At 43.0% G+C, this 576,716-nt stretch overlaps 1 protein-coding gene and 1 long non-coding RNA gene across 2 annotated transcripts; one reads left to right on the top strand and one right to left on the bottom strand.

Moving 5' to 3' along the window:
- Positions 1-115,635: 115,635 nt before the first annotated feature.
- Positions 115,636-205,698, bottom strand: LOC141999443 (uncharacterized). Its single transcript, XR_012642010.1, has 3 exons — positions 205,426-205,698; positions 123,234-123,469; positions 115,636-116,038 (listed from the first exon to the last, which is right to left on the bottom strand). It is a non-coding gene; the product is annotated as an uncharacterized LOC141999443 (long non-coding RNA).
- Positions 205,699-273,515: 67,817 nt separating this feature from the next.
- On the top strand, positions 273,516-564,291 carry TMEM132C (transmembrane protein 132C). The gene is made up of 9 exons (XM_074972399.1): positions 273,516-273,747; positions 357,537-358,425; positions 433,711-433,857; positions 486,369-486,552; positions 524,844-524,987; positions 550,040-550,245; positions 550,865-551,138; positions 552,279-552,470; positions 561,374-564,291. The coding sequence occupies exons 1-9, from the start codon at positions 273,663-273,665 to the stop codon at positions 562,571-562,573; spliced, it is 3,321 nt and encodes a 1,106-aa protein (XP_074828500.1). The 5' UTR covers positions 273,516-273,662; the 3' UTR covers positions 562,574-564,291.
- Positions 564,292-576,716: the final 12,425 nt, after the last annotated feature.

Here is a 576,716-nt window from a genome sequence, read left to right as displayed (position 1 = left end):
ATCTCACGTCTCCTCACTCTCGAGTGACTCAAACATACATGCCGTGAGCTTGCATGTTGGTGGGCAGACAGCTGCTGTATTTTCAGCAGTTTCGATTGGTTATTGCTTAAACTGCGGAAGTGGGAACATTGCACAATCTTTTTAACTGGACACAGAAACTTTTAACATTAGATATCCCAGTGTATTGTGATAATAATGCAAATTTTTAGACCAACATATGAAAAATCTTGGCAGATTACATTATTTTTCTAAGAACTGGCAAATCCATAAAAAAAAAACAGTCCAGGCCAGTCAAATACCAGCCAGGTGGTAACCGTAATTATCTACATGATCCCTGAATCTTTTTTACTGATTCCCAGAATAGAGTCTCCATTCGTAAATATGGTCTACTTTCTTTGTTCCTAGACATATACATTTACAATTAGTCATTAAAACACATATTGTTTCCTTGCACGAAGCTCAGCAAGTGTCTCAGATCGCTCTGTATCAGTGACCTGTCCTCTTAATTATTTACCACTCCTTGCTTTTTTTTTGTCTTCTGCAAATTTTATCAGTGATAATTTTATGTTTTCTACCCAGTAATTAATAAAAATGTTAACTAGCGTAGGGCCAAGAGCCAATCCCTGCGGGGCTCGACTAGAAACACACGCATTTTGATTATGATTCCCCATTTAACATTACGTTTAGAGACTTAGCAGTTAGCCAGCTTGTAATGCATTTAACGGGTGCCATGTTAACTTTATATTTTTCTAGTTTTTTAATCAAAATGCCATGTGCCAAGTCAAACACCTCACAAAAGTCTAAGTCTATTACATCGATACTATTACCATTATCAACTGAACTTGTAATCTCATAGAAGTAATATATCAGGTTAATTTGACAGGATCTATTTTCCATAAACCCGCGTTGATTGGCATTAATTATGTTACCTTCTTTTAATTCGTTATTAAATCGAGTCCCATATCAGTTGCTCCACTATCTTGCCTGGGATCAATGTCAGACTGATAGGCCTATAATTCCCCAGGTCATTTAATGAAGGCTTTTCCTCCCCTCCATGAAGACGACTGGTCCATAGCGTGAGAGATTGGTTTGTTCTACACCAAAGGAAAAAATAAACCAATATTTGTTTGCTTTAACGTATTCTGTAGAATTTTGAGATAGGAAGGGTCAGATTCTAATCTCACACCAGTGCAAATCCAGAGTAAATCCACTAACTTCCAAGGACCTGATCCTGCAAACACTTAAGCTTGTGAGTGAATCCAATAAGTAGAAGTGTGCCAAATTCTGCTTTAAGAAAAGGAGGACTTGTGGCACCTTAGAGACTAACAAATTGATTTGAGCATAAGCTTTTGTGAGCTACAGCTCACTTCATCGGATGGGAGTAACTTCATGGGGCCACATCCTATATATGAGTAACTTTACTCACACAAGTAGTCCTCATGTACCCATTTGCTTACTTACATGAGTAGTTCCACTGAAGATAATGAAACTATTCATGTGGATACGTATTTGAAGGATGATCCCCAAGATGTTACAGTACTAAGGTTTATACCAAAATTTGGCCCATTTTTATTTAACCTGTTATATCAGAACATACCAGCATGGTCAAAGTAAATGCTTTAAAAAGGTCCTTCTTCCTGAGCTATACCAAATTTCAGCACATCAGTGCGACATTCTTGTATCCAGCAGCCTGAGAACTTCATATGACTGCGAATTTGATTGTGAACTCAACAAAAACAAGAAGGTTGTATTATAGACACCCACTGGCATCAGCAAATAAACTGAAAAGGGAAACACATTTGCAACGTAATATGTTGATTATATTAGTGCCTTGGCAGTGTGTTATGCTGCACTCTTAATAGTGAAGTCTGATCTAGGGACAAAGAAATGCCAACCTAAGAACCTGTTAATTCCACTTCAATTTCTCTGTGCGGGGTTTGAAGAAAAAATTATATAAAAGCAGAGAAAGTTAATCATTGAGGAGACAAATTAATCAACCTTATGATACACCAGAGCGGTTCCGATAAAAAAACAAAAACAAAAACAGGGAGGCATAGTGAAAACGTCAGTGAACTTTCAAAGTGTCTAACCTTAGCACAAAAAATTGCTACAAAATGTCAGAATACAAACTACGTCTAATTTCAAGGACATACAATCTACATCTAAATAGATATTTTAAATGATTTGGCTTTCCTCTCACATCCATCCTATTTCTTTTCGAAGATTATTAGTGTCTTTGGAGCACAGAAAAAAGCTCTCTCTTAACTAACAGCTATACAAAACAAGGGCCTGATCCAAAGCCCATTAAAGTCCACAGGAGTCTTTCTGTTGACTTCAGTGGGCTTCGTCTCACACATTAAGGACCCCAAATCAAAGCACAGCCTTAAAGCCTATTAAAGGGATCGATGGAATTTAAGCACATGCAAGTGCTTTGCTAAGTCAGGGCACAAAGCTTGAAACGGTTACTTTGGTTACAAATTCTGTAAATCCAGTCCTCAGTCTTTATTGAGGGTAAACTCTTACTAGAGCCAATGGGAGCTTTGCTTTAGTAATGACTAAACAAAGCTATGAGAGGACTTGTGGACTAGGCTTAATGTGCATTCACTGAGTGGGGAGTATGCTTATAAAATTTGCAGATGACACCAAGCTGGGAGGGGTTGCAAGCACTTGGGAGGACTGGAATAGAATTCAACATGATCTTGATAAATTGGAGAATTTTCTGAAAGCAACATGATGAAATTCAATAAAATCAAGAGCAAAACACTACAGTTTTGGGGGGAGGAGGAAATCAAATGCACAAATACAAAATGGGGAATAATGGGGTCGGTGAGAGGACTGCAGAAAAGGATTGGGTGGGGTTATAGTGGGTCACAAATTGAATATGAGCTAATATAATGCTGTTGCAAAAAAGCTAATATTTTAGGATGTATTAACAGGAACATTATAGGTAAGAAATGGAAGATAATTGTTCTGATCTACTTAGCACTGGTGAGGCCTCAGCTGGAGTAGAGTGTTCAGTTCTGGGCATCACAGCTTAAGAAAGATACGGACACATTGGAGGAATGCAAAGAAAAGCATCAAAAATGAGCAAAGGTTTAGAAAATCTGACCTATGAGGAAAGGTTAAAAAAACCCACAGTATATTTAGTCTTGAGAAAAGAAGACGGAGCAGAGACCTAATAATAGTCTTCAAATATGTTAAAGACTGTTATAAAAAGGACAGTGATCAATTGTTCTTCATGTCCACTCAAGACGGGACAAGAAATAATCAGCTTAATCTGCTGCAAAAAAGATTTGGGTTAGATATTAGGAAAAAGTATCCTTATAGTTAGAAAGTTAAGTATTGGAATAGGTTACCAAGGGAGGTTGAGGAATCCCCATCATTGTAGGATTTTAAGAACAGGGTTAGACAAATACCTGCCTGGGATGGTCTAGGTTTACTTGATCCTGCCTCAGCGCAGAGGGCTGGACTAAATTACTTCTTGAGGACCCTTACCTCCCCCCTCCCACATGTCTATGATTCTTCTATCATATTGTTCAAGTAACACAATATCAATGCAATTCCAAAGGGCCCCCAATCCTCAGGCCTTTACCTAGTTCCTAAATTCTTGCTGAGGAAAGAGCTCATTGAAATGAATGGGAGTTTACCTGTGTAATAATAGCATAAAATCTGGGGGCCTGATTCTTCTTTCACTCGGTGCCTGATCCTGCACTATTCAAGTCAATAAAAGCATGGGCACTAGCGGGTGCAAGAATAAAATCTTGCACTGGTTTTAGTCCTATGTAATTGCATTGACTTCACTGGAGTAACGGGCAATTTATATTAGTGTAACAGAAAGAGAAAAAATTAGGCCCTGGGTACAGACTTAGGTATCTGGCCCAAATTCATGGCCTGATTCTGCAAGGTGCTGAGCATCCTGAACATCCTTATCCTGTCCAAAATTTGAAATATGATTGCACAGCTACTCCCCACCCCCAATTCCACCCTTGTCACGCAATGTGTAGAAACATCAGGGGGGAAACAGACACAAATGGGCATGGAAACCCCAGCACAATACAAGACGTCTTGTGGTAAAATTCTCACCATTTATCTTGGAAGTGTTACATACATAATTCTTTGTAGACAGAGACACACAGACACATTGGCACCCTCTTACAGAGCACAAGACATTGTTGGGAGTCTGTAGCCTGTCTGTTGGGAAATACAAAAGAGGAAAAAAACTTTCAAAAGTTTGTGTCAGTGGCTTGTCCTCTCTTGGATCATTGCCAACCTGGGAAGAGTGACTTCCACTCCCTACATTTTCAGTATGCTCAGATACAGTGCACTTAGGGGGCTAGGGGGTCAGATGTAGCACATAAACCTACTGGAGAGGCAGTGTTTCTTTCTGCCTTTATTTAACATAGTTCATAGTGTATTGTTATGCTGCCCTCTGGATGAGGTTTTAATTCCAAACACATACAATTTTCTGTATATCAAACATCCTGAAGCACATTTACAGGGAACGGAAGAAAGGATGGAGGAGATGGGCTAATCACCTACAAAATTACTGACTCATAAAAATTAGAGATGGAAAAAGATGTAGCAATTTGTCTGTCTTGGTTACAGTCTATCTATCAAAAGCACCATGCATTTTCTTGACATAATATTAGTGCTATGGACAGTTTCCTAGAATGTCAGTAACTGTAGCCATAGAAACAGGCATAATCCATATCTGTGGACAAAAAGCTAACTGTATGCGGAGATAGCTTCCTTCGTTGCCAGACAGCACCGGCAATGAAATAAGAGTTTTGATCCCAGCAGGAAAAGTTAAACATAGGACTTGACTATGCATTGGGTTAAGACGCTCTACAGTGGTCTGATTTCTAAAGAGTACCGATGTGTTGTACATTAGTGCGCACCCGCCGGGTCTACACGGACCAATTAAACAATCCCTAGTGCACTTTAATACACTACTGTTTCGCACAGTCCTCGGTTAAAGTGCACCAGCAGAGTCTACATGGACCAATTACTGTGCAACATGTTAGTGTGCTTTAGAAATCACACCCCATAGAGCGTATTACCCTACCATGTAAACAAGGCCGACCGCTGATAAATAAATGTCCAGGTATATAACATATTAATATAGAAAGGGGAAAAACGGCTTGTTAATCTTTAAGCCCAAGTTACATCTTGCAGCTTTTCATTTTCATTAAGGCATTTTGTTGTTATTCAACTTCCCCACTCTCCCCCATAACAACTCATAACCATTCTGAACATTTGGTTTTTGCACAAGTGGTGAAAAATGGCAGTAGATTAAATGCAAGGCACTCGCCTCCTCTCTGGAAAACTGCCATGTAATCACCAAAGGGCAAAGCACTCCAAAGCAGCAGCCTTCTTTAAAGAATCTGAGAGCGGAGGAGGGCTTGTCTATAAAGCATCATTTTAAACAGATCACCCTAGGGAGTGAATTCCTGTATGATACTATTCTGACCTTTATTGCCAACCATGAATTTTATCAATTGAATATTAACTTGCCTGAAGTATAAATCCACTGTCTTTTTAAGATAATCACTTATACTGGATTCCCCACTAACTCTTGTTCTTTCATTGGTTGTCTTTGAAAGAACTTTTCTGGTTTTTGTTTTTCACACCTTCCTCCAAGACTGCAAATAAATGCAAACTTTACTAGATTCACATTGATGCCTGAGAACCTTCTAGAAGGTTTAGGTCCAGATCCTCAACTGGTGTAAATCAGCACCGCTTCTTTGACATCAGTGGGGCTACACTGACTTATGCAAGCTGAGGTGCTGGCCCTTAGAGTAAAGAATAGCAACTCAAAGTTTGGCTATTTATCCAAACTAACTGAACAGGGCTCTAGTACTATGCAACTGGTCTGGAAATCGTGCAAGAACAGGTTGTAATGAAGCTCCAGTATGTTCCCCCAACGAATCCACAGAGAATCCACTGAAAAGGTACTCAACCCTCCCGCAGCTACGAACACAGTTCATCGTGAGAATAGACAGCAGGCAGAGAACCTGGGGACAGCTCCACAGAGAGCACTGGTTTTCAGCATACCTCGGTGGGATCCAACCATTTGGTCTTGGAATCCTCAACCCATTCAGTGGGGTTTGGGTGTTGAGCCCCCTTAACTATTCTTCAGGGAAGCAGCCCACCTGCTGATGGAGTCTTAGCATTTTCCCCAGACTCTGAAACCTTCTAGGTTGCCACAGATCTTTCTGCAGGGGGAAGGCAAACTCAGCCAAATCACAGAATAATTAACATTAGAAGAGGCCTCTAGCGGGCTATCCCTACATTATGGCAAAGAAAGAATTGATTTCCCTCCCCTCTCTTTCATGTGGGTAGCTCCTCCGCACAATAAATACAGGCACTGGAGACTCTGCCACTAATGCACCTGCTGTACTAGCCATTTCCCAGCTTTCATTTTCTGGGCTTTGATTAAACTAGCTGTTTCTCCCCCTTTACCTCCCAGCGCTGTTTCTTCAGTCAAAGAGGGAAGGCGAGTGGCAATATAAATCATTTCCCAGAAGGAGGAGAGCAACTCTCTTGAATAGCCTGTGTACACAGCTGTGCTTCTTTGCTAGTCCAGTTCAGATCTTACCTCAGTCAGCTCAGGAATGGCAAAAGGCACACTCCTGACACTCAGGCCACCCTGCTGCCAAATTTCAACTCCCTGTGGCAAAGTATGGAGGCGCTGTCGCTTCGCAGTGAAACAGCTGTAAGAATTTTGACCCCGGCAAAACGTTTGCCTACTCTAGTGCTTAGAAACAACTGAATCGTTTTGGCTAATACTTTCCAAACAAAACCCTCACCCTGAGGAAGACACCTGGAATGGAAAATTTCAACCCGCACAGTTAAAGGCTGGGAAAGTTGCAAGCAACTGAAAACTAAGCATTCAACTGTACTGAGCTGTGTACGCAGAACTCATTCAACCATTCTAGACTGAGGTGGCAGGGCCATTGTGATGCAGAGCACTGGAAGTGAGAGCAGAGAATGTCTCTCCTATGCTCTCAATGCTCCCTCTGCTGGGCCCAAGCAACACGTCAGAGGAGGAGCAAGCTGCCTGATTGGAATGCAGAGGGATCAGGAACTGGACTTCGAAGGGATGGCAGCTGCAGAGGGCATAGATCAGGATAAGGAGTTTGGGGGAAGACTGAGACAAGAACCCAAGTGGTGGAGACTGGAACTGCTGCATAGGCAACCTTAATTCCGGCATTTCCTAACTTTTGAGTGGTAGACTTTGCAACCAGTACGTTCTCTTACTATCGTTATTGGGGTGTAATAGGTATATAATTTCCAGAATGTTTTCTGTAGCTGTGTAGCTTAACTCCATAAAGTAAATTGTAACTGTACCTAGTAATTAATGAGAAGATGCTGTAATTACTACTGCCTTTTCTTCATGTTTCTGTGTTATTTTGTCATATACAGTATTTATATATGTAGGACGAAATTCTGTTCTTGGTTACACAAGTGTAAATCCAGAGAAATCCCAAGGAAGTCAGTAGCACAGCACTGGGAGTGTCCTTGCTCAGAACAGCCTGAGGAAGTCATGTACAAGTGTTTAACTCAGAGAAAAACAATCTCTGGAGGTAGCGCTGTGCAAATTACTGATTTTTTCACTTCTCTGGAAGTCCTGAAAAGTCAAAGAAAGACTATTTTGGGCTCAGGCCAAACTTTTCATTCCATAACAGAATAAAACGTTTCATTTTGATTGTGAGCATTTTTGTAAATTTTATTTAATTTTTTTTTAAATTAAGAAAATTTCAAAACAAAAAGTCTTTTCAAATTAAAAAAAATCAGAAGTTTCATTTAGAAAATGTTGAAATGAAATGGTTTTGAGACAATTAGGTTAAAGTAGATGACTTCATGAAACCAAATCTAAATTTTCCACCAAAAAAAGGTTTCCCTAAAATTTCACCCCACTCAAAGAGGAGACAGAACTTTCTTGTCAGATGGCTGATGCACAAGAACAAAAAGTAGGCTTGTTACTCTGTATAAAGTGCCCCTGGTTTGTTTTGGGAGAGAGGGACAGAATTTGAGGTCTGGTGAGTTTGCAGATGTTTTTGTTCTTAGAGGACCAAGACTTAAGTGTCAACTCATGCCTTCAGTTAATTCCATTGGGCTAAATGTGTCACTGCTATTACTCGGTTGACTTCAATGGGATTATAACAGGGGTGAGTCTAGCACAATTGCTTCAATGGGTCTTCATCAGAATGATGAGCAGCATTCAGCCCTCTTGTAGATAAATATAATACCCCTGGCTATGATTTAAGTGCAAGAACATGAGACATCTCTGGTGAAGAGACCAACCTGGGGGTGCTGATTTTAAATAGATTATGCACTTGGTTATAATTTCAGTGGACACTGGAGCAATGGCTTAATTCAGTCTATAGTATTAATACCTGGTTTAATCACAGTACATGAACGAACTTTTAAAATGAACTGTAGCTCACGAAAGCTTATGCTCAGATAAATTGGTTAGTCTCTAAGGTGCCACTAGTACTCCTTTTCTTTTTGCGAATACAGACTAACACGGCTGTTACTCTGAAACCTGTCAAAATGAACACAGACAGTAATTCAGTAGAAATGCCACTAATCCAGCCATTTTAGAATTCAAATATACATTGTGTTTAGTCCAAATTTATTCACTGAGAAAAACAACCCCTTCATTAAAAGGTGACAGTTCTGAACACGTGTTCACGCAAGCAAAAATCTTCACTTAGGCTATGATCTTGCAAACACTTACACACATGCTTACCTTAAGCATTTGAATAGACTCATTGACCTCAGTGGGATTATTCACAAGCTTAAAGTTAGGCAAGTGCATGTGTGTTTTCAAGATCAATGTCCTAGGCACTGGCTGCATTAAAACTACCTAAATCGAGATGGATTAAATTCACAGTTATGCTGACTTCATGCATGCAATTCCCACTGAGTCCACATGGGGGTCTGCGGACAGAATGGCTGTAGCATGAGGCCCTCTGTACCTACATTTTGAGGAATCAAGTTAAAAACCTGTGTTTCGATGCTTTCTTGTCCCACCATTTCCTCCTGTGCCTGGCTGTATATATAGAGAAACAGGCTTTGCTCATATGCAAATTCAACAGTTGTGAAAAGCCCTCAAGGTCAGGGCATAAGACAGATAGTAAAGGAGAACAGTGCTGACAACAACTGATAAGCCGAGTTTTGCAGGTGTTGAATATCTCATCAATCACATTTTGAGGTTATGTCATGGAAGATCTATCCCATGTACTGAAATTCATAAGTTATATCACACAATGGGAATAAAATGAGCCACGGCACGGGAGAATTTATTCTTCCTCCTGACCCACATTAGAGTGTATGTGTGGTACAGTGGTAGATAATCTAATGTAAGAAACGGTGTTGAGAAAAAAGGTTTGATAAATGAGAGGGTTTCCACTGTGAATAGCTGTCCCAGCATGAAGAGAGTTTATTAGAAATATAGGCATGCCAGTACAGTATGACCATTTGGAAAGCGCAGGTCTGAAAATAAAACGTTTATGCGATTGACTATATCAGCTCTACATCGGCCAGGAAGTAACACACCTAATGCACTTCCGGAATACAAAGGACTATACCTAAGAGGCAGGGCTGCCCAGTGGCTAGAGGCCCAAACTGGAATTCAGGAAAGTTGGGTTCCAATTCCTAACTCTGACACTGACCTACTGGATGACCTTGAGCCAATCGCTTCAACTCTCTGAGCCTTAGTTTCCCAGTCTGTGAAATGGGGATAATGCTACCAACCTCCTTTGGGAAATGCGTTGAGATCTGCAGATGAAAAGCTCTATATAAAAGAGAGAGCTATTATTACAGTAAGATTGAAGGATGCACCTTAAGCAGCCATGACAGGATGCAAGCCACCCCAATGAGGATAGGTGGTACTCACTCCAAGCCAGCCAACTGCTGCAGAGAAAGGTGGCCATCATATGGTCCTAAAAATGACTAAAGGGCCTACACGCCAAGGAACATTTAGCGAGGGATGCTGCCTGAGAAGGCACAATACTTTATGGAGCTCACCCTATGGCAGTGCACCTCCACTCTACCCCCTACTCAGGGCTCCAGATCAGATACAGAATCCGAATGAGTCTGCATGTTACTTTAGGACTTTTCACTAGCATGAAAGTAGACGCACCTTGAGAACCGTTGCAGGACACTGTTTGCTCAAAGGGTCTAGAAAACACATCCAGGCGTCTAAACGAATTGTAATAGTATTGTTCCTCGCTATTGATAGTGACATATAAAGGCATCCATTGCTACTCTGGGCACCTCTGACATTACATAAAACAATCCAATACAAACAAAAGCAGCAGCAAACCTCCCCTCCCCTCACAACGCAACTCAGTACTCAGGGCCTTCACCATCAATACTCCATTCTCTATAAACAGTCACCCTCCGATGCAGAACACCGTACAGCATCCACCCCCTTTGTTAAATCAAGGGGACCCCAACCCAAGTATCTCTGTTGACCATAAATTTGGCATGGGGATTAAGGCAGTCTTTAGGCAGGCAGATCCATGCAATTCAAGGCTTCATAAGTTAAAATAAATACCTCATGTTCCAGCTGGAAACCAGCAGGTAGCCAGAGCATAACACAGAGCAGTGAGAGCACTGGGATCACACGTTCTTGGTAAGCTATGTTGCTTAGAAAGTAGGCTGGCACCTGCTGCACCAGCTTCAGCTTCCAGGTGGTATTAAGGAATAGCCTTATGAACAGCACAGAGAAACATTTCCAGTCTTGAGGTGACAGAGGCATGGATCACCATAGAAGCCTGTTGCTGTGACAACCTAGAGGTGAACAACATAGGGAATACAATACCTGAACTACAAATGTATTGTTTCTTCTGGGGTAGCATCTAGGAGCGCTAGTCAGGGACCAGGACCCCCTTGTGTTAGGCACTGTACAAACAGAACAAAAAGACAGACAGTCTCTATCCAAAAGAGAACTCTACAGGCCATCTTTTGTTGTACTATGTTATGTTCATGGCATACGCACTGAGAAATTAGATGACAGATAAATACTCTCGCTGGAAGGTCGCAATGTAACAACGAGAACCCAAAACCATGCTGCTCCCTAATGCAATGAGGTACAACTCACTCCACCTTGCGTTAGGCTAGTTTTTTCCCCAGAATGGCTCTGCTCACATGCTTCTTTGCTACACAGCCCCCTCTAGCCTACAAGCAGGACCCAGAAGGCCCCCTGATCTTCAACTGTTATCTTGCAATTCCAACACTGTTCTCAATACACCACACAGTACATACCTGTTCTTCATGAAAAAAATATGCTGAAGGGCTAAACTCTGTTTCAAAGCTTTGTGGTCTGCCTATAATCTTTCAAAGACTCCAGATCTAACCCTGAGCTTGCATTCTATACTTCCACCGTTGCTGGCTATATTTTCCAGATCCTCCATATATTCTGTGTAGCTCTTTCTTTATTGTTTTCAACAAGATTATTCTTCATTAATAAAATATTACAACTCAGGCCTATAATGATAGAAAGAAACTTCATCAGGTTGTGATCAGTGATTACATTTTCAGTGTTGCTCTGAATAATCTCTTTGAAGCAGAACTGCACTCTGAAAATAACTCCTGAGTTTCTATAAATACTGCCTTGTTATTGACTTTGGGCCACAAAAGCAATGCCAATAAAAGTACTTACCTAGCCCTCCTCATGGCAAATTAGTGCCCTGCCTTGGCCTTCGTGCACAGATTTTGTATTTTTAGTACTGAGAAGTCACTGGTTTGAAAAAGAATGGAAAAGTAAAGGGGAAAACAACTTTGGTTGTAGACTGGAAAAAAGGGGAAAAATTAAGAATATAGTCTTCAAAGCATAGGTTTTTAAACACCAAATATTCTTTCTGTGTGAGAAGAAGAATTCAATAATCCACCTGAGTATTAGAGCTATTTGAAAGGTATCACTTGTAAAGCACAGGTCCTGTGAAATGTGGCCACAGGGGAAGGCAAATTGCCACAGTTTTGACTATTCACCAGTTTTGCAAATATGAACCGCCCCAAATGAAACATTTTTCATAGATGAAAAAAAATATTTCAGGTAAAGCTTTTCTTATGTGTTAAGAAACAATAAAAGCATACAAAGCCATTTTACTTTTTTTTAAAAAAAATGCAAGAATTTGTTTTCCAAAGACACAGAGGGAAAATCTAATATTGGAATCCAACGTAATCCTTTTTTGTATAGCATCTTTTATACAGACAGTATCCCCAAATGCTCCACAGCGTTCAATAATTCCAGCCAAGATTGTACCTTGCTCTACATTCCTACACAGAGGATAAGGGAGGGTGGGAGGAGAAGGGACTCACTGTTGGCATAGCCCACTGCAGTTGGGCGCAGCGTAGCAAGCGGTCTTCCTGTAGATCCCCCTGCCACTGGCAGTGGTCTGCCATGTCTCATGACTCAGCCCTCTGGACAGGTCGCGCTTTAGTCCTATCACTTCTGGGTGGACAGAAAGTCCAACAAATAACATTCCAATGTCCTTACAAAAGGTTTTCAGCCCCAACTCTAGGCCCTGGGGTCCCCACACCTTGCTCTCAGGGCTCTCAATCATCTTTATCCCCATCTCAGGGGCTTCATGCCACCTTACCAGTAGCTGGAAGGGGAATCCAGGCCCATCCACTGCACTTGATTGCAGTCCAGACACCCTAGACTCATTGCTGCCATCTCCCTGGACATCTCCCTACCAGCAGGCCTCTCCCATATTATCTGTGCTCATTTTCATACCCCTGAGACGGTCTTGCACTAAAAATAAAGGTGATCATCAAATAACTAATCAAAAACATGCCCAAGATTTTAATTGCACAATTCTCAGCCTTTTGCCTAGCAGCCTGGCACTGCATGTGAACACACGGCAAAATTTACAAAAAGGGAATGCTAAGGCCATCAACAAGTGAAATCATCAGCATCATTAGTCTTTCAGCTCCCACTGCAATTGTCAGGACTTTAACTCCAGTCGACATCATTTATCCCTTAGAAAAACAGATCAAAAGAAGGCGTGAGGAAACACAAATGAGCATCCTTCATGACAAGACCATAGATGTGGGTATTAATAAACATTAATAAATCCCCTTGCACTGAAAACTTTGACAGAACTAAGATAGGGATATTCTGCTCCCTTTCGAAAGGATGGGAAAGAACGGAGAATATTTTTCCAGCTACAAGATTTGCTTCAGCCAACACTTATTGTCTAATTCACTGTCGGAAAAAGGTGTCCCATGTTGTCTTAACCGTCCTTCTACTGAAAACCTTTCACGTGTCTGCTGTGTTCAAGGATCCTCTTAGTTCATCCCTCTAACACATATCTTGTCGAGTTTTTGTAAGCCTTATTGGCATTTTGCTCATGTTTGCATTTTTTCCTAATGATTTTCTGTTCCTGTGGCGATACATCTTAATTACTGGTTTCTCTCCCTTTGACCTCATTCATGTCTATTATTGTAGTGTAGGTGATGGCAACGCACCATGTCCCTTTGCACACCATTTAATTGCAATCACCCTCTATTGTACTTTTATAGGCGGTATGGTTCTACTGCCTTAATTTAGACTGACGACTCCCAGCCACAATTCAGTAACAAGACAAAAAATCAGCATCCACAGAGAATAGCTAAATCACCTCAAAATCACAATAATCCAAACCAATCTCATGACTCGGCATGAACTCTGTTGAGGACCATGAAATTATAGCCTTATTAAATGGACATATGCCCAGAATGGAATAATTTTACATATACCTGGACATGTGAGAAGGAAGGCTGTACAGAATTTAAGGTGGAGCCAGTGGAGAGTAAAAAAAATACCCTTGGAAAGGCAGGTCATTATTTGTTGTCTGAAAGACAGAAAGACACAGATGATTGGGATGAAAAAAAAGTCTGGGAACTCATGTGATGGGGCTTGGAAACTGGAGACATTCAACCTGAAAAAGGAAATGCTGGAGCTACGGCAATTTGTGACCAAGATTACAAGACAGATATATGTAAAATATATATATCAACACAGAGGATCATGACAGGTTATATATAGACAGAAGCATTTACCAAATGAGTTTGATAAAAAGAGGAATTAGATTCATCAACAAGTTTCAGAAATTTGTAAATGTAAAAAAGGGGTCAGGGATTGTTAGCCAGAGTAGAGTCATTTTATAAAATAATCAAGCTCAATAACACAACCATATATGTTAAAAGGAAATACCTACACCTCATTTCTGGCTGAGGGTACCTGGAGTCCATTTCTGTAACCTGTGGTAAGGGCTTGTCTACATGTGAAAGTTAATTCATATGTAGACAAGGTAGGGTGTGACTATAAAGAGGATTAACTGTTCCTAATTAACCCCATGTGTGGATGCTCTTATTCTGGAATAAGAGTACTTTATCATGGATTATCTTAATCTACTTTGGAAGTCTCCAAGTAGTCCTTACTCATGCAAATAGTTCCATTTGCTTCAGTGGAACTACTCACAGGAGTAAACAGTACTGGATTGGGCCCTTGGTCTATAACATCACGTATCACAATATGCAACAGTCACCTTGGTCACTCATGCATCTGTTAACTTTGGAGAGACAAACTCTAGATTTAATATGAAGTGAGTCAAATCTTCACCCAATTTACTGCAAATTCAAATTGGTCAGCATCTCGAGTCTAATGAATTAAGAGGAGGTATCAGAAATCTTGCAAGATAGTTGAGCAGGCCCAAGAGGTTCAGCTAAATTTTGTGTGAAGATCAGATAAACCTCGGTATTCCTAGGAAATTGACCCAAATTTTTGAAGTCCGTTCATCATTATAACTATAACATGCTATCATGTTATTAAAAAATTGCTAGCGCAAGAAAATGACAATAGCCCTAAAAAGATAACGATGATAAAAATATAATTGTACAAGAGCAACAAACCACCAGGCTAAGATTCATTGGGGTGATTAAGGAAAACAGAGGACCGTTACTGACAGATTAGATTAATATTGCCAAGATCCACAGCCCAGTTTGATGTCCAATGGGGCAGTTAAGAACAAAAGTGGAAAGTTAATGACAGATGAGACTGATATAGCTTAGAGCTTGGATTATTATTATTTTGCATCATGATTAAACATGAGCAGCTGAAGGTCACATCTCACAGAGGGAGTAAATTTTTCTGGGAAGCAGGAAGTAAAATAATGAAAAGGTTTGTAATTGTATGACGGATGGAAGAGAGAACCAACCCTCAGAATTATTAACAACAGTTCACCAATCTGGCTCACTAGGCACCATGGCATCCTCTTCAAGACACAGTCGACCCTCTGGCCGTCTAACCATCTGTACTCCTGCTTTCTGGGGTTTACTACTGCAGTCCAGCTGTCCAGCCACTTCCCCAGTAGTGAATGGGAGCGGGGAGGAATGGAAATCTGGGCCCGCCCACTACTCCAGGTCCCGACCCAGAGACCCTGTAAATGGCAGCCACATGATGAGTCCCCTTCAACTTCTCAATATATTTCCCTGGGCAACTTCCCCATGGGCCTCAGCATGTCAGTCCTAGCAGCCAGCCAAGAGCTCCCTTTCACTCCCCCGGTTCCAGCCAGCAGCTGCTCTGTCCATGGTGCTAGCTTTCATCCATGGGCTAGGAACCCAGGACTCCTGGGGTTCCTGGCAGCGACTGATCCTGCTCTGCCCTGTGGCTTTTCTTATCTGAGACTGCTGGGCCTTGATTGGTTACTCTCTGCAACTCCTTCCTGATTGGCTGTGGTTCACACAGCCTTGGCAGGCCACTCAGAGGACTCACCTCCATGGCTCCCAGCTGATGTTAACCCTTTCTACTCCTGTGTGGGGCAGATGCCCCATCACAGTCTGGTTGTTCCATCCATGTCAGCTAGGAGATGATCTTGATAGAGGCCTAAAAATACTCCTAATTTTCTTCCCTATAATACCTCTGCTCCACTTGAAAATCATCACCATCCTTCAAGCTGAGGAAAATTGGATGGAACAAGTCTTAAAAAATGGCCAGAGGGTTCATTGCTGAATGACATAAGGTCTGTAAACCTGTCCCATATCCCCAAGAGCACCCCTGCTGCACTCCCAGCCTCTGGACAGGAGACCAGGAATCAGGGTGGATTTGATTTAAATCAAATTGATTTAAACCACGCTTTAAATCACTAGTCAGGAAGACTCAATTTAAGCATGGTTTTCTACATAAAAGTGGATTCTTATTGGTTGTTATAACCTTAATACATATTCTTCACAACTCAGAGACAGATGTAGGCTTCATTTTTAGAAGCTACACACTATACATTTTTAAACAGTGATTTATTTTGAAAACTTTTCAGATTAGTTTACAGCTATATCAGAAAATGAATGAGTGGTTATTTCATTTACCAAAGGTAATTGAAGCAGATATTTATGAAGTCATTGAGAGGTGAACTACCTCCAATTCAACAGGTTAATCATTAATATTTGGAGGATTTTCTTGCTTTACTGTATTAGGAGGAGATCATTACCAGACAGACATTTAAATTGTTTTATTTAACTAAAATAACAACATTAAGTATTCTGGATTTTTTTCTTCAACAGCAAATATATAATATTTTAACAAAACAAGCATATGTCATTTGCTTCTCACATTTATCTCCAGACTTCTTCTCCTTGCCCAGATCTATTCCACCCCCAACAAGCTTCTAGTCATTAAAGTTTTTGAAACTTTGCACTTTTAGAGACAGGTAAGGGATTGACTCTGTGTACACAAATTTGCAGAGGGACAATAGAGTTGAGGTTTGTTATATCTTACCTCTATATATTATTTATTTATTTTAAAACATTTTTGCTGTTAACAAGCATGTTACCTCTGGAGACACAAATCCCCACAGTTTGAGAACTGTAAAACTAAGCATCTTTGATGGTATCTTCTAGACTGAGCACTGAGTCCCATTGGGTAGATAGAAAGATTAACCTAAATAATCTATACAGAAGCATGTGGAACCCCATAAGATTGGGTCTCTAATCCATGAACTATTGGAACTCATTTACAAAACTTTTCTTAAACATTACATAAATATATTGTCTCATACTATAGAATTAGAATTTATAATCCCTATTCCACGATGACATACCTTTGAGCTATAATGTATCTTAATTAAAACTACCTTTAGATAGGTTTTTTCCTCAAAAAACATTTTATCAAAAAAAATCAGATTTAAATAAAAAAATCAGATTGAAATGTAAAAAGTCCAATTTTTAAATTATTTTTTTAAATCATTGATTTTTATCCACCCTGCCAGGAATGAAGCCCAGGCCCTACAGAGCACTCACATTTTGGGTCCGAAGATTTATGGCTACCATTGATTTCAGCTGGAGTTCTGACTGCTCTGCAGCTCTGACAATCTGGCCCTAAGTGAGCTGGCAGGGAAAAACTTAATATCCACCATGTGTCAAACACCAGGGCAACACAAGGTTTTAGAAGCTTCACCAACTAGGCAACAATCAAAGGCTATGGAAAAGCAAAGGCAGCATTATGGGCAACATACTTTTGAAATGTTCTGCAAAGAATTGTGGTCCTGACATTATTATCATAGCAAATCCCAAAGGGACACAGCCACCAGGATTGATCTCTGGTTAGGTCCTCAAGGTGGTCTGGCGGGGTATTCAGTTTGTGTCCATCACTGGCAATCTTATCACACCAGCTTAGCTATGCTTAGCCTATGTTGTGGCATTTCTTGGTAAACTCACTTGCAATTCACTGCTCTTCCATTCTAATGCGTCTGTACCAAGAAAACGACTGAAACAGGACTAGAGGTGCATCATTTCAGAGACTGTAAAGGTGCAGCAGAGGGGGGGTTGGTTAGAGGAAAGGATTAGCTGAGTGCAGCCTATAATAGTTTGGAGAGACAAGTAGAACAGAAAGAAAGAATCTCATTGTGCCACTGTGCCACCCCAGTGCCTGTGGAAGGCTGCTGGACCTAAATATCAGGATGACATTGCTGAATGGATCCTCATGCTATGCTGTAGCTGGGCTTCCAAGGAAGAAGAAAACAGGTGGATGACTGAAACAGTACACAGTTCAGAAACAAGAGCAGCAACACTGACTACTGAAAAAACTAGCCCAGGAGGAGCAATGTGAACACAAATGCTTTACACAAAGTATTTTGCAATCCCCAGAGCCAGTCATAGAAACAAGCAGTGTGCTCAGGAAAATCACTGCATGTTAATTTTGGATTTTCTTGTGTTCTCTGATCTTTTTGCACGTTACCACTAACAGCTGATTGAATTCAGCTGCATCACTTTCTTGGGGCTGTATTTCATCATCTCTCTTCTTTTGCTTGACTTCCTACCTGTCATGTTGTAATTCCACCATGATTGCAAGCATTTTGTGTACTCATTCATCTGTCATATCCCCTGAGCTGAGGATTATGCTCTATCCACAAGAAAATATTTTAAAGAAAGCATTTTCCAGTTCTGTAGTTTTTCACCCAAGGATCCCAAAGCACTTTACAAAGATTAATTCAATTAAACACCAGCAGCCCTGCTAAGAAGTAGATAAGTATCAACATCTTGATGGAGGACTCTGTGCAAACATTTAGGGTTGGATGTCATTACAGTAATGGGGAATACAGAAGTCAATCTGCCCTGGAAATGGTCTTCCTTTCTTACCCATGTGCCTATTTTCATTTATCTTCTGAATGTTCCAATAAAATCTGGTTTGTAAAGTTACTGGCATGTTCTGGGGCTTAAGTTTGGTTTTGCAAAACTCAGTCAGGTTTAGGTTACAGAAAACCAAAATAAGGGTCTGACCCCTTCATTCCATCCAATCCATCGAAGTTGAGTGAGGGATAAAAAGTGCCAAGTGATACCGTACTCTGGTTGGAACAGAAACATATTGAATCAAAGTAAAAGGGAAGTGTAATGGTGTGGAGGACACCTCAGCAGGTCCACGGTGGATAGGCATGGTGCTGCAAAGGAGCCCATGCCTCACTTTCCCCTCATATAGGGTATAAACAAATCCAAGCTGGCCTTTCTGGTATTAAAGAACACCCTCTTCAGAGGGTCTCATTTATTTAACAAAAAAGGACAACATGCAAACAGCAAAAGCTTCATTCAGCTATTCCACTGGAAACTCTCTGCCTCAGAGTTAATCATCTTACGTCCTGCCCCTACCTCTCCAGAACACTCTCAGGCTGTGCCCCTGCTGCGTGACCAGCCAGATGCCAGTCTACTCCCAATACAGCATAACACTTTGCTGAGCCCGGCCCTAGTAGTTCCCCAGGTTGTCCCACGCCCAGTTCATTCTCCAGCACTGCTCCAGTCCCTTGCTTGGGACCACTTTCTCCCTGGACCTGTTCCTCTTTTCATGAGCCCCTGCCCTCCAGGGAGACACCACTAGAAGTAGCTTCCTACCCAGCTCCCCTGAAGAGCCTGTCTCCTCAGGAGCTTCCTCTCTTCTCATACTTATTAGGCCCAGGTGCCACCCAATTACCTAGGCAATTCCACAGGTGGATCTGGGTTGACTCATTCTCCTTAGCGAAGCCTGCCATAGGTAGTATGGGGGCCTGACCCCCTCAGGGCCAGACCCAGGACAGACTTTACAAAAACACTCCACGTTGGCCAAAATTGAACTTCCATTGAAGTCCATGGTCAATGTTCCTACTGATTTCAAAGGCAGCAGAATTAGGCCAACACTAGACTAAGAAAATCTAATTCTCAACAATGTAATAGCCATACAGGAAAACGATGAGCAGTATCATTTACATGTGTGTTAAAATGCCCTAAAAAGAAAACCTTTGAAACCATAGATACTGCTCCTGCCAAACGTTCAATGAGAGGACCTACGGGTGTCAATAATTAAAAGAAGAAGACAAGAAATGGTACAAAATAAGTGTTAAGTACGCAGGTGAATCAATATGCCTGTGTGCTTTGTGTACCCAGAAAACAGCTGGTTTTAGGAACAGTGCAATGCAAAAGTGGAAAGAGGCAGCCTGGAGCAGCCAGTCCCCTCTTCTCTCTGGGGGGTGGAGAGGGAAGACATAAGTTATCTCTAATGGATAAAATGCAAAATCTCTCTTTGGAAAGATGTTAAAACCCCCTAAACTGCAGGAAATTTCAACATTTTTTTAGGGAAGACCCCACCAAACCTCCCATATGTATCTGTTTTACAGCAACTCCAGCCTGGGCAAGTTTAAATGAGTGCAGTTTTAGAAATGGGGTTAGGGAGCCATTGGGATATGTCCCAAGCAGGTTTGTATACATGCAGCCAAATAACACCTCTTTCTATACCATCACAATGACTCCTTTCACACATATTTTTTCTATCTTAAGAATTTATCCACCCAACCTCCAACCCATGGCCATATTATCTGAACACTTCGCAATCTTTAATGTATTTATCCTCACAACACTCCTGCAGGGCAGTGCACTTATCCCCATTTTACAGTTAGGGGACTGAGGCACAGAGAGACTACATGATGTGCTCATGCAGAAAGCCTGTGGCAGAGCAAGGCTTTGCACCCAGGTCTGCAAAGTCAGTGCTCTAACCATTGGGCCACGCTTCTTCTCTTGCCCTGGTCTTTTTCCCTTGGTGTGCCCTATCATCATATGATGATGCCACACTGAATTGCGGTATAACATGTTTTTTGGGCAAGACATAGGCATCTTCCTAAATAGCTGAAGCCACCCCTCAATGGCTCAGTTTGGATTCTGTGTGGTTTTAATAAATGCATTTCCATGACAGCTGGCACTTGGCGGCCGTAATTCATTTGCAAACATGATTAAAAATTCTGTCAAGATTAATCCTTATTTTTCTACTCTTTAACTACCTTCAGACAAAATCACCTACAGCAATTCGTATGGTAATCAACCAAAAAAATAAAAAACGTAGACATGAAGAAGGCACACGGGTAAAAGGTAAAGTTATTAAAATTCAAATCATTTTCCCCATAAAGTTTAGGTATAGCTGCCCCTCGATGTCTGCTCCACGTGATCTGAATAAGTAACTGATAATCTGCTAACAGACTTTTATATACAGTGCACTAAGAAAAATCATGATAATTACAAACCCCTTCACGACATATGTGAAAGAGACTTGGCTTGTGAACTGTATTGAAGAAATCCAACTGCACTGGAAATTAACCCAGAAAAATATTATGATTGTTTAATTACAACCAACAACGCAACAAGCTAGGGCTAGACTGGAGGTGCAGAAGGAACCATCAAAAGAAGCCTTCCCCCTGCTACTCTGGCACTGGGTCCGGAGAACACGGGACCTGCTGTATTCCAGATCCAGGGAGTAGCTGATCCCCTCAAAAGCAAAAGGAAGGGGTGAGTTGAGAGAAGAGCCAACGATGTCATGCAACCGCCAACTAGTCAGCAGGCTAGTTCAGATCCAATAACGCAGTGGGATTTACATGAGATCATTGGCTCCATCCTCAGTTTCCCCTCCTTCATGAGGAGTGATTGCTTCACCCAAGAGAAAAGGGTGCCAAATCTCCTGCCCAAGGGCGTATTCCTCCAAATCCCTGGAGGGAAATTCCAGGGAAAGCTGCTGCAGTGTAACCCAACTCTTACAGTGGGTTAGAGTCATCATCTGGCCCAGATTCAAAACCAAGGTCCTCCTAACCACTTATTAAAGTTCTCAGGACAATTTGAAAAAAAAGCATTGGGAGTTCAGTTCTTGCTAGATTCCAACTTATGTGATAGCTTCTGCCTACCTGAATCCCCCCTGCTTTGGCTGTTAGCCAGCTGCCAGATCACTCCCCAGAGGTGGCTAAATTCATCCTGATATATTTTGTACCTACCTCAAATGGCTGCTGTAATACTGAATTAGGTAGGGACAACCTTAACCTAGCAGAATACCTAGGAGTGCAGGGTGGTGTGCATGCTCTGCTGCAATAATTATTTCAGCTAGGGTTGAACTCTACAGGGCAGACTGGCAGGATGGAGCGTTGTGTTGCCAGATAGCATATGGTGCTGCTATCAACAAATACTATAATCTGCTGGTGTACCCCCTAACTGGCATGCCATATCTGCGTTGTGCAGGCCAAACCCAGCATCCAGTCCCACTTTCTGTGGGGCAGATTTCATGCCTTGGTGTTTGCTGATGGGCACAGGGGCACTTAGAGCAGCTGGGAGCTGGACCAAGCGTTGAGATGCTCAGGTGAAAGGTGCTACGGAAGCACAGAATATTTATTATAACTACTGTATTTCTTTTTCTGATTATGGTATATAGAGATGGCTGGAAAAGTCACTTGCGGGCTTGATCTCCTCCTACTTTGGAGCTTTGTACTGTGTATGAGGGGATGTGGTTGCGTGTCGGGAAGCTAGTTTCAGGCCAGCCTCGGTCCCAACCAGAATTAATGCTGCTTCTGGGCAATTTATGCCAGCGATGAAGGGTCCGCTATATTGCAGTGAGGAAAAAGAGTGGCCACAGCCAGTCCACGTGTGCCAGCAGGGAGTTTCCCTCCAACAGGGAAATGTCTCGAGTGGCGCAAGGGGGCAGGATCTGAGTAGAGAATCTGGCCCAGAGTCTGCCCACTTGTTGTGTGTTCCCTTTAACTTTTATGTCCAGGAAGGAGAAGTCTGGCTTTAGATTCCTTCTAAACTTTCGAGTGTTTCTCTGCTTCCACCTGGAGCTTAGGGAATAGGACACATTGCTGTGCCATTATTAGTCTTACACGGAAAATAGAATTCGGTCCAAGCTGCAGATTCATTGAACAGGTCTGCGGTTTAGACCCATATTTAAATGAAACAAAATGAGGAGAGGATAAAGGTCTCCGTGAGATGCATAGGAAGAGTATGATCTTGAGTACCCTGAAATTTATTGGCCAGACCCTGGGCCATCAGTCTGGCTCCTTTGCTTCATGTTTGCATCGCAAAGGGGCCAGACAGCTGCCTTTTCCTTGGCTCTACATCGTTCCCTGGTGGTGTCCCCACAGCAGGTGTGTGAGTCATATGGCCGGACTGCTGCTGTGCTTTGAGAAACCATGGTTGCGTAACATTCCCTTAGGTGCTAACCAGCAGGTGTCAGTTACAAAATCCCTGAAGTCCCTATATTTATCGTGCTCCAAATCAAAACCCAGATCCAAACATCCTCAAACTTTGCAGCTTGCGAGCATCATTCAAGATTTGGATCCAAATTTTGCCACTTGAGATCATCTCTCAAGATCAGATTTCACTCCCCTCCTAGCTCTTTGGTTTTATGAACTTAACTTTTTAAATGTATCTGAATCATGACGAGTTTGGATTTGACAACTCTGTACTTCCCTTCTTATTTCATGAACAAACTCAAGTACTGACATACTTACAATGTGGAGGGGAACCAACATATAAAGTGACAGTTATCTTAGTAATGCCTCTAATCTATTAGTACATGGTGAGCAATAAGCTAACATAACAAGCTGACCTTTACTAAGCAGACAGACTGGGAAAATATGTTTCTTTTCTTTAGGATATGAACTGAGCATAACGATATTTCAGAAGCAATAAAGATCAGAAAGACATAACACAAGGAAGATGAAATCTGACTTGTTGACTTATTCTAGCTGGAATATTCTATTGATTCCCTTTGTCATCACAAACAGCCCATTGGTGTTCTACTGAGTTGTGGTCAAGGGATCCTCACTCTTTCATAATTTAGACAAGTTAACCTACTTAAACAAGATAATCAGCTATCATAGGATGCTATGGGGAGAGGGATAGCTCAGTGGTTTGAGCATTGGCCTGCTTAAACCCAGGGTTGTGAGCTCAATCCTTGAGGGGGCCATTTAGGGATCTGGGGCAAAAATTGGGGATTGGTCCTGCTTTGAGCAGGGGGTTAGACCTCCTGAGGTCCCTTCCAACCCTGACATTCTATGATCTGAAAAGACATAAATCTTCCATATGCTAAACAAATGACTACAAAAAGCAGACACTAATGGCAATAAGCTTGTAACACTGTAGCCATTCAACAATTACAGGCATTCAGCTATTTGTTACAACACTCACTTGTGACTTTTTGGGCCATCCACTAAAACCTTTAGGGTCAGATCTTCAGACTCCATTGACTTCAGGGATCTGCCCCATAGGGTGAAATTCACCCCTCTGCAAGGAGCCAGCATAAATTCTGTGCACTGCTTCAATCCCAATCAGGCTTTCAAAATAAGGTGAGAGACTTGAGTGGTGTATGCCTCTTGAGCTGGGTTTCTGCACAGAGGGGAATTTCACCCGAGTCAACATCAGAAGTCATGGGTAAATTCTGTTTCTCTCTTTTCCAGTTAAAGATGATCATGGCCCAACTTGGTTGATTGCTCGTGAAAGGTACTCTCAAATATTTTGGAAACCGAGCTGTGTTGGTTAGTTGTGATTCGTTACGTAAGTCTTATGGTATTGTTCCTATTCCAACATCTCTTGCATGTGTGGTAGTGTGGGTGTATTTGAATTTTGGTTTGCAGGAGTATTTGTGTAGGCTACTTTGAAACTATGTAAATGTACCTGAGGGTACATTTACTGCTCAAGCACTCTTGGGCAGCTAGAATGCAGAGGGATGAGTACTGCCAGAGGAAACACTTACAAGCTGGGCTGATGTTCGTGGAAAAATATATGCGGTATTTGTTCTGCTTTGTCTGCAGTGATCTTGATGCAAACCCATGTTCTCTGAAACCCGTGTCCTCTGAAACAAATTCATGAATGGCATAGCGTGCAGCCCAGGACCATGGTTCAATATTTGTCCCTTTCCTTGATTTTTGCTGTGCATACAAGGGCACTTGATTCAGCCTTGCTTATCATCACTGATTGGAAAAGAACAGTGCTTCCACCGTCTCCGTACATATTCTCTTTGAGGTGGCATGAATCGTCCTGAGAGAGTTAAGTAGGAGCTATTAGCATCAATCAAGAAAGATTTAGGTGAGGGTGGGTGCACAAGGCGAAGTGTACATACAGGACATGCCAACATCGAAGGGCTCTTGAACTGGAAAGACTGATCTGATAGGAGATGAGTCACTAAAGTGATAAAGATTAAAATCTGAGAGGTACCATAGTCTAGTAGATAGGTACTGGCCTGAGAGTCAGAGGCCTGGGTCCTGTTCCTGGCTCTGACTGCTGTGTAACCTCCGCCAAATCCCTTTGCCTCTCAATGCTTCTGTTTCCCCTCCCCCGCACCCATCATGTGTCTGGGTATTTCGACTGTAAGCTCTTTGGATCCAGGACTCTCTCTTACTCTGTGGCTTTTACTGTGCCTCACACAATGGTGTCCCAGTCCTGGTTGGCACCTCTACGTGCTACTGTAATACAAATAATAGAATTGTCTATAGTGCAATAATTTAGCAACTGCTCACCGGTTGTTTCCTGTCAAACAAAATTGTAAATAGCTTTCTAAACACAGCAAAGTAGTCACTATGGTCCAGATCAAGCCTTTTGCCCATTCCCTTAAAGATGTGCAAGAACGGTGGCGGGTGGGTGCTGTGGGAAAGTTAATATAACCTCAGTCTGTATTAATTCCCCCAAGTATTCTATGCAAGGGGAAAACAATATGACTCCTGGCCCTGGTCTCTCCCCACTCGGAGATCCCTTGCCCCCCTGGCATCCAAGGTGCTGATGGGGGATTATGAATCTGACTCCCCGCCCCCACCTGTTGAGAAAGCAGATCCACGTAGGGGTTATCTCAGGGTCACCATTCTTCCCTCAGTAACTAATTACACACATCAAATACCACCCCGAGATCATGAAACACCCTGGAAATGTAGGGGATTTTTAATCCATAATAATGAGCTGCAGGGATAGTAAGGGTGGGGTGGGGGGGAACCCTAAAAGAACTGTGCTTAGTTCAGAAAAGTTTCTCAGAGGTTGGGGGGAAATGGAAATGTCACTGCCATGAGCTGACAGGGTACATTTAACACAGCGCCTAATACCAGGGGTCAGACAACTGTGCTGTTCTACCAAAAAACCTATTAGCAGCCTGCAGAAAGGCCTCTCAATCCATCCACAGAGAGGGTTAATGAGATTCCTTAATTAGGTACAATGGAGAGGGGAAGCTGGAGCGTTATATTTTAGCTCTGTGATCAAACAAGACCTTAATGCCCTCAGGGCATTGTCTTTAACAAGAAACAGTAGTGTGAATAATTCTACAACCACAGGACCTAACGGGGAGAAACCAGATCCAGCCAGCTAGGAAACTGTAGATACACAGGGAGAGTTTAAAATAAGGCATCCTGAGTCTTGCCAAACTTTTAACTTCCAATGCGATCAGCATTCAGGCTATGGTGAGCTTGCATTTTACTCCCTGGGCTTTGGGGCTGGTTTTCAGCAGAGGGCCTCTGGCTTCATGCGAGATCCAGAGGAAATCTTTGATGGCTGAAAGCCTCCTTGGCTCATGGACCCGCAGTGTCGCTGACCAGTTGGTGGAGCTGGTTGCAGAGGGGAATGTCCCAGGAGGTAAATTCCCATTGCAGCTTCTGCCAGTGAAGTCCTATAGAACCCCTTGCTGAATTTAAAGCTGCCATCCCTTAGTGCTGAAGGCAGCATGGTCTACTGGGTAGGGCACCAATCTGAGCGTCAGGAGACCCGAATTCTATTCCTGGATCTGTCATTGACCTGCTGTGCCTTTGTTTCCCCTCACACCCTTTGTCTCACTTGTCTACTAGACTAAACTCATACAGCCTAGTGCCTCTTACCATGTGCACCATGCCTAAGCTCAGCAGGGCCCTGATCACGGCTGAGGCCTCTAGGTGGTACCACAGTACAGATAATAAATCACACCACCACCACCACAACCACAACTGATGATCGCTCCTGCCCTGCCCCAGGGGAGGCTTTCTTGCAGGATTGCACCAGTAGGGGTGAGTCTGGCCCACCATCTGCACAAAAAGTTATAAACAAATGATCAAATGTCAATCTCATCTGGAGAGAGAAGGTGAGTGCCTTTGGGAGTGTCCAGAGCTCAAAAGTCTGGCCCCAGTATGGCAAAGCACTTAAGCCCCCATGTGTAGCATTAATCGTGTGTTTAAGCATTCAAGTCAAGGGAATTATTTGCACTTCAGGACTTTACTGCATGGGGGCCCTGGAATGCACTCTGCTATCATGGTTTAATTATCAAGCTTTAATAGAGCATAGAGTTTCCTTTCAATGTTTCACCCCTCTCACTAGGAATAGAAGCCATTTTATTTACATGTTGTAAAATGCTGGTTTGAAAGACCATCTACAATAATTTATTTTCCATAGCAAACTGCTAAAGGCATTACCCGCTGGCTGTGAGGAACATATTTTCCTAGAATCCTGAGGTTTTAACTCGTCTCTGACTGAGATCCTGCATTCCAACCCAGAGCCTGATTCTGAGGCGCAGGGATTTGTGACTGCTCGGGACCGCTGAAGATCATGGTGAAATCCTAGCCCTACTGAAGTCATGAGCAAAACTCCCATTGACTTCAGTGGAGCCAGGTTTTCACTCCCAGTGCTCATCTTTCCATATAAGGAGATTAGAGGCAGCTCTTCAGCTGCCTGAAGCTAACTTAGTAAAGTACTGAAGGGGGCAGGAAGACACGGAATAATTTTTTTGCTTTGCAATGGTATTTTGGAAGTGGAATCCAAAGGCTAATACTGCAACAGAGTTAGGGAGACTAAAGGATCATGAGTAATGAAGCACCTTGACTACTATTAGTGGAAGACTAGAGTGTTGGAGAAGGACCAGGATATTGGACTCAAGGACCTAATTCTCTTCTCTCACTGGTTTAAATCAGAAGTAATCCCATTGCAGAGTAATGCAGTGGGAACAGAATCAGACTCAAGGGACTTATGTGAAAAAGAGACACCCAGTTATTGTGGAGGTTCCTGTGGAGACACCCAGTTATTTAGCACAAGCAAGACCTGATTCACCCCTGTGTAAGAGGGCACAATGTCATTGAAGTCAAGGGAGTTACATCCTCTAACACCAGAGGTGGATATATGGTCCTAATCTTCAACCAGACTGTTTTTCTTCCATTCCTCAGGTGGAGGGACAGTTAAGTGAAGGGATTACTGCTACATAATTCCGAAAAGATATTGCCTTTCTGGATTATGAATTCGGACTGAAAAATGTGTCTTAGTTGTATTTTTCTGCTATACCCGCTAAGTCTGTATATTTAAGAGCAACTGTGAATTCTTCTTCTTTCTGCCTTTTCTCCAGGGAGGAAGTGTAAGTTATTATAATAGGTTGTCAGTGAAATGGTTCATGTTAGTAATGCTAAGGGAATTCTGTGCAATACTCAAGTCAGTTATATGCTAATGCCTGATATTATGAGGAGAGATGTGCCAAACCCAGAGGCTATTATCTGAATACCTTCAAATTTCAGGGACAGGTTGTTTTTGCAGCCTGGTATTCTATAGTTTTGCTTATGGGACAGCTCTGTCATAGTCCCTGGGTACTCTGCTTCTGCTAAGACCTTTCCCCGCCCATGCATCCACTTCTCTTTGGGTAGGATCCCAGAATTGAACCATTCTGGGTTTCACCCCTCTGGTTACAACCAAGTTACTGATGGGCTTGACACCTGCAAAAGTTTCCCTCGGCGAGCCTGTAGACAGCAGCAGTATCAGTGAGACAAGAGTGCGCCTAGGAACCCCACTCATGAACCAGGACCCCTTTGTGTTAGGTGCTGTACACACAGAACCAAAGGACAGTCCCTGTCTCAAAGTGCTTACAGACACAGAAGCAGCTTCTCCAAAACAAAGTATGATTTATTGTGCCCAATATGTACATTGTGCTGTACACAGAGACGTGGCTCTAAAACAGAGACCTTTACTTATGCTTGACATTCCTCTCATGCCCCAAGGTAGACGTGACTTAACCTTGGTGTCCCTTGTTCTAGTCACGGGAACCAAGTTGTATCCTGCTTCCAGGAGACCCTGACTCTTGGTCAGTTTGCTGCAGCCTGCAGGATGCTCCTGCTCAGTCTCTGCTGTTTCCCTCCCCCCGCCCCCTTATCTTTCTACCTGGAGCACCTTTGAACAGGTCAGTGGCTTTTGATCTTCACATTCATAGCCATGACCAAACAGCCCAGTCACAGAGTTGGAGCTACGGAGTTCCTCCTCATGTGTTTGTGGGGGATGCACCTTACCCAAACCATTTTTTAACCTTTCCTGCCTGGTTTCTTTTAACAACCTCTTTTGATCTAACTATACATCCAGACAGGATAATATCACCAATATACTGAGGGACATTGGATATTTATTTACAAAAAATTATACAAACATTTTCCTGTTTCCACAGGATCCATAACCGATTGGGGCCTGATTATCTGGTTCATATGTGAACGCAACTGATCTTGCAAGGTTTCTCCCATTTGGAGCTAAAAATCTCTGGAAAGTGGTACACAAGTGATCAGCACCATTGAATCCAAACCTGGATCCTAGCCCTGATTCAGCTGTGAGTTCAAGCCCTGTTCTAAACCTATTCCAGTTCAAACATCATCTCATCTCTAGTTATGAGACTGTTAAAATGGCTACACTGAACATTTTGTACACAGTCATAGCGTGCTTTCACCCTCTGGATGTGTCTCAAGGATTCAGGAGTAGAACTGGTCTCCGACTGGATCTAAATGTCTGTGTGGGTAACAGTTCTCATTCTCCAGGTTTGAAAAAGATTGCCAGAAAAGGATCGATCAAAACATTTCACAAATTTGTGTTGGAACAAATTTTTAAAAAGTTGATACAACATTTTGATTTTTTTTTTGAAAAAAATGACATTTTCAATTCAAAACCACTTTGCTCCAATTTGATTTTTATAAAGGTAAAAAACCCTCAAAACCAAAATGAAATGTTTCATTTGACCCAATATAAAAACCAATTTTGTTTGTCCTGAAATAAAATCTTTTGATGTTTTTGGCCACCAGACTGAAAAATTGGGGGTATTTGAACAGCTTTATTTGTGAGTTGATGGACTCAGTTCAGTTCCTAGTGGACGAAGTACATCAGAAAGTTATGCAATGGCAGTGTTTGATGGGTTTCACACCTGGGCAGTCCAGTCACCCCATGAAAAATAACAGCATCTCTGTAAAATACAGACTTCTGTTACCCTGCATTTATTCCAAAGCATGTGAAAGCTTAGGTGTGAAGCCTTTTGTTAGCCCTCTTTAATTTGAAAAAGGAGTTTACATAATCTGCTCTGAATGTGTGTAAGTCATATCTGCTTCAGCCTTGTTTTGCATTGTCTGCTGAACAGAAAATTGAAGGCTACACACTAATAGCATGTTAACAAGCAAGTATTCGTTGTGGCACCAAAAACTTTTTCTTTTTCTATTAATTGAAATTATCACTGTTTGACATAAAATACATCAGCTAATGATTTTGAACAAGCACATTTCACAATTAGAGTTGGCTAATGAAAACTAAAGGGTATAACAAATCCCATCAGGAATATTTTGACCAGGGGGAGGGGTGGGTGGCGGGAAATCACCACTATTAGTTTTGCTTGGTTCAAACTGAAAAAAACCCAACAAAGCACAACCACCGAACCATTTTCGGTTAATTTAGATACTACAAATGCCATGGTGCTGGGGTTGCTAGGAATATATTTGTTGTTTAACTCACAGTCAGAGCATTTTACAGCACAGCTCTGAGGATAAAAAACTTGGGAAGTTTCACCTGTTTCAAACTGAGGTTTAAAAATATCATATTGTTTTGCTTCAGAAGAATCCCAGATTGCACACACTCAGATGTTTTAACTTCTAAACCACTCCAGAGTTTTGTTCTTGTAGAGGGTCAGAAATAGACTCCAAGCCTCGCTAACCTGTAGCATGATTCCCCACAGTGCTCTTTAAAAGCTCTTTTGATGTAACTTCAACCAGAATATCTTTAAAAAACAGCACTGTCCATTAATGTTCTAGACGCCTTACCTAAGGCACTTCTCGTCACTGCTGTGCCTATAGCAAATGCGTTTCTAGGGTATCTGATACCAGTTTATCAGTCAAATTATTGCATCCCAGAGTATGATCTACACTTAGTGATTTCTGTAGACTAGTTTTATGACTGACGACAGAATCCAGAGCTCTAGATATGATAAGATATGTGGTCCATCCAACTGCAAAGACTGAATAGTTATTTATTATGGTTTACAGAATATCAGATGTGTGCTTGGGCCAAAGAAAAAATCGACAGGTCCCTGCCCCAAGGAGATTACAGCTCAAATCAAATGTAAAACAGCAAAGGATGACAATAACCAAAGATTATGAGACAGGATCTTTGTACCCGTGCATAATTTATAATCTGTCCCTACCCAGTACCCCTGTGGAAAACAGATACACAATACAGATTTCTTCTGCTCTAATCTGAAGATATAAACATCTAGACCTGGATTTTGCGAAGCACCCAACTACTCAACAACCTCAACTCCCCTTTGGAGTTAGCAATTCAAAATCCCTTTAACAAGTTCAGGTTCTTTCTGGTGAATGAACAGACTAGTGAATGTAATGAAAGCCAGCCTGACTGCTGAACTGCCAGAATGGAAATAAGGATAAATTTGAGTTCCTTCATACTTCACAGTGCTTAAATGAAGACAAATGTTATGCCATAATAGGGAATCTAGTTCGCAGTAATTAGTTTGACTAAGTCTAGAAGGAAATGAGTTTACTCTAAATTAAATTATCTCAAAGTAATTTATACTGGAATTTTCCACTCCCATTGAATTTCGGCACTTAACTTCCTTAGACTCCTTTGTAACTCTAGTATGAGCATTAAGGCTGAGATTTTCATAGAGTGCAGGGTGATTCACTACTATGAATGCACTATAAATAGCTTTCACCATGATATCAGGAATCAAAATGTATCTTAAACAGAAGGCATTTATTAGAGAAATCACTACAATTACAGGCACAAACAATAAGGCTTCCACACAGCTCGAGTTCCAGCTTCCCAGGGACCCTGCCCTGCCTGGACTTCTACCCAATGCATAGAGACATCTAGTGGCTAGCTAATATATAACAAATCATTACAGCTTTTGCTTCTGCAGCACTGGACTCAAGACCATAGTGGAAATTAGTTTCACAGCCTTATTATAGTCATTTGAGAGTATGATACATCCTATTGTGTTGAAGGAAAACTAAATATTCCCTGATAGTCCCAGGCTGAGAGTGGCCTGGAACTGTGAACTCACTCAAATCAGTGTCAGGTCAAGCACCAATGTCATTGATCTGGCCTGCCTGGCAAGAGGCCAGGGCACAATAGAACTTGGATCCAGTGGTGGAGGATGGGGCACTGTGATAGAGAGCGAGGAGAGAGAGAGAGAGGCAGGTCCCAGCTGACCTCTCTTGCCTCCAATGTTTGAATTTAACCCACTGCTGTGTTATGATTTATGAGGGGTGATCTGAGAACCCCATAATTCATAGCACAATAGAATGCTAATTTGAGACACAAGAGAAAGCAGGCTAAGCACTGAGACTGCCAGGCCCACCAGCAAACTGCATCGTGAAGTGGTGGCAGTGATGCTCCCAAACCCCCTATCTGGAGAAGAGACTATCCCCATGCCCTTGGGAGCTAGAAATGGTGATGGTGAGTAGACAAAGCATAAGTCACCATGCCCAGACCATCCTTGGAGGCCCCTTTTACTCTCCTTCCTCTGACAGGCCTTTTCTCCACAATCCAATGTTGTCCTACAAAATTCTAAACTGCTGTATTCCAGTACAATTTGGGACTAAAGTTCAGTGACAGTCAGATCGTCTGAGAATGCCATTTCATCACTGCATGTCTCTTTTGTAGGATCAACATGCGACCTGCACAGCTGGGGCATTTAAGTCTGTGATAAAGTGGGAGCTTGGCAGACAACCAGCACTAAGTTCACAGGCTTCAAGTGGCTTGTTCACCTGAGTTTGCCAGCCACTCAAAGATGTGCCTGACATGCGTTCTTATCAATTAAACCCTAATCTACTACCTGCATAAAATGGCTGCTAATCTAAAAAGATCTCCTTTGATCGACACCCAGACCCCAGATATTTTGCTGCCAAAAGTACTCTTCAAGACAAACAACCAGTGATGCTGAAAAAGGACATTGAGAATGCAGTATTTAAAACAATGATGGTGTCCGCCATGTGTGTAGTAGATGTAATCCACCCAGGGATTACTAGCACATTTGTGGAAACAGGCATCTAAGGACTGAACTGTGTTAAAAAGAAATTCTTAATATCTTTCTGCAAAGGATATAATCTGTTAAAAAGATTATTTGAAATAAGATGGCACACCCAAAACTACCTCGACAGTATCGTTTAAGAGATAAAACAGAGCTGGAGTGTGGGCTGAGATTCCCCCTCCCCAGCAGTAGAGTATCTGATAGCCTTGAGGGATTCTCTCATACAATTCATCAATTCTTATCATATATAATCCAGATACTTCTGAGAACACACTGCAGAGACAACTGGAACCAATTTAGCAGATAAAATTCCCCAAGTAGGTAACCAATCCCCCTTCAACCCAAAAAACCCACAAGTGGGACTGTCAATTTCAAATAATCTAAAACAATATCAAAGCCCCATTATGTATCATGTTGCAGTACTTGTTTTAACAGAATGCCTCTCAAACTTTGAGCAAAGTGGACTTTCTCATGAGGAATCATGAGATCTCATGGCAGGAGATGACTCATGATTTTGGGGCGTATAAGACAAATGGGACAGATTTGTTCCCAGTGATTCAGTCATCAGGCAGCAGTAAATCTTCTTGGTGTGCAGCACAATGAAACAAGCTGTTTACAACTTCACCAGGGGCCTGGAACCATGTTAAAGAACCATAAAACTTAGCCCTGTCTGGGTACCAGTGAGACCTGGATGCTTGAGGTCATAGACTGATCTAGCCTGTCTCCTAGAATGGCTTTGGCACAGTTAACCCTCTAGGCACAGAAGTGGGGATACAGAGAAAAGTGCATGTCCACGTGCCATGGGAGGAACCAGGCTCAATGTTTTATTATAACGAATCGTAGATACTGTCTGTTGGATAGGTGTGCTCTCCTGTGCAAGATCAAAAAATACTCTGTCCTCCCCGGGGAGAAGTGGATCAGAAAGAAGAACTGGCCCCAAATTTGAATCATCCCCTACACCAAGTCAAACCTGAGCTTTTCCTCAAGTCCTGACTGATTTCAATCAGACTCCCACTTAACTTATTCTGAAATACTCGTACTCTTTTGTAAACCCCGCCTTACTTCCCAGGTTACTCAGTAGCAAGCAACACACACCTGCATGCCAGGGTGCCTGATTATCATCAGCAGTAAAGGAGATCTTGAATAGCCCAGTGGTGATGCTGGATAGGTGGGAATCCTCTAACCACCCTTCTGCTGCAATCCTTTTACTTAAAAGGAAAGTAATGGTGATGCCCCCGCTTGACTGGGAACCTCCAGGAATAAACTGAGCTAATCCGTGCAATGGGTTTAACCCACAAGTACCAGTTATAAACTCCATACAGAAAATAACTCTAATCTAAGAGTGTAACGTATCTTTACTTCACAACTCAGAAAAACAGGATATAACAGATTGAGATTAATTAAAATGCCACAACCACTTCAAGTCAGTAGGGGGCACGTCAATAAAATCAATTAATAACTGCCATTCACGGTAGTAAGGAAATGTAACCAACTTACATACTACCAGTTACCACACCCCTGAGCGTGCACTCCTCTTAATTCCAGAATTCTCGATGCTTCCATGGGTGGACATGAAACCCTTGACACCTGGACTCTGCTGGTCCAATTAAGTAGTTCAAGTCAACAAGGGGTAGATCGATTCTAACTTGGGAATCAATCCAAGCTGCACAACCCCTGTGAAAATGGGAGTTGTTATAGCCAGAGGTCAGTAACTCTGGATGCTGGGTAGACAACAAGACCACTTCTCTTCTCAGACTCAAGGAAACCACGTAAGGTCTCTTAGCTAACCCCTTTCCCTGGAAAGCACTTTCCCAAACAAAAGACTTGTTACTCCCACTGCTTTCACTGCATGCCAACTTCAATCAGTTCTGATCACAGCAACAGCCTTTGCCCCAGTTCCCATAAAGCCCAGCAACAGCTTTCTTGGCTCCCTGCATGGTCAAAGCACCAACAGATTCTGGCTTTCTATCTACAATTTAGCAGTAGCTCCTAGCTTAGACATAGCTCCACAAAGCAACCCCCGTCCCCTGACCAGGGGACCGGTAACAGTTCTTGAGTCAGAACAGGGGATAGCCCCACTTGGTGTCCCACTTGGATGGAGCTCAGAGAAGATTTCCAGCCACTCAGCAATTACTTTTTTCTTTTTATTAGCGCTCCTCCCCCCCCCCAAAATGGAGCCGACCACATACTGCATCTGCCTTCAAAAATGAGGCACCTCTCACACCTGGAGGTGGAAGTCTCTCTCTTCCCCAAGGTATCATGGGAGTTATAGTCTCCAAGGCCAAATTGCAGCACTCGGGGTCTTCCCAACCAGAACACCCCAGTTAAGTTCAGATACCCTCAAACAGGGGGTGCCTACGTCTTTCTTCCCCTCCTTTCAAGATCTCATGGCAGAGTCTGGCAGCTCCTGTCAGACCCCAGGTACCGGTAAATACAAATGATGAGCTATATAGCCCCAGAGTACACAAAACCTGGACAAAGCAGTGGCTGCGGTAGAGCAGAGGCTGCCAGAACTTGCAGTGAGACCTTCAGCTGCATGAGAGGAACTCTCCCCAGAAGGCTTGTGTCAGGGGGACCACAGAGTAGAAGGAATCAGATCAGAGAGTATTAGAAAACCTCAGAAAATTGGGCTCAGATAAGCTTTTGTTCTTCCAGCATCTATTCACGCATCTAGGTTCTTCTGTGGCTGCCCATCTCTGCAATACGTGAGTCCTACCTCAACAATAGCTCTAAACCTTTTGAAGTGTGCTTATCACATATTACCAAGGCAGAACCAAATAATAAAACCGAACATTAGCCGTGTCATTGTACAAGTGGGCTCTGAAAAACATTTATGGCAACTTTCTAGCCCCTAGCATCTCCTTGTTCATCAATATCTCCCTGGAATGTAACTGTTTTAATTAAGGTCTCAACCTCTATTCCTTGCTTTTAACGTGTCTCTCAATCCATTACTTAAAACTGAGTCCAGTTCTCATCCTTCAAAGACTTGATCCACAGGTCCTAAAGGAGATTCAATCAGAAGGGAAGCAAAGGGAACAATCAAGTATTGTATCCTCAGATTAAAACTCAAGAGGAAAGCTTTTCAAACACATCTGGTTAAAAGTCTGTTGCTGTAGAGGAAGGAAATAATTTACACAGACCTAGGAAAGTATAGTGTTTTCCAAGCATATTCCTTACTAAAAAGCAATGTTAAAAGCTTGTTAGAGTTGCAAGGTAAAGCACTAAAATGTCATGAAATGCAACTATTAGATTGCTTGAGCAGTCTTAACTCTGCCCCTTGTACACATGCATTATGATACAGCCAAATTCCATGATAACATGATATTCATTATAAAGGATCATTGCCACATTTACCAGCCTGGATGCTGGGGTCACAGTTCACCACGGTACCTACGCATCTGAGCAGCCCCAATGACACCAGTAGCACTGCTCATATATTTAAAATTAAGCTCTGTAATGGCGTCAGCATCTGCCGACCACAAATGCCCCCTCTCTGGTTGACATGTGCCTGCTATCACAGTTTTGAGCGGAGCAGCACCCACATCCTGCAAGCGCCCCCTTTCTTCAGCCAATGGTTCTCTCGGCAGGTCTTCAGCGGCTCAGCCCGCCAGCTGAGCCACACACACTGTCCCCCGTTCCGGGACATAGTCTCAAGTTCTTTTCTCGGGCCTGGTGTAAGGCCATAGCTTGAAGGCTTCCTCCCAGAGGCACTGTCTTCTTCAACAACCCAATTGGGGCCCATCTCAGTCCTCCGTCTTCGAGCTCCAGGCAGTAGCTGCATGCTCTATCTCTGCTGCTCCCTTTTATCTAGCCCTTTCGGCCCCTGATTGGTCACTCCAGCAGCCCCTCTGATTGACTGATCCCCTGCAGCCACTGTAGGCTGCCTGGAGGACTTCTCAACTGCTCTATTCTGGGGCGGGGTGAGGCAGGGCTTGCAGACCTAGTCCACCATATCACAAGCACCTACACTTATGTGCTTTGCTGAATTAGAGCCTGAAGGAACCAAGGGTCCTGCAGAAAAAAAAAGGAGGAATTGATCATGGAAATAAAAAGAAGGTCACAATTTATCTTCTATTTCATAGGAAATTCTGTGACTTCAATTTTTTTCCTTCCAAAATTGAATTTACAAAAAGTTGAAATTTCCCAGAGAATAAAATTCTAAAAGTTTCAGACAACCAAAATGTTTTGTTTCAAAGAAATCAAAACGTTTCATTCCTATCTGAACATTTTAATTAAAAAAAATATGAAATAAAACTCTCAATGACTAGAGAAATCAAAACATTCTGTTAATAAAATGTTAAAAACTGAAATCAAACATTTCGACCTTATTAAAACATGTTGTCTTCATTTTTCTCCCCCAAAAAGAAATTTCTTTGAAATTGACACAATTTCACAAAACATTTCACTTTTGACATATCAATATTTCCAATGGAAAAACATTCCTGTGGAAAATTTCTGATCAGTTCTAAAAATATTTTCTATGCCCAGGGAGCACTATTTCACTTTGCAACCTTTATAATTTTTAAAATGGAATTTCCTGGGTTTGTTTGGATTTTTTTAAAAGGAAAAACAGAAAAACAAAAATTCCATCCTGTAATATGCTTTTCCCTGTACAAGGTGAGTACACAATGAAGCAACTTGTTACCAGGAGAGAAATATAAGGGAGTTTATGTTGAAGCTTCAGAAAACTAGGAGTCTGTTTGGGACAATAATTATCTTTGCAACCAAATCATAGAAAATAATATTGTACAACTAGAAAAGAGCTTTTACAGATGGGTTATAGCTCTTCATTTTGCAGAACTACTAATTCTATCCTTCTCATCAGCAATTTTTGTAACCTATTCTTACTGACATAGCATTTCATGTAAGAATTACCTAGTAAAATTCTATGACCTGTGTTATACAGGAGGTCAGACTAGCTGATCACAGTCATCCCTTCGGCTCTTAAAAAAAATAAAAATCTATAGATCAATTAATGAATTTGAAGTGTTGGAAACTCAACAGCCTACACCAGTCATCTGTTCAACCGTCCATTTATTTACTTTAATTGTACACAGTTATTCAGACTGGAAATACGGAAAGCAATTGGGTTTGTATCTACTTTAGAGACAGATTCCAATACTCTGTATAAGTTAGTGGCATATTACTGCACAAATAGATCAACTGAAGCATAATGGACCCATTTGGGAGTAAGATCTACAGGAGTAAATATATCAGAATCTGACCCTTAATAGTCTGTCCACATTTTCTGTCTTTTACCCAAGCAATTATAAACAGTCACTTTCACGTATCAGTTATCCATTAATTGATCCATGGATTTCAGATAAGGAAGATTAAAAGGGAACCTTAACTTGAAGCAGTCCAAAAGTTTTAAACATTTACTTTTTCCTTTTAATGAGGCAATTGGCATGATCAGCAATAGTTGCCATTACACATTGTGCTCCATATAAATGAGATAAGGGTATACGTGGGTTTTTTCCTTGAGTTTTGCTTCTCTGTCGATTGACTGCCAAATGGAAAAAATGTGGCATCTTAAGACTTTTAAATTTTCAAATAACCAAAAAACAGGGTTTTCTGCAGGCATTTATAACAATATATTTTTAAGACAGATTAATGGAGTTTTTTTGTGCAGTACCAAATTTATTAAAAGATTGCTTTTCCGGGTATGTTTTCCTTTGTTCTTTTGTTACACTGTTGCTTTGAAAAATAAATTGCAGCAGCAGGGGGGAAATGAAATATAATGGGAACCAGCATTATAAGCACATTAGGAATTAGAAGACTATCCTGGAAAATATGTATTTGAGTATTAAATAAGTTTTTATTTTTTATTTGATTTGCCCCAACGCTATAAGTTTGCTCATGGGTAGGAATAAAACTCAGTTTGATGCCCGAAGACTGAAAAACAACTGCGTTCCAGTGAGACTTAATTAAAATATACAGCAGCGGAATGTCCTTCAACTGCAGGTGAAAGTAGCGAAATAAGAAATGAATGGGGCTGATGTGAAATAGTTCAGAAAATACAAAACAACCAGTACGTTGTAAATGAGGCATTTACAAGATCATTTGCCCTGTGGAGAATTTCTGGCCCTGTGAGTTGTATTCTGTTTGGCTCTTTTGGAATGGGGATTGGCGGGGAGGGGAGACAGTCTCCCTTGTAGACCAGGTGAGCTTTAAAGTGACACAAACTGTATAAGAGGTATGGAACAGAGCTAGTGTCATTGCTACATGAGCTTCAAACATGATTTGAGGGTGGATATAATTGAGATTCAAGTAGCAGAAGCATGGGGCCCAATCCTGCTCTCAGTTACATGTCTGCAATTCCTACTGGGACTTAGGCAGCTATAACTGAGAACAGAGTTGGGTCATGTACATCAAGCTGGGGTGGTGGGTTGGTTAGGCTCTATGACATTCTGAGGTGCAATCCAGATCAGTGAGGGACTATGTCACCCCTGCCCTGCAAACATGGGTGCCTCACAATGCTTTGCTTCTGTAGCTCCCACTGGGGCCACTCACAAACAGCCTTCCAGCATGCAGGTCACACCCTGAGCATCTGTGTATAGCTGCAGCCTGCCAGCCACACATCAGTCACACACTGGCTTCCACCAGCCTTGGTTACCAGTTGCTGGGTGACCCCAACACACTCTCAGTCCCAGATTTTCCCCCAAAACATGTATTCAGCCCTGTCCTGGACAGTCCAGATAAATTAGGCCCATTGTCCTTCTAAAGGGATCAATATACAACAGTTTGCTACCATAAATGGAGTTACCCACATGTTTCCACTTAAAGACAACATTGGATTAGCTTTTAGTTAAAGAATAAAACAAGTTTATTTAACTACAAAGAGAGATTTTAAGAGAGCACAAGTATAAGGCATTAAAGTCTGAAATGGTTACAAGAGAAATAAATATAACACACTTCCGAGGACTAAAACTTAACAAGCTAGTCTTGGTTCAAGATAAATTCTTACTATATGCTCCCAGCAACAGGGCTGACCAAATTTCAGGTTGGGATCTCTCCTAAAGTCCATAGGTTGTTTGTCTTCATAGGTGAAAAGGAGAGAGATGGACAGTGAGAGAACTTGGGGTGTTTTGTCCCTCACTTTTATAGTTCAGTCGCCCTTGGAAACGTATTTTCTGAAGGGTTACTCCTAGGTAAAGTTCATTCCTGGTGTGAAGTTGGACTTAAGGAGCCTGGTGTTTAAAAGGGATCCTTGCTGTTGGTTGCTAAGAAGCAGATCTGTTTGGTCCTGCCCCATTCCTTGCCAAAGAATAGCCACTTGAGAGGTGATTGCCCATCGGCTTTGATGACACTTGACTAGAGGCAGTAGCTTGTCCTTTGTCTTTGAGAAACAGGTTTACCCTCTCCCCAGATTGTCTGGTAAGCATACTTCAGTCATGATTTCAGCTTATATAATGCTGCTACATACATTTCATCATGATAGTACTGACAGCAAGCTATTAGTTTTCTAATGATTCCTCACAAGGCGTATTTTGTACAAAGATTAAAACAGTTGTGTGTAAATATAGGGGTGCATTTCATCATAGTGTCATTAGCCTTCACCTCTGTGAGCCAAAGAATTCAAATCACAGAAACGTCCATTTAAATCCTGGATTTCTTCACAATGAAAACAATGATTTTATCCTTCCCGTCATTTGATAAACCCCAGAGTGCAGGATGACTGGCTCTGCTCAAGTGAGTGCTATGATCAGAGCCGGGAGGGGGTATGAAGAGAATGCATTGTACAATGACTCCTCCCCAATTCCCAGGGCCCATTAGGGTCTATGTATACGAGACCATAAAAAGCTGGAGGAGCCCTTAGGCTCCTCTAATACTGGTGGAGGAGAGTGAACAGGCTCCCAGCGGCCACCGAATGGGGATAGCGTAGAGTCCCCTGTGTTACCCTCCATCCACCACCCCTATACAGGATCTGAATAATACAAAATCAGGCCCAATTTATTCTGACCTTTTCTGAGAAACAGGGAGAAGATAAAGAATAATCTTTCTGCAGCTGGAGACTTCAGTGGTATAGTCCAGTGCCAATGCAAGAGCATCACTTCCATTGAAAAGAGTGAGAAGTACATGAACCTAATAGAAGAACAGATCCCATAATCACGATGAGACAAAGTTTCTTTGATACCTGGATAAATGATCCAGTTCTGGCGGTATTTTAATTGTTAATGTGCTAGCTATATTATAATCCTAAATAGACTCCTGTAAATCCATTTAGAAGCATAATTAAATGAAAATCAAGTTTGAATAGAAGGTGCATTGATTTTCCATGCCAGAAATGAAGCAATTTAGTCTTTCTTTTACTCAAGGTACTACTATTCTGTGCCAGTACTAATTAAATTCTAATGTGTTCAGAGCACAGAAATTATATTGTCTCATAGTGAAGTAACTATATCAAACTGAGGGACAGAGACTTTAATGGCCTGATCTGGTGAATTAACATAAACCACATTATGACGAAATGCTAAGTACATTTTTCATTGGAATTGACATTTCTTGACTTTTATAGATTACTATGTTTAGGGAGGAAGAGGGGGTTGCTGGTTAATTTTTGTTATCGTTTGGTCCTAGAAGTTGGAATTGCAGAAGAATAAATTATAAATGTCTGTAGAGTTAGAAAACACTTAATAAAAATCAAAAATGTAAGCCAATCCCCCTCTCCCCAAAAAATCTCAGAGTCCCAGACTTGTTATAAAACCTAGTCACAAGCCCCTTGGTTTGAAGTGTAGTTGCCTAGAAAACTGTATATATAATAATATTAATTCTTAGTCTTCTGATGGCTTTGATCCGGTCAGCCAGCTGAATGCAGTGGATGGATGCATATAAAAAGGCTGTAGAAGCCATAAGATTGTTTCCCAGCCAGTTTCTTTAGGGCTTCCAGCCAAATATCCTTATGCTATGGCCCAATTAAATCTAATTTGCACAAGTAAAACAGGATCAGAATTTGGATAGGAGGCCTGCAAGAAATACAAAAAACTCCATACGGCAAGGAGTGGGGTTGATGATTCAGCAGAAAGACAACTTCTCTCTGAGCAAATACTGACCCAGCTGTTGAGAAGACTGGGAAAGAAGCTTTGTCCAGTGCATACACATTATGGGCTCCATTTTCAAAGGCCCATCTTCCCTTTTTGCAGGTATTGTTTGCATCATAAAATTGTGCCTGCTTTCTCTTACATCTGCAGTTGACTGCAGGCAGAAATATCGGTATAGCCAGATAGACATTAGTAGAGGATAGTTAGCTACCTGGGGTTTATTAGTCATGGATATTGTTGATCTGGTAAAAGAAAACTAGTTTTCCCTGTTCCCTGGTCTTGCCTTGTCAGCACTGCCATTGGCAGACTGTTGGCCTGCCAGCATGCCATACGGTTATAAATAGAGCTAGTAGGGAATTTTTCCACAAAACCTTTGATCAGCAGAAAACGGCAATTTGCTGAAACTGAAATGTTGGGTTTTGACAAATTTCCTGTTACAAAGTTTTTTCGAAAATAAACTTGAAAATTGAAAACACCGTAACATTTTCAAAACATGAAAGTTCTGGTTTTTTGGGTAGAAACTACTTTTTGTTTAGAAACTTTAGTTAAGGATAAAAAAAGGTCAAAGTCAGCATATTTCAACTGGTCCAGTCCAATTTTTTTTAGATTCATGAAAGTTTGAGATTTTAATACTTTGTCCCAACGTGGGAAAAGAAAACTTTCAAAATCTTGAAAATTCACCCAGGATGGGAAAACCATTTCCTACCCAGCTCCAGTAATAACCCTGTACCAATGCTTCTATATGTGATCAATATGGATTCGATCATTTTGAATTAATTGGTCAGTCAGTCATTTAGGTAAGTACTACTCTTGTCTGGCCTTAGGCTAAATCTCTAAACTACGGTCGGTCAGAAAACAAATGTCTGTTTTGTGAAAAACTGAGGTTTCAAAAATTGTTTTCATCCAATGCACAATGAAAGCAAGACCTTTCAAAATAATTGAGAGAGAGAACTCACCCCAGAATAAGCAATGGTTAGGGTACTCATCTAGGATGTGGGAGACGTAGAGTCAAGCCGCTGCTCTGAATTAGGTATTCTGGGGTTACTCTCTCTCTCTCTCTCTCTCATGTTTTTTCATGAAAATTTTCAAAAGTCTCAGTTTTGTCTCAATGTCGAACAGGAAATATTTTTGAAGTCTCAATTTTTTGTGAGACAGGAAACCTATTTCCCACTGAGATCTAAAAATAGGAAGAACAACAACTACCTCACAGAAGTGTCATGAATCTTCAATTAATGAATGTTTGAAGTACTCTTAGATCCTTGTTTGAAAGGAGCTCTATAGACGAATGTGGCAACAGTCCATTAGATACCTTTGAGTATCTGGGCTGCAGTGTTAAAATATTTTTTCCTCCTTGATCTCCTTCTTTAATCATTTTCTTTCTTTTCTGCTTCTCCAGAAAGGCCTTGTAAGTTCTTTCTCCAACATGGATATAATTCATGCCTAAGTTTATCAACAGTCCGCGCTTAAGGAGTTCTCGGACTTGTGACAGAGGACTTTGGTCAACCATTCCAATAAGCATCTTCTCCTCTTGTCCCATATTTACAACCACCATGAAATTTACTACTTTCAGAATTAAAATTCTGAATCTGACGCTTGGTGGCCAGAAGAAGCTGTATGAAGTAACTGAATCATGTTGGGTTTCTACAATACCTGATAGCAAAGAAAACATTTAAAAAACTATCAAACACCAGAATCCGATATAATTTATGAGCTAACAAGAGTCCTTTTAGGGAGGAGAGGGAAATGCTAGGAATATTAATTAAAGTTCTGCTTGCTCCAGGAGTGTGCATTTTGTATATGTGTTAAATTTCTGCTTTAACATCTACTCTTGGAGTAAATCCCAGAAGAGACTGATTCAATTTCTGTTCATTATGAGAGAGAAATTTAAGATTACTCTGATGTAAAGACACTTGGTATTCCGAACATATCTCAGTCCATGGAGATTAGTGTGTGTCACAGGACCTATGATGACTAGTGATCAAGAGCCTTAAATCATGGTGCAGTTCGTATTAACAGAAAAGCTTAAGGGACGGGGTCTGTGTTATAATAGGGCTCAATCGACAGCTTTCATTAACAATGTCCAAAACTGCAAATCAGCAGTCTTTATCTGTGCATCACTTTTATATGTAAAATTTATTCACCAAAGAAAGAGAAACAAAATTCCATAAATTACCATTTCTTTTTTCTATTGCTTCTGAAACCAAAAAGAAAGTTTTGAATAAATATCTATACCCCAAATACATGGGTCATTAATACCACATGTTTTAAGAACAGCTAATAAATCTGTACATTCTTTGGTGGCCTCTTGAGCCCTACAGAGTCTTCCTTTATCCTTGACATGTGGGATATTCTTGCTGAGGGAAATTCTACAAAAATTAAAGAACTGGAAGAATGTAAACAAAACTAATCCTTCTATGGCAGAGTGTTGGATTCCTTCTGATCTTTTATTACAAAAATTCCCTTGAAAGTATTTTGTCCTTCTTGTAATGTGATGAAATTGCATCCACCTGGGGGAAAACTCACTCTGAATTCATTACCTGAACCAGTAACAGAAATGTGCCTAACACCTAGCACTATGATTTCCAACAGCTGCCTTCCATGATCACCTGTCTGGTGAAGGAGCCAACTGTCTTGTCACAGGACGAAGTGAAAACAGTGTATCTGGTTAAGCCAGAAATACGGAAAAACAAAATGACGACTAAATAATAAGCCAAATGCCAGCCTGAGCATGTGCAACTCCAAATGGCTTCTCATGATGTATCCCAATAACAATAATGGTTTGCGCTTATGGACAAAAATCTTGAGCCCAGTCTGAAATACCTTCCAGTTTGGTGGGAGGGAGGTCAAGATCCAGTGTTTTGTTGCTGGCTCACATCTAATACAGAAAGGAAAAACAGTCCAGGGGAAAGGGTGTTAGCCTGGGATGTGGTTTCAACTTCCTGCTTCACCACACATTTCTATGTGCCATTGGGCAAATCATTTAGTCTCTCTGTGCCTCAATTCCACATCTGTAAAATAGGGATAATAGAACTGTCCTACCTCACAGGGATGTTATGAGAATACATAAGATTATAAGGTGCTCAGATGTAACTGTGGGGGGGGGGGGATAGGGTATACATGTAGCAGAGCCGGTGGAACATTTCCCCATGGAACAGTTTTATATCAGAAAGTGTTGATTCAACATAATTAAAAGGTTTCCCAGGAATGTATCAATTGTGTCAGAAATTTTGACAAAAAATTATTTAAGCACTTTGTTTTGATATGGTCAAAGAACTTCATTCTGACTTTATCGTTTTGACTTTTAGATTATATTATATAGATACAAAGCACTTCAAACTTATCAAAATTAAATGTTTCAATAAGGTCACTTCAATATTTCTGAAACAATTTTGTTTTGCAAGAAATTTCGAAATGGACTTTTTGTTTCAATTCAGGATAAAGGGAAATGTCAAAATATCAGAATTTCCCATGAAATAGCTCTAAGAAGTGCCTAAGATAGATAGACCGTACTGAAATTCTTGGGCCAGATTCTCAGCTGCTATCCCAGCATCGCTCCATTGAAATCAGTGAAACTGTTTGATTTATACCTGCTATAGATCTCACCTGTGAAGTCTGAAAAAGTGGGCTGAAAGTGAACATAAGAACAGCCATACTGGGTCAGACCAAAGGTCCATCTAGTCCAGTATCCTGTCGTCCAACAGGGGCCAATGCCAGGTGCTTCAGAGGAAATGAACAGAACAGGTAATCATCAAGTGATCCATTCCTTGTCGCTCATTCCCAGCTTCTGGCAAACAGTGTCACAAGAAGATTTCATATACAACTTCCAGTATCATTCTTGTTCCAAGATGCCCTATGGAATGCATTATTCAGATATTTTTGTTTCCATTCCATTGGATTGAAATCCAATGGGTGCTGGGGGCAGGATGGATGTTAAAAATAATTCTAGAAAATTTTCCAAATCCCCCCAAAAAACTTGATTCTTTGTTTTTTGGGTGAAGGTTCACATTAGTTTTTGTTTTATCCAAACAAGCTTGCCAACGACTCATTGAAAAGCTCAATAAAATGTTCACATTGCCTTCTTACATCTTCCAAAGCAGGAAGCTTTGTTACCATAACCTCTTCCAATGGTATTGGGGGCAGGGAGGAAGGAAAGAGTTTAGAGGTAAAAAAAATACTTTGTTTTGACTAGAGCAGAGGTTTATTTTGATGCAGTTTAATGCCTAAACCAAAGACACCATTAAAAAGAAACCAATGCCAGCTCTTGAGTTCAGTATAATAAAGACACTCAGAACAAACAAAAATGATAACAAAAGTTCAGAGCTGAGATTTGTCCTTGAAATGCTGAAGACACTGTACGGCCGCATAAATGCCTCGAGGCAACAAAGGCTGCAACAAAAGATGGAAAGAGGAGGCGAGTCTGTCGTCCGTTTTCTTTGCTACCTTTTTAACTTTCCAGGTCAGGGTCATTTTTGTTAATGATGTCATGAAAAGTCATTGTTCTCAGCAAGACTGTAGAATGTTGAGCCATAAGTTAGAACGCCTCATTCCCAGCTACTATGCAGTTTATCCCTACCAATATCAGGAGGGGAAAAAAGGGATGAAAGAAGCCAAAGCAAATTTTCCCCACCAATAAAGAGAAAAATCAGGCATATCTAAAGCTTTTCTCTTTTCTAGAAGCTGTTGCTTTTATAACAAAAGGAATAAATTATCTCTGTTTTCATACAATGCTCAATCCACAGCCTAGTTATGTTAAATACCTTGTCTTAATGGGATAACTAAAAACACCCTTCAGCTTTCTGTTCACACATCAGACATTTACTGTACTTGAAGTAGTTTCTTTGGGGAATGACTTAACCATGGATTAGTTATACAAAGTTTGCTGGCACTGACATTTAATTAAGAGGACATATGTCTGATAATTAAACTTGGCTGTTGTACGAAAACTTTCATGGCATACTTTTGGTGAACCATGGCCAATGACTTTTGATAAGCATTCTAAGTTTTCAATATACATTGTCATGATTTGTGTCTTGCAGTATTGGATCAAATCTCACATCATTGAAAAGAACCCCAAGAGCTCACCCAATTCCTTTTCTGTGACTCACTCTCTATCAAACTGTGAAGTACGTTAAGAAGTATACCCACAGAAAAAACCACATTGTAGCATACACATAATTTACATGAATCTCAGAATACATTACACCAGGTATTTACTTACTACCATGATAATTTATTCTGAGTGATGAAACACTTGCATTGTCTATTAGCTCCACTGGTAATTAATTACCTTCCTCAGTATTACTGGACCAAAGGAAAAACAAAGCTGTGCTGAGTGGCAAAAGGTAACTCTAGTGGAGCTGCCTGATGGGTTTGCAACAAAATCTGAAACCACGCAGAACACTGTCATGCTTTACATTAAGATTCCATTTACAAAGGGTTAATAAAGCATGTTATAAGCACGTTACACACATAACTAGTATGCAAATAAACACATGAACAGAAAATGTTATACACAGTGATAAGCAACAAAATGACCTGTTTTAATAGTTAATTGGTATAGAGTCCAACATAGACTCATAGGACTAGAAGGGACCTCGAGAGGTCATCTAGTCCAGTCCCCTGCACTCATGGCAGGGCTAAGTATTATACAGACCACCCCTGACAGGTGTTTGTCTAACCAGCTCTTAAAAATCTCCAAGGATGGAGATTCCACAACCTCCCTAGGCAATTTATTCCAGCACCTAACCATCCTGACAGTTAGGAAGATTTTTCTAATGTCCAGCCTAAACCGCTCTTGCTGCCATTTAAGCTCATTGTTTCTTGTCCTATCCTCAGAGGTTAAGAAAAACAATTTGTCGCCCTCCTCCTTGTAACAACCTTTTACGTCCTTGAAATCATCTTTTAACCCTTTATAAGTGATACATTCATAAAAAGCACGACCCAAAATTTGACTGTTTTCTGATTTTCCTACCAACTTAAAATGCCAGCCTATGTTCATAAAAATATTTGCTGAGAGTTCTTGCCCTGAAAATGTACAAAATTCTCAGTTTTTACTTGAAACCAGGAAAAAATTAGTTGTTTTGACTGGTGTTGATGTGAAGATTTTTTGTATTTCCTCTAACTCGAAGTTCAGGTGGGGGGTATGAGACGCAAATCCATGCACACTAAATCAAAGTACATATTCAATTTAATTAAAAAATATGTAGAAAGGATCTTTCATCCTGATACGTTAGCTCTACTTTGTTCAATATCCAACAACAGGAGTCTTAAAGAAGTTCAGATAACCACATATAAATGTATGCATCGAATACAGACACATTCCCAAGTGGCTACTTTGCAGTGATCTCCTGTTGTAAGCACATATCTCGAGTTTTGATGTAAAAATTTAGGGTGAGATTCACCCATATGCCTAGGGCCAGTGCAACACTAAATAAGAGCTTAACGGGGATCTATGTGGTGCATTAGACTTGTGCTGACTCTCTTCACAGGGGTAAATTGCACCCTCACTGATAACCTACTCATTCCAGATGTGCCAAAGGTTATGTTTTTCTTAACACTGCCTATGTCTTTTGTATCATCGGATGATACTCTCCCCCCTCCCACCCCCTTTTTTTTTTTATTAAATAGACTTTTTGGAGCTGTAGATGTGCCCTTACAAAGTTTCCAACTTTTGTACATATCTAGATAATATTACCCAGTTATGTGTGGTTTTCCTTAGGTATCTCCTATACAGCTTAAAAAAGTTCCAACAGATATCATTATTTGCACTATATGTACTCACCACTGTGGTAATGAAGTGCTAAGTACATACTGTAGTTCAATAAGCATCTGATTTTTAGGGTGCTTACCCCCCCAACTTAGTTTCCAAACCTTCAGCAATACAGTCGTCATTAAAGGCCCATTAAAGAAACCCTTAGTTAGTTTGCAACCAGTTGCATTTCCTAAATGGGGTTTGGAGTTGTGTGGAATGTCATTGTTTGTGCAGTGAACAGATATTAATTTGTTATTTGGTTAATGTAGCATTACATGACTTTAAGCATCTCATAAACAGAAATCCATTTTAAAGATTGAATCAGAGTGCAATTGTAGACAAGACATTTACATGCAAAAATATTGGTACACTGGGTGTTTTAATTTCTATTTCCTCTAAGATCATCATCTTAAAACTCTAGCAGGTATATTAAAATAGAACAATAGCAAAGAATGACTATTTTTATTGCATTCCTCATTTTATTCCCCTAGACAAGCCATTGTTTCACAGACACAACACATTAGTGCCAATTGTAAAACCTTAGAAAACACTACAATCCCCAGAACTTTGTTACAAAAGCATTCCTGTATCTTCTAAGGATTTTATTAGTTGTCTGAACAAGTACAGGATGATCCCAGAGCTGGTTCAAAAAAAATGGATTTTTCCTTCCCCCCGGCATGAAAATGTGGACTTGTCAATGAAAAATCAAAACCTAAAATATTTCAATTTGGATATGCTACCACAGTGCCTCATGAGACTTGTAGTTGGTTGCCCCATGTGCCCATTCTCCTCTATAGGCCAGGCTCCCTGATCAACCTAGATGTCCTGTGATGTGCCACAGTGTCCCCTTTTGGTGATGGCATCATGGGAGATAAAGTTTGGCTGGGGAGCCCAACCTACAGAGAAGGGGACCATGAGGCATCCCCACTATAACGCCCATGAGGCACTGCAGAGACATTTCTAAATAGAAATAATTTTAGTTTTCAGATGAAATTTTTCCCCCCAGGCACTGGATTATATTGATCAAAATTTTTTTTTTGTTTTCTGTGGAAAGTGCACCCTTTTCATTAAAGAACTTTTGTTGTTGTTGGAAACCTATTTTTTTCCACCGGAAAACATTTTCAACAGAAAATTTTCAGCCAGCCCTCGATGATCCCCCTCATTTAGATTATCCCTAACATAATCATCTTCCTTCCCCATTGTTCAGACTGTGTCACTCCTCACCTTTCCCTCTCTTTACTGCTTCAAACTCCAATTAACCACACTTACGTCTCAAGTCCTACACGATCAGTACTCTGCCTTCATCTTCCCTTCCATTTTCTCCTACTTCTCCTCCTCCTTCTCTTCTCAGCTCTGTGCCTTCTTTCTTGTTGCCCACTACCGGTCCTGGGCTTACAATGAGCCTCAGATGACTCAACACTTGCATCCACACAGCATCTCATTGTCTTCAGTGGGGCCCTGCATAGACACAGGATCAGGGGCTATGCTTGGAAAACAAAATCTCTCCACTTCTCATCTGCCAAGTGCTTCCTTGCTTCTCCTCCACATCCCTCTTTTAAACCCAGCTCTTCCATGTGGGTTTCCTTTTCTATATGAGTTTCCTTATCAATGACTTCTACACCCACTTCTTTCCTTTTCTGAACTGGGTTCTATCTACCATCAGCTTTTCAAGGCAAGGACTGTATCTTATTCTGTGCTATGGAAGACACCATATATGTGACTCCATATAATTCTTAGTATACATCACTAATTATAATGATAGTTTCCAGGGGCCCTGACGGTGCCATTAGGGAAGTGAACTTTCAGTGGGACAAGTTAAAAAAGTGACATGCTCCAGCCCTTACCTTGCCCTCAATCAATGCATACAACTCTCATTGAGATCAAAGGGGCTTGGGAGAGCACATCAAGGACAGAATTTAGCCCTTAGATTACATTTACTGCAACAGCTAATGGGCCAAATTCAGTTCCTGTTGAAGTCACATGGGTTTTGCCACAGACATCAGTGGAACCAGGATTAGGCCCATTGCATGTTGATTAAATATCACTTGGTTCAAAAAACAAAAACAAAAACCAACCACAATTTAGTTTAACAATCAAAGAGGACAAGGGGTTTAAATGCATAGCGCCCTGCACACTGTGATAAGTACCATGTCCTGCATCATTAAGAGTGTGATTTTTCAAAAGAATTTATGGGAGTTAGGCACGCAAATCCCATTGAAATTCAATGGAAGTTGACTACCCAAATCCCGTGGGCTCCTTTGGGAACCCCAACCTAAGGGGTACGCTAGCCATTAGCATTGAATAACATACAATGCCTGCTCTGTTACATCTTAGAAGTAATAGGACAATTATTGTTTTTCATACTTAGTTCTTATTGCTTACTGCAGGGGTGAGCTGGAGCCAGTTTGCACCGGTTCGCTGGAACCGGTTGTTAAATTTAGAAGCCCTTTTGGAAGCGGCTGTTCCGTGAGGGACAACCGGTTCTAAAAGGGCTTCTAAATTTAACCGGCCCAAAGTGGCACCTTAGGCGCCGACTCCACGAGTGCTCCAGCCCTGGAGCACCCAAGGGGAAAATTTGGTGGGTGCAGAGCACCCACCGGCAGCTCCCCGCCCCACCCCCGGCCCCAGCTCACCTCACCTCCACTCCGCCTCCGCCTCCTCTCCTGAACGCACCGCCCCGCTCTGCTTCTCCCCCACCCCCAGCTTCCCGCAAATCAGCTGTTCGGCGGGAAGCCTGGGCCAGCTGAGAAGCAAGCCGCGGCTTCCCGCTCAGGCCCAGGGAGGCAGAGCGGAGGTGAGCTCGGGGGGAGGGAAGGGGTGGGCTCGTAGAAGCAGAGCGGGGCAGCGCGTTCAGGGGAGGAGGCGGAGGCAGAGCGGAGGTGAGCTGGGGCCGGGTGCGGGGCGGGGAGCTGCCGGTGGGTGCTCTGCACCCACCAAATTTTCCCCTTGGGTGCTCCAGGGCTGGAGCACTCGTGGAGTCGGCGCCTATGGTGCCACTTTGGGCCGCTCCCCCTGCTCCCCCCCTAGCTACACTCCCCCACCCCTAGGAGCCAGAAGGACCTGCCGGATGCTTCCAGGGAGCTGCCCCAGGTAAGCACCGCCGGGACTCCCCACCTCGCCCCCCGGCAGGTGCCTCTGGCTCTTAGGGGCGGGGTGGGCACTATGGTGGCCCACGAGACCCTCCTGCCCGGTTCTGGGGGTTGTCAGGGGACAGGGGAGGGGGGTAGATGGGGCAAGGGTCCTGGAGGGGGCGTCAAGGAATGCGGGGGGGTTGGATGGGGCAGGAGTCCCGGGGGGTAGGGGTTGGGCAACGACCCCCTCGTGGAGTGAGGAGGGAACCCGTTGTTAAGATTTTGGCAGCTCATCACTGGCTTACTGTAAATAGTTGAGAAGTCAGCAGCTGCCAGCATTTATCACAGTCATATTCTAAGTGCCTGGGTTATTTCCTTTTCTACGTACTGGGAAAAATTGTGGTATATTAGAAACCACAGTCTAGTAACTATTGTCAGATGGTGGCTTTTCATATAACGAACACTGGAGAGTCCCTATTTCATTAAGTAGCTAGCCTGTTATATGGCTCAATCCTACAGTCTTAATGCAAGTGAAATACTTGAGCAAAACTACCACTGATTTCAGTGGGTAAGGACAACATGATCAGGACTCCAAAAAGTATCTATTTACCATAACACATGGTGGCAATATTTTAAAGGCAAACAGAATGCCTACATGGACCACTGACGATACTGAAAGGATATTTAACGAAAATCTAGCATCATTATCCTCCTGTAATACAAGACTAGGAATGAGGCCTGATCCAAAGCCCATGGAATTCAATAGGAATCTTTCCATTGATTGCAATGGGTTATGGATCAGTGCCATGGAAAGCTGACGAGCAAAAATTTATTTTCTGCTTAATGTCAGTAGGTCACTTTCTTGTTTCTTATTTATTCTCTTTAGCCCATGGGGAACATTGGTTTTCAAAACAGAATTTTTGTAAAATGACAAGACATCTGCAATGAGAAAGCGATACAATTCCAACCTGGTTTGTTCCCCTTGTAGTCTGCTTTTGCCAAAGTAACCAATAACCTTTTCCTAGCTAAAGCTCAGAACCAGTACCCTGTCCTACTTCTCTTTGACTTGTCTGCCACCTTTGACCCCATTGACCATGCTCTTCTTGAAGTCTCATCCTTCCTTGGCTTCCATGATTTTGTCCTTTTTTGGTTCTCTTCCTACCTCTCCAATTGCTCCGTCAAAGGATCCTCTTCATCCGTCCTCCAACTTTCTGTGGGGTTCCATAGGGCTCTGTCCTTGGTCCTTCTCTTCTCTCTTTACAGCCTCTCTCTGGGTAATCTCATCCACAAACACAAATTCAACTACCATCCTTACGCTGACGAACCCTCAGGTCTACTTCTCTACTCCAGACTTGTCTCCTTTTGTCCAAACTAAAATCTCAGCCTGTCTCTCTGACATCTCCCCGTGGATGTCTAGGGTCTCTGTTTAGTCATTTTTAGCTTGAACTGATGGCTAATCTCCCCCCATGCTCTCCCTGCTGCCTCCTTTCTCAATCAGACCACCATCCAGCATAGGCACCAACTCCATGGGTGCTCCGGGGCTGGAGCACCCACGGGGAAAAACTGGTGGGTGCTCTGCGCCCACCGGCAGCTCCCCGCTCCCCTGCCCCAGCTCACCTCTGCTCTACCTCCTCTCCTGAGTGCGCCACATCCCCACTTCTCCCCCTAGGTCCCAGCACTTGCCACCGCCGCCAACAGCTGTTTTGGGTGGCATATGCTGGGAAGGATGGGGAACGCAGCACGCTGTGGGAAAAGGCGGGGCCAGGGCAGGGATTTGGGGAAGGAGTCCAATAGGGGAAGGGAGAGGGCGGAGTTGGGGCGGGAGGGGGTGGGGCAGGGCCGGGGGCGAGCACCCACCAGCACCGGGAAAAGTTGGCGCATATGCCATCCGGCCTGTCACTGAGCATCATCTTCAACTCAGACTTCTCTCTAGGTCCTCACATCCAAGCTATGTCTAAATCTAGCCAATTCTTAATATCGCTAACATGTGGCCTTTCCTATCAATCCACTCAACTAAAGTGCCCACCATCTCGTGTCTTGGTTACTACAACATTCTTCTCTCTGGCCTTGACAAATGCAATAGTACCCTGCTTATATCTATTCAGAATGCTGCTGCAAAGATCATGTTCCCAGCCTATTGCTTTGACCATGTCACCCCTCTCTTTGCACCCCTTCCCCTTCTGTATTACATCAAACAAATTGCTTGTATTCACTTCCAAGGCCCTTCAATCAATCCCCACCCTACCTATCAGCACTCATTCACTATAGAGCTGTTGAGTCTCATTTTCAGTTGGCCCATGTTGCCAGTCTCCATCTCCCACTGACTAAATTTTCAAACAAGAACCTTTGTGCTTTCTCCCATGCTTGGGAGGAGCTCCCCATAAACATCCACAAAGAAGCCTCATTATCCTTCTTCAAATCCCTCCTTGAAACTCTCCTTTGCCACGATGCCTACAAAAAACTTAACAGTTCGTCTGCTGATGTGCTGAGACCACTTTCATCTTGTGACTCCTTGTGTTCCCCGGTCTGGCTGCCTCCATCTGTTGTCTCTTATCTTACCCTTAGACTGAAGCTCCCTGGGGAAGGGACCATCTTTTTGTTTTATATTTGTACAGAACCTAGCACAAGGGGTCCTAGGTGCTACAGTAATATGAATAATAATAATTGTGTACACACACACACACATACATATGAATAAACCCTGTTGAGAAACCCATTTCTAAAGAGGATTATCTGCCAAACCTACAACTGGAAAACAAATATTGATGTAATGGCTCAAAAGCTAGTTGCAGATTTACTAACACAATGATTACAAAAGTGCACTGTCTGAAAAGTGAAGCAAAGTAAGTAGGATTAGGAAGGGCAAGGACAACTGAATTAAAAATGCTCATCTTTTATTAATCATATACATTTTGCATAAGATGATTATTTTTGCTAGCAGGGTCTAACAACACAATTACTCTACATAATCATTGCTACAGTTTGCCTACCATATTACAATTTAATGTTATGGTGCGAAAAACATCATCTTGTCACAGAACCCAGAATCCACCTCAATGAGCCTCACACAGAGATGTACTTTCAGTAGTTTTGGTGCTGTTTTCAGAAGCTAAGAACTCATAGCTCATCATATCTCAGAATCCTGTTTAGGTCAATATTTAATACTGTATGTGGCTGCATGTTAGGGGTTAAAAAGGAAGCATCATACCATAGAGTAGCTATAGCTTTTACCCCTAGGCTACTGACCTATTTGAGCTACCATTGTGCACCTCCTCCCACCCTCTGTCCCACCTGCCAACTATTTGCCAGTACCTTGAAGGAGAGGAGGTGGAGCTATAGTTCCTCTACTCCATGGCCCACTTGGGGCACTATCAGCACCTAGCGTGGGAGCAGACCCTATGCTCCCCAGCATATGGAGACTGCAATTCCGCTTGGCACTTAACGCAGGGCATAGTACGGGGAATGATCTTTGCACTGTGCCCCTCCACCCCCCCAAAGGAGCCAAGGAGTATCTGTCCCTAAGCAAAGACACTTAAAGAAAGGGCATGGTTACTAATTCCGTATATGGCACCTACTGTTGACCATCATGACTGAGCACTTTCCAGGCAGACACACAGACAAAGACATTTGGTAAACACTAATGATGTGCATCTTTCTCTGGATTCAGTGACAACGATACTAACCACATTGCTTCCTTTTTATTGGTGAGGACAACCCAAGAAGACTTAGAAATTCAAGCCCACCGGAGCTCAGATGTTCCTTCAGAACTTTTTAAGTTTCCCTGCTCTACCTCTTCTTCCTCCTCCTCCCTTCCCCCTGACTATACATCAGCTCCCTCCAAATGCTCAACCTAACGCTGTTTATCTAGGTTCTTCGACCGGGCCCATCCCTGGGATATCAGAACACTCATCACTCCCTTTTCTGGAGTCCTCACAGGTTCCCCACCTTTAATGATATCACATTATCCCACTCTTTAGTCTTCCAGGTCTGACCCTGCACTGAATCACCTGGCCCTATTGTTCAAATCTCTCATGATTTAGGGACTTCTTTGGGACTGAGAAGCTTCTTCCCTAACACTGGCAAAACTCCATCATCCCATATATTGAAGATAACAATGTGCCAGCACAGATTTTCACACTTCACAAGACCTCACTCAGGCTGTGGTGATTCTGTCATTGGAGCAGCTGGGGAACTGCCCTGCTCAGCAAAATGAGAAAATACCATTCAGGATAATTCAAATTTACTTTAGCTTTTCGTTTACCAGAAAAGCTCCCCCAGAATAAGTCTCTGGAGCAAGGCAACTGTCCTGGGGCTCAGGCTGTATGGCAGTTTCCAGGAGAGGCTCCACAGAAGCAGAAATGGGACTTCACTGAGCAGTCTGGTAGCCCCATTGGAGCAGCGTGGGGCTCGTTCAAAAAAGTCTTTAAATTATTGAACAAACATGCACCAGAGGCAAATTACAGTGACCCACTTAGAAGTTTGACCCAGAGTTACCGCTAAGGTCAGAGAACACTTCCCTGAATCTTTTCCAAAATAAAAAAAAAAAATAAAGAGTTTAGAGATTCCTATATCTTCAAAACCTGACGGCTCACCCCAAATTTTCTGACACGGAATATTTTATTATTACTACAGGTGTTGTTGACTGCACCATGAAACTGCCTTTATTTGGCTAATTTCCCACCCAGCTGTTATTCTCCCTCTTCTTCTAGCTTAGAATGTGGCCTACAACTGTAAGGAGAGCAGCCTCAATTGTCTTCTTGTCCATCTTTGGCTACCTTTCTACCCTGCATCTTTCCGGGAGCCTTCTCACTGATGCAGCCTTTGAAGCGCACTTTCTCTCAGCATCTAGCGCAAACATCATTAATGTTGGGGCAGTTTACATCAGAACCCAGACCCAAAGAAGCTGGTGTCACAGGCAGAAACTCATTAGGCAGGTGACTTTTGATAGTTCAACAATTTGAAAGTATCTAATTAACTCAGCAGGGGGTGTGCTGATTTTTAATATTCCCAAGCCTCAGATTGGGTAATGTCTTGTTAAAGATTCAGCTTCCATTAAACTTGAAAATGGCTCTTTCATTTTCGCTAGGAAGAAATGTGGGCATTAATAGCTGTATCCTAAAGCCTGATTGATTTTTGGCAGACCAGAATCTTTGAGGCTGAAGTCACCCTAAATAACACCTGCTCATTAATCAAGTTCCAGTGTGTCTATTGTAAAACTGTGACTTCTTACAGCATAAGGCAGGCCCAGCCTTAGGAAGTCAGAAGCTCAGGGACACCCAGAGCATGGGGATGCATCCCTGACCATCTTGGCAAATAGCCATTGATGGACCTATCTGCCAGGAACTTATCTAATTCTTTTTTGAACCCAGTTATATTTTTGGCCTTCACAACATCCCCTGGCAAAATGAACTCCCAGGTTGGCTGTGACCCTCCTTTCATGAGACAGACACACTGTCAGCTTGCCTCCTAGGCGAAGGATTCTGTGGGGGTTTTTTTTGCCCTTTTCCCCCTTCCCCGATATACTAATCCCAGCCTTTGTCTTTATTTATAAACAGGACACTCCCCAGCTGTTTGTTTCTTCTTGTAGACTTCCTTTCTAGTAGATTTCATAATCGCTTCCTTTACCTGTGGCTTGGTATGCAAACAGGGCTACCCATTGTGAAGCACACAATACACAAGTGACCAGTCAGGGAGCTAGGAACATTTCCAAGGTAACAGGTGCCTTTCAGGCAGGAGGTATGTCACCTCCTGGTGATCTGCCTTAACTTTAAGGCCTTAAGAACCTACCTTTTCAGTAGAGATACATAACTCCTTAAATATGATCTGTACACACACTTTGTTCAATATCTTCATAAATGATCTGGAGGATGGTGTGGATTGCACTCTTAGCAAATTTGCGGATGATACTAAACTGGGAGGAGTGGTAGATACGTTGGAGGGCAGGGATAGGATACAGAGGGACCTGGACAAATTGGAGGATTGGGCCAAAAGAAACCTGATGAGGTTCAATAAGGATAAATGCAGGGTCCTGCACTTAGGACGGAAGAACCTAATGCACAGCTACAGACTAGGGACCGAATGGCTAGGCAGCAGTTCTGCGGAAAAGGACCTAGGGGTTACAGTGGACGAGAAGCTGGATATGAGTCAGCAGTGTGCCCTTGTTTCCAAGAAGGCCAATGGCATTTTGGGATGTATAAGTAGGGGCATAGCGAGCAGATCGAGGGACGTGATCGTTCCCCTCTATTCGACATTGGTGAGGCCTCATCTGGAGTACTGTGTCCAGTTTTGGGCCCCACACTACAAGAAGGATGTGGATAAATTGGAGAGAGTCCAGCAAAGGGCAACAAAAATGATTAGGGGTCTGGAACACATGACTTATGAGGAGAGGCTGAGGGAACTGGGATTGTTTAGTCTGCGGAAGAGAAGAATGAGGGGGGATTTGATAGCTGCTTTCAACTACCTGAGAGGTGGTTCCAAAGAGGATGGTTCTAGACTATTCTCAGTGGTAGAAGATGACAGGACAAGGAGTAATGGTCTCAAGTTGCAGTTGGGGAGATTTCAGCTGGATATTAGGAAAAACTTTTTCACTAGGAGGGTGGTGAAACACTGGAATGCGTTACCTAGGGAGGTGGTAGAATCTCCTTCCTTAGAGGTTTTTAAGGTCAGGCTTGACAAAGCCCTGGCTGGGATGTTTTAATTGGGGATTGGTCCTGCTTTGAGCAGGGGGTTGGACTAGATGACCTCCTGAGGTCCCTTCCAACCCTGATATTCTATGATTCTATGATTCTATGATTCTTTGCAATGATCATGATGACCAGTGGGCTACTGGCTCTCACACGCCATGGTTTGTTGAACTATTATGAGTATATCCAACCCAGGGCATCTCTGTAAAACCCTACATATTCCCTGTGCCCTCTGCCAGTTGGCATCAAGGGGTCTCTGGGTCTCACCACACACTGGGAGCTCTGGGCCAAGTTCTACCCACAGTTACTCCTGGGAAAACCTATAGATTCCAACAGGTTTCCTTGGGTGTAACTATGGGAAATATTTGGCCATGGGTGTGTGATATAGGGACAAAAGGTAGTAAATAGACTGCCCCCTACTCAGGAGGCATTGTGACTCAAACACCTTCGAAGTACAGTTCCTCCCACGCTTCCTCTTTTCTTCAGAGTGGTAGTAAATTTACTCCTGACCTGTACCACACCAGCACATTACAACATCCCCAGTCCAGCCATGCTGTTCTTCTGCACTGGCCAGCATGTACAGAGGGTGGCACCCATTCCTCACTCACACCCTGTTGACCAGCTCTGCAGAGGACATAAACAGGTGCACAGTACCCACTTCCTCCTGCACACCTTGACCCCAGGCCTGGGTAAATCCATGGAAAGGTGTGTGAGGGAGGTTGTCCTACTCTCTTTTATACCTCTGTGTGATTGTATAGCACAAGTCACAAGCTGACCCCAGGAAAAGCAAGAGACAGCCCACAATGCCCTTGCAGAGATGATTAATGAAGCTGACCCTCCCGTGCACATTTTACCTATAGAAACGCTGTTTCCCGCGTGTGTCAACAGCCAGACACGGAAGATTGTGCGATGCCATCTGGTGTATTTCGTTTCAGATTAAGGCAGTGATGCTGAGGTTTAATGGGGTTATTTTTGTGCTCAGCGCTACTGCTACACAGAATGGTAATTAAGAGGGGCGTGCACTGGACTGGAAGGCACTATGCGTGAGACTTGTAGCCGTAGCCCTGAAGCTATAACAGTACTGAAAACAAGTTCTGTTACTTAGAGCTTCAGTAAATCAAGTTCATGGAAGGTGAGGTTGGCAGAGGGTTGGTTTTTTTGCAGCTGTAGTATCATCATTAGAGGGTCCTCAAGCTTATCTCTTGATCGAAGCTGCATTCATCTTTCAGAGATAAGAGGTGGGTGGGAAGAGCTTTTGTTTTTAATGGAGGAATCTGCAGTTCCTCTAATTTTGTTGAGATAAGAAAATGCCTCATGAGCTGCTTCTCTCTTCAGAAAAGAAAAAATGCACGTGTGGGGGGAGACACAGATGTGGTGTATAACAACTTCAGAGTGGCTCTTGGCTTATTGGCCAAGAAGTGAATGACTTGTTTTGGAAACAGAGGGACAGATGCAGAACAACAGGCAATGTTTCAATATTCCAGCCACTGGCTGCATGCCCTCAGTGAAGGAAATGACAGGAACTAGCAGCCAGAAAACTAGGAGATGCCCTGGCATGAAGAAGATGACCGGAAGAATGGTTGTGTGGTTGAGGCACTGGACTGGGATGCAGGAGATCTGGGTTTAACTTCCAGGCCCTTAGCGCAGACTTCCTTTGGGATCTTGGGCAAGTCATCTGTTCTCTTTGGGCCTCAGTTCCCAGTCTCCAAAATGGAAACAAACAATACTCCCTCTCGCTCACCTTTTATCTGGCTTTTCTATTTTGAGTGCAAGCTCTTCAGGGCAGGGATGCTCTCTTACCCTGTGCATAGACAGTGCCGAGCATAATGGGGTCCTGATCTCAGTTGGGGCCTGTAGGGGCTACCTGTTGGAGCCACAGCATCAGTTAAGGCAAAGTGCTCACCCGAAAAGTTTTGCACTTGCTCAAAGTTCCATAGGTTGTGGAGCTAGGGGAACCATGGTCCCACCATTTTTAAGTAGCGATCCCATATTAAATCAGTACCGCTGCTGCATAGCCATCTGGAGCATAGTTCTGGTTACATGGTCACCATGCCACTGAAATCCGACCCGGCCACCCCTCCATCCGAACACTGGGGTGGCTGGGTCAGATGGCGTTGCATCCTGCCATACAACAAGTCTGTTCTTGTACGGTGAAGCACAGGAGAGTCTGCCGAGAACTTGCCTCCTAGCAGCACCGGCTCATGCACTGTGTGGGTAAGAGAGAGGGGAGACTCCCCAGTTGAGGGAGGCCTGGAGTCCCTTTGGGGGATAGTGGATAGATTGATCATCGGGGAGCAGAATTTGCATCCCCTCCTCCAAAATATCTGAACTGGTTGGGGCCTACCAGAGTAGGAAGGCGAATGTTACCACGGTACAGCAGCAAATGTCCTAAATGACCTCCATTTCTTTGACTTTACTTACTTCAAATACTTACTTTAATTTCAGCATCTAACACCTCTCTCTCAGGCTCTAAGTGCCCTTGACAAATTACTAAAAACATGATGCGACAGAGATGGAAACAGCAGCAACAAACCAACTACCTTTCCCTCCCCGAGAGAAACCAAGCCACAGAACTAAAATGTCCCCAACTCAACTCTCACAAAACCTAATACAGATTACATCCCCTCACTCCCAAGCTCAAACTTTCCCATGTTAATAAAATGTCCTTTCCAGAAAGAAAACGACAGCCCAATTGTTTTAATGCCTATGTGTCTTCTCTCAAACTGCCTTTGTTTTACATGATTCCTGCGGTCATGTGCGTAGTTTGGGTAGCAGTTGTTTTCGACCCTTCATGGGTACTCACAGTGGAAAATTACGTCCCTCTTTCCCTAGGTAAATATGCTGCTTGTCTAGATGTTGATTGGCCACTCTATGTAATATTGGCTTTTTCAACAAAGCAATTTATTACTAACTGCAAGAAAGAAACCTCATAAAAGCAAAATAGTCATGAGAACAACATTATTTGTCAGACTCAGACTGGTTCTCCTCTCACATCATATTTACACTCAAGTAAATTTATTGTGCTCGATTCTCCGTTGACTTGCACTTGGTATAGCTATTTACACCTGTGCAAACAAAGGGAGTGCAACAGTGGGTGTAAACCACTACCATTTTGATTCTATAGTATTTTACATAGGTGGAAAATACTATTCAAGTTGGAAAGCAGTGGAGAATCAGGCTTACTCCAGACTTAATTAGAATTACTATTGATATACAGTTAGGCATATCAGAATTGCAATACAAACAAAGTTCTTTGCTTTCTGATACAGGTGAGCTTCATGGAGCCACAGTGAACAACAAAACTCATTCCACTGAAAGAATTAATCATTTTGTAAAGGATGAGTCGCATTGTTAAGGCTGAAGGACAGAAAATTCTTGAAGGAGAGATGCAGATAACGTGTAAAGAAGAACACCAAACATTATTGTTTGTATCAAATGGTCCCATTCAGTTTGTTATATGAAGGAGACTTGTTTTCCCTTACAGATCTCTGATATCCCAATCCTGCAAGATCTTACTCACATGATTTCAGTGGGACTACTCAAAAGGTACATGCCATTTCTAGTAATTTTTAAAAGGCAGAGCTCTCATTGACTTGCATAGGGGCTGCAGGACTGGCCCCAGAATTAGCAAATCCACTCATCAGTGGAAGTTAGTGACAGATTAATGGGAAAAAATTATATCTGAATTCTGAAATGTGCAAATTACATAATCACATCAAAGTCAGCAAGACATTGTACAGAGGACAGGAACCAAATGTACTTGTTCCGCAGGCAATCTTAAATATTGTAATTTTACAGTTTTGTACAGTGTTGTACCACGGTAACCATCTGACATCTCATCTAGTAACTCAGTGGAGTATTAAAAAAAAACCTTCACTGCTCAATGGGGCAGATTCTCAGTTGGTGTAAATCAGCATAACCTTACTGACTTATATGAAGCCTTACACTAGTTGAGCATCTGGCAAAAAGAGTTGATAGGTTCATAACATGCCTGGAAAAGACCTAATACAGGGAGGCATGTGTCCAAGGCACCGTTGCTTTAATGACAACAGCAAGAGTTATTCTCCTGTCAATGTGTCCTGTATTGGTAAAAGTGAAAGGATTGTGCATGGAAGACTCACAGGGCAAATATTCAAGTTTTCATGCAAGGAAGACGCCTAGTTAATGACACTCCTGAATATTTCGTGCATGGTCATGAAACTTCTGAATATTTCATGCATGGGCATTGCACTTTGGCCATTACAGCATGCATATAAATGTCACGTAATTGGGACACTGGGCCAGATCCAAAACTCATGCAAGGACTCCCACTGAGTTCAATGGGCTTCAGATCAGGTCAATTTAGAGAGGAATGAAGACCTCCAGTTATACAGGCTCCTTGATGATGCCCAGTAAGGAGTTCATGATTACTTAATGTATCTACCTCATTTGCTGCTGTAGAAGCCCACAGTCAAAGGAACTCCCTGCAAGCACTTTGCTATTGTAATTGTACCCTTTTGCATTAAAAAAAAGTGTTAGTATCTTTTAGCTTTTTTGTCAGGTTGAATCTCTGTAACTACTTGGAACATTAAGCTCACATCACCAAGAGCAATAAGCCCATGGGAGAAAACAAATTCACTCTATCTCACTACAGTTTTTAGCTTGCTTTAAAACCCACCTTTAAAAGCTTTGCTGAATAGATGGAGTCTCAGACTTTCGGGCCAGAAGGAACCATTGGGAGTCTCACCTCCTGCATGTCGGAGGCAACAGAACCTCACCCACTCCCACCTATAATAGACCCATAACCTCTGGCTGAGTTACTGAAGTTCTCAAATCACGATTGAAAGACTTCACATTACAGAGAATCCATCCTTTATGCTAGTTTGAGCCAGCAAGTGACCCATGCCCTATGCTGCAGAAGAAGACAAAAAAAACCATCAAGGGTCTCTGAACATTCCCCAGTCATCTGCATTTCTATCAGTGATGGGATGAGTGCCTTGAAGCTGAAACTCGTTAATTCTCTTATGAGCTTGCATTCAAAAGGCTCAAAAGACTTCTCTTCTTATCTGATACTTCACTGTGACAGAATAAACAGATCTAAACAACAGTTGAGCCTGCCAGTAGTTTACCTTGTCAAGAAAAGATTAACGGTGGTATTCTCACATCTAATTTCGCAAAAAGAAAAGGAGTACTTGTGGCACCTTAGAGACTAACCAATTTATTTGAGCATAAGCTTTCGTGAGCTACAGCTCACTTCATCGGATGCAACTGTAGCTCACGAAAGCTTATGCTCAAATAAATTGGTTAGTCTCTAAGGTGCCACAAGTACTCCTTTTCTTTTTGCGAATACAGACTAACACGGCTGTTACTCTGAAACCTCACATCTAATTTGTGTCTCCTATTGTACAGTAACCTATTTTGTGGTTTATCTGCCCAGCTATTCACCGTGTAGACCCATCAAGACAAGAATTTAAACATTTATGGGAAGAAAGGCATGTGTTGATAGAATTAGAGAGCTATGTAAAGCATAGCTTCCACAGCAGCCTTACACGGGCCTTTTCTTCATGGGCAAACCTCCCATGGGCCCATAGTCTAGGTCCCATTATGAAGAAAATCATGGCCTGTGGGGCCCATACAGAGATGCTTTACGTAGGTACATCTCCATTGGAATCAATGGAGTGGTACCCACTTCCATCTAGGCTGAACTTGGCCTTGGTTGTTAATAGTGGAAGTACAATGACATTTCATACAATTATAGTGGAAAATTGGTTACAACCTTAACTATAGTCAAAAAGTCTCTCTAGGATTCACTTAGGCTTGTGTTTAAAACTAAATAAAACAGTACACAGGAGCTTGCAACGTTTTGCTTCTTTGCTCAGTTCGAGGCTTCTTTTCCTGCTCTCCCAAGACTTAAAGAAACCTAAGAAGTTTGTTTCACAGGTTGCATGTGGAAAATTCTGTTACGCAGCATGTTTAGAAATATCCCACTTTCCCACTGCTGCTTCTAACCATATCAGCAGGCAGATTCTCACTTCCTCATACACATTCCCTCTTAAGGGACCCTCTCCCCCTTTTGGCTGATAGTATCTCTTCCTGCACCACATTCAATTGTTTGTAGCTATAATAGGCAGTCATCCTGCAGTCGGATCTGCACAGGTGAACTCTTATGCCTGTGGGGAAATAAATTTACTGTAAATGTATCTGCATGGTTGCAAAGGCAGATCCAATTACCTTAGATGATATGCTCTGCAGAGCAAGAATTGTGTCTTTAATTCTCTTTGTAAAGTGCCATGCACACCCACATACCAGAGTAAAGTAACAACAACCACCACCAACACCACATCCTTCAATGCAGATGTTATATCATCATGAAGTATCCCATTACCTTCAGGGAAGTTGATGGACTTTACATTAGTGGAAATTCTTGTTTATTCTATGAACTATATATTTGAAGCTATCGCCAACAGTCTGAGGGTCTCATTGTGCTTCTTACTGTCTGTCCATTACACATGAAAAAAATGATAGAAAAGGCAGACAGTAAGAGCAGAAATTCTAGTCCCACTACTCTGGCTAACCTATTTCCAACTGAATGAAACAATGGGTTATCTATAAAACAATTTCCACTATCTTAAGACAGAAGAACTTCACCATCAGTGAAACCTGCTCGTACTAGTTATTGAGAGAATTTATTCTTCTACAGTGAACGTTATTCTGCAGGAAGAAACTTTGACATTATTACAATTCAAGATATATGATTTTATGATTTTTTTTGCATGGGGGGGAGAGAATTAAATAGTCTCAGTTGAAATCAGGGCTATCGTGGCATGAAAAGATTACATATAAAGAGTAAGGCCTTGTCTACGCAAAAGGAAACATTTGGCTAAACCAGGTAAAAAAAAAACAAAGCACAATTTGAGTAACCATTATGGATGGGACATAACTGGCTTCTAAACATGGTTTGTAAAACTGTCTCCAGACCACATTGGTTCTTAGGTTATGAATATGGCCTCTAAGCCGGGGTAGTAGAAGTGGACTGGACATAATGCTTAGAGAGCTCCCTCATGTTAGCATATTCGCTGGTTCTGTGAGGTATATAATCCATTATCGATGCAGGAGCAATGTAAAGGGACTAGAGAGGAATACTGGTTTGGAAAAAAGGGATTTCCCCAGAGTGCTGATGAGTGTAAGAACAGTCTGCAGCTTCCTTTATCATAAACCCATCAACTAATTGGCATAAAACCTGCTACTAGGGATTCTAAAGTGCATGTCTAAGAATCATTATGAGGGAGTCTGAATACAGGAAAGTGGGCTTGAAAGGTAGGGAGAAAAAGGGTAAAGTCATAAGAATATTTTTCTTGATTAAATATCCTTAAATGGGTGCCTCTGTTTATTTACCTGTGTTCGCAGTCCGAACTACTCCCTTTGCTACACAAATTTCTGTTGAAACACAGAACGCTCATTGTATCTGGAACAGTGCAGTTCAAATGCATTAGCTGAAAGATAATGACATGCAGGTATTTAAAACTACATCATCATCAACACGGAGCGGCACAGTAATATTTCTGATGGTGAGAAGATTGTTTTGTCAGATGGCAGCACATGGTGGTTGAAGTGTACGCTGCTAGAGCCATGCCTGAACATAAGCAGCAAAGTGATTTGTTTAGAGAATGCATTTTACATACTGTAAAGCTTTGTAGGTGAAATTCACCCCCTCTTCAGAGGACTAGCAGAAGACCCATGGACCACCTACATCCACTTAAAAGGGTTTAAGTCCAAAAGGTCCTTAAGGAGGTTTTGCAAGGACTTAAGTGCCAGAGCTTAAATCTTCTGCTGGCCTTCATCCTGTATACATGGTTGAGGTGATAGACAAACATTGAGATGTCCAGAATAAATTAGTGGATTAGAGACAGGACCAAACCAAAACTTTGGAGAAGCGTGGATTCACACCCAGATCCAAACTTCACAGCAATGGCCTATCGCTAAAGCAGGCAGAACAAGACCTGTGGACACAAATAACTCCCTCCAAGCTTTGAAAAAGCTCTCCTACAGATCCAGAGTAAGAACTAGCTCCCATGCCAGGGGTAGATGTGGCCCATCTCACAAATGGATTAGATCAGATGTTTTCTACCTGAGGGTTACAGCCCCAATTACATGCTAGGTGACTGTGATCACTCTACTCTTACCACGTTGTTCAATGGGAGAGGGGCCAAGGCCAAGCTAGACGGGAGCGGGTGGAATAGGTTGCTAACTACTATATCTAACAGCATCATAGTATACCTTATACAAAGGTTATCCTAGGCTCGCAATCACTACAAATTGTTTCCTAGTTTTATCTTTTTCCTGCATAAAGAAAATTATTGTAATGCACACTGTAAATGAAAGGAATGATACAGACACTTCATCATAGTGTTGATACAACTTGAAGAATGGACTGCTATTTGGTATATTTGCCCGAGGAACGTAGAAGAAGACACAGAAATTTTCCCTCTCTAATTTGTTACCTGACTCTAAATGTTCAGTAGTTTCCTATCCTTGTGATGTGTTTTCCCCTTCATGTAATGATTTTTGTGTAGTTTGCATTATTACTTGGTACCAGAGAATAGAATGCAGCAATCGATTTACCTTGCTCTATATCTTCAAGACAGTTGTGAGGCTCCTCTTTCTCAAGGAAATTCACAGATAAATCACTTAGCATGTTTGCTATTTAGCCCATGTATGTAATATTTCATTTTTATGATATTAAATTATGTCGTGACCTCAAGGCATGAGATGCAATAAACTGCATGGCAGCCAACTTTTTATACTGGAGGCCTTCACTATTTCAGTATAATATAAATATTGAGCATATAAATTTCAGGGAGAAGGTCCCATTTAGGTAGATCAAAGGCATCTGCTTATGTTAGTCACAGCCTGTCATTAATTCACTCCATAGATAACTCCACAGGGAGATTCAGGTAGAGACTGATGATGTCCTAAGGCCTAATATTCTGCTTCAGTTCTCCCCTAACATAGACCCATCAACCTTGCTATCTGCAATTATTCTTGATAAATTATGTTCCCCAGCAGGTAATCATTTCTATTGCTGGTGCTGATATGGACAATAAAAAAAGATGAACTTCCATGCACCTGCTAGGTGAGCATGACCTGATGCACTAGACAGACAACCACCCCTGAGTCTGCCAAGAGAAGTGAGATGTACTAGTTTTAAAGTATCCCTCTAAATGTGGAAGTACCCTATCTGCCACCAGAGCTCTATTGGTCCAATAAAAGATATTACCTCACCCACCTTATCTCTTTAATATCCTGGGACTGACACGGCTACTGCTCACTGCAGTATTAGCCAATATCATTAACACAAAACAGTGAAGAACGTGTGGGTTCGTACTGGTTGTCTGATGTGGGCTGAATTCAGCCTGAGTAATTCCACTGACCTTAGTCCACTAGGCACAGATGACATTTTACTTTAACCTCTGACAGTGAATTAAGGAGAAAATCCAGCCCCACGTCCATAGCTGTGGAAGGCAGATGGCAGTGGAACTGATAAGGTTCTGTGCAAAGGGAGGTGCATGTGGGAACATCATGCAGAAGCTCTATACTCTGGAGTGGCGTGCACTCAGATTTCCTCAGCAGCAGCGGAAGGATGGGGCCACATGAATCATTGCTGCACAATCCCTTGTCCTGTGAGGTGCTGAATAAGGGCATTCAGAGGCCAATCCTGTCTTTTGGGCTGCAGTAGCCCTCTCAGAGCATCTCCAACTTCATGGCCTGGTGGGGTGGATTTCCTGCCCTCACACTCTCTTATATATCTACTCAGCAAGAAAGTTGCATCTAAGTGCTGAGTCACAGATCCCAAAAGTAGCAGAGGATTAATACGTTATTTATTTTAATGTTGCTTATCTTGAGAAAGCATTTTTTCCAGGGAAAAAATTGTCTCTATTGCTCTGAAATGGGAATTAGAGATGGTTGGAAAGATCAGCTGCAGAATTCTTAAAGACTGATTGCGGGTGTGTTTCAGCTATTGTATGCTAAAAAGATTTAAGGGAAATGTGGCGTAGTGTTCTACACAAAGGAACTCCTGGGTTTTAATGACCATTGCACAACTCACAGCATGACCAATTTGTGTTTGAGTTAAGAGCAGGTAACAATATATTTCAATAAAAGTGGGCCAAATTAAGCCCTGGCATAACTCACTGATGCACTCCAGTTAAATAAATAGTTGCACTAGGAATGAATTTGACCCAGTACACACACACACAGGCTTCTTAATCAATATGTTGTGAAATTGCCCTTTGAATGGAATATTCTTATAATTTTTTTAATAATAATTTCCCATTTTTTCCAGCCATTTTTCTATTCTTCAGTTGAACAGGTTTGGGAAGGATAAAAATAGAAACCACTCTTTTGCTAATAACAAGTTCTTGTGTCCTTTTACCATCTTACTCAAGGTTGTTTCTACAGTATTTTGAAATCATTTTGCACAGATTGCAAACAACATCCAAATACCTAGATTTTAGATATTGCAATAGTGAGGTTCAGTATGGAAATGACCTGTTGAGAACCTTAGGGAGAACTAATTCCTTTTCGCTTGTCTAACTTGGGCTAAATTAGTGTGCTGTAATATTACAAGTAAAGCACTAGAGAGGTCAGAAACTCAGCTGATGAAAATTGTGTAGAACTTGTTAAGAGCTGCTGTAAAGAGTTGCACAGAGGAAGTCTTAAGAATGGTCATATTGGGTCAGGATAATAGTCCATCTAGCCTAGTATCCCGTCTGACAATGGCCAGTGCCAGAGGGAATGAACAGAACAGGGCAATTTCAAATGATCCATCCCCCGTTGTCCAGTCCCAACTTCTGGAAGTTGGAGGTTTAGGGACACATGGAGCACAGGATTGTCTACCTGACCATCTTAGCTAATAGGTCCATCAATGGCTGTCTTCCATGAACTTTCTAATTTTTTTGTGAACCCAGTTATACTTTTGGCCTTCACAACATCCCCTGGCAATGAGTTCCATAGCCTGACTGTGTGTTCTGCAAAGAAGTACTTCCTTTTGTTTGTTTTAAATGTGCTGCCTATTAATTTCAACAGGTGACCCCTAGTTCTTGTGTTATGTGAAGGATAAATAACACTTCCCTATTCACTTTCTCTACACCACTCAATTGTATAGACCTCTTTCAACCCTTCCCCCGTAGTCATCTCTTTTTCTAAGAAGACCAGTCCCAGTCTTTTATGGAAGCTGTTCCATAACCTTAATCATTTTTGTTACCCTTCTCTGTACCCTCTGCAATTCTAATATATCTTGGTTGAGATGGGTCAACCAGAACTGCAGGCAGTATTCAGGGTGCCGGCATAGTGGCATTATGATATTTTCTGCCTTATTATCAGTCCCTTTCCTAGTAGTTCCTAACATTGTGTTCACTTTTTTGACTGCTGCTGCACATTGAGAGACTGTTTCGTAGATTTCGGTTCCCCACCTTGATGCCGCTATGTGTTGCAAGGCTCTAATTTGCAATTCAAAATAACAAACTTTGGAACTATGCTTCATATTCTTGAGTGCCATCTACTGGCACTATAACTATTTACTTTATATACTGATCTAGAGCAGTGCTGCAACTGCTCCATACAGGTCGGTGGCTCTGCGTTGATTTACTGCCTTGAGGCTCTGACCTACTGGCTTTAACTAAGATATTGTCATTTGCCAGTACTGTAAGGTTGCCGAAAAGAGAGACCCTTTGACTCAATTCTCCACTGTAAGGATCAGTCATTGCAGACAGGGTGCCAATCTCTGCTCTTTGATTCTGGTGTGCCTGGCCCAAGTTAAAGCTTGAAGGGGGAGATTTAAGTGGTGCTACTAATGGATAACATTCCCCCCCAACAGACAACCAGATACAGCAGAACCTCACAACTTCATACTCTTTCTGTCCATTCATCTCTCTGGCTAAGCCCCCTCCCTCCCTCACCCATTTCCCTTTCTCTCCCCTAACAGGTCCCCTCCCCTTTACACTGGTCAGCACACATCTGGCAGAGGAGGGAGTGGCAGGTGATGAAGCTGGCAGCTGAGTCACCCCCATCACTTTTACACTGGTTGGAGATTCCCCCTATGCAGGAATCTCCAGAACATTCAACAGCCAGTTTAAGTTCATTTTGCACTGTGTGAAAAGTGTAAAGAAAACTTAGCAGACTGAAGAATCCAGCCCTCTGAAGCCATGTCTGTGGATCTCTGCAGAGTCAACCGTTAAAAATGATTGAGGGCAGAGATGCGGAGGAAATTAATTGCTGGCAAAACTCCTCAGCTGCTCGTCACTCGGGTATATTTTCAAATTCTCAAGCAGCACAGGAAGCAGTAGTAAACTTTGTAGTTTATGCGTGGATCTGTTTCAAGCTAGGTTAAGCTATTGCTTTCTCCTTCCATAATTTGTTCAATTGAATCCAATTTTGAAAGCTTAGAAGAATAATTTCAAATATAAAGAATTCCCGACTCTTTCCGCATCTTCACGCTTTCCTGACGCTGGCATTATTTACCCACATGTTGCCAGTGACGAGGAATTAGATTATAAACTCATGAAAAACTAATAGCAAAACAACTTCCTTGATTAATTTAAGGAGGTAAAAGGACTAGGGAACCCTTGCAAATCCTGTTTTAAAGTGCTTGGGGGTTTTTTTGTTTTAAACTAAAATGTCCATTAAATGAACAGTAGCCCATACAGCAAGCGTATTTTATTTTGGAGGGAAAACAGTCAGTGTCAGCCATGTGGGCAGTCATTCCTAATGGGTAGAGCAGAATTCATAGCCAAGCGTCAGAGCTGGAGTCAGAGGCCAGGTGACAGAGCCTAGGATGAAAACCAGTCAGGAATTGGATCGAGGGCTAGAGCCAGTTTACCTGGAGTGAAGCAAGGCAGGAGCAGGGGTGGGTCCAAGGCTGGAAAAAGGCAGAAGTTAATACGGCCATGAGCTTGAGCAGCCAGCACCCTGCCGCTGGTCTTAAGAGCAAGTCTGATGATCCCCTCAGCCAATCAGGGAGGGGGGATTGGGCCAATCAAATGGCTCAGTTTGGGCCCAGCCCTGCTCATCAGACTGCCTCGGGGGTAAGCCAGTGGATCCTTACTCCTGACAGTCAGTCTACAGTATGAAAATAATAAACAAGTGCTGTGATCACCTATTTTCTATATTCTTCAACATCGTGCCCATCAACGTACTTGAACTATCATGAGTTGGCCTGTTTCACTGAACACTTTAAATACAGTTTATGTGTTGTCAAAGACCATACACTGCAAGGTGTGCTCTTCATACAGTATCTAACATATGTGGAAAACACACTGCTTTCCCCTCTGATTTTACAACCATGTCAGCGAACAGTGACATGGTGCCGGCTATTCAGTTCTTTAAATATACATTTATTTGGGCTTGACTGTGGAGTTACCATAAGCCCTGAGAAAGGGAAGCCCATAGAAGCTGACTAAGTATCAGAGCATCACAATCTGGTCCCTGCTTTCCTCTCTGCTCCAGCATTAGGGAGGCTGCTGTCTCCCCGGTGCTGTCATCTGCAGCTTATCTAGTCAGAGCAGGAGTATTAGAGGCGCTTTCCTCCCCCACCTTCCTCCCTTGCACAGGTACCAAGAGTGCGCTATAATCTCACCCTATATGATTAATAAGCACTCCAATGAATCTGAAAATCCATAAAATGATGACAGATGGCAGGGATGTCAAGAGCCAGTAAATGGGACTTGCTTCCTATCTGTTTATTACTGGAAACAGCCTTGCCATTATAGTATTTGCTCATCCCCAGAAGACATTCTTCTACTGCTGAAAAGCATGCTAGCTGCTGCAATAGGCCCTCTTGGTGCCTGGCACGATCGTACTGGCAAATGTCTCAAGAACGGATCGCTAATCCCACCCTCACAGATGTTGGTTGTCTTTTACAATGACAGCCAGGCCATATGTGGAGAGAACATCAAAAGGAAGCCTAGAAGGACAGGCAACGTGCCAACCAAAACAATCCTCATTTGGGCCATCAGGAAGAACAGAAGGCACTTGAAAATCCCATGATCTGATGCCTATTGCTCTCCATCAGCCAATATAAAGTATATATATGTAACCAAGTTTCTGAATATATAAAGGAAGAAGTCATTCTGTTTGGGTATTTATAGGTTGGACATGATCTGTTGGCTCGGTGTTTCAACAGCTTAATCAAGTGAGAGAAAGAAGAGGGGGGAAAAACCCCAAACCTCTATACTAATGAGTGCTGGAAGGCATCAGGATTTTGCTGAGTGGCCCATTATTGGCCTTGCGATGTCAGCAAAGGGCACCCTCTATAAACAAACCAAAGCTGAATCCCCATGCTATAACACAGCAAGAGAAATAAATCTGCCAGAGTCAGCTTGAGGAGGGGGAGGGAGAAGACACATAAAACAATGAACTGCAATAACTAAACCCAGTGTGCACTAGTGTTCTGTTTTTAGTAGGGAGTGATCTTCAACTCCCGTGAGCAGTCAATGGAAGAAAAATGACTGGACTACTGCCATTGTTTATGTAAATGACTGGCAACAAAGACTGCTGAAAAAGAACACCTATACTGGAGTTCACAGAATAAGCAGTTTAAAAAAGTCACTAAAAGGAAGAATGCAATTCCCCCCTCCCCCCCCCAAAAAATTCTTCTCTTCTCTGTAAGTAGTTTTTGCTTTGGCCCCACAACCACTCAGTCATCAGCATCCTCTGGTGACATGTTATCAGAATAAAGTCTTGTTTCATGTTCGTTCATTTCCAATAATGTATTTCTAATGGGAGTTTGAGGGTTTGTCTACATGGGTTAGTGCGCAGGGATCTAGAGTGTGAATTTGAAGTATACGAACTACTCTGTCCACCCCGGGATTTAGTGCACTCTTACTACACACTAAGAGTACCCCCACATGTTTTAGCTTAATACCCTTCCAAAGTGCATTAAGCTAACATGCACACAGGCTCTCTGTGCACGGAAAGAGTGTCCACACAGGAAGTTAGTGCAGAGAAACTAGAGAGTTTTAACTTAAGTGAGTTAACACCTTAAGTCACTGATCACAAATGGAGCCTACATGATCAGCTGCTCTGCATCTGAATTCCAGGCTTCTGGAGAGGAGGTTTTCAGCATTGATCCAGGTTGGCTAAATAGCAAGGGCTAGCGTGTGCTCATGTTAGGGGCAGAAAGCCAGCACAATACCACTAAACATCCTTCTTAAGTAGACTTCAGGCAATATGGTGCTCCTCTGCATAGGGGTTAATTTCATCCATGAACGAGCGCTTTCCTCACACAAATAGTCTTAGTGAACTCAATGGGAAGTTGTGTGAATAAGTGCTCACCAATGAAAGTGTTGCAAAATCTGGACCTTAATTATTACATAATTTTAAGCTTGGGCCATTTATTATGGCATTTTGAAAGGAATTCTATTGTGGAAATTGCATTAACCCATTGGAAAGTGGACAGAGAAGAGACATTGTTATCATGCTATAGGATACTATGAATTTATATACAACATGGATCATACAAAGCATTCTACATTGATGGCAGAATAGAGTTTGCATACTTCTATTAGAATTAACTCGCAATGTATCCTGTTGGGGGAATCTCATTGTTTGCAAGATCCAAGCCCAGTGTAAGGTGTATACACATTGAAGAAAAACCCTGAAAATATGTAGACAACCTGTCTTCTTCCCTGCGGCCCTTTCTGCTACCAGCTCCCTGGTTTTACAGAGGCCCAGCCTGTTCCTGCATGGATGAGCAATTAGGGCTTTCCTCTCAGCTTAAATATCGTAGTCACCCCCCATCCCCCCGGCAGCCTAATAGGTTAATTGGCCCATCTGGCCTACAATAACCCTTTCAGGGCAAGTGTGGGGAGCACACCCTATCACACTCACCGACAGTCTTTGACAATTGCTTGCAGGACTGTATTGGTGTGTTCAGAACATCCCTAGAACACTGGTTGTGTCTACACTCAATTGATGCTCTGTTGATTAAATACAGATGTGGTTCTGGGTGAATTAATAAACTGAGTGTGTTGGGGTCACCCTGCAAATAGTAACCAAGGCTGGTGGAAGTGTAACCAGAGTGTGGCTGGTGTGTTGCTGTTAGGCTCCTGGGCTCAGAGCTGCTGGACCAGGGCTGTGGCTAGACACAGACATTCAGGGTGTGACCCATATGCTTTTTGTGAGTGGCTCTGGTTGGGAGCTGCAAAAGCAGAGCATTATGAGGCACCCAAGGTTGAAGGGCAGGTGGTGATACAACCCTGCCCACACTAGTCTGGATTTCACCCTGGAATGTGATAGTGATTTTGAAAAAAGTTACCCATTTTCAGAAGTGACAGATACTTAAGGCTATGTCTACTCTGCAATAAAAGGCATGTGATGGCCTGGCCATGGCTGGCCCGGCTCCACTGATTCGAGCTCACAGCGCTCAGGCTACAGGGCCCAAGTGGCTGTGGAGATGTTCAGGCTTGGGTTGAAGCCCAGGTTCTGAAACCCTGTGAGGTGGGTGAGTCTCCAGCCTGAGCCAGACTGTCTATACTGCAACTTTTAGCCCTGCAGCCCAAGCCCAGTGAACCCAAGTCAATTATCCCAGCCTCTGAGACTCACTGACATGGGTTTTTTACAGCAGTGTAGACATACCCTTTAGGAGCCTAAGTCCTATTGACTCTTACTGTGGAGAATCATTAGCTAATAAACACAGAACCCACTCATGTCATTTTTACAAAGTCAATTCTCCAAGATGAGCCACTCTTCAAAGAGACTAATAAATATTAAAGCTTTGCTACCAGAGTTTTGCCCTAAACTAAAACAAAAGATACTTATGCAGTTAAACTTACACAGATGGAAATCTCCTGTGATAAAGTTTCACTATTTATCAGAAAACCTGGTGTACCCAGGATGCAAAATTCTCTCTCTAGCTGGTGTTTGAAACAATCAAACAAAAGTTCTAGATATGTGTTGTACCCATCAAAGAACTCACACATGTATTTAAATCCATTCCACACCTTCAAAGGATGAAACTGTAAAATACGTAATTTTCCATTCATTATTAGGAGGCAGACTGGATGGAAACAGCTGAGCTGAAAAGGTGTCCATAAAATAACTTATTTTGCTTGTTCAACTCTATAATACAAGAATATAGATTACAACAATGTTCTTGTTCCACCGGGTGAAAGGAAAATTATGGAAGATAAATATTCAACAAAATTCACAGAGTTTTACTTTGCATGCCTGTCATTCCTCTAATGATTGAAATTATATATTCCTCCCAACCTCATAGATCCATCTTATTGACCCCTTTTTTACTGCAAGCTACAGAATATACTGGGATTGAGTCATCTTTGCAGTTACAGGCAGTTTTAAGAACTTCAGCCTTTCATTATATATTTTTTTCTCTGCAGAACAAAATATATCTCTCCAGGCCTTCAGTTCTGTTAATGATTCTGTTTGATTCAGGAGAGTGGAAAGTACAAATAAACGAGAAGGAGAGACAGAAGGATGAAGGCGTTTCTTTCAAAGCAGGGGATCTGTGCAGCTACCTGGCATAGAAATAAAAGAAGTGGCCGGGTAATTACACTGTACGTTAACATCTCAACCTAATATTAAGGATTTGAATTCTTGATCTCTTCTGAATGAGACTCAACTGGATTCTTGAAAGGCATTGTAAAAACAAACTCTGGGCTCCTGGCACCCCTGCTGCCAGCATAACTCTCAGCAGACAGCCCCCAGGGTTGGGATGTGCACCCAGAAAGGCCTTGGTGATGGAATCAGGGTTGCTGGAGCCAACCGGTGCCATCTTAAAAGTGGGTGCGATTAGCCCAGGAGAGTGGGTGCGATTAGCCCAGTCAGTGCCAGGAAATGTGTGGATTCTTTGCATAGCACTGTAGATACATACCATGCATACTCACTGCAACCAAACTCTTGCCCTAAAGAGCTCACCATACAAGTCCGTGACAATACAAAATGGAACACACACACAAAGTTGGGGTGGGGTGGGGGGACACTGTTGTATAACTGGGGCACTTCAAAGGACCAATAGGACTCCAGGCAACTGTTCCAAGGGCAACATGAAAGAAAACAAGGAGCCATAAGGGCACAGAAGAAACAAAGGCAGCAGTGGCAAGGTAAGGTGGTGTGCAGCAGCAGGAGCGAGAGGAAGGTGTAGGATGAGATGGGGCAGACCCAGAGCTGGGAAGGGCCCCTTTCTAAGATACAAGTATGAATAGCTTGAATATGGTGTCGAAGGTGTGCAGAAGCCAACAACATGGATAGGGAACTGGGCTGGGAATCAGGAGACCAAAATTTTACTCTCCTCTCTGCCGCGGGCCAGCTGGGTGACCTTGGGCAAGTCACACCCACTTTGTGCCTCTATTTCTCCTCTGGCCCTTTGTCTTGTCTATTCAGAGTGAGAACTCTATTGGGCAAGAACTGTCTCTTATGTGTATGCACAGGACCTAGGGCACAAGGGCCCAGCTATCAGATAGGTCCTCTAGGAGCTACTATAATAGAAATAAATGACAGACAGCATTGGAGCAGCAGAAAAGGACTGAGACAACTACTTTCTCACTTGTGGAGCAGGATTCCCCTCCAGATAAATATTGAGGAGGCACGACAATGCCTGAACTGCGAGTGCCTCTGCTCGGCTTGTTTTTCAGCTAAATACAAGGGCTCCATTTGCCAGGGCTGCGAACAGAGCACCTTGCTGGAGCAGTAGTAAAAGGAAAAGGAGGAACAGGCCTATGGAGGAGGAAGAATTCTGCACTGGAGAAGGGAAAGGAAAACAATAATTTTTAAAGCAGCCATATTAAAATATAAAACTACTCTGGCTTTGAGCCAAGCTGCACCCAGGCATACTTAAAATAAACAAATCATTTTAATTAGCTGTTCTTGGACTCGTGAGCTTGTGGGGCTTAGGTGTGCAGGGGAATAGAGAAATAAATACCTATAAACCTAAATGAAGTGTGAACTGGCCCTGCTGCAAGCTCTCTCAGCTCTGCTAATAATCACTTTCAACAATACAAATCCACAGTGACCTCTGTTGTTCCTTTCATTCTGCAGATTAAAAGATGGAGCACTCACACTGCTGCTGAGCGTGCTGTGAACGGGGAAATCAATGACTCCTTCAGTCCGGTCTCTTTGCAGGAGTGTTATCAGCCATGACATAATTAATTTCAATTCAACTATTTAAAAGGAAGATGCTGTAAACAGAAAAATGCCCTTTCCTGAAAAGACGAGGCGTATGGAAGATGTTACTAACCTTTCTGTTCATGACACTAGATCCTTTTTATTGCAGAAGGAATGTTAAAAGGGGGTTTCCATATTCTTTCCGGCCCAACCATTTCCTTAATGTACTTAATATATGTCATTTAAGAGAAACTGAAGTGGGTGCTTTAGTGGACACTTTCTACTACCTCACATTCCTGGGAGAAGCTGTGGTTCTTCAAGAGTAAGCATCTTCATCACATGCTCCTGGAGGTCAGTGCTCATCTGTCTTGATTGCCTGCCACCTCATTTCTTGCCACCAAGAGCTTTCATTTTTAATGTTCTGGGAACTGGCTCACAATACATTTTCAGGACCCACCAGCACAAAATCCCATGCAATCTAAACAGTGGGGTTCTCCACAGGCAGACCCTGCCCAGGAGGGCATCAATAGCTTCTCAAACTGGCATGGTATTAAAGCAGGGGTATCTCAGCTATCCCTGAAATGAAGCAGACTACGAAGCTGCCCGGCCTACTGAAAGCTACAGCTGCCTCTGCTACTCCACCTGAAAACAGTCAGGGCACTGTGCCTGGTAGAACTCAGGGGTTCCTGTTTCACAGACACCTCTCGACTGGTTTCTCTGTGTGAAGTGGTGATAAAGTTGTAGAAATGGCTGACATACCTCTGGGTTCTGCTCTTGGCAGTCAGTGGGGAAGGAGATTGCACATGCCCTGGCTTCAAAGAGGAGGTTATATTGACCCCCACTTTCAGACCCACCCTTCCTCTCTGTCCCCAAAAGTCATCCTCCATGCTGCATGGACAAAGGGTCATGCCTAGAGTTTGGTGTCCCTCTGCACAGACAGTAGTTCCCCTTCACCCCCCCATCACGCACAGCAGAACTGCATTAACTTGAGCCTTCCTAGACAGCAGGGCTGGCTTGGAGCAATATCCCACTCATTATAAGCAAACGCCCATCATTTGATTCTTCTCCAGGCTCAGTGCATCTCTGAAGGTTAAAAGTCAACAGAAGTAGAACATGGAATTCAGCCAAGGTCTCGTGCGTTAGGGTCACTGGCAGCTCCAAAGGAGACTTTTCATTAATAATTGTTTTCCTTTTATGCTGCGCCAAGCTGCTAAGTGGTGATAAGCCACTCAAGATATAAAGAGAATCAGGGCAGCATTTTCCTCATGTCTGAAAAATAATAAGGAGCTGCATAATTTCTCTCTCTCTTTTGGACACAATCGTCTGTATTTGTGATTTATAAACAGCTGCCAGGCTTACTGCACAACCAATTCGATTTGGTGACCTCTTAGCTCTGTCTACCTCAGGTATTTCTACAATGTGGTATATAACATTTAAGCACTGAATATGCTGCACACAGTATATAGCGTAGATTAGATACGAATACACTCAGCTTTTTAAACAGTGTGGGTAACTAAACAGTAGAGGAGTTGACGAAGGGGCACTGGACCTGAGTCTTATTTACAGTGAGTGTAATGTAATTTACACAGCCAAAGAGTGTGTAAAGTGGCTTTAGTGCCATGAAAGTCTTAGAGATTTTAAATCAAGATTGGACGTCTGCTTAGAAGAACAATTCCTTGCACTACAGTGAATTGCTTTGGTGGAATTCAATGTCCTGGGTTATCTTTGATTTCCTCTAAAGCCGTGGTTCTCAAACGTTTCTTTTCGTGGACCACTTGAAAATTGCTGAGGTTCTCGGCCGACCACTTAATGATCTTTCCAAATGTTGTTTGTACTGTTAGCTAACTATTGTAAAGCACTTTGAATAAAAGCACTATATAAAAAAAAATGAACTTTTTTTGTTCTACGAATAAAAGCACACTCATATTTTAATATCAGCAGTCTGACCTTTCTAATGCGATTGATGTGCCCTCTCTCCCCCGCCGCAGCAGCCACAGAGCTCAAGCTGGGAAGGAGGGGGGTCTCTCCCCGGCAGCTGCAGCCCTGGCGCTGGGGAAAGTCGCCTTTTTCTCTGGCCGCTGCAGCCCTGCATGTCCCAAATTACCCCCCAGCCCCTCTTCTCACCCCACTACCTTCTCCCAGCTACCCCCTATTCCCCTCAATGCCACCACCTCACCTTACATGTGTATCTTCTCCAGGGTCCAAGCACCTAATTAGTGGAGCCACACTTGCGTGTCTCCACTAATTAAGGGGGTGGCCCTTCATTCTCTCGTGTGCAACCTCCCAGGTGCGCACCTTAGAGGGAACTATCACGGATCACCTGAATGGAGGTTGTGGACCACTGGTGGTCCGCGGACCACAGTTTGAGAACCTCTGCTCTAAAAATCACTTCAGGCCTTAAAATCTATAACTCAACAGGCCTCAAACAACAAAAATACAATAGGGGACTCCAGTATAGGGCTTTAGGGCCTAGACATGGGTGGTGTAGTCAGAGAGAGTATTTAAGTGAGATTTTAGCCCCTTTACCCATTTGTGAATTATTCTCAGGTTTTCAGATTTACGAACATGCTCGCTATTCAAACATTTTCAGCCACAGGGTTCTTTACCAACTATTTGCAACTTACAGTACGAGACTGGTTGCCTACACCTCATTGTTATTTGCATGCAAACTGAATGGATGACAGAGTTATGTAAACAAAATAGGAGCTGAAAGATTTCCAGGAGCCAAGTGAGTCTATCAGGCACTAATCATCACACAAAGCTATTTACACAGGTACTCATGAGGCTCAGTTTCTGTGTGAAGTTCAGAGGGCTAACATAAAGCTTACGTACCATTTAAGTCTCTCTCAAGACCTATTTTAAGGACATAAATGGGGCATAGGTGGTGCATAAGCCTTGCGTGGACTCTCTTCACAGGGATAGATTTCAGACATTGACAAACCTAGGTAAATCCTGTTCTACAAGAACAAGACCTGGGTAAATTAGAAGTTCTGGAGCTGGAGTTAGACCTGACAGCCAGAGCACTTTTCAAGGCCAAACAAGAAGGCAGCCTATTACAAGTGGAGTGATATATAAAAAGGTATCTGTAACAGCCAATCTTTTACGTGCATCTCCGACCACTCCCAAAGTTCAGAAAACCTTGAACTTCAACAGACTTCTCCAGCTTGGCTCATAATCATCAATGAATACAAATCTAAGTCAAAAATCTGACACTGGGTTGTTGTTGACTTAGGGTGAAGCTCATACCAAAGTTAATGGCTGAGCCCTTCAGAGCAGAATCTGGCTCTTCCATTTCCCCTCTATTAAAATACAAAACCAAAACACACCTATTAAATCAAAAAGATGCATTTCAGCAAGTTAACAGAGCCATAAAAGGTAGCACTGATTCACATTTTCTGCTTTCTGCAAAAACTATGGAAGCCTTAAAAATTCAAAAAATAGGGCTCTTTAAATTTTGTCATTAGGGAGAAATCTTAGGACAGCAGAGTGGACTTGTCTCTTAATGGTAATGGATGACAAACTGAAATGTTTATTTTCAAAATTACTTTAAAAAAATTCACACCCAACACTGAAATCAAGTAGAGATCTTTCATTTCCATCAGGATTCTAATGCCAAGATATTGAAAAGTGAATAGTACAATTACTTCCTGAACTAGTGCTGCTTCACCAGGAATTTCTGCTAATGTTTTTGTGGATGAATGTGGCGGTTCAATGACAAGACAGAACACAGCTTTTAGCAAGCAAGCAGGCTGGTCTCTGCTAACGGGCTTCTGCCTGTCAGCTTTCCACCTTCCCCTTTATTCTCTCTCTCTCCCCCCGCGCATTACATTCTCCAACAGATAAAAGGAATACATTGGCTTTGTTTAACATTCTTATTTACCAATTTCTATCTACCGCATTCCTTGCTCTCGGGCCTTGAGCCCAGTCCTGGGAGGCTTCCCATGGCGAGATTCCAAGGTTGATGCCCTTGAAAGGAGCTGTGTGTGCACTACTCCTACACAACACTCCGGGTGTGCCCTGAATGTTGCCAAGCGCATAAACCTTTATGAATCCTACAGATGAATAGTCCTTTTGATCCACATCATCCATCCAAGATCTTTTTCTGCCTCGTATTCTTCGGCCAACAACTTTCCTCCAAACAGAATGGGTAACCCTGACCCACCCATTGAACCCCTTCAAATGTGCCTTGCGAATCGAATCTTCCTTTTCATAAGATCTATGACGAGGATTTGCTGAGTTCAGTCATCTCCAGTACTTTTTCGTTGCTTACGTTCTCTATCAACGATACTTTCAGAATTCTTCTAATACCACAATTTGAAGTTATTATCGATTGCTTGGATGTCCACATTTCACATCTGTAATTTAAACACAAACCAAATGTAAGTTTTTAAGAGTCAGAATTTAGTCTTCAGATTTATATCTCTTCTCATCAGATGATTATTCTTCCAGAAAATCTCTTTCGCTCTTGCTATTCTGGTGCTGACTTCAATATCCAATCTTCCATCTTTCATAATTATGTTTCCTAGGTAACAATATTTTCTCACTTGCTGTATGGATGTCTCATTCATAGGAATCTTGCATATTTTCCCAAATCCTTGCATACCACCATAGTTTTAGTTTTGTCTTGTCTGCATTCAACTCTAGACCATATTCTTTGCCACATTCATATATGTAATCTTCACTAACTTCATCAGACCTTCTTCTGAATCAGTCAACAGTGCTGTCATCTGCATAGCAAATGTTATTCACCCATTTCCCATTCATTTTAATACCTTCTTCTGTTTCTTCAATTAATTTAATCAAATATGTACTCTAAATTTTGAATAAAGTTGGTGACATTATACAATCTTGTCTCACTCCTCTCTTGATCTCTATTAGATTCTCATATTCATCTCCCATTATAATCATCTTGATTCCAGAACAAATTGATTTTGTTTCTTGGCATTTGTATCCATCAATTCTTACAGATCTTCCTGTGTTAAGCAATTTGTACTGGAAGATTCTGTCAAATGTTTTCTGGAAGTCTGCAAAAAAACCCACAAATATATTGTTTTCCCCATTTCAACTGATCTTTCTAATATGAGCTTCAAGTTCATATCGTGCCCCTTCCGCATTTGAAGCCGTATTGTTCTTCATTTATTTGCTTATCAATCTTTTCTTGTATTCAATATTGAACAACTCACAAAAGTATCTTAGAGGTATACAATATTAGGCTGATAGTTCTATAGACTTTACAATTCATAGCATTTGGCGGGGGGGCATATGCTGGGGGAGCTGATTTGGATACAAACAGAAGTCTATTGACAATTCTCCTGTCTCAGGCTTATTCTTTATTACCTCTGACAGGGCTTTCAAAGCTTCACCCCTATGCTTTAACAATTCAGTCAGTATTCCATCACAACCTACTGCTTTTCCATTTGGAAGTCTCTTTATTGTTGCCATGATTTCTTCATCCATTATCAGCAGGCTTTCCTGATTAATCTCTAGTTAAGGTTTTTCCAGACTAAAATCACCATATAGTTCCTTAATATATTCTTGCCACCTCTCATTCATGTTTTATGGATCTGTGAAATATTGTCCAATTTTGTCCTTAAAGGTTCTATTTTCCATCTTTCTACTGCCATTGAAGGCTCTTATCTTTTGATACATGTCACTTTGTTTGTTCCCTTTATCCACTTGTTCAATTTTTTTGCATTTCTCATTCAACCATTCAGGCTCCACTAATCTGCATTTTTTCTTTATTTTATTTAGTCTTTGGTATTCCACTTTTCTGTTGGTAAGCTTTGTGCTTTTATTTTTCTTCTTTAGTCCATCAAAGCAACAACGTCATCTGTTATCCATGGGTTTTTCTTAGCTATTAACTTCTTCCCTATATGCTTATCTGAACTTCTTTGATAGCCTATTTCAGGCATTCCCAAGTCACTTGGTCATTGTTTTCATTAACGATCTGCATCACTTCTTCTTGGTAGTGACTTTGTATCTTGTGGTTCCTCAGGGCTTCCAGGTTCCATCTTATATAGCATTTGATTTTCTGTAACTTTTTCAATTTGATATTCAGTCTCATCAATACCAATCTATGATCTGATCCACAATCTGCCCTTGGTAAATCATTAACCTTCCTAACACCATTTCTATGCCTACAGTTGATTGTGATAAAATCAATTTGGTTTTTGTACATCCCTTGTGGTGATTCCTATGAATGCTTTGTGCTTTCCTTTTGTTCATAATAAGTATTGCAGATAACGCAGTCATTTTTCTTGCAAAATCCTAAGAATCTTTCTCTGCTGTGGTTTCTTCACCAAGACCAAAAGGGCAACTGCCATAGATTCTCTCTCTCTTCCTACTTTCACATTCCAATTTCCTATAAAACTTACTATTCTGTCTTTCTTCCCACCGCTGATTTCTATTGTTTCTACGTTTTCATAGAATACTTCTGCATCCACATCAGAATCTGCAGTTGTAAGGGCATATACCTGAGTATTCATTATATCTTTAGCTAGTTTAGGGAGTCAAAATATCCAGCCAAAATGTCCATTAGTTCTATGTTTCCAAAAATAGTTCCCTCAACTCCTCTAAGAGCTTTGGATTTGTTCCTACACTAATGGAAGTCAATGGCAATGCTTTTATTGATGTAGCCTATTGTACGTTCTTTGTTTAGGACTTAAGTGGTACATAGGTCTAGTGTACAGGGGTGAATTTCACCCTAGCTGATCTTTTTTTTTGAGCAACAAGGATTAGGGGGGAATACCATAGAAATTAATTAATTCCCTAAACCATGGAAATTAAGTAGATGTATCCAAAGTTACAGTAAAATGCATGTATCTTTTTATTATAATATTAGTTATTGATGAAAGTCAGAGTGATTCAATAGAGCATAAATTAACCTCTATTCGTTTTTTATTTAATCAGGTTTATTGGCAAGCTCTTGGCAATTTTCTTCTCCTGTTAGACTTTTCAAGTGTCTTCAACAGATAAAAGGTATTTTAGTTCAAAGAAATATGAGATTTTTTTTAATGGAAGTACTAGATATGAATAGAATAGATACAAAAAAAGAAAAAATCTCCAGACATCAGATTGTTTTGACAAGCACCTATTAGAAGTCAAATATCATATCAAAGTAACCATAAATAATCAAATGCCATCATTTGCCATCATATACACATTTTTGGTATTTAAAAAAGTGACAAAGGCTAATATGAATGCAAGTCTTTAAAATCAAGAGAATCAAGGACCCCAGGAGATTTATATCTGAAATCCTTTGTGTGCATGGCTACAGGTGTGCAAACAGCTCTGCAAGGACAGAGCCAGTGCTGCCAACTTTTGTGATAGTAGCAAAAGTCTTGTGATTCTCTGGTATATTTCTGAAAGCTCCAGCTACCAGAATCAAGTGCAAAGCTTGAAAATGTGATGTGAGTGCAAGCTACAGGATCAGACACTAAATAAAAAGAACCCAATTTTTATTATTTTAAAGAAATGTCATAATTGTTAAGCCACTTTCATGATTTTTTTTGGAGTCTGACTTATGATTTCTGAATGATTGAGGTTAGCAATACCATAGACCCTTCTGCAATGCCTCAGAGGCTGGAGCTGCTTGCAAAAATCCAGGCCTAAAGGTTGGATCCTGCTCCCACTAAACTCAGCGGGCTTGAGCACTCTCTGGGCTGATCTACACTACAGCTGTAAGTCGACCTAAGTTATGTAACTTATGTAACTGAAGTAGCGTAACTTAGGTCGACTTACAGTGGTGTCTATACCGTGTTGTATCAACAGGAGATGCTCTCCTGTCGACTTACCGTACTCTTCTCGGGGAGCTGGAGTACAAGTCTCTACAGGAGAGCACTCTGCCATTGACTTAGTGGGTCTTCATCAGACCCACTAAATTGATACCGCTGCATCGATTGTACCGATGTAGTCTTAAGTATAGAGAAGCCCTGTGTGTGAAATTCACCTCTGTGCAGTAGGTCCACACAAGCCTAATAGCTCCACTGATTTAAACAGTACAATGCCCATTTACACTTGTTGAGGACCAGGCCAAATGAGACTTTTGTTATGGATAGGTTTTTTGCTGGCCCTCTGCTTGGGGGTGAATTTCACTCTTGGCTCCCCTGGAAGTCGACAGGAGCCAAACGGAGGGTGCTCAGCAAATTGCAAGAAGCACTTGGTTCCTCACAGGATCAGGCCTCACGTTTACAGCATAACCTTACATGACCATAGCTCTTAGGCTGATGTAAATCACTGTAGCTCCATCAAGTTACACCAGCTGAGGCTTTGGCCTAAGATGACCTTCAGAGCATGGAGTTAGGATTTGTGAGAGATTGCTACAAAGAAAGAAAGAAAAGAAAGAAAAATAAGCATTCGGCAGACCACTCTATTGGGGCGTGGAAGAAGGGCTGACAGAAATGAAGAGACTAGAATTAAATTTCTTTCCCCCCCAACCCCCCACTCCCATTTGCAGAATTCCCAGGGGATTCTTATGGGCTGAGACAGACATTTATACAGTAAAGTTGTTTGATCTAAATCAACTTGCTACAGTGTATTACACATTATTCAGAATTACTTTGATGTTTCTAAAAATATGAATGTTAAGTCGTATAATCTTATATGAACTTACAGCTTCCTCATAGCAGAGGGAAAAAAGAAAACCTGATGCCACTGAGGTACTTGAGAACACATGATCTATTTTGATAACACATTGTATTTATAAAGTCTGTCCCCAGGCGGGCTATGCTAAAATTAATTGGAATCAAAAGGCATGTGGTCAGGCTGATTGGGAATAATTCTGGTACCCTTTTTTCCTAGGTCAATACCGAGGGATGCAACAATACAGAAGATCCAAAGCATGCATCTAAATATATCTCCTCAAAACATTAGACAGAATTATTCCTGTCCATCTCTGATAACTGCCGTTATTCCATGATGGCTATGAGCACCACATAGGTTTATGGATTAGTACTGATTTTTTCTCGCCTGTTTCTGATTTCACCAGGCCATCATTCATTACCATTTCACATCATTGGTTCCACAAGCAGACGATGTAAAAGGAAAGTCATTTTTATAACACATGGACTGTTGCATGCTGCTTAAATGTCTTATTTTGAATTGTACTAGACCTATCTTAAGTACCCTAAATCTGAAAGCATAGTCATTGATAGAGGCTCTAATCACACTTGCTGATCGTAATGGTCCTTCTGGCCTGAAGAACTATGAATCCTGGAAACACCAATGCACTTGCTTACATTTTGTTCAGGTGAGTCATCCCATTGAAACCACTGACACTTCTCATTCGTGACAAGTTACACATGCATGCATTTGCAGGATTGTGAGGAGAATCAGGCCCAATGGTGTCTACCTCTGATATATCTTACGCCAATTTTACCTTGAGCTTGATTCTCATTTCATGTACACCAGCTTTACTGTGCTGCAACTCCGCGAATAACTCCAAAACACAGTGTACGTAAGGCCAGAGCCAGGCCTTCTGTTTCTGGTGGCAGATCATTCTCATCTGAGAAGCTCTGGGTCCGACTCTCCTTTCACTTACACTGTTGTGTTTCTACTGCCTTCAGTGGAGTTTATTCCGGTTTACACAGGGGTGAGAGGAGAATCAGGCCCTGATTTAAAATGCATTTGTCCTTTGTAGTCCAGCAGAGCTCACATCCAGAAATTGTTTAGTTCTTTGTTTTCTGTTCTCATTTTCTGTAGTTGGAGTCCCTGTTTCTATTCTACACAAATTATTACATTGCACCGGTCACCGTAACTGCAGCAACAGGTGCTCAAGAAATAAATAATGATACTCAACTTGTACGTAGTGCCTTTCATCCAGAGTTCTCAAAGCACTTTACAAAGAAGGTATTATTCCCATTTTACAAATGGGGAAACTGAGGCAGTGATAGGTGAAGTTACTTGCCCAAGATCACCCAGTAGGCCTGTGGCAGAACTGGGAACAGAATTCAGGTCTCCCGCGTAGGCAGATGACTTTCTACTACCTGTGGTAATCATACCATAAGCAGCTTCCTCCCTCCAGACATACAATAGTTTTATACCTAGGCAACAAAAAGTCTTTTCTATCCAAAATTATTTAAAACCTTGCAAAGTTTAGTTATTTACAGTTAGGGTAAAGATTTGATAGAAAATTTTTGCTTTCACAGCATTAGCTGTCAGGTCATCTATCTTTAATGCAGAGAGTTAGTGCACAAAATATGGAAAGAACTAGCTGGCTGTGCACCTGCATGCTTTTACAGAGCTCGATCCTTGCTTGTGGTTACTGCTTTGTGTGTTTCATTAAACTACCAAATGGAGACAGTAGGGTTTGGGTTTGGGATTTGTTTTGCTTAAAATATGGATGGTTGCTGCAGTGATGTTAAAGAGCCCTGGCCTCGAAACCATGAAAAAATGCAAGAACACACTCTGACATTTCCATGCTTTATCAAAACCACCATGAAACACACACAAAACATTTTATGGTTGTCTGGTTACCATGCCACTGGTATTTTTCATTATTAATTCTTGAGCAGGTTCATCACCTATAACCATGCCACCACCAAGCCAGTATTATTATCCCCATTTAACATATGGAGAAGCTGAGGTGAAAGAGAAGCCATTTCCCGAAGGCCACACACTGAAAGTATCAGGTGTGCAAATTGTAATAAAATGCTAAATTGCATAACATTTTAAGTTTTTACATATTGATCATAACTCCATCAGAAACAATGGAGCATTTACCCCTGTTGTGGATCTAGCCAAAGAACTGTTTGCATTTCTATCAAAGATTTTGCATATTTTCAAGCGGAAATTGGTCCATTTCTATGTAAAAATACCTCTCACACCAAACCAGGTGAAGATACATTATTTGGATGCAAAAACAATGACCAATTGTTGAAATACTTCATGAAGCCTGTTCCTACAAACACTTTGGGCTCATCTACAAGGAAACCTTCAGGAAAGTTAAGGCAAATCAATTAACTGTGTGAAGTCAACAAGCATAAGTTAAAGTGGCCTCGATGTGTAGGAGGTCAGACTAGATGATCACGATGGTCCCTTCTGGCCTTAAAGTCTGTGAGTACAAGTGTATTAACTTCAAACAACGTCTGATTGCTCTCATTCAGGAGTGAAGAGGCCTTTGTTCACTGTACTCTTTACCACTTTACTCTTGAATGAGCGAGTTCATAGAGGGGGTATCTAATTACCACAGGAACACCTCCTTCTGGCCACATCCGGGGATTAGCTCTGCCAGTTTGATGCCACTTCCTGCGGTTACGCACTCCATCTCACTCTCTTTTGCTCTCCAGGGACTTGACTGTTCCCGCTTCATGGGTTGGCCCTCCAGCCACTGTTATTTCCCCTTGGGGGGGAAGGGGAAGGGGAAGAAGAGCATGTATCAAAGTCTCACAGGATCTACTGCCCCTTAATGATACCACTCCCACAGTGACTGGTAGTGGAACCAAGGCCTCCCGTCTTCTACACAGGTCCCATCTCAGGAACCCTACGACAAGCAATCAGAGTCTGCACAATCCTAAACCTCACTGCTGTATCCCTGGGTTACTTCCTACTTTGCCTTCTCTCACCCTGGGAATGACTGCTGCCCCTTTCTGCTCTCAGCCACTGGGATCAGACAGGCCCCTGCAGGTCCTCTCCTGCTGAGCTTCATCTTCATTTAGTCCTCCTTACTCCTTGGCTCCTCCTCCAGGGGCAGCCTAGGCAGTTAATTGATCCACCTAGCCACCTGAACCCTTTCACCCCATCACATTCTCTAACTTATGTGCATTGGCCTTACACTTTCGGTTGATTCACCTTAACACCAGCCATGTGAGCAGCACCACTGAGATCAGGATCTGTGGCCCCCATTTAATAAAGCACTTGAGCATATGCCTAATTTTAAGAACATGATTAGTCCCGTTGGGACTAATGTGCTTAATATCTTGCTGGAAAGAACACATGCTTGGATTTAGCAGCAAGCCTTGAAGTCATGGTCTTAACGGATCCATTCACATGGAAATAGGGCTGTTCCTTTATCTTAGAGTGGAGACCATTGAGCTAAAAAGTTGTGGGACGGAGAGGTTAGTGCTTTCACTGCCTTTGTTCTAGAAGATAAGCTAATACTTGGCAATTGGCTGTATACGTCCAATAACCACACACCAGGTAAGCACTCCATTCCAGAGCCTGAAGACTATGAACTATGCTGATGTTAAACCCACTGAGGATCTAGCCCAAAGCCTGTCTCGACAGGCCAACGTCAATAGTCCAGACAGCTAGGGAAACCAGGTATGTGATATTTTTCACTGCCTATGATAGATGCTGGTAGCAATGGATTTGGAGATTTTGCACATCTCTAAAAATAAATAAAAGGTGTTTTATAGTGAACTTGATTTTACATATAAATTTTGGACTAATAAAGCATATCTTTGATCTATAAGGGCTTTAGCCTCTAGATTGCATGGTGCAGGTGTTTAATTACACAGGTATTTTCCCCCTAGCTCTGCTGTAATGTAATCCCTCTTAAATTAGGTATCGATGCCTAAGATGCATATTCTTTAATACAATTTGGAGGTCATAATCATACCCTTAGAAACAAGTAATCTGTATCGCAAAGTTTTCACAGTGCTTGAATGCTAATGCAGCAACTGATCACTTTGATATTCCTTGCTCTCTCCCTCTTGCTCATTCTCTCTCGATTTTTTGGTGTCAGAACCACCTGAGTATGATGCAATACATTTTAAAAGTCATCTCTAAAACAGCAGCATTAAACATGCCACAGTGAAAACCAAACAAAGGAATATATATTATAGCGTTCACGGTACAGTGAGCATTAGAGTTAAGGTTGCAAAGACACGTTTATGGTCTTACACCCATCTTTACACTCACTCAAAAAAAACATCCCACTTTCTTCACAAAACTTGCAGCACATCTAATCTGTGAAGGAAAAATAATAGTTACAAATTCATGGCTGCCTAGGACTTCACAGTTGTAATTACGTTGCATGCTACAGATATTTCAAACTTCCAGGCAGGGCTTTGGGGCGGAGCCCAGAGCGGGAGCGCGGAGCAGCTCCAGGGCAGTGGAGCTGCAGGTTTTGCCTGGAGCTGGAGCGCAGGCGGAGCACAGCTCGAAAGCCCTGCTTCAAGGGACGGGTCTTGGACACAGCGTCTTCTCCAAAACCACAGGTCCAGTTAACTAACGGATAGGCAGCAGTTCTCAAACTTTATTGCACTGCAACACCCTTTTGACAACAAAAATTACTACACGACCCCAGGAAGGGAGTGTGTGTTAAAGCCTGAGCCCATCCAAGTCCTACCGCTCCAGGCTTGGTGGGCAAAGCCAGAGCCAGAGCCCCACCGCCCCGGGTGGGGGGGCCAAAGCTAAAGTTCAAGGGCTTCAACCCGGGATGGGGGGACCTGTAACCTGAGTTCTGCCACCAGGGACTGAGTCCTGCCAGCCCTGGCAACCCCATTAAAACAGGGTCATGACCCACTTTGGGATCCTGACCCACAGTTTGAGAACCACTAGAATAGAGATAGGATGGTCCAGCATTTAGGGCACTGGCTTAGGATCTGGGATATATGGGTTCAGTTCTTGAATCAGCTGATTTCAAGCAGAGCTAAGTACCTAGAGAGATTTTCAAAAGTGCCACTGAGTTCCAATCAGCATCTCTCATTACCTAAATACCTTTAAAAATACAGCCATTAGACTCTTTGTGCCTCAGTTCTGCATCTGTAAAATGGGGATAACAACTTCCTTACCTCATGGGCAGGGGGGAGGGGAGGTCTGAAGATAATACACTAAAGATTGCAAGGCTTTCAGATACTACAGTAACATAGGCCACATAAATACTTTACAATCAACAGAAACGAAAGAAGGATCTCTACTCACTCCTTAGTACCGTGCTTACGACACACAAGTGAACAGTTGTGATTTCATCCAGGATGGGACAGTGGGACACAAAGACAAGTTCACTTCAATCTACATTACATTAAATGGAGAACTTAAATTAACTTTGATATGAGACTAACATTTATTTGAGCATAAGCTTTCGTGAGCTACAGCTCACTTCATCGAATGCATCCGATGAAGTGAGCTGTAGCTCACGTAAGCTTATGCTCAAATAAATTTGTTAGTCTCTAAGGTGCCACAAGTACTCCTTTTCTTTTTGCGGATACAGACTAACAGGGCTGCTACTCTGAAACATTTGATATGAGAGATTACTAATTTCACAGAGGTGCCTTATACTTAAAATGGAGAATGCCATGGTAAGATCTCTAGAACCTGAATGTACATTTTAGGGGTGCCCAATTGCAATATCAGATCATTAGACATTTGATATACTGTATTGGATAATCACTTATCTCATTAGATTAATAAAGTCTACTCTTATTTACCGCATATGCTACCCCACTGGAGTCAACTGGGTTGTATCAGATGCAAACAAGGGCCCAATTTGGCTCTTAGTTTCATATTATATAATGTTTGGAATAAGTTCTTAAGTGTACTGTGACATAGCAGGAATGTGACAGTAGTTTTATTATAATCATTTAAATCACAGTCATGCCTTAGAGGTTTCAAGAAGATGAGAGACTCACTGTGCTAGGCACTAACATATCTATTGTTCTTAGGGTGTCCTAAACAGGGCTAACCTCTCACATATACATGCCCTGCCTAGAATGCAGTCTACATTCAACATGACATGAAAACCTCACGTCATAAGCCAAGCAAAAAGTGGGTGAATAGGGATAAAGAATGAAGATAACAATCCTAAGATCACTCATTAAAGCACAGACATACCTTAATGGTTGCATTCATTATATTGTTCTTGCATTTTACCTTTCCTCCTCCTTCGCCAGTCCTAAGCAAAATGACAGAAGTGCATTTAGGAAGGATTTGAATCAGGTGAGGGAGGAGGAGCTTAATAAACAAGCTTAAATCAGCTACAAGATCAAGCTGCAGAGAAGTGTTCTGGCTCCTTCTAGAACTCTACCCACAACACCCTCTTTCTGCTGCCCCCTGCAGGCTGTTAATAAAATACAGGGTGGAAGCCTCTCTCTTTGTCACTGGCTGAATATACCCTCAGGACAGCACACTGTCACCTAGCAACTGCTGAGACCTGACTCAGCCCTTTGCTGTTGCCCTTGCCTGTGGTGTTTACCACATGAAAGTGGCCTATGGGATACCCGCCTGAGATTTAATCAGCTCTCAGAAGTTGCTAGGTGACAGTGTCCTGCCTTCGGGATATGTTCAGCCAGTGATGATGAACAATTTCTACTTTGCATTTTAATATATGTGGGATATATATACATGCACACGGCAATTAGCATGCACTTACAATAACAATGAAATGATTAATCAGCTGAGATTGCAAATGACTGGAAGTTCATTTTGTTTTTAACTGAGAGCATTTAGCCAGCACCATGATTAAAGAGCAGGTTCTAAGGTCCCGGAGAATAAACTTCGGCTTTGTTGTTACTGATGAAGGCAGGATTTTGCAGCAACTTTGTTATTTTGTGAAGGAGGAAAGGGAAATTTGGTGTTTTGTTTCTTTTAACGCTTATGAAAATCAGGGGGCATTTTACATTAACTGCAGATTTGACACATCACCTGAACTACATAGAGGGTACAGTGTGTTAGCAAGGGAAGGAGGAGCTGGAACCAAAGAAGATTACAATAACTCAAACTTGCTTCAAGAAGATAGTTACTGGAAAGATGAGAGCTGTGTTCCCATTAGATGCTGAAGGAGGTGATACACTATAGTATTGATTCTAGTAGCCAGAGTTTTCCAGATACTATATACTTAGGCAATGAAAAAATGAATACTCTTGTATCTGACTACTTGCTTGTAGAGACATGTATCATTTTTGATTATTAGGCCTGTACAGTTATAGAACAACCGTTTACATTGACTTATGGACAATAAATGGCCTAATCTAAAGCCCACTGAAATCAACAGAAAGACTCCACTGAGACCACAGCTATCATGCTGACCAATATTGTCTCGCTGTTTCCTTGCACTCTGGACTGCATCCATCTGTTGTCTCTTGTCTAGACTGAGTTTGTAAGCTCTTTGGGGACAGGGACTGTCTTTTTGTGTGTTTCGTACAATGCCTGACACAATGAGGCCTTGGTCCATGACAGGTGCTCCCCCTAAGCACTACAATACCTCCAGTAATAATAATTTCAGTGGACTCTGGGTCCAGCCCACAGTTACCCAACGGAGATGGTGAATATAACAGGCAGAGTAGCAATAGTGTGTGGGAACAGTTAATGTGTGGATTAAAGGCTGTGCATTTGTGAGCAGTGGGTGCTCCAATTCTGCAACATTATCTCCACTGATCCATCGGCTCACGCTGCCTCTACTTGCTTTGCCTTTGTAGGAACATGTCCAATCTCTCTTCCCATCCCCCTTGCCCATGTTATTGTTTTAAAATTCTCACTTTTATATTTATTGCCTAAAGCAACCCATCCTACCTCAGTCCCTGGAAAAATCATGGAGCAGGTCCTCAAAGAATCAATCCTGAAGCACTTACATGAGAGGAAAGTGATCAGGAACAGTCAGCATGGATTCACCAAGGGAAGGTCATGCCTGACTAATCTAATCGCCTTTTATGATGAGATTACTGGTTCTGTGGATGAAGGGAAAGCAATGGATGTATTGTTTCTTGACTTTAGCAAAGCTTTTGACACTGTCTCCCACAGTATTCTTGTCAGCAAGTTAAGGAAGTATGGGCTAGATGAATGCACTATAAGGTGGGTAGAAAGCTGGCTAGATTGTCGGGCTCAACGGGTAGTGATAAATGGCTCCATGTCTAGTTGGCAGCCGGTGTCAAGTGGAGTGCCCCAGGGGTCGGTCCTGGGGCCGGTTTTGTTCAATATCTTCATAAATGATCTGGAGGATGGTGTGGATTGCACTCTCAGCAAATTTGCAGATGATACTAAACTGGGAGGAGTGGTAGATACGCTGGAGGGGAGGGATAGGATACAGAAGGACCTAGACAAATTGGAGGATTGGGCCAAAAGAAATCTGATGAGGTTCAATAAGGATAAGTGCAGGGTCCTGCACTTAGGATGGAAGAATCCAATGCACCGCTACAGACTAGGGACCGAATGGCTAGGCAGCAGTTCTGCGGAAAAGGACCTAGGGGTGACAGTGGACGAGAAGCTGGATATGAGTCAACAGTGTGCCCTTGTTGCCAAGAAGGCCAATGGCATTTTGGGATGTATAAGTAGGGGCATAGCGAGCAGATCGAGGGACGTGATCGTTCCCCTCTATTCGACACTGGTGAGGCCTCATCTGGAGTACTGTGTCCAGTTTTGGGCCCCACACTACAAGAAGGATGTGGATAAATTGGAGAGAGTCCAGCGAAGGGCAACAAAAATGATTAGGGGTCTAGAGCACATGACTTATGAGGAGAGGCTGAGGGAGCTGGGATTGTTTAGTCTGCAGAAGAGAAGAATGAGGGGGGATTTGATAGCTGCTTTCAACTACCTGAAAGGGGGTTCCAAAGAGGATGGCTCTAGACTGTTCTCAATGGTAGCAGATGACAGAACGAGGAGTAATGGTCTCAAGTTGCAATGGGGGAGGTTTAGATTGGATATTAGGAAAAACTTTTTCACTAAGAGGGTGGTGAAACACTGGAATGCGTTACCTAGGGAGGTGGTAGAATCTCCTTCCTTAGAGGTTTTTAAGGTCAGGCTTGACAAAGCCCTGGCTGGGATGATTTAACTGGGAATTGGTCCTGCTTCGAGCAGGGGGTTGGACTAGATGGCCTTCTGGGGTCCCTTCCAACCCTGATATTCTATGATTCTATGATACCTTTCTTTTCCCTCTTATTTCCTACCCTGGGGTTTGTTCCTTTTGTTCATCTCTGCACAATCTTCTTCCTTCTGCCACTGTTTGTAAATATTGTGATTTTTTTTCACTGCTCTATGGAACTCTTCTTCTCTCTCTCTCTCTCTCTCTCTCTCTCTCTCCATTTTTCTGACTCTCTTTGTCATACTGAAATCCAATCTCCAAAACCTGTCTCTTTTCCCTCTCCTTAATACTGCTCCCTTTCGTGATTTGTCATCTCATCGCTTCCTCTTCTTGTAAGCCCAAGCTGTTTTTTTCTCACTCAGGACCACCAGTTCTTAACCTGCATGTGTTTATTATGGATTATCATTATTTTCCCCCTTTCTCACTGTCTCTGTCTGTTCTTCTTCAACAGACCTTTGGTCAAAAATGCTGAATTAATACATACCAATGTGTGTGATTTACACTCCCGCTGGACGAACAGTTGTTACAGACGAATCCTTGTTATTCAGGCCAATAACTTGCTGATATAATATACTGGCTCTGTGTACATGAGTGAGTGAATGAAGTGCTCTTTGGTGGTTGGCCCATAAAGAAGGTAAAGCAGCTGCTTCTAGGGAAGAGAGCAGCCTGAAGTAGAGAGAGAAGCAGATCAGGGTTCTAGTCCTAGATCCCTTTGAGTTCCCATACAACGTATTTTGTTGTATTGATCTGTTATCTGTAGACATGGATTCATTACAGATGGACCCCTGACAATAGCATTCATGCCCTGAAGTAACATCAGGAGGTTGAAATTCCCCTACTGTGCAGAGCCCTAACACATGGCCTACAACCCCTTTTGTCCCACTTCAATTCTGAAAATAGGATTTAAATCATGTGTGGGCCTAGCCCTCTGCATATCGGAGAGTTTGACCCAGTTGCATGCATGAGTGCACTAGGAGAAGAACATGCACATCCTATTAATTACAGCAGGTTGAATAATGAACATTATTTCACAAATAATTCTTTATTGGGGAAAATGCAAGAAATTCATAACAAATATTAATTGCACCAAGTTGTTCAACCGGCCCCTCTACTATCTACCTGCATCAATCATCAGAGGGAAGGACTGCAACAACAATGGAGAGGAGGGAGCTTTACAAACCCATGACTTGGATTCTTTTCTTGGCTCACACTCCAGCCTCAGTCTTGCTAAGAATAGTTCTCCTAATAATTAAACACTAATGTTCTTTTGTGAGCACATTATAATGAAATAAATTGCTTCCAGGGAACAATAAACTTTGGAGAACATCTGAAGCATTTTAACAGCAGAGAGCATTTTGCTGCTGCACCGTTCACTTGAAAAGGACAGGGATAATATCTTGGAAACAACAGAAAATGATCTTCCTCGCTTTTAGTATTTCTAACAAATTGGGGCACTTTAATGTGCAGTTTTAGTCATTCCCAAATACTCAGTGCCACCTGAGATGGTAGCATTTATTATACAAGACTCTACTGCATTTTCCATGCAAAATTCTGGACCCAAAGAAAATGAGTAACTTTTTAAGGTTAAAGAATATAGATATGAGTGGAGTATTTCTTTCCTACAGGGTAACCTTTAGTCATTTGGAACTTGACTCTGCAGTCTTTACATGAATTATCTTAATTCATCTAAATCCTCACTGCATTGTATGGGACTTCTCAGGTGAATAAGGATTTCAGGATTGGGCTCTTGTCTTCTTAGGGCCTGGTTTAAGTCATATAAAAGTCAAAAGCCAGAATCCCCTTGACTTCAACGAGTGTGAGATCAGACTCTTTTGGCTTGATCCTCCCAAGTGGTCAGCACCTTACTGTGCTTCTCAGGATCAGGCCCACATTAAATACTATGTAAATGACATAGACACAGGCTCTATACATGGATGTATTTGTTTTCTAAAACAGTGTAAATTTTAAGATCATTGTAACCTACTAATTGCAAAGTGCCCTGTAGGAATGCTTACAATGTAGTTATATGGTATATGCCAGACATGCTATACCATGACCATGAAATTAAATTTTGCATGCATGACCAGTTTTGCAATTTAAAAATCCATTTAAAATACACATTTTGTGTAAGCAAAGAGTGGATAAGAGATGTAACTCTTTCCCCCACTTTCCTTTTGCAGTAGATTAACCCTTTCTACCTGTCCCAGCTTTAATGTTTGAATGCTAGTAGACAATGTGTATTTTTGCCATGCTGCTTATTTAGAGTTATGGGCTAGAGCTCCCAGAGCTTGAAAATTGTAACAGCTACCAAGAGCTGACATCATTCATGTATCAGAGGAATAAAATGTATTCATGTTTATAGTGCAATTCCCAAGCAGTGGTAGACACTCCAGTACAGTATAGCCATGTGAATGAAGCTGTTCGTATTAAAGACAGTTAAACATTCTATTCAGAACAGATATTTTGGTTGTTGCTAAGAATATAAAAGTAGTACAAACCCTAGGAGATCAATTCTGAATCATGTGAAACAGGCAAATATATCTTCCTTCTGCTGTTCTCAAGATGTATCACATTTGCTTGTGCACTGGCGTGTCTCCAAGACAGATGGATTATCACTAGAACACTTTTTAGTATACCTTTCTTGTACTTACATAGTGTAAGGTTCCAACATTTAACCAACTGGTGCTTGGAGCTTTGAAGAACTTGTAGGTTAATTGGCAAAGAGTCCTGTGGCACCTTATAGACTAACAGACGTATTGGAGCATAAACTTTTGTGGGTGAATACCCACTTCATCGAATGCATGTAGTGGAAATTTCCAGAGGCAGGTATAAATATGCAAGCAAGAATCAGGCTCGGGATAACGAGGTTAGTTCAGTCAGGAAGGATGAGGCCCTCTTCTAGCAGTTGAGGTGTGAACACCAAGGGAGGAGAAACTGTTTTTGTACTTGGCGAGCCAGTCACAGTCTTTGTTTAATCCTGAGCTGATGGTGTCAAATTTGCAAATGAACTGAAGCTCAGCAGTTTCTCTTTGAAGTCTGGTCCTGAAGTTTTTTTTGCTGCAGGATGGCTACCTTTCAATCTGCTATCGTGTGTCCAGCGAGGTTGAAGTGTTCTCCTACAGGTTGTTGTATATTGCCCATTCCTAATATTTGATTTGTGTCCATTTATCCATTTACATAGGGACTGTCCAGTTTGGCCGATGTCCATAGCAGATGTAGGTTAATTATGACTCTGTGGACATGATGTGAGTGATAAAAGAGAGCACTTTGGTAGTTAAATAGTCTGCTCATTAGTTTACACTACACGAAGCAGACTAATTTGTTGCATTTTTTTTCTGCTTGAGTAAGAATAATATGTATTGAAGTACTACTTGTTTGCAAAATGTAAATCCCCTTTCTTTGCATCTTCCTATTGGTGGGACTCTTGTAGGTTGGAGTGAGATTAAGTTTTAGATTTTTTGAAGACACTGTGGTGCTCTAAATAAAGAGAGCTGCTTATAAAGCATCCCCCTGCTTGAATCTACACATGGACAGTCATCGATTCTACGGCCAGAAAACACCATTGCGATCATCTACTGTCGATACCAGCATTGCTACATGGTTTGGGCTAAATTATCTGTTCCACTACACTGGCAGCTTCTGAAATGATCAGAAGGGTATCATCTGCTGTCCATGACAAGAGATCCACCCTCACCCTGTGTATAAAGCAAGATGCAGACCGAAATATGCCGTCCCTGTCTTTGTATTGATGGGAACTGCAGTGTTTCTATGTCTCCATCAAGGTGTCTCAGTTATAACACAGGCAGTGGGAGTATCAAAAAGGAATAACTTATCCTCCGCAGTTTTCTTTCCGATTCTGATTAATGTTCACTTTAAAGATCCTTATTCCTACCAGTTAAGAAAACTGACTTTAAAACCTTCCTGAGAAGCGGGTGGGTCCTGGCTTGTTTTGGTCAAGGGTAATGGAAAAATACCCTGCTACAGGTCAGATGCCAATAACTCATCTGCTTAGCATTTAACACAGCTCTAAGTGTCTGCAAAATTAAACATAAGTTTTATTTTTATGGCCATGCCTAGAGGCCCTAGCCAAGCACTTAGCTCACTGGCAGATCATTGACAGACAGGGCTCATTGTAGTGTTTGCTGTACAAGCACATAGTAGGACATGGTCTCTGCCTGAAAGAGCTTCCGTTCTAAATAGGTGGATCAGACAAAGGTTCTGGGAAAGGGCTGTAGTATTATCCCCATTTTACAGCTGGGGAACTGAAGCACAGAGGGATTAAGTGGTTTACTCAAGGTCAGACAGGAAGTATAGAGTAGACCCAGGAATTGATGTCAGTTCTCCTGAGTTCTAGTCCAGTCCCTTAATCACAAGATCATCTTTCCTCACAAATGCAATACAATTTTTCATCCCTTCCCCCCACCCCCAGTGCTACCCTCACTTTTTGAATTCTACCAGCATTTTTCTAATTTTTTGCTACCATTTAGAAGACATTTGTAAAAAAAAAAAATGAAAGAATGTTTCATTTTTATTTGTGGAAACTACATTTTTAAATCATACTGAACTAGCAGTAAGTCATTTTTTTCTCCCTCTTCTCTAACCATGGTTAAAAAGTTAATACCACATATACAAATCATAATGGATAATCTATGCTTTGCTACATAAAATTTATCTCCGCGTTTCCATTTACTTTTCTTCATTTGCTTCTGATTACAAGTAACAACCGGCTTTTTGGTAAGTATTCATTAATAATTTCTTATTTTCACTACCCCAGGTGTTCTAGTCACTTGTTGCTTAGTACACAACCAAAATTTGTCATGAAATATATGCATTCACGCAATAAGGAATATGTCCATCGGTAATCCCTCATAAAATAAGAATGCTGAATAATACACCCCTTTCATAGTAAACTCAGAATATTACCACCATAATATTGGTGTGTAATTTGAAAACAGCTCCCTGCTGATTTTATTATGCATCATAGCAAGGTTCCTATATTTCTCTTTTATAATTCATGGCTTTTTTAAAAAAACAGTCTCCTTAGATGGCTTTTGAACTTTTCATCTGGTCGATGTCAAATGAATACATTCTAACCAACTCCTTGACCTACTGAAGCATATGAAGAAGACCGATTGTTTCTAAATTAGCTACTGTATGTTGCTATGTTTAGAATTTTTTTAAAACTTCTCAAGACAGAGCAATCATAGCTCAGGGAGCTGAAAATTCCACCTTTAAATGTCTTTGAATTCCATACTAGCTCCTTTTCGTTTGCCAGATTTTGTTTGTCGTCTGGGATTATATATTCCTCCCCGCCCGCCCAGTAGCCGCTGAGGGAGTTTATACGAATATAGAATGCACGTAATTAGAAATAAAATAAGCACAGTCTATTTCTAAATTTATTTGTATGATTTCAACAATCCTTATAAGTCTCTGGCAGTATAAACTGCCATTAAGTGGAGTGTTTTTGCAAACCTTCGTATGGTATCCCTTCATTATATTGCTCTTTATATCTGATGAACAGAATGAAGTAGCGTTACATATTTTGGAGACTGTTGCCTATTTTGAAGTAGGAAAATCTTGAACAAAACAAATGTGTTTGTAAAAATATTCTGTATTGACCATGGGTTGAATGGCAGTAGTTTTAGGATTACCATAAAGAGCGAGAGGCACTTAGACACCACAGTGACAAGCGGTGTCAGGAAACAGAGGCTCCCCAAACCTGCAATCACGTGTGCACCAACAGACAGACCCTCAGTAACTTCCATGTGACTTCATGAAAGTGCAAGGGTCATTTTACGCACAGCATATTGTCGAATCAGGGCCACAGAGCAACCACTTATCCAGCCTAGCACTTCTACTGCAATATTAATTAGGTACCAAAGTTACCATCATGTTCACAACTTCCTACACACAGCATTGCTAGTTCAGATTTACAGTCCCCGGCCCAGCACCTTAAGTAAGAATCAAAGAGATACAGTTTTCCTTGAACTGGTTGTCATATGAGGAGAAATATGCTCACATTGCTGTTAATGCCACTGCAGTTATTGACTGGACTTGGCAATTACTGCAGAGATTGATTATACTCTGTAACTAACTGATCACTGTATTAGCATTTGTCAGATAAACACACCTTAACCCATTAAACCAATGTATTCATGTCACTATTGATTCTTAGGTAGAAAGTAGAAGAAAACCCAGGCACTGATTACCACTAAGTATCATGAACATGACACAATAGGATGCTATTGTATTCCATTATCATGGGATAAACTTAGCTAATGCTCTGAAAATTTTTATTCAGCGGGACGTGTCACCGTTGAAAACTGCATTGGAAGGAAACAACATGGTAACATGTAAAAGCGTCTTTGCATTTGTCTGTATGATGTTTCTCCATACCCAAAGATAAACGGATACATTCAGTCTGAATGACTTTTAAAGGAATAGCAAGAAGAAGAAGAACAAAAATAAGATCTCCATGGCAGCACAGCCTGTGCGTGGGCGTTTCTCTGCCTCTCTGACAGACGACACTGAACTGAATGTACAATACCTGCCTCTCTCTTCAGATAACAGAGCCCGAGAGCTTTAGAGGTGCAGTACACAAAAAATAAAGATAGACCAGATACATAATTACATGCACCACAATCTGATGGGGCTGCTACTTTAGTCCAACAGGTAGACCATTCTCCTAGGAAGCCTAAAAGAGCCAAGTTCTTGGACTTCTTGCAGAACAAGTAACCACGTGTTTCTTTCTTTTAATAATTTGCCTGGTGGCCACATGTACAAAGCAAATGTCACAGCTCCTTAGGTCTTACAAAACCAGGTGATGATTGATGCAAGGTTGAATTTTATCACTTCCCAGTTGTATTTGGGATGTAGGAGAGATTAAATGAAAGGTTCTTGATGAGGAGACAATTTTTCAAAGCCAATGCCCTGAAGGACACTGTTTTTATCAGTCATCAGAAAGAAGATTATAGTATATCAAACATATTATCACATTTTCCATTAACATTTTAACCAGTCAAATTCAGCTAAAGAATAAGTCATCAGAGGAATTTTTTTTGGTAAGAAATTATAATAGAATACACTGACCTATATGTTACCCATTACTACCCTGATCCAAAGTGGATAGACTCCCATTGACTTCATGACCTTTGGACCAGGCTTATCCAGTAGACACCTGAAACAAATGGCCTTTCCTCCACATTCAAATGCGATCTGGGACTTGCATGGCTCAGTCAGAGCCTTCTGAAACAATGGACTCGGACACACTTAGAGAGCTCACAAATGTTTAAGGAAAAGTGACACCCACAGGGCACTGCTCTTCCTTGACAATATACTGAAACTGAAATTATCCTTATGACAAGACATTCAAGTCTCTTGTCATTTTAAAATATTTTAATTTTAAATGTTTAAATTTTTGTTTAAAAATTATTTCTGTTTTTGGCAGGGAACTACAGGACTGGCTGCCCTGAATCAGTCCAATAATTCATCTAGCCCAGAACCCTGTCTACAGCAGTAGCCAGTACCAGATTTTTCAGATAAATGTATAAGTAATCCTGTTCTAGGCAATTATGAAACAACCTGCCCACATGGAAAGTTTCTTCCTAACCTTGTAAATGAAAGGTTGATATATGCTCTGAAGCATGAGGACTTATATCCCTTCCAAAACGCTTGGATCTTTTTATGTTTTCCAATTCTTGCTATTGTAATGCTACGTGTGTGTGTGTGTGTGTGTGTGTGTGTGTGTGTGTGTGTGTGTGTGTGTGTGTGTGTGTGTGTGTGTGTGTGTGTGAGAGTGAGTGAGAGAGAGAGAAAGCATTTCCTTTATTAATTTGGCATTAAAGGTGGGGGCAGAACTGAAGATTCATGAGAAGGGATCAGGGCTTCTCCAGGCTACACTGGAACTAATCAAACAAACAATAGCAGATGTCCTACAAATGGTGAATTTTTACTTCAGTGCATTATGTTTAATTTGTGGAGTTGTACTACGCATGCACACTTTGAAAATCCCACCTCGGGTCACAAGGTACAGCAGAGACACATTTTGAAAAATTCATATTAGAAGCATAGAGTATGTCGTTTCAGAAGAGGTTCTGTACAATATTTATGATATACTTCTCTGTAGTTTCTAAGTGGACCTTGAAAGTTTAGTATTTAAAAATTCAACTTTTCTTCACCATATTATGTCTGGAAAAGTGAAAAAGGCCACTTGACACTGAAACTGTACAGCGCTAAGCGATATGAAGTCAATCAAAGTACTGGATTAGCCCTCTCCTCCTGAATAGAAGACTGTGATTATTATAGCTCTATTGAAGGAAGCAAGACTCAACTCCAAGGCAGAACACAAGACTCTTATCTTTGTCTTCCAGTATGCTCCTAGCAACACTCCTCTGGATGCCCATGGATTTTATTTCCTCTGTTCAAACCACACCACTAACCGCCTCCTTTGTTTCCTTCACCTAGACCCATCTGCTGATCTTCCGAACATAGCCTCCTACAGCTGCAACCCCAAAGTAGCAGAACATCTCATAAAACAATAATTTTATCCTCACGGCCCCCCACTATATGGCATTTTGCAGCTGAGGGAACTGATGCAGACATGTTAAGTGATTTTGCCCAAGATCACTCACAAGTCTGGGTCAGAACCAGAAATCAAAAGGAGAACTCCCATATCCTACTCCACCTCTTAAACAACAAAAGACGATCTTTCCTCTCCCCTAATGTACAGAACAAGAATGAATGAATAAACGAAATATTGTATCGTGGTGAGGAACGTGTTAGAATCGTGTGAAACAATGGAGGGGATCTGTGGCACCAGGACCATGGATTTGGGAGACATTTCCATGGTAACTATTTCAAGGCAAGAGCAGAGGAAAGGGAGGGTTGTAACTTTACAAGTTGTCATCATTATCTTAAAGAATTGTTCATTGTAGTAAGTCACATTTGCATTTCTCAGCTAAAGACCCCTATAGATTATTCCAAAGGCCTCACTAGGCACAACCCTCATAATGTAGTTTGATCCATTCAAACTTCTAAAGATATCCAAAGAAGAAAGTTCTGCTAACCAGTTATGAGGTTAGCAACCAAGAATGGTGGTAGCTTCCCTTCTGCTGTCATTTGGAGAAACAACGGAGCCTAAAACCATGATGGCCTTCTTTAGACACACTACTTTGTTGCTCTGACATAGCTATTGTCAGCCATCGATTCTGAAGGGCTTTATAAAAGGAAGGCCTCATTATCCTCATTTTACAGATGGAGGAATTGAGACACAGAGAGGTGATGTGACTTTCCTAAGATCACACAGCAGGGCAGAGGAAGAGCTGGGAATGCATGCCCAATCTCCTGACTCACAGTTCAGTGCCCTGGCCACTGGACTGCACTTCCTATCAATCTATAATAATAATACCCAACTCTTATATAGTGCTTTTCATCAATAGATCTCAATGCGCTTTACAAAAGAGGTCAGTATCATTACCCCCATTTTACACATGTCAAAACTGAGGCACAGATAGGTGAAGGGACTTGCCCAAGATCACCCAGCAGGCCAGTGGCAGAGCCAGGAAGAGAACCTAGCTCCCCTAAATCCCAGTGCATTCCACTATCCTGCGGTCTACCCTCTGTAGAATAACAGTGACTTCCGTGAAGTTGCACCAAGTGCAATTCAGAGCAGAGCGGGGCCCTTAAAAATCTCCCTGCCTGTCAGGTATATACTGTCAGATAAATAATTGTTCATAGTTTCATTTTTTTGCCAAGCTGCATTGTAATCTCTTCTCCTTGTGTTTTCCTGGAGATGTCAGTTTCTCAAGGATTTCTTCATGATCACAATGATGTAGGTTTTCAAATATTTGGATAAGACTTCAAAGTACATCACATCTTCTTTTCAATTCTAGGGAGAAAAACCAAGGATTCTGCATATGACTGAAAGTTAATTACTAAAAGAAAAAGGGAAGGTTGACTGGTGTGAAATTTTATTTTCACTGACTTTAACCCCTCTTATTGCTCAGGGAACATAAACCAAGAGTTAAGACTGCTACGGATTCCTTTTGCGTCATTGGGAAATCATTGAGAATATCGGTTTATCCTGGAGTTTAATGTTGAGAGTGATCAATATTAAAAAGCCAGTAGTTACTCCCAGTTAGCACAATTCTGGTCACTCCCTGTCCAAAAGTATATAGCAGAAAGAGAAAAGGTCCAGAGAAAGGCAATGAAAATCCTTAGAATGGCATGGAAAGCTTTCTGTCTGAGGAGAGAGTTTTAAAAAAGGACCAGGATTATTTATTTTTTGAGAAGAGACGAATAAGAGGTGACACTACAGAAGTATTTAAAATAATGGAAGATATACAGTGCTCTCATTTGTCTCTCTCAAGAACAAGGAGGAACCACTGAAATTACAAGTCAACACATTTCAAACTGCTAAGTATCTAATTAGCCTGCAGAATTCACTGCCAGAAGACATTTTAGGACAATGAGTTTAGAACCATTAAATGCATAATTAACAAGTGGAACTCCCTGTCATCACATATTAATAGTGCAAAGAGCTCAGAAGGATTGAAAAGGAGGTACGATATTTCTATGAATAACAAGAATATCCAAGTTTACCCTGGGAAGTATTTATGCCACTAACTGCTTTGGGTGAGGAGTAAACTTTCCTCCTGAGTATGCAATTGCATAATTTTCCATTACAAAGATTTTATACTTTCCTCTAAAGTTTCTGGTACTGGCTACTGTTGGTGACAGCAGGAGAGAGGCCTCTCCAGATGGACCACTTGTCTGATCCAGTATGTTTATTCCTATACTATATCTGATGCGAGATGGCCACCCGCACCCCCAAAAAGCGTGCATTTCCTTTCTTTTGTTCAAAGGCTTCTGCACTGTACTGTTGTTTTAGCAGTCGGATAGCAGATCAAAGCCACTCAAGTTCATTTTCTCTCCTCATCTTAAACAGATGCCACCTTGCTGGGTTCTTGCAAGTGTGAAGAGATTACTTCAGAAAATATTTCAGTCCTGCACCTTTGTTGTGGCCATGCAGTCATTTTCTCAGCAGACTTGGCGATACCATAGCATATAATTTTACATGCCACTCTTCTGCTAATCCACAACATCCGGGAGCTACTGTTCCTCAGGAAGCTGCAATGACCAGAAGTGACCAGTCAGGGTCATGGATCTCATTATTCTGGAATAAAACTGACAGTGACAATTCCAACAGGTTTCATTTTAAATGAGACTTTTCACTGACTGAAAAGTATCAACATTTCCAATAACAAGAAATCAGGTTGATCAGAATTTTGGACAGAATTCTGACACTGACTACACCAGTAGTTCTCAACCAGGGGTACAGTTACCCCAGGGGTACTCAGAGGTCTTCCCGGGGGTACATCAACTCATCTAGATATTTGCCTAGATTTACAACAGGCTACATAAAAAGCACTAGCGAAGTCAGAACAAACTAAAATTTCGCAGACAATGACTTGTTTATACTGCTCTATATACTATACACTGACATGTAAGTATAATATTTATATTCCAATCAATTTATAGTATAATTATATGGTAAAAATGAGAAAGTCAGCAATTTTTCAGTAATAGTGTGTTGTGACACTTGTGTATTTTTATGTCTAAGTTTTTAAGTGAGGTAAAACCTGGGAGTACACAAGACAAATCAAACTCCTGAAAGGGGTACAGTAGTCTGGAAAGGTTGAGAGCCACTGGACTAGACGGTTTCAGTTCCAAAGGGGAAAAAATTCCCTTCCAGGAGGAGTGCTCTCTAGTGGTTAGAGTATTCTGCTAGGAGTCAGGACTTGAGGATTATTTTTTCAACTCTGCCCATGGTACCCTAGGTAAATCTTCCTTTCTATTGACCCAGCTGTATAATGAGTATAATACCTCCCTACCTCACAGGGGTTTTATTAAGTTTAACTGATATTTTCAAATGCTTCTCATACTGCCATAGGAGTTCAATATATTGCTATCATGGAAAGGGCCTTCCAAAGTAGGTTTTACCAATACCATAAACCATATCCCAAAGCAATTTTCCTTTACAATAATAGTCAATCTGGAGATAGGCAGGAATATAGATACTGTCCCCAGTTTGGGACAGATTCTCCTCATGAATCCAGGATGCCTGACTCAGGGCCAGCTCCAGGCACCAGCGTTCCAAGCAGGTGCTTGGGGTGGCAGTTCCGCCCACCAGGGCGGCAAATCAGCGGCAGCTTCTCTGTGCCACCCGCCGCGGCAAATCGGTGGCAGCTTCTTCCTTTTGCCGTCTGCGGCGGCAGTTTTGTTCACTGCTTGAGAAGGCAAAAACTGTAGAGCTGGCCCTGGCCTGACTTCCACTAGAATAAGTCTAACTTTCCCATATATTCCTTTCACAACATGCTACACACCTTTTAAGGCCAGATTATAAAAAAAAAAAAAATCTTCTCTGCTTGTGGACACAATTCATGCTGCCAAAGTTCGTGCCTGCTTTTTGTGCCCACAATTCAACTGGGGGCATCCCTGGCACCTGCATTTCAAATGACGGTACAAATCGGAGTGTTTGAAACGGTCACTGTCACAAATTACAGGTGCAAATACTCTGAACTGTGTCCTTAATTTGCTTTTTTTGGTCAATGTCAATTTGGTGTCTTGAAATTCATGTTACTCTTTAAAAACTGAGCCAGTCAAAGGCGAGTCTTTTGGCTGCTTCACATTATCCCCTTCAAAGTATAAACATATTTTTCAGTAAAGTCTATAGCAATCAATACTGGACGCAAAGAAGGTTCTCATCACAGCTATATAAATCAATTTCCATTATTGGAGATTGAACACTGGAAGAGATCTCATCAAGGCCATATGTATCAAAGAAGCAACCTCCGTGGAGAGTTATAATGCATTTGTCTAGCAGCTCACCCAGCCGTCCTGTTCTCTCTAGCTGCACACTTGCATTTAAAGTCTTAGACAATCATCAACAATTCCTGATTACTATGCTGCAGAATCTTTGCAATTAACATATCTTTCCTATTTTTTTTTCCTTGGTCTCTTTTTTTCTTAATTACTTATCTGTGCTCTAAATCCTTTTCAGGTGCTGCTAGACAAAGAGACTAAGGGTCACATCTTCAGCTGGCAGTTATTGATGGAGTTCCACCGATTTCAATGGCACCAGAGCACAGACTCAAAGATTAATTTCCAGCCCATAAACTGGACAATGGGTGCACTCTGTCTCATTAAACTCCTCGCCTTTTCTTGCCACCTCTTGCTGGTTGTCTTGTTACTTGCAACCAGCATACATCCAACTTTCATGCTGTTATTATTATTTATTACATATATGGCATCATAGATATGCCAAGGGCTTTGCAATGGAGATAAAGATTGACCTTTTGCCCTGAAAAATATACTTTTAAAGGTCTCAGTCCTGCAAAGATTTATGCACACTACCCTCATGAGCAGTATTGTTGAGTTTAAAGGACAGCTCACATATGTAAAGTTAATTAATTACATGCAGGACTTAGGTATTTGCAGGGTTGAGGTCTAAGATCACAACACAAGAAGATGACACCATAGGGAAGGGGAGGCAAAGGGAAGGAGAAGAGAAGGATAATATAGTATTCAACAGGACACTTTGGATGCTAGTGCACACATCTAGGGTTAGATTGTAATTTACAATCTGCATTGAGTAAGAGGCAGAGACATGGTGCGCTCCTTGCTCCCCACCTTGCTCCATGGAAGATTTAAGCTGCACAGGGCCTTTTCTGGCTGAAGCTCATTTTCCCCCACTGCATTGCCTGGAGTACTGGAGGATAGAGCATAACCTTGTCCCACTCTGCATTCCCCACTCACCTGCACAAGAGAGGGAACAGCATAGCGAGTGCAGGGGTGCAAAGGAGCGCCCTACCTTACCTCCTTCCCCTTGCAGAAGTGGGAGAATTATTAGAAAGGACTTGAAGGAGAGAGGAGGCAGCCTGGTGGATGTGGTCAGCAATGGAGTTCCAGGCATAGGTGCAGCATGAAAAAAGGCAACAGCGGCAGTCAAAGGGCACTAGTGGAATAGCTCTTCGGCCCATGGTCCCTTCCACGTCCTTTAACCTGGGTTTATAGAATCTGAAATAAAGGACCTGAGAGGAAACATAACCATTAAAAGCACCCTAGGGCTCAATGTATAGTGTTTGGAAATACAGCATTTATGTACCATTTGTATGGCAGTTTATGGTAGATTGTGACTGATAGGAGACTATCTAAACAAAGACCCCCACCAGGGATCAGAGGCAGCTTTCTAAGGGTGCATCTGCACCATCTGGAATAAAGTAAAGGGTGAATTTAAAGTGGATTAACTATTCCCAATTCACTCCAGATGCTCTTACTCAGGAATAAGAGTGTTGTTTTATTCCAAATTTGCTTAATCCATTTCCAAAGTAGCTTCAGCTAATTCAGAATAAGGCACTCTAAATAAAAGCCTCCGCACATGGAGTTAATCAGGAATAGCTATTCTGGAGTAACTCCCCATGTAGACAAACCCCAACAGAGTGAAGGAGTGATCAAGCAGCTGTCATTGAGCTGCATGCTTGCTATGACTTTATTCCCATTTGCCTCAGTGGGTCCAGAGGTTGCACAACACCTCAGTGAATCGGGATAGTTCTTTAGAGGCCTGCTCCATAGCCTACACTGAAATCAATGGGAGTCTTTCCACTGACTTCAACAGGACTTTGTATCAAGCACCAGACCCCTACTGACTTCAGTGTCACCAGAGTTTCACCCTACATACCTAGGCTCCTAAAATCATGCTTACGTTTAGGCCCCCAACTTTGCAAAATGTGGCCTCCACAAGAGGCAACAATGGAGGTGAAGAGAACATTTTACTTTATTAAAGCAGCTGGAATGGTTTTATTAAACCATTAAGTCATTAAAACAGTGATGAGAGTAATGGTCAAGTTGTGAACCACTGTCCAAGAGATTAGTGAGCATGGCTAATTGCATGGTCTGTCGGTCCTTGAGCTATTTACAAAGGGCTTGAAGATGTTGCAGGATGGTGATCATGTGTGTCTCTCCTCAGAGTTGGGGCATAGAAGAAAAAAAGCTTTAAGCTAAAAATTTCCTCATAACCTTTCTGCTGAGACACAAGCTTCGTGACATAAATAAGCAGGGCTGATGTTGGACTGTAAAGTAATATGAATGTATTAGGAATATGAATAGTAGTTCTGCCAGCTCAGATTTTAAAGCATCCTTTAAACCCCAGTGATGGAAATTTCTGTCAGGTTTCTGTGGCTTTGTATGAATAGGTATCATTTGCAAGCTTGTATAACAGAAGATATATTTACTGCAGGTAAGGTGACTGAAATAGTAGCTGCTTCTCCTGGTATTTTTTATAGCATTGAAGGCCCATTTCTCTCTCATTTACATCAGTGTAAATCAGGAACAACTTAGCTGAAGTCACTGGAGTGAGCAATGTAAAGTTGATATAAGTGAGAAGAGACTCAGGCCCTCAAATCTTGAAATGGGTGAAAATGGCTGCTACAATTGGAAAATTAACTAGCAGCTCTGGATACAAACAAAGGTCAAAGATGGAAAGATTATTGTTGCACTATGTTGGAGCCAAAGCATATGATATAGAAAATATCCCAGCAAGCACTTTGAGACCACATGAAATGTACAAAGCTATGCATAACAGAGCATTGCAGTCTAAAGCCAAATATTAAGCAGGGCTGGATTTAAACTCAAGATGGCTAAACAAGGAGCTGATGGAATGCATGCATGTTAGCAGGTGCCCTTGATATAAATGAGAGCTGACTGCATGTAGGGAGTTAATCATGAGGACTCCTTGAGTTTGGAATTCACTGCTCTCATTTATCCGCCAGAGCCCAGACTTGTTAACCTTCCAGTGGCTCATCTTTTCATCAGTGTTGTTCATGAAGTAATTTCATGCTGCACTGGGTTGCTCAGGTACCTGAAGTAATGGTGCAAGCAGGCACCAATCATCAGATGTATGCAGGTGTTATGGTTACATTAATTGTGGTTTGTTCATTCCAAGAGTCCCAACTTTGGGCGGTTTTGTCTGGACAGCTGAGGTTAGATTTTCCTTTGTGAGGTCAGAATTATCAGGTCCTGGGTTTCCCAAACCATCCCTCAGAAACTGGGAGATGCAAATTAGGCATTTGCCCACCCTCTCTGCCAACGAACTCACAAGGATGCTTGAGCCCTTGTGGGGAGGTTCAAAGTTTCCTTCTGAGGTAGCCTGCATGGAGTTACATGTTGTCACCAAGCCTTGGGATAGGTTCCATCTGGGCCTGCGGTAGATGTAGCCTAGTTAGCCCTTGGATTGTTTAGGCTTCTCTGACGTAGAATATCAATAAGAGAGGAAGGTCAGCCTGGGGTAGCTCTTGCTTCCCTAGTTTCACTCTTGCCAGGACTGGTTGCCTTTAAGGGTACCTTTTTCCTGGTCCTGGGGTACAAAGTTTCAGAAGGCTCATTTTCAAAAGTGACTTAGATGCCTAAGTTCTATTGATGTTCAATGGGAGTTACCTAAATCATAGAGGTAGGGGCTTCTGAAAAATTTACCCCTAGTGCCTAATCTAGTGTTCACTGAAACCCATTGCCTGGGATTAGAACCTTTAACTGAAACCAAGCTGCAGCCAACTGTTCAAATCTAATGCACATGTTCAGCCTCACATGCTGCCCTTGAGGTATAAAGGGCTCCTCTCCCTGGCAGAGGTCTTTGAAGATATTATCAGAGCTGTTATTCAACCAGCAAGTAATACCTTTAACTTCACGGTGACTTTCGTTTTTAGAAATACCAGATGGCAACATGAAGTTCCAAAGTGGTGTTTTTCAGGGGTTGAGAGTTCACAGCCTTACCTGAAATAAAGAAAAGTGTGAATTTTTCCAGCAAATTATCTTCCATTTTTATAAAAGTTGCTTTTTCATAAGGATTTGGTCTTCACACTGTAAAAGTTCAGGCTATTAAAGCAGCAAGTCAGATGGTAAATGCTAGAGAAGTGAAATTTTTTCTAGCCAGAGCCACATTACTGTTTGAAATTTTTAAATAGCTTTTCAAATATGTCTGTGCACTAGCTAGACAACATGCTGTATTTCTGTGATTGCATGCCTCTGAATTACACAAATCTGCCTCCATGTCATATTTTGATCCTCAGCTGATCTGATACTCATTCCAGATGCTAGATATGGTGTCCTCGGTGCTATCCTGGGACAGGAGTTGAAAAATAGAGATCAGAAGATCATTTCACATGTGAGTCATATGCGATCTGCCAGACACACAGCACAGGAAAAATGTCTGAGGATGAAGTTTGAACCTGAGAACATGTTCATTTGTTTGTGATGCATGGTCTTAAATGAAGAGAAGCAATTCATCAATGATAAGCCTAGAGATAGGGAAAGGACCATGTGCAGAGGGAGACCTCTGTGGGTAGACCTTGCGCCTCCCTCGCAGAAATGCTTTTACAGGAAAAGCAGCTACCACCATGATGCAATCTCCCCACTGCTGAACTTATGCAGTTAATAGAAGCTGCTAAAAACTGCATCCCCCTCCACTCTTCATCCCACTCCCACAATTGACCCGTCTCTAATGGTCATTTAATCCAGCTTCCTTATGTGCCAGGTCTTTAGATTATCCAAACTATTTCAGATTCTTCCATCCTCCTTGCACTGCCTTTCCTTCACTGCATCAGTAACACCCACGAGCTATTTTAATATGGCCTAAACTACCACCTGGGTCCCCTTGGTTCCTGAGGCAACAGCTAGAAATTTCTTTCTATTTTAGAAAACTTCCCACTGTTCTGGGTTTCTCAGCTTCAACTTAAAAGTAATTTCCTAAGACTTCCATCAGCACAGTAACAGCACACCTCACATTCCTCAATGGATGCTAGCCCCATACAACACCCTGTGAGGGAGGGAAGAATTACCCCATTTTACAAATGGGAAACTGAGGTATATGACCAATTAATTAACTTGGCCAAGGTCACCCCATAAGCCAGCAATTGAATCCAGATCTCCTAAGGCCCAAGTCAGTGTACTAGCTACTAGGACACCTTTCTTCTGTTCTGATACTCCACTGTCTCTAACTTAAAGTGGCTCTTATAAAAAGATCTCAGGATTTACAGACTCATAAATTTGTCATATCTAGAAATTAATTTTCCCTCTTATTACACTGGTCAACTTTTGGTAACATTTTAAAATAGATGATTCATGATTTTTTTTAAAGTTGATATAGCCAAGGCTCTAGGCTGATCCATTTTCATTTCTCCAGCATAAAATGTATGTAGCTCACCACAGAGGTATGGCCTGCATCATTTATTATTCAGCTAGTCTTGTATTGGTTCAGCTGGGGATACAATATGAAGTCTGCTTAGCAGTTACCTGGATTCCAAAAAGGTAAGATGGAGACACAAGGGGGAAACCACTCTGTTGCACTAACAGTGTGACACACACGAATACTGATAAGAGACTGGTGTTTATTTCCTGTCACATGACACTGGTCAGAATGACAAATGGTTGTTATAGCTCTGTCACATGGCAGAGGTCAGCACCTACTGGCCTACTAGGAGATACCATTACACTTGCTATCAGACATGCAAGGTGATAGGAAAGACCTCTTGAACCAGATGGGGAAATCCTACTTACCTTTCCAATGGTAGGAGCTACTTGGAATCATGGGAGACTGAAAACAGGGGGAGCATTGCCGGAAACGGATAAATATACTGATAAATATACTGAGACAAGAAAAATATCAACAAAGAGTTTAACTGTTAATACAAGTTAAAGTTTCCCATGGAGGTCCTGCACCTGAACTCCTCCCATTGCCTTCAACAGGAGTTTTGCCAAGATTAAGCAATACAGGATCAGATCCTTGACATTTCTCACTTAATTTTTTAAATTATTTATTTAATCTCCTTTGCATGCTTGCAGACTCCGCATTCATCACGGTTTGGAAGCTATCCTTGGCTTACCTGCCTTTGGCATTCTCAAGAGTACCAAAACATTGGATGGCTAAATGCCATGCACAATATCAGTACCACGACCAGGTGCTACAAGGTGTAATATTGCACCACGTGTCAGGCTGGCCTGTCCCACCCCAGCAGATGTGGAAGGAGCAGCTCACTCCTCGCTAGCAAATTTATATAAGGCTGACATTTCCTCCACTCCTACCTTCCAAATAGCTAAATAAATTCAGTGACCTATTCAGGGCCTCAAGAGATTTAGCTGCTTTCAAATCATCTAGGGTTTGGGCCTGGCCCACATGTATCTAGACAGTTTGGATGAGGTATGTATTGAACTGGATTCTTTGTGGGGAAGAGTAGAATTAAAGCTAGGGTACAAAGAGATTAAGGTAAAAAATTTCCACTAATTTTGGGTGCCCAATTTGAGACACATAGGACCTGATTTATTAGAGTACTTCGCATTATATAGCATTTCATATGTTCCAGGCACAGCTCCCATTGACTTCAGCTGCTCAGCATTCCTGCAAATCAGACCCCAGTGTCTCAAGTCAAGCATCTAGAAAATGAGGAACATACAATGAGTGACCACCTGTGAAAAGTTTGGGTTAAGTTACTTGCCTAGCATCAACTCTGTGACAGAGGCAGGGATAGAATCCCATTCTCCAGGGCAGAATTCGACTGCCTTCACCATGAGACCACCCTTTCTCTCCCTACAAACCCCTGCCTCATTCACTACACACTTTCTGGCTTATGCAACAAATTAGGCAGGGGCTCTGCAGACAACACCCTCCTTTATTACATGACGCTGATTCATTCCCTGGGGCAGAGGCATCCTGTATTCTGAATGAGGCACGGGTCCTGTGGAAAAAATAGTATGTCTCAGTCTTCCCTGCCCCACACATCCTGCTCCCAGTCTCCTCTTCCCACCTGACACCCAGATTCCTTGACCAGACAGTTCCAGTTTTCCCTCTGTCCCTCAAGTCTTAACAGATTCCTTGTCCCAGTTTACCCCCTTCTCTCCCCCTTGGTCAGGTTTGTGTCTTCTCAGGCAGCTTCCTCCTCCACTTTGCCTGGATGCCAGCATGTTATACTTATAAGAAGCACACGGGATCTTTACAGGAGAGAAGGCAGCTCACCATATTTATTGAAAATACAACAGTTAGCATATGCTTTTCAGTCACACACACACGCAGTCCTGCCAGTTGATGTTTATAGTTACCAGTCTGTTATAGCTCGAGTCAATCTAATGGCCATTTAGATTGAGCACGAGTGAGGAGCTGGGCTCTGTCGGTCGCGATCTGATGCTTTGCAGGACTGAACCCAGAGTTCCATGGCAAAGCCCCCCATCTTTATAGTTGTAAATTTCCATTTGAGTCCATGCATTTTGCAATGCCATCCTGTAATCATCAGTTCTTAAGTCGTGTTACTCTTGGGGTTTTCTGCTGTTATCATTTGAAGTTATTGTCGGGCTTCCCATCGTTATCTCCTATTTGTTGTCTTGCCTTCAGGGGTGCCTGCCTCACCTTTGAGGTCGTCAGTGCTGCTAACATGTTTAGCATCCGATACAATGGATATTTTCTGATTGTCTCCTGGTCTTTCCAAGTCTCTCACTTTTTTCTTGACCATTTGGACATTTGTGATGGCTTTTACACCTTATCTTTTCCTGATGCTTGCATTCCTCATTCACACAAACAGTCTCTGACAGAAACCTTCGAGAATACAAACAGTGTCAGTTTATATTGAGCAAAAGACATCGTAAATTAAGCCTTCCTTTAATCTCCTGAACACAGACACAATACAAGATCCTGTCTCTTACTTACTAAACTTTATAACAGGTCCTAATTGTAATGCATATGGGAAACAGGATCCCAATCTCAGATGGTCATTCCGTTCTGTTATTCAAAAAGGATGGCTGGCAGAAAAGTTTACATCAATTCTTATAGCATATTTATAAAACGCTGCTCCTACAAGTATGGGGGGGGGGTCATAGAGAGCACAGGAGAGACAGGTTCCATTCTCTCAATTCCTGGGCTCAGGCCCACCCCAAGCCAGAGCAGTCATAACAGGGAAAGTCCAGCATTGCCCCTGTATCCTGGGCTGGAGGATGCAGGCTCAGTTGTTCTGGGAGGATAGCATGTTCCCTGTCTAGCCAGCACTGGGAGCTGTAAGAAGCTCAAGCATGCTCAGCAAGGATGGAATATTCAGATATTTTCGCTGCTAAAAATCAACGAAGTCTCTACTGGGCCTGTGCAAATTGTGATTTTTCAAAAGGTTTGGCCACATTTAGGTGGATTTTCACAGGGTCCGCAAAAGACAAATCCCCGACGCAAAAGGACGTTAGAGCAGTTCAAAGAAAAGGTAGCTAAAAAAAATTTAGCGTGGGCAAAACAATTTTTCCCTACCCTGTTTTCAGAAATGGCAGGACCATTTTGACTAACGTTTTCCAAAACAATTCTACCTGAGGCAGACACCTGGCACAGAAAATTTGGCCCAAATGGATAAAGTTTGGCATAGTTATTATAACGAACTGAAAAGTGGGTCTTATAAAGGGGAAGAGTCAAGCAACTTTAATAATAGTTAGTGCTGCTAGCCCTGCCTCTAATAAGAATCTTTTTTTGATGGGCAAGTTGTTCCAGCTGAAAATCTGGGGAAAATGAAATCTGAAGCCACTGTAATATGATTACAGAAAGGTAAGCAGCAGCTAGATTTATTCAACTCACTGCACAAATGTGATATTAAGTGAGTCTCACAGAAAATATCCTTAGATATTAAACAAAGCCTGCTTTTTAGTCTGATGTGATTTAATGAAATTCATGCACTGATATTTAATTTATATATATATATATATAAATAAAAATTAAATATCAACATTTTTTCCTCAAAATACAAGATGATAGCAAATGGATTAGCTTTACAAGTGTACAGGGACGTTTTTTCTACCCAAAGCAAGAACAAAAAGCAAGGCAGTCATTAGGACCAGTGATGCTATACAGAGTTGCAAACATATTCTCATATTCATACAGATAGGGGATACAAGAATCTAGCAGCCAGGTGCTGATATGAGTTCATGTTATTACTGTTGTCATTGAGAGTTACACACTTCACAAAGAAATAACCCCCAGTGTTGACAATTTCCCATTATGTGCAGTCTATTCAAAGTAAAATATCTGACGTGGAAAATATTGAAACATGCAATAAGCAAATTAATAAATACAAAAATTAGTAAGACTTACTGACCAGATTTAATGCCGCCTATTAACATCAGGATTTTATTTAAACTGGTATTTATTATTTGTATTTCAGGAACACCTAGAGACACCAAACAAGATTAAGGCTTCATTGTACAGGACACTGTGTAGTTCTTGCCCTAAAGAGCTTACAATGTAAGTAGGGAAGACAGGCAAAAAGTGGGAGAAAGGAAGTATTATTGTTAGAGTATTGCGGGTCAAAACTTAGAATTTCCTTTATTTTGTTTTCTCTGAATCAGAATGAAAAGTTGAAATTTCCCCCTAAACAAAATTTCCAACAAAAATTGGCTTCTGGTCAATGAAAATGCTTCCATTTTGACTTTTTAAAAAATTATATATTATTCTAGAATATTATTAGAAATTAAAATTTTAAAAGTTATTCAAAATAAAAAAATTGAAACACTCCAATCCAATAAGGTTGAAGCAGATCAAGACTATTTGTTTCAATTTTTTTCTAAACAAAATTTAATCAAAACTGACACATTCACACAGAACATTTACACAAATTAACAATTTCTTTGTGGAAAAATGTTCCATTGGAAAATTTTGATCAGCTCTAATTATTATTAAGATGAGGGAACCTTAATCCTCAAAACCTTCAAGTGGTGCAAATGTGGCGTGTCTAGAACTCAGTATAAATGAAATTAAGGCATAGAGTCCAAATCTGTGCTTCATTAACTTATTAATTGATTGATTCCATTGAAAGATGAACCCAGATCCCAAGTTCAGGTCTAAACTTCCTCAAAGTCCAGAGTTGATCAGATCAGGGTTTTTATTTTGGTGGGGCAGGTTTTTTTTGAGGAGAAGGGATGTTAAAAAAAAAAAAAGTGCCCTTTACTCTCCCTCAGTCCTGGGCTATCTGGTTGCTGGATGCTGAAACATGGGGAACTGAGGCACAAAGATTAAATAATTTTCCCGAAGATAAACAGAGAGTTTATACAGTTTAATTGTATTTGTGTTGGTCCCAAGGTACTAGGGAGTTAAGGTGGATGAGATCTATTGATCTCACAAAACTGGGTGACTGGGCAACAAAATGGCAGATGAAATTCTGTGTTGATAAATGCAAAGTAATACATATTGGAAATGCAATTCTAATAATTCATACAAAACAATGGGGGTCTAAATTATCTGTTACCACTGAAGAAAGATCTTGGAGTCATTGTTGAGAGCTCTCTGAAAACATCTGCTCAATGTGCAATGGTAGTCAAAAAAAGCTAACAGAATATTAGGAACCATTAAGAAAGGGATAGATAGTAGGACAATAAATCCATGGGATGCCCACACCTTGAATATTGCAGGAATTCTTGTCCCCCCCCCCATCTGAAAATAGAAAAAAGTTCAGAGAAGGACAACACAAATGATTAGGGGTATGGAACAGCTTCCATAAAAGGAGAGATTAAAAAGACTGGAATTGTTCAGCTTGGAAAAGAGATGACAAAGGTGGGTATGATAGAGGTCTATAAAATCATGAACGGTGTGAAAAAAGTGAATAAGGCAGTGTTATTTACCTCTCCACATAACACAAAAACCAGGGGCCAACCAATAGGCAACAGGTTTAAAATAAACAAAAGGAAGTCCTTCACACAGTGTACAGTCAACCTGTGGAATTCATTGACAGGGGATGTTGTGAAGGCCAAAAGTATAACTGGGTTCAAAAAAGAATTAGATACGTTCATGGAGGATAGATCCAGGATGAGGATAGAGCCAAGATGGTCAGGACATAACCCCATGCTCCGGGTGTCCCTAAACTTCTGACTGCCGGATGCTGGGACTGGATGAGAGGGGGTGGATCACTCGATAATTGCCCTGTTCTGTTAATTCCCTTTGAAGCATCTGGTATTGGCCACTGTCAGAAAACAGGATACTGGGCTACATGGCCCATTGGTCTGATCCAGTATGGCTGTTCTTATGTTCTCTAACAGGGAGTTTATAACAGAGCCAGGAACTGAATCCAGCTCTCCTGAGTACAGTCCAGTGACTTAACCCTAAGAGTATCCGTCCTTTTCACGGCTGAAGTTCAGCATAGTACTTAAGCACATGCCTAACTTTAAGCACATGACAAAGGATCAGATTTTAGAAATGTTAGAGAGGGAACTGCAGGAAGGCTTGGCAGTGAGGGCAGAATGGGAGGAGGAGTCGAAACAACCCAAATGTTTCTAATCTTTATAAATGGGCAGCATAGTGGAGCGTCCGGTGGTAATCCAGAAAAGGGGTGGGGATAATGTAAGAGGAAAGCTGAGTAGCTCAGTTTTTGCAATGGATAGTTTAAGAGAATAATGGGGATATCAGAGAGCTAGGAAGGGAAGTGAGCCTGCTGGGAGAGGCCAGGGAACCCATTCAGACACCATTGATGATCCAGGATCAAGCCCACAAAAGAAGAGTACTTTCATCTTTTAGCAGTGACATTCACTCACCTTTTGCTTACACGCAATTTTCTTTTGGCCTGTATGCTTGAGGAGATTCTGCTATGATCTATTATGTGATGAGCTTTGCAGTAAGCCGGAGCTACAGCTCTTGGTCCTGCTTTCACTGACAAATTCCAACACCAGAGCAATTTCTTTAAGTGCCACCTGTCCCTGGTTCCTGTAATGGGCTCCAGTAATTACAGCTGACGTTGCACTCATGATTCAATTTTGAAACATTGAAAAGTACAAAATAATGCCTGAAGGATGGAGTTTAAGTTTCTCAAAGAGTATGTTGTGTTAATGGGATTTTTCTTCCCCTAACTCTTAAGCCTTGCTGCAGTGAATTAAAAGAAAAGCTGGCCACACTTTAATGGGAGCATTCAGATCCAGCCTGGAATAATTTTAGATTAAAAACTCACATTTTACAAGGTTTTCTCAGCACTCAAATTCTTGGTTGCCAAAAAAGGAAACATAACATAGAAGTTGCAAGAAAGAAAGTCATCAAGACTGTAAAATTATTTTCATGCCCGCTCCAGAAGGGAGAGGCTGGAGACAGGATGCTGTACATCAGCAGGCAAGGCATAAACAAAGGAAGGGAACTCCAGAGCAGAAGTCTTAGGCCTTTTCAACCCAAGCAGTGCCACACAATCCACTAATCAGGGGGTCCTGAAGGTTAACAGCTGACCCAGTGGTCACAGCACCAGCTGTAGAGGAGGCAGGAGCTATTTCAGATGAACTGCAAAACCTAGCCTTGTTCAGCATGAGGCCCAATGTGCCTGGTGTAATTAACGACGTGCCAGAAGAAAGTTCCACATTGCTATGTACATAGCAAATACCCTGGGGTTGAGTCTCCCATCACCAGTGTAAATCAGGGGTAACTCCACTGATGTCAATGGCCTTTCACTGGTGTAAGCAAGCAAAGAATCAGGACCACAATCTTTCCATGCAAGGACCAGATTCTCTCCTCCAGTCCTCAGTGGAGATGAGAAATCTGCCATTTGGTTTGGAGAGAATCATTTTGTAATGAGAAAACAAACACGAAGAACCGTCTGTTTTCCTATAATCCCCAGGAGGGACCAAGTCAGTCTTGGGTTTGGGGTGGCGAGGGATACACAGCTTCTACTTACCACAACAAAGCACTTGCAAACCTTGTTACTGCCGGATATTGTACTGCAGCATAGTTGTAGCCGGGTTGGTCCCACGATATTAGGCAGACAATTAGGTGAAGGAATATCTTTTATTGGACCAGAGAAGCTTTTGAGCTGCTATGGTGGGAGTACCTTTCCCAGACCTGAAGAAGAAATCTGTGTGGCTTGAAAGCTTGTTTCTCTCACCAAAAGAAGTTGGTCCAAAAAAGCTATTACCTTATCCCCCTGGTTTCTCTTATATTGTGCTGGCTATCACCGTTTTCTTCACTGCTTTCTTACTGTTTCTGCAACCTGTGAATTAATATCTTGCTATACATACCGAGATCCCAGCTTCACAGGATCTGCATGAGCGTCTTCAGTTTAGCTATAGAAAAACCTTGATCTCTAAATCCGCAAACCATAGTTACATGTTTTTAAAGTCATGCTTCACGTGTAGTCTTGTTTTATCCTTTTATGTGTTCAGCATGAGTTTTACAAATTATTTCCTACACTCCAGTTGTTTCAGCATTTTGTTATTTCCCCCCCCACCCCGCCGCCTCCTTTAATCCTCTCTAGTTATATTTTCAAGGAGTTCCTGTAAGTTCATCGATTGCTGCTCTGAAGCCAGTGGCTGAAATGCCAGGGGGTTTGTAGGCAGTGGGGCAGATTGATACATTGGGGCTGTTTTCCATTAGTGTCTTTTAATTTAAGCCCAGGATGTTTGCTAACAACTTTGGGAAACCAAAGAAAGGAACACTGGGCTGTGCCAAAAAGTGCATTGGGATGGATATAATCCTAACAAGGAAACATGGCATGGTGGGACTGTTACACAATATCAGAAGCTGAAGAGGTGACCGAGGCAAATGGTACAGCTGTGTGAACCCTGATGTATTTGGTTTGCATAGGACGTATGAACCAAACCTAGCATATTTCTGGCCTCAGGACAAGATATGGGACCAAATCCAGGTAGTTCACAGAGGGGTTGAGTTCAAAGGGCCTATTCTGATCTCACAGCAGTTTTACACCAATGTAAATCTAGGACATCAATAATCACTACTCTTTATGCTTGTGTAAGAAAAACCAGAATCAAGCCCATACCACTTGGCACACTCTGAGGGCTCTATAAATAAATAATCATTCAAACCTTCAGCCTCAACCAGGTGCCCCAAACACACCTCAGCTCTGCAACCATCCCAGGCCTCTCCAACACAGAAACCATCAGATTCATTACCGACTGAGTAGGCAATGTACAGCCACTGCCCCTACACCCCCAAATGTTCAGCAGGATTTTTACAGGAGCATGGTGGTGACCTGAACAGGTACGCAGCAGATGGGAAACGATACCCTCTAGTGTTGCCTGTTGCTTCGCATGCTGTATGTATTTGAAGTTTTTTAACAACCACAAGCTGTCTGAAATGCCCCATAGTTGTTTGGGTGCCATTGCTAGGGACATCCACTCAAAGGAGTGGCCAACGGGAACGGGATTGTTTCCTTCTTGGTTGCTGGTAGTGGTGTCTTTGAGAGTCCCCTGATGTTCAGGAGGCCTCGTGGAGGGAGCCACCTGTTCTCCAAGTCAATGAGGGTTGAGGGTGGATTGAGCACCCCTGCTCCCTGTAGATTTTAATGCTAACAGTATGAATAGGGTCCCTGGAGCAGTAGCCAGGGATGGCAGCAGGGCGGGGGTAGGCGTTCAAAGGGTACCTGGGAGAGGAGAGGATGATGGGCTGTGCAAACAACTCAGATACCATGGTGATGGGCACTGTATAAGTTCCTGACTAGAACAGACCTTCCCAGGTCTGCCAGATTTTTGTGGACTGGGGCTAACATTTGAGTTGGGAACAGCACCCTGATGGGTTTCATTTGGAGTTCAGCTCTATGGAAGGATTTCACACAACACTAGAGGGGGGTTAAAAAAAAGTGGTCAGTTACTAAATTACACCAACGATACCAAGAAGCCCATAATAAAACATTTATTATCACTATACAGTGAGCACCAGAGACAGGGGCAGGACCTCTGCCGGGGTGCATCGGCATAGCTCCACTGAAGTCAAAGGTGCTATGCCAGTTTACACCAGCTAGATATCCGGCACATAATTAGAGTTTGTGAAACAATAAACATCTTACCTCCCCGCCCCCAATACAGAACTGGCATCTTTCAGGACACAGGGCCATTGCTACATACGTGTTAGCGACTCTGCAATTGCTTCTCCCTCCTGCTTTCATGTCTGTCTTAACAAAGCTTCATCTGAAGCTGGATCTGTTCTTCAGAACTTTCTGTTCAGCAAGTTCTAAGGGTGTTTTGAGAGGCTCTGGAGCTGGAGTTGATGAGTGATGAGAACAGGGAGAATCCTGGAGCATTTCTGTAAGAGAATATTAGATTTATCAGAACAGAAAATTATTAAAAGGGAAAGGTCCATTTAAGATCACCAGCACAAAGTCCAAGGGTAAACACTCCATGTGAGCAAGAATTTTGCCCTCTACCCCTTGTGGAAAGATTCATTCAGTCCCTGTGCAAGGCTGCATAATATGACATTCTTTGAGTAGTGTTCGTCCATAGCTACAATGACTTATCAAAGGAAAATCGGGTTTTCAGTTTTGTGTCAGACAGGTCTGACACACAGCCAGTAACCTCTGAAACAATGGTTATGCTGGTCTGTTTAGAATTTTAACCAGAACCATTTTTTCCCCCTTGGTAATCAGGGTGTACAGAGAATGAATTGTTTCTGAAATACCTATTGAAGGGTACAAGGCTTCTCTTAATTAGCATTTGAAGTCTGGAAAACGCCATGTGGTGGTTTTGTGATTCCGTAACTGCTAAGTCCCAGTGACTAAAGATGGATACAATTCGCTTCCAAGACAAAACTGCATTTGACCTTTTAGCCCAAGTGTGGAAGACAAGCTTTCATTTCAACTCATCCTTTGCTGGCTACAGTCCATTTATTAGCTCATGAAGGCCCAATTTTTTTTTAAGTGATCCAAAATTTTGGCAGGTTTCAGAGTAGCAGCCGTGTTAGTCTATATCCGTAAAAAGAAAAAAGAGGACTTGTGGCACCTTAGAGACTAACAAATTTATTAGAGCATAAGCTTTCGTGAGCTACAGCTCAGCTCACGAAAGCTTATGCTCTAATAAATTTGTTAGTCTCTAAGGTGCCACAGGTACTCCTTTCCAAAATTTTGGGTGCCTCATTTTCTTAAGTGTTTCAAACTGGGTACCCAACTCTAGAGTCACCCAATGTAACCAGCAATCCAGGCCTGAATGTTTTCTGTAGCATTATCACAAGGTGTAGCAGACACAGGTAGAGCTGACTGGGAGTTTTCCATTAGAATGATTTTTTGACAGAAAAGGAAGTTTCTGCACATTTGAATTTTTCAATGGAAAAATTCAATTTTGCCAAAATCTGATTTTTCTTCAGGAAAACTGAAACAAAAAACATTTCATGTTGGGCCAGTTTGTCGCAAATTGAAATATTTTGGTTTGTGGAACTGACCATTTAGTTTCTAGTCAGTTCAATATTAAACTGCATTTTCCCGATCACGGAGCATTGCTTCATGGCAGTCATAGTTTAGAGTCCTGATGTCCCCATGTTTTCCTATTGGCTGAGCTCCTTAGCCAGACTACATCTCCCATGATGCAATGCACTCCCCATCTGACTCTGCAGCATGGTGCATCATGGGAGTCACATGCTTGCAAATGCATAATGGGAGATGCCTCTACCCCTGCATGCATCACTGTACGTAGCAATTCATGTGAATAAGCCATGAATGTCTATGGCTTTTGGCTACCACAGCTGCTTCCATGTCCTCTAAAATGACACATCTGATTGCTAGAGCTGGACAGAAACCTGGAAACATTTTCCATAAGAATCAGGCCAGATTCTAATATCCCAGTATTGGCAATAGCATACATTCAAAAGCCATGAGTTAGGCCCCTCAAAGATTGCGAGAGTCGTGATAGTATCACAAGTGTTGTCAACACTCCTCCTTACTCATATGGAGCTGCCCCTTACTCCATGGCTAGTCCTATCAGTGAGACCCAGGGCTTGTCTACACTGCCCCGCAGTTCGACTACAGGGGGAGGGGGCGTGTGTGCGCGCGAATAGCAGTGCACAACAAAATGCTGTGCTATAACACCCCCCCTGTGGGCAATGCAGGCGTGAACTTAAAGGTCCCTTATTCACATGAATGTGGTCCTGTTTGAAGAGGATTACGTTAATGCCAATGAAGAACCTTTGAGTTTGCACCCACGGCATCCATACAGGGAGTTATAGCACAGCCCTTCGATGTGCACTGCAACCCCCTCATCCAAACTGTGGGGCAGTGTAGAAATAGCCTCAGGTACCATTCAGTGAGAGTTAAGTTAACAGAATCTAGCCCCCATTGTGTTGGATAAAAACCTTGCCAACTCAGACCTTTCAAGACATTCCCATGGCTTCTTCATACAGCCAGGGAAATTCACAGCGTAACTGTGATTGAGATGGAAAGACAGCAATATGGGGCGGGTGGGGGTGTTCTGAACACTGGACTGTTATAACATGGCTACTTTTGGTCACTTGTGCATACACAAGAAAATTCTTATGCATGATATGCAAATTATGGAACTCCATAATTTGCATAGGTTCTCCAGATTTCTGGACTCTCAGACTTAAAAGATACACAACTGAGTAGTTTGTTCAGTTTCTGAGAACGTTCAATGCTGGCCTCTCTTATGACCCTGTCCCCCTTCAAAAAAGGTCATCCTAAGGGCCCACTATTGGGGTGGCTAGCTTTCTCGGCCACACTGTTCACAAGACTAGTGTTCCTTCTTCCCCATGGAACTCAACCGCTGCACTTTGACTGTCAGACCTTGACATCGCAATTTATCTCAATGCAAACAAACTCCTTCTGCCACCATGTGCCCGGACATGGAAAGCGACCATAGGCGTGGCATCAAATGGACTTCTAGCATGGGCAGAGAGTGTTCAGTGGAGCTTGTACTAGACTTATGTTGATGGTTTTCTTTCAAATTGATTCAACAGCAGAAGGAATCCAACTGAAATCTTTCCAATTTCCCGTCTCACAAACATTCTTTTTTCATGTCTTTGCAATTCTGATATTTTTCTCCCCACTACCAACCCCTTCACTTTCTTTTCAGTCTTCATCTCTGTAGGTTCTGCAGAAGTTGGGCAATATTTGTATCCCTCAGAACTGTATGCACTTGACTATATAACAGCTTAGGGCTTGTCTGCATGGGGAGTTAAGATGACTAAACTAAAGGTGCAAAGTTAATGTACAAACTTTAAAGAGCAGTATCCCCCATGTGGATGCTCTCATTCAGAAGTAAACTGGTCTTAGTTCACTGTAGTACACCGGTTAAGTGTCCTGAATGTCCCTGTGTAGACAAGCTCTTACTGTGTAAGTGTGTATAAGAAGTTTTACTTTGTTCTCTGTTCTTTATTGCACTGATAAATAATGTAGGACAACATGTAGGGAGATGATATTGTAATGTGAGAGGAATGTTTCCATTGATTTTGATCATTATGGGATTACACCTAGAGTTATGTTTTGAGTTTCTGGTTCAAGTAACAAAACAAAATTCAGTTGAAATCAGAGATTCTCCCAGGTTTTGCTTTACAAACAGATGAAACCACAAAATCCGCATGATTTTAACACAAAACTCTATATTAGACCATGATCCTTCACCTGAAATGTTTGACTGACGTATGCATGAGCTTTAAAAATATACATCTTTTGAAAAACAGCTGACATTTTGAATTGGTAACAAACTTGAAAACCAGAGCAGCTTTGCTTTGTTTCAGGTTTCACTGTCAACAACATTCCACAGAGGTCTAAATAACTACCCTTCAACATAACCTTTTATAACTTGGCAATATAAAGGGTTTGTTTTGAAGTCCGCTGAAACTGACACTGGGGTTACATATTGCAAAGAGCCAGCAAGGCATAAAATGAGGTCCCTGGAGTTGTTTTGATTAATACCGATCACTCAGGCTTGAGATTTTAAAGACAGGTTTCTCGTTACCATGCCATTTATACCAGAGCCACGCACTAGAGATTTGGACAAGCTCCTGTAAGAATCTCTGCACTAAACTGTGTGACATGAGAAAGAGTCACTAATGTCTCAAGAGCAATAGAATGTATCTGTAATACTCCTCAAATGCTCACCAATATCACCTACTACCTGCACCTCACCACGTCTGTACCACTATTATCTTCTATACACAATATAGATATGAATGGTCTTAAAGGCATTCGAAAAACAGAACTAAATTCAGCCCCCATTCAGTCACAGCCTTTGATAAATTGTGATGCAAGCACGCATACGTTGCAAAAAAAGAAAGCTATTTGCTTACACTGATAATGCGTCTGATTCGGTTACAATTCCGTAGCATCGTATGACAAAAGTAGTGCCACTGAAATCAGTGGACCTCCTTGAAATGTAAGATACTAAATCTGCCCCAGCAGAGAGACAGGGGGCAGCCTACGTTCTTCTGAAGTCCCAGGTAAGCCTTTAAAATAATAAATAAAGGGGGACTGCAGTGGGACACCGGCATTGTGCTAGCTGGCTGCAATTGAGGTTGGGGGGATTTCATCTAATGTGTTTAAGGGTGGCAGGATAAAACCCAGTTTAAGGAAGAATCTCTAGTACAATTTGAGTCAGCCAATATGGACATTAAGGATGGGAACGTTCATTTTCCAACATTCTGAAGCTATCTGAACCCCTCAGGTTTTAGCCTCAACAGCAGATGGGAATCATGTCGCTGAAATTCAGATGCTTCTTTCTGCCCTTCCATCTTTCCAGTTCAAAACACTCTTCTCCCATCCACCACCACTAACCCCTTCACTCTCCTCTTAACCCTCTCAGCTTTGCTCTTGTCCCTTCTGCAGGTCATGTGTAGCCCCGGAAATCTGCATGCTGTACTATAGCCAACCACATTTGCCCCCCAGTATTTCTTAACCAGTAGGTTATGAATACCAAGCTGATGGGGACGGGCAGGGTCAAGAGGCACTGAAATATTTATTACATGGTAAAGCAAAGAAAATCTCGCTCCCCTACTCACCACACACCCTTATCATTCAATGTCAACCTCTGGAAATACACACACATTATCTATCATGGTTAGCATTTGTTACTCTTATAGGAAACATAAGTGGGGGGGGGAGGGACTTCAAATAAGGAGTCATCCACACAAAGAGGTAAAAAAACACTGACCTCTATGCTAAGGCTGCATAAAAAGTTTTCCTTTGCATCATATCCTATGTTGCATTGACAAACATAACATAAGAATGGCCATACTGGGTCAGACCAAAGGTCCTGTCTTCCAACAGTGGCCAATGCCAGGTGCCCAGAGGGAATGAACAGGTAATCATCATGTGATCCATTCCCTGTCACTCATTTCCAGCTTCTGGCAGACAGAGGCTAGGGACACCATCCCTGCCCATCCTGGCTAATAGCCTGTGATAAATGAAGGTGGGGTAGCTCCCTTTTATGGACACCCAGCCAGCCAGTTAGCTATAAAGTCCTTCTTGGTGGCTGTTCTCTGCTTGCTTTATCTGTAAAGGGTTTAAAAAGTCCCCCAGGTAAAGGAAAGGGAGTGGGCACCTGACCAAAAGAGCCAATGGAAAGGCTAGAATTTTTTTAAGTGGGGAAAAAACTTCCCCTTTGTCTCTGTTGTTGTTCGGGAAAGAGGGGAACAGGGAGCAGTTATGCTATGAGAAGCTTTAAGCCAGGTATGATCATAGAGCATCAGATCATACCTAGAACTACTTATCTGGAACCCCCAAATGTGTAAGTAGATCAGGAATGTTTAGAAAGACGCAATTAGGTTTATTTATGGCTAGTGGACTAACCCCAGATACTTTAGTTTGCTTGTAACCTCTAAGCTGAACCCCCAAGAAAGTTATTTTGAGTGCTTAGGCTTTTACTAGATTTTAAAAGAGCAATTCCAAAAATTAAAAAATTCCCAAAAAAAAAAATTCTGAAACCTCCAAAAATTAAGTTCCAGATGTATTTTCTTTCTTTTTGTTTTTAATAAAAATTTACCTTTTTTAAGAACAGGATTGTTTTTTTGGTGTCCTACAAGATTTGTGCATATGTTGTTTAATTAGCTGGTGGCAACCACTAATTTCCTTTGTTTTCTTTCTCACCTCTTCCCCGGACGGGGCGTGAAAGGGCTTGAGGGTACCCCACAGGAAGGAATTCCCAAGTGCGCCTTCCTGGGTTCCAAAAAAAGGGGTTTTGCATTTTGCATTTACCAAGCCAAGGTCAGAAATGAGCTGTAACCTTGGGAGTTTAATACAAGCCTGGAGTGGCAAGTATTTTTTTTAAATCCTTTCAGGCCCCCACCTTCTGCACTTTAAGTGCCAGAGTGGGGAATCAACCTTGATATAGCCATTGATGGACCTATCCTCCATGAATTTATCTAGTTCTTTTTTGAACCCTGTTATAGTTTTGGCCTTCACAACGTCCTCTGGCAAGGAGTTCCACAGGTTGACTGTGTGTTGTGTGAAGAAATACTTTTTTTTGTTTGTTTTAAACCTGCTGCCTATTAATTTCAATACAAAGGAAGCAGATACTGTTGGGGGAAAAAAGATGTTTTAAGGCACAAAGATGACCCTGGCCTCTGATGTGGCTTTCAGAGCCTCCACTCTGGCTTTGGGGATTGAGCCACTTCGGAAAGGAAGCAACCCCCACTTGCCAATGGCCAAATGAGGAAGAATCACAAAGAGCGAACACTTAGGGAGTTCCTCAGATCCTATACTGAAGAGGAAAACCAAACATACTAGAGCTTTGGTCCTGAATCGTTTTGTTTCTACCCAGCTCTCTCACATCTCTACATTTATTCTAACTGGTTTGTCAAGGCCCGTGTTTCACTTGGAGAAGCCGATCATCTTCCTTGATTCCACTGGATAAAAAGCAGATGCTTTTGAAAAAGAGGTTTGTTTAAAAATAACAGAAAGCAGTGTGTTTGTACGCACTTGCACAGCACACATCTGAAAATGAGGCAGGAGGAGAAGAAAAGGAAAATATGAAAAAGGTGCAGTTTTATTTTAAGTAGGACATTCTTTTCCTCTTTTGAATCTATGTGTATAGCCTTGAGGGAAGAAAAGAAGTGCTGAAAAGGCATTATTATAGAAACTAAAGTAAAGTACTTTAGCACAGCACTCTAAAATAGAGTGGTGCTAAAAACAATGGCTTGCTTTCAAAAATCATTGATTGATTAGAACCAAAAATCTTTCCCTTTCTTTCTTTCGTGTGTGTGGCAATTATCTTTTTTAAAAAAAAGGGGATTTGAAGCAAGTTTGCCACAAATCTGTAAGGAATTGCCTTCCCCCCACCCCACCAAAAGAAAAGTTTGTAAAATGATCTGACAGAATTATCAGATAGATTTTATGGGCCAAACCCACAGCCTGCAGATTGGTTTCACTCTATGACTTCAATAGAGCTATGCTGATTTAAGCCAGTTAAGGATCTGGCATTCTGTGTTTTATCTTCCTTTCCTCCCATCATACTCTTCCTTCTTCTCTTATTTTAGCTAAATTCTACAGATAGATTGGGGCAATATTTCAACGGGGAGAGCTTCCTTTGCAGGTGCACCTCAAATTTAATTGTTAGTACAATTGTTCAATTGAGTAGTTGCAATGCCAAACCACTGATTACAGCACGCCAGGCAGTTAGGTGTAAATACTGTGACAAGATGGCCGACATTAGTCTGGTGTGTCCTGCGCTCGTCTTGGTGGGGAGCTAAGATGCCACCCCTTGCCCCTGTTCTTGGGGCAACGATGGCCCCGCTAGTAGCCCAGGAAGGTGGTAAAGGAGGGAAGCAGGAAAGGGGTCTGGGTTTGCTCATCACTCTGAGCCCCAGTCCCTCTCAACCCCTGTGGGTTCTTACCCTCTTCCCCCTTGGGTGGGATACCTGCAGTCCTTAGATGCTGGGGAAGGGAGTCTCCCTCCCCTACTGGGGCAGGGTCCCCCTTACTTTGGTTCCCTGATTTTCCAAGTCTCACAGCACACCTCCAAGCTCCAGTAAGTAAAGTAAAGTCCTCTTTCTCTTCCTCCCCTATCTGCCTGAAGCAGGGGGTTTTATTAGGTTCCTATCAGGGCCTTCATGGACTGCAGGTGCTCCAATTAACCTGCAGCCGCCTCCCTAGTCTACAGGGAGCCACGCCTTAATTAGCCTTGAGCGTACATATTTCCCCTGTAGCACTCTCCCACTGCTTCCTGCCCCTCCTATATCACAATACTTAGATTTCTTGCCTGCAATTTATTCTGTAGGTACAATTATCTGGGAGCAAATTTTGCAAGAAAAAGGTATAATTCCCTCTGAAAAATATACCCCTTGGATCAACTGATTGCCACACAACAACAGGAGAAGAAAGACGGAGGTGCTAGTGTTGGTATCTGCGCTGTAGATCCCTAACATTGATCTCATCAGATCTGTTGGCCCAGTCTTTTTAAAAAATGGAATGTCTTTTTAAAAATTCTTCTAAGTCCTCTCCCGGCACAGCGAATTTAGGATACAACATCTTAGTATTGAAAGTGCTTAAGAAAATCATTCTGGCCCTGATTTATGAATCTCTTAAACTCGTGCTTAATTTTAAGCATATGCTCAAGACTCACTCCAGTGGGAGTTGGGCCCTAATTTAGGACGGCATCCATCCTTAGGACAGTACTTAAAAACAGTGTTGCCAACTCTCATGATTCTGTCATGAGTCATAGGATAATAACTATTGTTTACCTTAAAGCCCCAGCTCCCAGAGTCAAGTGGATATGTGATTATTTCAGCTTTCATTCTTAAAGAAAAAGTATTTTTCTAGCCTTCGTGGTTGTGAAGAAAATGTCAAAATGTGACCCCAGTGCACCAAAAACAGAAGGCAAATTAAAAGAACACCAAATCAATTTTTTGTTTTAACATAATCTCATGGTTTTAAAGCCAATCAAGATTTTTGGTGAGCCTGACTCATGATTTTTGAACATTTGGGGTTGGCAATGCTGTGAACATGTGGTTGACTTCAAGCATATGCATAAGTGCTGTCCTGAATAGGGCCCTCTGGTCTGAAAAAACAAACAAAAAAACCAACCCAAACCCCAAAGTTCAATCCTGAAGCTGTTAGTTCTTTTCCCTTTGAATCTTCCTTGCTTTCTCATTAACTTATTTTTGCTGTTTCCCTGCAGCAGTATCCTATTCATGTGGATCCCAGTGCTGGATATGAACAAGTTACCTTTAAATTAGGTGCAGAAAGCTGTTTGTCAGTGAAACGCGGTCAGCTTTAAATAGGTCATACGGACTATTAACATCTATAAAAAAACAATTCTAAGGCCAGAATGTCATTTAAGAGCCCTGTTCAATTAACATTCGCTTTCCACATCTTAGGTCATGAAGCATCTGCAGAGCATTCTGTTCTCAGAAAGGCTATTTAATCCTGAACAAAAGTTGTGCATGACCACTACTGTGAAGCCCAAAATGAAAGGATTGGTGGTTTGAACTATGGTAATAGTGGATTCTCTGTAACTTGAAGTCTTTAAATCAAGATTTGAAAATTTCAGTAACTTGTCCAGAGGCTATGGGCCTACTACTGGAATGGGTGGGCGAGGTTCTGTGGCCTGCAATGGCATGTGGTCAGATAGGGTGATTATGATGGTCCCTTCTGGCCTTAGAGGGCATATCTACACTGGAATAAAAGACCCTCAGCATGGCCACAGTTGGCCCAGGTCAGCTGACTGGGGCATGTGGGGTTTGGGCTGTGGGGCTAAAAATTGTTGTGTAGATATTCAGGCTCTCCCCAGCAATTTTACATCCCAAGTCCCATGAGCCCAAGCCAGCAGACCAGGTCAGCTACAGGTATTTATTTGCTCTGTAGACGTACCGAGAGTCCACGAAGATCATCCAACACTCTTGTGCATTTAGGAGCCTTCAGTAAATCTCCTAATTCCCAGCGAAGGACAATTCCCCTCTCCACCCAGGAACCGCACCAGTAATGTCAATCTGCTTATATTCAGCCTTCCCTGAAGCCAGCTAGAGGCCAGGGTGGTGAATGATCTAGATGATAGATGGAGATTGCTGTATTATTAGTTATTCGTAATATACTAACACCTAGAAGCCCCAACTAAGACCAGGACATCATTGTGGTAGGTGCTATACATACATCTAGTGAAAAACAGTCCTTACCCCAAAGAGATCACAATCTAAATAGATAAAGGGTGGGGGAGGGAGGCGCGTGCAGAAGTATTAGCAAATCCCCCCCTATGGTATGTGACAGACTCATAGATAGAGAAAGGAGGTATATATGCTCTTGCCGGAAGATCATTTGAAAGTAAAACAGTCTTGCTTTAGTGTCAAAGGTCAGTTAAAATTAAGTGTGGGAGCAAAAACTGAAGTTGAACCTAGTATGGTGTAGATCTGCCTGGTAACTGTGACAGATTTTGAGCTCACACAGCAGTTAATTCTGCTCACTGTTCAACTGAATATTGGTGGAGGAAAAATGCATTAGTTAGTACTCCCCTCTGCCACTGGTGATCTTCATCCACAACCAATACTCAGCATCCAAGTGGGAACGCATTCTCAGGACAATGCAAAGGGGGAAGATTTTCAAAGGTGCAAAGAGTGATTATGTGCCTTGAAAGAAGACACTAGGAGGTGGGTACCTAGCTCCTAATATGCACCTTTGAAAAACTCTCCCAAAATCATTATGTTCATTTTCCAAACCCTCCCAAAGGGTTACACGGAAGGTGGCTGTACTCAGAATTCAGCAGAACTAGTCTTGATACTGACCTGCTATTAAATTGCATTTTCTAGGAGTTTTTAATTTTAACTTGAATCAAAGCTTCATTAGCCCACTGATGTAGCCCAAGCAAAGTCTTAAGATATTAATAAGGCTACACGTAAACATTTATTAATATAATTTATAATTACATAGGCGCTAGTACCTTTCAGGAGTCAACTGGTAATGTCTCCATTGCAAATTAAGTACCTGTGCTCATTTGAGGCATTTACATCAAAGTGTTACCAAAATGCCTTATTTGACGGAGCTAAAGATTTTTTTTTTCACCTGAGTTCTCCCATATTGTTTTACTACACATTTATCATGGATGCTTTCCACTAATGCAGCTGCTTAGCAGTTCAGATCCAGAAGCATTAACATCAGTTATTCCTAGGGTGAGCTGATATCCCGATTTTATAGGGATAGCCCCGATTTTGGGGTCTTTTTCTTATATAGGCTCTTATTACTCCCCCCCCCCCGCTGTCCCGATTTTTCACATTTGCTGTCTGGTCAGCCTAGTTATCCCATGCCCGTTAGTTTCTTTCATTTCCTGATATGACACTCTTCTAATATTCTCAACACAAAACAAATCCTTCAAACACTAATTCTTTTAAATAATCATTTGGCAGTTTTACCAAAGAGTGTTTGCAGAAACAATAGGATTCGCCCCTGCCGCAGAACCCTTTCTTGTGCCTATTTAAGCCAAAGGAGAAAGTTTACTGAATAAGTATCAGGTGTGCTATACAGACTCCTGGGCATCAGAGGTTTATTTTAGGTTCAAATGAACAGCATACAGATTATTGGGGGGGTTGGCTATAGAACAAGACCTTAACAACGAAAATCTCAATGAACATAAAGAATCCAAAGATGTATTTTGTAAGAGGGGGGGGTGCCCTCTGCCCCATGTCTTGGCCAAAATCTCTCTCTCCCCCATGTGATACACTATGGCAGTTCTATGTTCCCAGGTGGCTCCAGGGTGAATGGATGGGATTTGTGGAGAAATGTTGGGATCCATAGGGATGAGAGAAATTGTATACCTGTAGCAGATTGCTACTTAATGGCTTTGCACATGCAAGTCCTCCTAAATACTTGGGGGTGAAGTTCTCTTCTCCATCCTCATTGAATCGCTCATCTGCAGGACAAATCCCTGTTGCTGTCACCTGTCTCCAGCAATAGCCAGTACCAGATTGTTGCCAGCACCCAGTGCCCAGAGGCAAAACAACAGCAGGGGTTCGTTACCCAGTGTGCTTCACTCAATAATCACAACGGGGTGGAGAAGCAGAAAAGTTTATTTACAGCTGCAAACAAGGTACAGGGAGAATAGAATCTCAAATCCTGCACACCAGAGCAGGTCATTACACACACTTTTATATTCCTTAATGCTACTGCACTACACATTAGCCAATTAAAACTTTGCACAAATACTCTGCCTTCCTTATATGGGTTACAACAATATTTATTTCCTGCAACCTCTAACAAGCATTCCTAGCAACTTAAACAACCAGCACATTCTGTCTGGCCTTGTAACTGTCTCTCCTATTATCTTTAACTTGGCGTCAGCAAACCTTATACTATGAAGGCATTATCTGCAGCTGCAACATTGTTTTAAGAGCAAAAGAGCTTACTCAAACCAGCCAGGCCTGAATTCTATTAAGGGGGGTTGAGAAGAAGCCCTTAGGCCTTCAGCAGGGAGACCTCCTCGACCCTTATGGCCTTCCATCCCCTCAACTTAACTAGTGGCCATGCCCTGGGGTCTCCAACAAGATGCTTCAGGGGAAGGTTCAAGAAACCCTGAAGTAGAAAAGTACAGAGTAACAAGCCCGGGGAAGATGGCTCCTATTAATCACAGTCATTTAGCAATTAGAGCTGGTGAAAAGTTGGAATTTCCATTCAGTGGGAAATTCTGAAAATTTGCAGAAACAAAGAGAAACAGACAGACAGACAAACAGATACGCAATTGTAAACTATGGCTGATACTTCTGTTCTGCAGTGTTACATCAGCAGCCACATCATAGTAGTCAAGGACAGTTATGAATAGATTACTTCATTTATATCAGGTTTCAGAGTAGCAGCCGTATTAGTCTGTATTCGCAAAAAGAAAAGGAGGACTTGTGGCACCTTAGAGACTAACAAATTTATTTGAGCATAAGCTTTCGTGAGCTACAGCTCACTTCATCGGATGCATTCAGTGGAAAATACAGTGGGGAGAGTTATATACACAGAGAACATGAAACAATGGGTTTCAACTGAATACCAAACTGAATACCAAATTCAGGACAAACTGCTGGGAAAAAGGGCAGACACACCCCAAAAATGGTGGTTATTCTTCCATGAGATATTCCAAACCAGCAACAAAAGAAAACTTCTGTCTCACCACACTGACTAACAAGAAGTCAGAAATACAACCTCCTTAGGTATTCCAGTCCTAGATTCAACACCCAGACACTAGACTTAATGCTGAGTGGTCATTTAAAACCAAAAAAACCAACAAGGACTCTGGTGACACCTTAAAAAGACTAACAGATTTATTTGAGCATAAGCTTTCGTGGGTAAAAACCCCCACTTCCTCAGATGCATCTTTAAAGGTGCCACCAGACTCCTTGTTGTTTTTGTGGATACAGACTAACACGGCTGTCCCCTGATACATTTAAAACCAATTTCATCAAACAAAAGGTTCTTCTGATCCCAAAGGACCAGCCACATACCCAGGTCAATATATAACTCTGATCTTACCCAATAATCACGCTGTTGCCAATCCCTTAGTATCTAATATCTAAAGGTTTATTTATAGATAGATAGATAGATAGATAGATAGGAGAGTAAGAAAGAGAGTAAGAAAGAGAAAGAAAGAGAGAAAGTTAACATTGGTTAAAGGAATCAAATACATACAATAAATGCAAGGTTCTTGGTTCAGGCTTGTAGCTGTGATGGAATAAACTGCTGGCTTGTTAAGTCTGTGGTTGCTTCCAAATCAATGGAAAGTCCTCAGTCCTTTGGTCAGAATGCTCCCATTAGTATAAGTTCATAGTCCAGAGGTTTGAGCAGGAAAGAGGCAAAATAGAGATGTTTCCAGGGCCTTTTATAGCTTCTGCCAAGTGAAGGGAAACCCATTGTTCTCACTGTGAAAAATTACAGGTAACAAGATGGTGTTTGGAGTCACATGTCCATGCATGCTTCGCTTAGTCATAGCAGAAGCCATTACCCATACTCTAGTTAGAACCTTCACAGGAGAGTCCATTAAGTGCAGACAGGCGTCTCCCATGGTCCATTGTGAGTTAAGTGTTCCTTGATGGGCCATTTAACATGAATACTCCCTTGAGGATGTGCAGGCTAAATACTTTGTAGTGTTACCACACGAGCAAACATTTGAAATACAGGTACATTAATATTCATAATCTCAGATACAAAAATCATACAAATGGCATAATCATATTCAGCGAATCAAAACTTTTCCATAGACATCTTACACGCCACACTTTGTACAAGATTTGTTGCAATTATACAACAGTGGTAGCAACAATGATCTACATAGTCATATTTTAATCAGATAACGTCACACTGGGTAACCTCTAGAGGACCCACCTTAAATTGAGGCCCTGTTGTGCTTGGTACTGTACAAACACATTGTACAGCACAGTGCCCGCTCTAAAGAGTTTGCAAATCTAAATGGATTTCATAGAGTTTAGATCACATAATAGTCCCATCTGGACTTAGTCTGACCGTCTGTATATCACAGACTATTAAAGTTTCACCAAACACTCCTATATTTAATCCAATGACTCTAGTTAGACCAAAGCACATCAGCTCTCAGGAGACTAAACTCTTGTGTGCCACAGGTAGCTAACAGGAACCACCAATGCCCTGCAATGGCAGGGAACTGATTAGCTGAGATCTGCCCCAATAATCCTAGCAGATGAACCATCCCCCACGCTGTAGAAGAAGGTGAAACCCCCCAAAAGTCCCTGCCAATCTGACCTAAGGAAAACTCCTTTCCTACTCCAGATATAGCGATCAATTTGACCCAGCTCATGTGAGCAAGAACTCAGTTACCAGCTGAGTTTCTGGGGGCCATGGGGAGTGCGACGTGAATGCTGATCCATCAATATCCAGCCCGGGCTGGGGAAGCTAATGATCCAACCAGCAGTCCAAATTCGGTGATGAATCCTGGCCCTGTGCCACCTGAGGTATGTTGCGCATGCGCTAAGAAGAAGCTGAGTTTCTGTGGGACTTACAGTAGACAAAGAAAAATTATCAGTCCATTTTACAGGTGGGAGGGACAGAGAGACTGAATGACTGGCCCAAGATCACAGAAGACATCTGTGGTAGACCTGGAAGCTGACTCTAGATTTTCCAAGTCCCTATCCAGACCATTGCTCCTCCTTAGTCCTTAGGGATAGTTTTCTGGTTAGGTTGGTTTTCCAAAGCTCCTTCATCTTTGTTGTGCCAACATCAGAGAATGGAACTGTGTCCATCCCACCCTTTCTCTTTTATTTTCTTTTGTTTGTTTTTTTTTAATACAAACTTGTTTGCTTATCTTTCCAGTTCAAACCTGATCTCTTTGGAGGACCGGCACACTGGAGTGATACAGGTTTAATGCTGAGATAATCCAGTTACCCTGACAAGCAAAAGTTAAGAAAGGCAAAATGCCTCTGTGCATTAGGACTGCCTTCTGAATAGCAATTAATGAACATGCATGAGGCTTTTCAGCAATATCACAGTCGCCACAAAAGAAGCAGTCGCTGCAGAGATAAGGCGTCTCTTTCTCAGCCAGCACTGTTGATAATTAAATGACCTTGTCAGAAAGTTTAGATGTTTAGTGATTCAGCTAGGAATATTTGGCTAGAAAAAGGGGGAGGGGGGAAGAGATAAAATTGCCTTCATAACTACTTTTGATGTCAAATCAACTGTGAAACATCCCATCTTAAGGGGGGGGGAATACACTTAAAATCTTTATTTTCAGAGACCAATATATAATGGGGCTGATATGACAAGAGCTTGACACATACCTTTGTGCATTTTTGAATTTTTACATACGTAAATCAAGTAGCGTAGGGCTGCAGGCTGCTTATTTAACAGCTGTAAAATAGGATTAATGCGGTCTGGATTAAGCAATACATATTTAAGGCAAGATGAATATCTGCATCAGTCCTCAAAAATAGAGAATATATATATATATAAATAAAAGTGAAATAGAGCAAAGGCAATGTTAATATCAGCAGGAAATTTCACACTGTTAAAACAAATGAAACAACACCTGATGGCTGCAATTAAATTCATTACTTTGTTACAAAATATGGAGCTTTTTGGCTCTACAGTCTAATGATTGAGTAGGACAGATGAGGATAAAGCTCATCAGTGTGGCTATTTTTGACTTTATGTCAGGTCATGAATGTGAATCTTTGTTGCCATGAATAAGCATTTATTTTTAGTCGTGCATGGTTTTCAGTTTGGGAGGGGAGGGGATGTAGACAGAGCTACCACTTGCTCAGGAATATATTCAGCGTTAAGATGACCCTTGAACATCTTTGGGACAATGAGAGTTTTGCATGTGTAATTCTGCAAGAGCAGTACATTTGGTTGTTCCTTTGAACTCCCAGAGTAGAACGGGATGAACTGTTCATAGCAAATTATTCGTCGGACACATTTTTTTTCTGTTTGTAAATATTCCATGAAAAGATTTTGATTTTGATGCCTGGGAACTAAAAGCATTAGGACACTTCTGTCCAGTTTCCTTCCCGCATTGAGATCTGCTTGGTGCACCAGAGATGATAGGGAGCCTGTGGCGGTCTCTGATTGTCATGTTGGATCAATGCTAGCTCCTGCGTAGACTGTATCAGTCAACGTCCTGCTTCAACTTAAAATAGATGGTAACAGCCCCCAAGAGTTGGCACAGTACACCGGGCTCTGGCCACATCCCTATCTCCTATACCAAGGTCACGTTGGAGGTGTGACACGGGAGTCAGCAACACCAGCTCTGCACCAAGTGAGAGCTCCCTCCTGCCAACAGAATTCTCAGCTGCTCAGTTTGGGCTGCTTCCTGATTCCTTTGACACACAAAGGTTTAGAAGACAGCAGAGATTCTGGCCTGGGTTCCTGGCTATTCAGGGGGATGTCACCAAAGTCACATGCTTCTGCTCTCCAGTTGGATGACTAAGTTTTATAAACCGAAGGAGGGGAAATAAAGTGATTTCAGAATGGGCGTACAAACATTGCCAGAATGAAACACTAGGTCAACACACGTGCACAAGAGACCATGTATATTCTTGTGAAGAAAAAAAAGCCAATCATATGCAGGGTCCTGGAACATGTATAAAAGGGTCACAGATACCATCAAAGTGAACTTGATGATTTTTATTCATGAATGTTCTTGTGCAGAATTTATCCAGCTCTATTTAAAACTGATGTGAGGATGTGCTATGGCTTTGTGGAACACCGCTGATGTAAGGGTATGGATTTGTCCCCTTGCTGGTAATGCAGAAATGCTAATAACTCAGAGGGCAACATCCAGAGGAACTTGCTCAGTTTTTACTTCATTCCTATTCTGTAAAACTCACATTCGATACATCAGGACTTTGCTCTCTGCTATTAGAAATAATATCTACATGCTTGATTTTAATTTTTGTAAAGATTTCTGGTTAAAAATATACCCCTCCAAATTGTGAAACTAACAGCACTTGCTACAGTAAAGCAAAAAGCAAGCAGGTCTTGGGCAAGTATTCCAGCATATTTCTTAAATTAAATGACATTTAAATGTTGACCCCTGATATTCCGGTAGTGGAATGTTGCTCACAAAAAGACTTAAGTGTGCTGTGTCATGGTGTGGTTTTATAACGTAGTCAGGATAAAGACACTAGGGGCCCAATCCAAACCCTGCTAAAGTCAATGAGCTTTGAATCAAGCCCTCAGTGCTTCAGTGGGTGTGAAAGGTCCCTGAAAAATTAAGTCCTCTACTCATACTCCAAACCGGGACATACATACAAGCTGCACCATCGCTAGCCTACATGTACCTCTGAATGAGGAAGCCTCTTCTAAGGATAAAGTGGCAGGACAGTTTCCAGCCCCATTCAATCCCTGGCTTCCTTGCCAATAAAGTTTCCAATTAGAGTCAGGAATGCCGGTGATGTAGATGCCTGCTGACTGAATGAGACAACTGATTCATTCCACACATGACAAGGAGCAGCTAGCGGCCAGAGAACAACTTTTGGTCGCTAACAACCTGAGTTGGATTTGAGCCAAGGATCTGATAATAAGCTCATACCGCACTTTTCATCTTCAAAGTGGCTTTGTAAACATTAATAAATCTTTGCAACTTCCTCTTGAAATAGGCAACGTATTACCCCCTTTTAGAGATGTTGTTATTAACACACAATTCAGCCAAGGCCATAGAGCGAATCAGTGTCACTGCCAGGTTTAAAAAAGCAAGAATTCACGGCTCCCACTACTCATTTAAGATAACAGGACCATGCTCCTCAAGCATTTCTAGAAGAAAGAGGTTCCTATTACTGCTCTCCTGAGCCAGTTTGCCAAAATAACTGATAAATATAGAAAAATACAATGAAACCTACAGAAAAATTAAAGTTGTAACACTTCCTCCTCTGCTACATCTCTAGGGCTATTTAGAGCAATACAGTGCTTGCCATTAAAAGTTAAATATACAAATAGCCACATGGCAGTATCTTAGATACACAACATTCTCAGAGTGCCCAGTAGGAAAAGGCTGACTTTTTAATAGAGACCACTGTACACAACCTTGTGGCAATGGGAAAGTGGTAAATTACTTCCTCTACCAATGGGAAAGTTGCATGATCCATATGTTCTTATGTTGAAAGGAATCCCAAACTTTTTCCAAAATACTATGGGTCTGATCCTCAGCTGGTGTGAATTGGTGGACCTCCATTGACTGTAGTGATTTACACCAGCTGTGATCTGGCACTGAGACTTCTCTAGAATAGCGATGCACATCTGTGATGAATCAGGCACTGTTCCATGAATAAACTTTTAAGTGCTGTGTGCAGAATTTCCTAAGCTATACAGTGACAGCCGAAAGATCCTAGATGAAAGGAAAGCTTTGCTATGCTACCTCAGTGTCTACAGTTGAGGATTCCTGCATGTCTGCACGGCGTGTCTAGTGTAGACCAAAAGCGGGATTCACATTGGGGCTTAAAAGCGTAAAGAATTCAATTCAAACCAAGCTGGGGGTGAGAGGGAAGTGATATACATTTGGATCAAGAGACAAAAACCATGGAATAAAAGGACTTTGCATTTTAATATCCATTTTTCCTTCTTGTGAGAGAAGACATGATGAACTTTTCTTTTTCTGGACATGCTGAATAGAAGAATCTTGCATACCGCGCCTTTCATCTGAAAGGGCTTTACAAACTGCAGATCTATAACACTGTGGAAATGCAGCATTCTCTGTAGTGCAGGGCTACCGTCATCTCACTGCATATCTCATCATGGTGACAGAAGGGGGAGTTTTAGCTGAGGAGCATAGAACTGATACCTGCTTGTGTGAAAAGCGTGAGGGGATTCTCATGTTCATACTGAGCAGACGGTAGCTGAGATTTTAAAATCTCATGTGAAAAGGCCCCCCTCACATTAAGCTATGTGATATTCTAGTTGACCATCTCAGAAAGGAGGGCTGAGTGGAACTGGGTTAAATTAAAATTTGTGGGACGATTAAGCATTGAAAACTTGATCCTTATAGTCCTGGACCTTAAAATCTCACATGTCATAGGGAAAGAGAGCGTCTTTTTGTTACAGCAGTTTCGTATTATTCACTGGAACGCACATAAGGCAGCACAGGGCAGTGCTGAGCAAAGGAACTGTCTTTACATGAACCACCAGAACCTTTCCTTCAGACACAGAGGTATGAAAAGAATGCAGGATCACACTCCTAGCCCTATAGGGTGGATGATAAGAAAGGAGACAGGCAATGTTGCACGAAAGGGACTTGCGAGAAGCCACAAAGCAGTCACAGGGCAATGCAGTGATACATTGTTTAAAACAAACAAAAGGAAGTATCTTTCATACAACGCACAGTCAGCCTAGGGAACTCTTTGCCAGAGGAAGTTGTGAAGGCCAAGACCATAACAGGATCCAAAAAAGAACTAGATACATTCATGGAGGATAGGTCCATCAATGGCTATTTGCCAGGATGGGCAGGGGTGGTGTCCCTAGCCTCTGTTTATAAGAAGCAGGGAATGGGACACAGGGGATGGATCACTTGATGATTGCCTGTTCTGTTCATTCCCTCTGAAGCACCTGGCACTGGCCACGGTCGGAAGACAGGATACTGGGCTAGATGGACCTTTGGTCTGAACCAGTATGGCCGTTCTTATGAGGTGGTTTTGCAATGCAACCTCTGGGTATCCTAGAATCATACAATATCAGGGTTAGAAGGGACCTCAGGAGGTCATCTAGTCCAACCCCCTGCTCAAAGCAGGACCAATCCCCAACTAAATCATCCCAGCCAGGGCTTTGTCAAGCCTGACCTTAAAAACTTCTAGGGAAAGAGATTCCACCACCTCCCTAGGTAACGCATTCCAGTGCTTCACCACCCTCCTAGTGAAAAAGATTTTCCTAATATCCAACCTAAACCTCCCCCATTGCAACTTGAGACCATTACTCCTTGTTCTGTCATCTGCTACCACTGAGAAGAGTCTAGATCCATCCTCTTTGGAACCCCCTTTCGGTAGTTGAAAGCAGCTACCAAATCCCCCTTCATTCTTCTCTTCCACAGACTAAACAATCCCAGTTCCCTCAGCCTCTCCTCATAAGTCATGTGTTCCAGTCCCCTAATCATTTTCGTTGCCCTCCACTGGACATTTTCCAATTTTTCCACATCCTTCTTGTAGTGTGGGGCCCAAAACTGGACACAGTACTGCAGATGAGGCCTCACCAATGTCGAATAGAGGTGAACGATCAAGTCCCTCGATCTGCTGGCGATTCCCCCTTCTTATACATCCCAAAATGCCATTGGCCTTCTTGGCAACAAGGGCACACTGTTGACTCATATCCAGCTTCTCTTCCACTGTAACCCCTAGGACCTTTTCTGCAGAACTGCTGCCGAGCTATTCAGTCCCTAGTCTGTAGCGGTGCATGCGATTCTTCTGTCCTAAGTGCAGGACTCTGCACTTGTCCTTGTTGAACCTCATCAGATTTCTTTTGGCCCAATCCTTTAATTTGTCTAGGTCCCACTGTATCCTATCCTTACCTTCCAGAAAATCTACCTCTCCTCCCAGTTTAGTGTCATCTGCAAACTTGCTGAGGGTGCAATCCACACCATCCTCTAGATCATTTATGAAGATATTGAAAAAAACCGGCCCCAGGACTGACCCTTGGGGCACTCCACTTGATACCGGCTGCCAGCTAAACATGGAGCCATTGATCACTACCCGTTGAGCCCGACAATCTCGCCAACTTTCTATCCACCTTATAGTCCATTCATCCAGCCCATACTACTTTAACTTGCTGGCAAGAATACTGTGGGAGACCGTGTCAAAAGCTTTGCTAAAGTCAAGGAACAACACGTCCACTGCTTTCCCCTCATCCACAGAGTCAGTTATCTCATCATAGAAGGCAATTAGATTAGTCAGGCATGACTTGCCCTTGGTGAATCCACGCTGACTGTTCCTGATCACTTTCCTCTCCTCTAAGTGCTTCAGAATTGATTCCTTGAGGACCTGCTCCATGATTTTTCCAGGGACTGAGGTGAGGCTGACTGACCTGTAGTTCCCAGGATCCTCCTCCTCCCCTTTTTTAAAGGTATTTAAAGGTAGTATTTCTCAAAAAAAAGCAATGATACATATGCATGAAACACAAAGAGCAAACTGGTGTGCGACAGCCTGCATACGTCATATCTGCCTAACTTCAGGCTTTTGGCCCAAGACTTGGGTTTTTAGCGAATTTCTCAGGCCCTCAAAAGGGCTGCCAAAAACCTCAGGATTTTCAATGGTGCCTCAGCCAATGCCAGGAAAGTAATGCTGTCAGAACAGATGGGAAGAGAAGGTCCATATACGCTGCAAAGAATACAGTTGAGTTCCTGAGCACCACCATTTCCCCAGCTCACTTAGGGTTTGATTCTGCAGCCCTGAAATCAGTGTAAGCTTGGTCATAATGTTAAGAGCTAGATCATGCACTTCAAGTGCAGGGACAGATTAGTTTCCATGAGTATAGAATAACTGAAAATATATTTGATATCATACAGACAAAATAGATGTGGACTGAGGAGAGATCTTGGGGTGGGGGGCGGGTATTTTCCTATTGTGGGCAGCGGGGGGGGGGGCGACCTCTCCTGCCACCACCCACATGCTTAGATAGCAATATAAGCTACTGATTCACAACATGAAGGAGCAAAAAGTTGCAAAACCACTGTCAGAGCGGCATCCTGAAATTATCTTGGGAATCTTTCCTTCTTTCCAGATCAGAATCTACTGATGTAAACATTGACATTTTCTGGGTCTCACTCAGGATGCCAACACAAACAAAAACCCCTGTTCACAAATGCAGTGGTAGCATTACACAGAAAAAAGTATACAGCTAGAGCGCCACATTATACACATTTATATACACGCTTTGAAGTCAATGGAGTTCTGCCAATTTGTACCAGTGGAGGATCTGACCTTTCCTGTATTATATATTTTAAAAGCTCGCTATTCACTTATCTAGGCTTTTCGGTGCATTCGAGCTATTCTGTCTATTTTGTAAGCTCTTTAGGGCAGGGACTGTCTGTAGTAAAGTGCAAGAACACGGTCACCACTTAACCAATGATTTCTTTTTAAAACCGATTCTCACCACATTTCCAAGTTTTACTTCTTTGTCCATTTCCAGGTCAACACAAAAGGCCTGAGCCGAGATAATTAAAGACAGGAAAAAAGCAAAAAAGGTCAGACACGGGGTGCTACATTTCTTAAAGGGCCCCTCTTTGAATGAATGGTGACTCAAATTAATTACCACATTTATTGTAAATTCTCAGAAAATTCTGCACTCCCCGTGCTATATTTTTGAGGATCTGCTGAATTCTTCACACGTATAGAAACAGTGGTTGAACCTCTACTTTAAATGAAAAACAAAAACAAAAAAAAACTCAACTGAACCTTAACTACAGAACTGTGACTGGCACCTAAAGAATAATATACAGTTGTCATTTGTACGTTGCCTTTGTGATTATACAGGGTACTTTAAAGTGTCTTAGAAGCGATGATGCTCTTCTATCTCACATGCAGCCTCTCAACAGCGGTATAACACAGGAGCCCAGGGAATTACCTACAGCATAGAGGCTTGCATTGTATTCCAGCCCAACATCAGCTATTCCCAGCCTACTGCAGGGCAAAAGGTCTCTTCAACATTGCTAAGAAAAGATTAACAAATGAAAAATAACTGCAAAATATTAAAGAAAGTGATTCACTAGTAATGACAGAAAGAACTTGCATTTTCTTACATCGGATGGCTGTAAAACATACCTATCAAATTAATAGTATAAAGTTTAAATTATGCATTGTGTCTTTGTGAGATGAAATCAGTGTGGCATAATTAACATGCTCCCTTCCCAGAAAAAGGTCTTTTGTGCTGTCACAATTTTTCAATATAGTTCAGCTTGAATGGGATTTTTGTGGGGCGATAGGAGATATTAGTTGGCAGCAAAATCACCACTGACCTTTTAGTTTACAAATAATCTGCTTATTTGAAGGCTGCACACTGCATTTTAAACAATAAGAGGGAAACATAATGGAAATAATTTAGTTTTAGCGTTCAGCACTGCGTGGCTGTTTTCATGCAGACAAAACAATATGTGCTCTTTATTTTTAAGGGCTTTAGTCCAACAGCAGCAGAATTTCATGATCAGAGCGTGCAAAATATTAAGCAGCGTATGTGGTACTCATAATATTTGTGATATGTTTATTAGATTCTGGAAGTCTGAGCCAAAATATTGGAAACAGTTGAGCCCTAATGGGCAAAAGTTATGCTGAACATATTTTTGCTCCTCTGTGGCATAGGTAGAAAGAAGCAGAGTAGTGATCTTAATCCTAAACTAATCTATGCCTTCATGCTATAATATTTTAACCCTAGGATTGCCACTGTGAATTTAGTAAGGCTCTATTCTGGCAAGGCACTACAAAGGTCAGAGCAGGGGAGCTGATATCAGGGTTCTTGGCTTATACTTTCATCTCTGCCACTGACACACCATATGATTATCACAAGCTTTTTGACCTCAGTAGGGCCAATCCTCCACTGCCTTGCAACTTGTGTGGTCATTCATGGGTGTGCAAAGTGGGTGTAAAATGCGATCACTTGAGACTGGTTACAAACCTCGTGCCTGTGATCTAGCAGTTCTCAAAGGCTTAGCGTGCAGTTTATATGATACTGAATGGACAATGGTGGCATTTTTCTAAAAAAAATTGCTTGAACTATTGTAATTAGTTTTGTTAGCAAGGAGAAGACTGTAACCAATCCAGATGATAATTAATTAAATACCAGTTTGAGGAAGTGTGGATGGAATTCACTGTTAGCATCTGGGTATTCCCAAGAGATTTAAATTGTGCTCCCCATAGTCTCTGCTGGAGCAATCATCGACCCATCATTGTATCTGCTGGATGAAGATTCAGGGTGGGGAAAGACAAGGGGAAGATTTGGTTTTTCAAAACTTTACCCAGTCATGACCTAGGTAAATTCAGATTACAGCAGGGCAAATTTGGGGGCGGGGAGTGAATAGTTTATTCAATGAAAAAAATGCATTTTTGGTTGACCCAAAACTTTGTGAATTTTACATGAACTTGCAGAATAGTTTCAGGCAAATTATTATTGCAATTTAAGTGCAATCCGTGCAGCAGCCACCACAATCCTGATAACCATTAGCTCAGTGGTTAGAGCGCTCACCCATGCTATGGGAGACCCAGATTTAACTTCCCTGCTTTGCCAGAGGTGGAGCGGTGATCTGAAGGTGGTTCTCCTATACCCCAGATAAGTGCTCTAACCACGGGGCTACAGAGTTGTTCTCTCTTTCTCTCTGCCCAATGACTATTCAACTACTTTATACAAAGTGGATTCCTGGGGAGCGAGCAACAAGTAATATTTATGGGAGGAAAAAACTAACACCGTGGCTTTGTCTGCCTATGAAAGTTACCCATTCTGACAATGCATGCAGCTGGACAGGGTTTAATCGCAAGTGTAGTCAAGGACAAGCCACGATCTGGACCAGTTCCGAAACCTCAGATTCAGCACCATAAGTAGTTTGTTTCTGGCTACACCTGCAGTTCAAACACATTCAGCGTTGGTTCAACTGTACATGTTGCTGCCAAAGTGTGTCAACAACAGGTAATTTCCACAGTATATTTGGGGTCTTGTGGAAATGACAAAGACTTGCAACAGCAGTAGCTATTAGTGCCTGTTAGAAGTCACGGGAGTTCTTTGCATTTCATTAAGAATCCAAAAGTGGGTGGGTGGGTGGATATGTATGTAATGTAAGTGTGTGTGTGTGAGTGAGAGAGAAACAAGGATTTAGGAAATTCAAAACCCAGACTTGTTTTCCATTGAAAATCGGCCCATTTTCCCAACAAACATAGGCCCATTTTAGAATTAAAATGGCAAAACCAAGTCCATTTTTCATGCAAAGGCAGCTCGGATGAAGTGTGTAAAAATCCCCCCCTCCCTTATGGCTTTGCGATGGTAAGCTATCTTGTTAAAATAGCAAATCAAACAAAATTTGAGGGGCATGCAGTATTGCAAGAACCCTAAATGACAAAGAATTTTACTGCAAGATTAAAAAATAACATGGGACTGATTTATTTGCATGGCTCAAGAGGCTATTTTTAGATGCCTATTGGGAAATTCCTTGTAGTTACTTGTTTATTAGCGTCTGTTCCTTGTAGCTGTTTTTACTATCTGCTGGAATGAGCACATATCCTCCAGCACCCCAAAAATAAGTGTTTTTCAAAGTCAAATTCACAACCTTGAATATGTAGTATTTGAGGCAATGGACAGAAAATTGAACAGCACTGCTTAACCTTAAGCGAGCTAGCTTGTAACACATTCCACTTCTACTGCGCCATTACCACTGGATGGCATTAGTTAGCTGTGTAGCAGGAGTGGCTGTGAAGAGAGATAATTACATCAGCATGAGTTTTCTGATTGGTACAAAAGCTGCAAAATCTAGGACTTATCATAGGACTGTCATATGACAGGATGTTTATATGAAGAGTAAATTTCACATAGTTAAGCAGCATATGCAGCTTTCCTGAAAGACTTAATGGATCAAGAGGCTCAGAGGAAAATGTTACCATGAGGCTTTTCACATGGAAAGGACAAGCCACGTTATCCTATCATTTTATCCTTAAGCAATAATACACCAGCTGAACATTTTAATCACATATCAGCATTTCAACTACTGCCACCATGATAAACCTGTGAATATGTAAGATGCTAATATTGGAAACTGAGTCAGGGCCAAGCTGTGATGTCGGAATCTGGATCAGTGTATCCTCAAATGGGGCTTTGGAACTAGTGTTTTAACCTGGGCTAATCTCTTCCCCCAAATGCCAGTCTAGACTCACAAAGCACAGTAATGAGGCTGAAGGACGAAAAGCCATTCTTAACCTGCTCCGTTATCCCTGCATCTCAGCACCCTATGGTGTACCATTCATTGCTCAGGTCAGACCATGCAATGCCTAGGCAGGATGCAGTGCAACATCGATACAGGCCCAAAGGGTTCCCTGTGGTTCCACACAGAGGGGACCATTCACACTCAGTTCTTCCCCCTCCCTCCCAGGCAGAAGTGAGAATGAGCTGCATTTGTGGCATGATCCCCCCGTATCCTCTGGCCCTAAGGAGGGCAAGCCTCTGGTCCACCATCACACAGCGAGAGGAGGAGATGGGGTAAGCCAGGGAACAGATAGGGCTGAGGTGGGTACACATCTTCCCTCCCTCCAGGCCCACAGCAATTGCCCAGCTGAGATTGCATTATCTTTTATTTACAGGACTCACCCCATGCCCCCTGGGTACTGGGAGCAGCTAAAGGGAGTCCCTGGTATCCCACCCTTCACTGGCCAGGCAGCCCGCACCCAGTCCAGAGCCAGGCCAAGCCACGGAGCTTCTCACAGATGTCACAGAACTCCACAGATCCCCCAAGTTTGGGTTGGCTCTGGGGTCTGCTCTGCAGGTTGGAAGGAGCAGGGTATCCCCCCCCTCCCACAGTGCAACAACGTGAGATGGTCTCTGAAGGGATCCTTGCAGATCTTTTCTCCCCCAAGAGCCATCTCTTGTGGGTACATCTTTTAATAAGACCACATGCCCCTGGCAGATCTAGGGTGGTTGCATATAGGAACCGATTCATAGAATATCAGGGTTGGAAGGGACCTCAGGAGGTCATCTAGTCCAACCTCCTGCTCAAAGCAGGACCAATCCCCAGTTTTTGGCCCAGATCCCTAAATGGCCCCCTCAAGGATTGAACTCACAACCCTGGGTTTAGCAGGCCAATGCTCAAACACATTCACTGCTGTGTTACTCCAGTAGATTCACTAGGGTCACGCTGGTGTAAAACTGGCGTGGACCTTTAATTGGGGCTTTATGTGAGCACTGCCAGCTATGAGCACCACTAAACAGAGGCCTCTCCCAGCTGGCCCTGCCTATTTTCTGGACTGCAGTGGAGAGCTCTGGGCTGCACAATGGAAGGGAGCTCGCAAGCAGCTTGCACCATCATATCCTATCCTTCCACAGCTGGGTCTTGCCCGGTAGTGCTATATTTTCATGATTTCATCACGAGTCGCACAATTTTTGAATGTTTTCTTATAGCCCCAGCTCCTGGAGTCATGTGTTACATGAGAATTTTTTTTTTTTTTTTTTAATGCTGAGAGAGAAAAGTATCTATCTGGTCTTCAATATTTGATGGTTTGAGTGAAAAATAGCCATTCAGAATCAGCTTAAAATGCCTAATAGCAAATAAATTACTGTTCACATGGCATCATAATAATAAAGGAGCTTACAAAATTAATTGAATTTTGTCCTAAATTTAGCAATTATTAATCTTGCACTTAAAAACAGTTTAAGCATTAAGAGCCCAGACTCTGAAGGCAATTTTTTGCTAATTTCCCACAATAGAAAAAACTACCCTGATAGTTTTTTAAGGAAGCTGTTTGTTAGGTTTCCTTTCTGCACACCCTTAGCCATAAAGCTCATAGGCCTGCTAGCTATTCATTTGCTTCAGATATCAACTGTTCCCATGATTTTTTTATAAACAATTCCTAAACACGTAGATTGGCCATGATACAAAAAATACTAACATGTCAGTGTGTTCCTCTACAATTTTACCCCAGAGGTTTTGCTCGAATCGTCTTTTCATATAAACAAAGTACACAGTGTGCCGAGCACACACTAAGCACATGGAAACAAATTCAAACATAATACACAACTATTTCAGAGACACCCCAAACAGCAGCACCTTGAGCAATCACTGCTCTTGTAAGGTCAGAGTGGTGGTTGGGGCACTAACCACTAACTTGCCTTTGCTAGACATATGTTCATTACCACAGTTGATTGGAAAACAGAGGTCGGGGGCAAGGGTTCCTGTGGACATTTTTGACTTTTAATTGAAAAACCTGAAAACTGGAAGTTTTTGGGTTTAGGATTTCCAGGGGGTTGATTTCCCCCCCCCCTTTTTTTTTTTTTTTTTGGACAAAAAGCTGACATTTTCCATGGAAAGCAGACACATCCTGCAAAAGAATTTCAGTTAGTCAAAAACTTAACTTTCCATCAAAAAACAGTTTCAATGGATAACTTTCAGCCCTACTCGTTATGTTAAGGCAAACTTTGAAAGTTCTACTCTGACTGTTTTGTATCTGCTGGAGTGTACAACGAAGAGCGGTGGCTGCTTTGGCGCCAACTGCAGTTTTCCCATACGCTCGGTGCATTTTTGAAAGTGCTCCTCTGGGCTCTCCAATGGTTGTTTGGCTATTCACTGAAGTGCTGCGGGTAGCGCTGGTTTGGAGCCCTCTCCTGGGACTTGTTCATCATGCAGTGTTGGGCTCTGGAACAGCAGCCATACAGAATCTCTGATAAACAAGGAATGCTTCTCTGTGGATGGTATGTCGAATAAGGATGCTGGTAAATTTGTCCCACAATGGGATAATGTGGTTTGCCCAACTTGGTAGCTTTACACTGGGACTCACACCAGGAGTCTGTGTGGGAAGCCTGTGTAGAGGAATCTAGATCTGGCAGGGATGCTGGTTGCTGCTTTGACTTGCTGGTGGGGGAAGAGAAAAAGAATATACCGAAACATCTGAATAGCCTATTTCTTGGTTGGAGGTTGTAGCTAATGCTCTGCTTCCTGAGATCAACAAAGGCAGAATGGATAGTCTCTGGGAAGAATTCTATGTCAAGGCTATGGAGAAGTCTTAAGATACAAAATGGACAGTCATCATTAAAGTTAGATAGGTCTTTCCCTGTATGAAAGAAATGTTCTTTATTGTGTACAGGACACCCACACAGCTAATGATACCCTGTCTATGGAGAAAGGCTTAGCCCAGAGGTTTTGGTTAGACTTGGGGATAAACTTATTCCATCCTGGGGCTTGGGCCTGCTTTTTAAGTAATCTACAACAATGATCCAGGGCAAGATCGTGCCTGGCTTACACAGATGTGCAGAGTCCTTACAGGGTAGGGCAAGGGGTGCTCAAGGAGCAACTGTCCTGTGCCACTCGCAAAAAGGCCAGGTCCATTTACGATCACTGTGATCCCAAGTGCACAAAAACTGGTCACTCCCCACTCCTCTGGGAGAAAGGAGGGGTGAAGAAGGCAGGGCGATTACATTGCTCCACCCATTACTCCAGTCAGTGCCAGGGAGTAAGATGCTGTTCACAAAGCAGTGGGCACACTTCCTCCACACGGATGCTCTGCTCAGGGCTGTGCCTTACAGGCCTGACTGAGCCCTATAGGGCAGAAGTCTCATAGACTTGAAATTTGGAACTAGACCATCTCAAAGGGGCAAGAGAGACCTGTTCTGAAAAGGCCTGTAAGATAAGCTGTCCATGGTAACAAGAGTCCAACTCTTCAGGTTGCTACATAACATTAGTTGATAAAGGCCAGCAGAAAGTTAAAGGCAGAAAGACTGGATTAATCCAAACAAAAACTGATATCATCCAAGGACTACGTTGAGCTCATGACTGGTAAACAAGAGGAAACAAGGAGAATGAAACCAGAGATTAAATGGACCAAAGCAGGAAATTTGGTGTGTCGGGAATTAGGACAAAGTCATGAGGGGATGAGCTATTCCAGCCTTCACTCTTCTTATTTATTTATTTGTTTTTAAAGAGACTGCAAAAACAGAGAGACTTTGGGAGTCTGGAAACTGACTGGAAGATGGGTGGACTTGGAAGGCAGGAGCGTTATCACAACTGCCATCCCCCACCATCTCTGGGGACCCCAGCATCCACCATGATACCTTTGGGTCTTCATTGTTCTGATTCTGAAAGACATCCTGATCAGAACAGTCCATCAAGAGGGAACCGATGACATTGCTACCACCACCAGCTTCAGCTCAATCCAGAACACCATCTGGAATGTGAGACTTGCATTCCTCCTTGTGTGTCCTTTTCCTTCCCCACCTCATTTCTTCTCTCTCTCTCTCTTTTTTTTTTTTTGGCCTTCTGTTTAATAAGAATCTTCAATCTGCCAAGACTTTTGCAACGTGCTGCGAGCCCATGACCGGAGAGTCAGCTAAAAGCAATGCTCTGAACAGCCCCATGCTGATACAAGTTTTCCAGGACTTGGAGTGGCTGATCAGACCATTTGCTGTGCCAGTATTTCTCCAACAGCGAGGTTGCAAGTGAAAGCAAGCACCAGAGACAGAAGGTATAAGTTCTAATCTTTGCTTTTTTTTCGGTCCCTTTTTTTGTGCGTCTTAGCTCCAGATCATAGAAATGTAGTACTGAAAGGGACCTCAATAGGTCATCTAATCCAGTCCCTGGTACTCAAAGCAGGATGATGTAAGAACTAGACCATTCCATACTTCTAATTTCCATTTTCCCCAAAAAGATTGTATGCACCATCTTTAATGGCATTTAAAGGCTGTCAAACAGGGGGGTTTACTTATAAACAGCTGAAGGAAAAGAGAATAAGGGATATAGTTAAAATGAAAGCCTTACTAATATTTACATTTCAAATGCTTTAACTGTTTTTCCTTGTTTTTCTTTTATTTAAAAATAAAAGTTAAAGATTTTTAATGGCGGTTGTTTCTATGGGATTAAGCAAGCTGATGCCTCTGTGTTTGAAACCCAGAATCATGTTTATCTGTTTTGTGTTGTGCAGTGACAGGGTCATGTTAACAACTTTGATTCTCTGGGCCCATTTATTGCATTGAAATTAACACCCCCACTCCCACAGGACTGAGACTGTATGCAGATGAAATAAGAGTTACTTTAATGGAAGGTTGTTTAATTTACCCTCTAACCACCACCACATTTCCATGTGATGGTCAATGTTTGGCACAAAAGAAGCTGGCTGTGACCCTGACTATCAGTTGTTGCTATAAATAGCATCATCTCACTTTCAGAAGGCTGAGGTTTGCTGTGGAAGAAAACAACTGAAACCCTCGTTGATTTGGGGAGAGCTCTGGGCTCTTGGCAAACATTTGCCATGAAACATCAACAAAGTTCAATCATCATCAACCTGGGTGGGGCTTTATAACTTAGAGAGGAGAAACTGTGTCCCACACTACAGATCCCCAGGGCATCTTTTTATTTGTGTATCCTGTGAGCTCTACTGGGACTTTTCTTTCTTTCAAATTGAGAAACAAACTGATAATCAAGTCAGTCCCTCATAGACAGCTAAGTCAGAGGGCCAGATCTTTAGCTGGTGTGAATGAGTGTAACTCAGTGAAGTCATGGCGGATCTGGCCTAGAGAGTCTATATCATACCTTGCAAGTTCCTCTGAAAAGCCACATTAGAGTCCTGCTGTTAGCATAATGCATCAGGAAACTTCTGATCCATTATCCTTCACTGAGTAAATATAGTAGACTGTTAAATCAAGGAATGGAAATATTTATCCAACAAGGCCTAAGGGTTGTACAGTCTTTATTAAACATCTTGCTTGGTTTTAAAAAAAGATAATAAAGTATGGGTACAACTAATACAATTTTGGGGGGACATCTTAATGCTTGGGATACATCATTTCAACAACCACAACAAAATTATATACTCTTGTGTGTTAGATCGATCGATAGATTGATAAAAGTAGGACTCTTACCCTATCAAAGACTCCAAATGTAACGTATTTATGAATCACATTAATAATGGCATAAGGATCTGATGAATAAGAATGAAAACACTGACACAGCAAAAAGCAGCAGCATTTACTGTAAATTATTAATTGCCTAATTAGGACAATATGAAATAATAATTAACAAAAGCACTGCCATTATTGCCCGACCAGAAAGAAATAACTTGGTTTCAGACAGAATCCCACAGAACTGGAAGGCTAATTTTATTCTCCCATTTGTGGAAACATTTTCTCTGTTGAGTTTTAAAACTCATTAGCAAAGCCACAAAAAGAAAGCTGGTCAACCAAAGCAATATACTGGCTGTAGGACAATCTGAGCATTATTATAAAGTTTCTCTCATCTCCCTGCAGGAGAGCAGGGTGAATCCACTTGTGGAAAAGTAATTTCTTCCAGTCATTTTGCAAGATGATTTATTTGTAGAGGAAGAAAGACATTAATAGTATCTCAAATTTAGACAGTGCCTTTCCATCCCAGGGGATCTCAATGTGCTTCACAGGGTATATATATGCACATAGGATTCACTTTGCCCACTTCTGGGGTGATTGATGGTACCTGTTTAGCAGCATGCATAAACATTTTAAGGCAGGTATATCCAACTGAAACCAGAGGTGGGATTAGAATGTACTCTGAATAGCTACATTGGAATTTGTCCGAAACACCAGGGCTAACACTTGCAAAAAGTACTATAGAACTTTTAATGACCACAAACAGACAGCACCTCTGTACTACAGCTCATAAAATTTATGAACGGTGCCTAAGTGACTCGGGAAATTAAGTCTCATTTTCGAAAATGATTTCAGAATAGAGCTGGGGGAATTTTTTCCACCCAATTTTCTTCCCTCGGTGAAAAACGTAGATTCAGCAACACCACCATGTCTCGTGTTGGTTTAGCCAAATGATTAGTTAAAAAAAAAAAAAAGGAAGAAATGGAAGCGTTTCACTATTTTCAAAATAAAACGTTCCAGTTTTGCCATTTGAAATTACTCTGTTTCAAAATTTCCTTTAATTTTATTCTTCTTTAAATGAGAAACATTTTTAAATGGTCAAAATCTAGAGGAAACGTTTTATTTGATGCAAAATTAAAACTTCAAAATTTCCAGCAAACCAAGAAAATCCATTATTTGCCCAGTTCTAAGTAGGAGCCTACGGGACAGAGTTTTGAAGGTAATTAGGCACTTACTAAGATTTTCAAACACACGTTGATGCCTCATATTCGTTGAAATCAATGGGAGTTTTAAAAGGTATTTAGGCATATAATGGGATTTTCAAAAGCAAGTAGGGGCCTATGTCACTTAGATGCCTACTGGAGCTGGGTGGCAGGTGGGAACTGTGTATAATTGCCACATAGCTTTTCAGCACTGAGCTCTATTGGGGTGAAGACCATGTAAGGCACTGTCTAGCCAGGTCCTTAAAAAAGGAGTCACTAACCAAACCAGGACCATGCTGCTGCCACTGTGAAGAGTGGGGTGGGGCAGGTGCATACAGTCTTGGCCCACCCAAGTAAAGAGGAATTTGCAAGGCGTAGGCTGGGCACTTTAGCCCATTGTCCATGTTGAGCTATCCAGTTGGTATTGATGCAGTAGGGATGAGATTTTCCCTTTACTCATGAAGGTTGAAGAACCCATGGGTCAAGTCTCTGGGCAGGTTGTGAGCTCTCTGGGCAGAGACAGTCTCATGCGGAGTCTCCTGGGTACTGATCACTTTGTCAGTGTATGTTTATACACTTCCGGGAATGGGCGACAGGGATTGGATCATTTGATGATTACCTGTTCTGTTCATCCCCTCTGGGGCACCTGGCATTGGCCACTGTCGGAAGACAGGATACTGGGCTAGATGGACCTTTGGTCTGACCAAGTATGGCCATGCTTATGTTCTTAAAATTTTACTCCCATCCAAGCTTTTACCCCCCAAAATTGTACACCACTCTCCTACTTCCAGCAAGATACTGGTTCGCCACACACCAAACCCAACTTCCCTCTCCCTGCAGGAAAACCCACCTGCAAATATCCCAGCTGCGATGGCTATGCCTCTAGCTGCAACTTTCATTACAAACCCCCTGGTTTCACATATTTATGACTTTTTGAAGAATTCTTCTTTACATCTGAATTTTCCAGATGGTTAATTCCCACAGCGGCTCAATCCCCTTAGGGGGTAATTTGCAAAACCATAAAAACAATTTAAAAGACCCAGAGTTATAAGCGATCAAAAAATCAATTACACACATGCATAGTATAAACACCAGGTGGCCAGACTTTTCTGGGTTATCTGCTATATGTCATTAATAAAACAGAGAGAAATAATATCTACAATCTGTAACATTAATTTGTTCACATATTCTGTATTCCTTCCAAAGGGCCCAATCCAATGCCCAAAACAGTCAACAGAAAGACTCATAGTGACTTCATTGTGCTTTGGATCAGACCGGCTTAACCTTTAAAAACTAAATGGAACGTGGGGGGAAACCCCCTTTTTGTTTTAGCTTTTTATTGATTTCAGCAGCAACTACTTGAATCTGTTTTTACAACATGAAAAATATGCCAGCAACCTTCTGTTTATCTCTTTCAGATCTGCTACACAGAATGCCACTAAATTACTCCAGCATTTGCCATCCACAGTTGAAAGGAACTGAAGACTGGGACTTTAGGGCATGTTGAGATGTCATGAGGAACGACAAAATCACAGATGGGGACATAACATTCAAAGAATGTATTGACAACAGTTATTTAAGGATGTCAGTAATTTAATAGTACGTTTTATGCTGGGTTTAACAATTTATTCCCGTCAATAATGGAGGTTGAGAGAAAAGTGGTACAGTCTTTCCAAATGGGGGAGGTAAACAAAGAAACCCACACGTGAAGTTGACAAGGTATTCTGAATGTCTGTTTAGGTCTTGGGAATTAGAGATGGGGAGTTTAAACCTGGATTAAATTAAAAAAAAGCAATTTCTAGGATCAGTGTGTTTCAGTATGTAGGATAACCCTTTGTTTTACATGAGCTGTAATGATGTTAACCACTGAGGGCCAACACCCAAATGGTTCATATTGTGTGCCCAGTGGATAATACATTGGGTTCACCATTGTCTGATTTTCATTTAGTCCTAAACCAGTCCTTTAAGCAAGGTTCCCTAGTTTGTGAAATCTGCTTTGGTTTATTTCATGAGATGTTTCTTGTGAATTTTTTATTTTTCTTTTAAAACCTGGGCTATTTGATCTATGCATCCGGCAATGGCATAGCCACAGTAAGGTAAACCCAAGAGCCTCTGCAGTATTGGAGGATAGTATGGTGCAGTAATTTTTGGAGTATGGAGCAAAAAGCGCTGCTAATAAAAGAGCATTAACCTCACATGTGTAAGGGTGCCTGGATTTTCATTCACAAGACACTACACTTACTTATGCCTTCTCATCCAGTCAAAGCAAACCACATTTAAGCATTTATTACAGCATGTTTGAAAACATTTCAATTCTTTTGTTTTCACTATTGCTGGCCAGAGAATGACAATTCCGTTTCATGACATTTTTCAAGATTTCAGCATTTGTTTTTGTTCCACCATGGAACAAAATTAAAAGCTTTAGAATGTTTTCACAAGACAGAATTTTCAGAAAGGTCAGGTTTTCTTTTTGGGTCCCTTGTATATACCTTATAATGGAAAACTTTCATGTACTAAAGATCAAAGCTTTCTAAAGTACCAGACAAATTACCTGTTACAGAGTGAAGTGTAAATGCTGAATTGTAAATACTTTCAACATACACAATTAGTTATTACATACTTTACTTACTCCAAAATACATACATCAATGCATTTTAGTATGTGTGCAAATCTAACTAAAACATAAAGAACGGCTATACTGGGTCAGACCAAAGGTCTATCTAGTCCAGTATCCTGTCTTCCGACTGTGGCCAGTACCAGGTGCCCCAGAGGGAATGAACAGGGAATCAAGTGATCTATTCCTTTTCAAAATGTTAAAAGAGTTTGCACCATACATGGTAGCTCTGAATGGATGATAAAAATTATAGAAGTGCAAGACTGAAAAGGACCTTGAAAAGTCTTCTAGTCCAGTCCCCTGCACTAAAGGCAGGACTAAGTATTATCTAGACCATCCCTGACTGGTGTTTGTCTAACCTGCGCTTAAAAACCTCCAACGATGTATATTCCACAACCTCCCTAAGTAATTTATTCCAGTACTTAACTACCCTAATAGGAGGTTTTTCCTAATGTTCAATCTAAAACACCCTTGCTGCAATTTCTTCTTGTCCTATTCTCAAAGGTTAACAATTTTTCTCCCTCCTCCTTGTAACAACTTCTTATATACTTGAAAACTTATCAGTCTTCTTTTCTCCAGGCAAAACAAACCCAGTTTTTTTTTTTTCCCCAATCTTCCCTCATAGGCCAGGTTTTCTAGATCTTTCATCATTTTTGTTGCTCTCCTTTGGACTTTCTCCAATTTGTCCACATCTTTCCTGAAATGTGGCACTCAGAACTGGACACAATACTCCAGCTGAGGCCTTATCAGCGCAGAGTATAGCAGAAGAATTATTTCTCGTGTCTTGCTTATACCCCTCCTGCTAATACAACTAAGAATGACATTTGCTTTATTTGCAACAGCATTACATTGATGGCTCATTTAGTTTGTGAGCCACTATGACCCTGTGACGGGGTCGGGACTCACCACCGCAGCGCCTCCCGCTGGGGACTCTGGGAATTAGCTCAGTCCATGTGGCGCGCCCTCCACTAGTAGTGTCCCATCCATCTCTCGCCCTCCGTTGGTGTCTGGACCCACGTTGCTCCCCACTCGGCAGCGTCCTCTTCAGGCCACTGCCCTCCGACGGTGCCCCCTAGTCCACGCTCACCCCCTTCCGGGAGTGGGTTAACAGCCGTCTTTTGGTTCGCCCCTGCCTCAGTGGCCAACCACACCCCAAAGTCTAACCCCTTCAGTCAGGGGTCTGGTGCATGCCGCTATGGCCACTTCCCACAGCCAGGTGCAAGATAAGGGGGGGACCCAGGCTGGCCCACTACTCTGGGTTCCGACCCAGGGACCCTCTAGCGGCAGCCTCCCCGCCCTCCTTCTCTCCCCTCATCTGTCCGCTCTCCCTGGATCACTTCCCCTCTGACCCCTTTGCACCCTCTAGGCCCTTCTGGTCAGGGCCCGCAGCCTGGCAGATAACAGGCTGGAGCTCTCCTATACTCCCCTGAGCCTGCCCAGTGCTGCGCTGCACCATCCCAGGTGCTGGTCTCCTTACTCTGGAGACAGACCTTCCCTGTTGGAGGTCTGGGAGAGACTGACTGCTCCTCTCATGGGCAGCCTTTATATAGGGCTGAGCCCGGCCCTGATTGGTCGCCCCTTGCTCAGCCCTGATTGGCTGCTGGTCTGCGCAGATGCTCTGGCCTGCCTTCGCCCTATCTCACATAGGGGTGGGGCAGCCGCCCCACCACAAACCCCCAGATGCCCTTCCACAGTACTCCACGGATTCTTGAATCTGTGCAGGATTGGGAACCATATGAATGACATAAGATAGTAGAATGTGTATGTAAGTTACTTTAACTGGTCATTTCTAATATTTTAATTCTTAGGTTAATGGTAATACTTGAATTATGAATTTTGCAAATCTCTGTATGAGTCTGTACAGCACCTAGCCCAGTGGGACTTTCACTCCAATTAGTACGACTGGACACTACTGTAAGACAAATATATAAATAATAAAATTAAACAATAAGCATAAATAATTATAAATAATATAACATGTACTACAATATGTAAATAACAACTGGCAATAAAATATAGATAACTAAAAATACCTGTTGGGATGACAGCAACTGATTTCCAGTGCACAGGACTACCACAGAACAGTGTTGCACCCAGAAGCGAAGAAGAATATATAGTCAAACCAACAGGGGAAGTTAAGTAACTAGAATGTAATTACTCATATCCGAATTTTTCTAGATACTTACTGGGGACAATACACACCATAACTTTTTGAAGTGGCCATGGAATCTTTAACAACCACAAAGTATCAAATCTAGGTTTCATATCTCCATCTAGGTTTCACCACAGCACCCTTAACACTATGTTGAGGTCCTAGTTCAAGACTGACAGAGTGCCATTTAATAAAAAAAGGGGTCCTGGTATGAACAAACATAGGTATGTGTCATTAATAGGTATTTTGATTCCAGCCACTTTATAGTACAAGTGACAGGATTTTTCTGAGTGGTGATTTCACATGAGAAACACAGTAGAAATTAAAGAATGAAATTCAAGGAAACATGTTATCAGTCACAGAGACCATCATAAACATCTGGAACTGCCTACCAGACAAAACTGTTGAAGCAAAAACATTAGGGTCATTAAAAACCATGATAGCATCTTATGGTTAATGGTGTACTACAGAAAACGGAAATGAGCCCAGAGAAGCTGAATAGCCTTTACTCAGTCCCCTAACATTATTTCTTCATGTTCTTGTGTTCTAAATTAATATCTTGTTTTCCAACCAGTGTAGCATTTCCATTACAAACACATGCCACTTTGCTTTAGCAGAGTCATTAAACAAGCTATTTACATCAATTATGAGGCAACCCATTGTCCCAGCTAATTCCCCCAGTTTTAAAGTCTTGCTAGGGTGGAACATAGCAATCCAGCAGCATTCACCAGAAGTGTAAAATGCTGCATTTCCACGTCAAAGTACCCCAAGAAATACAGACGGTAATGATCAATGGCCACACACTCACTTCAATCCCAGGATCATCAGCTAACCACATACAACAGAAGGAACAGAACTTAGAGAACTTCTCCAAAAAACACCATATGGCCAAATTCTCCTCTGAATAGTATTCAAGTCAGTGGTGTATCTCCAGCCCAAGTGCTTGGAGAGGAAGAATTGGGCACTCTCGTCCCCTAAGATACCATCCCACACATACATGAGCATGTGCCATAGTAGTATTTTCCCAACAAGATACCACATTGTATCTAACTTTTTAGAGATGACCATTATATAGGACATGAGCCAGTCATTGGCTGGTAGATACCAGCCAAAACATTTTCAGACAAACCATAAAGCAACCAGTCAAGAGAATACTTTAAAGTTTGACAATCAAATACATTCCAATCAATATGAAGAGATGTCCACTTTTGTAAGAGGAAATGTTACTATTTAAAATCCGACTCAATAGCAACACCAGAAGCATTAGAGGTGCTCAGTTATCACGATCAAGAAAAACTCCACATGGGGTAGTAGCATGTACTTACTGGTAGCAATCTTCAGAAACTCAAGAAGGAGAAGAACATTGGCTATCCTCTAGTTTTCAAGGGCTCTTTGTTTTTTCAGGATGGCAGAATAAAGTGAATAGGGAGAGGATCTTTATTGTTAGAATGATTAAAATGGAGTGCCTTTGTCATGATTTGTTTTCAGGTATTAAAATTTAAGCCAACATGAAATTTCTATAGCTAGTCTTTACACAGAACTAAAGACTCCAGCTACAAATGAAGCATTACTTAGACAGAATGATAAAAATGGGAAGGGAATTAATTTATATCACAGTTCTGCGTGGCATTCAGATGTCTAGCTCTCATTGCCTATCTCTGGCTGAACGCTCAGTATTCAACTTTTCAAAGTGTAGACTGATTTTTTTATTCTGAACTTGGTATTTTGCATCTGGGTACATTTTTTTGCCTACAGGTTAGAACATCTGACAGGTGTGACATGAGGGGCCACATCTCACTCACCTCCAAAGGAAAGAGGAAAGGATTGGAACTTAGAAACAAGAAAATGTATGAGACAAACAGAGGTATAAAACAGAGACAGAAGGAAAGGGAATGACAACAGTTAGTAAACCCAAAGGCTACACCTACTTACTGTGACAGGGTCGGGCCACATGGCTACAGGAGAGTGATAGAAGACAGATATATTAGCCCCTGGTTAAGCAGGTCCCTTTTCCCTGGGTAAGGTAATGGGGCAGTTCCAGAACAATCAGGAACTTGCTGGAACCAATTAAGGCAGACAGACTAAATTAGGACACCTGGAGCCAATTAAGAAGCTGCTAGAATCAATTAAGACAGGCAGGCTAATCAGGGCACCTGGTTTAAATAGGACCTCACTTCAGTCAGTCAGGAGGGCGCAAGGAGCTGAGAGTGAGAGGGTGTGCTGCTTGAGGACTGAGGAGTACAAATACTATCTGCAATCAGGAGGAAGGTCCTGTGGTGAGGATACAGAAGGTGTTGGGAGGAGGCCATGGGGAAGTAGGCCAGGAAGTTGTAGCTGTCGCACAGGTGTTACATGAAATACTTTAGACAGCTGTGATCCACAAGGCCCTGGTCTGGAACCTGGAATAGAGGGTAGGCCTGGATTCCCCCCATCCCCCAACTCCCTATTGGATACAGGTGGTGTTGACCTGGACTGTGGGTCCCATCAGAGGGGAAGGTCCCTGGCCTGTCCCCTGACCCACTAGGTGGACCAGCCTAGACTGTGGGGATTGTTCTCCTTCCTTTTCCCATGCTGGCCAGTGATGAGGTTAGCTGAGTGAACAGCAGATTTAAGCCACTAGCAAAAGTGGCCAAACTGAGGGCCACCACGAATCTCTGAGGTGAGCAAATCTGCCAATAAGCACAGGACCCACCAAGGCAGAGGAGGAACTTTGTCACATTACTTACACTTGGCTACACCAGTCCTGACAAGTTTGCAATCCAACTAGACAAGACAGACAGTGGGTTCAAGGGGAAGCGGAGAAACAAGAAATGAAGTCACAGTGTATTGGTGGCAGAGCTAGAGAATCTTAGTCTCTCAACTACCAGTCTAGTGCTCTATCTAGACCCCACTGCATAACTCTCTAGAAAAAAGTGTAATACCATGTATTTTTGCCTCTCATCTTACTGTTTGGAGAATAAAATGTTTTGCCTGAAATTAAAATAACCCATTTAATCTATTTGACTTTTTCTCCACTGCCCCATGTTATCACACACATACATCACAGTCATTCATATATCTCAGCACATTGATCCCTCTATACAGATTATGTGCTTTTGCATTCTCCTCTGGCTTGTCCCTGACTATCTCTCTGGCCCATCATCCTTGTATTTTGCCCCACTGTGGGTTAACAGGCATTTAAAAACAATGATGCTACTTCCACATCTACATAAGCTGTCTTAACTGCTGTGCTTTCCAAAACTCTCGTTCAAAAATGTGGCTGTCAGCAGTGGAAGGGCAGAGGGAGAGATGTACAGATAACACACATGCATTCTCACTCTGAAACCCTACCATATACAGAGGCACAGATACCCTGGTCTGGTCAAGGGGGGTGATTGTAGCTTAACAGGTATGAATAGCCTGAAACCATGACAGAGCAGACAATCTAGCCAAAAGCCGTGCAGTCTGCACAGATATCCGATCAAGAGAATGATGAGCAATCTAGTTGAACAGCAGGAATGGTCGAGATGAGTAGGTCCTTTACTAAAAACCCTGAACCATCTAGGCACCCTCTAAGAGCACTGGTAAAAAATCCCGGCCTATTTCTCAACAGAACTACTTGCACCTGGAGCTTTCAGCATGTGCTTCAGGACCTTGCTGCAGCAGAGATCTGGGTGTGCATGGAACCAGGACTTAAATTCAGAATATTTCCTGGAGCCCCTCCCCAACATGCTATAAAAACTCCGAGGGGGCAGTGGGGTGGGGGGCTGAAAATATTTACTGGAGCTCCACTCTGAACAGCTCCAACTGAATTTAAGCCCTGCACGGAACTTTACAGACCTATTGTAATCCCCAAAATGGACCTTGGGGGTGTATCCTTAACAAATGTACAAAGTGGAAGAAGAGACAACAACAAAAAGGCCTTCATAAAGTGCCCACTATTTTATTTTACTCACAGTGACAGCATCTCATCATTACTTAATTACAGATGTCTGTTAACTTTCTTTGGATATTTTCACTGGTATTACATTTCCTTTATAGGATGGTACTTAAGAGATAAATTTGTAATGCTAGTAGGATCAAATCTCTTTAGCCTGTTTTGTCCTTGGCACAAGCAAAAATAAACACATCTACCTGTAAATAAAGGCTTTTGGCTACACGCTATTAGTGACAGTTGCAATCTGGAGAAACTGAACTGGAACTCACTTTTGTTCTAATTAAGAGGAAGTTCTCAGCAGGGAGTCCTCTGCGAGGAGCCCTCAATTTTGGCAGTCAATCCTTTCCCCTGGTCCAAACTAACATGAAATTGTTGACCTTCAGGCTCTTTCCCCATTCTTTGGGGAGGGTGGGAGTACAGAGGGGAATGAGATAAAATCTGAGGCAGAATAGTCTGGTTAATTTGATTATGGTCAGGGCCAATTGGAGTGTTTTCTCATAGAGCTTTCTGACTTTATTGTGTGGCAGGGCATAGAGGGGTGTACATTTGTCATGAAGGTTCTAAAAAACAAGAACGAAAAGAGACATTAAGAGATCTTCTTCTTCCTTGGAAGAAATCAAGTATTCGCCACTGATAGTCAAGTTACCAGTCTCCACAGACCGATGGTTTGATTTGGCATGGTAACTCCTCTGTTGCCCAGAAGGGGGGGGTGCAATTACATATGATTACGTTCATATATACACACACACACACACACACACACCCTTCATCTATGGATCTCAAAGTTACTTATAAACAATTAAACCTTGTAACACATGCACAACCTACCTGGGAAGTGAGTTTACAAATATTACCCCTATTTTTTCAGAAGTGCCAGCACTGGGACTAGAACCCGAAAGTCCTAGTTCTCATATCTGTGGTCTAGTTACTGAAACCTCGCCTCCTCCTAAGTCCCCTCCCAAAACGCACATGCCAGTGACCCTTTTAATGACTATATTATAAATAGAGAACCATCATTGCATGTCTTAACTCCTATTTTTCATGAATAAGTCCAGACAACTGCTCTGCTCCCAGTGTCGCCAATGCAAACTTGGGTTAAGCCTCTCTGGATTTATACTGGGTGTAGCCCACTGCAGCATTTGGCACATTTATTTTAAAAGCTATATCAGAGCAGCAATGCACAGGCATAAACGTCAAGACTAGGCAACTATACAGGGAGCCTGATTCTCCTTTCACACCGGTGTAATTCCACTGACTTAAATGGTGTTGTTCTTGGATTTACACCTGTGTAAATGAGAGAAGATTCAGACCAATAGCCTCTATTACCTTCCAGAGACTGGTATTCAAACAGCTATCAGATGTTCATCCCTCCGGTATTACAATTTCTGGTAGCTACTAATAATCCCCAGCCTCTATGTGCCAACAACTCCCAGGAGAGAAAGGAAGAATTACACGCTGATTGCTTCATTGAACATCACTGAAGAGCACCCCAGCCCTCATTTAAAAGGCAGGAATACAAATGAGCTTGCCACAGAACTTATTTGCTCCAATATCAGCCCCTTCATGTGATGTTGGCAAAGTAAGGCTTGAAGTCAGTGACTCAGAACTATTGCACACAATGTTACTTTGGTGATAAGTCACAGAGAAGCAATATTTACACTGACAAAATTATCTAACATATAGTTTCCACCACCATCCCCTCCCTCACATTGCCTGAGATGTGAATGGAAACAGATCACTGACAGGTTTCACAGTAGCAGCCACGTTAGTCTGTATTTGCAAAAAGAACAGGAGGACCTGTTTCAGAGTAACAGCCGTGTTAGTCTGTATTTGCAAAAAGAAAAGGAGTGGCACCTTAGAGACTAACAAATTTATTAGAGCATAAGCTTTCGTGGGCTACAGCCCACTTCATCGGATGCATAGAATGGAACATATAGTAAGAAGAAATATATATACACATACAGATAAGTTGGAAGTTACCATACAAACTGTAAGAGGCTAATTAGTTAAGATGAGCTATTATCAGCAGGAGAAAAAAACTTTTGTAGTGATAATCAAGATGGCCCATTTAGACAGTTGACAAGAAGGTGTGACGATACTTAACTTAATGACAGGTTTCAGAGTAACAGCAGTGTTAGTCTGTATTTGCAAAAAGAAAAGGAGTACTTGTGGCACCTTAGAGACTAACCAATTTATTTGAGCATGAGCTTTCGTGAGCTACAGCTCATGCTCAAATAAATTGGTTAGTCTCTAAGGTGCCACAGGTACTCCTTGTCTTTTTACTTAACTTAAGGAAATAGATTCAATATGTGTAATGACCCAGCCACTCCCAGTCTCTATTCAAACCCAGGTTAATGGTATCTAGTTTGCATATTAATTCAAGCTCAGCAGTTTCTCGCTGGAGTGTGTTTTTGAAGCTTTTCCGTTGCAAAATTGCCACCCTTAGATCTTTTACTGAGTGGCCAGAGAGGCTGAAGTGTTCTCCTACCGGTTTTTGAATGTTATGATTCCTGATGTCAGATTTGTGACCATTTATTCTTTTGCGTAGAGACTGTCCAGTTTGGCCAATGTACATGGCAGAGGGGCATTGCTGGCACGTGATGGCATATATCACATTGGTCAATGTGCAGGTGAACGAGCCCCTGATGGCATGGCTAATGTGATTAGGTCCTATGATGGTGTCACTTGAATAAATATGTGGACAGAGTTAGCATCGGGCTTTGTTGCAAGGATAGGTTCCTGGGTTAGTGTTTTTGTTGTGCGGTGTGTGGTTGCTGGTGAGTATTTGCTTCAGGTTGGGGGGCTGTCTGTAAGGGAAGACTGGTCTGTCTCCCAAGATCTGTGAGAGTGATGGGTTGTCCTTCAGGATAGGTTGTAAATCTTTGATGACGTGCTGGAGAGGTTTTAGCTGGGGGGCTGAAGGTGACAGCTAGTGGCGTTCTGTTATTTTCTTTGTTGGGCCTGTCCTGTAGTAGGTGACTTCTGGGTACTCTTCTGGCTCTGTCAGTCTGTTTTTTCACTTCCGCAGGTGGGTACTGAAGTTGTAAGAATGCTTGATAGAAATCTTGTAGGTGTTTGTCTCTGTCTGAGGGATTGGAGCAAATGCGGTTGTATCTTAGAGCTTGGCTGTAGACAATGGATCGTGCGGTGTGTCCTGGATGGAAGCTGGAGGCATGTAGGTAAGTATAGCGGTCAGTAGGTTTCCAGTGTAGGGTGGTGTTTATGTGACCGTCGCTTATTAGCACAGTAGTGTCCAGGAAATGGACCGCTTGTGTGGATTGGTCTAGGCTGAGGTTGATGGTGGGATGGAAATTGTTCAAATTATGGTGGAATTCCTCAAGGGCTTCTTTTCCATGGGTCCAGATGATAAAGATGTCATCAGTGTAGCGCAAGCAGAGTAGGGGTTTTAGGGGACGAGAGCTAAGGAAGCGTTGTTCTAAGTCAGCCATACAGGTTTGTCTGTATTCAAGCTCTGTCTGTAAATGCACTTCTGCAAAGCATCAAGGGCTCTGTCAGGCTTTGAAGGCGCTGCCCCAGTTGAGGGGCAATGCAGAGATGTACTGCCCCAGTGGGGGCTCCTGGAAGCATTATGCCTGAAGCAGAGATGATGATGATAATTATTATTAATCAGACGTTGATCACAGACATGGCTCAGTAAAGTGCATAGAGGAGACAAGGATAATTCTTAGAGGGGCTAAAGTGTATGGGTGGAGCAGTGAGAGATCCTCCATGCCAGCTCCAAACAGGGCAGCCCAGGAGGCAAGCTTGGGAGAGAATCTGGATCCACCATTATATATGTATCGAGTGATCAGGCACCCCCATACAGGGAGCACTCGAAGAGGCAATAGCTCTCGTTCTGACATTAGGTTGGAAGATTAGCCACAGAGGGGCATTACAGTCCCACATCATGTATGTGCGTTGGGGATGGTGCAACTTAATTTCCTCACAATCCCAACAGAAGCAGAATGCAGGGAAGGGTGAATACAATCCTGGATTGACAAACACAAACACGGTCTCCACAACTGAATTCTATTTTTAAAGAGGGTGTTCTTTGGGGAATTTTTCCAAGGGCTTAGAATTAGGGCAAAGGAAGAATTCTTCTGCCGACCTAGCTACCCATTCTGTTGCCGTAGGAAGTGTCTACAGGAAGCACTGTAGCATTTCTAGTGTAGCCATACCCTTGTACTGTATGCTAATGAACTACACATACAAGGGGGTAGGCCACAAGGCTTTGCAGAAAGGAAATAAGAGGTCTTATCAGAATTTGCTAGACTACTGAGCCTCTTAGCTGAATGTAAAGATACTGGGAAAGAAAACAAACCAAATTATGTTATACAATACAAAAAACTCACGTGCTCACCTCATTTATCATTCATTGCTCCTTTTCATTCACAAGGAGCGTGTGATCAAAGGAGGTGAACAGGAAGCACTTTTTAAAAAACGAGTAAATAAAAATCCACATCCCCCAACGTTTCCAAAAACCAGCCAGATAGAACGTGTGTCCCCTCATTGTGCTTTAGTACAGAACAAAGTCAGTGGAAATCAGAAGTGGCATTTACTTACTCCTAGTTTTAGTTTTAACAACATATGCAGATATTGTATAATGTATGTTAAATGCCTTTGGCTCGGCAGAATCTGATTTATTTTATTCCCTTCCACCACATCTTCAGCTATGCACATACAATCAGATGTGTATCAGGGAGAAAATGGGCTGTAGAGTTGACTTGAGTGATCTTTAATTCCTATAGCTTCAATAGTTCCTGCTATTACAGGACCTGATCCAAAGCTTGCTGAAGTACTGGGAGTCTTTCCAGGGACTTTTGTAGTGATCCAAAGCTAATGATAAAGGGGGATATATTGCCCACCTGCCACACACACTGACTTCATTGAAAGGGTAGAATGCTCCGCCCCAGGGGAGTCAAGCCCTAGAGGAATAAGTTTGTTTTTCTTTCCCTTGTTGGCCTATGAGTGGACTGACCAGCCGTCTGCAATGCACCAATTTGCTGCTATGCACGGTGGGACTAAAATGATTTGTCAGCATTTCAGGAAATGAGCGGCATGACAATGCAGAGAGCCTTTTATTCTGGAAGGCATATACTGAATTAATTCATTTACCATTATTGGAGCAGTGCAATTAAATGGATAGCACACTGGGCTGGTGGTCAAGAAAGTGGGGATCTATTCCCATTTCTGCTGTGTAACACTGTGCCAGACACTACATTTCCTCAATTTCCCCATATGCAAAAAAGATAGGAAGCGTGGGTGAAATTTTCAAAAGCACCAAATGATTTAGGAGCCTAAGTCTCATTGAAAGTCAATGGGGAAGTCTTGTTGACTTTTAATCAGACTTGGGCTCCCAAATCACCTAGATACTTTTACAAATGTTAACCCAATGATACTGATCTTCCTCTGTAAACTGCTTTGGCTAGGAGAGTGAAGTATATATCAGATACTGTTCAATAAGCTGTTAGAAGTTCAAGGTTTAAAGCCAGCATTCCATGTCGTATTTACCCCATGCTTTTGTCATCACCACAGGGAATTTCCTTGTTTTTTTGTATACAGTTAATTATACTTAGTAGTAGTACCCTTAGTGTTGGGTTAGTTAGTTTAGTAGTTTAATAGTTGTTTTTTAACCTGGTGTGATGCCTTCACCAGGTTTCAAGCACCATCCCTTATGTAGAGTAGCTACCTCAAGTAGTGATATGCATACTCAGTGCTTATTGTACCTTGGGGAAGGGCATATTAAGGAGAAGTGCTCCATTTGCAAGTCTGCCAAAAAGAGGACACAGTTGGCTAGAGACTTAAACCTGAAGCAGTACCTTATGGATCAAGCCATGAGGCCTGCTTCAGTGTCAGGTTCAGATTGTCTGGCCCCTCAGAGGGCTTCAGTGCCACAGCGAGATTCTAACTCTTCTCTGAGACGAAACCATCCTCCTTCCTCTACTTGCTTGAGAAATACGGTTCAAAAACTGACTAGAGTCATTCCAGGGCTTGGGGAAGTTCTTCCCTCTCTAAGAGGAGTGCTGGTTGGCACTGTGATTCCTTTAGTACTGGGCTGTCTACCCAATCTCCAGTAACGAGGCGAGATCATTCCAGTACCATCCGTGGAGTCCAGTACCAACATCGGTCTCGGCACCAACTATATCGACCCCACAGGCTTATCAAATAGCGAAAGATTTACTCTGCCTCTCTGTGCCAGACTGGCCTGTGATGATACGGGAGTGATCAGCTGTGGTATTGTCTTCTGCGTTCCCAGGACCATCTAGTTTGATTGCCTCAGAATACAGGCTGTTGCAGGCATCATCTCTGGCATCACTTAAAAAGCAGACTGCAGAGACAAGATCATTTTCCATATTGGCACCAACAGAACTTTTGTCAGTGCCAATTCCATCTTCAGCCCCAGAGACAACGTCAGCTTCTTTGGGCCGTATGGGCTGGAGCTACAGATTCAATACTAGCCTCTACTTCGGTACCAAGTGTTAGTGCTGCCTCTGTGACAGTGCCGGTAGTCAAGGCAGTGACTTCTCTGACTTCACTGGTACCAACGTGGCCCATGCAGTAGGCTCTGGATGAATCAGGGAGTGTGATTCACCAGAGGTGGCTCCTCCATTTCCTTCCCTTTGGAGCGTTCCTCAAGTTTGAGTTCAGAGTCATCTTCTGCTTCTTCTCTTCCACCCAGGCGCTGAGCTCAAAAGTCTTCAAGATCTCCATGGGACCACCAGGATTGATACTGTTCTTGCAGTCAAGACAGGGGTTCTTGGCCCAGTTGCCACCCATCCCATATTCCTTTCCTCAGTGGCACTCGTGGAACCCTTAGGTTGTCCCTCAACCTTCAAGGGATCGATCCTCAACTCATTCCAAGTCATGGTCACTGAATCATCCTGCTGTCTCTCCTGGCACTTGACACAACTTGGCTGAAGATACGTAAGGAGGTTGATCCCTCTGAGCTGGTTCAGTCTGAGCCTTTATTGCAGAAGGAAGCAGGGTCAAAGGTTCAATTGGGAGAGTGGTTAATAATGAAGGGGATGGCTCACTGATTCAGAGTGATCTAGATTGCATGGTAAACTGGGCCATTGGTAGACTGGAAATAAGGCATACATTTTAACAGTGAGTAATTAATCATTGGAACAATTTACCAAGTGTCAAGGCGGATTCTCCATCTCTCACAATTTTTAAAATCAAGATTGGATGTTTTTCTAAAAGATCTGCTCTAAGAATTATTTTGAGGAAGTGCTATGACCTATGCTATATAGGAGGTCAGACTAGTTGATCACAGTAGTCCCTTTTGGCCATAAGAACCTACGAAACGGAAAACATTCAGAATTAAGGTTGTCACTTCACCTTTAACAACTCATCCTATTGTATTAAGCTAGTGAAGAGACCTTAGAGGACAACACAGTCCTATGTGCCATAACATATTGTTAAAATAAATAGGCACAGTGAAGTAAAGAAGTAATAGTGGGAGCCAGTCTTTGAATTTCTCTGCTTTTGTCAGTTTAACTCACAACCTTGGAGATATCTTCTGTTTAACATGTCTCTTCAATTCATTTCCACTGGGGGATTTTTTTTTTAAAACGTTAGTGTAAAATAAAAAGCCCATTACCATCATTCTATATTCAAAACCTACATACACAACGCTGTAACTTTCCAGCTGACATGTAAGGAGCCCACCAGCTGTTTCATATTTTTCTAGTCATTACTTTCTTTCATTTTAAAGGCTGCGAATCAAGCTTCAATATATCTCAAACCTAGCAGTGTAGGCAGACAATGATAATTTGTCTTGCTATCTCTAGGGGACTGGTATAATTTTTATTGTGATAGGAATCCTGCAATACTCTCCATAAACCCTGCTGTACAATGTGATAGGGCTCAAAGGAGTGGCTAGTCAATGCATACTAAGTTACTAAACCATACGAGGCTGATATGCTCTTTTGCATAAGGAGTTATTCCAGCTGGGCTTCCCTCTTTGGGCCTAGAAATTCTTTGGAATTATTACTACTTGTATAATGGTAGTGCCCGCAGCCCTAAAAAAAAAAAAAAATCACATGGCTCCATTGTACTAGGCACTGTTCATACACATCATGGGCCATTCCCTGCCATGAAGAATTTACAATCTACAAGATGGACAAAAAGTGGCATAAAAACAAATATCGTTATCCCCATTTTATAGATGAGGAACTGAGGCAGAGAGAGATTAAGGCAATGTATAAGCAGCAAAGAAAAGTCTACAGCACCGAATCTCAGAGCCTGGGGCTTGGGCTGTGGAGCTAAATAGCAGTACAGACATAAGGGCTCAGGCTGGAGTCCAGGCTCGGAGACCAGACAAGTGGAAAGAGTCTCGGAGCATGGGCTCCAGCCCAAGCCAGAATGTCTACCCTGCTATGTCCTGCAGCCCCATCCCACAAGCCCGAGTCAATTGACCCGGGCTATGAGACTCTGTGCTGTGGATTTTTCTTTGCAGTGTAGGCATACCCAAGTGACTTGCCCAAGGTCACATAAGGAGTGTGTGAAAGAAATCGGGAGTTGAACCCTAATCTCCTGAATCCCAGTCCAATACCTTGACCATAAAACCATTCATCGGGGAATCAGTAGTGACTTATTTGAGTGTTGTCCTAGGTTTCAAACATTCTATTTGTGGTTTCAGACTCCAAGAAGTCCATCAGAATGAAGTATTTATAGCAACAGGATGGTTTACTGAACATTATTGCTCTACTGTCTGTTGGAATGCTCAACTACTTGAGATGATTTTAGCATTTTAGTAACACCTGCCACTCTGTAGTTTACTAAGCACATGTTGTGTCAATACCTTACTCAGAGCAACTTGAAACTCAAAAGGAGTCCCGGTAACACTTGTTTTGAAAGTTGCAGAATCTCACAATATCTATGTATAATTTCTACTGCATTATATTGGTAGGTCATTTTTAGGAAACACACTCTGCCTCAGAATAGCTATTTTCAACAACAATAATTTAGGAGATGTACAATCCAGCCATGGAACATGAAACCAAAGCGATGGACTCCAGTGACTAGCATCAATTGTTTATGTTCCTAAATGACCAAATTCTGCCCTCAGAATCCTCTTGCCGCAAATAGGGCTCCACACAACTAAAACAAGAATAGAATTTAGTTCACAATGCTTTGAATGCCCTGTACTTGTAGCTGAAGTTTTAATTAAACTACTTCAATAAGCAATTCCCTGTGCTAAGACCCATACTACCCAGTCAGCACTATGGAGAAGAATATGTTGCGTGTAGCCTGTGAGGACAAAATACAATGGATTTCTAGCAGCACACTCACACCTCAAGATCTGTCTTGTTTTAGGAAAAAAGTGTAAGCCATATATGTACAATCTACCATAGCGCCAGTGCTATTTAGGAAACAAATTGCAATTGCATGCTGTAGTAATTATTCAAGTTTTTATTGATTACATGACTTCAAAATGTGAAAATGTACAAATGGACTCTAATAGAAACACGTTGAGCATCTACGGATTTGCACCAAAGGACTCAGCAGTCGGCATAACGCCCCTGGCAATGTTACAAGAGTCAAAGTTGAAAATTAATGCTGCAGCCCTCCATTACAAACTAAATTTTTAACAATTTCCACAATCCCGGAGGCTATAAGTAATCAATATTCGATACTTAGTGTTTTCCTGTTTATAGACTGAATATACTTTTAAGAGTGCTCAGGGTCTTAATGAGTACTTTTGTCAATATACAACAGCCTATGACAAGATGATGCTTAGTTTAGCTCAAGAATGCAGAACTCATGTTAATTGAAATGAAGTTGCAGACTTATCGGTAACCACAGGCATATATACAACAGAACTATTCTCAGAAAAAGGCTTGAACTTTTTACTAAAATAATACCTAACCAAAAATAAATCTGCAGTAAGCTTTAGTGTTTGGCATAGGTATGGGTCTCCCTTCCTTGGTTAGCCATTGAGACCAAGATTTTCAAAATTAGGAGCCTAATGTTGGCTATTACATCATATTAAGCCTCATAATTAAGTAACCTGATTTTCAAAAGTGCTGAGCATGAAGTAGCTCCAAATAATTTCAAGCTAGAAGCTATTTGGTGCTCAGCACTTTTGAAAATTAGGTCACTTATTTAGGAGCTTAAGGTCCAGATTCAGCAAGAGCGTTAAGCACATGCCAAAACAACCTAATAGCTTTGACAGGGTAGCAAACCTTGTGGATGGCGGGGGGGGGAAGCAGGAGATATGGTATATCTTGACTTTAGTTAGGCTTTTGACACTGTCTCGCATGACCTTCTCATAAACAAATTAGGGAAATACAACCTACTTGGAGCTACTATAAGGTGGGTGTATAACTTGTTGGAAAGCAGTTCCCAGAGAGTAGTTATCAGTGGTTCACTGTAAAACTGAAAGGGTGTATCAAGTGGCGTCCCACAGGGATCAGTTCTGTGTCCGGTTCTGTTCAATATCTTCATCAGTGATTTAGATAATGGCATAGAGAGTACACTTACAAAGTTTGTGGATGATACCAAGCTGGGAGGGGTTGCAAGTACTTTGCAGGATAGGTTTAAAATTCAAAATGATCTGGACAAACTGGAGAAATGGTCTGAAGTAAATAGGATGAATTTCAATATGGACAAATGCAAACTACTCCACTTAGGAAGAAGCAATCAGTGGCAGACATACAAAATAGGAAATGACTGCCTAGGAAGGAGTACTGTAGGAAGAGATCTGGGGGTCATAGCGGATCACAAGCCAAATATGAGTCAACAGTTTAACATAATTTTGGGAGGTATTAGGACTACTCCACACTGATTAGGCCTCAACTGGAGTATTGTGTCCAGTTCTGGGTGCCACACTTCAGGAAAGATGTGGACAAATTGGAGAAAGCCCAGAGAAGAGCAACAAAAATGATTAAAGGTCTAGAAAACATGACCTATGAGAAAAGATTGAAAAAAATTGGGTTTGTTTTGTCTGGAGAAGACAGAGGGTACAAGATAACAGTTTTCAAGTACATAAAAGGTTGTTACAAGGAGGAGGGAGAAAAATTCTCTCTTTAACCTCTGAGGATAGGATTGGAAGCAATGGGCTTAAATTGCAGCAAGGGCAGTTTAGGTTGGACATTAGGAAAAACTTCCTGTCAGGGTAGTTAAGCACTGGAATAAATTACCTAGGGAGGTTGTGGAATCTCTGTCTTTGGAGATTTTTAAGAGCCCATTAGACAAACACCTGTCAGGGATGGTCTAGATAATACTTAGTCCTGCCTTTAGTGCAGGGGCCTGGATTAGATCACCTCTCGAAGTCCCTTCCAGTCCTGAAATTCTAATTTAAAGCATTCCACTGAAGTCCCATTGATTCTAAAAGGCCTATTCCTTGGCTTAAAGTTAGGTATATTGTTAAGTAACTAGATGAATTGTGGCCCAAGTAAAGATTTGGGAGCTAACTATAGCGGTCCATCTTTTAAAACTGGCCATAATGCCCAGTGCGGTCTCCTGGTCTTCCCCGTTCACCTTTTTGAGATAGAACAGGAATTCTAATTAGATTTTTCAAAGAAAGTCAAGAACAACCGAAAACCTTCAGTACAATACATATAAAAAGACCAACATAGTTTGTTGTTGTTTGGGGTAGAGCTGTTTTTAAAACATCAGGGCTGGCCCAAAATGGCTGGAGGCAAGATAGAAAAACAACAGTTGAGATTAATAAGAGTTGAGCTGAACATCATGTGTTAGAAGACAAGCTTTCTGAACTTCCAAACAACTTCCCCCTTAAGACTCTCCAGCAGGATGTCAAGTGACACCACACTCATCCAAAAACACACTAAGATAGAAGCATTATTTATGACATCAGAGCAAGATGACTCTGGCCAATCCATGGCTTGAGGGCAGGATGCTATTTTGAGCTACTTCTGCTGCTACTTTTCCACATCAACCCTTTCATGAATGTCCTATACAAATATTTGACGCTTGTAGAACCCAGAGAAATTGATCTTTTTTTTTTTCCCCTCTACAAAAGCTTGATCCTTTTAGGGCCTGCAGATCCCCACTACTCCTTTACAAAGATACATATGTACTAGGTAGCAGCTTTTATGAAAATCAACTGTTATTGTCATCTTCTAAGATTACCAAGCAAGCAACTCTGTATGTTTGCTGTCATATGTCCAGTGTGTCAATCTTTCATCAATCCTAATTCTAAACCACAGCATTAAGCTTTCATTGTCTTCATTTTTAATTAAAAGTGGTGGGAGTCATCTTTGTTTCATTTTAAGTAATCTGCTTATCTTAATAATGAAATGTCCCATTTTCATCTGAGGTCAGGGATTCAGATCTACTCTTAGACACCTTCTCTCTTTGACTGACTAAGCCATGATGTTTTCAACAGTTGTATTAGTTGAATAATCAGACCAGATTTGTCCTCAGTAACAGATGACAAACTGAACTCTGGGCAGGCTTAGTTTGCCCAAGTATGGTATTAGGAGAGCAAGTCACTAATGAGATATGTCTACACTGCAATTAAACACCAGTGGCTGGCCTATGCCAGCTGACGTGGGCTCGCGGGGCTCAGGCTGTGTGACTGTTTAATTTTGGTGTAGATGTTTGGGCTTAGGCTGCAGCCTGAGCTCTGGGATCCTGCCACCTTGCAGGGTTCTACAACCTGGGCTCCAGCCCACACCTGAATACCCACACTGCAATTAAAGAGCTCCAGGACAGCTGACATAGGAAAACCAAGGATTTTTAACAGCAGTGTAGACATACCCATAGTCTCTCTATTCAGAGCTTGTACAAGTCAACGACCATACCTACTTTTAGAGTGCGAGGAGTGGAGAGGAAATATTTTAATAGCGAAAAAGTAATCTGAAGTAAGTTGATGTGGTGTGTATTCTGGGCAAGAACTGTCAATATTTTAAAGGAATACACCCCACTGGAAAGATTTTAATTTGTACCTGTAATTTTTCCTCACCCATCAGTGACTTGAAGCTTGAACGTAAGGAACTTTGATGCACTTGAAAAGGATAACTTTGCCAAGCATGAAAAAAAAACAGGAAAACATGCGAAATTTTGGGAAAAGGTCTTTTTAAAAAAATGTATGCTGACAAGGCATAGCAGCAGCAGCTAATCTGCGATGACTAAAAAGTAAGAAATAGTCACAGAGGAGACTGCTGTGACTCAGACAACTAATGTTCTGGTTTACCCTCTGCTCGATGCCCCTATGTAACAAGGGCAATGCAAACCTGCAGACTCTGTCCATCTGAGGCCCAAACCAATGCCAAGTGAAGTCAAGGGAAAGACTCCCACTGACTTCAATGGACTTTTGCATCGTGCTCTCCTGACTTCAAGCTTTTATTTATAAATAATGAACAGGGGCCATGTCTGTTGGCACAGCACCTATCACAGTGGGGCCCTGACCCTCATTAGGGTTTCTGGGTACCACTGGAATACAAATGTTAAGTAGTGACGACTATTTCATCTCTTCTGCTTGCAGGAGAATACAGTAGCCTGTACGCAGTACCTCTCAACCTTTTACCCAAAGAGCTCAAAACACATACATTTCTTAAATTATGGGCCTGATCCTGCAAGCAGATCCACAGGGGAAAATCCTAACTCCTGTGCAGATAACCACAGAAGTCAATTAGACACCATGTGGCTATAAGGAACCATCAATGAAGATCCGTTGGCAGGATCGGGTCTCACGGCTCCCCTCCATTTCTTGCATAAGTAGAAGGGAACCAAAATTAAGCAGAACATGCTACAGGAGCACAGAAAGCAGGTGGCAGATTTGTGCCAGGCCCCTCCTCCTCCTCTCACCCCATGTCCCTGGGATCCTGTGGAGGCCTCTTCATGTGAGCTTTGCATGGTCAGAAGTATTTAAGAGCACAGCTATCGCAAGTAGCAAGTGAAGTTAAGAGGATGCCACATTCTACCGCATGTTCCTCTGCAGACCCAGCAGCTATCTAAAGAGGAATTACCACTCCTGAAGCATCTTTCCCATGGCTCTGACCTCACAGCGGCAGAGGGAGACATCCAGTGGCAGCATGGCTCCTATGGGGGACATGTTTCCAAGGCAAGGGGTCCCAGGAGGGCACCACAGAAAGTCTGGGAAGCAGGGCAGAGGCAGCAGGACTGGTAGCAGAAGTCTCTACCGAATTAATGCACACTTTGTGGTTCAGGCCCATCATCAAACAGGAAGCCAGAAGTTGAAGGCTAGTGCACAAACCGCCTATGCAAATTTCTCACATTGCTGTATGTTATAGACTCAGATTTCAGTGCTAGCTCTGCACATTTATAATTAGAATTGATTTATCTCGCAGAATGCCTTTCACCAACCCCAAAGCACTTTTCAGAATTTCAGGCTACACCTAGGGCTCGTTGCACTTCAACCACAAATGCAAATACAAATGCAAATGCAGCCACATCTGGGGTTGAACACGGCAGCCATTATAACAGAATCAGCAACATTACAGCATTTATAGGTGTAAGAGGCAAAGATTACTTTAGCTAGATAAAGTGTCAAGGGTATTTAGATTGCAGGAGCATAGTTACACTAGGGCTGGGTGATCTTGGTCAGAGAAAACAGGAATCTCTTTTCACGTTTATAGATGCAAATCCAAATTGAGCCTTTCTGAAAATATTCCATTACCTTTTTAAAAGGTGATTTACATGGGTCTCTGAACTTTCTAGGACCCAATTCAGGAAAGCACATAAGTGCGTTCTTGAATAGGACCCTAAACAGGACTGAAACTACTAGTAGTAAAATAGAACAAAAGGCCATTTTCATGGTATTTTCAGCCATAGAAGGGACAGGAAGTACTAGAATCTCACAAGAGAGACTGTTCTCTTAAGCCAGCCAAAATGGGCAGATTCAAGAGACCTTGATATTTTGGATACACTTTGGTATGAATATCTGAACTCTTGGATGCTTGTCTGAACCCACTACAAACATCAATGTTGAGGCTGGTCCAGTCTCTTCCTGGTTTCTGGCCACGACTCTCAGACAGACACCTCTAACTCTTGAAGAAAATGCCATGGGATCTCAGAAACAGTTTTAACATCTTCAGGTAAATTTCCAGTGTCAGCCATTGAGCTGGCTCTTAGTTATCTCAAAATTGTTTTTAGGAGGCATGGGGCGGGGGTTGGGGAGTGAAAAATGATATATATATGAAACAATAAATAACAATAAAATTGAACAATAAAATATAGCAATTGCCTTAAGATGTGAAAATCTGTTTCAGTCATGGCTCGCCAGAAGCTATTTGACCAAGTTCAACTGCTCGGAAGTCTGTTTCACTCTTCTTTTATGTTCTCTTTGCTGCACCAATTGATGTCAAGCGTGAGCCTCAAGAAAGTTTAGAAAGCAGGCAAACAAGCTGTAAACAAGTGACTGAGGGAGAGGTAAAATGTTTTATTGCTGAGCTGGATGCAAGCTGCCAGATTTTGCTGTTTTAAACTGCATCACGCTGTTACACTGTGCATTGATTTATAGTGTTTATGGCAGCCAATATTAGAGGACTATACAGTGTAAAAGAATGTCACACCTGCATTGTAATCACTATGTCTCACTCTGCCTGGGTGATTTACAGTAAAATGCATTCTGCAGTCAAGTGCTTTTTTCCCCCCTTCTTCTCAGGAAATCTTACTTCATTTCTTTGTTAAATGATGATTGCTCATGGACTGGGAAGGGTGAGCAATGGCAAATGCAAGAGAAGCCAAAACCCTGGGGCCTTTTTAATTTTAGTACAGAATAACTCCACCTTTAGATAGATGTGCACCACTGGTGGCAGGGGAAGGAGACAACCCGAAACATGAGAGACTGAGTAGCTGAATTAAAATATGAATCAATAATTTGTAATTTATAGAGGAGTGAAACCTAAAGATGACTAATCTGGAAGCAAGAAGCCGTGTTAATTTATAGTAGACAGTGTTATTAATGTATCTATATGCCTTGCTGCACAGGAGGCGTTACTGACCATAAACATCAAGTAAATCTATAAGACAGCATTGCTTTGAACATAGGATTGGCTAGGCTTTGAATTTATTTTGTCCTCCCTACCCACTAGACCTGTGCTGTTCTCAGTGTAATGGGTACTCCATTCCTCCCCCCGCCACACACACACACACACACACACACACACACACACACACACACACACACACACACACACACACACACACACACACACACACACACACACACACCCCCTTCCAATGACTTTTGGAGCCAGCAGTCCCAAATTTTAGGATTGTTGGGCTATCAGTCTATTTAAAAATAAAAACAAAACATTTTTTTTAAATTGAGTAAGCTTCTTGTAGCTCGAGGGGAAAGCAGAGGCTGCTGGGAATTTGCTCTTGGTCATCTAGCCGTAGTGGGAGAGAGATCCCCACTATAAGAGGAGTAGTGGAGAAACAGTCTAATTACACTCCACCATCAACCTGCGAAGTGCTTGTGGAAATGCTGGGATGGATTCTTCATTGACTGGCCTTGCTCTGGCTGTTCCAAAGCCCTCCAGGGAGGAGAGGGAGTGTCAGGCAAATAGCCTCTAACTCTGGCTGTGGAAGTGCTGAGAAAGCTGAGCAGGGCAGTGTGCAGTTGGGGTAGTTCTTATTCCACTGCACCGTCAAGCAAGAGTTGGAAGAATCTAGCCCCACACAGAGACTACACAGCACATATCCACAGAGGAAGCTGAAGAGACGAGAACAACCTGCTCCTTTCCCGCAGAGCTCAATTCCTATGAAAACAAAATCAAAATTTTTAAAAAAGGGATTACTTGTCAGCATCGTGCCTAACACATTTCCACAGCAGACAGCAGGTGGGAACCGCTCCTTAAATAAATACTCAAAAGTGTTTTAATTGACAAACACATCCCATAGAGGAGTGCAAGAAATGTCACTCTCGATACAGGGTGAAACCAATTAAAGGTTGCACTGATATTCTCAGCGGTACTAAAAAACCCAGCAATAATGGTAAATTGTGATTATCAGCATTTCATGACAAATGAGTCATTTGATGAGAAATCAAAAATCTAACCTGAAATTTAAAGATAGAGAAAAAAATACCTTCAACTTCCTTCTTGAAGATTGCAGTTAAAATTTAAACAATTTACAGACCTTGTTAGTGAGGCATTCTTTTCTGATTACTGTGTTTATATAAAACCTTCTTAAGAGAAAAACCAATTGTGAGAAAAAACAAATAGAAACTGCTACATAGATGCAAATGCATTATGTGATGAAAACATCCACCACTTCAGTAGACAAGAAATATATTCCGACATCCTTATGTTTCAGGACATAAACTAAACACTAAATAGTGGTCAGGTAGAAACTTCCCCACTAGGCAGGTTATTCCAATGGGGGAGTTTCTTGTACCTTCCCTTGAAGCACTTCTCAGAGAAAGGATACTGGATTAGATGGACCACTGGTCTGATGCATTATGGCAATATCTATGTTGCTATGTATAAACCATTTATTTTTGACCAGCTCTAAAATGTAGATATATCCTATACATGTGGAACTGATCTGATACACTGCAAGACCATGTGATAAGTCACATTTAACATGCATGCATCTCTGACCAGGTCGTTGCATTCTGCCCACAATGCTTATTTCCCTGGAAGTTATTCTAACATTCCAACACTCTGAGCTGATGCAAAAACAGCCACCACTTAAAATTTTGATATAATCAGACAAAGATGAGGATAGGCTGAGCCACGTTTAAATACAAACGTTTCAAGAGAGCAACTGCTGCTCTTTTTTGGCTGACCTTCTTTAGCCAAAATTAATTTAGGGTGGATGGGAAGTGTAAGACTGACAATGATGACTTTCTATTTGTCCTCTGAATGTTTTTACTTTCTTCCGTTCCTCTCTCTGGCCAAACTTTGTTTAGACAGAATTTAATGCTGGTATTTTCAAAGGACTCTAAGAGCTAAATTTTCAACGGAAGTTGGGTGCCAAACTCCCTTAGACTCCTCTAGAAACCCCAGCCTGAAGTCCTAGAAAATCGTAACTTCTTACCTAGCTCATGATCAGCTGGTCACAAAGGCCCTTCATGTAGATGAATAATCTCCTCTTACAATTACCTTCCAAAGCGTTTTTTAGCCCAAAAGGATCCCAAAGCATTGTCTGCATATATAGAAATCCCATTACTGCACTGTAGCATATTGAAGACTCACCAGTGTGGCGCCTCCTGCTGGTCGTCTTGGGAATTAGTTCAACTCCAGCTCTGGATCACCCTCTGCTGGCCGGTGTCTCACCTGCCTCAGGCCCCACATCCCTCCCGGACCCCGGTGCCCCTTTACCTCAGGGTTCTACCCCAGCAGAACCCCCACACTCTGGGTCTCCCCTCCCAGGGGAACACCCACCCCTCTATCCCCACCTTGCCTCAGTGGCTACTGCCAGTCCTCATCTAGCCCCCTTTCACAGGGACAGACTGCAGTCTGTAATGACCACTCATCATTGGTAAAGGGATAGGGCCTACTCCCTTTGCCTATTCCCGGGCTGCCCCTCTGCAGCCCCAGTACCTTTTGTAGGCCTTCACCAAGGCCTGCAGCCTGGGGGTTTACCAGGCTGGAGCTCCCCAGCTCCCTTTGCCCTTCCCCAGCACTGCTCCGCTTCAGGTACCTTGGTCCCAGGTAGCTAGCCCTTCCCACTCCAGGGCTAGAGTGAGACTCCTCCAGCTCCTGGCCCCATAGCCCTTTTATTCAGGCCAGCTGTGGCCTGATTAAGCCAGTCACACTTGGGGCCAACTACCTCGCCAGCCTCCCTCAGCTGCCCTTAATCCCTTTTACCTTGGAGTGGGGCAGCCGCCCCACTACCTGCACACTTTACTGGTCACCCCTGGGGTGGAAAGGAGCACCTGTTTAAAAGCGTACAGCAACACTACGTAGCAAAGCATGACAGGAAGTAAAAGACACTGCATCCAGGTGAAACCGCAAGAGGGTGTAGCTATGCAGAACAAACAAACTGCTGACCAGTTGCTTTGCTAGCAAAAGGCTGTTGCTTCCTTTCTGCCCATCTTCTGCCAGTAATATTCATAACAGTAGGGGGCACTGCCAGAGAAGGATTTTTCACACACTGCTGCTAAAAAGAAAGGAAGCGACAGGCAGACTATGTCTGGGCAGTAGGAGTCATTTCAGGGAGAAAGAAAGAGAGACCAGGTTCATTTTGAAGAATACTTGCAAAACTGCCATTGTCAAAAATATTCTGAACTAAAATTAAAAAAATAAATAAATAAATAAATACACACACATACTTTGAACTATATCAAACCTCCTCTTTGAAATTCATCTCAGTCCCTTTGGTATTTCTTGACATTCAAGATGAAGTGTTTTCTTCGAGCAGAAAAAAACCCCACAAAGTTCCTCAAAGTAAGCTTCTCATTAAGAATACGTTGTTTTTTCTCCAAGTCTGCTGCAGTGCAACTGCAGACTTACCCCAGCGCCTCCTACAGGAGGAGATGAGCCTCATTACTACTATAAACATCTGTGTTTCACATAGACATGGACAGAGTTCCATTCATGGATGGCTGTTCCATGATATACATCTTGGGACAAACTGGCAATGGCTACCACAAAGACTGATTTCTTGTACAAATGTTGACCAATTATTACCTGTAATGGTAGAACCTAGAGATTCTGAGATTGCAATCACATTGTGCTAGCTGCTGTGCATACTTAATGAGCGATAATGCTTGTAAATTCTGTAGGGCAATCTAAATTGATATGATGGACAAAAAAAAAGTATAATCCCCATTTTAGAGACAGTGAATTGAGCAAGAGACATTCTGGAAGGATAAACATCTGATGAGAAGGGACATAAATCAGAAAACTAAAGTCCTTACATTTAGTCTGCATTAAGTTATAGCTCTGAAACATGGACATTCCAACAATTGATAATAAAGACACAACAATCCTTCGAATTACCAGGTCATAGAAGAATTCTGAAAATATCACGGATAACCATGTCACCAATCAAAAAGTATTGGAGATTATTGGAACCCAAATGCCAGTCACGTATCTTATGGAAAGAAAGATCCAGTTTCCAGGAGGTTCATTGGGTGATGCATGTTTACAGGCAATGGAAGGGAAAGTTGATGGCAGAAGAACATGAAGAAGAAAAAGAAGATCTTGGATGGCCCATGTGGCACCTTGAGTGGATCAAGAGGACTATTCATCCACAAAGATTAGCAGGGGATAGTACAGAACAAGCTACCAGGGTTGCAAGCCTCCCATAAAGGAGATGCCATGTAAGAAGAACTGAGGCGGAGAGAAACAAATTAAGATGGAGACTGCCCAAGCTTGTTGGTCTCAATAAGAGACAGCAATATTTTCACAGCTAGCACAATATGACTCTTTACATCTTTTTCTTTCTTTCAGTCCTCTAGTGGCTGCTATAGCCCCTTCGCTTTTCCAACTGAGCTCATACTAAGGAAGCTCGGACAGGTGAATGGACAAGAGACCGGAGGGGATGGACAACTCCAGTGAGTTCTTCATTTGCTTGGCACTTTTCTGAATGGCAGGTAAGGAGCCAAGCAGCCACTGAAAATACCCAAAAAGCCTTTAAGGAACAAGAAAAGTTTAACAACCTTTTTCTTAAATCTGACATTTTTATTCTGTGCTCTCATTTTAAAAAGGAAAACGAACAATAAATCATATGGTTTGGGGCTGTATCTCCAACAAAACCCCTACAAAAGCTGTCTTGGAAGAAGCATCATATCAGCATCTCCTGGTAATTGAACAAGTTATTTATAACAAGCCTTTGAGCAGGACTGGAATATATCAGAGAACACCGTTTTCCTGATTCAGTTTTTTATGAGAGGTCGGACTCAGTACACAGAAGGTATATGTAAGGGTATTTATTTGAGTCCAGTAAGATCAGGAATAGCTATTGTTTTGTCACACCATGATACAATGTTGCCGAGAGACATTTTTTGCTTAACTTTCATGACCTTTGACTTCCATTTATGAAGGGGCAGGCACCATTAGGTTGGTCCTGTGGGTTGGTTTAGTGTTGTATCAATCCATTTTTCTTTTCAATCTGTACAATGGACAGCTGCAAGGTAATGGGTATAAGCCAAATCCATAGTGCGTCTGACAAGAGACGTATATAGGGCCTGATTCTCATATGCACTTAGGCAAGCTTAAACTGTTATGGCATTAAAAGTAGAAATAAATTACATTTATACCCACTTGAAGCCTCTTTATACTGCCAAATTGGTGTAAACTGGCTTCCGTGTAAATGAGAATTAGGCCATACAGCATTTAACCCGCTTGCAAGGTTTGTTACCCATCACCTTCCATTGCTGATCTCTTGGGATAGCTGCCTGCTATTGCTTCCACCTTATGATCTTAGGCCTTTAGCTCAAATGGGAGACAACCGTGTTTTGGAGTGGGAGGTCTCCAATTCTATCTGCAATGACAACCCAATCAGAGAAGTTGCCACAAGTAAATTAATTGACCAAATGCTGCTTCTTGAACTGAACGTCTAATAAAAAAAATCATGTCCATCTATCAGCTGTTTAATGCTATGAGCAAGTTGGCCAGAGATCAAAGTAACGGAAGGACTATCTTATGACAGGGAATTGGTATTTTCTCAGTGTTCTCTAATTAGTTATTAACTCCTGTAAAAGACCTCAAAGAATTATCCTGACAAATTTCTTGTCCACACAAATCCTGCATTATCTGGACACTTTCCAGCTCCTTTGAACATTGGATTATGCCAGTCTGTTCTGTGCATTTGTTTGTGATGAGAATGTCAGACTGCAATCATTATCTGGCTTGCAACAGTTTCAAAACCAGCCACTGACTCTCACACCCACTGGTTGTTTAAAGAAAAGAAAAGAAAAGAAAAGAAAAAGTACAAGACTGACTGGATCCTGCCAGATTTTCTAAGCAACCAGTTCCTGCTTTTAAATCAAAAGTTATTTTAAATAGCACGTGTATGAGGTATGAATTCTAATTCTGTTCCGCAAGAGATTTTACTGCAGGAAATATGGATACTCTGTTGTACCAGATACTCAGAAGACCCAATCCTAGAATGCTCACTCACTCACGTGAGTATTCCTTACTCTTGCCAGTGGTCCCACTGACTTCAGCAGGACTAGTTACATTAGGCAAGCACGCAACTTGAACTACATGCCTGTGCCAGTACACAGCACACCCAGATCTTGAGTCAAGGTGTGCCGAGTTACACACGTGCTTGCTTCTGCCCCGGCGCTAGGGGATAAGGAATGGGCGGAGCTTGGCACCATCCTTTATTTGCTGGTCCCCACAGCTGAGGTTGGGGTGTAGTAATTCACTGCAGCTGTTGACGATTATTACTAATTACTACCTCCCAGAGCAAGAGGGGGAAGGAGCAAGCAGGCAATTATGCCTCCTTGAGCCACAACCCCATGCTGACTGTATCCTTGTGACAAGATCTAGCCCTCTGACTTCAGTGGAATGACTCGTCTGAGTAAGGGTTGAAGGATTGGGTCTACAGAATATATTCTGTTATAAGATTTATTACAGTATCTTTTTTTTTTAAACTATGAATTGTCATAAACACACGAGTGCCACGCTCAACAGATAAAATTGATTGCTCCACTGTAAGGGCTTGCAGTAATTTTAGAATCATTCCTCTCCCGTGTGACTTGCGCATAAAGCAATCCTTCACTTGTATAACATAGCCCTCCACAAGGGACACATGACATTTTGGGTACCTGATGTTGTTTCTCTCTAATTATAGAATCATAGAATATCAGGGTTGGAAGGGACCTCAGGAGGTCATCTAGTCCAACCCCCTGCTCAAAGCAGGACCAATCCCCAATTAAATCATCCCAGCCAGGGCTGTGTCAAGCCTGACCTTAAAAACTTCCAAGGAAGGAGATTCTACCACCTCCCTAGGTAACGCATTCCAGTGTTTCACCACCCTCCTAGTGAAAAAGTTTTTCCTAATATCCAACCTAAACCTCCCCCACTGCAACTTGAGACCATTACTCCTTGTCCTGTCCTCTTCTACCACTGAGAATAGTCTAGATCCATCCTCTTTGGAACCACCTCTCAGGTACTTGAAAGCAGCTATCAAATCCCCCCTCATTCTTCTCTTCTGCAGACTAAACAATCCCAGTTCCCTCAGCCTCTCCTCATAAGTCATGTGTTCCAGACCCCTAATCATTTTTGTTGCCCTTCGCTGGACTCTCTCTCCAATTTATCCACATCCTTCTTGTAGTGTGGGGCCCAAAACTGGACACAGTACTCCAGATGAGGCCTCACCAATGTCGAATAGAGGGGAACGATCACGTCCCTCGATCTGCTCGCTATGCCCCTACTTATACATTCCAAAATGCCATTGACCTTCTTGGCAACAAGGGCACACTGCTGACTCATATCCAGCTTCTCGTCCACTGTAACCCCTAGATCCTTTTCCGCAGAACTGCTGCCTAGCCATTCGGTCCCTAGTCTGTAGCTGTGCATTGGGTTCTTCCATCCTAAGTGCAGGACCCTGCACTTATCCTTATTGAACCTCATCAGGTTTCTTTTGGCCCAATCCTCCAATTTGTCTAGGTCCCTCTGTATCCTATCTCTGCCCTCCAACGTATCTACCACTCCTCCCAGTTTAGTATCATCCGCAAATTTGCTGAGAGTGCAATCCACACCATCCTCCAGATCATTTATGAAGATATTGAACAAAACCGGCCCCAGGACCGACCCCTGGGGCACTCCACTTGACACCGGCTGCCAACTAGACATGGAGCCATTGATTAATTACACTAAAGCAGTACTAAATATGGCCCCCCGATCCTGAAATGGGCTGAACCCCTCCATGAGTTGCCCAGCCTTCTCAACTCCTGGTGACTCATTCGGTGCTCAGCACTTTGCTGGATTTGATCCCATTCTTTCTGCGCTCCAGATTACAGTCATTTATGATATTAGCGGAACCTCTTGCTTAGCGATCAGTAAAGAGCTGGTGTCAATTATGTAGTTAAAGTAATGGTCAATGGTCATTTACTTTCACTGTGTACTAGGATCCTTAACTTTTCATACGTTAGAGTCTCTTTTTCTTCCTCACTCATAAATGCTGGAACTAGAGGTACTGCCGCACAGCCCCCCCCCCCCCCCCCCACCGGCTTGAAGTGGATTCCATCAGATCTGGAGTTTGCAGTTTGGTTCAATGGCTCCTAGCACCCCCATTATACAAATTGTACCAGCCCCCTTGCCCCAACTTCACTTTTGTGCATCCACCTTCCTCTCTTTTTCAAAGAATTTTTAACCTATGTAACTAAGCAACGTGGAGTAGATCCTACGACCAGCATGGAAAAGGATAATTTTAATCAAAAATGATTAGGGGACTGTGGAACACATGACTTAGGAGGAGGGGCTGAGGGAACTGGGATTGTTTAGTCTGCGGAAGAGAAGAATGAGGGGGCGGATTTGATAGCTGCTTTCAACTACCTGAAAGTGGGTTCCAAAGAGGATGGATCTAGACTGTTCTCAGTGGTAGCTGATGACAGAACAAGGAGTAATGGGCTCAAGTTGCAGTGGGGGAGGTTTAGGTTGGGTATTAGGAAAAACTTTTGCACTAGGAGGGTGGTGAAGCACTGGAATGCGTTACCTAGGGAGGTGGTGGAATCTCCTTCCTTAGATATTTTAAAGGTCAGGCTTGACAAAGCCCTGGCTGGGATGATTTAGTTGAGGATTAGTCCTGCTTTGAGCAGGGGGTTGGACTAGATGACCTCCTCAGGTCCCTTCCAACCCTGATATTGTATGATTCTATGAATATTTCAAAGATACATGAATCTCAGTGGAATACTTAATCTGTGCTTCCTATGGCCTCAAACCTGCAAATACTAGCTTCTGGCTACAGTGCTTGCTACTGTTAAGTAATCCCATTGCATTCCCAGAGACTCAGACTTTAAAGCCAGAAGGGACAATCATAATCTACCTTAATATGCGTTAATTTTAGCTCACAAATGACATTCATAAGCCCCTCGAGCTATATTTTCCAGTGACAGGTATGTTTCTTTTGGGTTTAACCTGCCTTACAACCATAATGAGCCACATGACCCACATTCCAACATGAAGGCGACTGCGTTCCCCACGCCCATACCAATCCCTTGTGAAGGCTTACACATCCTGAATTTTACACGCTGCAGTCAGTAGGAATACTTACAGTGAGTCTGTTAACATCATAAGAAGTTAAGCATATTTGTAAGTCTCTGCAGGATTGGGGCCAGAGTTATATAGCAGCTTTCATCCTGAAGGATTTTGAAGGGCTACACAGAAGGCATTTCTGAAACACAACCACATCAGGGGTGGCTGGGAAGCAACCACTCAACAAAGCCCTGCACAACAAGGAAGGAAATGTTGGCCAAGGACTCCAAAGCAAACCTCTACTCTAAGAAAAAGTGCTAAAGGATCTGTAATTCTGCACAAACAGAGAGGACTTTGGTTAAATAAGGTCTCATCCAAAAAGATCTCACGCACTGAGCTGCATGGAATTCAATTTCTCTACCTCAGAAGGGTCAAGGGTGAGTTGAGCCCGCCCGGGATTTGAATCTGTGGCTCCATGGCTTCGAAATGCAAAGCTTGATACCGCTAACTAGTATGGCTAGATAATGCAACATGTCAAGCTGAGCTATCAGATAGAAAGGGGGTGGGACTACAACCCTAAAAGGCTAATTAACAGGACACCAGTGCATGCTCACTCTACAACCCTGAGCAGAAAATAGGCACTTAACTAACAAAGAAGGAAACCCCAGCAGAACCTTTACCAAGGGAGTCATTACTATGCAGAGAGGAAAGGTGAGGGAGCAGGGAAGACAGAAGGAAAAGGACACACCAAAGATGGCTCTTTTCCATCCTCAACTGTGTTTATCTAGTAATTGTGATAACATATACAGGACCAGACCTTGAGCTGTTGTAGATGGACAAAGCTCCAGTGACTTCAAAAGGAGCTTTACCAGTTCGCATGAGCTGAGGATCCAGCCCATCATTTTCTTTTTTCCTGGATGAAGAGAAGTTAGGGGTTTTCCCCCCCCCCCCCCATCTCTCGCTGTTGAAATTCACCAGCACCATGAGGGTAAAAGTCAGGCAGTTCTAGAAAAAACGTTATTCCTCCACTCTCCATTCTTGGTTATACTGTGTCAAGGCCGAGGCTCCCCTTCATCATCTTTTTTTGGCTGATGGCAGCAAATCAATGTGCGGTGAAACAATCCAACATGTCATAACTTCCCCCCACACCCTCCCCAGCAAACAGAGCAAAGACAATTACTGCTCTTAACAGAGAGTGATACTTCTCTACGCTAATTAGGTGGAGAGTGTTCCCTGGGATTTGGTGCCTTAGTTTGAATGGGAGGTTGGAACCAAGTAGGGTATCTAAAATTTCCATGGCAGACCATTTTTCCCGGTATGTAATCCATCACTGCAAAAATGAACAGTAATTTAGAATGGTGATAATCCTCCGTACCATTGACCCTGAAGATCTTTATAACAACAGGAATGAGATCAAAGGACAAACAAAACCTTTTAATCCCTCCAAGTGCGAGTTCAACCTAATCTTACATTTGTGTCTGTTAATTCGCTGCAAATCTCCTTTTAACTTGGTTTAACATTCATTATCCTTTTTCATGCCCTAATTTTACAGAAAAGTAATGTGTGAGGCTAGGAGTACATTCAAACCTTTCTCCAGGGGGGTGGCATTTCTTGTATGAAATGCTCATTTCTCATGCTAGCTATTGGGGGCGGGGAGGTAGGTGGAGGGGAGAAGCGTATGTGCTAAATGCAAAGGGGGATTAAGTTTGATAAATGAGGTGTAGAAAGATTCCTGGGAATTAGCTAGCCCACTCTCTTTTATCAGTGTGAAACCTAAACAATAATTATGAAAATCATTTCAAGATAAGGCTTTAGCAGACAGCAATTTTCTTGCATAAAAAAAGTTTACTATGGATAAATGAAATCAGGAGGGGACTACATGGCTCAGTGGGTTTAAAAACACCCTAGGATACACATTTATTATTTGGGACCCGGATTCTTCCAGGGTATCCTATTGCTGTTAAAAGAAAAGGAGTACTTGTGGCACCTTAGAGACTAGTTAGTCTCTAAGGTGCCACAAGTACTCCTTTTCTTTTTGCGAATACAGACTAACACTACTGCTGTTAGAGGCTCTTACTTAAGAACATAAGAATGGCCATACTGGGTCAGAGCAAAGGTCCATCTAGCCCGGTGTCCTGGCTTCTGACATGGCCAATGCCTGGTGCCCCAAAGGGAATGAACAGAACAGGTAATCAAGTCATCCATCCCCTGTCACCCATTCCCAGCTTCTGGCACTTGTATACAGCGATTACCTCTATGAGCATGGCAACAGCCTTAGACAGCTAAATAATGCTTCTTTGTATGGACCCAATCCAAAGTCCACTTAAGTCAGTGGCTAGTCTCCTGCTGACTTCAACGGCCTTTGGAACGGGACCTGCTTGCAGTACTCCCTATACCAAAGGAATCCAAGAATAAAGCAAGCACTAAGGTAAAGTTATCTAGGTGCAAAACATACAAAGACTTTAAGGGCAATGCCTCAACAATAGCGCCTTAATTGTGAGCCACACGATACACTTGCATCGGGCCCAATCCTGCCAAGTGCCTTCAATTCCCACTGAAGTCAAAGGGGCTACTTGTCTTTAAATTTAAGCACCCATTAAAGGGCTTTTGCCAAACCAGGAACACTGCTGGCTTTTATAGGCATTAGTACAGCGCTGATCACTGAAATATCTGACAACCACCCTCCCCCCACCCGGTAGGAAGGGATCCACAATTCCCTTAACTCAGACTGTTCCTCTAAACTGAGCAATGAGGAAATTGCTGGAGCCACGTGGGAGAACATTGCAGAGCAGGCTTCTAGCTGTAGCTGTCATATATGAGCAGTCCAGGGCCATGAGAATTTAGAGCTTACAATCTTTCTTATTTCACCTTTTCCCCCTACACCAGGAAAATGAATTCATAGGGAAGATGAGCTTCTTCTACCTTTTGAGTACGCCGATACATTAAAAAAAAGCAACCTGCAGCAGCAAGTCTCAGAGCCCAGGTCAACTGACGCGGGCTCGTGCTATGGGGCTAAAAATAGCAGCCTAGCTGTTTGGGCTTGGGCTGGAGTCTGGGCTCTGAGACCCACACCCCGCTCAGTGGGTTTCAGAGCCCGGGCTCCAGCCCGAGCCCAAATGTCTATGCTGCTATTTTTACCCTTTAGTATGAGCCCCACGCGTCCTAGTCAGCTGACTGAGGCTCTGAGCCTCCCCGCGGAGGGTCCTTTTTTGACATACCCTTTGAGACAATCATACTGCACCATGTTGGTAAAATCTGAAAGGAGAGAGTAGGATGGGAACTCAGCTGGCAGATCCAAATGTCGGTGCTAATTTTCACCACTCAACCTTTTAGCCACAAGTGACCTACAAGAAACAGACCGGGGGTGGGGAGGAATCCCACACCCTCTTGAGCACTATTCAGGACAGCACTTAAACACATGCTTAACTTGACTTCAATGGGACTTAAGCACGTGTCAAGCTAAGCAAGTGCCAGTGTGCTGTGCTAATTAGGGATGCACTCCTGAGTTGGAGCCTGTGAATGGTAACGTTTCAACTCTCCTTATGAGGCTCTCTAATTAAAACCATCTTTGGTTAATAACTGCCATACTAATCAATGGTTTGGGGCTCCAAGTGCTTATCAGTAGCTGGGCGAGCTCATCCTATCATTGTGCTTTGGGTTTAACTGGTGCTACCAAGATCTTTAGATGCATAAAAGTTTTGGATAGGAACATTCTTGGGACTATGCTGTGACTTGGACCATACATTAGAGCCAGGGAGTCAAAAGGAACAAGACCTTCCATGACGCACCTGCGCAAGCAACTGGACCATGAACCCAAGTGTGTTGTAGTAAGCAAGAGTTGCACACACCTTTCTTCCACTCCCACAAGCAGATCCTTGGCTCTACATGTCCTGCATGTTGGACAGCTCAGCTGAGCCAGTGCCGGGGTGTTGGCTCCTGAACAGGCCACAGCAAATTACCAGCCCTCTGCAAGATGGTGTCACAGTGTCTCCCCAACTGCTCCTGGGGGCCTGTAGCTTATGTAATGCTCCTTGCTCAGGGCTTTGCCTAAAGTCTCTTTCTAGATCTTGGTAATTTTTCTTCAGTCAATCACAACATTAGTAATCCTACAGGGCACCTGCCTTTCCAAACCGTCTAAGAGGAGACTCCTGATTAGAGATGACAATTCCTTGTCACTGCAACTTCGGTTTTGTTCTGCGCTGAAGGGGGGGTGTGTGGGGTTAGGGCACTGGCCTGTGATGTGGTAGAGTCAGGTTCAAGTCCCTGCTCTGCCTGATTCAGGAGCAGATGTTTTTCCATCCCTGATCGTGCTGAGCAGGGACATGAACCCAGTCTCCCATGTTCCAGGCCAGTGCCCTAATTATCCCCAGCTATGGAGTGTTTCTCTGGTGGAAATAGATTGGCACTACTAGTTGAAACCTATTCAGATATTTCTTTGGGAAGGGGGGCAAATTCCAATCCCAACCCTACTCCATTCCGGTCCTCACTCAGTCCCACCCTCCTGCAGGGACCATGGTTCTTCCTCAGCCAGGAAGTCTCCCCTCTAACTCGCACAACACGTGAGCTGGTCTATCAGGAGCCAAGTTCTCAGCACTCTACCACACAGACTCCCAATGTGTCAGGTTGCACATCATTTTGCTCCCCTTCCCAAAGAAATATTAGCCCAACCCCTCTGTCTGGTGTTCCAACCAGCCCTAAAAAATTATGTCCATTCCACTCTGTGTGAATCTAAAAGATGATCCCGTTGTACTTTAAACAAGACTAAAAGTTGGTCCTGGTATCCTTGGCCAATTTTTTTCTCCTCAGTGGCTACAATTCAGTGGTCACATTTTATTAACAACACCAGACACACACAAGTCCTTTAGCATGAAAGGCAACATGTAAATGCAAAAATATCACTTTATCCCTGAACAAAGACTTGGTTGCTCCAAGCTCATTTCCTTCTCCTTTTGATCCCCGCCTTGAAGCCATCCAGGCACAAGTGGTGTAAGATCCTAATCATTGCTGTAAACCAAGTATGTAACACACACACACACACACACACACACACACACACACAGGACTTCACCACAGCATCCAACAAAGAAAGCTGAGTGGTGGGCGAGAAAAAACACTCCTCTAAATATAAATAGCTGCAAAGAGTCCAAAAATACCACACAAGTCTATTTCAATGGAAAATTCTTCCTATATTTGCTCCATTGTGCAAATCCACTTTAAAAAAAAACAGAATATTCGGAATCAGCTGGTTCTATTTCTTCATAATCAGCCATTCCTGACTGCTCCTTGGGATCATGTCATACGGGATCTGTGAGCTTCCGATTGGCTTATCTTGAAGGTTTTAATTATCTTTTATTTTAAAATGCCCCTATCATTTAAAGATACTTTGAAGGTGTGCCAGCTTTTTTATTGTATTTTACTTGTATTTGGGATATTGAAGGCTTTTAGCCATTAAGTATCGGTTTTTGCTAATGTGTAGTTAACAGCAAGTGGAAAAGCTTTTAAACTGATCTGAGGATTCCATAGTTGTTTAATTGCTTGACTTCCTAATGGATGTAGTGTAGGATTTAATATTCTGCACTTTTGCATTGCATACTAGAAAGAAAAAGGGAGGCCTTTAATTGCTCGTACTAAAAACTGCAGTCAATCAAGTTTAAGCTCATTCATTAACAAGTATTAATATATCTGTATGAGGAAATTAAAGACATACTGTTTACACTGCACAGGCCATTGTCTTCTAGCCAGAGCTGAACATCTAGAGTAAACTCTTACCTAAATTAGGTAAACAGAATTTTAGGGGCTGGATTTAAATCAGCTGGTTTTATGTCTGAAGGCACTTACCTGTAAGCAGTGTCATAAGTTACAAAAAAACAAACCACCACCACGTTAGATGTCCATTCAAGCACTGAATTACCTCTGCTCCTAGCAAAGCTACTCAGCTAGATCCTTAGACTTGCATCATTCCACTGAAATTAATGGTTACTTTAAGTTATGCCAACTGAGACCCTATGTATCTAATATCTTCACTGCAAATTGTTCAAATGGGTCCAGACTCAGAACTAGTATGGATCACATTGTGCCATGCTTGCTCATACTGATAAGTACCTTCCTCCACATCATCTAATTAAAATGGAGTATTCATGAATAGGAGGGACAAATAACAATGGAGTCAAACAGCCCTCCTCTCCCCTACACAGACAGGCAGATGCTGTATAAGCTCCCTCTTCTTTCAATCCTGCCTTGCAGTTCTGACTGCTATTCAAACAACCACCTCAGTAAGTAATTACACTACAGTCGGACACGTTCCATTTGTGACTTAGGTAACATAATCGCCACAGAAGGCAAGCCTGATTCACACTTCCACCTCAGATGTAATCAGACCCAGGTCTCCAAAGGTAACATGCTACTCCTGAGCGTCTTAGTCACTCAATCAAAAAATGGCAAATGTAAGGCCTGATCCTCCAAGATGCGGTTGTTCCCAGCTGAGAGTACTCACCACTAGAGCTGGTCAGGAATTCTGCAACAAAGCCATTTTTTGTCAGAAAATGAGGATTTGCCAAAACCAAAACTTTTTATCGGAAAGCGTCAGTTTTGAGTAAATTTCAATGCCCTTTGTGACACAGTCACAACCCAATCCATACCACGCAGGAGACGCCACGGGATAATTTGGGCAAGTTCCCTGTTTATGTTACTGAGAGTGTTGTCCCACAGAAGAGTGTAAAGGTGAAACCTCTTTTCAAAGCCAGTCTATAGGATGCTGATATAAGGGGTCTGTTGCCCCCTTACTAACATTCAGTGGGGTGTTTTGGTTGGCTAGCTCCCAGTACTAAAAGGGGAAGGGTCTATGGGAAATCAGGACCCTGAAACTGACAGTCCCCAGGAATAATGGGGAGAGGCCAATGCTCCAGGTCAGCCTGAATGACAGGGTGGGCAGGCTAATCAGAGAGAGTCAGGAGGCCAGGGAGGTCCCGTCCTCCGTGTGAGCTGGATTTGCCTGGGTCAGACAGAGTCGGGCCCAAGCTAAGCTGGGGAGCAGAGCTGGGCCAGATCCAGAGGGACCAGAAAAGCAGCCCAGAGAAAGCAGACCCTGTCCTGGGAGCAGAGCTGCAGCCCCAAAGCCAGAGGCACAGCCCAGAGAGAGCAGATTTGCCCTGGGAGCAGAGCTGCAGCAACCAGAGCCAGAGGGGCCAGAAAAGCAGCCCAGAGAGAGCAGACCCTGTCCTGGGAGCAGAGCTGCAGCAACCAGAGCCGGAGGGGCCAAAGAAGCAGCCCAGGGAGCTGGAGGCAGAGCAGCAGCAGCAGCGCTGAGACCGAGTGGTGGAGCTGGGGCTGGAGCAGCCCGGAGCTGGGTGCGGTGAGCAGCTGGGGAGAGCGAGGGGGACCCTGGGCAGCGGCCCAGCACAGGGAGATGCCTCAGCCAAGAGGCTCTGCGGGCCAGGCTTGGATCATAACCCCGACAGGGCGGGGGCAACACTGGGAAGAAGGGTCTTATCACTTAGAGCGTGTGGCCACCACCAGAGCAAGTGTCCAACCCACAGCATCCCTACAGCACAGCCAGGGCCTGAGCAGGAGGCCTGGGACTTACAAGGAACAGACTGTGAACTACCCTGACATTCCAGAGACACTGTTTGTGATGTTCCCTGCACAGAGCGGGGTGATGCGTTTCCTTTAACCTTTCCCATTTTTCCTTATTCTTTTTAAAATTGTTGATTAAATAACTTGCATTTTCTTTAACTTGTATGTAATGGTCAGTGGGTCAGAGAAGTGCCCAGTGCAGAAAGAGTACCCTGGAGTGGGGACACCCTAGTCCCTGTCCTAGGTAACCCAGTAGGGTTGGGGGTCGAGCCCCCCAGGAATCCTGGGCCCAGCCTTGTTGGGGTTACGAGGACTCTGCCAGACAGGAGAGTGGAAGGGGAGTCCTCAAGGGCAGGAAGGCCACTGGGTAAAGGAAGTGGGAGCGAGGACTCAGATCCTTTCGCTAGCCCACTTCACCGGGGTAGTGCAGAAGCCAGGAAAGTTCCCCACAAGAGCGGGACTAATTCCCCCGCTTACACTGACAGAATGCAGTATGTAGCATACGGTCCCTTAAAATATGTACTAACTACTTACGCTAAACAATCTGTTCCCTCTTGCATTTTGCTGTGAGACAGAGTTCCTTTCCCAGACTTGAAGGAGGGCTCTGTGTGACTCAAAAGCTTGTCTGTCTCACCAACAGACCTTGGTCCAATAAAAGATATTACCTCACACACCTTGTCTCTCTGACAGAATGCAGTGTCCCTCAACCCAGAATTTAATAGAGCTACTATTGCTTTGCTTTCCCATCCTCTCTTTTTACACTGTAGATAAAGTCATCTGGGATTTCAAGGCAGCTCTTCCACACTTTTCCCAGCACCAGCACGGTCAGTAGAATAAAGGTGGGGTTCTGTATGCTTAGTATTAAGGAAATTTTCTGTTGGCTCACGCGTGACTATCCATTGCTGGAGACAAGATATCAGACACATCAGATTTCATCAGGCTTCTGGTCTGACAGAATATGGCAGCTATGCATAGCCAGCTGAGGGGCTGGATACACCTAGCAGCTATGGTGTCCTTAGCCACACAAAAAGAAAAGGAGGACTTGTGGCACCTTAGAGACTAACCAATTTATTTGAGCATGAGCTTTCGTGAGCTACAGCTCACTTCATCGGATGCTCAAATAAATTGGTTAGTCTCGAAGGTGCCACAAGTCCTCCTTTTCTTTTTGCGAATACAGACTAACACGGCTGTTACTCTGAAACTTAGCTACACAGCAGCCACTATCCAAACCTACGAACAGCTGGTGCGATAGGGAGAGATCCGGCCCTACTGCTCATGTGGAGGGAAGAGACTCCCAATGTAACCCTGGGAGCGGATGTGTCATTACACAAAGTAAAACTATTTCCCCTTGTTTATTTCCCCTCCTACTGTCCTTGTAAACTGCTGGTAATGGCCCACCTTGATTATCACTACAAAAGGTTCCCCCACCCTCCCCGCCCGCTCTCCTGCTGGTAATAGCTCATCTTTCCTGATCACTCTGGTTACAGTCTGTATGGTAACACCCATTGTTTCATGTTCTCTGTGTATATAAATCTCCCCACTGTATTTTCCACGGAATGCATCCAATGAAGTGAGCTGTAGCTCACGAAAGCTTATGCTCTAATAAATTTGTAAGTCTCTACGGTGCCACAAGTACTCATTTTCTTTTTACCAGTGTAACCCAGTGTATGATTTTGACCCAGGGCTATTGGCATAGTCTTTTTGCAGATTGCCAGCAGGGTGAGTGAGGGTATCTGCTGTGTTTGTGTTAAGGAATCAGTGAGAAATGTACACAACAAAAACCGCCTAATATGACAACTTTTAAAAACCAAACTTATTAAAAATGTCAGTATTGATTTATCATTTTGAGTTAAAAAATAATAATAGCTTCATTGACGACAACGCTCCTCCTGAGCAATGCACAATAGCAAATAGGACATGACAACTCAGCAGCATCACCTCCTCATGAGCACAGCCTCAAACAGACTCACAGGGCTGTTTGATCCTGCCAGCTACCCCACAACACTAGTCTCTGGTTACAAGCAGATCCACTAAATCTAACAGCAAGCTTGAGTGCCACAGGGGAGAGGACAAAGCCAAGGTCAGGACTATTTCTCACTTCATTCACAAAACAACCATCCTTCACTTAAACACACCAGAAGAGCCTTGCATGAGGTGGAATCTTGTGATCGAAGAGATGACATTTAACCCACTGCAGAGACTTGCTACGGAGAACTGAAAGATCAGAATGACAGCGATATGGTTTCAATGGTGAACCTTCTGCTGTGCGCTCACATGCGACTCTCCAGCCCAGCCCAAACGGTAGGAGATATGGCCTCATTGTTATTATTATCAAAAGATTCCTTTTTTTAAGAGTCACGGTTCTTAGAGCAATAAAGAACGATGCTTATGACTACACGACAGCTGTGCATTAGGATTTATGGTCCAGACCAAATACAGGCTCTAAGGAGCTTATCTCCCTGACTTCATGTAAACCCTTATATTCTAGCTGTGGAAGGAGGAGCTCCCTAACCTGACTAAAGGTATCAAAATCCAGCTCTAAGTTATGCACATAACCCTGGAAGAGTTAACAAGCGAAGGACAATGCCCGGGGAGCAACAATACAAGCAAAAGAGAGCTTGATACAGACTTAGAGGAGGAACCAATAACATGCATAGAACCTTTTTTTTTTTTTTTTAAAGCCTTCTTATTGACATCTAGACAATGTTTACAGGAGAACTGTGAGAGATCTACCCATAATGCCACTGCTCAGATGAGGTGACAGGGAGCATGATGACTTTTAATGGATAAAATGCCACCACCAGGCTCAGCTTGGGAATGCCACATGTTTAATTATTCACTTGGGCAAACTTTAGTTAAGTCTTTGAGCAGCTCATCCACAGACGTCCATTACAAAAGTGTGGCGCTTCCCAGGAAAATCAGATCATATCCCTTTGAGGGGAAGCAGCACGTCAGTTATTTAAGTACCAATGGCAGCTCAGCACCACCACAAGCCAAGCACCACTCATAGCTGAACAGCTATTACAAATAGAGATGAGCAGGATTAAGAATCTGTAACCTCTGGGATTCCAAAGTAATCTGTCAGGTGCAATCAAATACACCAGTTTCTGGAAAACAGAGACCAGATTTGAACAGAGTGTGAGAGACTCTCTCTAGTTACCAGTAAAACGGCCTTGATTTCCTTTAATGAGATGGGATTCTTTCGGCAGACAGCTCAGGAATTAAACTTAGATGAGAAATACTGCAGTGTAAAATCCTGAACCACTAAATGAACCATCTAATCACATCTGTTAACAATACAAGATATTTATTCTAGCCTGCTAGACAGTATTACTCAGTAGGTGCTACCTAGATATTTTCCACTGAGTTGAGCAAAACATCAAAGGGATCCGACAGCGGAGAGACTCCGTCTTGTACACGTACTGTAGCTTAGCTTTGTAAAGCACAAAGCAGCTAGTGAAATGTGTCGAGAAGAAAATGAAATGATTCTTTTAACTACTGGCTAGTTAAAATATATTCCCCCTAGCTATTACAAATGGGCTTATGCCATAAGCAACCTGCATTGCTACTCCCATCACAGTCCATCTCCAAAGTCATTAAATAAACCAACCTCGCAATCAATGCATTCAAAGACAAAAAGCTATGAATGATTAGACATAAACCATCCTGATCGTGTGACACTCTCTGAGGCAAAGAAGGATGCTCAAAATAAAAACAGACATTGCAACTTTAACTCATGCTTTTGTGGCAGACGAAAGACAACAAGGACAGCTAAACTCTGTAAAGAGGCATTGTGGGGTTCCATATTTGTTGACCATCAATGGCTTCCATAGCCAGTTTAATCAGTGGATGGTTTGATCTAACTACCAACTCTACAAACACACCCTGGTCTCCGAGAACCAAGTTTATGCAGATCAGTGTTTGCCCTCAGGAATATTTGTGCAGCACAGTTGCCCCCAAATAATTTGGGCCTCCTTGCAACTCTCTTTGCCTCCATTGTGTGTGTTGGACCAAACCCCAGCACTTGGTTAGCAATTCTGACGGTTGATGCTGGTGATTCTATTCATGAATTGAATCCAGCTCACTCTGCTACTGGACTGCAGAACTAACATAGCTAATGGGAGTTAAAAGTCAGTAGAGTGAGGGTCTAATGACTTAAGGGATCAGACCCTTAAAAGCATGCTTGCTGAAGCACTCCTTCAAAATGTTGAATTTTTAACTCTACAATGCAATGAAGTAGAGCAGCAGTTCTCAAACTTCATTGCACCACGACGCCCTTCTGACAACGACCCCAGGAGGGGGAAGACTGAAGCCTGACCCCACCTGAGCCCCACCGCCCCTGGTGGGGAGGCCAAAACCCAAAGGATTCAGTCCTGGGCGGGGGGGCCTGTAATCTGAGCCCGGCTACCCACGGCTGAAGCTGAAGCCTAAGCCCTGCTGTCCCGGGACCAAGCCCTCAGGCTTCAGCCCTGGGCCGTGGGGCTTGGGCCCCACGCTGTGGGGCTCGGGTCCCAGCAAGTCTAACACCAGCCCTGGCGACCCCATTAAAATGGGGTCACAACCTACTTTGGGATCCTGACCCACAGTTTGAGAACTGCTGAAGTAGAGGACTTGTTCTAATGCAGCAGATCATTTAAACCATTCTTTACGGGGGCTACTGTCTCAGTAGAACATACCAGCTCCTTCAGATGTGGTTGTGTGTTAATGCTCTTTGAAATTTTCCTGGAATAAAATGAGCACATATGGACTCCCCCCTTCACTGGGAAAACAGTTAATGACTGGTTTTCATTTGAGTCCTGCTATAAACTTAGTCACCATTCCATCCACAACATGAAGAAGCTACTGGGGCTTGCAAAAATCCCAGAACCAAGCTCTCTCTAAGGACTGCAACTAAATTTTGCCAGATTGATAGTACTCCAAATTAATTCTTTCTCCTCTGTGAGACTGATCCAACCACTCCCAACTCAGTAGAAGCCCTGTATCATTTATTTGCTGGAAACCAGAGAATAGCCTGCTACAGACAAGCATCTCTTCTTCTTGCTTATTCCCTCTTCAAAGCTCAGAAGGACCAAACCACAAGGAATCTTGCTTGTATTGCCTTTGCAAAGGATGCAAAAGAAGAATTAATTCCCATGACCAAATTGTAGAAATGGCATAAACAATTCCATGTGAGCCTGAAGTTAATTATGGTACAGCAGCTGTCAAAAATTCAGCTCAAGTGCCTGCTTCCTAAATTGAAGGTTGGGTATCCAAATTGAAATGCCATTTTTATTAGTTGTTGACAGTCTGGGAAATAGCCTTCCCTAGCAGCATGGACACAGTAGCTCCCATTAGCACTAATGGGAGTTGGACACCTACATCAAGTGGAGACTATATACACCTTGGTAACACATGCAGCGGGACTGTAGACTACATCTGTGCTATGGTGGTTTAAGATGAATCATTGTAACATGACATGCTTGACAGCATCACCTAAAATAGCCAAAGACCACAGACAATCCAGTGTCCGGTTCCTACTCTGAGGAGGGAGGGGCATCTGCACCAGCCCATTGTCCCCTCCAAGCAGCTCAGTTGTGCTAGCCAGCAGGTTCTCATGAACGTTCACCTGGCCCCTATGACCACAGCTCTGAGCACTTCATGTATTAATCCTCACTGCACCTCTGGCAGGTAGGGCAGAGTTGTTATCCCCATTCTGCAGATGGGGAACTGAGGCACAGATACTAAATGACTTGCCCAAGGGGACACAGGAAGTCTGAGGCAGAATAAGGAATTGATCTGGGGTCTCTTGAATCCCAGGCTAGCAGTCTAACCACAAGGCTGTCCTTCCTCTTGGATGGGAAAGGAGGAAGCAGTCAGGCCCTGCCTGTCCCTTCCTCACTCCTCTGTGAGGGAGGCAGAGCAGCAGCCCCTCTCAGGCTGTTCTCCCTCTAGTGCTGTGACCTGTGATACAGGCAGGCGGCACACACGGTGGAGTAAGGTGGTGCATTATGCCCTCTTGATTCCTGTGCAGCCATGGACAGTGGGTCACAAAATGCCCGTGCTCTCATGAAATGAAAGTGCCCCAAATGGTTAACAACAGTATAATGGCTCCAATCCAAAGCCACTCAGAGATTTCCAATGACCTCAGTGTGCTTTGAATGACCCCCCCACACACACACACACACACCCCTCTTCATCCCAGGGAAAGGGTCAGGAAGCATTACAGGAGCACAGGGCCTGCATTATCTTTAAAATGAGACCTTGTTTTCTCCCTTTCCAAATAGGCTTCTCTTCCCTCCCCTTCCTCAGCAAACCCAGCAGTTGTCTCTCTGCAATATGACAGCAGAGCTTCGCTAGTGAGAGATGGAACCAGTTATTTTAAAAACATACAAACCTCTGCTAAAACTCTGAAACCAGATCCCACCACCCCCACGAGTTCAGATTTCATAAAACAGTGACTGAGGCGATCGGGTGGCAACATCAAAGCTGAACACAAAGATGGAGCCCCACAGCAAAGGTGTGGGCATCCTATGCTAGCTACCATGGTTTATTCTGAACCCAGGTTGGGTGATGTAATGCTTAATTTTCTGAGGCTCTGCATTTATGTGCAGCCACTTTAGCACATTAACGATCCTCTTTATAGTTCATCTTCTGCCTTACTTCGCATGTTGGACATACATGTTAGTTTGCAAATGCAAGACACCCGTTACCTAAATTAGATTCATTCTGACATTCCTGCCATGATTAGCAGCAGTATGAGACTACTATAGATAAACTATCAACTCATGGGTGCACAGACTGTGTCTTCCTGTAGGTTTGTAATGCACCTAGAGCAACAGGGTCCTGATCGTGATTGGGCCATTTGGCGCTACCATGCTAGAAATAAATGATAATGACAATACTTGCTTCGTGTCTAGTTTAAAGCCTGTGCATTGGATGGCTCTTACACATTTTCAAGTCAATGGGAGCTTTGCCATTTGCTTCAGTGGGAGTAGGAGCAATTCATTGTTTTATTCAGCTGCAGCGTGAAGGAACACAGTTCTACCCTCCCCTTCAGCACAGGACAGTCTTCCTCTGGATCTACACAAATGGGACATCACCACATCCCACCAGACCAAGTCCACTGTCTGGAATTTAACAATAGTGAGCATATTATGTCTTTTGTTATAATCCCGAAGTGCCTTCCATTATTGATCTGGCATTCCTGGAAGCAATCTATCAATAGGAAATGGAGTTAAAGCCTTTCAGCTGAAAAGAAGGGTTACTAATTAGCTGACATCTTCAAATAGCTCTCAAACTGAATTAACTCTTGCACTTAGATTCCATGTTTCATTAATGTTGCTGTCCAATCTGGTATAAAGGCAGTGTGTAATGAGAGTTTACACATTTACCATCGATTGCAATATCAGATGCTGACAGCTCAAGGGTCCATCTTAGATAACAGCACCAGGAGTAAATAGATAACATATTTGAAAGCACAGTTCCAAGCAGCAACAGTCTATGAAGAATGTAGCATAGAACTGCCGGAGCTCAGTTCCTCTTGTTCAGGGAACAGATGGCAATAAGAACTGATTTTGAGTAGTTATGTTATAATCCCCTCTAAGTGGTTGTCAGAATACACTGCCGTTGCTGTGTACGATAGATAGAGCAAATGGTAATTTTCTAAAGACTTTTTAAAAAAAAAAAACTTTCACCTCTGGAGCTGTTTCAGATGGAAGCCACTGCAGCGCAATCAGAGAGGCCACTGCAAAATCAGAATAGGAGAACACTCGCTGGGCTTTGATGTCTTATTGTTTATAGTACAGAAGCGGGGGGAGGGGGGGGAAGTGATTGTTTATGAGAGACAAAAGGGAACCTGCCTTTAAGATTGCGTCTCACCTGATGACCTCTCTTATCCTGTGTAGCCCAGCTGGTTTTCAAATGGGTCTTGCTTATGCTACTGCTGATTTAATTCCCAAGCCTGTAAAAAAAAAAAAAAGGGTTAGTACATAAGTGGCTATGTTTCTGCCCCCGAATCTATAGAATACAAGACCGGGAATGGGTCAATAGCAAAGCCGCAAAACGGATAAGTAACAGTCACTCTCATTCTTGGTGCAATTGGAATGTGCTGAAAAGACTTTTTAGGGCCCCCATTTACCGTTTTCTAAGAAGTGCCACCATTCTCAGGGCCCACGCATTCTGTGCATTATACTGACTTGGCTAAATCCTGTGTGTGTCACTGCCCTCTAGTGACATAGGAACAACAACTGCCCAATTACATGTACTAATACGGCTACAACTAGTGGAAATTCATCTGGAGCTCAACTGGTAGGTGCCCTTTTTTGGGGAGCAAAACTTGAATTCGATCCCTATGTGACGCCTTGAATGGCTACACTGTGCAGAACAGGCAAGTTCTCGGTGGGCACGAATGGGTTTCCCATTGCAGGGGCTGGTAATACCAGGATTACAATATTGTCCCACTTAACTGTTTTACCATTCCGTATAGAACTGGCCAGTCCTTACCCCCGCCTTTCTCCAGCTTTTATAACATGCGGTGACATTGGCACAAGAGAGCAACGGGAAGAGAATCAGCACCTTTCTAGGAAAAGAGGTTAGTAAATCATGTTTTATAGCTGAGAGAGGCTTTTATATTAATGAAATCGATTTGAAATACAAACCTAATCTGGATAACCTAGTTAATCCCTTGCCATCCTAATTCATGAATTTATAATACAAATTCTCAAAGGTCTGATAAAAGTGGCAGGCAAATGTAATTCCCTTTTCAGATGTATCAAAATCATATACGTGGATTTTGTCACAAATAAAAATACAATACATCCAATTGCTTAGATAGAGCTTGAAGCTAAAAAGTACAATGACATTTCTCCTCTGTGCATCTTCCATATTTTTAATATATTTTTGCCAGTGACATACAACAGGAAGATTAAATAGGATGCTGAGTTAGCAGGCAATTAATACTACCATTAATAATACTTTCCATTTATATGTAGCATTCTCAACAGAGGATCAGAAAGCATTAAACAAACCTCACACTATCCCTACAAAGAGGATAAAGATAATACTTTTCCCCTTCTGAAACAATATTGTTGGTCTGACAAGCAAGCCTGAGAATCCATGCATGGGATCATATCATGTGATATGGCCCAGGGTTGAGAGACAAACCACCACACAGACAAGAAATGAACCTCTAATTCCACCAATCTTATCCATGTGTTTCCTCTACTGTAACCGAGACTTAATTGCAAGACGCTTTCCTCTTTCCACCTTCTGTTGCAACCATGCTGTCAAAGCCACCATCCCCGTTGCTGTTATTTAAAAAAAAAAAAAAAAAAGTCCTTCCAAGTACAAATAAGAGAAGCAATATTGTTCTCCTATGTTCCCAAAGGGGTGGGGGAGAGGGGGGAAGGATTTAGAAGTAGTCACAGCGTTCTTCCTTTATTTTCTTTGAAACGTTAATCACTCTAAGGCTACAGTATTTCACTTTGTTTCTTATATTCCCTTGCTTCCGCTGTAAGGCAATACTGTCATACACCAACGGAGGTTGTCACAGCTTGTAAAGACTTTTTTTTTTGGTTCTTGCTACGCTGCTGGTACAGATAATACTTCAATAGTTTTCTCAGCCAGCACCAATGTAGAAGTTGGCTCATTTAAACAATCTTGAATTATATCCAATTTGGCTGCAAGGCTGGATTTTTCATGACATTAGAGTACTGTTAAAGACTGATTTTTCTCTGTTGCTCTCTATTGTCTTCTAGGTCTTTCTAGAGTCTGCCTCACTTGGGGTGTTACCAGATTTAGCTGCGGAAAGCATCACACCCAATTGATCCTTCATGGTTGGTTCCTGTTGTGTTATCAGATGTAATTGGCCTAGTGAAATTAAAAGAAATGTTTAAAAAACAGTTGAAAGGAAATACCCCCCGCTTTTAGAAAAATACACAAGCGTCACAGCATACTGTTATTGAAAAATTGCCTTACTTTCTCATTTTTACCATATAAATTATAAAATCAATTAATTGGAATATAAATATTGTACTTACATTTCAGTGTATAGTATATAGAGTGGTATAGACAAGTCTTTGTCAGTATGAAATTTCAGTTTGTACTGACTTTGCTAGTGCTTTTTATGCAGCCTGTTGTAAAACTAGGAAAGTGTCTAGATGAATTGATGTACCCCCTGGAAGACCCTCAGGGGTACACGTTCCCCTGGTTGAGAACCACTGATCTAGGCAACCATCTGGCAAGCGTTCTTTTCCTCCACCACTGGCAGTGGCATCCACATGCTTTTTCCAACCTTGGCAGTGATAAGGCTGACCTACCCATCTCATTCACAACTACTTTGTAGCATATCAGAGCGAAGAATGGCTTGGCCGGACACTGGCAGAAGTGCTAATAGGACACGATGGTATTTTCCAATCCCTCGTCATTTTTTTTTAAAACAGAAAATGCCAAAAGCGCATAAGCTCTTGTTGAATCCGAGTTACTTCTATGCTAACAATGAAATGAATATTTTAAGACGGAAAGTTTCTCGATGTTGGCCAGAAAAAATAAATTGCACACCAAGGTTTTCCAAGAAAAATTTGCAACTATTGTACTCCTCCACGTTTGTTTATACAGTGAGGAGCTCCTCAGCTGGTGTAACGTGAAATTGAAATCAGAAGGACTCGGATCTGGCCCACTCCTTTTATTGTCATCAATAAGAAGAGCTGCACTGATCTCCAGCTTCTCTGGATGGCCCCGGGGTTCTGCCATTCTCTAGCTTTTTAAGTAACTTCTCTGTGTATTCCATTACATTGCCACATAGACAGTTCTGACCTGGAGTTAACATTTTCCCTCCGTTGGCTAGCAAAGACAAGGCAGTTTGTAGGATTCACACAAGTTCGGGACCATCAGAAAGCCAAAGTTGCTGCTCCTAAGTCACTTAAGTGCTTTAAAACAAAACAAAACCATCCCACGTGATTTGCCCACACTCACACAGGACTGGGTCTGTGCTGAAGGTAGATATTGAATCACAAGACTTTTAAACCCCCAGCACTGGGTCTTAACCACAAGACCAACCTGCCTCTCCTTAACAGGCAGGACATTTGTACATATAAACCAGTGCAAAATGGTTTGGTTTGGTTTTTTTTGAGGCTACAGCACAAGTTGAAGCGAGTGCTGCTTGTAGCGATCTGTGAGAAATTCAGCCCTGTCTTCTCTACTGGGAGTTGTAAGCAAGTAAACAAGCTAAGAATTTAATCTATCGTTATTTTTTCCTCTCTCTTTCTCATGCTTCCTTTAGAATCACAGAATAGTTGTATTTTATATCACCACCACAGTTTTCCAGCAGAATTATAAGAGAAAACATTGAGCAGATTGCAAGTTACTGCCGGGGGTGAACACCTGAACCATAAGCATAAAAGTAGTTTAGGACTCTAAAAATTGTATCCTTCACTGGGCTGTGCAGAGGTGCTACTTATTCCACCTTGTCATCATTTTGGCCCCAAAAGCTTTGTGCCAAAAAGTGTTTGTTGGCTCCATTTTGCATCTCAGAAGCTGATATGAATAATCCAGACCGCTAAAGTCTTCTTCCAGGGTCCATGACCTATTTTCCTCGCATTCTAATGCAATCTTCACTCCTCTAATAGACACATCCCCTCCTCCCCAACTTCTAGATAGCCTTCTTGGAGTTAATCCAGTGGGCCTCCCACCTCTCAGTCTTCTCATGGTCCACTTCCATTCTTGGTCATTCCAGTCTCCTTTTCAGAACAACAATTATTTCCTTCCCCACCCAGTCCTTCGGCAAGCCCCACCTCCACCCCCTCTCTTTTGGTGAATTAGGACCCACTACCCCCCCCTTTGGGTTCTTTGAAAAGGATCTGGGGCCCAAAGTACACCACAATATTGTGACCTCTCTCTCTAGATTCCTGACTATCTTTTGAATGGTTGTCAGTGTATAACACCCTCTTAATCTCTGAATGTGGATGGCAGTCAATGAGGTGCCACTAGCTATAAAAAGGGGGCATAAGGACTGCTATAATACCATTGCACACGTGAGAAGGGCCTCTTATCTGGCTAAGGACAGAGCTCAATCCCTTGGCAGAAAGACTTGCACGGTCAAAGGTAAGACCATGTGGGGGGGGGTGGGAGTTTGTTGGGCGTCGTAATTTATATTTCTGTGCCTTGGCAGTAAAACTACGCCAGGTTTACAGACTGAAAACAATGGCACGGAGAGTGAGGCATGCAAAAGGATTATTTCAGGGGAATAAAGGAGGTCATCTAGAGAATATTAAAACCTGAACAGAACTTCTCCTGTACACAGCAGCTTCAAGAAAGGCCAGTATGTGGATATTATTACAAAGCAGAGGCTGGAGAGCCAGAGCTTCCGCCAAAACTCTCTCAGTGGTTCCCAAACTTGTTCCGCCGCTTGTGCGGGGAAAGCCCCTGCCGGGCCAGGCCGGTTTGTTTACCTGCCGCGTCCACAGGTTCGGCCGATCGCGGCTCCCAGTGGCCGCGGTTCGCTGCTCCAGGCCAATGGGAGCTGCTGGAAGCAGCGCGGGCCGAGGGACATACCTGCCACTGCTTCCAGCAGCTCCCATTGGAGCAAGGCACCTACCAAAGCAGAAAAATCAGGCTAGTAGATATGCTTTGTCAGATCGGTCCCTGGAAGACTTCCTGTTCCTCCACTATTGTGCCAATAAGGTTTGTTCCATGACAAACCATTACTAGGCTGGGTTAGTTCAGGACCCTGAAAACTCCCTTCTTAATTCCTTGCGCTTCTATAGAGATTCCTATCAGTTGACCGCCAAGCACCGTACAATGGAGAGAAGTATCATTATTCCCATGTTTATGTGTTAGTTTCTCCATCATTGAGGGGTGATAGGACTTGCCTGAGATGACCCAACAGGCCAATGGCAGAGATGGGCCTAGAATCCAGAGCTCTTGAGCCTCAGACCTCTGTGAATCCACTGAGCCACAATACCTCCCTTTACCCACCTTCTCTTTTTAAATCTCATTTTGCAAGTGGATTGTCTAGCCAACAATTACCCAATGGGACAAACTCTATCTGCCGGTGATCATTCCTAGTTGATCTGAGACTCATCTTTCTTCTCCCTTGCCCAGATACCACTCAGTGGGAGTAAGGGTACTTGACTTCATGAGAAGTCCATGAAGTAATATGCTCCTAAATCAGAATAACCAGATTCTGGCACCTGCTAGTTAGCCCTTGGACTATACTTAACAATTCCTTCTCCTTCCTTGGTATTCATCCTTTCAAATACTCAAATATTTCTTCTGGGAAGCTAAACTAAAGTGTGCCATGTGCAGCAGCAACTTAAAGTTGTCCCTGTTGGTTTCCAGCACGTACCACAAAAGTAGTAGTCCTCCCATGGTGTAATTTCCTTTCCTTCCATTTGCCATTGTGGAGCTCCAGCCTGTTGTAAATCATGTGAAAAGTGTTTGCTTTCTAATAGTTCTTTTATTGGCTAATGCATTTTATTTGGCACTCATTACCTCGGTGGGAATTTCTTCTTCCAGTAATTTACTGTATGTGACATAGTCCTCTAAGCATTAGTCAAACTGAGCTAACACAGTTAAACTGTAGATTTACTCTCCACACCTTGGCTTGAAAAGTTCTGTGCGTGCTTATGTTAGGAAAGCCTAGGAGTGCCCCACTCTGCAAAGAGCTTGCCTGCTACTCTACTTGTTGCATCAGTGTTGTCTAGGGCAACAGCAGGGTTCTATGGGACTTACTCTTGGTTTTGCCACTGACTTCCTATGCAACCTTGGGCAAGTCCTTTACCCAGGCAGTGCCTCATTTTACCCACCTGCCATATGAAAATAATTCTTACCTTCCTCACAGGGTGTTGAGACTTAATGAGCTATATGATGCCGTCAGCATGTAGACAATTCCTTGCTAATTTCTACAAGGAAATCTTAGAAACCGCTGATATTATATGCCCTTTTATTTGTAAAATGATTTACATGATGTCACATGTAGCATACGAAGCATTTCCAACCATCCTGTACTTTGGGGGATTTACAGTCTTAACAAAGCTAGTTTAAATTTGGCCACACTGTCCATTTATTAAAAAAATTTACCAATAATAATTCCTGTGCTCATACTAAGAGAGATCGGAGTACTCTAAGCCGCTAAAAGATTTAGCCTGGGTTATATCTGCTCCACCTATTCAGAGGCATTGCCCATGGTTTGCCAGAAGATTGCAGCTTAGTGATTACAGTATTTTGCATCTCATTGGCATCTGGCATTCCAGGTAGCAGTAATGGGCGAGACTGTACTTGGGTAAGAGGTTGCAGCCCTTTCTCTAGCAAGAGAGTTCACCACAGTTCTTCATGGTTTTGGCATTGTTTACATAAGAACCTTTCACTGGTTTAATTTAAATTGTTTTCTAAAGCAATTTACTTAAACCGGTTCAAATTCTTGTGCAGAGATTCTGTTTAAGCTTAGGCCAAAATAAGTCACTCTTATACAGTTTCCTTAGTTTAAGCTAAACCAAAATAAAGCAGGGTTTAAACTGAAATAGGACTGTCCACACAGGAGTTGGCCCTAGTTTAATCACTTTGATTAAACCCATGCAACTTCACGCAGACAAAGCCTTTGTCATCTCACCATTTTGATGTTCATATGAGGTGATCTACAAGGGTCTCTCTAAGTGTATCACTTGAAAGCTTCAGCTAGAGCTTGCTCCACCTGCTATTCAAGTCAATAGGATTCAACCAATTCACAAACTCAAAGGATACGGGATCAATCCCCTAATGCAGAAAAGAGCAGTCCACTTTATAGTGCTTAGTTGCGTGAACTGAACGGAGATTATACTTGTGCTCCACCTGCAGTACTGGAGTACTCTCTGCTTCTGAATGCAATTCAAGGAGCAGATGTCAGTCAATTAACCCTTGCATGACCTGAGGTGGTACTACTTGAGAAATCATCATGTTTTGTAAACCATCTGATATCAGATTAAGTGATTTTGTAGCAATTCTCTTGAATTATGGGAGGAAAGGTCTTGGAAACAAGGAATTTCAGTTGATGGTTCATGAGTCTGGAATTCTCTCCCTTTCTGCTCCTACCAAAGCTTGACATTGTGGGTTCAAAGCAAGGCCTATTGTTTGGTCACACTCTCTCTCTGAAAGAGGCTGAATTAAGAGTGGGTGTAATCTAAATTCTAAATGATGATCTTACTCAATTTTGGAGAAGCGTCTCCACGGATTCACACGCTTAGGATAGCATTTGCACTCATCATCTTGGGGACTCTATGTGGTGCCAGCTTTAGAATAGATCAACATCTTGTGTTTTATATCTCATTGATTTAAATGAACCTAGGGGCTTCGGCGGTATGGACATGTTCTGATACATATAAAACAAACAATGATTGCAGTGTATATTTATATACTAGATCAATATCCTTACTCTCCTAAAATGAGCCTCATGTGTTCTTTCCACAATGTCTTCCCTTTATGTTAAAAGGATCTTCTATAGGCAGAAAGAAATTCACTGCAGTTAGATCAATAGAACAGTGATTCCGTGTGCTGCACAACTGGGCAAAACCAATTTGTTTTAAGGCCTATCACGCGCACACACACACATACCCTCCACCATAAGGCCTGAGCCTGTCACAAGGCACATTAATACCTCCAGATGGTTAAGTCTCCACTGATCAATTTGAAAGAACCAAGTTCTAAAGCGTTCAGGTTGTCACAAGCTAACAAGAGCCAGAAAGTTCATAATGAAGGTGGATACTCTGGCCATAATTCACTCCATGATTAAGAGGAGCGGAAGTGGGAACGTGTCACCAAAAGAATCAAGGTGAGTGTCAGCTGCACTGAACATTTTCCCTTGTGGAGCGCAGCTGAAGGGTGCCCTCAAGGCCCACGCTCTCAACTGGCCCACAGAATGGCTACTACCGTACAGTTGTGCAGTCTTCCTCAAACTGGTGGAGAAACCACTGCACCGTAGTCCAGTCTCTCTCCATTTCTTGGGCTTCTCTGTTAAGCCTGCCAACAGAGTGGCTAGATGTCATAGTGATGAGCACTATGTATGGTCTCATCCCAAACCCCCTGGGAATCTTTGCATCCACTTCAATGGACTTTGGGGGTGAGGCTCAAAATGCTTAGGATAGACAAAGGAAAAGAGAGGACCAATTGTGGAGGATGACAATGCTGATGAGCTTACTGTTACCTTGAGCTCTGTTCTCTATTCCTGTATCCACTCATATACCTAGATTGCAAATTCTTTAGGGCAGGAACCTCCATTTTGTCATGTGTGCATACAGCACCCAGCACAAGGCCCAGATGAATGATTGAGGCTTCTAGATGCTATTCTAATAATAAAATTATTTTACTGGGGAGTTGTGAGGACAATCCACAGCGAACATTTGCACAACTGTGACTTATAACTACACACAGACGTTTTCAAACCTCAAACAAAAAGCACACCAAAACATTATCTGAAGGTTTTCCTCATTTCATCAGAATAATTTAATCCTTCCCTATCAATTAGCTATAAATTTCAGGTCAGGTGAACTCTCCCCAAACCACTGTCTGAGGTTTGAACCAAAAAATGGTCTCATCATTGGCATTCCTGCCTGCTGCTGTAGGATAAGACAGGAGAAAACTAACAAAGCAAATCAACGAGAGAAGAAAGAACTTCAACTAGGGAAAAAGATGCTGTTTAACTTTGCATTTGGTTCCTGTTCGCTGGTATTGCATCCCAGCACAATGTAAGTAATGCAAGTGGCAGGCAGCCCACACAATACACGGATCAGCAGGTAGCACACATACAGCTGGGCATATCTGGCAGCCAGCGTGTCTGAATTTGTATTTGCCAGCTAACCAGATTTTTGGAGTCAATCTCCAAGCTATATCACAGAAAATAGGAGGTTTTTAGGGCCACTCATCTTCTTTTTCCTCTTGCCCTTTCAGCCTCATACTTCACTGTGCAAATGAGGAAGGAAGAATGTATTATCTGGAAGATTTTCAGCAAGCGAAGCGCTTAACACCAGCCACAGCAAGCCAGGGATCTTCAGTGGGAGAGGAGCGAACCATGAAGCACTACCAGTGATGGACTGTGAATACAGATTGGAAGATGAGTATGGGTCTGAGAGTTTGCTTGCTTTTTGGCAGATTCAGAAAGGTTGTGCGCTTGAGATTATGGGAATCAATCAGTTTGAGCAAATCCAAAATAACCAAATTAAACTGGTGTCACTTCCAAGTTTAGACAAGACCTAAGAGTACTCTCTTTCTCCAGCACTTTTATTTCCTCACTCCCAGTCCTGTTCTGTATGTCCTTGCTCTCCTGGCTCTCTGCACTACCCCCCTCCCCACCCTCCAGTGAAAACACAGGGCATGATTCTCCTTTCACTAACAAAGGATTAAATCAGGAACAAAAACTCATTTCAAGTCACTGATAATACACTAGTGCAAAACTGGGGTGAGAGGAGAACTACACCAAGGCAGCCCCGCTAGCTGGTGTCTACCACAAAGATGGCAGGTGAAGGAGAGGAAGTGAGTCCCTGGCACTGCGACTCCTAGGGGCCGGAGAAGGAAGTGTCTCCAAAAGTGAAAAAAAGCCCAAATTCAAGATACTAGCACTGAGGCACCTTGTGTTTGTGGATATGACATTGTCAAACCTTTTCTTTCTAAAATCTAGTTACAGCAGACTGCATTTGATGGCGTTCTGTGGAAGAGAATGCCACAAGCTGACCACAAGTTATGAGAAATGATATATGCATACACTGCCCATCTATTTCTTATACAATGAGGCAGGGTAAAACAAAAGACAGGAATATATACTTCAAATCAACTACCTTCACCAGAAAAAAGAAAGGGCATGATTGGACTTAACCCAGATGTCAGATGTTTTTTTTTTAAAAAAAAATTATAATAAAAAAAATCTAGGCACTGAACAGCAGCCCAGAATTTTCTCTATGAACAGTAAATACTAATACAGACACATCTGTTAGGGGAAATCACTCCCTACATGACTCCGCAGACAGCATCGAGACAGGACATGGAGATGTATCGGCTGGCTCGTGTGTCACTTTAGGGAATGTGATCTGAACACTGAAACTGTGAGTTCTGACTTAATGGGCTCACTTTTCAAATGCAGCAGTTGAAATTGTGTCCACAATTCTTTACACCAGCCAGAACTGCAAGTTTTGTACGTGTTGTTGCCGGTGCAGAGATATGCTGGTCATGGGCACAGTACAAAGATGTTTAAAAATTGTGGACATAAAAGGGCATTTTGCAGTCAGGTCAGCGAGCAAAATTTACAGGGCAGATGCTGGAAGATAACTGAAGCCATCTGAAAAATTGGCCTGGTGCATCAGTGGGGGGTTTGAGAAAAAGTCAATTTTATAGATTATTACTAGGTGAGGTAGTTATCAACAAAAATGCACATTTAGAGGTTCTATATTAGCACCCTCCTGGCTCGGCTAATTAGCATCCTCCTGGCTCGGCTAATTAACAGGAGTTCAGTAAATAACAGTGTCCCAGGTAGGTAGTTCCATGAAGACCAGTCAGAGAGTTAAAACTCAGGCCTAAAAAGGATCCAGTTATTCTATCCCTTACTCCTGTTCTGAACCAAGATAAGTAAATATTCCTTCAGTGGAAATGTATAGTCATGATCCAGATGTGCCACATTTTTGTGGCACTTTACAAATTATATACATACCATCTGCAGAGGGCACGCAACTTCACTGACTATGGAGAACTAGCAACAGCTGACATTTCTACACGTTCATCTTTCTTAAAGGAACCTGCGTAAAATGAGGCATTAAAAGACATTTTTCATGAACATACACTTTGGATATTGTAAACCTCAATAGCTGATGAACTATATAACAGTGTGCTGTTTATAAAAATCAGAATAACTGTCACGACCCAAAACAGATGTAGGCAAGAAATTAGTGGCAATGTCAGTTTTTTGTTACATTAGCAAGAGAGCTAAACCAATCACCCGAAACATCTGCTCAGCAAAGCGGATTCTTTGCTCACTGAGTTACAGCTGCTGAGTGAAACTCAAAAATATCTGGGAGGGGGGTTGGTTCAGATATTTATCCAAAGGTTAGTGAACTAACTGAACTTCTTGCATCTGTAAAAATCTGGCTGGAAATGTCATAAGAAATATGAAATGTATGGGTATTTTGTGGTTGAGCCAAAAATATGGACTCTTTCATGGCATTTTGACAGTTCCACTTGTTGTCCTGGTTATGACTGCAAAAGTGCAGAATGGCGTAATGAAAACTAATGGAGGAGGGGGGAAAAGAGCTAACCAAAGGTACAGCTGCAAAACAACTATGTCTGAGTTTCATCAATATGAGAGAAACTTCGGCGGGAGAAAGGTTTTGAACTACGAGGTTCTTTTCTGCGTAGATGACAAAAGGAGACTACAAAAGGTCATCGTCATAATTGTCTCCCCTGAGACTAATCATTGTCTCCATTGTTGGTGCTACCTAGTGATCCGTTCAGCCCATGCAGGATTGCTTAAATTTGTAGGAAAGAAAGAACTAAAGGCCGGGGGGACAGTGGACAGGTTTGCCAAGGAAACAAGTCTTCATGAGTCTGGATGATCCTGAAGCCTTAAAGACAAACCTCTTGCACAGGTCACAGAAGAAAGGGAACAATCCCTGTTCCCCATCTAGGGAGACCTTGAAGGTTTAAAACGGTAGAAGATCATCATTTGGCAACTTCCTGATGCCTATGTCTGCTTCTTCTTCCCAGGGAGAGGATGATTTGGACCTAAAACTCAAATCCTAGCTGAGCCTATTGCACACTTAGGTCTCAAAGAGATATGTTCCTCCAGAACACGAGTGAGATGTTAAAATCTAGACTGGACAAATCACTAGGAAATATTGGGTGGAATCCTAGCCACTTTGGAGGCAGTTTTGCCATTCACTTCATTGGGGCCACTATTTCACTTGCAGAATAGGGAACAACCCTACATGTGCCAGTGGATGGACTAGTTGAGTTAATAAGCTCTGATTTCTAGGATTCTCTGAACTGAAGCAGCTACGCTGTAAGGATTGGAGGATGGATGTTTTGTTGTTAAGAAAGAAATGATAGGCTATTTTTTAATATTTATTTTTAACAGTTTGTATATCTTCTATATATTACACTGGTCTCAGCTCTCCACACCTCAACTTTATGGTCATTCATGTTTTGAATTTCCTTTGTACAAATCTCGCAAGATTTAGAGCTAGGCAATGGGAAAAACACTCATTCTTGTTTTCCTTTTCATATTCATGATCTTATTTGTCATAATAATTTAGTTTTGTTTCAGTAACAGGAATGTTCATGTTTTTCCATTTTCCCTATGCATTTCCATTTTCACACTCACCCATGTGACATAAAATATGTTGAGAGTGGAGGGGAAATAAAGCTGTATTTGTATATTTCATTTCACTCCCCTTTCAGTTAATCAAGAGGGTTTTTTTTTTTAATTCCTACACAGAGAACTGTCAATATGACCGAATCAACCCAAGGAAAAAAAAAATAAAGCTTGACAAATTAAGTTCCAAAATCAGATTTAGCAAGTAGGTGATGCCAAGAATTAAAACTATGATTATTACAAACAAACAAAAAAGAAACCCATGATTAGGGCCTGTTACACAATACCCACAATTAAAACATCTCTAGCGTAGAAGAATTAGCATATATGATCACCGGCCACCTTGCCATTAAAAAATATAGGAAGGCCATCACTCAGCTCTACACGGGGTGCTGAATTCAATGACTGGTGCCACAGAAGTGGCACAGACAATCCTTTTCATCAGTCATTTTTGCCTTCCCCTTTCCAGTACCAGTCATCCTCATCCCTGAAGTTCTTTAGCAAAGACCGCAGTGACACTGGTTAGTACGGTGAGCAGGCTGACAAGTGACTTTCTCCTTCTATGCATTCCTTAACAGATTTTTTTTTTTAATTTATCTCTTCCCTTGAAGGTAAATGCTGGAATGATTTAGCTTCCTAGATGGCAGATCAAGAGGCACATGACATGGAAAAGTAATTATTCTCTTTCTGATCCTGTAGGGCAAGCACTTGAGCGGCAACCTTGACTACAGCAGGAGCTGCATAGTGCTCTAAGTCAAACTTTTGAACAAGCACCCAGGAACAGAAGGAAGTTCCAAGACTCACCCTTTCCCCTCCCCGCTTTTATTCTACTTCGCCTGTAAAGGCTGCCTGGGTTGGTTAGATAGCTCCTTTCAGTGGAGGTGGTCTGGGCGAGTCTCTCATCACGTCTGCTGGCCACTGTGGGTCACCTGAGACCAGGTAGCCTGTATGAAGATCCACAGTCACTAGAAAAAGACATGCCAGGGAAATAACCACTTTCCTGGAGTGATGCAGAAAAAGAAAAGCCACAAGGGGGAGATCACTGGGGGATTTTCAAAAGGCATGTCAGGGAGGTGGGGAAAACTAGCCTCAATGTGTTTTCTCAAGTTGTAGCCAGTTTATTGAGAACAGGGATATTAGCTTGACAAAGAAAAAAGAAACCTCAGTACAGCATCCTTCAACCACCTTCCGACTTGGATCTCCCTTTTGTCGGCAACAAAGAGAGCATTGCGGTACGCTTATATAATGGATCTAGGCATCCCAGCATGCCCTGCTGTTTCTAAAAGCCATCCTAGTCACACACCAGATGCAGCCTCATCCCCAGCCTTATGTACAGGTGCCACAGGGGTTCAGCACTCAAGCCAGGCGGCACCACACTGGAGTTACCTGCCCCCTGCAAAATTTAAACAGTCTCTTACGCAAAAGAGGGCACAGGCCAATCCACTTAATTGGAATCATTATTCCCTAATCATAGACCAGGACTAGGCACTGTGACACTGCACTCCATATGTTTTATGGAAATATGTTTATAAGTGTAAATATGATGTAACTGGAATATGCTTTATTCAAAAGGTCTCTTGTAAAGTATCATAACAAAGGTTATAACCTATTGAATATATTCCTTTTATTTGTAAGCATGTATCATTCTTGTATCTGAAGCTAGAAATATGAAGTATAACTCTGAGGTCCTATTGTAATTATGCAAAGTGTGGGCCATTAATGGTGGTTTAGAATCTTGATGGCTCCCATGGACTAGGACAATTGGTTGTAAGTGGTTTATTTACCTGCAAACCTTCCTGTGTACGTGTGGGCCAGTCCAGGAGGCGTGGAGACTAGGGGTCTTACGGTGACACGTGACCATGTCACCTGATAATGAAATCCATCTTAAATCTGGTACTTTTCCATTTAGAAGGAGGGGTGGGGACCCAGAGAGATAAAAGATTCCTGCCTTGTGCCAAAGCTATAAAAGGAGGTGAAGCAAGACAAAAGGGGTGGTTAGCCATGAGAAACCCCCTGCTTACCACGTGAGAGGTCTGCTGGAACTAACAAGGACTGTACCATGGGAAAGCACTGGGCCCAGACTAGGAAAGAGTCAAGTCTGTGAAAGAAGCGTATTGGAACATCTCGGAGGGTGAGATGTTACCTGTAATCAGTTTCTTAATGTATTAGGCTTAGACTTGCATGTTTTTGCTTTATTTTCCTTGGTGACTTACTTTGTTCTGTTATTACTTGAAACCACTTAAATCCTACTTCTTATACTAATAAAATCACTTTTGTTTATTAATAAACCCAGAGTAAGTGATTAATACCTGGGGGAGCAAAGAGCTGTGCATCTCTCTCTCTATCAGTGTTACAGCAGGCAGACAATTTATTAATTTACCCTGTATACGCTTTATACAGAGTAAAATGGATTTATTTGGGGTTTGGATCCCATTGGGAACTGGGTGCTGAAGATAGGTAACGTCCTGAGCTGTTTTTCAGTTAAGTCTGCAGCTTTGGGGGCGTGGACCAGACACTGGTCTGTGTTACAGCAAGCTAGTGTGTCTGGCTCAACCAGACAGGGTTCTGGAAGTCCCAAGCTGGCAGGGAAAATGGGCTCAGAGGTAATTTCAGCACATCAGGTGACAGTCCCAAGGGGGTCTCTATGACTGAACCTATCACACTGTAAATGTGCTTGATGTGGCAAATCCATTTTATCCAGACATCTCCCAAGGAGCTGAGAAGTTATATTTAAGAGCAATGGCTAGTGGCTGGTTGCATGAGAAAAAGCTACTAGCTAAAGCACAGCACTGGTAGTTAGAACATTAGAGTTCAAATCCAACCTCTGCCCCTTGCCTTGGTGGGACATCTTTCACAAGCTTCTATGGCGAAGATGTTTGGAAGTGGCTGCTGACCGGGCCTGCCCCTATTTTTGCACACCCAACTTGAGACGTGCATGGCTTGATTTTCAGAAGCACCAAGAACTTGCAGCTCACATTCACTTCCCTGTGGGTGCTCAGTCCTTTCTGTTGTGCCCAAAGACAGCAGAGGCCCAGGCTGCTGCCCCTGCCTCTTTGGAAGGGAGGGAACCCTACCACCAGTCTTATTCCAAGTGAGCGATGGGACTGTGTGGGTGAAGCATGTGGGGCTGTGTGTCATGGTGTGTCTAGGGCCCTGGATTGCCTTAATCCAACCCTGCTTGCTTCTTTTGCTGGCAAGTGGCTCATGTGTCTTGGAACAAGTCAACCCAGTCAATCCACAGCTTTCTGGCTACTGGCACCTTAACCAGGGGCTTATGATATCATCTGCAGCAGCTGCTCCTGACTGCCTTGGTGCATGCGACCTATGCGCCCCTTCTGAGGCCACAGGAGCAGGATCTGCTTGCTCCCCTTTGGGGCAATCAAGCTGTAACATTCTGACAGAGGGATGGGTCTGTGTTTTGTTTTTTAAATGAGTGAGATTTACAATGTGGGACTGAAACAGAGGGGGAAAAAAATCCTTCACCAAAAAGCAGCCTCACCGTTCATCCATGAAAAGATGGTCTCTCCCCAGGTGAATGAGGTCTGCTACCAACTCTCATGGCCTGGATGGGCATGAGGCAGGCTTGCCCTGACCAGGAGAAGGAGGAAGAAAATGAGAGCATGAGTGAGAGGGGAAAAGGCAGAACATCGGCATCTGGCCACCAAGCACTTTAAGGCTGGCACTGTTCACCCCATATCTACACTCGTATCCTCTGTCACACAAATGATACCAGAATATGTATGGCCAAATCCTACCCCATATTTATATTCTGTACAGCCCAACTAAAGCTCAGGAGTAGAGGTTGGGGCAGTCTGTGGTCAATTATGCTTACCTATGGGTAGTACGCTGTATTTACAGAGCACTGAACAAAACCACGAACCCCATAGTTACGCCTCACCGAAGTAGGCAAGTATCTTCAGTTTGTATGTGTGGAAACTGACACTTGGAGGGCCAGATATGTGCCAGAGGTAACTACACACTGAAGTTACAGCAGGGATGAATTTGACACAGAGAATTTAAATGATCTGCCCAAGGACATACAGCAAGTCAGGACTGGGATTAGAACTCAGTAACTCCTCGCTTCTACCCCCCATGCTCAATCCTCTACACCAAGGAGAAAAAGATTCCCCACAGGGGACAAATAAAGTCTTGCACTCAGTACAGTGCCCCAGGGTAGGGCTTCGGCACATATGGAAACATCTCCTTCACCCACTGCAGCCTTCTGTATCTCCTGTGACTGACAGAAGTGTTGACAGTCTTACAAGTCCTGTCTGATCAGAACTGACGAGAATAGCTCCCGGGGTTGGAGAAGTGGAATTAAGTGAAACTCTACGACCCAAGCTGTGAGAAATAACTTCACCCCTTACACCTATGCAACGATAGCTAAGTTGTCCCTGTTAGCAGCCAGTGTTAGATCCATTGACAGCTTGGCAAAGCCAATAATAAAAACAGGGTTCTTCTTTCCAGTCATTATTCTGGGCCCTATTCTCTGTCTCACCTAATGAGCTGCTTTGAACTCCCACATAACAGCAAGTGTGAGAAGGAAGTCTGCTGCATGCTTCAGTTTAGGCCTTTGTTATTACATTTAGCTGTCAATGTTTCAGAGCAAACATTTCTTCCAGCCTTTGAGTGCAGCCCCATTTGCCACTTAATGCTTCTTTATAAGCTGACATCTTTCTTATGCGAAGATCTCCTTCCTCCCTCACTTACAGAGCATGCTCCATTTGCTTCCTGGACCCTACTTGGGGTGGGGGGGGGGAAGAGAATCTTCATCTTGCATCATCTCCCACCACATCCTACTTTCTCTGCCTTTCTCACCCCTTGTAAGTTGCACTCCTTTTGCACACCCACTGAGTGCCCTGTGGGTGCAAGTGACACAGCTTCACTGCTGTTGCCCTCTGGATTAGATGGACAGACCTCACACTGGACCAAGGCAGAAGGGGGTGAATGGTCCCCCCACTGCACCAACTGCCAGCAAAATTAAGCCAGGAGGGAATGAAAAAGGAAGGAAGCAGATTTCAGATCTGGGCTGCTCTGATGGGGTAGATTTGGTTGGGGCAGTGAAGGTTTGGAGTTGATTTTATGGGTCTAATCTTAACAGTTCCTGAATACCCAGATTTATTATTGGCTTTGGCATTGTGTCAGATGCTTAGCCCTTTGGAAAGTCAAGCCCTATGTTGTCTTAGTGTTCATTTTTTGTTGAACAAGTCAAGCCCCAGGAAGGGGGATGTGTTTTCAGCCTACGGAGATAGTGGGCTGCGTCTTAGAGCACGTGGGAGAGTCACATTTTCACTGCCATTACCAGAGCATCTTCTACTGTTCCTACCAAGTAAATGGTACTAAACTGTACCATGTTTACCTTAAATTTCTAAACAAAAATGTTCCAAACCAGAAAAACAAGTTTTTGGTTTTGATAGGTTTTTCGAACAAACTTTGAGTTGAGAAAACTTGTCAAAACCACCCCAACCTGTTCCCACCAAAGTTTTCTGTTTTGAAGAAACAACATTTTGCTGAAAAACTTCCTGACCATCTGTATTCCCACTTTGGGAGGACGGGGGGGGGGGGGGGGGGGCGGGGGCGATAGGAGGTAGATTGGAAGTCTGAGGACCCTCGTGGGGCTATTAGCTTAAAGGCATTTATGTGAAATCCCAGGACATCTGTTTAAACACGATCCCTCCCAAAACAATGTTGGGTCTGCATTGTCAAACCAGGGACCAGATAAGCAGGCATAACTGCATTTACTTCCAGAGCAGTGCTTTGAAGTATAGATTTCCCGACAATGTATCAGTTAATACAATACAGAAGAACAAAGAATAGCCCCCAATGGGTTGGCAGCACATCTACATTTAAAGCAAGTGTTTGAGAATCAAGTGACCAAGTTTCTATCTCTAGCTATCACTGACAAATTAAGTTCTTTGGGAGCAGGGATAGTCTTGTTGGAACCGAGATGGTCTCTTGGTTTGTTCAGATATGGCAACTCGTGTTCCTAAGCAACCATATTTTTCACCTTCAAAATGCTTTCTCCAAGTGATTTTGCTTACAGGTATTCATCAAAGTCAGCTGATGATCAAATTAATCCTGCTATGGCCTTTCACTATGCAAAAGCAGCCCAAATAAAATGGGCATTTACAATCCTGTGATCACACTGGCTCTCCCTTGGTGATTTATCCTAGCATAAAATGCTGATAAAAAAAAGCAAGGAATGTGCTTGAAGTACATCTTGCCCCATTATAAAAACTTGGCTGAAATTCTTTAGCTATTCCTAATTTACAGGCAAAAAGCAAACCAGTTTTCAAGTGTATTGTTCCATTTACAGCAGAATATTAAGTAATAATTTGAAAAAAGCAAGATCTGTTCAAAATAAACTCTCAGGTACCAAGCCAAAAAATAAATAAATAAATAAATATACACACACACACACACATTATATATATATATATACATACACACACACACACACACACACACACACACAATGTGTGTGTGTGTGTATATATTTGTTATTCATTCACTTCTCAGTTTTCAATATGGGAGTCAAAACTCGTAAAAGGAACAAACACTTTGTACATAAAAATGCTAATGACACCAATTACCTGAACTAATGAAAGGACACATTTTTAATAACTCACAGTCCAAAATATTTAATAAAGAAAATGGTCTCTCCAGAGGGGGAAAAAAAAAAGCAAATAATTGTTTACAGCATACAATAAGCTTTTGGAGCTGGAAGTGTAATAAGTTTTATACTGTTATTAAGCTTCTGCTAATATTTCCAAAAAATGGTTTTAAGGAATTTTTCCATTACATGTATTCATTATTTGTTGCAGCAAGTGAGATTTCCATGTATCTGAAAATCATTTCCGTGTACAACCATTTCAAAAAGTCTAAGCATCCATAAAAAAAACGTTTGTCTCAAATTTAATTGTGAAATAAGCACACATACAAAATTGATTCTCACACAAAGGGGAAAAATTGCATTTTGAAATTAATTCAAAGTTCCAATTAAAAATCCCCTTTCATCTCTCTTATAATAATGTTTTATGTCTAAATAGATGGTAAGAATTAAATAAGATCTCAGAGTTCCTTAAAAAAATAAAATCTATATCCATTTCTAAACTACATTAGCTCCGTTGGAGCCTTAACCTGGCTTTAGTAGCTTACTATCTGTGGAGTTATCAAAGCTTAACATTCTAATTGTGGGAATTAGATGGATTAAAGAAAACAGTGACGAAGTTGGATTAATTTCTTGTGTTTCTGAAGATGTCCCTATGACAGGTTCCTACTGGGATGCCACCTGGAACTGGGCGTACCATTGAGCCCTCTGACCCACCAACCTGGGCTCCCTCTCACACTGCACAGCTGTGACAAGCTGCAGACACACTCCTGGTCTTACAATTCCACCAGCATACAAACAGGTAGGGGCACACCCAGCTGCAGTTACACACAGGCTCTGACTAGCCACTACACAAACCAAGAGTAGAAAAGCTAAAGCCAAAGGTAACTCTCAGCTCCCCTTGCACGCAACGCAACGGAGTATAAACCCAAAATTATACTGTCTTGCACTCCACAGTGAACTGTACAGCGTAAGCTCATAGAGTTTGCCCCCTTCCCCCCAATGTGGAGAGGAATATGCAACAGCCTTTCTGAGCTAGGATTCCCAAGTACTTCAGTCCAAACTCACTGATTTAGATAAAGCAAAAACAAGTTTATTAACTACAAAAGATAGATTTTAAGTGATAGCAAACAGATCAAAGCAGATTATCTAGCAAATAAACAAAAATGCAAACTAAGCCTAAGGTACTAGACAGATAGCAAATTCATACACTAATTCTCACCCTAGCTGATGATAAAAGCACGCTACAGATTAAGGGAGAAGCTACACTGGATTTACAGCTTGGAATCCCCAGGTCTCTCTCACACAGGCCAGAAATCCCTTTAGCCTGGGTCTAGCACTTCCCCCAGTTCAGTCTCCCCCCCCCCCCAGGTGTTTCCAGGAGTCTTCTTCTGTGGGGAGTGAAGAATCAGAGATGGATTTCACTCCCTGCCTTATATAGATTTAGCATATGGCGGGAACCCTTTGTTTCACAACTTGGTTCCCAGACTGGTTTGTGGAAAAATACTGACATCTCAAGATGGCCTCCAGACACATGTGGTCTGGTCACATGACCTTGCTGTGTTATAGCAGCCATTACTTACAGGCTGTCTGGAATGTTCACAGGAAGGTCCATTGTCTTTGCTGATGGGCCATCAGCACTGTCTGGCTTCTTCACTGTTGTACCAGAAAAGCTAGTTGTGGGTGTCACCCAGAGTAAGCATAATTGAAATACGGGCACATAGTCAATATTCCTAACTTTAGATACAAAAATGATACATGCATACAAATATGATAATCATATTCAGCAAATCATAAAAAACTTTTCCAATGACACCTCACATGACCCATCTTGTACAAAATGCATCAGAATTATGCCATAATCATATCACTGTGAAGAACATGGGGTGCATCCTGGCAGGAAATGAAAAGTGAAATATTCATGGAGAAATTCATCCCTATGCACAAGTCCTGTGCAAGGACTACGCACCACTTACATCCCACTGAAGCTTTCAAAATAGGATAAGAAGCACATGCTTCCCTGAATCAGTGCCTAACTTTAAGCCTATGCTTAGTCATATTGGAGCTCAACTAGACTTAAATATGTGCTTAAAGTTACCACCCTGCTGAAGAGAATGGGGACCCTATGCTGGCCCTCTGTATAGATCCCACTTAAGTCCCATGCATAGGGTTGAACTCCACCCTCAGGGAATGGAAAATCCATTTAATCTTAAAAAGAAAAGGAGTACTTGTGGCACCTTAGAGACTAGTGAGCTGTAGCTCACGAAAGCTTACGCACAAATAAATTTGTTAGTCTCTAAGGTGCCACAAGTACTCCTTTTCTTTTTGCGAATACAGACTAACACGGCTGCTACTCTGAAACCATTTAATCTTGAGCATCAACAGAAGTCATTCATTATTACAATCTGATCTGAATTGGCTGAAAAAGTGCTACTTACAGTTTTCAGTGATGCACAGGATGGTATTGCACCCAGGAAGAGCCTTCTAAAGAGGAACTGCTTCTATATGGAATAATCATGTTTGAACACAAGTCCCTTTGGGTAGGTCTACACTGCGATTAAGCACCCATGGCTAGCCCATGTCAGCTGACTCAGTCCAGCCATAGATGTTTAATTGAAGTGTAGGCATACCCTCTGTTCGCTGGTGGTTGACTTCAGTATAAAGACCTTCACAATGTGAACGTACCAAACCTCAAACAATTTGAGGTATCCTATTAATCATCATCTACCAACAAATAAAGATTTAACTTCAATGACATGCCAAAAATGAATTGACATTCAGAAAAGTGTGTACATGCTAGAGGCATTTAGCAACAATCTTTTCTAACAAATTCTTAATCATTTTAGAAATAAAAGTAAAGACATGATGGACAGTGACATATTATGGCCCAATGCATTGAATAAAGAATATCCCTGAAAACCAGCGACAATTAAGAAACACACGAAAAAAAATTGTTTCTCTAGGTTATTCAGCTGGCCTAAGGTCTGGGCGGGGGAGGGGGTTCCTTTAAAACAAACAAAAAACAAAAACACTTATTTTCTAAGTAACTGTTTAATAGTTAAAGCTTGTTAAATAAAAACTATGTTTACCTTGTGCCTTTCATCTGAGAATCCCAAATTGCCTTATGTACACTAATTAAAATGTACTATTGCCCTGCGAAGAAGGTAAATGCAGTATTTTACCCTTTTTATAGATGGGAAAACCAAGACAGTGAAGGTAGGTGACTTAAGCCTTTTTGCCAGAGAAATCTTATTGATAAGAAGTGTAAGTAATCAATTGGCTTTGATTGGACAGCTGCTAAAAAGGCAGCAATGTCCTCTACGACAAAAGACTCACGGTCTGAAGTGACAGTGTCTCTGGAAGAATGAGACTATTGAAAAAGAAGAAGCTCTCTCTATTTTAAGGGATATTTTTGAAATCTATGCAAAGTCAGTTACATGGAGCAGAATCATGAGCTGATAAAGATGATCAAAGAACTGGATTTTCCATTTCATGGGAAATTCTGCAATTGCCAATATTTTTCCCCATTCTGAAATGGGGAAAAAAACAAAAACCTCCCCCACGACACAAAATTCTGAAACAAGGTCATTGAATGTTCTGATAAAATGGAAGCATTTCTTCCGATTTCAACCTTTTTAAAGTGTTTGACATAAAATGAAACCTTTCATTTAAAAACTAAATGCATTTTCATCAAAATCTACATATTTTTTGAAACATTGAGATTTAGACTTAAAGAGTTGCATTTTCCACACAAAAAAATTCTAACTGGTTCTAATAGAGAGTGGAAAGACATTCAGTATAAGATCTGGTTGAAAGATGTTTCACTTTTCCACAAAAAGAAAAACAAATGTTGAAATTTTTAATGGAATTTGTATGGTTTCATCAACCTTTTTCCATGGAGTTCTGGGGCTGTCAAAAAAAAAAAAAAAAAAACCCCACAAAATTTTGGTCTTCAGTTGTCAAAAACTGACACATTTTCAGTTTTACAATGAAAGACACCCCAAAAGTTGATAGAAAAAGCTAGTTATTCAAAATGTTGCAGGGAAAATTTTTTCCAGCCAGCTCTAGTCAATATCACAAGGAAAGAGAGAAGAGCAAACACCTAGAAAAAGAGGACATCTTGCATGACGAAGAAAGCTAAGTAGCAGTGTAGCAAGGGACACCAGGAACAAAAACAGAGAGAGAGAGAGAGGAAAAAAAAACAGAAACTGAGTAAACTTTATGACCTACTGTATGTGATAACATCCAGTTGGCAGTACTATTGTAAGCCTGGCTGAGAAAAATAATAATAATAATAAAACCTCATTATTTGTTTGCATCTTAATTGCCAAATGCTCACATTTTCATCAGGAAGCGGCAAGCAAGCTAAATGGGTCCTCCCCACGTCCACTCCTCCGAACACCCTGTCTCCAAATCTCCTCCTCCATACACCTATTAATCTCAATTTCAAAACTAGGAAGGGGCCAGAGTAACATCCCTGGAAGAGATATGGAATAATGGCCAAGATTGTCAATGGTGATCTTGAGTAACTTGGTTAAGGCACCTTAAAAAGTGCCCAGTTTTTGGTAGAAGTTGAGCACCTACCCTCTGAAAACCACCCTTAAGAGGTCACAAAATGGGCACTCAAAGACAGACATGTAAAACCACTAGCCATTTTTGAAAATCTTGGTCTATGGGCACATTGTCTGACTACCTGGTTTGTTTACAGAAAGTAGCAACATACCCACAAAAAAAGGGCCAAATTCTGCCTTTAGAGTCACATGGCTTGTCTTGACATCAGTGGTAAGGGCGACACATCTGCACCGGAAGACAGGTTTGGCCTTCTGTGTTGATGCACAAAATACAAATTCCACAGATGAAATACTGAGCCTATTATTGTTGTATTTATTTCTGTAGACGTACTGCCTCAGGCTCAGTTCCCCTCTCACTTCTTCTCGGTGTGTGCTGGTGTAACTCCACTGCAGTCAACCAAGTGGCTTCTAATTTGTATTCTAAGCTCAGGCACAGCTTGGAAAGATCACTGAAGGGCAGCAATCTAGGAGCAGAGAGGGTGAGATGCCACCATTCTGCCTCGCCAGCTGCCTCACCAGCCAGCTGCACAAGTGTCTTTGGCGATGAGCCTCCTTTGGAAGGTGGCGACGATGCCATCCCTTCAAGTACAGAGAGGTTAACATTCAGTTTCATCAATGACATATAAAAATAGACACCTGCTAAGTAACTTGTCTCTCCTCCCCCAGCCCCCCAAACACTTTTCATTTTGATGCTTTAGCACAGGACCATCAACACCATCCCTTTTTAAATCCCAGACTCAAACCCATGCACCATCACCAACTTCTTTGTAGCTGCTTTTAAACTCTTTAACCTTGCATCTTCTCCACTACTGTCCCAAGGGATTAATTATGGAAAAGTCTAATGCCGATTTTCTCCCCCCACATCTCGGGCTCATGGAAGTTTTATTAATGGCACCAATGCCTTTCTGAATTGTGTGTAACTTCAAAAGACTAGAAAAATGAATTAACAATTCATTTTCCCCAAATACTGCCGTTCCACTCCGGCCCTTGAGAGTCTCACGTCATCAGGAAAATAGCATCAAGTTCTTAATTCACCATCTTCTAATTCAACAGCAGGTGTTTCCACCATCTTTATTCCTGTACTGGCATTCAGGGATAAAAATCAAGTCCGGATAGGGGTGTACATACAGCACTGCATGACTTGGAAAAAACGGAACTTTCCAAAATGGTTGTATTCTTTTTTGAGGTCTGCTTAAAAATGTAGACCACCACCTACCAGTGCTTCCTAGATCAAGGCAGGCAAACCTCCCTGGGAAGGAAAAGCTGTTATCAACATTAATAGATATGTTGTGCAGAGACCTGCAAGTACAGCTCCATGCAGGAATTCAGTGTTTTTAAAATTCTGTAGGAAATCAAGGCGTATGTGCATTAAGATGCACATGAAGAGCAAACTCCTACCTTGGGAGCCAATGAAAAGGCCAGGTACTAGAGCAGGTTAACTATTAATTTGGGCAATGTAGTCCTTCTCTGATTAGCGAATCATTTGCAATCCAGTCCTAATTATCAGTGACTGTGTTCATAGGCACGGGAACGGGGGGGTACTGCAGCACCCCCAGGGTCTCAACTGCCGGCCCCGCATGCCCAGGGTCTCAGCTGCCTGCCCCAGCTCTGGGAAGAGGGGGGTGGATGGGGTAAGGGGCTGGCTTTCAGCACCCCCACTGTTAAAAACATTCCAGCATCACTGAACAGGTTCATTATTCATAAATCCTTATGAAGGCATTTGGATAATAAATCGATCTTATTGGTTTTATAGCAAACTTGTGATTGGTCCTTTTAGTCCTATGCTATTGTGTTTCTCACTCCCCCACTGGACGGCTGAAACCTTAGAACAGCAACAAGACATAACAAAAATGAGCTTTTGGTATGAATGTTCTGACAAGTAAAGGCTTGTGGCACGTGTGGTTATTTTGGTAGGACACTTTGGCAAATATGTGAGGCCAACCAGATACACATTTAAATTACATAAACACCGCTAAAGAGTAATATCTGAGTTATTGTAAGTGACCAGGATGACAAGCCCCAGTACATGCAATAACCAGAATTTTATATACATTTGAGCTGGTAAACATTTTTTCAATTTTTAATGTTGATGAATTTTTCCAAGGCAAATATTTGGATGACATTTTCATGCATGTTCCCCTCCCACACATTTTCTGGGCAACTATGGAGCTGAGCAGAATTTTTCAAATTTTGGGACCACAAAAATCTCTAAAGGGGCAAAACTGTGGCTGACAGAGAACCTCTTACTCCAATGCAAAGTCAACTTTGGGACATGCATGGTAAAGACTTCAGTCTTCTAGGTGCCCACATAGCAGAGGTTGAGAGGGAGCTGGAGTGCGGCAGAGGTGAACTAGGGAGATTTTGTGCAATTCCTGCATAGCCCACTAGGGGCACTATGCAATTATGGAAGGCTGCTACGTCCACAGCTGTCTCCAAAAAGTGACTCTGAAGCTCAGACTGGAAACCGGTCTTGGGTCTGGTTGCCCACGTTGCTGCGGCAGTGAAGATCTGGGTCAGTTCTTATTTTATCCGAACTGGCCCATCCATCCTTCATCCATTGACTGTCACTAAACTGAGAGGGGTGTACTGTCATATGGGACTAAATTCTTGTTAGTGGAGATACAGAAAGAAGGTACTGTATTAGGAAAGGGATCCATATCAAAGGCAGAGGAGACGCAGAGAGGAAACTGTATACTTAATAAAAGTTTCAGATGTGTCATTTTTGCTTACCAAAGAAGATTGCCCAGGAAAATCTGACTGCTTAATGGATTGTTCAAATGCTCATTAGCATCAAGCAGATTTATTTGAACAGATAATTATCCCCATATTGTGCTTTCATCACTGGGATTGTTTATGTTGAACTGTCAAGCAGCAGTTCTCAAATTTTATCCCTCGATGTGCTGAGCTTCCTTTTATGGCTAGAAAGGAAAAAAAAAAAGTTTCCAAAACCTCAGCTCCCTTTTAAATGTCATTTTATTAAGTCTTATGAAAGACTTTGAAGTTCACAGACACATCAGGTCCGGTGCCTTTCAGACAGTAAGGAGAGTTGAACATATAGATCCTCCCATGCAAAATACAATGTATTCAAACTTCTCTTGGCTGATGTAATTCATCCATCACAAACTGGAAGCAGCACAGAATCATAGAATATCAGGGTTGGAAGGGACCTCAGGAGGTCATCTAGTCCAACCCCCTGCTCCAAGCAGGACCAATCCCCAATTTTTGCCCCAGATCCCAAATGGCCCCCTCAAGGATTGAACTCACAACCCTGGGTTTAGCAGGCAAATGCTCAAACCACTGAGCTATCCCTCCCCCCAACGCACATACATGAAAGAGGTTTGAGCTGTGAATGACAGCTTCTCTCCAACAGCCAATTAGAACAGGGGTCTCAAACATGCAGCCCGCCATCTCCACGCAGCACCCCCCCCCCCCCCCCAGCATTTACCTAGAGCAGCTCCGGCCTGGCGCGCACAGGAGGCAGGGCAGGCTCCCTACCCCCACACCGCTCCAGGAAGCGGCCGGGACCTGGTGGGGGGGCACAGTGGTCTGTGTGTTGCACTGGCTGCTCCTCCAGGTACCTCCCCCAAAGCTCCCATTGGCCACGGTTCCTGCTTCAGGGGAGGTACCCAGAGGAGCAGCCAGGGCAACACACAGCCCATGTGCCCCCTCCTCCCCCCCCCCCCCCCACCAGGTCCCGGCTGCTTCCTGGAGTGGCATGGGGGCAGGGAGGCTGCTCTGCCCTGTCCCCAGTGTGCACTGGGCCAGACCCGCCCCCGAACCCATCCTGCAGCCGAACACCCTGTTGCACCCCACACCCCTCCTGCACCCCAACCCCCTGCCCTGAGCCCCCTAACGCACCCTGCCCCCCTCAGGGGCAGGGAAGGGGTGGAGTTGGGGTGGGGATTTCAGGGAAGGGGTTGGAATGGGGGCAGGGTGGGGCCTCATGGAGGGGGTGGAGTGGGGTGGCCCTCAGGCCAATGTACTAGTCCTCATGGTCATGAGTTTGAGACCTCTGAATTAGAAACTGACAACGGATCAGCGTTTGCTTCAGCCCTTGGTTTCAGTATGGTTAGCAAGTCAGTCTATTCACAGCTCATAGTTATTAGCACCGTATGAAAGAGAGCAATTTGGGAGCTAATCAAAGTGAAACAAGCTGTGCCTTTAGGCTAGGCATAATGCAGTTGCTTACTGCGAGAGGAAGTATGACAGTATATTTGTGTCCTCCCCGTTCTTTCTAGTTGTCAGTCAGCCATCGCATCCCATGTGCTGCTTGTCTATGGAGGAAACCCAGTTTGCTAGCCAATACAAGAATTCCTTCACTGCAGTGGCAGGTGGTCAGTCCAATTGTGAGTGACCAGCATTTACAAATACACTCTAAAAGTTCTTCACAACTAAGGAGAAAGTGATTTTCCTTTCCTATTTCAATCCAACCCCTCCTAGCAGTAGAAATTCTTTAAAGGAGTGTGCTGAACAATGAAATCCTTCGGGGTCCCTGTGCTGGAAGCCCCTACAAATAGACACTGCTTGCACTGTCTTGAGTGTGGGGATATTCCAGCTGCAAAGAGGCAGACCTCAGGTACATGGACTTCTTCATGGGCCTTACTGTTAATCTGAAAGTAAGGAGATCATCCTAGTCACAAGGGTATCTTCAGGGACAGCTCTTAGTTTGGCTACGCCGTGTGTAGGGTGTGATATGCAGGGGGCTCAGCGCATGGTGTAGAAGAGGAAGATTTTGTCAGCTTTAATCTCACCTGTGCTGAGACCAAGTATGGGAAATTTTATAGTCCCCAAGGGGAATATGGAGTGAATTTAAACAGGAGGAGGAAATCACCTTACCATATTAAGTGTTGTTTTTGATAGGGACAGTACTAGAATGAAGTATAGGCAGTGTTTGAAAAAAATAAGTGAGCAGGTTGCCTTTTTCACATGATAGAGCAATATAGTAACACTGGACCACACACAAACAACTTTCCAGGCTAACAGATGAGTCAAGACGACCTTACTATTCAAGACCAATGAGCAGCTCTCCATCAGTAGATTGTCATTAGCAGTAAGGTTATTCTGAAGTGTGACATATCAGGGAGCGTAACTGCTTTTGACATTTGCTGGAGTTTTATTGCTCAGCTGAGATGTCTCAAATTGAGGAGCATCAGTTTCAGGTAGGCAACGAATCATTTTCAGCCATACTTCCCATTTCCTATCCTTCTGCTAGAGGAGATGGTGGAAAACACGTTTAATACTATGGTTGGGTTAGATACTTTTAATGTTTCTTAGACCCCATAGATTTTTGCTCTATGCCTACTCTGTTCCTGATAAGAAGGTTTATAGGGATGAAGACTAAGACATTTTTGTAGAGGAGCTATACTATATGGGACTTAGCCAACCTGGTACAGAAGTTGTCTTAAACTGAAGCACCCCATCCTGTTGGCAGGTGTTGAGCCTGGTGGGGAACGTTATGTCCCTTCTGCTGACTCCCTGAGGCAGGTAGATTATTATATCCTCTGGATATACAGGAAGTGTGGGTCTAGCAGGCCTGCTGGACCCTGGGAGAAGCAACACCATGTGACCAGCAGCAACCACAGATTGGGAACCTTGGTCTTAGAGGAATTAGGTGTTCAAAGGAAAGATCTACTGATTGAAATGTAAGATTTCACACATGAGAAGAGGGATTAATAGTCAGGAAATGGGAACTGACAACACATCAATGTAACATGTGATAAAGTTGTGTTTTGCATGCTAGCTGCACTAAAAAAAGAATTTAGGGCTACAGAAAGAAAAACACAAAAACAGGATGTTTAGAATGAGCGACACAGAAAACAGTCGTGAACTCTTTCATGCACGGGCAAGCACAACAATTTTCCTGCGTTCTGAGGGGAATCGCTCTGGATTAACCTTGAATACTTGGTGATTAAAAAGACATTTTTCCAATGGATAGCAATTAGGGGACCCCAATCATCTGCAGCGTAGCAGATCTTGCCAAATCCTAAATGCAGTCATGAGTTGCTGAACTGATTTGAGGGTTATGATGAGGTCTAGTTTAAAGGGTCACATTCCACAGGTTTTCTCCACAATCCTAAAACAGAGGCATTCAGATTATGTGCTCAAGCAGCATAAATCGGCATCTAGTTTTGCAGCCTTCCAAATCCATTGTTGCTGCCAGGTAGGCTGAACTTCCATAGGGAGCATTACACTTAAGACTGTGTTTTGCGTTAAACAGAGATGGAACTCCAGTAAGCTGCAGAAGAGACAGAACCAAAGGTAGATCTTGACTTCCCCTGAATTCAGTAGGATCTAAATCCAGAATTAGATAAGACAGCACGTAATCATCATTCCACTCCTTAATTATAATACCATCTGACTACCGTGCCACAAGAAACCAAAATAATTTTACTGCTTGTTTTCGGCCATTTGATGAAAGGGCAGCAGAAATCAACCTGTAGGCAGCCAGTACATCTAAGAAAAAAAAAAAAAAGCATTTTCTGTCAGAGAGATTAGACAAGACAGACTTTATTAGTCATATGCTAAACAGAAATGACTCACAACTGACGATGAACGCGTCTCCGCAAGCTAACTGCTATGAGCAGGTAAACAAAAGCAGCAAAATTGTTCATAAAAGTATTGAGTCCTGGTCATTTTACAGCTATGGTAAATGCAGACATCAGCATAACATGAAAATCACATTCTGTCATTTCAGTTATCCTGTCCGGTCTTTGTCAATGACCGACACACAGCATTTAGTTCTTCCCTCCAGATCTCACTAAAACCTTCAGCATCCAAGGCATATGTTTGCAGAAAAGAGGCTCATTTGTGCCCATATGCCTTCACCTGATCTTGTATAGCAAGCCAAGAGTACAAATCTGGATTGGGGCCTCTGGCTACCACTAGGATATCAACATGGACCACACCTGGGCTCTCTTCTAAAAGGGTGTGTTCTCCATGACGGTGTAGACCCAGGGAGTACTACCTCCTGAAATTGATCTGGAAACGCTCTGATGTGAACGGCAGCAGCTACAGAGTTCTCCAATGGATGCATCAGAGAAACCATCAGTCATGGTCTTCATTAGGATAACCCACTAGATGAGACACTACAGATGTCAAGAGGTTATGTAGAGTTAATATTCAGCTAATAGCTCACAAAGCCAATAATTTAGGCACATAGCAGTCTGGGCTAATGCTACAGAAACTCAGTGTCTTGACCTAGAGGCCAACTTTTTTACTCAGAGAGTAAGGTACTGTTCTGAGTAAGGTTTTACTAGATGTTAGCAATAACCACCCTAAAGTTGTAACATAATCAGATTCTTTCATCATAGGTTTTTAAAAAACCATGATTGACTTACAGAAACTGCAGATTTTTGCTTTTACTTAAGCCTATAAAGCACCCAAAGAGACAGCTCAGGGAGTCATAATCTAATGCAGGATGTGTGTTATTTTACTACACAAAGGTTTGGGTCACTAGAATTACTTTCCCTCTGCAGATATACATGCCAGTCAACTAAACCCATGATTTTCTGGTAAGCAATCCAAACCCTAGTTTAAAGTTTCAATGCCACAATTTAAAAAAAAAAAAAAAAAAAAAAAGCGCCACACCAAAACACACAGAAAGAACAAAACAAAATTAAGTCAAATCAAAATCATCCAGAAGGTTAGCTGAAGGCTCAATGCCAGAAATAGCAGAGGGGAACAGATTAAAAAAAAAAGTTTGTAAGTGAACAGTAGAAGGAAAGGTAGCATTAAGCAACATTTGAAGAGTGGGGTTTCATTTTAAAAGCATCATGATTTTAGTAAACAGGAGACATAGGGTTATAAAAATCAAGTGTGTAGCTTCCCTTTCTAGGGGAAGCAACCTACAGGGAAAACAACACTTCTGGGGACAATGCAGATTTTAATCCAATCTGCTTGTCACTGGATAGATTGAGACAACTGGGACAAAAGCTTCATGTCAATAGTTTTCTCCCCATCTTGCTATACTATATTACAGTTGCTACCCTGTCAGATTTTACCCAATTAAGTGAGTCACACTGAACTCCTACTTGAACAGAATGGATCTGTAGCGGACTCTTACCTTTATAGCAGCAGGTTTCCCTCTGGCTGGTTGGGTGATGTGGCCTTTTAACCAAAACAAAAGCCGCCTTCTTCCTGGGTAACAAAGTCCAAGTATAACACAGATCCGTGGCCTTCCTGGGACACAGTCATTCCCCTAATGCACGGGGTGCAACTTCCTCTCTACCTTTGGAAGCCTTAACTTGGAGCCCCTAAAGTGAGCAAGTGCAGACATCAGGCTTCAAGGTCACACCACTGATCTCACACCAACTTGTGGCTATCTAAATCTTCAGATTCACCTCTATTAATGCATCACCACTCCCCAGCTTGCCTAGCTCTCTGTAGCTTTTCACCAGGTTCTCTCTTCCCCCAGCTCTCAGAATGAGAAACCTCTACCCCACCTCCTGCTCCCTCCCTAGCCTCTCTTCCTACTGATGAACAGGACCTGTCTTTTATCCTGCTTCCCAGCAAGCCTTGCTCTGTCACATGCTCCTTCTGGGAACTACAACTCCCAGAATGCCCACAAAGAGGCTGAGCCCCAAGGAAAAGGCCCATTGGGCCAGACCTGCTTTTAAAGAGTCAGTATGCCTTTCTGAAGTCTCAAAAGAGCATCTAAAGGCAATGTGTGTTTTTCAGCAGGAGGCATGGCTCGCATGTTGAGATGGGTCACTGCACTGCTGGAAGTGCTATCTTTTGGATGAGGCATAAAACAAAGGCCTTTGGATTTTTGTGAGAGAGGTGTAAACACTACTGTTCCGGCCTAATTTCATCTTGTTTTATTATATTGTCTCTCTAAACAACCACTGCAGTTTCAATAGAGTAAATATATTCTCTGCTCCTTGTCCTAAACTGCTGTATATCATTGAAACTAGTTGTCATGCTTCACACCAGAGCAGGTTGTGTTTCAGTGATGAATGAGGAGATGCCTGCTTTGTATCACTTTGTAAATTGCTTTGGGAAGAAAGGCACTAGATGAACGTAGTTTGTTTACCAATAATCTTCCAATTCTTCCGCCTTGAACCTGACCATTTGAATGATTAAGTACTCGTTAAAGGATTTAACTAGGAGCCACTTACACAATGCTTTGCACAGACAGCCCACTTTTTCTCATGTGGAAAATGAAAAGATGCTTTCAACAAGACAATGCACCATGTTTTCTGATCAGGTTCTTATACCCAAGTGTTTCTGCAAGCCATCTTCTAAGGGGATTAAGGCATAAGCTTGAGAATGAAAATGAAATCAATAAGCATGTCATCTTTGTTGTATGCAGTGTTGGTCCTAAGATATCGGAGAGACAAGGTGGGTGAGGTAACATCTTTTATTGGACCAACTTCTTTTGGTGAGAGAAACAAGCTTTTGAGCTACACAGAGCTCTTTGTCAGATCTGGGAAAGGAACTCAGAGTATCACAATTAAATACAAGATTGAATAGATAGTTTAGCGCAAGCAGTTAGCACATATTCTAAAGGACCATTCCAGGTGAAGTTCCTTGTAACTTGTTATGGCAGCATTAGAAAATAGCACATTAGAGAAGGGGCCAGGTAACTGGAAGTATGGAATTCCATCAGAGTCACTACTTCAAGAAAATGCAAGGTGTCTCCTCAAAAAGAAATTAAAAAAAAAATCATTTCAGGGAGGGCAAAAAGATATCTACAGAGAAAAATCATGACCCCAGCATCATGCCATAAATCAACAGGTTCTATAGCCTGTGGGTTAAGAAGGTCACTGATTGTGATAGATCATTGATGTTTTGTTTTACTTGATCTCATCTTGGCTAAGAAATCAAAACAGAAGGTCACAATCAAGCTTAGGGCATGCTAAACAGGTTCACTACTAAGCATCAGAGCAGGCCAGCAGCACCAGGCCAGGTCTGCGCAATGACACTCGGCATTTTGAAGGCAAGCTCTGCTCTTTTGTTTTCACTTGAGCCATGTGCCACATTGGCAAGTTTCCATCCAAGCTGCATTTCATAACTGCAGCCAGCCCTAGACTCTGAAAGAGCATGGGTATGTTTAGCAGAAGAGGGGTGTCATGAGGTGCTGCCCTCCAGCACAACACTCAGTGGCCCCCTCATGGGGATTATACTCAGGGCCTCCTGCAGTTCTGTCAGTCAAGTACCCCAACTAAATCGGTTCAAGTCATGCACCTCTTAATGGGGTCTGACTTATTAAGTCTTTCTACCAGCATAACTCACATTGGTTAGTTGCCCCAGCTCACCCAACTCTGGGTCCACCTAAGAGCCCTGCTCAGCAAGCTCAAAACAGGCGTCCCCAGCTCTCCTCCTTGGAGATGGGCTATAATTTAGCCAGCTTGTGCCTCAGCTGGCCCCTTTTCCCAAGTTAGTCCTCAGACCCAGATACTCAACAGCCCAATCTTCTTCTGCTAGTAGCTACCCTGCTCTGAGGGAAGAGACAGAATTTATGCCAGTCCCCTTCCCCTACCTCATCCCCAATTGGTTGAGTGAGAGGGAGCCTTGCCCTGCCCTCTCTGCAAGGCTCCTGGTCCCAGGCCCTTAAAGACACAGTGACAGGATTTCCTCCTAAGCATTACTTATTCCCAGGACAGCTTCCTCTCTATCAGTATCTCTTAGGTCCTTGCATGTTTATATACACTGGACCTTCCAAAATTTTAAAGGGCCAAGCCACATGACAGGGTGGGCTGACCAGTAGCTAGCACTACCCTTAAGGAGGCAGACTACCCCATCACAAGGAAGTTATTGGATAAAGTCATCCCAAAGCTCCTTGTTATCAAGGGGCAACTCAATAAGGAGGCTTTCATTTATTGCTTCTCCTTCTCCACATAGCTTTGGGTTCTTGGCTTTCCTACTGCTGAGCTGAGAATGATCTTCAATGATGACTGTATTTTAGTGTTTGAGGAAATATATATAATTTCTGAGTTATACTTTTATTTGGGCACTACCTCTCTAAGTCACAAGGATCAGTGAAAATGAAAGTTTCCACACATTCTTAGGATGTTTGCTCTTTCTGTGTTTCCTTCTTGTACTAAGTATGGTTCATATTGTAAGCTATTAACATGTAAGAGGTACTTATGAAATCATTGGTCTCTAACTGCCTTTATTTTATCCCTCAAGGTTCCTTTAACATCATGTGATCCAGAGAAGTGATTTTCTGCTCCCAAACAAAATGATTTATCTATGGAATGTCTGACTTCTCCTCACAGGGATACCTCAACTCCAAAAACTAATTCCAATATCCACTGAAGTCAATAGAATGATTCCTATTTCATAGAACATCAGTGCTGGAAGGGACCTCAGGATGTCACCTAGTCCAACCCCCTGCAGGACCAATTCCCAATTTTGGCCCCAGATCCCTAAATGATCCCCTCAAGGATTGAACTCACAACCCCAGGTTTTGCAAGCTAATGCTCAAACCACTGAGCTATCCCTTCCCCCATTTCATCACTGGATGCAGGATTAGCCCCAGCAGAACAGAAAAACGTTAGCAGTAAATCCTTAAGAGCAACAGAAGTTCTTCTGCGACTTGACGTTCAATTTTGCTGTAGATTTGCCAGTTATGTGTCTGGTTTAGAGACTAATAATAGCAGTAAAATGTTGCCCTGGGGACGGAAAAGTTACTGTATGGTTCTAAAGCCATAGGATTATTTCACAATTAAGGCAAATCCTTTTTATGTCAGAGCGATCATTTTACAGCTGGTTTTTTTTAAAATAACAGGTATTATTTATTTTAATGCACTTAAAGATGGGAAAAAATCCTGCATAAATCTTGCTTCAAGAGTCATCTGAGCTGAGTAAGCCCTGTGCCCTTCATCAGCTTTCTTGCTTTTAGAAATCACAAGGAATGTTATCTGTTGCCAAAAGACAGGAGGTAGTGAGGTTCCCTCAGTCATCGAGGACATTAGATCTTTCCCATTTTTAGCTGCTATGTTCTTATAATATTCAATTATACAGCAAGGAAAGATGGTCTTGTAGTTAAAGCACTGAGCCGGGGGTCAGGAGATCTGCCTTCAGTTCCTAACTCTATCACAGACTTTACTGTGAGACTTTAGTTCCTCAATTCCTCATTTACAAAAGGAGGAGGACATTATTTCCTTTCTCCCATCCTTCTTCAGTCTTCCCTGTGTAGACCGAAAGCTCTTGGAGGCAGGGACAATCTGCCATTATGTGTTGGTATAGTGTCTAGCACAGGTGTTCTCCGACTTTTTTTGCTCCCTGGTGCTGCTTTTAACCTCTTCTTCCCCCTGTGTGGGGCCGCCACCCCACCACACACTCCTTGGAAAAGGCAGTTTGGTAGGCACTGCAGCAGGTCGAGCTAGACTTCTCAGGGCCTATGGCTCTGACATTGTCCTATAACAACCCTTACTTGTTTGCTGAAGGGTGGCTTATCTCGAGCTATTCTTCCTCCCTTCCTGCTTGTTTTCCCTTATAGCCCACTGTTAAACTAAACCAACATATCCATATAGTAAAACTCCCAATAACCAGGTCAGAAGTTATTTCAGGGCCGCTTCACATCCACCACAGGAAGGGGCTAGCATGAGGTCATCAAACTTAGTTTCACCGGTGACCTTAATTAAAACTGGAAGTCATATCTCCAGAAGTGACATTTATAGTTAGCTGTTTTCATTCATAGGTCTCAAAGTGATCTGCAAAATAAGGTAAAGTATCACGGTGAGAGAATCAGAGCGGTGAAGTAGCTTGCCCAGGGTCAGTGGCAGGAATTGCCCCTCTGTCTCCTAACTCACAGTCTAGTGTCCTAGCCACTTAACCACACTTGTGTTTCACTAACCTACTCTAATCAATGCGTGTCTTTCCATTACCCAACAGTGACAATCTTTCATATATGTTTCCCTTTCTTGAATGGTTCAACCACAAAGTGCCGCATGCAACACAAATACTGTCACATCTTGAAACTGAGTGTATGAACTCAGTTGTCTAAATTAGTCCTCATCATAATGTACTGTTGGTTTGAACTGCTGCCTCAAAGAATACCTAATCACAAAACTGTTTTGGTATCCTCTCCTCAAACTTCATTAGACATGGAGCACTACCCACCATTGACGTTTTTTTTTAAAGTCAATAAACTACTAAACTATACTTTTGAAATATTTACAAACCATCTGGCTCATATTTAATTTTAATTAGACAGAATCTGTGAAAATAATTCCTGCTTCTTGTAATTAAGTTCACTAGAAGAACAACAATGACAAAGCAGCAGTTCTTGTTAACGATACACTGATGCCTTCTTCACACCTAACCATTACCTTACAAATAGCTTCAGTTATTGAGAGACACTGCATGGCATTTTCAAAAGCACTCAGCCTAGGCCTAAATCTGCTTCCATTGGAGTCAATGGTTTATTTTTTACCGTTGACTTCAGTGGAAGTGGATGCAGGCCAACACTGAGCGCTTTGAAAATCCCTCCTTTTGGGTAAACTGCAATATCCTACACCAGAGATGGGAACCAGAGGGTATGACCCACCAGAGGAGGGCAAGGTGAGGTTTATCTGCTGACCTTCCCTTGGATTTCCACCAGAAAAAGAACTGAGTCAATAGAGGGCCTCAGGGTTTGGCCCAATAGGAGCATGTGGTGACATAAATGTAACTGACACAGGTCAATCTTTGCCAGTAAATTATTAACTAAGGGCTAAATTCTATCATCACTGAGAAAGAAAATCTCCCATTGCTTTACCGAGGACCATAGAATTTGATCCTAGATACACTCATAAGTGCTTTAGAGAGAAGAAATTATACTAATGAAAGTGCCCTCTCTCACACACATATACCTCATAGAGATCAGCATATTTTAAGAGATCAATGACTACATTGCTCCCCCATCCAAGGTTTCTTGACTGCCTATTGTCAAAGTGGTTACCAGTACTGAGGTCCTATTAGACTCCTCTAAGCTCCTGGTCACACACATGGGCAGAAACATCTCCTTTCACCTTCAGCTGACGGAAGAAGTGCACCAATTCTTCTCAGAGGCAGACCTTTGCCAGAGTCATCCATGTTTGTCTTACTTCAGGGGCTAGAAGGTTGCTATACCTGAGGCCAGTTGCTAGGCTACTCAGAAACATTATTTAGTACAAAGTACAGCTGCCAGCCCTTAAGGAAAAGCAGTGTGATAATAGCATTTAAACACAGGTGTAATATTGTCTGCCGGTTAACTGACAGGTGGGATTCAAGGTGATCCCTTGTTGGTTTAGACTCCACTTATATCAGACCAGCTTTTCCACCTATACCCTAATAACTACTCTGGGAAGAGCGGAAGCAGAGTAGATTATCCCACATCTGCCTGCTGCGGGATACTTATAGCATCCTCAGAAGCTTCTGGTTCCGGCCACTGTCAAGGACAGGGTACTGGGCTAGTTAGACCTTGGGTCGTATCCAGTCTGGCAATTCCTGTGTTCCTAAGGAGTGCTTTAGCTCTCTGTCTCAAGGCTGAAGCTCCTGGGAGCTGAGGAAGGGTACTCAGTCCCACTGAACAGATGATACCTGAGCCCAGTCCTAGCTGCTTTAGAGCAAGACATAAGATGGTTTCATTTTTTCAGACCTTCCACCAACCAACAGACTTCATTATCTCCTGAAAGTCTACTGTCTGCTCTCTGACTCCATCAATCTTCCCAGAGGAGCTAAGACAGCAATTGCATAAGAAGCGAAGTATATGTTTTAGGAAGATATTTGGTACCATTAATAATGGGCCATATTGTGCAATCAATTTCTAAACAGACCTTCCTATTGAGATCAATGGGGAGTTGTGCTTTAACATGCTCATTGGATATGGCCTAAGATATACATTAACCACTTAACTTCTTCATGATATTTAGCTTTTTTGGATGGGATTTTACCTTGCCTGCTTTACTAAAAGTAAAAGATAAGAGATTATTCTCTGCTTCTCCTGTAAAGATGGCTAGAATACAGGGAAGGATCAATGACTATAGCAGAAACGTAGGTGTTCAATGGGCCATTTTAGTGAAACAATGTTAACTTACTATCACAAATAGCTTCAGGTAGAAAGCGACAAATGATGTTATTTTAAGAAAAAATAAAAGAATGTGTAGGGGTTTTTTTTTTTTGGTATCAGGCTACAAAGAGGGATTGGAGTGTCCCTGTGGGAAAAAAAAAGCCCCCACACTATGTGCTATGGACAGTACAATCATACTTTGCAAGTGATATAAACAAGATTCTCCTAACCTCAACACATGCAGACCTGTTTCAAACATGCTAAATTGTTCAAGGGTTTAAACTCTGTTATATCTGTTAAAATGTGACCGTTTCTGACAACCATGACGATATTGTTTTAATTACTATTATTAATTGCTTGTAGCTCTTAGAAACCCCGACAGAGATCAGAGTCCCATTGTGCCAGACCAGTATTTCTCAAACGGGGGTCCTGACCCAAAAGGGGGTCTCAAGGCTATCGTATGGGGGATATGAGATCACAAAAAATATTGCCAGGGGTAGGGGGAGTACAGCAGCAGATGCCGCTCTCTGGCCGCCCAGCTCTGTAGGCAGTGCTGCCGCCAGCAGCAGCGCAGAAGAAAGGGTGGCAATATCATGAGCATGTGCCTATAAGTATGTACAGTCATTTGCTATCTGTTTGGTTTTTTGGGGGCGGGGGCGGCGGGGGTCATCACAGCCAGAAATATTTTCAAAGGGGGACCCAGCAAAAAAAGTCTGAGAACACCTGTGCTAGACACTATACCAACACATAATGGCAGATTGTCCCTGCCTCCAAGAGCTTTCGGTCTACACAGGGAAGACTGAAGAAGGATGGGAGAAAGGAAATAATGTCCTCCTCCTTTTGTAAATGAGGAATTGAGGAACTAAAGTCTCACAGTAAAGTCTGTGATAGAGTTAGGAACTGAAGGCAGATCTCCTGACCCCCGGCTCAGTGCTTTAACTACAAGACCATCTTTCCTTGCTGTATAATTGAATATTATAAGAACATAGCAGCTAAAAATGGGAAAGATCTAATGTCCTCGATGACTGAGGGAACCTCACTACCTCCTGTCTTTTGGCAACAGATAACATTCCTTGTGATTTCTAAAAGCAAGAAAGCTGATGAAGGGCACAGGGCTTACTCAGCTCAGATGACTCTTGAAGCAAATCAGGAAAGGGCTTATTGAGCCCACCAAGAGAGGGAAGGCTTGCTGGAGCAGCCAGTCAGGGCTGGCGAGGGCCATATATAAAGGGCCGCTCTGCAGAGCAAAGAGAGACTCCCCTGAGCAAGGGAGGAGAACTGGCTGCCTGAAGAAGTGCCATAAATAGAGCAGGGCTGGGCAGGGGCAGCAGCGTGTGAGGGTGAGCTGCTGGCTGACCACTGCCAGGCTGGGCCTTGCTACAAGGGCTGAGAGGGTGCTAGGGCTATGGGGGAAATGGCCCAGGGAAAACAGGCAGCAGGTTGGAGAGGGCAGGAGGTGGCTGCCGGCATAGGGTCCCTGGGTCATGACCCAGAGTAGTAGGCAGGCCTGAGCTCCGCCCCCCACCCCACCTTGTACCCCACTTGCCAATGAGGAGAGTGGCCAGTATCCAGACTGCTGTTTGCCCCTGAGAAGAGGGGCTGGACCTTGGACTGCAGTGGGCCACTGAGGCAAGTGGTGGAACTAAGAACTACCGGTCCCCTGGAAGGGGGGAGATACTGGAGTGGGGGGCACAGCTGGAGGACCTTGCCCAGAAGAGGACGCTGTGGTCCGGGGAGCAACGTGGGTCCGAAGAGTGGAGACAGCAGTGACGGCAGGCGTGATACCACTAGCTGAAGGTGGACTGGAAGGGCTGAGAGTTGATTCCCAGGATGGCCAGCAGGAGGAGCCGTGGTGGTGAGTCCCACTGTGTTACAGAGTGCCAAAGCCTGGGAACTGACATGAGCAAAGGGACTCTGGGCTGGATTAAAAGGGATTCATTCTCTTAACAGAGGAGGTAGTTGCCAGGGTGTTGTTCAGGGAAAACAGACTAACACAGCCATCCCAGGAAACTAGGCCTGCCACAGGATGGTCGGGCTTAGATGAGACAGTTATGCATCTGGACTGCTTTAAAATCCTATTTATCTAAGAGCTTTATTCCCGCTGGTTAAATAAACAACACTTTGGTTTAAGAAAGCTGTCAACTGACTATATACCCCACTGATCACAGACTCCCAAAGGGAAGAACTGCAGGTACCAAACACAGTCAGACCTGCTGGGTAAGCACAAAGGATAAAGGGGGTACTGTAGCCCGGTCCAAGAGCAGGAGAATTCCAAAATTCCACCCCAGGGGAGGTAAAGGCCTGAGGCTTAATTCTTTAGAGGATGCATTCAGAGAGACAGAGATGCAGCTAGCCCGGTAACTGTGACAGTGGCAAAATCACAGTAGTTCTTCCCAACCCAGGAGGTCATGAACAGTGTGCAGGAATAAAGTGAAATGAATGAGCACAAAACCAGCATAACAGCAATACTTAAATATTGCTAACACTTATCCAGTTAACGTATTAACTAATAACAATCCATAGACAGGTCTCAGAATAAAATCTGAGCATCGCATTGTATGTTATCTTAATAATGATTAAAGCTGGTCAGATTCTGTTTGCTGAATATATTATTGTTCGAACAATAATAGTAGCCTCAAAGCAGAATTAATTTAGTGTCCACGGCCTTTTTTGCTGGTCTTCCACACCTCAGGTGAATTTCACCCTTTGGGAATATTGAAGTATTCAAACTTAACATTTTCTTTTTGTGAATATTTGCACAAGTAAAGTTCAAGTGATTGTATATTAAGGGAAAGTGAACATGAAAGTGTTATAAATATGGTAAAATCAAAATTGGCTTTCAGATCTGAATATATATGCATGGAATTTTTCCCCATATTATTCATTGACCTCTATGGCAAACTCCCACAGTATCACAATTCCATAGTACAATAAAGACAGGCAGCGTCCCATATACGTGAAAGTAGTTTCAGAATCATTTGCTGCACTTCTGAAGTAAACATTAATTAAAAATGTATAAACAACCGTCAGAACAGGTTTTTACATTTTCCCCTAGGAAGTGGTGGTTGTTTTTTTTAATTGCCTATGTTTCTAACGCATCACGGAGCATCAGCTTCAAAGAAGCAAAAGTCAAGCTGTAGAACCATTGGCTTAATGCCTACTTCTAAAGTGGTCTAAGTGCAGAGAGGACCCGTGACTTGTTTATCTTGTGATGTAATCTCAAGAAAGAAGGCAAAGATTCCCAGTTCCTCCCATGAGGTTTATTCCTGCTCCCCCTGAGGCACCAGAATCCAGTAGCTAGTACAGAAGAGAAAGTCAGGAAATCTGTCTTCAATCTCCTGCTCTGTTATGTTCCACACTGGGACCTTAGGTAGAGCACTGTAATTCACTAGCTAGGGGGCATATGTAACATATCGGAATGTCTTTCTGTACCTGAACCACTTAGAGGTTTGAGTCTTATACTATCTCCAGAATAATGTAGCTTGTTCTTTAGCTCATGCACTAGAGGCTCTTTAGATCCAGAAGTTCAGGGTTTGATCGCTGCAGAAAACCCTAATAGGGACATCATTACATCACTAACCATCTCTGTATGTGTTTTCCCCTCTGATAAATGGGGATAATGTTACTTACTCAACTTTGTAAAGTGCTTTGAGATCAGGTGCTCTGATACATTGAGATAGATGGATAAAGGCTGCTATATAGGGATCAAGTATTATTCACTGTTGTCTTTCTTGAAATCAATGCGAGTTTTGCAATTGATTTCAATGGGAGCAGGATTGGGCTCTTTTCTGGGAAACTGCACAAGGTTTTGCATGATCATACTATTGTCACACTTTAGACCAGTCTATGTTTTATGGCTGCCATTACTGGATATAAATTATTTGCTAATTATTGCATATGGGCATGAATATTGCATATGGGCATGAATACGTTGTATAATAAGGTTAAAAATGTTTAGCACATTACATGAAATAAGGACCTGAGAGGAAGTGTGAATTAATTAAACATGTTCTTTTGATGGATGTGTCCTTCCCTCTACATCAAGCTTGGACAGACAGATTGAGTGAATGGAAAATTAGTGTCATCATCATGGTCACTAATCATGAAGAAAATGGCTCTCTGATTTTACTAATTTACTTTTCACTGTGTCCCCAAATGACAGTATTAGTTTATCACACCATCTCAGTTCTGACATGTTTTCTTCCCTTGGTGGATTAAGCATATTAGTTATGCAACAACTGTCTGAAACTTCGATAGTGGTTGAGTTCACGATTCAAGATGTTCAGAGGGGCGAGGTGATGAAGACAGAGTAAAGGAGTAGAATTAAATCTTAGTTCCAACATATGGTTCCCATTTCTTTACACGTGTAGGGGTCTGATTCTCCTCTAACCTACACAAGTCTGACACTGATGTAATGCCATCACTCCAACAGTTATTCCTAATTTACACCTGTGTAAGAGAGAAGAGAATTAGAGAACACTTAATGTCACAGTCATGTTCTCTTTACTGCTTCTCTTTATATCTGATATGTCTGCTAAGAGGCCTGGGAAAGCCATCCCTTCAGCTCCCTCTTGTCAGACTTTTCTTTTAATTAGCACTGTTCAGAAATTCCCCACCCTCACCCCCTGGAAAATTTTGACGAAACAAAAGTTTTCATCTAAATTTTCAGTGGAAATTTCTGAATTCTCTCCCACCTCTTTAACACTTATTTGATCACTTTGCCACCCATTCGCAGCCTCTGCCACTTTGCTACCTCACATAACCGTCCTGTGTTGGATTTCCCCCATAGTTTGCAAGGTATGTGTGATGTTCATTTACTCAGTGTTCTCCATGTTGGGTGAGGAGTAGGAGTTGCTTGATAGGATGATCAACATTCCTATGTGACTTAAATGCTAGAGGCCAGTTCACTTACATTCATTATTAATCATGGGGACAGATCCTCAGCTGGTGTCAATTAGCATAGTTCTGCTGACTTCAGTGGAGCTATGCTGATATATATCAGCTGAGTATACACATCAGGAGAGGACAAGAGAAAGAATGGCCCACCTGTGACACATGTTAATTCCATCACATAATGCACTGGAAGGCACTCAACTCCAGATCCTCTAAAGTATGTAGGTGCCTAACTCCCATTGACTTAGGCACCTAAATACCTTTGAGGATCTGTGCCTCAGAGATGATGGCAATATAAGAACCTACACAGAATAGAACATGAGCGTAACCATAATCTCTAAAGAGCAAAAACTTTTAACAATACCTTCTGTCACATGTGTGTACAGCCTTCACTCCATTTGGCTTGGGTTATTGTTCTCCAGCATCCAACTGGACATTATATCACATCAGGCTTAATCCATGACCTGTGCTGATGTTAGCTCTACCTCAGTAAAATTTATATTTGCTTTATCTGTGGGAAAACATTGTTGCCGTAAAAGAAGCAGTTATAGTCTCCAGGAGATGCTCTCCTTTATAATTTACAGCATAGCATTTTCAGCATAAGGCCATAAGTATACAGTATCCTACAACCTAATTTTAAATGACAAACAAGCCTTTAGCTAGATGCCCATGGGCATTTAGTAACACTTGAAACTTACTTTACGCCATCTTTTCCAAGGTTTTATAGCCTAAGCAGTTTAATTTACATACAAAAGTACAAAGTGGAGGACCGTTCCGTCTTGGAACAAACGTAGCACCTTTTAGCTGGATACATTAGGATAAATTGCAAGTGCTTAGAATGAAGAAGTAAGATGCATAAGTGAGTCAATGTTTATTAAACACTGTTGCTCAGTATTAGGCAATTATATTTAGCTCTAAGAGGTTCATACTTTCCCTTAGAAGTCAGAGAGTTCCCATTTTCATCTTTTAAGGCACTGAAGAAGATTGCAGTAAAGGTGGTGTCACCGTCCTGAGCTCCCCTTTCTGGATGCTCACTACACAGCCATGTTTGGACTCCCAGGCTGGATTTGTGGGCTTCTAATCCCTGCATGGCTCTGGCCCCTAGGGCACACTTCTCAGGTACTGACACTCTGTCTGGGGCCACTTCTAATGAATGGAACTGTGCAATGCTACTGCCCTGGGCCCCCAGGACCAGTGCTGACCCTCCTAAGACCACCCAGGCACTCAAACACATCCTCCCTGCTGCAGATGGGTATTCAGGTTACAGTTTAACCCTTTAGGGACATATGACAGTTGAAGTAAGTGAGACACAGCTTTTGCACAGGGATTTCTAAACCAGTCCTTTTACTCATAGATAAAGCACAGGAGACCCATATATCTAGGCAAAGTAAGAAACCCATGTATGCAATTCCCTCCCTTCAAGCCCTAACCACTCTTGAGCATTCTTGCTCAGTGTCTGCAAGCATCCCATTTGACTACCTCCGTCTTCTCTTTCTGACCATGGGGTTTCCTCGATACAAGTGAAGCAAAGACCCTGTATTTATACATGTGGGCTGATCGCTCCAAAAGCTGATAGTCATGCTTTTTAATGTATCCTTAAGGATTATGCTTTCAATGTTCTGTAGCATTTTGCAGAAAAGACTCAGTCATTTACACCAGTGAGCCAGATAGAAACCTTGCTAGCTGCGCAAAATAAGAAATGAGCCAGAGCATTTAAAAGGGATTATTTGATCAACCCTCTAATCAGGAGTACAGAGCCATTACTACACCTACAAAGAACCACCTGTGAAAGTGGTACTCTAGGTGTTAAACATGACAAGCCAAGTGTTCAAGATGCATAACTTTAGTCTGAGATTTTCAAAACTAGCTAAAGGGTTTGTACACACCAGTTTCTATTAAAATTAATGGGAATGGGTCATCTAAATCTCCCACACAGATATGAAAATCCCAGCCCTACTATTCAACATATATGGTGGCTTTCAGACAACAGAATTGCATCACTATCAGTGCTTCATCAACTAGCTGACTTCTCATGTCCTGCTTAAGATAGATCTGGGCCCACTTAGGAAATGCATGGTTGTCAATAAATGTGCTCCACCAAATGGCCTATAGAACTTCAGGCTAGTAACAAGGATAGAGCCCAGATCTCCATAGCATGTAAGCTAATGGAGAATCACCACTAGCTGAAGTATAGGGCATGTGACACACAGGTGAGCAGTATTGAGTCTATCCAGGGGTGGTTAATGTTGCCCACATTCACACCAGCCACTTTATTATTACAACACTATTAAGTTACAGTCTCTCCCAATGCCACAGACCCTCGATGACTCTGGAAAGAATAACACTAGCAGTTCCATTGTCATCAGGACACTGTGCATGCCATTTGTTAGTATAAAGAGCTTTAAAGGTGATATAAGAAGAAAGTGTTGGACCAGAGAGGAATTTTCCACCAACCTTACCCATATTTTATTATTCCATTTTTTTAAAAGATTCAGAAGCAATTTGAGCTCATAGCTTCCTGTTCTTTTTTTTATTTTTATTTTCATTTGTTAACATATGAGTTGGGATTGTTCAGGAAAAACTAACTGAAAGCCATGTCAGTGTCAGAAGGTTTTACAAGTCAAGCCTGGAAAATTCTATTGGTCTATTAATAAATATCAAGGACATTTTTCCAGAGAGCTCTATCAAATGCTAAATACTCCCATTAGCTGCAAAGTGTATTATTATTTTGCAGTCAGGAGCATGCTAACCTTTTACATTTAAGGGAACAATAATAAATCCTCCTCTTCTAACATAGATTATCAATTCGTGCTGATACTTTAATAAATAACAATGAGGTCTTTATTCAACAGTACATAAAACATAACTAGAATGTTGTTTAATGGCTCATAACAGTAATTCCTTATTTTGCCTTTTTTTCAGATAATTCCCTGACCTGTTGTCACCAGTATCAGTATGACACTTATCTGTAATCCTTAAGGGTGAGATTTATCGTCATAGCTTTGAAGTACAAAGGATCAGAAGGCTCTTTCCTGGCAGGGGGCATTTGCACTTTCCAGCTTGCAATTTCTGAAGGATTTCTTTTCTTTCTTTCTTTCTTTCTCCCCACCCCTGGATGAGGTTAAATCAAAGAAATTGGATTATATACACAATCATTTACCAGTAGCTCTGCCAATCTGGTGGAGTATGGACGAGGCTACTTAAGACAGCAGTAGGAGAGGTAGTCTGAAGGAAAGGGCGATGTGCGAGTTACATACTTCTCCTAGCTGAGGAAGTGCTTCCCGAGCTTCAGAGACTTCCCAGTTGAAATCCCAGACGAGCCCCCAGTTGTAACACCGACAGACCCCCGTCGTCAGCAGGCAGGATCAAACCTGAGACCTCCAAAGCTTAATGCATGAGCCGCTACTGCATGAGCTAAAAGCCATATGGCCCTTAGCTAAGGCTGTAGAGCAGATTAATTCATCTCTCTCTCTCTAATTGGTCTCGGTGCCACTAAATGGGACAGAGCACCACACCCAAGAGGTGTGTGGGTTACACCTGTCCTATTCCTGCCCCAGGGATAAACAGAGTACTCAGGTCACTAGGTTTGCTAATCCAGTAGCAATTTCACATTAGGAAAGAGAAATGCATTGACATTAGATCAGTCTTGGCGTGGTTCTGTGTGTGACTCTCTATCAACCAACGTGAGACATGGTCTCCAGTGCTGCAACATGAGGCCACAAATGACGTACCAGTGCCCACTCCTTACTTCTGGGGATTGTCAATCAGATTCCAGTACGTGCTATAGTGTGCCAAGGATACAAGGGAAACAAAATAAGTAGAAAGGGCACGTGAAGGGGTGTTTTAAAAATTACTGTACTTGTGTTATCTGATTGCTGAATTCTTCTGGCCTCTCTGCAGCTGTAGTTCTGTATAAAGGCAGCTAGCTAAACTGCAGTGCTATGAGCAAAAGTTTAACCATAATAGCCCAGAAATCTATTTATTTCCATCTGCTAATGTATACAATGTCTTGCTATTCATATATTTGCATAATTCAAAGTATATTAGAAGACGGAAGCAACTCTCAGCAGAATCCAGATGCACCATTTTGTCTTCAAGGGCCAAATTCTGAGCTCCTGCCTTAGGACCCAATCCACTGCCCATGGAAGCCAATGAAAAGACCCCCATTCATTTTTATGGTCTTTGAACCGGACCCTTAGTTTTTATGCAATCCTTATGCAACTACAATTCCCATCATTCACAATTGGACAACCCTCCTTCAACAATCTCCAGTTTTCTACAGGGCATTAAAATACCTTATCCTCTGCAATTGTTGAGAGTTGCTGTAAACAGCAACAAGCAATTTGAGCTTGCACACAAGAAGCCATCTGCAGTACACAAGAGCAAGGTTTATTTGTCCTACAACACGCGGGAACTATGCTACATATTCTTGCATGCCAACCTTTCAACAAACGAACTATTTACATTTATACAACTATGGAACTCTCCTGTAACAGCAGCTAATTCATATTTCATTCTGCCTTTTTGACTTTATCCATGAGAAAATATTGAAATGTTATAGCAATGTGGAGAGCCATTGCTCCTGATCTATCTCTCTAAGTGTACATACAGATGCCCATCACCATGGTATCTGAGCACTAATGGGCAAGTGACTATACATGGAGGCTTTCTTGTCTGTAGGTATCTTTTCATATTTAATGATTTATCCCCGAGGAATAAGGGGAAATACAAACCTTTGTTTTCTGGCTTGGTCAAAACAAATCCAAGAAGCCTGACGTCAGGATAAACTGTCTAACCAATCACATGGTGCTGAAAGCTGATTTACGACTGGAGTCACAGATTTGTCCCAGATAAAAGTGATAGAAAAATTGTCTCCCAACAAGAGCAAAAACAAAGTCATCAGGCGGCTAGACGGTTGCAGTTACTGTTTTCTTTCCTTGCTCCTTCGGTACCTGAACGATCTGTGAAATATTCACCCTTGGTTGACGCTGTATTCAGTGCTTTGGCTGCAATTTCTGAACCCTCAAGAACATAAAGTGCTTGAGGACTCTTCGGTTAGGAAGGCCCTGAAGGGCATATATTTGTTCAGCTCTGAGGCAGCGTAGATGCGAGATGACAGTGTCCTGGAGCCAGCTGCAGCAGGGTCTCCTAGCAACACACTGGGCACAGCTGACCCTGGTGGGAGCTGCCTGATCGACTGCGCTTCCCGACTGGGCGCAGGTGCGAGAGGAGCCAGCCCAGCAGCAGCCAGCGCTTGCTGGCTGCTCAGTGTGTGCATGCTGCAGCTGCTGTCGATCCTGCTCCCGGTGCCTGATTCTGTTCCCATTGCTACTGCGCCCACCTCACTTCCTGCCCTTCCCCGTCCTCGACACCCCTGGCTCTGACCCCTCTCTCAACTTCCTGACCACGTCTCTGGCTCACTCATTGGATCGGCATTTGGCGTCTGGTCCCTGGCTCGGACCTCGACTCTGCTCTGACCTATGCCCCTCGGTGTTCCTTGGCCTTGATTCTTGACTCCAGCTTGGCGCGGCTCTAACCCCCAGGCCTGGTCACCCCCTGGCTCTGACCATTAGGCCCCACTGCCCATGTCCCGGTTGTGATCCGGACGGGGAGTGACAGTCAGGAGACTTAGGCTACGTCTACAGTGCCCTGCAATTCAGCCCATGGGGGTGTGACAAGCAGCTCGCACCGAAGTGCTGCTCTGTAACTCCCCAGTGTGGACGCTGCAGATGAACTAAAAGGTTCCTAGTGCCCATTAATGTAGTCCTACTTGAAGAGGACTAAGTGTATGCTAATTAAGGACCTTTTCGTTTGTGCCTGCAGCAGCCGCATGGGAGACGTAAGCGCGGCACTCTGGCATGCGCTGCTATTCACACCCCCGTAGTTCGAACTGCAGGACAGTGTAGACAAGCCCTTAGGTTCGATTGCCAGCTCTGCCACTGATAGGCTCTGTGACGCTGGGCAAGATACCTTATCCCTCTGTTTCTCCTCCCACCCTTCAATTTCAAAATGAGGTTGTAAACTCATCTGGGCCAGGATTTTCTCTCACTATGTGTTTGTACAGGGCCTAGCGCAATACGGCCCCAATCTTGATTAGACCTGTAGACACCACCATGGTATAACTACTGCTACTACTAACAAAGCTCTAATAATTAAGCGCCAGTTCTGCCACATCTACTCACCCACTCTTCAAGCAGTCTCATTGTTGTATCTCCCAAATCAGTAGAACCTCTGAAAATGGCAGAACCCTCCTCTATATATGTAAAGACTGTAATAATTCAATTTATTTTTAATTAGGGCTAAGACTTGCCAAATTACAAATAAGGAGGTTCCATGTTGCAACTGAAATTCTGTTTTTATCCTATCCCATTGTAGATAAATATTATAGCCCTTGTAATAGGCTTGTTCGATATGTTTTCTGTGCATGGGCTTTTCAGATCCACAGTAACATCCTTGGACTCGTTAGAATTTACCTGGCAACTGTGTTATTCTTAATAGAGCTCCATATCACCAGGAGAAAGGATTTCTGTAACTGTTTACTAATGTAATAGGATTTTCATGTTACAAGCTGCATTTTGTGTTCCTTTAATATGAGTTCATAGAAACAACGCAATGAGATGATACCAAGCCATTAGACTTAGACGGTGGATGCAGTTATATGCAGTGAGTCAGAAAGTGGGGCGTTAAGTGCACCAAAATGATGTGTCATTGTTAGGAGATTAAGAAAAAGCCACAAATGTGGGGGCTAGCAGAAAGCAGACATCTGGAATCCAGAGGAGAGATCTGAAGTTGTCAGGGAACATAGGAAAAAAAGATACAGGAAACTGGAGAAGTCTGAAGTTGTGAGAAAAGAAAAGACCTCAGGCAGAAAAAGAGAGAGGGCACAGAAGGACATAGAGTGTGAAATTTACCCCTGAGCAAAAGGCCAGCATAATGCCTATGGACCACTCAAGGCTCATGTAAACCCTATTTTGAGATCTTAACTCATCTAATTCCTCAAGGCTGTGGGTCTTCAACCTGAGAATCACAACCAGGTTTCAAGGGTTCACGACCACTCTCTGTCTGTTTATGGCTGGGTTGGAGATGGATCTTGAAACACGTTTTAGTTGTAACATGAGGTCACGGTATGGGGCCCCATTTGTGGGCCATCATTACCTCCTTATCTTCCCCCAGTTTGCACACACAGTTTGAGTTTTTGCTCCCCTCACAAATGACAATATTCAGCCTCCCAAAATTCCCAAGAGGGGAAGAAGGCAGAGGAGATCCAGAATCACATGAAACAAATCAGTTAGAACCTTTGCATTATTTTTTTTCATGAAAACCTTTTGCCCTGCTCTGGCGCTGTGGGCTTGTCTCATTACTGTGTTACTCCAGCAACACTGCACCTTGTGTAGCTCTTTACATCAGTGCAGAGGGGGTCACACTACGATTCCGACACGGTCTCTTTCCACTTTCACTTTACGCTGGAGTGTAAAGAACTGGGCAATGGCAAACTGGGGGCCCTGTCTTCAATTCCCTCAGCCGAGAATTATCGTTATTTGTCCATTTGAGTAATGAACTTTTTATTAAAAGACTTGAATTTTGTCTAGCGTTTTACCACTGGCTGGGATTTTCCACATTACGGAAAACAAATATCGAGAGACGTAAATCTAAGCAAGCATCCGGTTGTGTAAAACAGCTATCTCAGCTTGCATCAGAAAATGAACGGAGCCTTATTGTACTGAACAATCTTCCTCATCTATGCTGTACTACAGGGCCCTCTGCTGTACAGTACACGTTAAACATAAATATTACAGGTTGGTAGAATGATAGGCTCATTAGCTCTAGCAGTCTAACATGCATGATGGATCCATTAGGTTCATACTACTGTACATTGGAATTTAAAGCACTGGTTTAGTAGCAAATCACAGTCACCTTATACTTTTCATTCACTGTAGTACCCTAATAAGATCAGAAAGATCACACGAGCTTTTCAGGCTACAAAGCCAACTAAGTCAATTTCAGGCTGATCAGATTCTGTTTCATCAACTAGACTCAACAGACCCTTGAAACAGACAATAGCCCTGTCCCTGGGTCTGGGCCCTTTTACCTTTTGTTTCTATGTTTAAATGAAATCTGCCTCTTCTGTCTTTCAGCAAGAACACTTGGCCTTGTAACTGTGAGGCTTTTCACCACCTTGCAGCAATAGACTGTGTCTTCCTAGCACTGGGTGATTTCTTTATATTATCTAAGGCAAATGTTTGCTTATGAAATTTGAAGAAGTGAATCTGTGGCCTTGTACATATGATCAAATGATAGGCATAAGGAAAGCACAATAAATAACTCTCATGGTCATATGGAACCTCTCTCCCATCAGCAACCAGTGTGAATCCACTTCAAGTTGGTATAGACAAGCTTGGGCTAAGAAAACACATTTTGAACCCACTTAATCACTGTGACTTGGAAATCAGAAATGGAACTAGACCCGGGCAAAAAAATCACATAAAATAATGTATTCAGTTAATGTAGTCTCTTTATCTGTGACTTGCCCGTGAACTGCTTTCAATGGTCATATTAGCACATTATACTGATCAGAGCAGAGGACTCCTTTGACCTATTCCCAGTTCCTCTACTTACTTTGATCAAGCCTCTTTGGGTATGTCTATACTGCAATTATACACCTGTGGCTGGCCTGTGCCAGGTGACTCAGTTTCCAAAAGCTGCGAGGCTGTTTAATTGCAGCTCAGACTTCCAGACTCGGGCTGCAGACCAAGTTCTGGGACTCTCCCACTTGCAGGGTCCTAGAGACCAGACTCCAGCCCAAGTCCAAATGTTTACACCGCAATTGAACAACCCCTTAGCCTGAGCCTGGCAAGCCCAAATCAGGTGGCCCAGATCAGCCATGGGTTCTTAATTACAGTGTAGACATACTCTTTGAAATCTTAAAAGGATCCAAGTTTAGCCAAGGCATCCACAACTCCACTGACTTCAATGGGTTCTCCATATATATAAGGATATATTCAATGGGTAAAGTCCTGAGAAAATTCCTCTTCTGGAGCTGAATTAAGTGAGAGCTGTGGGTGCTCAGTGGGTGATCAGTCCCTTATCGCTCTATGTCATTTTTTTCCCCAAATGAGTGTACTGATACTAACCTAACATCTCACTCGGGCTGATTCTGAGCCCACTGAAATCAATGGCAAGGATTTCATTGACTTCAGTGGTTATTGGATCAAGTTCTCGGAGAGGGAAAGACCTGGTGTTCAGATACCTTGATAACAAACACCCTAGGAACATCATGATAGAAACAGCATTAGAAGATATATTTTGACCAAGTATTGTTTTGCTTATCTTGCATGATATTTAAAATAAGTTGACGGGTCTGAATAACTTATTAATCCAAAATACCACTCAGATTCCTAGCAATTGCAAAAAGTCCTAGGCACCACTTAAATAAGAGATCTTGGTCCCACTGAAGTCAAGGGGAGTTTGAGTGTGGGATGTTAGTGCTACATTGGAATTTGAGTGGACCCTCTGCACGGAGGTCAATTTCACCTGGAGATAATTGGCACTACGTTGCTTAAGGCATTGTGTCTTAGCAAAGGCACAGAATAGTACTGCCAGATAGGAAGACTGGATTTCGGATGGTAACTAGGGTTTCTAGGGTTTAGGGTTTCCAGATCCTGAAATAAAACATTGCACATATGAATAAGATGATGCAGTTGATGTTGGATCATATTAAAGAAGTTCTGTATTAAAATCACAAATGAGTTTGATTCCCCATAGTTTAAATTCCAGGGTATTACTAATTAAGAGGTCTCTTGGTTTTTGGTACTGTTTCTCTCCCTCTATGTGTGAAACTTGCAAGCTGCTAATTGTGTTAGTACATTCTAAGACAGAGTCTGTTCTCAAAGCAATTCTTTGTAACAACAACTACTCACACAGAGAGAGACTCAAAGCAATACTCTGTAACAACAGAAACAGCACCCAGAGACTCCCCGCCCTTTTGTTGTATTCATCTCGCTTTGTTAATTGTGATTAAAATAGAGATAGAGGATGTATGTGGATGGATGCTTGGTGTGGATAATAACTGAATGATCAGGGAGGTGCCAGCCTAAGAATCCAGTGTCCATCGGCTGAAGAAGGCGTCGAGTGGAAATAACCCAGAGGACCCCTGGAGGGCAGACTGGAATCCACCCAACAGCCTCAAGAATGGGAGAACCAAAGAACAAGATAACATCTGGCAGCACGGAGTCGTCAGGAATGTGCCATCTGCTGATTGATTCAGCAACAGCATGATGAAGCAATTCCCAAGACTGGCATAGGAAGAAATTCATATAAAAATAGACTCTAGAAAGTGAGAACTTTGGGGTCTGATTCTGCAAACCAATTTCCAGGAGCATCAGATGAGCATCTGACGAGGCCCTGCTCCCTCCTCATGTCCAGGCCACCTGGCCAGTGGCTTGGCATGAGCAACTCTAGGGCTGGTAACTATGATAACAACCTTGCAGAACCTCCGTGTGTGTGTGTGTATGAATGAATATGTGAATAAATATGAGATTGAATGGAATGTTATAACTAACTAACTGCTTACTATGATTCTTTCTGTATTCACAATAAATGTGGTATTTTGCCTTTTTCCCTTTAATAAGATCCTGCTGGTTTTTATTTTATTGGTATAACATTGATGTTTGTGGACAATAAGCTTGTGTTATCATTATTATACTGATACTTTCTTCTGCTGGGAGATCAGTATTGTGGGAGAGATAGAGATGAACTCTGATTGCTCTTGAGTTTTTTTAAAGTCGCACATGGGGAAGTGAACACAGGAAGAGTCTGACTCCTTATCATCCTACACAAAGATTGAATTAATAATGCTTATTTTACTTCCTCTCACTTGGGTATTTTTATGGTGTTGGATACATTAACATTAAACAGTTATTTAAAAGATCAAGCAATATAATAGCCTAAACCCTGGATTTTTTTCCTCCTCTCTTTTGTTGCTACCATATGCATTCCGTTTATCCACTGAAATTCAGTTTTTCTGTTCCTGATACTTCAGATTCAGTCTGCATTATGAAGCAAAAGTTGTACTCAGTTGGATGATTAAATTGTGATCTCCAGATAACTGATATGCAGCATTTTTAACTGATTCCCTGTTTGGTGCTGATGAGCAAATTGGACAAAGTCTCAAGATAATCATGATCCCCTCCCCACTGTTCCACTATCTAAGGTACTTAACCGGGCTCCCAGTATGGTAATGTCTGAGCACCTCACAATCTTTTAATGTGTTTATCCTCACAACACTACTGCGAGGTAGAAAAATTATATTATTCCCATTTTACAGATGGGAAACCGAGCCCCAGAAAGGCTAAGTGCTTTGCCCAAGATCACAGAGGAAATCTGTGGTAGAGCAAGGAACCAAACTAAGGTCTCCAGAGTCTCAACTTGGGCTATCCTTCCTCCCAAAGAAGGTCATCTGGCCTTATAACTAATATTTTTTCACCCCAACTCACCTGGCCTCCTACCTCAAGTCTAGCCAGTTTAGCAGAACCTATGTGCCCTAAGCATGGCGAAGAGAGCAATAACTTGTGAAGAAGACAACAGTCCATTGTCTGGTTTCCCACCTCAGGAGCACACAAAAGAAATGGTAAAATTCACAGGGATGTGCTCAGTACCAAACAATCAGAGGAAGTAGAAAGTGGCAACTTTTGTGCCTTCCATGCCCATGTCCACGAAAGACAAATCCTGCAGGATGCTGAGCACCCCCAGTTCATGTTGGACCCACATAGATCAATGGAAGTTTGGTTATTGACCTCAGGGAACAGGATTGGGGCCACTGGCCATTGTGGAGTTGAGGGCTCTTACATTTCCTTACAAGCAATGTGCAGCACCTTGTAGAATAGAGAAGGACAGAGACTTGCACAAAAAACAAATATTTTATATATCATGCATTTCACACATTGGATAATCACCATGTAACTTATCATTCTGCATTTAGGAAGGAAACACAGTTGATATTTGAAGCTTGAGTGTTGACTGAATGTTTTTAAAGTATAACACATGCCATTTTTAGACGTGAATTGTAGAAAAGTTTCATTAAATTCTTGTGGTTTTGATTGCAAGCTCTTTGGGCCAGGGACTGTCCTTTACTATATATTTGTATAGCACCTATCACGACTAAGACCTCTGGGCCCCTGTTACTGGAATAGATATATTCCATAATAATAGATGACTATGCCATCTATTGGCTTTAAAATAAATTCAGCATATTCAGTAAGCACTGTAACAAAAGTAGGTAACAAAGTAGCAAAAGCTCTCACAGGTTTCATAGTCTTAAAAACAGCTATAGCAATTGGATTTGCATTAATGCAGTTGGTTAGTGATTTGATTAAAAGTTACATTTGTAATTTAGATAAACTATCGAAAGGCTAGAGAATGATTTTTTCTCGCTTATTTTTAATGAAACTTTTTCTGGAGTCCCTCTAATCCAGTATGTTGTCTTGGTTCCAAAGGGAAGTGCAAGAAACCCTGCAGTTTGATAATCTGCCAATAGGGAACATTTCTTCCTAACTTTCATTAGTTAGAGGTTGGTGTCTACCCTAAAGCGTGAGGGTTTATATCCCTTCCAAAACTCTTGGATTTACTTATTTAAACCTTGCTACTGTAAATGTGAATGTTCTCATGAGCCATATAAATTACCAGTTCCTTTTTTAACTCTGCTAATCTTGTGCCCTCAATGATCTCTTGGGTCAATGAGTTCAACGAGTTAATTGTGTTCTGTGTAAGAAAGAGAGAGAGAGAGAGAGAGAGAGAATGAAGGTATTTCCTTGTCCAGTTTTAAATGTGCTGCCTTTCAATTATATTCAATGTCCCTTTGTTCTCATATTATGAAAGAGCATAGCCTAGTGGAGAGAGAGCACTGGACTGGGACTCAGAAGACATGGGCTCTAATCCCAGCTCTGTTGCTGGCCTGCTGTGTGACCTGGGCAAGTTCCTTGCTCTCTCTGTGCCCCAGTTTCCCTATCTTTGAGATAGTGATATTCATCTTCTTTGTAAAGGCTTTGAGATCTATGGATGACAAAGCACTATATATGCATTTGGTATTATTAGAAGTGCCTAATTTACCTGTCTGTGCTCTATCATTCATTAGTTACACCTCTTGATCATATCTACAACAATCCTAGTTTGTCTGGGTTTTTTGTGGCTACTTCCTATGGTGATGTAAACACAGACCATTCAGTAAATTCTTCCCCTTCATACTCAGCTTCCATGTGTTATTTGCACATGGCAGAGGGCAGAGCACGGGCACTTTGACAGTTCCTTAGACAGCTTCTACTGTGTGAATAGGAGGGAAAAAAGAAAACCCATCTCCAACATCACACCAAAGCACTAAGTCAGCCTCTGGAAATAACGAGGAAAAGGATATTTGAGATGCTAGCGAGGTCGGGGAGGATCAAAATTCCCACATGGGGACTTCTCCTTTATGCTCCCTTCAGTGTTATCAGACTGAAATGGCTTTAGATATGGTTGGTCCGTTCTGACATCAATTGTGTGAGCCGTCATTCAGGGGACTAATACTCCTGGGGCAACAGCACCTTGGTCCAGGTGATTTCAGTGGAAGTTAGAAGCCTGAATAGCTTTGAGGATCTAGGCCCATGCTGTTACCATGCAAAATGCCCTGCTGCACCTGCCTCTACTAGTGAGGCTTATCCAGGACCAGTCCGGGGTTAAACAACCCGGCTTGTTTGGCAGGTGGGCCTTGTTAAGTGGCCAATTAGATATTATTTAATTTGCTGAGGGGATGTGGTTTTCTTGGAAACTCAGAGATTAACCAGGGACCTACAGAGCTGGGAGAGGTGAGCCTGCTCTGCTTTGGGCTTTGTTATGTTTCTTTTCTTATAACTGCTGCTGGAAAAGACTGTCAAAGAAGTAGTTGGCCCTGACAGCCAAGGTAGAAGAGTTGGTGTGGGAGGAACTTATGCCTTGCTCTGCTAAGAGCCTAAATAAAACACATCACTCCAGGAAATAGAGAGACTTTCTCTTTTAACCACAGACTTGGGTGTTTCTTTACTAACAGGGAAGCATGGGAAGGGTTACAGGCTTGCTTGCTATTTCCTATTGTTTTCTAAGAACATTATGGAATATGTGTCCATTTCTTCAGAGTTTGTTAGGTTAAATTCTCTGCTTTACAACCCAAGAAAGCCCATTGACTTCAAACAGGATATAAATCAAGGCACAACTTGGCTCCTTGTCTGTTTCTGATCCTCTTTGATGGTCTCTGATCTGCATCCTTTGCTGCACAGCTGATTCTGTTGCACTTACTGAACGCTCAGCATGGACAGTTAGCTCTCAGAAAAGCAATCATTTTTTCCCCCTGGTGTCATTGCAAAGAAATTTCTTTTTCTTACAGTAGCAGATAGGAAGCCTCAACCCCAATGCAAAATTGGGAATGTACTTTTTGTGACCCGAGGTTCCAAAATCTGCAAGAACATGGAGCAGTTATCACAAAAGAATAATGTGAATAATTCAGACTTCTCATTTGTTATTACACTGCATACAGTTGCTATTTAGAGTTTTGCAGTAGGAGACAGAACTCTGTTCTTTCTACTCTGAAATTACAGGTCGCTTCCCACTGAGCTAACAGAGAACCTCCATTAGCTTTTAGCACTGTAGGGATATACCTAGCTGAGCATTTCTGATTACTACCCATTGAGGGCAGTGCTACTCATGCATACTAACCCAACCACTACAGTATATTAAAACACTCAGGGGGAGGCATTTGCACTGGCATCATCAAGACTAATGATGTATCAACTCAAAGTCATATTTTCACACTTTACTCATACTAACATTATTGAAACTAGTTAGCCTTTCTGTACGTTTGCTCAGATTTGCTTAAGTAGATCTATACAACTATAAGACTGGAAGGGCCCTTGAGAGGTCATCTAGTCCAGTCCCCTGTGCTTAAGGCAGGACTAAATATTATCTAGACCATCCCTGACCGGTGTTTGTCTAACCTGCTCTTAAAAATCTCCAATTATGCAGATTCACAACCTCCCTAGGCAATTTAGTCCAGTGCTTAACTACCCTGACAGTTAGGAAGTTTTTCCTAATGTCCAACCTAAACCACCCTTGCTGCAGTTTAAGCCCATTGCTTCTTGTTTTATCCTCAGAGTTAAGCAGAACAATTTTTCTCATTCCGCCTTGCAACAACCTTTTATATACTTGAAAACTGTTATCATGTTTCTCCCCCTCCGTCTTCTCTCCTCCTCTCCAGACTAAACACACCCAATTTTTTCAATCTTCCTTGAAGGGTCATGTTTTCTAGACCTTTAATCATTTTTGTTGCTCTTCTCTGGACTTTCTCCTATTTATCCACATCTTTCTGAAATGTGGTGCCCAGAACTGGACACAATACTCCAGTTGAAGCCTAATCAGCGTGGAGTAGAGTGTAAGAATTACTTCTTGTGTCTTGTTCACCACACTCCTGCTAATACAGCTCAGAATGTACAGCCAGGACAGGCTATGCCTGCTATCGTAATGAGAGTGCAGGCAGTCCTCGGACTTACGACATGATTGGTTCCTGAAAATCGTGTCTTACATTGCAACGTAGTAACTCAGAACCGATTTTCCCATAGGAACCAATGTTATAACTGGGTGATTGGTTCCTGAACCAAGGCCTAATACACTATTTTCACCAAAATAACCCAGATTTTATACATGAGTAATATACATGTATAAAATATAAAATATATTATGTAATAAATATACATGTATAAAATTATATCATGTAATATACATGAGTAGTATACTCATTATACATGAGTAATATAGCTACATCAATGTATTTATGTTGACATAAAAAATCACATAATAAGCTAAACATACATAAAGAAACATAGTACATGCATCCGACGAAGTGGGTATTCACTCATGAAAGCTTATGCTCCAATACGTCTGTTAGTCTATAAGGTGCCACTGGACTCTTTGCCACTTTTATAGATCCAGACTAACACGGCTACCCCTCTGATACATAGTACAGGCAGTCCTCTGACTTATTACCCAATTGGTTCCTGGGCATTGCTGATCTTGTCATTTGATTTCTAAGTTAAGAAACCTATTGAAGGAATGATGAAGGAGATGGGACACCCATGAGCTCAGAAGAAGGTGGCTCTAATTAGGTGGGGTTTTCAGGGGGTTTTGAGGTGATTTGGAAGGACTTAAAGAAAGTGTCCAAGGAAGTTTGGACAGATATTCTCCTCTTTTCCTTATAAATTTCTCTGTAGCAGCTGTACATGTTGGATATGTCCCTATTCACAGATGCACTGCGCTCAATGTTGGGGGTCATGTTCCTCAAACCGGGACATGGCAGCTTCTAAATGTTGAAATGCCTCAGCCAACACTTTTGTTATCAAGACTTTACGAGGAGGAGTCTCCTCAACAGTGGGTCCATCTTCTTCTTCCTCTGCTACTTTTTGCTGTTCCAAATCAATGAGGTCCTCATTAGTTAATTCTTCAGAATGTGATGCCTACAACTCATTAACATCCTCTGGTGCAATGTCAAAGTTGAGTTCTTTGCCCATTTCAGCAAGTGTGTTGGTCACCTCCTCAACAGTGTCTGTAAAGCCGTGGAAGTCAGACACAATATCAGGACACAATTTTCTCCAAACACCATTCAAATGTGATTGTTTGACTTCATTCCATGCCTCACCAATGTTCATAACTGCCTGGTAAATGTTGGAGCCCTTCCAGAATTCCTTCAGAGTTGGTCCACCTTCCTTCTCAGTTGCCCTGATGGCCTGGGCAAATGTGCTCCTAAGACAGTAGGCCTTGAAGGATGCAATTATCCCCTGGTCCATGGGTTGCAACAGTGAGGTGGTGTTGGGAGGCAGAAACACCACTTTGATGTCAGGATGCATGTCATCAAGGATGGTTGGATGAACAGGAGCATTGTCAAGGATTAACAATGCTTTAAATGCAAGACTGTTTTTGCTGCAGTAATCCCTGACACTTCGCACAGAATGATGATTAAACAAATCCTCGAAAATGTTCCTTTTGACCCATGCCTTACGACTGGATGTCCATATCACTGGGAGAAATGTCTTGAAATATCCCTTGAAATCCCTGGGGTTTTCAGAATGGTACACAAGCAAAGGTTTAAGTTTAAAGTCACCTACAGCATTTGCACCGAGCAAAAGAGTGAGCCTATCTTTAGCAGCTTTGTACCCTGGCATGGATGTCTCCTCTTCGGCAATATAGGTTCTTGAAGCCATTTTTTTTTCCTCAGAGCCCAGTTTCATCAACATTAAAAACTTGCTGAGCACAATCCCCACCCTCTTCAATGATCTCAGCCAATGTCTCGGGGAAAAACATGAGCTGCCTTCTCATCAGCCGCTTCCCCTGAGACCTTGATGTTATGCAAATTGGCCCTGGCTTTAAAAGGCATACACCACCCCCTACTTGCATTGAAAGGCTCAGCATTAGAACTCTCCTCCCTGTTGTTTCTTAAGATCAGCATAAAGACTCCTGGCCTTTTTCTGAATTCTACCTAAACTCACAGGAGCACAGCGTTGATTTTGATCCTCCAGCCAAATAATTAAGAGTTTCTCAACCTGAGCAATAAGTCCACACGCTGCTTAGTTATCACAGTTGTTGGCATAGAAGCTGAGCCCTTAACATGTTCCTGAACTCATAAGTTGTCTTTCAGGATGGTCACGATAGTCGTTCGGGGGAAATCCAAAGCTTTACCGATTTTAGTTGGTGTCTCACCTTTCTCGGACCTCTTAAATATTTCCATTTTTGTTTCCATAATAATTGTTCTACATTTCTTAGAAGAAACATCACTTGCACCAGATTTTCACTTTTCTGCCATTATTATGGGCAAAGAAAAACTAACTTTCAAGAAAAAGTTTGGAAGCACAAAGAATCAACATGTAAAAATGGTGTCGGAACAGCTACTGAGCGTCTTGAGTCAGGGAGATCAGCGGCACAGAATGTCGATGCATGTATGAACTTGTTCGCTGGTGTGGCATTGCATCAGCTCAAGCGTCGTAAAGTCAAAATCGGTGTCAGAAAGTCGAAAAAAGGTGTTCATTTATAAATGGCATAAGTGCCATTCGTCGTAATTTGAACGTCGTAAAGTCGAGGATTGCCTGTAGATAGTACTACCTGCAGCTCATCAAACACACTGCCTTGTGGGTAGCCCGGGAGGACATATTCTAAGGGAGCAACCCCTGACAGAAAAGCCCCACTGTCTTATGGGTGAATTCAGGAGAATGTAGGGCTATGAGAGTAAACTCAGAAAATCCAGAGTGGAGCCCCCAAGATGGTCAGGTACTAATATTTTAGTATCTTTCCGGCAACTCCTCCAGCTGATCAGGTACCAGATGTATTGGTTCTTCCTCTCCTCTGGATTTACTGGTGACGCTGAGAGAGGGAGAGGGTCCTGATGCATGGGCAACTCAGGGCCAACATATCATCTGCCCAGGCTTGTGCCCTGGAGAGGTACTCTAGCTTTGCCATAGATGGGCCTACCCTGTCCTTGGTCTTCCTCTTGCTTCTAATGTATTTGTAGAATGTTTTCTTGTTACTCTTTATATCTCTAGCTAGTTTAATCTCATTTTCTGCTTTGGCCTTTCTAATTTTCTCCTTATTTGTTTATATTCATCCTTTTGAATTTGACCTTCCTTCCACTTTTTGCAGGACTCTTTTTTGAGTTTCAGACCACTGAAGATCTCCTGGTGGGGATTTTCAAAGGAGCCTATAGGATTTAGACTCCTGGGGGCAGATTTTAAAAGGTATTTAGGTACCTAAAGATGCAGATAGGTGCCTACCATGATTTTTTTCCCCAAAAGTGTCTACACACCTAACTCCTATTGACTTCAGGGGCATGTCCATGCATTTCTGAAAAATCCCACTAGGTGACTAGATGCACCTTTAGGTGTCTAAATCCTTTTTCACATCTGGCCCCTGATTCCCTTAGGCTCCTTTGAAAACACTCAGCCCAATTCTCTTATCATGTAGCAAGGGTAAGCATTCCTGGGATGGGTACTTTGCAGGGAGAAAGCTGTATTTCAAGTATAATTACAAATCTATCATGTGTCACCTTCTGTCTTTTGATAGAGAAGTATCACCAGGCAGAAATAACTTCTAAAAGTTCATGCTGTTGGCTAGATTACAATTTATTAACTAATACTATTAAGGTACATGGGAGACCATTTATCACAGTTAATGGTAGCAGTGAAAACAGTTCCCAAAGCAATTTTTAAAGTTTTATACTTTTATGAGGTTGTGTTTTGTTTTGCTGTTGCTACGTTTCTTATACTAACCTGTTTCACATTATATGTATGTTGGTCTCTTTAGTTTAGAGGACTATTGATGAGCAGTAAGTATACAAAGGAAGAAGTTCCTGCATTTTAGGCCCAGTGATAAGCCAGATAATTAAAGCACCTCTGCTAATTGTATTGCATCCACGACTGACCACTGCCGGGAAGAGATGGTATCTTCCATTCATGAGACGTGGATTAACTTTGTTATGACCAAATAATCCATCATGAACGGAGTGACATGAATAATTCATTTTGTGCCACATGGATGGGATTTGGTGCTCTCATATTGCTCCTGAATGGCAGATGTAATTAAAAACAAACAACAAACACATAACCTGCTTGTGTTCTGTTGTACCCTAGATTTTTCCCTCTGGAGTGATTTTTTTAGACATGATGGGTGCACCAGGGGGCACTGTTTGCATTGAAAAGACACAGGCAACTTTGATTTGGAGCTGTAGAACAGTGTGTAAGACTAACCTGAATGGGAGAAATTTGTCTTTCCTTCGTTCATAATGTCAAAACAAAGCACTTTCAGGAAAGCTTTGCTTTGTGTTTCAGTCCACCTTAACAATCATGCAAGGGATTTTAAGGAAGTGCTGGAAGACATTTTTCTTAATTGATCACCTGGATTATGACTGCCAGAAAATACAGTATTAATCTATTTCAGAGGGGTAGCCGTGTTAGTCTGTATCATCAAAACCAACGAGGAGTCCTTGTGACACCTTAGAGACTAACAAATTTATTTGGGCATAAGTTTTTGTGAGCTAAAACCCACTTTGGTTATACATATGTACAGAGCTCACTTCACAGGCCAATAATTGGTATCACATGTTAAAATAATGGTTGAGCTCAGGCTAAAAGGGCAGCGGTTCACCTAGATTAGCTATTTATCCTGGGCACAGCACTTTGAAGTAGCTGTCCCTTGTCAAAATGCAACCTTCAACAGATGCACATAAGAATTTCAAAGGCTTAACTCCAGCAAATGAAGAAGTGAAGTAACAAGGTGTCAGACACCTTTGAAATGTATTAGATCTGACACACTATCTTAAGTTAATCACTCCATCTATATTAATAAAATGTAATTCATACTGTGGACTGTATTCAAAATAGAGAACTTTCTTATGTACATAGTCAATGTGTGTGAAAATAGGACTCCTTGCTCCTTATGTATAAATGTAAAAGGGGGAATAAAAGGAGGTAGGATGTTTTTTAGATTAGTTGTTCCAAATGTTATTTACTATTATTGACTTGCGGTGGAGTCCTGACCTAATTAGGGTCTCTCTTGCTGCTACTCTAATGCATTAAGCACTGTACAGACTTCTAGAAAAGGACAGTTGCTGCCCGTTAGAGCTTAAAATCTTAGTTTAAAACCAGATGTAACAGGTCTGCAGAGGAAGCCTGTCGTTAAAGCTAGAAAAATACTGCAAACAATTTCATGCAAGTATTTGCTTACATTTAAAACTGAATTTCTTTGGACCGTGTTCATAGGCACCAACTTCTTCTGGCACCGGTGGGTACTCAACTCCCCTCTGCCCCCGGCCCCGCCCAGACTCCACTCCTTTTCTTTTTGCGAATACAGACTAACACGGCTGCTACTCTGAAACCATCCCCACATAGTGGTTCCCGAGACAGCTCAGCATTTCTTTCTACTTGGCACAGGAAATGCATGTGGTAACTGTGAGAAGAGCTGACTCTTCAGTGGAACAAAATGTAAATGTATAAGTGTCCAAACAGGCACCAAAACATGCGTTTAAGCTCCTAATTTGAGACTCCCACTTTTAAAAAGCAAGCCCTATAACTTTATTTCATGTGGCTGTGGTTGAAGTATCTAATAACTGAAAATATATATATATAAAAATTCTCCCTGTACGTTTTGCATGACAGAGGTTGTATAAAGTGAAGTGACATGGTATTTATCATTCCCTGCTGCTGTTCCTGAAGAGAGACCCAAAAGAAACTCCTTGATAATCCATTACGTTGCCGTGCTGAACTTTGAATGAAGCTTAGTGGTAAAAATTCACCAGAGTCGGTAGACCTGGTCCTTTAACCCTCACTCACATGAGTACCTTCATTACAGGATTCAGGCCTGTTCTCAAGAGTAAAATTCCTGTTGACTTCCAGGGGAGCAGGATTTGGCTGTTACACCAGGTTCATATCCTTATTCACATTGCATATTACCGTCCTCTGTGACTAGTGCCCTCCATGTCAATGGGACTACTTGAGGAGTAATGTATTACTGTACGTAAGGAGGCAGAATCTGGCCATCTGTAAATAGATCAAAAGAGTTTTTGGGAGAGGATTTTAAGACAGCATAAATACCAAGCAGAGGTGGGATCAAATATAATTTACCTTATACAACACACCTTTGTTTACATGTTTTAAGGGAGAGTTTGGGCTAATATCAAATGAAGGCAATGAACTTTTTCCTATTTGACTTTAAAGTTACAATTTCCTCTTTCAGTCCTTCCCAAAAATACTCACCCTCCACTCATGTATGGTTTTGTGTCTGGTATTAATCTTTAAATTTTTCACAGTATCTCACATGTTCATCATATGTGCTTTAGGAAATGAATTAGGCTGGAATTTTTGAATGCCAATATAATTTGGGTGCCTAACTTCCTTAGGCTTCTTTGAAAATGTTAGCCTAAGCAAAGAATCTTAGAGTTTAGAGAGTTGAAAAGTCTAGCACCTAAATACTGTACAAACCCCAAGAAATCAAATATAATTGTGAGGGACCAATGCAACTCCTAGCAGAATTTATTCTGTTCTCTTCAGATTCTTATACCATCCTCATCACCTTGGTACGTCGCCTTTAATTCTTAGCTGTGAAAGTCTCTAACGTAGATCTGTGTGCAACATCCAAAGTGTTCTTTGAGTGCAGCGTGTGCTGGGCAAATAGTAATGTAAACATAGTCATTTTGATTTGTCACCTATCCTCCTGTCAATACTTCCACATTGTATTGTGTGCCATCTGTCTCCAATTTGCATTAAATGTAAGCTTTTCTTCACACGTAAAAAAATCATAAATATTTCTGGTTTAAGGATGATATAAAAGTGCATTTGATCTTCTGGGTAAGAGGTGTTGGTCTTGCCAGTGGCTCCTTGCTCTCTTAAATGAAATTCATTGCACACACAGATTGTCTACAAATTTTAGTGTAGACAGGACATAAATGCTTGTTGCCAGTCATGTTTTATCCCTGGCTGCAAATTCTTAGGTTTAAACTCAACTAACAAATATTTGTAGTGTCTACAATAAAATATACAGTCACAGTACTTAACACCAGAGCTGTTGTACAGTTTTTGATGAAAGATTTTTTTAAACTGACAAATGCACTTTTTTTCAACATTGAAGATTCTTTTTTTTTAATTTCCATTTAAAAATAAAACGATTTTTTTGCTAGAAAAAAAATCCCTGGGATGAGACTGATCAAAACACATTAAAAATGGGGGAGGCGGATGGGCAAAGTGACCTCCCCTTTTTATAGCAAATGTAAGCATATTTAGTAATAAAATTATGTAAACTGACTTCCATGAAAGCTGTGATAAACATTCATCCTCCTTGAGCATGACTAAGGTGACATGGCTATGACCGTCCCAAACACACTGTGGAGATTTCGTAAGAAATGCCTGGTTTTAAGGCAATCAAGCGACTGTTTATCCGTTTGAGTGGAATGATTTCAGAAGAATCATTTTGGGGCACTGGCAATAGTTTTTACCTCTTTTATAAAAAACACACTTTTCATAACTGGTGAAAACAGGTTTTACTCTTGCTTGTTTATAAAAGGTTGAAATTAAAATCTCTGGCCTTGATCTTCCAATGGGCTGCATCTGGATGGAATTGCTGCTCATGCAGAGATCGGGGCCCAAATTTTCAAGGTCAAAGGAGCAGGTTGCAAGAGATGAGGTTTCCATTTTCAAGGAATGCTTTGTACTAGAACCTGGGGCTTTTGTGCTCTGCACTTCTCAGAGGAGTAAAATGCACCCCATGGTGGAGAGGGAAGTGGTACAGGGGTCAGGTGAGTGGGCTCTGTCTTGCCTCCCTTTCCTCATCTGTGACAAAAGTAGTTCCAGGACATCCGAAGTACAAAAGTGGTGGCATCTCAGATACCTCTGTGTGCTTAAAGGCTGCAGCTGTATGCTTGCCCCTCATCTCCTTCCTGCTCAGGGGGATGGGAAAGGGGTAAATACCAATGGTATCTGGGTCTCCCACCAGACAGCATGGACGATAAATGAATGGCTGTAAAGCTGGGGCCCCAGGAATAAATATTATGCCTGGAAAGGAAGGACAAAGCAGTGGACAGAAGGATCTAGTAGAGAAAGGTGCAGCTGGTGAAATCCAGGGGGGTTCTCTTCTCCCTGAGGGACTATCCTGATGGGTGTACACCTTTGTCCATCACATCCAGTCCCCTGCTGCTCAACTACCTAGGAACTCTCCCCCAACCTTTCCTTGCTTCACCTCTTGTGCCACATGCCTGGGCCAAGGGTCCCTCCTCTGTCCTCTCCCTCCTGCCCAGTCCTGCAGCCAGGGCTTCAGCTGCCCTCGCCCCACTCTCTGCCTGGTGCTTATGTGGCCGTGGTGGGTGATTCCCTCCACAGGCCCGCTCCTTGGGGCTGGTTTCTTTTCCCCACCCCCAGGCCCTGGACTCCCCCTCTCCCTAAGGCCTGGGGGGGGGGTGTTTCTCTCCTCTGTCTCCCCCCAGTTTCTGGGCAGGGGTCTCCCTTCCCTCTCCAGCCAGCTGTCCCTCCTCCTCTCCCCACAGCCTGGGCTCACAATCCGGGGGAGGGGGGGGGCTGATCTCTCTATCCCTGAGCGCGGGCTGTTGCTTTTCTGCCCGGTGCCCCCCACTCCCGGCTCCAGCTTTCCGGCCCCGCAGTCACGCCCCGGGCTCGGGAGGCTCGCAGGGCGGGCGGCGGGGGGAGGAGGCGCGGGCGCTGATTGGAGCCCGGGCTCGGTCAGCTCCCAGGTGACCGCCTCCGCCGGGCGAGGGGCTTTCTGTCTCCTCGGAGGAAAGTCCGGCGGTGCGCGCCGGCTGGCGGCGAGATAAAGGCAGGGGGCAGAGCCGGCCGGGGAGCGAGGCGGCTCCGTGTTCTCCCAGCCGGGGTGGCCCCCTGGATGCTCCCAGCCCCAGCCGCGCCTCCTCCTCCCCCGCTCGCTGCTGCGGCCAGCGCCGGGCTGGGAAGTTGGGTCCGGCTGGCGGCGCGCTCCAGCCCGCTCCCCGGGCCGGCGCCAGCGCAGGGGAAGTCCCCGGCGGGCGCGGAGCCCGGCAGCGCGGGGCGGCAGGCAGGGCTGATCCGCCCCGGCCGGCATGGAGAGGCGCCCGCCTGGGGCGTGAAGGAGCCGCCGCGGGGGCTTGCAGATGGCTCGCCAGGAGGCGGCCGCGGGCAGGGAGCGCTAACCGGGGAGCAGCGCCCGGGACATCCCCCTCCCGCCGCCACGATGGGCCCCGGGGGGTCTGCGGCCAGGGCCAGTTCGCGGCTCGGCTCCGCTGCCAGCCTGCTGCTGGGGGCGCTGCTTTGCGAAGGTAAGCGAGCCGGGGGCCGCTTGTCGCGGCGCCGGCCCCAGGTCGGGGGGCGGCCGGGATGGGTGTGACCGTGTGAATCCACCTGGATCGCGGTGCCCCGCGCATGGGGGGAAAAGTGCAACCAGGAGTTGATTCGGTTCCAGCTTGGCGCTCCCCAAGAGCCTGGTTGATTTCTCTCGCCCCCCCCCCCAACCTCCATGTACACGCAATCCCCGAGCTCGCACAAGCCTATTTCGTTCCCCCTTCCTTTCCCCTTTTTAAAAGCGTTCCCTTGGCGTCACCTGTCGTGTTGTCCTCCTGTTTATCTCGAGGAGAGAAACTCAGGGGAGCAGGTCTGATCGGAGCAGGAAAACGGGAAGTTTCCCTTTTTAAAACTCTCCAGGCTGGTTTAGAAAGAGTACTACTGTTCCTTATCTATCTAGTTGCAATAAAGAGATCTTATTCTTAGGGGAAATGCCCCCATCCATCCCGGGGCAGAACTCGGAGAGGAAACTGATGCCAATGGTGTGTGGAAGTCGTGAGTGATCTCCATGACCGTGATTAGCCCATGCAATAGCCTCCTGCTAGACTGGAGGAGAGAGTTGCAAAGTAATCTCCCTTGAGAAGCGTTCGAAGTCCTGTATGGGACTGTACCAGACGCTAGGTAACCTAGAGAAAGGAACAATCCTGCCTTGGCAGTAAGGTTGGCTGGATGATCTCGAAGTTCTTTGCCGTCTCTGTGATCACAGACTGGGTCCGTTTGTCAAAGCCACGTTTTCCTCCAGCGGATCCACTGCTGTGAAATGTGCTATGTGGATTTTTATGGAAAAATAGAAGCAGGGTAGGTGCCTGCTAATCGCGCCTGTTTCTGGGATCAGAGCTATGTTGCTGTGGGTGCTAACATAATATTAATCCTAACTTGTAGGGAGGGAAACCTATCTAGTCCCATGTAATTTTTTTGTTGCTGTTGTCCTCTTAAACTGAACACCTTCATTTTGCATTTTATCCTGTTGGTCAGCGATGCGGTTTGACAGACATAAGAGGATTACTAATAAAGAAACTCTTCATTGTTTAGTGTAGTCCAGTCCTGCCAGCCCTTTTCCTAGGACAGCTGAATGTAGAGACTGCCGTGATGTATATGAGAGTATCTCGGGAGTGGGGCAAGATCAGATTAACCTGATCAGTGACCATTTATAGAGGGCCTTTCCCCAAATTGGTAGGGAAAACACAATGCTTGACAGAAAATTGAATGGCATGCTCAATGCCAGTAATCTTAATACCCATTTATTTTAATGTACTGTATCTCGGTGCCTCAACATGCTAGAAAAGGGCTAATGGAAAATATGAGATTGCACTGAGTGCCTCACCTGGAGGTGAGAACTGTATTGGCCTTGGGACAGTGCAGCACCCCTTCTGTAAGGTTGTTCTTGGGAGTCGAACCTGAAACAGGCATTCACATTAGACTTCAATAAAACAGGGAGCCAATATATGGGAACGTGTATCAGACAAGATTTGTATAACGGAGAGCCTGGTAGGTGCGCTGTCCTTCCAGAGAGGTGGGAGAAAGGACCACAGTGAGAGGTGATAAACAACCAAGCTTTGGTAAGCTATTTCTCTCTGCTGGAACCTGGGTCAGTATCAGCTCAACTATGTTGTAGAAATACAATTCCGTGGTGCCAGGGCTAGGCGCTACCAGCAGCCGCTGTTGGGAGCTTCTGAGCTGCGGGCTTTGAGAATAAGAAAAAAATATTAGTTCCCTGCAGGGAACTAAAGCAAAGCCTGTCAGTGAGGGATTTGCCATTCAGTGTTAGGCTGCACAGTATTAAGGAGAAAAGAGCCAGTTCATTAAACTTATTAACTAAGGTGTTTGTATGGCTTCCTTGTGAGGCCTTAACAAGTGTTTTATTTGCTCTCCCCTGGTGTATTTTCACTCATATTGTTGGCCTTGGTGGATGGTGATTGTTTTTGAGAGCTAAGTCCCACTAAATGAAAGTCGCTTTTTAGCCCCCATACCAAACTATTTAAATGTGCTGAGAAACTTTATATTATGGACAAGTTGTCATCTGGTGTTTAAAGAGCTATTTTTACTTCTCCAAACTCTTTAGCATCTACTATCAGGCCTGAATTTCCAAGAGAATTTCTCCCAAAACAGTGCTATGGGCTTCAATGTGGCATTTTACTATGGTTATGTGATTTGGCTAATAATGCTAATTCATTCATTCTCAAGAGAGGAGCCTGGCATTGAATTTAAAACTTGCCTTTCGTCAGATCCAAATTTGTAAAAGTCAGCTTGCAAAAGTGCATCTATGTGGTTGCACATGCACAAGTTTCATGTGCAAAACACCAGATCTGTGTGCCCCAGTTGGGGGTCAAGTGTGTAATTATATGTGCACAAGTAAATCCCTGGTGCATGTGTATTTCTTTTATCCCTGTTTTAGGAAATGATCTCTGTGCAGCAAAGCACTAAAACACATGCTTAAATCCTATTGAAACGAATGGGACTTAATCACTTGCTTAACGTTAAGCATCTGCTTAACTGCTTTCCTGAATCAGAGCATTGGTGTTTTGAATGTATAAGGGAAGTGTGCAGACTTACTTTTGTAAATGTAGTCCACAGATAATTCTTAAGAATTAAGATTAGTTGGGGGAATGATCAAGAATCATAGAAGCTAGAAATGCAAAAAGGCAAAAATTAATAAGCCTTTAAAAATGGCTGCAGTTTTTCAGATAAAATGTCAGTTCGTTTGCACACTTAATTTACATACACAATTAATGGCTGTACATGCAAATTATGCTGATTTATACATGTAATTCTCTGACTTGTGCACAGTCAGAGTGATTTTTTTGGTACACAAACACACTCATAACTGCTCACAGAGTGATAGGTACATGATAGAAGATTGGAGTCTCCTCTCAGTTACACCAGTGTTAATCAGGAGGAATGCCATTCAAATCCATGTAGCAGAATCAGTCCCACTATTCCCAGCGCTTCATCCATTCTGGATATATAAACTTCTCAAACAATGGGGTTTACACCACTGCATTTGGAATTCCATTCCATAGCGCGGCATGGCTCAGTTATAAAGGTTTTCCTAAACTTTTTATTCAATTTCACCACTTTGGTGCTAGTTAAGAACACAGCAGGGATTCCCAATCTGCTAAAACTGTAACAGCATGGAGTTAACTTTTCTTTTTGTGTAGCACATTTCCAAACCAAGCTAAGCAGCCTATTAGGTTTTAATATTGGCCTTGTGTTAGTATTTTGTGGCCGAATCTGAAGCTTTGGTAACCATTCTGCTGTAAGAAAACATTAACTGTTCTAGGTGAAAGGATGCAGAGGTATCTGCTCTTATATGCTTTTGACTGTTTAGCTGTGTTGTGTAATGAAAAAAGGAATTATGATTATGGATCCAATAACATCTCTCACAATGAGTAACTTGGCTGGCTCTTGAATTAAAAGATGGAATGTCTTTGTATGGAATAAAGCAATGAACTGTGCGCCATGGTAAACTTAAACTTTCACAGATATAGTACACTTTTGGAGGTGAAAGGGAGGGATTTAAATTTGGATTTAGGGCCTGGTCTGCATTTTTAAAAATCAGCTCCAGATACAGATGTTCAGAACCTATTAAATTCTCTTCTGTGGCGTGTACCTAGTAGCAATGGCATGAGCAAAGGGAAAATTCATGCTGAAAGTCAGGAAAGGTTAGTCTGGGGAACAGTCTCCCTAAGGGAGGTGTTGGAAGCCTCATTGCTTGGGATGTCTAAAACTAGACTGAACAAAATGCTGGTGAATATACTGTTGTAACTATCCTGCAGTGGCCTCAGCTGATGGATGAAAAAAATGACCTAATGGGCATTTTTCTTCAGTAATGTCTTCAGTATCAGCTGCACTTTGGTAAGCTAGATAATACGAACATGCAGAGCAGTGAAATAGCTAACGGTTTGAGGGTAAATTGCCACTACTAAGTTTTTGAACTAACACCCCATTGAGATGAATGGGAGCAAACTGTTCCTGTATGTGTGCAGAATTGGATCACATTCAGAAGTGTTTTTGTTTGTAACCACAAGAGCTAGAAAACAGAGGTGTGCAAATAATTCCTTTTCCAGTTTTGTGGATAAATCGAAAAAACTGGGTGTGGGAGGGAAATGTTTCCGTTCTACCCAAAACAAAAATGTGTTCAAATTTTCAGCAAACGGAAGTGTTTAATTTCATGTCCACTGAAACATTCTGGATGACCCAAAACAAAAAATTTCATTTTGATTTTTAGGTTTAAGAAAACATTTAAATACAGTTTGAGGGAAATTGCAAAACAAAATGCCCTTTTCAAAATAAAAAGTCAAAACGTTTTGTTTTGGAAATACTGAAACAGTTTCCATGTTTCCAACCGAAATAATTAAGCAAAATTGACCTGAATTTGCAAATTGCTTTGGTCAATGCACGTTTGCATTGGGGGGGCGGAAAAAGGCTTTACGTGAAAAATGTTGTCCGACTGTACTAAAATTTATTTTAACGAAAGCTTAAATTCTTCAGAAGCTGATGAGGCCACCAGTGAAGTGTCGGAATAGCCCAATCTGGTTTTCTTTAAGCCCTGGATAAAGCTTAGAAAAGTCTAGTGACATGGCTCAGTGGTTCAGCACCACCAACCCTCTGCGTGGGGTATCCTTGACTAGAACTTCGGCAGTTTCCCACTGCTGTACTAGATGCATGCTGGATGTTTAGAGAGAGAGACCGAAGAAAAGTTATACAATGAATTGGGAAACCACTGAGGAATTGTACAAAGGCTGTAATTGGAAATCATATAAATTTGGGGTTAGGGAAGCACAACTGAGAGTATAAGATAAAGAAACAAGATACATGTTGTACAGAAGTTATGAAAATAAGACTCGCTCAGGTGTCAGTCTCAAAGTGATAATTAATTGGTGCGTGGTTTTGAGGCCCAAGAGCAATATGAATATATAATAGGAGGGTGATCGAGAGGCTAGGGCTCTTGACTGGGAGTCAGGAGATCTATGTTCTATTCCCAACTCTGCCCTGCCCTGTGATTTTTGGGCTTAAATTAGGGTTAGGAAACCATTTTGGCTCAGCAGACATATCAGAGAATGGAAATAGATTATATTTCTTGCCTCTTAAAGTTGAGAGTCTGTTGTGTCTGGGGTTACCTTGGTTCTCTCATTCTGGACCTATGTGATTTCATGCACACTGCGGTAAACCAGGAATGACTCCAGTGGAGTCAATAGAGGTATATCAACATAAGAGATACTGGAATGAGGCCCAGTTTCATAGCATGATGCCGTCCTTGGCCAGGTTATATTGTCGTTCAGTGTTAAGGAAGAGATGGAAACACAAGTGTCTTCTGCTGAGGCAACTAGATTTGCATGGGAGATTAGCATGCACATTGCTTTTGTAATAGATTTGTGGAAACTTGGTCCATGGGGAGGAAAACCAAATTCTGGTCCCACTGAAATAAACCAAATTAAGGCCACTTTAATAGTGAAGGAGGGTGTTCACATGGAGGTTCACATGGGGTTGGTCCTGCTTTGAGCAGCGAGTTGGGCTAGATGATCCCCTGAGGTCTCTTCCAATCCTAATCTTCTATGATTCTAATGTGATTTAACTAAGCCACTTCAAAGTCACACTGTTAGTTAATTCAGATGGGTTTCAGAGTAACAGCCGTGTTAGTCTGTGTTCGCAAAAAGAAAAGGAGTACTTGTGGCACCTTAGAGACTAACGTGCCACAAGTACTCCTTTTCTTAATTCAGATGAACTTTTTCGGATGTCCCTGTGTAGACATGCCATTGGAGAGGAAGAACTGTTCACGCTCCTTTTCAGTTTGTGTATCGTGTTTCTTGACTGGTAGCAGGAAGAAAGAGGCATATATTACAAGAGACCAGATTTCATCATGGCTTGCCTTACACCCTGTGTCTGGCAGATGTTTTATAACATTCCTTAATTTAGCTGTATCTCTTCATGGTAACATGCAGTAACCTCCTGGCCACCAAACTTGTCACGATGTAGTTTCAAATTCAGTTGTCCTTGCTTGCTGTAGCAGACATGGAGTCCCATATATTTTATGCAGCCTTCCTACAGACTCCAATACCCAAGGAAAAACAGTTTTACACTGTTCAGCTCTTCAAACAGCTGTACTGTTTTGTGTTCTGTGGATTGGCTCAGGCTCTAGTGACGGATGTGACCCTTTTGAAACAGGAACAGACAAATGGTGCATTGAAAGTTCATAGCTTTTGCTGTATCCTCACTTAGAGGTATCCGGTAAAAGCCTGGAGATGCATCTAGCTTTGGAAATAATTTTGCTCCAGCACTGCCTGTGTCTGTTTTAGTTAGAGAGTGGAAATGCTCTCTTCATCTATTTGTTCAAATTTTTTTGGGTCAATACACCACCTCAGGTCACCATTTTTTCTTTTCAGATGTAACTAGTGAATTGAACCAGCAAGTCAACTCTTCTATTTTCCTTGCTATTCCAAAGAATATTAATCTGTCAATCTTGAATTCTATAAACAACGTGTCATCCCCATCACTAAAATCACAGGCATCTTTGCACTACTGGTCAATCAGCCAAACTTTCTTTAGGGGAGTACATTTTGGCTAAGTGGTTCTTTGCCACTACACTTAAGAAATGCATTAATGCCTCTTCTTGTTCCTGGCTTCTTGGGTCAGTAGCTTTGTGCTTGGAGACATCCTTTCTCTGGCACTTCTTTGTCTGGAGTAGCTCAAATCATGCTAATCATAGCTCCACTGTCATTATCAAAGGCCTTTATAGGCAACTGTGCAGTTTCAGTGACTTGACAGATGTAAACAGCTAAATGAGGCTCCCTAAGTAGACACTTATATATCCCCATAAGTGTTTAATCTGATTCTAACGTCCTTCAATGGGTTAATGTCACAAGTGTTGTGTTTAATGTCAAGCCGCTACCCTGTTGTTTGACAATTTTCTTCTAATACCGTTTTTCTAGATTTCCTCTACAACTGTAAGTGAAGAATACATTTTTACAGGAGTAGGGTTGTTCTTTTGTTTTTTAGGTTTTTTTTTTTTAAATCATTCATTCAGAAAATAAGAAACAATGGGGGGAGGACACAACAATTCCCATTTCTATTCTAGTCATCATAATTGAGTGCTCTGTGTCACTTGTGTTCATCAAAGGACAAGGACTGCATGTTCCTCTTTTTGGTCAGGATACACAAAAAACACTCCCCTGCAGTGGGAGGCTGAGAATTGTTAGAGTGAATTGGCCTTTTCCATAATATGAGGGAAACAGTGAGCCAAAGAACAGTGTTTAGGAATTTGACATTTATATGAAAACCTTGAAGAATGCCGGGGGGCGGGGGGGGGAAATAAAAGAAAGAGTGAAAGGCTTTCTCAGTTATGAAAAGAGACTTTTTTTTTGTTTATATTTTTGGAAGGAACAAATCCTTCATGGTCTCTTGCGCACGTCTGAAAGCCGGTTTTACTGTGCACGAAAAGAGTCTAAAGTAAATAAAACACATGCTGCAGTCTCATCATGTTGGTTTGGTGTAACTGAAGTGAGAATTTAGCCCATATAATTTGTTCTCTTAATTAGCATAGAATCATAGAAGCTAGACGTGGAATGCATCTGTCTTGTCAATGCTGGATTCCTCATGCCAGTGCAGGATTGTTCCTGTGTCATCTAATAAGAGCCATCAAAAATTTTCAACCCCAGTTTTCTATCAGAAAAAGCAGTTTTGTCAAAATCGAAACGTGTTGCATGAATGTGTCGGTTTTTTTTTTTTTTGGATGAAATGTTTAATGGTGGGAGAAGTCAAAACAAATAATTTTGCCTTTCTCATTTTGTTACGGTGTCAAATTGTTTCTTTTCAGTAAGGTAAAAATGTTTCATTTGGACATCATTTAAATTTTATATTATATCAAAATGTTAATGTTAGAAATGTTTTGACATTATCAAAATGATTCAACATGATCAATTCAAAATGTTTTGATGGTTCTAAATTAAAAAAAAAGATTTTTTTTTTTCATTCTGTGGTAAATTTTGGCTTTTCGTTCTGATTTGGAATGGAAATTCCATTTTCTGATCAATTTTCTTGCCTAATACTTGGAGAAATACAATTTTAATTTGTTCATGTGACACCACAGAAATAAGATGGTTGGTAGGTTTGCATTGAACGTTCTATGAAGGATATTAATCACTGAGAAATTAGAGAAAATGAAAAGGCACTACGTAAACCATGCCTTTTTGATTTCTGCTTCTATTTGTCACCTGCCTGTTGACTTAGTATTGTTTGCTTTTTATGAAGTCAAAATTATGGGTATGTTTAAAAACAAACAATCTCTACCTCCCCACAGAGAGAACCAGTAACTTTTTGTGTGTTTAACTTAGAGGTGCCCAAAGACAAATGTACTCTTCTCAGAACCTGGAAATGAATAAAGGAAAGGTTGCACATTATTCATATAGGCCAGACTGGTAGCACTGACTCTTATAAAGATTGCCCAACACTTCCCAGGATAAGCAACCGAAAACAGGGTCTTATAATTTGCTAAATTTTAACCATTTGGGCTGAAATCTTTCCTGCTGAGTGTCTGATGCCAATTGATGGAATTTCTGGGTTTTGTAGCTTAAAAAAAAAACAACCAACAAAACCCCAACCTCCCAGGAAATTACACACAAAAAGAGCTACATTAAAATAACATAGTTAAGGTTGCAAAGTCAAGCACAAAAGTTAGGAAGTGCTAGAATTAAGGTTGCCTGTGCAACCTTAATTCAGCCCCCTTATGAGTACACATTATGATATAATATTTTTTTCTCCTTAGGACCCCGGCCTCATTCAGTGCACTGAATGTGATGAATCAAGGTTGTGTAGTAAAGGAGGCTGTTGTCTGTAGAACACCTGCCTCATTTTTATGAGGCAGGGGATTGCAGGAAGAGAGAGAGGAGGCTGTTGTGATTAAGTTTGGGATGCTGCCCTGGACAACTGGATTCTTTCCCTGCCTCTATAAATATGAAATTAGGGATGACATCCCATGGGTGAAGCTAGCCTAAAGAGAGAGAGAGGATGGTGGCCAATTCAAAGCCTACTGAGGTCAGTGGGAAGCTTGGTATTGGCTACAATGAACGCTGGAGTAGGCCTATTACGAGATCTCCTGGCTCAATGCCTATGAGAACCTTCTGTTGACTTCACCGGGCTTTGGGTCAGACCCGCTCTCGCTCTGAGCTAGCTTCATGACTGATATAACTTCAGCTGAGTTACGTTAGGGAAGAAGCTAGCTCAGAGGTGGGCAAACTATGGCCCACGGGCCACATCTGGCCCACGGGACCCTCCTGGCCTGGGAGGCTCGCCCCTGGCCCCTCCCTTGCTGTTCCCCCTCTCCTGCAGCCTCAGCTCACTGCACCGCTGGCGCAAAGCTCTGGCAGTGGGGCTGCGAGCTCCTGCCAGGAAGCAGGGCTGCAGAGCCTGGCCTGACCCGGTGCTCTGTGCTGCGCGGTGTGTGGCTCGCTCCAACCGGGCGGCGCGGCTGTAGCGCAGCCAGCCACCGGCGCTCCAGGCAGCGTGGTAAGGGGGTGGGGTGGGGGGTTGGATAGAGGGCAGGGGCATTCGAGTGGGTAGTCAGGGGGAGGGGGTGTGGATAGGGGTTGGGGCGGTCAGAGGGCAGGGAACAGGGGGGTTGAATGGGGGCAGGGGTCCTGGGGGGGCAGTCAGGAAGGGGGGGGTTTGGATGAGGTGGTGGGGAGCAGTCAGGGGTAGGGGTTCTGGGGGCGGTCAGGGAACAGGGAGAAGGGGGGGTTGGATAGGGCAGGGGTCCTGTGGGGGCAGTCAGGAATGAGAGGATGGGTTAGGGGGTCTGGGGGGGCCATCAGGAGACAGGGAAGGGGGGTGGGGGTTGGATAGGGGTCGGGAGCTGGGCCATGCCTGGCTGTTTGGGGGGCACAGCCTCCCCTAACCGGCCCTCCATGCAATTTTGGAAACCGATGTGGCCCTCAGGCCAAAAAGTTTGCCCGTCCTGAGCTAGCGTGTTTTTTTTTTGTTTTTGTTTTTTTTTTTTCCCCCTGGGATTAAGGACTGTAGCCTTTTAATACTGATCGGTTGGTGTCATAAATATGAAGGGAAGGGTAACCACCTTTCTGTATACAGTGCTATGAAATTCTTCCTGGCCAGAGGCAACATCCTGTTACCTGTAAAGGGTTAAGAAGCTCAGCTATCCTGGCTGGCACCTGACCCAAAGGACCAATAAGGGGACAAGATACTTTCATATCTTGGGGCTGGGGAGGGGTGTTGTTTGTGCTCTTTGTTTACGTGTTTGTTCTCTCTTGGGGCTGAGAGAGGCCAGACAGAAATCCATCTTCTCCAACGCATCCTAATCCAAGTCTCCGATATTGCAACCAGTACAGGTAAACCAGGCAAGGTGGATTAATTTCTCTTTTGTTTTATGTGAATTTTCCCTGTGTTAAGAGGGAGGTTTATTCCTGTTTTCTGTAACTTTAAGGTTTTGCCCACAGGGGGATCCTCTGTGTTTTGAATCTGAATGCCCTGTAAAGTGTTTTCCATCCTGATTTTACAGAGGTGATTCTTTTACCTTTTCTTTAATTAAAATTCTTCTTTTAAGAACCTGATTGATTTTTCATTGTTCTTAAGATCCAAGGGTTTGGGTCTGTGTTCACCTGTACAAACTGGTGAGGATTATTATCAAGCCTTCCCCAGGAAAGGGGGTGTAGGGTTTGGGGGGGATATTTTGGGGAAAGACGTCTCCAAGTGGTGTCTTTCACTGTTCTTTGTTTAACACGCTTGGTGGTGGCAGCATACTGTTCAAGGACAAGGCAAAGTTTGTACCTTGGGAAAGTTTTTAACCTAAGCTGGTAAGAATAAGCTTAGGGGGTCTTTCATATGGGTCCCCACATCTGTACCCTAGAGTTCAGAGTGGGGAAGGAACCTTGACAGTTGGTATTACCAATGGTATCTTAGACCACAGTGATCTATGCCAAACGTTCAAGCTCTTGAACGATTACAGTATCAGGGTTAGCACGGTGAGAACGACCGTTAGAAATAGCCTTGGATTTGGAGACTCTAGGAGCACACGAGGAAGAGTGAGTGTATTCCTTATGGCCACAGGTTATCAAATGTTCTTTTTATCAGCACTTTCATTGAGCAGATGAACAATGCCAAAACTAGAGAGAGACCAATCATAAGATGTCCAGCATCAATGATTTCATACTCTCATCCCTGGGGATGGGTAGGGTGATTATCAGATGGAAGTTCTGTTGGCTGTTTCCTGGTGTGCTTCCCTATTCACTTAGGCTAGGTGACACCTTTTACCCTGAATTTCATTTTACTCCCCCCTCCCCCCGCTACGCATGAGAATGTCAGCCCCTTTTTCCTTATTTGCACTTCCACACCCCATGAATTTTAGGGTGCTCCATTTCTCATAGGCAACCCCCTTAGTTCCCCTTATTCTCATTTTCATCTATGTCAGTGAGTTACCATAGCAACTTGAGGTTATTGCAGAATCCCCTGAAATGTTACGGTTGCTCATCTTGGGGTATTAACTGGTACGCTGCATCCCAGTCTATTGCCGCATAGTTTCCAGAACAGCAGCACTTCACACGTCTTCCACTGTCATCTGACATTTCACTGGTACAGGGTTATCTCTCTGTCAGCTGGTCATGCCAACCTGTTTCAGGCCTGAGGCCTTCTGTAGCCAAGCTACAGATGTTACTGACCTAAAGCCTGTAGGCCTTATCTTACTGTATACACACTCATCAGTGATGCAGACTTACTAGTCCTGTACCACTGTGGTGTAATCCTACTTCTACTTTACTACATAAACCTGCAGCTCTAATCTAATTTATTACCCATACTTTGAGTGTGTGTGTGTACATACACACACTTTCTCTTTTTCTCTCTCTCTCTCTTAGTTAAAACAAATTAATTAGCCAATGGCCCATCCTTACTTGGCTGCTACAGCATGTTTATTCCTCGCACTGATCTGCACTACTTCTTCCAGTAGAATTATTCTTGTGCTAGTGGGGACTGTAGCTATGGAGGATCCATTCTTTAAACCAGATTTATTTTTACAACAACTGGGGGAGTTTTTTTTGTGTTTTTGTTTTTAAAAATTCATGGGTCTTTAGAAATAGCCAGAGTATTTTTTTTGCACTCTGTAGACACAAACAACTTATCGCTCTGCTGGCATGAAATAAAGAGTAGCAAATAGAATAAATAACTCCTGTGGAGAAGGTAATATAGTATTGACTTGTCAGCACCTGTTAATTTTCACTGATCAGAACACCATGAAAGAGACAGACCGAATCTGATTGCACCCTACTGATCTTGGGCGAGTGGCTGTGAATACTGTTTGTCTGTAAACTGAAGAAGGTTTCTATGTGGTGAGAGATTTATCTGAAAACTCCTAAATGGATGGCAAAGTAGTAATGCGATCAAACTTCTCAATAACTTAAGGCTGCCACTCTTCAAATGCTTATTTTTTAAGTAACTAACATGGATTTAGAATGTTCCTAATTAAATCCACCTGACTTTGATTTTGCAGGTATGTTTGGTGCTTGCTACTACCTTTTCACAGCTCCTGGTGCGCTGTGGCACGCTTGTTTGATGGAAGAGAGAGTTCTCCTTGCATTCAGTTGTCATTTGGACATGGGCCATAGGGAGGCTTAGAGAGTTTCTATGGGTAGTGTGAGAAGAAAGAGCTCCACTCTTTGTGGAGGCAGGGTTTTTGGCCTGTGGTGATTGCTACAGTGAATCCCTGACACTCTACCTTATAGAAGTGTTGGCACAAACAGTCTGATCCTGCGTCAATGGGAATTACAGATGCTCAGCACTTCTCCAAAGGCTGTGCCTGTAGTTAAAGCCAACAGGTCGCTGTAATGGTATCTGGAGTGCGGTTTCTCTGCAGCTGGCCTCTGATAAGGCGTGATGGCTCTTTGAATGGCAATTTCTTCCATGGCAAAGATTAATCATTAGTGGGGGAAGGGAGAGGGATGTGAGTGGTAAAACCGCCAGAGTGGCTCTGATAGTTAAACACTCCCCAGTGTTCTCCATCTTGGGTTTTAAAGATATTGTACTAAGCCAAGAGGGTGTCTTTTTATGAAAGGACACTGTTGAGGTGATACTTATAAATGAATGTCTTCCTGCTGCTGCCGCTCATAATAACTCCCTTGAAAGCTTGCAAAGGAAGTCTATTCATATAGGTTGCAGAAATGTGGGATCGATTTTGCTCTCCCCAATCTGTTGATATTGAGATGTCCTCTCCTTACCCCACCCCAGAATGGTTGAGAACTCTCTCCTTTTCCCCTCTACCCCGACACAAATAAAATGTGGTCATACTAATGCTGTTTCCTTGGTTCCCTTTTGTGAAAGTCTCTTTACACTTGTTCCTGTGGGGTTGCGTAGAAGGGTGGGGCTGATAGCATTGCCTTATTTAATGCACAATGAAATTGTGGGGATAGAAAGGTGTTTTAGTGATTAAAGCAAGAGAACGAGAGTTAAGATTCCCGGGTTGTTTTTTCCCAGTTGTGCCACTGACTGCCTGTGCAAATGTAGGCACTTGAATAACCACTCCTTGACTCTGTTTGCACATCTGGAAAATGGGAATGACAATACCTGACTATATCCCAGGGTTATTGGAAAGCTTACTTAGCTAATGTTTATAAAGAGTTTTGAGAGCCTAAGATGAGGGGACTACTATGCAAGTAAAAAATTATATTTTTATTACTGGAATTTGGAAAGGATGCTATCAAGTTTGAGTGTCCCTTTAAAGTTTGATAATTTGGGATTAGGAACCTGCATTATTAATGGTAAATCACTCACGGGTACCTTGCATATAGTCAGGCAAATTTCTTTGTGTCCTGTTGTCTGTTGTGTCATTGCCTGTTACGACTGATGCTTTCTTGTTTGTGTTGAGGACAATGTCTTCCTACCTCTCTGGTGGGCAGAGGTTGAGAGGGGGTATTTAATATAGTGCCTAATCAACTCCCAGTGTTCATTGGTACAGCCAATTTGTTTGTGATCCAAGGTCTTGTTCTTCGATACAGATACCGAGCAGTGGCAATTAGCAATCATAATAAATAGCTCCCAGTTTTATTTTTAAATCATTCATTTTTCTCTGGGACTGAATCATAAAGCGCTCACTGCAATTATTTTATTGGATTGTATGAGTGGACTGAAGGTTGTGATGCCTGGCTCAGGTCACCCAGAACTGTGAGCCGCTGTTACTGCCTGCCTCACTAAGAACGAGCTTTGCTGCTAAATTATGAGTCCGCTCCCTGGCACACCAGCTTGATAGCAAACTCCTCAGGACTCTGCCAATCCAAAGCTTGCCTTGCAGGTACCCGTGAGTGGTCTCCAATTCAGAGGTGCCCAGAGATGTCTTTCTGCAGCGTCCAGTCCCTCTCTCTGGACCCTCACAACAGCTGTCGAATTTGCTGCCTCCAAAGAGACAGCCCACATGTGCGTGCGCACGCACCAGCCTGTTAGTTTGGCTGAGAATCTTACCCTTCAGTTTAATACTCAGCACTCAGATGGTTTTGTAATAAAGCAAGAATAAGTTTATTAAAAAAGAACAGATATGTAAGTGATCATTAAGAATAGAACACAGTTTAGGTTATAAGTAAAAACAAAACACACTTCCTAGTGACTAAAACTTAACTTCAGCAAGTTACAATCTTGGTCTAGGAAGGTTTCTCACTTAGTCACTTCCCTGAGACTTCAGCTCCAATGGCTGAAGGATTCAACTTGCTCAGATTACAAGAGCTCCGGCCCCTTGTCTGCCCCGGTGTTGGACAACAAAATGGCTTTTTGCTTCTACCTATATCTTCCCAAAGTTCATTGACTATGTTTCAAGAGGCAGGAAGGCTTCCTGGGGGTGCAGCCTCCACTTCCTGTTGAGATTAAGTAATCCTCTGCCCCCACTTGTTTGCTTGCCTAATGGGTTTGTTTACCTTACATGTAAATGTACTTTTCATTGTCTTTTGTCTCACCTAGCGTTACTTACGTTGATGTTACAGTCAAGCTGGTGAACAACATTCCTTTGTCTAGGACAGGCTGGGCTTAGGCTGACCAACACATTTTAGGAACATATTTCCAGTACACATGTACAGTTCTTCATATATAGCTCATACATACATCCCACCATAATATTAATGACCGGTGTGTAGCCAGTTTGCATCTGACACGTTTTAGATACAGATTGACAACGGTTGGGGCAATGAGTGTGTTGGGCCTGATGAGAGTTATGGAATGGGGTGCCCTCTGCCCGTTGGCATTGAAGAGCTCCCTGGGTTGTAGAAGGTGCTATGCAAGGGCGCAGTAGTATGATTTCAGAAGAACTAACTATTTAGAATTCAAGCGGAATGTGCAAAAGTATTCCAGAAATGGTTTATATGAATCATTAATGGTGAGTGATCTTTGGGGTCCAGTGTGCCTTACAGGCCAGACTTGGATACCCTTGCTTATTTTGGATAGTACATTCTCAGGTGGTCTCACTGTATCAAGGGGCTCTTATGGAGCATCTTATGAATAAGAGGTGCAGAATGTGGCCTAAGTGAATATTTACTGGCTGTTTCTATGGGAAGGATACTCAGCACCTCATAGGAACTGCTCAGCAACTGATAGGAGTAGGACCTAAACCAAAGGAAATAGCATCTCATGCTTCAGAGCGTCAGCTAATTGCCAGAAGTGTCCAGAAGGAATTTTTCCAGACATGCACAGCATCACAGAATGGAAATGTATATTATAGGTGAATTTTTTCACTTCAGCATCATGAGCAAGCCATGGCTGGAAGCAGGATAGCAGACTTGATAGATACATAATATGATCGGGAATGAAAATGCCCATAGCACAAGGCCTCCCTGGAGGGTCTCACTTTATTACATTATCCACACTTAGTCATAGAGTCATAGCTCGATGCCATTACCTTGGTTGTTTCACGGTTGAAATCTGGATGTCACTATATTTCAGGCTGGAAGCTTCACGTGGCCTCAGACCTTTAGGCTTCCATTGAACTTCAGGCTTGGTTTGGAAAATTCATTTAAAATTAAATTAGCTGTAGTGACGAAACCACAGCACTTGAATGGGAAGCTTCAGATGACATTTAAACACAATCATCTAATGCGCCGTCAGAACTGGTTGGAGGTAAAAATCATACCCTCAGGCAACGTTCTTGGAAGAGTCACAATACATATATAGTCTATTTGAAGAGTAAGTTAAATTTGATTTTTTTTGTTTGTTTTGGGTAGAAAAAGAAATCAACAATTTTATTAGTGTCCAAGATCTAGAGAGAGGCCTACGACCGCAATCGTTCACGCCGCTGAAGTTTTGGATCCTGATCCAGATTCCGCAGTTATCTCTCTATACTAGGCTGAACCAACACCCCAGATCTGAAGATGCTTAAACTTTGGGAATGTTCAGATGTGTGTCTGAACTTTGTGGCTATCAATCCTTCTCTCTTTTCCATTGTAGTGGGAGTAGGTTGGATTGATCCCCCTGGGTAATTAATGCTCGTCACTTTCACCTGGGTTCTTGTATGCACCGTTCTGCAACTTCGGACCTTTTTGAAACATTTAAATGGACTTCAATTTTAAAGCATGTGGGCCACGTGTTGTATGACCCTGTGCATATATAGATGCTGGTAAACCTGTGTGCAAATGTGTGCTTTTGCATAAGCCCATGAAGAAAAGGAGGACTTGTGGCACCTTAGAGACTAACCAATTTATTTGAGCATGAGCTTTCGTGAGCTACAGCTCACTTCATCGGATGCATACTGTGGAAATTGCAGAAGACATTAGATACACAGACACCATGAAACAATACCTCCTCCCACCCCACTCTCCTGCTGGTAATAGCTTATCTAAAGTGATCATCAAGTTGGGCCATTTTTTGTGCTGGAAATGGCCCAACTTGATGATCACTTTAGATAAGCTATTACCAGCAGGAGAGTGGGGTGGGAGGAGGTATTGTTTCATGGTGTCTGTGTATCTAATGTCTTCTGCAATTTCCACAGTATGCATCCGATGAAGTGAGCTGTAGCTCACGAAAGCTCATGCTCAAATAAATTGGTTAGTCTCTAAGGTGCCACAAGTCCTCCTTTTCTTTTTGCGAATACAGACTAACACGGCTGTTACTCTGAAACCTGTCATAAGCCCATGACTGAAAATAGTTGCTTCCATTTTAGTTCCCTGTTCAGTGATGCAGAACCTACTGCACGGGGGCCTCTATCCAGGCGTGGTCAGAGGATATTCTCTGTGCTTGAAATTCTGGCCCCATTGATGTCAATGGGAGTTTTTCCATTGACTTCAGAGGGGCCAGGATTTTACCCCATATATTTATTCTTCTGTTCCTCCACCAAGCCAGGGCTCTTCTGTAAAAACCCTTTCCCTCTACCAAAGAATTCTCTCTTTTCCTGTAAGAAGGAACAGATTGGACAAAAAGGACATTCTTAGTGCTATTCACAGTCAGAGTATGGTTTATATGAATTCTGCTTTTACATCATATACATTCCCACTTGCAAGGGAAGGGGGCCCTCTTCATGGTGCCAGTCGGATTTTGGCACCATTAGAACCCTTCGGAGCTGAAGTGATTTTTGGAAGTCTCTCCGTCTGTCTGCTAATTAGTCTGCAATTGTCAATAGTAGGTGAAATTTTCTGTTAGTAATCTAACTGTGCCCATATGAACAATGCTATTCCAGTGTTCCCCAGAGGAAGATATTTAACTCAGTTGATTTAAGAGCAGAAGTGGTTCAGATCATTTACAAATGTTTCAACCCAGAATATTGGGCTATTAAAAGTAAAGGAGCTTAAATATTGTGTTTAGTTTTAGTTTTCCCATTGCTTTTGAATGGAAACTGATATAAAAATGCAATTGGTATTTTCAGTCATGTTGCCTTTGAGAACAGGGAGATATGTTGTATATACCTGGCATGTTATATATTTTGCCCTTGTTTTGCAGCCTCTATGTATTTCATATGATACAAAAAGTAATGCAGAGATCTCAGTGGGAATTTTGACAGCACGGAGATCGCAGACAAAGCCAGCAATCTCTTAAAAGAATAATTAATTCATATAGTCTTGGGAGGCTAATATAGTTTTCCTCATTTTACAGATGTGGAAAATGAAACAGAGGTTAAGGGTCAGATTTTTGTCATTGGTCTTCAATTGTGGATGTCCAGTTGTAAACACGCAAGGACTGATATTTTTTTGAAAGTCATGAGTACACATAGCTATCGGCTGCTCTGCACCTTTGGAAGTCAGGCCGTAGATGCCTAAAGTTGGGCACCCTAAAGGTAAAGCACCAAAAATGAGAGAAATAATGACAAATCTAAACAGTTGGTCCTTGTTGACCTGCCCACATGCGCTCAATGGAATTATGGATTTATTCAATTCTTTCACATCCTAAATGTCTTCAAACAATTGAAAACATGAAAAATTGTATTCTCTCTTAATGACATTCTGACTTGTCAGTTTCTAATTCAGAACATATATTTCCTGTGTGTGGTGACTTTTTTGTTTGTGTTTGTTTTGCAACAGGCTAAAGTATAGTATAATGATTTTTGTTACTAGTTAAACATTGTTATTTGAAAAGCACTGTACAAGACAGATAAAAAGGGTGGATTTTATGCATGTATCTTCTCTGATTTTAAAAAAGAGAGTCTCTGACCATACTTGAAATTCCAAGTCTCTTGCGCTCCTCTGGGACAGGACGCTGTGAAGAATATACATCTATGGAACCATTTAGTAGATTTAAAGGAGGCAGGAAGAGAAGTGTGAGGCAGGTGAGAATGTATGAATGCAGAATAACACACTGCATCAGGCTGTATCTGCTCCATATTTTCAGAAAAGTCACTCTGCTGTCAGTGAAGCACCAGTAAGCTTCCTTCAGGCAGCTTTGTCTCCCTGATCAATAGGGTTAGGACAGAAACAGTTTATAAGCTGTCTGATCTCTAAAGAGGGGCCGTGATGATGGATGACTGAGAAGCAGAGATGAGCAAACTTGTACTGCCTCCGATTGAACCCATTCAGGCACCGTGGGGTTCAAAAGTTTGGCTTAAATTCTAATGTTGTTAGCTTTGCATCCCACTTAGAGACTGTGAGGAAATGCAGTTTGGGTTGTGGGTAAAGAGAAGTCGAGTGTGTGTGTGGGGGGGGGGGGGGGGGAACACAGGATGAAAACAGAATTGAGAGGAAAAAGAAATACACAAAGGCAGCAATGACTACGAGATTTTTTTTAAAGTTTTTTTTTTAATAACACACTGCATACGTATCCTGTACAATGCAGGGTTACATGTACGCAAAGGCTCCCATTCATTTCAATTGACTTTGCATTAGGCTGTTCAGCAAGGAGGCAAAGGACAGGGTGGAAATTGAGACTGAACTATCCTTTTTACTCTTGGAAGTGCTTCAACCTTTATTTCAATGCGGAGAAGCTCATTTCACTGTCACCTGATCTGTACTTGTTCTCCTGGACTCCAGTCTTCAAAGCTGTCAATCCAAATCCTTCCATCAGCATTCTTCTCTTAAAGAGAGGTGCAGGTTGCCAGCCTCTGATCTGTTAATTTCCGATCCTCTTTGAAGAAATATCCTAGGGTTTAATGTAAGACCTTTTTATTCTTCAATAAGGTGCCATAAATGTAAATCTCTTTACATAAACAAGGCAAGAGTGGAGTTTTTTTCCTTTTTTTTTTTTTTTTTTTTTTTTGCTGTTCTGAATTTGTCCCCCTACATTTTAAAAACTTTATTGCTCTTAATTGAAAAAGAATCCAAACCAGGAAAGTGTTAAGGAAATTTAAAAAAAAAAAAAAAAAGCAGACCACATGGAACAATAGGAGTAAGAAGAACCAGGGAAGACCGATTTCTTCATAGGAAAAAGACTTCATTGTGGAGAATGTGCTCAGAAATATTGCAAAGCTACTGAAGAAGATATATAAGAAAAACGCTTAGTGTAATTCATTTCATATGTGATGTTTCCTAATGCCATCATGTGCCAAAAAGTTGTTAATGGAAGTGCAGCACCGTTGGAGATGATTTTTTTTTTCTTTTGGTCTACATCAGTTGGATTAGAAAATGATTAGTCATGAATTTTGATCTGACCACTTTTAAGAGTGAGGGAGTGCGCACACGTGTATGTATGTATGTATGTATGTAGCTGGCAGCGACACTTGCAGTGAAGGTTACCTAACACTTTCCATTGTAACATCCATCCGTTTTTCAGTGGCTTACAACTTTTCTGAACTTTATCTGTGCAAGCTGAAATTTTCCATGCTGTGTGTCTGCCTCAGACTGATTTGATTTACTTTTTTTAAAGCTTCAGTTAAAAACAGTTCAGCTATTTCCAAGAACAAACTTAGCAGAAAATACATTGGTTTGCCATTGTTTAAAAAAAAATTCTTTAACTGAGAATTTTTAATTTAATTTAGCTTAAATCGCTAGTTTAATTGTTAACTCTATCCAGCTTTGTTGTGGGTTTTGCAATATTTGGCATTTTCCTAAAAGCCCAAACTTCTAAAGGATTGTATTGTGGGAGTCTCAAATTTAATTAAAAATAAAAAAGTAATTTTCTCAACCTCGTGGTTGAAAACACCTCTCCAATGTATCCTAAAGATTCAAAAAACAGAGGGCAAATAAAAAGAACTCATGATATTTGGAGGCCTGACCCATTATTTTAGAATATTTGGGGACTGCAATACTGCCCTAGTGTCTCTGGGTTTTAAAAGGAGGAGGAGGGGGTTTGCCCTGGAGTCAGAAGTGACTTTTGCTGTCCTTGTGAAAATCCACTCAAAATTAGATGGTATTATAAGCCTCTGAAAATTGTAGTTTCTACCTGCACAGTAGAAGTTGTCAGGAAAATTCTGTACCGAGCATGCCCCAGCTAAGGGATGCAAGGGCTTTCCCAGAAATTGCTCTTTTTGCTGGCCCAGGCAGCATGGCGGGGAAGAAGGAAGCAGCCTCACTGGGATACAGAGGGATGAAGGGCAAATGGCTATCTACAGGACCCTTGTCTTATTCACTGGTGTTCAGGGAATAAATCAGGGATGCGTAGTGAAGGAGGCTGTTGCCTGTTGGAGCCATGCTTGGTTTGTTACAGAAATTGGCAGGTATAGTCAGGGAGGCAAGGGATTGCAGGAGGAGAGGATGATCTCCTGGTTAAGGCAGTTGGTTGCTGCACTAGAAAATTGGATTCTATCCCAGCCTTTGCCGCAGAGTTCCCGTGTTCCATTCAAACCAAACTCTTCACAGGTGGTCAGTAATTGTGTGTGTGTTTTCCTCATTTTCTGGGCACCCAGTTTGAGCTGCCTGGGGCCTGACTTATAGAAGTGCTGAGCACTCCCCACTGCAACTGAGGCAAATGGGAGCTGGGCTTTGAACATATAACGGGGAATATAAGTGCTAAATACTCTGACAGATCAGGCTGCAGGGATCTCAAATTGGGCAACCAAAACCAGTGTACACTTCTGAGAATTTTGTGCCGTCTCTTTGTGCCTTAGTTCTCCATCTGTAACATGGGTTATTAACATCATTTTGCCCCACACAGATATTATGAAAATAAATTCAGGCTTATTTGTGAAGCACTTGATAGTGATGAGACAGGCCCAGGATGAAATAATTCTGTGTTCATAGCTGTGCTTGGATGGTGTGCAGTCAATAAGGTCTGGGGCCACACACTGAACGATAAGGATAAAAAGAAATCTAGAGTAGCTAACCATTCAGTGAGTGCTGGTTATCCTGTGCACTGAATGAGGCAGAAGTCCTATGGGAAAAGTAGTATATGATCATGTAATTCAAGACTGTATCTTAATGCATAGCCACAAGAGAGCTCAATTAAAATCGCACAGTCAACCTTATGCCTGGCACTTCCTAACTGTTGAGTGTTGTGACTTTGCAAACTTAACCTGGCTTTCCTTTAAGGAATCTCCTGGCTCATTGTAGACTGTGCCTGCTGGTTTTAATATCCTTTGAGATTGAGTCCTAGAATGCTAGAGTTCTGCGCTGTGGAGAGAGGGTTCAGGAGCCTGGGGATAGACTTGAACTTGAACTCTTTCAATATGACTTGGAACTGACAGTGAGAGAGGGCCGCTTGAGGTTCAAAGGACCTTTACTTACCTGCCATACTTGCTGGGGATAGATCCGTTCATTCATTCAGTTCCATTTTGAATCACAACTGGCAGGAAGAGAGTAGGGGGGAAAAAAGAGAGCGTTTGGCGTGATTTGTTGTGTGGAAAACTTAATCTTCTTCCTGCTCACTAGAGAGCTTTTCAGGTGACTTTTTTGAACATGTAACAGGTGCATGGAACAAAAAAAATTCAGTGGGCAGGTGAACCCAAGACCGTTTTGTTTTGTTTTTTGTTACACTGGCACTTGAGAGTGGTGAAGGTCCAGGTGTTGGAAAGGCAGCTTAGTGTATACTCTGCACCAGCTAACAGGGCAGTAAAGAACGAAGGGGGGTGGGCAAGGAAAGGGAAGAGGTCAGCAAGGGTGTTTTTAGAATTTTGTGGCCCCCATGTAGGGCAAGACAGAGAGCTGGCTCTGGAGCACTAGCAGATCAGAAGGGTGGATGTTTCTATAGGCTCACTGCTGCTCAGCCTCTTCAGTAGGAAGAGGGGAAAGAAGATTCTGCAAATGCCTTTAGCCCCATTGTATTGTCTGTTTGAATGCAATGTAGAGGAGGAAAGCCCTGTGTATGCGGTTCCCTATGGACTAGGCAGATTAGACGTGGCTGCATTTCTGGATCAGTGTACTTCCCCCATCCCAGGCTGTTTCAATAAAACCTGTGATTTAGGGACTTTTCCATAGGATGATTTTTCAGAAGCTTTCAGCTGAGGTGTGGTAGCTCTGAGTTACCTGTAGCATCCCTGCACCAACACATTGTGGGATATCTTTGCCTATTAACACCTTTGCTGCCTGGTAAGAAAGGCAAGAGTAGTTGTACATGGACTGATTCTGAGGAGAGGACTTGGCATCCATCAGAATCAGAGTTTATGTCTGCACAGATGACTTGCTGCAGCGTAAGGATCTGACCTTGCCAGGGCCCGTGGAAGGAAAGACAGGTTTGTGGTTACTCAGGGTTCAGTTCATGGCTGTGCTTTGTTTCCTGGGTAACCTTAAGCAACTCAGTGAAACACTTCCCCTTCTGTAAAATGGGGCAAATGCTCCTCTCTCTCACTGCCATGTTGTAAAGATAAATCCATAAATACTTGGAAGGTGCTCAGATACTTTGATGCATGGGCCCCAAAAAGTATATTACAGATCATCTGCAGCACCTGCTGAAGCCAACAGGCCTTCAACCCTTTGCAGCAGATGCTGCACCTCTCTCAGGATCCGGACCGTATGAATGAGCGTTTAAACGAAGAACTACTGTAAGCATCTAATTTTGATTTCTATTCTGGTCTCCTACAATTAAAAAGTAGTCCAAGCTCTGGCAAGCCTGCTGTATAGATGCGTCAGCAAACAGACCTGGGAGTGGCAGAGAGAGGGGTGGGCTTGATGTATGGATTATGAACTTGGTGGATTTAGTGTTCTGAAAATGGTCTCTTTTTGGCTGTTTATGTAACAGGTGAGCAGAAATTCTCAGGGATTCATTTCGACGTGCAAATGTCTTCCCCCCCTGCCCCCTCCAGAAAGTCAGCCCGCAAAATGAAAGGTTGTCACGGAAAATGATCAAAGCCCCAAAAAATCAGTAGTAATTTCTTCCAACAAGTAGCAGAAACAGGGTAATAAGACGCTCCATTAACTACTCTAAACCCTGCTTTGCCAAAGTACTGGAGAATATAAAGTGCTGAGAGAGAGAGCGTGAGAGTGCACCCTTTCGAAAGGCCTCGTATTCCATGAATATGGAATCCCTGAGTCCTTGTCAGTATCTTGCTCAATCACATTTTCGTCTATTTACTTTTCTTATGGATTGCAAGCAAACTGCAATATGGGAGTCTCCTTAGCTTATCGGCCAGGCTTTTATCTTTGCACCCTTGTTCTGAGTGGGTTAACAAGGCTGCTTCACTCACCCACGGAGACCTGTTCCACAGCAGCTACTTTTGAAGAAAGAACCAAAATAACTTAAAGCAGGTAAAAAAAAAAAAAAAAAGTGTGTGTGTATATATTTAAAATCGCAAATATACTCATGGCCTCACTCTGTTGCGATTTGTAGGGTCATTATTGTGATTCACAGGTGAATATTATCTGGGCATTTGTGGTTTTGACTTTTTTTTTTTTTTTAATTATTATTGTTTGTTTTTTTGTTTTTCTGGAGCCGCCTTTAGCTTCCTTAACTGATTTTATTTTAGTCTATGCCTAAATATCCTTGACTTCTTCCTTTAAATTTTTTTTTATTGCACTGGGAGCAGAAATCCTCATTTAATCTAGAGAAGCAATACAACATGGGAAACTACAGCACAGGATTCCCCACAATACCATGCCACTGTGTCTCAACATTGACTTGGAGGGGCCAATATAGCATGAGTTTAAGGCAGAAGTGAGCAAACTTTTTGGCCCAAGGGCCACATCTGGGTGGGGAAATTGCATGTAGGGCTGGGGCATGGGGTTGGGGTGCAGGAGGGGGTGTGGTGTGCAGGAGGGCGCTCAGGGCAGGGGGTTGGGGTGCAGGAGGGCGCTCAGGGCAGGGGGGGTTTGGGGTGCGGGCTCCGGCCCAGCGCCACCACTTTCCTTGAGCAGCTCTGGGGTGGCAGTGGCACACAGCAGGGCTAAGGCAGGTTCCCTGCCTGCCCTGGCCCTGCGCCGCTCCCAGAAGTGGCCGGCACTACATTCCTGCGGCCCCTGGGGAAGGGGGGCCAGAGGGTTCTGCATGCTGCCCTCGCCTGCGGGTACCTCCCCCGAAGCTCCCATTGGCCGCGGTTCCCAGTTCCCGGCCCATGGGAGCTGCAGGGGGCGGTGCCTGCAGACGAGGGCAGTGCATAGAGCCCTCTGCCCCCCAGGGTCCACAGGGATGTGGTGCTTGCCGCTTCCGGGATTGGCACGGGGCCAGGGCAGGCAGGGAGTCTGCCTTAGCCCCGCTGCGCCATGGGGCTGGCAATCCCGTGGGCGATAGTTGGCCTAGCCCTGGTCTAAGGGTACGTTTACACAACAACTAGATATGTGCCAACCAACTCAGGCTCATGGCACTCGGGCTGCAGGACTGTATCTCTTGCTGTGAAGACTTTAGCACCTAGTGTGGTGGGAGGGTCCCAGATCGCTGGCTCCAGCTTGAGCCTGGAAGTCTACACAGCAATGAAACAGCCTCGCGACCCAAACCTCGTGAGCCTGAGTCAGCTGGCACAGGTCAGCTGCAAGTGTTTAAATGCAGTGTAGACGTTCCCTAGTTAGACCAGTCTGAGTGGATAGACCGCAACTAAGGCAGCAGAATGTTGCCAACTACAGTCATGCTTTTGTGATGTGGTCACCAGTCTGCAAGAAACCAGACTGAGATCTACCATCTTACCCCCCAGATGGTGGTAATTTTTTACCGCTAATTTGAGCTACACCCTAGTTAAATAACAGAGTAGGTTGCAGCTATTTCATCTTTAACATGGAGTCATGGCAATAACCTGGCTCCACAATATTAAGTGGCAGTGGAGCTCAGTATTAGAGATGAGGGTCATTCAGTCTACTTCATGTTCTACATCCTAGATGTGGACTTGGGCTGCTGACAAGTTGTCAGTGCTGCCCTTGGCCGAGCAAAATTTGGCTTCTCTTGGTCAGTGCTCTGCTTGGATTTAAAGTGTAACTATTGTGTTGGTGAAGTGCACATAATACATTTATTTTTTTATGTACCCAATTCGTGCTCTTACTCATAAAACAGTCCAATCTATTAAGGATTCTGAACTATAAGAGTGTAGCTCATTATGTGCTCTTGTGGTGTATGACATCAGTAGAATTCCACAAGTTAATTACATTCTTAATTACAGCTTTGTATTGAATTAGGGACCTATTATGATTGAAACCCTGCTGAGATCACGTCTGGTAACATCTAATTGTATCCCATGATTTTCCCCCTAAACTTTAAATAAAAACTAGTATTTCACTTAGCATGGTTTTAATTAATTGACAACAGAAATGTAATTAGGGCTGAGGCATCGGACAGACTATTTTAAAATAATCACTTGGAAATTAATCACATATTCGGGAGCAATTAACGGTTTCCTCCAGCGTAGCAGCCTTTCTGCTGTGTTGCTGGGGAAAAAAAATACCATAGCCGGCACCAGAGAAGGAGGCCTTACTGCTCCTGGAGCATAGGAAAGAGATCGGAATGTTGCAGAAGCATTCAGTGAGATTTTTCTGCCTGAGAAAACTGATGCCCATGGAGTTTTGGGCATCAGAAGCTCAGGAATGGGCCTAGAGTAGACTGATTTAATGACCTGCCCTGAGTAGAGCAGCACATAGCTGCCCTGACCCAGGAGCAGATGGAATGGGAAGGATTGGGGAATTATATTTCTCTCCCTGATTCCCTCCACTTGTTCCAGCAGTGGGTGCCCTGACCCATACTCGCCCTGCTGCACTGGCTGCCACAGTGTGGAACTAAGGCTTGTGACAGGGCAAGGCCAGATGGCTAGAGAAAAGTAGTGGGAGATAGATATATTAGCTCCAGGCTAAACAAATCCCTGGTACCAGGATAAGTGAAATGGCAGCTGCTCCAGGTCAATTAAGACACCTGGGGCCAATTAAGAACTTTCCAGAAGGCAGGGAGAATGCTAGGTTGATTGGGACACCTGAAGCCAATCAGGGGCTGGCTGAAACTAGTTAAAAGCCTCCCAGTTAGTTAGGTGGGTGCGCATGTCAGGAGCTGTGGGAGGAAGTTGTGCTGTTGGAGAGACTGAGTAGTACATACCATATCAGGCACAAGGAAGGAGACCCTGAGGTAAGGGTGAAGTGGAGCTTGAGGAAGTGAGGGCTGCTGTGGAGGAAGTAGCCCAGGGAATTGTACATGTCATGTTTCTAAAAGGTCAGCTACCATAGCTGATACTATTAGGGTCCCTGGGCTAGAGCCCGGAGTAGAGGGTGGGCCCAGGCTCTTCTCCCCCCTCCCCCGCCCACCTTTGCCCCCTGATTAATCACTGAGACTGGGAGACAACAGAGACTGTGCAAGGAAGGATAACTTCTCCTCACCTCCCTTGCTGGCTTATGATGAAAATGGCTCTGTAGACTGTGACCCTTGTCTCTAGAGAGAGAAGGGTTACGTGGAGGGTCACAGTGAGCTTCTGAGGCTAGTGAAATCCGCCAGGAAACGCGGGACCCACGGAGGCAAGGACAGAGCTTTGTCACAGGCTCCACCCATTTCCCACCTCTGCCTGCCCAATCCCCACCCACCTGCATGGGAGGAGGAAGTAGGAGCTCCGTGGAAGGTGCTTTCCAATGCTGTGCTGTGAACCCCAATGAAGATAGCCATGTGGAGGGGCCGTGTCCCCTTCACTCCTCTTTATAGCACAAAAGTGTAAGGGCAGGTCACAATCCTGCCCTTAATGAGGAAGACGAAGTGGGCAAGTAAAGGAAGGCAACCGAACAGTAGGAACCTTCATCCAGAAATGGTCCAGCACAGTTGCCAGCTTTGCCCACTCTACAGTCCCATCAGCCTGTGGACGATCCTGCATTCTGTCCTCAGGCAGAACTTCCCAGGAATGCAGGGTCATGCCTCTGATGAGCGTAGCAAATACTGTTGAATAACCTCTGCAGTGACAGAACTGTTGATGGCTGGCCTCTAATCAGGAGAATGGTTTTATTTTGGAAAAGCCCTTGAGTTGTTTGGAAATGATTTGTGATGTTTTTCAAATAGGTATTTTCTTTGTCTAGGTGCAACAGCCTTTGTCCTAAGGAAATTCACTTCCATTTCACCATCAACCTGTACCAAGGCCTTAATTCCAGGGTGGACAGCCTGATGTCTCACCGATTGCCTTTTGCTTAAGTGTTTGATTATATCCAGATCTGTGGCTGTCACGTTTGCTGCAGGTGACCTGATTTACAGGGGCTGACCTTTTCCAATTGGACATTATTTGTATCTAAAGTTGGGAACATACACAGGGCTAAAAATGCTGTCCGCGACCAGCGTTTTGAAGAGACCTCATTGAGCATAGGCACAAGTAGAAAAATGCTGTGTACAGCAACTGAAAACTGGCCGGGAGCCACAGCACGTAGAGTGGAGAGAATGTTTGCCTAAAGGACTAGCTTGTGTCAGGCGTGACTAAGAGGAATTTTAGTTGATGTGCGTTAGCAAATTGAATGCTTAGAAGAAAGTGAGAATACTTATTGTCTCATCTTTAGACTTCATTTTATTGATTTTTATATTAAAAATAAAAATGCCACTGTTTCCTATTTTCAGGGCTTCTTGATTTAGGTGACTGGTATTTTCTAGTGCTCCACTGGAATTTCTTTTGGAATCTGCATGCTTTCTAATAAACAGATCCAAAAACGTGCACAATATCTCCACTGCTACAATGATCCACACCCTCCACAACACACCTTTCAAGATCCATGGGTCCTACACATGCTTATCATGACATGTGGTGTACCTCATCCAGTGCACTAAATGCCCCAATAACAACTATGTGGGTGAAATCAGACAATCACTACCCTCTCAAATGAACTCTCACAGAAAAATGGTAAAAGACAAAACCACCATATCACTTGTGGTTGAACACTTTGCACAAAGTGATCACTCCATATCTGATCTCTCCATCCTCATCTTCAAAAGAAACATCAATATCTTCAAAAGCTGAGCCTGGGTTCATAACTTTGCTAGACGCTAAATATATTTATGGCTTGTTACAACGATCTATAACCCACTAACCCCTCTGCTGGAGCTTTCCTGCTCCTGCCCCCCATGACTGGAAAGGTGTTAATTGGTTAACTTCACCTTGCATTTTTTCTCACATGCGAAAAGTTAGAGGCAAAATCTATAAATGCAAAAACTTAGGCATGCACTATGACAATCACTGTATAAAAAATGCGCACACACACTGTCTGTATATGGTGCAAAACAGAAATCTCCATCCATATTCATCCTGCGTTGGTATTGAGCTTACCTGCAGCGCATGGTTTATAATATGTTCACGTTGATGTGTGGTGTGTCCAAACAGGCATAGTCAAGAATATTCTGTCTAAAGTGTTTTGGAGGAGGGTTCCTTACACAGGACTGATCCAAAGCCAAGTGAAGTCAATGGAAAGACTCGTATTGACTTCAGAGCTCTTTTGGATCAAATCCTTAGTATTTAGCATAGAGGCCAAGCTTAGCTTCCCCGTGGCTCCTTGCTGACTGTCTGTGGAGCCAGTGCTGGTCCAAGTTAAGATATAACTTTGAGTTATTTATGATCAACAGAAGCAGTCACGTGTTTTTTGTTTAAACGTACCCTAGTCCTAATAATAAAACTGGAGGTCAAGGGACGGGCAGGAATTTTAAAGATTAATCTACTAAAGTGGACCTCAAAGCTGTCTGATCATTTTTAATAACACAGAAAGCGTCTGTTACAAGGTAGCATGTGGAAGGATTACATTTTATTGGTTCATGAAAACGTCAGATCTTAAGGCCTTGCTGTGGTGGGTTTTTTTTTTGTTTTTTGTTTTAATTTTCCTGTTTCTCTTGGTATCGGGTAATGTTACACAAAGACGGCCTATGTTTGCTTCCCAGATGAATAGGGCCCTGCTACTCTTTTTTTTTTTTTTTTTTTTTTTTTTAATCTTGTTGGTTTATATGGTTAGTAGATGCTTTAACTTATCACAGAGCTGATTGATGCTGCTCCTTGATCCTAACATGCATTCAAAAGTCTGACAGCTCTCGCAAACCCTGGTTCTTTTCTTGGTGACCATCTAAAAGGCAAGACCAAGCCGTTACTAATGGTGGGGGGAAGCTGAGACTCACTAGGCTGCTATTTGGAGAATTGTTATTGTGTGTTCAAATGTCTGTTCCATTTTTTTTATTATTAATGAATGTTTTATTTAAATGATAAAACATTCATTTAAAAAAAAAAAATTAAGGTCCCAGACAGTTCATCAAAGTACTTAGGCACTTGCTTATGTCCCAGTGACTTGAGTGATAAAACACATCAGTTTTGCCCCTGCCCTGCTCTTCCTTTCAGCCCACCTCTGGCCTGTCCCACAAACTTAACTGTGCAGGCACTCCCTGTAGTTGGGTTCTGGGTGTGCAAGGAGTGAGCAGACTCCCCAAAGCCTCCCTGCCCTTGAGCAGGGGGTGCACTCTGCATGACCGAGCAGAGAGAGCATATTTGACCCTTGTTGTAGGGCTGATCCAACTCCCATTGAAGTCAGTGGAAAGCTTCCTGTGGAGTTGGAGTTGGGATCAGGCCCTAAGAATGCTGTGCATTGAGGTGCCCAGAACGCACATGTATCTACAATTCAGGTCAAGTACATTTCTCATATTTAACTCTCCTTATAATAACTGAGCTGCTTTATTTTGCCTGGGGCTGAATGGACAAGCTCTCAGTCCAAGAGGTTTTCTTTAGCAATGGAATGTAAAGACAAAAACTGTTAAAATGGAGTTAAAGTTGAGAGTTTCGATCAATGATTTAGGGTAAAATGTGCTGCAAGGAAGTTTTTAATTATCCTATTACAAAGCAGGGTTCAAATTCCGAGTTAAGGTGATACTTAAAGATCCAAACATGTTAAGTTATAGAAATGCACAGGTGGGGCACACAAACAACCTTAACCCTGCCCTGTAGGGACACCCTGCAATAGCCATATGAGCAAGACGTTTTCGTGTTTTGTGGTGCTAGATTAGATAAAATGGATTTTAAAGGCATATCGGATCTTTTTTCTCCTCCTGGTGTCACTCTGGTTGAAGATCATCAGCATTGGCAGAGAAGTGCAGGGTCTCAAAAAAAGGCTCTTGCAGAAACCTCAGAAGTTGCTTACACTGTAGAGACTTTGGGTCAGGGACCCTGGCAGTGACCAGAGCTATGGGGCCCTGACTGGAGATACTAAGCACCACCGCAATGCAAAGAATAAATAATAAGTTTAACCTTTGTGGATTGGAGCCTGTACTCCACAGATCAGCAGCCGTGCAGCGAAACCCAGCCATGGCGGGCAGAGGAACGAGCAAACCGGAGAAGCTGCCTTCTCTACTCTCGCAGAGCTCTGGGTAACTCGCAGGAAATCCTGCCCCTCTTTCCTACTGCCAGCTGGCCTTTGATTGGAGAAGGGAGTGCGCAGTCCCTGAGAGGGATGGTGTGGTGGTGGCTGCTGCTGCTGACATTACATTCAGGGTTCGCAGGCATTGCTTTGCCACTCTGTTGAGATTAGCTTTGCTGAACGTCTCAGGCTGGAATGCTAAGTAAGTTAACCTGTTGTGGATCGAACGCCTTCCCAAGAGGTGTATATTAGACTGTATCTACCCTACAGGTGCTAGAATAGCACAGCTGCGGCGCTCCAGCTGCTGCTGTATGCCGTAGTAAAGACGCTTCCTACAGCAGTGGAAGGGTTGTTTGTCACTGTAGATGATCCACTTGTCTGAGTGGCAGTAGCTAGGTTGACGGAAGAATTCTTCCATGGACGTAGCAGTGTCTAGACTGGGGGGACAGGTCAACTTACCTATGTCGCTCAGGGGGTGTGTGAATTTTTCACACCCTTGAGTGACATAGCTAGGTCTACCTAATTTGAAGTGTAGACCTGGCGTTACTTAGATTTCCTAATTTTTTTTTCTGCTTCCTGGGCAGCCACAAAGAGTACTAAACTTGTATCCAGTGATGCGGCATGCTCCCTGATGCGATTGGTGACACATGGGCAATGAGATGGCAGGAAAATTCATAGGAATCCTAGGGTTAGAAGGAACCACGAGGGTCATCTAGTCTAACCCCCTGCCAAGATGCACAATTTATTGCATCTGCACCATCCAAGACAGATGGCTCCAGCCTCCTTTTGAAAATTTCCAGTGAAGGAGCTTCCACAACCTCCCTAGGCAGTCTGTTCCATTGCCCTACAGTTCTTATCTCAGGAAAAACTTCCCAAATATGTCAAGATATTTCATAAGAATATCAGCTTTGATTTAAAAAGGGGGGAAAAAAAGTTTCTAGCTCTCATGGTTCCCAAGACCAGCTTTAAAACATGAAGTGAGTGCTACCTAAAGGTTTATAAACCAGAAGACAAAGGAAAAGAATCCTGATGTTTTTTATCTCAAGATTTTAAGCCAGTCTTATGACTTTTGAATGCTTGAAGTTGGCAATATTGTCATTGCATTCTTCTCTGTCCAAATCCCAAATTCATGCTCTGAAGTGAACCCTTGATACAGACCCTCCTATCAGCCCAACTGTAGCTAAGGCAATAACTAGTGTTATTTAGAAGCCCAGTTTTGACCCTTCCTTCCTGTTCAACAGAGCAACACCATTCTGCTTGAAGTTTCCAGTATATCAGAGGAGAGGTAGCTCTTTTTTTGTTTTTTTGTTTTTAAATCTGGGATTACTGAGTCATTTTGGAGAGATGAGCGTTTGAAAAATGAATGTCTTTTGATGGTGGTGTGTTTTTTTTTTTTTTTGTTTTTGTTTTTAAAGACCTTTTTGTTTTGGGAACATGGTAGATCAACTTTTCTACTGAGAATTTTGCAACTCTGACTGAGTATTTGGGAGACCCTCCTGCATTTCAGACTGCGCTGAAGTCGCTGCGAGACAGGAGCAGGCTTTGTGCGTGTGCGGCAGTAAGTCCAGTAGCAGTCTTCGGGAGTCTGCCCATAATGCTTTGCCAGGCTGCGGCTTGCCAGCTGACCTCAGTCCTCTGATTCCTCAGATCAGTGAATAGATTTCCCTCAGATCCTCTTTTTTTGTTTCCTTTCTGCCTTTTTTTCCATGGAAGATGAAATCCATCACAGGGACTTAGATTTATTAACTGCTGCCTGAGTCGCTTTGCATGATGTCAGGAGAGGAGAGGAACTGATTGTATCCTTAGAACTAGCTTAACAAAAAGGCTTTGGATAATTCCTTAGATATATATATTTTTTTAAAGATCTTGGGTTGGCTTAAATGATTAGCATAAGAGCCTTAGAGAAGACTTAAATATTTAAGGCTCTATTTTGCCCTTACTTATGCCCCTGCATGTTTTTGGATTTTCACATTTGAATAAAAAAGTGATTCTCTGTGTGTGTGTGTATCCCTCTTTTTTTTTTTTTCTCTCTCTCTCTCTCTCTCTCTGGTCTCTCATTCAAATCGCACAAAGTTGGTATTCTCCCTCCCAGCATTTGGTGAGCATCTAGGGAATCTTGCCAGGTACGTGGAAAGAGGGGAGGGCAATGTGAGGTGGGTCCAAATGGGCGAATTCCACATAATCTCCTATTCAGTGCCAGTGTTCTGATAGTGTGGCAAATTCAGGGCTGTAACTAAAAGCTGTCCTTGACTTTAACTCTTAAGAGGCTGAGAGTGAACATATTCTTCAATACCCCAGCTCCTTTTGCTCCCGCACAACAGATTTACCTCTTGCTTGCTTCTGCTCCATCCCTCTCCCCTCCTCTTGGGGGGGGGGGGGGCAGGGCTCCTCCACCTCCTGAACTGGGTGCCATTCAAATATGATCTTCAAAGCCCTGTGCACCTAGAGTAAAGTATCTTCCTGGACTGAGGATTGGCAGCACCATGGTGCTAAAAATAGAATGGTGCCTGGTATAACGCTGCTGCTGAGAACCAGGAGGAGTGAGCCGAGGGTCTCATATTCACAGCCCTGCTCCCCTCCCACCCCGGGGTAATCCACCCCACATTCTTATACTGCACCCAACAATGCAGCATGCAGGACAGAACAGAGAAGGAGCTGGTGGTGGTTAGCAGTTGTAGGTCATCCCATCCAGACCTGCTTTACCCTGGCATCCTAATAATAATATTTAGCAAGGCTCACTTAGCTCTTTCTATTGTCAAAGCTCTCTGTTTAGCCAGTGAATCTTCACCAGGCCCCCTTGGAGTGAAGGGGTATTAGCATCATTTTACAGACCCTGTCTTAGCACAAGGCAGGTATGTGTGTGGGGCACCTGTTCCTTTTAGCATGTGCCAGCTGCCTCTTCTCTGTCTCTGCCTGCTGAGTGTCCCTGTGGAGGTAGGAGGTACAAGGCAGAAGTTACCTGACACCATATATATATAATATATCTCACTCTCACACTCACACAGAGTAAGGCTGCAGTCATGAATATGGGCTGCAGGCCATGGAAGGCATTCTCACTGTCTTTCATAGAAAGAGCGGGAAAGAACCTCCTGGGGCTGAAACAGGAGAGTCCGTGGAACCATAAGGAAAGGGGATTGGTGGGAAGAGTAGGAAGACAAAACCTTGACGGGCTTATGGGGAGCAGATATCCCAAAGGTGATCATGTGGCGGAGGAAGAGGAGCCGCCCTCTACCACAATGGTGGAAGAATGGCGCCAGAGACGTGGAAGTGCGAGGAAAGGTGCTGTGTGTTAGTGCAGGGAAAACAGTATCAGCCTCAACCGTGAGATGTTGAGGATCCCTACTCCTCCTTAAAGCTTCCTGACCGGAATTGTAAGGTGCAGGGACCTGAAATAGTTGTTAAACCTTTCACTGTAGATAAAAAAAACCAAGATGCGTGTTCAGCTGGCTGTCACAATAAATGAAATAAAGAAAATTATAAACCCTCCCTCTGGGTCAGATGTTAGGTGTTACCAGGGAGCTTTCCTGAAATGCTTCCATGTGCCACAGGGTTGGTCCTGCACAACGTAGACATTGGGTGTTGTGCAGTATCGCATGGGGGGAAAGTGATGAGCTGGAACCTGATCCTGCATTACTGAGACCTCTGCTGCCAAGTAATTCCTGCTGGAGAAGCCAAAGAGGGGAGCATATAGCTAGGCAACTTGTTAGCAGGATGAGGACTGAGCTGCAGCCCATGGGCCCAATTCTCCAGTTCAATAATACCCCTTTCATATCCATTTGAAAGACTTTACCGTTACCAAGGCAGTCTAAAGGGACCTTAGTATGAATGAGAATCTAGCCCCGTGTCTTCGCTAGGCACATCCATTGTCCCTCTGCACTTTGGAGAGTAAGAGAGAGGACGTGTAGAGGCCTTGCAACTTTCTTGCACTCGCAGAGTCTCCTCTGGAGCAGAATTGTCTTGCAACTCCTTGTAAGGGGTGCAGGATCCAGGCCTGTATGACCTTTAAAATACTTTGGGGGTTTGCTACAGAGGCTGTATAGTGGCTTGTGTGTGTAATGTATAATAAAGAGTGAGTGTGGCATGAGATTGACATCCTGTGGAACTCCATGTCAGGCCCATCACCATGGTATCGGAGTGCCTGAATGTCTCAAAAGCTTGTCTGTTCCAGAAGTTGGTCCAGTCAAAGGTATAACCTCACCTACCTTGTCTCTTCCTGAACTTCCGTCATTGGTTTCTATTGCTTTGCCAGCTCCACCCTTTCTGGTAGAATCAGGGGGTGAAGAAATTATTGCCAGGTTGATTGCAGAGAGTGAGAGAGAATACACCATTGGTACCTGGCCGCTCTGGTTTCTCTGCTGTTTGCCGGCTTTGCATTACCCATCTGTCTGCAACCTCCAGGAGAAGGTGATACAATGTTCGCTCAGACTGGAATTTACTTGTTACAGTCCCTGTTGTAGAGTGTTAGCTTACAAAGTGTGAACTCAGTATGTTAGGACTCCCTTGTCTTACTCTGTTCCCTTGAAATATTTCATTAGTGAATGCTTTTCACACTCCCAGGCATAGCTAAGCTACGGCTTTTGTCTATGCTAAGTGGATTCTAGTTATTCCCCTGACCTTCAGCTCCTCTCTCAGAACTTTATGCATCAAGGAGGATGCTTTGATGCAGTTCTAAGGAAAGCCTTCCTCTCCTGGCTTTTTCAAACTTTTGCTTCATGAAGGTATTAGTCAAGGTACCCAGTCATCTTGACAGCGTGACTGGATTACACAGCAGGCATATAGGATATGTCCCAGACAAGGTATCAGTCCTCATCAGTGAAGATTGTTTGATCAGTCAACAGATGCTTTTTGCTTCCTTCTTGATTGTTCCACATGACAATACAAAAGGCTGGGGCGGCTGTATGAAATGCCCAATGGTAATTGTGTTGGATTAGCCAAAGCGATCTTTGAACTAGTTTATCTCTAAACCTTCTTTCAGTCCCTTCAGACGTGTGTGTTCAAGTTTTTAAAGTTGGGTCAAGTGAGGTGCTGAGTGTCCAGCTCTCACTGAAGTTACTGGGACATGAAGGCCCTTAAGAAGAATACCTTTTAACTGTGTTCAGTGGCTCTTCTTCTTTAGGGATACATGCTAATTAATGTGTGGAGGTGCTTTCATTTTGCATTGATTATGCAATGGGATTTAAGGAGCTGTGTCCTCTTTGGTTTGGCATATACCATGATATATCTGTATTGACTATAAGGGTGTTGAGCAGGAGAACTCTTAAATGTCACTTGCAGGGAAAATTGATCTAGCAACTTCATATCCAATACAGGATACAAACCTAACATCTGGCTTGTAGTGAAGGAGGCTTCATTAAATCCTTTACCCAGCCACAGTAGATCAGCAACAATGATGTTAATGTATGGGAGATGGAGCACGTTTATTGCTGAAGATAAGGAAGGATGTCTACTTATGGAAAAACTGAAGACATTTTAGAGTAACTTTGAAGGGCACAGCATTTTCTCTGATTTACTGCAGCTGCCAATTTGCAATTTAAAGGTGGTCCCTTTTTCATTCAAGTGGTTTGATGGCTCTGAAATCCCAGAAACCAAATTGATAAGTTCAAAAAATTATCACTTTTGTAGGCCTTTACAGCCAGCTACTGCATGAAAGGTGAGCCTGGTGACTTTCAGTTCTTTTGTGGAATTCATTTATGTTCCTGTTCCTCCACAGGATCTGACTGCCTTTTCCATTGTGCTCTCTTGCTGGTACAGAGTGACCATAGAAAGGCCCTTTTGATCTTTTATGAAATTGAAAGGCATTGCTCATAAAAAAATGAAACTCAGATTTCCTTCCCTTTTCCCCCCCCCCCCATAACCCTTGAACTTAATTTTAACTTTCCCTTGTGTTCCCCAATATTTGCTTATATTTAATGAAATCACTGTAGAAAGCCCACTGAGCTTGCAAATGGTGATGCTCAGAAAGCTGACAATGAGCATACCAAGACTGAGTTGGCAGTGAAGGTAGGCATTCCTCAGAGGGCTGGCTATTCCCCTGGAGATGGGAGAAGGAGACTGAGAAGGTGGCGGCTGCTGCTGGTGGGCAGGCTGGATTCAGTTTGGCTCTGTAAGACTGTGTTTGGAAAAACGTACATGAAGATGGTGATTCACCATCCAATAAGTGTTTTAATGCTGTAATATCACCCGTGCTGAACATTATCTCTGGCAAGGTGAGGCTAGGAGAAATTAGGCTTCTGCAAAAGAGTTAGTAGGTAAAGAGAGATGTATTTTAAATGGGAAATACTCAAGTGACCATCTAGGCCAGTTAAGAAATAGTTTGTTAAACAATAATCTGATAGAGTGAATAGACCCCATGGACTTCAATGGGCTCACACATTTCATGAGTAAGAGCTACCTGATCCAGTGACCTCTGACATCAATGAGAGTCTTTCCATTGACTTCAATGGGCATTGGACCCGGGTAAAGGTTCTGGCTGAATGGGGTTTGTGGGCATTCATTTGTTATGTGTCCTGGAAGAAATGACAGGCCCAATTACTGGCCACCTTTCTGGACCTCGTGTATTTACCTTTTAGCTTCCTTAGAAACCTCTGTCAGAATGGATCTTTCAGGGAAAGGGGAATTCCTAGACTGTTAAAATGACTTTCAGTGTGAGGATATAACACTAGACATATGAGCAATACAATTTTCCTCTCTCTGGGAGAAAATACCAGTGGAAAATTGCAATGAAATACTTTCACACAGCAGTTTGAAACAAAATGGGTGCAAGCTATGAATACAAAACCAAATACCAATGACAGCCATGTAAAATGATGTAAAGTCACTGTCTTCATGGGATTTACTGCTGATCCATTTGAGGAAAGATGAGCCACATGGGATGAACTGATTTAAAAATTCCTCATTGATCTAATTCGTATGCTAACCATATGTATGAAAACTCTAACTCATAACCTATGCGGCCTCCATTCTGCTGTCACCTTCTCTCCTCAGCTTGTTTTTTGTAAGAAAATAACTCAAATTGTCAAACTACTGTTTATCCTAACTAAAAAATTAATAACTAAAATGATCACAATGTAGTTAGAGTTAAAGTGGATAAAGCTGCTAAAGGAGTCCCCATTTTCCCTCTGCATAAAAGCATAACCCTTCACCCTCCCATGCTGTCTGAATCAGGGAAACTAAAAACTAAGCAGATAATTTCATAGCTTTTTATGCTGCAACTGTACACTCAAGTTGTGCTCATGACCTCTCTTCTTTTGCTCCCACCACCTTGCCTCTGGGAATCTCTATGTACTTTTGATAACAATATAATAAAAAGAAAAGGAGGACTTGTGGCACCGTAGAGACTAACCGATTTATTTGAGCATAAGCTTTCATGAGTATCCGATGAAGTGAGCTGTAGCTCACGAAAGCTTACGCTCAAATAAATCGGTTAGTCTCTAAGGTGCCACAAGTCCTCCTTTTCTTTTTGCGAATACAGACTAACACGGCTTCTCCTCTGAAACCTGTCAATATAATAAAAGTGATGAACAGCTCTTCGGTCTGACTATCATATTTGGCATGCATAAGTTATGGCAGAACTTCTGTTTTTATACTATAAAGTGTCAGGGAAGTTATTTTTTGTCTAATAATGCATGGCATAGAGTCAATAAGGAATGGGGAGACTACTTTTAAGCTCCCGGACAGAGATTGCCAGAGGAGCAAGGGCTAAAAAGCTATTAATTTGGCCATCGTCTCAGAAGAGTCAGCCAGCACTCCAGCTGAGTCAGCTCTCCAGTGACTACAAGGGAGAAACCCTACAACTACTCAGCCATTTAAGAAATGAGCCAGCTGCTTTTGGGGATAAATTTAGTCAGCCAGATCAGCTAGCAGGTGTTAAGGAGGGAACTGGTCAACTAGTCAGTAGGTAAACCAGATAAGTAGCCATCTGGGTATTAACAGATAACATCAATCAGCATAACATGTATTTTTCACAAGGGGGGTATTTCATCTCATGAATGCATTCAATCATGTTTTATTTTTTCCAGGGCTGACATAAATCTGTATAATGTGTATTGTGGCTGGAGTTCATTACTGTGATTGGATGAATCTGGTGGGGTTGGGATTTATGTATTGGGTTTGGATTTATGTAGTCCTCTCTTCCCAGTTGTCACTTTATGCTTCCTTCCATGATGCCTTCTGTGCCAGGAGCAATCTCCCACTTTTTATAAACCAGCCACCCCCTCCCTATTCAAAATCCTTCCTTAAAATCCCATTCCTTTCAAGCAGACATCCTGCACTGATGGTCTTTCCACACCCTCCCATACCTTGCCTCCATATTTCCCCCCCCCCTTTTTTTTGCGTCAGTCACGGCCCACTCCAGCCTGCATGTCACTCAGTTGGGAGCTTTGCCCTTAGACTGTAAACTCTTTGGGACTCTGTCTCTTGTAAAGTACTGTGTATAGTTCATACGCCACAGATCAGATAAAATTAATATGTCGTGAACTAGATATTTAGCTGGTATAAATCGGAATAGCTCTGCTGATGTCAGGTGAGTTACCTGGACATACACTAGCTGAGGGACTATATTAATAACAGAGCTGGGTTTTTGTTTGTTTGTTTTTGTTTTTTAAAAAGGGAAAAAGTTTGTGAAAATTTTAGTGAAATATTTATTCCTTTTCTGAAAAATGTTACATTTGGAATTTTCCAATCAGCCGTAATGGATAATGTTGAAAGCTGGAGAGAACCATAAATCTGCTACTTGTCATCTGAACCCAATTTCAGCAGGATTCCCTTCCCCCCCCCCCCCAAAAAAATAAAAAAATACAGTATTGAACATTAAAAGCCAGACTGCAAATATCCTTCACCTTACACAGTGAACCCACTGATATCACTGGAACCACTTGGTGAGTAAGGTACTGTTTCTGGTGTAGAGTATTGCAGTCTATCCCAAGTAAATACCCATTTTTTCCTTGCTTTTGTTTAGAAAGAGACTAATTGTCTGAGCTCACATTTTTTGTGGCTTTGAGGAATTAGTCATTAAACAGCAACGACCTAAAATCTTTGATCACACTGAGCTGTCTCAATCGCAACAGTAACTCAGTGTGGCAGTCGTTACTTATGAGGTGAAAAAGTAATTTCTCACTAATAAAATATCCTGTACAGTTGCTAAGAGAAAATATTGAAACCATTGTCACGTGTTAATGGAAGTTTTTATATCTTAACTCTGATCAAATTGCTGCTGCGACATGGTTTTTTGTTTTTTGTTTTTTTTTTTTTTTAAAGTCACCTTCTGGATGGAGACCGCTTTGAAATCCTTTGCAGTGAGAAACAATAGAATGAATTGCCAAACAGAAGTTGTATTCTGTGCATGTAAATAGGTTCTGCACCATAATTAGTGGGTTCCCCCGCTCCCCCCGGGGCTGAACAAGAGGCCCTGTATTTTCATGGGAAAATCAGTTTGATGTATACCGTCCCTAATTTCGGCAGTACTGAATAACCAGGCTCTAATTCTGTTGTAATGAACCATGTGTTAATGCTACAGCCTTCTGTCCAGTTAGAAGCCAAACACTATGTCTGACTTTGTAATGAATCTTGCCGTCGTCTTGTTGACTCCATGGTAGGCTTTTGTTAGGATCCCGTCCTCAAATATAGCTACGTTTCAGCGAACCTTAGCGTGTCCTAGAACTTAGCTCTTGTTTGGACTCCATTTGCTAACTTTCCAGGAAAGTATAGATCCTGAATACCCTTGTTTCTTCTTTAAGGATGGATATTGCAGTAGTAAGACCAGTTGTTTTATATTTTGAAACATGGTTTTCATCTTTTCTTTTCAAAGGCTTTACAGCTTCTCTTCTTTTTCATAAGAAAACATGAGTGGCTATGGTGCTAGCACATGAATGGGGGGTTTTATTGTAGTTTAAGGGAGAACAAAGTATTCTACAGCCACTTGTCTTTCAGGAAGTCGTCTGATTTTTGCCAGTTTCCTCTCTTCATTTGCTTCTATATGTTGGCTATTAATTTTTTTTCCCCTGAAAGGCACTTATTTCTCTCATGTTTAGATACCAAACTGACAGGCACGTTAATACACAATAATTGAATGGATCAGGCAGGTTGTTGCGGGGGGAGGTGGGGAAGCTCTTTGAGGTTCTGACAGCATTAAGCATGTGTTATGTTTTGCAGTTCTCAATGTGCACAAGCAATGTATAGCATTTTCTGTGTTTATACTCTTTCTGTGTAGGAAACACTTGTGGCTGGGCCCAAGAAGATATTAACCAGGTTCAAGGATCAATATCCAGGGTGATTTATTAAAATTTTAAGCACATGGACAAAGCCCAGCTGAATGGAATCTTTCCACCCCCAACCTGAAAAGCATCCATGTATCAATGTAGGGGCTGCTAAGTCTCACTGGACACTAGTACCAGACTGGCTGGCTACCTATATGTGGCTCTTGACTAGTGGGTCTGCATACTGTAGTTTTGAAAATCCAGAGGCTGCGTTCCTGACCCATCCAGAAACCCCCATCTTCGTTGCTGTTTCAGCTCTTGCATGTGCCAGGCATTTGCGGGATTTGCCGCTGGTACGCCGACACAGAGCTCAGATCCTCTGTGCGAGGAATGGCGGCACTCGGAAGGGGCGTTCAGGCATATTAAGCTTCATATCCTGTGAGAGAAAAGCCTATGATAAGGGATATATGGTGTGAATGTAGGTTTTTGCCTGTTGTAAGCCCTTGTCTATGAGGTAGGTTTCCTCCCAGGCTTGTTGTTGATTTGCAGACAATATATTGCAGCACCGGTTGTGCCCTTAAAGAATCTAACCCGATTCAACTGAGCACTTGTGTTCTTTGTCTGCACAGCTTCTCTCCGTTAGTATAATTGTTCCTCCTGAGAGTATGTTTTCATTCATTGCGTCTCAGCATGGCAGTCAAAGAATTAATTACTCCGAGAAGGGACAGGGCTCTTCTAAAGAGTTTCACAACTTCAGCTTTTAATAGATCTCTCTCCTGTTGAGGCTGCACTGCAGCTTGTCAAAGCATTCGCAGCGGCTCCATGGGTCAGCGGCTCCCAATGGAGCGACAGTGTTAGAGGAACCATGACACTGATTCCTGAGGCTGATTTACTTGGAGTTAGGAGGGGGAGGAGGAAGGGGGGGAGGGAGAGGGGGGAATTGTGGACCCTTGGGTCATTGTTCACAGGAAGCAGGTTTTGAAATTTGTGTGTTTTGTTTTTTTTTTTGATAGTACATTTTTAACCAGTTAATGCTCATGCGTTTGAGCAGTTGACCTCATTGACCCTTGCAAACTGCCTGCCTGAAAGGCCTGCCTGAGAACTTTTTCATTATCTAATGTCCGTTATTGATTTTCATTAAAAACATGTCTGCGCTGATTTTTTTAAAGCACCCTCGGACATGTGTCCTGACCTTTTTCGTTTATCTTGAATCTACCACAGTGTCTCCCACCGAATTAGTCTAAAGCAGGATTATTTTCCGACCAAGAAACATTGACTAAATATTTTGATCTAGGAGTGGTTAAGGCTTCTTTGGAGAACAAAGCATGCCACTGAGAGAGAAATTGAGACGAGGCAAAAGCTGGAAGAGAAAATCCTCTAAAACAGGCACTTTGTGCATTCACTGATTGTTACTTTAAGTCCATAAGCCAGATCCTCAGCTGGCGTAAACTGGCTGAGGATCTGGCCCCATATGTTTCCAGCAGCCTGCACACACCACTCCAACTGGCTTGAAGTTAATATTGAAATTTAAAACACATTTCTTCCTGAACATGGCCAGATACTTTCTTTGCTTTTTTTCTTTAAAGCTGAGAGCTGCCAGGGAATGTGGTTTATTTGTTTCTTCTGCTTGGAAATACTTATGATCCCAAAATTTAAAGCGTAGGTCCATAGTGAATAACGTTCTTAGAGGGTGAGCCTGTTCCTTATATGCGTCATTTAATTAACGGTGTAGCACATGGCAGGAACTTGATTAGTGATAATGTAAAAAATAACAATATTTTGCAGAAGGTATAACTAACTGAGGGCTAATGACCAAATCCATATTGACTATGAATGGGGTATTGACTTTGGAGTTGTCATTTGGTTTGGATAGTAGTAGGAAGCAGAACTACCAACATATGAATGAAATCTAGAAAAGGCTTTTTGTACTGAAGAGGTCTATTTCCTTTCCTAGTGTTGGGCAAACTAATTTTCCATAAAGTTTTGAACCTGCTTGTATACTGTAGATTTTGAATAAATCAGCTCTGACGTGACTGTTTTAGATTCCAACATTTAGTGGGAGAAAATGTGAAAAAAGCAGAGGGAACAGAGAAAACTGGAAAAATTATGAGGAATGGAGCACTGAGCAGACAGAATGTAAAACAAATTTGGGGCCCACTTCTGGCACCATTACTCATGTTGAGTAGCACCTTACTCAGCAAGTAGCCCCTCTGAGATCAAGAGGTAACCTATTACTTGATGTAAAGGGGAGAAATGGGTGTAAAAAAAAATAGAGAGATGGACACCATTATTTGAAACCCCTTTTTGGGGTAAAAATATCATACATTTAAATTACAGGTAGAAAAGGCTTTGCAAACTCAATCTGGACTTGCAAACCCAGTGCCCTGTTTCAGAAGTGGGCAAAGCTTCTGACTCCATGAGATTCTTACCCAGTCTTCACTTTACCTTTTTTTTTTTTTTTTTTTTTAAAAAATGGAATTGACAAAACAAGTTTCTGTCCTTCTGTCTGTCTTAAAATAATGTTGACAGTGTGTCGCTTTTGTTGTTTGCGTTGCGATGCTGCGGAATATAAAGCTCACTACTCTCCCCTCTCAGGTGGGAGCCTGATAGACAGTTCCACCATGGTGTCTATAGCACTGGTTCTTGACCTTTTGATCCGGGGTACGTACACCCAAGGGAAAATCTTTGCGTGCCTCTCCAGGCACACCTCAGTGGACAGCCCCTTTAAAAGCTGTATGAGCTTGGAGCGTTTGAGCCTTCCCTTTCTTTCCCTATTCTCTCTGTGTACTGTATTCTCCCTTTTTCTGTATATGTTCATACAGTATGTCTGTCTCCTTTTCTTTTTTTTCTTTTCTTTCTTTTTTTAAGGAGTTCGTGTGGTAGCTGACTCTTGTGATCAGTGACTCATTCTGTTGAGTGCTTGATCAGTACAAATCAATGGATAGATGTTTGAGCTATTGCCTTCCCATGTTTCACCACCTCTGAGTGTGCTGGTTACCCCTCTCCTTCCCAGGGTTTGCTGAAATCCATACGGTAATACATCTCCATGGTGAGATTTTGTTTCCTCTTTCTACACAGCCTGTCTTGTGGCTTTGGTAGCCCTTTTGGGTGCATGTTTCTCCCAGACTGAGAACTTCTTCTGATCAATAGAATTCTATACCATGCCAAACTTGCACCCGTTGCACTTTGCATTCATTATAGCCATTAGAGTTTCGCTATTATTAATGCTTTTGTATTTCGGCAACGTGTTTTGCCCTACGATGGGAAGGTTCATGTTTTGTAAAGCCTTCTAACATCCCTGTGAGGTAGGTAAAGGATATAAACGACCCCTTGAGCCCATCTCTGGGACAAAACCCAGCAGCTGTTTCAACAGCACACAGCAGTTATCTGCAAATCTAGTTCATCTCCTCTACTTCCTGCAGATGTGTAGAGATCTAAGGGCAGCCAGGCTGGTGCATAACATAATAGCTAGTTCTTAATATGGCCGCAAGTTCTTCTTACCTCTTCATGGTACAGCTTCTGTGTAAAAGTAACTGTGGTTACACAGAGCTGGTATAGTGGAACAGACCAATGGTCCATCTAATCTGGTGTCCTAACTCTGGAGGTGGCCTTTCTGGAACGCTTCAGAGGAATGCAAAAGAAACCCCTTCATGCGCCTAGCCAATTGTGCGATTCTCTATGATCAGGTCACAGGGAGGGGGCTGGATTTCTTCCTGAGCCCTGACGGATAAGCTGATTGTTTGCTTGAAGTCAAGGCTTAAAATTGTTGGAGTCTGGACGGTATTTCTAATGGGTTACCTGATTAGTGATTGAAAGCAAGGGGACTGTTTAGTATCAGCTTTGTTTTGATCGGCGATTGTAGTGCAGCACAAGTGTTCAACAGCTATTACTTAATGCTCCTCTTCAGTGCGTGTAAGACCAAACCAAAACCAGAGGTTGCATGCAGTTTTTTTTTTCTCCCTCTTGGCAAAACAGACTTTAGAACTGTGTCTGACTTAATGAAGCAGTTTTCTGATGTTTATTGGGAAAACCAGTGCAGATCCGGTGAATGAACTTAACCTTTCTATACGTAGGCTTAGCACGGGCCGGGGGGCCTGATGAGGGCTGATAGGTACTATTGAAATACACATAATAATATTATAGGGCCGTAACTACCATTAAACCACCAGAAACAACATGCCTAAAATAAAATGTAACCTACAAGAGGAAATACCTACTTCTTCATTCTCACAAACTACCCTGCCATAAATTTTCTCTGGGTTTCAGTTTTAGTGTGGTTGTGTGTTTTTTTTTTTTTTTTTTTTTTTTTTTTAAAAACACAGCAAGAGAGAGAGAAAGCCCAGGCATCTCTTAAAAACCCTGCGAGTTTGTTTTACGATGGCCGAGGTTGAGCTTTGAGACACTGCCATAGTTGATTGTCTGTGGAAGAACCCTTACTGTGAGTTATATCAGCCTGCTTGTCATGGGGTGAAAGGCATGCCCAGTTTTTCATTTTGATCAGATGTTGAGTTTGAAAGCCACCCACTGCTGTCAGCTCAGTTGGGGCAGGGAGATGAGATGGAACGCATTGCATGCTTTGTTGCTGAGGTAGTGTTTTAAGGCTGTTTTGAATCTGTTTCCCATTGCTGGGTGCAGGGAGGAAAGATGTGTGTTTTTAAAAAGGAGGAAAAAAGGGTGAATGGAGCCAACGTTTTCTTTTTTCTTGTTTCCAGTGGGGCAGAAATGGGGGCGGGGGGGGGGGGGGGCAGCTCAAGGAGGAAAGAGAATCTGTTAATTTTTTAGCAAAACAAGTTTCCTAATGAACAAAGCCTTAAGGCCAAATTCTCTGCTGGTGTAATTGTATTGGAGTCAGTGCAACTGAGCCCGCTCAGAAGTTGTGGTGGAATTTTTTTCAAAGGGGTCTTAAGGAGTGAAATGCCCAGCTCCCACTGAAAGTCCATGGGACAGTCCTCTCTTATGTACTAGACTGAAAATCACAACTTTTGGCCCTTAAAATGTAATCCAATTTATTTTCTTTCTGAAGGTTACTCCACCCCTTCTCTTGTTTTATCTTCAGCCTGGTAGCTTTCATGCTGGCGTTCCATCCTCAAAAGAGGGGTGCTGATAAAGTTTGAGCCCGAAAATATTACTTACCCCCTTTAAAGATATACTATTCCTTTTGTAACTAAACTTCCCGAGCTGCGTTGGCAATAAAACTTGAGATTGCACCAAAGTTTTGCTTGGTTTCGGGTTTCATGACACACTCCCCTCAGAGTTCAGGCTAGGCTTGTTAAGGGTTGAGCGACTCTGAGCTGAGTGTATGGCTTTGAACTGAAATCACATTAGACTTCTGGTCTCTCGTCACTTAACTCTCGTTTCAACTGAGCTCAATGCTGAGATTGGATTCTTATGTCGCACTAGTGTAACACTGCTCTCCTCCAGAGTAGGACTCCTGATTTACCCCAGCAGGGGTAAGATAAGAATCAGGCCCTGAGACTTGGGTTTCAGATTTGCAGAGCAATCTTGCCTAAGCAGAAGGTGGGTTAGAAGACCTAATAAATGCCTTGTAACCATATGCCTAACTTCAAGGCCATGAGTAGCCTCATGCATAAGTATTTAGCTAAATCAGGACCAAAGGGAGGGCTAGCTTGAGCAACACTTATTCATATTGGTGAGCTCCAGGTAGTCCTGCTGAAAGCAATAGGGCTACTCGTATGAGTAAGGGCCCACCATCATGAGTAAGGGATGTACAGTTAAATCCCATGACCTTTCCAGCTCTAATCCCTGTGAGTATTACATCTGTGAGCATTTTGCTTTACTGCAGAATGGAGCTTAGGATGTGATGAAAATCTCACAAGAAGATGTAACTTCAACACTGGTCCCTCCCTTGGGAGGGAGGATTTACCCGGTGGTTGGACTGCTGGATTGGACTCGGAAGATGTAGGTTTAATTCCCTTCTGTGCCACAGACTGCCAGTGTGCCCTTGTGCAAATTGCTTAATCTCTCTGTGTCTCTGCTCCTCACCTTTAAAAAGAGGAGGACACTGCCCTACCTTTCTGGGGTGTTGTGAGAATAACGACATTACAGATTATGAGGGGCTCATCTATTGCAATGAATGGAGCATATGTATCTAGTGTAATTTGACCACTGTGTTTGATCTGTACATGATGTGAGATCAAATTTAAAATCCATCTGTGGTGTAACTCCATTGACTTCAAAAGACCACGGACAAACCTGACCCATGGGTTTTGGCTGGTTTTACCTCACTGAGTGCTGTGGTCAAGTTACATTAGGAAGAAGAGTGGGCTCTGAAGTTTCCCAGGATTTATGTTTGTACCTTTTGAAATTAAGTAAAACCCGATCTCTATAAACCCTGTTGACAGCAAAACAAAAGACTTCAATGTCATACGTTTTCAGTGCAGATTTGGGGATATACATCTATTTTTGTTTGTTTGAAAGGGAAGGTCCAGCTCTTCATTTGTTACAGCTGTTACCTCTTTGTGTTTGAGACAAAACTAATGTGTCTATTTTAAACTGACAGCTTACAGATTTAATGTGTTTTTGCCATGAAATAATACACTCTAAACGTTAGTACCTATTTTAATGCACAAGCTAAGCTGCTGTACTGTGCATTCCGTTATTATTTTGTGGGTACATAAACTCCTTAAAAGGCTGATTCTCCTGTCGTCGTCGTCTTTTAATTTTCATTTATGGAGTATTCCTCTATTTATTTATTTATTTTTTTTATATTTCCCCATCTTGTGGATAGAAGTAATCCTGTGTTCATACAGTGTTGACCCTAGCTGGGAATGAATCAGAAAGACGGACTGATTACACAGCAGCTAACAATCTAACCAGTAAAGCTGGTTTGCAAATGTGCAAAAAATCTGTGCTCTGTCTCATCAGGGCATTAATGGCTGGATTTCTGTACGTTATCCTACTACTAATTCCCAGACTGGAGCACAGTTACTTTCACCATTACAGTTAAGAACCCCAAACAGTAGGTGAGATTCAATGAAAAGCTAGCAGTGTTTTTCAGGGTTCTCTTATATTCCATGTTCCTTGAGTTCACATGGTGTATTTGTCCCCTTATGCTTTAGCTCTGGATTTTTTTGCATTCCAGTATTTGCTTTCCAGGATTATAACCATCTGGGAAGATACTGGCATGGATAACTAAGTATGAATGCTTTTTGAAGATTATTCATCAGGGGCATGCTTTTTTGATCACACTTAGTGCTTCTGCAACCTGTATGATTTCCATGCTCTGCTGGTCTCTCTGGTACTGAGAAACAGTTGAGTCCTGACGCATCTGAAATGGTAGCACAAATACAGCCTTAGGGCTCGGTCCTGCAAACTACTGAGAGTAGTGCTCACTGCTGGAAGAAGCCCTGCTGTGCTCAGTGTGAATTCTCATGCTAATAAGGAGTAAGGCCTTGATTCAAGAAAGCACTTAACCACGTGCTTAAGAGCTTTCCTGAGTAGGAATGCTTTCCAGATTCGGGGCTCAGGCTTGGCAGTAAGTGATTGCAGGGTTGGGCCCTTACTGTGCATAGCATTTCTTGCACAAACTAGATCCTTAAATGCTTTGCTAGGTTAAAGGGACACAGGTTGAAAAGCAAATTCTGTGTGACGAATAACATTTCAGATTCATAAAATTGATTGGAATGTAAGAATTGCTACTTTTCACTGTGAATTCATGTTTGTTTTTTACTCATCTGGGACCATGACAACACAGACTAGTCAGTTTTGCTTATAGTGGGCAGTTTTTCATCCATTTCACTAAGGTCTGGTCTACACCCCAGACCTACGTTGGTATAACTGTCGCTCAGGGTTGTGAAAAATCCACACCACTAAGCGACATAGTTATATCAACCTAACCCCCGTGTAGACAGAGCTATGTCACTGGGAAAGCTTCTCCTGTTGGAGAGGTGGATTGACCCCTGATGGGAGAGCCCTCTTCAGTTGGCATAGGGCATCTTCATTGAAGTGCTATAGTGGTACAGCTGCACCGATGCAGTGTTTTCAGTGTAGACTTGCCCTTAGATTTCCCCTATAAAGCTTCAGAAATTCTGGGGAATGTTTTTGCTGATGGGGGAAAACTATTTCCTACAGATTGAAAAAGAACCCACCACCACTGCGCACCCAGCGAAAATTTTCTCTTAACTCACTTTTATAAGAACCTAGATTGAGAGTCCAGCTTGACAATATAGTATTTAAAAATACAGGGCCAGATCTTCAGTTGATGTAATTGATATATCTCCCTGGTCCGTTGTTACAGAGTTAAAATATTTATTAAAACTACAGTTGCAGAGCGAGAATAAGAGTAGGGGGAACAATGGGTCTGCTTCTGACCTTGCTAATGCTGGTTTTACACTGGTGTGAGTATGTTGTCTTCAGTGAAATTGCTCCTGATATCCCTGGTGTAAGTGAAAGGAGAATCCGGCCCTATTGAATCAATCCTGCAGAGTGGTGAGCATCTTTAGCTCTTACTGAACTGTGGGAGTTGAGGGCACTCAACTGCTCAGAGGAATGCTCACCCCCAGACAGTTGGATTGTAAAAGAGGCAGAGGGCTAGATCCTGATGTCAGTTGCAGTTGTGCAGCTGAAATTGGAATTTTTGTCTAGGAAAGCCGAGGTATATAAAATTCCCTGCTGTGTCTTAATTTTGTTTGTATTTGCCGCACACATTTTCCAGCTCACAAAAGAAGAGCTTTGGAAAGGCAGCCTCTGAAGGGATTGAGAGAGAAGAACAAATTCTTTCTACTTGTCTTTTGTAGAAATAATTTACAGAGTAAGGAGTTTGATCCACTAGGGTGGGGTTTGGAGGCTGAGATGTGTAGTACCCATGTGGGGCTCTCACAGAGCAGCTGAAGCCAAGAATGCCTCATTGCACTAAACCACTGCATGGCTTCTTTCTCTGTTCTCCGGGAAATGAGCAAGAAGAAGAAAGACGACTTTGCAGCTGATTAATCATCGGGAAACAGTAATCACTAGCGGAGTGTTTGGGATCATTATTCAAGGACTTTTAGACAGAAATAAACCAGAGAACTACAACAGTAGCTTTCTCTAATTTATTTTCCTGAGCTCAGTGCTACTTCATGTATTGAGCAAACCATTTCTCTTCTTCCAATTTATAGTCCATAATCTCCAGGGAATGGATTCCAAACATCCAGCAGAGTTTATTCTAGAACCTCACCTGATGAGAGCATATTTACTTCTTTAAAAGATGCTATTTATTATGTTGTTCATTCTCCAAAATCACAGATCACTCTTTATAGTACACTTTAAAACTTTTATATAGCAGCTTGAAAAATAGTTTGAGCCAGATGCTTAGCTGATGCAGAGTGCCATAGCCCCCTAGAAGCCAGTGAAGCTGAGCTGGCGGACACCAGCTGAAGCTCCTGCCCTTTGATTCACATTTCTCCTCTGCATGTATAATATAGTGCAGACAAAGACAACTGCCTTGAATCTGCAAGAATTTAGATACTAATCAAGTAGTAAAAAGGCACCATGCAGAGGCAGAGAGCTAAAATCCTAAGGATGACTTCAACGACTTCCTCTCTTTCTTTTCAGGCTTCCGGAGAGATTCTTAAAGGCAGAGCTGATAGTAGGCAAATGAACGTAGGCGTGTACGTTTATCTGCGGATAGGGATGTAAAAACTCCACTGGACGTGACAGCAAGTGGATGAGATGCCGTAGATGTTACCTGTGCTAATACTGCAGTGTTCAGGCAGCAGTGCTGTTCTCTCCGATTGGCTGCAATCGGGAACATACCAAAGATGCGGGACCAGATCCCCAGCTAGTGAAATCCTCATGATTCCATTGGCTTTAACAGAGCTAGACTGATTTACCCCAAGCTGAGGATCCGGCCTTTGTGAGAAGTAAACTTATTTTTCTACTGTCACAATGAAAAACGTTCATAGGACAAGGCACTGATGACAAAACATTGTTTTTTAAAAAAATGTTTCTGTGGGATGAAGTGCAAAAACCTGGGAAAAATCGGGATCATTTCCCTGTACTTCATGCTTGCAAGCTGAAATGGGTCAAGGGACTTCTTAACCACATCTAGACCTTCAAGCGGAGTAGATACGTTCTGTCACCAAGAGTCTTGATGCTATATAGCAACTTTTCAACAAAGCTGCAAGAGACGAAGCTTCATCACGTATCTGGCACTGGTTAAAATGAACTCACTTGCCCCAAATCAATGAGAGCTATAATTAGTTTTCCTGATTTCTCTAAAACCCCCCCACCTGATAGAATCCTGAACATCTCAGTAGTATAGAAAGTCTCTTGGGTATCTCTTGTCTAGTCAGTTCATTTTGTGTTATACCCACTAACCTTAATAAGGAGCGAGCCTCAAACGTTTGGATTATCCAGAGTCTCTAGAGTCTGCACAACTGGTCAGGAGATTTTTACAAGAATAGGCTTTGATGAAACAGTTTGTGTACATCCTACTTCCAATTGGGCAGCAAATATTGCACAAAGCTTCCCCCCCCCCCCCCCGGGGTGTCTTTGTGCTTCTGATCCAGCTCAGAAGCAAGAAATACATTCTTTTTTTTCCAAAATATCAAGAAACCAAATCATTTAAAACCTCCGCAGAAAAAGGTTTAGTTCAGGCTTGATTTTGGGGGGGAAAGGATTTTGAACTTTTTGGAGTACAGTTTGTCCATCCTGCTGGAACTTCAATTATATATAAAATATATTTTTCCTGTCGGTGCCTTGGATCTCTTATTCATATTGATCCCCCTTGCTGCATATCAGTTGTTTTTGCCGCATGCAGAAAACTCATTAACTCAGTTGGACTTCCACCTGCAACGGGAGGGCAGAATATGGAATCCGCAGATGCAATTTTGCATAAACATCAGGGGCCGAATTTTTAAAAAAGCTCAGCTCCCATTTACACATGTTAACACCTGGCCAGATTTTCAGAGCTCAGCACACTAGGAGCTGCCGGGTGATGAGCCCCACTGAAAATCTAGCCCCACTTGTGGGTACTGAGTAGTTGAAAAATCTCACTTTACATGTGATGTTAGCCTCATTTTTAGCCCCTGGAGGTAGGGAAATAGCTCATAAAATGCGAACACTGTTCATCTACACCTAATTACCCCAGGGACGAGATTGCATTTAATAGAACAAACATATTAAAATGCCACTCCTAATTTTCCACAGTAGAAGGCAGTTTCAAAGATCGCCGCATCCAAGAATGAATTGGTGCTATTAGGTTTCATAAGCAATTGTTACAGGGAAAGAGTTGCCATAGTAATGGGTTTAAGCAGCGTTTTAATCTAATATGAAGGGCACTGTTGCATGGTGGCCAGAGGCTTTTAGAACTGTCCTACAAATAGATTGGGAAAGAGGATCATCAGATCTTGGTTGAATTCATCAGGGTTTGGGGCCAGTCCGACTATCTATTCAGGATTTACTAGCTTTTGCTGGATGAGAAATGGGTAAGGAGGAGGCAAAAGAGATGTCGTGTGTGAGATTTATAGGGCAGCTGTATCCATCCTTGTATCTTCCCTGGAAACATGTGCATAGCATGCACGGTATAAATTATATCTGGTGACATGAGCTATTTATGTTTCTGAATCTATTTCAGAACGAGAAGAGAAATCAACTTCAGCAGAAACTAAAAGGTTGGGGTTTGTTTGTTTGTTTTTTTTTATTTAAAGAGCACCATGGAAAAATATGCAAACTTCTCTTTTTTACATACCCAATATTGTTTACTTATGTACAATGCACTGTTTATGTATGCAATTATCTGACTTGAACATAATAGAATAAAATATTATGAGCAGTTACTGGGTGTTACGATGGAGGGTGGAGAATTAGCATTTGTTAATGCACGCCCCCAAAAAAAAAATCTAGGTGAAAAAAATTATTTGCTCCAGTCATTTCCATATGTGCAGTAACTGACCCTAGGTACTAAATCTACTTCCAGACAGTCGGGATCTTGTTTCTTTCACACAACCTCCCCACTCACCTTTTGTAACTCTTCCACGTGTTCTGATGGTCAAGGACTGCAAAGAGAAGTAATTAATTCAGCCGACTGTGTGTCTGGCCAGATATTGTGTAATTTATTGCTAGCCCTTTTGGTAGTAGGGAGTACAAAGACTTGAGGGATATTGGGAGCTCTAGGCTCTCATGGGAAGAAGTCAAGCAACACAGTAACTTTTGAATGTAGAGACTACAGTTCCCAGCATCCACTTAGGCTGCTTCCTGCCAAAGGAGGCATAGAAGTTAAATAGCCAGAGTCCTTGCTTGCAGTTCAACATCCGAATGGTGAAAAATTGCAAAGATCTTAAACTATTGAAGATGTCTGCATTTATCCCATCTGTGGTCACTTTTGCATATGTGTTTGTATTTCTGGGCCAAATTCTGTTACGCCCAGTGGGAACCATGTTAGGTGTAATAACTGAGGACAGAACTTGGCCTACAACATATTTCACACATTTGTGAGGCGGTAATGTTCCCTCTGTCTTCTGTTTAGAAGTGGAACCCTGGATCCAAGTGTCCTTGAATTTTCATGTTTAAATCATTAAGCTTTGCTAGTGGGAATACTCTTATATAGTGGGTGGGTGGGGAAACCCTGCTATTGCAGTTTAAACACACATGTACAGGTGCAGCAGTTTCATTGTCCTCCTTCACTCTAGCAGCATCAACATGAAAGTTATGACCTTCCTTTGCAAACAGGTGACATCACAACTGTGAAACTCCTGTACATAATGGATATGAGGTCTAGGGTTCACAGCTGTGTTGACTAACTACATAAAGATGTCGTGGGTTTTTTTTTTCTGATTCCTGTTTTGGATGACTTCACTAACCAACATAGTGCAAAGTACAAATGGTATATTCAGCTGTAATATTAGCAGTTCATATTAGGTATATGAATCATCCAGTCAGGGAACAGAAGGAATACCATGTGGCTTATGACTGTCAAACCTATGAAGAACTGCAAATACTCCCAATTCATGTGGCGTTTGTAGACCAAGAATTATTCACTACAGAAATTCACAAATAGTTTCTAATAACAAGTAAATGTTAGGCTTTTACAATCTATTTGTAAGTAGTTCACCACACACACAAAAAGGTGAAATACTGAAATTTGTTATGAATTTATGTCAAATTGTTTCATAACAAGACAAACAAGACCCTTGGGTCTAGAACAGAAGATGAGATGTTTCAATCAATTCTAAGTAGGAGCTGTCCTTAATGATTTTAAAAATTAAAAAAGGGAGAATAGCCACTATTAAACTGTCATTATGACATGTCAGTACTACAAACATCAAGTAATAATGTAAAAATAATAATACAAAAATGAAAAATAACTCCATAAATTAAAATAAAATTCCAAACCAAAGCTTGGAAATCTGAAACAAAATTCCATAATTTTCTGAAACGTTTCAAAATCAATTTTGTGGAAATGTTTGATGAATTCAACACATTTTTTTCAAAACGTTTCAGTGTAGATGTAAACAGCATCTTTTGCTGAAAAGTTTCCAACCAGCTCTGGTCATAATGCATATGCACAAAGACTGTGAATTAGGTTTTTACAGCCAACCTTACTTCTGACATTTCCTAACATTTGAGTGCTTGACTTTGCAACCTTAGCATCCTTTTAACATTGTTTTAATTTGTAATATTGAATATAGATTAGCAACACTGCATTTTGTAATACTTCTGTAGTGATAAATGAGAACTGTAATTTCATCGTCGTGTGCAGGTAATAACAATGCCCCCTGCTATTGCTATATTTATTCAGTTCTTATTCTGCCCTTAATGGGATGTAATCTTTGCTTTTTTGTCTTCTGGAGAAAATTTGTGTCAAAACATTAGGAATAATCAAGAAAACTGTACAGCAAACTCCCCAAGAGATAAGTGCATTGTTTGCCCGTTCAGCTTTCTGTTAAAAAGCTCAGAGGAGAACATTTTGCTTATCTGAACGTAATGCAATTCAATAGACCAGGAAGAGGTGAATCAAATTAATGACACAATATGCTCTTTTTCTCCTCCTCATTCTAACTCCTTGAGTTCAAAGATGACTCTCTTTCTAACCCCAAGATATTTTCCTTTTCAGTATCTTCTGAACAGGTCTTGCTGAGGCAAGAAGCCATTGGTGTTTCTTGGGGTCATTGAAATAAAGATTTCAAGGCAAATACTCTTCCATAAAATCGTGATTAATGATGGGAGGGAACTATCAGCACAGGCACTGAATACCCGAGGACGGACTGCACCTCCTACTTCACTTCAGAGACTTTGGTTCATTTCCAATAACACTGAAATCTTAACCACTGCAATTACCAGTGAACTTTCAGATTCCTAGCAACTCGCAAAGGAACTGAGAAAGCAGTTATCTGGGTAACTAGGGAATTTAACACCAGAACAACCTTCTGCTTCGCTGGCACATTAAGGCTCCAGCATTGCCTATCCAGGGGATGATTCCAGCGAAGTTTCAGGAGGAGAAAAGTGAGGGCAGGAGCCAGTCCCCATATGTCTTGGGGAGACACAAAAGGGGGAAATCTGCAAGTAGCTGGAATGGGATTTAGCCACAAAGTCTGGATCTGAACTTCCCTAAAGCTTGGGTCTCTTTGGATCTGGGTTTCTGATCCACGTTTAATAGACTGAGCTGCTGCTTCTGCCATATAGATACACGAATGCAACTATCCTTTGCAGGACACACAATACCTTAGACCTGCTCAGTCACTTACTGTTGGCTAATGTTCTTGCCCAGTAGGGGTTGGTCTGGAGAGACACTGCAACCATCACTACTTTTTCCGTTCCCACTTCCATATAGTGGAGATTAGCCGTCAGCTCAACTGTCCAGAGGCCTTTGATGATTATGGAGCTGAAGGATGTGAGTTTTGTTCCCTGTGCCGTTTGTATGTGGGTGGGGCAGGTGTGGTCTCTTTGTGTATGTTTGTTTTAATTATGAGGATATGGATTTATCACATCAAAGCCCCGTGAATGTAGTTGTCCAAATGATATCGTTTGTCCCAGTTAGCTGTTTAATAGTCTCCTGCAATGTTGCAACATGCAAGTATCCTAGCACTAAGTTCCTCTAGAACAGCCATTCAAATTGGAGCAACACAATCTGGCCTAGTGGATAGATGCTGGCCTGGGACTCAAGAGACCTGAGTTCTATTCCCAGTACTGCCACCGGCCTGCTGGATGGCTCTGGGCAAGTCACTTAACTGCTCTGTCTGTTTTCCCCATCTGCAAAATGGAGATGGTGATACTTCTCTCCATTGTGAAGTGCTTTCAAATCTGCTGATAACAGTCTGTATATAAGAGCTTGGTGGTATTATTATTAGGTATCCCTGCTTGGACAAGCATATGTCCTCCTTGAATATAGCTGGTATGTCACTTATTACTGAAGCTTTTAAGTAACTGAAATCAAATCATCAGCCTTAACAGCCCGTTGAGATCAACAGAGGCAGTTTTTTACCTCACTGATGTTTCACTCTGAGGATGCAGAAACACTAGGGGTTTGTCTATGCTGCAGTTGACAACCCCAGGCTCCCTTGTGCCAGCTGGCTCAGGGGCTGTTTAATTGCAGTGTCGATGTTCAGGCTCAGGCTGGAGCTCACTTTTTAGGGTCCTACAACCCCGGCTCCAGCCCAAGCTGGAACTTCTACACCACAGTTAAACAGCTCCTTAGCCTGAGCCCCGCGAGCCTGAATCAGTTGGCACGGACCAGCTCTGGGTTTTTAATTGCAGTGTAGACATACCCCAAGACCTCTCCATTTACACTGTGAAAACCTGTACATAGATGGGCTAGAGATGGAATTCATGGACAAAACCTTGTGAGTACAGAAAAATCCACCAAACCTGTCCTCAGGTTCTCAATTGTTCTAGGGTGGATCTGGATTTTCTCTAATTATTGAGTGAGGCCCCTATCCTGCAAAGTAGCCTGCGAGCGTTCCTTTTCATTCTCTCCATTGATGTCCGTAGAACATCCTACAGATGTAGGGGTGCTCACAAGTGAATCTCTGCATGATCAAGCTAAGACCTTTAGTCTGGATTTGAACACAGAAACAGATGTTCATTACTTAATGTTTTAGAGAGCTGTGTGAGATCTTAGCTTCAGTGGGAGTCAAGCAGCTAAAACTTCACTCATTTCTTAGGATATCCGGGTCAGATCCTGATTTCATTTACATTTCAGATGCGTAAATGTTCAGAATGAAATTTAAAGCAAGAAAACACTTCCTGGCAAACATTTCTTAACTGAAATGCAGACGCGCCATCCTTTGTAAGCCACTTCTGTATCCAAACCTCACAAGCTTCAGATAAAGCAGTTGCATTATAAGCTCATTCTCATTCCATATGAGGCTGGTTCTCATTTTTCCCCATGTAACTAAACGACTTTAATTTGATCTTCCTACTCCTTGAGCTTTATTTCATTGCTCTTGATTGCCACAGAGAGTGATGTTTGACATACCCAGTATTCTCTCATGTTCATAGTTAGTCTCATAGTTCTAAACTCAGTCAGAAAACATGTTGGTTTAATCTTGGTTTTGATTAACTGATTTTTGCAAAGTGCTTCAAGATGCTCTCATGGCAGATGCCAGAGACGGCTGAGATGGAAATAAGAAAGTTTTATGTAAAAGATGGGATAGGAAGGGGGTTAGAAAGAAAGATTAATTGGGTGAAATGTTCAGATCTGAGGATTTCCTGCTTGAAAGTGTGTGCTCATTTGGAAAGGAAAGGTAGGTTGTCTTGACAACTGCATAACATTGCATATCCTGGCTTATTTAAAAACAAAAGCACTAGCATTGATAATAGTGCTTTGTATTTCGATAGGATCTTTCAACCAGGTGTCTGAACATGCTTTTAAAAATCAATTAATGCTTGGGTAGAGCAGGTACTCTATTTAACAGGGTGGTAAACTGAGGCCTGGAATCCTTGGGGCTTGCATAAACTCAATAGGGCAAGATTAAAAGATACTTCTACTCATGATGAGTAGGTTCAGGATAGTGCAACGAGTCCTATTGAATCAGTGGGGGCACTTGCAGAGAAAGCTACTACTCATGTGAATGAAAGGAATCCAGATCTGTTACATAAGTGAACAGTGGAAGTTAGGCATAAAACCAGATGTCCTGACTTTCCGTTCTAACCATTAGCCTACATGTCTTTGTGTTTACATACATGTCTCCTCTGCCAGATAGATCTGATGCGAGTTTCAGAGGTAAACAGCCCACAAAGGGCATTCAGCAACTTTTTCGTTCATGGAGTTTTGATTGTGAGGTTTGTTATGGTTCAGCAGAGACGCTCATGAAGTCCGTGATCGTGTTTCAGAGTAGAGTTTGGGAGGAAACGAATGGAAAATGTGGAACAGAAGGAGACTGAAAAGGACAAAGTTGTTCGTGCTGTCATTTGCCAGTGATAGAAATTAAATATGCTTAAGAAGTTAGTTGTATGACAGTATCCTGTTTATATCTTTGATAAACTTTATGGCATTAAGTTAAAACTTTTATTGAATTACAGTTTACCTCAAAGGTGTTCATTCTATTAAAAATGAAACGGTGTATGTAGTATTGGGGGACTGGGTGTGTACCTTTCCTAATAGGTAGGAGGGATGGTCACGTACTTCCTCTGTTATCAACCCTTTGGGGCCATGCCCCTGGAGAGGTGTGCATATGCTAGTTCAGACTCTTCCCCAGGGACCAACAGGCAAAGAAAGGGTTTTTGGATAAATAGCCTGGTTTTTAACTGGCTCGTGGCCTTCTTCCTGATCTGGCAAATGGACAGGACCCCAGGTTTGCAGAGGGCCTACTAGAATCCATGGTCGAGTTGGGGTGGTCTCTGATAAGCCTATTAGCATGCATGTAGGTTATTTTATTGTTTGTGGTGCTTTTTACCTTAAGAATAAAAGAGGCTTGCATAGAAGAGCTGTTGGTAACTTGTATCTGTAGCAATTAATCTGTTAACCAGCTCTGAAGGGAAAGCAAGCAGGCAGCCTGTCTGTGATGGGAATAACACAGTGAATGCTGGGAACTATGCTGTCTAGATACCCCCTGGTCAGAAGGGGGTGAGGTGCAGGTCTCCACCCAAAAAAGGCAACAGCTGAGGAAAAGTACAGGTGCAGTTGCCCTGAACTGTGACAACCTGTTTGTGTGCAGAATGACATGGGTTCCTGCCAACATCTACTGCTAATAATCCATCAAATAAGGAATTATGGGGGTTGGTTTATGCTGTTTTACTAGTAATCGTGAAAACGCTATTGACAAACTGCATTTAAATCCAGGCCTCCACCGACCCTTCTGAACAAGGGTCTTTTACAGCTAGATGAGCAATGCATGTCTGCCTATGGAGGGATACTAATCCAGATATATCCACTATAAGACAATTGAGATGGATTGATTTTATTTTATTTTATTTATTTATTTTACTAAAGCAGAGGAGACTAAAACTTTCTGAGCTTAGGAAATGCTTCTCTAAATCCACAGTATAATCCAACCCCCGTTTACGTGGCAGCTATTGAGATCGTCTAGTATTTGCAGCTATCAACTGGACATGTCCGCCACAGAATAGCAAATAGGTATATTCCTGTCATCCCAACCACGTTTGCCATGTGAGTGTGAGGAAGGGTCAAATCTTTTGCCAGTCTTTGTTCCACAAGTAATTTATTAGGAACCTGGCATGTCAGATGCATAGGTTTGAGAGGAGGCGGAAATGTCGTACTCTGTGGGCTGCAAGAGAGGCAACACTGGACTGGCAGGGAAGTCACTGACTAAGTTACTCAGAGAGCTCCCTCTGCTGGCTGATGGCCAAAGGAAATGGATCTTGGCTTCCAAAGCATCTGCCTGTTTGCCAATCCAAAGTGGCAAAATTATATGCGCAGTGGGTGGATTTAACAGTAAAGAGGAGATAACAATAACAATAAAATAGCGAGTCAGCACCTCGTGTGCCATATTTGTCTTTGGAGCCCGGGCAGAGAGACTTTCTTAATGCTATTCAATAGCTTACCTAGCAGAATGCCGTGTTTGCTGCTTTAAACTGAAATCACCTTATTTGCTAATGAAAAGAACACTCAGTGCCCCCAAAGAGCTTACATGTAAGCTAATGTTTGGTTTTGGATTGTTGGATGTTGAACAGTCTAAATTTCACTTAACTTTGCATCTGTTAAAAATTATTCTCTGCAGATTGTGTGCAAATTACTTAAAGCAGCGATCTTGAGTCAGCCTTTGCTGTAGTGAAATGGACTAATTTTTTTCATTAATTTAAATGCACTTAGGGAAACCAAGAAAAATATTGGCCTCATTTTTCTTCTTAACTTGGTGGCCTAAACTAAGGCAGCTAAATCCATATGTAGACACTTGAGTGTATGATCTGGTTCTCAGAATGGATGACTAGGATTTGTGGGTGCCGTATGTCTCTGAAAATAGGTCACAGACTTAGGTGCATGAATTTAGGTTTCCAAGTCTGAAAATGTTGGCCCAATTTCATAGGGGTGGGTGTATACTATGACTGAATTTCAGAGTGTAGGATTTGGGGGCACTGTACTGGGTAGTAATACTGCTGAAATCATCCCTTTTGTCATTTTATACAAATAAAGGGCAACTTTATGTGTTTTATAGACTTTTTGAGCCTGCTCCAAAGCCCCATTGATGCAAAGGGGAGCTTTTCCACTGACCTAATTGGGTTTTGGGTTGGGCCCTTATGTATGTTAAGAGTTCTAACCTCTTCAGATTCTTTGGGGTGAAATTGCTCACTGTTTGATGGGACTGGTAGGTATTGCAATCTGCAGTGTCTTTCCTTCCCTCCTCTCTTACTATGTTGGCATGCCTCTTCTGGGATCATCATGAGTGAATAATGGATTTTTTAAAAAGTAAATGTACATTTACGTCTGATTTTTAATATGTTTAGATCTGATTACACTGTGGGAGGGAGCTTAAAAGCATAAAGGGTTACTGTACTTTACTAATGCTAATAATAACACACTGTACTTGTCCAGTGCCTTTCATTCCGGGATCCCAAAGAATTTTGAAAACACTTAAGTTCCAAGCCACACCTGTATGGTAGGTACCTTACTCTGTGCCTCTGTCTGCTCACCTGTAAATGAGGCCCTAACTCAGAACTGAGAATACAACCTTGAGCCTTGATTCCCAAGCATCTCTTCCTTGAGATTTCCTTCAGACTTAACCTGTACATACTTGTCCAATTATCTGAGTTCCTGGAGTTTTTCTGTTAATGTAATTAGCCATTTGTGACCAGCAGACCCAAGGCATTCCAGACCTCTCATTACCATTGTTTCCTTTGGTTTATACTCCATGCAGGTTTCTGTGCAATCGGTTTGATGTGGTTTATTTTAAATATTTTAAAATCAAATCCCAACCTTCTTGCATTTGGAAGAGCTTGGGCCTAGAAGACTATTCTGTATAATTTCTTCTGTAGTTAGCAGCAGGAAAGTTGTTTGTTTTTTTTTTTTTTTTTTAAGGACTGAAGCTAATGAAAACCTCTTGGAACAGCAGGTCATTTGGCAGATACTGTGTTCCTGATGCCTATTGCTATGTCACAGGAGGCTGAAACAGCAAGAACTGAGCCCATGTTGAATATATTTACTCTTACCTGCTCTGCTGCAGATTAAACAGGAACAGATTTTTGGCTCTGAGCGTCTGTGCATAAATTCAGTCTGAATAGCCAAGTTATTAAATGAGATCACCTTCTGAAAAATAATACCAAGCACAACCATTTAAAAAAAAAATATAAATTTCTACCTCCTGAGCAGTCAAAGCAAATGTGGGGCTCCCGCATTATAAAGATCTCTGGTTTTAGCAAATTTAATCTTGTGCTGCTTTCTGGCTAATTTTTCCTGAAGTTAGAAGGTTCCTTCAAAGCAGGTGTGTTCTTTGCATTAAGTGTTTGTGCATTGCTTTTTGTGTGTGAGCAAATCTAATATTTGTGACAAGGGCCAGTTTGACAGCCTTGAAAACTGAAATCCTCTCATAATCCAGGAAGATGACAGGTACATCTCAGACTGTGACAGTGCAAGTTTACCGATCCTACCCCACCAATATGCCTCCCCCAGTTCTACAGAGACTTTAGTGGAGCCTCCGTGCCCGTTCAGTCCTTTCCCTCTGAGACTTCCAGCAGTGGTTGCTGACTGTTAATGTGAAAAACTTGTCCACTGAGGTCTAGATTGAGGGGAAAAAATGTATGTAACACAAGCTGCAGAATAACCATCAGGTAGAAACAACTTTCAACCGCTGCCTGGCTGGGTTGGTTTTGAACCAGCAATCTGGAAGCAAGATGTTCTTTTTTCTGTTACCAACCTCCTGAGAAATTGAGAGGACCGGCAATGGGGGAAACTGTGTATAAACTGGAAATGTAATGAATACTGATCTTGTGAAAACAAAACAAGTTTATTCCTGACAAACGTTGGCATATCATTATGAGTAACTCGCATTCTTCAAGAGTGTCCTCATTTACAGAGCAAAAAGTTCCAGTTTCCAAGGATCGCTGGGGAATAGAGATGCCCCAGCAGGACTCCCTCCCTGCTGGACATACTGGGAGTTATGAATGATGGAGAATACCGCATCCATGTTGGGAGACTCCTGCAATGGCTGGTTAATTCTGCCTTATTGCTGCTTTGGGTATAGCTGAGGATCTGGCCCAAATCTTTGTAAGTGGCTTACAAACTGGTAATCTGCAAAGCTGGTTTGTCCACAAAGGTGAAACATCCACCAGGCTTTGAGCTTATACCATAACAAGTGCTACCATCTTTACGTTTAACTGAAGTGTGTTAGACCTCAAACATGCCATTTTACAATTCAATGAAAACTGCTTTTATTGGACCAGATGGTACTGCATCATTCAGTCACATGGTTAAGGATTATCACATAAACAACCTACATTGATTTCTTTCACATTGTACTCCTTTCTGGAGATTGGGTCAATTAGCTTGAGTTGTCTGAAGCTGTACTTAGTGGTAATGAGAACATTCATTATTTTTAAAAGGAATATGTATCTGGTGCACTTGCGTATACATGCAAGAATTGCTATTTTAGAAAACAAACTGTAGTGTCCATGCACAGGTAATTCATAAACAAACCTTCCGATTACATGGATGAAAACAGAGTCAAAATTAAGTAATCCAGATAACTTCCAAGGAACTCTGGTGGTGTCAGTAGATTCCTGCATAAACTCCTTAGCTCTGGAAACTTGTATGCAAGTCCTGCCTTAGGTTAAGAGTGAAAATATGTCCTAGTCTTACCTTACTAGAGGGGCGATATGCTTTTTGCTCAACCTCAAATGCCTCCAAATCCGACTTCATTAGTGTTTGTTTGACATGCATTTGCTGATCACATCTGGTTCATATGAATGCTCTTCAGGGAGGCAACATTTCCATCAAAGCTGGCTATGAACTTTGTTGAACATCCAAAAGTTACTTGTGGCTGCTATTGCTTGGTTTCTTTCAAGCTTGGACCCACTCTTTTAGGAAAAGATCACAAGGATAAGTCACATGGATTTTGTCCAATATTGCCACTGAGCTCACTAAACTCATGTGAGCATGCACAACCCCATCAAACCTGAATTTACCTTACAACGTTGCAGTGAGATTCTACCATGGAGAAAAGGGGATTTGTTTGAACTCAGAACTGTGAATCCACACAAAGAGGTTGACCTAAAATATTCATCAATCCATTTTGAAACCAACTGGTAAGCATTCCCACAACTCTATTTCCCTTGAGAGGAATCCACATTGGGGCGGGGGGTGGGGGTGTGGGGGAGGGAAGAATGGTCCAAGACTCTAGCCTGTGACTCAGGAAAACCAGTTTCAATTTCCTTTTCTGCCACAGGCTTCCTGTGTGACGTTAGGCAAGACAGTTAGCCATTCTGGGCTTCTGTTCCCCATCTGTAAAACGTACTGTCCTACCTCATAGAGGTGTGGTGAAGATAAACACATTAAAAATGGTGAGGCTCTAAAATACAGTAATGGGGCTGCATAAGTACCATAGACTGCCACGGAACCACGACAGCACTTGGTACAATACAGCTGACAATCCCTCATGTTCTTCCAAGTCAGGACTAAGGTGACTAGGCAGAGAACATGCAGGAAAATCTGCACAGTGCCCCACCGCACCATTGCTGGTTCTAATTAGGCCATTTTTATGAGCTCCAGAGTCAGACAAAAATGAGGAGCCCTCCCCTTGTGTAGTTTCCTGTTTGCTGGGTGCATATAAAAGAGATCTGGCTATGATGTATGTTAATAACGAGCTGATAATGTAAGCCAGCCCAGAGATGTTGAGTTAGTCTGGTATGCTGCCAAGTGGAAGGTGAAAGTTCAGGGACTGACTCCTGTTGCCAAGACCCGGTCCTGTGGAGAAGGTCTGCCCATTAACAGATTGAGTTTCTCATTAGGGCCACACAGTGTACACTTAAAGTTGAAACCCGAAAGCTGAAACCCAATACCAGTAAAAGCCTGCCGAACAGAGTGGCGGATTTACGGGTAAATAAAGGATTAAAGGAATACTTGGCACAGCTATGAGACTGGAAACCTGGCTGGCCTTTGAGGATTGCCCTGTATTGCGGGTCTTCCCTTTAAGACTAGCGTGTAATGACCTTCCTTTCGGTCACTGCTCATCCGATACAGCCCCCAGGCAGGAGTTGTACATTATCCATTCTCTTAACGGCCATCTCCCCCATTGGCAGGGTGATTCCATGCTACTGCATTGAATGCAAAACTGCACAAATACGGGATTAATTTAGGGGGACTCAGTGTAATGCAAACAGACCCTTATGCTGTCTCTGGTTGTAGGGCACATGCACCAGTCCTCGGTTTTCACAGGGAGCAGCTCGGTATTTATAGTATCTCTAAACGTACTCTGTTCCTCTCTCCCCTCTGTTTTGAATGAGTGTCTCCAGCAGCTATCAGAATTGCCTGCTCAAGTTACAGCATGTCACGTTTATTGCAGCTGGCAGTGAATGGAGCTCCTGGGTGGCTGAGTGTCTGCTGTACCTGAATTGGAGCTCGGCCAGGTATAAATAGCCTCCTAACAGGTGAAAAATAGACAGTACTACAGTCCAACTGCGACTACAAACTAAAACCCGTTTACAAGAGTGTTGCTCCAGGACTTTGGGCAGTATGGGTTTTATAAGCGCATTTACTGGAAGGAAAAATTATTCCCATAAAAGTTTTGGATTTTGAACTTGTGAGACCTGTTTAATGAGACTTGCACCCTTCTGCTTTAATTGGCTAGCCGAACAGGGAAGCACTGTGACTGGGAGATGCAAGATAAGCATTGTATACTGAGCAATGTTTGAATTATGCCTAGCATAACTATCAATAGAGATTTGCTTGTATTAATAATTTAACCTAATTGTTTTGTTAACCAAATGAAGGAGATAAAGCTGCAGAAGTGGAGGCATCAGTGAATATTATCTTAACCCTCTTCCAGCACAAGGGCTTTCATTGTTTCTGCCTGCCCTCAGAAGCAACCGACATCCTTAATTGCAGCTGACATGGTATTGTCTTGATCCCAACAGCCAGGGACAGTCGCTTTGGACCAAATTCCTGCCTGGGGTAACTTCATTGACCTCTGGGGTTACACCAGGGAAGAGGTATTTGACCTATTATTCACTCAGACAGGATGAGCGGCAAAAGTGCTGGGAATTAGGTCAGGGCTTGGCTCTGCAATGAAAATGCACTCCACATAAAGTGTGTGTGTATGCAAGCACGTATATTTCACTTACAGTTGTGCACACTAAATTTCACTATAGTTTGTGTTATAAGTGACTCAGAGCTTGCAAAAAAGTTCACCAAACCTGAGTTTTCAGGGGATCCTGGGGTAGAGAAGAAACTGAGAGCAGAGACTAAAGTATGCATCTGAAGTCTGCTAGGGACTTCACCGTGGAGGTTTAATTGACCTAGGAACAGCTTAGATCCTAGGGTGACTGGTGTTATACAAAAATCCTACGGCACAAAGAGATCGGAGAAAGATGCCTGGGAATGAGGTTTAGGGGTGTGTCATAAATATAAAGGGAAGGGTAAACACCTTTAAAATCCCTCCTGGCCAGAGGAAAAACCCTTTCACCTGTAAAGGGTTAAGAAGCTAGGATAACCTCGCTGGCACCTGACCAAAATGACCAGTGAGGAGACAAGATACTTTCAAAAGCCAGAGGAGGGGAGAAACAAAGGCTCTCTCTGTCTGGGTGATGCTTTTGCCAGGGACAGAACAGGAGTGGAGTCTTAGAACTTAGTAAGTAATCTAGCTCGATATGCGTTAGATTCTGATTCCTTTAAATGGCTGAGAAAATAAGCTGTGCTGAATGGAGTGTAGATTCCATTTTTTGTCTTTTGTGTCTTTTTGTAACTTAAGGTTTTGTCTAGAGGGATTCTCTGTTTTGAATCAGGATTACCCATCCTGATTTTACAGAGGTGATTCTTTTTACTTCTATTTAAAATTCTTTTAAGAATCTGAATACTTTTTCATTGTTCTTAAGATCCAAGGGTTTGGGTCTGTGTTCACCTATGCAAATTGGTGAGGATTTTTATCAAACCTTCCCCAGGAAAGGGGGTGTAAGGTTTAGGAGGATTTTTGGGGAGAAAGACGTTTCCCAACAGGCTCTTTCCCAGTTATATACCTGTTAGACATTTGGTGGTGGCAGCGATAAAGTCCAAGGGCAAAAAGTAAAATACTTTCTACCTTGGGGAAGTTTTAACCTAAGCTGGTAAAAGTAAGCTTAGGAGGTTTTCATGCAGGTCCCCACATCTGTACCCTAGAGTTCAGAGTGGGGAAGGAACCTTGACATGGTGGCAGAGCGGTGGGATTAACTTGAAATCATTTTGAGATCAATTTGAGGTTTTTTTGAACCAGAAGCACAGATTTGAAAAAGAAATATTTTTTTCCCTTTGGGCTGCTGGAAAGCAGGTTTTAAGCTGAAAGCAGTTAAAGTTTTTTTTCTCTCTGCTTTGGGGACAGAGCAGAGACAAAAGGGAATTGTCTTTTGTGAGCTGGAGTTTTCTCTACCTAAAGGCAGGGTAGTTAACCTCCTGCAGGGAAATTCACCAGTCTTCACAGACCTGAAGGTAAAAGAAAAGGAGTACTTGTGGCACCTTAGACACTAACCAATTTATCTGAGCATAAGCTTTCGTGAGCTACAGCTCACTTCATCGGATGCATCCGATGAAGTGAGCTGTAGCTCACGAAAGCTTATGTTCAAATGAATTGGTTAGTCTCTAAGGTGCCACAAGTCCTCCTTTTCTTTTTGCGAATACAGACTAACACAGCTGTTACTCTGAGACCTGAAGAAGTTTGTTTACCTATTTGCCGGGAGACAAAGGCGTTAGGGTTTTTGGGGGGGTTTTTTTGTGTTAGGATTTTTCTGTAGGCTGACAATCACTATCAGAGAATATAGGTATCCTATTACAGCACAGCAAAATTTTACAAGCCAAGTTGACCATGCACACAGGCATAGGGGCTAGCTGTGGGAGAGGAACGCTGATTTCAGAGCTGGGGTTTTAGAGCCCCAAGGACTCTGAGCGTCCCTTGTACTTGCAGGCATCCCACTGGCAATGGAGCCCTTCCACACTTCCAATCAGTTCAATGGGTCTTACTCATCCCTAACCCCTTCCTCTTTTTCAGGTTCCTTTGTCACCTGAGCCAGTGTGCTCACCCGGTGCATTAAAGCCATCAATACAGTAGTGAGCCTCATGCTGCCGGCATGGAGAGTAGGTTGTGTTGACATGCCCCCCGTGCTTTCCTGGCCCTCAGAGAGATTAAAAGTACTTCTGACATTGCATAGGATAAATCCTGGGGTGATATTATGTAAACATATTCGGTGTGTGCTCATTAATTTCCCTGAGGATCCAGAAACACTTGCCAAGAAAGGGGAAAATTAATTCTAGCTTTAAGGGCTGCACCTGTTGGAAAAACATATCTGCGGCACAGGCTGCTAAGTTCCTGCGTCCACAGCTGGCTGAATTTGGGAGAAGACCTGTTGCTGGGGCATAAGGGGCAGGAAGCTGGGGAAGTTATTGTCCTTTCTCAATATAACAATTGATTGATTTTATAGCAGTGCTAAGTTTCACTACTTTGCATAGGGGCCTGCTGGTGGGTTTCTTTCTTTTTCTTCTTTCTTTCTGGTTTGTGGCACTTGACCTCTTTCAGAGTCGGCACTAGCATTTTTGGAGCAGCCCAACATTGTGTCACTCCCAACACCCAGCGTAACAGACACCTGTCCATCATTGTCACACCCCTTTGTCAAAGGGGGCTTAAAAATGCTAGAGGAGCACTGAGATGATTCCTGGGGATGCAGCTCACGTATCAGACTCTTTTTTACATCAAAATTGTGCACGCGCGCACGTGCACCTTTATATCTTGTTCCCCACCCTCCAATGCACACACATACTTAAGGCTCCTGTTGCAGAAATGGAGTTCAGTAGCTTATTCCTTTCAGCATCAGCAATCGGTCTGACATTTCCAAGGCTATTCCTACAAGGAAAAGGGTGAGAAACTTTTTTCCCCCTGAAATATAAAAGTATGAGCTTCTGTTTTACACCCACCCAAGAGAGTTGGTGGCTTCAGGCTTTTTGGAGGCATGCAGGACAGCTCTGCATCTTTCCTATCATGCCCTCCCAGCCCCCAGTGTTCTGCCAATAACCACAACATTACATGTTGGATGTCTGAGCTTGGAGGGCACGTACCTGTCTACGGTGAAGTCACAAATTTGGCAGTACGGCACCAGGTCCGATGACCTGCTCAGGAGTATCACTTCTGGGCAATGTTTCCACAGCAGAGATGGGCTGTTCCTGGAAATCCCGTGATTAGCAGTAGCCCCTCACACAGTGAGATCTCTGACTGTTGCCGGCTCAGATGCCCGAGGTACTGGTCTCTGCTGCTGAGATGAGTGTTTTAGGAATGCCTGCTGAGTAGTTTTGCAGTTTTGTGCTCATTTCTAATTCTTACACTGGTCTCTCCCTGGCACCAGGGCAGATTTTAACAGTGATTCACCCACTGATGGGGTCTTTTCAGTTAAAATAAGATGATTGATTAGCAGCTGTGGGTAAAGCGGTTCTAAGAGTGGTCACGTCAATGAGGTCACCCTTTGGATGACATCAGCTTGGGGACGGCTCTCAGCTGTGCTGTGGTGGACCAGTCCCAGTGCTTTAACCGTCACTGTTAATTAACCCTGAGAGAGGTGCTTTTCCACACTGATTTCCAGATGTCTGTTTATGAGGCTCTCCTACCACCAATTTGGTGTGGAAATCCCGCCTCTTGCCCAATGATGAAGAGTTATTTGCGGGTTACCTGTGTTGCTGAGGCCATTTCCCCTCAAAGCAAGGCCACCCTGAGCTTCATGTCTGTCTTGACCTCCTCCTAAATCCCATTGTATTTGGGTCAGAGGTGAGAAACAGGGACCTAGCCATGGAATTGGAATTTTAAGAGGCCTAGGTTATGTGTAGATACTAAAATGCTGTGTGTTTGGCACCTCAGGTTCCAAAGGGCTCTGAGCAGGAGGCGGATGGGGGAGAAGAGGGAGAACAATTTCTCTCTTTCCTGTCCAGTGAAATTTCCATATGAATACCTGGTCCTCAGCTGGTGGAGATCAGCATTACTCTGATAACTTCAATGAACCTATATTGATTTAACAGCTGACCATCAGTCCCTAAATCTCACTGAGTGAATCCTCTCTCCCACCCCCCAATGTGGTAAGGAAACCCAAACAGACACTTAAAAGCTAGAGAGACAAGGTGGGGGGCGAGGTAATATCTTTTATTGGACCAACCTCTATTGGTGAAAGAGACAAGCTCTCAAGTTTACACAGAACTCTTTTTCAGGTCTGGGCCTGTATGTAAGGTCAAAAGCTTGTACCTTCCATGCTCAGAAGCTGGTCTAATAAAAGATAATACCTCACCCATCTTGTCTCTCTATCTTGGGACTAACACAGCTACAACAACAGTGGTGACAATTTATGAAGCTGCTGGCTCAGACCCAAAATTTCCTCTGTGTGTGTGTGTGTGTGTGTGTGTATTTTTTATATATATATAATATAAAAATTTTTTTCATGGGCTGATGTGATTCCAGGGAGGAATAGAGTCACCCACCACCCTGATCTAAGGTTCTTCTGCCTCCATTGTTAACGCCAAATGGCCTCTGTTTGTCGGCTTATTTCAGACTTCCTCACGGTGCTCTGTATTTGGCCAACAGCCATACCTACTTGTTCTGCTGTCCTGCCAGCCCTTACAAGCCAAGCAGGCTCAGACAATATTGAAGGGAAGGCCTCCAAAGTATACCAGAGTGCTGCAGCAAGTCATGTTGTGATACAGTGGGTGACACTCTCCCATCTAAGGCATTTGTGAACCAGTGCTCCAGTACAGTACTAGGGGGCATTGTACTGGTGGGGCGGCCATCTTTCAGGAGATGTAAAATCAAGATACTGAGCACTTACGGTCTTCAAAAGATCCTGTCGTATATTTCCATGAGTAGGGGTCCAGGTCCCTAGTGTCCCGGCCAAATTCCTATTTGTAGCCCAAAAAGCCCTCCCCTGCTGTACTGAATAAAATTATTCTTTCACTCTTGTCCTGAACTGCTGTATATTGTGGTAGGTTGTTAAATAATTGCCACATGCCACCTTAAGTGGCTGCACTTCAGCAGTGGGGGAAGTGGACCCTGGAGACACAGTTTGTATTTCACTTTGTAAAGCAGTTTGCAGTCCATCCTGGGGAAAAACACTTGTATGTATGATAATATTTTTATTCCCTTATTATTCCTGTCTGTTCAAGAGTTCATGTTTTGAACTGGTTAATATTGCATTTCCAATACTCTATTACTATCATGAGACTGATGGAATTGCAGCTTTGAATTTGGAATCAGATCTCCAAAATATAGATTTTTATCTATACTACACCCTAAATAGATGTCGGCTCAGGTTTGCTCCTAGTGCAAATGGATGGAACTCTATTTAAATCTGTGGAGTTGTGCTCATTGACACCAGCCAAGGATTTGGCCCTCAGTGTTCATAGAGCAGTGAAAGAAATAGAGCCCGATTCTCTGTTGCACTAAGAATCCTTTGCGCTCAATCAGAGTGAGTGGTAGATTCTGCCAAATCAGAATGGCATGATTTACACCAACTTTGCACTGCATGGGTGTAAATGATGCATAAGTAAGGCAGCAGAGAAACAAGCCTTTGGTTCCTGCTCCTAAGAGTTTATAGTCTAAGGGTACTTCTACACGGCAATGAAAGACCCATGGCTTGGCTGTGGCTGGCTTGGGTCAGCTGGCTCCGGCTCGCAGGGCTGGGGCTAAAAATTGCAGTGTAGATCCTGGTCCCACAAGGGACCAGGGTCCCAGAGCCCAAATGTCTACACTGCAATTTTTAGCCCCGCAGCCCAAGCCCCGCGAGCTTGAGTCAGTTGACCTAGGCTCTGAGTCTTGATGCCGTAGGTTTATTGTTTTTATTTATTTATTTATTCTTATTATTTTATTGCATTGTAGACATACCCTTAGGGTCTAATCCTGGAAGCATTTACTACAAGGTGTGATGTTTACAGAGTCTGGGCCTAAATTAAGGTATAGTTAAATGTGTGATGCTATGACAGATACTGGGAGGGGTGGCAGAGTTGCTTTTCTGCTCATCAAACTTTTTTTGATCTGATATTCAGAATGTCTCCTATGATTCCATAGACAAAGCAATGGGAAGCCGAAAGGATTATTGAATGCAGTTGTTTAAAACTGCCACTAATCCAAACCACATAACCAACAGAACTGATATGTGGTATCTCTGTAAACTTTCATTCTGATGATGGGCCTGGGGAAAGTGCTGACAAGGAGATGGAGCTGTTACCTTGGAAAGGGGTTTGCTCTGCTGCTTGCACTTAAGGTGGGCTGACATGTAGACAGAACATAAAAAAACACCCAAGTGGATAAACAAAAATCCATAGCATCAGTGTAGCAATCCTGGAACGTTAAGGACCTAAAAGTAGCTCATCAGTCCTAAGCACTAGGGTCCTGAAACTACTGTACTAATGATCTGCTGCTACTGCTCTTCTTAGCTCAGTATTGCAAGGGTCTGTGGTCTTTTTATAGAAGATTCTGGAGAGATTATTACAAATTAGCTTCTGAAAATGTAGCTCTTTGAAAAAGTGTGTGTGTGTGAATAGGGAAAAACATTGCATTTCATTAGTTGGATATAGTTTCTTGTCTTCTGTTCTTCTAGGGCTCGAGCCTGTGAGGTTCTGAGTGCCTCCTGCCATGTTCTTAGCACCCTCAACTCCCACTGAAGTCTGGCAGTGGAGGGTGCCCAGCAAAGTTACCCACTTCAGGATCTAGGCTCCAGTCTCATGTTAAACGTGGACTATGTATAAAACAATTCAGTGTCTCAACAGAGCAGTGACTAGAGCAGCTGAAGAAAGGACAGTGCTATTTACAGAGAGAGGTAGAGAGAAGGATGTGGCTAGAAGAATTGGCGTATTGTCCAGGGCAGAGCTATTTGCTCCCATGATTGTAATGTGTATGTTTCCATTTACAATACCTTAATAACCATAATATGTATTCAGACTGTGAGCTTTTTGTATATTAAATCAAAGCATGAAACCTTGGCCAAGGTTTTAAAATGTGATTAGTGATTTTGTGTGTCTTCATTTTGGATCGGCCTGATTTTCAGACCGGGCTAACTGGCATCCTTTGAAAGTCAGGCCCCTTCAAGATGTCTCGGATGGGACACCCTGGGCTTGAGGCATTCCATATCACTAATTACTTTATGAAATCTTGATTCCCAGATCCTTCTTTCGTCTCAGTTTCTGACCCACACTGGTCCATTTTTGCAGGCTTTTAAAAATAACAGTGCTTTACCTTTTTATATGAAATTTTTCAGCTGATGATCTCAAAGGGGCAGATTTTTAAAGGTATTTAGGTGCCTGAAGATAAAGCTAGAAGCATAACAGCCATTTGTTTCAATGGGAGTTAGGGTCCTATCTGCTTTTGAAAATCCCCCTGGGCACTCATCTGCCTCTTTTAAATACTTTTAAAAATCTGGCTCAAAGTTATTTACAAACATTACCAGTGAGGCTTCATTGACTAGCTGCGTCTATTCTTATTTTCTAGGCAGGTAAACTGAGTTGCAGAGAAGTTGCTTGTGGTCACAGTGAGTCATTGTCAGAATCAAGAATAGAACTGAGGTGTGCCAACTCCCTCTCCCTCATTGTAAAGCATCAGACCTAATCTGTTTACGTGTTACTGCTTTGGGTTTCCCCAGGAGCCATGAAGTATACCACAACAAGGCAGACCTCACTGGAACCAAATGACTTCATATGACATTTACCTGTTGTAAATCGCTCTTAAGACATTTTACATCTAGTAGCAGGGGGAAGGAAGTTGTGTGAATGATGCCTGACCTGGAACTTAGCTTTTCCAAAGCTCATCTGGTAACAAAGCCCTTTGTTAACTGAAATTCCAATATCAGATACAATCTTTGACTTTAAACAATGAAGTAGGTAGTGTATGTCTGATGGCCTTACCAAAGCAGACATGCCATAATGTCAGCATTGAGAATGGGAGCAATTTTTTGTAACTTTCATTGACCTTTGCACATACACGCTTGTGCATACACTTTTAAGGTCATCAACCAATCTGAAAAACAGTTTATAGATTTCACCCCTGAATGTCAGATGCAGTCTTTGGTTGACATATGCATCAGTTGCAAGAATGAGCTGGAGAAGGCAGGTTTGCAAATGAAAGGGCACTGCTAATTTCCATAGTCAAAAGGACAGGCCGATATAACCAAACAGAAATTGCAGTGTGTGGTCTGTCATGAAATGACACAAAATCAATTTATGGTGTTCACTTTTCTAATTCTATAAGTATTTGACTTTATTTCTGGATTAGGCACTAAAGACCCTCCCTTTATTTATGGATTAGGCACTAGGGAAAAATTTTTAGTAATCTAATAACCATAAATATATTAAAAATTAAATAAAGCCAGTGGTCCTGATTTAGCGCACAGGAATCAGTACCACTAGCCTCTGGAATAGTCCTACTGTATCAGACCCAAGGTCCATTTAGTTCATTATCCTCTGACAACGATTGGTATCAGATGCTTCAAAAGAGGGTGTATGAACCCCACAAGAGCAGATGTGGGATAGTCTGTCCCCCGACATTAGGTCTCATCCTGATCTCCCATAGCTAGAGCTTGGCTTAACCCTCAAAATGAGATTTAATATCCCTTCCAAAAATGTTGTTGTCATTATTTACAACTACTCTGGATATTCTTGGTATCAATATAAATGTTCAATCCCTTTTTAAAAATCTTGTTAAATTCTTGGCCGCAATGACTTCCAGTGGCAATGAGTTCCACTATTTAATTGCACGTTGCGTGAATTCCCTTTCAGTTTTGAATTTCCCACCTTTTAATTTCATTGAAAGTCCTTGCTCTTGTGTTGAGAGAGGGCAAACAGAAACTTCTGATCTACCTTCTTTCACGTCCCTAGACACATCTGCTTGCCATTCTGTGATTGCTCTCTTTTTCTTCTGCTGGAAAAGAAGAGAAGAGGAAAAAGTACTTCCTCTTTGTACAGTTGTTCAGGAGCGGCCCATGAACATCTGCTGATGTTCAATGCGGAGTTTGGCTTTAACAAGTCACACAAGATAATTTCCCAAAGGATGCAGGAATTTTGTGGGGGGGAAGTCTGGTGAAATTACACAACCCAGTCATCAATGTCCTTGCAATTTTCATTTCAAAACAAGTGAAATGCTACATATTGAACAAAGAAAGATAATTAATTTTCAGACTATTTTAATAAAATATTAAATGTGTTGAAAATATCTAGATGTGCCGTCTCCTGCCATCCCTTGTTGTAGCATCAGTGACTCCAGGCAAACAGGATTAAGTAAGGTACAGGCTATATCTCCACTTTAAAATAAAAGGTCCTATTAGTTGCCAAGGATAGCTGCAGTCACATGCATGAATGTAGCATATGAGATTTTGATACCAGATAGGGAACCACTACTAATATATCCTCATCACAGGACTTTGGTTCCCAGTTTCCTGAAATCAGGATTCTTAATAGAGCTGAGCAAGCAATTTGCGATCAATCATTTATGTGACAAAATGATCCTCCTTTTCTGCCTACACGATGTGTGTAAACGGATTGCAGTTTTCCCCAAATGTATTCAGTATACGAATGATCTGACAGATTTGTTTTCACCTTTCTTTTTAACTGTAGGAACTAGTTGCAAACCTTTTGCCACAAGGATGTGACTGGTCAAATAAGTCATGTTGGTTGAGTTTTCTGTTCCCTGGCTGGATGTGAAAACACTTCTGGTGCATATAAATGGGTGAACTGAAAATCTGGCTTGTACAAATGGCCTGTCATGCAACTTTTCCAGTTCCCTTTCCTTGAATTTTCATAGTGTTTTTTTTTTTACGGCCAGAGAGACCATTAGATCACCAAGTCTGACCTCCTGCCTAACGTTTCCAGAAAGTGAACACAAAAGGGATGGGAAAACAATTATGGTCATTATGAAATCTGTGTGAATATTTACAGGCACTTTTTGCCGTATTTGCTGAGTTCTAGTTGTAAAAGGAAGGATTTCTGAGAGTTCCGTACCTTCACAGCCATTAAATATGCTGCCTTCTGTGGCAGAATAGTGGGAAAGGAGCAAGGAAATGCAGCCAGTGACTTTTAGAGGGGAAGAGACCAGCTTTATGGACTTAAAAATATCTTCTCAGCTTTTTTCCCCTTAATGTGTCTTTCCAGGTCTAGACTGTGTGATTTGCAGTGCGAGAAGTGGGATGGAGGGCTGGGGGTGGGGGACAGGGCACTGGGCAGTATGGGGTACCATGGGGGGCAGGAGACGACAGTGCAGAGCACCAGGTAAGAGGGAGTGGTGCAGGGGCAGTGTGGCGCACCAGGGGAGAGGTCAGTGTGTGTGTGTGGGGGGGGAGTGGAAGCAGGTGGGGACAGTGCCGAGTGCCACGGGTGGACTGTTCTTTGGGGGGGCCATGCTGGGAGGCAGGGGCAGTACGGAGAGTCAGGGGAGTTAGTGCCACAAGACTCATGGGTTGGCTTGGCCAATACAGAGTGGTGTGCTCTGCACCGTCTATGAGGGAGGCATAGGCTGCTATTTTCAGTGCCGCAGCCCAGCTTGCGGATTGGTGTGAAAGCAGAGAGAGGATGGCCGTTTCTCTCTCTTTCCTCCCCATTCCAGGTGATTTGCTCCCTAGGAGGATTATTATGAAATCTGCTATTGGCTGGGCCATACAGGGTTCAGGAGAAGTCCTTGGCAAGGGTGGATTCCTTCTGCTTCTCATTGGCCTCCTCTGCCCGGGCCCTCTGGCTGAGGGAAGAGGCAGATGGTTTCCTTGAAGACTCAGTGGCACTTTAAACATCAGCCAGCAAGTGTGCTTGGCGGTTGGCCGATTCCCTCGCACCTAGCATCCAAATCCATAACTTCCTGTCCAAGGGAAAGTTATTTCAAAATTACCTCTGTGCAGGATGGTTTTAAAATATCGGAGTTTTATGACAGCTCCACTGAAGCTAGTGCCTGGGGCTCAGTTCCATGTTTGACTCATCTCACCTTGATATCCAAGAGAGAAGAACCTCGATCAGAGTTCATGGTTTGAGATCCAGTTTCAGCAATCTACCTTGGTAGAATATAGGAATTTAAGCTTGGGTGTCACACTGGAGCCAATGACGTGCATCAAGCATTCATGTTTGTGGTCAGATGAAACCCTACAGTAGTGTATGGTACAAGAGGAAAATGTCTGACACAGAATTGAAGAAGTTACGAGGCTGTTACAAAAAGACACAAGGGAGCAATGATTTGCAAGCTTTAACTTTTGCTTTTGTCTAATTGTTTAGCTCAGTAGTTCCCAACATTTTCCATTTTGGGATCCCTGTTTCCATACTGGGGGCCCTCCTCTGCCTAGCTGTAGCCCCTTTCTAGTTAGTAATATGGGAGGGCAAAGGGCTCACACAAAGTGTTGACACCTGTTTGCAAGTCCCAGCTTGAGAATCCACACTCTAACTAAAGATGCAGGATTGATCCTTACCTGTTTCCTCCCTTACTCCAACTTCCAGACTTTCTTCCCTGTTCGAAATGTGAGCTCAGCTTATTTGATCCCAATGACATGGTGGTTTAGCCTCTTTCTCAAGGAATTTCTCAGATGAGATATCCAAAATTTAAACCTTGTATACACAAAAAGTGTACTGCTTTACCTATACTTGTGAAAGTGATGCAACTTCCCTAATATGGGTGCATTTATACAGGTATAATGCACTTATACCAGTATAGTTTATTTCTATATGGAAATAGAGCACCTTTATACTGATAAAAGTAAAAGAGTACTTGTGGCACCTTAGAGACCAACAAATTTATTTGAGCACAAGCTTTCGAAGTGGGCTGTAGCTCACGAAAGCTTATGCTCAAATAAATTTGTTAGTCTCTAAGGTGTCCCAAGTACTCCTTTTCTTTTTGCATATACAGACTAACACGGCTGCTACTCTGAAACCTGTCTTTATACTGATGTAACTGTGCCCACATTAGGGGCTGTAAATCACTTCCCTCACCCCCACCAACATAGCATGTGGGTACAGAAAGCTGTGTATCTAGGCCTTATTGAATTCTCAAGACAGACCTCTATTCCATAGCTCTTTGTGAGAACTCTTTTTCTCTTAATGGTTGAGCTAGTGTAGGTTTAATATTGAGAAATTCATCCGTGATGTCTGACCGCCACATCCAACCGTCATTATGAATTTGATTCCTAATTATTCTCTAACAGATAATTTTCCTTTTAGGGTATTCATGCTAATCTTCTAACAAATAAATGAAAATGTGATCACTCTTTCAAGCAGAATAAAGCATGGGCTTAATGGATGCTTCATTTTAAATCATGCATTAGAATATAAAATTCAGAAAAACTAGCCAGTGTGTTGAATAGATTCTCTGATCAGTTTAGGAACAGGAGACTGTGAGTCTAATCAGCAGCCACTCTAAAAAGTACATGTAGTCTGTTGATAATTAGTTATACTAGAGGCGAGTTAGAGGGCATGAAAGTTATTGGGGAGAGATGGAAGAGTAGGAAAAAACCTCTGAAATAATGGTCTATGTATGTGCAACTTCACATGGTTAGGATTCAAAGTGAAGAGAATGTTTTATAACCGATTTTTATCAGGTAGTAGAGGCTTGAAATTTGTATTAAAATAAAAAGGCAGTCCAGCTATCAGCACAAAATTATAGTACTCCACTACGTAAGGCAGAACAGAAGGTGGAAACCATTAGACTACAATATAAAAGCAAAGATTTTCTTTTCTTTTTTTTCTGTGCGCCAGTCTGTTCAGATAGCTTTGCTGTTTACTTTAACACTATTTTTTTTTATGCTGTTGGGGACTGAGATTCTTAAATGGGGAGCTGCGGTTACTAGGTACCAGGCTAAACCCTGCTCACCTCAGTCATGTGACTGATTTGGAGTGAAGGGAGTGTGAGCAAGGCCATAGAGATTCTGCCCATTTTGTGCCCCTGGAGCATAGAATCATAGAAGATCAGGGTTGGAAGAGACCTCAGGAGGTCATCTAGTCCAACCATCTACTCAAAGCAGGACCAAGCCCAACTAAATCACCCCAGCCAGGGCTTTGTCAAGCCTGACCTTAAAAACCTCTAAGGATGAGATTCCAGCACCTCCCTAGGTAACCCATTCCAGTGCTTCACCACCCTCCTAGTGAAATAGTTTTTCCTAATTTCCAACCTACACCTCCCCCTCTGCAACTTGAGACCAAGTTTGAGACCAACAGAGAGGAAGAGCTCTGTGTAACTTGAAAGTTTGTCTTTCTCACTAGCAGAAGTTGGTCCAATAAAAGATATTACCTCACCCACCTTGTCTGTCTGTACTATGTTCCCCCCCCCCGCACACCTCCCCCCATAAGTCCCGGGCAACTTCTTCTTCTCCAAAATTATTCACTCCTGCAGGGGTTGCTGGTGCCAATGCACTTACATTAAGCTCACTCAGTAGAACTGTAATGAAGTTGTCTACTTGTCAGCAGGAGTCATTTGCTGAAATGACTGATATTGATTATGTATTACTTGAAAACATTTAATTAGATTTTATTAGATAATTAAAGTACTAGCAGACAGGCATGCTAAAAGGACAGTGAGCCTACTGCTTGGAAGAATCCTCCAGGCATGGACCTTAGTTACAGGTTTCACTTCCTAGTTGGAACTTCCATAAGTATTTGGTGGGGAGAGGGGGAGGTTCTGCACATTTCAGCCAACTCCAGGCCATATCTGGTGTCCTGATTATGTGTCTGATTCTCTCATATGTCTTGACTTAGATGGAACGCCACAAGGGGGTAAGAATCTACAAGGAAGAATCTCTTTACAGAATCAGGGCTTATACCAGAGAACTTTGAGTAGATGTCAAAGTCCCTAGGAGTGACTGTTGGCCATTCAGAGGCTCTGGTGTAAAGATTTTAGGGCCCAATCCTCAACTGATGTAAATGCTGTAATGCCCTTGAAGCTGATGCAGCTCTACAAACACCTAGAAGATCATATGGTGATAAGAGCATGGAATTGCCAAGAACAAATCATGTCAAACCAACCTGATAGCTTTCTTTGATAGGGTAACAAGCCTTGTGAATGGGGGGAAGCGGTAGATGTGGTATATCTTGACTTTAGTAAGGCTTCTGCTACTATCTCACATGACCTTCTCATACACAAACTAGGGAAATGCAACCGAGATGGAGCTACTATAAGGTGGGTGCATAACTGGTTGGAAAACCATTATCAGTGGTTCGCGGTCAAGCTAGAAGGGCATATCGAGTGGGGTTCTACAGGGATCAGTTCTGTTCAATATCTTCATCGGTGATTTAGATTATGGCATAGAGAGTACACTTATAAAGTTTCAGAGTAGCAGCCGTGTTAGTCTGTATTCGCAAAAAGAAAAAGAGTACTTGTGGCACCTTAGAGACTAACCAATTTATTTGAGCATAAGCTTTCGTGAGCTTAGCTTAGTCTCTAAGGTGCCACAAGTACGCCTTTTCTTTTTGCTTATAAAGTTTGCAGATGATACCAGGCTGGGAGGGGTTGCAAGTGTTTTGGAGGATAGGATTAAAATTCAAAATGATCTGGACAAACTGGAGAAATGGTCCAAAGTAAATAAGATGAAATTCAATAAGGAGAAATGCAAAGTATTCCACTTAGGAAGGAACAATCAGTTGCACACACACAAAATGGGAAATGACTGCCTAGGAAGGAGTACTGTGGAAAGGGATCTGGGGGTCAGAGTGAATCACAAGCTAAATATGAATCAACAGTGTAACACTATTGCAAAAAAAGCAAACACTGTTCTGGGCTGTATTAGCAGGACTGTTGTAAGCAAGACACGAGAAGTAATTCTTCACCTCTACTCCGTGCTGATTAGGCCTCAACTGGAGTACTGTGCCCAGTTCTGGGTGCCACATTTCAGGAAAGATGTGGAAAATTGCAGAAAGTCCAGAGAAGAGCAACAAAAATGATTAAAGGTCTAGAAAACGTGAACTACGAGGGAAGATTGGGGGGGAAAAATGGGTTTGTTTAATCTGGAGAAGAGAAGACTGAGAGGGGACGTGATAATAGTCTTCAAGTACATAAAAGGTTATTACAAGGAGGAGGGAGGAAAATTTTTCATTAACCTCTGAGGATAGGACAAGAAGCAATGGGCTTAAATTGCAACAAGGGCAGTTTAGGTTGGATCTTAGGAAAAATTTCTTAATTGTAAAGGTAGTTAAGCACTAGAACAAATTACCTAGGCAGGTTGTGGAATCTCCGTCATTGGAAATTTTTAAGAGCAGGTTGGACAAACCCCTGTCAGGGATGATCTTGATAATAGAGTCCTGCCATCAGTGCAGGGGACTGGTCTAGATGTTCTCTCGAGGGCCTTTCCAGTCCTAAGATTCTGTTTACACCAGATGAGGATTTGGCCCTCTGTGGCTATAGTGTAAACACCTAACTTTTTGATTTGATAGCAGGCACTGTGGGCAGTTCCAAGAAATAAGTGCAGCAACACCTCTCAATCCCCACTGCAACAATAATGTAGACTTGAGTTATGAATATTGCACCTTCCCCAGGGACATCAGCCCCTCTCCCACTCTTGTATGTCTCAAAGCTCCAGGGTTTGCAGCATGTCCTGAAGGCCGAATAAATTCGGAATAGTTTGGAGCAAGGACGTGAATTCCAAAGGCAAGAGGCCCCCTTAGAAAACACGCTGTCAGCAGCCCCCCATCTCTCCTAAACCAAAGGGTTGATCACAGCAGAGTGCCCAGCTCCTGGGCATCTGAGCTCAGCAATCAAGTTTGAAAACTGCACCCACCCATTTTGACACCAGTTCATTGTTTGTATTGCAAAGGTACTTCAACCAGATTTGGTTCCCTCTTGTACTAGGCACTGTACAAACACATAGTGAAAGATACTCCTTGCCCCAAAGAGCTTACTGTCTAAGCAGCCAAGATAGATTGGCGGTGAAGGGGGGAAGCAAATTGCCCAAACTCATAGAATATCAGGGTTGGAAGGGACCTCAGGAGGTCATCTAGTCCAACCCACTGCTCAAAGCAGGACCAATCCCCAATTTTTGCCCCAGATCCCTAAATGGCCCCCTCAAAGACTAGCCTGCTAAACACAGGGTTGTGAGTTCAATGCTCAAACCACTGAGCTATCCCTCACACAGCTGATCACTGTCTCATCTGGGATTAGAACTCTGGTCTCTGGATTCCCAACTCAGTGCTCACCCCACTGAATCACCTTGACTCTCCCAATGTGCCTGGGAGGGAGATGTCTTTAAGTTATCAAATATATACATCTTTCCATCAGCTGTCTTATTCCTTTTGCAGTTTTGGTCCATCTTAGTAGAGTGAGTAGGTAGGGTTGTTGGTGAGAAAAAAATCACCTGTTTGCCTCAATAGACATCTAAATGACAATTATTAAAACAGTCAAATCAAATTTTGATTAAAAAAAAAATTTGCTCAGCTGAGGCCCTGCCTGCCAAAGCCTTGGCACCCGTTTTTATTACTGATGTTATAGACACGACACTCTTGTGTGTACTTGATCTCACACACCAGGGTGCATATGCATTAGAGATTTGAGATTTTATAGCTATACATATATTACACACACAGGGGTGTCTTTAGCATGGTGCATCTGTAGCCCTGAAAATAGGAGATACCAGCACAACCTTAAACTATAGAGGTGCAAACCATGCTAGCCCACGAAAACTCATGCCCAGATAAATTTGTTAGCTCTATGGTGCCACAAAGACTCCTTGTTGTTCATGCTTCTAGAATTAGTGACCCAGAAACAGGGTTTCTGGAGCGTGGAAGGGAGGCGGGAGAAATGTTTGTCATTTCTTTTGAAAAGCAATCTGTAGAGCAGTCTCTCTTTGGCTGTAGAACAGAAACTAACTTTGATCTGCTAGCCAGTGTTCCTACAGTGAAAGTGATTAGCAGGATTTCAAGAGCTATGGGTGAGTGGAACTTACCAATGTACTGAATGCCTTGGGCATGCTGTGATTAAACAGAGACTAAAAAGGCAGAAAGAAAGTTTATAAGAAGGTAGAATAGATGGGAAAGAAAAGGACTCTCTCTACCAATTTATGAATGAACTGTTTGTGGGTTTTTTTTTTCTTGTCGCCTTCAATGCTTGTGCAAAGATGTAGTAGTTTATTGATAGGTTTCAGAGTAGCAGCCATGTTAGTCTGTATTCGCAAAAAGAAAAGGAGGACTTGTGGCACCTTAGAGACTAACAAATTTATTTGAGCAAAAACTTTCGTGAGCTACAGCTCACTTCATCGGATGCATTCTGATGAAGTGAGCTGTAGCTCACGAAAGCTTATGCTCAAATAAATTTTAGTCTCTAAGGTGCCACATGTACTCCTTTTCTTTTTTCTCAATATGTGTCTCTCCAAATGAAGCACACTCCTCTTCTGTGATGTCAGTGTATCCTATTTCAACTTGATATTTTGCTGCATCTTCCTCACATTGTGTCAAAAGCATTTTTGCAGTGCGGTGCTGCCAAATGGTGAACCCTGAAAATGGCTGGGGAGAAGCAGTGGGTCTGGGATATGGGATCACCTTGAGGAAACTGGGGTTGTCCCAGAAAACAGGATGGATGGCAACCTTACAAGGCACATTGGTGACAAACATTGCAATCAGTTTGGGAAGCAGTGTAGTTCAGGAACTTGTGGGTGTTTGTGTTGCAGCCAGGATTAAAAAAAAAAAAGACTTCATCGGTGGCCCTGGGCAAAAGTCACTGAATTGTACTGCTTCCGTTTCCCCGTCTGTAAATTGGAGGTAATGAAGAATGTTATGAGGATTAATTAGTGGATGTACAGCATTAAATTAAATCTAGACAAATGTATCATGCTGAAGAGCACTGCGTGTGTGTATATATAATGAAATGTATAAATACAGGGCAGGATTAATGCCTACATTTTCTGCCATGCATGTGACCTACAGAAGAATCCAGTGTTTAACTGTAATCATTTTTCCATCATAACTAATTGAACAATAATGTGGCAGATGGCTCCATTGGAGTCAAGAGAAACTTTTTATTTTGAACCTATACATTGCTTTTGGCCTAGTCCATGAAGTTCCAGGTTACTAACTTTTTTTATTATTATTATTAATAGTGACAGATTGTCGAGGGGTCTTGGACAATATACAGAGATTTTCTTCATTACCAACCTATCTACCTGTGAGCTATCGGATCTTCAGTGCTGAGACTTCCTTTTTCCTTAAAGAAGCCAATCAGGATTTCATGAGAAACTCCAGTTTGCAGTCTCGGGTGGAGTCCTTTTTCCCATATAAAGCCAAGAGGCCACCTGTATTAAATGCCAGCTATGGACCTTTTTCCATTGAACAAGCGGTGCCCCATGACCTACTGTTGACCTCAAACATTTTTGGATCCACCAGCAAATTTACTTTTAACTGGAGACTTAAAGCCTGCATCATGAGCAACAAAATTTACCTGAGCAAGCCCAAAGTCCAGATCCTTTTCTACATTGTGGGCAGGGACTGGGATGACTACAGTACCATGGAGAGGCTGCCTTGCCTACGGGTGTTTGCCTTCCGCGAGACGAGGGAAGTCCGAGGCAGCTGCAGGCTGAAGGGGGATCTGGGATTGTGCGTGGCAGAGCTGGAACTCCTGCCAAGCTGGTTTAACCCCCCCACGGTGGTGGCCGGCCGCAAGAAAATGACGGATCAGTCTGAAGGGAGCCCTGTGGAACTTTACTACACCATCCAGCCGGGGGATGAGACTGGGGAGTGCACCACTGAGGATGTGAGGAAGGGGAATGCCATCCGGCCAGGGAAGGATGGTACGGATGAGACCATGTCCCACTTGCAGAGGATTGGCTCTGTGAGCCTCTATCGAGCCCCAGAGAGTTCTCAGCTGACAGAGCTGAGGCTGGACGGTAATGTTGTCATCTGGCTGCCATCGAAGCCGGTCAAGCAAGGAGAAGTTGTGAATGTCTTTGTGACTCTGGCTAACAATTCTACCGTGGAACAGTTCGTACTGAGGTACGGTAGGTTGGTTTTGCCTCTGTTTCTCTGTCAGTAGCAAACGCTGATGTAAAGGGGGAGTAACCTAAGCTAGTTGGTGGGGTGGACTCATATTTACAACTGCCCCCTAATTGCAACCCACTTCTCATCTATCTCCCCTCTCCCCCCAGACAGAGAGGCCATTGAAGAGATCCTCGCTAGGATTCCACACCCCTAAAACACACCAGCGTTCTACAATGAGTGCCCAATTCACAATGGGGGTGCTGCCTACTCTGGCCATTGCTGTGGCATGATGGACAGTGATGCATCACGGTAACTGAAACAAGCATCATCAAAATATACTCCTGAACTTTTAATGCGTAGTAGCAGGGTCCACATGGCCAGTTGGGGCATAGAGTATGACTCTAGAGCATATTAGATTGCTGTCTTGCCACTCACTAAATCGCCATGTAGGCAAGCCCATAGAATACCAGGGTTGGAATGGACCTCAGGAGGTCATTTAGTCCAACCCCCCGCTCGAAGCATGACCAATCCCCAACTAAATCATCCCAGCCAGGGCTTTGTCAAGCCTGACCTTAAAAATCTCTAAGGAAGGAGAATTCACCACCTCCCTAGGTAACCCGTTCCAGTGCTTTACCACCCTCCTAGTGAAAAAATTTTTCCTAATATCCAACCTAAACTTCCCCACGGCAACTTGAGACCATTACTCCTTGTTCTGTCATCTGCTACCACTGAGAAGAGTTTAGATCCATTCTCTTTGGACCCTCCTTTCAGGTAGTTGAAAGCAGCTATCAAATCCCCCGTCATTCTTCTCTTCTACAGACTAAGCAGAATCAGCCTCCCCCCCACCATCCGCCTTTCCTTGCTCCCTGCCCTTCCCGCCCCCTCCCTCCCAGCACAATGTTTAAATGTAGCAAAACACCTGGTGCAGTAAACTTCATTTACATGCCTTTGCTGCAAATGACATGACACAGCTTTGCCTTCCCACACAATGGTTTTGTCATGAGAACTTCAAGGGAATGGCTCCATCCTTTTACTTATTTAAGCAGCAGTTTTTTGGGCTGCACACTTACTGTTTGTTTGGTCTTATTTTAATATGTTTGAAGTTGCTATTGATTTTAAGGGACATTAAGTTCATTATTTGGGAAAGGAATGGAAAAGACAGTACATAGGAACATGAGCATTGCCATAGTGGATCAGAACAAAAGTCAATGTGTTTCCTTCCTATTTGATACATTAGCAATTTTCCTACCAACCAAATGACAATCTTTGTCGGTCTTTTTCACCCTCAAAACTAATTAATCACCAAAATATTTGATGGATCTCCTTTCCTGTTACCAGGCTTTACATTCAAGAGAAATTTCAATAGTGATAAGCAACAATTGTTCTTTTAAAGCCTCAAGCAGCCAGAGTTTCTCATAGTTTTCTGCACATGAAATTGTTTATGTCGAAGGCTCATATGAATTAGATGAATGCATAGTTGACAACTGCTGACAAGAATAGCCTGTAGGGAAGGAAGTGTCGCTTGGAAGATAAAAGGCTCTTATTAAAACAGGGGAATTTTAGGAATCCCGGAAGCGTTCTGATATTTGTAACTTTGGTTTAGTTGGTGAGATAATCTGCAGGCTACCTGGTTACTGAGTGGAACCTCTGAGTTAGAAGAAGCTTTTTCTGTCTCTGCTGCTTTTTTATTTAAAATCAATATTCACAAGCAGTGAAGACAAGATGTGTTCCTTATAACAAGCATAGCTGTGATGAAAGAAGAAATCCAAAGGAGGCAAATGTGGTGTGTTATTTTTGCGTGGGCAGGGATATCCCTTTGAAATATGTGTGTCGCTGCCTTTTATCTCCCTGAAAAGTGAGTTAGAGAGAGACACCCTCATTGAAATCTGAGGATATACTTCTTAGCTCAGGAAGGATTCAGATTGTCTGTGCGTGGATGCTGTTTATGTGCCCAGTGGTATAATAGCAAGAAATGGAAAGAGCAGACATCAGAGGTTGCCTGTTCCACCCGCTGTAATAGACAAGACTGGTTGTTGATGATGATTTTTGGAACAGGTCGTACTTAGAGCTGGTGATTTTTTTTTCAGATAAATCTTTTCCTCCCCACAGAAGAATGCAGATGCAGGTTGACCGAAACGTTTGGCAAATTTGGGTCGAATTCGCCAAATTGTTTTGATTGGTGGTGGGAATTTAAAAACAAATCTTTGGCCACTGAACTGAAAACTCAATGATTTGCACAGCACTAGTTATACTGGTTGGGGTTTTTTTTGTTTTTTTTAATAAGGTGAATAATCATACATGTCCAATATCCATCTTAACCATGCTAACACACAGGTGAGCTGGATTGGTTCCCAGAAATGAATTTGTCAGTGCTCAGCTGAGGCCCAAACCCTTGGCAAGAGTTGGCCCCTGGTCTGCCAGCATCACACCCATCGTCAGAATTTATAACCTGTATATTTGCTTGGCCCGGGTGCCTGAGAGTTCTGGCATGTGAGCAGGAAGTGGCTCCATGGATGGAACTGAGGGACCCAGGTGAGCCCACTGGCTCTGTGGCACAAGGCAGAGGCAGGGTGGCCTGAACCATTAGAGCTGGACTGCTCAAAGGATGAGCCAGTGGACGAGAGTAGAGCAGGGAAAGTCCTTGTGCTGTTTCAGGTCCTGCAGCATCCTGTGGAATGCAGAGTTAAATTGCTCTGGAACGGAGGGGCAGCCCAGAGAGCTCTTGGTTAGCCCTCCTGTCTGGCGTGGGCCCAGACTCAGTGAAGTGGAGGGAGAGTTGAGGCAGGCCGATATCCGCAAGGGGCAGCACCTTGGGAGCCGGGGAGCGACACTAGCCTGGGTTCTTTCTCCAGCCTGCAGGACATCAAATCCAGGTGGGAGGCGAAACAGCCGTCCAAGCCATTCTTCTACTCAGTGGAGAATGGAGGCAGGTGGGGCTGAAGGAACTGCTCCATACAGTTATTTTTGTTCGGGTGTCAGGTGGAAGCATGGGGTAGCTACAGGAGAGTAGCTCTGTGGAAGGGAGCAAGGCCTTGTCTTAGTCCTTCATAGAACACCAGAATATGAAGTGACAGGTGATATTCACTGGTGAAAAATAATGTGACACTATCTCCTGGGGCATAAACTCTGTGGCCCAGTCTGTCAGCTGCTAAGATTTATCTCTCTTGCGTTTACTGAATGGCAGGTGAGGCCAGGTTCGACTCTGTTTCCTGGGTGTAAATCCATTGATTTGAGTAGTGGTACGTGGATGTATCTGAGAGGAAAGTTTGGCCCAGGCCTCTATGGGCTGCCTATGTCTTTTTAAAAAAAGAAACCTGGAAAATGGCCAGTGTGTATGTTAAGGTTGCCTACAGGCTGCTTTAACCTTCTCTGTGGCCATTTGCCTGGTGAGGTAGATGCTGTACATGGGTTCCTGCCAAAGCAAACCCTACATCCGATGACATGCATTCACATTCAAAATCATCCTAAAGAAACACACACTGCATGTTGTCCCCGGGCATGGTGTATTTGTTTATTTCTTGCTTTTTTTGTATGTTATTCGCTGACTTTTTCAAACACCCAGCACTGAGGGAAACAGTGTGTGATCGTTGCTGGATGGTGGTGGGCGGGAGGGGGGAATAGCCACAAATCATCTTTGGCAAAAGTAAAGTAAATTGGTCTAAATGACCTCATTGCCACAAATCACTGGAGATGAAATTGTGTTCTTAAATTGTATCTTAATTCAGAATCCTGTTACTGTATTTGTAAATTTATCAACCCTAGAATGGCAATACAGTCAAAGAAATGACTAATGTGGCATGGAGTGAAGTGTATTATGCAGGGTAATACATTAACGTGGTAGAAACGCTGCTCAACTGTACAGAGAAGCAAGCCCCTTTTTAAACTTACCGAGCACATGGTGACATTGTTAAAGAGCATCACTGACAGCAGATCAAGGTGCTATTCACAGCTCTGCCACTGATCAGTCAGGTGACCTTGGGCAAGTCACTTAGTAGCCCTGTGCCTCGATTTCCCTTGTCTGTAAAATGGGGGTTGTGAGGCTTAGTTCATTCATGTTCCCAAAACTCTTTGAGCTCCTCTGATTGAAAGTTGTTCCCAGAATGCAAGACTTGGTGAGAGGAGCAGAAGAAATAATTGAATGAAAGATAGACTCACCTGTCAGTCCATGCACTCCTGTATAGGGAAGCGAGACAGAGTTACAAAAAGAGAAATGAGTCACACCTAATGCTGACTGTTAGTAAGGAAAATTCTTGGTTCCTATAGCTGTTGAGATAACATTGTGGGCATGGGAGATAAGCAGAGTAGCTGCTGTATCTCTTTACATAGGTAGTCCGCCTGTAACAGCATGAGCTATCCCCAGAAAGGCCAGAGTGTAACATTAACCCGCATCTCATTGCTCTTCCACTTGCTTTCTGGGGCTGGTGTAAATCAGCATAGCAGGGTTGACTCCCACACAGCTATCCCGACTGACACTGGCGGAGGGTTTGTGTTGATCTTTCTATATAAAAGCCTTTGTGTGAGCTATCGCTGGGTGTATTGTATACGGGGAGTAGATTGTGAAGTCCTTAGAGCACGGACCTTTTCTTCTACATGCTTGTAAATTTACAGCACTCTGCAAACAGGAAAAAAAATCATAACAGCAAAAAAGGCTATTCTAAGGAGATTAACCATAAAAATGTACAAGTGTCTGTGTGTGCTCTGGCTTGGGAATTTGGATGCTCTGTTTTTATCAGTGGTATTGGGACTTGGGCGGCCAAATATATTAAGTTGCTTTGAAAATCTTAGCCTGTGTATGGTGGTGGTTTTGTTCTATAGCTCTAAATACGCTTCCAGTGACTGCACTATTAAAGGCTCCTTCCATCTGTTTTTCATCGTGTGTGGTGCCACATTTGATCTGGCAGAGGCTAAACAGCAGTGGGCCAAAGCATTAAAGCTAGGAACATTAATGTTTTGCACTACCTTGCTAGGCAGCAGCTAATCTCTAACTTGCTGTAGAAGGTGCTGAACGACCGGCTAACCTGCTTTACAGAAGGCACTGAGCAGGATAAGTATATGGAAAGGAGATGAAGTTATCTGCCCTGATTAGAAAAACTTGACTGGTTCTTTCCCACTCAAGATAGCTAATTATGGGTCTTTCAGTGCAATTTTCATTCCACCTGAATGGTTGCAGTGTTATTGAATTACCTGTTTCCAGCAAACAAGTCAACACAGGACAATGGATAATTAGCAGTGATAATAAATCTACACATTGGAAGAGGGATAAAGGATAAATGCAGCGAGGAAAGCTATTAAACAGATCAGCTAAGGCAGCTTTGTGTGTCAGTTCCTAATGAGTATTGACAGCACGGCCGTATCAGACAGGATCGGGAATGCTGATGGAGTTACTAATAGCTAAAAACCTACACACACACTAGCACTGAAGTGTGGCTGTAATCAGAAACGCTGTATGAGTTGAATTTGTTGTATATTTTGAAGTATCTTGAAATTCTGGAGTGAATTATCCGAACCCACTAAACAAAAATTGGTTTCCTGAAGTGGAATCTTTTGGAATCTTTTGGAATCTAAAAACAAAAGCCCCCAACTTCCTCCCCACTAAAGTACACACACTACTTTAATCTCTCTTAATTTGAAATACAACATGGCACAGAGAGGAATGAGGAGGGATGGGGCAGGGGGGAAGAGTTCTCTTTTGTGTGCCCGTGTGTGTTTTCAGATGTGAATCCCATCAAAACATTTTCCTGTTCCCATGCAGCTCTACGGTACTTAAATATTTAAAAGTGATTTCACTATTGTTAGGAAACATCTAAGCATAAAAGCAATTCAGTCCACATCTGGAGAGAAAAGAGCTTGAAGCCTTAGGACTTGCTTCCATCAGCTTTATTATTTCATGTTCCATTTTCAATTGTAAAGGAGATCTCGACTTCCATATTCCAGACCCACAGCTTTAGCTATTACGCAAATGTGAAAAGAAAACTGACATGACCTCTGAAAACAAAGTTTCCTTTTGCTCTGGAATTAGACCTTCTCTTTAGATTGGCATTTTGTGTTCTGAGGAACAAAGAGTACATCTTTCTTTGGTGCCTGGCTAACTCTTAGGGATAGTTAGTCTACGCTAGAAGCACTACAGTTGTATCACGTCTGGTGAAGATGCTCTATGCCGAGGGCAGAGAGCTCTCCTATCAGCATAATAAATCCACCTCTGTGAGAGGCTGTAACTATGTTGGCAGGAGAAACTCTCCCGCTGGCACAGCACTGTCCACACCGGTGCTTAGGTCTATGTAACTTTCATCACTTGGGGAAGTGGCTTATTCATATCCCTGGGCGATGTGAGTTATAGGGAAGTAAGTGGTGGTGTAGACATGGCCTTACTGTGTAAGAAATACCTTTTGTGTTGTGTGTAGGGCGGGGACCTCTATCACATACACCCTGGGCAATGAAAAGGGATAGTGTGAGCTGCCATTTGTTCCAATTTTGGGGACATCCTCTCTCCATTCAAACTTCCATTGTAAACAGATACCATGAAGTAACGTAGCACTTTGAACAGGAATTACCTAAGCTGCTCAAAACGAGGTTATGGGTACACAGAGAAGATACTGGAAGAACTTTTTAAGCAATAAAGTTATTAACCAAAGCTGGAAGATTATAATAATTTGGTCAATGTTCAATATGATCCCCTGAGAGGATCTCAAGTGTGAGCCTGTGATCAAAGTCTCTCAGGAGCTAAGTGGGCTCTGAGCGGGTCCCAAGTGACGTCTAAGAGAGTTTTTCTATTGACTTCAGGGGGCATCGGATCAAGCCTGTAAAGTATGCACTGTACCAGAGTCAATGGGTTAGGTCAGTTTTCCCTGTGTCCCTTGCAAAAACTGGCCAAGTCTATGATTTATTGCTCCTGGGGTCATGTAGACGGATGTGTATATTTCATTGTTCAATGTCCACCACAGTGGGGCCCTGATCAATGACTGGGGGCTTTGTATGTCCCTATAGTACAAACTGATAATAATTCAGCTGTGTAAAGATCATGGAAAATGATTTGCAGAGCAGCTTAATAAGGGAAGACTGGGAGAGTGGTTCACTGAATAATGGGACTGGAGTCAAGAATCCTGGGTCCTATTCCCAACTCTGCTGCTGTCCTGCTGTGTGGTCTTGAGCAAGTCCTTTCATCTCTCTGTCTGTGTTTCACAATCCCCTGCATTCGTCTGCCTTGTCTATTGGGACAGGGAGTGTCTCTCACTCTGCATATAGCCCCTAGCCCAACGAGGCCTGGGTCTTGGTTTGGGCTTCTAAGCGCTACCACAATATAATAACAAACACACAAGCATTGTTAAAGGTTTGAGATTGCCACTCTTGCAAGTGGCAAAGTGCTGTGCTAGCCACCTTGCGAATGCTTTGTTTGTCATAAATGGGAAGATTTCCCCAAGATGATTGTGTAGCTAAAGATTAATAGCAGCCAGGTGCATTCATCTTTTATATGCTGGTTTGAGAAACAATAGGAATACAAGCTATTGAAATTGTAGCCAATTATAACATTTACTAAAGGACATGAAAGAAAAATCCATTTAGTCCCAATGTAATAAGTATCTCATAATCTTTTTTTAACCAAGCATTTGTAACATCAAAGAAGTATCCTCAAAGAAGAGAGCATGTTAATGTCACCTCGAAAGGAACAATATCACACTCCAATCAGTTTAATTTCATTAGCCATTAGCAAATATTTCACATACACTCTAAAGTCTATTTTTTCCTTAGACAGAGCAAAAGAGGAGATGGGCCTAGACTGACAAGAAGGATTATATCATCAGAGCAAGAACAGAGGTGATGAGCTCGAGTTTAAATTGGTCCTGTCTTATTACTGCAGTCAATGAGAAGCAAAAAGGAACTGATTATGATTTTAAAAAATTAGGGCCTCTAGAAAAGCAAAACACAAGGGGTCCCTCCCGCTGCTCTATTCCCTTCTCCCCACCTCCATGAATTTTTAAAAAGCACTCTGCACTCTGAGCAATGCTATTTTCATCCTTCCCAGCCCGATTTACAACCTAATCTGTTAATACTGAGAACGAAGCATAGTCTTGTTGTTAGAACACAAGGCTGGGAGTCCTGGATTCTGTTCCTAGCTCCAGCACCAACTTGCTGCATGAACATGGCCAATTGCTGAAGCACAACTTTGACCAGCGACTTGCGGGCTTGATCTAGCACATCTGGGGCCTGATTTTTCAGAGATGCTGAGCCCCTGTAGCTACTACTGAAGTCAGGAGGAGCTGTGAGTGCTGAGCTCCTTGGAAAATAGGCCCGGGTGCCCCAAGGTGAGAATCTAAAATTGGACTCCCCGCGCTTTCAAAATGTTGCCCTTAACCACTCTGTGCCTCAGTTAGTTCACCTGTACAATGGGGATAACAATACCTGCTACACAGGAGCATTGTGAGGCCTAGCTAATCAGCTGTAAAGTTCTGTACACTATAAAGAAAAGCTGATACCATAATTCATTCTCCAATTTAACTCAATGGGTTTCTGATCATGCTTAAATCCCTGTATCAGTGGAGTATAAACAAGCCCTCAGTACAATATAAAGGAGTCTGGACTAGTGGTTTATGCGTTTTTAGCTTGGGGCTCCCATGTGAAAAGCCTCCCCCACCCCTATCATCTATTCATGGGAAAGGTGGAGGGAAAAAACAGTAGTTTTGCTGTGAGAGTTTAATTCTCTTCAGCTAAGCCAGAAAACTGCTGATCACAGATGGACAATTTGCTGGGATCTGAAATTTGGGTACTATTTAGCATTTCTGGGTGGATAGCAGAGTTTCAGGAATGCTAGGTTTGTGTGGCACCATCCTAGAACCACCTCCTTAAGTAGCATTTGCCCCCTCTAATTTCAGTGAACTGCTGAAGTCTGTGGGTTTTTTTTTTTTTGGGGGGGGGGGGAGGCTTCTTTTCCAAATATGTTGCTGCACATGTTAAATGTACAGAGGTGCCCTGGGCTTTTTCCACTCTGTTTAGAGACAGGGCTCTGAGGTACAGTATGCCTCCTGTTACTTACTGCTCTGCATGACCTTTCCAAAAAGCCGGCGTTGATGCAAGGCTGCTTAAAGATGAGGTAAGGCACTTGAACTTATTGTCTGTTTAGACTTTTAGCTGCGTTTACAACTTGAGTTACAACCATTAGTTGAACTCGTGATTACTTGCCTAATTAGACACAATCGAGGCTGGTTAAGGGTCCATTCATTATAACCCTTTATCCCCCAACAGTGGAGAGGGAAACCTCATACCACTGGGAGTAGATTTTAGTTTAACAAAGATAAAGCTTGCTGGCTGTCTAAAAAGCTTGTGCTCTGATGCATTAAAGAACCCCATGGGAATCTTCAGTGTGATAATCTGACAAGCTGTTGGGTTCGAGGACTACTGTAAGCAGGCGAGTGTTCAAGCCTGTAGGTTTGAATGGAAATTAGTATCCTGAGGAAAAACTGGTGTCAAAAGGCTTTAAATTCCAGCTTATCTGTGAAAGATGCAAAAGCCCAGGATAGCTACCAAGTGGTTACTGACAGCAAGGGCATTGGCAGGTAACAGATCCCAATTCTTTCAGAGCTCCAAGAGCCGAAATTGAGTGTGATGGAACTCTCTAAAATCTTGTGGTGTGAATCTTTCCTGTGGAAGTCTTTACTGGGGCTTGTGCAGGAGCATAGGAATTGCCAGACTGGGTCAGTCCATCTAGTCCAGCGCATGATCACTGAAAGTGGTCAGTACCTGATGCTTCAGAAGAAGGTGTGAGCAACCTTGTAGTGGGCAATCATGGAATAACTGCCCTCCAAGGAATGTTTCATCCCATGAAGCGGTTGGCTTAAGCCAAGGCAAGAGGGTTTAAATCCCTTCCAAAACTCTTTCCTATTTTAGTATTTACTATTCTGATTCTGGATATTCTCATTATCCGTGAAAGTGTCCAGTCCTTTTTTTTTTGAATCTGCGAAACTCTGGGCCTCAGTGATATTTTGTGTCGGTGTTTTCCACAGCCCATTTTGTCATAACCTCGGGTCTTCAGGTGTTAGGGTTATGTTGTGCCTTTTTTCCCATCTACAGTCTGATATAGTTATCTATCAGGATCTCTATCTATATCTAGAGAGAGACATACAAGTTACTGGGCTCAATACAGAAGTAACTGGGTGAAATTCTACGACCTGTTATACAGGGGGTCAGATCAGAAAGGACCATTAGATCAGCTACACATAAAGTCTGTGAAGCTGTATCCTTTTTAATACTATCATTTGCTCTGATGCAAGTAAGAAGGCAAAAGAAAAAATAATAAAAATTCCCCTCGTTCCACAGTGCTTTACAAGCAAACACAAACAAGAAGGGAAAAATCAAGGGAGAAGCCTGTGCTGTCTGAACTCAGCAGCAGGGGAGCAGTTAGTTAAGCACTGTAATCAAAGGGAATTACTGTAAACAGTTTCAGAAAAGACCTGGTGATACAGAGCCAGCCAAAAAACCTTTTTGCCAGCTGTTTTGACACCGACATAGTGCTTCTGAGTTAAGAACTCAGACTCTCTAGGCTGGTTGGGATTTTAGGCTTGGCTTCCTGGTGATTTTATTTTTGTGTTCTCCCCTGGCACTGTATGTATGCACATAGGTGTGCTCCACTGCAAACAGATGGAAGCAGGAGGTTATTTCTGGTCATCCTGTCCCAGAGAATTCTTCCTTACGAGACCATTTTACTAACAGCGTGCACGGGCATGCAACTGCTCTGCAAAAAACCAAGGAGCCACCCCCTCTCCTTCTCCCCAGGGGCATGGTATGGCACCAGTGAGATCAATGAAAGCAGGCTCTGAATATTTCTGAGAGCTTTGGACTCCTGTTTCAACTACTCTCTCTTCCCCCTTCAATGTATGATCTACGTTGTCGTTGGTGTAAGCAACTGTGTGCCAGGTATGCCACCTGGAGGCGATATTTCTTATAGCAGCACTGGCTTGGGGGTATTTTAATCAGGAGACAGGCTGCTCTCTTCACTGTGCTAGTTAAGATTCTGTCAGATCTACTATCATGTCTGTCTTGGCAGATTATGAATATACTGTGGATAGTGGGAAGAGGTGCAGAGGACCACTGCTTGTGTATAAATTCCTGGTTACACCTTTCCATGACACCATTAGGACTGCTGACATGGGCCTGACAACAGTGGGGAAAAATGGTTACACTAATGAGAGCTATTCTCCCTGGTTCACCTTTAGATCAGATAGGGTTAAAGAATCTTTCTTAAATTTTGTTTGTCAGGCTCGCCCTGTGTCGCAAAATGCCTCCATTAGCTAAGTCGGCAGGGGGTTAATATGCACTAGAAGTCCAGTCATCTCCAGTGGAGTCTTTTTTTTTTAGGTTTTCAAATTGCTGCTTAGATTAGCAAGGCTAGAGGACAGGAGACTTGGGGAATAAGTTTCAGAGTAGCAGCCGTGTTAGTCTGTATCCGTAAAAAGAAAAGGAGTACTTGTGGCACCTTAGAGACTAACAAATTTATTAGAGCACAAGCTTTCGTGAGCTACAGCTCACTTCATCGGATGCATACAGTGGAAAATATAGCAGGGAGATTTATATACACAGAGAACATGAAACAATGGGTGTTACCATACAGACTGTAACAAGAGTGATCAGGAAAAGTGAGCTATTACCAGCAGGAGAGTGGGGGGAGGGGACGGACACACCTTTTGTAGTGATAATCAAGGTGGGCCATTTCCAGCACTTTACAAGAACAGTAGGAGGGGAAATAAACAAGGGGAAATAGTTTTACTTTGTGAAATGACACATCCACTCCCAGTCTTTATTCAAGCCTAAGTTAATTGTATCCAGTTGGCAAATTAATTTCAATTCAGCAGTCTCTCGCTGGAGTCTGTTTCTGAAGTTTTTTTTTGTAATATTACCACTTTTAGGTCTGTAATTGAGTGACCAGAGAGATTGAAGTGTTCTCCGACTGGTTTTTGAATGTTATAATTCTTGACATCTGATTTGTGTCCATTTATTCTTTTACGTAGAGACTGTCCAGTTTGGCCAATGTGCATGGCAGAGGGGCATTGCTGGCACATGATGGCATATATCACATTGGTAGATGTGCAGGTGAACGAGCCTCTGATAGTGTGGCTGATGTGATTAGGCCCTATGATGGTGTCCCCTGAATAGATATGTGGACACAGTTGGCAACGGGCTTTGTTGCAAGGCTAGGTTCCTGGGTTAGTGGTTCTGTTGGGTGGTGTGTGGTTGCTGGTGAGTATTTGCTTCAGGTTGGGGGGCTGTCTGTAAGCAAGGACTGGCCCTCTCCCACGATCTGTGAGAGTGATGGGTCGTCCTTCAGGATAGGTTGTAGATCCTTGGGGAATAAGGCACCTTCAGCCTTGACTCCCTGAGAGATCAGTTTCATACTCTTTGAACCAGTTTTTTTTCCCCTTTCCCACCAGTTATGGTTCTAAGATGTTAGCTCTCGTTTCTAAAGTTTGATGTGGCAGTAGGGCCCCTTAATAACAAAAAGCCCGACTCTGCAGTCCTTGAGCAAAAAACTCCCACCAGGAATCTTTCCCTGCATTATAATAGTGGAATCTGACGTAGAAAAAGCCCTGGACTGTAGAGAAAATAAGTCCTCCCCTCCCCGCCAACAGTAGGACGCCAACTCTTAAGCAGGTACCTAAATTTAAACCTGTGAGTAATCCCTCTGAAGTCAGTGGGGCTACTCATATGCTTAAAGTTTGGGCCTAGGGGATTAAGAAGAGGAAAGCAACCTGGCATTTCCTCATGGAAGTTCCCCCAGATCACCCAACAATGTGGGATTCGCCCTCTTTTGCAGAACGAGCTGTGGTTCCAGCGCCAGCCCCCATGAAACCCTCAAGGATTCACAAGCGGCCAGGACAATGAAGGCCCTAGCAGTGTGGTTCCAGGTTCCAATAGGATGGGCTGATTAGACCTTTTACTTTATATGAAACCTGGAGTACGTGCTGCCTGTATCTATTTCAAAAGTGTGGTGTGTGTGATCTGTCATGCTGTTTTCTGAGACTCAGTATAGGTCCCATCAGTAAAAGGGCACCATGCCAGTCCTGCTTTCTTTGACAGCTCAGCACACAGTGAAAAGGATTGGGATGGGCTGAGCAGAGCAGAGGAGCGCACAACAGGCATCAAGAACAGAAATCAATAGCCATGTTATACAAAGAAGATTTAATGTCAGGGGGTCACGCATCCTCCTGGGTAGCATCACAGAAGCACGGACGTAGGCAGCCTTGGTCCGTGACACTGGACTCTGACTGCTGGAAGGGGAGACTACGCTGCTCCTGCATGTGTGTGGTATTCCATGACCTAATGATCTCAACTTCACAACTAAGCCTCAAGGGGAAGTGGCAGGAATCCTGCTGCTTAGGTTATTTAGGGCCTGATCCAGGTCCCATTGAAGCCAGTGGCAAATCTCCCATTGCATTCTGTCGTGCGAGATCAGTACCTTGCACCAAACTGCACAAAGCCCTACAACGTATATTATAAGGAACAATCCAACACTTGACGGGAGGGTAGATGCGCTAATGTCCAATTTCTAGGGGCCCGAATTATTGTTTAAAGAACTCGCCTCTTGTTTTCTGCTTGGAAATAATATTGCTGGAATTGACTCTATGGAGAAATAAAGAAACACCAGGGAGTTATTCAGAAAAGGGTGGAAATGCCTCCTCGCTTCCTCTTGCCAAACTACAAATGTTCTTTAATTTTCAGAGCATCTCAGGTAGCAAGTGCAGTGTCCATTGCTGTGGTAATGACCAGTTTTGACTTCTCACTGCCGAAGTAAACATTGGTGTAAAAACCACAGAAATGGTTAGTTGTCATCATTTATGTTACCATGGTGCCCAGCAGCCTCAATCAGGATTTGGGGGCCTATTGGGTTGCGTGCTATACTGACGCTGAGGTCAGATGGCTAGGGCCCTGGACGAGGAGCCAGGCCCCACCAGGTTCTATTTCTGACTCTGCCGTTGAACTGCTGTGAAACTTTACGTCAGCTGCATCACCTCTGTTGCCCCTCTCTCACTTGTCTGTTCAGCATGTAAGCACCTCAGGGCAGGAATCGCCTCTTGCCGTGTCTTCACAATGGGGTCCTCTGGGTGCTACTCAACCCAAAGAATCACAATAGACGTTGACTTGCATTGCCTGTTTTTAACCAGTTTTGGTTTTGTTTTGACATGGTGTGGTTTTTGGTGGGGTAAGGATTCCTTTCCCTCCTTTACATCAGGCATTTCAGTGGTGGGGGTAGCTATCCCTGGGTATAGTCAGCATTTCTGTTAAAGCATTAAAAACTACGAACTAACCACCCCCATATGGAGCTCTGGGAAACTCTGAGCCTCAGGAGCGACAATCCCTTCCAGAGATCCTTGGCTACGGAGGGATCGTGCACCCGTCCACAGTCTCTGCACCCAGGAAGCTCTGTGGGCCAATGCACATGCAGGGGGGTGGAGTCATGGTTGTCGGGTGGGGGGGTGTAGTCACTGCATTGGGGATAGTTTGCACCCTTGTGCTAGGACTGAGCAAGCCACAGGCTCGCCTGAGTGGAGGGACTGCTATTAAGTCTGGCTCTTACACTAGCCCTGGAAATAAGAATATATAGAATTGAACAGAAAATAAACTATCCATGGAGTTTAACTTTTTAATCATCCTGTATAATTTAATAATTATAACCCTGCTGTAGAGTAAAAAAAATCCAACCCTATATATAGAAATAATAATACCATTTAGCTCTTATATAACATTTTTCATCAGTAGATGTCAGAGTGATTTATCAAGGAGATCAGAGTCATTGTTCCCATTTGATTGGGGAATGGGGAAACTGAGACACAGCAAGGGAAGTCTAAGGTGGCAGACTTATATCTCCTGAGTCCCGGTCCAGTGCTCTATCCATTAGGTCACCCTGCCTCCTGTCTGTCCCAAATACAAAATGAGAGTGAGTCCTGGCTACATCTCAGCTGAATATGAGGGCAAGGGATCAGGAGCAAAGGGGTCCCAATACTGCAAAAGGTTGAGACCTACTAGTTCTGGTCTGCTTGCTCAGAAGAGCAACGTTTGCCCTGTATTGGTTAATTATATTCGCTCCAGCATATTCCTATTGCTGTTCATTTTTTGTGTCTTTTTATTTTAAATATCTACTCAAATGGCTGAGGTTTGCAAATTAGTGGTGCGAATGAGCTAACATCCCTGCATCCTTCTCTGCTAAAAATGTCTCAATGGATAAGGAATGTTACTTTGATAATTATTTAAATGATGCTTAAGGGGCCCCCTGGGTGAGTTACATTGGCTCCATGATTTGCCTTGTCATCAAACACTCAATCAATTCACAGAGTCAGAAACATGAAAGAAGAGGCCAAAAAAACCATAAGAGGATTGCAGTAATTGAGTCATTATGAATACAAGAAAATGAATCTGTCACATTCAGAATCACAGCTACCACTTTAAAATATACAGAGTTAAATGGCTGCCTGATAGATTTTTCTTGTTTTTGGAAGGAATCTCTCTTTTTTTTTTTTTTTCCCCCTGAAAGAGAGAAACAAAAGAAGAAAAACTTGGAACAAAACTAGAATCTGATCCAAACTGGACAATTAAGGTTTGAAAAAGTTTGGTAAAAACTTTTACCTCCCAATCTCTCCCTCCCACTTTTAGAGCCTACTTGGACGCTTGGATAGAAAATAGGAGCCTTTATCTGAATCACCTGGAGGATATGGCTGTATTACAACCTGGATCCTAAACTGCTCTTGGTTTTGGTTTTGCAAAACCTAAACCTGATGGAGGAAGTTGGGCAAAAATCTAAATCCAGTCTGTTAGCCCTCCTTTACCTCTGTCTTAGTTCTTTCTGGGACATGTTATAAAAGTGTAAAATACCATGAGAAAAACTGCTTGCATGAGATTCCTAGCCCAATTTTGAAGATGCAAGAGGAATAGCTAGCTCTGAGTATCCAAACTTTTGGGCGCTTATCTGAACTGAACCTCTCAATTTTTCACCCATTGTTAGAACTGGGTAACTTTTTGGAAGGGGGTCAGGCTTGATCCTGTAAACCTTTACTCACACAAGCATTGCATACACATGGTAGACCCAATGGAGTCTATGGGACTATTTATGTGAGTCTGAATTACTCACACAAATAATCCAAAGGGCTTGCATGAGCATGCCTCATCAGGACAGGAAGGAATTCAGAGTACCGTGATCTCATGGCCATTGGCAGAAACATTTTAGAGGCAAATGAATACAAAAAGAAGACTTATTAAAGATAGTTATCACAGCTCTCTGAATGATGTTTGCTGGGATTGTGATCGAACTCTCCATACACTGAGATCTGTTTTAGAAGGGAGTAGTTCTCTTTTGCAGGCACAAGTATGACACCGTAACACACATGTAACCCTTCCACCGGGGTATCCACAGAACTGTGAACACAAACAGTGGTCAGGTTTCAGAGTAGCAGCCGTGTTAGTCTGTATTCGCAAAAAGAAAAGGAGTACTTGTGGCACCTTAGAGACCAACCAATTTATTTGAGCATAAGCTTTCGTGAGCTACAGCTCACTTCATCGGATGCATTCAGTGGAAAATAGAGTGAGGAGATTTATATACACACAGACCATGAAAAAATGGGTGTTACCATACACACTGTAAGGAGAGTGATCACTTAAGATGACAGGTTTCAGAGTTACAGCCGTGTTAGTCTGTATTTGCAAAAAGAAAAGGAGGACTTGTGGCACCTTAGAGACTAACAAATAAATTGGTTAGTCTCTAAGGTGTCACAAGTACTCCTTTTCTTTTTTCACTTAAGATGAGCTATTGTCAGCAGGAGAGCGGGGCGGGGGGTGGGGAGGAGGGAGAAAACTTTTTGTAGTGATAATCAAGGTGGGCCATTTCCAGCAGTTAACAGGATCCTCCGAGGAGCAGTGGGGGGGGGGGGGGAGAGATAAACACGGGGAAATCGTTTTACTTTTGTGTGCAAGGCCTTGCAGGATAACTGCATGCTGTTGGGACGTGGGGATGCTTTCGAGAGGTTTGGGCTGCTGCTAAACTTAATCTCTGTGCTTAACCTACACTGTGGTTCTTCTGTGGATCTTGAGAGGAGCAATTCCGTTGGACTCTGATCTTGCTGTTACTTATGCACTTGCATTATGTTATTCACATGGCTAAATCGAGGCAAGTGCAAAGAGTTAGCAAGATTGGGGGCCTCAGAGGACTCGCTTCCTCCCAACTTGCTGGGCCACAGCTTTTTGTGAGCAACCTCTGCAGCCGTTTTCTCCTCTGCACCTTCTACCTCCAGGTCGACTGGGTGAGTGGAGGAAATATGATGGGGATGTGGCTGTGCTTACTTTTGTACGGCTAAACACAATAGGAAACTTGCCTTTGATCTGACACTGTCAAGACTCTGCTATACAGGAGTAATAATATCCTCCCGGTGAGAGATGGGAGCTGATGGAATCTGATCAGAGCTCCACCATTTATATATTAAAGTTTCGGATGGTCTGCTTTCGCAGTCATAATGCTGGAAATGACCCTTTCTTTTCCAAAACGATAGCCTTAAGGGCAGGTGCCTTTCTGGCTGTGTAGCAAACACTGTAATTTGAGTCTCTCTCTCCTCTCACACACGTGCACATTTGCATGAGAGTCAAATGACAGTTAGCTGCTGAAGGGCTCAGTTCAGCAAGATGCTTGAACAGATGCTCAACTTTAATCTCAATGGGACTGCTCATGGGTTGAAAGTTAGGGACATACTCAATCACCTGAATGCAGCTGATGAAGTGAGCTGTAGCTCACGAAAGCTTATGCTCAAATAAATTTGTTAGTCTCTAAGGTGCCACAAGTACTCCTTTTCTTTTTGCGAATACAGACTAACACAGCTGCTACTCTGAAACCTGTCAATCACCTTGCTGAATCAAAAAAGACTGCCAAAACTTCACACAACCTGGAAATACTCCGGGAGGACCAGTTACTCTGAAATAACCACAATTTGAAACGATGTCCATGGAGAGATTTCAGTTTACCATTTATATTCCTCCTCCTCCATCATTAATTAATTAATAATTTGTAGGCTGGTAGCACCTCGAGGTCCCAACCAAGATTGGGGCCTGCTTGTGTTAGGCACTGTACAAACTCAGAGACTGTTCCTGGTCTGAAGAACTTGAATGTAAGCTCTTTGGGGCAAGGCGCTGTCTTTTGCTTCTTTGTGCAGTGCCTAGCACAGTGGGGTCCTGGTCTAGGGCTCAGCCCTGCTAGGGCTACCACCCTACTAACAATAAATAGACGAGAGAGGATGGGAGAAAGGAAGTATCAGGCGAGTCACAATCTAGTACCAAGCGTTACAGCACCTGCTGGTCGAGAATTGGCATCCTCATTTTACCTACGCGGAACTGAGGCACAGAGAGAGAAGGATGCAGTGCGTGTCCGTGGCGGAACCAGTCCAAACCCAGTGCCTTTCAGCACAGAGCCATTCTTTCGGCAGTTCTTTGGGATGGTTAACATGATTATGTAGCTTTATTAAAATGCGTCTGGTTCCGACAGGCAAATAAATGTGCCCTGCGTGCAGGGAGTGTTGGGTAATGGTTAGAGCAGTGTGAGTGGGACTTGGATTCCCCTGGGTCTACCCCCAAGACCTCCACTGACCTCAGTCGGTGACCTCTGACAACTTGCTTTGCCTTTCTGTGCCATAGTGGACCATGTGTAAAATAGGAATAATACTGAACCAACTCGCCACAGGCGTAGTGAGACTTGCGGGGGGGGGGGGGGGATTGTGACTCACCTGCACAGGTGTACCAAGGGAGGGGGGAAGAGGATGCAAGAATCATCCCCTTTTCTTCCATTCTTACACCAGGAGTTAGTTACAAGCTGAGTCCTTGACCTACCTAAGCACAAGGACTGCTTGAGGCTAGCACGGACAGCTGTTCTAGCCTCCTAAAAGGCCTGTTTCTAGCCTTCCTTCTGCCCCAGGGAGCAGAGCTGCCCTGTGCAGGGGGTGTGTGTTGAGCACCTTTTCAAAGCACTGCCAGAGGCACTGCACCTGTTTCAGACACACGACCTCCAGAAGCTACTGCTCTGGGTGTGTCTCAGCACCATGGGCAGCAGCTGAAAGCCACAGGGGCAGCAGCCTTTGCACTCCTGTGATGTAAGTGCCTGGACCAAATCCCACTGACATCACGGCACAGATTCCTACTGACTTCAGCGGGGCTTGGGTCAGGCGTGAAGTACTGTAAAGCCTTATTTTAAAACAGGACAAGGTTTCCTTTGGCAGAGGGAGGAATCTGGTTCCCTTTGATCAAAGTCCAATGGTGAACACAGCAATGTTTGTTTATGATTTGGGGGTTTTTTTAAGTGCATACCTGAGCCCTTTGCAGAGCCGAGAGGACTGCTGTTGTCTTGTTTGGGTTGGCTCTCCTCGTTTAATCTGGAGGTGGGCCAAAACCATGAATATTCATGACACTGTTCGACAAGATTTTTATTGAAAACAAAAAAATGAATCTGAAGTCTTCCATTTGTCATTCTGAACTCGGCCAGCGAAAGCCCCATTGAACAGAGACCTACAGCAGGGATGTTTTTTTCCTGATTTCGCCACAGTTTACTATGGCTAAGGAAGTCAATACATGACAGCATAACTTGTACTGAGGTTTTTTTGTAGCCACAAATGGGACAGCATAGCAGGCTTAAACTGTGCATTGAGCTGAAATAAGAATCCTGCTTGTTTTCTCTCAAGCATGGGAGGAGGTGGTATATGCTGAACCGTGAGGGAGCATCAAGCGTTCTTTGCTTTCTGCGGGGCTGGATTGTACAATTTGCACCAAGTCCTCTAGGGGGTGCTGCAGAGCCGCACAATCTTGCCGTGAACGTGGGGCGATAGTCTCAGGAGACAGAATTGATCCTGGGGCTGCCCAGTGCACACAGGTGTGGAGGTGAGTTCTCCGCTATCTGCTCTGCATTAGGACGTGCTGGTGTCTCTGGCCCTGCTTCACGGTGTGGGAGCAGGGCTATGCTGCTGCTGCCCCATCTCTCTTTTGGGTCGCCGATTGTAGGGCTTGCTGTTGGCATTGGTCTTTGAGAAAATGGTGCATGTGGGGAGAGTCTCCTTGAGCCTTCCTGCATGCACGTTGAAGGGCTGAGTACAATCTGGCCTCGGGCGGGGGCGTAGGGAGGAGGGGGCAGAAAATGTTGGGAAGAGATAGGAATAGCAAGCAGCAAGCCTAGGTCTCTTTCTCCTCCTGCCTCTGGAATGGTAAATGGAATGTGCTTGGCTTTTGGATGATGCATGCAACTGATTTTACTTGTGCTCGCCCATATTTTCTAACTCAAAGGAAAGATCTCCTGGGAGCTCTCTGCTTCATCCTGCAAAGCAGACTAAGCAGTGTCCTTTGCCTTCCGCACACAAGCTCCTTGGGGGCAGGGAGAGAGTGTGTGTGTGTGTGTGTGTGTGTGTGTGCATGCTTGAACAGTACCTGCCATGGGGTGGGGGGGGGGGCTTGATCCTGCTGGGGGCCTCTGGGTACTAGTACAATATTTCTATTAAATAACAATGATACCGATCCACAGTTACACAGCTCAATGCGTTTGCCCACGACCAATGGCATTTTCCCTCCTTGGACCATAAATTTATCATCAGAGGTGTATTGAAATGCCTGCTAGAGTACAAAAATGTTCATACGGGAACGTTTTTCACATGGCATGTTCAGTTTAGAAGCCCTGAGATTCCCAGATGTGGGCTTGTCCAGCTTAGCTCTCTCTACACAGATACAATTTTAGAGCTATGGGGGGGTGGGGGGAGGCTTTTCATTAAACATAATCACCTTGGTGCTCTGTAAAAGCACATTCCAAAAGGGGTGTCTCTCACTCCTGTTGAACTCAATGGTGGGTTTTTTTTGTTTTTGTTTTTTGATTGCTATTGCTATTGATTTCAATGAAAGCAGGATCATGTGCTAACTCAGAGGACATGGTTCTGTGATCTGTTCCCACCTTGAGTAAGATTCAGAGAGGCAAGTGTGGGAGTATTGTTGACTTCCATGTGACTATTCATGCAAGTAAGTGCTACTCGATATTAAGGTTGCTGAAGCTGGTACAGATGTGAATTCATCCGTAGTCTGATCCTAACCCAATGTAAAACAATAACAAAACTGCCAGTAAATACATTATCCCAGAATGCACATGGCCTAACCGGTCATCGAGAGTTGTAGCACAGTGATCAAATCAGATTTTGTCTCCCTCTAAAGACTGGACTGCATAAAGGGATTTGAATTCACTAATGCCCTTGAGCGAATAGGCTAGGTCTTTTAGCTCAGTGGCTTTCAGCCTTTCTTCAGAAATTTTTGAATGGCAATGCAGACCCCTTTGGAAATCTTACACCTACCCTGTGGACCCCCAGGGTCCATGGACCACAGGTTGAAAACCACTGTTCAATGGAAATGGCAAACTTTCTCAGACCCCTTAAACATAGTCTGCAGAAAACCACTGTTTTAGCTAATGGGGCAGAGGCTCCTGCTTTTAGATCCGGAGGTCCTGTTACATGGTCTTTTACCCAACTGGCAGGGATGAAAAGTAATGAGAATGTCCTTAATAACCCCAGATTTTTAATAAGCTCAACTGATTTCAAGATTCCTTTCAGATGTTTTAAAATCCTTGCACTGACTGAAGGAGGGTGGCTTTAGCTAATCACTCCCCCCGCTCCCCCCCGCCCAAGCTGGGCTTGGGAACAATCAGCTCCAGTGCAACGAAAGGGAACATGGAAAGTGCCAGGTATCCTAGATAATTCAGAAGTGAATCTTGTTTCCATCTATTTTAGGAAAAGTGTCGTTAAGTGTGGCTGAAGTTTTAAAGATGGAAGCAAAGCAGCTAAAGCTTATGTGGAAGCAAATAGAGATGGGGGAACACTGTGGGTGACTGGAGATTTGAGGGGTAGGAGCAGAGAGGTGGCTTTTGATTGCTACCTACAGAAACCCAGGGGGTCAGTAAGGGAGACATGTGGGGAACTATTGCTATGACAACAAAGTGTTTGCTCTTAAAGATGAAAAATTATGTAGAGCACCAGCAAAGAGGTTTCAAAGGGAAATGTGTCTAAAATATATGGGTCACATTTTTTTGAAAGATTTGTTTGCTTTTGATTCTTTATAATGTTTTCCATGGAGATTAGCTTAAATTCCCTTTTTCCAAAAATATGGCATCTACATTTGCTAAACTTGAAACAGTGGCAAAAGTTTATAGAAAACCATATATATAAATATAAAATATGGTCTATATTAGTTTCAACCCTAAGACTTTTAACTTCTGCCTTTAATAGTCAGGCTTTTTTCTTCTCTTCTGTTGGCTTCATTTTAAGTTGAAAATGGGATTATTTTAAAAAAGAGAGATTTTGATTATACTCTTGCAGAAAGTAAAAATAGGACACGGTAATTAAAGGAAATAACTTTCTTTACTGGTTGGGATAAAAGTGCAAAGGTCTGTATTGCTCAGTTAACCTTTCCACAGCAGGTTGCAAGTTTGGAATCTATCAGAGGATGGTAATGCCCGAAAGTCATTATTAGAACTGGTTGACAAATGCCAAGAATGTTCTGGGAGTACCGACTTAGAGATGTTAATGAATCCTCCCCGAGAAAAGTGCAGCCTCCCTGCAGACTGCCAAATGTCTGTGCAGTCAAGTTGCGCCGAGATGTATTTGAAGGGCAGAGCTGGTTTAAGGCAATCTGGGTCTCTAGATACACCATAACACAAGGCTCCACCTGGCTTTAGCCCTGACCTCAGGCTCTAAACAGGTGACCGCGTTTTCATGGGTGCTGAGCACTCCTCCCCCCACTCTCTTTGAGTCCAATTCGTAGATTTAATCATTTAAAATAATAAAAAAAAAAAAAAGACAGATGCAGCCCTTTCCTCTCACAAGCAAACCTCCCTTTGATGTCAATGGGAGCATTACCTGTGTCAGGGCTACAGAGCTAGTCTTAATGGAAGCACGGCTGAAGATTGGCCAGCTTTTGTTTTCCCCTCTTAACTTGATTCAGTCTAAATGAATCGTTTGCTTTTTCGGACGATGTCAGCATGTCAGGTGAATGGGAAACACTGATCATGGGTGTTAAAAAGTGCACAACACACCGGAGATGATGCTCTCAAAGTCTTATAATGAAAGGGAGGATGGTCCAGTGTTTAGGGCACTAGTTTATCGCACAGGAGACCTGGGTTCAATCCCCTGCTCCACCGCAGACCTCCTGTGTGACCCGAGGCAAGTCTGTTGGTCTCTCTCAGCCTCAGTTCCTCATCTGTAAAATGGGGATAACAGCACCGCCCTACCTCATAGAGGCATTACAACAATAAATACATTAAAGATTTGTGAGATGCTCAGATACTATAGTAACGGTGGTCAGAGACGGACCTAAGAGAGTAAATCACCTAAAACATACACCTGTGAATGCCCAGAGAAAGGGTAAGAAGCATCTGCCTCAGACTTCTCTGGAAAAAAGAGGGTTTTCCTGTTGTCTTCGTGGGAGTAGGATCTGGCCCTTCACGTAAGCCTGTGCTAGAGTCCACAACTTGACCCTCCACCTCTTGGTTCTTGGGTTAACTGTGGCTGTGGATCAGGGTGAGCTTTCGATAGAACAATAGTGACTCCTGCTGGGTGCTCAGAGCATCACTAATATATTTGCCTCCCCTTTTGTCTTTAAATGTACTGTACATATTGGTAACAATAGGTTTAAGGACTGGAGTGAGAGGCAATAGCAACAAATGGTATCTTTTCAGGTTGTAGTTAAGGGAGAATTGCCAAGGTTGATTTGGCTTCATGTTTTCTCTCAGGCTGCCGAGGTGGAGAACAGGGGGGCGGGGGAAGTGTTTGGCTATTTGCCATTTCATTCACTAACTTACAGACAGTAGACAAATATGTCCATGCAGATGAATGTTTGCAAACATTTATTCATATGTGATACCAGTGATACATCTCCAGACATCTGCCATTCTTTCATGGGAGAACGTTTGTTACTTGCTCTTCCTAATAAAGCAACTGCATCTACTTCTTTTGTCCACTGATGATGCCTTGCTGTGTCAAACATATTTGACAAAACGCAAAGAAGGAGTTGCTATTAAATGATTCCTAATCAGATTAACCCAGCTGTGCATCTGAGTGTTGCTCTGTGGAATTTGGAATTTTTGTTTTGTTTATCTGGGAGGTGTCCATATGTTTTCAACAAGGGCATCAGGTGTTTGAGGGGACTCATGAAGAGACTGAGAGCTCACATACAATGTATAACCCCTACCAAGACATGTCCTTTTCTGGATATCTTTTCAGATGGGGGAACATCTGTTCTTTAAATTCGTCCTCTCAGATGACTTTAGGCTGCAGCTTAAAGATTCCAGAGGTGGGCCCAGGTGGCAACCTTCACATGTTTGGGGTATTAGATGGAACCCAAACCATGGCTAGTGTTTAGCTTCAATGGTCCAAATGGTAGAAATATGAGATTGACTGAACGTGAGAGACTTTCAGCACCTGAAATATGGAAACCTCAGGGCAGCAGCTTCTTTTTACAAGATGGTTGCTATCTTGGGCTGCATTCAGAAAAGTATAATGTATTATTTGTATTATCATAGTGCTTAGGAGCCCCAGAAGATGTTTTTTCTGGTTTGGGATTTGACCTGGAATTATAACTTTCAGGTGGGCTCATATCTGGAGGTTCTATGGAGGCTAGGGCTTATTTCTGCTAATTGTAGACCACACACATACTCTACTACAGCATTGGCTAATCTGTTTTCCATAGACGTTGGCATTTCAACTGGCATTGGTACTTTTCCCCCTGGCAGTTAATAGAAGACTTCAGAAAATGCAATCCACATGCCAACAAAGTGATATTAAAGGAGCCAGGTGGTGTGACAGATTGCTATTAGTGTAATTAGTAGTAAATATTTATAATATGGTAGTGACGAAAGGCCCCAGTTGGCACTGAGACTCCAACAGGCTTTGCAGTTGTACAAACATAGATAAGAGACAGTCCCTTTCCAGCAAGGTTTACAGACTTTTTCGAAAGTGCAAGTTCGAGTCATAGGTAAAAATGTGCCTTGATGGACTGTAATCCTGGTCCTCTTTTGAGTGCATCACAAAGCAAACCTGACTGAGAGTCTCTTTCAGAATGACTCGGGACAAGAATAGCAAGTGTACTGTAGAAGTGGGTATAGCAGATATGAAGAAGTTTGCATAGATCTTGCCTATAGCATATCTGGCTCTAAGTGTTTCTGTTTATCCTGTTTATCCTTTGGTTTCATGAGCACTAAGTTCTCTTATAAGTATGAACACACATGTGCGCGCACGTTCACACACACACACCCACACCCGCACCAGTGTAGTTTCTGATCTAGAGCTGATGGCCTAAGTGAAAGGCTCGTTAACCATCCAAAGTAAATCTTGGATTTGAGTATTTTTGGATTAAACATCAAGATCCCAAATTATTAGACCTTGGCAATGTTCCTATTTGCCTTGCTAAACGATCCCATTATCGTTAATATGGTAAGACTTCTCCGTGTAGGAAAATTATTTATGGGGTCTTCAGAGACCACAAAATGAGCCATAATAAAAGAGTTCTTCCCAAGTTTGGCCATGCAAATTAGGGACATATGGTTGGTGGGGCTGTTGCTAACAAAATCTTTCAACGCCTCGTTTATAGGTCTATCTCCTGCCATCCATCACACTTCCATATAGTGGCAGGAGATGTCAGCAGAAGCTTTTATTGCACCTTAAAGTAAGCTTAGTATGTGCTCTGCATTCAGGTGAAAGAGTGCAGCGGGATCCAAGTAGAATGTCTTATTGAAGGTGAGCCTTGTTAGTAACTATCTATCTGTCTCCTTTCTAGACTCTTCATCACCATAGTATCTGAACATCTAAAAGGTGGTGATTGTGATTTTCACATTATGCCTATTTCCCCTGGACATCCGTGGGCCAGATTATTCTTTTCTTTACCCTGGTGTAAATGTGGAAAAAATTGAAATCTCTGGCCCAATATATCCAAGTAAAATGAATATTGTTGTAAATTTCAAATGTTTTGAAAATTTCTCCGTTCAATTGCTTTGACTTCATTATTCATTCTTCCTTTTTGTAGAAACTCAAGTGGTAGAAGTAATACACATTTTAAACCGTTTAGTAGTTTCTTCAAACTGCAAAGTAACTGGCTAGGATTCCCAAGGTATTTTTGTAATTGCTTATAAAAAAGCTGTAGCTTTTTTTTGTTGTTTTTTTACTTCATTGGAAAGGCAGAGGCATCAGGGAACGTGAAATGTGGAGAGAGATGTAAACAGAAGCATCCTTCACTGTCAGAGGAACTTTTCGACACAAGTATGTTCAATCAATGCTGGCTCCTTCTCATTAAGCGGTGTCACTTAATTACAGCTCCAGGTGAAACAAAATGATTTGCCATCATCATATCTATTTAATCGATGTGATATAAATATAAGCTTTTTGCTCTTTGCATAATGAGTAAACATGATCTTTTTTTTAATGTATTTTTATTGGCATTTTTAATAGGCTTCTCACGCACAAGCTCTCCATGCAAAGGATTTCCATAATAACAAAAGGCAAATGATCACGTCTTCCCACACTAGTCACTTCAGATAATGATGCATGCCAATTCCTGCTTCTCCCACAAGGGTGTATGCACCCTTATGCATGCAAACCACAGAAAGGGGCCCTGCAAAACGCAGGGGGAAACTGATGGTTAGCAGCTCTATCAACCCCTTCCCGGAACAGGACTGGAGAAGAAGGAAAGACGATCCTAGGAAGTGCCATACTTGATTGGACCAATGGCTGATGAGCGCTGGAAAGGGACTTTGTTGGGTTATGAAGCACCTGCCCCCAGTCCAGATCACCAAGGCATCAGGTGAATAGAAGCAGAGACAACACTCTTCAGGCTGATAGGCTACGTGGCAGGGAGAATAGCACCTTGTGCGGTTAGCTAAGGGACTCTGCCACTGGTGGGTAGATCTCCTGTGGCCACTCCCTATGCTGCTCGCTGATGGGGGAGAAGCTGCACAGGAGAGATAAAGGATGCATTGACTTCTGCTTGAGAACTGGCCAGTGTTTAAGGCGGTGTGCCCTCTAGAGCAGCATCCCCCACCACCCAACCCTGCAGTGGCTGTTTGGAGGCATGTTGCTGCCTCCACGAGCGGGGAGTAGGGTGGCTTGGGTGAGGTCAGGGCTGATTTCATCCCTCTCCTTCATGTCCCTTCATATTGCAGGGCCCAGGCAGACTTTCATGTTTAAAGGGGTTTGAAATTTGAATTGTACCGCTCCTCGGTTATGCTCCTTGCTTGCTTTCATCCACTCGCTCAGCTCACACAATGAAACCCAGCTGACCAGTGCCACTCTGCTGGTTGCGGGATTGACTCTCCTCCCCACCGTCCCCTTCCCTCCAGCGCTGCAGGGAGAATGTCTAAAGCGCCTTCCCCCTTCTAAGCTCCTCCTCCCCATAACCTGTCTTTACTGAATTTGCATTTACATTGTGAAAAGAGTTCAGCTCATGTGAAGCGGAGGAAAACCTTTTGCTCGTAAAACCTAAGTGTCGGTTCCAAACCCTAGTATCGGATCCGTTTGGGCCAGGTTTTGAAATCAATGCAAGTTAGATGCAATTGGCTCCTTGCTGCATCTTTTCGTGCCTAAATATCTTTCAAAAACTGGCCCAAACCAACTAGTGATTTATGGTATCTGCCTTTTTTTTTTTTTTTTTTTAGTGCCCAACAGAAAACACCTTAAAAGGGCCTGATTTTCAAGAAGCGCTGAGCACCTACCCTCTGAAAATCAGCCTCACCTCGGACACCGCAAATCACTAGTCACTAATGAAAACCTTGCCCTTTTGCTAAATAACTAGGAAATAGTCCCCAAGTCCATCTTACCAGCTCAGAAATGAAACCTACTTGCCAGTCTTTACGATGATGATGATAAGGGGAAAAATAACTGTCTCTCTTACTCATCCATCACAAGAAGTGGCTTTCCCTCGGGGGAGTGAGCAAGTAGAATTTTGCACCTTGCCTTAAACAGCTGGCATTTTTCTTGTGGCAAGGCCTAATATACCCATCACTCAGTGGTTTGAAAAGCCCCCATTTTCCTTCAAGTCAGAAAAATGCTCTTAAACTGAGTTCCAAAAGTCAGTGAATACCGATGAGCAGAAATTCACAGAGAAGAAGATAATTGTGCCAACAGATCTGCAAGTTGACTCCAGTTCTCATAATTGGAGGGCGGGGGAAGAAATTGAGCTGAATTTCACCGACGTTCAGCTCGTAACAATCCGCCAGCTAGTTATAAAATAAGCCAATGTAAACCTATAATCTAAATAAGAATCCCATCCTCACTGGGTATGATCATTAAGAATACGACAGTATTGCATTTCTGAAGGATTCTGCAACTTTGCAGGTTGTCACTGAGAATGCTGGGCCAATTCCTGAATCCTTAATTAGTTTTAACTTGGTCATCAATGATGTATTTTGTGAAAAGTGAATAAAAACTCCAGGGTTTGACCCTTGAATTTGACAGAGGCAGATTGGAACAATCTTGCCTGACAGCTCACATGCACAGATTCTTGCTTTGCTTGTGAATGACGTGGAAAACCAAGAATAAAAATGAGTGGGCCAGAAACAGTCAATACACTGAACACAAAAGGCAAGTAAGTGTGTATGAATATTCTGGTAGAAGCTTTGAAACAAATTAGCGAATTACTGTGTCTGCTGGATTGCAATCATTGTATTTTACAGTCATAGGAAACTATTCTGTTTGATATCAAAGCGCAACAAGGCAATATTTAAGTATCTATTTTATTTCAGTAGCACCCTGTCATACATATAAAGGGAAGGCTAACCACCTTTAAATCCCTCCTGGCCAGAGGGAAAAGCCCTTTCACCTGTAAAGGGTTAAGAAGCTAAAGCTAACCTCGCGGGCACCTGACCAAAATGACCAATGAGGAGACAAAATACTTTCAAAGCTGGGTTGGGGGGCGGGGGGAACCAAGGGTTCTCTCTGTCTGTGTGTTGCTTTTGCCGGGACCAGAGCAGGAATGCAGGTCAGAACTCCTGTAAAGGGTTAATAAGCAGTCTAGCTAGATGTGCATTAGATTCTGTTTTGTTTAAATGGCTGATAAAATAAGTTGTGATGAATGGAATGTATATTCCTGTTTTTGTGTCTTTTTGTAACTTAAGGTTTTGCATAGAGGGATTCTCTGTGTTTTGATTCTGATTACCCTGTAAGGTATTTACCATCCTGATTTTACAGAGGTGATTCTTTTACTTTAATTAAAATTCTTCTTTTAAGAACGTGATTGCTTTTCCATTGTTCTTAAGACCAGAGGTTTGGGTCTATGTTCACCTATGCAAATTGGTGAGGATTTTTATCAAGCCTTCCTCAGGAAAGGGGGTGTAGGGCTTGGGGGGATTTTTTGGGGAAAGACGTTTCCAAGTGGGCTCTGTCGCTGTTATATTTGTTAGACGCTTGATGGTGGCAGCAATAAAGTCCAGGGACAAAAGGTAAAATAATCTGTACCTTGGGGAAGTTTTAACCTAAGCTGGTAAAAATAAGCTTAGGGGTTTTTTCATGCAGGTCCCCTCATCTGTACCCTAGAGTTCAGAGTGGGGAAGGAACCTTGACACACCCATTTAAAATTCCCTACAGATCCTAGGATTCTCTGATCTACTGTAGAAGCAGCAGATGTGCATTGACCTATGAGATGATTGGAGAAAGTTTAATTGAAGATTATTAATGAGAGGACCACAGGTAACTATGTTACAATCTTCAGGTGGCCACTGAAACCATATTACTTTGTGGCGCTCATAGTCAAGTAGAGTTGGACTGTGTAGGTAGCGGGGCAGGAGTTGTACAATAGACTATGCAGGGTGTGGTGTTGGTAACACAATAAGTGGCTCTTCCTCTGAGTCAATACCAAACAAATTCCCCATTCTCGTGTTTGATGGATGCTGTTTTCCAGGTGAGACGTACAATCAAGGTCCTGAACAGCTGTGGTCATTCTACTGTGACACTTCTCATACGAGATGCGGTGTGTTATCACCAGAGTGTCCTAGATAAACTCCAACTCAGGTCCTTATTTTCTGTCTTAAATTCCTTTCTGCAGTTTCAGTTGTATGTGGGATTCTCTTGCATTATTGCTGTACAGTCTTACACAGCTGCCCAATTTCAGTGATGAGTACAAATTTTCCCTATATAGTATAGCCCTTGCCTAAATCTCAGGGATGTTGTGAGGTTTAATTAATTAATGTTAGTCAAAGTGCTTGTAGATGTTTGGATGAAAGTTTCTATGTAAATACGAAGCCTTATCAGTTTTAGCTCAGTTTCTTCTTTGCGCCTGTATTTCTGCCATTCTCAGCACAGAGCAATCTGGTTTATTGCGGTTTCCGTGTACTTACGCATGTCAGAAAATTGTTAATTTTCCAAAGCTAAAACCCAACCTCCCTGCATGCCCAGAAGGAAGAAAAGATTAACAAGATGCTGAAGGGGTCAGCTGTGAGAGTCTGCTCCACTGTCTGGTTATGATGGAGATTGATTACAATATCAGTGCCATCTTTGTAGGGATGATGTAGCAAACATATATTTGTGGCCAGAAGTGACTGTCTCTGTTAGGTCCTTATTGACTGTGTCTGGAACGGGTCACGGTATCTTTCCATCATGATTCCAGAAACAATATTTGGTTCTTTCTGCACATATTAACTTATAGACCCCATTTGGTTTTGTTTTCGTTTTTTTAGAACGATCCTCATGCAGTTGTCCACCTATTTTAAGCGATTACTGTGACATTTAGATATTTATATGTGGAATTTGGTTATAGTATATTTGCGTGTAAAGGTGGCCAGTTAGACGCATACTTAGCTATTTACATCTGGAGTTCTACACAGTTCACACATGGAAGTGTAGTGATTGCTCGTGCAAATAATGTGCAGTTTTGCACAAGCAGTTTGGAAAACTCAGTCCCACAATGCAATCAGAGGTCGATGTCCTGAATCTGGTGACATGGATGCATGGGGTTCCCATGGGGCAGACTTGGTTAATATGGCTCCTTCCTCTTCTGTATAACCAATAATGGGCTTCTACTCTGAGCCTAGAAGTGGTCCTCCTGCTGTAATTTCCTCTTCCCCCTCCAGGCCCTATAGTCCGTCGAAATGAGGCGGTCTCCCAAGAGGGAGCGAGTGAAAGAGGTATGTAACTTCAAATCAAAATTGTTCGGCAGCTGGAACAAGGAGGGGGAGTTTGCAGCCGAAGGCATAATGGCAATGGTTTGTTTTTTGTGCTGGTGTGGCAGCAGATAAGGCAGGATTCCACAGTGGACCCACAGCAGCACTAAGTCGATGATCAGTTTACAAGGGGAGCAGAAAACAAATCGCGTAGGCCCCGGCAATAATGTGGCCAAGATGTGTGGGGAAAATACTGTAACCTGGCCTCACCATAGCAAAATTACACGTAGAAGCATCTTTCAAACAACGTATTCACAGCAAAACTGCATGTGGGTCCCTTTGCCCTGAGGGCTCCCTTCCTGTGTCTTCAGGGTTACTGCATTGTTACTCCTCTCTTCCCTTCTCATTATCTAACTTTCTGGGGTCCCTACAGCCCCCTATTCTGCTATGGCCCCCAGAGTACAAAGGGTCTTCCCAGTGTGTCAGGAAAAGGGATGGAGTGGCCAGGGTCAAGCAGCTATCTGAGCACAATACTAAATGTATCCTCACCAACCCCACGAGGTAGGGCAGGGCTGTTGATTTGCTCATGGTCCCACAGGAAATCTCTGGCAGAACCGAGACTTGAACCCAGTTCTCCCAAGACCTAGATTATTGCTGTAACCACTGCACCACCATTCCTCTCTAAATCTGTCTTCAAAACCCCGTAGGAAGGAACATATAGGCCCAATATTCATATCTGATTCTGGGAGGTCAGGTAAGATATTTCTCTTTAAACATGTGATATTTTTTTCCCCCTTTTGACAAAGTCCCTTTAACTTTCAAGCTAGCTTAATCCTGGATTTGTTGAAAGCAGTCAGTCAGTTGCTCTATATTATGCCTGGTGGCTTAGCAATGTGCAGTACAGATTAAGCCAACCACATAAAAAAGCTCATTTCATTTAGGATCTGCAGCAAAATTTGAAAAGGATCCTGGGGGAGAGAGACCAGCTCAGCCTTTTTCTTCCCCTGCCCTTCCTCCTAGACTTGCCTGCAACAACCTGGAACTTTTCTGTGCAGAAGCAATTCAGAAGAAAGAAGGTGAGGCATAGTCCACGGAATCAGCCAGCTGAAATACTCCAGCTGGCTGGCTGGCTGCCAGATCAGAGCATTGCATGTGACCCAGTCCTTTTGAAGAGGCACTAGTATAAATTTAGGTGGCTACCTAAATAATCGTAGATTAGTCTCCCTTCCATGCTCTGTGAGGACATTTGCCATCAAGGAGTCCTTCATGGGGTTTATTCCTTCCTTATGTTGGTTAGGCTCTTACTCCACCAGTAGCCTCATTAATTTTAATAGAACTATTTGTGGAGTAAGATACTTCTCAGTGTGACTGAGGGTATCAGAGTCTGGCCCTCAGGGTAAGTCACTATGAGACACGGCTAATCAGGGACAGACAAGTAAAAGAACTTAGGAGGCTGCTTTGATCCCTGCTCTAACCACTAGATCAATGGCTTGATCTTCAGCTGGTATAAATCAGTGTAGCTCTGTTAACATCAGTGGAGCTATACCAGTTTACACCAGCTGAGGATCTGACCCCATGCCTGTACTGATTTTCATCTTTGGAAGGATAATTATCTATAGATGAGGAACACTTGGATCACTGACAAGAGAGACAGAGTCTCAGAAGTCTTCCTAAGTGTGCTTCCTAAGTGTAATATCAGTTTCATACTACAATACGCTATCTGAATTACAAAAGGGTTGCCCCTAAATTGCTAAACATTTAGATATAATAAGCAAAGGAGGGAAACTTTTTTTTTTCCAGTGGAGGCTTGGTATATTGAAATGAAATAGAAAAACACTGATTCTTAAATTCACACCCATTTTCTGAAGTGAGATGAGTGTGGAATCGGGTAATATTTTGATGTTTGTCATGGTAATTAGACTGCCCAACAAGGCTGTTCATTGAAGTAGAGAAAATTCTGACATCCTGGGAGGAGACATTACAATACGGTCCATTTGTGACACTCCGTGTAATCCCTTATTATTATTTTGACATCCTGAATTACAGTTGTTGTCCTTCCTTGGAGCGCTGCTTTGTTGAAATCCGCACAGGGTAAACTGTAGAAATTGGTGAAAACAGTAAATCTTTCAAGTGCTCCTCTTTTGTCTGAGCTTACTTTTTAAAATGATGGGGGTAATTCAGATAGGCCCCTTTGGTTTCACTTGGGGCTTTTGAACACTTCAGATTGTTTACTATTTATGATGCGTCTTCTTTTCTTAGGGTAGGGAGAAAAGTCATCCAGCAGCTATGGGTCAAAATCACTGCTGGTGTAAGTGAGAGTTCTTCTGTTCCATGGAGCAGTAAATCTGCTCTACAGTTTACTCATCCTGAGATTTCCTATATGAACGTTAAGGGTATGTCTACACTGCAGCTGGGAAGGCGCATCCTGGTGTAGGTAGACAGACACGCTTGAGCAGTGTGGCTTGAGCTAACCACCTGAGTATGTATGGTGGGTCTGTACTTGGGTGGCTAGCATGAGCTGCCCACCTGTGCTGTCGCGGGCACACTCCCATGTTAGTGAGCTAGCACGTCTGTCAACCCACACTTGGAAGCGCCCTTCCAGCTGCGGTGTAGACAAACCTTGTAACCGGAATGGCCAGTTTCTGCCATGCTTATGCATGTATTTTACTCTATAGCTAGTGTGGCTCTGACCCAACATCCATCAAAGTCAATGGAAAGATTCCCATTAACGTGACGGAGCTTTGGCCCAGGCCTTAGGAAAGTAATAAATTACTACTCAGGATGGGTAAGGATGGTAGAATCTGTCCAAAACTAGGGACTGATCTGAGCTGTAATCTGGAGCCATAATTTTACATTTTGGATTCAGAGTTTTGATGTAGCTCTTCAAAAAGCTAGGGCCAATCATTAAGTTCCATTGCATAGCCAGACTTTCTCAAAGGTGGGGGGAACTGAGGTTGTGAGAGAGGGCAGAAGAGTGTGATGGAAAAAAACACCACCTTGATACCACATGTATGGTTATGGAGAGTAGGAGCGTCTATGTCATATATGTGCTCATTCTTGAGAGAGCTGTAGCATTTGGACAGGAATGCTTCTCACTTCAGTAGAACTTTCCATTTTTTGGTCTCCAAGTGCTTTGCAATAAGTTGAGTCTGTATTATCACCGTTCTACAGATGGGGATACTGAAGCACAGAGAGGTTAAGTGACCTTGCCCAGGGTTGCACAATAAGTTGATGTCAGAACCAGGAATAACACCGATGGCTTCCTAGCACAGCTATCTAAACAGAGGAAAGATGGAAAAAGTCAATGATAAACCGGCATCTTTGTAACCTCCTACATAACAGCAAATCAAGATTTATATCCCTAAGTGGCACAAAATCTGTTGCATGAGATTGGCTGCAAGGGTCAGAGTTTTGTATTAATCAAAACCTCAACAGATGTTGCATACACCTTCTTGTTCAAACATTCTCCTTCCAGCAATATAGAGGGCCCTGTATGTTAATGAATGTTAACTTATTGTGGTTAGGCACAGGGATCCCTGCACAGGAATATTAAAAGGAGACATTTCTGTGAGGGGTTCTACAGATGGCAGAAGGTGTATGTGCAGGCAAATGAACTCCTGCTTCCAACAAAGTTAGACTTGCTCTTCAGACACAAAGGCAATGTATAGTCCGATGGACATCAAAGTTTCCTCTGGGGCTCCCAACCACAGTCTGTGACTGGAAGTCTGCGTTCACACCCAAAAGGCAGAGGTAGTGGTGACTCAGATATGGGATGTTAGGAGAACTAGTCATTGTCTCCGGTCTCTTATGTGGACAGGCCATCTCTGTGTCCAGTTCAGAGTAGGGGAAATTCATCCCTATGCAGAGGGCTAGTGCAGGACTGTGCACTATCCAAGTCTCATTTACACAGCCCTTTGCACAGACATGAATTACAATAAGAGCAAGTTTGCTGAGGCAGGGGGCGGGAGACAAACGCCAAAGGGCACTGAAGCATCGAGTGCCTCTGGTACTTTCAGAAGGAAAGTGCTGTCACGTAAAATGGAGCAGTCACTCTGCTTCCCACTGCGTCTCTCCTGGTAGAAGGATCGATGTGTCTTAGCAAGACATGTTGCTGTCGTGGGGCAGGGAGGAAAATTTCTGTCTAGCTCAGCAGAGCTGGCTAGAATGCCGCATCTCCCTTTAGCGCCTTCCTTTGGTTTCATATAATCCAATTACAGGCTTAGAAATCAGTGGAACTGCCATATGGTATTAAGGTCAAATATGGGCATAAGTGTTTGAGAAGGACAGTCCAATGGTTAGGGCACCAACGAGACCTGAGGTTCAAGTCCATGTTCTGCCACCGATTTCCTGAGTGAACTTGGGCAAGTCACTTAGCTTCCCTGTGCCTCAGTTCCCCACCTGTAAGCATGTCCCTACTTTACAGGTGTGTTGTGAGAAAAATACATTAAAGATTATGATCTGCTTGTAACTATGGTACTTATCTGGGCCCTACTACCAAAGATAGCTAGATTGATAGGACTGGGGTCTTAGAACTCTATTCAAACTACAGCTTTCTGTTTAAAAATAACCATCTTTGGCTTTTCAACTGGAAGGTGGAAACAGTTAAATAAATCAAACCCCCTTGGGGTTGCTGTCCAGGTGTATCTGGTGGCAGATCCTTATCTTGCAAGAGTTAAATCCATTTATCTGGTGGAGATGTTGGGTTGCTCTTCCTTTTCACTCTGGAGCTAATCCTGGACTTCCTCTTGTTTGGTTCCTCAAAGGTTCTCCCATCAGTTGCTAATAGGGAAACAGCAGCTTTTCCACCTGTCTTTGTATTCTTTTGTTGGGCTACCCGTACATTGGCTTTCATATGCAGAATAAGTACAGGGAGCTGAGGTTCATTTTGTGCATACCTTGCATCCATTTGAATGTGTTTCACTTAGGGGTTGATCCTGCACCCACTGAAGTCAATAGCAAAGCTCCTATTGACTGCAGTGATGCAGAATCCAGGCCACTGTAGATGAAAACCTTTCTTCTTTCCTAAAGCTCTGGGGGTGATGTTGATACTCTTTGGGGTGTTTGTATCAATTCTTCAGGAAATGTCTCTGGAGCTATGTGCTTCTGACCTTTTGGATCATGATGAGTAAGCATGTCCTGAAGAATGCCTCCCTTTATGCTCATGTACTGTCTTCTGTCCAAGATGTAGAGCACTGCAAACCAAGCTAGTCCTGCGACGATACAATTATTCCCTCTTGCTATAGGTTCTCCGGGTGGTTTGAATGTAGGACCTTGAACACTACAGCACAGACCTCTACTGCTTCAGTCACAGGAGTAACTCCATTAGCAGATGACAGTTATAGTAAGCTGTTACCCTCTGAGAATCAGCCACTAGAAGTAAAGAAACACACCCGCTCTCCTGCTGGTAATAGCTCACCTTAAGTGATCACTCTCATTACAGTGTGCATGGTAACACCCATTGTTTCATGTTCTCTGTGTATATAAATCTCCCCACTGTATTTTCCACTGAATGCATCCAATGAGGTGAGCTGTGGCTCACGAAGGCTTGTGCTCAAGTAAATTTGTTGGTGTCTAAGGTGCCACAAGTACTCCTGTTCTTTTGCGAATACAGACTAACACGGCTGCTACTCTGAAACCTGATATTATGCCAGTGTGTGTCAATCACACAGAGGGAATGTTTGTAGGGTCCAGGGTTGACTGGTGCGTGACCACCTCCTTTAGTTAAAGTGAAGTATCTCAGACATATCCTCTCAACCTGGCTAAACTCTACCATATTTCTCTTTCTGTCTCTCATTCTACAAAATTAATTTCACACTAACTCACTCTGGTAGGCAGTAAAATAGGGCAACAGCTTTATGACTAGTGGCTATGCTGCTCATCTGCAAATTACACGCTTAGAAAAATCACCTACTTTTCATTTATTAGCTACAAAGCTAAGCCCCTCTACTCTCCCCACTTCCCACTTTTAATTAAGTGCAAGTCATAGTACCTGAAAACATTAATGCCCACGTTTGTAACAATGCGAGTGCACCTAAGACTAGTCAACAGGAAAAACATTAGCATTGTATAAAAATCACATAAAGGGTAGCACTATGCAGATTAATACCTCAGAAGTATTACTGATACTTAAGTAGGAACCGACTCCAATTCTCAGTTGCGTTGGGGGAAATTAATTTAAAACGGTTATAAAACCAGACCTCTTTCTATTTGGGTCTCCACCAAAGTGCCTGTTTTATTTATTTAAATCTTTCTTAGGGTTTTTGTTGCTGATGGCAATTTTTACTGGAAAGGCAAAATTCTGCCGTCTTGTATATTGGCTGTGTTTGAGCCAGCAGTATTGCCTGTTAATTAAATTACCAGGCTGGCTTGAGTGGGAAATAAATATGTTATGCAAGCTTCTGAGAAGAGAAAAGGATGCTTTTATTGGCTTTAAAGACGGTGTAGTTAAATGGAGAGGGTGAGCAGTTTTACTTGGATTTTTGGACCTGGTACCATGGATTTCAGTTCAGGAGCTGGATACTGATACTATAGCATATTCAATTAGTTCTTTCCGCCTGTGTGGTTCCCAACACTAGCACATAAGTCAATGAATGAACCCATGTGCGTGATCTGGCCCACTAAGAAATCTCTCTGTATTCTGTACTTTGAGGGTGTGAAATGTCTGCTTGTGTATGTTGAAGGCAGCCAGGTTTAAAGGCTCCTTTGTTCTTGCTTCCAGCTCCATTAGCGTCTAGTATCAATTCAGTATCTTTATGGGCTCCAGTTCCCCAACTGTAAATATGGGTATAAGTACTATCTTACAAAGGCATTGTGAGGATAAACCTATTACTGACTGTGAGATGCTTAGTCAGATCCTATGGTAGTAGAGGCCATATTAAGTAGCTAAAATGGCTTAACACTGTAGCCAGGTGTGGAATCTGGTGTTCTTCATGGTGTGGCCCAAAGAGCCCAGAATGGAGCTGCTGTTCCCTGGCTCGTTTGGTGCCTGGAAGAGATCTAAATTAAAGCAAACTCTCTTATGATCAGCGACTTAAGCCTTATTGTTACCACCTATGCTCTGGTGAGAGCTTGGCCACCTCATACATTGAAACATACGACCCCCCAAAATTAACATGAGTTCCTCTATTCTTTGCTATATAATGCAAAATCCAAGGCTTGCAAGATAAATTTTATAAAGAGAGCGCAGTACTTTAAATGGACACTTCTGTTTTGTTTTCAAGCAACCTGACGTTACCCAGTTGATTTCTAGAAGGCTTTGCAAAGGTATGCAGGCGGGCATCCTGACAGCCAGGCATTGTAATTGACTGCTTATCATACTTCAGGAATGAGCCAAAGGGTTCCTTTGTTGATCTTCATGAGTTTGATGAGAGACTGAAGCTGATTCTTTGTTCTCTCTGGGAGATCAAAGATTGTATCACTCATGTAAAGCAATTCTCATACAGTCAGTCACTCCTGGTGCCATTGGCCAAGGAAGAAGGTTCCAGCTATTTTATGCATCGCGTGTGCCTTGACCTACAGACTAACATAAGAAAAGTGGATTGAGGAAAAGAGACAAGAGAGGAATGAAGATTAGGAATAAACTAGTTGTGTAACCAGACCTTTACCACTGAATCTCCTTCTCAATAATTCCACTTAGCACAATTAACTGTTTCACTGCTGGGTTCCACAGAAGTTTTTTGGTCCTTTGGAATGTGGCACTTTTTGTGGGGGAAGTGCAAATGTTCATTTGCAATGCTAGCGTTTCTGTAGCTATGAGGTATTATTTTATTGCAGTTGTGCCTAGGACCCCAGTGTGCTAGGTGCTGGACAAACACAGAACAAAGACATTCCTCGCCCCAAAGAACTGAGTTTGTGCTAGAAGTGGATTTGATTTATGATCAATGGGGCAGCACTGGAACCGGGTTTTGTCCTGGGGAGCTGACGCTAACTAGTTTTCCTCAGCCATTGTGAACTAGGTTCAAAGCTGGATTTACTATTACTAGAAATGCTCTTTTTGGTTGGGATCACACATTTGGGGGGTCTCAAATGGAGGTTATTTTGAACCCCCTTTGAAAACTGTAAGCATAATCATAACCTTACCATTTCCTTAATACATTCCACGTTATGAAAAATACAGGAAGTGTTAAAAATATTATTTGTCCTGTAGTAGCATCTAGATGTCCCAAACCAATCACGTCCCTGTTGAGTTAGGCTTTGTCCAAACATAAAAAGATGGTCTGTACGCAAAAGAATCTGCAGTCTTCAAATTCTGCCTTGATTTACACTCTGTGCTTTGTCAGGAAAGAACTTAAAGGGTGATTTTTCTCAAGCACCTAGGAGATTTGGAAGCACATGTCTCACTGAAAGTCAATTGATTTGTGCTCCTAAATCCTGTGGGTATTTGTGAAAATCTCCAGTTTCATCCATTGTTTACCTATGTCTTTTTACTCTAGTTTTTTTTGAGAGACTTTATTTTAAAATGAATTCATCTGCCTTTCCAGAGGTCTCTGCATCAGCCTCTGCTGTTTTCCCAGAGATAATTCTGTATTAATGAGAACAGTTAAGGTTAACTGAAACTCTACTTGAGTAAATTCACACTGCCTGCTCCCTTCCCCAAGGGCCCTTTTAAAGATGGGTTTTTGAATCTCTCAGGCTACCCCAAAGCAAACACTTTACATAAAATAAAACCATGTTTTAAAACCTCAGAGCTTCTCTCTGTGTTGGTTTCTGTTTTTCACTTCCAGCATTCAGCTCTTCATTTGAAGGCGGACAGGGAGGGAGAGCCAGTCTTTAGTTATTGAACAGCTGAATATATAAATATATTAAGAAAATAACTTGTACATTTGAATCTCATTGAGACTACATAGTTGTGAATCTTGAATTTGTCCAGTAGCTGTAGCTGGTAATTTGCAGACACATTAAAGGTCAGATTCTGCTACCCTGACATTGGGTTCTTACTCTTCCACTCGTCCCACTGATTTGCACTTGCTTTCCCTAGGAATGTTGCAGTATTGCTAACCTCAAATGTTCAAAAACAATGTGTCAGTCCCGTCTCTCCTCCTCTGCCCCCTCCCCATCACATCACAAAATTGGCATAAAATTCCTGAGATTTAAAAAAAAAAAATCACATGGCTTCTTTTTTTATTTGCCTTCTGGCTTTTGAATCTGTAGATTTTACATTTTCGAGCTTATCTCTACCACCTCAACGGCTAAAAACACCTGTGTTTTTTTAAATGAAAGCTGAGATTCTGGAGTATTCACATAATCCTGGGGATGTCAGGTTTTAAGAAAAATGTCAAACATTGCGAGACTTGTCTTAAAATTGCGAGAGTCAGCAACTAGTCAGTGTGAGTAACGGCTGGCAGAAGATCGCAATGCTGATCTACCATTGCAACCCCATAATGTGGCACTGAGCACTCCAAAAGAAAGTGTGAGTGGATTAGGTGGAGCTGATTTTATGGAAACTTCTGCCATTCCTAAAAGGATGACAGATTAGCTATATGCCCCTTCCTTCCCCCGGCCCCGCAATCCTTTTCCCTGTCCCCTCCTTCTATCCTTTCTTTGACTTTTTTCTTTCCCCCTCCTATCCCATGAATTCTCTCCACCTAACTGACATGTGAGGGCCACTAAACATGGTTATTTGTACTTCCCTGGTGTGCTCAGTTTGAGAGGAGGGAGTTGAAGATATGAGATTTACATTAGAAAGTTTCTAGTGGTTTTTGGGGGGCCTCCATTGTTGGTCACTCAAGCTGCGGTATCTTAGAGGCCTGGTGTTCAGAGGGTGAGTGCTCAGTTATTTGTGACAATTGGGTCCCTTTACGGCACCTCAGGTTGGACACCCAAATTCAATGGCCACTTTTTAAACTTTTGGCTTGGATTTTTGGTGGGAGTTAGGTGCCCAGATCCCATAGAACTGCAAGATGAGTTTGTGCATCCAGATCCCAGCCTTAGGACTTGATTTGTGCTGAAGGAGCAGGCTCTCACTGCAACAGCCTTACTATGAATTCGAAGAAAAAGAAAAGTGGCCTTCGGGTATCCTCAAGTGAGAAACCAAAGGCCCTGAATGAATGTGTTTATTATCCCACTTTTCATGGGCTAGTGAAGGCAGAGGAAATGTTCCTCATCCCTGTGTTGGAAAATGAGATCTTTTCAGGCATTAACCTCATTATTCATTAGGAAAATTTATTTATGACATTTATGTGAATAAGTACTGGCTCTGCCATTATACTCGCTAGGATGAAATTACAAGGGCGATCAATCCTCATGCTTCAGGCCATAAGATCTGTAAAGTAGTGGGTTGGATTTCAGCTGGCCCTGTTGGTTTTCAAAGGCCTTAATGTGAAGAGACCTGGCTATAATCAAGACCATCTCTTTAGCCTTGTGAATACTAGCCCCCCCCGGCCCTTAAAAATAAAACAAAAAAATAGTAGATTCACCAGTGGCAGCAATAATGGGAGCTCTCGCATAAACCAGACACTGGTTTTCCTTCCACAATGTCATCTTGGAACAGGTTAGAAAACCCAGTGGTTAAAATGCTGATAGCATCCCGTGCCTTGTCTACACTGGAGCGTCTACTGTTGCTACCACCAGGGGAAGCACTTCTAGTGTAGATGTAACCTGTGAGCCCTGTTCTGTATCCTGGTGCTCCCTTCCCCGTTGGTCATCAGGACTCTTAACCATTATTGTGGCAGCTTCTAGGGCTTGGAAGTAGCTCCACCTGGATTTCCTCCACTTCCTCGTCCCTCTCCACTGTCGAAGAGATACGGGTTTATCAGCGGTTTTCTCTGCTTTAATTGCTGTCAGTTCCTCGCTGCTACCCGTTTTTTTTTTTTAACGCTTTAGCACTAATGCCATCGAATACTCTTTTTTAATTGTTACAATTTAACTGCTAGACCCCCAGTGTTAAGTGCTAGGGGACTTTATAAATGAAATTATTAGGGTGTCCTTAAGATGACCATGTCAGAAAGAAATTTTTCCTTCCACTCTTCATCATTTAGAGATCTATCAGCATCTATCATTGGCCTTTGCCAGGGACAGGGTTCTCTAAAGTCCTTTGTGAGGATGAACAAGCATTTAGGACCTAACTTTCGCTATGGGCAAAAATCTCCCCTATGTGGAAGAGCCGTGCAAAGCCTACGCACCCCTGAGACTCCACATAAGCCTTCAAACGGGGACTTAAGTGATGCACAGGCCTTGTGAATTTCACCCTCAGGGAAGTTTTTGATGCTCGTGCTTGCAGCAGGTTTTAGGCAGAGGAGGTATGGGGGGCATGGAAGAACCTTGATCTGTGCTGACCCAGCCGAAGCAAAGACAGCAAAGTACTGGGTAACAGCATAACAAACTTGGTGCATTTATTTAGAGCCTCTCCTTAAGGCTCTCAAAGCGCTTTACAAAGGTGTATATTAACATCTTCATTTCATGGAGGGGAAACTGAGGCACAGAAGGCTTGCACAGAGCTTCACTAAGATCACACAGAGAGAGAGCCTGGATTGGGACAGACACATCCTCCTTCATTGCATTCCAGAGTCCTTCCTAAAACTTCCAGGCCAGCAATATGTTTAATGTTGCTGTACCAGTGTCAGATACCACTCATTAGTTCCCTATCAAAGACTGTCACGACACTGTGACTTCTCCTTCCACTGTAGAACTCGGTATTGAGAACCCTGATGCACAGAATGCATGACATAAGCTATTTGCTTGTGTACAGTTCAAACAGTCCTTCGCTAACACCCTGTCTTTAAGACATATAACGGATACACAAAGGGGCACTTACCTATTTCTGTAATTAGAGACAAAACTCTATCCAGGTTCCTAATGCTGCTCACTGTTTAGACACACTCAGCAGAAAGCAAAATGATCCACGGGGTCTTTTTAAGGACCTATTACACTTTTGTGCAGGTTTCAGCAAAAAGAGTTCAAATTTCTAACAGAAATTTGTTTTCAAGAGGAGCGTTAAAGTAAAAGGTTTTTGTAGAGATGCAGTAGAGATGTAGATGCAGCTTTTAGGGTTCTCAGAGAACTGAAATGACTGATTTCAAAAAGCCATCAACTATAATAATTTTCTGATTTCATACATATCTCATTAGAGCTTCAGATCATAGGTGAGCGAAGAAACAATGGCAGCCACACAGATCGCCTGTGGTTCTGAAGTGTGAACTGAAAGAAAAACAAGCCAGAGACCGGACTATTGATCATTCTTTAACATCATGTTGATGGAATCCTAATTAAAGAACCCCAAATCTCAGACCTATTGATTCTCTTATCTATCTTGGGACCTACTGCTGCAAGCCCTTGCAATTGAGGTTTGTGCATACTACTAGGAATAGTCTCCCTTGAATTCCATGGGTTTATTGGCAGCAGTAAATCCCAATGGGCCTAATTCTCCATTGCCTTGCACCTTGCAAATGTCCTTGTTGATCCCAAGTCCAGTAAAGTCAATGGGAGCATTTCTGTTGACTTCAGTGGGCTTTGGATCAGAGCCTTGGACTTGTGCAAAGTGGGGGTAAAACGCCACCAGATGATCAGGCGCTAGATGAATGCAAAGAATGAGTTGTACTGCATTTTACACTGACATTGCACTCACCGTTGTACAAGTGTAAATGATTACACATTGTGCAAGGCAGTGGCATAATGTACATCACAGAAAACAACATCAGAATGATGTAGTGTTAGGGTGGGAGAACACCCTCCTCATGCTGCCTTCTGATTTTGAATTTGACACTTTCGCTCCTCCCCACTTTATAGCAACAGTATCTCAAATTTACACCATCTAACATTTCAAGGCTAGATGGCAAAATGTTGAGGTGTCCCCCCCCCCCCCCCGCGCAAAAAAAAGGCTTCTCTGAGATACTCAAATATTTCGGTTCATGTTTAGAAGACAGGATCGATGTGCTATTGGTTGATTTCATTTCAGAAATGGACAATACAGTAATTGATCTAGGCAATGTCAAAGAGCTTATCTCAGTCTTAGTGCTCCCTTTGCAGACACGCAGACTGCGATCAGATCTGCCATGGTTGTGGTGGTGGGAGGGAGGGGGGCAAATGCAAATATACTGCTGCTATTTGGACTTTCCAAGTTTTTCAAACCAGCATGGCACAGCGTTTAAGATCCTTGCCTCTTGTATCCGGTGTCCTCATCCAGATTTGACATAGGAGGTGGCCAAGTCTTTGTGATTCTTCTGCATTGCTGAGGCTCTTTGCTCGCCAAAGGAATTTAAAGCAGCAGCCTACAAGAGACCAGGAAACAAAATAATTTCTGAAGAGCGCTGAAAAGAATGCTAATAAGAAAGTAAAATCTGGTGGAAGTTGAAGGGAAATATCTACATATAGAATCAATAACTGCACAAGGTTACCCAAAATAAAGTGCAAGTCGGTTAAGCCTCATCTATCTTAATGCATCATTGTCTTTTTCTTTCCCCAATTAGTGTGAAAAGTTCAGTGACACCAGAAGTTATTCTAGGCTTTTGCAAATGGTTCTGACCTCTGCCTGCTATTTGTACCGCGATATAATACCCTTGGATACCCGATTGCTGCCATTTGTATTTTTCTCGATTCTTTATCCATAGAATTTTAAGCTCCACATAAAGGTTTAATAGTCCCAGGAACTTTTTCCTTCTTTGTGTGTTTGAGTTTAAAGCTTGGAGCTAAATTCTGGAATTTGCTGCACACAAAAGCTTCACCTAGCAGCAGGAGAGCAGGTTGGAAGTTCTCTTCCTCTATTCAGGTTTCCTGCAAACCCCACAGACAGGCTGTTCCGTAGCCTGGACATCCAAGCCTGAAGCTTTGACTGGAAAGTCTAGTGCACAGTTCAGTGGATGTGGATTGTCTGACACATCCCCTGAGTTGACAATGGCTCCTACACACAGTACCCTCGGTGCAGATTATTCTTGCTCTTAGTGGCAGTAGTAGGGAGCAAGGGCACCAAAAATATGGACGCACCTTCATGCTTGTTTTGCAGCATGTAAATGGCCATTTCACATATGGGGACTCTCTCACAGTCTGCCCTTGATTGTGATTTTGCTGAAGCATGTAATTACAGTGTAGGCTACTCTTTACAACCTGAGGTTGATTTAGGCTGCTATAATTTACCAGTTTGCTCTGTTTTGTAAACTTGCTGTGAACGGGGCTTGGTTATTGTAATTACCTTTTTGGCTTAAACATTTTTCAGCAGTAACAGCAGAAAATTCAAAGGAGGCATAAACAAGTGAATATGGCAACTACATTATCACTAATAAACACGCTGTAAAAGACCCGCTGTACATTATATGCCTATAGTATCTGTTCCCTCTTCGAAGCTGACAGTTGCACCCCCCCAATATTTTTCTTCCTTTGAAATATAAATGGTGATGGTACCAGTTTCTTCTATTTCTGTATTCCTTTATTGAAGCAAGGGATTTATTGGACTAGAGTATAGGAAAATGTTGGTCTAATTCTGCTCCCAGGATAAAAAAAAATGTGAAATTACATGTTAATAAGATGTAGGGAAATACTTTGAGGTATTAGAATTAAACCAAACGGGAGAATTCATGGATACTGGCTAATAACCCCAGGAATAATGCTTTCAACTTATTGGAGAGGGAGAAAATTTAAAACTTATGATAGGAAATGCGGGGTTTTTGTGTCGTCCCCCCCCCCGCCCCCCTCCCCACACACACAGGGTACAAATGGCCTGTGGAACTTATTGCCACAATACAGAATTGATTCCAAGAGCTTAGCAGGAGCCAAACACAGGATTGGACACTTACATAAGTAACAGTTGTCATTTTAAAAAAAAGTAAGTGACAGGAGCCTATGGCTTTCAATGGGAATTCAGTTCCTATCTAAGTGAGGCAAAATTTTCAAAAGTGCCTCTCAAGACTATCCAAGTTATGATAGTAATGATTTGTCTAAATGGGGTTTTGAAAGGGGTAAACCCTCATGCTTCAGAACATAACCCAGCTGCTAACTAATGGAGGTGAGGAAGGAATCTCTCCAAAGGGCAGCTTATCCTACTACAGCGTTTCTCTGAAGCATCTAATACTGTCCACTATCTGAGAGGACACTTGTCAAGACACACAATTGGTCTGATCTGGTGTGACAATTCCTTTGTCCCTATCATAAGAAGCGTTTAAGATCATTGTCACGACATGCCTCTGAGGTCGGTAAGTGAGGGCAAACTTAAGGCGTAGAGAAGTTAAGCGACTTGCCTTGGTTGCACAATGAGTCACTAGCAGAGGAACTGAACAAAACCCAAGCGTAGAGCCTCCTCACCTCTTTGATCAAAGACGGTGTTCTTGGCCTACCATGGCACGGTTATAGTTCATCAATGTAACAGCTAGGGATTTATCTGACCAGTTTATGTGGATGTCACATATTCTTTGCACACAGCTCTGAAAATATCCTAGCCTAGCTCAGTGAACGTCGTTCCCTCAGCAAAATATAACTGCCACCATAGGACCTGTAAACCTTACTTTTTAATGTGTAACTACTGAATTTTAAAGAGATTGAAGCCCAATTTTCTATATAAAATGCTTTCTTCAAAAACCTGAGCCATAATGTACTGCTAACAAGGCCAGTTTCTCTCTGTGTACCTCGGTGGGTGTGCGACTAATCCAAACTCATCAATATCCTATTTTCCCCAAGAGTTGTGCTGAACAATACTCTAAATTACCCTGTCTAATAAATATCTTTTTTTTTTAATCAGTCAGAAACCTTTAGCAGCCTCATAAGAGTCCTTGAAGCACTTACCTTTGAACAGTTACATTGGTTTGACATAAATTTTCCGTATTGTTTTTATTGCCTCTCTAAAGTGATCTGGAGATTTTTATGAAGGGCCACCACAGTCTTGCTCTTTCAGAGGGGTTTGTATCTCTCAGAAACTGAAATGGGAGCCATGCACATGTCTAGATTGGGACTACGCCTCCTTAAATTCATTTTGCATTTGATTTTTTTTCTTTTAAGGTAGACTGTGGTGATAAAGCAGATGACTGGAGTCGGAACTTCTGGATTCTGTTCCTAGTTTTCCCACTGACTCATTGTGTAACCTTGGGCCAGTCACTTAACTTCTCTGCACATTGGTCTACAACCAATTACAAATTAGGAAAAAGCGTTGGCACTCACATGAAGATCTCAAAGCACTTTACAAATATTAATGAAGCCACCGGGGAAGGATGGCTTGTGGCTTAAGACACTGGGCTGAGACACGGGTGATTTGAGTTTAATTTGCAGCTCTATTGCAGGCTTGCAGCATGACCTTGGACAAGTCATAGTTTGTGCCTCAGTTTCCCATCTGGAAAAAGGAGATAATATAATACTTCCATTCTTTCACTGTTTTTTCGTCTTGTCTTACAGCAGTGGTTCTCAGCCCATGGGCCGCTTGCGGCCTAATCAGCACACAGCTGTGGCCCATGTGACATCCTCAGGGCCATAGAGGTAGTATGTATTGTGATGAGTTTCTTTCCCCCCTTCCCCCACCCTTGGGGTGCCACCTGGAACAGGTGAGCCCCCTCTGACCCACCATCCTGGGCTCCCTCTCACACTGTGCTGCTCTGACAAGTTGCTAAGCTCTCCAAGCTTGCTCTTTCAATCAGCATACACACAGGTAGGGACACACCCAGCTGTTGTAACATGCAAACAGGCTTTCTGACCAGCTGCTGCACAGGAAGGCTATACAGATAAGGCATGTACCAGCTTCTCAGGCACACACCCCCTCCGGAGGATAAACCCAAAATTATACCATCATGCACTGCTCAGGGAACTGTATAGCGTAAGCTCATGAAATTCGCGGGGCCCCCCCCGCCCCAATGTGGAGGAAGATATGCAATTGCTTTCTGCCCCAGTTTAGGATTTCCACACACTGGTTTGTAGACAAAACAAAAACAAGTTTATTAATTACAAAAGATAGATTTTAAGTGGTTATAAGGGATAGCAAACAGATCAAAGCAGATTACCTAGTAAATTTTAAAAAAACACAGTCTAAGCTTAATATACTAAAGAAATTGAATAAGAGTAGGCAATTCTCACCCTAACTGGTGGGTTAGGCAGTTTTGCAGAGATTCTTGAGGGCAAGCTGCACTTGCTTGCAGTTTAAGACTCCAGGTATTCCTTTCACAGACTAGAACTCCCTCTAACCTGGGCTCAGCCCTTCTCCCCAAGTTCAGTCCTTGTTTCTCAGGTGTTTCCAAGCGTCTCTTTGTGGCTCGTCTTCACTGATTCCACGCCCAAAGGATATCACTCCCCTGCCTTAAATAGCTTTTGCATATGGTGGAACGCTTTGTCTCCCAGTTTGATTCCCACGCTCGGTCAGTGGAAAAACACTAGTATTCTAAAATGGAGTCCAGTAACAGGTGACTTGGCCACGTGTCTCTGTAGGGCCTTAACAGCCATGACTCAGAGGCTGTTTGTAGCATCCTCAGGTGGGAGATTAGCATCTTCTCAGACCTATTGTTCTCCTTAATGGCCCTTCCCAGCCAGCTATCTAGACTGATTGCATTCTGCCTAGTGGATGTTCCCCAGGTGTAAATACATTTTTAATAGCTGCATAGACAATGTTCTGAACTTCAGATACCGAAATGATACATGCATACCAATAGGATAATCATATTCAGTAAATCATAACCTTTCCAATGATCTCACATGGCTTATCCTGCACAAAATACATCATAGTTATGCCATCATTATATCATCATAATATTACTGTGAAGAATATGGGGCGTAATGCATGTGGATGCGGCCCACATCACACACAGAGAGCTGCATATGCGGCCCACAATGGTAAATAGGCTGAGAGCCACTGCCTTACGAGTGTAAGCTCTTAAGGGTAAGGACTGTCTCCTATGTATTTGTGCAATACTTCGACTATGGTTGGGACCGATAGACACTACAGTGACTCAGATAATCGTAATAAGCTTCAGCATCCCTTGTGTGGAAGGTAATATGACTGGGATTATTGCTACTACACAGTTGAAGAAGCTGATGCACAGAGGAGCTAAATTATTTGTTCAAGGTCACACAAGAAATGTGTGGTAGAGCTTGGAAATGAACCCAGGTCTCGTGATGCCTCATTCTGTGTTTGAACACAATACTCGCTCTCTCCCCTAAATGGTTGTAATCATGTCTGACTCATGGTAGTTGTGGAAAATCTAAGTCACGTTTATACTGTGTGTGTGTGTTGAGATCCTCAGGTAACAGTCACTATGCATGCAAAAACTGCCAAGAAATATTACTGCTTGTAAATTTCCTTCTGGAGAATGCGTTGGAGAATAGAGTGGCTTGAGGTGATGAGATAATTTTTGCTTTTCCTCTCCTTTCTATCTCCTTAGTTAAAGAAAGAAATAAGAACTAATTAATGGGTTTTTTTTTCTCCCTAATAGCTTTATGTGGTTTGGGTCAGTGAGACAAATAGGAACTACTTACATCTAGTTAGAAGGCAGCATTTATTCACACTAGCATTGTGTGGGACTGGCTTTGAATACCAATTCAAAAGCAGGGCTTGAAATTCCACTTCAAGAAGAACAAGGAAAAGAAAAAAGGCAGCTCACTCGGCTTTCACCTCTGTGAGCCTGGGTTCAAATGTTGGTTTAGCACACGTGCAAATGATATTGTTGGTCTCCTCCCAGTCAACTTTTGTGCAGGGGTCACGCAATTCACTGTGATTGGCAGTCTCTGCTCCAGAATGGCCCAAGTCTGATGTAGCCATGTGAGGAAGATTGTAAATACCTGTCCTACCTCAGCACTGTTCTTAGGGTATGTGTCCACAGCAAAAAAAAAAAAAAAAAAAAAAACCACCACCCCACATTAGCAAATCTCAGAGCTCGGGTCTGCTGCCTGGGGCTTGTGCTAAGGCACTAAAAATAGCCTTGTAGACGTTTCAGCTTGGGCGGTGAAGCCCGTGGCGGGGGGTTCAGAGCTTGGGCTGGAATGTCTCTATGGCTATTTTTAGCACTGCAGCAGGAGCCGTAGGTTGCAGACCTGGGCTCTGAGACTGGCTGCTGCTGCTGTTTTGGTGGATAGACATGCCCTAAGTCCTCACTTTCATCAGTGCTCAAGCTCACAAACAAACAAGATGTGAAATCCACCCTTGGGAGCAGAAGGCCTATGCATCACTTAAATCCTGCATAATCTCTATTTTGTGGATGCAAATGGTATATAGGCCTTGGGCTGGGTTTCACACTGTGAGCTAAAGGTGCATAAGACCGAAGCTGGACTGGCAGCTCAGTTTAGAAGGGTCATGCACCATTCCTTACACGCCCCCCACTCTGAAATGGAGGGAAAATGATTACGTGATGTAGAAACATGTGTTTGGAAATGTTGGGTCGTCCAACAAATGACTTGTTTTCAACAGGCTAAAAAACCCTCTGTCTTATAAACGTGTCAGCAGGTGCCACAAAGGACTGACCGTTTCATACATTGAATAACTTGAAGAATAGAGGGGAAAATGGTCTTGTCAATATCAGTCGGAACAAGGAAACTAGATAAATATTTCTGACTGTAGAGCTACCAGCAAGCTCAACTTTCATTATTTGTTTCAGTGAACGTAGTGCCGGTTTGGTAATCCCGTTGACTGCAATCCTCTATTTACAGCGGGGAGGTAAGGCTGTGCAGGCTTCCTCCACACTGCCTCGTCAGCCTGCCCTCAAGTGGTTAGTTTGGTCTTTGTGATTCATTTAAGCTTTGACCTATGCTCAGAGACGGCCAATAAATAGTTTTGTGATAGGGATATTTCTCACTAGGAGCTGACTTCAGAACACCAACTCCATTTTACAGAGGTCTTTCAATGATAACTAGGGCCCTACCAAATTCACGGCTGTGAAAAACGCATCACGGACCGTGAAAGGTGGCTATTCTAGGAGACTAGTAGTGTAATCATACTTCCTTCTGCATTGCCTGCAGAGCTGGGTGGCCAAAGAGTGGTCGATGCTGGCCGGGCACCCAACTCTGAAGGCAGCGCTTACTGCCAGCAGCGGCGCGGAAGTGAGGGTGGCATGATATGTGGGGTGGGGTTGTCACTTTTTGGGGGGCAAAGCTGGTCTTATGAGTGGGTGACCATCCAGGGTGTTGTGGTCACCGTACCCCCACCACACACACACACACACACACGCACGCATGCACGCAACCCAAGGCCCATTTAACCCCTGAGCACTGGGGAGGGGCAGGGTTGGAGGATTCCCGGTAAGGGCTCCTACGGTGCCTCGGGCTCCAGCTGCTAGTCCCGCTGGGCTGTGGGAGGGTGGGACTTTCTCTTCCCCTGCCCAGGCCGCTCCTGGAGCCAGGTCAGACCCACCTCCATGAGTGGCGCAGAAGTCAGGGTGACAATACCATGTCATGCCGTCCTCACTTCTGCGCTGCTGCTGGTGGCGATGCTGCCTTCAGACCTGGGATCCCAGCCAGCAGCCGCCGCGCTCTGGCCGCCCCGCTCTGAAGAAAGTACCTCCACCATCGGCACAGAAGTAAGGGTGGCAATACCACGGCCACCCTCCCAATAGCCTTGCGACACCCCCCCCACACACACACATACACACCCCTCTTTTGGGTTGGGACCACCACGGTTACAACACAGTGAAATTTCAGATTTAAATATCTGAAGCCGTGAAATTTTAAGATTTTAAAAATCCTATGACCATGAAATGTACCAGAATGGACTCTGAATTTGGTAGGGCCCTAATGATGACATTTGACCTCCATTGTACATGAGACCATATTAAATCTTGTTGAGTTGGGGCGGCGGACTGAGTGTCAGGCCTTCCTGCTTCTGGCTCTCCCACTAACTTGGTGTTTGACTTTGGGCAAGTCACTTAACCTCTCTGTATCTCAGTCTACGTATCTATAGAACAGTAATAATACAGCTTGGTTCATAAGCAATTTAGAGCAAGTACTTCTTATGTGCAAGTACCTAGCACTCTGTTGATATATAAATAATAGTAACATGGATCAAATCTGAACCCGTGCCTCCGAGATAGACTCCTTAGTCCAGTACCGCTCCCAAGAGCCCCCCCGTCACTCTCTGGTTCCTTCTTCCTCCTCCTCTATTTATTCAAGTTAGATTTATCAAGCACCTGCAGGTAACCCAGGGAGAAATGCTGAAATGCACAGATGCCTCTTAATGTACCCTTCAGTTCTCTGCTTGCATTGCTTGTCTCCTGCTGAATAGATAAAAATGAGGTGTCTATGGCCATTTTATACCTGCTAAACTCGCTTGATTTTTCTTTGTTCGGTCCCATTTATACCGTCATAGAGCATTTTATGAGACTATGTCAATCTTATGCCAGGATAATGGACATTCCATCACACTGTCACTGCAGACAATGTTGAAAACATGAAGTGTAAAATCGGATTCATTACCTCAGTTCTCAGGAGAGCGCAGCATATTAAGCAGAGCTGGTCCTGTTAACTGTTCGTCTCATTTCTTATTTATTTCTCCTTTCCAATTAATTAATTATATCGGTGCGGCAGATCCAGAAGAGTTCCATGCATCTTTTAATAGAACCGTGTTCAGACAAGGAATTTGAAGGTTACCCAAAGTGTGTTGTTTTTTTTTTTGGTTGCTAGATCATGTACAGAATAGAAAATCTTTTCACTTTATATTGGGCAACATGTTTTCTTCTGATAACGATCCAAAAATAACAATAAAATGCACCTACTGTAATCAGGGCCTCTGATATTTTATGCTGCTATGGAAGACATCCAGCGGGTTCCATAGTGGATGTTAGCTGTGGAATCAGATGTATACTGTGGAAACAGGGCAAAAATCATTCTTCCCATCTCTAACTGGAGTCAGGAGTTTTGAAACCCAGAATGAGGAAATTAGAGGCATGGCACGCAGGCATCGGACTGTGGGTTTTCTGTCATCACGGAAAAGTGCTCTTTCTTCCTCATGGATATCAAACCAGGATGTGGATGAAAACAAATGGGAGTCTCTTAATTATCATAAACATGACTCTGTATAATCATGTTAATATTTCTTTGTTCTACAGGTCTTCATTCAAAGTGACCTAAGTGAAGCTTATTAATCTTCTCAAATGCACAAGGAATATATCAGAAAGGTCTTGTTCATTTAAATTAAAAGTAAAACTCCAGTTCAGTGTTTTGTATCATCCTCTGCAAAGATGCCTGACTTCCCTTATGAAGTGGTACGGTGTATATGCACAAGAGACATTTAAGTGGATTACATTATCTGTTGGACCCGTTCTGGTCTCCATTCAGGCCATGTAAAACAATCCCCGCCTTCTTCCAGCTGACGTTGGGGTCCCTGGGTTCAGTGCTGATGTGTGACATATTAGGAAATGCAAAGATTTTTATCATCCACTAGTGGCAAAATGAACAGCATTGCCACTTGTAAAAGTTCTTCCTTGGTCCTTGCAGTGACCTCCCAATTAGCTACTGAACTAAAATGCTGAAGTGGTTCAGGCCCAAATGCCTTGACTCCAAGCACTTCATTGGCAACTTGCTGGGAGCCAGAGGGTCACTTCTAATCTGCATATGCATTTATAGTTTTACATAAAAATGCATGCACTCAGTTAGTATCTGCATATCCTTACATTGCCCTTGACAGATGAATAGAAATCTCTCCTTGCTTGGTTTCAGTGTCCTCACTGGGAACTCACCAGCTGGCCACTGTTGTCCTCTAGGAGAAGAGTGACTGTGGGATACATCTTAGAGGTGCCCATGTTGCATTTGGCCCTCAAAGTTCACTGCAGGCACCCTAGTTTTAGGCTGATACACTTTCTCCGCACCCACACACACACTCCCTCCCATCTCCTTATTTCCGTGATATGAAGATTCTTGTAGAAAATTTCCACTTGGGCCAGTGGAAGTCCTGTAGGTCGGACCATCCCTGCACCCACGCCCGGACCTGTAGTTTGTTGCAATGTTAAGGTGGATTGCTGACATGCGGGGTCAGATTTTTCCAAAGAGCTCAGAACGTTGAGGTCTGCTCAGCTCTTCTGAAAAGCTGCCCACAAGTGGGACCTGGTGGGTGCTGAGCACCTCAGAACATCTGGCCCTTATTTAGGTGATTAAATGGCAACTGAGTCTTTAAGAGTCTTAAACCTTTCCCTGATGGTGGATGATGAACACTTGGGAATTTGACCTCGTACTGCCTTCTATGAATCTCCTTCAGACTCTTGGTCCCCTCCACCTACCGTAATGCATAGTGTTTGCTCATTACCTTGGAAGACGACTCCATGTAAAAATTGTTTGGACTTGTTTGTTTCTTTGTTGTCCAGCGGAATTGAACTTGGGAATGTACTGATTTTAATTTTTCCTGGCCTCCAGGGGAAAAAAGGAAGCCCTACCTCTAGGGTCTGTTGTTCTCTTGTGGGATCTAACAAAACTGAGCTGAACTGAGAGATGCTGGAGAGTAATGTGGTTCTAAATGGTTTCATGTTGCACTAGAATGCTCATCACAAATCACTCCCACTCTGCAGCATCTCGGGGACTCCCAATTCTCACACTGGTTAGATTTTCAATCACTGACTCTGTAAGTGTAAAGTGAGGAAACCAGAAGCCACATTTCTTTGGAACAGGTGACACTGCAGGCTCAGAATCAAAATAGACTGCATGGAACTTCAGCCATTTGCTTGTGCATTTCTTAAACAATCAGACCTAGGTGCTGGAGTTCTCCAGGGGAAAGGTAAATGGTTGTGACCTCTCAACAGAAGCAATTTTCTCAGCTTGTTCAGTCTCAGGGATCAGATATATATATATTGGGGAAAATGAAGAGGAATCTTAAACATTTAGCAAAACGAAAGCTAACAGTGCTTTGCCAGGCCATTACATCAATGGAATTCAAAAACAAAGGTAATCCCAAAGCCCTAGGCTCTTCTGTCTTGCTTGTTGCTCGTAATATGTATCCCTTCCCAGCTTTAAAGCACTTTGCAAACAGTGACTGAAGGCTTACAACACCTCTCTGTGGTCAGGAAATATAAATATCCCCGTTGAAAGATGAGGGAAATTAAAGTTGAGAATTGCCTAAGGCACAGCAGTAAGTCATTAGCAGAGCTAGAGCCACGATTGGAACCCAGGAGTTCTGGACTCTAAGACATATGTTGTGGGGAGCCTGAGATCTGATTAGGCTGTAAACCATATATGACAAGGTCTGTTTCTGTTTCCCTGTGGGTACAGTAGTAATAATCCTCAGTGCTCTAGCCTGCACAGTCTTTCAATATTTGGCATGGCCGAATAGAAACAGTTGCAGATTTTTAGTTTTAGTTTTTTATAACGACAACAACCAAGTTATTCAAAAGCACTTGGCAAATCCCATTTTTTTATTGCAAGGCCCCTGGTGATATTTGGTGATTTTGTTAAAGCCCTAGCTCCTGGAGTCACTGGATTACATGAGAATCTCAACTTTCATTTAAATACAGAGCAAGTTTCCAGCCCCCATGGTTTCAGGAAAAAAAAAACTTGGAAATATGGTCCAAGTGTACAGCCTCAAAATTCAGAAGGAAAATTAACAGAACACAAAGTCTCATGATTGTTGGAGGCCCAAATCATAATTTTTGATCACTTGGGGTTGGTAATACTGCAAAAGAGACTTAATGATTTTGGGAGCCTCTATTTTTGGGCACGCAATATGAAATATCTCAAAGGGAGATTGTACACACATTGGATTTTGATTTATTAGATTGAGGAGTGCATCTTAAATCACTGAAAGTTCAGGGCCTGTGGTTGGAATGAGAAGCTTCTCTGCATATCAAAGTCCTGGAGCTTTGTGCTATCTACAATGCATTTCAGACCTTTCAGGATCACATCAGGGGCTCAGCAGTTCTCTTACTCACTGACAATACCGCTGTGATGTATTATGTGAACAGGTTGGGGGAGCAAACTCCAGAGTGCTTTGTCAGGAGGCAGTCAGGCTCTGGCAGTTTTGCATTGGGGAAAACATTACCCCTGTGGCTGATCATTCACCTGGGAGCTACAATCACCTGATGGATCACCTCTGCAGGAATTTCTCCCTGAATCACATTTGGTCTCTGAAGCCCAGCATCCTGTGTTCTGTCTTTGCAGTTTGGGGCATTCCAATGATTGACCTGTTTGCCACTAGAGAAAACAAGAAAATCCAGCTGCTCTTCTCCCAAGGGAGTCTGTCTTGGCTTGTCAACCAATGCTTTTCACCTGAGCAGGGAATTGGCACTCCTGTCTGCCTTTCCTCCAATTCTGATCATCCCACACATCATTCCCAAGCTGAAATTGGATAGTGCCAAGCTCATTCTTATTGCACCAGCGCAGCCAAGACAATGTTGGTTCTCCAACTTCCTCATGTTATCGGTTTGACCTCCTATATTCCTTACTCTTCATCCTGACCACAGTCAGGTTTTGCATCCAGCACTGAGCTCCCTGAATCTTTATGGTGGGGCTGCTCCATGGTTAGATGAGGAGAAAGGATGGTGGTCTGGCTGGTCTTGCTTAATAGTAGGAAGCCCTCCACCAGGGCAGCCTATTTGGCCAAGTGGAAGCAGTTCTCAGTGTGGCTGTTAGCCCAGGGAGTTCAGCCAACACTGGTGTATATCTAGGACAACTTGATGTACCTTTTAATGCCTTTTGTCTTCTGGTCTTGCACTTAGTTCATTGAGAGTCTACCTGGTGGTGATTTTCAGCATTTCATCCATGAGCTCATTCCACAAGAGACATCAATGGCATTTCTAAATGACATTCCTATATTGGACATTCGCAGGGTGGCCATTTGGCCCTCTGGGCCTACTTTTGCAAACCACTATGCTGTTATGTCTGCATCCAGATCAGATGCAAACTTCAGGAAGGCAGTCGTGTGGTCCTTTAAATAGACTCCGTGCCCCACCTCCAGTGAGTCCTGCTTGTGAGTCACCCCCATGGAATACCCAGCTGCATCTACTCAAAGAAGAAAAAATGGTTACTTACTGTAACTCTTCTTCTTCAAGAAGTGATTGATGCGTCTTTCACAACCAACTCTCCCATCCCCTCTGAATCGGAGTCTGCACTTCCTTTAGAGCAAAGAACCTCGAGGGGGTCAGGGCAGCGCTGCCCTTAGGATTAGGGTTAGGGGCTATGGCACAGGGCATGAGTGCAACCCCTGCTAGGCAAAGTTTTCCAGCTCTGGTGCCTGGGGCATGCACATCCATGTGAAATACATATCTGCATCACACCTCGAAGAATGACAGTCACTAGTAGTTAACCTTTTTTAAAAAATTTATTTAAAAGCCAAGTCATTCACTCCTAGTTCGGACCCTGATTAAACATATAAATAACTATCAAAATCCTAACCATTAAAATAAATTATGCCATTTTCAAGGGAATAAAATTCTTCTCAGTGCTGTTTACAAGATACGCCCATTTAGAGGCATCGACTCATTGAGTTCAAGGCCAGAAGGGACCACCAGATAGTCTCGTCTGACCTCTTGAATGTCACAAGCCACCAACAGCATCCAGCATCCACACTCTACACCCAGCAACCGACATTAGACCAAAGTGTTACAGCCCACAGGAGACTAGACTATTACGTGCTCCAGGCAGAGAATAGCAGGAACAGAGGTGCACCAGTGACTGAGTCCCCTGAAATGGCAGGAAAATGATTGCCTAATAATCCTGGCAAGTGCCCCTCACCCATGCTACAGAGGAAGGCAAAAAAACCCAAAGTCACTGCCAGTCTGACCTGGGGAAAAGATCCTTCCTGATCCCACATCTGGCGATCACTTAGACACTGGGCATGTGAGCAAGACCCAGCCAGCCAAGCACCTGAGAGAAGGAATCCTTGGTGCCTCCTCAGAGCCCTGGCCCACCCCGTCCAGTGTCCCATCTCCAGCTGTGACCATCTCTAATACTTCAGAGGAAGGAGTCCAACTTCCCCACTCCCAGAATACCTGGGGGAGGGGAATTCCTTCCTCACCCATGCCGGTGGTCAGATAAAACCCTGCACTTCGAGGAATGTAAACCATAAACCAGACGTTAGCCCCGGGCTGCTGAGCCCCTGCCACCCACCATCACAAGCAAACCTGTCGTACAGACACACTCATAAATGTGTCCAGCTCTCTCTCAGAACTGATGATGTTGTTTGCCCCCACCACTCCTAGTGGGAGGCTGTTCCAGAACCTCACTTCTCTCTGATGGCTAGAAACCTCTGCCAAGTTCCAGCCTGAGTTTGTTCATGGCTGGTTCATACCCATTTGTTCTTGTGCCAACAGTGTCAGTTAGCTTAAATAGCTCTTCACCTTCCTTGGTGTTTATCCACCTGATGTATTTAGAGAGAGCAATCATATCTGCTTTCAGCCTTCTTTTTGCTAGGTGAGACAAGCCAGGCTCTTCCAAGTCTCCTCTCATAAGATAGACCCTCCATTCCCCTTCTCATCCTCTGTGTTCTTCTCTGCACCTGTTCCCATTTCAATTCATCTTTCTTGAACATTTGCGGGGATTCTTCACATGAACATGTAAATATGGTAATAATTTAATTCTCAACTCCTACTCCACCCCTCTGTTATCACTGGAGAGTACAGGTCCCTACTGCCATTCACTTGATGGATTTATTGCAACTGTGAACCTACCGTTACCCTTGCCATCGGTCCAGCTCAGCTAGTATACCTCATTTTTACCAGAAGCCTTAGACAAATGCCATTAGCTGGCAGAGGATCCAGCGTACACTTTAGAAAATATGTTTATCCCCGGGCTTTGAACTTTGAGCTGCAGAGGTATAAATAAAAATAAAAATAGTAGGTCATAGGTATTCTAAATGCCGTGCTTGAAAATCGAGGCTGGGGACTCGTGGCCGGAGTGTTCAGCTTAAGAGAGAAATCAGATGCACATTTCTAAAGAAATTTCAAAGTTAGCAAAGTTTGGGATTTTTTTTAATTGACTTCTAGCAAAACCTTTTTGAAAATCCCCGGGATGTTGGGATTAAGAGTCAAGATCCTGGAAATTAGTTAAATCGGATTCAGAGAGCGTGGGTGGCATTGAAAGAGATAACTAGATGATCTCTAAATATATTCAACAATAGTTAGGTTTGGGCTGGCTGATGGCGAGGCTAATTCTGCAGTCCTAATGCAGGCAAAACTTATTTGTGTCGAGTGTAGCTGGCATGAGGATGGCAGGTCGGGGCTGAAGCAATTAGAGTTTTTAATGTGGATAAGCACACTCCACCATCAAAACAGAAGATCTGAAGGGTTTGTAGGAACAAAACAACTTTGTGAGAGAGAGAGCAATTTCCCGCAAGCAAGAACAGCCTCATGTCATTCACTAATGACCCTGCTCAGTTGACCCAGCGGTGGCACTGAATGGTCCCCAAGTGGGTCAGCTTGTATCACTCACTAACTAGAAAGACAGAATGACCTGACACAGGTTCTTTGTGTGGGAGCAAAGGACACAATCACTCCTTACAGCTTCATTTCTGGGTGGATCACTTAAAACATGGGCATGTCTGGGTTTTTTTAAAGTGTTCAAGAGGCTAGTCCTGTACTAATGTGGTGCTTGCCAACTGCTAATTGTCTTGGCCTAAAAGGACCTAGAGAGTGGGTTTAGCAGCCCTGAAGTAGGAACTTGGGAAGCAGTTGAGCGTGGGGAGACTGCTTGAACTTTAGTATCTTATTGTTAATGAGTCTGTTAAGTGTGACTCCGAAAGGGGGCAAGTTTCTATCAGGGCAGACAGAAAAGCCACCTGCTCTCGAGGAAAAATTTGGCAATTTTTTGAACCCGCAGCAGTGTGGCACAAGCAGGGCAGCTGGTGTTGAAAATCTGATTCAATATTTATTTTATTTTTAGACACATTATATATGTTGGACTTTTAAAAGGTAGCAATATTCTAAATGTTCACAGTACACTTGCTCCAGCATCTCCATATGTTTCAAAAACCTCATTTAAGAGAGACAGCTCCCTTATGAGGTAGGTAAGCAAGCATTATCTCCATTTGTCAGACAAGTAAACTGAGGCACAGAGCAGTTAAGTAACTTGCCCCTGGCTATACAGCAGCTTAGTTGAAAATAGAACTCGGGGGATAACAGTTTGTTGGTTTGTGGAGTAAAATAACATGAACGATGGCATTCTGAGGACTGGAATACTGCCTTGGACAGTTCAATATTACAGCACAGTAAAATATTGATTTATTGTAAGGTCTGGGACACTTTCTGAGTATTAATTGCAAACTGGCTTTATTAACTGTTTGATTACTTGGCAGCTTGGCTTCGTATAATGCAACAAAAGGGTCTGATCAACGTTTATTCACCTTAGTGGCTCTCTGTGCTGAAAATTAATAACTGCTTTCCCTTTCAATGAAAGACGCAGCAGGGGTCTGAGGTTATGGTGACTTTTCAGCTCTACATGGAGTGATGCTTTGTGTTGACGAGGGAAGGATTACATTGAGGCAGTGCAGCCTAGTGGATAGGGCACTGGGCTGGAACTCGGGTGAGCTGGGTTCTGTTCCTGGCCGTGCCACTGACCTGTTGTGTAACTTTCTATAAGCAACTCACATTCCCTCTACGTGCCTTTGTTCCTTCTCCCAGCCTTGGTCTGTTTAGATTGAAAAGTCTTTGGGGCAGGGACTCTGTGTGTGTGTGTGTGTGTGTGTGTCCTGTGCTGTGCTGTCCACAATAGGACTTCTAGATGCTATTGTAAGATTACTACTGCTGATAATAATAGCGTGATCTGAGATCTAGCCTGTATTGCATAGCCTAAGCACCTCTTGTATGAGTATGTACCATGGTGGTACAATCTGATTAATGCATTATAATAATGGCCATAGAAATACATCACAGACAACTTCACAGCTCATTAGAGTCTGCCCAGGGATATACAAGTAAAAGGAATTGGAGGTCACTGTGTGATTTGCAGTGTGGCCGGATCTGCGCTCTATACCTCGGGCAAAACTCTTGTTGCCTTTAATGAAAGCACTGTCTGAGGAAAGAGGGCAGGACTAGCTCCATAAGATTCAGCGCTAAGGTTTGATTTCAGCATCAGAACGTCCAGCTACTTCTCTGAAGCTTAACTGTGAAACTAGGCTGGAAATCCATTGAGAACAGGCATTCTCATCCTGATTCCTGGAACTTGCTGCTTCGGTGCTACCTAGAAACAGAACAGCTTCCCTTGTTGTACTTTTGGCATCTTGGAAATTCAGAAATGAAAGAGACGAAGTAATATTACAGAACCTGCTGAAATGTCCAGTACTAAAAATGGGCAAAGTTTGAGGGGAGAAGCTTTCTTCATGATTTTTAAGCTACAACAAGCGAGGTCTGTGGCATCCAAAAGTCCAAAGGAGAAGATGAAGTGGCCAGGGGCAAATGGAATAAAGAAGGTGGTATGGGAGAGGGCAGAGGCATTTAAATAAAATGGACTATAGCAACTGATGGGAGTAGGGAAATAGAAGAACTGATGAGAAACTTAGGGAAGAGGGTGAAATGGGAAATTTAGGTAACTAAAGGCCTGATTTGGCTCTCACCACCGCTGGTGTAAATCAGGAATAACTCCACTGAATTCCTGCAGTTACACCCATGTGAAACTTCTGTACCAGATTGCTGAATCAGGACTTAAGGACCCAGTCCTGCTCTCGTTAAAGCTAATAATAAGAGCAGGGCCATGCTTGCCAGGAGGTTGCGGGGGCGCAGAACATAGAGGTGTTGCTAATGAAATATGGGTAGGAAGTTTTGCTGAAATGACGTGAGAATGTAGCAATTAATGTGGATTATTCGAAGTATGAAATTCTTCCTGCCCCTTACACAAAGAATGAATTTATAACCTCACCATCAGTTGGCAAAACCAGAGTGGAATTCCTTGCGGCTTTCTTATTTCCCTCCCCCTGGTTTTATTGCATTTGCATTCTGTTCTGGTCACTTCTGATCAAAGAAAGATAAATTCCCTCTTTGGCAAGGAGCAGAAACACTTTCCTGCAGTACACAGAATAATAGCCTCTTCTGTATATTATTCACATTCCTTTCTTTGTACTTGTCACTTCTCCATATCTTTGATTGTTATATATACACCATAACTCTTAGAGGTTTTTATCTAAGGCCCCTCAAATAAGGGAGTGAATAGCTCAGGGGACTGGTACAGGCTTGCCAGGACTTCTTTGCATTGCCTGGCTTACGTAGAGTGTAAGTCCAGTAGCATTGTCCATGTGATGGCTGTTGGGTGGCCAGCATGAAATGAGGGATCTCAGTTAAGTTCCTAGTGGACAGGTGCCGATGTCAAAATCCCTTCGCAGATGACACTCTTGTTGTCTTTTCCCAGCAGAGGCAATAAGGTATGATTGAGCTTCCCTCATATACTTTATAGGTGCACTCTCCAGAATAGCACAGTGCCACATTGGCGAGGTGCTCTGGATGTGTACGTCTGTGGCCTTACTTCATTTTGGATAGACAGGATTTTACAGCAATATTGTAAGCCTTCAACAATCATGAATCAGGCGCAAGTATCATGAGATAGTATTAAAAAACGGATTTTTAATCCAACCTTTTGAGTTCTTTTGTGTTGGCTTTCTGGTCTCTGAGCCTTTAGGGTGTGCTCATGCCTTGTTTCCAGGCTTTTTCCCCACAGCTATAAAGGCAAGAAACTTACTTACTTAATTAAAACAGAGATTCTCACGTATTCACTTGTCTCCAGGAACTGGGGCTTTAAGAAACCCCCCAAATGACATAAGACTCATGACAAAAACTTGAGACTTGGCAACACAGCTGCCAGAACGGCCAGCCCAGTATCTTTCACTATCACTAAATATCACACCATAACCATGCTTTTATATTTGGTTGATGGAAGATAGTTAGTTATATTAAACTTAAATAAGAAAACATAAAATATTATCGTCTTTAGGGTGGTTGAAGATTGAAGGCACAGAGTCAAGGAGGTGATAAGATACTGGGAAACTCAGAGTGATCAAAGGAGATTATAAACAGAGACTGGATAACAGGTGTTCGGAGATCTGAGAGCATGAAGCGGGGTTCTCTGGTGGGTATCTGAAGCCTTGGGGAGGGTGTGTGTGTACACTCAGTGTTTCACTTTGAATTTTATTAACCTATTACAGATACTGCTGGTTAATAGCTGTTTCAGCATTTTCAGAAACCAAATCATTTTGCTGCCGAGGTAGCCTGTGCAACCCTAAATCAGGTGCTTGTGTGTCCTGATATCCTGTCACATGCTATTTAGGTCTTGTGCATTTCTGCTGCATCAAGCTGAAACAAAATGATTTTCATCCCTGCAGTTAGGCATCGGATGCAGTTGGACGAATTGAAATGACTTTCGGGGAGAGCCATGGAGGGGGAAAAAAGGCTCCCTGGGAGGTGGGGAGGGAGCAGATTTGTGTTTATTTTTAGTCCTCTCAAAGGAAATGGAAAAAACCCAGTGACAATTATAAATAATTTTTTTGGGGGGTGGGGAGGGGTTTAAATAGAACTAGGAATATTTGAGTAGTTTAATGTCTATACCCAGGTGGCCTCAGGTAGTGTTTATACTGGGGTGGTGGCCATTTGCCATAGCCTCTCACTCAGCCGCTGGCAGCTGGTCGTCTTTGGATACACCCCGCAACCATTCCACTGATTCCTGCAACAGCACTTCAAAGGAATTGAACAATTCAGTGGCCTGTCAGGAGTTCCCTTTCTCCATTGGAGTCTTAGTCAACTTTTGTTTCCATCAATGGGGGGTAAAGGTGGATGGGGTGATTGGGTCCAGTGATGGATGATTCGGTTCATGTTTGACTTAGTCAGATCTTAAATTAAGGAGTAGAGAGGGGCCGGGGGGGGGGGGGGGGAAGGCAGATGGAAAAATAGGGGTGCAAGGGGAGATATAGCTGGGAGCAAGCCAAGTGGCAGAGAAATATAGAGAGATTGGGAATGGAGGAGGAAGGAGTAGAGAGGGTGGAGGAAAAAATTCCTGGTGAATAAAATAAAATACAGTGTATATTACATACCCTGAGGACCACTTGCACCCACCAGGCTTGGAAGGATTCTTCTGTCCCTAAGGCAAAGCACAGGTTTCCTCATGCTTAGAGAAAAGATGTGGCTGTTTCCACTGAATCCCCCTTTAAAGAAACAAAAACTGTCTGTTTCAAAACCGAAAAGTAGTTACGGTGGTTCCCCTCATCCTCGAACCTCCTGAGAAGCACCCACCCCTGACTTCCTCATTGTCTTCTCATTTCTTAGCCCCCTGAGCCCCCATCATGTGTCCCCTGTGCCTCCTTGCTCGGATCGGATACTGGTCACATGTTGGTCCCGTTGCACTGCATTAGAGTGCACGTCCGGGATCTGAGCCGACCGCCCCCCCCCCCCGACCTCCGTGGAGTCTTACTATTCATTTAATTGGGCTTTAAAAGCATAAGCTACTACCAGCAGTCTCAAGGCACAAGAATCTGAGCTCATGCTGGGTAAACTCCGAGTCCATTTGGGAGGCTGTATCACAGATCCCTGGCAGCCTTAAATAGATTAAGATTCAATTCTAACATAAAGAGCTAGCAGCTTTGTCCAATGCATCCCCCTAGACTATTTTCACAGCATTTCCTACGTACTGCCAGCATACAGAATTAGATGGAAGATGCAGTTGTTCTGAAACAGAAGAACAGGAATAAGGGTGCATATGCTAAGGTGACTTCATACCAGTGCAAGGATTACGGTGAAAGAAGAGAGACGGGCCGTTACCCAGTACAGGGGTCTGTGTGCTAATATTAAACCAAATCTGTTGCAATGATTCTCAGCTGCTATTCTCTGCACTCTGTCTTGACTGCAGTCCTGGTGCTCACCTGAGCCCAAGGATTGTTCATGGCTAGCGCTACTAGGTACCCCAAAGGGGCAGATGGGGGTGGTTGGGCTGAGTGGACCACTGACAGGTGCACGTGTAACACCTCCTTAAGCATGGTACCAGTCAGTGAACTCCCAGCTGCATGCCAGAGAGCTTTGGGAAGCGTGTTGAGATCTCTGGACTGATCTCCTTAGGGAGCCATGTTAAACTGGACTCATCAAAGCACAATATACCATACTGCAGGGCATAGGTGCTGACTTTTACTTGTCCCTGTGGGTGCACCACCCACTGCTCCACCCCAAGGCCCCGCCCCTGAGGCCCCGCCCTCAATCCGCCTCTTCTTGCCCGCTGGGCCGCTCCCTCCCCTAAGACCCCATCGTCATGGTGCCTTCTCCCGCCCCCGGGGCCACCCACCCGCCTGCCGTTCGCTGCTCTCCACCCTCACGCAAGCGCTTCTGGGCAGCTGCCAAACAGCTGATTGGCTGTTGGGGGCCGAGCACCCACTGTGTTTTTTCCCATGGGTGCTCGAGCTCCTGAGCACCCATGGGGTGGGCGCCTGTACTGCAGGGGACAATCCTGCATGGGCTCTTGGAAGATGGACTAGCTGATCGACTGCAGTCATTCTTTTCCCTTCCTAATTTCTGTGGAACCCCTGAGAGAATTGTAAAGCAGCACACCTAGAATTTGAATTTGGCAGAAGCTCCCAACATAACCGCTCATTTATTGACATTTTCAGGGCACCCGTCCCTCTTTCGAACAGTTGAAGCTCAGCAGTGTAGGATTCCTCCTGGGAAAGAGGAAAAGCAGCCTTGTAGTCTGCTTAGCTGATGGTAAAGTGTAGCAGTAACAGCTGCTAGAGGGGGACTGAGGAGAGGATTAAAAATACAAAGGGACTGTAGGGAAAGTCATTTAGGGTCTAAGTAATAATCCTGATAAATGCTGCAAACTGTAAGTATTTTTCCCAGTAATGCTCCTGCCCTGTGAGCTGGAGGAATGCCATGCATGCTCAGCTTAGAGAGATCTTGTCAGAATAATGGAAAGTGCACGCAGTGGCGAGCATAATCTCGGTGCATTTGTTTATCTCAAAAATGTCTGCAATCCTATAATATAGATCTATAGAGGTCCTCTTTAGCATGCGCAGCGAAATGCCTCCTCGGGATTTACCCACTCTGTGCTTCCTATCTACAGAGTGTGTGTGTGTGTGTGTGTGTGTGTGTTGGTTGGATAGCTGCTTGTTTCAGTTTCCTTTAGAGGTGAACCAGGGCAGAAGGCAACCTGTCCAGCTGGGCTAGGGCCCCATCCTGCAACCCTTACTCACGGGGCGCTAACTCACATGAATTTGGGCCCCAATCCTGCAGTGAGGACCTTTCAGGGGCCTTAACTTGGTGTGATTATGCCTCAGCTTTTTAAAGTTCCTTCCATACAAGTCTGAGAGATGTGCCCACTGCTTGCGCTGTCCCAGTTACTTTTGAATTCAAGGTTAATAAGGTGCATATATATATATGCTCCTCCTTATTTAGGTGTTGTCACTGTCTAGGAAAAGTTTGCTATCAGATGTAAAATGGCTGCCGAGAATTCCTGGGAGAATTCTCTAGGTACCAAAAGACACTGTTGCTCCTGCTCTGGTCTTCATCCTGCGTTGCTTGTGCACCCAGAATTCCCCGTTGACTTCGGGGGAGAAGATTCATGTGCTTTGAGGTGCAATTCAGGGGAAGAGCTAAACTGGTGTCAGATTTGAAAGGAGCCACAGTGAGGCCTGACCACAATATTAGTATTGCCAGCCCCAAGCATTCAAAAATCACGAGTTAAACTTCATAAAATCACGAGATAGTCTTAAAAATCATGAGGTTTTTAAAACAATTAATAATAAATGAGCGGTTCTCTTTATTGAAAACACTTGGGTTCATGTTGTCAATCATTCCTCTACACCTGGGAGGCCTAAACACTTTTCTTTTTAAAGAAAGCTGAGATTCTCAGGTGTTCACATGACTCCAGGAGCTGGAGCTTTATGAAAAACACCAAATATTGTGTGACTTGTGATTCAAATTATGAGGGTTGGCAGTGCTGCAATATCATATAAAGCCCTGAGCCTGTGGGGTTGGGGACAGGGAGTGAGAGAAGGAAAAGATTTATCTGACCCTGAGAATAATTGGTGCAGAGGTAGAGATTTGGGCCAGCTCTTCTGCCTTTTTCCCAACTTGTTATTCCTCTGATGAGTCAAGCCTGACACTGTCACCTCCTTGCTGGCTTCATCTAATCCAGTCATCCAGGGTGCAGGTCAAGCAGGGTTTTTGTGACAATTTAAGGGGCTGCCTTGCTTTTTTTTTTTTTTTTTTTAAAGCGCTTCTGTGAAGTGTCTCAGTGTTAAATAGCCTTGCCACATTCAAGGAAGGGGAAGGACCTGGCTGAGGCAGAATACCAGCACCACTCAAGGCCCTCTGTAATACTGTTGTTTCCCCTCAAATCTCTACTATCCAGCTGATCCAAGTTAAACACAGTAGAGGCCCCATGACAGTTTCCGTGAATGCTCCCAGGTTGCAGTGTTTATCTTCGCTAGAGGCAGAATGTTAACAGGTTGTAAATTCAGATGGAGTTTCCTCTCTGCCTGAAAGACAACCCTAGAGTCTCTACATACTGTAGATCACTCCTGAATATATATATATATTTTCTCATATCCTCCCTATAATCCCTTAACTAATGCTGGGGCGGGGGGGGTAGAGGGGGAAGTATTACCTCTCAGAGCTGAGGAAAGCAGTTTTGCTGGGAGATATTTTAGAAGCTTAAATGACTAGTTCACTGACTCAAAATAATAATAATTGGCTGGGAATTTGAAGGGATTGCGAGTGTTAACAAACAGCTAATCGCCAAAATGGACCTGAGTTGACCGAGGAAGCTCCCCAAAGTGTTCAGATTCTGGTTCTTTTGATTTCTTTATTTTAAATGTTGAAAATGTAGCTGGCCCGCGGGGTGGGGAGGGGGAAGCTGTGAAGCCAAGCTGTTCAAAGCTACCTAAGGGATATGATGCACCAATTCCCATTGAAATGAATAGGCACTGGGGCCCTGATCCTCAGTGGGAGTTCAGTGCCTAAATACTGGGCCAGGATGACCAAATCCATGGGGCACCTTTTGAAAATCCCACAAGCAGTGCCAATGGACAGCCTGTGAGCATAGACACCTCCCACTGCATCCCCGAGAGCCTGAGGGAAGCGGGGAAAAAACCAGGCCTTTGCGGCATGACCAGGATGTTCATGAATCAAAGCCCTGGTTAGCGAAGTAGGGTGGAGTTGTGAAAGTGAGTTCCACACCCAAGGATCCTTCACACATAATGCCCTGCCAGCGGACGCCTCTTGTTTATGTCAAAGAGGCTCCAGTTGGAGGCTTCTGTTGACTTGATTGTGTCAATATGTCACCGGGAGGGAGGTGATTTCTCTGGATAGCCAGGCTCACCTGTTGCTCATAGGGATGCGTGAAGCAGAACCAAAACCTGACCGCCGCTATCTTACTGACCAGTAATGCCTCACTGGTTCCATGTGCTCCCCCAGCCACTTGTCTGTATTCATCTGATGTCTCTTGTCGTGTACTTAGATGGTAAACTCTTCGGGGGCAGGAGGCCTAGCACAACGGGGTCCTGGTCTGTGATGGGGCTCCTAGGTGCTGCGGCAACACAAATAACAATAAACGTGTGAACCAAATCTGTTCGCTGGCACAACAGAAAACGTTTGATAACTTTGTTCATTATTGTTCACGTTCGCTCTGCTCTGCGCTTGCCCATTCCAGATGCCCAGATTTGTAGAGTATATAGAGAGCGGTACATATCACGTGTCAATTACCATCTACTGGAGGCTTTACCTTGACTATCCCATGAGAAAGCAGCTTCCTGGAGACAATGGGAGAGTTGGTAGGCAAGACTTTCCCTGACAGAATGGTTAACTTAATAGGCAATTTCCTGCAATCTAGATATCCTAGATACCAAAAGCTATCTATAGGTGACCCATCAGATTTACCAATGTATTGGATAGCAACCTGGAATAATAATATCCCCAGTCGTGACTGAGGCTCCATTGTGTGAGACGCTGTATCTATGCATAATAAGAGACAGCCCGAGCTCCAAAGAACCTGCAGGCTAAATAGACAAAGGGTGAGAAAGAGGAGGTATCGTTATACCCATTTATTAATGTAGAACTTAAGCAAAGAAGGATTAAGTGATTTGCCCTAGGTCATACAGGAAACCTGTGGCAGAGCTGGGCGTCCTGATCTGGTGCCTTAACCACACAATCATCCTTTTCTTATTAGAGGTTCTGCACGTACATCTGGAGGTTATATGCCACTAAGGTCAGACTCCATGTTCCATTCAGCCTCTGGCTTTTCTGTTGTGACTGGCAATGAGGCATTCAATTGTTACCATTTTGCAGTGTAGACATCTGCCCTCTGAGAGCTAGAGTGAGACCCCGGGCCTCACTTCACCTAGGAAGATGAAAGGAAAATATTTTCTTAATAAAACAAACCCTGTTTAATTGTAACAGTTAGTCTCCTGCCTGAGTTTTATGGATGCCAAAAGCTGGCTGTAATCTGCTGATTTGCTATGGAAGCAAAGAAGAGAAGGGGTTGACTTAAATTATGGCAGAAAGAGGTTAAATTTCTTTTGGCAGAACTTGAGAAGGTCAGAGACTTGCTGGAAAGTGCAGCCCAGGAACAGCCCATAGCTACCAGGAGAGGCTCTTTGAGTTTAAAAAAAACAAAAGGGTCCTGAGATGATGAAATCATTTCTTACAATGTGACCTTCGGAATTCAGTAACATTCGGTGCTCTCCCATAGCCTGGGCAGATCAGTAGAGCCTTACTGGAGTATACTGAGTGTTAGCAAATATTACAGGCAGGAAAGGATTTGAGGCACTGGAGAAGAACAACCAAAAGGGGTCAAAAAGAAAAGGAATACCTGTGGCACCTTAGAGACTAACCAATTTATTTGAGCATAAGCTTTCGTGAGCTACAGCTCACTTCATCGGATGCATCTCACGAAAGCTTATGCTCAAATAAATTTGTTAGTCTCTAAGGTGCCACAAGTCCTCCTTTTCTTTTTGCGAATGCAGACTAACACAGCTGCTACTCTGAAACCTGTCAAAAGGGGTCAGGGTTTGCTAAGTCAAAGCATAAGATTTTATGTATAACGTATAAAATTTAGAAAACTTCTTACTGAAAAGTCATACAGTGCAGCACCTGAGAAGGTGAGATTGTTTTGTTCTGTATGAAGCAGCAGTTGTTGATCTGAGAGTAGACACTGCTGGGATCAAAGAACAGTATGGAAGGGGAAGGATGGAGTTTAAATGGCACACAAAAGATTCAAAGCTAGGTATAACCTTCTGAAAAGAAAACACACTGGCAGGGACTGGAGGGCTTGGCGATAGAAAACTATTTCAAACCTAATGTCGGTCACTGGTGAAATTTAGTGTTGTCATCTCATCTCAGACTTTGATTTTGCAGCAGAATCATGTATGATTGCAGGGCCTTAGCTGTTAGATCTCTTGTCCGTATCGCAACAATCCCACACAACACAACGCCACTGGGAGTCTCTTGTTAGGAGCTGCTCCTAGTGGAACTAGGAAGGTGTTGGAATTTAGGATTGGAGGTGAAGCTTGCCCTTTCGATATCTTACTGTTGCAGGTGGTATTCACCCATTGTGACCATAAACATGCACCTCAGATTTTAATTTAAATGGGAAAATTTTAATATGAGAAGGCTTCAAAGACTCCTAGAGTCATAAATCACATCTTCTGCTGTGGCTGTTGCTGATTTAATTGCTATTTGTATGTACTGTGTTTATCAGATGCTTATTACATATAGTTACTGATAAACATGAGGTTTCTTGTAATCTAACAGCAGAAGAGACACCAAAATGCAATAACAATGACAAGGTTTATATCTGTAGTTGAGTTGAACACATTAATTATGTTTTTGTCTCTAAACTTTACACTCTAGGAAGCCTGAGACATTTTAGTCTAAATGAAAATTTGCCGATGAAATTGAGTACCTCAGTTTTTGATTGAAAAAAGAAAAGGAGTACTTGTGGCACCTTAGAGACTAACCAATTTATTTGAGCATAAGCTTTCGTGAGCTACAGCTCACTTCATCGGATGCATGAAGCTCACGAAAGCTTATGCTCAAATAAATTGGTTAGTCTCTAAGGTGCCACAAGTACTCCTTTTCTTTTTGCGAATACAGACTAACACGGCTGTTACTCTGAAACCAGTTTTTGATTGGAAAGTGTGAAATTAAACGAAGTTTGTTTATTATTGTGGGGTTTTCTAAAATTCCTTTATTTAGTCTTGGCAAGAATTATCCAGTGATTTTTCAAATGTAAATTGTCAGGGATTGTCTTCTCTGAAGTCAGGATGCTACTTTGTTTTCCATGCCAACAAAATGCTCTATCTATCTGTTGGGGAGAAGAGGGAGGAGCCCCCAAATGAGTCTGAGACAAATCTGAGGTACAAGTTTTTTGTGATGCAAATTAATAACGACAGAGATCCAAGCATAACAGATAAGCTTGCATCACTCAGCATTCTGGCTACTATGTGGAAAAGGGCTTCAAATCCATCCTTAGAGAAACCCTGATTCAGTGAAGCTGAAGCTGACCTCACCATTACTCTACTCTATCCAATTCTAACCTGAAGGTGATTCATCTCTCCACTGTGTGGTTTATTTCTGCCAAAGGATCAAAAAAAGGATCAAAAAAATACAGCCCTGATCCGGCAAAGCACTTAACACATGCTTAGCTTTCAGCATGTGAACAGCTAATGGTTCTGCTCACATGCTTAAAATTAAGCATATTCTTTGGTGCTTTGCTGGATTGGGACTTATGTTTAGATCTTTCCCCATCCTCTGTTCCTCCATCCATGTGGCTCACCTGTGGAGGACGTGGAGGGGAGAGTGCACACTTCCTCCTTTCTTAGCGTATGGCCTGCTGGAAGGAAGCAGGACTCTTCCCTTTGTCTCACCTTGCTGGCTGACTGGTGGTTCTGTCCCTGTTTCAACTGCAGGAGTGAGTTCTCAGCTGATCAGGGACCCTATGAGAGGAGCAATGCAGTTCAGTGAAACTTCAAGGACCAGGGTAGGATTTCAGGCCTTTGAATACTGGATTTGATAGGGTAGGCCATGAGCCTTGGTTGGGTTACTATTGCCATGGAAAGCACGTAGTCAAAATGGTCGAGGAGTTCTGGCAGCATTCATGTGGAATGTAGCTTATGGCCAGAGGAAGGCAAAACAGGAGAATTTTGGTCCTACTTTGGACAGAGGTCCAAAACCAACACCTAGAGGCTATGTTGGATGCTTTAGAAATGCCGATAGTCTGTATTCTGAGATCTAATTCTTTGGGTGTTTGGACAACCAAATGCCTGGAGCAAATGTAACCGCTTCTAACGCTCCAGAGAGCAGCAGTGGTGGTATGTGAGGGATTACTTGCTCGGCTGGTTAATGGAAAATGTGGCCCACGGAGATGGAAAAGAGAGAGTGAAATAAAGTATGAAAGATGGAAGACAAAATTTGATTTGCTCGGTTTTGACACTGGGTTTCGATGACCTCAAGTATGTCCTGCTCCCTTCTGGTGATTAGGCCCTCCTGCTGGTGGGGAAAGCAGCTGAAAAACATGTTTTGGTATAATTGGCCAAAAATTCAGACAGGATGAGTGACAAGTTTCTATGGGTCGGCACGGTGCATTTTGGAGAAGGGAGGGATAAAACAAACTGGCTGGCTGAGTGATCCTACGTGACACAGCAGAGAGGAAAATTGTTCAATTGGAGTGGGGAAGTGTGCTCTGAGGAAGCCTGGAGTATTCCAGCTGCTTGTCGTCTCCACTTATTATCACCCACCGCACTTGCCTCAGTTTAGAGAATGTGGCATGTGTATAAACGCTACATGGGTTAGGGAGGTAAATACAGGAGACTGGCAAGCAATTTGGCCAATGGGTCTTTAGTCTAGGGGTTTATTTGGGAGCTGAGACTTACAAGTTTTTATATACAACGTTGGTACTGTTGGTTATTTTTAATGAATATTTAATTACAGCCATACAACGAGGTAAACCAATCTTTGGAAAGGAACTAAATAGACTTTACTCTGCTAGTGGTCAGATATCATAAGTAAATTAACATTTAAGTGAAAACATTTGAAGCATGTATGTAGAGACCTACTTAAAAGTACATGGTACTCCGTATGGTCTGACCTAATTCTGATTCATCCATTGACCTTGTTATATAAACCTCAGTGCCCCTTTTAGAGGGAGAGTAACAGATTACACTTCTGCATATTTATTTAGGAAGCTTAGTCTTGTGGGTATTCATACCCTAATTCTAGTGCTAAGTGCAATCACAACATTGATTTTTCTTTACTAAATGTAACCTACTTTATTCCTGAATAGTTTGCTTCTTTAAATGGGTTTTACATAATGGTAGATGCGAAGGCCACTCATCCTAATGCCCAATATTGTAGTTAATTAACAAATTGGTATTGTAGTCAGGACCTTTTGTCCTCTGGTAGTGGATTGTATTCTTGGCCAGATAAAGTGTCCCCCCCCCTAATAAACAAGAGTCCATCCATTGACTATTTTGAGCTGCATGGTTGAAAAAGCAATTTGTAACTCCTGAGGAAATTGTAAACCTAATCAAAATTCAAAGGTTGTGAATCCAATTTCCACTGACATTGTGCCATTTCAAAGCTGTTTTCAAGTGGAAGAGGCACAAAAGGTCTAGGTTGAAGGGCTTTTACCTCTCTTTCTTTGGTGAGATATTAGCACTTAAGCAGTGGGTGTTCTTCAGATTTGGATTTCAGGGGTTTTATCAAATTTCAGTTCCAGGGCTGCTGTTTTGTTTTTGTTTTTGTTTTTTTATGAAGAATTTGACCAAAAATTTTTAAAAAAAGCTTCATAAATACTCAAAGGAGAGCTGTTAGAATAGCTGATTTTTTCAGTTTGTGACAGACTGAAGAATTGGGGGGGGGAGGAGATTGTTTCAGGTGGACCCAAAATGAAAAAAAATTTCAATTTTTTTGGTGAAATGAAAATTTGATTTCAGTGGGAGTTAGGCACTTAGGTGCCTCATGGGATTTTCAAAACACATATCTGCTTTCTTAGGTGCCTAATAACCTTTGAAAATCTAGTCTTCAGAGCCCAATTTTCCATTATGCTCTATGCCCTTTCCTCCAGGCTTCCACTGGGTAAGCCCCATAAGGACAATACGCCAGTGGCATGATTTAGAGCAGCACTTAAGTTGCTATAACTGAGGCTGGGGCCAGGCTGTTGCAAAATCCAGGTGTTGTAATTGACTGCTATCCCCTGTACACGCACACACATGTACGAGAATCCAACTCCAAGTGACTTTTGTGAGTTCACAAATACTCTGGGGATGGGAACTGTATCAGTGCCTATGTAGATGGATAGGGGTCTCTCATTCTTGATGTCCTGTGATGAAAATTGATTGTCACCGAAATTGGAGTCATAAATTTTGCACTTAAGAGAATCTTCAGTCACTTTATAAACTCTCTTTAATTAAACCTGACAACATCCAGTGCTGATGTTATTAGAAGCATAGGATGAGATTAACTAACGTGTCCAGGGTCACGCAGCAAATCCATGGCAGAAATGAAAATACAGATCCCAGCTCTAATCAAGAGACGACGTTCTTTGTATGGTAAAGTTTTAAGAGGAGAATTTCCTTAGAATGGCCTTCTAGAATGAGAGGCCCTAAAACACAAAAAGCGAGAATATGAACCAACCCACTGTTAATGCCACGGAACTACAAGTATATTAGAAGCAAGGAAAAAAGGCTTCTTTAAAGAGCTGCTACTGAAATTCATGCCAGTGGAAAGAGTCCAAATGAGACTCCTATGAAGTGTCAGCCCATGTACATACTACCTCTTATGTCACTCAGGGGTGTGAATAAGGCACCCCCTGAGCAATGTAAGTTACGGCGACCTAAGCGCTGGTGTGGACAGTGCTATGTCGGCGGGAGAGCTTCTCCCAATGACGTATCTACTGCCACTCAGGGGCTGCAGTAATTAAGTGGACGGGCGAGCTCTCTCTGCTTCGATGCAGCTGTGCCGCTGTATGCCCGGTAGTGTAGCCATAGCCTAAGCTTGGGTTCCTAGGACTTCCACGGTGGGGCAAATTTCTACCAAAGTGAGGAATTTTTTCAGAAATAGGGGAAAGAATCCACTGTGTAAATTTTCTTACATTCACAGTTGTTGTCATAAACCACCCCCAGAGAACCTGGCTTTCCCAGAAAGTTTCACAACATGAAGATGGTGTGATCATGATGGCCTAAAAGTCTGAGACTATGGAAATAGATATAGTTAATTGATCCTTTCAATAAAATTATAAAGTTGCCATTGGTAGACAAAGCTCAGGTCTGCATTAATGTTATCCCTCCTGCTGTCTTTACCAGGTTCAAATGGATTTTAAAACGCCTTCGATGCTTTCCTTAATGCTGATGTATTGAATTTTTTTGAGCTACATTAGGAAGGCCACAGTCATGAATTACCCTCTTCTAAATATTTCACAATCACTGCTCCCAACAGGGCCAAGGTGAAGAAGGGCGTGAATATTCTGAGCGTGAAGACAAGCGATCCCCGGCAATGGGACGTGAAGCAGGAGGTGGGGAATGGTGGAAAACATTCAACCACGACCGTTAGCTGTCAAAGGATAGCACCAAATTCAAGGAACAGGTAAGAACGCTTGCATTTGCTCAGCATTAAACTCATTTATATCCATGGTGCCATCCATTGCTTGAAAGACTGAGGGCTCATGTTAACCACTACTTAGTAGAGCTATTAAACTTACGGCCTGGAAATCTGGAGACACTTACATTAACTACGGTACCATCTGCTGATCTATAACTGGGCATCTCACTTTTCAGACAATAAAACTTCTCCGTTTAAGCTGAAATGAATAGAATAGAGCTATTTTTTTTCCAGCATGAATGTCTTTTAAAGATCTTTACTGAGCATAGATTTGTCTGGCTTGATAGCTTTGATCTTGTTTCATCCGTGGTTGGTCCATCAAGTCGTCAATGAACTCTTCTATAATGAGCCTTGATTAACTCATAAGCATTAGTGTGGGATCATCATGCAAAGCTTTCAGTTTTGACAATGTTCAGTACAATAGAAAAAAGTTTGGGTGGTTTTGTTTTTGTTGTTTTTGTTTTCTTTGGTATGTGGACAATTATTTTCTCCCAGAATTCTTCCAATCTGAAGTCCTCTGTACCTGGTTGGGTCACTCTGAGATATACCAGAAGGAGGAGTCTGCCTTCCTTCTCACCATCAGGAGTAGACACTTATATGGATAATGAGTACATGTGATAGGATAAAACCAGATGAGGTATAAATGCTGATGCTCTAGGGCATAAGCCAACCACTAACTGCCGGGGCATAGGAAGAAATCCACCCTGTGTCTAATGCAGCATTTCTTGCACCTTTTACTGAAGCATCTAGCCACTGTCAGACAGAATACTTGACTCCAGGAAGCACAGGTTTGATTAAAATGGTGATTCCTATGCTTCTGTGTTGTATGTTTTTGTTAAGAGTTAATCCAGATGTAACATACCCATTTGTGACTGTTTCTCAGTCCAGTCTTCTCCAATTTCAGGCAATTAGAATTGTATCATACGTTTCAATGGAAGTTAGTTTGGCTCTCATTGCACATTACCTTAACGAACGTTTACTGCTCTCCTGTGGATTAGATCCGTGCAAATGTATGATCTATATAAAACCATGTGATGCTTGCTGGGCTTGGTGTGTCATTACTAGCTCAAGTCTTAGCCCAACCTTGTTGCAGAGGGTCATAAACATTCAATCAACCTTAGGTTGGTTTGTGGCGTCCCCTGCAATTGGTCTGAAGATTTGTGCACTATTCCTCCAGGCACAGGGGAGTCTGAGGAAGTTGTAATCATGTTTTTACTCTGTGCTCGAACAACGAGAGTGCATAGCAAATGGTAGACTTCCATAAAGTGTCGAAACATCTGAGCGGCTTACTGGCTAAATCCATCTATGCTAGGTATGACTGCAGTTAGTGGAATTTGAAATAGAGAGTTTGCAAGGGAAAAGAGGAAGAATAAATCATTTAAGCCTGCCAAATAACCGTGCTTGAAAAGCAAACGAGGGCTTTAGAATCAGCGTATAATGCCGAATGTATTTACAGCTGTGGAAATATAATAGTCAGGTTATCAAAACCCAAATTAAATCTTCTTAATCCAATTTGCATCATGTCTAATTAACCTATAAAATATTTTTGACACTGATTATGCAAATAAAAGTGAATGTGTTAATTAACACCTCTTGCATTTGCGTACGTAAATAGCCCTTTTCTTTCAAAAGCATGACTGGGCTGGGTTTGAATAGAATGTTAATGCAGTAGGAAGAATTGGGTAGACCGAAACCTTGATGCCATTAGGTCTTCAACCACTGTGGAAGTATATACCAGCTAATGTACTGAAATACAACGTCTACTAATCGAAGCTGTATTGTATTAATTAACACAATAATGAGCGCCAGTTAGGTGTGTCTGTATTGATTTTCCATGGGGGATGCATACCGAGCAATGGACATAATGGTTGTTATTGAGTGTCATTTGGAGCCCTCTCGGTGCAAAGCACAAATTTTCTATTAAGCTAATTTAATTTGGGTAAGGATTGCAGGTCCCTAATGGAGTCTTTCTGAATTGCCACCAGTTTTTTCAAAGTAGCGTAGCCATGTAGCTTGTCTGTACAATGTAAAACACTCTGTTGCGTAAGGTCAGATTAGAGAATGTGAGGTTCTGCTTGGGAGTTTCAGCTTCCACGTAGTTTAAGCTTCTCCTGCTGAAATTCAGTGAACTTGTAAACTTATTTGAGCAGAGAAAGATGGTTTCCACGATTGGTGCAAAAGGGCTGTTAAAACGAAGCAAATAAAGCTTTTTATTTCTCAGACGCATTACGAAAATGGGATCCATTCACACAGCTTGCCATGGAGATAATAGCCAGATGCACAGTGTGGTGTTTTTCCTCCCAGCACTATCAGCTCAGTTCCAGTAAAGCGCAGAGAATCCGTTTAGCAGGGAGAGAGAAGGAGAGGCCTTTGACAGCTGTACAGTCTTCTCCCTACCTAAAGAACAACTGGTTCTCCCCTTGGGCTGTTACACAGTCCCAATTTGGTAGAACCATCCTGATTCTCGGTGTGGCTTAGAGTACTACAAAGTACAGTCTCTGAAAATTATTCTGGGCCAGCAAAATGAGATTGCATCCCATTGTTCACTGTGATCCACAGTGTTTCTTTGCAAAATCATGATGTTGTGATGATACAATGTTGGTGCTGAAATGACTTGTCGAGCACACACACACAGGAAAATCTGCCCTTTATGCCTTTCTCCCAGGCAGCCCCCATCACCTGGAATCCCTCATTTGCTACACCACCACACTTTGCTCTTTCAGATTCCTTAAAACTAAGGCCCTGATGTAGCAAAACACACAAGCACATACACACAGCAGTCCCTTGATTTCAAGTGCTTTGCTGAACTAGGAGATAATATCTTCCTAAGGGTCTGTAAGCACTACCGCTGTCCTTCAAAGAAGCATGGATGAAACAAAACGGATTGGAAATTTAAAAACAACAAAAAAAACAAAACAAAAAAACCAGATAAAACCTAAACAATTGTGGAAGTGACTAGATGTTGCTAATTTTCCCCTTGGCTAACTTTGCATCCTTCCCCCCAACCCTTTGTATGTTGTTTGTATATTTATATTGTAAGGTCTTCAGGGAGCAAGGACTGTATATTCATATACATGTTAGCTTAATGTCTGATGCACTCTGGCATTACATAAACAATAACAAAAACCATGAGGGGGGGTATTTTATTCCTATTTAAAATGATATACTATGAACTCCTCAGAATTTAGGTAAACCACATGTTCCCAGGCTCCATAAACTTGTATTCTGAAACCCCAAGGCCATAGCACATTACCTTCTGCTCATCAAGGAAGATTCCACCGTTAAAACAGAGTGACTTTTTGTTGCCAGAAGCAGCTTGAAACCAACAGTGCCTGTGTGCCCAATAACATAACCTATTCTGAGCTCCATTTGACTCGTGATTAAGATAACAACCTATTGATTAGGGGGAGTGGAGCATAAACAACTCCTTTTGCAGTTCGTGTCCCTTGTCGGTTCTCTTTTCCAGGGGACAGTTGGCTGGACGGAAATGTGTCCTAAAGATAATTGAGCAGATTTTGGTTGCTGTCTTAGCTACTTAAATGTCCTGATCCTGGTGCATCATCTCCCTGCCATTCTGAGCACCAGCCTAGGGGCCATGTGGCCAGTTTAAGGCCTTCGCCATCCTCCCTGGGAATAGCCTCAGTGCAGAAGGGGGACGGATGAGAAGCCAGCTCTAAGTTGCCCCTTACAGCAACCCCAGACACAAGGTGTTCCAGGACAGATCAGCGGGGTGGAGTGGAAGGTGGAGCAGCATCAGCGTAGAGGAGATTGAGAAATTGTGGGAAGGGACTTGACTGGGAAAGCCTGTGCTCTGCAAATTCTGTCCTCTCAAAAGGCCCCCTAGGGACCTTTGCAGCCAGGATGCAGCTAAGGGCTACTTTGGCTTGATATGGAAGCTGATAGAGCCCCCGAAGTGCCTGAATAAGGCAGGCACAAGCTGCCTTCCTTCCGTCCTTGTGCTGGGATCTGGGCAAGGATGAATTTGTTCCATTCGTGTGTGTGTGTGTGTGTGTGTGTGTGTGTGTGTGTGTGTGTGTGTGTGCGCACGCATGTGCCCCAGAGTCACAGCAGTCAGTGGTGGCAAGGCGTCACTCAGTGCTGGTAAGGGATTCCTGCTTTGTTGTCTAACACCACCACATTGGTTATGTATCTAACTGGGTAGAGGAAGTGAGTGTGGGAGAATGAAGAAACTTGTTAGAAAAACTGACCTGATGGAAAACCGCTAGAATGTAACGCTTCATCCCCTTGGCACTGATCTTTTGAGGGACCTGTGGACTTATGGCTTTATAGTCATCTATCTCATAAAGAGCCATACTTGGGGAGAGTGCTTCCCGCTCACGTATGAGACTGCGTCACAGTTCTTTAGTCCCATCCCCTAACCGCACACAACACGTCCTTTTAACAGTCTGAGAATCTCTGCAGTCGTACCGAATGAGCTGATGATGTTACCGAGTTGCATTTCATATCATCTGGATGCAGAGGAAACCAAAAAAGCCATTTGAATTCTCTGCAGGTCCTTGATCTGTCAGCATCATATGAGGCCAAGTGACTCAAGCATGAAGCAAAAGAGCTCTTGTGATTAAAACAAAAACAAAAAAACAATAGGGCATGTGATCAGCGTGTTTCAAAGTAGTAACACATTGGGTGATAGTTTGTGTTTCTGGCTTTTTATTTCACCCGGAGATACGCAGTCCCCTCCAACATACACCCTCTCACATACCAGGGTATTATCTTAGAGCCTGGTTTCAGAGTAGCAGCCAGGTTAGTCTGTATTCGCAAAAAGAAAAGGAGGACTTGTGGCACCTTAGGGACTAACAAATTTATTTGAGCATAAGCTTTCGTGAGCTGTAGCTCATGAAAGCTTATGCTCAAATAAATTTGTTAGTCTCTAAGGTGCCACAGGTACTCCCTTTCATCTTAGAGCCTGTATCTTCTCCAGCCTGCACAGTTTGTGATCAGTTAACCAGGAATTTCACAAAGCTCAGAGGCCTGGTGGCAGTGAATCAAGCCACGTGCTGACCTGAAAACACTGAGGTTTGATCGGGGATCGCTGCTGCTTGCACTGTATCCAGATGTTTGGTGCTTAAGGATCAGGGTTTCTCTTTGGAGTTGTTCTTCTGTGGGGTACTTGAGTCGGGATGGCACGTACCACAGCTGTGATATTAGACAATGGGAAAAGACCACAGGATTTCATGGGATAAATTTACAACAGATGCTGGATTTGTGCCTGCAAACATTTGTGTGCATAAACTGGCTAGTTAGCCATGGGAGAAAGCTGAGCGGCCACAGGTTTTTACTGCTGATGAACCCATGTGACTAGCAATTTCCTTTATCTAGAGGTTGCGTAGGAGCAAACATGGTTGGCTGAATATTTTATTTTAAATATTATGCACATTTTAGTGCAAATTAGGTGCAGCCCTTGGGCTACTGGCAAGGTACCAGTGTAACCCTCAGAGCTCCCAGTGTTGGTCATCCCTGAGTTGTACTGTGAATAAATAAGAGCCGTCTGTTCATAGTGACACATGGGATTGCAATTGTGTAGCTATCCTTAACATCAGTAGAAATCACAGAGCTAGATCCTTATCTGCGGCTTTAAAAGTATACCCTTCCCCTTTTATTTCCTTACCTCATCGAATTTCTCTCTGCTTATTTTCTCTGCAATTTAGGGTTAACCCCCCCTCCCGCAGTGCCTTATACAGGGCAAACCACAGCAAAGAATCCTCCAATGAATCATGTGAGTGCCAGGACATCTGCACAGATGGTGGAGGAGCAGCCAGCTGCACATTGTAATAGCGTGTTTTCTAGGCCACAGAAGTCTAGGGTTACAAGGTTCCTTCCCCAAGGAAGCTTTCATGAGGACTCTTTCTTGCTGCTGTAAATGTCTGGAGGTATAAAGCCCCCTGAACTCTTCCTGTATCTGGGAAGGAAGCAATCTATTTCCAAGTCGAGGAAAAGCAGGGATATGTTCAGTGACTGTAGCCCCAGCCTTTATGCCCGCCATAGATGCTAAGTAGGTGCATGCACCTGCTGTCTTGCTGGAGAATGTCTGTCTGTTTTTCAGTCTCCTGCTTCTTTGGTGCTTGTGGTGGGGCGGGGGGAAGCAGGCCAGCAAAGCAAGACTAAAGCAGTGTGAAGGGGAGCTCTCTTGAGCATTAAGGAAAAGTAAATTCTGTGGGAGTCCATGTGAAATGAGTGTTTTGCTGAGGCTACATTACATGACTCTTTCTGTTCCATACTTTGACTGATTTGGCTCCAGACGTATCAATCATCAGCGTAAGAATAACCACCACAGCTCTTATGGCAACAATCTGCAACCCTCCGAGGTAGATGGGAGGGTGAACAAACAGACTCTTCTTTGAAAGAGCTGTGTAATATCAGGAGTTTCTCCTGGACTTCACATGGAATCCAACATAAATTTATATGGCCCGGGTTATTAGAAAAGGTTCAGGCCACGGCAAAAGACAAATAGGGTCTGCATAGCTCAGAGGTCTTCAATCTGTGGGGTGTGCCCCCTAGAAGGGTGCAGAGTAATGTTGGAGCGGGGCGCGGCTGGGGCCTCAACCAGCCCCCACAGGGCAGGGTTAATGCTGTGTGGGTTCATAGAGAAGAAAATAGTAACTAGGGATGAGCAAGCCGAACTGGATAAGATAAGAACCATCCAGGATCTCTTTGCAGGTTCCAAAAATTCAGTACACACTTTATTTTTTATATTTGCCTCCTCTGCAATTGCTGTTTCTGTCTGGAGGCAGAAGGGCTGAAGTACCACAAGGCAGGTTGGTCTTAGAGCACTTCTGGCCCACCTACAAACATCACAAAAAAGCCCCTTCTCAGGAGATTTTCTGCTCAGATTTGCTGGCTCAGCTGGTTTGCATAGTTCGGAAAAGCTTTTTAGGTGATTATCCAAACCAAATGATCTAAACCTTTTGTGGTTTGGCCATATCATGTAATATCCTGGCCCGGCTTAGAGACCTCAGTTCCTTCTGGCTACCATCCTCGCGTTCCATTCTGGCTGTTTGTATTCTGATCGTTGTTTTGTTTCATTGGTATGTAAACAGCACACAGACTAGAACATACTAAATTGAATTGGATTATGAAATCACACAATAATGGCATGACTTCATACCCATTCCGTATTGAGAGACTGACTTAATAATAACTGTCATTCACAAAGTCTAGGGTGAGATTTTTTCATTTTTTTTTTAAATTTTTTGACAAAACAAGCATCTTTCAGAGTGACTAGAAAATGTACTTTCTATCTGCTTTCCAACCTGAAGTCCCAATGACTTCTGTTTGGTGGGTGTGTTTTTTACAGAGCTCTTGGCATCAATAGAGCAGAAGTCTGACTGTCATCTGCATGTCTTTGTTAACTAGGTTATCTAGGGAAATCTCTCTGAGGTGCTGCACTTTCCTGGACTGACGCTTCTGTTTATTTTCCTCTTTGCACATAAAAGCACAACTTCTGGTTTTAGTTCAGGTCAGCTCTTATTTATCCGTGTCACTTGGCATATTTGGGGATATTTTCGCAGCTATGATAATGCTGCCTTGTGATTTGGAAGAGGTGGAAAATAAGGGACAAAATGATGCATAGCCAGGGTGTGTGTGTGTGTTTTTTACAATCTTAGAAGCAGAAACATCTGCTAGAATCCATAAACAGCTGAGTTCAGCAACAGGGCACCATGCTGCTGAGCAGCTCTGCTTTCCTCTGTAACTTACGCAGCAGTGAAAGGAAATAAATCAGTCAGGCAATAAAGCATGAAGCAAATTGGGTGGTGGGGGGGGAACCCCCAAATCAACTCTTCCTAAAAGATTGAATAAGATCCCCATTAGTGCTCCCTAAAGCAATCTGGATTATGTATCTTATAGACACAAGTGCACTCCACTGTCTCTACATGAAGAATTCCATAATAATAAATCTCATCTGAACTGTTCTGATTAGACTTAGACAACAGCACAGGAAGCCATAAGAGTAGGCCCCCAAGAGAAGTTGGTAGAAGTCTGGTTGCTTGAGACATTTATAACTGGACTGGACAACGCTCTAGGAAATATACTGCACTAGCAGGGAACTGAACGCAATGATCTTATAGCTTTGTTCCATCTCTAGCTTCTGTCAAGTCTGTGTCAATTAGCACACTGCGGACAGTGCCCTCCCATAGTTTAAGTAGTGGCACATATTCATCTGAGACCCCTGCAGTTCCCTGGGCATCACAGGCTGAGCTGGAGACAGGTGGATGGATTCTTTACAGTTATTTCATATTCTAAGTACACAGAAAAACCTCCGCACTCCCTCTCCTGTACGACTACGTGGTAATGGTGACCATTGTATGAGCCCTGCACAAATTAATTATATATGTGCAAAGCATTTCTTAGAGTTACAAGTTAGTCATGATAGACTAATAGAACTGGTCAGTTAGGGCCAAATCTTGAGGCAGGTGCATCCCTGACATGGCATCTGTGCTTGTGTGGCTGTGGGTTCCTTTTATTAGTAGGGCTGTGCCTTTGGCTCACCAAGCACAGCCACGATTTTGACTTGAATTGCAAGTTCTACCTCTAGCTGCTCTTGTGCAGAGTTAGCTAAGTGATGTTATTTGCATACATGCAGCTGGTGATGGCTGTGTATTACAAATAACCCAGCCGTTCATAGATCATATTGCCTGCCTTTTCTGTTAATGCATCTGTGATAGGGCCAAAAATAATAGCTAGGGAAAGTGTTGATATTTCTTCTTCTTTCCTCTTTTTTCTTTTCTTCCAGCTGAATATCAACACATTTCATTGACCTCACCCATGGAATCCATTCCAGCTGCAGTTAGTTGTAATGAGACTATATTGGAATGGCCAAGAAATTAATTTTATAAGCACAGAAAAACGTTCCGTGGCACAATTTGAGTGTGGTTCTCAGGATGGTTTAAGGTTGGAGTCTAACCCTCAGGATCCATTTGATGGACCTAATTCGTCTCTCACTAACACCAGTGTTACAAAGGTGTCACTCCACTGAGCTGAATGGAATTACTCCTGATCTCACACATGTAAGGAGGAGGATAATCAGACCCCTCTATATCTGAAAGAGGTTTGTTTAGCGCCTCATTGCTAATATTCGACTCTGGTTACAAGCATGTTGTTTTGAGCAAAGGCCCCTATGCGAGGGCCTGCCCTTCCACTCAGGTGGTAGCTGAGTAACTGGCATGTTGGACCATACGTTGGCTCCATTGCGGTACAACACCAACCTGTGAAAAGTAAATTCCTATTCTTTAATTGCGTAGTTCTCTCTCTCTCTGCCTGTGAACGCAGTAGAAAGGACACCTTTGCTAGCCTGTGGCCTGTGCGAAGCTTTGCAGACTGGTGTGGGAGTATATTCCCTTCTTACATGCCATTGTACTGTTCAGCCATGGCGCAAGCAGAAGGAGCAAATACCGCAAGGGTGTCGATGTTTTGTTGAAGCACTTTTCAGCGCAAGAACAATGTGAGCGCTCGTGAAACCGTTTGACTAAATCACGCTATCTGTGTCACAGACTGACAAAGCTAAAGACGTTGAACGTTCAGGCCGGTAGGTTCCAGTTAACTCTCCCCCCTGTGTGCTGCAGTACATATTTCACATATCAAGGCAGAGGTTGGGTTGTCTCGTTTGAAGAGCAAGGATGCTAGCCTATCGTGGACAGGGCATTACTACAGCCTACATAATAGCTCATACTTATCTGAGATCCCTGTCGTTCTCTTGACGTAAATGACTATGGATGAAGGAGGGTTTCCTGCACTGGCTGACGTGGGGTCAGCCTCTATCCACCACGCAGAGGCATCGGCGATACCACAGTTATTTGTATGCAGTGCTAGTGTAGCTGTGTTGGTCCCAGACAAGGTGGGTGAGGTCATATCTGTTATTGAGCCGACTTCTGTTGGCGAGAGAGACAAGTTTTTGACTTTACAGCGGGGTTGGCCAACGTGAGACTGAGAAGGAGACAGAATTTACCGATGTACATTGCCAAAGAGTACCACGTCAGCAGCCTCCCACCCCGCTCCCAGCACCTCCTGCCTACCAACAGCCCAGCCAATCAGCACTTCCCCCCCACCACCTCCCGATCAGCTGTTTTGTGGCGTGCAGGAGGCTCTGGTGGAGAGGAGGAGGAGCGGGGCAGGAAGGGGTGGAGTGGGGGCAGGGTGCGTGGCAGAGCTAGGGGTTGAGCAGTGAGCCCCCCCCCGCCCCAGCACATTGGAAATATGGCGCTTATCGCTCCAGCCCCGGAGTCGGTGCCTGTACAAGGAGCCGCATATTAACTTCTGAAGAGCCGCATGTGGCTCCGGAGCCATGGGTTGGCCACCCCTGGCTTACAAAGAGCTCTTCTGTATAAGTACAAAAGTTTGTCTCTCTCAACAACAGAAGTTGGTGTCATGCTTTTATGAATGTTCTGGCTTTGGTTGGTTTCTGTCACATAAATGTGGTGGGGATGAGGAGAGGAAGGAAGAGTTTAAATTGAACTGTTTTTAATTATACTATATATCTCCTAGTGACTGGGCATGGTGGAGCTGGACGGCTCCATTTGTCATCAAGTTGGTCTTTGTGGGTTTGAAAAGCAACTGATTATGCATCATTTACATATATATAATGACTCCGATTCTGTCCTGAGTTACACCCATGCAATGCTATTGTTTGCAGTGGACTGTTTTTATGTAACCCAGGGCACAATGGGGTGTGGTGCATTTAAGATTGGCAAATGCATCCCCTTATAATATTTGCAGACCTTTTAATAGAAAATGCAATTGGATAACAGTGAATATGCAAATATTGACCATGCATTTTCACAGAGCAGTGTGTAACACATCCTCTCCTATCTGAGCCTTTTCCCAGGAAGCCTGATACTTTTTTCCTAGTAAAAACCACAGGAATCTGGCCCAAAGGAACTAGACTCCCACCACCAGGCTGCCCTCAAGATCCCCTCTGCGGCCACCAGAGGAAGGACGCAGCTTTTAATTTTTAGCAGAGCTGTGCTATTTAGTACATAACATATGGTGTAAATAGGTCACATAGTATTGCCTCTGCAATACCTCACTCCACCAAACTTTACCTCTCCCAGGTTTCATCCTGGACCAGGGATACACTTCGCTTCCATTCTTATTGCACCAATGTCCTAGTAGCACCAGCGTGAAATGAGTTTATTAAGGAAAACGTAAGCACCTGTCAGTCAGTCTCTTGAATGGATCCTGGGCTTCCGGTTGCAGTTAAGTTTCCAGGGGCGAAACCCTGGCTTCATTGAAGTCAGTGGCAAAACTCTCTTTGACTTCAGTGGGGCCGGGATTTTGCCCCAAATGCTTTAGTCTAGGCTGAGTTTTCCCTTTTCTGAGATACAGCTCAACACATTGGCTATTTTCCTATCCTCTTTTGGCTCTTCAGCAGCTCACATGCTCCCTTTGCATGTGTATGTACATCAGCATGCGGGATTGTAATTATTACAGAAGTGGTTTTAAGTAGCACCCCATTGATTTTTAGTTTCCACACTACAAATTAATGGACTGAGTGTGCACTCTTTGTAATCAGAGCAGTCAAAATTCAATAATGACTCTGCCACGGTATCCGAGTGACCTCAGCCACTGAATCCTTTCCAATTTCAGCTATTTGTAGGGAGAATAGCAGATTTAGCAATGCCGTTTTGTTGCGTTAAAGCAAAGTGCCCTGCCAACCAAAGCTTTTCTGATAGACCAACCAACAAGAATTACAGTAGTTATTTCTTTCCTAGCGTCCAATTTAAAACTGTAGTGTCACAATGTTAGTCGCTGTGCAATAGACATAAGAAATCGGTAATGTGCATAATCTGCATAAAATATGCCATTATAACTACTAGATTACAGCCAGAATAGAAGTCGATTGGCACAGTTCAAGGAAAAAGGAAAAGGAGGACTTGTGGCACCTTAGAGACTAACAAATTTATCTGAGCGTCAGCTTTCGTGAGCTACAGCTCACTTCATTTGGATGCATTCAGTTCAAGGAATGTAACTTCTCTGGCCAGCTTAGTAATCATTTAGCTAAACTTAGGGCTCTTTAATTGTGTATGGTTATTGGCCGCTATGGCTTTTTTCCTCCTCTTTTATAGACGTTGGGTGAGCCACCCTGCTGGAAAATGCTGTTTCTCAAAATGTGTCTTGAATACATTACATGCAAAATGTTCAGAAACTTGATGAAACAAAGTGGGAGGACATATTCCAAGCGGGATTTTGTTCATTCCCAAATAATATCTGCTTGGCTGGCTAGACCTGTAGAATTACCTGGTTCGGTTATGCCTGTGACTCTTTTTTCATGATGAGTAAGTGGAGGCCAAGTTATCCTAGTTAAAACTCCCTCTCGGACAGTGAAAATGCACAACAGGCAATGGGTATGTTTGAAAAATTCTCTCGTGCTATATTCTTGAGCAAGAAAGGACACTTCTGTAGTCTTCAAATGTTCATGCCAAATGTGCTTTGCATTAATGACAAAGTTCAGTTTGAGTAGGAAGTGATTTTTTGCACAAAGTAGATTTCTGCAAAAACTTCAAGGCAGCTTTTCACAGTGCATTTGGAGTTGGGAACAGTCGTACAGTGGAAGCCATATGGTATTCCTTCTGGTTTCCCTGACTGGCAGAAGTTAGCCCTGGGCCCCTGGTTGGTCAGCAGGAGCCATTTTGACTGACTTTCTCAAAGGAAATCTTTTTGTCTTAAAATTTCTTTACCAAAGCAACATTTCAGGAGGAGGAGATTGCCTGAAGTGAGGTAATGGACATTTTCATGCGAAGTTCTGTGAACAAAATGTTCTCACAGTTCTCTGCATTCCAGTCCTTTTCCACCCAGTGGGGAACAATATTCCATCGCATATGAACATAGAGTACTCGGGGGCAACAGGCTCCATTGTTGCAACTGAGATAGCATCGTCCCTGAGGCAGCTTTCCCAGTTCTCTCCTCTGGCTTGCAAACTTGTCCCCCAAACTCACCTCTGTCTGGGATTTCCTTTCAGTTATGGCCAGTAAAAGGAGTGACAGGTTTCAGAGTAGCAGCCGTGTTAGTCTGTATTCGCAAAAAGAAAAGGAGTACCTGTGGCACCTTAGAGACTAACCAATTTATTTGAGCCTAAGCTTTCGTGAGCTACAGCTCACTTCATCGGATGCATAAAAGTGGAAAATGCAGTGAGGATGTTTTTATACACACAGATCATGAAAAAATGGGTGTTTACCACTACAAAAGGTTTTCTTTCCCCCCACCCCACTCTCCTGCTGGTAATAGCTTATCTAAAGTGATCACTCTCCTTACAATGTGTATGATAATCAAGGTGGGCCATTTCCAGCACAAATCCAGGTGAGTGAGGAATTGTAGCCACTTCTGGCCCCAGGCGGTGTGAAGAGAAAGACAATAAGCTCCCTTGTTTCAACTCTGTCTGTCTCAGGTATTTATCGTGCACTCATTACTGTGGTATGTGAGTGCCTCACAATCATTAGTATGTTTAGCCTCACAACGCCCCAGGGAGCCAGGGAACTGCTATTATGCCCTAGGTGCAGATGGACTAAGGGCCAGATTGTTAAAGGTATTTAGTCACCTAATAAGATTTGCAAAAAGCACCTAAAAAAAAAAAAAAAAGAGGAGGACTTGTGGCACCTTAGAGACTAACCAATTTATTTGAGCATAAGCTTTCGTGAGCTACAGCTCACTTCATCGGATGCATTCAGTGGAAAATGAAAAAGCACCTAGTTCCCTAACTCCCATTGAAATAAGTAGGTGTTAAGCAACTACATGCTCTTGAAAAACCCCCTGGGCACCTTTGTGCATCTTTAGACACTGAAATACCTATAATGACAGGTTTCAGAGTAGCAGCCATGTTAGTCTGTGTCCGCAAAAAGAAAACGAAAAGGAGTACTTGTGGCACCTTAGAGACTAACCAATTTATTTGAGCATGAGCTTTCGTGAGCTACAGCTCACTTCATTGGATGCAGCTGTAGCTCACAAAAGCTCATGCTCAAATAAATTGGTTAGTCTCTAAGGTGCCACAAGTACTCCTTTTCTTTTTGCGAATACAGACTAACACGGCTGTTACTCTGAAACCTGTCAAAAAGAAAAGGAGGACTTTAGTGGCACCTTAGAGACTGACAAATTCATTTGAGCATAAGCTTTCGTGAGCAGCTCACTTCATCGGATGCAACCGATGAAGTGAGCTGTAGCTCACGAAAGCTTATGCTCAAATAAATTGGTTAGTCTCTAAGGTGCCACAAGTCCTCCTTTTCTTTTTTTGAAATACCTATAAACATCTGTCCCACGGTGACTTACCTGTGGTCACACAGGAAGTCTGTGGAGGAGCAGGGAACTGAACCCAGGTTTCCTGAATCCCAGCTTCTTCTGCCCTGGATTATGTAGGAATAGAACTGGTGACCCATTTGCAAACAAGTTAAAAAAAAAATTATTCTGTTCCACCAAACTGTCTCTGTTTCTTAAACAAGCCCTTTGGCATTGCACTGGGCTGCCCCTGACTACAATTTAGGCTGCTTCTTTGCAGTTCTACTGTAACTATATTACTAATTATATCATGCAAAGATTGCCCAACAATGGAAAAACAAACAAAATCACTGTCCCTTATGACCACCTTTACTAGCCAACAGTCGGAATACTCCCTGTTTGTAGGTTGGGAATGTGCATAAGTACAAGAGAACGGGCTTTGCATTATGTCGTGAGGGTTACCAAATCCAGGATGCGTTGGGCTGTTAGAGGCAGCAAATTCCACAGCTGGGAACCCTCCTCAGACAACAGTCTTCATAGATTCAACTCTAGGCACAGCAAGAGGGCTTCACATAATCCTCACCAGTCACAATGAGGGCATATGGAGGCGGGAGAAACTGGTCTGAAAACTAGTTGGATTGTAGACCGTTCACGTCTTTATAGAAAAATCATGTCATCCTGCTTCTATGGAAACCTGTCTGGTTCAGGCCAGGACTTCCCTTGCAAACATGGTTAGGCACAGATACAGTATCTGGCTAACTGAATTTTCTATGTGCTGCAGAGGAACAGTGTTTTAAGTCCATAGAAAATCAAAGCAATCATGAGCTAGGGTCTTGCTTAGAACAGTTAACCTAGAAATATAACAGTAAGTGCAGAGGACGTGATCCCTAAGAATGGGCTGGGAGCTCAGCTTTTGAAAATGTTACCCCCAGAACCACTCCGGAAGGGGATTGTTGCCATGTTCGGTTAATTGGACTGTACGGATTATTCTGACATGCAGCCTCTCTTGCACTTTTCAGTATCCTCAGGGCTGAGAGAATTACTGAGGTGTGACCAAACTTGCAGTCACTCCTATAAGCAAACATTGCAGGGTCAGATCCTCAGCTGGTCTAAATCGACATTGCTCCATAGGGCGATGCTGATTTATATCCGTCAGGGATCTGGACATCAATGTGAATTTAAAACAGAACCCCAGGAGGTAGTGAGTGCCCCAGGGCTCATTTCCAGCTACCAAAACCCTAGACACTCACTGGAAGGACATGTTTGTACAGCCCCAGCTAAACTGGTTGTTCACAGATATGCTCCAACTCTGTAAATGTTTGAAATTGGCAAGTCATTTCAATATTATCTCTCTCTCGAATGAACACTGATTTCACTGGGTTCACTCTGAGTGTTGCAACCCAACAGCTGGTTGAGAGCTGATGTCTTTTTAGCTGGCACTAAAGGAGTGTGCTTTTCTAAAAATTTATTAAGAGCAAATACATTTCTAGCAGGATTGTAGATGCTGTAGCGTGTAATTATTTCCCAGAAATGCATGATTCGCATCTCACTCTTGTGATGAAGCACACACTGAAAAAGATCAGAAGGGGAAAATAGCCTAAGCATATGGGGCCTGATTCAGTGCCCGGTGAAGTCTATGGGAGGCCTTCCATAGACTTGGGTTGGGTCCTCTGTGAGCAATTTTAGCATGGATGGGATAATAATTATTAATAATAAATACCTAGCTATCATATAGTCCTTGTCAGGAGTAGATCTCAAAGTGCTCTACATCATTGTCCTGGTGGTGACTCAGTATCCCCAACCAGGATAATGACTTTGTTGAAGGTCACACTGCAGATCAGTGGCAGAGCCACAAATAGAACCAGGCTCTCCTGAGTCCCGGTCCAGTACTCTAACCTAAACATGGGGTCCTGGAGCTACCTGGGTAACCTTTATGGATGGAACGTTGGAAATTCACACTAATGAGCAGCGGTGAATAGAAGTCTGGAGGAGCAGAGACTTCCACTCTTCAGCAAGTCCACACACACACACACACACACACACACACACACACACACACACACACACACACACACACACACACACACACACACACACACACACACGTTTGGCCCCGACCACCCCAGCCTTATCATAGTGCAGGCACAAATCCCCCAGATTTTTTTCCCTCTTAGCCTCCCTCCCACCTCCACCAACCATAAAATAGGACTTATGACTTTCTGTGTCCACTCTGTGGACCGGACAGAGGTTTGGGGCAAAATTCATCCTTGGTGTAAATAAGTGCAACTGGTGGGAATGCACCTGTTTACTTCAGGTCTGGATTTGGGCCTGGGCATCCCGTCACCCTCCCTTAACCACCAGGCAGAGGCTTTAAGGTTTCTTTTGGCCCAATCCTCCAATTTGTCTAGGTCCCTCTGTATCCTATCCCTGCCCTCCAGCGTATCTACCACTCCTCCCAGTTTAGTATCATCCGCAAATTTTCTGAGAGTGCAATCCACACCATCCTCCAGATCATTTATGAAGATATTGAACAAAACCGGCCCCAGGACCGACCCCTGGGGCACTCCACTTGACACCGGCTGCCAACTAGACATGGAGCCATTGATCACTACCCGTTGAGCCCGACAATCTAGCCAACTTTCTACCCACCTTATAGTGCATTCATCCAGCCCATACTTCTTTAACTTGCTGACAAGAATACTGTGGGAGACCGTGTCAAAAGCTTTGCTAAAGTCAAGAAACAATACATCCACTGCTTTCCCTTCATCCACAGAACCAGTAATTTCCTCATAGAAGGCGATTAGATTAGTCAGGCATGACCTACCCTTGGTGAATCCATGCTGACTGTTCCTGATCACTTTCCTCTCGTGTAAGTGCTTCAGGATTGATTCCTTGAGGACCTGCTCCATGATTTTTCCGGGGACTGAGGTGAGGCTGACTGGCCTGTAGTTCCCAGGATCCTCCTTCTTCCCTTTTTTAAAGATTGGCACTACATTAGCCTTTTTCCAGTCATCTGGGACTTCCCCCATTCGCCATGAGTTTTCAAAGATAATGGCCAATGGCTCTGCAATCACATCCGCCAATTCCTTTAGCACTCTCGGATGCAACTCGTCCGGCCCCATGGACTTGTGCATGTCCAGCTTTTCTAAATAGTCCCTAACCACCTCTTTCTCCACAGAGGGCTGGCCATCTACTCCCCATGTTGTGATGCCCAGCGCAGCAGTCTGGGAGCTGACCTTGTTAGTGAAGACAGAGGCAAAAAAAGCATTGAGCACATTAGCTTTTTCCACATCCTCTGTCACTAGGTTGCCTCCCTCATTCAGTAAGGGGCCCACACTTTCCTTGGCTTTCTTCTTGTTGCCAACATACCTGAAGAAACCCTTCTTGTTACTCTTGACATCTCTTGCTAGCTGCAGCTCCAGGTGCGATTTGGCCCTCCTGATTTCATTTCTACATGCCCGAGCAATATTTTTATACTCTTCCCTGGTCATATGTCCAAACCTTCCACTTCTTGTAAGCTTCTTTTTTATGTTTAAGATCCGCTAGGATTTCACCTTTAAGCCAAGCTTGTCGCCTGCCATATTTACTATTCTTTCGACTCATCGGGATGGTTTGTCCCTGTAACCTCAACAGGGATTCCTTGAAATACAGCCAGCTCTCCTGGACTCCTTTCCCCTTCATGGTAGTCCCCCAGGGGATCCTACCCTTCCGCTCCCTGAGGGAGTCGAAGTCTGCTTTCCTTCATCGGATGCATTCCATCATACCAGTGTGTCCTTCCTCGACAACACTTGTGAGTAATGGGCCACTCCACGAGTGACAAAGGTGAGTGGTACACAGCCGCTTGTCTGCTTATACCTATTCTCTATTAATTTCAGTGGAAGGCGTGTGGTCAAATCCCCTGTCCTGCTTGGAGAGACTCAACCAAGACTACTAAGCAGAGGGCTCGAATCTGTGTCCTATTTTCACTCCTGGTGAAAATTGCTAGGGAGCCTGTGGGAACTTTGCTAATCACTCTTATGTCTATATGGCAGATATTTGAGTCTATAGCTCTGCATTATAAATTGGAAGTACCCTATGTGGCCGGGGTGGAGAGACATGATTGAAGTGGTGACTGTGACATCGATTCAGTATAAGAACCTCATTTGGATTTGGGGTATGCGCTTGGCTGCGATAATTGTAGTCTGCTATGAAGATATAGCCACACCATGTGAAATTACACACATGCGCACACACGTCTCCTTCTCCGAGAAAGGAGAACATTAATGCCAGCTACTTGCTAGTAGCTACTCTGTGGGGTGACTTGCTATTCAGAGTTGTAACTGTGTCGGCCCCAGGATATTAGAGAGACAAGGTGGGTGAGATAATATCTTTTCTTGGACCAATTTCTGTCAGTGAGAGAGACAAGCTTTCGAGTTTAAATGGAGCTCTTCTTCAGGTCTTCAAGTCATGAGACCAGAAGAGCTCTGTGTAAGCTCGAAACCTTGTGTGTCTCTCGCAGCAACAGAAGTTGGTCCAATAAAATATATTACCTCACCCACCTTGTCTTGCTGTTCAGACTTCTTTCATTATTGGAGACTTCATCCCATTGTAATAGAACCGGAACCATAAACTCACTGAACATTAAATCTCACCAAATGAGGGTAAATCCATCCTCATCATCATATCCATTCATTATACTCCACACCTAAACATAGCCATTATATGAACAACATACCCTCATAGCTCAATGTCTGTACTTTGACCCGTTAACCTTATACCCCCAACTGGGGATATTGCAGATTATGTATTCCTTATGCCACCCGATCCTAAACCGAACTTCGCACCCCCGATAATCTGTACCTTATTCCCTGATAACCAGAAACTTCTATGCTTAAACTCTGTACTGTTTTCTTTTTATTTTAACATCATCTTAATAAAATTATTAATGGCTGGTGAGCCGCTCAGCTCTGTTAGAGAGATTTTCCTTCGACTTAAGAATGCTCATGGGGGGGATTTCATTTAGAAGGAGCCATTTCCCTGCACAAGTCAATAGAAGCAGATAACTTTGTCTTTCCTGGATACAGCCAGATACTATAGGGAAAAATCACTTGTTTAAACAGAGATTTTAGGGAGGTCTTTTTTTAGGCTTTTTAAATGAAGTTTTTCCAATATGCAGTTTAGACATATGTAACTGTAATGAACTAATAGGTTAAATCTCAACAAATATTTTAAGCTTATTTATTATAAGGTGGATCCTAGGAGTACCTGCAAGCATACCTACAGAGGACATAGCCCCTCTAATAGTACAAACGCTAGAGCAGATTTTCCCCTTTCGCTCAGATAGTAGAAGCTTGTGGTTCTCTCTGTAACTGAAGATCCCGGTTCTTTCCACAGTGATACTGATGTGGGGTTCAGCTATTGGCTGTTGGTGGCCAGAGATTGGCTTCAGTGTAATTGATGCTATAGTGTGAGCAGCTATAGTGAAATCGAAGACAGATGAACAGTGTGATCTCCCACAGCAAGTCTCTTATCATTGCATGACCAAATCACTCTCCCAATGTGTACTGTTTGGGTTTTCATCTCCTTGCTCCATGCTTAGTGCAGAAGGATAACTCCTGTCCTGAGATGGACCACTCTCACAGGCTGTGGAATGAGACAGAGCATGTGGTGGACTAAGGAGAGGGAGTTCATGTAAGTGAGCCTGTTTTCCCTTGACTGGCTCCGAAACTCTCACTCTAAAGCTCACGGAAAGTTTGCTGGCATCCCGTCTGTGCTTCCCCGCTCTTTGCCCCTCTCTGTGCAGAGTGTGTACTAGCCACACAGAACTGGGGACATGAGATTTTGCACCCTGTGAGTTTTCAGTCATTGAGGAAGCTCAAGAGGAGCTGGAGATTTGGCGGGTGGGCCCTCATCTCAGAAAGTAGGAGCCGGGAACAAGAGGAGTAACGGTCAGGAGTTGAGCACGGACAAGATTCCAGGGCGCCAAAGAATTGGATCACAAGGAAGCAACCAGGCTTCATGGGATGGGATGAAGGAGAGAGACCTCTAAAGGGTCAGTTTGGGTAAAAATATAAGGATGCTTCTCCAGGCCAAATTTTTTAGGAACCTTTTGAAGTTTCCCCTCTGTAATTAGAAGCAGTAAAGTGTAGCTCAGGAGCGTGTGTTGGTCCAGTGGGTTTCTTTACCTCTGCATTATGCTCTCTTACACCTTAGGACTGCTGACTCCAGTGGCAAAGCTTCCAACTATTAGGAGACAAACAGGGTTGAGTTTACACTGTAGATAATTGTGGTGACGCTCTATGGGGCAAAATCGAATTAAATTAGATTAGAACAATTTCTACAGCTAGAAAAAAGGAACGTTAATGAATGTCACTTTCTATTCACTAATTAGAGATAATCTCATAAAAGGAATTTCTGTATTGAGAACACCACAGTTCTAAATCTAGGATCAGAGTCTATATTATTAAAATAGAAATATATGTTTAAATATATTATTTACCCTGCCCCATTTATGCTGTTTGCTTGTTTTAGTGTATTTCTTCCTGCTGTGCAATGCAAACAGGCCAGTCGATTTCACTTTTGTTTCTAGCTGGTTACATTTTCTTGACATTCATGCAGGGGAATGTTTAAATGCAAACCAAAACCTGTTTCCATTTTAATTCATAATAAATCATGACACTTTTAAAACTTATTTTTGCAATTCTCAAACTTTCAGCCCTTGACTTCCTATTGACCCCCAAAAGGACTAGTCACATGCATAAAATTAACCACGTGTAAGTCTCTTTATAGGCTCAGGCTTAAACTATCTTCCAGTCCCTTTAATTCGTACAGATGCTCTGTTTCCACTTTCCCCTGTTAGGCTTTGTGTCTCCCCGGTGTTAGACTTGATTGTGTGGGCAGAAAATGCCACCCTTTTTCTTCCTTCCTGGTAGATGTACAATGTATAATGACTGTTATTCATCAGATTGATGTTCTAGCTTAAAAATACCACTCAACACATCCTTCCCTTCAGTTTCAAATCAATTTCTGGGAGGAAATTGATCTGATTAGTGACCTATTTGGGAGCACAGAGGCATGGAAAGTAGTCGGACTGACCTCTGGAGTTTGTAATGGGTAGTACATGTGAGCTCTTTGCCGGCACCCAAGAATTTTGGAATCTGAGCCTGAGCGTCAGGGTCTGTAGTGTCAGAATGGGGAAGCTGCTGATACCCTGTCACAGCCATAAAGCTCACTGTATATCTGATAGGCAGCAAGAGGAGCTGACGCAGTTTCTCCCTTGCACCTAGTCCGGGGGGGGGGGGTGCATTTATTAGAGAGCTGCTTTCCCCCCAGCTTCTTAACTTCTCCTCCCGTCCCACGCTTCACATACACCTTCGTCATATAACAATGGCCTTCCCTGCAACTGAAGAAGGTCTCATGTGGAGCACGTGTATGGATCAGCCTGGTTTTGTGTGGGAAGGAAGCGCTAGGAGGCCCACAGGGCCAGGGAGCTGCGATCTCCCTGCATGGCAGCAGAGCACTTTGTCATCAGGCCACCCAGCCAGCCCTCTGTCTACCACGGCCCTGTTTCATTCAGCATATGCCCCTGTTAAACATTAATCAAACAATGGGGGCTCTGTTAGCTGGAATGGCTCGTTCCTTGCAATTTTACCAGTAAAGCCACGGCAAGCCGTGGAAGGCCGGGCTGCTCCTTCTAAATAAATACATTTTTCAGCTCTCTCTACCTATAGCAAAGCCATAGGATTTCTGTCCTGCACCTGCCCTTTACAAGACAAAATCCACAGGAAGTTGGCTGGTTTGTTGTTAACTTGACAGTAAAGGCTGCACTTGCCCTATGAGCGCAAAAGCCCGGACGTGTTGTGTCTGGGGTATTAGTACAAAGCCCTCGGACTAGTGTTTATTCTGATGTAGGCAGGTGGTATTATTTGTCTGTTCCTTTAATACCTAGCATGGCAGTTCACAGAGATGAAAAAAAGACACAGGGTAAACCTTTGAAAAGCAGCTAAGTGACTTCAGTGCCGAAGTCCCATTTTCAAAAGGGACTTGAGCACTTAGGAGTCCAAGTCCCATTGACTTTCAATGAGACTTAGGTTCGTAAGGGCCTAAGTCACTTTTGAAAATAGGATTTTTCCCTCTAGGTCACTTGCATTGCTTTGCCATGCTGAACAAAGGAACACCTAGACACCTTTAAAAATATGGGTCCTAGTGCCTAGATTTTCAAAGGCATTTAGGTGCCTAAATATGCAAAAAGGCGCTTTTGAAAATCCCACTCGGTGCCTAAATCCCTTTTGAAAATGGGACTTAGGTGCTCTTGAAAATTTTACCCAGAGCCCCACCCCAAAGAACAGGAAATCTACGTCAGGCTGAGGTAGAAAATGAAGCCCCCACACTAAGGCATGAGAAGAGATCAGAGAAGGGAGAATTGAAGCAAGTGAAGACAATAGGAGTCTGGTTTATACTGCAAACTGAATCATACAGGTTTTGAGAATGAGACAGTGGGGAGCAGTAGGTAGCAAAGCGAAGGCAACAGAGGTGGCTTGTGAGGAGTGGTTGAAGGATGAGGGTGAGGACGGCAGAAAAGAGGTGTCGCTCCTGGCAAAGGACGCAGCGAGAAGAAAGGTCTGAGTCAGCAAAGAGGAGATAGAGGGAGCAAGAAGGTGTGAAGAATGGGCCATCGGATGCAGAGGAGGGATGGATGGGATCTCAGGGATAAGATGAGCATCCTAAATCGCCACACAGAATTCAAACCCTCCTTGGAAAGAAGCCAGTGAATGGACAGGAATAGTAATGTGCTCGGAACAGCAAATGAGGGGGATTATTTTAGCTGTGGGATTGAAGAGGTGCAGCATAGGAAGAGGTGACAAGAGTCCAGGAGAGAAAGCCAGGCTGTGAACCAGGGCTGTGGCCACTGCCGGGTGGAGAGGAAGGTGTTATACCAATAAAATAAAAACCAGCAGGATCTTATTAAAAGGGGAAAAGGCAAAATACCACATTTATTGTGAATACAGAAAGAATCATAGTAAGCAGTTAGTTATAGCATAACATTCCATTGAATCTCATATTTTATTCACACACACACACACAGGTTCTGCAAGGTTGTTATCATAGTTTCCAGCCTTAGAGTTGCTCATGCCAAGCCACTGGCCAGGTGGCCTGGACATGAGGAGGGAGCAGGGCCTTGTCAGATGCTCATCTGATGCTCCTGGAAATTGGTTTGCAGAATCAGACCCCAAAGTTCTCACTTTCTAGAGTCCATTTTTATAGGAATTTCTTCCTATGCCAGTCTATGGGAATTGCTTCATCATGCTGTTGCTGAATCAATCAGCAGATGGCACATTCCTGATGGCTCCGTGCTGCCAGATGTTATCTTGTTCTTTGGTTCTTCCATTCTTGAGGCTGTTGGGTGGATTCCAGTCTGCCCTCCAGGGGTCCTCTGGTTATTTCCACTTGACGCCTTCTTTAGCCAATGGACACTGGATTCTTAGGCTGGCACCTCCCTGATCATTCAGTTATTATCCACACCAAGCATCCATCCACATACATCCTCTATCTCTATTTTAATCACAATTGTTAATACAACAAAAGGGCGGGGAGTCTCTGGGTGCTGTTTCTGTTACAGAGTATTGCTTTGAGTCTCTCTCTGTGTGAATTGCTTTGAGAACAGACTCTGTCTTAGAATGTACTAACACAATTAGCAGCTTGCAAGTTTCACACATAGAGGGAGAGAAACAGTACCAAAAACCAAGAGACCTCTTAATTAGTAATGCCCTGGAATTTAAACTCTGGGGAATCAAACTCATTTGTGATTTTAATACAGAACTTCTTTAATATGATCCAACAAAGGTGGGTTCCAGGGAGGGTCAGCAAGACTCGGCAGTGAGGGGAGAAGGAAAGGGTGGGGTCAGATAACCCCAGTGTTTCAAGCTCGAGGAATGGGGAGGATAGTGGAGGCAGCAGTGGGGCAGGGAGAGGGATTAGGAGAAACAACGAGAAGGCCAGTGTTTTCCATGTTTTATTTTAGGAAAGGCAGGGATACCCGTAAGAAGATATCCGAGAGACTGGAGGAGATGTGAGCCAGCAGAAGGAGGGTGGGGCATTGAGAGTCAACAGAATAGCGGTGATAAGAAATCGTATCTCGTTACTTCGCTCTGCGGCTCCAGGAACCTCCCAAGCAATCCACAATATCCGCCGTTAGACAACCTGGGTCAGGCACGCTCCAGAGAACTTTCCTTAGCCTGTGGCTCTTCTGTGCAGGCTGCTGACAGCAAGTGGCTGGACTGTTCAAATCTGGATGGGAAACCAGCTGACTGGATGTCATAGTGAGGACAATGCTGCAGAGAGCAAAGATCATAACTTTAAATAAGCTCTCAAACTCCCCCGCTTCCCCCCTGCCTTGGAATCAACCGGTGACAGATCCGTCCCTACTCCTGCACCTCATTCATCACCTGCGTGATATAACAACTGGGAACTTTTCCTTCAAGCTGTGACATAGTTCTCCAGGCACGCGCTTTATTACACCTTCTTTGCTTTAGCTGGAGCTCAGTATTCTCTCACTGCCACATTATGAAACTGGGCCAGATAAACAGCAGAGGCATCTCATTCATCACCGCTTTAATTTTGCTCCTTGGAGGAAATAAGCAGTTTGGGAAAGCAGCATCGTTTTAATATCAACGCCAAGGCTGTTTTCACATCGAGGGAGGATCGTAATTAAAGCGCTCATCCTGGTGAGGCTGGAATATCCACCTGTGTTTGGGTGGGTCAGGTTCTCTAAGCATTTTTGAAAGTATGGCCTCTCCTTTCCTTTTAATTTGATGGTGAGTTTGATGCTCATCAGAAGTGGATTGATTGACAGCCTTGCAGACTGTAGGCATCTGCTTAGCCATAGAGCATGGACAGTAGCACAAATGTCCATTCAGCCTGTGTACCTGTGTTGTGTCTGACCTAAAGGGTGATAAGGTGATTCGCAAAGGGTAAGTCTGGGCATAAGCGACAATTCTGTGGGTGCTCTGGGGCTGGAGCAACCATGGAAAACAAATCGTGGGTGCTCAGCACCCACTGCAGCCAGCTGCCCCCTCTTACCCCCTCACTGCCTCCCACCTACTTGCGGGCCCTGCCGATCAGCTCCTCCTCCTCCTCCTCCCCCCCAGCACCTCCGGCCAGCTGGTGATCAGCTGTTCAGTGGTGTGGAGGAGGTGCTGGGGGGAGGAGCGGGGGCAGGAAGAGGCAGGGGAGGGGGCGGAACGGGGCGGGAAGATGCAGGGTGGGGTGGAGGTTTGGGGAAGGGGTGGAGTGGGGTCGGGGCAGGGGGTGGGCAGTTGAGGGGAAGCGGTGCTGTGTGGGTGGGACCTGGGGCAAAGGGGGTGGGCTAGCACCCCCTGGGAATTCTAAGTCAGCCCCTCTGAGTCTGGGTGACTTTTCCTACTCAAGATGAAGGCTCCCCCCCCCCCACCAGGGTTGAGTCTACAAATGTTCCTGTTTCAAGAAAATGTTAGTGAAGGCTGTGAGGAGCCGTGGGTTGCGTGATCTCTCTTCCACTGTTCACACTCAGCTCTGTGTCCAGAATGGGCTGGAACATCCTGGTTGTTTTTTAAATTCTGCAAATACTATGTTTGAAATTTTTTGCAGAAAAATGATTTTTTTTTGAAAATGTATTTCCCTTTTGAGTTATCATTGTGGTTTTTTTTTTAAAAAAGGGCAAAAATTGTAGTGTTTTGCATAAACAGTTCAATTTAAATGAAAATGCAATTTGAGCAAAAAAAAAAAAAATTGTCAAATGAAGAATTTCAACCAGTTCTAACTATGTCTCATTCCTTGACCTCCAGGCGGTGGTGGGGCATGATTCCACATTATAGCTGTTATTTATGTATTACAGCAGCACCTAGAAGAGTCACTCAGAATCATGGCCTGTTGTGGTAGGCACTGTACAAACACAGGAGAAGAGAAAGCCATTGCAGCAAAGAGCTTAGTCTAAATAAGGAGAAGGCGTAACACAAGGGGAAGGTGTGGGAAAGCAAAACAAGGATGAGTAATACCACCACTGGGATGCACAGATCTGCTCTGAGGATATGTGACAGCCTTCAGGGTTTTATATAAATCGTGTTAAATATACATATAAATAAAGATCTCGCTCGCTTTCTCACACACAACTTTGACAGGTTTTGTAAATGTTGAATTATTTTGTCGTTGGTTTTTGACCTATTGATTGAGCACCTTGAGTTTTGTGATATGCCAATTATACAAATCAAACACAGATGCCCATTAATGCTTGCAGGGGCTGTCATTTGTCTGATGCAGACAAGTGTTCATGAGGAATTTGACTGATGGTTCAGTGGCTAACTGGGACTCAAGAGACAAGGCTTCAATTCCTTGCTCTGCCACATGCTTCCTGTGTGATCCTGGGCAGATCACTCCATTGTTCGGTGCCATCTGTAAGATGGAGAAAATGGCACTTCCCTACCTCAGCGGAGCCTTATGTGCCTAAATACATTCAATAATGTGAGGTGCTCAGGTACTATGGTCATAGGGCCCACATAAGTATCTACATCTCCCCCACTCCAGTCATTTTGTTTCATGGAGAAAACAGCACAGACGTTCACAACCAGACTTTGACAAACATTTTCTCCGTCGTTTGACCTGACAACATAGGAAACCATTGGTAGGTATGGGTTGAAAAAGGATTTATAAGCCACATGGACATGGTTATTGACTGCAATCATGTTGTGCAGACTTCTGACAGCTTAATGCAATTCATTGGAGTGTCTACCTCTAGATAAACGATTTCCCCTCTAAAGAGTCTTATACAACAGATTTGGTTATTATTAGTTTTTGCTTAACCTTTATATGTGATGCTGAATTGCCATATCAATTATTTCTAAGCTGTTTGGCTGATTGTTGTTAAGCAAGTTGGAACAACGGGGACTGTTTAAATTTGTTCCCGTGGGTGAGTTAAGATTATATAAAAGACTTTGATTTGTGCTTCCTTGGTTTCAACACAAGAAACGACATTTTGTTCACAGGATTGAGGTAGCCTAGCCTTCCTCTAATAATGATGGCAAATAGATTCAAAAGTACTTGATCCTGGCGTTTTCAACTCATTGTTGTCTTTTCAAGCAAATTCAAAATATTTAAAGCCTCGTCTGCATATCGGGGTCAATACTGCAAAGTCCCAAGTACTCTGATCTGGCAAAGCATTATGGGTAGAGCTGGTTGGGAAATTTTTAATGGTTTGTGTTTTTTTTGGAGGGGGGGGGGGGTTGGTCAAAAAATGCCAATTGTCTAAACCAAAACTCTTTGCGAAACAGGGTCGCTTTCGACGATTTGCCTGACTCGAAAATAATGAGAAAAAAGATTTGATCTGACACTTTCTATTTAAAAAAAAATCAAAAAAAAAATCCAGTTTTCCTGTCCAAAATGCCTTTTCATTTTAAAATGTAAGCTAATTAGACTAAAAAGAAAAGAAGGTAGCACTGAAACAAAATGCTTTGAAATTATCAAATCAAAATGTTCTGATTGACCTGAACCAAAAAAAAAAAAAATCAATTTTTCCGTTTGTCAATGGTTTTGAGATTTCATCTTTTTTTTTTATTTAAGAAACTTTTGATTACAGCAAAGTTACAAGAAAACGTTAACATACCACATTGTATGTTACTTATTCAGGATCAGATTAATATCCATGATTCTGGTGTGCCAGCTAGCAAGCCATTCTCCTCTGGGCACGCGAAAAGGGCTTACCACATTTCTGAATACCCATCCTCTTTTTGGAACGTCTCTTGTGTATATATTTAGTGTGAAAGCTTTCCCGTTACCAGAAAAGTCCAAATTTATCTCGATCACAATTCCACTGGAGGAATTTTTCCACATATTTTTCCAGCCATGTGCAATACAAAGTCTAGTTGTTTAGATTTCAACTTTTCATCATGATTTAAGACAGGGAAAAAATGCTCACTTATGTATATGGGATGTTTCCCACTTGCTTCTACTTACTGGTACTATTCCCTGCTCTGCCACTGGCCTACTAAGCGATGTTGGGTAAGTCATTTCATCTCTCCGTACCGTAATTTCCCCATTTGTAAAATAGGTATAATGATACTTTACTTCTTCTTTGTAAAGGCCTCTGACCTCTATGGATAAAAACTCTGTCTAGAAGCTAGGTGGTATTTTTATTGTGTATTTCTTAAGCAGCATGTGAATATGCCCAGTGAAGACAACAGGACTATTTACATGATTCAAGAGCTTTACTGGCCAGAATGCAGGATGGAGCCTGTGACCAGTAGATATTCTCTTCAGCATTCAGTATAGGGACCTGTAATTTTATAGTGATGTTGGGGATGTGGATAAATGTATATAATTAACATTAATATTTAAAGGCATTAAAGAGACACGGTCCAGTTGGCTTGGGAGCAAAATCTAGGTCTTGGGAAACTTCTGTATCCCTAGTTCGCCTCTGTGTCCATGTAAATCTCTTTTTAGGCCTTTACACCTTGACAATTTTTCACCTTAAATCTCCCAATTTTCCGAATTTCAGTTAAACCACACTGCATTAGATTTGAGTGTCTAACTGCCATTAAAGAAGGTGCTATGCAGCTGAATCTCCAGTGCTCTTCTTCAATAGTTAACTCCTTAACATCATCTTGTTCTGGAGCCAGGCAAGCCAGCAAGTAACCACAGCCCCCTTGGCTTCTGCATGTGAGGGACAGTTCATTCAGTCACTCTGTAGTTGGGTGCCTCTTCCTGCCTGCTTGTCTCTGTTCACAATTGTTGCTCTTAAACATCTGCCTTTGAGTTCCCATGTAAGGACCCAGTCCTGCACCTGTTGGACCACTGGTTAAACCCCCATCGACTTCAGTGGAAGCAAGATCAGATTGCAAGGCAGCATCTCCCCTGTATCATGCAGTGCCATTCTATAAAAATTCCTTCGGCCTAGTTTCTCTCTGAGGCAAACTGATGCTGGGAAACATATTCCAAACAATAGCGACATCCACTGGGATGGATTCCACTCTACTATTCTCTATGCTCTTCCCTCAAGTGTTTTCATTTTATAGTAAGAAAGTTGTGATCATTCTGTAGTAAACAACTTTCCAGGAACGACAAATGTTGCCTCCCCTCAAATGATACGAGAGACAGATGTTCTGAGAGAAAGAGGCGGGGGGATGGGGGGAATCCAGACTTTTAGCAACCAGCCTTGTTTGAACTTTTCTTCAGTAGTTAGAAGTAGAGACTTGAAACCACAGGAAACAGAATGTCTTGCATTACTTTAGCTCACTCATTCCAGCTAAGTACTGTGATTGTGAAGGAAGGATCTTTAATATCCCTTTTATATAGGGAGCATCTTATTAACTCGGAGAGACAGCCGAGGTTGGCTTTATTTTTTTCTTTCCTGGAGGAAATAGTAAAAAGTTGACAGGTAATTTCGTAAATGAAGACAGTCAGCAAACATCTGTTGAAGATGATAATGTCTGAGTGGTTTTGTTGTTTCTATGAAAACTTAGTTACATTCAGTTTAGATTAATTTTTCATTGTCTTCTGTTAAATGAGAGTTGCTTACACAGCTGCCTCAAATGGAAGCTTGATTGCTTTCCCTCCACTGCCAAAATCATAAAAGACAGGAAAAAAATAAAATGCATAAAAACATTTGAGCATTGATAAAATAAATTCCTGCTATAGTGCATTTTAGTTTGATAAATTAAAGTTTTGCTGTACAGCAGTGCGTGTGTGTGAAAGGAGCATATGCACATGCCATTTAAATTCAATACGTTGTTAGACAGCAATAAAAACAATTCCCGGCTGCTAGCTGGAGATTTTCATGTGTCTGTTGTGGAAGTCCCCAAAAGTTTAAGTAGTTTGGGAGAAATGAAATGAAACTATGTTCACAAAGAGTGCAATTCAGCCTTGTGCAAAGATGGTAAAAAAAAAAAAAAGAATTAAGGAGACCTGGATTCAGTTCCCAGCTCCGCCAATGAAGTGTTTGACCTTTACATATATTAACGAATGAAGCACAAGACAAGGATTGTTTTGTAGTTGAGACACAGAAGAGATTGGTTAAATTTCCAGCTCTGTTGTAGACTCCCTGTGAGACCTTGGACAAGTCACTTTAATCTCTTTAAGCCTCAGTTCCCCATCTCTGAAATGGGAATAATAGTACCTCCTTTCTCTCATCCTGTGTTTGTTTTCTCTGTGTAGACTCTGAGCTCAGTGCAGGAAGTGGTTCTGACTATGTATGTACAGCAACTAGCACGATGAAGTCCCCAATGTAGTTGGGGTCCTGTAATACATTAAATAATTATAATTGCACAAACCAAACCCTGTTTTGAAGGAGTTCAATGGTGTTTAGGCCTCATGCCGGTCCCCTCTGCATGTGGATGAATTTCCCCCAAGGTGTATATTTCTGTGACTCTGGGGAAGCAGAGAGGTTCCACTCTGTGTAAAGGGCACCAGATGTGAGTGCAGGTTGCGTGTTTGGGGGTTTGTTCACACAATAACACTTGAGTCCTGTTGTAACCTTTTCCAGAATTTTGTTTTGACATAAATGTCAGGGAATGATGCGAATGCAGCTTTGGAGGAGAATCTCAACAAATATATTGACGGGATTCAAACCGTAGCTTTCACTTTCTAGAGAGCTGGTATTTGGGCAGCTCGGATGGTTCTTCAGACTGCTATTTTTCACCATCTAGCACCATCCTCCTCCATAAGCGCTTTTAAAAATGAAACTGAAATACACACTGATTTCCCTGTACAGGGTGTGACAAGTAATGAAACTTGCTGGTCAGAGAAAGATAACTGTCTCTTTAAAACGTTGATGTGTTGGAGTTCACTGCAAAGTAATTTATTTATACCACCTTTACCCAGAAGAGCTCAATGGCTCAAAGGTCTCAACAAGCTTTTAATAAGCTCCTGCTTAAGTAGTTTTCTACTGGGCTTGACAGAAGAACAAGTCAAACAAATTACTTTATGGGATCCCTCAGTAAGACCATGACACGTGAGTGCAGGCTCTCTCTAGACGTCATGGTTCCTTTAGGATCCGGCAGCACAGAGCACCCGTTATATCTGCTCGCTGTCCTGGGGTGAATTAGCAGAACTCTGAAAGGAGGTCAGCCCTCCTGATCAGATGATTGTTCCTCTGATACAAAGCGGGGAGATTATACAGGGGAGAAAGAAAAGAAAAACCTTAATAAACGGAGGAAGGTGTTATCAGAATTTGCACGGCTTACAGCGTCCAGTTTACATGGTTTATACCGGAGGGGGTGGATGGCAGATTTTGACTATGTAAGGGTTAAAGGACTCGAACACTGAAACAGGGCAGAATTGAGGATGGGGGGAGGGAAATAGGTGCAATTTAAGCTTAACAAATTCTGCCTTCCAACCTGTTGTCTGTGTCTTTTACTACTCACTTCCTGAAGAGTCTATACAGAGGAAGCATTCCATTCACAAGTTCAGTTTTCTCAGTTCTTCTACTTGTCACAAGTATTTTTGCATTTACCAGTAAAGAGCATCAATAATTATGGAAACCTGTTTTTTGCTGGCTTGGGAAGAAAGTAGTGGGCACTAATTTAGTACTCGCTGCTAAAATTTTTTGTTCCTCGAATGTTTCCCGGTGGCACCCTGTGAGCATGAAAGCCATATCTTGGTTTTGGGTCCTGCTTGGCTGTTCCTGTTGTGAAAATGGCCTTTGCATAAGAGACCAAGTGAGAGAATTGGTGGTATGATCACAGTATTGGACATATAGTGTACCCGGCATGAAAAAGCTTGATTGCCCATTTTCATGTTGGCATGACCTTGCAACATATCGTGGTAATGAGTTCCACAGGCCATTTGTGTATTGTGTTAATGAATGATAGTTTTTTTAAGTGGTGGAAGGCATAACCAAAATGCTTTTTCTCTTGTGTATCTCACAATAGATGTGGCCAAATATAATATCCATTACAATCACTGCTTCAAAGTTCTCTTGGAAAGAGACTGATAACAAGTAGTGCTGGTTGGGGAATTTTTCATTAATTTTTAGCCCCCCCCCCCCCCAAGGAAAAAAAAAGCCTGATTCATCTGAGGCAAAACTTTTCATGGAAACTGATCTGTTTCGACTAAATTTTCCTCTGGAAGGTTTCTCCGATCCAGGATGGAATTTCTGAAGGGAGAGGGAAAGAAACACCCATCCATCCCAGACTAGTCACCAACCCAGTGGTTAGGACATTCACCTGGGAGAACCAAGTTCAAAGCTCTACTCCAGATCAGACAGGGCAGGGACTTGACTAGCCACTTGAAGAGTGAGCTGGGATATTATAAAGTGTCAGTGCAGTAAGGCATCACTGATGAGAGGCTTACTATCAAAAGGCTAAAGATGAGATAAAATGGCTTTGTGTAAAACAAAAAAAAAAAATGTAAAGCACTAAAATGACTTAGGAGCCGAAGCCTCATTGACTTTCAGTGGAAACACAGGTGCCTAAGGGCTAGGCTTACAAAGGTAATTAGGAGCCTAAGGATGCAGATAGGTGCCTAAAAGGGTTTTAAAAATCTCATTAGGCACCTAACTCCCATGGGAGTTATTTGAAAATGAGACTTAGGCTCCTGAGTCGGTTAAGTGTTGGAACAACCCCTAAATGTCTTTGAAAATCTGGGCCTTAGGAATTTTTGAAAATTTGTGCCCCTTGTCACCAAGGTCTTTGTTATAAAAAGCTTATACGCTATGGGCCTGATCCTCAGCTAGTATACGGAGTCCAATGATGTCAGTGTAGCTATGGCAACCCACACTAGCTGAGGCCTGCCCCAAATGTATATGGTAGCCCAAAGCCCCTGTACAGAGATCTGATTACCAGTGTGTCTTAGATACAACTTTCTATTTTTGAGCATTTTGTATTCAGAGTTCCTGTAATTCCCATTTCCATATTTAAAACGCTCCATTGGCTTTAGGAGCCACTTTAAATTTCTCGTAAAGGCCAGACCTCTTTACAGAAATAGCTGGATAGCACAGTCAACCTCGCTGCAAAAATAAAATCTACTTTCGCTATGAAATTTACTTTCTTGAAACAGTAATTGTTGCTGATGAAAATCCTAAGTAAAATCTTCGTCCTTTCAAAGGCTGGTAAAAATGGTTTAGAATGAATGCCAAATAGATTTCAGAGTCTAGAATGTGTATTAAACTCAGGAGAGACAACCTCTGAATAGAAATTGTGTTAACCTCTTCCTGCCTGCCTGACAGTGTAGGTATACAAGAAAATTATCATTTGATTTACTTATAGAGTACAAATAGTGTGCTAGGTGTTTACAGACAAGAAAGATGGGCCCATTCCAAAGAGTCTGAAATCTAAGCAGTCTTCAAAATGGTCTTCCAGGGATTTACATGGAGGGCTGTCAGAGAGCATCATTGTTCCCGTGTAAATATGCTATGCTTTCATGGAAGACCAGTATGATCTGCTCCATGGTCCTGCATTTAACTTATCATAGGACACCTGCACTTTCTGGTGGCTTACAGTTTAGAGTTCATTATGGGAGGACTTTCAAAAGAACTTGGTGTTGGAACTGGGCCTTACTCTGCTCCCACTGAAGTCAATGACAGAGTCAGGCCAATATCACGTGCTTTTGAAAATTCCACCTTGAGTGTCTATTCACGCCAAAGAGCATTTGGACTTTAGTAATTGGATTGTAAACCCTTTTGGTGTAGGAGTAGGGTGACCAGATGTCCTGATTTTATAGGGACAGTCCTGATTTTTGGGTCTTTTTCTTGTATAGGCTCCTATTACCCCCCCACTCCCTGTCCCGATTTCTCATGCTTGCTGTCTGGTCACCCTATGTAAGAGCCATCTTTTTGTTCTGTGTTTGTACAGCTCCTAGCACAGTGGGGTCCTGGTCCAGGACTGGGGCATCTAGGCATTGCCACAGTGCATGTAATAATAATTCCTGGAATTCAGACGGGAGCAGGGAAGCCACACAAAAAAAGGTAGCTGCCTGATTTTCCCGTCTTTCCGATTTGCAGTGATTTACACCTATGCAAAGCGATTCCCAAGCGCCATCAAATCAGGGTGCTCTCCCCGGGACATGTCTACAAAGGCACGAGACGGGCCCTCAAGCCCTATGCGGTGACCTGAAATTGCCTCTTCAGAGCTGGCTGTGCTACACAGGCAAAAGAGATGGTCATCTCTGGGAGCAGAACATTCAGTAGCAATGCGTACTGGCAGGTTTGGACGTTGGGTGGTTGGCCTAGGGTGTCAGAAAATCCATAGAGTTTTCCCTAGCCCAGACACTGATGCTAGAGAGAGTGCCTGAAGGCAGAGGAGAGGTGGCATTGAAACCGTGGCCTTTCTCCCGTCGAAATCAATGGCAAAACTCCAATTGACAGGAGCAGGAGCAAGGTCGGGACATGCAGCGTCTTTCGGGGTTGTCTCTATACTGATTTTTCCGATGCATGAGAATAGTTAGCGGTATTAGCTCTACAGCTCCGGAAGCTTTACAAGATGTTGTCACAAATTTTAGAAGATGGATCACGTGCTACACAACACAATTTCTGCACTTAAATAATAAATAAATAAAAAAGGCCACACACAGTGGGAATAATAATGTGATCGTGATTCATCTCTTTTTCAGCTTTAGTCTGGAGGGGACTCTTCTTGCAGATCTTTACCTCAGCAGAATTAAATGAGTCTAACCAGCTGTAGTTAATATAAAATCAAGGAATGCCACTGGAATATCCAAATTCGTTTTCTTCTCCATTTGTGCTGGTAATTTTATAAGACATACTGCCTTCATGACCTCCATCTCTCCCCTTTTATAACCTACTATCACCGTTATCTCTGCACGTCAGGTCTGCTGTATGCAGCAGCATCGGGGTTCTCGTGTTTCCTTTGCCTCTGTCTATACCATGTTCAGCCTTGTGTGTGTGGTATCCCACTGCCAATCCAAATTAGAGTAGCACGCAGTTCACACTGGCAGAAGTCTTATTGGTGATAGTAAGAACTCTCTCGCCCATAATACAAATAGCAGTAGAAATAGTATTTTGTACATGGTCAGTGATAAGGGCAATTAACAAGTACAGCTGGGTAGCAAATCCACCTTAGATATGAGGAGTAGGAACACAGAGTGATGCTCGTGGTTTTCTGGTCGTGGTACATAGTTTTGACATGATGCCCTCATCTAAATGCCAGGCAGTGGGCACAGTTCACTTTTGAAGCAATGGAATTGCTCAGAGGCTTTGGAGAAATTCCCCCTATCAAAAAGGCAAATTCCAGAACAAAATAAGGCTAACTGGATTAGAAACCACCACCTCCCCCAAGCTGAGCAGCCTCCTCTTGTAACCTAATCTGCCTATTCCCTTTCTCCCCTCCTGCAAATCCTATTTAAAGCCACTGAAGCATTTACACAAATACTGTAAATTGGGCTGCTGTTTATTTCAGCCATGGCTTGGATCAAAGGGGGATGTGTATTGTAGGAACCAAATTCCAAATCATTTCCTGCTGGTTGAGAAAGTTTTTGTTTCTTCTGCAAGGACCTGTTTCTGGTGATTTAGCACCCCTGTTGTTTTAACGCTGAGTTAAAAGTTCAAAGAGCGGATGGCTATAGAACTGGGCAGCATGTGCCAGATCTGTGGCTGGTGTAAATCCAACCAGCTCCACTGAAATAAATTGGAGCTACGCCTGTTTATGCTAGTGACGGATTTGTACCCACACGTTTAAGTAACTCCAGGGCTTGCTTTTTCTTTCTCACCATACTTAGGCGGGATGCAGTATCCACAGGAAATGAGAGTAGTGTCTGTACAACAGCTATGGGCAGCCTTGCTGCAAAGATGCAGAGGGCCCAAGGACCAGCCCTGGGGGAACTCCATTGCCGGCGATGGTCTCCACTGAATTTTGATTGCAATGGCGTTAGAGCAGGGGTGGATCGGGTGCAGCATCTCTGCTGGCTGACAGCTCAGTTCGGCATCTGAGGTCAGGAGACTTTAAGAGAACACTAGCAAGGGGTAAATGACCCAAATTAAATGTTGTTTAAACATAAAGCAAACCCTTATGGCTGAAATTCACAGTAGTGTAGAGCATCTGCACCGTATTAAGAGTGCAAGTGGGATGGGGTGCCTGGTGTTAAACAAGGATGGATTTCTCTTAGGGATTGGAATAAGAATGTAAGCAGGTGGCTTTCTCACCCTGCTCCTTACGCCAGAGCTGGCCAAACTTAATCCCTGTCTGGGGGTCGTTTAAACAAAAATGAAGTAAAGCATAAATCTGAGCCTAAGCTTGGTTGTCATTAGGGTTTTCCCTGCGGGACCCACTCTGTCCTTGTCCTTGACCTTGTACCCTCTCACTCAGGCTAAATTTGGATTGAAGTTAATAGGACCTACCTGGTCTGGCTGCCTAGGTGAGTCAGTAGAAATAAGCCTGCCCCAGCCATCAAGGTAATGCAACAGAAAACCTCTGTGTCTCTGTGCTGGTGCCTAGAACTTGACCCTTTGTTGCATGGACTTGTGTAGGTCACCTGCACTAGAGTGAATCTCATCCTGTATGACTGCAAATAATTTAATTCCATCACTTCAGCCCCAAAACAGCTTAATGTAAAAACCGTGCTGTTATCTGTGCTGTTGGAGACACCACAGAGGTGAGCTCGCAAGTTGTGTCTGTATGGTTGCAATTACTTTATGAAGTTGTTCCTGACTTGCACCTGATTTAGTCCTGGTTATAAGTCAGATCGGCACCATGCCCACTGAACCTAATTCTGATTTCTCACTGCTTTCCACCAGTCTAACGCTGAAGGTGTACACCAGTATACAAATGCTGGTGAATTCAACCCCTCAGCCTCACGGTAGCCCATAAGATCCAAAAAAAAGTGAAACTGGACGAATCTGATTTCACGCTCCAACTAGAGTGAAGTGCAGAAACTAAACAAACAGCAGGAGTAGTGACTATTAAATTTGATCGAACGTGTTTGTAAAAAGGGAAGGATTGTTTTTAATACCATTTTCCCCTTCATCTTGATTGTGTTCCCTTAAAATGTAATTCATGTAAACCATAATATAGAAACAGGTTTCAGATCAAGCAAGGCAAAAGAGGATAGAAAAAAGACACAAAGAAGGTAGTAGTGGTTGCTTGGAAAAATCACAAGATGCTATATGGTAGATTTAAAAAAATTTGCTCATCTGCTCTGGGCAGTGAGATGGCCTGTGACTAATGAGTGGGTGGTGGGAAAATTTGCATTTCAGACTAATTTGTTTATTCCTTTTCTCAATAAACTCATTTTGTCTAGGGAGTTTTCCGAGTATCTCGCAGAATATTTGTCATGTCTTCCCCAATCCCTCTCCATTCCACCTTTGTGAATTCAGGTTAAAATGAGAATTATGGTCCTTAAAATGAAAAGTCAGAATACATACATCCACAAATCCAGCTGCCTGCGAACGGTCTGCTCCAAAGCCTTTATAGCCAGTAAAAAACTTTCCATTGAGTTTACAGTACTTTGGATCAGATCCTGTTTGAGCAAATTTGAAAATCGGGCCCACTGACAAACCAGGCAAAGGCATGTTCTAATTGTGACTCTGCAAAGACAAAACGTTCATGAACCAAACTTCTTAGAGGCATCATTCAAAAGTCATCCTCACTCAGAGCTTATCAGTAAACACTCTTGTCACTCGAATAGGCATTCTCTTTTCCTATGGACCATTTAACATTAGAATGGTGTCTCCTTCATTTGTCGTCTTGAAATATTGAGGACACATTGCTCTTCTGGTGTCTGACAGTCAGACAGAAGCGTCTGAGCGCTGAAAATTGATGTCCACTTTCGGCTTTTAGAAGATGTGTTTTAGTTGCAGACCCAAATGTTCAATGGGAGCCCGATAAAATCTTTAAGGAGCAGCTGGAAACTTTTACAAACATTCAGCTTCAAGAAAGTTCCACTGGTAGAGCAGAAATTTTTGGTATTTCTCTTCCCTTGTTCGTTGGGCTCAGCAGCACGGCACTGCTAGGAAAGAGCCCCCCCGGCTCCCATGCAAAAATGCTGACTCCCCACTGGAAGTCTCCATCCTCCATTAGTGACCATGTAATTGTTTCTGCAGTAAGCAAGTGTGAAGTCAAAAGTAGAGAATGCTGACAAGGGCTGGTCAAAAAACGTGAGGTTATTCTTTTTAGAAAACGTAGACCAGAACAACAACAACAATTTTTTTTGGTTTTGTTTCAGACAAAAAAAGTCGACTTTTTGACAAAAAACCAAAAATTTCCAGACAAAATCTGAATTTTTTTTTAATGCTGAAAACCAAAAATTGTAGAGGGGTGGGGGGCATTTGATTTTCTGATGGAAAAATCAAAAAATTTCTAGAAAAGTTGCCACGAACATTTTCCAAAAAAACCCCAGATTTTCTCCCCCCAAAAAAGTTTTGACTGACGTTACATCTCACGTCAGGAGAAGAGGAGTCCTTAGCAAACAAAGATGTTACTTTCATGCCACTGTACCTGGAAATAACAAGGAAGAAAAATACAAACTATTCAGATGAGGCACACAAAGGCTGATGGAGCGGGGGATGCTGTAACATTCACAAATCCAAACTCCAGCTAGTGGGGATCATTTCAAACCTATCAGTCTTGACAGCATCCTTTTAAGTGACACCTTAAAAATGTTAATTGCATGTGTTAGGCACTTCAGCAGTGAGAGCAGTGCCATTGAATGTCAAGGGGATATTGAGAAGGGGGTCCAGATAAAAGCTACTGGGCTTTCACTTCACTGTGCTTGGCAACTGCGTGAGCCACCTATCAATCCTACCACAAGATCTTGTGTGGTTGCCTGCAGTGGTTACTGATTCGGCTGATAGTGCTGTTCCCTTTGGGTCTGTACTGAGTTAATGCCCTGTTGTGGGGTTAGACGTTCAGGGTGCTGCTGGGTGTGCTGTTTTGTTATACAAAATATAAAACTCAAGTTCTGTTCTTTTGGGGTCCTTAAACTTGTTGACCTTTTGTTTGGGGTGTTAACCCCGCCATTCTGTTCAGTTTCCAACTTGAGCGCATACATTTTGCCCTTTAAATTCCCTGAGTAGTTTTGATCAATATGTTGTTCTTCATTTCCTGTTCTAAACTGCGTTGTGCGTTTTGTGGTGTAGTCAGCAGAGTCTTTCAGGTCTGCTTGAACCAGGCCAGGACTTGAGGCTGTTTTAAGCTGGGAGCTACAGAGACCCCCTAGCAGCAGCACTAAATAATCTTTTATAAACCCTACAACTGGGTGAAAAACAGATTTATTTTTATTCACTGGCAATTCCTAAAAAGTTGCAGGGGAGGGGGATTATTTCAGATCAAATCAAAAATTAAACTTTTCAGATTTTCAGTGAATCAAAAAAGGAGAGTGTGTGTATGTGTTTGCGTTAAACAACACATTGTTTGACCAGAAACAAAACATTTTGTTTCCATTTAAAGCATTTTTTAATATTTTTAATTAAAAACAAAAATTTTGAAACAAAATATCATTTTGAATAGGAAAAACATTCTAACGTTTCATTTTGAGAATGTTAGAACACAACATTTCAGATGTGAGGGGATTTTTTTTTTAGGGTTGTTTTTGGTTTGGGTTTGTTTTCAACCAAAACAGTTGTGAAATGAATGTGAATTCATGAAATGTTTTTCTCGCTCCAAATCAGCTTATTTTGAGGAGGAGGAAGTAATTTAGGTTGAAAAATGTCACCTAGCTCTAATTGCAACCAAACTCCACCTCTTCACTATCATGAAGGACACTTCACGATGTTAATATCTGCTGCAGTTTCACCCAGAGGTGACTGCATTTCAGCAGAGGTCGATCTGATTCCTGGGTAGAGTTGTCTGCCAATTTATGTTGTAGAGCACTATGGCATGAAAGGTGCTGCGTAAATCGTAAACTCAGCTCCCGCTCTGCGGCACGGCTATTGCTAGGAGGGGATGATGAATAATGGCATCTGCCCCATACTTGCTGATGTTAAGGGGCATATGGGGTTAATTTAATCCCTGCAAGATCATACTGGTTTCTTACAGAAGCTTGCAGAGAAGCTGTGGAGGAACTGGATGATGTTGTTTTCCATTGGTAGTGATGACTTTTGGCCACAGTTACGCATGGTGGGACAGATTCTGCTCTCTGGTACACACGCATAAATTCAGGGCGATCCCATTGAAGTCAATGGAATTACACTTGCATAAAACTGATGCACGAGGAATTGGGCCCACTGCACCCAATTCTCCTCTCATATAGATCTTATACCAGTCTCCATCCACTGAAGTACCACTTACACTTGATTTACACCAACATAACTGGGTTCCGTATTTGGCCCATTATCACTGGTTGAGCCACCGCCTGATGGGACAGTAATTAACCCCAGTCACCGACTACTGTAGCTGCCTAATGATTTGATGGTTACGTGCTACGGCATGGTGTTTGCAAGGAAAGAGCTTAAGGGAGGGCTGTCTGGTAAGGTCATATTGTACAAGTATCAGGAAGGAGGATAACAATTGAAGACATGGTCTGTGACTGGGGAAGTGAAAACACAGCTGTTGCAGCCTCCTTAGAGAACGCTGGTAGCACACTGATGGTTTGAGGACTGAAACTATTTCCCCCCCCCCCTTTTCTGGGAAGATATATTCTAACTCTGGGCTGTGCACAATATTATTCAGTTCCCTGCAGCCTTAGTCTGGGGGAGTCAACACAAACTTGGGTGATGAAATTGCAGCAGTTAAGCTGATTTCTCAAAGGATACCGCTCATTTCAGGATCTTTTACTCACCATGCAGGCAGCTTCAGAGACACCTGAAAAAGTGTTTCTGTTAAATTAGAGCCCTCACTGAACAGCTACAGCCAGACAGATGTGGCATCGGTGCCTTTGATTTGAAAAATCCCTTTACCATCCAAGTGTACCTGCATTAGAAAAGCAGAAGGCGCCACGGAGGTTTACCATATCTAGGAGAAGGCAGGGGACTGTCACAGGCATTACTTGTCGTCTCTAACAGGATGGTCAGTGTGGTTGAAGAATTGCTTTCCTCAAGAGAAAATAAAGCAAAAATATTATTTCAGTACTGGTTTTATTTCCCTTCTGCGTTTTCCTGAATATTTCCGCACTCTTGTATTTTTTTCTTTTAATATACTCTTAGAGGCAAAACTTTATTTATATTGCTTGTCTCTATGAAACACAACCGGTTCACCAACCTTAACTGCTTGACGGCTGCTTCACATTCCGGGTATGTCGCAAGGGACCAATTCAGCCACCCTGCTGCTGGACGTGACTGGTGTATCCAAGCATTCCATGGATTTGGATGGATTGGCCAACAGCTGGACAGCAGGTGTCATGGAAAAACAGCTGTGAAAAAATTAAAGCCTGTAGAAACTGGGCTCTAAAAACATAAGAGCTTGATTTTTAAATGTTAGGAGTGCAACTCACATAAGTGATTTGTGCACTTACCTGGTCTCTAATGCAATTGTGTATCTAACTAGTTTAAAAATCTGACACCAATTGCTTTGATTTAAGCCCATAAGAGTCAGGTTCTGTGCACAGATAGCAAAGTGATTGACATCCTAGCAATAATGCAGGCAGGTGGCTGGCTGATAGGAAATGTGCAATAAGGCTACAACCCCTCCCCTAGATCAGCTTATTTTTCTTGGTATTGTGGCGCACTGGGAGTGGGCAGCCCCACTGTCTGAACACCCCAGTGTTACCTGACTGTCAGTTGGAGAAACAGGCTGCTAATATCCACAGCAACTGAGACCACTGCAATGGAAACAGGAGCCAATTTGAGGATTAATTGAATGATCAAGCTCAAAACACTTGAGTATATTCCCCCCCCCCCCGCCATTTGAATCCCTCAAAATGATGTCCAGCCAATATTTCAAAAGCAGCCATTAGTTGTGGGTGTCTCCAGATTTGGGTGCCCTGCTGGGGAAACTGAAGGTATCTTAAGTTGGGCACCCAAGAAATCACAGAAATGTAGGACTGGATGGGACCTTGATAGGTGCCCTAGTCCGATCCCCTGCACTGAGGCAGGACTGAGTATTATCTAAACCATCACTGAGAGGTGTTTGTCTGATCCTCCAGTGGTGAAGGTTCTACAACCTCCCTAGGTAATTTTGTTCCAGTGCTTAACCACCCTGACAGTTAGGAAGTTTATCCTAATGTCTAACCTGCAATTTAAGCCCATTGTGTCTTGTCTTTGATGGTTAAGAAGAACAGTTCATCACCCTCTTCTTTATACCAGCCTTTTACGTACTTGAAGACTGTTACCGTGTCCCCCTTCAGTCTTCTCTTCTCCACACTAAACAAACACATTTTTTTCAATCTTTCCTTAGAGGTCGTGTTTTCTAGAGCTTTAATCATTTTTGTTGTTCTCCTGTGAATTTTCTCTAGTTTGTCCACATCTTTCATGAAGTGTGGTGCCCAGAACTGGATGCAATACTCCAGTTGAGTCCTTATCAAAGCTGAGTGGAAGAATTACTACTTGTTTCTTGTTTACAACACTCCTACTAGTACATCCCAGAATGATGTTTGCTTTTTTTGCAACAATGTTACCTGTTTACTCATATTTAGTTTGTGATCCACTATAAACCCTAGATCCTTTTCCGCCATACTCCTTCCTAGGCAGTTATTTCCCATTTTATATTTGTGCAATTTATTGTTCCTTTCTGAGTGGAGTACTTTGCATTTGTCCTTATTGAATTTTATCCTATTTACTTCAGACCGTTTCTCCAGTTTGTCAAGATCATTTTAAATTCTAATCCTGTCCTCCAAAGTGCTTGCAATCCCTGCTAGCTTGGTATCATCTGCAAAGTTTATAAGTGTACTCTCCATGCCATTATCCAAATCATTTAAAAAGATATTGAATAGAACCAGACTCAGGACAAATCCCTGCAGGGCCCTAGTCAATATGCCCTTCTACCTCGATTGTGAACCATTGATAATTACTCTCTGAGTACGGTTTTCCAGCCAGTTGTGCACCTACCTTATAGTAGGTTAGTCTAGGCTATATTTCTCTAGTTTGTTTATAAGAAGGTCATGTGAGACAGTATCAAAAGCCTTTCTGAAGTCACAATATATGGCATCTACTGCCACCTAAAATCAGTGGCCCACCTGTGGGCCTTACTATCTCAGACATAAACACAGACTCAGAGAGAAGCCAGGACTTCACAAAGCTGTTAGAACATGCGATGCGTTATTCTGTGCGTTCCAGTCAATATCTTTCCTAAAGGAATGCTTTAAAATAGACACCTCAGAAGTTTGGGTCAGTAAGAGCGGACCTTTAAACTGCTTTTCAAATATACTATCCTGTCACTGAGCACAATGTTTTATCTGTTGCTCCCAAGCCACTAAACTAAGCAACTAAAAGTGAGCTAAAAAGTATAATTTTGCATATTTAATACAATCTCTTCTTGCTGCTTTTAGCAGGGTGAAGCAGGCATATAATTTAGTTCTGATGTTTGGAATACATCCAGTTTCTTTTTTTCTGATGACATTTTGAAAATGCAAAGTTTCTTGAAAGCAGGGCATTTGGAATGCAGCTCCTCTGAAAACTCCTGATCGAGGTCTCTTTTATAGTGATCTCCTTTGGAAGATTTTTACCACTTAAAGGTTTATCTCCTAAAAAGGAAAATATTGCTTGTCTACAGTAGCCATGGAGGGATTTCAGTTCTGAATGCATACTAAATAGTAAACCCACTTCTCAAAGGAAGGAGAAGATGATGAATCACGGAGAGAGTTTATTTCTTGAGAAATATTATTTGTATTACAGCAGCACATGATGGCACCGTGGGAAATCAGGGTCCGGTCAAGCTAAACACTGTGTGAGTCAGAGTAAGAGACAGCTTCTGCCCCACAAAGTTTACAATCTGCGTAGTGAAAACAGACAAAGGGTGGGACAAAAGATTTATTATCCCCATTGTATGGAGAGGGAAGGGGATACAGAGGGACAGATTTGTAAAGGTATTTAGGGGCCGAACTGTTGAAATCCATAAGAGTTAGGTACCTAAATACCTTTTACAAATCTGGCCCTGAGAGAGTAAGGGCCAGAGTCTCTCTTCTATTCCAGCCACTCTGTGCATTGTGAGTGGCACAAAGTGATTGAATCTGGCCAGCTGAGAAGTCTCACGGCATAAATGGAGCTCTCTGCTGGCATGATGTAGCACACCACCCCACTCCTATGCTGACTGCCCTTCCCCCACTCTGACACGGGGGCATTTCACCTGCACTCTACCAATTCTCAGCTGCCACATGGTTCCGTAGGAGCCATTGCCAGCTGATGGAGATGAACCACGAAAATCAGGAAGATGTGTCTTACACCCTGCTGGCCCTCCCCCCCTCTCTTGCACTGAATAGATTTCAGCACAACAGAGAACACGGGGCTCAGGGACAGACTTTTAATGGTGTCTAAGTTCTTAAAGATGCAGACAGCCTAGTGGATCTTCAGAAACACATAGGCATCTAACTCCCATTGGTTCAATGGGAGTTAGGCGCCTAGGTGCTTGTGAAAATCCTCTGTGCACCTATCTACATGTTTAGGCATCAAAATACCTTTAAAAATCTAGTCCTAAGTGACTTGGCTAAGGTCTTTTAAGGAGTCTTTGGTAGCTGTGGGAACTGAAATTGAGATTTCCTGAGTCCCAGTCCGGTGCGTTAATCAAAAGGCCATGTTTTATCTTGTGGTCTGAGATGTAAAGGTACGGATCCTAATGAGATAATCTAATTTACCTTTATCTAAACAGTGCTCTGAATTCAATTAAAAGCCTATATTGTCTGTTTAAAAATATATATTTATACATATGCTGTTAGGGTTTCTCAGGTCATACATTAGATATTTTCCTTTAAAGAGCTTCATGCATTCTTAAGGCTGTAGTTTCTCATGAAAGTGTGGCTTCCCAAATCTGTTAATTGTCCAACTAGCTCATCCATTTCTTTCTGTCATGAAGGATTTTAGGGTTTAACAGATAACGGTTAGCCTAATGTGGCAAGGTAAGAATTTAACACCCATCTTGTCTCCAGTAGCTGGTATGTTTTGAATTATTACATGCACTCTATAGCTCTGCATGGGGATTACCTTTCTCACATCTCTTATTAAGGGTCTTCTGAAAGAAATTAGTATTAAGTGCTTGTACTTCTTTTGCTGGTATATTCATGCAAAGAAGAACTAGGTGGCTCCAGGAATAGATAATGGTTTATGGAACCCTTCACTGGTTCAAAGGCAGCCTGGGTTGATAGTGATACACCTTTACTACTATCTGATGGCCTATGTGAAAGTGAATTGATATGTCTCAGTCCAGTTCCTAGTGGAAAGCAGTCCACGTAAATATTGCCTCACCATTAAACCCATGGCTGGTAACATACAAGGTCTGATCTTGATCTCATTTCCACTGAAATCAAGAAGTTTATAACAGTGTAATTGCTTATGATTTACACTGATGTCAGGTTAGGATGAGTCCATTGTATGGAACTCGGCTATCTGATCTGGCCAAGAAAAGGAGACGACAGAAGAAAACAATTAGTTTTTCCACATCCAGTGTTGTTACATGGTCTATTTTTAACTGGCTAGAGGATTTGTAACACTAATTGGTCAAATTCAGCCCTCACATCCCAGTGTAAATGCAGAGTAGCGCTATTGACTTCAGGGAGTAACTGTCCTTAAATCGGTGTAATTGAGAGCACAGTTTGGCCCCCAGATAGATCATGTTTGGCCTTTCGGAGGAAAGGCAGGTCTCCTCTTTTTGAGCTGGTTGTGCTTTAGTTGTCTTAACCTCAAATATATTTAATGTCATGGGGGGAAAAATCTATTAAATGTGCTAGTCTATTAAACCTCCGTTCAAGTGTTGGTCCAATCAATAGAAGGTGTTTATCTAAATGAGCAATAGGAGGCAAATCACTTAACCACCCTTCTCATGTGCTTTGCTTGGAGCTGGATTTTGCAGTTCAACATGAGGCTAGGGCAGCATACGGCAGTGCTGCCCCAGGAGCAGGCCAGGCACTACGTTGTGACTTACAGGCTACGTCTGCCCTTGGATCTGGGAGTGTGATTAGACATACCCACACTGCCTTGTTAAAAATAGCAGTGAGGCCATGGTAGCACAGGCATGCAGCAGCATCAGCTAGCAGCCCAAATATATACCTCCAGGGTCCAGGAAGGCTTGTACTTGGGGCAGCTAGCTGCTCCTGGAGAGTCATACAAAGACACTGCCACAATCTAGCCTATGAGTTTGGAGAGTGTGGCCGCCCTGGACACAGAACTGATAGAGCAGAGCAGGAAGCAGGTTTCTCATCCCACCGGAATTTGAGATTTCAGACATTTTCCCATCCCAAAACAGGACAAAAAGTCAATCTCAAAAATTTTTGCAAACTGACCATCCAGAAATTTTTTTTGGATTTGGTCAGCGGAAACATTTTTGTTTTGGTAATTTCAAAGCGTTTTGTTGTGATCTAAAACTTCTAAAAACTTTTTTTTTAGTGTCAATTAACTCAAATTTCAAATAAGTCATTTTGAGTTAAAAACAATCTCAACATTTTCAAGAAGGAAAATTTTTAAACAGGATATTTTGACAGTTTTGAAACTTTTTTTCAAAACTTTTTTGAATGGGGAAGATTCATCAATACCAATCCTTTCCTGAGAACAGTTTCACTTACAACAAATGGATGATTTCTGATGAAAAAAACATTTTGATGGAAAATTCCTCCAAGAACAACTCATTTATGAGAGGAGAAGTTTTCTCACTCTTTCATTCCTTAAAGAAAGAGACGGTTTTATTTCAGGCACAGATTGTTGTCTCTTACGTTCAGGATAAGGAACGTAGAACTAAACAAAGGAGCTTCCATCTTCATCTCTTGAGGAAAATGATACTTTGAGGAATTTTCCACTGACGTATTAACGCCATGTAAACAATGAGTCTAGCTGGCCGGTTTGCGAAGAGGCATTTCACTGTCAAGCTGGACAGTCTGGTAGAGGGAATACATGTCAGCTGCAATCTCTGCTCGCTGGCCCTGTGGAGTTTACTTAAAGTCACAGTGCCCGAGCAGTGAATAATCTAATATTTGAGCATGAGTCTCTCACACTACAGCATTGCCAACTCGAACAATCTGATCAAAAGTGTTGCAATATTTGTTCTTAAAGTCCCAGCTTTTGGAGTCATGTGATTACCTGAAAAACTCAGCTTTCATTTAAAGAAAAAAAAATCATCATGTCTGTAGAGTAAAGCTGAAAAATGTAACCATAAAGGCTCAAAAAGCAGAAGGCAAATAAAAAAGACCCAACATTTATTTTATTTTCTACATTTCCTTATTTTTAAACTAATCTCATGCTTTTGCAGCCTGACTCGTGATTTATGAGACTCAAAACAAACTCCAGACCTCAAGACAACCGGTGTAGAGAAAGTTCCTTCAGTTTTTCCCTTCAAGAGCAGGAGAGATTTCACTTTGTAACACAAAGGATTTATGTCTTTTAAATGGTATATTTCCATTTAAATGATGACCCTAGCAGTGTTGTTTTAATGAAAGTGTCAAAATAAACAGCATGGGAGATGCAAATGAGGCACAATCGTTGGCTTTAGTGTTTCATTGTACATAATTTTTTTTCTCTGTTTTTTTCTGCTCTTTTTGAAGTTTCCAAGCATTATTTTCAGAAACCAATTGACGGGGCCATTCTATTAGCATGCACTTTTGTTACCTGATCATTTCTGGGGCTGATTCTGCCACTCTTTGCGAGCTACACTGTATTACTCAATACATTGTGGTGTCGTTGAAATTGTGTAGAGTAAAGTGTGCTACTCAACATGAGTTAGGGTGGGAAAATCAAGTCTTTTATGTTGCTGAAGGATATTCATTGGATTTGTTATATCATTGAGCAAGTGTGACTCTGCATTGAGATGTCACTGTCAAACCAGATAGCACTGGAGAGCAAAGGGGTTACTAAATGAGGTTTTCAGTAGTTCAAAAAATCATTTGGTTCTTCTGGGATTTCAGTAAAAATATATTTGAGCTAAAGAGGGATATATATATATATATTTTTAGTCCACGGTTCTTTAAATTTATCTTTGAGGGTCACTGCAGTAAATCGGAACTATTGATTTAGCAGGTAGCAGTTCTTAGAATCATTTCATTTAAGAGTCAAAATTCCTGCGTTACTCAAAGCAATAACTCAACACTTTGAAAATCGCTCATCAGGGACTGCCAGTTCATGCTTGTAGACAGGCGTTCAACAAAGATTTCAGTTTGTTTATGGATCGTACATCAGCTGTGTTCTCTACCCTGACAGACAAATGTGTTGCCTCTCTTGCCCTACTTACTTATTATCTGACTTATCCGGCCCACTGCTCTGTGACAGCCTCTCCAGCATTCTGCTGGCCTCAAGTGCTGAATCCTGGCCATGCTTGGCCGGAGCAGGCTGTTAAACCAGGACACACTTCATGTTTTATCTATTGCTTGACCTTTCCAGTGAAGCTGAATCTGCTATGAACTCCTCGCTCCAATGGTGTCATTCAGAACATGGACCCACCCCTGCCAGCAACTGGGTTGTCTCTGGGTCAGGTTTACACATCTTGTTGCTTTCAACTCTTTGGTTTGCAGAGGGATAGCGTCTGCCCATCAGAACTAAACAGCTACTGATTTGAGCAGTATTATTTATCTACACTAGATAGACTCCGGCTAAGGGGGGAATATTTCTCAAAGCAGTAGGGGTTTGGTTGATGAATATATGGTTCCCAATGAATGGTCAATGAGATGCCTAAAGAATATTTCAAACCCAAGAATCCTAGTTATCCTACATCACTTGCTAATTGAATTCACGTCACCAGAGATTCAAAAATCAGCTTTTGGTCCATAATGAATATGACATGCTGAATTGTATGGCAGCGTTTCTCCTGAGTCTTTTCCTTCTTTTCACCTTCTATATGTTTTTAATTATTCTTATATAAACAAATCCGTTCTCCAGCTCCTAAAATCTTGTTTCTCAGTGGCACATATCACCTCTGAGGTACAGTTCCTCCTGGCTGTCAGGGGATAGGAGCTGAGCACTAAGACTAAACCAGTAGTAAATTATTAACCCCACCACCATCAAGATGGATCAGCTGCTCTGGCTAGTGAGCAATAGTTGTGGCACTGTGTCTCCACCCATTCGCTTCTCCTCCCACTCTGCCTAAACATTACCCATCCGCTTCAGAGAGAGAATATAACTCGGTGTTTGCTCCTGTGCACCCAGACCAAGGTTCGCGTAGCCTGCCTAGTGCTGCAAAGAGACTTCTTACTGTCTTGTCCAAGTTACAGTCAAGCTCTGAATGACTGATCTATTTACAGCTCTGAATGAATGCATGGAGTGAACTGGTCCAGGGAAGCTCTCACTCCAACCAAATCAGACTCCTACTCCAACCCCTGAGCACTTCTTTAGAAGCTCCTCCTGCCGCAAGCTGCATTTGCAATCACTCCATGCTGTGTACATTAGAAAAGTTTTATAATTACTTACTGTTCTGGCTGCTAAGCAGTTCTAAATGCTAGACATTAAGGAATTGCCATTTCAGTCAGCGAGCAAGCTCTGAACATTAAACGTGTTTCACGAGAAGGTTTTCCTTTTTTTTTTTTTTTTTTTTTCCCAGCCATTACGCATCTCGGAAGGCATATTGTTTTCAAGTGGCCGCTTTCCTAGCTGTTGATCCTTTCCGTCTCTCCTATACGAAAGAGAAAAAAGAAACCGAGATGATGCAGTGTGAAGGTTTTATTGGCCATGTTTGAGATGAGTCCATTGCTCACCCGTGGAGGAGCTATAAGTGAATTACGCAGATCATCCCGAGCAAGTGCCAATAAAACCTTTCTACTGTACCACATGTATTCCAGGATACTGTATGCCACACATTTTACAGAAAAAGCTATTTTAGCAATGTTTTAGAGTGCTGCTAAAAATGCTGTGTTTTTATATCCCACCACCACTGAAGCCAGGCAGCTGTGCGTGACTCCAAGGGCTAGAGAAATGATAGTCTGAGACTTTCAAAGCTCCTTGAAAAGAAGTGGTGTTCAAATCTCAGGGGTGTTTTTGCACATCTCAGCCATAAGTGATGTATCTTAGAAATCTCTCCACATTACCTAGAATATCTCTAATAAACAGAATAGTATTGGATTTTAAGGCTCATTATCTAGAGGCCTTTTAAGGCTCATTATCTAGAGGCCATTTAAGACTAGGTGTAAGTGCTGTAATTTCCATTGGAAACATGTGAGCAGCCCCTTTCCAGTTGGACTGGACAAGATGGCCCAGTGGTTAGCAACTTGGGAAAGTTTAGGTTCAGTTCCTTGCTCTGCCACAGACTTCCAATATGACCTTGGGCAAGTCAGTCAGCATTGCTGTGCCTCAGTTTCCCATCTGTGACATTGGGATAATAGCACTTCCCATGTGAGCATGAATACATGGAAGATTGTGAGGTGCTCAGATACTACAGAATGGAGACTATTTAAGTACCTTAGATTCTAAATCACTCCTGTCCAGAAGTCCCCGCTTATACCATTGGGCTGGCTGGACCTTTTTTTGTTGTGATATTTAATACTGCGTATTTTACATCTGCCCACAGGCTATTTAGAGAGGTCTTCAGCCTTCTTGATCAGGGCAGCTCTCCTGTCATATATTGTGACTCAGAGCAGTTCTGAAGTTGTGCTAGAATTTGTTCTCTGTTTAACATACCTGAAAACTCTGGGATTGTCAATCATATATAAAGCTTTGTCAGTTTCTAAGCATCAGACCTAGAAATGGTGAGACTAATACCTTCCCAGGTACCATTAATCTAAGGCATAATGGCGTCTTTAACAGCTAAATGAACTCAGTAGCTCAGACAATCCAGGTGTCTTTGCATATAATCATGCCTTCAAATAAATTACAAGTTCAATCCAATATGTATTCCTTTTGGGATGTTCCACAAGTGCATAAACCAGCCTTATTCTTATAAGCAATAAGATTTATTTAGTAGGAACTCTTTAAATGGGAATGAGCTGACCTTGAGTTATGAATAGCTACGCCTGTACATCTATCACATTATCCCACAAAATCACTGTTTAAATGCACGAAAGAAAGTATACCCAAGTCATACAAGTGTCTGAGTTTCTCTCTTTCAAGAGAGGAAGCCTTTATACTAAGTAAAGGCATTTAAAACATTACCTAGTATAAAGACTTTTCTGACTAAGTCTTACAAAGGAAAATCCACCATTGAAACAATAATTGGGATGGGAAAGGTTTTACTTTTAAAATAATCATACAAGCTTGGTGGTTGCTTCCTGAACAGTTTAGAAGGAAAGATGGTAATTAGGGAAGTCTAAAAGCTGGATTCCTGATCAGTTCATCATGGACTGTTGCTGAGCCTCAGAAGTGGACCTTTGCCTGTGGTACACACACAAAAAAGTAGGGAAGATTGAAGCTACCATCTTGATGAAGTCATACAAGTATCTGATGAGAGTTGGATTGAGTCGCACTTGGCATACAGGTGCTTGCCCTTTGTTAGAGGGAATAGGGGTAATTTGAAGCAAAGTACTGTGAAACATCACAGGAACACTATATGCAAGCCCCATATAAGTTAGTGTATAGTTATGGATGGAATGGAATAATTTCACTTCTCTGCAATGTCCTAGCCACCTCAACTGATCCCTTAACTCCTTGGTAGTCTAGCAGATTCATTTCCTGCATTCTTTTTCCATGGATGTTTTTAAAGAATTTCTTGGAGATTTTTTTATTTCTTTGACTATTTGCTCTTTAAATCTCCTTAGCCCTCCAGATTGTCACATTACAGTTCATCTGCCATTGTTTATGCTCCTTTCTATTGGCTTTACTTAGGCTTTATTTCCATTTTCTGAAGGATACGTCTAAGGCTTAAATAACCTCTTGACCTAATATGGTTAAATAGGAAGGTACTTTTCTTGTCTTACGTTGACTCCAACTCTCATTTAAGGACTTTAAATTCAGTTTAATTGTGAACAGTTCATATAGTTATAATGATTCACAATGATACCATTGGGCTTGGCTCTGTTCTCACCTGCACCAGTTTTAGACTGGTATATCTTCATCTACTTCATTGTTGATACTCCTGGCTATACTAATGTACAAAAGAAGAGAATCGGACTCACTGTTAGGATCAATTCACATTTGCAAAATTAAAAAAATATTCAGTTGAGTAAATATCTTTGCTTATATCATACATCTCATCCTGGATCAAGGTAAAGTAAGGAACTCTACCTCACTGTTCTTAACCTTGGTGGGAAGCACATTTTGAATAATTCTTGTTTGTATTGCGAAAGGTTTGTTGTATATTTGCGTATAAATAACTACATTTTCCAGTAGCTAATATGATTCATTTGCCCTCCTCAATCACTGTAATATCTCTTCCCTTTCCCTCTTTTCGTCTTTCCAGGAGTAACAGTTTATTCAGTGAAGTTGTGCAGATGAACTTTGAAATAGCCAGTTTCAGCAGTCTTTCCGGAACGCAGCCAATCACGTGGCAGGTGGAATACCCTCGGAAGGGGACAACGGACATAGCCCTCTCTGAAATCTTCATCTGCCAGAAGGACCTGGTAGGAATAGTTCCACTAGCAATGGTAAGAGATTCTCTGGAAAGCATGGTGCTCTGTCCCATTTTTAAATGACTGTCATTCTGTGAAGGTACGAAGCAGCCTTTGAGACTGATTGGCAAAGAGGTGGTCTCTGCCCACTAGATAATCCAGGAAGAATTCTTTTCCGAGATCAGTATGGCACTACTCCACCTTGGTGTAATAATACTCTCCCTACGTGATGGAATCTCTGTTGGTATCAGTTGGATGTCCTTTTTTGTATAGGAGCAGTAAGCACTCGCCAGAATCACACACGCATTTCATTGTGGGTGAAAATCATGTAATTTAGACTAACTGCCCATGCACACACACAAAAGTTGCTGCCCCTTTAAAATAAAAAAATCTGTCCCTTACTCTTTAAAGCTTGAGTTCCCCTGTTTTAAACCATTCATTTACAGTTCTCTTTAGGCTACCAGTTGGTAACAGAGGGCAAAATATACTTGCTGGTCGCTTTTTAATTTTTCCATTAAGTGCTACAGGGTTTGATCGTAAGAACGGCCATACTGGGTCAGACCAAAGTTCCATCTATTCCAGTGTCCTGTCTTCCAACAGTGGCCAGTGCCAGGTGCCCCAGAGGGAATGAACAGAACAGGTAATCATCAAGTGGTCCATCCCCTGTTGCCCATTCCCAGCTTCTGGCAAACAGAGGCTAGGGATGCTGACAACTCCTGGGGGCACTTACCACCTGCAACTCCTGTTAACAAATGGGAGTTCAAAGTGCTCAGTATTCAGGAGGATGAAGCCCCTACTAATTAGCTGGCTGTTCCCTAGCAGCGTAAAGCACTTCAGTTTTAGGGAGAGAATAGAAAGTGTCTTTAAAAGAAAGAAAAGTCCCCTTGGTCTGTTTGGAAAGTCACTGGAAAAGAGTCTATTCTGAAAAAAATTCTGCTTGAGTATCCTGCCTTTTCTGGGGAATTTTTTCCTCATGTTAATTTATTTAAAAAAAAAAAAAGTCCTGTTCCCACTGAAGTCAATGTGTGTGTAAACTCCTCGAGCAGGAGCAGCCCCAATGATATTTAGGTGAAAACAAGATGTTTACCAAAATTAAAGGACCAGTGCAGACTTTAATACTGAAAGATACTTTCTGTTGATGGTTTTTATTGGTGAAATTCTGGCCCTCTTTTATTTATTAAATTTTTACATGGTTTTTCCTTTTGTCTGATAATATTGTCATGCGCTAGATAACTGGGGAAGAATTATTTTTTGCAATCAGTATGGTAGTCCTCAACTTATATGCTATGTCAGTGAAACTCCTGCTGATATTCTTTAGAGATTTATTTACATAGATCCTGCTCCAAAGTTAATTGAAGTCAGTAGAGAGCTGTGTGCTTCAGAACTGGTCTGAGAGAGAAATGTTGCCTTTGATTACCTGTAGAGCTAAATATGGCAATAAATATTATGTCCTCAGTCCTATAAAGACTTAACAACATACTTAAGACAGCTTCTTCGGGTCAGATTCTGGCCTTAGGGAGATTCATTCAATGACTTCCAATGAAGCTACCTGTGTCTATCTTCTGGCAGAATTTACCCCCCGCCCCCTTCTTTTTTCTTTAAGAATTCATTGGCTCCTTCTTTGTATTTCATGCCTGATCTATTTTTATACATGTTAAAATAGTCACTAATGCCTTTGCACTTGTAGGCAAGATGCAGATGGGCGTGCACATGTCTCTGAGAGATTAAAATGCATCCTTTTATGTTGGTTTCTCTAGCAGCCTGAGTCGCAATTTAGCGAAACATGGGGTGCACAAGGAATATGGGATGAGGCCCCGGATGTACCAGTGGTAGTACCATCAAGCATTACGGTTTTTGCAAGGGATTTGAAGGACAAAATTATACCTTAAAACCCTTCACTTTGCAAAGCTTCCTTGTGTGTGTCCGTTTCTCTACTGTACCTTGTGATAACACTTGGCAGCAGCCATAACACACTGTGCTAATAGAATCTAGCTGGATGCGATGCCAATGCAAAATTGGCTTTGCTGGCGGGATATTAGGAGATAAAGGGAATTTTCAGTTTTCTGTTAGCTAACACTGCAGCTCCAGCCAGGACACTTTCTTCATTTAAACGTTAATTTCCAGCTGAGCTGATTACCTGGCAATTCTCTTGTTCAGAGGTAGAGAGAGCGTGATGCTGTGTCTGCTGAGAAGTTGTACTTCATGGTCTCTCTCTCTCTCAGCTACAAACTGTAAAGCATCTCTCACATAAAAGCTAGGTCCCGGTGTTTTATGGCAAGTATTTTTCTTCAATAATTTGGAGGGAAAATAGTAGAAATAAACAGACCAGATTGATTTCAACATGAATTGGGCCCAGATAGCAAAACTGCTTCTTTCAGAATTATGTTGTTGGAGGAAGGAACTTTAAGGAGGAATCTTTGCAGTTACAAACACAGAGGCTGTGTGGGCCTGTGGTTAGGACACCAGTCTGGGACTCAGGACATCTGGGTTCTGGTCCTGACTCTGCGACTGGCCTGCTGTGTGAGCTGGGAAAGTCTGTACCTTGGTTTCCCCTCCCACCCTTTGTCTGTCTTGTCTATTTAGATTATAAGGGCTGGGACTGTATCTTATTATGTGTATCTACAGTGCCTGGCACAATCTCATTTGAGGCCTCTAGGCACAACCATAATTCAAATAATAAAGATAATACAAACAGTTAGTTCTTTTTAAAGGTGATTATGAGGGAGAGTAAAATAATATAAAATATATACATGGATTAAGAAGAGATGTTAAACGTATATCTGTAGATGTATATCTAGAGAGAAACTTAATATGAGGACAGTCCCATCCATTAGCTGGGTAAAACTTGTGTTCCAGCTCTCTGGAGCAGCCAGCAGATTATGTTGGCATAAGATAATGGACAACAACATAAAAAACACAAATGCAAAAAAGGAGGAAGGAAAAATAAATATCAGGAAGCAGGAAACGACAAATCTTTTGTTGGGATAAATATAACCCCAGGATCACGAAAGTGCAGCGTCTCTCGTGTGAGCTGTTCAAATGCTAGACTAAAACTTATGAAGCTGGCAAGATCACACATTCTTATTACCCTCTTTCTAATTATCTTAAAAATAGGAGAGAAGTGGGGAAAAAGAAGAATTGTGGTTTTTTTTTTTTTAGGGATTAGAGCAATTGGAGTTCTGGTATAATGGAACCGAAGAGATTAAAGAATTGACATTGTCAGAAAGAACTGAACCTACAATACCCGCATAGCCGTGTAGGTCAGGGTTCAGTGGAGCAGGTGGTAGGACACAGCACCTAAATAATCAATTTAACTTCCTCCAAGAACCAACAGGGAAACTTGTAACAGCACCTCGCTACCCTGGGCCTGGCTAGCTAACGAGGTAGCACGGACAAATAAATACGAGCACTAAGAAGCTGGTGGTGGTAATGAACAAAAGAAACAATCGAAACTGTCAGGCTGGACATCCGTGAAACAAACCTGTCCCAGTGTTCCCAGTTCTGTCTATAAAGTAGCAAAGAAATGAGCTGTCCAGTTTTCTATGACGTATGTTCCAGAGTTGGGGAGTTAATAGTTCTGGTCAGCTTTTAAGGCCATTTTATCCGTCTGTTTTTCAGAGAGAAAATTAACGAGCCTGAGTTTCCTTCGAGCCACCACCATAATTCACCGTGTGGTTATTCCATTTAGGATGAGGCATAGGGTGCGGGAGGGGTAAGAGTCATTCCTAACAAACTGCAGACAGGCCAGAAGCTCTGGAGACCTCATTCCCCGAATTTCTTTCCATACCTTGGGAGAGCAGAGGACAATCCAGAATGACCCATTGCTAACAGGAAACAATATGACCCAGCTCTTCTGTAGCACTTGATCTTAAAGTGCTTTACAAAGGAGGTCAGTACCACTCTCCCCATTGTACAGATGGGGAAATGGAAGCACAGGGAGGTGAAGTGACTTGCCCCAGATCACCCAGTTGACAAGTGACTCTGAGACGCTCAGTGTCCTCATTTTTGATACAGCTCTCCCTCGCTGAAATTCTGCTTTCAGTTCCACAGGTATCCCCATTGATTTTATTGGGATTTCTCCAGATGAGCACTGGTATAAGGGAGAGAAAAATGGGTCAGTTACTGCTGTTTTTTTAAAGGTCTGGTGGAATTTTTCTTAAAAAAAACAAAAAATGTTGATGAAAAGTGGACTTTTTTGGTTACATTTCTGTTGCAGCTCTTAGGGCTTTCAATAAAAAACTCAAAAGCAGAAAAAAATGTTGAGGTTTGAAAATCGAAAAAGTTTGGCTTTTGATTTTCAAAAAACAAATGGTTTTTTGTTTTTTTAAATCTAGAAAAACAAAAATCTGTATTAAAAAATTAGAAATAAATTATTTTTTTCCACAGAAAGTACCTACCAACCTCCAACCAACTGTCTTTTTGTTCATGGTTTTTTACCCTCACTCATCAAGAATGTATACTAAAATTACCACGGGGGGGTGGGGGGGATTGTATCAAAGGGCATCCGCAATCCGCCTTTGCACTACCAAAAACTCAAATTTGCCACTTGGAAAATAACTCGTCATTTTGTTTCAGTATCAGTGCACATTCATTTTTCATTCTGGGACATCTGATGTTGACGAGGGTGTATGTGCCTCTCACAAAGTGTAAGATAAGAAACAGTGGGGATAGGTTTCCTTCTTGGGCAGGGAGGGTAGCAACAGCCTTATAAAATTCATTAGAGAATAGGGTACATGAAGGAGAGAGAGAGAGAAGAGAAAAAGATTTCCCCTATCAAAATACAGAATATGCAGCACAATTTACAGAAAAGAACAATCTTGCAAAGATTTAACTCTCTGCTATAGAACTGTTGTCTGAGAACAGTTGTGTTCTGTTTAAAGCAGTTCTGATTTGTTGTTACTTGTTCCTGGATCAATTAGAAAAGTGTCTTCACAGGAGCTTGATTAATTGTCTGCTAAGCTGCTTTTGAAAACCTCTTCAATTAATCACAACTAACCTTAGAGCTTGCCAATTAAGGTGTACTAAGGGCTTGGCTACACTTGCACTTTATACCGCAGTAAAGCCGCCCAGAGCGCTCTACCTCACTCCCCGTCCACACTGGCAAGGCACGTAGAGCACTCTGACTCCCTGGCTGGAGCGCTCCTGGTTCTCCACCTCGGCGAGAGGGATAACGGCTGTTGTGTATTGGCTGAGACGCCCCAGGGTCAGTGTGAACGAGGAGTTAAGTTACTGCACTGTGACTGACCTCCGGAAACGTCCCATACTCCTCTTAAGCCAAGTGGTCACTCTTTCCTTTGTTGGGAAATCGCGGTAGGGCCGTTTCAAAGCTCCGTTTCAGACATCGGCTGCTTATCTGCTTATCTGATCGGACAAACATTTACCGTTTGCAGTGAGTGAGTGAGAGCCAGGGGGTGTCAGAAAAGCACTTTGCAGCCACTTGAACGCTGGGATAACTGCCCATAATGCACCGCTCCCAATGCCGCTGCAAATGTGGCCACGCCAGTGTGCTTGAAGCGGTCAATGTGGACAAACTGCAGCACTTTCCCTAGTGCGCTCTCCGAAGGCTGGTTTAACCCAAAGCTCTCTACAGCTGCAAGCGTAGCCATCACCTGAGTTGCACAGCTTACTTTCCACAGCCTCCTCAAATTTCTACCCCATCATGAGCAAATGCAGCCAGCTGTGTTGATTTTTGCCAACTAACGAGATAAACAAAAAACCTCCAACTCATTCACTTTTGTGGCACATAAACACACAAACACACAATCCCATTTCATTATGAAGCCTCCACATTTATGTGCAGTTCAACACCAGGCCAAGAGATAGAAACTTGTACAGGAGACTTTTGTTCATGGGACAACTCCAACTGATAAACAGTTGTATTTAAGAAGCATTTCTCCTACTAAGAATTCACTGTGGGACAGGTCCATCAGCAGAACTTGTTGACTGCTCATTTGATACCCAAACCAATAAAGTAACATCAGCATTGTAGCAGACCTCTTTCCTGTAGGATACTTCACCAGTTCCTGTAGAAAATTCACCTTGAACTCACAGAAAGGCCAGTGCAAGACTTTCTGAACCCCATGCAAGGGCACAGAAGGGCTGCAGCTGGCAAAGCAGCCCAAAAATAGAATAGTGGCAATGGAGCACCCTGACTTTGAGTCAGGGAGATGAAATCCTTCTCTCTACTTCACCTGCATAAAATCCAGCTATTCAAAGTGGCGAAGGCACCAGCTGGATGTCAGAAGTACTGGGTTCTATGCTGGCTCCTTGTGTCATCTTGGGCAGCCATGTAACTTCCTTGTCCTTTACATATTTCCATCTGTAAAATGGGGATGATGCCAAACTTGCAGTGGGTCCATGTGTGTTTGTAACCTGGGATGGGATGTGCTATGCACGTGCAGAGAATTATTATATTTTTCTATTTTGATTTATTTTTGCTGCATCCTGTGAGCCACTGGTTAACTCCAGCTCAAGGGATTATGCTTTTGTGTCACGGAAAACCAGCCTCTGGGTAGCAGTAGAATCATAGAATATCAGGGTTGGAAGGGACCTCTGGAGGTCATCTAGTCCAACCCCCTGCTCAAAGCAGGACCAATCCCCAATCAAATCATCCCAGCCAGGGCTTTGTCAAGCCTGACCTTAAAAACTTCCAAGGAAGGAGATTCTACCACCTCCCTAGGTAACGCATTCCAGTATTTCACCACCCTCCTAGTGAAAAAGTTTTTCCTAATATCCAACCTAAACCTCCCCCACTGCAACTTGAGACCATTACTCCTTGTCCTGTCCTCTTCTACCACTGAGAATAGTCTAGAACCATCCTCTCTGGAACCACCTCTCAGGTAGTTGAAAGCAGCTATCAAATCCCCCTCATTCTTCTCTTCCGTAGACTAAACATTCCCAATTCCCTCAGCCTCTCCTCATAAGTCATGTGTTCCAGACCCCTAATCATTTTTGTTGCCCTTCGCTGGACTCTCTCCAATTTATCCACATCCTTCTTGTAGTGTGGGGCCCAAAACTGGACACAGTACTCCAGATGAGGCCTCACCAATGTCGAATAGAGGGGAACGATCACGTCCCTCGATCTGCTCTCTATGCCCCTACTTATACATCCCAAAATGCCATTGGCCTTCTTGGCAACAAGGGCACACTGCTGACTCATATCCAGCTTCTCGTCCACTGTAACCCCTAGGTCCTTTTCCGCAGAACTGCTGCCTAGCCATTCGGTCCCTAGTCTGTAGCGGTGCATTGGGTTCTTCCGTCCTAAGTGCAGGACCCTGCACTTATCCTTATTGAACCTCATCAGGTTTCTTTTGGCCCAATCCTCCAATTTGTCTAGGTCCCTCTGTATCCTATCCCTGCCCTCCAGCGTATCTACCACTCCTCCCAGTTTAGTGTCATCCGCAAATTTGCTGAGAGTGCAATCCACACCATCCTCCAGATCATTTATGAAGATATTGAACAAAACCGGCCCCAGGACCGACTCCTGGGGCACTCCACTTGACACCGGCTGCCAGCTAGACATGGAGCCATTGATCACTACCCGTTGAGCCCGACAATCTAGCCAACTTTCTACCCACCTTATAGTGCATTCATCCAGCCCATACTTCTTTAACTTGCTGACAAGAATACTGTGGGAAACCGTGTCAAAAGCTTTGCTAAAGTCAAGAAACAATACATCCACTGCTTTCCCTTCATCCACAGAATCAGTAATCTCATCATAGAAGGCGATTTGATTAGTCAGGCATGACCTACCCTTGGTGAATCCATGCTGACTGTAATGCATAGCTGAGGTTCTTTTTTGCTTAGCATTACTCAGTATAGCTCCACACATACTGTGTGTTCCATGATCCTACTTTCTTTCATTAGGAAATATGCTGTTCATGCATACCTGCATTTGCCTTTGTAATTGAGTATATAGGAGGTTGTGGTATTCCCATCATTGGAGGTTTTTAAGAGCAGGTTGGCCAAGCACCTGTCAGGGATGGTCTGGGTTTACTTAGCCCTGCCTCAGCACAGGAGGTGGACTAGATGAGCTCTCTCTGTCTTCCCAGCCCTACATTTCTATGATTCTATATTGAAGGCTCTCTCATGAGAGTGAGTACATTCAGAATCCAGAGCTGCGAACCTTTGCCCAATCTAAAAACATGCTTTGCAATTTTCATGCATGTTTGTTAACTTTTTTCATCAGAAAGCACAGGTCAGCAGGAATCTGTAGCCCAAAAATTAAATGAATTCATCCCCAGGTTGGTCTCTAGTGGATAACAGTCTCATCACAAAGGAGCCACACAAACCTATGACTTCATACTGTGAGGTTCTCCCTCCTTTCATAGATCTCCAAGCCAAGGTAACAGATGCAGAAGGACGTCTCCTTCCCATTAGCCACAAAGAAATGAATGAAGAAGAGTCCAGGTGATATGAGGAGCCACACAGTTCAGGAGTTCTTTGGGATATCTGAAGATATCTAAACAAATTCATTTTCTAATTTGCTGCATACAAATGAACCAACAAATATGTGCCATGTTGAACTTTTCTTCAACTGAACAAATATTTTCCCAGTTGAGTGGAATGACGAATGATGCTAAACATACATTTCGATTTGAAGGAAATATATTTGATGTAAAAAATTTATCTTGGCTATTTTGTAACAGGATATATATTTTTAAAGTGAAGTTATGTTGTAACTGGAACTGGGTAAATTAAATACGAAGGGGCAAATCCTGTAACCTACCCATCCCACCTTTGGGCTGGCAGTGTGGGTTGAACTTGGGACCTCCAGTAGTAAAAACTCCTGAGCTTTTTACCAGTTAAACTACAAAAGTAAGTCTTTTAGGAGAGAGCAGTAACAGACTCTTAAACCTATCATGTGATTCTGCCTACAGAGAGGGACTAAATTGAGGTTAAGACCCACATCACTTACACACCTGCAACCCCATTTAAAACGGTGGCATTGCATTGGTTTAAGTGAGGCCAGAATTTGCTTGCTTACGCTCTAGATTTACACTGACACAATTTCCACTAAAGACAGTAGCATTGCTCTAATTTTATACCAGAGTAACTGAGATCAGATTCTGACCCAAATGATCTGCTTGTGAATTGTCCATGTCAAATACAGCATTGAAAGCTGTTTCAATTAAAGATGCTGTCCACTGTCAGTCACTGTTGATTTGTTCCATTTGTTCCAAGTAGGGTCCTTTGTTACCTACCCTACAGAAAACAAAAGCAACAAAAGGATAAGATGTGTGCATTGATTCCAAATTGATCAGAAGCCACAGACAAAAGAGAAAAGAATTCAAAATGGCTCAGTTTGGCTGGATCTTTGTTAATGTATCCTAGCTGTTATAGCCATTGAACTGTTGCCTCTAGCCTGTGTTTTCTTTCTCTTTAGTACAATCATATTCAGTTCTCCCTTTTGCAGGGAATAAGGATGGATCAATAAAGCTATCCCAGATGGTTGGGGTTCATTTTTCCATTGGATCAGGTTGCATGCCATTTTCCATGCAGCACAACGATATATATGATTTTCCTTTTTTTGGCCACCCCATCTCCTGACAGCCTCTATTGAATGGATTACTTTGGGATTTTCTAAGAGGCAAGCAGAGATGCGGTCAGCAGGCTTCCAGATGTGTAAAGTATGCTATTTAGGGAACTCTTGGTTTTCCTTGCCAATTTTTCTGTTGTATTAGAGAGAGATTGATGAGAGACTTAGGATATGTGCTTCTCTGCCTTGACAAGTGGGAGCTCCAATAACAAATGGTGAAGCAGCTAAAGTGTCCATTGAGATTTTCAGTGACTTTATTATTTATTGTTTGTATTACTATAGTGCCTAGGAATGCCAGTCAAGGATCAGGGCTCCATTGTGCTAGGCACTGTACAGACAAATAACAAAAAAGACCATCCCTGCCCCAGAGAGGTCAAATCTACAGTGTCAGACTGGCATGAAATATGATGTGGTGTTTTAGCAAGTTCAACATTCCTGTTATTTGGAGATCTGTTTTTTTCCTTGCCACTTTTAGGTTATCTTGATCTCACTCTCAGCTGACATCCCATGAGAGTCAGGAATTTGGGGCTCCCTCTAAGCAGTGGCCTAGGGACTCCCCTCCGCACCCCTGCAAAAAAAGAATTTTTTAAGCCATGGTTTATAATTGATTAGTTGATTAAAAAGCCTGACCAGTTAATACAGCCTGATGGACAACTTTGAAGCTGCCACACATGCATGAGCAAAGACCATGGGGAGCCTCCATAATAAACCAGCTCAAAAGTCTACTCTGGACCCATATGATATTGCTCGAAAAGGACATTCCAGAGCTATGTATTTTGATGCCGTAGCTGCCAAGTACCATATTTGCCACATGTACCCACAGTGACTGCCTCCTCTGCCAGATTGGATGGAGGAGAGCAGAGGACCATTTCTGAGCAGGAGCGAGGGACCAATTTCAATGGCTGATCTTCTGCTGAAGTTTGCAGCTGACCCAGAACTGGAATTCAGAGGCAAAGACATTACTAAACTATAAGGCTATCACACCTGCTGGGGAATTCAGAATCCCTGAGGTAAAGCTCAACCCTTAAGCTTCCCCATTAGACTGCTGCAGACGCGGAACCAAGATTTTCCAAAGGGTCTTGTGGCATTATGACAGACAGCGGACCCCAAAGGCCACCCATGGCTTTGGCATTGGTGTTTATTGAATACATTGCACCTCTATAGCACCTTTCACCCAAGTATCTCAAAGCACTGTGTAAACAGCGCTCACTGAATAAGTCTCATAACATTCCTGTGCTGTTGTACTTATTTTACAACTGGGGAAACTGAAGCACGGAGCACTTAAGTGACTTGTGAAAGGTCTCACAGTCAGACACTGGCAGAATTGGAAACAGAACTCCGCAACACGGACTACATGTCTGCTGCTCTACCCGCTAGATTACACCTCTTCCCTAAAGAAATAAAGTCACAGGGCGAGTAGTGTTTGTCTAGACTAGACTTCGTGATCCTCGTTTAGCTCCAGTTAATTGATTACCAACTGACTCACGTTACCTAGCATGTTTGTTGCAGGAGGTGAACGTTTGCGGTTTACCCTAGGACTCGCCTCCATATTCCGGTGCTGTCTCTTTAAATAGACACTCTGATGAACAATGATAAGGTATGTTTGGAAATGCAGCAGGTGCTTTGCTGGCTTAGGTGGTTGGTGTGTTTGGCAGCAGTAAGTAGGTTTAACTCTGATTCATGCTGAAAAACTGGAGCAAAGTCTTTTAATTGGCCAATTTTTAATGATGGTTTTGATCTATAAAGAAAGGGTTAATGTTTCCGGGGAATAGTTCCCACGATCATTAACCATTAGGTGAAATTCACCTACCAGAGCAGCACATTGTTTATACTGGGATATAATTAAGGAGGGCCTGAGGTGCTTCTGTACAGGCAGCAAAACTAACTAGATAACAAGGAGACACGTTATTGTAACGGGGAAAATAAATTCTCCTGGACTTTTATGAACTTTAGTGATATAATGAGCTACCCCAAGGATTTAAAAATCACAACTTTTCACCTTCAGTTTGTTAGACTTTTGTGTTTGCCTTGCCTAGCCTTCCGTTCACAATTCGTTATCCAGACACATGATCATAGCCAAGGATATTTGTCAGGCCTGTCACTGGGAATATTTACTTCAAACGCAGCAGTTCCACTTGGGGATGCGGGACGGGGCGGAAATACTAGGTCAGCACAGAGCTGCATTGCCAGAGGGAGAGCTCCAGGGGGTGCTGGGCTTCTGTCTCTTCCCCCCCCACGCAGCCGTTGGCAAGGGTGCAGAGTGTGCGCCCCCGGGCAGCGGGTGCTAAAGACAAAGGCATGAGGAGCAATCGCCCTGCCCTTGGTCTGCCCCCTACGGAGCTTGGTGCTGGTCTTTGCTTCTGGAGATCGAGGTGCCCGCAGCTGTGTAAGGATCTGTGCAGACAGCACCGCTGCCTGTAGGTAGTGCTGCATCGTTATCTTGGCATTGTTACCTGCCACATCCAATCAAGCCTTTGATTGCTACAAGCAAGTATAACGGTTGTACCTGGCATCCATCTGGGGGACAGCCCCTTGTGCAGCATTGGGAACTGCACCCATAAATGGGTTAGCTTCCCAGACAGGCAGCCTGAGGGAGGGGCTCTGCAGAAGTGTATGTTCTGTTCTGCAGGGTCGTTTTGGAACAGAGTGAAAAAGGGCAATCTCTTTTACGCACCTGGGACCCGGTGTGATTACTGACCCAGTCTGCACCTTGCACCTTCCCCTACAGGTAGGCCGGAGCTAGGAACAGTCTAGCCCACAGATAAACTGCAGTATTGACGTCCGGGCTCCAGCCTAAGTCTGGATGTCTACACTGCAATTTTATAGCCCTGCAGCCCAAGCCAGTTGACACGGCCAGCTGCGGGTGTTTTATTGCAGTGTAGACATACACTCTGAGTGTTCCCTGGCGGTGTCCAGCCCCTGATGTAATAGACACTCACAGAATTTCCAGATCTTCTGTTCCCAAAGGAATAATACACCACAGCTTGTCAGTTACACCCTAGGACATAGCTCTGCTTAACACACGGTGCTTAGATATGTTTGTAGGGCAAACAAGAATCAGTTTATTTAGCAAAGCACAGAGATTCAAATGCTGACAAACGGAAATACTGGAAACAGGGTTATATATAAAATAAAACTATAACGCTCAATCTAGAGCCTAAACACAAGTAACAAGATGCCCTCTTCTTAAACTCCATGCATCTGAAGAAGTATTTTTTTTAGCCCACGAAAGCTTATACCCAAATAAATCTGTTATTCTTTAAGGTGCCACCAGACTCCTCGTTGTTTTTGCTCACCTAAGGTCTCTCTTGCAACATTTTCAGCCAGGATGGCTGAGACCCTTCTTTAATGAGACCAAGCTCACTGGTACCCTGTGCCCCTAAATGAAGGATGCCAGGGTGTCTTTCTACAGCCCTAGATATATTGGACCGGTCCTTTGTTATTTTCCTATAACCAGGGTTTCCTCCTGCACTGTTCACCTCTTCGTGTTAATTTCTTCTCCTGAAGTCCGTGCAATCTCTTCATTAACATTTAACTCAATATACAATTCAACTTCCATTGTGAAATACTTGTTTCCCTGCCTGACCATTGTGTATCTCCCTCCTCTTATCTGGGAGGACCTGACTTAAGGCATGCTATCTCTGGGGAACCTGCCTTAATGAATATAATTTCCAATCTAGATACATATCTCTTTATATATTGCCTGCACTTACATTTCACAAAGAATATGATGACCAGTGTGACAGAGGCTTTCAATAGAGACCTTACATGAACCTTACATAGTGAGCTAGAATATAAATACAAGACCCAGGGATCCCTGCAACTCTTATGCATCCCTGTGCCTTCTGCAAGCTGGCATCAAGAAGTCCTTGGGTTGCACTCCTCTACTAAGACTGGCCCAAGGATGCAAGAGTGATTTTTGCATTGTGAGCACCTCTCCATTAGGAAGTGGGCTGAGACCACTGATCCATTTCATAGATGCCACTGGACAGTCAGAATGTCCTAATAACAATTTATGATCACTGGCAAATTGGTCTTGATTCAAATGAATAATCCAGAAAGGAAGAGCTTTATGTTCCCATAACAATCTCCTGGTCCAGCCAGACCCCGATACCGCTGAGGTGGGAGCGGGGGGAAGCATGGATTTCTGCTGTAAAAGGACCTCTTTTGTTACCTTAATATTGATGGACAGAGTATAAGTAGCACCCTCTTGTAGAACATTCTCCGTGATTTGACTTGTCTAAGGGAGATGTAAAAACAGCCAGTCAAAGTCAACCAGTGACTGCCCATTGCCAACCATATATTTGTAGCAGTAATAATAGAAAAACAATCCATGCAATACAGTCAAAAGGCTAGATGCAATAAAAATTCCCTCTGTATGCATGTGGCTGAAATCTGCATAAGCATATGTAATCCTCTGAAATGTGATTTTTTTATTCCTTTTTAGTCTGTGCACAGCCTGGGATGCGGTGCAAGGGGAGCATTTCAACACTTGTGAAGGAGGCAAGCATTTTTATTGCATCTGGCCCCCTGGTTTTTCCCAAGAGATCATTGCTGTCAGCATTCCTCGGTATATTTATAGTTATCACATACTAGCAGCCTGAGTCTGCAACCCCTTGCTCATGCGAGAGGACCTGAGTCACATTAGCAGACCTATTGAAGTCAACAGGATTATATACATGAATAAGGAAGGATTTACACTGCTAGGAAAACTTGTCTACATGAAGCATTGATTGCTAGTTGATATTGATGGGGACCTATGAGGAATACAAACTAAGGGCCTGATCCTGCAAGTCCATGCTCATGTAAGTTTTCCCAGTTAAGTCAGTGGGATCACTCAAATGAGTAAGAGTTGGTAGATTGGCCCTAAGCATCTTCATGAACTAGTTAAGATAGTTTAACTTAAGTAAGTACCAATGGGCCTTTTCTCCTGATATAGTCTAGTTCTGCACTGGCAACTAAAGATGTACTCTAGTTCAACCACAAGTTATTGGTGATGATAGCATGACATACTTCACATATGTAGAGTGAGGAAGAATAATTCCCTCTGTCGCATGAACTACTTGGTGAAATTCTATGGCCTGTGTTGTATAGATGACCAGACTAGATGATCACTATGATCCTTTCTGGCCTTATAACGGATGAATTTACAGATTCCACATGTGACGGAAGAAACATCAAACTTCGCTTGTTTTTTAAATCTCATTGAGATCTAAGAGATAAGCAAGGCTTGAAGAAAATTGGTTCTGTAATTTTAAAGTTATGATGATTAAAATTAATTTAAACTGGGAAATAGTGAGTGGTTTGGGGAGAAAGTATAGCAAAATATTGGCCAACGGACACAGAAGAAATACTGAGACTATCTTAGAATGCTCATAGTCAAAGGCAAAGGTTTCCTGAATGAGTGAACAGATGGACATTTCAGTGAAATTCTGTGTGTACTGTAGCTAGATTTAAATTAAGGGCCCAAGACTGCATACCTTTGTCCTGTCAGTAGCCCCGCTGATGGAATGCTTATCTGAATATGAATTTTGGGGACAGGATCAGAGTCTGAGAGTATGAGTGTGCTTCAGAGGGAGGAGAGAGGGCCTAATTCTGATCTTGCTTACACCAGTATAACTCCACTAACTTTCTTGATTCACACCAGTGTAACTGAGATCCGAATCAAGCCAAAGAAACCCACCGTGTGGGCACATGGACATTTCCTCCTCTTCAGAAAAAGCAGACTGAACACTTAAAGGACATGAAGAGCAGCCTCATTGTCCGTCACAGCAACAGCATGCTGGGGGAGAAAGAGGGCTTCAGCAAATTAAATGGAAGCAACAGCCACATTAATTTTAATCAGGTTCCGAGCCATCTGACTTGTATTCTGTATTTTTTTCTATCAGTGTTGATTGTCCTTCTGCAAGATTCATTACCCCCCGGAACAATAATAAATTCTAGAACAGTGCAATGTATTACCCTTGTAAGCATTTTGAAATTCTCTGTTAGTGAAAAAATGGGTACAGTACACTTTCAGTAATTGCTACAGATTGAATCTTGACTGTCACAGTCTGCATTGCTGTCTACACCGCCTCCTGTCTTCCTAGCCTCTTGTAAATAACCAAGGATTGTACAAGTTTTGGAGTAGACGCCTAGTGAGCTTCCCTCATGTAACCCACCTCTCTGACTGTAAGCCCTTGGAAAGGAGGGGGTGGGGTTAAAGAGTGGGATGAGGCCCCATTGTACAGTCTGGGGGACATGAGCAGAGGCTGCCAAAAGAGAACCTATGTAGAGGAGTCACATTGTGCTCATATCTACACGACCCATGGGCTGGGATGTGACCAGAGGAAACCTTGGTTGCAGAGCTCATTGGGCCAAAATTAGAGGTATGGCTGGTGTCCATCCACCCCCCCCCCCCAAAAAAAAAATTCTGTGGAAAATTGTGATGAAAAAGAAAAACTTGTAATTTTTTTCAGAATTTTCCCTGGACATTTTTGCCTGAAATCTTTGGTATAGTGCCTCATACAAGTTGTAGTTTGCTCCTCATGTCCCCATTCACCTTTATGGGCTGGGATCCCTAGCTGGACTACATCTCCCATAATGCATCATGACCAGGGACTTCATGTTGCCCAGTTTCCCCTCCCCCAGAGGAGTTCCCATGATGCTTTATGGGAGAAGCACCTGCCAACACTCATTATGGGAAATGAACCTGCCAAGGTGCAAATGTGGAACACAATGTATGACAACAAGGGACACACACAAATTATTAATGAAGGGACTTTATAGTGTGCTGTGCACTTCATCTCCTCAGTGTGTCCTTCAAATCACAGTTGCATGATGATTTCTGACGTAAATAATTTTCAGCAGTAAAAGAGAAGGGACATCAACATAGGTAACTTTGGGTCTGAAATGAGTAGTGTCCCCTGAAATAAGGAGTGCTTAAGAGAGAGCTTTACCTGGTCAACATGTCAAAGTTTAGGTCAGCCCCTGGGCTGGGGTCTTCTCTTTATAAAACAGTGTCAGAAACTCAGAGGAAACGGGACTCTACCACCTGGGATATAAGACTTGATCAAAGGCCCACTGAAATCAATGAATAGATGCCTATGGGCTTTGGATCAGTCCCCAAGTGTGGGTCAAAAACCCTGATATATCGGTACATCTGAAAGATACCCTCTATTAGCTCAGCTAGTCGGGTCTGGGCTGTTTGTGTTTTGTTTTTGTTTAGACTTTGGGGGATTTTTTTAGCAGAAAGACCTAAGTTCTCTCCCTGCTTATGATCATAGAGTCCTGGACAGCCACCTTGTGCAGCATAGTGATGAGTGAAAAGGCCTAAATGGTTATGGATCCATTGCTCTAGACCAGCTCCAGAGAAATATAGAGTTGATTTGAGACAAGGCAGGAGCTGAGTACTAATGAGTTAGAAAAGGGGTGTTGGTGCAGGGTTTCTTGTTACTAAGTTTTGGTTTATCCAGACCAAACCCGAGGAAAAGAGTGGAGTCAGCAGAAGAAAACAGCTTATGTCATTTAAGATGAATTCTGTTCTCCTTTGTGTTTGGAAACAATGCAAAAGCATAGCAAAACTTTGAGATTTGAGTTAACCTCTTGGTGATTTTGAATCCTCAACTTGAGGAACTAACAGAAGATAGAGGGCCTTCTGCTGAATATATTATGTCAACAACAGAAACCAAACCAATCCATCTAAGCCCTGGATGAACTTTTAGATCTTTATATGTGGGGGTAGTGTGCATGTGTGTGCCAATATCAAGAAATTTTCTGTGGGCTTAAATCTTAGGCTGATCCAGCAGAAAATGCTATTCTTTATATACTGGATCCTGGACAAATTGCAGGCATTGAAAAGCAGTGACCAATACTGGAGATGCCAGCTGGTGTGAAGTATCCTGCACCATATGTTTTAAGAATACATGAAGTTCCAGGAGTCAGGGGCAGGAGATGATAAACGGAATTCATCTGAGTCTAACTAATTCCTCCTCAGCACTCCCACCTCACCCAAACAGGTGACTACTCATTAAGGTACTGGAAGACTCTCTCTCATATTCACAGATGTAAGTAAGGGTGGTCTAGTGGTTGGAATATAGGACTGGGAGACAGAATTGTTGAATTTAGTTCCTGCCCCTGCAATTCTCACTATGTGATCTTGGGCAAATCCCTAGCCTCAATTTACCCGTCTTTCAAATGCTTGCCAGACATACTTTGAGGCTTATTGGGCCATTACAAATTCTTCCCGAGTCAGTGGCTCATCGGGCTGACGCGGTTAAGGCACATTTCATAGCAAATGGTAAACAAATTGATTTGGATCCTTTAGTCCTGAGTGTCACTGACTAGCATGATAGGCTTAGGAACTTAGCTGCTCTTGAAGACTGTTTAATGGATAGGACCATCACAGGCCTGATCTTGCAAAGCTCCTGCTGAAGTCAAAGGAAGTTTTTGCTTGAGTAAGGAGTGAAGAACTGAACCCTTGATTTTGCATATATTTAATGTACTTAGTATGTCTCTCTTTTTTACACACATGCTATGGATATCAGTCATACATTCAAATACCACTGGCCTATTAGACATGTGTCTGGTCAATAATTTAATTTTCCTGAGTGTCGCTCTCTCTCACTCATCCACTTGCCTGTACTATATCTCTGATGTCTGCACAGTATCTCCTCTCATTAATGAAATCATCTTGCCTCTGCCCTCCATGTGCGTTGCGTTCTTCAATTTCCTATAAAGTCCATTAAATCAATAAACCATTTAAAAGGGTGGGGGGAGGGGGAATCCAGGCCCAGAGATAGGAAATAACCAGGAGTATGATTTTTTTCTTTCCTTTGTTTTTATTAGCAGTCCCCTAAGAAACTTGATTCTGAGTCTTTCTCATTGCTTGTGCTTATCAAAAATGAATGACATTCAGCCAAAATGAGGCAAGAGAAGCTAGAAATTTTTCCCCGCTGATTTGAAAACGGGCTAAATTAAACTGAGAGATTTTGACAGAGGCTGGCAATTTCACTTCCGCTCTGTTTCAAATGGGATTCTGAAGTCCACAAACATAGGCCAAGCGCTCCTGCACAATTCAGTGGCCATACCTATTAAAAAATTGAAGAGTTTAAGAAACCTACGGAAGATGGATACCCCCATTAGAAGGAGAACATAACCCATTAATAATCTGTAGCATGTTAATCTACCCAAAGAAAACAAGCCCACAAATCTCCAGAGTGACCATAGAAATAATGTATGTGTCAGACACTATCTGATTATTTCATAATAATTATTTAGTGAACGTGTTTGCCCTGGAGAGTCAAGTCTTATTGTCTATAAAACCTTTTAGAAATGCAGGAGGAATCATTCATTTTCCCCCAGCCATGCAGATGTTACCTTACCACCTCCCCCACATCTGCCACTGTCTACCCTCGGTATTATGCCACTGCCAGATAATATAATCACTCTGGGCCAGATTCTGTCTCCCTTCCTCACATTGAGTGCTACCTTCATCTTTGAATAGTCTCATTGAGATGGTTCCTGTTTGGGATGTGTTTATATTATGTAAATTTTAGTGTTTATTATTCTTAGTCTAGTAGAACCTAGACGCCCCAACTGAGTTAAGGGTCCAGTTATGCTAGGTATTGCACACACCCCTAGTAACAGCCCCTGCTCCAAAGAGCTTACAGTCTAAAGACACCGGATGGACAAAGGAGGTTTTGACTGAGAGACTTGCCCAAGGCTACATGAGGAGTCTGTGGCAGATCTGGAACTTGAACCCCAGTTGGCATCTTAGTCATGTGCCTTTTGCATGAGGCCATTCCTCCGGTCTGAAACTTCATTGCTCTCTTCACAGCACAAAATGTCCTGCAATCTGACATCAGTGAGACCTTGTGTGGGATGCAAGGATCTGATTGCAGGATCAATGCTTAAGGAAGGACCCCTTAGGATATGATCCATGTAGATTGTTTGAGTGAAATCCTGTCTATAGTGCAATCAGTGGCAAAATTCCCATTGATTTCCACGAAATCAGGATTTCACCCTTACTATTTGTAAAGTGCTTTCAGTGTGAAAGCACAAAATATGGATACTATATATAAAAATAAAAATGTACATATTAAATGTAAAGTACTGCATATATCTAAAGTAGGTACTTATATGGCACCTATTAATGTACTATCTGAATGCCTCACAATCATTAATGTATCTATCACGTGTCTATATCTGTGTGCATAGTGTATGGTATACCTGTGTATCTGTGTGTGTACATAAATAGACAATATATTTGTGTATTTTCACTCTGCAAGTATCTATTGATTGCAGCTATTGTAACAATATTATCATTGACACATAGCCAGCTATGTAATGCAGTTTTAAACCGAATGAAAATGGGTAGAGTTTCAAATTGCAAATGAAAACGGTCTTTTTAGATCAGATTGTTCCCGGTGATGCCATGTGAAGTGGAGACATCACCAAGACTGTGGTGCTTTGGCTAATGAAGGAGCCGCCCCAACTTTAAGTGGCGGTCCCCTTCCCGATGACTTCACCTGGCATTCCGACCTGTGAGACACAATGGCTGGCCCATCAAACAAAAAGATCACAAGCTGAGATGTTGTCCTTAATTGTAAGACTGTACATGTTAGTCTCTGCAACGGAAAGGCAATTGCAATCTATGAAATTATGTTATCAAGAAGATATTCTACAACCCCATCAAGGGCTAGTTAAACATACATGAACAAGAGGATCACCAGGTGGCTTTAGCTGTCTCTCCTATTCAGTATTTACTGATATTTGTCTTCCCATCTGTGATAGCCTTAATAGGGCTATTTAGCAATGGAGATAAACATGAGAGGTGTACATCATGAATGTGGGCTTTTTCAGATAATTATTCCTCAGATATCTGAGTAGACGTAAAGCTATCTGTATGTTTAAAGGGGATAGAAATCACTGCAGGCTCTGAGGCTGTTATGTTGGCACAGTGTTTAGGTATCAGTAAGACATATTTCTCTTTCTCCAAGAATGCTGGAAATAGCCCCCACCACTGGGCTAACATTTTCATCAATGTTTCTTTCTCTGCTCTGCTTTTCCTAGCAAGTGGCGTCTTTTATAAGAGCATCTCTTTGAAAACAGTTAATTATGGATGTGAGTGTATATATTACAAATACATTATATATCACATGAGTAAGTGATATGTAATATGTGTTTTACCATAGCCTAGGAGCTCTTGTCATGGACAAAAGGTACAAACACAGAACAAAAATACGATCTCTGCTCTATATGTGTATAATAGACACATAGTTTGGGGTTTTCAAAGGGGCCTAAAGGAGTTGATTATCCACATCCACTAGCATGGCAGTAACAAAAAGGGTGTGAAATAACAGCAGGCCTCAGAATAGGGAAGGTCCGGACCCAACAGGATTGGGTTGTTCTGGTTTCCTTACTATAGCCAACATATTAACTGTGAGACTGGAGTCAGAATGTCTCATGTAATAACTTAAAATTCTTATTTAAACCCACAGCCTGGGCCTTTTCTCCATTAAGAATACAGTTCCTACCTAACCGCTTTAATTTCTTGATCCATTTGGCAACTAGGCATTGATGTAATAGCCTCCCTATGAGGTAGGGAGGGGAAACAGACAGCTGCTTTATAAATTTGCATCTAAATAAATGCAGCTTTTTAGTGTACTTATTTCTAAGCAAGGAAAAAGGAAATGCTTTGCTGCTGGTGTTCCCATTGATATGGATGATAAAACTTGCATCGACTTCAATAAGAACAGGATCAGGAGTAGGCTCTAAAATACCCGTTGTTTGCATACCCCTAAAATACACCAGTGTTCAACACCTCTGGCTACCTTCTGTGTCTTTCTCTCCTGCAGTGCATCTGCTTCTGATCATTACCAAAGACCCAATGAATTAGAAACTTGGAAGACTGTGGGATTTCTCATGCTGAGTGTCAAATCCAAGGTCACTTTCAGATTTTACACAGGAAATCTCCCATGGCAGCAAGATGAGATGGATCAAATACATCTTTCAGCACTACAAGGGTCACACCAAACCTTCTAGACAGTCATTCTGTCCATGAACGCCGCAGTTGTAGATTCTGATTACCCTTGCTACATCTTCAGTCATTTCTTAATAGCAAGGGATCTCCATCTCAGGCGTGCTTCTTTCTCTAATTTGAGTAATTAACTATAATGGTTGATGGTTATTTCTTCCTTCCTTAATTTACTGTGCATTGTATCAGTCTATGACCCAGCGTCTGGGTTTTTCAGTTGATTAAGACATTGTATAGTCATATCTTTTTCATACAAATCTTGCTGTCAATATAAGCAACAGTGAAAACCACTGAGCTAGCCCTTTCTTAATTGGCCAAGAGAGTAACATTGCTTGTCTTCAGCGAGAGAACAGCCAGGACCATTCCCCATTAGAGAGAGTGCTTTCCACATGAGTGCTTCCCCACTCTTTCCCCCCCGCCCCCGCTGGTAATAGCTCACCTTTCCTGATCACTCTTGTTACAGTGTGTATGGTAACACCCATTGTTTCATGTTCTCTGTGTATATAAAATCTCCCCACTGTATTTTCCACTGCATGCATCCGATGAAGTGAGCTGTAGCTCACGAAAGCTTATGCTCTAATAAATTTGTTAGTCTCTAAGGTGCCACAAGTACTCCTTTTCTTTTTGCGGATACAGACTAACACGGCTGCTACTCTGAAACCACTGAATGTGACACATGTCCAGGGAAGTGTCATGTGTTTGGCTCCCCCTTTGACCAAAATCTCATTGCACTGAAAAGGAATTTTAAAAATAAATAAATAAATAAATAAATAAAAGCCATGTCCCCATTATGCAGGAAGTGCCTTTGAAGTTTTCTATCATATGTCATGATTTCTTCCAATGATGATTGTAATTTCCATTATCGATAATCTGGCTGTTTACAGTCCATCATGCACTAGGGCACAGATTTTGGAAGAGTTCCCTTGAACCTTGGTCAGGAAGTGTCTGTGGATAAATCTAAAATAACAAAGATTAAATAGGTCACTAAATAAATCCCAATTCGTTAGCTAGCTTGTGTCTTTTGATGTTTCTCTCTTCCCTCTATTGCATCTGCTTTTTCATCATATTATTATTATTTATTTGTATTATCATAGCACGTAGGAGTCCCAGTCATGGACAGGACATCATTGTGCTAGGCATTGCAGTTTCATCAACAGTCCCATATTTGAAGGGGAGATGGATCGTGTGAACTAAGAGTCTTTTCCATCTCTATCTTCTGTGAATCTGTGATACTGATATTTTCAAGCATATCCATCTTTTCTTGCCTTCTAAGGAGCTGGTTCAGTCAAGCCTTAAATATTAGACTATGGTCTCTGAATCACCATAGTTTCTTTTTATTATGCTTATTTTAATATTTTCCCTGTGTTGCTGCAGTTGGAAATTGACAATGTTGGCCAAATCCCTTTCTCAGTTACTTGGATGCAACTCCCATTGACCTTAGAATGGCACCCACTTACCTTATGTACATTTTCAACACTTATTATCTCTCTCATCTGGATCGGAAGGAGACAAGGTGTGTGAGGTAGTACCTATTATTGGACCAACTTCTCTTAGTGAGAGAAATGAGCTTTTGAGCTATACAGAGCTCTTCGTCACGTCTGGGAAAGGTAATCAGAGTGTCTCGGCTAACTACAAGGTAGAACAGATTGTTAAATATAAGGAGTTAACACATGTTTTAAGAAACTATTCAAAATGTGGGGGGCAATTAACACCTCTGCAGTCATAGGTCAAAGGACAGTTAGTGGATTACAGACTGTTGTAATGAGATATAAAATCAGTTTCTCTGTTGAGTCCATGAGATTTGGGCTTTAGCAGAGTTATGAATTTAAGCTCCCAGGCTCATCATTTGAAGTGTTTTGTAAGTTGCCTTTGAGGATGAGGCTTGAGAGGTCAGCTATGGAGTGATCATTTTGTGAAAACTGTTCCCCCACATGTGACAGTGTTTTTGTCTTCCATCATTTTTCTGTGTGAGTTCATTCAAGAGTGTAGTTGTCTAGTTACACTCACATAGTTATTGTTGGGGCCTTTGATGCACTGGATGAGGTACACCACATGGTGGTAGAGGCATGTGTAGGATCCATGGATCTTGAAAGGTGTGTTGTGGGGGGTATTCATCATTGTAGCAGTGGAGATATGGCTGCAGGTTTTGTATCTGTTATAGCAGGGTATCTGGATCATGCGTTCCGAGATAGGTGTGGTGAGTATCATTTTATTCACTGTATACGCTCTCCATAAAGTTGGTTAGACTGCAGGATATGCTTGTTTGCACTTGAGCATTCCACCAGCATTCCCAATCTATGTAATTTTCTGAACAGCTCTGTTAAACTTAGTCAACATACTGCTCCAAGGCAAGGTGTCATTTTTGTTGTTTAGTTTGGCACATCCTAGCGATCATGAAACAGTAGCCAAATGTCATGTGCCAAAATATACTGTTGGCAGACCCTGTTCAAACTTCCACCTAGCTCTGCCACTTGCACCTGAATCCTGACCCGGTGTACACCCTCCCTCAGCAGAGGTTGCCACCTAGTAAACGATACAGTGGTTTTGTAATGTGGACAAAGCTCCAGGAGGGGTTAGGGGCATGCTCAAGTCATTCTCAGTTGTGAACCAAGCTAAGGTGTGAAGAACAATAATCCGTAAGAAGTCAAAGCAAGGTGTCTTTTAAGGTAGAATATTCAGTATTTTATCTATTTTAAATAGTTCCAGAATTGTTTACCTTGACGCTGTTTTCATTTGCAGAGTCTTCTTTCATGCAACAGGAAGAAGAAAATATCCAGTGGTCACATATATCCTGACATATATCCATTTTAGTCAATGGAAAATAGCTTTAGAATAATACTTGTCTTTTCAGTGAACTATACCTAATTGTATTTAGCGTCACAGCTCCTACCAACCAGAGAGCCCCCAATCTGAGGCTCAGTTACTGCTGCTACACATTTATTATGATAGGCACGTAACTAAAAGACAAAGTGTGCACACTTCCAGCTTTCAAGACAGCAAAGGAAGAAGCAATCATGCATGAAAATGTGCTGTGGGTTCCATTTCATGTCCTTATTAATTTGCAGTTCCCGTCACCTAAGGGGTTAGATTATCTAATGAGATCATCTTGTCAGTTTAATTTAGGGTAGAAAAGGAGGTCCTAAGTTATTTCCTATGGACGTGATTCATAATAATAATAAAAAAAAAAGCACTTAACACAAGTGTAATACAATGTCACATGCATGAGTGCGGATTTTTGTGTCTGATTCAAAGAAAAGAGTCAAACAGTTACTCAGACGCAGGTGTGAGGGAGGAGCTTAGGAGATGTTGTACTTGTAAGTCAAAATTAAACAGCTGTAGAGAGCATTGCTACTTTTTGTGCTATTAAGGTCACAACAGACTGGCTGGCTTAGCACAATGATTGTGGTTTGTAGCTACAGATGGCTAGGAAAATTGGAGGGGAGGGGAGTTTGTTTTCCCTGAACAAATTTAGGGCTGGTTCAGCTCCAGCCATCACTTTTGTCTGAGCTGCCAACGTTCTGGAGGATAAGAGAAGGTACTAGATAAATAGTGCCGATTTGTGTCTGTCTGCAGTGCCATCTGGTAGACGCAAGCATGATTCCCTGCCATGCTTTTTGGGCCCGCTCAGCTGAAGAGAACTGTGGATGGGGTGTACAGAATTCCAAAGGGGAATGGCTGGCTGCTTTGTGTTCCTCATCAGCAAGGACTGCTTAAGGGGTGGTAGGGTAATGGCTTTCTTGCTCAGGAGTGTGGCTTCGATGCTGCTCAACCCCCTTTTAGCGTGCCCTTTCTTTTAACATCAAGGCATGGCATGGACTGAGAATCAGGTGACCTGGGTGCTATTCCCAGCTTGTCTATTTAGACTGTAAGTTCTTTAGGGTACAGTGAAATCCAGAACTCAGATGGGGCCTGTAACGTACGTCTACACAACTGCTGGGAGCGAGGGTCAACAGAATGAAGCTAGCTGGGCTCAGGCTGGAGCTCGGGCTCTGAAGCCCACCCCCTCTCCCCAGACTTCAGAGTCTGAGCTCCTGCTCAAGCCCGAGTGACAAAGAAACATCTACGCTAGTATTCTTAGCACACTGGCCTGAGCCCCGCTAGCATAAGTCTGTCAACCTGGACTGCAAGACTTGCTTCCAGAAGCTGTGGAGACATACCCGTAGATGCTGCTTGTTGTAGATATGGCAATTTCCTGCCATATTTTTGGAAGATCTTGCTGTATTCAGTTCATGTATCATTGTGGGCCAGGGATCGTATGTAATCCATGACGGAGAGTGACCTCAGACCTCCAGAAACTAAGAACAGTGGAGGGCAATTAGGGAAATTCACTCAGGGTGTAACACCTCCAATGAGAGAGGCTTGCATACACTGGTTCAAACTGGATTATCCAGAGACCAAAAGACAAAGAGAGGCTATTTATCCAAAAATCCTGAGTTTAAATTGACTTGGGGCCTTCTTTCTGATCCAGCAAATGGGCTGGATTCTGGATTCAGGGGGCCTCAGTCCTAAGTAAAGGATTGGAAGACCTGACACCTGCCAGAGCCCGAAGCTGGACTTGAGGTGACCTCTGGTAAGACTTCTAGCATGTGTGTAGGTTCTTTTATTATTTTTATTTTTTTAATGCTTTTGCCTAAAGAATAAATGTGCTTGCTCAGAAAGAGCTGTGTAGTAATTTATAAGTGCTGGCAATTACGTTGTTCATAGCCTTCAGAAAATAAGCAAAGAGCAGACATTGGCCTAGTTAGGCAGTGTGGCTTGTTGGGAATAATACAGTGTAGGCAAAGAACTGTGCAACCTGGAAAAACCCCAGTCAGGAGGGAATGAGACATGGGTCTCTGCCCAAGAGGGATGACATCTGTGAGCCAGAAGCCTAAAAGTTGTGCCCTTGCCCTGGGAGAGGGAATACAGGTGCAGTTGCCCTGAACTGTCATCCTGTTGTTATACAAATAATAAATACTAATACAATTAGTATTCAAGCAGTGGAGTTTTACTGGTACAAATGTTCATGGAAAGTTAGTGTCACACAGGAAGTACTAGGACACTCGTCCAACAAGGGAAGGGAAACAATATCTCTTGATTCATCTGAGTGTGAATGACTAAATAATCCAGCTCCTATTCCGAATGCTGAGCTTTGAACTGATGCAGTGAATTGCTTATAATAAATTTATTGAGCAAAATAAGTTTAGTAAAGTAGAAATAAATACTCCCAGAACAGCTAAATTTAAGTAAATCATAGCCTGATCATGGAATATGCATGAGTATAAAAACTGACAAAGCCATTGGATGAATTTTTCCTTGTGAATTATTCACTCAGCTGTAATGACTAGTAAGGGTTAGTTGCTTCACACAACGTTTCAAACGCATTGGAAACAAATGGGGCGAGAGTCGGATATCCTTCCTGTAATGAATCTGCGAGTAATTGATCCATTGCTACAGGCTGTCTTGTCTGCTAGGGTAATTGCCATATCCATAAACCTTAGGGAGAAAGTATTTGATCAACTACAGTTTGAGGCAATATGTTTCCTAGTTTCTGTTTTGCAGCATTTTGTTCTTTGTTGTAATACAAGCAGTTTACTGCATAGTCCTCCAACGGCAAGTATGTTACTGACAGAATTTATGCATGGGGTCAGTATGTAACAGATTTGGCCATTTCCTGTAATAGCCGTGAAAAACCTTATTGAATGAAGTTTGTCTCTTTGGAGTCCATTGTATGAAATGCAAAGGTTATGTATTATTGTGAGCCCTGGGAAGCATTGTGAACTTCAAAGGACGGTATTGACCAATGGGTCAGCCAAGAACAGACTTTTGGACAAACGGTGTCAAGTGGTTTGCTGGGGGAATCTCTAGAGGGGAAGGTGAATCCAGTTTCCACCTCTGGTTATGCAAACGTCCAGCCTTCTGGGGCTACACCCTGAGGACGGCACCTGATTACCTGGTCCCAGAATCTGAAGATCAAAGGCCCAAGCTACATAAAGGAAGGACTAACCCATTCACGGGGGTGCTCGTTCTACGCTAAAGCTGTTATGAACTTGTAACCACAGAAAAACCCCTTAGTGGGGTTTGAAGGACTGATGCCTACCAGAGTCCCTGCTGGAGTTGGAAGGGTGATCTCTGGTAAACTGATCAGCATGTGTTTAGCATCTTTTCTTAGATGTTTTCTCTGTAATACTTTCCCCTGAAGAATAAATGCATTGGTTAGAAAGAGCTGTGATGTGACTTGCAACTGAGAGCAGTTGCACTGCCTCAGAAAAGAAAGCAAACCACGGATGCTGACCTGGTCAGGCAGCCTGGCTTACTGGGAATATCACAGTGTAGGCAGGAAGCAGTGCAGCCTGGAAAAACCCCCGTCAGGAGGGAGAGAGACGTGGGTCTCTGCCCAAGAGAGGCGCCAAAAGCCTGAGAGGAGCTGCCCTTGCTGGATCACATCGGGGAAGTACAGGTGCAGTTGTGGCATAGTACATGCCAATAAGACTGATTTTTTAAATTAAAGTCACATGAAAAAATAATTGAACTCCTGATCCTGCAATGAGGTCTCCTGGAGCACACCGCTATACCTGCACAGAGCCTCATTGAAGTCAACGGGCCTCGGCACAAAACTTATTGCAGGATCTAGCCCTTAGGAGTGATATTACCTGTAACATATTCTTTGCCACATGCTGAGACCTCTGCAATTATAATTATGTAGCAAACTGTAACTAAGTCAAAACCAATTAAAGATGTACATGAAGGGTTTTATTTGGTTATTTCTATTCCATTGTTAGACAGGAAGACTTCGAATTTTGATGCATCATATAATTGAATTTTAGCAATACAGTCTTGATATTGTACATCAAAGGAATCATTTGTTGTGTTCCCTTTCTGCAAATTCAGATGTTAATAGGGTGACTTCACTTCAAAGAAGCCATGAGCTAGACATCAAGGATTTAAAGATAGCTGCAGGCGTCTGTCTCTCATGGTGTAACACACTTTTCCCTTCTCCTGTCTCTACAGTTCAGTTTGTCAGGGCTGCAGAATCCTACTGATTGGGTGTTTTTAAAAATACACAACGAGGGAGGAAAAGCAAATGATCCCTCATTAATGAGGGGTCACTAATTAAGATTTGCTTCTTTTAGAAGACTGTAAACTGAGAAATGGTAATTGATTCTGGGAAAACTGTAGATTCAGAACACTGAGTTTTCTTTCCCAAAAGGCTCTCAGCTCTTGGTTGTAAGTTACACTGGTCGCAAAAACTAAAGGTTTGAATTCAGTACATAAGTTTCCCAATTGAAAAGAGAATTAAAAGGCATAAAAGTTTGATGGTGCACTCAGAGCTTTGCAGAAATCAGTGGGTTGATGGGGGGGTGGGGGGGGGGAGACTCTAACTGGACGTTGGCTTTAGCAGGGAGTGTGGTCCTGTGGTTAGAGCAGGGGATTAAATGTCAGGACTCCTGGATTCTCTTTTCAGCAAAGCCACTCACTGACTTGCACTGTGGCCTTGTGCAAGTCTGTATCCCAGTTCACTCATCTACAAATTGTCTATAATTAGAACCTCTTTGTCTGCAATGTGTCATAGGTGCCTGAGAGTTAGATTTGCAAAGAAAAGGCCTAGCGCTTTCATGAGTATTGCATGAGTATCCCAGTTAGCTGAAGACTCTGGAAACCGCTAGTTCACACTGGGCATGCTCAGAAACTTAAGTACCAGATCCAGCAAAGCACTTGAGGGTTCTACTCACATGCGTAAAGTTATGTAAATACGTACGCTCTGTCTTGGTCGAGGCCCTAACACAGCAACTCCAGTGCTAACATTACATTGTCTCATTTGCATAGCCCTGCCCACACTCTAGCTTGGTATCTGTCCTTCCACAGTATTGCCAGCCCCAAGTGTTCAAAAACCATTAGTGAAGTCCACCCAAAATCCTGAGACTGGTGTGTGTGTGTGTGTGTGTGTGTGTGTGTGTGTGTATATAAAATGCCAATGGATATTTTTATTTGCCTTCCGTTTTTTGAGCTTTTGGGTTTGTATTGTCAAGCCTTCCTCCTGAGGGCTAGACACTTAACTTTCCTTACCAAAAAAACAAAACAAAACAAAAAAGATGCTCGCATAATCATATGACGCCAGGGGTTGGAGTTTTAAGAAAAATCATAACAGTCTTGATAAAATTGCAAGAATTGGCAACACCACTCATGTTATTTACTGCAGGTATCTTATAAAAATCCACTGTCTTTGTTTCACACCCTTCTTCCATTCTCATCCTTCCTAAAGACTCACTGAAACCCACAAACACTAACCCACAGTGATCAAGCTGTCCAAGCCAACATAATCTGAGTTGGGGACTGAACAATGTTAATGCTCTCCTCTAGGTCTTCCTGTGGGTATTGTCTTATCTGTGTTTGTCTTAAGGACTGTAAACTCTTCAGGGCAGGTACTGACCTTTATTTTTGTGTCTTGTACAGTGCTGGCCACTTAGCAAAGATTTAGAACATACTTGACTGGGTGGTTGAGTGTCTACGTGGATTAATGTCCATAAGAAACATTGATATCCTTTGCTGAAAAGGCACTGCAGACGTATCTTTTCCATACTGTTGTTCCGGTCAGAAAAGTTATTGTAAATATGGCATGTTTTACAAATAGATCAGTTTTCTAGGTTCACTCTGAGTCTCCTCTCTGACCGTACTGCCTAGAATAAGATTTTAATTACTCTTTCCTCCTCTCGGCACTTCAGATCTAGTGTAGCTATGGGAGGGTGAGCTGGGTTCTATTCTAGATCCACATTTGGTGTTGGACGGTATTCAACAAGGGGGCTACCTTTCTTGAATTCCCCATCCCTTTTACAGTCATACTGTGAGATAGGAAGGAAAAGCCCAAATGGTTATAAACTGACAGGCAGAGTAGAGCGGGCCTGTTATCTGTTCAATGTGTAACACCGTAATCAAGTGAGAGAAAACAATGGGCCCAAATTCAACCAACAAGCATCGCATGCGCTTACCCCTGGGTTGAACTTGCATCAATGTGCTCATCAGAGATGATACAAACTCCTTTCCTTAGAAACCTTTCCTCGATCATTTTTAAGTGTGTGCTAAGAATTCAAATACTGAATATCAGCTCCCCACCCCCTCATATACACAAGGTCTGTGACTGTGGAGTGTCAAAGAGCCCAGTTGGCTGAAAGCTAGATGTATAATTTATGTTTAATCACGGGATTATGTAGATAAACAGAATCTGCCGCCTAACAGCATCAGTTTGTTAATCAGTTGTAATCGCAGTAGCATTAATAACGCGAATCTGCAAGCATCGTGTCCAGCAGGCTCACAAGTCAGCGTAACAATTGTCTGCAGTGCAGTGAGATCCTGTGCATCATTTTAACTACAATGCCATGGAAATTTATGATGTATAATTTAGTACTCATCAGAAAAATATTGATGGTCTTTGAAACTAGCACGTGTGCAGCGGACCTTTTTTGTGTCTCTCCTATCTCCACCTTCCTCCCTTGTAACTACTGTATATTGCGAGAGTGGTGTTGCTAATCGGGGCATCATGTGTAAGGAATAATGGAAGCACAGCACTGCCCCTAGATTTTTCTCTACATTTCCTGCATCTCCACCCATTCAAGTGCTTCTCAGCAATGCATAGATGCTTGCTTCTTTCTCCCCTTTACCATAGTTCAAATACTTTCCTAGTCCTAAGGTCGTTATACGTGAAGGCCCTTCTCCCACAAAGTCTTGCAAGGAGCTTTCCTTCTAAATGAAAACACCACCAGTGCGTCTGTGTACCCTCCCCAGGCATGCAACACACCGTTTTCAAATTCAAGACTGTCTGTGTGCAGGGAGAAACCTTAATTGCTAAGCTGTGATTAACATCATGCTATGTAGTTCCACTTATAGAATTTTCAGACTGTAAATAGGACCATTCTCATGACCTTAGGCTCCAGTGGATTTCTCTTGATAACACCATCTAATCGGATTTAGAGTTTAATTAAACAGCTGTCACTTTGCTTCCTCATTCTGCCACGATTTAATGTTGAATTAGTTCCTAAATTAGTCAAGCCTGAATGCCTGCCTTCTTACAACTGAGAGGTTGGGTGAACACAGGGATTGCTCTTCAGCTAAATCCAAGCAACAAAGGGCCATATTCTCTACTCTGGTCTTTGCCCAGAGATCCCACAGGCATCAGTGGAATTTCTAGGATTGGAACAAAGGTGCCTGATTCCTGGAGAGTTTACTATATTGGTGCCTTCCCTTGAGGAATATGCTCAAATGTGAGCACAGGCAGATCTCTCTACTCTGGCTGTAACACATCAGCTTCATGGTTTTTGTTTTTCCCCTTTCTAAGAAACACATCTTTTTCCTGAATACCAGCTCCCCTGAATTTCCTGTGAGACTCAACACGAGGGCCCGAGGTGGGAGGAAAAATTCTGATCTAAGTTACCTCAAATGCAGTTAGTTAACTTACACCAGTGTAACTTAGATCAGGATCTGCCCAAAGGTCTCTGCTAGTCTGTATTCTGTCGGTAGCATTGGCTTGGAGTTTAAAAACCTCACACGTTATTGAGAAGCTGAGAATTTGGACTTGCCATACTATCTGTAATATTTACATCCAATTCTTTATTCCAGCCCTAGTTCACTCCGGTTCCCACATACTCCAGTGTAAATGTTGGGACTTGATTCGGATCTCACACTGTTTTAATACCATTGTGACACCAACGAAGTAACTGCTGATTTACCCCTGTGCAAATGAGATCTGAATCGGGGCCCAGATCCTCAGAGGTATTTAGGCACCAGGTCAGGGTGCATGTGCCTAGCATCTGAATTCCTGCCTCTTCATTATTTGCACACACACAAAGGCTCATTGACTTCCAAGGGAGTTTTGTCTATGCAAAGAAGGCGGGAGGGTGAATAAACCTTCCTTCCAGTTGTTCTTGTGTGGTATAATGTACCATTTCCAGCCTTTGGGCTTCTTAATTGCGTCATCTTTCAGCTAAACAAAGGAGACAAACGAATCTGAGTCTTCTCTCTGCCCTAACGTGATTGGTTGCACTTGAGTAACAACTAATTAAGTGCTTGGCTAAAAGAGGTAAGACAGCTGTCTAGGTGTCCTATCTGCTTCATCTGTCTCTGTGGGGGGCCATTACAATGGATGTTGCACAAGTCCTAAAGATTCCATAACATACTTGTCTGTAACGATCAGTAAATGGGCCTTTTTCCCTATTTCCTTGCATCACTATGACCTCAGGCTGTATTCTGAGGTCATGGATGTGACTTTAGGATTCTATAGAAGGAGATATCATTCTATGCCTTTTCTGCCTCTTGGGGCAGAGTCGGATGGTTTGGTCCTTTTTTAAAGGTGTTGGGTGTCCAGAGAGCAAAAAACACCTGGAGTTTGACCTAGAAAGTTGTATGATACATTTTTCAGGCTGGGAATGGGCAGATCTTTTGTGGGTAATAAAATACTAGGTTGCAGCTGAAACATAACAATTAATTTTTAAAATAATTTCTCCTGTGCCAAAGTAAATCAGCTGGCTTTATGTGCTTCTCCCAGTAAGGACATTAATCTTACCAGAGAGACAGAGTGGGTGAGGTAATATGTTTTACTGGACCAACCTCTGTTGGTGAAAGAGAAGTTGGTACCCGCCTTGTCTTTCTAACAGCCTGGGACTGACACAGCTACAACACTGCATTAATCTTGTCAAGCCAGTAGAGAAACAAGCATGAAAACGTTCCTTAAAATTTCTGCCTGTTGTTGAAATATGTATACACGATAATTATGTTCCCCTTCATATCCTGGAAAAGTCCCATGGTGTTCATGTGTGGCAGGAAGACGTCTCCCAGTCAGAAGCCTGTTGGTTTTCTGCTTCATACCAAATGACTGGCTTTGTGGTTGCATTGTTGGAATCATGCCCCCTGGTGCTATCAGAGCGACCAAAGCCAGCTTCAGATCTGCAAAGCCAGCTAGAAGAACTCGACACAACAACTCCAGTTAATTTCAGTGGGAACAGAACAGCTACTTCCCCTACTTCACTTTGGAAATCACAACCTGTGGTGGTTTGTTTTTTTAGGGGATCATAATACATTTATAACAACCTCATTCCAGGTTGAATATTGGTGCCTGCTCAGAATTCATCCTATTTCTTTCCTTACCTTATTTTTTACCCAGTTTACTTTGCATTAGTTTGTCCTTTTTTTTTTTTTTTTTTTTTTTTTATAAACAGGAAGAAAATCCAAACACAGTTCTTGCATGTTTTTGGTCCTTTCACAGCTCAAAATAGATTTGATTTAAAACCAAAAACTTTAATGGCTGCTTGCACGGAAAGTAGACTAGTTCTTGTGGGATTTTAAAAATTAAAGAAAGGGAAAATGTCCAAGATATTGTGATTGTTCAAATTACCTACATCTTATATTGGTTCTCAGTCTTTCATAAGGTTTCTTAGTAACCTGTATGTATCCACAGCATAGCATGCAAAGTAAAAGCATATTGCTTTTTTAAAAAGTTCTCTATCCCTCTTCAAAGTGTAAGTAGGTAGCATTATTATGGCAGATATCAAACGTAGTGACAGTTGTTTCTAATGTCACCCAACGTGATCTCAGAGGTCCAACTTCCGCTCCACCATTAACTTGTACTGATGAATAACTCAGGCTGCTGCAATAATAAGACGCAATCTGGTGGAGTTTGGAAACTCAATTTCCAGGCTTTGATGGATTTTGAATCGGACCCTGAGAGCTCTTTAAACACACTGCTAAATTAGACCATTATAAAACACTTTTCTCTGCTGAGTGGCCAATCTTTTTATTTCAGCCATGTTTGTTTCTCTCTCTCTCTCTCAGGTTTTGTTCAGCTTTTTGACGGACCTTTGTATCCACATCTTCTTTGTCTTTTTTTTTTTTTTTTTTTTTTTTTTTACAGTTTGCTGCCTGAAAGCCTGTGCACAGATGTGTGGATTGTGGGCCCAATTCTGTTACACAAACAGGCCTTTCATTGAATAAAGGGGCCATAAAGGGGATGGAAACATCCCCCTGGGAATACTCCCTGTGCAGGGGTCTTTTCTCCTGGCATATGGTTGGCTAACGGTTCTGCACCAGCCCTACTCCTGGCCCCCAGCATAGGAGGTGTGTTGTGAGGAAGACCAGGAGGTGGGACAAAGGTGGGGAGGAGGCATGGCCAGAATGCGCAGTTCTACCACTATTCTCCGCTTCCCCTGGTCCGTCGTGAACTGTGGGAAGCAGAACTTAAGTTAGTGCTCTGACTGATACTGCGGCAAGCCCTTAACAGCCTCAGAATACAGGGCGTACAAAGGTGTCTTCAAGCTACCTTTGCCCCTTCTCCTCCACTCCAGCTCCAAGCACATGGGCAAAAGAAGTGAGAATCATGCCCCGTCTTTTGCAACAACTCCTGCATAGCATATTACACTTGGAGGCCGAAGGACGGGAGTGACTGCAGCTTTTAATTTGCTTAAGCAGTATGTGGTAATTTAGTCACATATGATACTTAAACAGTTCCTGTACTGTACGGCAGTGATGAGTCGTGACTGATTTAATTGGAGATGAAGTGTGAAAGGTTTCCATCCTTGTTTTGATGGACCAGATGCCATGGTACCATAGCTACTGATTCCCTGCTAATGTCAAGGATCTCTAATCATACTAATGGTATTAGCTATTAGTGAATCTGTCTCATACATTTCTATTTCCTTTGTGCACATCATGCACTGAGTGTTCCTGAAGCTGATGCTGGCCCATGGAAAAAAAAAAATCTTTAAACTTCAATGAGCCTTTATCATGACAAACTGCGTCCTTGATTTTTGATATTTTTTTCTTGCAGATGCAGCCCCTGAAGTAATTAATCAAACTAAAGCCGTTCAAATGCATTCAGTTTCCCTTAATGAAACCATTAGCGGACGGCAGGAGAATGAGGAGGGAATTTCAGCAGGTTTTCTAACCTTTGTGATAGTATCTCTACGACGGTCCCACTTATGCATCAAATCCCTCTATAATGATCCACTGGAAAGAGAGAAACCGATATGATGGATTGTTAAACACCTGGCACGTCAACTCTGTGCTATATAACAGAGAAAATAGGACTGTCATTTGTATTGGCTGTCTAGGCTTTTGCCTTCTAAAGTCACAGCTCGTTTTCTTTTGCCCAGTAAAGTGGAAGCATCTGATTTGGGGGTGGGTGAACCAGAAGAGGCTTGGGCAGGGCTTAAATGCTCAAAGAGTATTTCCAGGGGCTTGGGGCGTCAGCCCTGCGGGTTTAAACATATTTACTAAAGCTCTGCTCCAGATTGTTCCAGCTGAATTTAAGCCATGGGCTTGGGTCTGGTGAAGGCAGGAGACCAGATTTGAGGGATGTAATGGCATCATCTGTTATGGCAAATCCATTGTTTTGGTCCAGGATCAGAGTTTAGCTGCAATGTGAAGCAAGTCCCTGATCTTAGTAAAGCTGATGCTGTTCTATCACACTTTCAGCGTTTTCACCATTATCCTGTTGTGATACCAATTTAGATGAGCAGCTGGCTTTCTCCTCCTTGTGATACAGGGATAGGGTCCTAGTGCTCAGGGATCTTAGATTTGTCATCAAGGGCAGATCAATAGCTTGTGGTCTTATCCACTGAACGCCATTGACACCCTCACCTCCAACTTTCTATTTCTTGTTGTTCATTTTATCTTATTCTACTGATTACCCACTACTGCATGCTTGAACAGGACTGAATTCGGCCCTGGAGTAAGCTCTAATGATTCCCATTCAAATCATTGTGAGTTACACCCAGTTATAGGCAGTTCCAGGCTGATGTTACACGTGCTTCATCTCATCATATGTTCACACCTCTTCTTGTTTTGTTGGTTTGTTCCAATGGCCTGGCATTTGGTAGGCTACCATTGGATGAAAACATTGATAAATCCCAAGCCACACGGTGTGTTGAATGCTTGAAACTGCTTCTGTTTATGAGAGGTCTCTTATTCTGAGCCTGTCCCTTTACATTAGATTTCTCCATCAGTAATTCACTGTAGTAGTTAAAGACAAACTTGATCAGAATAGAATCATTTCAAAGCAGACCGGCGATAGCCTGAAAAGATGCTCTGTCACTTCCACAAGCTCTCTCACCCCTCGTTCACCCTCATGTCCTTCGTTCGCACAGTTTAACATTCTCAGGCACAAAAAATAAGTAAAGGCGTTAAGAGACTGAGGCAAAAGACTCATTTCCAAGGACATATGATGCTAGCAATATCAAAAGAGACAGCAAAAGATGTAGTGCCTTTGGGTTTTGAAGTAGCTGGTTGGGTTATTCTATGTACATGGAGTTGGAATCCCACAGGAGGAAGGTGATTTTTTAAAATTATTATTGCTTATTAAACTATTAGAGAATTTTCTGAGGGCTTCCCTTCTTTTGTTTGTGTGTGTGCTTAAATGTCTGGCTGTCCAAAAGTTCCAATATATGGAACATGCTATCGGGCAAGATTTTCAAAAGTTAGGGTCTTAAGGCCGCGTGTTTAACAAAAGTGGCCTGATTTTCAAAAGTGCTGAGTACCCCTCAGAATCAGTGGGATATGGTGGGTGCTCTCTCCCTGTGAAATCAGGCTTCAGAAATCTAGGTGCCTAAGTAGGGACTGAGATACATAACTTCCAGCCCCTATTTTGGGAAATTTTGGACTTGCTTTACAATGTGGGATAAAGGTGTGTACATAAATGCCTTAGGATCTGTGTAGGTTTCTTACTTGTCCAGAAGTGTCAACATTCCTTCTTCTTTTATATTATAAACAAATGCATTGTTTTCTTTAAAAAAAAAAAAAAGAAGAAAGAAAAAGAGGAAGAGGTGAATCTCAGAGTAAAATATTGTAAAACTGTCTTAAAAAACAGTATGGATTTTAAACCAGTTAAACCTGAGCTGAAAATAAAACATTGACTAGAGCATCAGGGCCCAATCTTGCTGCTTTTGATAGCAATGGCAAAAATCCTGTTGACCTGCATGCTGCAAGAATGGCCCTGGTGCTTTTGCTGACTTTGACTCACTTTGTAGGGCTGGAAGTTAAAAGGCTGCATAAAGACTTGAAATTCTACCTAGAAGTCAGACTTGGGATGAAATCACTTGAAAAATGAAACTGCTGTTAGCTGTGTTGAAGGTGGATTAAAAGGTTTTTACCCTTTCAGATCTGATTTCAGGCTTTCAGGTTTCCCTCTGATTTTCCCTGTGGTTCGCTAGTGCCTGCTGGATTCCTTACATTGTTTTACAGCTTAGTGTCTTCGGCCATATCAAAAGAAACATAATCCTCCCGAAAAGTTCAGGTCCAGATAGTAGACCCCATCTCTTCAAAGGGCCTGCATCCAAATACCACCATCCTGAACTGTGTTTCTGGTCCATCTCAATAAACAGTCCTGAAGTCCAGTTTTGTCAAGTAAATAGTGGGTCTCATGTCTAGCAGTAAGCATTTGGACCCTTAATTAGCTTGCCTGTAATATGGGTAGAAAGCGGAAGATGCCTGAAAGCAGAGCCTTTCTGGGGTGAATTAAACTGCAAAGATTTTGTTTTATATATTAGAGCGTACAGTTAAGGTCAATGGGCTGTCAATGTGCATACAAGAGTTTGTCTAATGCAGAGAATATAAGTTTGGATTTACTACATTTGAATAGGTTGCTTCTAGTTGGAGAGAATGATGTCAGATCATCAGCTGGTGATAACTAGCTTGTCTCCATTGACTTCACACAAGCTGAAGAGCGGGCTCTGGGTTCTTAGGACTCTCTCTAACCCTCCCTGTGGTTTCATCCCAGAAACTTTTTAACAGTGCTGTGCTTGGCTTTGTGTGCAGGACACAGAAATTCTGAACACCGCGATTCTCACGGGGAAGACGGTTGCAGTGCCCATCAAAGTGGTTTCCATTGAGGAGAACAGCGCCGTGACGGACATCTCTGAATCAGTGGAGTGCAAGTCCTCTGATGAGGATGTTGTCAAAGTAAGTCCCCCTCATGTGCTTGCTTCCCAGTTCTTCCTGCCTTTCTGTACAGAAATGGGGAAGGGGAAGCAGAGCCGCAAACTGACCAATAAACCTGGCGCTGTGAATTAGTTGTTTCCAGGCTTCAGATGGATAATAAGGTGGTTTGTAAAGGCACAAAAGGGAGCTAGGTACCTCAGTGAAGACGCTGTTGGCTTTCAATGGAAATTGAGCATCTGACTCCCATTTGTGCCTTTGAAAATCTCTCCCCTTCGGGTACGTCTACACTGCAAAAAAACGGCCTATGGCACCAAGTCTCAGAGCCTGGGTCAACCGACTGAACTCACAGCCCAGGGTCTGAAACCCTCTCCCCCAGCCTAACCCCAAACATCAACGTGCTATTGTTAGCCCCGGACATTGAGCCCTGCTTGGCAGTCAATTGACCCAGGCTCTGAGATGCGCTGCCGTGGATCTTTTTTATTGCAAGGTAGCAAGAGATACAATAGTAACATCTTAATAACAGCCTCACATAATTGTGTTGGTGTGTGAACCCTTTCGTTGGTATGTGAATTCCTGGGTTGGTATGTTAGCTCCTTTACCCTTGTACAGCGAGCAAACGCAAGGCCTGTACACCATTTTTAAGTCCCATGTAAGCCCTCAAAATAGGGCTTAAGTAGTGCATGGTTCTTGTACAGGGGTAAATTTATCATTAGTGCATAAATTATAAACTCCTTGGAACAGGGATTGTCGTGTATTATATGATTGTCTAGCACCAAGCTCCAGCAGCCCAACCTTTAAGCACTACTGCAGTATAAATGTTATGTAATAATATGGCATTGACCCCATTAGGCCTACGATATGCATCTAGCAAGGCAGCACCTGTGCAGCCACAGGGATGTATAGTGCAACAGATTGATTCAGATCATTGGTGCCTTATTAAAGCAGCAGAACCCCTGGGTACCGGCAGCATCCTACACTCAAGAGCTCGCAATGATGCACGGCGGTGGGATTCGTGTAGAAGTCTTTATTACAGCCACCTAAACGCTGCCCCCGATTAACTTATTGTGATTACCTTCGTTAGAATGAGTATGAAATGAGTTAATTCTTTAATGAATAATCACGGACACAGTTTGCCATCTTCAAACCAAGGAGGCAGAGAGAAAGAGAGACCAGGTGGGCTTGGAAACTTTGTCACTCTTTGAAATAATGAACTGAGGACAGCAGCAGGAGGCCTTTATGCAGATGTTCTTGTGCCTCCAATGGATCCCCGGGATCTATATAGCTCTTTAAGGGATCCAGTGGGCTTGGGGGAAGAAGGCTGTTGCCTGTAGAAGAAACAGAATCACACAGAAGTCGTTATTCATCCTCACCGGATGATGTACATATTTGCAATGACAGTAGAGTGACTGCCAAAAATATATTAAAAACCTTGAGTAATTATTTGATGTGTTGAAGAAAATATTTTATCAAAAATTGAAAGAAAAAACAAACCCGCTTACCAAAAGAGAGCCCCTTTCAAACAGTTTAATATCAGTGTTTCTTGAGCTATTCTCAAAGCACTTGATGATCTGGAAAGGACAATGTTGTCTTGAAGTGTTATGTCCTATTAGCATTTTGAGCTCTACTCTTGGGCCTGGTCTACATCTAAAACTTGGGTCACCCTATGTCACTCGGGAATGTGAAAAATTAGCTGCCCTAGGTTGATGGACCTAGCTACTACTTCTCAAGGGGGTGGATTTACTACAGTGCGGAAAAACCTCTTATGTCACTATAGTTAAGTGTCTGTGCCACAGCAGTAGCATTTGTAGTGAAGACTTTTCCCAAAGACTTTTGTCTCTACAACAAGGATTTTTCAAGAGGAGGCTTTTTGCATTTGTTCAGTTTTTTAGGTGGGTTCTAAAAGCCCATCTTTCTAACCATTCTGAGGTTAAAGTGAAATAAAAAACTGGAAACTAGTGCTCAAATGTTCATTGGAGTTGAATGCAGGAATTTTTGAGATGTAATTTCTTCCTCTGAAAAAATGTTCTGAAATGATTTAGATTAGTAAAGAAGCTGTCATTGTTACTTTCAGAAAAATATGCAGTGCACCTGAGGGGATGCATCTATCACATGCAAATGTTAACTGCTATAAATAGCAGGAACATAGGACTGGAAGGGATCTCCTGGGTCATCGAGTCCAGTCCCCTGCTATCACAGACAGCCCTCTTATATAATCCCATTCATAAATTTATCAAGCTCCATTTTACAACTAGTTAGGTTGTTTTTTCCCAGTACTCTTACTGAAAGTTTGTTCCAGAGCCTCACTCCTCTGATGGTTAGAATCCTTCTACTTTTCACCCCAAATTTATTCACGGCCAGTTTATTCTTGTGCCAACATTGTCTTTTAGTTCAAATAACTCTTCTCTCTGATGTGTTTATACTGAGCAACCATATCCCTTCTCTGCCTTCACTTTCCTAGACTCTTTTAACCTACTCTCGTAAGACAGGCTTTCCATTCCCCAATCATTCTAGAGCTCTTCTGTGCACCTGTTCCAGTGTGAATTCATATTTCTTGAACACGAGTGACCAGAACTATACAGTGTATTCCATATGAGAGCTCATCAGTGCCTTGAATAATGACATTAATGATTCCCTCTCTCTACTGGAAATATTTTGTCTGATACATTCTAGGATCACATTTGCCTTTTTCACGGTAGCACCACATTGGTGGCTCGTAGTCATTCTGCGATAGACCTGGCTGAATTGGTCGTTCTCCTCCTCTGTCATTTCCAACTGATGAGCCCCCAGTTTGTAGCAGAAATTCGTGTTATTAGTCCCTAAGTGCGTGACTTTGCCCTTCGTACAGACCATTTCTGTTACTCCCATCTTCAAGGCCCTGCATAATTTTTCATTTCCCCATGTCTGGAGGATACCTCCCAACTTTGTGTCATCAGCAAATTTCATTAGCAGTACCAAGAACAATCCCTGAGGAACTCTACTACAGACTGAACCTCTCTAGTCCGGCACCCTCGGGACCTAATCAGTGCCGAACCAGAGAATTTGCCGAACCACGGGAAGTCAATATTGTAGCAAGCGGGTCTCTTTTTATTTTTATCTCACCGAGGCAAATAAACGGAATGACGCTTGCAACGCCACCTAGACAAGGCTTACTGGCTCTCTTCATAACAAAGTGTTAATGTTGTTGCACAATTTTACTGTATTGGCACAAGCAAATAAGTAGATAAAGCATAAAAACCATAAAATAAAACCATGCCGGACCACAGATGTTGCCGGACCAGAGAGTGCGGACGACAGTAATCTCCCTTAAGCTTAATAGTTCTCCTTTTAGCTCAACACATTGTCATCTCCCTTTTAACCAGTTCCTCCTCCATCTTACAGTTCCTGTACTAATCCCCATCATCTCCATCTTTAATAATACAGCTAGTTTTTAAAACATTGCAGCGAAAAATTATGAAGAAAAAGTTTTCATCTAAAACTTTTCATTTAAAATGCCCTAGCTTTCATTGGCAGTTCTGAAGAATTGTGTTCTACTTGATATCAAACTTTTCACTTTGATTCAGTTTTCAAAAACACCAACCCAAAATGAAAAATGCAGTTGAAAACTGAATGAAAATATTTTGAAATTTCCCATCAATTCTCTAACGAATAAATCATTGACAGCATCGTTTTCCTGTGAAAAATTTCATTTTGGATTTTTCATCAAGCACGGTCTTTGAGTTGAAAAATTTCACTCTAATAAATAACAGACTCCCGTGGTTACTGGTAAAGAAAAGTGGTATTTTCAGTAAGGGTGGTGTGCATGTGTGCACAGTTCGTACTGAACGGAAATTTCTTGGTTTTCTGAGGAACTCTGTATTGTTTTAAATTCTATCCTATTTTGGGGTGATGGGGGAAGGGAGCCATCCAAGTAAAGGTCAACCCTATGAACAGCCACTCCCCTATGCTGATTGTCTGTTTGCTCCAACCCCTCCCACCCTCTCCCTTCCTTTGTCTTTCCAGCTCACCACCCTAACATAACCCCACGGAAAGGATTTAAATAACAAAGATAAAATAAAATACAATTATAGAACTAACCTGGCTTTTGCAGCCATCTCGTTGTTTGCTCCGCTTATATGTTCTTTCCTTTTCCCCTACCCTTTGTCTGACTAGCCTATTTCGATTGTAAGCTCTTCAGGGCAGGGCCTGTCACTTGCTCTGTTTGTACAGTATCTGCACAAGGCGAACACGTTCAGCTGGACCCATTGGCACTATTGTAATAAACATGATCAATAAAACAAGCTCGTCTATAGTCGAGCCTCTAAAGCGAACTAAGAACTATTTGGCTATAAAAACATTTGCGGGGCAGTAGGGGATTGACAAGAGCTGTATGAAACTCAGAGATTTCACCCTGTTGGAGTTCATACCAAACATTTTTCATGTGGCTTCAGCCCATATGGAATTTGCATTAAGCTTTGCATTCAAACAGCCTTACAATGGAAGCTGCAGGTGATCAGCACGTCTCAGGATTTGGCCCATGATAATTAGTCGCCAGGCAATTAAATGGCCACTCGTATGATTCAAGCAAAGAGCAAGTAGGTGATATTTCTTCCCTGTGATTTGAAGCGCCATCAGAGAAAAGCCCATTTGCATTCATTTTACAATGCCCCAGGTTCGGCTGCAGTGACATGATTCCAGGTAACAGGGCACAATGGTGCTCTAAAAATAGAATGCGTCAGCAAGTAGCAGGTAATGCTTTCCCCAGCGATAAGACTTGTCTCTGGGCAGCTGAGTGTCCTGCCATGAGCTGTGTCTTTCTTTTTTTTTTTTTTACCCCTTCAGTTTCAGCTCCTGCCAACATTACAGCTCCTTTGCTCCCAAATTTACAGTTGATTTCATGAGCTATCAAAGTCCTCGAGTGCTCCAGACCTTCACACAATGGTCCCGATCTTTTAAAGGTGGACAAGAAAAATATTATTGCACTAAAAAAAAAAATCAGCCAAGTTCTACTTTGATCTATGTATCTGAAACCATTAATATGATTCCAGCTCCCCGAACCCAGGTAGGGCGACCAGACAGCAAGCGTGAAAAAGTGGGTGGGGGGGTTAATAGGAACCTATATAAGAAAAAGACCCACAAATCGGGACATCTGGTCACCCTGATCCCAGGTATTTTTTAGTCTCCTGGAAACCCAGGAAGAATTTATCTGCTCTTGTGAATCCTTCCACACAGCTCATTTAAGAGCAAATCTGACTTGGCTTCAAAGGGGGTCTGCTCACAGCTTGAACAAGGGCAGGTCCACACCTGGAAGAGCTGGGTTTTGGGAGCTTGTAACCCTTTGTGTCAGTCCCGAACTAAAGAGGGTAAAGCTGACGATATTTCTCCAATCTGAGTTCATCTGTCCTTGTATTCTAGTTGTACAGCAATGGCTGTTTATTCCAGAAGCTAGTCTAAGCATTTGGTTTGGGGTTTTGTCATTCTTTGACTAGCTTTCCTAGCATTGCTAAATGAACGAAGAGTTGGTAAGATCATAGTAGTGCACTCTGTTGCTATTGTTATTTAGAACTGGTATGGCTGTAGGGCCCAAAGGCCCCATTCAAGATCAGTATTTCATTGTACTACACATGATCCCTGCCCTGAAGCGCTTACAATCTGATTTCTTTTTTCTTTTTAATTACATTTACACATTGGAGAAGGTTTCAAACCAAAACCATGGATCCAAATGTAATGAATATGGATTCACACGTACAGAACCAACAGCCATCACTGCGTATTGGACCGGAGCCTTCAGCTCCAAAAGCACAAGGTTCTAAACAAAGGGAGTAACTTTAGTAGCTATTAGTAAATAGCAGGCTCTTAGTCATACTGGGACCAACCACTAGAGGGAGACATAATCACATGGACAAGGCCACTGTATTACACAGTTATGTAAGAACTTTTGGAACTGGATCTGGGTTCAAAATCCAAATTCCCCAGCAGTCCCTCTGTTGTCATAATGGGCTAAAATAACCCCCAAGATCAAAACATCTCTGAACTGTTGGGAGTTGAAAATCTGTCTCAGAATTTTGGTCGTTCAGGCCCAGCCTCATTGCTAACTGTTTTGCTAATAGTAAAAGTATTCATAACACTGCCGGTGTTAAAGATTTCAAGCTGATTGTCATGAGAATTATTGGCATTCACCAAGATCACAGTATTTGCCTAAAGGCCCATTGCCTAAAGACATGTATAATTTTCTGGGAATATTGCTTACTTCAGTGTAACTACTCACAAGAGTAAAGTTACTCAGCATGTATAAGTGTATAAATGATCAGGTAGGAAAGGGCCTTCTGCAGATTTTTGCTAGTTGTAATGGAAATACAGCTTTACAAAATCAAAACCATTCTGATAAGAGACATGATCCCCTTGCTCAAATGTCTGCTCATTTGTGTATCCAGTCAGATTAAAGCAGGCTATACTGTATAACCCAGCAGAGTCTCAGTCTAACAGTAAGTCAGGGAGCAATTTTCCTAAGCAGATCAGTGAATAATTGTGCACCATGGGGGTTTTTGTTAGGGAAAGCTTACTTTTAAAATTTTGTGGCTTGAGACACAGACTCAGCCACTGGGGGAAAAACTATCAACAGTTCAGCATTTTGTGGAAGATATTTGGATAGTTACCTATGTGGTACTGAATCTGTGGCTGTACCTACAGACAGCACAGTCACCTGTTAAACACTATGCCTGAAGCATGGGGTTTAGACCCCATCACCTTCTGTTCCAAAACCAGACCTCTATCACTTGAGCTAAGGGAGAAGATACCTTACCTTATTACTACGTTATGGGCTGCCTCTGAGAGGGTCAGTGGGGTCACACACGCTGGAGCAAGGCTGACATTCCATCCCTTAGAGGAAAGTGGTGATGTGAAACACACTAGCCAGTACAGTATTGTGCCCTGTTAAGAGAGAAATGGGTGTCAGTGTCTGACTCTCATCGGTGGGCACATTACAGTGCTATAGAAGTTCTCGGATAGCCAGATCATCAGGGAAAGGCCACAATAGGTAGCATACATCCTCCCCAACTGCCCCAGGGTTAATGTAGGGCCTGATCCTGCTCCCAGCCAAGTCAATGGGAGTTTTGCTATTAACTTAAATTAGAGCAGAATCAAACTCCTTTAAGAGCCAGTTTTCTGCTGGAACACACCTTAGGACACAATTCTTCTCAATTCAGTGGGACTGTGTTGGCATGACAAGCTAGGCAAATGATGCCAAAGTGTAAAAATAAAGAAAGAAAGAGATGGACCCCTCAGGTACTGGTCAGGACAGAGCTACATGCTGTATTTGGGGTTTGAGCTCTTTGTCCACTTGTCAGCAGCATCGAGAGGCAGGTTGCTATGAAGAACGGTGCTATCTCTGTTGTTCCAAGAGTTTCAAAAAGTCCGGTCCCATTAGAAGACTTGGCACATCATGTACGCTCAGCAGTTTCCTCTCATACCTTTAAACTACTGCTGCTCAGAGAAGGAAAAGAATCCAGGCTTGCACTGCATCTCAGCATAGAGACACAGGCTTTGTACGGGACTCTGCTGCAAAGTCTTGAAGCCTGGGGAGAGTTAAAGCTGCACGTTATTATTTTAGTGCAGGTGATAGAAGAAAATAAAAACAAGTGACGGGCTGGAAAGAAGCAGGTTGTTCTGACCAGCTCTTTTCAGCCAGGAAGAACACTACGTTCCAATAAAACCCTCTTACAGTGAATATAATGCCATTGATTTATGAATCATCTTTTACTTAGGTCAAATAAAATTCTGTCTGGAGTTGGTTAGCTGGATGTAGTTGCTTTAGAGCTGACCAGCAGGTAGATGAGCCTTTGATTAACGAATGGATGAAATGTATAGTCTCTCTAACTCAAGACTATAAAACTAGGGGAACTTTGACAATGAATGGGGTTCCAGACAGCTGGTGTGGTGCTGGGAAGACCGTATGTTGAACAGCTGCCTCAGTGCAATGCTTGTGAATCTCACTTCAACTAGCGAGAGTGCTGCAAAGCTCAGTGAAAATATGAGGAAATCAGTCTAAACTTCTGGTGCTACCAGCTCTTCAAACTCTTCTGCCCTCCTGAGTTATGATTTGCTAGTTGCTACTAATCCACTGTTCAACAGGGATGGCTATATTTCCAACTGCTTCATCCCAAAGCACAGCATGGATTGTATCGGGTCCTTGATTTTTAATATTTTGTGTGTGTGTGTAGCTTTTTACAGGGAAAACTTAGGGTTTCAGTTGAACTGCAGCACACAGTCTTAATTTGTATTTATTATTTGCATTACAGTAGCATTTGGATTCCTCAGCTGTGATCAAGGCCCCATTATTATTATTATTGACCACTGTACAGACACACAATAAGAGATGATCCCTGCTCCGGGGAGTTTATAGTATAAATAGACAAGACAGATAAAGGAAGTAGTAGTATCCCCATTTTACATATGGCATAGAGAAGTGAAATGACTTTCCCAAGTTTTGGGAGAGAGTCTGTGGCAGACTCAAGAATAGAACCCAAATTTCTCTGAGTCCCCAGTCAGTGCCTTGACCATGACACCATCCTTCTTCATGGAGACTTCTTCCTTCCTCTACTAATAGGGTGTGTTCTTGTGATTCAGATGCAAATGAAAAACTCTAAAAACAAATAATGAATAACGCAGCATGGGAATCCTTCTGCTTTGCTGGTCTAAAGTGCCATTACTCTCATGCTTTTCTCCTAGCAAACCTGATGTGCCGTGTCGTATTTAGAACAGAACTGCAAATAGAAAAAATTTCTTCCCTACTTTTAAGTGTCTCATAATTTAATTGAATCAATATACATCAGCACAGCAGAGTGTCAGAAAACTGGGCCTTCCTGCGGACTTTCTTCTGATGCAGATCCAAAAAAATGCCAACATGCCGCAGAGCTTTTATAGAAGAAATTATATTATTAGAGACAGAGAGAGAAAGGAAACAGAAGAATGTGAGAAAGCAGGAGCCTAGCGTATAAACACAAGTCTCCAAGCATCAGCCTCTGCTATTATCCAGAGGCTGCACTGCGGGGACAGGAGGACGGTGAAGAAATTTGGCAGCATGTGACCTCCAGAAGAAGAAAGGGGAGCGTCCGTGTACCAGCAACGCAGATACAGGTAAGTAACCGTTTTCATGTTCTCTCCACAGGTACTAATGCGGAGAGTGGACCAGATGATACGTCTGAGGGAAGGGAACAGAAGGAGACTCCGCCGATTGGAAGGCACGAGATGCACTGTCCTAGGGTTGGGGGTTCCACGGCCACCGCTCCCAAGAGAAGGAGGCGGGTGGTGGTCAGGGACTCTCTCCTCAGGGGGACTGAGTCATCTATCTGCCGCCCTGACCGGGAAAACCGAGAAGTCTGCTGCTTGCCAGGATCTAGGATTCACGATGTGACGGAGAGACTGCCGAGACTCATCAAGCCCTCGGATCGCTACCCCTTCCTGCTTCTCCACATGGGCACCAATGATACTGTCAAGAATGACTTTGAGTGGATCACTGCAGTCTACGTGGCTCTGGGAAGAAGGATAAAGGAGTTTGAGGTGCAAGTGGTCTTCTCGTCCATCCTCCCCATGGAAGGAAAAGGTCTGGGTAGAGACCGTCGAATCATGGAAGTCAATGAATGGCTACGCAGGTGGTGTCGGAGAGAAGGCTTTGGATTCTTTGACCATGGGATGGTGTTCCAAGAAGGAGGAGTGCTAGGCAGAGACGGGCCCCACCTAACAAAGAGAGGGAAGAGCATCTTCGCAAGCAGGCTGGCTAACCTACTGAGGAGGGCTTTAAACTAGGTTCACCGGGGGAAGGAGACCAAAGCCCTGAGGTAAGTGGGGAAGTGGGATACCGGGAGGAAGCACGAGCAGGAGCGCGCAAGAGGGCAGGGCTCCTGCCTCATACTGAGAAAGAGGGACGATCAGCGAGTTATCTCAAGTGCCTATACACAAATGCAAGAAGCCTGGGAAACAAGCAGGGAGAACTGGAAGTCCTGGCACAGTCAAGGAATTATGATGTGATTGGAATAACGGAGACTTGGTGGGATAACTCACATGACTGGAGTACTGTCGTGGATGGATATAAACTGTTCAGGAAGGACAGACAGGTCGGAAAAGGTGGGGGAGTTGCACTGTATGTAAGGGAGCAATATGACTGCTCAAAGCTCAAGTATGAAACTGCAGAAAAACCTGAGAGTCTCTGGATTAAGTTTAGAAGTGTGAGCAACAAGGGTGATGTCATGGTGGGAGTCTGCTATAGACCACCGGACCAAGGGGATGAGGAGGACGAGGCTTTCTTCCGGCAACTCACGGAAGTTACTAGATCGCAGGCCCTGGTTCTCATGGGAGACTTCAATCACCCTGATATCTGCTGGGAGAGCAATACAGCGGTGCACAGACAATCCAGGAAGTTTTTGAAAAGTGTAAGGGACAATTTCCTGGTGCAAGTGCTGGAGGAACCAACTAGGGGCAGAGCTCTTCTTGACCTGCTGCTCACAAACTGGGAAGAATTAGTAGGGGAAGCAAAAGTGGATGGGAACCTGGGAGGCAGTGACCATGAGATGGTCGAGTTCAGGGAAGAAAGGAGAGCAAGCAGAATACGGACCCTGGACTTCAGAAAAGCAGATTTTGACTCCCTCAGGGAACTGATGGACAGGATCCCCTGGGAGAATAACATGAGGGGGAAAGGAGTCCAGGAGAGCTGGCTGTATTTTAAAGAATCCTTATTGAGGTTACAGGGACAAACCATCCCGATGTGTAGAAAGAATAGTAAATATGGCAGGCGACCAGCTTGGCTTAACAGTGAAATCCTTGCTGATCTTAAACACAAAAAAGAAGCTTACAAGAAGTGGAAGACTGGACAAATGACCAGGGAAGAGTATAAAAATATTGCTCGGGCATGCAGGAATGAAATCAGGAAGGCCAGATCACACCTGGAGTTTCAGCTAGCAAGAGATGTTAAGAGTAACAAGAAGGGTTTCTTCAGGTATGTTAGCAACAAGAAGAAAGTCAAGGAAAGTGTGGGCCCCTTACTGAATGAGGGAGGCAACCTAGTGACAGAGGATGTGGAAAAAGCTAATGTACTCAGTGCTTTTTTTGCCTCTGTCTTCACAAACAAGGTCAGCTCCCAGACTGCTGCACTGGGCAGCACAGCATGGGGAGGAGGTGACCAGCCCTCTGTGGAGAAAGAAGTGGTTCGAGACTATTTAGAAAAGCTGGACGAGCACAAGTCCATGGGGCCGGAAGCGCTGCATCCGAGAGTGGTAAAGGAGTTGGCAGATGTGATTGCAGAGCCGTTGGCCATTATCTTTGAAAATTCATGGCGATCGGGGGGAAGTCCCGGATGACTGGAAAAAGGCTAATGTAGTGCCGATCTTTAAAAAAGGGAAGAAGGAGGATCCTGGGAACTACAGGCCAGTCAGCCTCACCTCAGTCCCTGGAAAAATCATGGAGCAGGTCCTCAAGGAATCAATTCTGAAGCACTTAGAGGAGAGGAAAGTGATCAGGAACAGTCAGCATGGATTCACCAAGGGCAAGTCATGCTTGACTAATCTAATTGCCTTCTATAACGAGATAACTGGCTCTGTGGATGAGGGGAAAGCAGTGGACGTGGTGTTCCTTGACTTTAGCAAAGCTTTTGACACGGTCTCCCACAGTATTCTTGCCAGCAAGTTAAAGTAGTATGGGCTGGATGAATGGACTATAAGGTGGATAGAAAGTTGGCGAGATTGTCGGGCTCAACGGGTAGTGATCAATGGCTCCATGTCTAGTTGTCAGCCGGTATCAAGTGGAGTGCCCCAAGGGTCAGTCTTCGGGCCGGTTTTTTTCAATATCTTCATAAATGATCTGGAGGATGGTGTGGATTGCACCCTCAGCAAGTTTGCCGATGACACTAAACTGGGAGGAGAGGTCGATACACTGGAGGGTAGGGATAGGATACAGGGTGCCCTAGACAAATTAGAGGATTGGGCCAAAAGAAATCTGATGAGGTTCAACAAGGACAAGTGCAGAGTCCTGCACTTAGGACGGAAGAATCCCATGCACCGCTACAGACTAGGGACCGAATGGCTCGGCAGCAGTTCTGCAGAAAAGGACCTAGGGGTTACAGTGGATGAGAAGCTGGATATGAGTCAACAGTGTGCCCTTGTTGCCAAGAAGGCCAATGGCATTTTGGGCTGTATATGTAGGGGCATTGCCAGCAGATCGAGGGACATGATCGTTCCCCTCTATTCGACATTGGTGAGGCCTCATCTGCAGTACTGTGTCCAGTTTTGGGCCCCACACTAGAAGAAGGATGTGGAAAAACTGGAAAGAGTCCAGCGGAGGGCAACAAAAATGACTAGGGGACTGGAACACATGACTTATGAGGAGAGGCTGAGGGAACTGGGATTGTTTAGTCTGCAGAAGAGAAGAATGAGGGGGGATTTGATAGCTGCTTTCAACTACCTGAAGGGGGGTTCCAAAGAGGATGGATCTAAACTGTTCTCAGTGGTAGAAGATGACAGAACAAGGAGTAATGGTCTCAAGTTGCAGTGGGGGAGGTTTAGGTTGGATATTAGGAAAAACTTTTGCACTAGGAGGGTGGTGAAACACTGGAATGCGTTACCTAGGGAGGTGGTGGAATCTCCTTCCTTAGAAGTTTTTAAGGTAAGGCTTGACAATGCCCTGGCTGGGATGATTTAGTTGGGGATTGGTCCTGCTTTGATCAGGGGGTTGGACTAGATGACCTCCTGAGGTCCCTTCCAACCCTGATATTCTATGATTCTGTATTTAACCAATTTGTTTAACAATTGGTTTAATATGAGATCCTGGAAGTCAATAGTGAAAGGTGTAAGTACACCAGCAACCCATAATATGCAAAGACCTTCTAGACGCCCAGAGAAACACTGGACCATATCATTGCGGAGTTCTCTCCATGTCATCTCCTAAATTCATTCTGCTCACTAATGGTGGTGTCATTATAGAAAACCTGTACATCATAAACGAACACTCAAAGCGAAATGGCAGTAACACCTGCAACAACAGTAACAGTAACAACACCTACAGTAAGTGCTCCAAAATCAACTTCAAAGCTGCAAAATCGAGACCTCCCTAGACCCCAGCCTTTGTAGCAGGGGAAGGATAACAGATTTGTTCGGAGGCTCCACCACTTTCTCCAAACTTTTATGTACTGTGCTGTTGAGTCTCCACTGATGATGCTGCAGTTAAGGATCCCTTATATTTACCCTCATTTTCCCTCCTCTCTTTCTCCCCCCCCCCCCCATTTCCCCCATGGGCTTAAAATCATATGCTCTTTTAAAATGACACTGTGAGGAAACAAGCTGTCAGCACGGTTGTGAATCTGTCATTTGAGTCAAGCGACCGAAGGGAAAGGTGTAAATCATTGAAGACTTTTGTAAAGTTACAAAGCAGCAAACAATGTGGCGGTTCCCATTCAAGTTAGCAGATGTGATTGGGACCAGTCTTTAGTTTAAAGCAAGGAACAGTCTCTGCGCTCACTTCAGTGACCCCGCGCTGCCATGCAAGAGACTCTCATTCACTTAGTGTGTATAGTCTGTCATATCCCTAGCGAGCAGGACCAATCGCTTTGCATTTGCACCCTTTTCCAAAATGGTTTGACTCTAGAGTGCACAGCACAAGACAGATTTTGTTTTGTTTGCTAATGCTGGCTTCGGAGAGTTCATGTGGCTTAGAGAGTTTGCAGTTCAGCTCCAACATGCTGGTCACTTGGGAGCAAATACATGCCCTGCAGTCTCAGCTGGCCATCAGTGACCTCTCTGCTCTCTTCAGTCTGTCATAGTGAATGAGATACGGTGAGTTAAATGTTCTGCACTGCAGATCTGCCAGCCATCTTTGTAATGAGATTATGGAATGTACGGCCCTTTCCATAAGAAACACACTGCGAGTTTGAGAGTTTAAACCTTTGAGAGGTTTATAGGTAGTTTTGTTGATTCTGACGATAGTGTGGAATATGCAGAACCGTCCAAACGAAAGGGTTCTAAATTGCTTCATAAATGATGACCCTGATCTCTCAAGATTCTCAGCGCCTTCCGTTCTAAAGGCCTAATCCTGAAGTAATTCATGCAGGTCATTGGGAATGATTTCAGAGTAGCAGCCATGTTAGTCTGTATTCGCAAAAAGAAAAGGAGTACTTGTGGCACCTTAGAGACTAACCAATTTATTTGAGCATAAGCTTTCGTGAGTTACAGCTCACTTCATCAGATGCATGTAGTGGAAAATACAGTGGGGAGATTTTATATACACAGAGAACATGAAACAATGGGTGTTACCATACACACTGTAACGAGAGTGATCAGGTAAGGTGAGCTATTACCAGCAGGGGGTGGGGAGGGGGGACCTTTTGGGAATGTTTCCCGAGGACCGATCCCAGGGAAGGAAGCCATTTTACGTGTAGAGCATGGCAGCTGTGTGCAGGCACACTGCAACATTACAGCATAGACTCCTTTCCCATTTAGAGCTACAGGGGGAAACTGTAAGAAGGGCAGAATGTTGGTGTAAATAAGTCATTAAAATATAATAATTGCCCAATTCTCTAATTATCCTTTCTAGGTTAGGAACAGTTACTGTCTCTAACTATTTTGAGTCTGTTTTATAAGTGGGTGCTTTTGAGAAAAGCAAACATTCTCAGTCTCGTTCTTGTTTGTAGAATGATCAAATAGAACTTTTCCATCTATAACCGCTAGGATCCTGTGAATGTTAAGTCTCGATTATTGCCCTTACCTCTTTCGTGCCTTCCGTATGGGAGGAGCTTGTGGCCTCATTTTCAGAGTCAATGAACACCCACAACTCCAACTGAAGTCAGTGGGCCACGCTACCAGTTATCAACTCTTCTGGTTGTTGATTCATTTTTAAAGACCCGTTGAATGCAGCATTAAAAGGCTGTGAATGTGTTTCTGGGGATTATGGATCAGCTCAAATCTGAAGCTTTAGCTCTTCTCAGATGCACTCTTTTTAGTATGAAAGCATATGTTTCAAATGAACCTTATTTAAGTTTCCACTGACCAGTATCCATTCTCAGTATTGAACCTTTCCCTTGTTCCAGACGCAATACACGCCTAGAAATAAACTGATCTGTTCTTCAGCAGACATCTCCCTTTTTCCAAGAGTCTGGTGTCTACTCCTCAGAATCATGGGCCCAATCTTGGAATTCCTACTTGGGGGTGGGGTCTCATGGAACAGCTAGCAGGATGTAAGGTGGATTTGGTGCAGAACCACACTTATGTGAAAATCCCATTTCATAGGAATGAAACCTGTAGAGTGGTATGGAATTTACTCTCAGACCTATAGAACGTAGTAGAGAATTATCTCCTTCTGTTAGATGATAACATTCTGTAGCAGGATATAAAACTTTATTAAATTCTAAAGGATAGTTTAAAAAGTCTATAGAAGTGTTATCATTGTCTGTTAAATTCTGTGGGGAAGTGGTTTTCAACCTTTTTTCATTTGCGGACACCTACAATTTTTCAGATGGAGGTGTGGATCTCTTTGGAAATTGTAGACATAGTCTGTGGATACCCCAGGGTCTGTAGACCACAGGTTGAAAACCACTGTTCTATGGTAACGATAACCTTTCACAGACCCCTTAGACATAGTCTGCAGACCTCAGGCTGAAAACCACTACTATAGGACTTTTCCATAAGGGTTGGAGTCTTCCATATTCGATACTGCCGTTCCATATTTCCAGGAGTGACTTCGGTCAGATCACTTTAGCTGTGTGTGCTTGAATTTCTCCTTCTGAAAATAAGGGTAATAATACTTTGGTAAAAGCTATCAGATCTATAAATGAAAAGTGCTATATAATTGCTAAATGTTGCTATCCTTTATTCTTTATACTACAAGTGTTTTCAATCATTCTAAATTTTTTAAAAATAAATACATTTCTCTTCATTACAATATTTTTACAAAATCTTTTTAACATTTAAATTGTTCTGACAGTAACAGGCAAATGCCTATTTTAAACACCAAAACATAAGGTCCAGGATCTCTAAAATGATGCATATGGTATGACTCCTGCATCTGTGTGCTTCACTTTGTAGGATGAAGCCTAAAAATGGGGCCAAAGTGTCTTGAGTCTTGCCCTCCATGGCACCACAGTTGTGTTCAGGCAGCATTTAGTTTGTTCCCCTTTCTACACAGATCTTGGAAGCTCATGTGCCTCCTTTCATCTTACAATGGGCCGAGGCAGTCATTTTTCATCCTGACAGGGAATTTCCCAAGAGCAGATGGATGAATGTAAAAATATAAGCTTGAATGATTAGATGCAGTGATTCCAGGACTGATCCAACTCCCACTGAAGTCAAAGTAAAAGACTTACCATTGACTGATAGGAGTTGAATTGAGTTCATGAAAAATAATAGTGACCCTCTCTGATAGGAGATCCCATTGAACATTTTAATCTCTGACAACCAGACACTGCAGCATTCTGCCACGTAGGGCTGAGGTGTGGGATTTGAGTTTGGTTTTCACGCTGGCAGAGACTGGGGTCAATGTGAATACAGCATCCTCCGAAGTGATCTCAGTGACTGACTCAGGAGCAGTTTTGATGGCATCTGAAGGAAGCTGTGTACTGTCTTCCTGGGCCAAGAGAAGAACTGACTTCATGTGGCATTGAGGGTGGAAGAGGCTCCAAAGTAGTAAGTTCGGAGGGGCCTGGAAGACTGTCAGTCACTTAAAAATCTTAGGACCTGGATCTGCAACCCTTAGTTTGAGTGGCACTCAGTCACGTGAGTAGTCTTATTGGCTATAATGCAACTACTTGCATGAAGAGGTACTGCTTAAGTATTGCAGAACCCATCATCATAAACAAGGTGTATATTCATTTATTTCAAAACCTTTTACCATGTTTTATGAGTAATTAGTTTATGCAGACAGCAGAGGAAATATAAGCTTCATGAAGCCATAGTGGAAACTTTGAGAGACATTCATTGGAGAACTTCCCTTAAATACCCAAGCACCTTGCCAGAAGCCTGACAAGACAGCACAATCTGGTTTGAAACTCACTAAAAAGGAGGAATCCATCTGCACTGTGCCTTGTTAAGAAAAACTTGGCCGTGGGCTCAAGTTGTTCAACACTGCACCTGTGGCTTCTTCACTCTCTGAGGCCATCACCCAACATGTCACAGGCGTTCTTGCATCACTAAGAACAGATCGGGTGAGAGGCAGGAATAGGAGAAAACCATGCTCTGTGACATATGGTCTCCTGTCAGAAACACACGCTTCTTTTTCTCTCTCCTATTAAAAGTGTGAGTGACAGTGGGGGAAGCCGGTGTCAGGAACAGAATGCAGGTTAGGACTCTGGAGGCTATTTCACACTGTGCTGCTGATGCACGTCTGTCCTGTTGAGCAACGTTCCTGCTGTTGGAGCCTGGGCTTTATTCTGTGACTTATCCTGAAGTGAATCAGATTGTCTGGTGGCCTGTGCTGTCATCGAATGATATTCGGAACATCAAAGAGTTCATCCGGCACGGAGCATTGAAACCAGATTTAGGTCAGGGCCATGTAATTCGTGTCTTTGTCTAAAGTTCAATAGAGAGAGGAGATAATGTAGAAAATAATGAGGCAGTATAGTCTAGCTGTTAGAGAGTGAACTGGGACTCCAAACTTTCAAGGTGTATTTCCAGGTCTGCTACTGATTCGCTGTGGCCTTGGCTAAATCACTTAGGTGATGTTTTTCTGAAGTGCTTCTAATTTTGAGTGGCCTCATGTTTAGCTGCCCAGTTTTAGACACCTAAGACCAGATGAGGGGTGCTGAGCACACAAAACTCTGATTCCTGCCAATGATGTCTAAAATTTGGCCGCCAAAATTACAAGCGACTTTTTGTTAGTTGTGTCTCCCTGCCTCAGTTTACCAACCCATAGAACAGGGATAATAGTAGTATCCTGCTTTGCAAGGGTGTTATAAATCATTTGAAGGACACCATGCTGTAAATGGAAAGCATTATTATGTATTACCAGCTTGCATTGATCTTGGTAATGAATTCTCTGGATATCTGTCAAACTCTTTTCATTTGTGATCTAATCAGGATGCACACCTAGCTTTCTGGATGCTAAAGACCTAGTGCATTCAGCAGCCTGTCACCAGCTAAGCTTCTAATATGTGCTTACTGAATTCTAGTTCTGGCAGATCCTACTTTCTAGTTATGAGAGCCAGACAGTCTGGAAGGCAACTGACAAGAACTAGAGTTTAAAATGTATCTCCTGTGGGTTTTGTTTTTTTTAATATATCTTCAGTAGCAGGAAGCCTTCCCAGGTCCAGTAGGTTAATGGACGCAGGCAGGACACCTACAGCTATCGTAATGAGACATTTCTGTTCTTTACACTTCTAGTTCCAGGGCTTTATAGCTTGCAGACTGCCTAATTAAGGCTAAGCCAGACAGACTTTGTGATGTACACCAGGAACTGGACTGGTACCTTGCGAACTGGTGGTGCTCAGAAACTTTTACAAATGCCATATTAAAAGCTGCTCTCCTTTTTTTTTTTTACCCCTTGTCCTTTAGAGCCCTGCCAGTGTGGGCCAAATTTAAAGCCTGTTTCCAGAGGCGAAAGCCCATGGGAAGTGTGAATAAGCTTACATTAGGGTAAAAGAGTCTGTACATCTCATTAATTTCCATGCCTTTTACAAGTCATTCTTTCCGCATCTGGGTTACACAGATCTGAAATGGGGCAGATCAGTTTTTGATTCCAACTGTCTTTCAAAGCCTAAGAGTCTTGGCTTCCGTTTGACACAAAATTTGTCTTGCGAGGTGTCTGTGCCAAACTGTATCTTAATGTAAATTGCTCAGGAATCTGCAGAGCCCTGCGCGGATACAAAATTTGTATTCGCATCCATCTGCAATCCGCAAACAGGGTCCGCAGATTTGCAGGGCTCTAGGAATCTGCAACAGAAGTCAAATCCCCAAAACGGTCCTCCCTGGCACCTCCCTCTTTGTGGTGGAGGCCGCGTTCCCTTCCATGATTGCTGAGTCCCGGTCAGAAGGTAGTGAGACTCTGCGTGAGGACACGAGGCAGTCTATGCTATGAAAGGCCTTCACCCTGCCACAGAGCTCACTGCAGGATAACAGCTTCAGTCTGCAGGCAAGGGAGAAATATGGGGTCTTGTCTGTGTCCAGGGCCCTCATATTCATTATAGCCCCCTTTATATTCATTGCAACCAAGTTCTGTTTCTGCTTTATTAACAGGGAGCTCGCATTCCCTCCCAAATCGCAAAGTTCCAGGGTACTACAGCGCAGTTCTCAAAGCAGCCGCAGGTCATGCTCTTGGGGGATGATTTGATGTTTCTGTTCCAGGCTGCCAGCTCACTTACAATGTGGTTTATCACAGGATGAAACCATCCAAGCCACTTGGAGTCTAAGTGGCCTTTGTTAGAAGGGAGCACAAAAAAATAAAGCAAAGAGAAAGGAAGCATCTCAGAAATTTTGCTTAGCCCTGGCTTTTCTTCTCTCACTTTTTTTCTTTTTGGTCTAAAGCAAAGTTAGGAAAAATAACTAGGGAAAAGTAGCTGTAATGCCAACTTTAATAAGGAAGGAAACTGCTGAAATGGCATCAGAGAGCTCCTTAAAATGCAAAACTTTTCGCTGATCCACTACACCGAGTGGAGCAGATCATTTGCATAAAGGTGATGGCTAAGCAGGAGCTCTCTTCATCATCATCTCACCTTTTTAGATGCAAAAGAGAAAAGGACGTTTCAAAGGGAAAATGTTTTCATGGTGAAAAATGTAAACACTGGAAGGGGTGGGTGCGAGGGAATAATATCACCTGTTCACACAGACAAAGTCTCCAGCGTCTCAACTTCTGTCATGGGCTCAATGAATTATTGTGGACCAGAATCAGAGGTGACAGGTGCTAGTCCAGGGGTGGCCACCCAGAGCCACATGCGGCTCTTCAGAAGTTAACATGCAGCTCCTTGTACAGGCACCGACTCTGGGGCTGGAGCTATAGGTGCCAACTTTCCAATGTGCCGGGGGGTGCTCACTGCTCAATCCCTGGCTCTGCTATACCCCGCTCCCTCCCCTGAGCCTGCCATGCCCTCGCTTCTCCTCCTCCCTCCCCCCCCCCCCCCCAGCCTCCTGCATGCCATGAAACAGCTGATCGGGAGATGCGGGGACAGAGGGGGAGGCGCTGATCAGCAGGGCTGCCGGTGGGCGTGAGGAGCTGCTGGTGCATGGCGGGGGTAGGGAGCTGATGTATTACTGGCTCTTTGGCAATATTCTGGCTCCTTCTCAGGCTGGCCACCCCTGGTGCTAGTCACATTGCTTAATGTAGTTCTGGAAGGTGCTCAGATACCCCAGGACAAAAAATAGACTAGAACTTCCCTCTCTCTGTGCCGATCAGGGGACTAGAGGAGTGACTGCAGCATGCGTAAACATACCTGACCTCGCCTTGCTGCAGGAGCACAGATGTCTGCGCGGGCTAGCCACCTGCTGAAGTCCAGTGCTGCCCTGGCTTGCTAACTCGAGCTAGCTAGGTCAAAGCTAGCCATCCCGAGTACAAACCTATCAGGAATTAGGGCTTGCCAGCCCTGAGCCTGTGTCTAGCTAGCTCCCTAGTGAGCACCAGAGGACACGCAGCTGACTCACACTTGGCTTGCAGCAAAATTACCCAACTGGCCAGCCCTCCCGATTGGCTGGAGGAGCCAACAGGCATGCTCTGAAGCCCAGCAGCAGCATTAGGCCAGCAGCTCGCAAAGCATTGCCCCTGGCTGCACTAGCCCCTGCTTGTTCCTCGCGCCCTGTCACCCAGGTCTGACCCTCGGCTCCAGTCCCGGTCTTCGGTTCTAACCCCTGGCTCTGACCCTGGGCTCCTGCTCCTGCTGTAACCACTAGGCCTAACCACCCATGCCCTGATCTCTGACAAAACCTGCCTGGATCTGCCGCAGCTGCTGACTGTGCCACTGCAGATACGCTACTATTTTTGCCCGCTGTCTCAATGAGAGCTAGCCCAAGTATGTCTACACGAGCTGGGAATCACCCCCCTAGCTCACAGTGTAGACGTAGCCACGCATATCTTCATGGGGAAGGCGCTGAATTTACCTCATGCCTGTGCAGAACTATGACCAGAAGACCAGTTTGAACCCATCCAAAAAAGTAAGATGACTGGGATCTGATTTCCAGCTACTCTGGTGTGATCTAAAGTAGTCCGTTCCTAGGTGAGTCAGTAACGGTTAGCAGTCCCCTAGTTCCGCCAGTAAGGAACCCACTGTTTTGGGTTAGGTGCTGGTTAAACAGGGAGACTCTAGGCTATGCTAAATCCTGGCAGGAATCAGTGTATTTGGATTTAGATCTGGATTTGCTCACTGAAGCTGGGAAAGCCTTTTTATTTCTTTTCTTTTCTTTTTTTTAAACCATTGTTAGGTGACAGAAGGAAGGATGAAGCCATCTCAGTTTGCTTACCCTTCCGTACTCAGCTGACCCAGGATTTTGTGATTACCAAAGCTGCAGACCGAGCACGATTTTAATGGGGCATTTTCAGGGAGCCAGTGTCTTATTCTTATGCATGTGCAGACGACGTGTGCCTTGTGAATTGGGCGCCGAGGTACCACCCTCTTCTCCCTTTCACCTGCTCTGAGACACTAGCTTGGGAAACATCCCTACCATCCTGTGCTTTCCTGTGTGTGAATCCACTTCAGAAGCAACCCGGGCAGCCCCAAGAAGGATAGCGGCTTGAAAGTGAAATAGTCAAAAATACTTTCACTGACAGCTGGTAGCTTGGGACTTGCCCCCCGCTGTATTGGGAATATAGGAGCCAAAGAAAGCATGTGTAAGGAATGGTAAGGATGCTTAGACTTGGTGAAAAGACTTTTTTTTTCCCTCAATGCAAGTCAAAAAGGCCTGCTACTCTGGCTGATGCATACCCAGTAATAAATATTAACCTGCATCAATTATTAACAGCAGCTCGGTAGCTACAATAGCCGCTTCCTTAAGATGCGAGGCTAGATACATTTGTTTCGCCATTTGTTCCTAGCGGGCCTATGCGGGTCTACAGCAGCGTTGCGAGGAAAGCTGGAGGTTGGACATCAGCCCAGAAGCATTTACAGATTGAGGATTTGCTGCTATTGTTGTTGTTTTTCCCTGACAGACAAATTGGTTCGGTTCCCGACAGTGTTTGGCTTCTGCTATTATTAAATCATCGCTCTATGTCCAGGACACCTGGGTCAGCCTGAAGGTGAACGTTTTATCACAAACCTTTGATCCGCATACAGATGTCCCTCACTGTGAGTATATCACAGAGGCTCTGTAGAGTCAACCAGCTGCCGTCCCGAAGCAGAATATACCCATGAAAGCCGCCTGCCAGAGAGGGGGAGAGCATAGGGGAGGCATCAGATATCACCATCCCCTGCTAGCCCATAGATATCAGAGTGGGAGTTATTGCGGCGCCAAGCTGCCTAAATTCCCCTCAGGTTCCTCGCTGCAGCACGGGGGCCAGTCACTGCTGAAGGGAGAAAGGGGCGGTGTCAGCAGAATGATTAAAGGAAGGCTCCGATGTAAAGGCTCCCGACTCCGCAGAAGCTGGGATTCCTCCCCATGGAGCGCTAACTTCCCACTTTGCTCCGCGAAACACAGTTTCATAGCAGACATTTGGCACAGTGGGACCGGAACCCAGGCAGCATGCAGCTTTCTACCTGAGTCACAGCCGCTCACTACACGGAGGGGTCATGCGCTCTATGGGGGTGATTTCTAAAGCGCACGAATGAGTTGCACATTAATGGGTCCATGTAGACCCTGCTGGTGCACACTTAAGGTCCCCTCATACGCTTTAATGTAGAACTGCTTCAAACAGCACTATGTCTAAATGCCCCAGCAGGGTCTACATGGACCAATAAATGCACAATACATTAGTGCATTTTAAAAATTACACGTCTGTAAAGCGCATTCCCTCCACGCATAGACAAGCCCTAAGGCTCATAGCACCCCAAAAGGTACGTAAATATTGCTATCCCCATTCTGAGGATGGGGGAAACATAGAGTTAAAGTGACTTACTTGAGACCACACAGGGCATCAGAGATTAGAACCCAGGTCAGAGCCATGATTAGAAACAAGGACTTTGTTGCTCCCAGTTTTATGTTCAGAGCAATAGACCATGTGCAATGATCTATTTACTTGCAGTATATTATTCAGTAGCTACTGTCTCTGTGTGGTGTATAGAGCTCCAGACAGAATGGGTGCTGGGCAAACAAAGATGACAAAGCTGGAACTGAAGCTTTGTAGAAGCCTATCTGTAATGGTCATGGTTTTCTTTAATAAATCCTCCTTTTTATGATGGATTGTGATTCCTGATGTCATAACTCTATACAGTGGGGGAAAAGTGTCACCGTTAACAGGACCATGAAAAGCAAGAGTAACCATCTGGAACAAAAATCTGTATAGCTTTCATGTGAATCATATATAAGTAGTACATATGTCATTGCAGCACATGTGAGATATATGAGATCATATATAGCTCATATACAAACTAATATGAAAGTGTCATCCCTTTTGTAAATTACAGACCGCACTCCTATGTAACATATATTAAAACAGGACACACTGTCCATCTATGTGAAATAAGGGAACATTTCCCCCCTTATGGCCATTAAACATAACTTGGATAACATGAGGCAAAAAGGCTAAACAAACAGGTGGGTCCTGTATTGTACTAGATAGTATTGCATCCAGTGACTAGAATTCACTTACACCATAACCATCTTGAGCGATGGCATCAGTTCATGAAACTGTGCTCAGATTATGTTCTCTGAGGTCTTCCCTTGAAATATTTCTCCTGACTATTACACCAGAAAGTGAGCAGTGCCTAAACTACCAGAGGATACAGATTGGACATGTGCTGTATAACTGGAAACAGTTTAGCATATCTAGCCCTTGGGTTTATCCATGGTCATAGAGGGCACCCATCCGTTTGATTAGCTTGGGGACTTGAGCTATTCCATGTGATAAGCATCATTTGAATAAAGTGGTATGGGGAAAGACAAAATCAAAGGGAGCAGATGATGGTATAAATAGATGTTCAGGTGGGAGGGCCACTACCAGTGCTAATGACTTTCATTATGGAAGATGAAATAGGTTTCTGAAGGGGAGGGAGAAAGCATGTGAATTGAAGATATCTGTTGGGTTTACTTGTAATTTCTGCAGACATGCCAGCTCATTTAGTAATGCAACAGCTCCCATTGCTAGCCACTTAATGTATGATTAATGTGCCGCAAGATTTCCCCAGACGTTTATGACACCTTTAGGAATAGATTTGACAATGACTTTATCACACCGAGCCACTTCATACTATCTGCATCCCTCTTAATGATTTATATATTCTAGAGGGATTCTATTCCATCCCACTAGTACTCAGTAAGGTAATAAATGAGAAAACTCAATGGTCTGTAAATTACAACATTGATTAAAGAAGTGATTACTGGTATAACTCTTACATGACTATGCTAATGCTTGCTTATATTTCAGGACAGTATTTACATGTTAATGATAAATCTGCTGCAGTGTTTAGAATTACTTTATGGCTTTAATCAAAATGTAAACATTCATAAACAGATAATGTTTATTTCAGAGGAAATGAGTATGTTTTTGTTTCCTTTCTCCATGTGAAATCCACTCCAGAGCAAACTTCATCCTCGGACTGATGTGTGACACTAAACAGTGTCACACCAGACTAAAGGTGAAAACTCTGGTTGGGGTAGAGCTTTATATTTAGTGCCTGCATCCAACTAGCCCAGTTCGGGGCCGTTAGGTTTCTTTTGGCCATGTTGTGAAGGAGCCTCTCATTATAAATTCCATAGAGATGTGATCAGCTAGTGGCTCATTGAATAACAAATAGAAAACTCAGCCAGCAGCTTCAGAAATCGTATCCAGTCTTTAGGCATCTCCAGCATAATTATGCCTCCTGAGCCGGTGGAGGATTTTTGTGTTCAGCTGGTTCCATTGTAAAACGCCATCATTAACATGCGTAAGGAGAAGGGAGCCTTTTTTGTTTGTTTTTGTTTTTCAGATGCCAGGTTTCCACTGTGAGCCTGCTTTGTTGCAGCGATTACCTTCTTTTTCTCTCTCTCTTTTCCCCTTACCTTCCTCTCCTTTAGGTTTCTGACAGATGTGACTATGTGTTTGTCAATGGCAAAGAAATGAAAGGCCAGGTGGATGTGGTAGTGAATTTCACATACCAATATCTGAGCGCCCCTCTGCAAATCACAGTCTGGGTTCCACGCCTGCCTCTTCAGATTGATATTTCGGACACGGAGCTAAGCCAAATAAAAGGCTGGAGAGTCCCCATTGTCTCCAATAAGAGGTGGGTTTAGTCACTTAATATATATCAAGCATTTTCTTGCAATGAATGGAGCTGATTTTAACCCCAGGAAGAACAGCTCACAGTACAGAGGTTGTATCTGGATCCCAACTTCCCCCGCCCCCCAGGGTAGTCAGTGTTTTTCAATGGGATATGTGCTCCTAAGTCATTTAGTCACCTCGATGGTCCAGTGGCAGAGTTTGGATTTGAATCCGACCCATAGTTCAAGGGAGACTGGAAGGAGGTTTTGGTTCTGGCCCGTCTCTGCATTCCGGTATTTCAGTGGAGATCTTCAAAGAGAAGACACCAATATCACACGCCTCTCTCGATCGCCTGTGTAATGCCACGAATCAGCAACGAAACTTAGGGGCATGTACCTGTGTGCCACCGCCTGCAATGACAGTTGTGGGGCTCCGTGTACACACTCAATTGCTCTGTTCAAGTCTGCTCAGTTTACAGGTCAAAGATGATCGTCTTTCTGCTCTTAATTGATTTTATTCCAGGAAGTGTTTTCCTTGCTTAGCACTTTGCTCTTAGTTTTCATTTTCACTGCAGGGAAAGGGACTATGAAGGAGTTTTGTCCTCAAACCACTTTTTATGCTTCCTTTTTCTTTTTTTCAAGACCCACCAGGGACAGTGAGGATGAGGATGAAGATGAGCGGAAGGGAAGAGGCTGTGCGCTCCAGTACCAGCATGCCATGGTGCGAGTCCTTACTCAGTTTGTCGCTGAGGACTCTAGCCCTTGGAGTCAGCTGAAGTACTTGCTGGGTTCCGACTGGCAGTTTGACATTACAGACCTGGTGATGGACTTTATGAAGTTGGAGGAGCCTCACATTGCCAGGCTACAAGAAGGAAGGATTTTGATTGGACAAGAAGTAGGAATGACAACAATCCAGGTACGTAAACTGAACTGTTCTGGGTTCTACCATTCCTGCATTAACACCTACATGATCCTGGAAGAGCCAGTAGAGTGTTCTGCGAAAACAGCACTGCTTTGAAATGTAATAATCTGTTGTAGCAAGGCTGTGGCCTCCTAGAATTTCACACACATGCATTCCATCTCGAGTCAATTCAAACAAATAAAGCAAAAGCCCCCGCTTTTGTAGTGAGACAGATCAAACCCTGTATTTCAGCCATCCTTACTGGATGTACACCCCTTGCACCTGTGAACATACTGCTTTCCCACACAGGCTGAGGCTCCCCCTACAGTTCAACTGGCGGAACTGCTGCTTGGAGACGGGAGGCCTGATTTTCAGAGCTACCGAGCACCCATAACTCTAATGGGTGTCAACTGTGGGGGAGGGTGTTCAGTGCCTGTGAAAGCTACTTTTAGGGCCAGATTCTTAGCTGGTGTAAACTGAAGACCATAGTGCTATGCTGATTTCCACTGCCTGAGGATTTGGCCTTCAGTGTCCTGGTTGGAGTCTCGGTAGAGTTTAGTGCACAAACTGCAAATGTAGCCACAGACGGAGGGTGGGAGAGACTGTGTGTGTTTGAGTAGCTGTCCTCTGCTCTCTGAGTGTTCGGAGGTGGATAGGGAGTAGCCATTTGAATCAAGGGGAACAATTTCCCACTTGAGAATGGGCTGCATGCGCCATTAGAAACTTCAGGGATAGAGAAATGGATAAGGAAATGGAAAAATGAAGGACAAATCCGGGAAGATGCGGAGAGCCTCCAGCACCCTTTGAAGCCATTGAGAGTTGAGAAGGCTCAGCCCCTTGCAGGATCAGGACCAAAATTAGGAGGGAAAAGTTGTATTATTTCGAGGCTTATAAGAAAGTAATGGAAATAATGGGAGTAAAATAAGATAGCTCCTAAAGAGGTGTTTGATACAGTGGCTTTGAGCTGTAATCGCTCCATCGGATAGGTTCTCCTCGCTTCCTGCATGAAACCAGCCTGTCTTCTCTATGTACTCTCTCATCCAGTTTCTGGGCCTGAAGCCAGGCTTTTGGGGCAGGAGCAGATGAAGCAGTGAGAGGGGTCACTGTAGTTGTTTAACCCTTTCCTGACGCTGTTCCCTTTCTGTTTCTCCAAAGGTTTTTTCTCCCCTGTCGGACTCCATTCTGGCAGAGAAGACGGTGACGGTGCTAGATGACAAAGTGACCATAACAGACCTCGGGGTGCAGGTGGTGGCTGGGCTGTCGCTCTTCCTTCAGCCAAGCCCGGCAAATAACCGAGCTATTGTGGCTACAACCATTGCTCAGGAGCTGCTTCATACCCCTAAACAGGTAGTGTGCACTCCAGTTCTCCATGCTGCTGGCAGGTTGGGTGGGGCAGTGGGTCATCCCTGCAGAGCTCTGATGAAGTTGCCTCCCCCTTAGCAAGTTTTAGGGGGAAACAGCATAGACTTTAAGTTACGGGTATAACACATTTTTATAGCTGGGCCTTTCCAGCAGAGGGCACCCTGGTGTTGGCTTCTTTTTTTCTTCCCTCCTGCAAATTTGGGCTTAGCCCTTTGGAAAAGTTCCAAACCCCAACGTTCCGAATTGCACGTTGTCTATCTTTTCAAAGCTCCCTTTAAACACCGTGACCTTTGCAGCTCTCCTAAGCCTTTATTACACTTGTTTCACAGGCCATCCGTGCTCTCTGTTTGCCATGAGCAATGCCCTTGATCTCCATGTCCGAGAGTGGGAGAGCCCTGTGCTTCACAGTGATTTAATATTTGGGAGAGCCATAAAACAGTGATGTGAGAAAGGCGAGCTCATTCATTTTCCTGGTGGAGCAACAGCAGGCAGCCTGGCTTCTCTCTCTTCTTTTATTCTTCAGGCTGACTCAGACGGGTTAGTTGTTCAGCTCATTAGGGGACACCGGTGTGTTGATCCTGCTTAATTCAAAGCTGGCACGTTTTCACACCAGCTGAGGGAAGGGTCTCAAGCAGTGAATTGCAGGTCACATAATATGTACGGATACAAGGAACAGAAAACAGCACCAAATTGAGGCAAATAGTTGCCATAGAATAGATTAAAAACAAGGGGGTCAGCAGCAGTGGAAGGGACAAGGGCCTGTTCAATCCCGATTTCACTCAGGGTAGTAGAATACTCTTATTCAGGGCTGTATAATGCCATCCACAGCCACAGCTCTCACAAAACCACTATTTCATCCCTCATAAACAGGGAAGAGCTCGGTTCAGGTTTTATGGCCCATTTTCACCCTGATCACTATATCATTTTCTGGAACGCAAGAATAATGTCGATTGTTTTATAACTCAGTCGTTAGTGGCAGGATGACATCCCAGCTCGAAGAAGGATGTGCTGCCCATCTGTTTAATTTACTTCATCCTGTAATCATCTGAGTCTTATGTAATTAACCCATTTGTGCTCTTCTTTGGGGCTTCCTTTTGGAAACCGCTCTTCTCGACAGATGCCGAGTTGGAAATTGAAGAAGCCAAAGCTAGAAACAAATCTAACCTAGTTAGAGGGCATAGGGCAGAGCGGTATTTTTCTCCTGCAGCTTGTCTGGGAGTGTCACATGCCTGTGGGGCAGGAGGGGTTGCATGTCTCAATGCAGTGTGCAAAGATATTTACCAGCATCCCTTTATGAGCATGGGAAGCCTCTGACCGATGCCTCCTGAATATTGTTCAGCTGAACAGTGTGTTCATGGTGCTGTACCTGCTGTATGTCCCTCCTCTTCCTCACTCTGCAGTGTAGCCCCACTGTATTATGTTGTGTGAATGCACTCATCAAGAAGCAAGAGGCTGCCAAGCACCCTTCCCTTAATGAGGACTGGTTGCTCCACCCCACATCTCCCACAGTCCCTCATACCTCCCCAGCACAGAAGCTGCTAATTCCCTCACACCCTGCCTCTGCCTTTTCTTCCCATCTCCACCTCCCGAGCTAAGAGTGAGGAGGCTTCCAAGCAGTGTGCCTCCCCCAGTGCTCCCCCATCGGGCTGATTGCTGCCCTCAACTTGTGTAGTTCATGCACTTGAGTTCTCCCCTGGTGCCTGATCACCAGCAGTTCCTCCGCTGCCCAGCACAGCTTGCCTTTTGCAGCGGCTCTGAGAGCATTCTGCACCTGCACAGCCATGTTCTGAGGGCATCCGCCATGTCCTTGCTGCAGAGGGCTGAGCTGATTCCATGGGCCATTGAATTTTCCCCATGCTCTTAAAGAGAATCCCGGAATGGCCCCTCTCTTGGCAGAAGACTGGCCCTAGAGGTACAGGTTTCTGAATTGCTAGCAAAGTTGGCCATTATTCCCCTCCTGCAACGGAAAGGGGTTGAAGTAGGACTGGCCGGAAAACAAGAATTCCGTGTCATGACAAATGTCAACCTTTTGACATTTTGTTTTTGGTCCTTAGCAGGACAAACCTGAGGCATTTCAAAAATTTTCATGAAAGAACATGACACACTCCAGAATAACCAAAAGCACAGTGGTTAGGGTGGTAACCTGGGATGTAGGAGCTCTGGGTTCAAGTCCCTATTCTGCCTGAGTCAGAGCAGGACTAGAACGTGGGTCACCCATGTGAATGGCTTTAACTCGCTGGCTGTGGAATCAGTTTCTCCTGTTAAAGCTGTTCCACTTTTTTTTTTTTATGAATAATTAAATATTCATTGGACCAGAGGTAAGACTAACAGGAAAGCCCCCACCTGGGGCGTGGAAAGTGCAGGTCCAAGTCTCTCCTCCAACTCGGGCAGAGCAGGGACTTGAACTAAGGTCTTCTACATCCCAGCTGAGTGCCCTAACCACTGGGCTCTTGCCTGTTCTTGGGGCTCTGGTTCTCTTTCCTTTCGAACCGAAATTCCACCATGGACCGGAGAAATTTTCATCAAAACTCTCACATTTCTGCAAAAAGTTGTGATTTCAATGTATCGACATTTTCCAACCCAAAAATGTTTTAATTGAAAAATTCTCCACCAGCTCTAGTTTGAGGCTTCTAATCCAGCAACTTTCTCCTGCATAAGAAGAATCGAGAGTTTCATCCAGCCTATGGTGACTTTATTTAAGGGGTCACTGCTGAGGCTGAGAAGCCAGACCTTAAACCCACCTTTGTGATCCAATCATCTGTTCTCATGGTCCTGATAAAAACTCCACCTCCCAATCTTTCATCTGTTCTTACTCAGTCCTTGCTCGGAGTAACATTTACATTTCTATCAGTTTTCTGTGGTGTATTTTAAGATCTGATCCTGCTCCCACTGAAGACAATGAACAACTTCCACTGACCTCAGGAGGACTAGGATTGGGCCCGTCTCCTCTACGAGGTGTCAGACAGGATTTGCTGACTACAGTATGATTTTTCCCCTTTTGCTTTGTTCGTGGGAGTGCAGCTTCTGGCTCTGAACCACAATCCACCCAGTATTTGCAAATGCATTCTATGCCCTAACACAGCCAAAGAGCTGCGCAAGAAACCCGTGTCACTCTGTACATTGTGTGCAAAGGATTTATTTGTCTTTTTTTTTTTCTGTTGAGTTAGAACAGTAAAAAGGACCCAGGCATGGGCTTTGAGCCCCCAGCAAACCAAATACTCAGACCAGTCATTCCACCCCTTCTACCAGGCCCCAGAATGTTATCAGATACAAACACACTCTCGCATCAGTCTATGCCTCCATCCAGCGACCGCTCTTCATAGGCTAGATGAAACAAATGGATCCTGTAGCATGCCCTGAATATCAGCCAATCCGGGCCTTTTCGGACCCGGGACCAGAGGATATTTCCATGGCCCTTGTGGAGAACTCCGTAGTATAGTGAGGGGAATCCAGCATCAGTGCCTACAATGCTACAGATGTATTCAGTGGATCATAGGATGGTCATAGGCCATTTAGGTCTGTATAGGTCAAAGCCACCTCATAAAATCTGCCTGACAGTTCATAGACAACCAGTGCAGGTCCCAGAGTGTAGGTGTCATCGTATGTTATCTATATATGACATGCCACTCACCAACCAGCTCTAGCTTCTGAATCCAAGTTGCCTTTTGGTGTCTGAACTTTCAGAGCTGGTCAGTTCAGTGGGGTGGGATATGTACATTGAGAGTCAAATACCCGTATTTGTGATCAGACTCTGCAGAAGAGTTTTGAAGCTTTGCAAATTTGCAATTATGAAAGGTCGCAGGTATGGCCGAATTGAATCAAGGCCTTCGGCTCCATAACAGATTTGTGAACTGTAGGGGACAGATTTTCCCCCTACTGTTCCACCGGCTCTAAATATAACATGAAGAAAACAAGGGAGCTAAAGTCATTTACAAAAGGGAAAATACTGGTTGGCTTTGTAATTCTGGCACATTTATCAGGTGGCATCTCCAGACTGATCAGCAGCTACGAGTAAGCAGAAATGTCATCGTGCACTGAGACCGGCGATGGTGCTGAAGAGGTCAAACTAATGTAAATAGGCACAGTGTGCTAGTCTGGCTAGTGTGGAAGAGGAAATTAGAGAAGTACATGAAGAAAAACATGACCAGAAAGTGTCTTGATGAGTGCAGCGATGCTTCACGTGCTTAGGAAACAGCATGTCGCTTGGAAATCAACAGCTGCTGCAGGAAGCAAATTCTTCATTGCTTCTGAATCAAGTTCGAAGTGATCTGATGTATGGTATCTGACTCACCTCCAGTCTCTCTAGTCACCGGATAAATAATCCCATCTTCCAAGGGATGTTGACAATGATGTAAATTTGTGGTTTATTTGTTTATAAAGAGCACAACTGGATGAAAAGGGGGGGATGAAAACTGGTAACTCCACAAGGTATTTGTTTATGCTTATTAATTAACGAACACGGGCATTTGTCACCTTTGACATCAGACAAGGCAGCAGCTTTGCTGATAATAAGGTTTCAATCCATCTTCATCTGTTGATAGTAATTGGAGGCCCTTGTCAGAGATTTGGAGGGGATTTATTGATGCGGTACATAGGATTTGCAGAAACAGCTCTTTGAAGGACACGGCACTAAATCATTTCTATTTTTTTAAGCCGTTCAGAATTTCTAATCATTTGGGAAAGTTGCTTTCTTCCCTTGCATTCAGCTTGCCTTTAAGTGAAAGGGTCAAGAAGAGGATTTTGTGCCAAATTGACTATTTGGGCAGATTAACTGTATTTTGGCAGGATTTGGGGAAATTCTCTTTTTTTTTTTTTTCCTTTTAATTCAGATTCTCCACTGTCCACGTGTGACAGTTTTCTATTTAATTGGCTCTTTAGAGATTTTAAAATTTAAAAATTCGGTGCAGATTGAAAAGCGTAGCAGGGTGTCTTGGTTAATTGCAGTAAATCATGTTTGTGGCCTTAAACCTCAAATGGCTGTCCATTTACTCTACATTACTTCTGCTTCCCAAACACCAGGATTGTGCTTTTGTGGGGACAGTAATTATAGACAAGGCCGGTAGCACCTACCATGACACTTCCCACTGTGAGAACCTGTTGTCGGTGGCTTACAACTTTACCAAATTTTAACTGCTTGATCTGAAATTTCCCATGCTGGGTGACTGCCTCAGGTTGATTTTTTTATATATATACAGCCAAAACAGCTCAGCCATTTCTGAGAAAGAGACTAGCGATATCCACATTGTTTTGTTCATCTCAAAAACTTTCTTTAAAATGCTCTGCCATCCCACGCTTTGGAGCAGGGACTTTCTGTAAGAAGGGTGGCCTTTGGGTCAGAAGTCTGTTGCCTCCCAGGTGAAAATCTGCCCCAGTTTGGCCAACTTGTAAGATCAGAGTTCACCCGTGCTCAGGGAAGACTTTGTAGATTTTAGCAGCCAACTTCCCGGAAGGATCCCATCCATGCTGGGCATCCCGCAGCGCGGGGCGGAGCGGGACGTTCTTGGCCATTGCAGCTGTGGGCGCTGCTATGGGTTGTGCTGGGTCCGGGCACCTGAACGGAGCACTCCTGTGTTCTCAGTGCCCTACCCCCACTCCCGGCTCAGGCAGCGTGGAGGAAGAAGCTGCCTGATTTGAATGCAGAGGGGGCAAAAGCCAGACTGGAACGGGGACTGAGGGGAGGAGTAGGTTGAGACCAGGAACAAGGGGGGCTGGGACTTCAGGGATAGAGAAATGGACAGGGGGCAGGGGAGAGGGAGAGGAACACTGGGACTGGAAATGGGCAGGGGTGGGAACTGGGATGGTCTAAGCAAGGGAACTGGAAGCTAAAGAGAGAGAGGGGTCAGGGATGGGACTGTGACACCTAAGTGGCGGGGAAACTGAGCTTGGATGAGGAGTAAGGGGCAGGCTGGCCAAGGAGAGTGGGACTGAGAACCAGGGGGAGGGAGAAAAGAGACAGATCTGACAAGGAGCCAGGTGTGGAGGGAATACTGGGACTGGCTGGGTAAAGAGATTGGGACAAGGAACTGGTGGGTGGGTTTGTACCAATACTCCAGGGAGGAAGATGGGGATGCGGAATGTGGAGGGGACCAGAGTCTAGAGTCGGGGAGAGAGACAGATCAAGTGAGGAGCTAGGAAAGGGGGGAACAGATAATGGCTGGGCAAGGAGCCTGGACCTGGTGTAGTGAAGGAGACTGACTTTAGAACCCCTGCCTCATCTGATGCAGAAATTGGAAGGCGTGTAGCGAATGAGGCAGGGGATTGCAGGACGCGAAAGGATGGTCTCATGAGCAAGGCAGTTGAATGCTGCCCAGCAGAACTGGATTTTATCCCAGCCTCTGCTACAGAGGGCCAGATTTCTAAAGGTGTTTAGGCCCACTGATTCCCACTGGTGACGTTCTAGGGTGACCAGATGCTAAATACAAAATATCGGGACCGCCACAGGGGGAGCGCCTTTTCAATCGTTACACTCACCTGGCACGTTCGGCGGCGGGAAATAAATCTTGCCAGCGAAGAAAGAAGTACATGCTGCCAAAGACCTGGACGTGCCGGGTGAGTGTAACAATCGAAAAAGCGCTCCCTCTGCCTGTCACCTCTGCCTAAGGGGAGAAAAAAAAAAGACACACCCGAAACAAAATATCGGGACAAATGGCGTCCCGACCGTACTTCGGTCGGGACGCGGGACAAACTGCTCAATATCGGGACAGTCCCGATTTTATCGGGACGTCTGGTCACCCTACGAAGTTCAGAACCGAATCCAGCTCTCCTGAGTCCCAGTCGAATATCTTAACCACAAAACACCCCCCCCCCTTTTTTTGTCATTCTGTCTCTACTGCCCTCTGTGGTTCCAAAAAACGAGCCATTGGGAGATGACTTCAGTGCCATTTGGGTTCAGTTTTCACTCATACATTTCTCACTAAAGATGGTCATTTTGCCTTTCTTATGACTCAGTGCAAAAAAACCCAACCCACTCATTGTTCCAGAGGTAAGGGAGAAGCAAAATATCAAGTGTGCTAGATTCCCCCAAAGAAGAATGGAGATGGGGTCCCCACACGCACACACGAGTCCATGGAAAGAATGTTCTTTTTTTCCCAGAGCTGGGTTTGCTGCTGCTAGAAATTTCCAAAGAGTAAAACTTACCCACAGTGACAAAAGCCTACTGTGACCACACTGCAAACAGGGGGTGATTGCAGCACATGTAAACCTACCAAAGCTAGCCTTGATCTAGTTAGCGCAAGTACCCATAGCAGTGAAGCCATGACAGCATGGGCTAGCCACCCAAGTATGTACCCAGCATCCCAGGCAGGCTGGTACAGCTCATGCTAAAGCCGATGGTGCTGCAGACTCACTGCTCTTGGTACTCAGAGCTAGATTAAAATTAGCCTGGATACGTCTACACATGCCGCAATCCCTCTCCCCACCCCTCCAGTGGCAGTGCACAGGTACCTTAAGAGTGATGCTTTGCAGTTTTGCGCTAATTTGTTCAACCATCTCAGGTTCGTTTAATGAAAGATCCGTTGTTTTAGTTTCCCTTCCTCCCTCACACTTTTCAGCAGTGCTACAGCTTCAGAGTTACCCTGGCTCTATTTCATCGCTGTGTGCAAAGCATGTCTGAATCACCAAATACTTTGCCCTCTTTCCTGTTGTGCCACAATATATTTTCCCCTTGTTTGGTCCCCAAAGAGCTTTCTGATAGCACTTGGAAAATTAAATATTCCATGCATTCCAACCTTCTGCATAACTAAATGCCCCTTGCTGTTTTCATTGAAAAGCTTTAAATTTAACGAGAAGGGTAGCAATTCCCTTTGTTTATAACCATAGTGTAACAAATTGTAACCAATTGAAAACAATATTGGGTTGTAAATTTGTATTATGATTGGACATTAAAAGGGTGGCGATGCTTTTCCCCATGGTGATTTTCAGCCCAATTGTTTTGATGTACCTGCGTGTAAAGTTATTAAGGACATTTGCAGTGTAGGTCTTGGGAAGAATAGAATTTCACTTTCATGTTTAGTTGCATTTCAGCAGTCTGCCTGCACGTTGCTAACTAAACAAACTAGACACAGAGCAAATGAAAAAATAAAGAAATCTCCTGCAAAGAAAGCCACTGAGACATGGAGAAGTAAATATCTATATCATCTGGATGAGACCCAAATAGAAAACAACTTCGCCTCTTGACCTCTAGCTTTCTGTTTGCTTCTAATGGTACTACCTGCAGGGAACAAACACAGTCCAATTAAATCCAAACCATTTGTATATTGTTATCATGGAGATCACAGCAGAACCCCCACATCCTGCCTTGGCTGACATGGAAATGTAATGGGGTTTACAATTATTTTCAAGGGTAAAGTGTGTTTAGCTGAAAACAAACAGTCCTCAGGCAAAGTAACAACTGTTTTGCAAGTCTTTTGTTTCCTTTCAGGTGACGCATTTTCAAGACATTGTGGCATCTTTCCTCTTCCCTGCCACAATATTTATGCCCTGTTTAATTTGACTGCTCCATGTGACATATTTGCATGGGGAACAACAGGAAAATAAGTGTTCTGTCAAGTGCTTCCAGTAATTTTTCTGTTTTGTCTCTTCCAGTTTTCATGCAACAGGAATGGGTTGGGTTTTTTTAATGGGTGTGTTGTTATGATCTCCCCATATCAATTATTTCACATTTCCATTTGCAAAACCTTTCCATGAAAGATACCGCTGGGATCTTTAATGAAAAATGTGACCAATTTTCTGCCCCATCGGTCAAGACTCAGCTTGTTTTCAGCGTAGTACTTAGCCAGTGCCTCCTGCTTTGTTCAGCTGCATTTCAGAGCTGGGAAGATTAATGAGTTGCAATCAGTTGAGCTGTTTTATTTAAGGCCCTGTCTTTAACCATTTCCCTCTTCCTTTAGGAAGCCATAGTAAGCATCTGGATCCAGTTCAGTGACAGCTCAGTTACTCCATTAGACATTTATGACCCCAAGGACTTCTTCCTTTCTGCCGTGTCGCTGGACAAATCTGTTGTCTCAACCCATCAGAGCTCTAACTGGAAATGGCCAGTCGTGGCAGCAGAAGGTGAAGGGCAGGGCACATTGATCAAAGTAGACATGATGATCTCTGAAGCCTGCCAGAAGTCCAAGAGGAAAAGCGTCTTAGCCATGGGCAACAGCAACATCAAAGTGAAGTTCGGCCAAAATGATGCCAACTCTCACACTGGCAGAGATTATGATGCCGACGAGATTGAAAACCACGCGAGCGACCGGCGGCAAAAGGTATCAGATCAAGAGCGGTATGGCCAGGATGGGCGATACTATGGGAGCTCTTCGGCAGAGCGAGAGGAAAGTACCATCAGAAAAGTCAGCACTACTGCAAAGTCAATAATCAAAAACAAAGTCATGAAAAACAATAGGCAGGATGGAGGCAAACTCTCGGATGATGGCCAGCTGCAGAACATTCCCATAGACTTCACCAACTTCCCTGCTCAAGTAGACCTCCCGAAAAGCAATGGGGGCATGGAGGAGAATGACCTAGTGCAGACGCCCAGAGGCCTTAGCGATCTGGAAATTGGGATGTATGCTCTGCTGGGGGTCTTCTGCCTGGCAATTCTTGTCTTCCTAATAAACTGTGCAACGTTTGCATTGAAATACCGGCACAAGCAGGTTCCGGCGGAAGGGCAAGCCACCATGACCCACTCCCATGACTGGGTCTGGCTCGGAAATGAGGCGGAGCTGCTGGAGAACACAGTGGACGTGTCACCTCAGCAGGACGAGCACACCACTATTATAGACCGAGGGATGGGCCATGAGGAAAGCAACTACCTCCTCAACGGCAGCACTCAAAAGAACATCCAGAGCCAGATCCATAGGTCTGCTGACTCAGGGGGGAAGCAAGGGAAAGAGCAGAAAATGGAACCTTTGCATTCCCCCACATCCAAACGAAAGCGGGTAAAATTCACAACCTTCACCACCATCCCACCTGATGATGGTTGTCCCACTGTCAACTCTATCCTAAGTAGCAATGATGACGATATTAAATGGGTGTGCCAGGATATGGACCTCGGGGACTCCAAAGAGATAAAAAACTACATGGAGAAGTTCAAAGACAAAGTGTAGCTCCTGTCTGGTTTTCTGGGTTTAACCACACCTTGATGCCTTCAGTTCTACAGTATATATTGGGACAGAAGAGGGGAGAAGGAGGGGATCAGGAGGGGAAAAAATCAACAACAACAACAACAAGGCAGTTTCTGTAATCAGGGAAAGAAATTTGTCAAACTGTCCATGGCTTTGGGTTTGTTCATTTGTTTGTTTTTCTCCAACAGCTGTTCATGGATTTGGGCAGTCAATGGAATAGAAATAGCAGAAGGGAGTAAGGAAACAGATTAACCAATATGATGAACTGGGCACGGTGAGGTTGTGAAAATTTATCTGATGGGTCAGAATAATAACAACAATATTACAGACAAGGTACCAAAAAATTTTGTTTAAAAAAAATAAGTGAAAGAAAGTTAGTTAAGAGAAAAGACAGACAAATTGTCACTTTTTAATATTTGTAATAATATGGAAGTATGACCCAGGAAGAGACATTTTAGGGTGTTACCCAAGCAGTTGCTTTCTTTTCCCTCATCTGAAGTGAAAACATGTCCCTGGCATTAAATATGGAGCAGAAAGAGATTATCTGATTTTTTTTTTTCCGTCTATTTTCCACCCCTTGTAGCATTTTTTAAAATGAGTCTTTTTTAAAAAAAAAAATCCAGTTGGTTCTTTATGGACCAAGAAATAATTGTTTTTCTACATTAGCTAATAATAATCTTCCTTGTCATTTCAAGAACTCAGAGGATGAGCAAAAACTAATAATTCCACCGTGAAAACATGGGTCTCGGCTGTTTTGTGCTAGCTAGAACCTTGTTCTGTTTGGAGGAAGATTTAATTTTGCTTTTGGGTGTGGGTGGGTTAAGTTTCCACAACCAAAGTTCCCAAGGGAAGAAATTGCTGTTCTGTGTTTGCATTTAAAAATAATAACCAATAGGAATGACCGGATGTTGCATACTTACCAAATATAAGACCAAGACCATTAAAGCCCATTTATGTGCATAGCCGAATGTTTATTTTTTTGCCAAGTCAGTGAATTCATAATTTGCTCTGTTCATCTTTTCAGTGCCACCAGTTCTCATGGGGGATTGGGAGGAAGGATGGGGAGTGGTACTCACAAATAGAGAAGCAGGTTGTCCCGAGCCCATTTTATTTCCTCTTGTTAGGGGAGCTGAGTTTTTGGCTGGATAATATGAGTTTGGGGAAAGAGATATTCAGATGACCAAGGATCAAGAGAGATCTGGGTCTACTTTATTTTCATCTGTTTCTGTTGGACTAGCACAAACTGGAAAATCAGCTGTTTTTAATAACAAAATATGAATTCAGCAATGCATCAGAAACAAATAGGAGATAAAGGCACAGATAAATGGGTGCCGTTCCGTTGACTTTAATGTCAGTTTGCACGAAATGAGGATATGGCTCAGAATCTAAATGATGGGGGGAAACCACACTCAGAAAACCTATTCATAATTCAGAAGTCCTCATGTCAAATCTTTTTCGGAAAGCAGTGTTACGTCTTGACTGTTAGCAGGGAGCACTTGCATTGTTTGTCAGCCCTGTCTTTACCCGTTGATTCCACTACGTTTTTTTTTTTTTTATTACTAAACTCAGTAGGTTTCTTTTTTATTTTTTTCTTTTCTTGGACAAAATGGACCCTGCCACTTGATAACATAGGAGGTTTTAACACGATATGCCTAGTATGCATTGTAGACTGAAAGAATGTAATATTTATTTATACATGATATATAAATTGTAATTAAAATGCTTTACATGGCTTGACAAGTTAACCTCTTTTTGGGGGGTTGTTTCTGTCTTTTTTTTTTTAATTAAAAAAAAAAAGTTTAAAAAGCAAACAAAAAACCGCTCGACCCTCCCCTGGCCTAATTGCTGAGAAAATGTATAAACTTCTTTTTAAAGAGAGAATAGAAGAATACAGTGGTTTTACTTCTGCCTCTGACCCTACTGTTGTAACCCATTCCCCTCTGCCCACCCACTCTATGGTGGTGATGGTGGACGGCAGGAGAGGACAGCAGGCCGGCAGATTTTGAGGCAGTGTCATTATTAATCATGTGCTTCTGACGTGGGCAACTTTTTTGCAGCCAGTCGTAAGTAATTGTGCTGCTTCTGTGGTTGATACGTGGGCTTGGATGTAGGTACATTGCATTGATTAATAACTGACATTTACAACGCACCTTTGATCCCAAAGGAACCCAAAACACGTTACAAGCTAAGGAAAGTGATACATCAACCGTACATGGGCACTCACTGCATCCTACCCACAAAATGCAGCCACCTCTGGGGTGAAACACCACAGAACCATACAGCGCAACAGGTAAAGACAGGCGTACAATACCCAATTGGAAATCCTGGCAGAATGTATGTAGGCAGATTGTTATTACTCAAAATAAATTTGGCCTTGGACATTTTCAAAAAGTGGTAAAGAATTGTTAATGATCTGAACTAGGCAGGAACACTGATTTTACATCTCGTATGAAGGATGGCACCTCCAGCAACACAATGCACCCTAATGTCTCCTAGGGAATTGGTTCAGTACTGGCTTGAGAACAGAGGGTCACCTATTCAGTCACTGGCACCACTCCCTGCAGTACTTAGTTGCTTCTGAGTGAGTCTGACCCAGTTTGGCATCTAAGATTTGACGGGAGCAGAGCAGGAGGTGGTATCTTCATATAATAAAGAAAACAGTTCTTCTGTAGCACTTTTCATCAGCTGATAATCCCACGTGAAACTTTTGGCTACCAAGAGCAAGCGGCTGGAGGAAATATAGCTTAGACTATGTGCTCACAATGGCAGGGGCAGAATTTATTTTAGGGCCAAATCCAGCCATTTTTAGGAGGCAACGGTTTGGCTTAACAAAATGATTCCAGTCTGGGTAAAGAAATGTATTCTAATTCCTCAAAATGTTCAAGTTTTCATCAAAAAACTGAACCATTTTTCAAGGGAAATTAAAAAAACATTCTCATGAAAAACCGTATTTCTGCACCAAATCTAACACACCGTGTAGATTGTTATTGAGATATGAGTTCGTGCACTGCTGTGCATCTCGAGTTAGCTTTGACTTCAGAGACAATTTTTTTTTTATTCCTAAGAAACACACGGATCTTTTATAAGCAATCGGAATCTCACCGTTTGTTTTGTGTAATGGATTGATCTAATAAAGATCTGCATCTTTCTCTGTGTGCCACAGATTTGGAATTTGGCTGGTTGGTCTGAACTAATAACTGTCTGGAAAGATTGACTTTCCTTTAGTAATGACAAAATTTCTGGCATCTTCCAGACTAGTATGCAAGTTACTGCCCTCTTGGAAAGAGGCTTTCAGTGATGGTGAGCCATGTATGTACCACACTTTCCTTTATCAGTCTTTGATTCACCATGATACCTGAATCAAAACTGTGTCTCTTTACAGCACCTCTAAGGGTATGTCTGCAGTGCAGTTGGCAGTGTGATTGCAGTGCCCGTAGACATATCCAAGCTTAGCTCTAATGTAGCTCGATTGCAGCAGTTCTCAGTGGGCTGTGACCCCTTCTTAATGGGATCACCAGGGCCCAGGGATGAAGCCAAAACCTGAGTCCGACCATCCGGGGCTGAAGCCAAAGCCCACATGGGGCCCTGTAGTAATTTTTGTTGGACTTCAGCATGAGCGAGGCACCTGAGTAAGTACCCAGGGTCCCAAGTGGGCTTGTAGAGACCTTACTGGAGACTATGATGCTGTGGCTTCACTATCATTGGTACCCACAACTAGTTAGATCAAAGCTAGTTTGGGTATGTCTACATGGGCTGCAGTCACCTCTCTGATTGCAGCATAGACAGGCTGAGAGTTTCAAAGGGAGTTAGGCTCCCAAATTCCATTGACAGTCAATGAGAATTAGACACCTGACTCCAAACAGCCCCTTTGAAAACCCCAGCCTGTTGCACTAACATGTACATTTGCCATTCATCAGGAAGTGGCACGTTACATGGCAGATCCCTATGAACACTGGCTGCACAACTCATCACGGGGCTAGTTTCCCCTCACTAGCTTTTCAAGGCCATAATGATCTCCCCGCTATTCCCAATCAGTACGGAACACCCAGCACTCCCTGAGCACATGACACCACAGAACAACGAGAAGCACTGGGACAAGGTAATTGCGGGAATGACATGTGTGCTTTAAATTCAAGCTTGGAGTTTTGCAACGAAAGGTCACCGGGTCCCACTAATCTGGCTGTGGCAGAGCAGAGGCACTGCTGAGGGGAGCTGAAATAAACATGTTTCTAGCTTTCTTCTCCCCTCCCCCCTTCTTAATCCTCATCTTTATTTACCACTTAATTGAGTGACAAAATAGCAACACGGGGAATAGATGCAACACAGCCTCTCCCTGAAGCAAACGGGGGTGGAAAAATAATATCCTAACAGCAGCAGAATGTTTTATGACAACCGCATGCAGTTACTGCTAGCGGCTCTTAGCTCATGGGTTCTCCGCCTGAGGGTCACGGCCTTTCTTCAAATTAGATGTGCTACGATCTTGAAAGCATAGGAGGAAGGGGCCTGAAAGCATGTCCGTTTTAATAGGGAGTCATGGCATGGAAACGGTTAAGAACCACTGTTTTACCTTCCAGAGCATAAAGGTGACCAGTAAATGAAATGCATAAAATTCACTTCAGGCACCTGTTTAATTACTGTCACCAATAGTGCATTTGGGGCCTGACCCTCAGTTGGCGTCAATCAGTGTGGCTCCCTTGAAATGACTCGATGGTGTTATGTTGATTGACACCAGCTGAGGAGCTGGACCCTTGTTTATAAATCTAAAGGAGTTGTGGGTGTAAAAGACAGGCAGCCCCTAGGAATGCCGGGAGCTGCCGCCATCTACCAGGGCCTGTGTTTTATCGGCACAGTCTCCCTGCCCAATTCTGCTGTTACAAAGGTTCCCGGAAAGAAGCACCTCAGCGCCTGAGTCCTGGTAACGTAAGCGTTAAAATGTGAGGCGAGTGTGAGTAAAATTCATGCGACTGGTATAATGCGGGCATGGGGCAAGCCCCTGTCATGCTGCTCTTGGAATAGTCACCGTTTCTGGCCGAATCCCCCAGCCAGCAGAGACGCCGCCCAGAATGCTACTAACCGTTAGGGAACCCTAGGCCACGATGCTATCTTGCTGTGACCTTCTCGCTCCTGTGTGGAGCCTGAGTTCAACCCCTTGGGGATGAGGCTTCACCCCCAGAGCCAGACACTGCACTTCGCAGCAGCCGTCACCAGTTTAGCACTCGACTTCAAGTCCAGACAGCCGTGTGAATGCATGTAATTCGGGGGCCCAATCTTGTTCCCACTGTACCCAGTGGGAGCTTTGCCAGGGACTTCATTGGAGACTCAGCAAGGGCCCCATCCAAAGCTCAGTGAAATCCCTCCATTGACTTCAATTGGCTTTGGATCAGGCCATAAGCTTTCAAGCTTATTAGCCAATTCTGCAAACCCCTTTCTCACAGGGGAGCCAGAAGGGAGATTCTGAGTGCCCTGAGCTCTCAATAAAGGCACTGAGAGTTAAGGATACCCAGCCCTTTGCAGGATTAGACTTCTGAGTAGTCCTCACTCACCTGTACGGTCCCATTAAACTCAAGGGGCTGTTCACATGAGTAGGAGATGTAGGACGTCACCATTAGCCTATTAGAATAAAGAGGCTGTGATGCTTCCTGGGGGCCCCAGCTCTTTGCCAGTCAAGGCTGCCCGTAGATTTTTAAGTCCAGAAGGGACCACTAGTTTGACGAGCTAGTCTGACCTCCTGCTTCACAGGATTCAACCCAGCGCTTCCTGCATTGTGCCCAGTAACGTGTGGCTGACGCAGAGTGTCTCGGTGGCATCTGTCATGAGGGGAAGCTTTATTTAAAGACCCTGCCATCATGTCCCATTTTTCTCTCACTGTGGAACATCAGGCTTTAGAGACGGATGCAGATGCTGAAATTTTTCAATTTATGTTCCGCAGACAAAAAAACTCCATCAAAAGCCGTTTCTGTCAGAGCAGCGCAAATGCTCGTCTCAGCAGGTAGGAAACTGCCAGGCTGTGAAATATCATTTATCTGAGAAATTCACATTGGGTCAAATGTTGCGATTTACATTTCTGAGGCTTTGCCACTCTGCAGCTCCGAAGGGGCTTGGATTGGGCGGGGGTCTGCTTCTCCGAATGCTGCTCTTGGCACCGCGCCTGGCTCAACGAACAAGGAAATCTATAAGTACAAGGGACGTATGGCTGCAAAGATAGCATATGCTGAGAGTTACATTTTCTTTCAGGGAGCTGGGATGGCAATTCATTAATAATCATTTGCACTTACAGGAAAGAGAGCCTTTCATCGGAGGAGTTCAGTGATTTACAAGCATGACTCTTTCAGGGGGAGTAGTGACATAGAATCATAGAACTGGAAGGGACCTCGAGAGGTCATCGAGTCCAGTCCCCTACACTCATGGCAGGACAAAGTATTATCTAGACCGGGGTAGGCAGGGTTTGGCCTATTATTCTCATATCCATGATGGAAGGTAGGTATTTTTACATCCCCTTCACAGGCTGTAACATGGTGAGCTAGCCCTTTCACGTGGCTGAGGGTGACTCAGCCGCACTTGTGCCAGGTTTGGCCTGCCTCCCCAGGTGGAGGCAAAGCGTCAAGTCACCTGACAAGGAGCCAGGCACCTCAGAGCTGGGCCTGCTGGGAGAGGAAAGGAGGCATGCTGCTTTGGCAGGAGGGCTGTGGCTGGAAGGGGCACTCTAGCAGGGAGAAGTGCTTTGAGCAGGGGGTTGGACGAGATGAGGTCCCTCCCAACCCTGAGATTCTATGATTCTAAGAGACAACAGCAGGAAAAGGGATGGGGGCAGCAGGAGGGCCTGCTGAAAGCCGGAAGAGGCTCTGCAGAGGGAAGGCCGTGCAGAGCTTGGCTCCAGGGAGAGGAGTCCTAGGTGCTCTTCAAAGAATGAGACACCCACCAGGTCTGCTGGTTCTTTAGGAAGAGACTGGGGAAAAGAGTGAAGCCTTTTTTGGTTTTGGCTATTGGGGCAGATGGTCCGACTCTTTAGGAGTCCCAGGGCTGTGGACCCATAGCAAAGAGTGACCGCAGGTTCCCCTACACTGCCACCTGCTGAGGTAAAGCAGTGACCCTGCTGTTAAGGGGAGGAAGAAGGGATGGCCATGTGGCTTCAGTATGGAAGACCGGTGTTGTCTGTTGAACTTTGACTCATTGTATTCAGTTGCTATGATGGCTGCCATTCAGGGTCCCTTTTTTCATACCAGTGAGAGGTGTGACAAGGAGAGAGTGGGAACGGGAAGGGTAGCACACAGTGAACTGTGTAAGAATCAGGACACTTGATCCCTGGAGGCCGTACGCAATACAGAGGACTCATCCTGAGTTTATAAAAGAACGAAGATCTGTGTGTGCTTCGGCCACTGCTACTCACGGGTACTGAAGAGCAACAGGTCAGTTTGTACAGGATGTGATCCAAAGCCAGCTGAGGTCATGGAAGTTTTCTTGTGGATTTCTATGGGCTTTGGATCAGGCCCATAGAAAAATTATTGGGTTGTTCATTAATGGAGGATTTAAAAAAAATAAAAGCACCTGCCAGGAAATGTTGCCCCAAGGAAAATCAAAATGCCTTGCTGTGGTGTACACCTGCCATTGGTCCAGTAACATTACATGACACAGGGTGCCAGAAGCAGAGGGGAAAGAAGTGTCAGCCAACACACATATAGCCTATTACAAACCTTAAGGCTGGATTGGAATTGATTGTGAATCTAATGATAGTTCAAATGATCTGGAGTTGGAACAGGCAAACACTCTTGCAGTGAGTGACCTTACTGAAGTAAGGAATATTGGCATGATGACAAAGTAGCTAGGAAGTCCTTTGGTAAATTTGATATGAGTCACGGGAAAAAACCTTTAATATGCCTGGTGGTTTACAAAGAGTTCAGGAGAAATACTTAACAAGAAACCCAAACTACCTTCCACCACAGAGCGGAAGATAAAGAGGGGAAGATTGGCTCTAACAGTGGCTGGCTGCATGCATTTGATCAGCCTCAAAGTACATCCTATTGCATACAAAGAAATCCCAGGGGCTAGATTTGCATGGCCTAATCAATACGTGTGAATGAAACTGGAACAATAAATCAAACTGAAAAGTAGAACCTATTATGTCATTACGAGAATATCTGAAAATGCTCCCAATGCAAGGAGTAAGGAGATGGGATGGAAGGATTAATGAGTGGTTGGATATTTTTGAATAAGGTGCAAAGGCCAGAGTGAAGAAACTCTGCTTAATCAGCTTTGCCTCCATAGGCACCTTCTGTGCATTCTTCTAAGATGTCAGTTTTTAATAAGCTAAAAAAACCAATAATTCCCCGAAATTAAAGCAAGATAAGTGCCCAAATGTCACAGCTTATTTCTCACTGGGGGAAGTGTATCTGCACTTAGCGTCTGTTAACACTATTCATGCCAGCACAAATTGTCGAAACAGCATACGGCTATGACTGCTTGTCGGTATAGTAACTGCACTCTGTGAAGTGTGTGTTGATGAACAGGTTTTCACTGTGTCGGCACAGTAGTATTCAGGCCTCCACAATAGCCCAGCCTGGCACCTGCTGGTATAAGCTTCAGAGCCAGCCTCAGCTGTCTAAGCTCAACTGGAGGTAGATTGATCTGTATGAGACAATCTTATGGACCAGCCGGTGTAAATCGGTGAACTTTCACTGACTTCAGTGGAGCTGCAGTGATTTATACCAGCTGAGGAACTGGCCCATGATATATAGCACCAAGAGCTTCACCAAGGTGCACCATCTGTGCAAAGGGGAAACTTATTCTCCAAGGGGCATAGCCAGTCCCATGCCCTGAAGCCACAGAGGGGCCCTTGGTCATGGAACTGCTGCAACTAATGGAGCTGGATGTGAGATGGGCCATAAAAGGGGTTTTGCATGCCCCGAAGACCTCTCCTCCATGTGTGCTCCGTGGCAGCCGGCAGGGGGCAGCAGCAAGCTGAGTGTGCACCACTAAGGAACCACGGGGGTCGGCAACAGCGCCATCTTTCCATCTTCCTCTCCCTTGCAAGCTGTGTGTGTGTGTGTGAGGGTGGGAATTAGGCTGGCGTTGCTTCTGTGCAGCAGCCAAGCAGCTGCTATGTGGCCTGGGGGAGAATTCCTCTGTCCGGGCCTTTGCAGGCTTGCACACCTCTGCCCAGCCCTCAGCCAGTGCCTTCAGGCCTGCTGTGGGTTTAGGATTTGACGCTATATACCCAGTCCCACAAACCCTGATTTGCCTGAACAGCAGCCCTGGATTCTGATACGGCTCTGAACCAGGTTTTTACCCCTGTCTCTCCCCCGTGGCTTAACTCTCCTTCTCACACCCTACGGTGAAAACTGAGGCACACCCTTTGTGTGAACCTCCAACCCATGTAGTAGCTTAAAGGAACAGCACTATTTCATAGCCATTCTTATGGTACATTTAAATTTCACTGGTGGGTCTCCACAGTTAGTTACACCACACAGCACCCCTGTTGGTCAGTCAATAAAGCCTCCTGCAAAAGCCCCTATTCCACTAAGCAAACGATCGCATGGGCTCTTGCTTTGCTTCTGCTGGGGAAGGGTCTGAGATGGGCTCTTCTTGCTGCTGAAAAGCAGGAATGGGCTGAGCAAAGCGTTAAGCTCCCAGTTATCACATACCACTTTTTATGACATTATACCCCCTTTGCTTCCTGGTTTGGAAATCAGATAACTGCCCAATTGCATGTTCCCAAAACACACACACCCACTCTCGGCAGCAGCAGGCATCAATTGAGTGAAATTGCTCCACTTGTTTTGAAATGATCCTAAGCTGAATGTCAATGTTGAAAATAAATTGTCAGCAAAGAAGATTCAATAGCAAAAGAAGAGAGGCTGATTATGATGCAAATTACCAAATAACTCTCATCCTTGACGGCTCATCCTGGACAAATTTGTACTGATTTTTCTACATCTATTTGTAGCGTGGGAGGGTAAATGGAAAACTTTGCATAAAAAATGGCACTGCTTATTGATTATTCTGATGCCGAGGGCAATAATCTTCCAGCTATCAGTGTTCTGTGCAATATGCCTCACTCTCTACTAAGGCGTAGTGCTGCCCATGTTTGTTCCCAGTTAATGCCACACCTGGTGAAAGGTGCAGGTGCGACATTGGATGGAAACTACCTGGGTAGCACCAGAGACATCCTTCTGAAGAACTGCCACTTTTAGAGCTCATTAATAATTTACTGGCTTCTTTATTTATTTATTAAACCCAAAGTTGGAGCCTCCATTAAGTTCTGTCACTTTGCACCTTTCTGATGGCTCGGAGCAGGCAAAAAGGTGGTTTAGCTGGCTACCAGGGAATTTCCCATATGTAAGAGTTCAGGATGCCAGCGCAGTCTCCAGCAGAGGGGAAGGACCAGAATGAAGAGGTGTGGCCAAAGCACCTCTATATTTTGGCTGTTGGACAGCTCCTTGGAGCCGTTGGCAGCTGGCATAATTTAGAGCAGCCTTCAGGTTGCAACCACTTGCAATAGGTTGCAAACAAGGGCTAGGCTGAAATTTGCTCATGCAGCTTATTCTGCAAATACTCATGAATAACAAATCAGGATTCGCAAAAAGAAAAGGAGTACTTGTGGCACCTTAGAGACTAACCAATTTATTTGAGCATGAGCTTTCGTGAGCTACAGCTCACATGCTTCACAAACCGAAAAGAAGGCCAAATTTTTGCATAATAATATTCCAACTGGCTCTGTTTGGATCGAAACAGATAAGAAAGGGGAGCTTTTTCCATTGCTTCACGTTACACATGCACTGCTTGAATGGGCAGCTGGATAAGATATCCCTGTTCTGCTGTTGGCCACTATCAAACATTTACTAATTCATTGATTCGTTTTTTGTATTCATTTCTTTCACCCTGGTGAATATTTTAATGAGCTATCAACTAGCTTCCTGTGGTTGCTGATTAGTAAGAATGTCAGAAGTCTGAAGAGCCACTGGCACAAAGTCATGTTGTTGGGTGAACGCCCATCGTTTTGCGTGTCTGCTGGTGGCGGGGGGGAGAGGTGGACACTCTTTTCTGCAGACACTAGAGAATGAGATTGAGATTCCAGGGGAAAGAGGATCAAAGATTTGATATAAACCAAAAGGGGGCGGCGGAGTGGGGACGACAAATGCTCCCTTATTTTTGTGACTGTAAGGTGCCTTGTTTGTTCAGGGATCTCTAGATTCTCTCTGCTCAGGTGGCCAGATTAACACATTTCCTGGAGCGGGGAGTGCACCCACCACAATGGGCAAAGCCTGCAACGCTCTAGCCTAACCCAGGGCTGCCTGATGGTCTAGTGCCCTGCATGGTTTCAAAAGAAAGGCTTTGTTCTCATTTGCTCCAGGCTACAGCATCTCTAGCCTCCTCTCTCCTGCAAGTATTGCCTTGAAGCTGTAACATCTCCCCCCTCTTCAGAACACTTGCTGTTACTGCAGCTCCAATGCTCCAGCTAACTGACAGTAGCGTTGGCATCGCTGTGGGAGCCAGTTCAGAGCTATTCCTGGCTCGCTGGTGCTGCTGTTTTCATTCTGCATTCGGTTTATCTACCTAGTATTAAAAATTACCCCCTCCCTTTTCTAAAGTGCCCTTCTCCTGTGAAAGCTGCCAAATCGTTCATCTTCTCATTAGTGGGGAGAGGAGAGGAGGGAAAGCTCAGTGGTTTGAGCATTGGCCTGCTAAACCCAGGGTTGTGAGTTCAATCCTTGAGGGGGCCATTTAGGGATCTGGGGCAAAACAAAACAAAAAAAATTAGGGATTGGTCCTGCTTTGAGCAGGGGGTTGGACTAGATGACCTCCTGAGGTCCCTTCCAATCCTGATATTCTATGGTTGATTCTCTGTGGGGCAGATTGGTGCATGTGTGGGGTGGGAAGAAAGGGGCACAAGGAGAGTTGCAACCCTCAAGGATCACGGCCAGTCATGGCACAATCCCCCCCTAACCTCATAGCGCCTCCCCATACATACCTGGATATTAAGTTCATATTTGCCCCATGTGCAGTGGGCAAGCACCAGCTATCTATCTGGTGGAGAGTAGCAAATGGTCACTCAAGTAGTGCACAGCCCGTGGGTGTAAATACTTACTTCTGCAGAAAGTGCCATGGGATTGCTGATGTCTGTGCAGAAAAGACAGAACTTCAGTTGTAAGGGTTGTCTCCAAGTCCCCCAGTTTGAGTACACAAGCTCGGCAGAAGAGTTACCAAGAGGGCTGGTGAATATCAAACATGGAGAGGAAGGAGAGGCTCTCGTGGGCATGAGACTCCGGTCCTATTCCCACCTCTGTCATGGATTCCCTGGCTGACCTTTGGCAAGTCAGTCAGCCAAAAGCCTCCCTTAATTTTGCCTCAGTGTTTGGGTTCCCCTCTCGACACACCTAGAGCCCAATACTCAGAGGCACTGAGCATCCATAGCTCCACTGGCTTCAGACTGAGTTGTGGGCATGCAGCCGCTTAGAGTCAGACTGAATGTGGCTCTAGATTGGCACCCAAAAAATGTAGGCATCTAAAAATTAGTGGACGCTTGAAAATATTGCCTTTCTGTACCTCAGTTTCCCCATCTGTAATGGTGAGCAGGGTTTTCACCACATGGCCCCAATGAAAGTCAACAGGCATTGCTCTGTTCAAGGCCTAGAGCTTGATTCTCCACTTCCTTGAGCCTAGTCGCTGATGCCTGTGTGAAGCTGGTGTAAGCTGCTACCAGAATCCTGTATCTCCCCTCTGCCCACTCGGGCCTGGTGTGAATGAAGACACGAGACCACATGACCGTGCAGGATCAGGGTCCTAAAGATTTGTTCCTGCTTCAGTTGAAGTCATTGGCAAAACTCTCCTTGGTTTCGCTGAGAGAGGATCAGAGCAGTTGAGGAGAAGGGATTAATGTTCAAAGAGTAAAGAGACAACACTGTTGTAGGTTGGGTATCGTACTAATCCTACCTCTGGAAACGTATTGGTGCAGAGACCACTACCTGTTGTGCTGTCCAATAGTGTCTCACTGTTGCCTTCTACTCTCTCCTCCCCACCATCTGTCTCTCCACCTCTGTTGGCTTTTGTCTTATACTTAGGTTGTTCTTTGGGGCAGGGATTGTCTCTTTGTTCTGCTTGTACAGTGACTAGCACAATGGGATTCCGGGCCATGGCCAGGGTTCCAGGTGCAACGGTAATCCAAATAATGTAATGGGGGGCTGAGAACGTGAACTCTGTTCTAGGGAAAGAGGTGCAGCCAAATTGCCATGTGAGTAATGACTGACACTTTAGCACCACTTAGAACAGCCATCAGAGCAGAATGACACGGGAACTGTTCTTGGGTTTCTGTAACACTGTGGGGTTCACAAAAGAATAAGCAGAGGTGGCCATAACAATTAGACTCAATTAAGGTTATATGATATTGCTAGGGAATTTTTTTGGATGGACTTGTATAAATAGATTAGTATTTTTAACAGAACCACTTTGGCAAAGCAGTGTGTCATTTCCACACACCCACCCCCATCCCTTTTGTATTTTGGGGATCTGCCATCTATTTTCTAGCTATTCATCCATCCAGATTCTTTGTACCACCAGGACCACCACGCTCAGATCTGAGTACTTCAAACTTTACAGGGATTCTTACAAAAATGAGTATATTTTAAAACACTTTTTTCATACTGCATCCAGCTGTTACAGAGATGAGGGGTTAGACATCACTAGATTGACTAGGTTAATTAGCAGTAGGTGGGTTTCTTCCATTGCTTATGAAACAGAGGACCTAGCCCCAATCTTAATCCTGGCATGCCCCTTCCTCACTCCTCAGCCAAACCTAAGTCCCCTTCTTGCTCCCTGACAATAGCTGAGAGGGACAAAATTTCCATTCTTTTTCTCCCTCTCCTGAAGAGGGACTGTGCCTCTTGCAGGCAGGGAGATAAGGCATTTCCTACATCTCCTTCTGCCCCCGATCCTCGCCCTCGCAACACACAGACACTTTGCTGGGTCCCGTTGCTTAGAGGTGTATCGGTCCCAGTGAGCGCACACACATTCAGGCTGGCAAGACCACGCCAGGTAGTGGTGCACAGGCGCTGTGACTCGAGCTGGCTATTCCAACCCAACATTTTTGCATTGGCTTTTGCAGATTCTTCAAAACTGGATGGCTCCCCAGAGA

This window comes from Natator depressus, chromosome 15 (assembly GCF_965152275.1).
Source record: "Natator depressus isolate rNatDep1 chromosome 15, rNatDep2.hap1, whole genome shotgun sequence".
Taxonomy (NCBI): domain Eukaryota; kingdom Metazoa; phylum Chordata; order Testudines; family Cheloniidae; genus Natator; species Natator depressus.
The sequence above is the reverse complement of the archived record's forward strand: the minus strand, read 5'-3'. Positions and strand labels throughout refer to the sequence as shown.

What these genes read in the sequence shown, in the direction of transcription:
- TMEM132C (XM_074972399.1), top strand. Translation starts at nt 273,663, where the DNA reads ATGGGCCCCGGGGGGTCTGCGGCCAGGGCCAGTTCGCGGCTCGGCTCC. An exon ending in GCACCAAATTCAAGGAACAG is followed by an intron (nt 433,858 to 486,368) that starts GTAAGAACGCTT and finishes TCGTCTTTCCAG; the next exon opens with GAGTAACAGTTTATTCAGTG. An exon ending in TAGGAATGACAACAATCCAG is followed by an intron (nt 551,139 to 552,278) that starts GTACGTAAACTG and finishes GTTTCTCCAAAG; the next exon opens with GTTTTTTCTCCCCTGTCGGA.